This window comes from Prinia subflava, chromosome 5, assembly GCF_021018805.1.
Source record: "Prinia subflava isolate CZ2003 ecotype Zambia chromosome 5, Cam_Psub_1.2, whole genome shotgun sequence".
In the NCBI taxonomy this organism is placed as follows: Eukaryota; Metazoa; Chordata; class Aves; order Passeriformes; family Cisticolidae; genus Prinia; species Prinia subflava.
The window spans coordinates 5,203,738-5,745,120 of NC_086251.1; the positions used below are offsets into that span (position 1 = coordinate 5,203,738).

The window sequence follows — 541,383 nt, forward strand, 5'->3', positions numbered from 1 at the left end:
TGGGGAGTGGAACTGAACGGGCTTTAAGGTTCCTTTCCACCCAAATTATTCCAGGATTCTGTAATCCTCTCCCTTTTCTGCAGCCTCATTAAAATGCTGGTTTACATCTCAGAAAGCAGCTCTGAGCACAGCTGTAACCATGGGTTGCTGCCCACAGGCTGCTGCTGGCCTGGGAGCCTGCTATCAAGTGAGCTTTTGTTAGTTCTTGCCAAATAATCAAAGCCCTGATTGTTCAGAGTATTTGCTCAGAATGTCTCACTGCTGCAGGGCGTTTGCACAATTCCTTGGAAAAGGCCTGGAAGTGCTGTGCCATTCAGCAGCAGGTACAAGATAATGACACACACAAACACTGTTAAGATAAACTGGTTTATTAGGGTACCTTTTCCTGTTTCCTCTTTGTTCTCCTCCAGCCAGATCAGGAGCACTTTCAGTCTCACATCCCAGATTGTGTTCCTGCAGCAAAGTCATAGTGAAAGTATTTAAAAACTTTCCAACATCTATAAATGGTCAGAACTCAAGACAAATTTCAGGAAGTGTGAATTTGATAAGAATCTGATCACCTGGTCTGTTTGTTTTTCTACTTCTCCTGCACAGCTCAGGCGTGTGATCTGGAGAAGATCCACCTGGATGAGAAGGCATTCCGCTGGCACCACAACGAAGACCAAATGGCCGTGGAAAAGCTCTCCGACGGGATCAGGAGATTTGCTGCAGATGCAGTTAAGCTGGAGAGGATGTTAAAGGTAGATAAATCACGCTGCTGCCGTGTACTGCAGCCAGCCTGGTGTGGCTGAGGATTAAACAAGTCTGCTCAGGTCTTTGGACAGGTTAAGTAGGACAGGCCACCTGGATTCAGTGAACCTGGTAAGCCTCACTGCACGCCAAGGAAGATTTCGTGCCAGGGGTGGGCCACACCTGCAGTTTGAGGCCGCAGGCCTGGCAGCTCATCAGGATAACTGTCAAAGTGAGCAGTCCCTTCATCTGACTCTGAGCTGTCAGCAGCAGTACAGGACACAAATAATCTGCGGGCAGTGAGCTGGAAATGAATCATGTTTGTACTTGGAGGTACTAAGAAAGAGCAGATCTGCTGTCGAAGTTTTATGTCAGATTGTGGAGAGGCTTTGACATGAGATTAATCAAATTATGTTTATTGGGGAAGAAATACTCAGCATACCTGATCTAGGCACTTGGTGACTGGCAACTCCTTGCAGTATTCCCAAACTTTTCCTCAGCCGTGCTTTGTTTTTTCTTTTTCTAGGAGCGAATGTTCAGCACTGAAAATGGAAAATGAAAAAAGAAAAAATAATAATCAGCATTTCCCTGAGTGCTTCAAGCTGAGGTGGATCACCTGAAGTTCAGTGGATGTACAAATGTCTTACCTGTACAAGTATCATGCTATGTATGCATAGATTTCTGTATCATGCTTTTTTTTTATCAATTTGCAAAGGGACAAATGTAATTTCAAATTTTTGTGGCACTTTTGTCAGTACATGCAAATTGAAACCGACTTGCCTTATAATGTGGTCATTTCACTGCTGCAGGAGACACCTGACAGGATTTTAATTTTCAAATTCCTAATTTGAAATTGCTAATTAAGTCTCCAGTCCTAACACATTCAAGAAAACAGCCTTTAATTTCAGGTTGTTTTAAAGAGCAAACAGAGGTTTCACAAGCCTCTCTTGGTATAAAACCCACAAATGCTCTGTGAGATATATACATGTCAAAATATATATGTGTATCTTACTAGTTTATATAGATCCTGTTCTATGAAGAGCAGACAAGAACAAATTGTAGGACAAGAAAGAAATGGCCTCAAGTTGTGCCAGGAAGGGTTCAGATTGGATATTAGGGAATATTTCTTCACTGAAAGCTGTCCAAGCTGGCACAGCTGCCCAGGCCAGCAGCTGAATCCCCATCCCTGGAGAGATTTAAAAGGCAGGTGGATGTGGCACCTGAGGACAGGGGTAGTGGTGGCCCTGGCAGTGCTGGGGGAATGGCTGGACCTGATGGTTTTAGCGGTTCCTTCCAACCTCAGTGATTCATTCCATGGTTCTAAGAGATCCCTGCTGATACGTGGATGCAATTTGGTGTTTCCTGACAAAGCTGCCTGAACTTGAAACAAAGGGAGAACAGGCAGCAGTGTGGCTCCAGCGCTGACAGACACGAGCTCTGTCCAGAGCAAGGCACCCACTGATCCCTCAACCCCGTGTGACACAGCAGCTCTGCTGTCAGCATATCCAGAACAACCTGGGAGCTGCTGTTCCAGCCACAGGGACAGCCAGGGACAGCCAGCTGCTGCTGCACTGCCAGCCTGCCCTGGGAACAGTGCCGGTCTACCAGAGGGGGGTGAAGCCCCCAGGGGATTCATCCAGAGCCTCTGTCCTACAGCTCTGGTGAGAGGGGAAGCAGACCAGGCAGAAAGCAGGCTGCCCAAAGAGAGGTGACCTTTCTTCCTGTCCAAGTCAAGCCAGCACTGAAAGTCTGACCCTGCCCCTCCCTACAGCCATCGGACCCTTCACTGCACACCCCTTCTCAATTTAAACCATTTTGCATTTTTCACTCTCACTAAACTGAGAATTCCAACAGAGATTCCTGGAATAGTTTGGGTTGGAAGGGGACCTTGAAGACCATCTCATTCCACCCCCTTGTCGTGAGCAGGTTGCTGTGCTCTAACACCACACACTGCACCCACTGGGGCAGGATGGGGATTTGGGCACACAGAATTTGGGGCCTTGCCCCTATCATACTGGCTGGTCAGAGGCTTGGAGCCTCTGGAATGTCCCCTTTTCCCCCTGAGTGAGGCAAGAGCCCTCACATGCATGGAATCTATCCCCTCACATAGCTGAGACACAACTGGGTCAGTAACATCATGGAGCTCAAATGAAACTTTGCAGAAGGTGCTCGAGAGAGAATGAAATAGTGCAGTGAAAGGGGATAAAGAGGTAGGAAAAGGTGCCTGAGTATCAGTTAAGCCTTACTCCACTTACCAACAGACACCTGAGGGGACGAGAGGAGAACGAGTTACGCTTAAAATGTTCAGTCACGGGGTCCCTTCCCTGCTGTGGTGGCAGCTGGTGTTTCCTCCTCAGCGCTGAGGTTCTTTCTGTGCAGCACAGATGGATGTTGTGAGGTGCCTGACACCCGTGGCTAAGCCACAAAGCCCACATCCTTTCTGAAATGGTGAAAAAAAACCCAATCACCACATAAACCTCCACCCTGTACAGCTCTTTAGTCAGTCACACGAAGCGTGTTTACTCCTTAACTCTTCCTCAACTTCCCCTCTCTTCAGCAGATGGAGGCATCTCTCCCAGGAGCTTACAAACTCCTTCTGGGATTTCTCCATTCGTCCTCAGATTAGGAAATCAGGAGATGTCTCTTGTCTCCCAGAAGTCTGTGGCTCTCACAGTCACAAGGACAGGACTCAGGAATTAGGGCCAGATACAACGTGCATGTTTGGAGAAATCCCAAATAATCAATAAATAAACTTTTAAGCATTGATTTAAAAAGGACAGAACCTTTCCCAACCTTTCCTTGTGGTGGCTGCTCTTTGATTCCAGCATCCAGCTCTGTGCAAACACACAAAGCTTGGAGGGAGGCTGGAAAAGCTTTTCCTTCCTCCTTGCATCCCATCCCACACTGTGCTAAGGGAGAGACACTGCTGCTCCCAGCACCTCCTCCATTCTTGAAACAGGGTACAGGAGAGCAGAGCTGTTGGAAGAACAGACACAGTAAGTACATCCATTTATATTCATCTTCCCAACATGGAATTTCATTTAAAATTAGTCCTTAGATTCACTGGTTATGTCTATCCAATACAGCCATCACAGGCCAGTATGGATGGCACCAAACCCAGACAGTTCCATTTGAAATTTTAAAGTAAATCAGGACCAAAGAGTCACTTCCATCTCTTCTGGCTCTTGTTCAAATGCACACAAGAAGAATAAAGCAGCCGGTTCAATTTTAAAAAGAAAAATTTAAGGTTTTTTAACATGTTTATACAGTGGAAGCTCCAAGGAAAGAATTTTAGTTAAATATGGTAATAAAGAAATGGAATGCTGGTATGACCAACAACCATCAGCTGCAGACAGGGCCAGAGTTGAAACATCTTGTCAGGATCCCCAAAAACATGAAAATTGAGATCATACCCACAGGCAGGTCTTGGGGCTCTGTTTTCCAGAGCTGGGCACTTTCCCAGCTCCTGCACCAGCACCCTCTTCCCAGCTTGGGTGTCAATCTGCCAGGAAAGGCTCCCACACCCGAGGGATGGTGAGCTGTCCTCTCTTTGGTGAAGAAATGCTCTGTGGGGTGCAGGACAGCAGTGCTGCTTTACAGCTGTGAGCCAACATCCAAGAAAACTCCTCATCCCTTTGGATTCATCCTTCCCCACGTGCTGCAGAGGCACTCTGATGCTTCCAGCAGGTACCTCCATATCTGCCTGTAAAAACATCAGAGGAAAACAGAGGATATGGGCCCAGCTATTAAGCCCAGAGAAGATGTAACACTCTGAGTGCCAAAAATATAAATCAGTAAAACTCTAGAAAATAAAACCAAACCCCCACACAAATACATAAAACAATAAAACCCACCAGCTGGATGTTACCAGGAGCAGATTTCCAAGGTAACAAACCTGGCTGGGAACATTTCCTGGGACCAAAGCACCAAGCACTGCACAGCACAATGCTGAAACAATAAAGGCTTGTGTGGGATAGAAATCTCCCAAATGTGAAGGTTTTCAATTCTTTGAGAAGCAATTTCTGCCCCAGAGACAAAAAACCCTCAGTATAAACACCGCTGCTTGGATGCCTGGGATAGGATTGTTCACAGGGCTCCTCAGCTGGACCAGGCACTGGTACAGAAAATACAAATTAAAGTATCTAAATTCTTCCCACAGAAAGTTTAAATTCAAGAATTATCCCAAACTCTTTGCTCTTTGTGCAATTGCACTTCATGATTTTCTGTTGATATAAATACCCTTTAGGTAAAAGGAAAGAAAATAACAAAAAAAAAAGATCAAGTTTTACATTTGTAGAACAAAATTAACATGGAAAATAAACAGAATAAAACTTTCATGAACATACTTGGATGACATTCAAAACTTTGTGTTTTCTACATTAATTTGATCTTATTTTCCCACGGTTTTGGAACAATTTTTTTCCAATCCCAGGCTAAAATTTGGCGTACTGTACAACAACTTAAGAGCTATTATCACCAATGGCCTCAGGTTGTGCCAGGGGAAGTTTAGGTTGGGTATCAGGGAAAAATTCTTCATGGAAAGGGATATCAAGCCCTGGAACAGGCTGCCCAGGGCAGTGGTAGTCACCATCCCTGGAAGGGTTCAGAAAATGTGGATGTGATACCTGAGGCTGTGGTGAACATGCTGGTGGTGCTGCACTGATGCTGGGACTCAAAAGCTCTTCTCCAACCTGAATTCCGTGATTCCGTCACTCAGATGGCTCCCAGTTTGTCATGTGAAGGTGACACAATCCAGCCCACCACGTCCAGAGCCACCCCACAAAGCTGCACACACCACCTCTCCAGCCACTTGCTGCTCCACCACACATCCCTCCCAAAATTTTCCCAAGAGCAACTTCACGGCTGAGGAGATGGAAGTGGAAATACACACAGGAACTCATCTTTTTTTCTGCTCTCATATGGGAGGAAAAAGAAAGCATAATCAGGTCCTCAGGCAGTGTGCTTTGTCCAACTGCTGCCCAGCAGAAGAGGCACAAGCAGAGCAATTCCAGCTGGATGCCACCAAACAAGGAAAAATTGTACAACACGATTTTGATCACAACTGATCAAAACCTGTAGTGGTCTGAACGCTGTCTGCTCACCTGACAGCAGTTGAATGAGCCTGGACAGAACTTCATTTAAGAAATGAAAACAGGACACAGGGTAGACACCAATATTCTATTTTTACAGGAAAGCAGTGAAAGATGTAGCAATTTTGGAAAAATCCCATGGAAACACAGTCCCTAAGGAAATGCAGTCTCCCACTTCACAAACAAGATGTGGCTTTCCAGACTGAAAGTATTCCCTGATGGTGTCAACATCAAATCCCCAAGATGCTTCTCAGGAATGAAGATTTAAATTACCAAAGCTGATTGATAATTTAATTTCTATCAAAGCCCAATTTTCACCTCAAATTCTGGTTTTAATTTCCATCAGTGCCAAAGATCAGTAAGCTGGGCTCCAGAGTGCCACAGCAGAAGATCCAGCAGAACTCACAGCAGTCTGTCTTTTAAAATCACACTGAATTTTTGAGACAGAGCTAAAAAAAAAGGATTTCCACAGAAAAGACAAAACCTCCCTACTTGATGACTTGTTAGAACCAAAATATTGTAATATCCTGGTAAGAAAACAAAAATGCAACCCCTTTTTTTTAGACCATTGGAGAAGCCTTGCCCACAATTCCAAGAGGGAAGGAAAATCAATTATCTGAAAGTTAATTTATCTTCTTTCCAATATATTTGGTGTGTTTTGAGCCTGCAACAATTAAAAAAAAATCTCAGTCTGATTATTCCTTTCTGTGCTCAGCTTCAACACCTGCAGCTCAGAAGGGAGGAGGAGTCCAGACCTCACCCTACAGCTGGTCCCTCAGATGGGAGCCACATCAGCCACCTGCACTTTTCAGTGCCCTAGTCCACAAAATTCCAGCAAGAGACAGCAGCAGTTGGCTTCCAGAGAGGAGTATTTCCAAGAGAACAAAACCCACAACATAAGCAGCACAAAGGAGAACAAATAAACAATTGTAGGACCATGTTAATAAAAAAAAGCTGAGCAATCTTTTTCAACACGATTCCAGCAATGTGAACAGGAAGAAAACAATGGCACGCTGTGCACCAGTACAATGCCAACCCAGAGCAAGGGCTTCAGCTTCAGCAGTTTGTATTCACAGCACCAACTTTTGGTTCCCCACATCTGTAAACTGAGGGTCTAGAGAAGCGCTGAGAAAATGGAGCAACAAAAATGTAAGGGGGTGTCCCAGCTGCTTCTGACAACCTTCATCCATTCCATCCACACAGAACCTGACACTGCCACAGTCACTTCAGAGTCCAGGACAGGGGTTCAGAAGGATGTTTTATCCAGGTCACAGCCATGGAAATCCTCAGCCTGCCGGGCCTTCATCCATCCTCTTTGCAAACAGACCTTCTCCTTCACTTCCTGCTGAAGGAAACACACCCAGACATGACAGGACCTGTTAGTGCACAGCCAGGACAGGACTGGTACCACACACTCAGCTGAACAAAAGAAGGGGTTTGTGGTTATTCATATGGGCTCTTCTATCTGACAAGATGATACTCAAACAAGCCAAGCCATTTCCAAAGAAATCACATTCATTCATTCTCAGAATCCTAAATTAGAGCTGACTCAAAGCCAGCCTGCCAAAGCCATGAAACAAGAGATGTTTCCCTGAACAGAAATGTTTACTGAAGACTATTCAGCATTTTACTCTGCCAGTTCCACTACAGCTGTGCATTTCCCCACACAATTTCATCTTCTTCTTTGAAACAGTCAAATGCTTTTTGCCAAAAGACACAACTGCCTGGCTGGCTTAAGTGACACACATTTCAGCAGAAAACCAAGGGGAAAAACCCCTTCTGTGGGAGAGCATTCCTGAAACCAAAAGATGCCCACCACTGGCTGCTCCCAGTTCTTAAGCCCCATCTTGCCTCACCTGACATTGCAAAGAATCAGAAGGTTCTGGACAGCAGGAAGGGTGGAATTCTCATTCTGTCCTGTCACCAGGTGCCTGTCCAGCACCACATGGACAGCATCTGGGCTGCTGGCTGAACACAGGAGGAAAAACACAGGGATTGCATCAGAGGACACAAGTTCAGTGCCAGAATCACACCACTGATAAACCCAACACAACCCAATTTTTTTTTGCCAAATAGATTTGCTGGGTGTTGTTCGTTTACCCCAGCAGAGAGGGGCAGTCTCAAGCCTCTCATCCTTTAACAATTTCCCTAGGAAATCCTTTTCTGAAAGGACAGGACTGGGTCCTTGACTCAACACCAGCAAGTAAAGCACACATATCAGGAGATTTTCGTAATAAAAAACCTCAAAGTATGTATTTGAAAGTTACAGTTACCTCACAATACAACATAAACTCTTCTTATGGCGGACATGAGCTGTGATCACCATGCGACAAAAGTCAGATATTAATTTTCTGGCCAGTTACAACACTCCAGCACGCTCAGATCTACCAGCAACTGCTCAGCACCCCAAACAGAATTTTCAAATTACCTCATTCCAAACAGACTCCCAGACTGCTTTGGGTTGGAAGAGATCCTAAAGCTCATCCAGTCCCATCCCCCTGCCACAGGCAGGGATACCTTCCACTACCCCAGGCTGCTCCAAGCCCTGTCCAGCCTGGCCTTGCAAATGCCCACTGATGTAAATGAGGGAATGGGAATGCAAATGCCCAGTGATGTACTGGAAAATGAGGGAATGGGAATGCCAGGTGAGAGATCCTTCCAGAGCCCTGCTCAGCACACAAACACTCATTTCTCAAAGGAGACACAGAGTGCCCATTCCAGGACACCAGACATGACCCACCACTGAATGTAGCTCCAGAATCCTTCACAAAATCCTCCACGATAATGGACAAACTGGCAAAGTTCGGCTGCCTCACCAGCTCGTACACAGAGGGCTGAAACAGACCAAAAGGAAATTAGTTTGGCTGGCTTTTAACAGAAAAAAATCCAAGCAAAACCAGCACGTATTTCCCTGGAATTTATATTTCTGTTCCCTCTACTATTCTCCCAACCAAATGACCACGAGCAGTTTTGATGGATTTTGTGTAGGGAGCAAACTGGAAACTCTCAAGTGAGTTAATTAAACAGGGAAAAAACACCATCAAACAATTTCTGCAGGTGAGATTAACTTCAGGAAGGCAGAGACCTGTCTGTCCGTGGCACACAAATATTTGGACACCTGCAGAGTCCAAAACCAGTAATCCATTTTGGAATGAATATGGGAAACAGCTTACAGACAGAAAATTTAGGAGTGCTTAGAAGTTTTTATATGCAAAAGGAAGGAATTTATAGTTTCCACAGCAACCACAGCTAGGCCACAACATGATTTAAAATATTTCATCATGGACTATAACAATCCATGCAGAGCCATAAATGATCCTTAACTCTAACAGAAGCACATAAGAACATTAATAGCTTTTGTGAGGCACAAAATCTTTATTTCTTAACTTTCCATGTAAATTTTCTACACTAGAAAGCTGTACTAGGGCAATTTGCATCACTCTGACACTATAAAATGGGCTGTGAGGTCAGAGCATACAAAACAAAGTATCAGCACTAACTGGCTGCTTTAATTGCAAGCCAGTTTGTACAAAGGGCCTTTTTTCCTAAAACAACTTCTAACTTTTTTTCTAAGACTCCCTCTACCTTTTAAAAAGAAACAGCACCTTGAGAAACATAACTTATTCCCAGCATTCATCAAACAAAAATTTTTATAAGTCCTCAGCACCAAATGCAAAGAGCTGGAGCAGGAATTTCCAGCATTTTTTTTTAATTCAGTTTAAAGTTCACTGAACAATCAGAGGGAAAGCATTCCCCACATGCCACTAGGGACAAACCCGTCATGCACTCAGGGCTCCTTGTCCAAGACAACTCTGCACATCTTGCACAAGCCAAGGGCACCAAACTGATAATTTATATTTACAGGAGGTTCCTGGATAAGACCAAAACCACCAGAAACCACACCAAAAAAGCCCCCAAACAGCAAGAATCAGGTAAAAGCTTGACTTACTCCTGTCAGGCTGTATCCCTGGAAAACCCAGGATTTATCCTCATTGGTGGCACAACACAAAGCTGCCACTCCCTGTCCCACAGCACAGATGGGCTCTAGAAAAGAATTAAAGCACATTAGTGAGCATCTCCAAATTCTGGAAACACAGGTGAGTGTGGTGAGGCTCAGGCTGCCCTCCTGCAGTGAAGTTATACTGCACTGATAATGTTCTTTCAGGCTGCAGGGGCTTTCCTGCACACTGCAGGAGCAATTATTGTCTTTACTAAGAATTACTACAATTATTTTATTATTATTACACTAAGACGAAGAACACGAATTGCAGCTTTTAACTCAAAGTCCAGAGACAGCTCCACAAATGCTCAAATGTGGAGCACACCCCAAGTCTTGATTAACTGCAGCCTTAATGATGATCCTGGGACATTCCACACTTGGCTCTGAGCCTTGAATGCTGCTGAATTGGACAGAGCTGTTTCTGAACCACTGTAAGGCAGCAAATCCTTCTTCTGAGACAAGCTCTGAAAAGCTACTGGCACTGCTCTTCAAGATACTGTCAGACCTTTTTTTTTCCTTTTTAAGGCTCCCCTTTTCCTATTTAAGACACGTTGGGACACTTTTTTTCTTCCTTTTATGACATTTTAGGATATTATTTTTTCTTCCAAGTCTCCCTTTCCTTTTTTAAACGGCCCACTAAGACACTTGCTTCCCCCTTTGAAGACAGCCTTTTCCTGCCCAATTCTGAATGCTCTTTGGCCATGCAAACACTCTGAAGCCTCAGGAAGGCAGCACAGGAGCCCTGTTCCATTCACCCAGCCCCCCGAGGTGTTCACCTACTGCTCTCAGTGCTGAAGTGCTGCAGGATCTTGGCCAGGTATCCGCTGTTGGCCAGGTCAGTCACGGCCCCGGGGCAGTTTGGGATCAGCAGGGCGTGGTACCGAGCCCCTGGTGGGGAGGGAAGCACAAACTGGTTATAGGACAGGTAAAAAAACCCCAAAAAGTCCACTGCACATTTGGGAAAAAAAACAACCAAAAAAACCAACAAAACCCTACAGAAATCAGTTTAAAATTACCTACAGAAACTAAAAGAGCTACACAGAAAAAAGATCCTTCTTAGGATAAGGGACGTAAATTTTTAATGAGTCCTGATGACCCAGGCAAAACTTACAACTGTTCTGTCTGCTGGATCCCAGCCCAGCAAAATACTTATTCTTAACAAGTAACAATGTAGTGTGTGCTTACACACAACACAGACGTTATATGTATATATTGCATATATATTAAAACAGAATGACCATTCCAAGACAAATAACAAAATTGCAAAGCAGTTGCCAGGACTTCCTCTTAAATATAAAGCAAATCAACAACGGCAGCTGCCACGGTTTTCCCTGGCAACACAACTTTCATGCCTTTCCTGTGTCATTTTTCCCTAAAATCCTGGCCCTGTTTCACTGCCAGTGGCCCATGGTGACAGCCTTACCATCAATGGACTCCAGCTTGGCGGGGCTGGCGTAGGATTTCATGCGGAAGTCCTGGATCCAGCGCGTGTTGCCCTCGTTCACATCCACAAAATCGATGGACTTCCCCTGGGGGTGACATGGTTCACACACCATGGTCAGGATCACTGCGCAAGCATCCATGGCACTTCCAGAAGTAAGGCCATGTGGCATTTTGAGATGCTTCCAGCTCTCAAAAACCTGAAGTTTGCCATTTTTCCCACTGAATTAGTGGTAGTAGTTTTCCCTCCACTCTTTGTGGGAGCAGATACTTGGCACAGAAGCCCAAATCCACACTACAGAAAGGCTGCAGTCACTTTGGTATTAAAAAAACAGAATTAAACAGGTCCCTTAATATGTACAGCCAATAAAACACTTCTCAACATATTTACAGTACAATTATCTCTTGACAACTGAGATACCAATTGGTTTTAGGCTGAAATCACAGTATTTGTCCATTTTCACTCACCCCAGGAGTTGCCACTTGCAGGTTAAAGGCAGAGCTGGCCAGAGTAAAGCAGTGAAGGAACGACTGGGCTGAAACACCTGGAAAACAGATTCCAACACCTTAGGGAAACAACAGTGATAGTTTAATGCAGGCCACACTTTATCCAGCCAAGCACACAAGCTTGGGTGTTTGCTCACCTTGAAATGATTTCAGAGGATTATTTTGTTACGACTTAATGATTTTTAAGACATCCGAAATGTACAGCCTTCATTACAGGTGAGCTGAGGAACAGTATCCTGGAATGATTTGCCTTGGGAGGGACCTTAAAGCCTATCTCGTACCAACCCCTTGCCAGGGGCAGAGACACCTTCCCACCTTCCACTGTCCCAGGTTGCTCCAAGCTGACAAAACAGCCTTGGACACTTCCAGAGATGGAGCCAGCCATAGCTTCTCTGCGCAGCCTGCGCCAGGGCCTCAGCACCCTTACAGGTAACGATTGTTTCCCCTAACATCCAATCTGAGCCGACCTTCCTTCCCCACAAAACCACTAAAACCACACGCAGAGCAGCCAACCACCACAGCTGCACACGGGAGGCCACAGCTGCAGAGCGGATATGCACGTACGGAAAAACCAGCACAGCTGTGCAGGGAGGGCACACGTGGGGCTGCACAGCTCGGCCGCGGTGTGACCCAAACCCGGGACACGCACAGGGAAGGGCTGCGGGGCGGGCACACCGGGACACGCACAGGGAAGGGCTGCGGGGCGGGCACACCGGGACAGGCACAGGGAAGGGCTGCGGGGCGGGCACACCGGGACACGCACAGGGAAGGGCTGCGGGGCGGGCACACCGGGACACGCACAGGGAAGGGCTGCGGGGCGGGCACACCGGGACAGGCACAAGGAAGGGCTGTGGGGCGGGCACACCGGGACAGGCACAGGGAAGGGCTGTGGGGCGGGCGCACCAGGGACACGCCGCCACAGCCACACCGGTGACACCCCCGCGCGGCACCGCCCCGCAGAGGCCGGCGCGGCGGCTCCCTGCACACCGGAGGGCCGCCCTGTTCCCCTCGTTCCCCCCGTTCGCGTCTCACCCGCGGCGGCGGCGCTGGCGACGATGAGGCAGGAGGGCTTGGCCAGCCGGTCCGACATGGCGGGACCCGGGCCTGAGGGAAGCGGCGGCGGCGGCTCGCGCGGCCGCGCGTGCGCAGTGCCGAGGGGCGGGGGGAGGTCCTGAGGGAGGCGAAAAAGCGCGGGAAGCGCTGAGGGGGCGCCGCCGACACCGCCCTCTTTGCGAGCCCTCGGGTGTCCCGGGAACCCCGTAGTGCCACAGTCCCATCGGCAAGTGTCATTGTTTCCTTATTTCCCCACTTTTGTAGAGCTCAGTGATCCATTTCTGGATTTGCGTCTGTGATCCCTGCGTGAATTTAATAGGTTTGTCCGTTGTGTTACAGACATAATGCCGTTATAAAATGAAAGATAAAATAAAGACAGTACAATTCTGCTATTGACGTTATTTGTTTATTTGAAAGGGCTTCGAAGATTTCTAGCCTGGTTTCCTAAAGGAAATGTACCTTATGCCACCTTGTCCGTCTCTTCAATCGTCGGTCTGCCTCCTTTTCTCTCCAGAACTGTGCTCTGAATCTGCAGGCTGGGTAATCTGGATGTTCCTCACTGCTCAAGCTTAGATACCAGAAAATTATTTTTACAAAGGAAAAAAAGCATCTCATTCACTATTCAGTTTCGCTGTTGTGTGGGGCACTTCGGGACTTAGTGCCACTCCAGCAGCCTAAGCCTTTGTATCAAAGAGCATCACATTTATGGTGCTTATTCTCTGCTTGTGACTTCAGTGCTTTTTAAACACAGAGGACAGTGCTGTCCCAGCCCCTGCTCCATCTGCTCTTCCCATCCTCCCTACACTGCTCCAGGCATGTGCAATTCCAAACACCCTGACTGGGGCCAGTGGGAGGGTCAGGCCCCCCATCCATCCCAAGCTCTCAGCTCCAGCATTCCCACTCAGAAAACAGGAATTTATTTGATCTCCTTCTCCTATCAATTCAAACTAAAACTTGAGTCCCCAGCTGTGTCTCTGCAGCAAAGCCCTCAGTTGATTACAATTTTGCAGCTGAAGGATGCCCTTTTTCCTGACCCTGTAGAATTTACTGGATTTTTCTCCCCGGATCTTAAGAAATCAATTTCCAAAAGCCTGCAGGCTTCTGTCAGGACCCTGATTGGAGCTGGTGTAATACAACATCAACCCTGTGCAGCGACACGTGCTGCCAAACCCCTCCTCCCTCCGAGAGCCTGGAGGGAATCTGTGCTCAGGGACCCCACAGACATTTCCCAGTGCTCTGGGGATGGTCTGTTTGGGAGTATTCCCAGGCCGTCTTAGAAGCAAATGCAGAAAATCAGCAGGAGAAATTTGGCAGGAGAAAGGTTGCAGCAAAGAACTGGGGGTGAAGGCTGGAGACCAGCCTGTGGGATAGGGAATCTCTAGGATCGGAAATGTTTCCCCTGTGCATCTGGGTAAATCTACGATTCAATTTCGTTCCTCCCTGGGAGTGACAGTAATCATCCTCTGCCTGCTTTCCCTGGGCAAGCTGGAGTTTATTTGGGGCAAGAATTGCCTTTTCTCACAGTTCTCAGTGGGATCACTAATCCCAGGGAACACTGAGCCTTCAGGAAACACAGACATAGAATCCAGGAATCATAGAATGGTTTGGGTTGGAAGGGGACTTCAAACTCACCTCATTCCACCCCCTGCCATGGGCAGGGACACTTTCCACCATCCCAGGTTGCTCCAAGCCCCATTCACCCTGGCCTTGGACATGTCCGACATGTCCAGGGATGGGGCAGCCACAGCTTTCTCAGCAAAAATCTCCAGAGGGAGCACAGCAGGTTCCACTCGCACCCCCAGGTACACGAAGATGCTCACGGGAGGAATTATACAATCTCTCTATGTGTATGTATATATATCTACATATAGTTTATTTCTCACAATCCTGGTAAGAGTTACAGGTGTATTTGGGAATCATTTACAGTTTCACAGCATATGGAGTGGCCATACAGCTTGTGATGTGAGTAACATACAGTGTGTAGAGAGCACACGATTCCGACCCATCCACCCACCACTCACACAATGGGTTTCCAAAGCTAATACTAGATTCAGCTACGGAGAAAGCCTGGAAAATGTCAGGGTACAGCGTTGGGTGTCGTACAACACTGTCAGTCACAATGGGACAAGCTAAACTACTTTAAATTTTCAATCTAGTATTTCTAGTCTACCTGCATTATTGCATTTATACGCTTTTTTTGTTTTCAAAGTCAAAGTAAATAGAATACTATATGGGAAAGGAAAAAATTCTTGACTATTTTAGGATTTGAGCTGCAGCCCATACAAAGTGTCCATAGAAGCATAGACAAGATTATAAATTCAACAAGGTATAAATTAGCTGGATAGCTTTGTGTGTAGGTAGGTGTCCATTTCCCTCCAGGAAATGTGTCTAGCAGCATATTATTTCTGAGAGCAAAAAAAAAAAAAAAAAAACACCCAACCTGTATGTTGAACACAGGTAAAGATGTGTAAGCAGGTCTGGTTGTACAGGGAAGAAATCAAGGTGTCACTTGGAAAATTCCTATCATTTGGAAAACACACTCAGGAGCTGACTCAAAACCCACTGACGTCGTTGGAAAGGTGCCTGAGGCTTCCAAAGGAACAGCAGGCATTTCAGTCTGACTTCCAAGGGCTTTGGATCAGCCCCTGGAGAAGTAACAGAATCCAAACAAACCAAAAACAAAATAAAAATCCCCTGTTATCTGACTTTCAAGTTCCCTTCCTACAATTTTAGTTCCTCCACAAACTTATAGCCAACCTGCACCTACCACTGGAAGAGAGTTGGTTTCCCGGGGAGGTGAAACTGCAACTTCTAAAGGCTTCAGTTGAAACAGTCCTGGGAAAAGGCACCAGGGTTATGAAGGGCTGCTCAAAACTCAGTAAAGCCAAATTATTCCCTTGTTGGTTGGTTGGTTTGTAACCAAACAAAATTTTGTGGCACCCTTGTTCTCATCAGCTTGCCCCAGAAGTTAAGCTGCTTGAAGCAGCCATGGCAAAACCAGGGATACGATGCAGGACTTGACTGTTGGAAAGGAGATGAAAGATTCCTCTTGTGCTGGTGGGAGCTGTGGTGCTGCAGCATCATCACACAGACAGAAAGAACCTGTATGTTCATGCTTGGGATGCTGTGCATCTGAGAAATGGAAAGGTGATAGAACTCTCTGAGAATTGCAAGCTGGGAGCAACCAGAAGAGAAACGGGAACAGGCAGTCCAAAGCCTATTTAACCCAAGCTATGCTTTTCAGCAGAAAAAAATCTGTTTAATTTGAAGAGCATCAAAGAGCACAAGTCCCAGAGTACTGCATATCCGAGCACACACTGTCCAGAGGATGGAGCAGAGCTGTAGCACAAGGTAGATCCAAACTCAACCAAAGGCTCTGATCTCTCACAGGATTTTGAGGTCTATTATGGTCAATTGAATGAAACGTGAATTTTAGAGGCCCAGAAGTCCCACAGTTCTCTATCACCTAGTGACACCTAATCAGCTCATTCAGATGAGACAATCCTTGCACTTCCTGCACAACAGCTGATCCTTCCAGACCAGCAGAAGTACACGTCCTCAACTTCAAAACTTCTTTTTTCCCCTCTGTTTTTGGTGCTCCAGAGGGCTGAGGGAGCTCTGGCTGCAGCCAAGTGCAGCCAGAACACCTTACACCTGACTGACAGGGAAGGACAAGAACGGGACCTTCCTGGGGATTTGTCATCCACTAAAAATCCTGTGGCAGAGGAGCACTCAGCCTCTTGCAGAATTAGACCCTCAGAGGTGAGGGCAGATCAAAGCTTCACACATTCCCTGCTGTGACACACAGTCTGGGGGTCCAGTACTGCCTGTATTTTTGGGAGGCTACCTAAAACCTGCCTTAGCCAACCCAAAATCTGCCCCAGCCACAGGCTTTGGAGAGGTCACATCTGCAGAGCTGCCTGCGAAGAAAGTAGGGAAAGGAAAGGGAATACAGTGCAGTGGCCAAAGGAGGAAAATACCAATGAATAGCAATGAATCAGATCAGAAACCAGTGGAACCCTGTAGTTTGTAGCAGCTGAAGATCTGGTGTGAACAGATATCCCAGGAATTAGGGAACTTACAAGGAAAGCAGGTTACAGGGCTGGAGTGATAGTGTCAAAAAGAAGAGGAAAAATTCATCATAAACCCATTTTATTCCACGGATTAAACCCCCCAAGGGTTGCTGGATGGGGGCAAAGGCGCCAAGGCTTTTTTGGGCTGTCAGTTGAGTGTCACTCATAAGACTCAAATGTGCCAAGAGATCCTCAGCATCAACAGATTTCTCCCCAAGAGAGTAAAGGACCAAATACCTCCTGTGTAAATAGCAGGAAAGATTCCCAATTCCAAGGTCCTGCAGTGAGAATATACTGGAATACACAACTGTTATGCTCCAGATCAAAGCCAATTCCTCTTCATGGTGGGAAGTGCCCAGCATGTGCAGCAGAACTGCAGGCAGCTCATGAACGTGACGTGATGCTCCTCCCTGCCCCTGTGGACTCTCCCAGCTTTGTGGTGAAGGGAAGGACACCACAGCAAGGGAAGGGAATCAGCATTCCTGCTCCAGCATGAAGGACGGACCAGGAGGATGGAAGTGCAGGCTGCATTTGCAGCCCTTGTCACAGCAAAGCGCATGAAAAGAGAGCACCGCCCCTCCCAATGTCCTGGCAATTCCCCTTAATCAGACAAAGTTGGTTGTAGAAAACTTCAGGCATTTTTCTAACCCTTTAACATTGCACAGAGCCAGCAGGAATTCATCTGGAAAAGGCAATTAGCAGAGGTTAATTTGCATGGCACCAGAGCTTGTCATTTTTGCCTTTTTCTGAGAAAAAATAAAAAAGGGGGGAAAGGATATAAAAGCTAGCATGTCCTTACCAAAGCTGTTAGCATTACTGAATTATCTTTTTTCTCTTCACTTCTCTGCTCTGTTCCATGCACCCTCTCAGAATCTTCACTGACTTGAAGCTTTCCATGGAACTGATTGAAATTCCAAGAATTTCACCTTTCAAACATATTTTTTCATTGCCTTCTTTTTTGGGTTCATTTCTCAAAGAATCATTTTCCTCTCCAATCTTCAGCACTGTTATTTTAGACCAATTCTAAGAATAGGTAGAAGACTGCTGAATTCTAAGCCCCAGTAGCGTTTCCAGGAAAAGTAGGGAATATTTTAAGGCATGAATCATTTCTCACCAGCTCCAGGGGTTTTTGGTTGCACTGTTGTTGTTCATACACAAATCCTGATGCCAGCATAAGCAGGGCTGCCTCGGAGAAGAGACTTTCCTTACGCTCAGCCTAAGGAACGTTTGTGTCAATTTAAAAATAAATGTGTGATTGAGATGATTTTATGATGACCTGTGATCATATCCCTGGTGCCAACAAGAACTCAAAGGCCAGAGCATGGTGAAGCCAATGGAAAAATTTCCCTTGTTTTCAGTATTCTATGGATCAACCTTCAAGCTTTAGTCCACCAGACAAAAATGGATGTTTAATTTATCACCCAGCCCGAGGGAACTAGGAAATGCTTCAGGGCAAGTGACTGTTGAGTGCTTTAAATGAGCCCCAGGCAAACAGCACCTGCAGGAATGAGTTCTTACCCTCCCAAAATTGCTGCTGCATTATCCCCTGGCTGCCAGATTTGTTTTCATCCCGCTGCAGCACTGTTAGGAATAACAGGACTTATCTACAGGGTATTAAATCAGTAGGAAGAGGAAGCAGAAGCATAATCCATTTCATCTCTCTTAAAATAGAAGCAGCAAAAACCTTCCACTGAGTTGTCCAAGACAGCAAAATGACATCTTTATATTCAACTAAAATTTATGATTCCCTAAAAAGAGATTGAGATCGGGTGCAGTGATTCAATCGAGAGTTTTGGTGATAAGCTGAAAGGTCTGAAACCAGTTTTGCCAATATTTAATTTATCGACTTGATCAAAGGAGTAAACTAGCAATCTAGATCTCTTCAAACCCCAAGCACAGACTCTGATTAGCTTTAAGTGTTAATTCACTCTCCCCACTGAGATGTCACTGGAAGGACTTCATACCACAAAAACCACACAAAGAAGGACATCAAGCAAATAACGGCGTGTGCTCAGTACGAGAAAAGACAACTATTTATTTAGCACAGCGAGGTCAGTAATTTAAGCCTTCTGCTTCGACAGATTTGGGGGTGAGAGAGGGGGATTTGCTCCCTCGACCTGGTGCTCGCTGGACATTTTTGGCTCAGTACGAAAGCACTGCACGGTCTGGCACAGTAAGGCAGGACAGGAGGTGTTTGCAAGTCAGGGCTGCGGCGCACTGTGGCATCTACGCTGGACCTGCCCGGCTCAACACTAGACCCATGCTTGGAAAAGCACTACAGCACAGTCCAGGATAGTCTAAAGGTGCCTCATTGGAATGCAAAGAGCCCACAGGACTACCTGGAGTGAGGGGAAGCAGGGGCTCGGGGCTCCGAGCACACCACACACTCAGCACTTCACCAGCCAAACGTTCCTTGCACCGAGGAGAAACCACAACTGGAAAGGAATTCAGGAGCTGCATGGCGTGGTGGGAATGGCACAGAAAAGACATCACAGACGTTTGGTTTGAATGCAGGGAACGAAGGAAGGGGCTTCTCCAGCTTGGATTCTCTCCCCCTCCCAGACTGCAGCAATACAACATGAAGATTTGTACACACACATACACAGGATGTGCTTCGAGGCACACACACACAGACACACAGAGGTGTTTTCAAACCAGACTGCCAAAGAGGTGGGTTCCAGGTCTTGAACACGGACAGCAGACAGCTAAGTGATCACAGGAACTGGAAAATCCCTCGGGAACCAGACAGACCACGTTCAAAAATCCCTTACAAACAGGACATACCAGGTTTGCCATGCAGGGAGGGCTCGACTGAGCGACGTGCCCCAATGAGGAGCTGCAGCCCCATCTCCCCCTCTGTGGTGTTTCTGGATGAAATTGGTGGCCTTGCATCCGAGTGCTCTAAGGGCAGGCGGGGTTTGGAGGTGGAGAAAAGGTTAAGGCCATTGGCTGAGAACTGTTTTTCCCCTCTTCTGTTGCCAAAGGTGAAGACAAGGAAATAAAAACGTTTTAGAAAGTAAAACTGGAGACTCGAGTGAAGCAGGTGCTTCACTTTCTTCCCCCAATCTATCTATGCTGGTCAGGGCAGAATAGATAGATGCTGTGCCTAACATCATACACTGCTAAAAACAATCCTAGGCCAGAGCTGAGAGGCAGGGAGGGGACAGGAAAGGTAGAAACATGTTTTGAAAACAGAAGTCACTGTCTGAAAATCACTACCGTACTCGGCAAAACATGAACCAGAGCAGGAGGGGGCGATTTCCCTTCCTTCTGAGCAATGTAAGCAAAACTCCCTGTGAAAATTTTCCTGCAAAGTTGTGCCTCAGAAATCTGCAGCGAGAGGACCCTTCTGCTTCTAACCATTCCCCAGGCTGTAAGTGACACTGTCCTGCTGGGAGACACATCCACATCTCATGCCAAGAGCTTTAGGCTTCCAGGATCTTACCTGGAGCTGTAGCCCTGCTTTCCAAAACTCCTGTGAGCCCAACAGGCCTGCTCCTCACTCTGTGCTGGCAAAGGTGGAGGCATCAACCTCTAACTGCACCAGGAAGAGTCTGGGAATATCACACAGGGTCTGATATTCCCAGAGGACATACACCTTTGGGAATATTTTCTGAGCTCACCAGAGGAGTAGCCTTGCATTCCAAGACCATGTGCATTCAGCAGGTCAGATTTGGAGGTAAATAAGACACATAAGCCAAGAGAAGAATTACCAGGCCAGGTTATAGCCCCCCACTGACCCATCCAGGGACTGTGCCAGAGGCAGACAATGCTTAGGCAGCACCCGAGGAATGCACACCTCCCTCTATCCCTGCAGCCCCTGAATCCATCCATCCATCCATCTCAGTTAAAGGTGCATGAGGGCTCTGTAACAGAACTCACCCCACTGTGTCACTGCCTCTTTCTAATCATCACTCCTGCCCCTGCCCATGGGCTGTGGCCGCTGCCGAGCTCCCACTGGACCTCATCTAATCTCTGACCCGACTTAAACCCAAAATGTAAGGAGTTTTTATAACACTCTGTTTTACAGCAACCAACAGAAGCCTAATGGAAGCTTTCAGAGGCAGATCTCACCTCTTGCTGTTTAGTGCTGAGCATCGGCCAAAGCACTAAACACCCTCTCTCCTCTCCCTCACAAGGTCTGGCATTAGAGCCAAGGTACTCACCCATGAAATCAGGCTGCTCCCAAGAGCTGGGAATTTGTTTCCATTTCCAAAGTGTGGACGAGTTACAAATCCCAGCTACTACTGTCACAAGAGGGAGCTAAGAAATCCACCCAGGACAGACTCCTGTGCCCTTGAAAGGGGTTTCCCTGGTATAAAGCAGGTAAGTCAGTGTTACTCTCTGGGGTAACTCTATGGGGTCCCAGGCCCTCTCTGCCCCTAACACCAGCTCATGTCTCCCCCTTCTCTTGTCTTCCCATGTGCTGAGACCACAGCCTTCAGTGGGGGAAAAAATCCAGTGAAAGGCCTTATCCAAAGCCAAAAAAAAAGAACACAGTCCAGCCAACCTCGAGAGAGCTTGGACTGAGGCCACAGCACCCTGCAAAGCCCAGCCTAACTTTAGGAAATACTAGATCCAAAACAAAGCCTCTCTATCCCAAACTCTGCCCATGTGACCCTGGTGAGCCCTGGGATCCTGAAGGCTGCAATGGGACTTCTACGGGCCACAGCACAGCCCCTCTGGTCACTGTCCCACTGACTCAGCCGGAAGAGTGACCTGATGTGACATCCCAGGCTCACACTCTGCTCTGCCACGCTGCAGCCTCCACCTGCAGCCACCCTGGTTCCTCCAGAGCACTTCCCAGGCTGGGATGATGAGCAGCAGATACACAGACACCGACCAGGTATCGCCCGTGGCTGCTGGGTCAGGGAGCTGCCTCTTCCCTGCCACTGCCCTCGCAATTCCCTTATCCCAGGGGGGCTGGGAAAACACCCCCAGCCCAGCATCACAGGCGAGCCGGGCCTTAGCACTCCCCTTCCATCTTCTTTACCACAGCCCAAGTTAAAAGAGAACCAAACAGAAACCAAAACACAAATTGGGACTCCGAATGGGACGTAGAACACTTTGGACTTGAAAACGGGACTGCAAGGGGGGGAGGGTGTCTCCCAGGGAGGACAGCAGGGGAGGGGAGGGGACACCGTCATTTACACCGATCAGGAGAAGCTGTCATCTATACACAGTGGTATAAGCCAAGATATATTACATGAAAGAACACACTGAGTGCATGGAGTTACCCACAGCGGGTCAGACTGGCACAGTTGTCTTGAACAAGACCCCGGAGTTGCAGTTGGTGTTTGTTGTTGACCTATCTAGCTCGCTCTCTCTCTATATATATAGCTATGTATAGAATTTCTCTGCATGCATTTGTCTCAAAAGGAGCTGTACAGCTGGGCTGGGTTTCTCATCCCCACCCCGTCTCGGTCTTCATTTTTTCCGGGCTAGGAACGCCACTCCCACAATCACAGCCAGCGCGGCCACCGCCACTCCTCCGACGATGATCAAGGGCTTCATGTTGTCGAAGAAGCTGCCCGGGGACTCCTCGGAGCTGTTTCCCTTGTGGTCAGAGTCAGGGGACTGGCCGCTGGCCTCCTGCGTCTCCGTGGCGGCGGCGCTGGGTTTCAGGTTGCTGTGGTTGTTGGAGATGGCGGCGTCACCGCCCGCCTTCTTGGTGGCTGTGGCAGGAGCTGGCTGCTCTTTGGGGGCCTCCTTCTTGTCTGCATTTGTGGCAGGCCCGGGGTTGGGCTTCTCCGGCTTCCCGGAGCTGGCGGCCTTGGCGTCGGGCTTGTTTCCGCTCCGGACGTTGCCTTTGGAATCCATCCTCGGGGTGCTGTGGGCAGCGACTGGACGCACCGGGCTATCCCAGCTCTTCTCCCTCGCCCGGCTGCTGCAGGAAGCACAGGAGCCAGCCGAGCTCAAGGCCTGGGGGCGGCTCTCTTGGGATGCTCGTTACGCTGGCAGTGTCCTACCTGGACATGGTACAGCACCTGGAGAGGGAAACAGAGCAAGGAGAGGTGAGTGACAGGGCAGAGCAAGCCAGTGTTGCTCTGCCTGAAGGTGACGGAGGAGGACAGAAAGGAAGACTGGAAAACTCTTGGCTCCTTCTTTCAGAGCTATGAACTCCATTCAAAGCATTTATTACAGGCTCTGTGCCTGTAACAATCACAAAACCAGAGAATGCCCTGGGTTGGAATGGCTCTTAAATCTCACCTGAATCATGCCACGGGCAGGGACACCTTCCACTGAATCAGAGGGCTCCAAGCCCTGTACAGCCTGGCCTTGGACACTTCCAGAGGTGGGGCAGCCACAGCTTCTCTGGTCAATGTGTGCCAGGGCCTCAGCAAACTCACAGGGAAGGATTTTTCCCTAATATCAAACAGGAACATCAAACAAGTTGGACTGACTTTTATCTGTGGTGCCACATCTGGGCATCCATAGTCCAAGTCTCTCCTGGCTCTGTGTGTGAGGCCATTTGTCAGTGATGACAAACTCATATCCAACCAAATAAACCTTACTTTGCCTTTTCTCACCCTCTTAATTCCTTCTGGGTAAGGAGAGAACACTCTGTTCTGTGGGAAAGCAGATGGATAGATCCTCCATGCCTGTCTCATCCTCCACCCTTCCTTTTGCAGCACTATCCTAAGATCCATTTAAGAAGTGGCTAATATGTGATCTTGTGTGATACTCTCCCTCCAGATGGCTACTGCAGGAAAACCAGGATTAGTTCCTCACAGGTGTCAGGGATAAAAGGATTATTCCTGTCAGAATTTTGGTAGAGCAACAGCAAAACAAAGTGCCAGATCCTCAGCTGGTGCAAAACAGAGAACCGACTGCATGGATTTACTGCAGAGCTGGATCTCTTGGTGATAGAGACATCTCAGTCCTGTCCTCTCCTTTCAGGGTTTGCTGGGCTTGCCAAACAGGGTGCTGGTGATCAGCTGGGGCTCTCTTCCCCAGGGAACTCGTGGAAGTGGTGAACAGCACGGCTGCACCACAGGCATTCAGCAAAGGGACAAAGTGGGCTTTGAGGGGATGAGAAACTACCACAACACCCTCAGCCCACAGACCTGGCAGGAGAGGGTGAGCTGAGGATGGAGCTCCTGTGGCTGCACTGCCATGTGATGGGAGGAGAGGACAGTGCCCTGGGCATTTTGCCAGCAGGCTCTGGCACTTCTGCACCACATCAGCTCTGGGCTCAGGAAATAAAGAGTAACCAGGAGGCAGCATCGGATCTGAGCCACCGGCTGTGCTGGCTCCCTGCTGACCTTCAGGGCTGCCAGGAGCCTGCCAGGAGCTTTCTGCCTGCTAAGTGAAATCAGAGCTCATTGTCTGGATCGAGAGCTGAAGAGGCTCCTCAAAACCCTCAGCCAGCAAAGGTTCCTTCCACAGCAGCTCAGAGGGCAGATCACTCCACTAATGACAGGAACAACAGTCCCAGGACTGCAGCAATGATCTGTGCTGCTGACTCTTCTGGAAAAGAGGCTGACAAACGTGAGGCTTTCATCTCCATTTAGGCAGGAATGGAGGAAATCTCACAGAAATTACAGGTTTGGGATAAGAGCAGAGCTGAGCAACACCTTATGGCTCCCAAGTATAAGATGGAAACACCTCCCTCTCCTTCTCTCCCTTGCCAGTCATTGCTTGGTGGCCACCAGCTGCTCCAGTGCCAGTCAGCTGCAGCACCAGCTGAGGGAACTGCAGCACCAAATAATATATCCTAAGAATATCCTAAACTGGAAGGGACCTAGAAGGATCTTCCAGTCCAGCTCCTCACACTGCACTAGGTTTAGTGACCATAAAACCCCATATTTCTCATTGACTGCACAGCTGGGCAGTGCTTGCATTCCCTAGTTTGGGATACTAAACCCTTTTGGAAAGCCCAAACTGTGCCTCTATCTCTAAGTGTGTATCAGACACTTGTGCATCCTGTACCACCCCAGATACTCACCCAGCTTCAGACCTCACTGGGGCTTGGGAGAGAAACGAGGGCCTGGCCAAATGCAAGAATGTTTTCTTCTCAGTGCTCATTCTGTAACATTTCTGCAGATACCACCTGCCTCACCTTTTCCTATGCCTCCAAAGAGCATCCATACTGTTCTGTCAGCACAAGTCCTACATAAATCCAGGCCTGAGGCTGCACAGTCACTCCCAGGACTCTGCACCTCTGGTTTGGGACCAATTTATCCTTTTTTTTTTTTTTTTTTTAAATCTGGTGCAATGAGACACAAAGAAATAGTAAGTAGAGTGAGCCCACAGCTGAAGTGGGCTCAGAGTTTAAAGCAAGGAGAATCAGATTAACCGTGGCATAAACATTAATTTACTTACTTTGTCACTTTGATATCAATTAACTGCACCACTCACACACTCTGATATTCGTGTGGTTACAGCAGATGGACCAAGCATTAAACTTCTGCTCTTTCCCTAGGAAAATCATGTGCAGCCTATGGAGATTGTGAGGGATATCAGAGAGAGCAAACTCACCTTTTTGCTGAGAAATGGGGACCCTGCACAGCCCAGACACCTCACGGCTTATCCACACCCCTCAATGATCCAGATTCCTGGGGGCAGGAAAGCTGGTTTTGCTTGGAGCCCATGCTGGGCCATGGAGCTTTGTCCTGCTGCCATGCCCTGCACTGCCACAAACAGAATTTCCTGATTCTAAGTGCATTTCCAATAAAAGCAACACAAACCCCTCATGCAGCTTAGAAAAGGTTTTAAAAGACACAGAAACCAAACTAAGCCAAAAATCAATATCAGCAGTTCTTAAGTGCCCGCATCAAAGAGCTTCTGTCTGTGGTTTTCCATCACTGCAAGTAGCCCCAGGATCACCCAGCACCTCTCCAGACCCTCTGGCCTGGCTCCACCTCCTCCTCTGGCTCCTGGGTACCCTTAGAAGAACATCCTCTTCTATCCCAGTACTTAACCCTCTTCTATGTGCTCTTAGCTCCCTACCTTGGGAATCATCCCTCCTTTCCATCCTGTACTTCCAAGGGCATGACCATGGGCTCATCTTTAAGCACCTCTGTCTCCCCAGGACTGAACAAAGAGGTGCTTTTCTCATTTCCAGAAAGTAAGCCTGCACTTGAGGGCTCCCCTCATTCCTTTGTCTCCTTCTCTTCCCTCATTCCATCACACCAATTCTTTCTCTAATGACACGTTTTCCTACCTTTGCTTTCTTCTTTATAGCTCCTCACATCTTTTTATTCCTCCCTTCTCTCTTGTCAGCTGCTGTCTCTGCCTGTCTACCCATTCCTCCCCCTTCCAGCTCCCTCTCTGCCTCCTACACAGGCAGCAGCACTTGGGAATAAGATTTTGTGGGAGACAGGCTTCATTCCCTCCCTTTTCCCTGCTCCATGCTATTTCTGTTTAACAATCAGTTAAACCTTTCAGGAAGGTTCTCACTGCCAGCAGCTAACCAGCTCTTTCCCAGGCTGAGAAGAGGGAGCTGGAGTAATAACATCAGGGATGATAAAGGAGAGAAGGGAAAAGGAAAGCCTTCCAAATTGCTGCTGCTGCAAAGATTGGCACACAAACGCCACAGCTCCCCTGGGATGCTCTCAAGGTCAGTGCAGTCGGACTCACCCAGCGCAACAAGCTGCCCTCCACTGGAGCAACAGGCCGGCGGAGGAACAGCTTCCCTTGGCTCCCTGAAGGGCACCTTTCCTGCCTCGAATCCCAGCAAATCACCAAACACATCTATTCATCTGTCTCCTGCGTGCACAGATGAAAGCTGCATCAATCCTGCACCGAACGCAGCGGATGAGTCATTGCTAGGCTGTGCCACAGCACAGCTCCGTCGGGATGGCCCCTTCCCACCTCCAAATCCTCTCATCCTCCCCTGCTGCTTCCATTTGGAAGGAAGAGTCCGGCACTTTGCAAGGCCGAGGAGCTGCTCCAGGGTGTGGGTCTGGGGTGCAGTGGGAAGTTCATCCACAGGGTTTTCCCCTGTTGTGAAAAGCAGCGCATTTCCATCAGGTCCTGGACTGCCACACTGAGACTGGCAGCAGGGAAGGATTAAACAACACGGTGGGGTTATGTATCAGGATTCATCCTGCGACAAAGGTCCTTCCCTACACTCCAGGTGTCCTCCAGCTGGAAACATCCATCTTGGAAATAGCTACTGACCACATCTGACCCGGAGCAACGCCGTGCAGAAAGAGCCAGAGATGGGAGGAAACACCTTATCTTCAAATCCTCCCCCTTATCCCTAATCTCCTCTTCCTTTCTTTGTCACTCCTGCCTGTCTGGAAGAAAGGCACTCATCCCCTTGTGCACAGGACAGAGAGGCCCTTGCGCTCCCTAAGGAAACAGCAGGTGGTACCAAAGGTGGCTCTGGCACAGTGGAGGGAGCTCCTTTCCCAGCACTCTCACCATATCACTCTCTTCCACCTTCTCATCTCACCCCTAAGGAATGCAGCTTGGACCACCCTATCCTATGGGAAGTGTCCTCAGGGGTCTGTGCCTGTCCCCTCTGCCACACGTGAAGTGATCTGTCAGGGCTGGAAGGATTTGTGTCCAGTCCCCTCTTACAACTGAGCAGCATTCCTGGTGCTTCAACTCCCCATTCCCAATGGGGAAAGCCAGCATTTCTCCCTTTTTCTGAGCTGCTGGGGGAACAAACGTGTTAAAGGCAGCGAGATGCCAAGCAAGCACCCAGGAGAAGGACAGCAGAGTAGTGACTAAGCCTTTCCCCATGCCCAAGAAGTGCAGCGAAGATGGATGAGGTAATGCACCGCCTCCGATATTACCATAAATATTAAAACAGCTTTACATAAGGAGCTTGTGTTCTCTCATCTGCCGTGAGCAGCTCCCCAAGGAGGATTTTAGCTCCCTTCCAGGCCGTTTCAGCCCCCAGCTCCTGACGCAACGCACGACAAACGTGATACAACGCAACGCAAACCCCACGCCAGCAGAGTCACTTGTCACAGACACTTCTGAACAGCCTCGGCGCTGCACAGGGACAGACTGTACAGGAGCCTGCTGTGCTTCCCAGCCCTCCCAAATCCAACCCTCAGAGACAGCAGCACCAAGTCGCAGCAAACACTGGTGACCCACTTCACTCTGATGAGATATTTATGAATCCTTTTCCCAATCTGCTGTTTGTTACTCCCCACATCCCTCCCCCCATCCCTGGATTAAACATTTCCCTCTCAAACAGGCCTTTGAATCTTGTTGTGGGGAGTGTCAGATGCTGAAAGTATTTCAGCAGTGGCAGCAGCCTCAAATCGCTGCCACGGGGGGAGATCTGCAAGGCAAGCCTCTGCTCCACGGCTGCGGCAATTCCTGCAGCTCCTCTGAGCCCCAGCATGCTCCTCACTGGTCCAGCTGGTGCTGGCAGTGCCCAAAACTCTGCACCCACCACCCCCACAGCGTGGCCAGGACCCCCCTTCTTACTCCCAGTGCCACCGAGCCACATCCCCTCACTCCAGGCTGAGCAATGCATCCACACTCAGAGGTTGGGTTGTACCTGGCACCAAGGGGAGGTGTGGGAACAGGACGGGTTCCTGTAGCCCAGCAGAGGTGGCTTTGCCCTCCATTGGCAAAGGGAAGGGCTCTGGGATGCAGACCCTGGGCCACCAGCTTCACAGAGGTTTGACACCATTGCCAGTGTCCTCTCCGGAGGCTGCCCAGCCACGCTGCCCACACAGGTGACACAGCACTTCAGCCTCCCCACCAGCAAGAGCCCAGGAACAGGACATATATGGTCTTTTTCTGCACCACAGCCTCTGCAGATAGCGAGCTCTGAGCTGAGCGTCACCTCTGCAAGCCACACACATCCTGTCCCCAAAGAGCTCCTGGGATGGACGTGGCAGACATTTTATTCTCTGAGAGATGGAGGCGGCATTGCAGACACACCACGCTCCTGCCAGGGGCTCAGCCTGTGTTCTTTTGGGGCAGGTTTAACCCCGAACACAGCTCGGGGTGGTAAGACACCCTGCCTGCACACAGCCACGTGCAAAAAACCAGGCACTGCCAAGCAGCCGTGGGAGAGAGAAGACTTTGTCTCCAGCCACGTGCTCCGACTGACTCCCCAGGGGTGGGCACTGAGTCACACCTGGCACTGCCCTGGCCTGCTGTCAGCAAGAGAAGTCACACCTGGCACGGCCCCTCGAGTGCCACCAGCCCCCCCATAGAGCTGCACTCTCAGACACATCTTATAGCGAAATAATTTCTAGAATTCGACACAATCTGGAAATACTTTGTTGAGGCTGGCTTGGAAATACCCTGCTGCAAAGCCTGGCTCCTCAGGGTCCCAACACAGGCCCCAAGACTCCAAAACAGAGTTCAGAGCACCTCAATTTGCTGTGCTAATCCCACTTTAATCTGGGGTTTGAACCCCCATCAGACACAAAATCAAATCCTCTTTTCCCCTGTATAATTCCATTTCTTTGCAGCAGAGCAAAATTGCAGCTTTTACCCTTCAGAAATCATGAGGTGTTAGATCTTCAGCCTTTCCCTGGCAGAGCTGAGCATCCCTCACCCCAAGAGACAGAAATTAAGGGCACAAAGGAAAGGCTTCTCAGCCAGGATGACATTTTTCCCCATGGCAGCTATTTGTCAGGACACTGGATCAAAGCACTGGAGCAATAATGGGGAACACTTTGGCAGACACTGCAGCAACAGGAATCCTAACCCATGAGTGTGACACCTCAGAGGGATCTGGGTACATCCTGGCCAACTCCTCATGTTTTCACTTTTGCAAACACAATCAGTTAATTTCTTTAAAATGTTTTTCCAGCCCTCCCAAAGACAAAAATTCAATTCCAGCAACATGCTGGCTGGGGCCATGGGGCTGGTCTTGGTTCTCAGCTCTGGGTCTGTGGTGCCAGCTCAGGGATGATGTGACAGGGTCAGCAAACATTCCCTGCCCCTTAGAAAATGGTGAACACTCATTCCTTCCCACCACAAAGCCCTGCTCCTTACCACGGGCCTGCCAGCACTTGGGAAAAGCCTTTGGGAAGAGGAAAGATGCTTCCAAATTGGGGTGCTGCTCCCCAAGCAGCCAAGAGCCAGTCCCCAGCTTCAGGAGACTGATTCCATTTCTGACTGATCTTGCTTTTAAGGTATCTTCCTCCCAGTCCTGTATTCCAAATTCAATACTCACAAGCAAAAAAGGATGAGGGATATATGTGACAGTGAAATAGCCCCAACCACTGCAGGAAGCAGCAGCAAATCCAACATCCCTCCAGTTTATGAGCATCCTAAATCCATCCCTTCTGCCTGATGCGGCATCACCCCTTTTGTGGCTCAGCTGGGGTCAGCAGAAAGATTCTGGAAGCAATTCCTCACATGCAGAGCTGGGTCTGGAACCTGGCAGCCCCTGGATCTGCAGGCATCAGCCTGAAAACTGTTGCTCTGCAGCTGAAATCTAAGAAGGCACTGCAGGCAGACAAGGGGCCAATTCCACACGAGGCACTGACCTTCCGGGGAGCTTCCCCACACTCTCTGGGGTAAAACCCATCCCTTACCTTGTGCAGAAACACCAGGGCACTTTCCTTCCCGGCAGAAAGCATCTGGGGAAGGATGGCCAAAGCTTCTCCAGCATGGAAATCCCTGCTCAGGGAGCTCCATCCCTCCCTCCGCCCCATCTGCCAGCCCCGACACCTGATCCAGGGTGGAGACAATGTGCCAGGGTGTTCTCCAGCCCCGCATGCCAGCAGCCTGCCAGGGGAGGGGATGGATGCAATGGGATGAAAATGCACTTTTAGGGGAGAATTGGGATTTCTTCCCCCACCCTACCACAATATCACAGGGTTAGATGCTGGTGTTGGGCACCGTGGCTGAGAAAGGACAACCGGAAAACACTGAAGGTCAAACCTGTGAAGGTCAGATTTCTGGAGGTCAGTCCTGAGATGGAGCAGGGAGCTTAATCCAGCATAGTCCATCCTCCCTCTCCTGACGGCATCCTGCCCAAGCCCCACCCAGGAAAACGGGGCTGCGGCGGGGAGGTTTCCTCCTCTTGTCCCAATGCCCAAGTTTTGCCAGCCTGACCTCGATTCAATTTAAAAAACCCTCTTCATTCCCCCTTTGCACCTCCCCAGAAGCCACCAGAGGGACAGAGAAGGAAACAGGAGCAAATCAACAGGTCCCTGCAAGCACACACCACAGGGATGCACAGGGATGCACATGGATGCGCAGAGAGCAGGGACATCAGACTGAAGAGCCCGAGACATTCCCAAAGCATTCCCTCCCTGGAAGCGCCCACCGTGACTCAGGAGCTCTGGGCTGCTCTCCCACTCCTCTGGTGCAATATTCTCCCTTAAAACAGGCACTACTGCCTCTGACATCTTTGTCCCTTTTGGGTTTCTTGGGGCAGATTTCCCGTTGTGAGCTCCTCTCCAGCACGAGCCCAGGATAAAATCAAAGGATGCACCCCCTAATTGATATGAAATTCTCCCTGGCCAACAAAACCACCCCCTTTCCTCGGAAAAAGGTGACGGCTGAACCAAGCAGCCGGCTTCCCTCCTGCCTCAGAATTAAACAGAGTCATTAAATCCACCCAGGCGGGGCAAAAGGCAAACACATCCCACTGTCCGTGCAGATGGGAGGGGGAAAGCAGCTGGAGAACTGCTCTGAACCTTTCAGAGAGGCGCCCCAGCTCTGCCGCCAGGGCTCAGCCCGGGCGGCCGCTCCCGCTCCTCCCTCCCAGCAGCCCCGCTTCCGGCACATGGCCGGCTCCGCTTCCCCGGGCCCGGCTCCCTCCCGCCTCCGGAGCGCCGCTGCGGCACCCAGGGCCTCTCCTTCCCGCCGGCCCAGCCGGCGTCAGGCGGCGGGGCCTGGCTGGGGCCGCCCGGCACAGCCCGCGGAGGCTGCAGGTACGTGGGGGCAGCAGGAAGCGGCAGCGGGCGGGAGGCGCCCGCGCGTTTGCACAGGCAGCTCCTGTGGCTGCCTGACCTTCAGCGAGCAGAACGCGGGAGCGGGGACGGGCAGGGAGCCACTCGGGGCCGGCCGTCCTCACCGTGCTCCTCGCTCGGGGTCCAAAAAGCGCTTTTTTTTTTTTGCCTCTCACGGGGAAAGCCGCGGGGTGCCGGCTCCAGAGGCAGCCGGCGCGGCAGCCCCCGGCCTCCATCCCGGGCGGGATGCGGACACTCACCTCGAGCAGGTAGCTCCACGTCTCCGTCTCGCTTTGTCACCTTGCGCAGGACATCGGCACGTCCCGGAGCCGGGAGCCCCGGCCCGTGCAGCCCGCGCCCCCCCGTGCCAGCGGCATCCCTTACCTCTGTCCTCCGGCAGGACGAGTCACACCTTGGAGCGGGCTCTTGCGCAGAGAGGAGGGAGGGAGGCAGGCTAAGGGGGGGGGAAACTTGGGAGTTTCCCACAATGCACCTCGGCAGACTGCATGAAGATGGAGAGCGGGGGGGGGCGGGGGGGGGGGGAGAGGGCGCTCCAATCCAGAGGGAAGGGCTGGGAGCTGGAGGGGCAGGACGCCAAGGGAGGGGGGTGCACAGGATGGTAAAGGCAGCCCAGCTGCATCTCCACATCCTCTGTCATTTAGGACTGAGCTGGCTCAGCAGTTCAGGGCTGTCCCTGCGGCACTGACCCCTCTGCTGCTCCGTTGTTTCTCCTCCAAATCCTGCCTGGATTTGCAGCAATTACATGAAACATAGCAACAAAGGGCGGGGGGACGCACCGGGAAAAATACCTGGGAGCAGGCCAGCCTGATAAATTGGGATGCCCCTGTGTAGACCACAGGCAAAAGGAGTATGAGCCTCCCCCCACTAGGATAAGGGATTTCCAACTGAGATAGATGATCCCTGGCAGTGAGTTAAGGAATGTCAAACTGCCAAGGAGAAGCTCTGCACAGTGCAGGGAGGACCCTGAAATGCTGCACCTTGGGGTAGCTGTGTGCCTGCTCTGCTTCCCCTCTCCCCAGACTGCTCCTTGTCCCAGCAGGCTGGGATTTGACACTCTTTCGCAGACCAGAGCTGGGCACACAGCCCAGTCCCACTGCAGAGCGCTGTCAGCCAGCCAGGCACTGCCAGACACAGCCACCTCCTCCTCTTCCTCCTCATCATCCTCACCAGCTAAAAGCAAAGAGCCCACTCTGTTACAGCCTCACCCCTCCAACCAGGTACAGGGCTCAAATTCCCATCCCTGTGTCACTTCCTGCTTGTATCCCAAACCTCAGCATGTTCTGGGATTGCCTGGAGTTCTTTTAGCTCTTATTTCAAAGCAAATCAGGCTACTTGCCCACCTGCCTCCATCAGTTACTTGGGAACCACCCACCAGTGCCCAACCAGGTGCATGTCATGTCTAAAAAATACTCAGGTTGCTTAAATCCCATTGCAAAAAAAACCCCAAAAACTCCTGCCTGTGCCTGAAGAAAGCTGCAGAATGAGGGGCTGGATGAAAGAACCCAAATCTCCCAGGACAGGCTGTGCTCCCGGGGGCTGCTTTAGGATGCAGCCATCCACACCCCCTCGGGGCAGGGATGAGCAAGGTTATTCCTTCTGTAGTCCTTGGCTCCTGGAGCCGGCTTGGCTCAGACAGGCTCGGCTCAGACAGGCTGGCACGGACAGGATTAGCTGTGGCTGATGCTGATGTTCCCTCTGTTCCCTGTCTGGTCCTGCACCCAGCATTGCCAGCACTCCCTGCTCTTTCAGAGACTTGTGCCAGGCACAGCCAGGACCTTTCCATGGCTCCAAACAGCTGTTTCCCCTTCCTAACACCTCCCAAATCTGCTCATCTACTGACAGCAGCAGAAGGGCTGAATTCCTGCAAAACTGCTGAAAATCCACGGTTTAATGCAGGCGACGCCCCCCAAACCGCCACTTCCCCAGCAAAATCTCTTTGCTGTGTCTGTATCAGGCAGGAATATCCTCAAGGTGGCAGGAGGAGGGAGGGAGCCTCCTGCAAGTGGGAATCACTGGGTCTTGTCCCCAGAGCCTGGAGGAGCTGGGGGCAGGGGTTCCGGCTGCGGTTTCCTTATGTTCATACACAGCCTCTGCCTTAGGAGATAAACAGCCGATAAACAGCCCCACATGATTCTCTCTCACGCCTCTGATCAGAATTCACAGTAGATTTAAATTCTCAATGTGATTTTTTTTCTTTTTTTACTGAGGTAGGAAAAAGGGAAGTGAAGGGAAAGAAAGCTGTAAGAACAATAAACTTCCCCTGTCTCCCCTTGGCAGAGTCACATCCCTCCTAACACAGTGCAGGCACAGTGAGCAGCAACCCTGGCTGAGAGACAGCAAGGTGAAAATGGCTTTTTCAAGGTCGGAGGGAGTGGGAAACCTTTAGAAACGGTGCTGCTGTGTTTGCCCCCTCCCTCTCAGCTCACAGCACCTCCCAGGAGGAGTTAACAGGGATAAGGACAGCCCTGGCTCCTGGGAGGTGCTCCTGCAAAACCTACAGGGGAATGTTGGTGGCAGCAGCATCCTTGGGAAGGAACACAGAATCATGGAATTGTTCAGGTTGAGAAAGCCCTCTGAGATTATCAAGACCAAACGTTCCCCAGCAGTGCCCAAGGCCCTCAGTTGTGTCCCCAAGTGCCACATCCACATGGCTTTAAAATCTCTCCAGGGTTGGAGACTCCACCACTGCCCTGGCAGCTGTGCCTGCACTGGACAACCCTTTCAGTGAAGGAATTTTCCCCAGTATTCTGTCTAAATCTCTGGCTCAACTTGAGACCATTTCCTTCAGAGAGAAACAGTTATCCCCAGAATTATTTGACCTCCTGCAAGCAGGAGGGACAGTGTAATGTCTGGCTCTGAGCAGGAAATTGAGTCTATAAGGACTCCTTAAACATCCAGTGTGCCTTAAAACATCCTTTCTCCCTTTCCCAGTATCCCTCACAGGCAGCTTTGCTAAACACATCATCCTGAAGCTTTTCTTTTTTCCATCATGGAAAGAAAATCATCACAGAAAATTAAATCAAGAGGGTTACCCCCTCCTAATCCAGACACAGGTGCCCTGTTTGTAAACCAGGAGAGCAGGTCACAGCACAGATTCACACCCCTTTCATCCCTGAGCATCCAAAGATCCTAAAGGAGCCTCTCTCCTTTCCTAGAGCCCCAGTTACAATCCACCCACGGCTGGAGAGGGAGGGAAAAGGCCACACAGCAGCAAAACCCTGGGGCTGTTTGGGCAGCACCGTTTGTCCTTACCTCAGACTCCCAGGAAAGCAGGATGAAGGACGTTTCTCGCAGTGGAATGACTTGCTGCAGCAGCCAAGGTGGGTTTGCCTGGCAGCAGGGAGTCCTTGCAGTGAAAATCCAAGCCCTGCTCCCTCTGGGGTGCTATTAATAGCCTGGAGTGCTGAGCAGCTTCACCTGGAGCCTCCCCACGGGCTGGCTTGGGCCTGGGCTCTGAGTTCAGTCCTGAGCACTCCTAGCTGAAGCTGTGCTGGGGTCAGGGTCACCAGCTCTGTCCAGGCTCATCCCTGGATCATGATCCCTGCAGTGAATTATGTGGGCTTGTAATTCTTGGACAAATATGTTGTTTAAAATCACAGACTGGTTTGGGTTGGAAGTGACCTTAGAGCTCATCCAGTGCTCTCAGCACTTTCCAGCAGCCAGCTGGGCACGTTCTTTCCTCTTGGGATGGGGATTAAGGATATCTCTGCGGAGATCTGTGCTCTGGAGCACAGTGTCCAGGGGACAGTGCCTTTGTCCCCTGGAGATGACTCAGAGGCTGCAGGCAACCCCAGGCAGTTCCATTTGCTCCCGAGTGGGTGAGGGTGATAAAACAGGAGTTGATAGATCAAGATCATGACCTGAAGACCCAAATCCTCACAAATTGTGTCCTTAGTGCCCCAGCCAGACTTAGGAAAGCACTGAGCATTGAAATAACTGGCTGCTGCTGTGTCAGGGCCATGGGTGGGCTGGAGGGGAATTCGTCTGGGCTGGGGACTGACCCTTCTCCTCCTCGGCACAGAGCACAGGCAGGACAGCAGAGAGCACATGGTCCCGGAGTCCCGCCAGGACAGGGAGCTGGGCACCTGTCCCAGGGAGAGCCCATCCTTCCACAGCCGCTTCACCACCCTGACCATCTCCAGGGAGCCTTGCAGCAAGCATGGAGCCAAGGATGGAGACAAGGATGGAGCTGGCCAGGGATGCGGCAGCGCCACCAGTGGAGCAGCCACCACCACCACCACGGCGCTGTTTGAACCTGGCAGAGACGGGCAAACCCCACAGGTGGTGGTGCTGGTGGGGGCCCCAGGGATGGGGAAGACAACGATGGTCAGGAAGGTGATGGTGGAGTGGAGAGAAGGGACACTGCAGGCGCAGTTTGACTTTGTCTTCTGCATTGACTGCAAAGCCGTCGTCCTTCCCATGGAAGCCAGCGTGGCTGACCTGGTTTCACAGTGCTGTCCTGGCCTGCGAGTGCCGGCTGGGAAGATCCTGGATGACCAGAAGAGGATCCTGTTCATTTTTGATGGCTTCGAGGCCCTGGGGTTTTCCTTGGCTCAGCCCGAAGCTGAGCTGAGCTCTGACCCCAGGGAGGTGAAGCCCCTGGAGCTCACCCTGGTGAGTTTGTTGAAGAAGTCGGTGCTCCCTGAAGCCTCTCTGCTCATCACCATGAGGCCAACGGCACTTGGAAGCCTGAGGCAGTGCCTGAAGGGTGAGCATTATGTGGAGATACTGGGATTTTCGGCAGCCAGGAAGGAGGAGTATTTCCACAGGTATTTTGAGAAGCCCAGCAAAGCAGACATGGCCTTCAGGTTTGCCAGAGGCAACGAGGTCCTCTATAGCTTGTGTGCCATCCCTGTCATGAGCTGGACCATCTGCACCGTCCTTGAACAAGAGCTTTGCGGGAAGAAAAACCTCCTTGAGTGCTCCAAAGCCACCACAGAGATGATGATGTTGTACCTCTCACAATTACTGAAGCACAGGCACAGGGACAACCCACAGGTCCTCCAGCAGTTCCTACTCCAGCTTTGCTCCTTGGCTGCCAAGGGTATCTGGAAGCACAAGGTCCTCTTTGAGGAGAAGGAAATCAAGGACTGTGGCTTGGACCAGCCAGGTCTTCTCCCCCTCTTCCTCAATGAAAGGATCCCAGGGGAAGGAGAAGACCATGGGAGTGTCTATGCCTTCACTCACCTACACATCCAGGAGTTTTTTGCAGCGATGTTTTACGTTCTGGAGGATGATGGAGAAACGGTCAGCAGCTTGGGGAGGCTTAAGAAGGATGTAAATAAATTATTAGAAAGCTACAACAAGTCCAGAAAGGATCTGTATATAACAGTGACATTCCTCTTTGGTCTGGTCAGCCAGAAATCCATAGAGTACATGGACAAAACCATTGGGTGCAGAATTTCATCACGAGCCAGGGAAGAGCTGCTGGAGTGGCTTCAGGGGAGGCACAGAGGCCTCTCCCACCCTGGCCAAACACTGAAGGTGTCAGAGATGGACACTTTCCACTTCTTGTTCGAGATGAACGAGAAGAGCTTCGCACAGAGCGCATTAAGTCATTTCACTGACCTGGACTTGCAAGACACCAAGCTGACCCTGTACGACCAGATGGCTCTTTCCTTCTGCATCCAGCACTGGGCTGGGCTGGGCTGCGTCAGCCTCCAGGGATGCTCCTTCCACTGGCAGGATCCTGGGGCAGAGCTGGATGCGGCAGTGCCTTGGTAAGTCCTGCTCTTCCTCACTTTAATGACCCAAAACTGCAAAGATTTCTCTTTCTCTGCCCCAAAGGACGATCCAGCTCCTCCCTCCCAAGCACCAGGTTGGCTTTTCCTTGGGTGTTTAGTTCCTCAGCAGAGGATTTACTTATTCGTGGAGAGAATAAGGAACACATCCTCCATTCACTGGCGAGTGTGGGACTGATGGTGATGGAGCATCTTGGCTCGAGCTGGCCAGGCCCCCTGCGCCCAGCTCTCTGGCTTCCCATCTCCCTTCCCCTGCAAAGGGAAATCCCTGGTGCTGGAATGTTAAGTGCACCCTGTGATTCACCTCACCTCTCCCGGCTGGTTCCAGCAGCAGTGCTCGGGGTCCTTCGCATCTCCAAAACCACAAAGCTCCTCCTCCTCTGGAGCAGCCCTCCCGTGCGCTGGAGGCTCTGCCCGGGTGAGGGGGTTGTGTTTGCCGGTGCTGGTGTTGGAGCCGGGAGCTCCCAGCACCGCCGAGGGCTGCACGTGCCCCGCGGCTCTGTTCCCTGCAGCTCTGCAGTCTCGGGAGCCGGAGGACATCCCGATGCCCTCGTCGTGGTGCGGCGGCGGGAGGAGCTGCCCTGCCCCATCCACCTGCTCTGCCGGGCGCTGCGGCAGCGGGACAGTGCCCTGCAGGTGCTCCGGTGAGAGATGCATGTGAAGCCCAAAGAGGGGCGGGGATCGGGGTGTGGGTGGGGGCACAGTGTACCAGGTGAGTGGGTTGGTGCTGCTCCCTGGGGACAAGCGGCCACGAGGAGGCCAGACCCGGCTGACCTGAGGGTGGGTGTTGTCCCTCAGGCAGGTGGGCAGGTGAGCATCCGGGACAGGTGAAGGTGTGCTGAGCCCCTGTTCTCTCCCACAGGCTGCAGTGGTGCCGGCTGTCTGAGAGCTGCTGCGCGGAGCTGGCAGCGGTGCTGGCGGAGCACCCTGGCCTGGCCCGTCTGGAGCTGGGTGACAGCTCGCTGGGTGACAGTGGCGTGCGCCTCCTCTGTGAGGGGCTGCGGACTCCAGGCTGCCGCCTGCGCGTCCTGCGGTGAGCACCCACAACATCCCTCGGGCATCTCCGAGCTGGGAGCTGGGGGGGGTGCCCCAAGAGGGACCCCATGGGGTGGCATCATGCCTCTGGCCCACTCCTTCAGGGCAAGGAACTCCAAGGTGATGGCACTAGGATGGGTACTGCCACCATGGTGGGTTGGTAATGAGGGCACTGGGGAGGCTCTGAGGGTCTTTCCCGGGGGTTCCCATCAGGCTGCGGTATTCCCGCATCACCAGCGCCGGATGCGAGGACCTGGCCGCTGTGCTGAGCACCAACACATGCCTGGAGGAGCTGGATTTGTCCTTCAGCGAGGGGCTGCGCGATGCTGGCGTGGAGCTGCTGTGTGAGGGGCTCCAGCGTTCTGCGTGCCCACTACAAACACTGCGGTAAAGGGGCTGTGACATGGGCCACTGCTACCTGCTTCCTGTCCAGGGCTTTCTCCTTCCCACCTGGAGCACCTAACCAAGCAGAGGCCAAAGCCTCTTCCTTGAGCTTCCCTGTTCCGCTCGGTCCCACAGGCTGGGGAGCTGCCGGCTGTCGGGTGACTGCTGCCCATCCCTGGCCATGCTGCTGCTGCAGGGGCCCCGTCTCACCTGCCTGGACCTGAGTGACAACGAGCTGGGAGCCCACGGCACCCTGCAGCTCTGCCAGCAGCTCCGGCATCCCGCCTGCCCGCTGCAGAGCCTGGGGTGAGGGCCCTGCCACGGCCCCTTCCGTGCCCGGCATCCCCGAGATGGGGAGCGGATGCCGCGGGACAGGCAGGGCTGCAGCGGCATCTCGGCTGCTTCAGCACCAACCTCCCTCCCCACAAGCTCTCACACCTTCTCCTCTTTTCCTGCATCCTCCATGCCCAGCCTGAGCACCAACGGCTTCAGCCAGGCCCTGCTGCAGGAACTGGACGCCCTCCGGGCACTGCAGCCCGCCCTGAAGATCGGGAACCTCCTGGAGCACCGTGTGCCGCAGGCAGGGGCCATGGCCCGGCTGCCCTGCAACCGCGGGGTGGTGCCGGGGGGCAGGAAGGCACTCCCCTACTTCAGGAGACCTCTCCTCCTTTAGGAATACTCCTTCCAACAACCACAGCCATTCCCAGACCAGCTCTCAGTGCTGCCAGTGCGTCTGAGCCTGCCCCACCCGTGGGGCACAGGGAGGAGATCCTGCTGCATATCCAGGGAGGGGTCGGGTCCTGCCCTCTCCCTTTTCCCCTGGGAATTGCTGGGAACAGTTGTGTGCATTTCGCAGTGCCAAATAAAGACCCCGCAGACAATCCCAGCAATCTCTTTCCCCTCAGCCCACCATTCCCAAGAATGAGTGAGTGGCTGCAGATCCTGCCTCACATGCCCAGGGAATGGCTGATGTACCCAGAGGTATAGAGGTGCCAGCACCAGAGTCAGGACCGTGCAATGAGTCTGTGGCCAGTTGGGGTTTTAATGGGAACAAAAGGGAAATTCACACTGAAATCCTAGAAATGCCCTACACACGAGCTGTTTTACTGCAGCGTTGGACAGGGAGGAGTGACGACTGCGGGCAGGGCCACCCCATCCTGGGGACAGGGCCCCCCACACGTGTCCCCAGGGCTGCGACATGGCCAGGGCATCCTCATGGCAACGTCCCCAGGGCGCTGCTGCCAACATCATCATAGTCCGTGGCACCCGGGGGCTGTTCTGAGGGGTCCCTGCCTGCTCCTGGAGGTCCTGCAGGGGAGCAGATCCCACCTTGGGGACAGCACAGAAAGGGGCCTGAAGGGGCAGGCAGCTCCGTGTCCCCCTGACAGACCCCACATGCATCTGCTGCTGCCTCCCTGCCCATGCCCACAGCCAAACCCTGCCATGCAGTGGCTCTGCAGAGGGGACAGGGCAGCTGTGAGCCCTCTTACCTGTGGGGAGGACACGGATCCAACTCTGCTGTGCCACTCCCTCGGAGATGTCCCCAGGGCTGGCAGCGGGGGCCTCCTGCGGCACATCCAGGACATCGTCGTAGCCCTCTGGGGTTCCTTGCTCGGGCTGGCCAGGGGGATCTGGAACAGGCACAGGGGTCCCTGGCAGTGACCAGCGGCCCTGGCAGGGCTCTGCCTGTGCCATCCCCTACGGCCTTGCCTCTGGGCCTGTGCTGGAGGCCCTTGTGTCCCGCAGGGAAAGGCCATGCTTGGCTGCACACTGACAAAGGGAGGACTTGTGTCCCCTCAGCTGCCCAGCCCAGGCGTGTCCTCTGTCCCCTGTTCCCCGCTGGGTTCCTGCCCTGTGGCCCTACCTGGGGCTGTCTCCGTGTCACTGCCCTCCACGCTGTCCCTGCTGTTATAGGGCAGCTTCTGGAGCGATCCCTCTGACAGGGAACCTGCAGGGGATAAACAGGGACTTGGGGGTGGCCTCCACTGTTGCTCTGAGGGGCCAGCAAAGCCCATGGAGAGGAGCCACAGCCAGGCCAGCAGGACCCAGAGGTGCCGTGGGGCCATCAGGAAGAGCCTTCACTCCAGACAGAGCTGGGGCACAAGGGCTGCACCCACCTGGCTGCCTCAGCAACTCCTGGTACTCAGGCATCCCAGTGTAGTCCAGCTCCTCGTAGACAGCATTGGAGATGGCATCTGCAGCTCTGCCAGGGCCTGGAACCAGAGGCAGCACTTACCTGGGGCCCCAGGCACTGTAGGTGGCACCGGGGTCACCCCTGCCCACCCTCTGAGTGTTCCACAGCAGCCACAGAACCCCCAACCCGGGTCTATCCCAGCCCCCACCCACCAGTACCCACCTTGGCGCTGGGCACGGGCACGGCACAGCAGCACAGCCAGGGCACCCAGGGACAGGCACAGCAGCGTCCCCAGCACCACGCACAGGACAGTTGGCACAGGCACAGTCCCCACAGACACTGCCACGGTGCTTCTGCTGGGAAGAACTTTAGAGACACAGCCAGACTGTGAGGGGAGGGGATCCCAGCCAGCCTGGCGTGGGGGATGCAGGCACAGGCAGAGCTACCTGTGCTGGTGGCACCCTCCGGATATGGGGTAGTGTCTGTCTCCGTGATGCCATCACTGTCCTCCTCACAAGCCACGTGCGCGTCCCCGCCAGGGCCGCAGCTCTGCAGGCGCCAGGGGGCCGAGGGGCACCCCCAGAGCGAGCGGGCCCCGTCCTCGCAGCCCACCCAGGCCAGCCAGGCCCGGGACGGCTGCTGGGCAGGAACAGCCGACAGCCAGCCCCGGTGCCCACAGCCCAGCTGCCGGCACACGGCGGCGGCGCTGCCGGGGCTGGTGCCGTTGGTGCACACGCGGCCCCAGGCGCCGCCGTGGGACACCTCCAGGAAGCCGCGGCAGCGCCCGCGGCCGCCTGCCAGTCGCACGGAGAGATGCTCTGCAAGGGGAGCGGGCCGGTCACGGCACGGCCACAAACGCCCCGGGGATTCCGCCGGCCTCTGCCGGCACCGCCCGGCACTGACCTGAGCACACAGCCCCGGCCCCGCCGCCGCGCCCGCACTCGCGCCTTTCCTGGCGCCCGCACTCCCAGAGAGACTCCTCGCTCCCGGAGCAGTCGGGGATGTACGGCCACAGCGGCCCCGCGCCGGCACCCAAGGGTGCCCAGCTCGCTGCCTCCAGTGCCCTGCCGCAGCCCAGCTCACGGCACACGACGGCAGCGTCCTGCAGGTCCCAGCCTTCCTGGCACACGCTGCTCCAGATGCGGTCGGAATACACCTCCACACGCCCGGCACAGCGCCCAGAGCTCCCCACCAGCCTCACCCGCCGGCTGCCTGCAGGTACAGAGGCACCGGGCTGCCTTGGCTGCTCTGGGCACCTGCACCTCCTCCGGCCTTTCTCAGGACACCCACCTGAGCAGACGATGGCTGCCCCATGAGCGATGTCTGCTGGGGAAGTGGTCATGCACCAAGTATGTAAGAAAAAGAATCTGCTGGCCTTGCCTATCTTGGTGGTCATCCCCTTGATGGTACTGATCACCCTTTCCATGATGGCCCTCTCCTTCTTGTTGATGTCCTTCAGGCAGGCCTGACCACGACCAACATCACTCTTGTCCAGTCCTCCACAGTCCAGTTCCAAGCACACATTGCTTAAATTCTGTATGAGCACAAGCTCTCCTGGCACTCGGCGCCAGACTCCGGGCTCTGTGGCCAACTCCAGCCAGCCATCACATCGGGTCTCACCTCCCACCAGCCGCAGGGACTCGGCAATGCCTGTAAAATGGCCACACTCAGCCTGTCATCCCAAAACAGCCCTGCATTGTCTGCCCCCAATTCCTGGGGAGTCCCAGAAGCCCTCAAGGCTCCTCCCGCAGGTGCCCTACACACCTGAGCAGTTGACGGCGGCGGCGTTTCCAGGGGCACAGCGGGGCCGCCCCAGCACGGCCACGGGGCACTCGCCCGGGTGCCGCTCGCTCCCGCTGCAGCCGAAGGTGTCCGGCAGCAGCGGCCCCTCCCCGCTGCCGAAGGAGCCTCCCGGGGGCACGCTGAGGGCGCGGCCGCAGCCCAGGTGGCGGCACAGGACGTGGGCATCGGGCAGGTCCCACTCGCTGGCGCACACGGACCCCCACGTGCCCCTCACTGCCACCTCCACCCGCCCGCTGCATCCCGAGCTGCCGTTCCCCAGCCGGAAGCCTGTGTAGCCTGTGGCAGGAAGGGCGTTGAGGAGGGCGATTGTGCAGGGACCCCAAGAGCCCCCGCTGTCCCCGGCACTTACGGGAGCAGATGATGCTGGCAGGGCCGCTGCAGCTCCGGCTGCGGGGCGGACGCCGGGCACAGGCTCTGAGGAAGGGCTCCGTGCCATTGCACTGGACCCCCCCGTCCCAGAGCATTCCCCATCCTGGCGCAAATCGGCCGCTGCCGAGGATGCCGAGCGCCGCCCCACAGCCCAACTCCCTGCACACCACCTGGGCCACCTTCACGTCCACCTCATCCTCGCACACACCCAGCCACGCCCGGCCATGCCGCACCTCCAGCTGCCCGGCGCAGTCTCCATCACCTCTGACTAGCCGGGAAAAGCCTGCGGGAGCAGCACAGGGTCAAGGCATGTGCAGGCAGTGCCGCACCCACCACAGTCCAACTCCTACCTTGGCAGACAACGGCAGTGTCATAGTCATGCAGGCTGCCGTTATAGGGTCCCCAGCCACCAATCTTGCAGTCCCAGAGCGTGGCCTCGTACCCACGGCAGTCCACCAGGGCCAGATTGACGGGCCCGTCCCCGACACCAAAGCGTTCAATGGCGGAGTAGGCACCAGAAGCCGAGCCACAGCCCAGCTGCTGGCAAACCACCTCGGCATCCTCCATGTCCCAGCTGTCATCTCCCACTGAGCCCCAGTGTCCCTGCAGCTTCACTTCCACCCTGCCGGCACAGGGACTGCCACTGCCTGCCAGCCTCAGCTCCACGGCATCTGCACAAGGACACAGGCACGGCTCAGCCCTGCCCGGGATGCACCAGCACAGGGTGGCTGTCCCAGCACGGGCAGCGTGTCCCCTCACCTGTGCAGATCACACCCACATCCCGGTCGTGCCCACAGAAGATCCTTCCCCATCCAAAGTGCGGACACTCTTCCAGCTTAGCCTCATTGCCACGACAGAAGAAGGGCTGCAGCCAGATCCGCCCGGTGCCCTGTCCAAATGGGGCGTACGGGGACGCCTTGGCCGCCCGGCCACAGCCCAGCTGCCGGCACACGACGATGGCCCAGCGGGCTTCCCAGTCAAAGTCATAGATGCACACGGAGCCCCACTCACCGCCGTGCTTCACCTCCACTCTCCCGGCACAGCGCCCGCCGCCCACCAGACGCAGCTCCCCAGAGCCTGCGGCACGGAGCCTGCTCAGCCGGGCCGGCACCGCCGCGGGCCGCGCTCCCGCACGCCCGGCACTCACCCGCACACAGCTGCACGCACAGCAGCAGCCCCAGCGCCCACATCGGCCCCATGCCCCCGACCCAGCGCTCCCAGGGCAGCTCTCGTCTCCACCCGAGCCAGTGCAGACAGCGGCACCGGGGCAGCCTTTATCAGGAGCCTCATTTCCCGGCTGGGGGACCACAACCTCCAATAACCTGCTCCCTGCCCAAATATGAGCCTCGCCTGCGCTTCTGCCGTCACACGCCTCGCCACAGTGGGTTGTCAACCGGATGTCCCAAGGCAGAGACAGCCCCTCCAAAAGCACCTGGGCTGCAGGGCCCCTTCCTCTATCCCCCGTGGCTTCAACTCTGCTATTGGAGCCTGGCAGGAGCCATCCTGATCGGGACAGGCTGCACCCCATATCTACCAAGAGCATCCGTGGCACCAGCTCGAGGCACAGGACTTGCAAACCTCAGAGCCCCCAGCTTTGGGGTGCTCCCCTCCCGGGGTGCTCGCAGCCAAGCACAAAAAGTTCACTCGAAACTCTCTCCTCTTCCTCATCCTCATTTCCTGATGTCTCTCTCAGGGTCCCTCACCTGGCCGGGGTTTTCCCGCTCCGTTGTTCTGCAAGGATGGGCACTTCCCGCTGCCTCTTGTCCCGCGCTCCCAGCCAGAGCAAACGGAGCAGCTGCAGCTGCACCTGCTCCCCATGCACCCGCACCGCAGCAATTCCTCACCGGCACAACGTCCCGGGGCCTCGCTGTGCGGCGGCGGGAGGAGCTGCCCTGCCCCATCCGCCCGCCCTGCCGGGCACTGCGGCACCGGGCACTGTGCGGTGATACAATCCTGTTTCCCTCAAAGGGTCTCAGCTAGCTCAGCCCTTCTCAGGCCTAGTAGGATTATATCAAGAAAGACAGGATAAGGATTCAAAAGAGGCTCTCTTACCCTTTTAGCTGCAAGTCCTTTATTCCAGGTTGATGTCCCAGGAGAGAGAGAGAGCTCCCGGGGGACAGGGGTCCCTTTTTCTCAGGGTCTCTGAGGGAGGGGCTAGCTGGCACACAGCCAATGGGGTCAGAAGGGGAAGGAAGGGTCAAACTACATGACAGGAGTTCCAGGGGTCCCTGAGGGAGAAGAAACCATTTCCCCAGGGGGATGTAACAGTGCGGGGCTGCTCCGCTCACAGACGCAGGCACGGCCCGGAGCCCAAACCGGAGCCCTCGGATCGGGACACCTGCACCGGAGGGCACTGGGTGGGTGCGTGGGTGCCTGCTAATCCCGGCCACAGGGGACAGCAGCTCTCCGAGCCCACGGATACCTCTGCGGGCCCTCGCTCGGCTCGGTGGGTCTTTCCCAGGGGCTCTCATTGGGCTGCGCTATTGCCGCCTCAGCAGCCCCTGCTGCTGCCAGGACCTCGCCCATTGCTCCGCCTTTCCCACCTGCAGCAGCTCACCAAGCACAGGCCAAAGCCCTCCTTCCCTGTTCCCCTCACTCCCACAGGCTGCGGAGCTGTCAGGTGCCTGCTGCCTGACCCTGGCCACGCTGCTGCTGCAGGGGCCCCGTCTCACCTGCCTGGACCTGAGTGACAACGGGCTGGGAGCCCACGGCGCCCTGCAGCTCTGCCAGCAGCTCCGGCATCCCGCCTGCCCGCTGCAGAGCCTGGGGTGAGAGCCCTGCCACGGCCCCTTCCGTGCCCGGCATCCCCGAGATGGGGAGCGGATGCCGCGGGACAGGCAGGGCTGCAGCGGCATCTCGGCTGCTTCAGCACCAACCTCCCTCCCCACAAGCTCTCACACCTTCTCCTCTTTTCCTGCATCCTCCATGCCCAGCCTGAGCACCAACGGCTTCAGCCAGGCCCTGCTGCAGGAACTGGACGCCCTCCGGGCACTGCAGCCCGCCCTGAAGATCGGGAACCTCCTGGAGCACCGTGTGCCGCAGGCAGGGGCCATGGCCCGGCTGCCCTGCAAGCACGGGGGGCAGGAAGGCACTCCCCTCCTTCAGGAGACCTCTCCTCCTTTAGGAATACTCCTTCCAACAACCACAGCCATTCCCAGACCAGCTCTCAGTGCTGCCAATGCGTCTGAGCCTGCTCCACCCGTGGGGCACAGGGAGGAGATCCTGCTGCATATCCAGGGAGGGGTCGGGTCCTGCCCTCTCCCTTTTCCCCTGGGAGTTGCTGGGAACAGTTGTGTGCATTTCGCAGTGCTAAATAAAGACCCCGCAGACAATCCCAGCAATCTCTTTCCCCTCAGCCCACCATTCCCAGGGATGAGTGAGTGGCTGCAGATCCAGCCTCACATGCCCAAGGAATGGCTGATGTACCCAGAGGTATAGAGGTGCCAGCACCAGAGTCAGGACCGGGCAATGAGTCTGTGGCCAGTTGGGGTTTTAATGGGAACAAAAGGGAAATTCACACTGAAATCCTAGAAATGCCCTACACAGGAGCTGTTTTCCTGCAGCGCTGGACAGGGAGGGGTGACCACTGCAGGCAGGGCCACCCCATCCTGGGGACAGGGCCCCCCACACACGTGTCCCCAGGGCTCCAGCATGGCCAGGGCATCCTCATGGCAACGTTCCCTGGGCGCTGCTGCCGACATCATCATAGTCCGTGGCACCCGGGGGCTGTTCCGAGGGGTCCCTGCCTGCTCCTGGAGGTCCTGCAGGGGAGCAGATCCCACCTTGGGGACAGCACAGAAAGGGGCCTGAAGGGGCAGGCAGCTCCGTGTCCCCCTGACAGACCCCACATGCATCTGCTGCTGCCTCCCTGCCCATGCCCACAGCCAAACCCTGCCATGGAGTGGCTCTGCAGAGGGGACAGGGCAGCTGTGAGCCCTCTTACCTGTGGGGAGGACACGGATCCAACTCTGCTGTGCCACTCCCTCGGAGATGTCCCCAGGGCTGGCAGCGGGGGCCTCCTGCGGCACATCCAGGACATCGTTGTAGCCCTCTGGGGTTCCTTGCTCGGGCTGGCCAGGGGGATCTGGGACAGGCACAGGGGTCCCTGGCAGTGACCAGCGGCCCTGGCAGGGCTCTGCCTGTGCCATCCCCTACAGCCTTGCCTCTGGGCCTGTGCTGGAGGCCCTTGTGTCCCGCAGGGAAAGGCCATGCTTGGCTGCACACTGACAAAGGGAGGACTTGTGTCCCCTCAGCTGCCCAGCCCAGGCGTGTCCTCTGTCCCCTGTTCCCCGCTGGGTTCCTGCCCTGTGGCCCTACCTGGGGCTGTCTCCGTGTCACTGCCCTCCACGCTGTCCCTGCTGTTATAGGGCAGCTTCTTGAGCGATCCCTCTGACAGGGAACCTGCAGGGGATAAACAGGGACTTGGGGGTGGCCTCCACTGTTGCTCTGAGCGGCCAGCAAAGCCCATGGAGAGAAGCCACAGCCAGGCCAGCAGGACCCAGAGGTGCCGTGAGGCCATCAGGAAGAGCCTTCACTCCAGACAGAGCTGGGGCACAAGGGCTGCACCCACCTGGCTGCCTCAGCAACTCCTGGTACTCAGGCATCCCAGTGTAGTCCAGCTCCTCGTAGACAGTGTTGGAGATGGCATCTGCAGCTCTGCCAGGGCCTGGAACCAGAGGCAGCACTTACCTGGGGCCCCAGGCACTGTAGGTGGCACAGGGGTCACCCCTGCCCACCCTCTGACTGTTCCACAGCAGCCGCAGAACCCCCAACCCGGGTCTGTCCCAGCCCCCACCCACCAGTACCCACCTTGGCGCCGGGCACGGGCACGGCACAGCAGCACAGCCAGGGCACCCAGGGACAGGCACAGCAGCGTCCCCAGCACCACGCACAGGACAGCTGGCACAGGCACAGTCCCCACAGACACTGCCACGGTGCTTCTGCTGGGAAGACCTTTGGAGACACAGCCAGACCGTGAGGGGAGGGGATCCCAGCCAGCCTGGCGTGGGGGATGCAGGCACAGGCAGAGCTACCTGTGCTGGTGGCACCCTCCGGATATGGGGTAGTGTCTGTCTCCGTGATGCCATCACTGTCCTCCTCACAAGCCACGTGGGCGTCCCCGCCAGGGCCGCAGCTCTGCAGGCGCCAGGGGGCCGAGGGGCACCCCCAGAGCGAGCGGGCCCCGTCCTCGCAGCCCACCCAGGCCAGCCAGGCCCGGGACGGCTGCTGGGCAGGGACAGCCGACAGCCGGCCCCGGTGCCCACAGCCCAGCTGCCGGCACACGGCGGCGGCGCTGCCGGGGCTGGTGCCGTTGGCGCACACGCGGCCCCAGGCGCCGTCGTGGGACACCTCCAGGAAGCCGTGGCAGCGCCCGCGGCCGCCTGCCAGCCGCACGGAGAGATGCCCTGCAAGGGGAACGGAGTGGTCACAGCACGGCCATAAACGCCCCGGGGATTCCGCCGTCCTCTGCCGGCACCGCCCGGCACTGACCTGAGCACACGGCCCCGGCCCCGCCGCCGCGCCTGCACTCGCGCCTTTCCTGGCGCCCGCACTCCCAGAGAGACTCCTCGCTCCCGGAGCAGTCGGGGATGTACGGCCACAGCGGCCCCGCGCCGGCACCCAAGGGCGCCCAGCTCGCTGCCTCCAGTGCCCTGCCGCAGCCCAGCTCACGGCACACGACGGCAGCGTCCTGCAGGTCCCAGCCTTCCTGGCACACGCTGCTCCAGATGCGGTCGGAATACACCTCCACACGCCCGGCACAGCGCCCAGAGCTCCCCACCAGCCTCACCCGCCGGCTGCCTGCAGGTACAGAGGCACCGGGCTGCCTTGGCTGCTCTGGGCACCCGCACCACCTCCGGCCTTTCTCAGGACACTCACCTGAGCAGACGATGACTGCCCCATGAGGGATGTCCGCTGGGGAAGGGGTCATGCACTGAGTTTGTAAGAAAAAGGATTTGTCGGTCTTCTTGCCTGGCTTGGTGGTCATCCCCTTGATGGTACTGATCACCCTTTCCATGATGGCCCTCTCCATCTCATTGATGTCCTTCAGGCAGGCCATACCATGGCCAACATCACTTTTGTCCAGTCCTCCACAGTCCAGTTCCAAGCACACATTATTGAAATTCCGTATGCGCAAAAGCTCTCCTGGCACTCGGCGCCAGCCCCCGGGGTGTGTGGCCAACTCCAGCCAGCCATCACATCGGGTCTCACCTCCCACCAGCCGCAGGGACTCGGCAATGCCTGTAAAATGGCCACACTCAGCCTGTCATCCTAAAACAGCCCTGCATTGCCTGCCCCCAATTCCTGGGGAGTCCCAGAAGCCCTCAAGGCTCCCCCCGCAGGTGTCCTACACACCTGAGCAGTTGACAGCGGCGGCGTTTCCAGGGGCACAGCGGGGCCGCCCCAGCACGGCCACGGGGCACTCGCCCGGGTGCCGCTCGCTCCTGCTGCAGCCGAAGGCGTCCGGCAGCAGCGGCCCCTCCCCGCTGCCGAAGGAGCCTCCCGGGGGCACGCTGAGGCCACGGCCGCATCCCAGGTGGCGGCACAGGACGTGGGCATCGGGCAGGTCCCACTCGCTGGCGCACACGGACCCCCACGTGCCCCTCACTGCCACCTCCACCCGCCCGCTGCATCCCGAGCTGCCGTTCCCCAGCCGGAAGCCTGTGTAGCCTGTGGCAGGAAGGGCGTTGAGGAGGGGGATTGTGCAGGGACCCCAAGAGCCCCCGCTGTCCCCAGCACTTACGGGAGCAGATGATGCTGGCAGGGCCGCTGCAGCTCCAGCTGCGGGACGGACGCCGGGCACAGGCTCTGAGGAAGGGCTCCGTGCCATTGCACTGGACCCCCCCGTCCCAGAGCATTCCCCATCCTGGCACAAATTGGCTGCTGCCGAGGATGCCGAGCACCACCCCACAGCCCAGCTCCCTGCACACAACCTGGGCCACCTTCATGTCCACCTCACCCTCGCACACACCCAGCCACGCCCGGCCATGCCGCATCTCCAGCTGCCCGGCGCAGTCTCCATCACCTCTCACCAGCCGGGAAAAGCCTGCAGGAGCAGCACAGGGTCAAGGCATGTGCAGGCAGTGCCGCGCCCACCACAGTCCAACTCCTACCTTGGCAGACAACGGCAGTGTCATAATCATGGATAATGCCGGTATAGGGTCCCCAGCCATGGATCTTGCAGTCCCAGAGCGTGGCCTCGTACCCACGGCAGTCCACCAGGGCCAGATTGACGGGCCCGTCCCCGACACCAAAGCGTTCAATGGCGGAGTAGGCACCGGAAGCCGAGCCACAGCCCAGGTGCTGGCAAACCACCTCGGCATCCTCCATGTCCCAGCTGTCATCTCCCACGGAGCCCTAGTGTCCCTGCAGCTTCACTTCCACCCTGCCGGCACAGGGACTGCCACCGCCTGCCAGCCTCAGCTCCACGGCATCTGCACAAGGACACAGGCACGGCTCAGCCCTGCCCGGGATGCACCAGCACAGGGTGGCTGTCCCAGCACGGGCAGCGTGTCCCCTCACCTGTGCAGATCACACCCACATCCCGGTCGTGCCCACAGAAGGTCCTTCCCAAACCAAAGTGCGGACACTCTTCCAGCTTAGCCTCGGTGCCACGACAGAAGAAGGGCTGCAGCCAGATCCGCCCGGTGCCCTGTCCAAATGGGGCGTACGGGGACGCCTTGGCCGCCCGACCACAGCCCAGCTGCCGGCACACGACGATGGCCCAGCGGGCTTCCCAGTCAAAGTCGAAGACGCACACGGAGCCCCACTCACCGCCGTGCTTCACCTCCACTCTCCCAACACAGCGCTCACCGCCGCCCACCAGACGCAGCTCCCCAGAGCCTGCGGCACGGAGCCTGCTCAGCCGGGCCGGCACCGCCGCGGGCCGCGCTCCCGCCCGCCCGGCACTCACCCGCACACAGCTGCACGCACAGCAGCAGCCCCAGCGCCCACATCGGCCCCATGCCCCCGACCCAGCGCTCCCAGGGCAGCACTCGCCTCCACCCGAGCCAGTGCAGACAGCGGCACCGGGGCAGCCTTTATCAGGAGCCTCATCTCCCGGCTGCGGGCCCTCGGCCTCCAATAACCTGCTCCCTGCCCAAATATGAGCCTCGCCTGCGCTTCTGCTGTCACACACCTCGCCACAGTGGGTTGTCAACCGGATGTCCCAAGGCAGAGACAGCCCCCCCAACAGACCTGGGCTGCGGGGCCCCTTCCTCTATCCCCCGTGGCTTCAGCTCTTCTATTGGAGCCTGGCAGGAGCCATCCTGATGGGGACAGGCTGCACCCCATATCTACCAAGAGCATCCGTGGCACCAGCTCGAGGCACAGGACTTGCAAACCTCAGAGCCCCCAGCTTTGGGGTGCTCCCCTCCCGGGGTGATTGCAGCCAAGCACAAGAACTAAACCCGAAAGTCTCTCCTCCTCCTCGTCTCCTGATGTCTCTCTCAGGGTCCCTACCCTGGCCGGGGTTTTCCCGCTCCGTTGTTCTGCAAGGATCGGCACTTCCCGCTGCCTCTTGTCCCGGGCTCCCAGCCAGAGCAAACGGAGCAGCTGCAGCTGCACCTGCTCCCCATGCACCCGCACCGCAGCAATTCCTCACCGGCACAACGTCCCGGGGCCTCGCTGTGCGGCGGCGGGAGGAGCTGCCCTGCCCCATCCGCCCGCCCTGCCGGGCACTGCGGCACCGGGCACTGTGCGGGGCTGCTCCGCTCACAGACGCAGGCACGGCCCGGAGCCCAAACCGGAGCCCTCGGATCGGGACACCTGCACCGGAGGGCACTGGGTGGGTGCGTGGGTGCCTGCTAATCCCGGCCACAGGGGACAGCAGCTCTCCGAGCCCACGGATACCTCTGCGGGCCCTCGCTCGGCTCGGTGGGTCTTTCCCAGGGGCTCTCATTGGGCTGCGCTATTGCCGCCTCAGCAGCCCCTGCTGCTCCCAGGACCTCGCCCATTGCTCCGCCTTTCCCACCTGCAGCAGCTCACCAAGCACAGGCCAAAGCCCTCCTTCCCTGTTCCCCTCACTCCCACAGGCTGCGGAGCTGTCAGGTGCCTGCTGCCTGACCCTGGCCCCGCTGCTGCTGCAGGGGCCCCGTCTCACCTGCCTGGACCTGAGTGACAACGGGCTGGGAGCCCACGGCACCCTGCAGCTCTGCCAGCAGCTCCGGCATCCCGCCTGCCCGCTGCAGAGCCTGGGGTGAGAGCCCTGCCACGGCCCCTTCCGTGCCCGGCATCCCCGAGATGGGGAGCGGATGCCGCGGGACAGGCAGGGCTGCAGCGGCATCTCAGCTGCTTCAGCACCAACCTCCCTCCCCACAAGCTCTCACACCTTCTCCTCTTTTCCTGCATCCTCCATGCCCAGCCTGAGCACCGACGGCTTCAGCCAGGCCCTGCTGCAGGAACTGGACACCCTCCGGGCACTGCAGCCCGCCCTGAAGATCGGGAACCTCCTGGAGCACCGTGTGCCGCAGGCGGGGGCCATGGCCCGGCTGCCCTGCAAGCACGGGGGGCAGGAAGGCACTCCCCTCCTTCAGGAGACCTCTCCTCCTTTAGGAATACTCCTTCCAACAACCACAGCCATTCCCAGACCAGCTCTCAGTGCTGCCAATGCGTCTGAGCCTGCTCCACCCGTGGGGCACAGGGAGGAGATCCTGCTGCATATCCAGGGAGGGGTCGGGTCCTGCCCTCTCCCTTTTCCCCTGGGAGTTGCTGGGAACAGTTGTGTGCATTTCGCAGTGCTAAATAAAGACCCCGCAGACAATCCCAGCAATCTCTTTCCGCTCAGCCCACCATTCCCAAAGATGAGTGAGTGGCTGCAGATCCTGCCTCACATCCCCAAGGAATGGCTGATGTACCCAGAGGTATAGAGGTGCCAGCACCAGAGTCAGGACCTGGCAATGAGTCTGTGGCCAGTTGGAGTTTTAATGGGAACAAAAGGGAAATTCACACTGAAATCCTAGAAATGCCCTACACACGAGCTGTTTTCCTGCAGCGTTGGACAGGTAGGAGTGACCACTGCGGGCAGGGCCACCCCATCCTGGGGACAGGGCCCCCCACACACGTGTCCCCAGGGCTCCAGCATGGCCAGGGCATCCTCATGGCAACGTTCCCTGGGCGCTGCTGCCGACATCATCATAGTCCGTGGCCCCCGGGGGCTGTTCCGAGGGGTCCCTGCCTGCTCCTGGAGGTCCTGCAGGGGAGCAGATCCCACCTTGGGAACAGCACAGAAAGGGGCCTGAAGGGGCAGGCAGCTCCGTGTCCCCCTGACAGACCCCACATGCATCTGCTGCTGCCTCCCTGCCCATGCCCACAGCCAAACCCTGCCATGGAGTGGCTCTGCAGAGGGGACAGGGCAGCTGTGAGCCCTCTTACCTGTGGGGAGGACACGGATCCAACTCTGCTGTGCCACTCCCTCGGAGATGTCCCCAGGGCTGGCAGCGGGGGCCTCCTGCGGCACATCCAGGACATCGTCGTAGCCCTCTGGGGTTCCTTGCTTGGGCTGGCCAGGGGGATCTGGGACAGGCACAGGGGTCCCCGGCAGTGACCAGCGGCCCTGGCAGGGCTCTGCCTGTGCCATCCCCTACGGCCTTGCCTCTGGGCCTGTGCTGGAGGCCCTTGTGTCCCGCAGGGAAAGGCCATGCTTGGCTGCACACTGACAAAGGGAGGACTTGTGTCCCCTCAGCTGCCCAGCCCAGGCGTGTCCTCTGTCCCCTGTTCCCCGCTGGGTTCCTGCCCTGTGGCCCTACCTGGGGCTGTCTCCGTGTCACTGCCCTCCACGCTGTCCCTGCTGTAATAGGGCAGCTTCTTGAGCGATCCCTCTGACAGGGAGCCTGCAGGGGATAAACAGGGACTTGGGGTGGACTCCACTATTGCTCTGAGGAGGCAGCACAGCCCATGGAGAGGAGCCACAGCCAGGCCAGCAGGACCCGGAGGTGCCGTGGGGCCATCAGGAAGAGCCTTCACTCCAGACAGAGCTGGGGCACAAGGGCTGCACCCACCTGGCTGCCTCAGCACCTCCTGGTGCTCAGGCATCCCAGTGTAGTCCAGCTCCTCGTAGACAGTACTGGAGACGGCATCAGCAGCTCTGCCAGGGCCTGGAACCAGGGGCAGAATTTACCTGGGACCCGGGCACTGTAGGTGGCACCGGGGTCACCCCTGCCCATCCTCTCACCGTTCCACAGGGCTCCCAAAACCCCCAACCCGGGTCTGTCCCAGCCCCCACCCACCAGTACCCACCTTGGCGCCGGGCACGGGCACGGCACAGCAGTACAGCCAGGGCACCCAGGGACAGGCACAGCAGCGTCCCCAGCACCACGCACAGGACAGCTGGCACAGGCACAGTCCCCACAGACACTGCCACGGTGCTTCTGCTGGGAAGACCTTTGGAGACACAGCCAGACCGTGAGGGGAGGGGATCCCAGCCAGCCTGGCGTGGGGGATGCAGGCACAGGCAGAGCTACCTGTGCTGGTGGCACCCTCCGGATATGGGGTAGTGTCTGTCTCCGTGATGCCATCACTGTCCTCCTCACAAGCCACGTGGGCGTCCCCACCAGGGCCGCAGCTCTGCAGGCGCCAGGGGGCCGAGGGGCACCCCCAGAGCGAGCGGGCCCCGTCCTCGCAGCCCACCCAGGCCAGCCAGGCCCGGGACGGCTGCTGGGCAGGAACAGCCGACAGCCGGCCCCGGTGCCCACAGCCCAGCTGCCGGCACACGGCGGCGGCGCTGCCGGGGCTGGTGCCGTTGGCGCACACGCGGCCCCAGGCGCCGTCGTGGGACACCTCCAGGAAGCCGTGGCAGCGCCCGCGGCCGCCTGCCAGCCGCACGGAGAGATGCTCTGCAAGGGGAGCGGGCCGGTCACGGCACGGCCACAAACGCCCCGGGGATTCCGCCGTCCTCTGCCGGCACCGCCCGGCACTGACCTGAGCACACGGCCCCGGCCCCGCCGCCGCGCCTGCACTCGCGCCCTTCCCGGCGCCTGCACTCCCAGAGAGACTCCTCGCTCCCGGAGCAGTCGGGGATGTACGGCCACAGCGGCTCCGCGCCGGCACCCAAGGGCGCCCAGCTCGCTGCCTCCAGTGCCCTGCCGCAGCCCAGCTCACGGCACACGACGGCAGCGTCCTGCAGGTCCCAGCCTTCCTGGCACACGCTGCTCCAGATGCGGTCAGAATAGACCAGTACGAGCCCGGCACAGCGCCCAGAGCTCCCCACCAGCCTCACCCGCCGGCTGCCTGCAGGTACAGAGGCACTGGGCTGCCTTGGCTGCCTGGGGCACCTGCACCTCCTCCGGCCTTTCTCAGGACACTCACCTGAGCAGACGATGGCTGCCCCATGAGGGATCTCAGCTGGGCCGGTGGTCATGCACCAAGTTTGTAAGAAAAAGGATTTGTCGGTCTTCTTGCCTGGCTTGGTGGTCATCCCCTTGATGGTACTGATCACCCTTTCCATGATGGCCCTCTCTGTCTCATTGATGTCCTTCAGACAGGCCATACCATGGCCAACATCACTCTTGTCCAGTCCTCCACAGTCCAGTTCCAAGCACACATTATTGAAATTCCGTATGCGCAAAAGCTCTCCTGGCACTCGGCGCCAGCCCCCGGGGTGTGTGGCCAACTCCAGCCAGCCATCACATCGGGTCTCACCTCCCACCAGCCGCAGGGACTCGGCAATGCCTGTAAAATGGCCACACTCAGCCTGTCATCCTAAAACAGCCCTGCATTGTCTGTCCCCAATTCCTGGGGAGTCCCAGAAGCCCTCAAGGCTCCTCCCGCAGGTGCCCTACACACCTGAGCAGTTGACGGCTGCGGCGTTTCCAGGGGCACAGCGGGGCCGCCCCAGCACGGCCACGGGGCACTCGCCCGGGTGCCGCTCGCTCCCGCTGCAGCCGAAGGCGTCCGGCAGCAGCGGCCCCTCCCCGCTGCCGAAGGAGCCTCCCGGGGGCACGCTGAGGGCGCGGCCGCAGCCCAGGTGGCGGCACAAGACGTGGGCATCGGGCAGGTCCCACTCGCTGGCGCACACGGACCCCCACGTGCCCCTCACTGCCACCTCCACCCGCCCGCTGCATCCCGAGCTGCCGTTCCCCAGCCGGAAGCCCGTGTAGCCTGTGGCAGGAAGGGCGTTGAGGAGGGGGATTGTGCAGGGACCCCAAGAGCCCCCGCTGTCCCCAGCACTTACGGGAGCAGATGATGCTGGCAGGGCCGCTGCAGCTCCGGCTGCGGGGCGGATGCGGGACACAGGCTCTGAGGAGGGGCTCCATGCCATTGCACTGGACCCCCCCGTCCCAGAGCATTCCCCATCCTGGTGCAAATCGGCCGCTGCCGAGGATGCCGAGCACCGCCCCACAGCCCAGCTCCCTGCACACTACATGAGCCACCTTCACGTCCACCTCACCCTCGCACACACCCAGCCACGCCCGGCCATGCCGCACCTCCAGCTGCCCGGCGCAGTCTCCATCACCTCTCACCAGCCGGGAAAAGCCTGCGGGAGCAGCACAGGGTCAAGGCATGTGCAGGCAGTGCCGCGCCCACCGCAGTCCAACTCCTACCTTGGCAGACAACGGCAGCGTCATAATCATGGATAATGCCGGTATAGGGTCCCCAGCCATGGATCTTGCAGTCCCAGAGCGTGGCCTCGTACCCACGGCAGTCCACCAGGGCCAGATTGACGGGCCCGTCCCCGACACCAAAGCGTTCAATGGCGGAGTAGGCACCAGAAGCCGAGCCACAGCCCAGGTGCTGGCAAACCACCTCGGCATCCTCCATGTCCCAGCTGTCATCTCTCACGGAGCCCCAGTGTCCCTGCAGCTTCACTTCCACCCTGCCGGCACAGGCACTGCCACCGCCTGCCAGCCTCAGCTCCACGGCATCTGCACAAGGACACAGGCACGGCTCAGCCCTGCCCGGGATGCACCAGCACAGGGTGGCTGTCCCAGCACGGGCAGCGTGTCCCCTCACCTGTGCAGATCACACCCACATCCCGGTCGTGCCCACAGAAGGTCCTTCCCAAACCAAAGTGCGGACACTCTTCCAGCTTAGCCTCGGTGCCACGACAGAAGAAGGGCTGCAGCCAGATCCGCCCGGTGCCCTGTCCAAATGGGGCGTACGGGGACGCCTTGGCCGCCTGGCCACAGCGCAGCTGCCGGCACACCACGATGGCCCAGCGGGCTTCCCAGTCAAAGTCGAAGACGCACACGGAGCCCCACTCACCGCCGTGCTTCACCTCCACTCTCCCGGCACAGCGCTCACCGCCGCCCACCAGACGCAGCTCCCCAGAGCCTGCGGCACGGAGCCTGCTCAGCCGGGCCCGGCACCACCGCGGGCCGCGCTCCCGCACGCCCGGCACTCACCCGCACACAGCTGCACGCACAGCAGCAGCCCCAGCGCCCACATCGGCCCCATGCCCCCGACCCAGCGCTCCCAGGGCAGCACTCGCCTCCACCCGAGCCAGTGCAGGCAGCGGCACCGGGGCAGCCTTTATCAGGAGCCTCATCTCCCGGCTGCGGGCCCTCGGCCTCCAATAACCTGCTCCCTGCCCAAATATGAGCCTCGCCTGCGCTTCTGCCGTCACACACCTCGCCACAGAGGGCTGGCACCCGGATGTCCCCGGGCAGAGACAGCCCCCCCAACAGCACCTGGGCTGCGGGGCCCCTTCCTCTATCCCCCGTGGCTTCAACTCTGCTATTGGAGCCTGGCAGGAGCCATCCTGATCGGGACAGGCAGCACCCCACAATTACCAAGAGCAGCTGTGACACCAGGTCGAGGCACAGCACCTGCAAAGCTCAGAGCCCCTAGGCTTGGGGTGCTCCCCTCCCGGGGTGATTGCAGCCAAGCACAAAAAGTTCACTCGAAACACTCTCCTCCTCATCATCCTCATCTCCTGATGTCTCTCTCAGGGTCCCTCACCTGGCCGGGGTTTTCCCGCTCCGTTGTTCTGCAAGGATCGGCACTTCCCGCTGCCTCTTGTCTCGGGCTCCCAGCCAGAGCAAACGGAGCAGCTGCAGCTGCACCTGCTCCCCATGCACCCGCACCGCAGCAATTCCTCACCGGCACAACGTCCCGGGGCCTCGCTGTGCAGCGGCGGGAGGAGCTGCCCTGCCCCATCCGCCCGCCCTGCCGGGCACTGCGGCACCGGGCACTGTGCGGGGCTGCTCCGCTCACAGACGCAGGCACGGCCCGGAGCCCAAACCGGAGCCCTGGGATCAGGACACCTGCACCGGAGGGCACTGGGTGGGTGCGTGGGTGCCTGCTAATCCCGGCCACAGGGGACAGCAGCTCTCCGAGCCCACGGATACCTCTGCGGGCCCTCGCTCGGCTCGGTGGGTCTTTCCCAGGGGCTCTCATTGGGCTGCGCTATTGCCGCCTCAGCAGCCCCTGCTGCTGCCAGGACCTCGACCATTGCTCCGCCTTTCCCACCTGCAGCAGCTCACCAAGCACAGGCCAAAGCCCTCCTTCCCTGTTCCCCTCGCTCCCACAGGCTGCAGAGCTGTCGGGTGCCTGCTGCCCGGCCCTGGCCACGCTGCTGCTGCAGGGGCCCTGTCTCACCTGCCTGGACCTGAGTGACAACGGGCTGGGAGCCCACGGCGCCCTGCAGCTCTGCCAGCAGCTCCGGCATCCCGCCTGCCCGCTGCAGAGCCTGGGGTGAGAGCCCTGCCACGGCCCCTTCCGTGCCCGGCATCCCCGAGATGGGGAGCGGATGCCGCGGGACAGGCAGGGCTGCAGCGGCATCTCGGCTGCTTCAGCACCAACCTCCCTCCCCACAAGCTCTCACACCTTCTCCTCTTTTCCTGCATCCTCCATGCCCAGCCTGAGCACCGACGGCTTCAGCCAGGCCCTGCTGCAGGAACTGGACGCCCTCCGGGCACTGCAGCCCGCCCTGAAGATCGGGAACCTCCTGGAGCACCGTGTGCCGCAGGCAGGGGCCATGGCCCGGCTGCCCTGCCACCGCGGGGTGGTGCCGGGGGGCAGGAAGGCATTCCCCTTCTTCAGGAGACCTCTCCTCCTTTAGGAATACCCCTTCCAACAACCACAGCCATTCCCAGACCAGCTCTCAGTGCTGCCAATGCGTCTGAGCCTGCTCCACCCGTGGGGCACAGGGAGGAGATCCTGCTGCATATCCAGGGAGGGGTCGGGTCCTGCCCTCTCCCTTTTCCCCTGGGAGTTGCTGGGAACAGTTGTGTGCATTTCGCAGTGCTAAATAAAGACCCCGCAGACAATCCCAGCAATCTCTTTCCGCTCAGCCCACCATTCCCAAGGATGAGTGAGTGGCTGCAGATCCTGCCTCACATCCCCAAGGAATGGCTGATGTACCCAGAGGTATAGAGGTGCCAGCACCAGAGTCAGGACCGGGCAATGAGTCTGTGGCCAGTTGGGGTTTTAATGGGAACAAAAGGGAAATTCACACTGAAATCCTAGAAATGCCCTACACAGGAGCTGTTTTCCTGCAGCGCTGGACAGGGAGGGGTGACCACTGCGGGCAGGGCCACCCCATCCTGGGGACAGGGCCCCCCACACACGTGTCCCCAGGGCTCCAGCATGGCCAGGGCATCCTCATGGCAACGTTCCCTGGGCGCTGCTGCCGACATCATCATAGTCCGTGGCACCCGGGGGCTGTTCCGAGGGGTCCCTGCCTGCTCCTGGAGGTCCTGCAGGGGAGCAGATCCCACCTTGGGGACAGCACAGAAAGGGGCCTGAAGGGGCAGGCAGCTCCGTGTCCCCCTGACAGACCCCACATGCATCTGCTGCTGCCTCCCTGCCCATGCCCACAGCCAAACCCTGCCATGCAGTGGCTCTGCAGAGGGGACAGGGCAGCTGTGAGCCCTCTTACCTGTGGGGAGGACACGGATCCAACTCTGCTGTGCCACTCCCTCGGAGATGTCCCCAGGGCTGGCAGCGGGGGCCTCCTGCGGCACATCCAGGACATCGTCGTAGCCTTCTGGGGTTCCTTGCTCGGGCTGGCCAGGGGGAACTGGGACAGGCACAGGGGTCCCTGGCAGTGACCAGCGGCCCTGGCAGGGCTCTGCCTGTGCCATCCCCTACGGCCTTGCCTCTGGGCCTGTGCTGGAGGCCCTTGTGTCCCGCAGGGAAAGGCCATGCTTGGCTGCACACTGACAAAGGGAGGACTTGTGTCCCCTCAGCTGCCCAGCCCAGGCGTGTCCTCTGTCCCCTGTTCCCCGCTGGGTTCCTGCCCTGTGGCCCTACCTGGGGCTGTCTCCGTGTCACTGCCCTCCACGCTGTCCCTGCTGTAATAGGGCAGCTTCTTGAGCGATCCCTCTGACAGGGAGCCTGCAGGGGATAAACAGGGACTTGGGGTGGACTCCACTATTGCTCTGAGGAGGCAGCACAGCCCATGGAGAGGAGCCACAGCCAGGCCAGCAGGACCCGGAGGTGCCGTGGGGCCATCAGGAAGAGCCTTCACTCCAGACAGAGCTGGGGCACAAGGGCTGCACCCACCTGGCTGCCTCAGCACCTCCTGGTGCTCAGGCATCCCAGTGTAGTCCAGCTCCTCGTAGACAGCACTGGAGACGGCATCAGCAGCTCTGCCAGGGCCTGGAACCAGGGGCAGAATTTACCTGGGACCCGGGCACTGTAGGTGGCACCGGGGTCACCCCTGCCCATCCTCTCACCGTTCCACAGGGCTCCCAAAACCCCCAACCCGGGTCTGTCCCAGCCCCCACCCACCAGTACCCACCTTGGCGCCGGGCACGGGCACGGCACAGCAGCACAGCCAGGGCACCCAGGGACAGGCACAGCAGCGTCCCCAGCATCACGCACAGGACAGTTGGCACAGGCACAGTCCCCACAGACACTGCCACGGTGATTCTGCTGGGAAGACCTTTGGAGACACAGCCAGACCGTGAGGGGAGGGGATCCCAGCCAGCCAGGCCTGGGGGATGCAGGCACAGGCAGAGCTACCTGTGCTGGTGGCACCCTCCGGATATGGGGTAGTGTCTGTCTCCGTGACGCCATCACTGTCCTCCTCACAAGCCACGTGGGCGTCCCCGCCAGGGCCGCAGCTCTGCAGGCGCCAGGGGGCCGAGGGGCACCCCCAGAGCGAGCGGGCCCCGTCCTCGCAGCCCACCCAGGCCAGCCAGGCCCGGGATGGCTGCTGGGCAGGAACAGCCGACAGCCAGCCCCGGTGCCCACAGCCCAGCTGCCGGCACACGGCGGCGGCGCTGCCGGGGCTGGTGCCGTTGGCGCACACGCGGCCCCAGGCGCCATCGTGGGACACCTCCAGGAAGCCGCGGCAGCGCCCGCGGCCGCCTGCCAGTCGCACAGAGAGATGCTCTGCAAGGGGAACGGGGTAATCACGGCACGGCCACAAACGCCCCGGGGATTCCGCCGTCCTCTGCCGGCACCGCCCGGCACTGACCTGAGCACACAGCCCCGGCCCCGCCGCCGCGCCCGCACTCGCGCCTTTCCTGGCGCCCACACTCCCAGAGAGACTCCTCGCTCCCGGAGCAGTCGGGGATGTACGGCCACAGCGGCCCCGCGCCGGCACCCAAGGGCGCCCAGCTCGCTGCCTCCAGTGCCCTGCCGCAGCCCAGCTCACGGCACACGACGGCAGCGTCCTGCAGGTCCCAGCCTTCCTGGCACACGCTGCTCCAGATACGGTCGGAATAGACCTCCACACGCCCGGCACAGCGCCCAGAGCTCCCCACCAGCCTCACCCGCCGGCTGCCTGCAGGTACAGAGGTACTGGGCTGCCTTGACTGCCTGGGGAACCCGCACCTCCTCCGGCCTTTCTCAGGACACTCACTTGCGCAGACGATGACCATCTCCTCAAAGGTGCTGTTTGATGCAGGGCCCATCCCCAGGACATCCTTCATCTCCTCCAGCTTGTCATCCAGCTCCTCAGGGCTGCTGCTCAGCATAGAGCCCATGCCCGAAATGGTGTCCATCTCTTCCATCATGATGTTCCCCTCCCTGAGGTTTCTTCTCAACGCAGTGCTTGAACCCAAGCTGGTGTGAATATCCTTGGGAATGCCACAGCCCAGCACCGCACATACCATGTAAGCATCCCATGACTTCCACTCCTCCAGAGGCACACGGCGCCAGGCCGGGCTGCTGATGGTCTCCTCCAGCCGCCCGTCACACAAGCTCTGACCGTCCACCAGCCGCAGGGACGGGACAGAGTCAACCCCTGCAAAATCACCAGCTAAGCCACGGAGCTGTAGCACCCGCATCACACTGTGCTTCACTCCTACACAGCCCTGCATTCTCTGCCCCCAATTCCTGGGGAGTCCCAGAAGCCCTCAAGGCTCCTCTCGCAGGTGCCCTACACACCTGAGCAGTTGACGGCGGCGGCGTTTCCAGGGGCACAGCGGGGCCGCCCCAGCACGGCCACGGGGCACTCGCCCGGGTGCCGCTCGCTCCCGCTGCAGCCGAAGGCGTCCGGCAGCAGCGGCCCCTCCCCGCTGCCGAAGGAGCCTCCCGGGGGCACGCTGAGGGCGCGGCCGCAGCCCAGGTGGCGGCACAAGACGTGGGCATCGGGCAGGTCCCACTCGCTGGCGCACACGGACCCCCACGTGCCCCTCACTGCCACCTCCACCCGCCCGCTGCATCCCGAGCTGCCGTTCCCCAGCCGGAAGCCCGTGTAGCCTGTGGCAGGAAGGGCGTTGAGGAGGGGGATTGTGCAGGGACCCCAAGAGCCCCCGCTGTCCCCAGCACTTACGGGAGCAGATGATGCTGGCAGGGCCGCTGCAGCTCCGGCTGCGGGGCGGACGCCGGGCACAGGCACTGAGGAGGGGCTCCGTGCCATTGCACTGGACTCCCCCGTCCCAGAGCAATCCCCATCTCGGCGCAAATCGGCCGCTGCCAAGGATGCCGAGCGCCGCCCCACAGCCCAGCTCCCTGCACACCACCTGGGCCACCTTCATGTCCACCTCACCCTCGCACACACCCAGCCACGCCCGGCCATGCCGCATCTCCAGCTGCCCGGTGCAGTCTCCATCACCTCTCACCAGCCGGGAAAAGCCTGAGGGAGCAGCACAGGGTCAAGGCATGTGCAGGCAGTGCCGCACCCACCACAGTCCAACTCCTACCTTGGCAGACAACGGCAGTGTCATAGTCATGCAGGCCGCCATTATAGGGTCCCCAGCCACGGATCTCGCAGTCCCAGAGCGTGGCCTCGTACCCACGGCAGTCCACCAGGGCCAGATTGACGGGCCCGTCCCCGACACCAAAGCGTTCAAAGGCGGAGTAGGCACCGGAAGCCGAGCCACAGCCCAGGTGCTGGCAAACCACCTCGGCATCCTCCATGTCCCAGCTGTCATCTCCCACGGAGCCCCAGTGTCCCTGCAGCTTCACTTCCACCCTGCCGGCACAGGCACTGCCACCGCCTGCCAGCCTCAGCTCCACGGCATCTGCACAAGGACACAGGCACGGCTCAGCCCTGCCCGGGATGCACCAGCACAGGGTGGCTGTCCCAGCACGGGCAGCGTGTCCCCTCACCTGTGCAGATCACACCCACATCCCGGTTGCGACCACAGAAGGTCCTTCCCCATCCGAAGTGTGGACACTCTTCCAGCTTAGCCTCGGTGCCGCGGCAGAAGAAGGGCTGCAGCCAGATCCGCCCGGTGCCCTGTCCAAATGGGGCGTACGGGGACGCCTTGGCCGCCCGGCCACAGCCCAGCTGCCGGCACACGACGATGGCCCAGCGGGCTTCCCAGTCAAAGTCGAAGACGCACACGGAGCCCCACTCACCGCCGTGCTTCACCTCCACTCTCCCGACACAGCGCTCACCGCCGCCCACCAGACGCAGCTCCCCAGAGCCTGCGGCACGGAGCCTGCTCAGCCGGGCCGGCACCGCCGCGGGCCGCGCTCCTGCCCGCCCGGCACTCACCCGCACACAGCTGCACGCACAGCAGCAGCCCCAGCGCCCACATCGGCCCCATGCCCCCGACCCAGCGCTCCCAGGGCAGCACTCGCCTCCACCCGAGCCAGTGCAGGCAGCGGCACCGGGGCAGCCTTTATCAGGAGCCTCATCTCCCGGCTGCGGGCCCTCGGCCTCCAATAACCTGCTCCCTGCCCAAATATGAGCCTCGCCTGCGCTTCTGCCGTCACACACCTCGCCACAGAGGGCTGGCACCCGGATGTCCCCGGGCAGAGACAGCCCCCCCAACAGCACCTGAGCTGTGGGGCCCCTTCCTCTATCCCCCGTGGCTTCAACTCTGCTATTGGAGCCTGGCAGGAGCCAACCTGATGGGGACAGGCTGCACCCCATATCTAGCAAGAGCATCTTTGGCACCAGCTCGAGGCACAGCACCTGCAAATCTCAGAGTCCCCTAGGCTTGGGGTGCTCCCCTCCCGGGGTGCTCGCCGCCCCCGCAGGGGGCGGCAGCAGCCCCCGGCATTGCGCGGGGCTTGCAGCTGCCAGCTCCCCGTTCCCTCGCGGCGGCGGCGCTGGCACATGGCGCTGCTGCCGCAGCTGTGGCCCCGCGCTCGCCTCGCCGCCAGCGCAGGAAGGAGGCGGTCTCCTCCCGGCGCCTGCCGGCGTCACCAGCGACCGCACGCGGCTCCGACACCTGCGTTCAGAACGCCGCCGCTCCGCGCCTCCCCTGCTCCGCGGTGAAGCCACAGTGGAGGGTTACAGATCCCACTTGATTTCTGAGGGACCCACCTGCGTAAATTGGGGCCAAGCACCATCGGAAAACAAGGGGCGAGAGAGGGGGGAGCAGGAGCTCCTATGGTGTCTCGGTTGTGAATGAGGGTTTAGGACGGGGTGATGCACCCCGCAGCAGTGCTGAGCAGTGACAGTGGCGGCAGAAAAGCGTGCTCCCTACGGGGTCACTCCTGTAGCAGCGCAGTCACCTCCATTAGCCACGAGTCTTTCCGTGGGACTGGGGACCTGACACCTGCCAGGGTTCTCTTGTCCCCTCAGGATGGCTTCGGGGCTGGGCTGAAGTCTGGTAAGCCCTGAGGTGTCCCCCCCTACGCTGTCGCAGGGCTCTGCCGTGGCTGCCTATCCTTCCTGCCCGCATGGAGACCCGGCCGGGGCTGAGAGGAGGAGACGACCAGGCTACGCTCTCCCGGCGGCGGCAGGGACCCTCACAGTGGGTCCCGGTGACATTATCAACCTCCTTTCCTACACAGCAGCCTTTCTATGGAAGCGGCAGAAGTTTTCATTCCGGAATGCCTCCCCTGTCTCCTGGAATTGCACCCGAGAAGGGTGCGGGGAAATGAGAAACCGGGAGAACCATAAAGGAAACGGGTGCGCGGCTGCCTCCTCTGAACACGCCCCCGCCATGACCACGCCCCTTTCTCGGCGTTCCCGCCCCTCAGGGCCACCTCCGGACCGACAGGGGGCGCCCCGCGCAGCCACGACTGTCCGGAAAGAACCGAGCGCCGGCGGAGGCGGCCGAGCCAGGACTGGCGGCACGGGCGGAGCGGGCGCGATGGCGCAGCAAGTGGAGCAGCTGCGGGCGGACGGCGTGGACAAGGAGGTGCTGCGGGAGGGCACCGGGCCGCTGCCAGACTTCCGCGACGGCACCAAGGTCAGGTCTGAGGGGGGACGGGCGGGGTGGGGGGATGTGGGAAGCGGAACGCGGCGGAGGAGGCGCGCATGCGCCCCCCGCCCCCCCTTGCGTCGCCATGGTGACGCCGCGGGCTCCTCCCGCCCGTTCAGGCCACTTTCCACTACCGGACGCTGCGGTGCGGCGACGAGGAGACGCCAGTGGACGATAGCAGGGCGCGGGGGAAGCCCATGGAGCTCATCGCCGGGAAGAAGTTCAAGCTGCCGGTGTGGGAAGCGGCGCTGCGAACCATGAGGCCCGGCGAGCGAGCGCGCTTCCGCTGCGACGCCAAGGTGGGCGGGACCTGCCGGGGGCGTGGTTAATTACCCGGGGCGTGGTCTGTGCTGATGGGCGGTGACGTTGCATTGTGGGCGTGGCTTGCGGGCGCCCGGGTGCGCTCCAGCCGCGGGGTGCCAGGCCGGAGCATCCTGATAATGTCGCCCCCGCCCTCCTCAAATTCCGGCTCCCTTCCCTCCCGCAGCACGTGGTGCTTTACCCGCTAGTGTCCAAGAGCCTGCGGAACATCGCAGCGGGGAAGGACCCGCTGGAGGGGCAGCGGCACTGCTGCAGCATTGCCCAGATGCATGAGCACTACTCTCTGGGTTACCCCGACCTTGACGAGCTCCAGAAGAACCCCCAGCCCCTCATCTTCGACATCGAGGTGCTGAAGGTGAGGTGCCAGCGTGGGGAGCTCGGGCATGGAAGTGTCCAAAAAACACACAGATGTGGCATGTGGGATGTGGTTTAGTAGTGGCCTTGGCAGTGCAGGACTCGATGATCCTAGCGGTCTTCTCCAACCTAAACAATTCCATGATCCTGTTCTCTGATTCCATGATGGGGTGCTGGCAGGTGGAGCCACCCGGCTCCTACCAGCAGGACCCATGGGCCATGACAGATGAGGAGAAGCTCCAGGCTGTGCCCCAGATCCACAAGGAAGGCAACGAGCTGTACCGACAGGGCAAGGTGCCTGAGGCAGCTGCCAAATACTACGATGCCATTGCCTGTCTCAAGAACCTGCAGATGAAGGTGAGTCTCGCCAGATGCACACAGGCATCCCCAGGAATGCAGGGCTTGAGGGCTGCCTCTCACTCTCCCTGCTCTGTGTGCAACAGGAGCAGCCGGGCTCTCCAGACTGGATCGAGCTCGACCAGAAGATCACACCCCTGCTCCTAAACTACTGCCAGTGCAAGCTGCAGTGTGAGGAGTACTACGAGGTGCTGGACCACTGCTCCTCCATCCTCAACAAATACGAGGGTAAGGAGCCACGAGCCCTCGCAGGTGGCTGTGGCAGGCACCACGAGACCCCCACGCTTTGCTGACCCTGGCTCTCTCCCCACAGACAATGTCAAGGCCTACTTCAAGCGGGGCAAGGCCCACGCGGCCGTGTGGAACGTGGCTGAGGCGCAGGCTGACTTCGCCAAAGTCCTGGCGCTCGACCCCTCGCTGCGCTCCGTGGTCTCCAAGGAGCTGCGGAGCCTGGAAGCACGGCTGCGGGAGAAGGATGCCGAAGATAAGATCCGCTTCAAGGGCATCTTCTCCCAGCAGAGTCCGCGCCCACAAGGGAGAGCCCAGTGCTCTCAGGACAAGTTATTTTAGATATTCCACATGTGGAATGGTCATGGATGTTTATTAATGTTTAATACAGATTTTACTTATTTGAAGTCAGTGGAAATGGCCCTGGGGCTCGCCACGGCCTGGGGACACAGCCAGGCACTTAAGTGGCAGCATAAAGCATCGCAGCACCCGGCTGAAGCTCTTTGCTGGGCTCTAGACTCTGCTCATCGTCACACAAGGGATGCATGGATGACAAGAGCCCACTGCTCCCTGCCAACTTTTATCACTTGTTTGATGTTTTTGTACTTTATGGTGGCCATGGAGGGGCGGCACTGAGCCTCGGCCCCAGCTCCAACCCGTTCCTGCCTGTTCTCCCTGCCACGCCATTGTCACTTCTCCAGCTGCTGCTATCATCCCAAACCAGTGTCTCCTCTTGTCATGTCAGTGTCGGGAATATTTTATATAGAATAACAGCTTGTTCCTGCTATCTCTATAAACCTCTGGTCATGCTCTGCCAAGATAAACTCAACTAAAATCAATCATACCCCCTGGTCACTACAAAAATTTGCTGCTAGAGGTAAATGAAGGGAAACTAAGTCAGAGAGGGGAAGGGTATTTGCACTGGCACAGCCCACACATCCCAGGCCTCTTTTCCCTGTCCTAACTTGCTTGTGACCCAACTGCTGTGCCCCACAGCCATCTCCTTGTGGGACATGGTGTTCCTGGAGGCTCCCCAGGGCTTTCCCAGTGAGTGGGAACCCTGCTGCCACAGACACAGAGCAGACTCATGGGTACTGGTGCCTTGTCATAACATCTGTTTATTCAACACTGAAACGAAACGGGGGGAACAGAGGAACCGTTCGCTCTAGAACCCCAAACCAGCCCTGCCCCGTGACACCCGACGGAAATAAATAGGTGTGGAGGTGCCACTCACTCTGGGGCGCAGCACAGCCCCCAGTTCTGCACAGGGATAATGACTCTGGGGTGCAAACCCCACTGGGCACTGCCCAACGGCCCCAAAGGACCAGAGGGGATGGCACTGGGGGCAGCAGGAAGGACCCAGGATGGCTCAGCCCTGAGGGGATCACTCTGGTCCTCTGGGGGACTCCGAGCCACCTCCCAGCACCCCCTGGTCTCAGGGGACCCAGCACCCTCATCTCCTTCCTATGGCCTTGTGGCCCAGCACTGGCTCTGTCCCCAGGTGCTCCTTGCTGGGAAATCAGGGATGTGGCAGAGGGGGGACATGGCCGTGCCACCCTCACTCCTCACCCTCCAGCTTGAGGCTGACACTGCGGGGCTTGTTCCGGGACAAGCCGGGGGGCACTGAGGGGGGGCCCCCATCCCGCTCCACCTGGCTGGAGCCCCGGGAGCGCAGGAGCTGGCTCTGCTTCCGCAGGAAGTCGACAGGCGCCGGGCAGCCATAGGTGCCTTTGCCCAGCACGGGTCGTGGGGGGCCCTTGGGGGAGTGAGCCAGGGCTGCGGCTTCCAGCTGGGCCAGGTGGGCAACATAACCCTCAGAGAGAAACTGCAGGACACACATTCAGCTTAAGCTGGTGGCCACGGCTGACTGGTGAGGTCAGCCATCGTCCCCTGCAGCCCCAGCCTGTCCCTAGCCCTGCCCATCATACCTGGCATTGGTTGTGGAACTTCTTGACAGCCCGTCCCACAATGTAGATGTGCGTTGGCGCGAGTCCCAGCGAGCTGTAGACGGAGACATCCTTGGTGGAGCCGTAGCCGGCAACTATGGAGATCTCTGCCTGCCCAGGGACAAGAACATTAGGGCAGGGTCCCTTCCCACAGGGACAGCCACCCCCAGGGGCTGGGACAACTGCATGTTAAGAGGGATGGCTGGGAGCTGCCCTGAGAAGCTTCCAGCTCTGCCATGGCAGTGCAGCCCAGCTCCCAGCATCTCCACCGGGATGCAGAGGTGCCCAGGATTCAGCACAGCCCACATCACCCCATCACCAGCCCTGTGTCCTGGCAGCAGCCCCGTCCCCACCTCGGTGCGCAGGCTCTGCAGGAAGGCAGCTTTCTGGCGCAGCGGGTCGTGGGTGAGCCCGTCGCAGAAGGAGACGGCGCCGTGGGGGAAGTTGTGCTGGGAGAGCCAGGCCACCACTCGGTGCTTCTGCATGTCGGGGCGCCCCGTCACATAGATGATCATGTACCCCGAGTCCTGCCAGTGCCTAGGAGGGGACATGGGTGGCTGCCAGGAGCCTGCGTGGAGACAGTGCTGCTATGGGAAGCTGGGATCTCCCAATACAGCATGTGTGGGTGCTGCCTGCAAAACCTCCCTGCTCCCAGGGATTTTATCAAGGAGAAGGTACAGCAGAGCTTGCAAACTCAGAAAGGATTATTTTCCACAACAGGGTACCAGCATAGAGATGATGTGCTGGAGGCAAGGGAGTGGTGGAATACCCTCCCCCTTGTCCCTGCTCTGACACCTCCCAACTGAGTTGTCACACCATGAAAGATGGGGAGACTGACTCCCTGATTGAAGGGCACGCACCTCACAACATCCACAGCCCCCGCCCGCACTTTGGGGTCACTGCCCATGATGGAGACACTTGCGGTGAAGGAACCATCAATGCTGAACACAACAGACTCGGTGCCACGGGCCACCACGGTCAGGTACGCCTCGGCGTAGCTGTGGTCCCCTCTGCAAAGGCAGAGGTGATGGCTCAGCACCAGCCCTGCTGCCAGGGCAGCAGGTGTGGCTCTGCCAAAAGGGCTGGAGGAGAAACTGAGGCAACACCTCACCTGACCACCATGCGCACAGGGTAGATCCCGATGGCCAGAGCCTTGTCTGGAGGGATGGTGAAGGTCAGGCGCCCGCTGCCACTCGTCACCTCGGTGCCGTAGTACAGCCACTTCCCCGACAGCGGCTGTGTCATGATGTAGATGTCCACCTGAGAGAGGGAAACGATCTAGGCATGGGCTAGACCCCCATGTCCTGCTGTGTCCCCACCTGCACATCCTTACAACCTTCTCCCATCACCCCACACAGGTGTCCTGTTAACCAGGTTAACAGGGTCCTGTTAACCACATCCTTCCCCTGCTGTGGGTGACACCATCCCCACGCCTGGTCCTGAACGCCCCACCCTGTTTGAGGGGTCCTGGTGGCCCCCTGAGCCCAGCAATACCTTCTCCCCAGTCAGTGTCACCACATCCAGGGGTCCGTACATGAAGCGCCCGCTGAGGACCTGCGCTTTGCCCTCGCACACGATCACATCGCAGGCACGGTGGTTGGCTGTCACGTTCTGCAGGCACACGGGGTGTTCAGCAGCTCCTGGGGGAGCTCCTGACATACCACCCGGACACCAGTGGGCTGTGGGATTGTCCTAGAACCCACACACAGCCCAGGATGCCCCAGGTGGTCCCCCCATTGCCCACATACCCGGATCTTCACTTGGGTGCGTTTGCGCTGCCACTTCTCCCGAGGGATGGCGGGGCTGTAGATGGAGCTCTCCTCGCTCTCCGCAGGCTGTGGCCCCTCCTTCTCCATCACCTGCCAACAGTACGGTGCTGGCTCAGCCTCCGCCGCCCCCAGCCTGCTGCCCACCCCGCCGTGCCCACCATACCTGGCGCAGGATGAAGGCCACCACGTCAGAGGATTCCCAGTAGCTGGCATGGAAGAGGTGTGGCAGGGTGATGGTGGGGAAGGCAGTCAGGGCGTCGGGGCAGTACAGAGAGTAGTCAATGCGCTTTGGGCCCCACCAGCGCTCCAGGACTGTAGGGAGAGCTGGAATGAAGCCTTTTCCAGATCTCATCCCCTGTTGTGCAGCCTGAGGTGCCCGCATGGGATGGGGTGGGTGGGGATGACACTTACTCTTGACAACCTCGCTGGTGCTGGCGGGAGTAGGGGGCTCTGCCAGCTCATTGCCCTTCCAGAAGCCCCCAAAGCTGCCAGTGGGGGTAGGGGGGGCAGCCGCATCCACTTTGGGCAGGAACAGGGCAGAGTGTGTCTGCAGGGCCTCAGCTGAAGAGACAGCTGGGTGAGCACACCCAGAGCTCCCAGGGACACCCACCACCACAGGACACCCCTCCAGCAGAGCCCCAGAGCAGTGGGAAGGGCTTGCACATCCCTCTCCCCCAGCCCAGCCAGTATTTGAGTGCTCTGGGTACCCAGACGTGGCCCCAGGGTGCCTGGCACCAGGCTGATGGGAACCTGCTCACCCAACAGGGACGAGGTGCCATCACCCAAGGGGTACTTCTGGTATCGGGGCACGCTGAGTGGGGGCACAGCATGGAAGGCCTTGGCCAGGAGGGGCTCCAGGCGGGAGGCACACGGATCAGCAGCGTGGAAGAGGTTGTAGATCTGCTCACAGGCAGGACGCAACTGGGCCACTGCAGCACAGAAAGGGGTCAGGGGTGCCCATGAGGGCTGGGGGGCACCACGAGCAAAACACCCGAGAGGGGTAAAGCAGGACAGAGAAAGAGGAAAGGCTGGAGAGGGAAATTTAGGGCACCAGGGATAGGCTGAGGCTGGCACAGAGCAGGGACACTCAGCCACCCACCAACACCCACACAGCCAGGGCTGGGCATGCAAGGGGCTCAAACCCAAGCAGGGCTCTCTGGGGTGGTCCTGGGGAGCTCAGGCGTGTCAGGTGAGCACGACTCAGAGACTTGAGCCGTGCAGGGTGGGTCAGGAGCTGGCACAGTGGCAGGTGGGGATCCTCACCATCCAGAGTAGGCATGACGGTCTTGCGCAGCGCGAGCACCAGCCCCAGCGGGGAACCGAAGAGGAAGAAGCCGGACACCTTAAATTCGAGGCGGGTGCTGGCACCCTCTGTCCCATCCAGCACCATGGCACTGCTCCGGGGTGCCTCTGCCTCCAGTGGGGCCTCGCTGGCCTGCAGGCTGAGACAGCAGAGACAGTGGGCACGGGGAGGGATGACAACATCGCGCTCCCACCATCCTGAAGGCAAAGCTGTGCCTGGCGTGGCCCTGTTATCCCAGAGGAGCTCGAGCAAGATCCCCCCAGGGCAGGTAGCCTCCGTGAAATGCTCCTTCCCAGCCTGGAGTAGATGGGAATAGCACCCTTTCCATAAAGTACAAGGTAGCCAGCCATCCCTCTTGGGCTCACCTGCACGTGGAGCTATGCTGCTGGCTGTCCCCCTGTGTCCCTGGGGCCTCAGGGCTGGCCTGGCCCAATAACGGCGTTCCCTCTGTCCCATCAGCCAGCGGGTCCAGGCTGCTGCACTGCTCCGGGGAGATGGGCTCTGTGCTCTGCAGGGGGAGACAGCAAACACCCAGACCCCATGCAGCCCCCAGTGCACCTTCAAAACCTCCCCAGGGGGTGTTGGGATGCAAGGCACTCACCAGGCTGCCACGGCGGCTGCTGCTCCGGCTGCCCCCTGAGCCCGCCCGGCTCTGGCACAGGGCATCGAATCCCAGGATGCCGCCCACGCAGTCCCCCAGCAGCACCACCTGCAGAGACCACAGCTCCATGAGGATGGGCACACCCCCAAACCCTCCATGCAGAGTCACAGCTGGACCCAAGAGCCAAGCTTCCCCCCAGATTGCACCTCACCTGGCCACAGAAGCCAGTGCCCTCTCCGGAGCGCAGGAAGGCTGCATAGGCCTGGTTGGCACGGGTGATGACGGTGCCCAGGGCATGCTGGTAGGTGCCTGAGGAGGTGGCCAGCAGTGGAAGTGCTGCCAGTGGGATGTGGTCCTGGCTGCTGGACAGGCTGTCCCTGTCATGGCTGTAGGGGCTGAGCCTGAGGGGGACATGGTGAGGGATGAACAGGACTGTCCTCGTGTCCTCATCCCACATGCATGGTACTGGTTCACCCCGGGATGCCACTCAAGGAGGAAGCCCCATCCCATTCCGTCCCACCACAAGACACTTGCTTACCCAGGATGCTGTATCTGGAGTTATACCTATCCCATCTAATCCCATGCCATTCCATGCTGCCCTGATGTCCCCATCTCTCTGCACAATGCTTGCTCAACCCAGGATGCTGCACGAGGAGTTATCCCCATCCTATCCCATCCCACCCCACTGTCCTCATCCCACAACAAAACACCTGCGTGCCCTGGGATACCACACCAGGAATTATATGTATCCCATCCCATCTCACCACACAACACACGCTTGCCGCAAGATGCTGCACCAGGAGTTACCCCCCATCCCCTCTCCAGTCCTTAAGGTCCCACCAGAATTGAAGTCCCCTCTCCAAGGACACCAGCTCCCTGGTCCCCTGCTTTCCCAGTGGGAATCCATACTTGGAGACAAGGGCGTAGGCTGCAGCACAGATGGGCGGGCAGGGCACCAGGCGCAGGGCCACATGTCCCAGTGCCTCGGGAAAGTGGACGCGGGTGACAGCATCAAAGGTGGCCGCCAGTGTCTGCACATCCGCCTGCTTGGAGCCTGGCTCGCCCGCTCCCTGATCCAGGATGTTCCCACTGTGGAGGATGAGGAAGAGCGCGTGGATCCGGCACATCTGCTCTGTGTTCTCTGCCACGCCACCCTGCAGGAAAGGAGAGCAGTCAAGTCGTGGGGCAGGGCAGGAGGGCATGGCCCGAGGGAGGGGACACGCACCTCAGAAAAGCTGGATGTTCCCAATCCTTCACCATCCCCCTTGGTGGCGCTGGCTCCATCCCCTGTGAGCACACAGCCCTAGTGAGGCAGCTGGGGTCTCCAGGTGGGAATCAGGCCCCTCCCAGGACACCCACCCCAGGATTTGGGGCCAGAGCACCCCCAGTGCTCACCCAGTGCCTCGTCCAGCTCTGCTGGCCGCTCAAGTGTGTCCAGGAAGTCATTGGAGCTCCACTTGGTCATCTCCTTGGCAAAGACCTCATCGCTGTCAGACAGATCCTCTGCAGAGGCAGGAAGGAAGCGTGGGTGGGGGGACACCCCTGTGCCTGCACACCCATCCTCAGACAACCTTGCCCCCACCCAGCCTGTTCCAAGATGGTGCCAGTACCGTGGGCATCGAAAAATTCCTCTTCGGAGCTGTTCTCCGAGTCCCGGGCAATGTTCTGCATCCGCCACTCCGACAGGCTCTGAGGAGACACACCCCCTGCCACCCGTGGGGGGTTAGCAGTCACAGCCCCCTGCAGAGAGACCCCTGCTCCTGCCGCACAGCTCCCCCTTGGTCCTGGACCCAGACCCTCCAAGGCAATCTGGGGCAATCCCTGTGTCACCCACAGTCCCTCCTTGGGAGATCCACGACCATCTCTGGGTCACCCAGGGCCAGGGGGTGGGGGGGACCAGACCTGGGACACGCAGAGCCCCAGCCCAGGAGACCCAAGCCAGGCAAAAAAGTCCCTTGACACATCTCCTATGGAGAACCATAGCACTCAGGGCATAACCACACCAGACCTGGTCTCTCACCTCCATGCTGGGAAGAGTAGGAAGACCGGGAAGAGGTGGACCACTGCTTGGCAAAGGTGTCATCGGAGGGGGTATCGGTCCCCGCCTGCAGCTCGGCTTCCTCCTGCCTGCCAGGAACATCTGGCTCTGGCTGCCCCTCGGGGCTGATCCCGGCTGCTGGAGGCTCCTCGCCCTCGCCGCACTTGGCCATCTTCTGTGCCAGCATTCGCGCCGTCTCCTCCTCCAGCTGCCGGATATCCTCCATCGTCAGGTCCGTCCACTCGTCCTGCCAGCACCAGGCTTGGCGGTGGGCGCGCAGCATCACCTTCCTCAACCCTGGGGGGAGAAGGGGGGAAGCGAGTCCAGTGTGATCCCACGGCTGCCCAAGTGACCTTCTGGCTACCCACGGCTCCGAACTCACCCACGTCATGGATGAACTGCTCGATCTTGGACTGCATCCCCCAGTACCGGAACTCCACCTTGCAGAGCTTGTAGGCGCACATAAGAGGCCCGCTGGCTGCTGCTGCCTCCAGCCAGTCATCCCCCAGCGGCCCCCGGCCCGTCTTGGACGAGTGGTAGAGTTTGGGATCCTCCTCGGGCTTGTATTCCCCGGGGGAGATGGGATCACGCACAATGTCAATGGTGTCTGTGGGGGGAACGGCGCTTGTCACCCCGCAGCGCTTGGCAAGGGGGCACAGGTAGGAAAACAAGGAAAAAGGGACAAAAATCAGGTCAAATTATTCCCACAAGCCATGCACCCAACACAGCTGGCAGCAAACACTCTCTGTCCTAGGATTCTAAAATCTTGGAGTTGTGGAATTGCAGAATCCTGGAATGATTTCAATTGGAAAGGACGTTATGGGTCCTCTCATTTCACCCCCTACCATGGGCAGGGACACTTTCCACTATGGTTGGCCCCCATCCAACCTGGCCTTGGACACTTCCAGAGATGGAGCATCCGCAGTTTCTCTGTGCAACCTGTCAGGGCCTCACCACCCTCACAGGGAAGAATTTCCTGATAGAACATATAAAATCCCACAGCTGGATCACAGACACCCGTGGTGCAACCAAAGACATCCCTATCCCTGTGTGGGATCCAAATCCGCCACCCCAGGGAGTGGCACAGGGACACAGGGGCTGGGAGTGTGCGGAGAGCCGGGGCTGACACACGTATGCACATTTAGCCGCCAGATCTGGCGGCTGCAGAGTGATCCTGGTGCCCTGGGAGACAATGGGGCTGAGGACTGGGACAGCACATGGGGCAGCTCAGCACTGCTCCCGGCTCCCCCCCAGCAAAAAGCCTGAGGGTCCCCCCCAAAAAAGGGCACAGCAAAACCACCACGTGACACAGGAGCCTCCAGAGAGCCAGGAGGGAGGACAATGAGCTCCATCCCCAAACAAAGGTGACCTCTCCTGAAACGAGCATGAGCTCGTTTCAGGAAAACGAGCTCATGAAAACAAGCATCCTCATCACATGAGGATGATCTCCCAAGACCAGAGAGAGGCTCCTGAATGACAGGAAAACACAATCCAACAGCGTTCAGGCTCAATCCAGCATAAAATCTCCTAGAATTTGGCTTTTCCAGCCCCATCTCCAAATCATGGTCTGGAGGATCCCAGGGCATTCCACTGGCTCCCACTACCATCCCACCCCCTTCCCAGGCTGTGCCAAGCTTTGCTTTTATTTGTACCCCTTGATGGTGCTGTCAGCCTCTCTTCCTGCAGCTTGGGCTGAAAAAAGGGGGAAAAAGAAAACTAGAGATGCCCTGAATCCACAAAAATGATGCAACGCACAGCATGATGCCAAGCATCTTGGATAACAGAAGCAAAGAGCTGGGATAGGACCTGCTGTCCCCAAGCAGTTCCTGGCAGTGTCATTCCCATCACAATCCAACTCCCTTTGCTTTTGCCACTGGGAGGAAGCTGCCAAGGAGGCAGTTATCCCTGTGGATCACCCAGATCATGTTTTTCCATCGCCCTTTGAAACGTGAGAGGGGTTTAAATCTGTCAGTGCTACAGGACGCTAGGGCAGAGAAAATCCCAGCGGGATCCACACTGGGGCTGGTCCCACCACAACCCTGCTCCCTGTGGAAGGCAGCAGCCACTGGAGGTGCTGAGTGTCCTGTGGAATACCCACAGGACAGGCACTAGAGTGGAAAACCACACAGTGGGCACGGGGCCATGCCCTGATGCTGTCTGCTTGGTCCTTGCTGCTTCCCGGGGGCAGTAGGGGCAGAATTCCTGCCCCCAGGCCCGAGCCATCGGTATCCCGGCCGGACATCCCCAGTGCCGCAAGAGCCGGGGAGAGAAATAGGTCAGATGAATCATTTCCTCCGAGTGCCTATTTTAGGCCTCCATTTTAGGAGGCAGAGCGTCACACTCCACACTCCGGCGCCTGAACTGACCGTGTCCACACCACTGGGAACGGGAACCTGGCAGAGAAGGAAGAATCCCACCCCAAGCTCCCAGTTCTGCCCACCAGTCCCCCTGGAAAGGAGCCAGAGAGTGATCTGGAGCAAAGCCCTGGGGAGAGGGGAAGCAGGGCAGGGAGTAGGAAAATGGGGACATGCTTTTCCAGCTCTCCCTGCTCCAACTGATCCAAAACACCCCACAGGATCCAGGTTTCAGGTCCCATGAACACCAGGAGAGACTGAGAAGGCAAATCCATGCCAGAACAAGGCTGGGACATGGAAGGAGAGGGGAGCAGGCTGCACTAGGACAGAGAAGCTGCAAACAGAAATAGAGGCAAGGGAGGAGGCAGAGGACAAAACTGTCCCTGAAAATATCTTTAATGTGGAACTTAATTCAGCACTGCTGAGAGGGAGGGAGCAAGCAGGGAGCTCGGAGCAAGGAGCCTGGGGCAGGGAGCTCAGGATCCAGGGAGCTCCTCCCTTCCAGCATCCCTTAAATATGAGGACCAGCAACGAGAGTGAAGCTGAGTTCCTAAGGCCCCATCACAACCACACACCTATCCCAGAAGCACTATGTGGGAATCCCAGCAGCCACAGTGTCCTGCCCAGCCCCACAAGCCAGCCATACCCACCCAAAATCCTCTGCCTCTTCTCTGCCGCGCTCAGGTTGAAGATGTTGTTCTGCTGCCCCGCATCCGGGCGGTAGTACGTCTCGATCTCAATGGAAAACTTCTCCACGAAGGGACATGTGTACCTGGAGGGGCACAGGACTGAGCCCGGGAGCACGGCCAGTCCTGCAGCCCACCCCAATGCCTCCTAGCTCCCACCTGGTGCGTGTGTAGGGATAAGCATTCCAGGACTCCTCCTCCACCTGCAGCGCGGCTTTGGGGAGCAGCGCCCGGAACCAGCTGGGGATGTGGGAGCCGACGTGGTAGATTTTGTGGGTGTACTGGCCGCTGCCCCCAGGGCCATCGCTGTAGGGTCGGTTGGCCAGGATCTCCACGCCACTGCCCTCCCCACTCGACTCCTCCCGGCTCTTCTTCTGCACAGACACAATGGTTCAGTGCAGCCCCTCCGAGCCCCATTACCCCCATGGGCACCCAGGGTCCCTGTACACTCCCGTCCCCAGTGCTGGCAAACCCCAGCCCCACCTGCTCCAGGACCCCCTGCTTGGCTCAGTGGTCCCAAATCCACCTGAAGCCTCAGTGACATCCCTGCAACCTGCCAATCCCTTGAGACCAGCCTCAGGCCCCCCTGTGCCCCTCCAGGTGCCAAGCTCTGCCCTACAGTTCCCTAGTTCTCCACACTCAGCCCCACAGCCCCCTTACACCCTCCAGCACCCCATGTTCAGCCTCAAAGCCCCCTGTGCACCCCGAAGCTCAGGCCCTGCACTCTTCTTGTTTCCCCACAGCCCACCGGACCCCTCAGGCTACAATCTCTAGCCTCTCTCAGCCCCCTGCACCCCCTCAGTCTCAGTCCCCAGATCCCTGCACCCCTCCAGCTTGCCATGCCCAGCCCCACAGCCCTGTGCACCCCCTCACTCTTGGCCCTTGGACCCCACATCCCCCAGGCTCAGCCCCACAAACCCCTGATGTGTGCAGCCCCCGGGCTCATCCCTCAGATCCCTACAACCCCCAGCCCTCCTGCTCAGCCCCGCAGCTCCCTCAATCCCTCACGCTCAGCCCCGCATCCCTACCTGGATCATGTAGAGCTGGGCCACCTGGTACTCCTCCAGGCTCATGGGCAGCAGGATGTGGTACTCCTTGATCAGCATGGCGGCGGCGGGGCACAGCGGGGCACGGCGGGGGCGGCTTCTGAGGGGGCTTCCGTTACACCGGACCGGGCCGGCTTCGGGACAGCTCGGGCCGGTTCGGCACCCCTTCAGAACCGCTCGGGGCACTCTCGGGTCAGACCGGTACCGCTCAGTCCGGGTTCGGCCCGTCTCGGAGCCGCTCCGCCCCCGGGCTCGGCTGAGTCGGGTACCGCTCGGCTCGGGTTCGGTTCAGTCCGGTACCGCTCGGCTGCGCTCGGTCCCAGGTTTGGTCCCGGCTCGGAAAAGCTCTGCCCCGGGTTCGGCGGAGTCCGGAACCGCTCGGCTCCCGATTCGGTTCAGTCCGGTACCGCTCGGCCACCCTCGGGCCCGGGTTCGGCCCGGCCCGGCCCCACTAGGCTCGGCTCCGTTGCCATGGCAACGCGCCCCCCCCACTCCCCCCCGCCCGCCCGCCCGCCCGGTGCCCGCCGCCCGCCGCCCGCACCGAACCTGCGCCGCTCCGCACCGGCCCCTCGGATCGTGACATCACAGCCCGTTCCCACGGCGACAGCCGTGACGTAGGGAGGTGAGGGGGGGCCCCCGTGACGTCAGAGAGCGGAAGGCAACGAGCGCCACTCACGGGCGCTCCGCGTGTGCCGGCACCGCCGCCCCCGGAAAAACCCGGTGTTTTATTTAAAAAGCCACTTTTTACAGCGATCAACGAGTGGTTTGGTCACTCCTGCACCTTTCAGCTCCGGGACACCAGCGCGGCGCCAAACTCTCCTCCAACTCCCCCACGTCCCACCGTCACCACCGGAACCCATCCCCGCGGGGACACACCGAGGCCAAGTCCCAACATCATCCTTTATTTATAAAAACACGCATTTATAAAGAGCGGAGAGAGCGGGGAGGGGGGGCTCGGGCAGCACGGCTGCCCCCCCGCCCCCGCCGCCACCACCGGGAGGTCCCGGGGGGTCCCGGGCGGCAGCTGCCGTTACGTGCGGGCGTTTCGCTCTGTCTCTGCCAGGCACTCCCTGACCAGCGCCCGGGCGTGGATGATCCCTGCGGGGAGAAGCACAGGGACACCTCGAATCACCCTCCAGTCGCTCCCCGCGGGACTGGGGAGCCTCGGGGACGCAGCCCCGCGGCCGCCCGGTTCCCCCCTCTGCCCGTACCCCGCTTCAGCCGCTCCATGGCGCTCTTGCTGCCGGCGTAGGTGGGCCGGATCTCCTTCCCCATCTCCTCGATGACCGAGAGCAGGTCAGTGTAGGTGCTCTGCGAGCCCTGCGCCCCGGGGGGCTTCATGGCCTGCGGGAATAGGGGGGCACGCAGGGACCGAGGGGCTGGGGGCCGCCCCTGCCGCCGCGCCCGGCCCCAGCGGCCCCGGCCCCGCGCCTCACCTGCACGTAGCCCATGGACGGCGGCCCGAAGTCATTGAAGAGCGGCCGGAAAGGGGCGGCGGCGCCAGGGACGGAACCGGAGGGCGACGGGACACTCGTGGCTGCGGGAGACTGAGGGTCACGGCCGCACTCCCCCTTCCTCGGTACCTCCCTCACCTGGTACCATCCCTTCCATGGGTACCCCACCTCCAGCCCTCCGGTCCCTCTCCACTCCCGGTGCCCCCCGTCGCCCACGGTTACTGCGGGGTTCTCTCACCGGCGGACGGTGCCCCGGGCCCCGGCGGGGCGGGGCTGGCGCTGGCGGCTCCGGGGGTAGCGGGGGCGGGAGCGATGGGCTTGTAGGACATCCCCGACGGCCGCCCGCCGCTCCCGGATCCCTGGAGCCCCGCGGCGGGGGTCGGCGTGCGGCCCCCGCGCTCGCCCCGCCGGTTGTATCGCCGGTGCCCGCCTCTCTTCAGCTCAGCTCGGCTCCGCTCGGCCCGGCGGGAAGCCGGGAACCGGAGCGGAGCGGGGCAGCCCCGGTTCCCGGTAGCGCTACGCGGCCCCGGCCTGACCTGGGTCTCTCCCCCCTCCGCCGCCGCCGGCGCTCGCGGTGATGACGCAGGCGCGTCACGACTGCAACGTCATCACGCCGCCGCGCGCCCGCGGGCCGGTCACCGTGGAGACACGAGGCGTCGGCCCCGCCCCCTCGGAGCCCCTCCGACCACGTGACTTCGGCGTAGACCACGCCCCCTCCCGCGGCCGGCCGTCTCCGGGTCACGTGAACGACCGGCGCCACCACCTCGGGGGACACGGCGGGGGGGCATCGGGAGCCGCTCCGTCGGCACCGCTGCGCTCCCCCCGCCGCCAAAGGACCCCGAGCCACTCCACAGCCCCGAGGCAGCGCCGGTCAGGGCGGCACGACTCTCCGCGAGGGTGAACCCCGGCCCGGATCCTGGGGGGCATCGCTGCCGTCCGTCCCGGGAACCGGCCCCACCCGCCGGCCATGCATTCCCCGGAGCCCTGTGAGGTGAGGGGGTGCCCGGGGTCCGGGCTCCCCGCGGGGCTCCCGTGAGACGCAGTGGGAGTCCAGTGGATGGCATGATCACGAATAAAGCCTTTGGATATAACATAAAACACACACCAAAATTCTGTTGAGAGAGTTTTATCATTTCAAAAGGGCAAAATTGGCCCCAAAACTGCAGCCAGGGCAGAGAGGGTACCCACAGCAGCCCTGCCTGCAGCTGGCTGAGGCCCTTCCACCCAGTGAAGCTTTAATTTTCTCCTCGAGGGTCTCCTGGCTGGGCTGCCAGGAGTCTCCCCTGTGCTGGGGACTGCCAGAACATCCACGAGGGTCTGGGCCAGCCCCAAATGGGAGGGATGCCTCACCCTAGGCAGGTCTGGGGTACGTCTGAGCTGAAACCTCGGTTACAGGGCAGGTTATGCGGTGCAGTCTGCATTAAACATAGTGGGGGGGCGCCTGAGGGGCTCAGTGTGGCACACAGAGTGGGAATGGAGGCTGGAGAGATGAGCAATAGGGATGGGGCACAGCTGAAGGGGAGGGGACCACGATGGTTTGACTTTTAGGGTGAGGTCCAGATGGGAAGGGGGATGATGCAGCGAGAGAGCAGAGATGAGGGCGAGAGTGGTCCAAGTTCGGCTGAGCCTGTGCCGAGAAGGGTCCCGACTTTGGCCCCAGTGCCTCCCACCATGGCCAGACCTCAGCATCGGAGCAGCCCCGGCACCCGGCCTCACCCCAGGCACGGGTGCCGCTGCACCAGCACTGCCCCAGCCCCTGGAGCTGGGGGTCCCTCTGTGGACCCCTCCTCTTCGTAAGGCACGGGGGGCTTGGGTCCCGCGTTGGCACACACCGCCCTCAGCGTGACATCATCCGCACAAACTCTGCCAGGGGGTAAACGCACGTGGAACATCCCAGATGTCCCTGGGGGCGCTCCTGGCCCCTTCCCTGCTCCTACCTTCGAAGTCCACCAGGCCATCGCCATTGAGATCCACGTCCTTGAGGATCTCATCCACCTCCCGGTAGTTGAGCTGCTGCCCCAGGAGTTTGCGCATGGCCTCCCGCAGCTCAGCCATGCTGATCTGTCCGTCCCCATTGGTGTCAAACTACAGACAAGGTCCCGTTGCCATCGGCCACCTCTGGCACGCTGGCAGCCCACCCATGTATCCCTGCCGCCCCCATACCTCACGGAAGGCGTCACGCAGCTCCTTGATCCCAATCATATCCGCCGTCTCCGCCAGCATCTTGGGGCCCATCAGCTCCACGAAATCATCAAAATCCACCTTGCCCCCGGCTGCGGCAGGAGAGAGGTGTCAGCAGGGCACGGGGCAGGGATTGATAGGGACCTGCTGCCCCACCACATACTGATCTGCTGAGACAGCTCGATGAGCTCCATCTCCGTGGGCATGTATCCCATGGTCCGCATGCACTCGCCCAGGTCCTTGTAGCTGATGTAGCCATCATGGTCCTTGTCGAACTCCCGGAATGCTTGCTTCAGCTCTGGGGACACCACAGCATCACCACCGGCACCCCGGCAAGGCCACCCACCCGAGCAGGACCCCCTCCCCAGCGCCTCACCTTCAATCTCCTCGGGCCGCAGCTCCCGGTCCTGGGGAAGAGAAAACGGGAAGAGACGAAGGAGGGGTCCTACTCCTGGGGATCCCACGGGGATTCTGCCCTAAGCCCCCCCCAGGAGCGCAGGCAGCACACGGGGAGGGGACAGTCGCATACCCGTTGGGTGATGGCGATGCTCTGCCGCAGGAAGATGCAGGCCGGCCCCACCAGCCCCTGCAGCACCGAGTATCCCTGCATCGGGGGGGTCTGTGCCGCGTCCAGCATGTCCTCGGGGTCCCCTGTGCCCGAGCCTGGAGCGCCCGAGCGTGGCTTCCCATCCTGCGGGTGGAGCAAGCGTCAGCAGCGACGGGGGTACCAAGCAGGGATCCCCCTCCTCCTCCTCCTGCTGCCCCGCGGGGTATCACAGCCCTGCCGTGCCTTGGGGAGCCGCCGCTCAGGGGTCTTGGTGCAGTTGCCCATGGCTGGGGGCTGCCCCCGCGCCGCAGGACATGCCTGGCCCCGGGGGGGCTGGCTGGCGCAGACCGTGGGGCTGCCACCGGGGATTTGAGGTTTTTATGGAATATCTCGGGATATGCAGGGCAGGCGCGGGGGGGTCGGTGCCGCGCCCGCGTGCATAATCCTCCGGATTATTCCCTGCTCGGCCGCCCTGCTCCAGATGTGGGCAGCCGCCCAGCTGTTCCTCAGTCCCGCAGCCTCCCTGCGAGGGCACGCAGGATCCCCGGCACGCACCCTGCCCTGGCCCTGGCCCTGGCCCTGCCCCTGCCGCCGGTTACCTGCCCCAAAGCGGGCTGCGGCCGGGGCTGCCCCGGCTCCTCGGCAGCCCGGTGACGCTCCGTGGGGGACGCAGCACTACGGCTCGATCTCCCCCGGCTCCCCGCAGTGCCGGCTGTGCCGGGACCCCTGAGCCGAGGGGCCGGGCGGGAGCCGCGGGCACCCCTCCGGCCGGGGCCGTGGTGCCGGGGGGCGCCCCGGCAGGTGGGAGGCGCGGGGCTGCCGGTGCCGCGCCGCTGCGGCCCGCGGAAGAGGAAGAACATTCCGCCCGCTCCTGCTCCTTCTCCCCACGACCGAGGCCAAGCAGGAGGAAACCAGATCGCCCCGAACCAGCGCTCGCCCCTCGCAGGGACGAGGCCACCGCTGTCCCCGGGACCCGCCGTGTCGCCCAGGAGATCGGGTGGAGCGCAGCGACCCCCCGGGGCGCTGGCGGGGGGGAAGCGGGGCGCCCCGGGGGGCTCCGGGGGGGGCGGACGGGGGCTCCGGTTTCAGCGCCGAAACCCGACCCGGGCCCGGGCGCGGGGCACGTGCCGGCGCGCCGCCAGCGAGGCCACGCCCCCTCCGGGACCACGAGCCCGCCTTGTGAACGCGCCCCTGCTCTGGCCCCGCCCCTCCGTGAGGCCGCGCCCCCAAACGGACCCGGTCCGGCCTCTCTCGGTGACGTCACTGCCGCGCCGCCGGCGCTCCCCCTGACGTCACCGCGGGGGCGGCTGAAGGTGACGGTGGTCGGCGCTGGTCCCGGTGCCGGTGCCCCCCACCATGGCCGGCAGGCAGCTGCTGGCGCTGCGGCGCCTGCCCGCCGCCTCCTTCTCGGTGAGCGGGGACGGGGCGGGGAGTGCCGGGACCATGCGGGACGGGGCCCAGTGTTCCCGGTGCTGAATCCGTGTGTCCCCGCAGACGGCGCCCAAGAAGACGCAGTTCGGGTCGCTGCGGGATGAGGACCGGATCTTCACCAACCTCTACGGGCGGCACGACTGGCGGTGAGTAGCAGGAGCAGCGCGGAGGAGCGCCGGTGCTCGGTGTCCCGTGCCCGGTGCCACCGTGCGCGGTGCCCGCAGGCTGCAGGGCGCGCTGCGCCGCGGGGACTGGTACAAGACGAAGGAGATCCTGCTCAAGGGCGTGGACTGGATCCTGGGCGAGATCAAGACCTCGGGGCTGCGGGGCCGCGGCGGCGCCGGCTTCCCCACCGGGCTCAAGTGGAGCTTCATGAACAAACCCCCGGACGGGAGGTGAGACCGGGACCGGCCACAGCCCCGGTACCGTGGCCCCGCCCTGTGGGCAGCACCCCCTGACGCGAGCTGCCCACAGACCCAAGTACCTGGTGGTGAACGCGGACGAGGGCGAGCCGGGCACCTGCAAGGACCGGGAGATCATGCGGCACGACCCACACAAGCTGCTGGAGGGCTGCCTGGTGGCGGGGCGGGCCATGGGCGCCCGCGCCGCCTACATCTACATCCGCGGGGAGTTCTACAACGAGGCCTCCAACCTGCAGGTGGGGGGAGCGCCCCGCAGCCACCCCGCACCCCCCGGCGCGGCTCGGGGCGCCCTCAGGCTCAGCACCCACCCCTGGGCTGCAGGTGGCCATCCGTGAGGCGTACGAGGCCGGGCTGCTGGGTGGCGACGCCTGCGGGTCGGGGTACGCCTTCGACGTGTTCGTGGTGCGCGGCGCCGGCGCCTACATCTGCGGGGAGGAGACGGCGCTCATCGAGTCCATCGAGGGCAAGCAGGGGAAGCCCCGCCTCAAGCCCCCCTTCCCCGCGGACGTGGGTACGGCTCCACGGCTCTGTGCTGAATTCCCATACAGTTGTCTGAGGGACACCGTCCTGCTGCAAGGACAACACCACAGCCAGCACCACGTCCCTTGACAGCTCCCAGTGTTTCGTAGAGTGGTGTGGGTTAGGGTTAGGGACCTGAAAAGACTCTCCTTCCATCCCACTTCCATGGGCCACAATCCCAGGTTGCTCCAAGCCCTGTTGAGCCTGGCCTTGGATGTTTCCAGGGATGCAGCAGCCACAGCAGCTTTGCGCCCCTTATGCTGGGGCATCACCATCCTCACAAGGAGGGATTTTTTCCCTAACGTTTTCCCAGGTGTGTTTGGCTGCCCCACCACGGTGGCCAATGTGGAGACGGTGTCAGTGGCCCCCACGATCTGCCGGCGTGGCGGCGCCTGGTTCGCCAGCTTCGGCCGGGAGCGGAACTCCGGCACCAAGCTCTTCAACATCTCGGGGCACGTTAACACGCCCTGCACGGTGGAGGAGGAGATGTCGGTGCCGCTGAAGGAGCTCATCGAGAAACACGCCGGTGAGTGCCGCAACCGAGCCAGGCCGGAGCGCACCGAAGCTGCCTTGTCCTGACCCTCCTCTTTGCAGGAGGTGTCCGCGGGGGCTGGGACAACCTGCTGGCCGTCATCCCGGGCGGCTCCTCCACGCCGCTGCTGCCCAAGTCCGTGTGTGAGACGGTGCTGATGGACTTCGATTCCCTGGTGCAGGCGCAGAGCGGGCTGGGCACGGCCGCCGTCATTGTCATGGATAAATCGGTAAGGGATGCGCCGCCCCTGACTCTCCCGGGAGTGGGACCCTCCCTTTCCTCACCCTCCCTCTCTCCCCAGACCGACATCGTCAAAGCCATCGCGCGCCTGATCGAGTTCTACAAGCACGAAAGCTGTGGGCAGTGCACGCCATGCCGGGAGGGTGAGCAGGGGCCGTGGGTGAGGGGCTGCAGGGCGAGGCACTGCAGGGACCCACCCCCATCCCGATCCAATCCCAATTTCTGCAGGCGTGGACTGGATGAACAAGGTGATGGCGCGGTTTGTGCAGGGTGACGCGCAGGCCGCCGAGATCGACGCGCTCTGGGAGATCAGCAAGCAGATCGAGGGCCACACCATCTGCGCCCTGGGCGACGGCGCGGCCTGGCCCGTGCAGGTGAGGGGCCCGGAGGGCTTGGAGGGGCTGGCAGCCTCCCCCCACCCCCTTAACCAACTCTCCTGCTCCATGCAGGGCCTCATCCGCCACTTCCGGCCCGAGCTGGAGGAGAGGATGCGGCGCTACAACGAGGGCAAAGCCCGAGCGGCGTCGGCGTAAGGCTGCACCAACACACCTCCCTTCTCCTGCTTGGAAGGGGTTTCTGGGGTGCTGGCAGCATGCTGAGGGTTCTCCAGAGGGTCCTTAATAAATGCTGCTGTGCTCTCAGGCTCTGCTGTGGACGTGAAACAGTAGGAAGGGACTGACGGGGCAGAGGGCCTCTGGGTCCTGCTGCCCCAGAGCAGGAGATCCCTGGGGATCATGGGGTGACACAGACGCGGCCTGGATACCCCACAGGGGAGATTCTGGATTTCCATAGGGGTGGAGCAGAGGTGATGGCTGTACGGTATTAACAGACACAGTCCCCTCCTTGGGGACCCCACACTCCCTGTCCCCACCATAGCGGCACCAGGAATCCTCCTCCTGTGCCCGTGCCAAGGGACAGCTGTCCTGGCCCCATTCCACAGCTCAGAGCCCGGGGCAGTTCCAAACATGGCTTTTACTGAATCACAGTGTGCGACATCACTGCTGGCCCTGGAGCAGTCTCCCCTGTGCTCGGGTGGAGACCCCAGAGCCACCCCCTGCCCCTCCCGCTCAGGCCGGGGCTTTCCGGGCAGGCACGTGGGTCTTCCTGCGGTAGCGGCTGGGCACCAGCAGCTCCAGGGTCAGCTCGGTGACGATGGCCGTGAGCCCCCACACCTTGTGGGGGCCGTTGAGGAACACGGGCAGGGTGTACCCGTAACCGCTGGCCGTGCGGAAGTGGGTGTAGCCCTGGTTCTCCTCACGGAGCAGGTGAGCCAGGGGCAGGGTGAACACCTCCTCCACCTGTCAGCACAGACCGCAGTGAGCAGGGCCGTCTGCCCCGGGACGGGGAGCGTGCCTGGGGAGGAGTCACTCACCTCGTCAGGATTGGGGCTCAGTGTCAAGGACTCCAGCGGCCCCAGGTTGGCCACGACGGGCGCCACGGTCATTCCATGCTGGAAGCGCAGTCATTCCATGTCAGCAAGGGACAGGATGACAGCCACTCCCCAAAATGCCTGTGCCATGACCCTGCTGCACCCCATGCAGGCACCCACCATGTGTGTCACCCCCTCACCAATGCCATTACCTTGTGTCCTGACACCTTGAATCCCCAGAACTCTTGTCACCCGTGTCCCTGCTGACCTGTCCCTGTCACTTGTAACCCATCAGCTGTGTCCCTGTCACACCAGATCCACCACCCTTGTCCCTGCTGCCCTGTCCCCATCACCTGTAACACCTATCACCTGTGTCCCTCTCCCCCTGAACCTGTCACACATGACCCTGACATGGGTCCTTGTCACCCGTGACCCTGCTGCCTTTTTCCTGTCATTCCAATCCTCTGCTGCCTGCAACCCCTCACCTGTCCCTCTGGACCCCTGTCACCTTGCATTCTTGTCACCCATTTGTCACCCACCTCCCTGTTGCCTTGTCCCTTTCACCCAGAACCCTTGCTCTGTCACCTGTGTCCCTGCTGCTTTGTCTCTGTCCACTGAACCCCTTCTCCGTGTTCCTGTCACCCCAAACCCAGCACACCAGGACCCTTGTCCCCGTCACCCATGACCCTGCCGCCGTCCCTGTCACCTTGACCCCATCCCCGTGTCCCTGCCGCCCTGCCCTTTTGCTCTTGTCACGCGCCTCCCGGCCCCGCCGATCCCGGTACCCGGTCGGGCAGGGTCCGAAGCTGTCCCCAGACGCTGGCGGGTGCCACCGCCACCCCCAGCTCCTCCCGCGTCTCGCGCAGCGCCGTGGCCACCGCGTCCCCGTCCGCCGGGTCCCGCCGCCCACCGGGGAAGCTGCGGGAGGGATCGGGGGGGGGTCAGGGCCGGCCCGGCCCCGGTGCCCGCTCCCCCCGCCGGTACCTGACGTCGCCGCTGTGGGGGCCGGCGAGGCGGCGGGAGCGGAGCGTGAAGAGCAGCGCGGGGCGGCCGCGCACCGAGCACAGCGGCACCAGCACCGCGGCCGCCGCCGCTGCCGCCGTGCCCGCCGCCGCCAGCCGCGCCCGGCACCGCCGCTCGCTGTCTCCGCTCAGCACATCCCCGGCGTCCCCGGCATCGCCCGCACCGCCCGGGCCCGCCATGGCGCCGGCACGGGGCGGGAGGAGCAGCAAGGGAGGAGGGACGCAGGGAGGGACCGGCACCGCCCCCGCGCCGAGCCCGCCCCCGCCGCGGCCCTTCTGTCCCCTTCGACACCTTCCTCCGGTGTGGAACGGCCCCTGCCGGGTATGAAAGCACCTGCCAGCTCGGCCGTGCCCCCGCCCGGTGTGCGACGGCCGCCGCCAGGTGTGTGACCCACGTCCCACCTTCGCCATGTCCCTGCCAGGTGTGCAAGTCCTGTTCCAGCTGTGCAACAGTCCCCACCAGGTGTGCAACAACTCCTGCCAGGTGTGCAAGTCCTGCTCCAGCTGAGCAACAGCCCCCACCAGGTGTGCAACAACTCCTGGCAGGTGTGAGAACTGCATTCCAGTTTTGCAGCAACCTTCCGGCTCTGATGGCTGTGAAAGTCGTGCTCCAGCTGGGCTATAACTCTCATCACGTGTGCAGCAGCCCCTGCCAGGTGTGCAATAGCCTCCCCCGGGTGTGTCCCTCGTGCCGGTGTGTGACAGCCCCTGCCAGCTGTGTGACCGCACCTCCCAGCTCCACACAACCCCCTGGGTGTGCAAACCTCTGGCCAGGTGTGCAAGGCTCACCTCTGCCCCCTCCAGGGGCCTTGCAAGGACCCTTCCAGGTGTCCAACAACCCCTTTCAGGCATTCCCCCCACTTCTGACAGCCCCCACGGGCCACCGGCCCTCTGTGTCACCAGGGGCCTGGGGCTGTCAGGCAATTTCCCCTGTGGGAACAGCCTCAGCAGTGTCCGAGGTTGGGAAAAAGTTCTTGGATAAATCAGGGAATGCTGGTGACTGGCTAGCCCCTCTTCCCAGGAATCGCCCATGGACAGAGACTCTCACACCCGCACCTTCAGCTCTCAGCAGGAAATGATTTTTAAAAAAACTGTATAGAAATTATCACTTTCCATGATTCTTTGCTTCCAGAGCCCGGAATTGGCTCCACAACCCCACTCCCATCTCTGGAATTAGCGGAACCTCCTCTCCTCCCACACATATCGCTTCCCTGCTGGAACCTTGCGGAAGAACAGGCTGTTCCCTCGGCTCATGTTGCCCTGGAAAGGGAAAACGACCATGGAGGGGCCACACGAGCTCCAGGGTGGCCCCTCCAAGCCCCACGGGGCTCCCACCCCGCTCCTCTCCGTGTCCCGGTGGATGCCGGTGCATCCCAGCTTCAGCGCCTACCTCCCTGTGCAGCTGGCTCCAGCAATCCAGCCACGAGGAGTAGGTGGGTGCATAGGGAAGGAGACCCCCGGCCAACCTGGGGAATGGAGCAAAGACCCACCGGGAATTATTCCCACAGGGAATTATTCCCACCCGGGAATGACGCATTCCCTCTGTGGCTCCACACTGGGTTGAACCCCAGAACTACCCTCTCCCACTCCAAGCAAGGAGGGATCAACCTTGCGGAGCGCTGGAAGCACTTCTCCATCTGGGAATCTCAGAAAAGCAGTTCCAGGAGCTGATCCAGGGCAGAGGAACGCAGGTGTCAGTGGGATTGGGGACTCACCCGCAGTTGTTCACGGCCATCAGGTTGGAGACCAGGACGAAGGGGTAGGTCAGCATGCTGGCAAAGAACTGCAGGAAAAGCGGGCATCGGTGGGATGTCCCCTCTTCCCTCCACATGGGGAGAACCCCTGGGAGCTTCACCCCGGGGAGGGAGCCCACTCCTGCCACCTCCACAGGGTCACACGTGTCCTCCACGGAGCATCCCTTGGCCTGTGGGCTGATCTGGCTGATCCCAGCCTGGCTCCATCCCCACCCTGGCAGCCGCAGGAATCTGGGAACACACTGCTCCCTAGGAAAAGGATCCACTTGCTGCCCGTGGCTGTACTCACCCCAGTGACCGCCTGGGAGTAGTTCTTCATCTCGGTCATGGTGGAGACCTGATGGAGGAGCAACGGCACCTGAATCCCCCCAAAACGGGCTCGTGGCTCCCAGAACACCCCTGGAGCCGCCCCCACTCAGCTCCTGGACCGCAGAGCGGAGCCTACCCCGTTCTCCAGCGCGTACGTGTTGATGAGGTAGGCCAGCATGTTGCACAGCCACAGGGAGAGGATGTCCCCGAGGAGCCGCGGGATGAGGCCGCTGCAAGGCAAGAACAGCGGGAATGTCAGCTGGGGGCTGGGATGCGACAGCGCGGAGAGCTGGGAATGGCTGCTTTGGGACAGGGGCAGCTCCTCCCGCAGCAGCCGGGTGATGGGGGAACATCCCCGGGAGCAGAGATGCTCAGGTGATGCAGAGCTGCTGGAGGGATTCGAGACACTCCCACAGAGGCTTTGGGGCCTTTCCAGTGATGTCACCCCCGCCGTGCCCCTCCCGGCACTCACGCAAAGAATCCCAGGATTCCCTCTTCCCGGTAGATTGTGGCGAAGGCGCTTAGTGTCCCACTGGGATAGGGGAAAAGAGGAGAGGTAAGGTCAGGAGGATCCCAGCATCCCAAAGCCGCCCGGAGCACCCAGAGCCCACAGGCCATACCTGTACTTGGTCTCACGGCCGATGAACTGCACCATGCAGCGCAGGGTGATCACTGCGAGGACAAGGGAGGGACACGGGAATGACATGGGAATGACACGGGAGGAACACAGGAATGACATGGGAATGACACGGGAGGGACACAGGAGTGAGAGCAGGCACCTGGCACCGTGCCTCCCGCTCCCCCAGGATGGGTGGCACCTACCGTGGAAGGGGTGGGTGATGAGGGTGGCGGCGGAGCGGGCGACCATCTCCCGGGAGGTCTGGGAACAAAGGGAGCATCACCAGGAGGGGACAGGGGTGTGACATCCCACTGCCTTCCCCCTCCTCCTGTTGCTCCTCACCTCCTTGAGCACCCGCTCCAGCGAGGACACTGGCTCCTTCTTGCTGGGAACAGGCTGGAGGGGGGAAGAAGAGCTGGCTGGGAAGAGTTGCCTGGAGAGGGGATGTTGTCCCAGGGGTGGGAAAGGAACTCCTGGCCCCCCAGAGCGCTCTGGAGGCAGGGCTGGGGCTGTCCAAAGCCAGGGAGGGTGGGGAGGGAGAGAGGGAAGAGAGAAAGGAGAGAAGGAGAGGAGGAGAGGAGGGGGAGGAAAGGACGGAGGAAAACAAAGGGAAAAAGAAGAAGGGAGGGAATGGAGAAGGGAAAATGGAGAGAACAGAATGAAGGAAAGAGGGAAGGAGGGAGAAAAGAGGAGAAGGAAAAGAAGAAGAAAAGGAGAAATAGGAGAAAGGAATGAGGGAAAGAAGAGAAAGAAAGGAGAAGGGAGGAATAGAAGAACAGAGAAATGGAAAGAGGGAGAAAGGAGGAGATGGGGATGAGGGAAGGGAAGGGAAGGGAAGGGAAGGGAAGGGAAGGGAAGGGAAGGGAAGGGAAGGGAAGGGAAGGGAAGGGAAGGGAAGGGAAGGGAAGGGAAGGGAAGGGAAGGGAAGGATTCCCGTGGGAAGCATCTCTGCACCCACCTCAGCCAGATCGGCCTCCTCGTACCTCTGTGGAGCAAAGGGCAGGGTCAGCACTGCGCAGGGAGCCAGGGGCCCCGGTGTACCCCGGTCCCGGCGGCAGAACCGCCGGCTCCCGCAGCGCCCCGGGCCCAGCGCCCCACCCGTGCCGGTACCTGCAGCACTTTGCTGTGCACCACGGTGCCGATGGCGCTGGAGCAGAGGCGGGGGGTGAGGCCTTTGAAGAGTCCCGCTCTCCCGTCCACCTTTACGATGTGCTTGGCTGGGGACAGCGCGGACCGTCAGCCCCGGGGCGACCGCACGGCGGCACCGGGACGGCGCCGGGGCGGCCCCACCGAGGCGGACTCACCATAAGAGAAGAGGCCGGGCAGCTGGTATACCTGGCGGCCGAAGATGTTCCTCCCCAGGGTGGGCGGCAGCGGCTCGTAGCCCACCTGCAGCGGAGACGCTCAGGCTGTACCCCCCGAGCGGCCCGCACCGAGCGCGGCACCCCCTCTCGACCCCGCCATTCCCGCCCTTACCTGCACCAGCACCTTCACGTACATGAGCGGCTGCGAGAGCACGGTGAGCCCCGAGCCCAGAAGCACCTGCAGAGCCGAGTCCGTCATGGTGCCGCCCCGGCGTCACGGCACAGAAGGACACGGCCACGGCTGCCGCCGCTTCCGCTTCCGCCTCCTCGGTAGTTCCGGCGCCGCCGTGACGCACTTCCGGCCGCTGGGGGGCGCCGTGGAAACGCTCGGCGGCGCCGCGGGGCTGTTGCCATAGCAACGGGGCCTGTGGGGACACCGTGGGCACGGGGGGGACGGCGTGATGGCAGCGTGAGGAGACACCAGGGTGGCAGAGGGAGTGACACCGCCTCCCTAGAGTCAAGGTGACGCCATGGTGGCAGGGCTGAGGTGGCACCAGGCAGTAGAGGTGACGCCATGGTGGCAGGGCCCAAGGTATAGGCTGACACCATGGTGGCTCGGGGTTGGGCGCCACCAAGACTCTGCCCGGGCTTGGGGACAAGGGGACCCCTGAGGGGAGGGACATGACAATAAGAACAGGCAGCACCAAGCACAGACATGGAGGGGGCAGCATCTTTACTGCCGAGCGCAGGCACAGCACCGTGAGGCCGCTGCAGGGACGGGGAGGGGGCGAGTCCTGTCCCTGGGCCTGCGCCTGCCCCGTGTCCAGGATGGCCCCAGGATCGTTCCCACGGATGGATCCCGGGAATAGTCACTGGTGGCACCACCCTGGCAGGGGTTCGGTGGTGGCTTGCGGCGTGTCACAGCGCTTGTGCCACTGTCCAGCTGATGCCTTCCCATGGTGGCACGGCGGCCATTCCCTGCTTGAGGTGCCCTGGGAAGGGCCACTCCAGAGTCAGCTCCAGGCACCTCTCCTGCAATGGCAGGGAGGCCATTCCCTGCTCCAGCTTCCTTGACCTTCCCTGCCCTGGGAAAGGTGACACAGGAGCTGGCTCTGGGCTTCTCTCCCGCACTGCCACCTCCACTCTGGACACCAGGAAGAACTGGATGCCTGCGGGTCCCAGCCTGGGGGGCACAGGAGAGGGGTCACACTCACTTGAGGGGTGGGACAGCACTGGGGACAAGTGTCCCTGCAGGACTGTCCCCTTGGGGCCTGGATGGACTGTAGTGGCTCCAGGCTCACTGGGATGCTGGTGCGGCTCCGGTTTGTTCGGTGCAGGCCATTCCTTGCTCTCCGTCTCCGCAGCCGCTTCCTCCTGCGTGGCTCCATCTGTGCCGGGTGGTAGAGTGGCATGGGGACATCTCCACCCTCTGTTACCTTGTCCCACCCTGACTCTGCACCCCTCCCACCTCAAAACTGGTGGCACGCGGGGACTCACCGGCCTGCTGGGGCTGTGGAAGTCATCTGGGATCCCATCGGACACAGAGCTGTCAGAGCCACTGGTGCTGCAGGGGTAAAGGACCCCCTTGAGTCTGCAGCTCCCAGTGTCACCACGGGGTGACATGGGGTGACAGAGGATGACAAACCTGGACTCAAGCTCTGAGGGGGACACATCACTCCAGCTGCCTCCAGAACCTGGCTCACGACCCATCTGCCGTCGCAGCAGCGCGTCCACCTCCCCCAGGCACTGCTGGAGCTGTGGGACAGTGCTGGTGTCACCATGTCACCGTAGTCCCGGGACAACAGGCCACCCTGGGCCAGGTCCAAGCCCACCTTGGTGGGCGCAGGGTCGCAGAAGTCGAGCAGGGTGTCACAGAGGAGGCGGCCCAGCGACTTGAGGTCCTCCACGCTGAAGTGGGAGCTCCTCCCACCTGGAAGGGACAGGGAAAAGGAAATAAGGGCAGCTCCCCAAGCCGGGACCATCCCCCTGGCACCATCCCCATGGCTGTGGCAGCCCCTCACCCAGCGTGGAGCCACTGAAAGCCACTTCTAGGGTGTAGCTGTGGGAGACACCCAGGCGCCACATGGAGACCCGGCCTGTCCCCTCTTTGCTCTTCTGCACCTGGAACTTGCAGCTGGAGAAAGAGAACTGCGGGCCCCAGGGTCAGAGGGGACCCAACCCCGCAGGGACAGCTCGGGAAGGGGCACGGCGGCTGCTTTCCCACTGTCCCCACAGCACGTGGCTCTGAGGCATCCGTGTCCCACCTTGTCGGGGGCATTTTTGCTCAGCATCAGGGGGAACACGCGCTGCTGCAGCCGCGTCCCGGTGCCGTCCCCGCCGGCATCGCAGCCGTACATGAAGATGTTGTTCTTGCGGCTGTGCCCATGGAAGTCGCAGTACAGCACCACCTCCCGCTCCGCCAGCACCCTGCATGTGTCAGGACACGGCCACCAGCACCGCCACAGGATTGGCCCTGCTGGCTCCCCAAGCCCACCTCACCTCTGCACCATGGCCCGCAGGTGCCACACGCCGGGGAAGGAGCCGGGGAGCGCCATCCTGTAGGCCCTGTTGGGATCCCGTCCCGCCAGGGAGCAGCGGGAGTTGCCCACCACCACCCCGTCGGGGTTGAGCATCGGCACCACCTGGAAGATGAAGAGGCGGCGCAGGAGCTGCGCGTCCGCGTGGGTGCTCAGCAGGAAATCCAGGAACCCCCTCATGGCCCAGGAGCCGCCGCTCTCGCCGGGGTGGGCGCGGGCGCTCACCACCACCGCCCGCTTGCCGGCCGTGCTGCCCGGGCTGGTGATGGTCAGCAGGTAGACGGTGTTGCCGGCCAGGCTGTGGCACAGCGCCCGCACTGCGCAGTACCGCGAGCGCACCGGGTCGGCCGCCAGCGCGTGCAAGTAGCGCTGCAGGTCCGAGTAGGTGTAGGGGTAGCAGGCGGCAAAGAAGCACGTGTCACCATCGTGCGGGAAGCGCACCGTCCAGCTGAGCCGAAACGCCGGCGGCTCCCCCGCACCGCCGCGGTAGTAGCGGACATCGGTCCCAACCCGGCGCCAGCCTATGCCATGGCTCTGGGCATCCTGCTGGGAGTAGAGCAGTGGCTGCAGGCCCTGGCCGAAGAGGCTCTTGGGCTTGGCCATGTTGACGATGGTGAAGCGGTAGAGCGGCTCCTGCCGCGTGTTTTGGACACGGAAGTAGAACCACTGTGTGTGTTTGGCCGTGTACAGGTCTGGCCGCAGCATCAGCACGTACTCGTAGGGACCCCTGTGTGAAGGGAAGGGCCCTGCTCTGCATCCGGGTCTGACACGAGAGGCCCCGTCCCCCCCCCGGTGTCTCTTACACCTTGATGGCCTTCTGGAGGTTCCCACTCTCAAAGCGGGACTCGAAGAGCAGCGTGGTGTCGTGGGGACCCTCCAAGGGGACTGCTGGTGAGGAGAGTGGCCCTGGGGCCCCCCCGACCCGAGCACGGATAAAGCAGGAGCCTTGGAGCGCTGTTGGGGGAGCAGGGACGGTGGTGAGGATCTGGGGAGAGTGGAGGCGCTCAGGGTGCTGCCCCGTGCTCTGTTACCTGGGCTGGAGTGGTAGATGATGGTGCCTTGCTCCTCACCAGGGGTGTGCAGGGTCTGCTCTGGGTCCATGGGTGGGCAAAAGGGCTCTGGTTTGGGGGGGACCCACTCTGGGAGAGGGGGGGACACAGAGACAAATGCCATACGCACAACAGGGGTCTGGCACAGGGGTGAGACGGGGACACCTGAAGCATCCTCTCACCGATGTGCTCAATCCTCTCCTGGATGACTTCACACTCCACAGGCCAGCGTGGAGGTGGGAAGGAGAATGGAGCCTGTGGTTCTCCTGGAGACCTCCAGGGGTGCGTTGAGGGGGCCGGCCTGCCCTGCTGGGGGGTCTGCTCCACCACCTTGGGGGCTGCAAGAGAACCGGGAAGGGCTGGGGGTCTCCAGTGTAGTTAGGGTAGGAGCATCCCCCAAAACCAAGGCAGGGACAGGGAGAGGCCCTCCCACCACACTTGCATGCTGGGAGGACGCTGTGCTGGGGGGCTGTGAGGGGCTGCAGGGTCTCACTCACGGTTTGGCTCATGCCCAGGACCTTGCTGCCAGCCAGCGCTGGTGTTGCCCATGGTGGATGCCGTGGGATGCAGCCTGGAGGGTTTCCCCGGGGACACGGCAGTCTCTTCCCTGCCCGTCTTGTCGTCTTGGGGAGAAACAGCGCTGCAGCCAGGGGGCAGGAGGGGACACGGCTCAGGGACAGGAGGGGAACTGCACAGCGGCCAGGGCTCACCTCGGAAGTAGCCATAGAAGCGCAGGTGGGTGCGGATGAAGCTGTCATAGGGCTTGAGGAACTGTCCCCCACCAAACCCCCCCGGAGCCCCCTTCCCTCCCGGGGCAGCGCAGCGCCCCGTGGGCTCCATGCCTGTGAGAGCTCCGGGAGACCCGGAACAGCAGTGGCAGGGCTGGGCTGGGCTGGCATGTGGTTGCTGGGCTACAGGGAGGAATGGGGCGGTCCTGGAGCAGAGCTGGGAAAGGAGCCAGAGGGATTTCATAGGCTCATTAAGGTTGGAAAAGGTCTCCAGGGTCACTGAGCCCAGCCTGTGACCAATCCCTGTCTTGTCACCCACACCACAGCACTGAGCACATTCCTTGGACACCTCCAGGGCTGGGGACTTGACTACCTTCCTGAGCAGCCCCTTCCAATGCCTGACACCACTTTCCATGAAGAAATTCCTCACGTCCAAACTCAACTTCTGGCAGAGCTTGAGGCTGTTTTCCCTTGTCCTGTCCCTTGTTCCCTAGCAGCAGAGCCTGACACACCCCCTGGTTGCACCCTCCTGTCAGGGAGTTGTGGAGAGCCAGGTCAACCCCAGCCTCCTTTTCTCCAAGCTGAGCGTCCCCAGCTCTTCCTGCTACTCCAGACCCTTCCCTCACTCCATTGGCTTCTCTGGACAACCCCTCTCTTGTGACAAGGGCTCCAGATCTGTTCCCAGGGCTGGAGGTGGCCCAGCAGTACCAAAACAGGGGACTGTGGCCACAGCAATGCTGAGATGGCCCAGGTGCCATCAGCCTTTTGCCCACCTGGGTTCATGTTCAGCTGCTCTCACCAGCACTCCCAGAGCCTTTCTCAGCTTTCCAGCCCCTCTTCCCCCAGCCTGGAGCATTTCACAGGGTTTGTGTGACCCAAATGTAGGACCTGGCACTTTGCTTTTACTCTCACACCTTTAGCCTCAGCCCTTCAGTCCAGCCCATCCAGTTTCCTCTGCAGAGCCTTCATGCCCTCCGCAATCCACACGCCCACCTAACTCGGAATCGTGGATTACAGGGGTCTGTTGTGCTCTCCATCCCCATCTACCACCCCCGCCCTCAGCAGAATCAATGAGATGGCACTTCCCAAACTGCTACAATTTATTGGACAATGGTCAAAGGAACTGTACATCTGTAAAAAAAAACAAAAGAAAACAAAAAAAACCCAAGAGGTGGGCACGGCCCTGCATGCCTCATGTGCTTGAGGCCGTTTTCCTCCGCTTCAGCCGTGAGCGCCAGTCCTCTGGCAGTGCCTCGAAGTTGGCGTTCCTCTCGGCCATGCCACTGCAGGAATAAAGCGAGATGTCAGCACCCAGCTGGCCCTCTCATGGATCCCCCACCTTTACAAAGGACAAGGAAATGTCCTGGTGCCAGCCCCCGGGGTCTGTACCTCATCAGCTGCTGCTGCTTCCACTCCTCGATGCGCCGCTGGGCCGTGGTCTCCCGGTCCTCCTCGCTGGAGCTGGAATTCTCCTCCTCATCCAGCTCCCGCTGGATACTCTGCCACTTCTTCACCAGCGATGGCATCTTTGTCTTGCCCTTCTTGCCCTGTACCACAAAAACAACAGTGGTGAGTGTGGCTGGAAAGGGAGGAGGGAAGAACGGTGCCGCAGTGGGACCACCCATCCGGCCTACCTTGTCCTTGCGCCCCTTCCTGGGCTTCTCCTTCTCCGGAGGCGGTGGCGCCTTGGGGGTGGGTGGTGGGGGTGTCTGTGGGGGCGGCGGGGGTGGTGGCTGCTCGGCGGCAGCGCCCGCGGCGGGCAGGGCTCCCCGCACCGGCTGCGCAGCGGCCGTGGGGGCCGGGCTGGCGGGCACGGCACATTCCGAGTACCCCATCATGGCAGGCGCGGCAGGGCCCGTCACACCCAGGTAGCCGGACTGCAGCCCCAGCGCCGTGGGCTGAGGGCCGGCGTGGCCCGGAGCCATGCGGAGGTTGGGGCGTCCCTGGATCTCGCTCTGGAGGCGCTGGCGTGGCCTCAGGGAGGCCAAGGGCACGGCTGACGGCTGGTACTTGCCCGTGGCCATCAGGGGCTGGCTGTAGATGACGGGGCAGCTGCCGATGGTGGCCGTGCGCTGCATCAGCCCTGGGCTCATCTCCACTGCTTTCCTCTTCTGCGGCTTGGCCGAGAGCAGCGGGGCTGGGCTTGGATCGATGGTGGCCTGGAAGAAAGAGCCGAGGTGAGTGTTGAGCCAGGAGCACCATTACACACCCAATTCCCAGAGTTTCACACTCTGCAATCAGTGGAGCCCTGGCTTCACTGCTCACCTGACTGCTGCTGGCAGCGGGTCGCACCAGGGACTTGAGGGGAGCATCCTCCTCTGTTCCTGGGGCAGGCGGCTCCTCGCCGCCCTCATCTTCCATCTCCACTTCCTGGATCTCCCCGTCCTCTCCAGGCGGTGGGGGTGGCGGTGGAGGGGGTGGGGGCGAGTCTGGCGGGGGCGGAGGCGGCGGAGGCATCTCCAAAGGCAAGGGAGGCTGGAGGACTGGGACAGAGGACTGAAGCATCGTCCAAAATGGAGTGAGCGGCATGAGAGACGTAGCGGGAACTTGGTCTGAGAAGGATTCTTTACAAAGGGAGCCTGAAGAACACACATGGACACGGGCTTTAACACCCGGCCTACGGTCTGTGCCACCCGCTCCTGCTTGGAAGCGCTGCCTCCGTGGAGTGCCCTGTCTCCATCCCGCACTGCGGTGCCAGGACCCTCAGTGCCAGCCAGGCGTACCTGCGGGGCGCTCGGCGGGCCCCTCGGGCTGCTCTCCTTTGTCTTTGGGAGGCGGCTTTGGAGGACCGTCGGGTTTTCTGTCAGCGGCGCCTCGCTGTCCCTCCTCTTCGTCCTCCCCGTCGGGGAACTCCCATTGCGACTCTCCAGAGCGCTCGTTAACATAAAAATAGCGTCTATGCTCCCTAGATCACAAGAAAGAGAAGGAGGCTTCAGCTTCCCTTCTCCGCCCCTGACACTCCAAGGCGGGCCTGCCCACGACAGCAGTGCGCTCTCGCAGGGGAGACCCTCGTGCAGCAGGGCTGCCGCTCTCCCACACACAACAAACAACTTTGAGGACAGAGGCAGGAGAGGCCCGAGCCGACTCGCTCAAAGCTATTTGCTATCGCTGGCCGCGGGAACGTCGCCTGAGCCCCCCGCTCCCAGGGAGGGGAGGGCTGGGAACGCCGGCGACGTCTCGCTAACATTGGCACTTTCAGCACGGCCTTGGCTGAAAGTCGCCCTCCAGGAAGAGGCACCGGGGAACAGCCCAATGGAGGGAAGCGGCTGCCCCCCTACCCCATGGTGCGTAGAGTTTTTTATGATATTCTTGGTGTCAAACACACAGTGAATGCTAGAGAGAGGGAGCGGATCTGGGAGCTGAAAAACAAAAGAGCAAAGATTTCAAACAAAGGAAAATTAATCAAGAAAGCCAAATAGACAAAGAAATGTTTGGGTCTGACCTGCTGGCAGGAGACAGAAATCTTGTTCTTCATTCCGTCGGTGAGTTGAAGTTTGTCCTTTGGAAGAGCTGTTGGTCAGAAGAGTTGATCCAGAGATCCTGCAAAGTTCACAGAGCTCTCGCATGCGCGACCCCCCAGGCCCGCCCTCCACAGCGCTGGACACTCGCGAGAGGGACAACCGGCTCTGTCCGTCAGGGATCGGCTCCGTCGCAAAGCACTGGGCACTCCGTTTGCATCCTCCAGTTTGGCGGCCGGCCCAAACTCTGCGAGTGCCGGACGTTTCTCTGCCTGCCCAGCACTAACAGAAGCCGCTCTCAGTCTGCCAGAGGGACGGCGCCAGCGTCGTCGGGTGGTTGATGGTCACAAATCATGTCTGAGATGTCAGAGATGAAAGGTGAGAAAGGAGGAGAGCGCGTACCTGTCCCAGTGGCAGGACCAGCCTTTAGGGGTGGCGTTTATTTCGTATTGTTTAAGCTGTTCGGCTGCGTCTTGGAGTTTGCGTTTGAGGTAGTTTCCATTGAGAGCACCTTCTCGCCAGTCTGCAATGCGGGTCTAGAGGGCAAGAACCGGGGGAAGCCATTGAGGTGGGCTGCCAGGGGCCCCGGGGGGGACGGGACTCGAGGATCGGGAGGCTCCCTTCCGGCATGGGACGCGGGGGGCCAGGAGGAGGACACCCCACCTCTGTGCCAAGCCACGCTCTCCCCCTGCCGAGGAAGGGAGGGCCCTGCGCGGCGAGGTGCCACGAGGCTCACGCAGCACCGGCGCTCGGACGGCAGATTGCATCCGATCCGCTCCGGAACACAAGGCCGGAGTGAGGGGCGAAGGCTCGGTTACCTCTGTCTGCAACAGCAACATGTGGAAGTTGGAGATAGATTGTCTGTTGATGCCCAGGAACTCCAATTTACTAGTCAGAGTATTTGCCAGCTCTCCAATCTGAAACTGCCAGGAGAAAGGGCAGAGTCAAGAGCCATGCTCTGGGAGCAGCGTCGGGCGGCTGCGGCCCTGCGGCTCTCGGGAAACACCGCTCGGGACCACCCGGGGGGGGCCCCCCGCAGCCTGGAGGGGCTGGGACGTGCCACCCTGGCCCTGTGGGCCTGTCATCCCCTCTGTTACATCCCGCTACATCCTGCTCCCCAGGGACAGGGCGCTGTGGGTGGCTGGGTGACAGCTCCTGCACGGACTGCGCATGACGCTGTGTGGAAGGACAGCACGGGCTCAGGTAGCTCCGGTACTCTGGAGTTATGGCAGAACCAATGCCATGGCAGATAGCTAACAAAGTTTCCCAAATAAATGGGCCAGGATGTCATTCCAGGTTCTGTAAATAATTGCTTTCCAGAGGAACTAGCTGGAAAACACCAGAAAGGAATACCAGCTCTGGATTTACTCCAGAGCAGAGGCAGCAGCTACATCAAAAGTCAGGTCAGCTCATGGTGACCATGGCTACTCAGTTCCAGAGTCTCGTGGGAGTGAAACCTCCAATCTGGGGACACGGGAATCCCTGTGTCCATCCCCTTGACTGGAGGACTGCATGGAAGCAGTCACAAACCAGAAAGCAATCAGGAACAGCGATGTCTGCAAATGGCATCACCACTGCTTTAAGCAGGTGGCTCTAAAAATGTCTATTTTTAACTTTACTCCTCAGAAGAGGCTTTGGAATGTCCACCAAAGTCACCAAGGAATCATCTGTCTCCAGAGAGGGGATGGGCCAGACAAGCAAGCCCTAGAGAAGACCACGGCAGGCATATGAATTCTCATGTTAAAGTGGCTCTGGAGAAGCCAGGGAACATCCTGGAGCAGAGGGTGACTTGGAAGCAGTGGCACCGGTGCAGCTCCTGTAACCAGAGATCCCAACCTGATGAGCAAACGGTACTGGTTACCCAGGGAGCTGGCATTCCTCCAACAGCTCTAAGGGAATCCTGCATGGAAAAGCACCACATGGTCCGTCACAGTGCCCACTGAGACTGGAAGGGGGGACAGCAGAGGGGACCAGCGAGTCCAGCCCTGCTACAGGTTTTTAGTCTTTTTACTTAAATCAGTTAATTTAAAAATCAGGTCTCAAATGGATGCTGCACTGACAGAGGCTGATTTTTAGTGTGGGAATGTCACATCTCCAAATCCTTTAAGGACTTGTTTTACGGGAGAGATGTGGGATTTTTCACAAGGACAAAAGGACCTTCCCTTTCACACCAGAAAAATTATTTAAGTGGTGGGAAATGAGGACAGGGATGGGCAACTCTCACTGCAGGCTCCACCACAATCCGGCGATTCCCCATCTGTCACAGGGAGGTGGCACTGCCCAACGTCACAGAATTACTCCAGAGCCAATTTTATGCTGCAGGAGATCTCAGAGTAACAGACATGGGGACTAAAGGCTAAATGGGAAAGATCTCCCCTACTGCTCTGTTGTACTGCCCTAGAGCCTGCAGCTCTGCTACAGATCAGGGAATTGATCCAGTGCAGCCAAAGGAGCAAACCAAGGCTCAGAGAAGAGCTATCAGTAGAATGCTGCAGAAATCCCCAGGGCTTCCCCAGCTCGCATCTAAAAGTAATGCCGGGTAGGGCAGAGCGGTACCGTCAGCCTCAAGAAACGGAGAGATTACGGACGAGCAGTCTTCAGCCTGGAAACGGGACGACTGACGGGCCAGAGACTGGAATATCGTTATTGGTGAAAACAAAGTCAAGATCAAACTGGTTGTTCTCTGTCAAACAACACCCAGGGCTCAGTCTTTGCCCCCCCGCACCCTCCTTTCATCCAAGCTTTTGCTGCTAAATCCTACTGGAGACAGGATATTTTCCCAGGATAGGTTCCCAATCCTGCACAGTCCTTCACAAGCTGTTCCCACAGCCACACCAGCATCTGGGCTTTAAAAGCTTCAGGTGGGCCAAATCCAGAGCCCAAAGCTCCCGTGTTCCCAGGCAAGAGGTGGCTGGGGGAGCCAGCGTGTCCCTTGTTCCTGCCGGCAGCTGGAGCACCCATCACATCCCTCATCTCACAGACATGCACCTCTGCCTCTCCATACCTTCAGATCCTGCTCCTCCTCTTCCACTTTTGGAGCCCCTTGTGATTTGGCTTTTTCCTGGGGCTCCTCATGTTCTGCCTCTTTGTCTGAGCTTGGATCAGTTGCTTCTGTGCTCGGGGCTGCAGGAGAAGGAAGGACACGTCAGTGCTCATCCCACCACCACCCTGGCAGTGCCAGCAGCTGGCTGGAACCACAGCCAATGTGGGCAACGGTGGGGAAAGAGCTAGGACCCACCAGAGCCAGTGACCAGAGCCTGAAATTAAAAAGGAGAGGTGGTCACTGCTCTGTGTTTTGGTGGCAGGGATCCTTCCAGAAGGATAATATGGGAAGGGGAGGGTTGGAGCTGCTACAGTGCAAAGCAGCAATGAGGCAGCACCTGGAAAATTAGGCATCAGGGAAGTAGGAAGAGACTAACCCTCGAAATTTGTCATCTTAATAATCTGTCAATAACTGGTATTAGGTATTAAATAAGTTAATTATGAAAGACTGCAGAGGTCTCCAAAAGCTGCCAATACCAAAACATTTTGCCTTCAGATGACTATTTCACTGTCAAAGCAATCAATTCCAAGGAAGGAAATCTGTGACAGAGTCCCATGGGCCTCTGGGAAAAGAAATACCAATTTTCAGCATGTCCTGGTGGAAGGCAGGACACTTCCCTAATTGCCCTCCAGCAGCAGGGTGCTCAATTTCAACTGGTTATTTTGGAGTGACAGCTCCTTGTTCCCCAGGTCAAGGTGGAATCTGGTGCTGCTGGGAAGAGCTGGCTTCAGGGTTATTTGGAAAGCCCTCTGGCAAAACCACTCATTTTCCTACGCAAAACTGACATTACTGATTTAATGCAGAGCTGTCATGCAGCTCATGCCCCTGCCTGAAGCAGAGGTGCCTCAGGGCCACAAGAACCCTGGGATGGGGCAGGCACCAACTCCCTCTCCACCAGGACACAGCCTGCTGCAGGCACTTTTGTACCCGTTTTCCCTTGGAAAAGCAGTTTCATTCAGCTTTCTGTGCTGCAGGCACACAAATCTTGTGAAGGGACTGGCACATCTAGAGAAAAGGAGACTCAGGGCGTCCTTCTTGCTTCCCGCAATGCCCTGAGGGTGGAGTCAGGCTCTGCTCCCAGGGAACAAGACACGGGACAAGAAGAAATAGCCTTAAGTTGTGCCAGGGGAGGTTTAAGTTGGATACTGGGGAAAATTTCTTAATTGAAAGAGCTGTCCAGCCCTTGCACAGGCTGCCCAGGGATGTGATAGAGTCCCCATCCCTGGAGGGATTTAAAAGCCATCTGGATGTGACACTTGGGGACATAGGTTAGTGGTGGCCTTGGCAGTGCTGGGGGAACAGCTGGACTCCATGACATCAAGAGGGCATTTCCAACTTGAACAACTCCACGATTCTGCAACCTGGGAGTCCCAGAGCTGCTGGGCACAGAGTGTTCCTTAAAATGCTACAGCTGGTGCCTTTTGGGAAGCACAGCTCTGGGGGATCCAACAGCCAACAGGAGCATCAGGGATGCTTGTGTATGACTGATGTATCCACACACACCCTGAGCTGGACCAGCCCCACAGAAACAGGGGCTGCCTTGCCACAAGGGCTGCAGTTCCATTCCCTACACACCGACTGTGGGGCCCTGGAGTGGCTCCAGGGACGCTTCAGCTGTCTGGAAACTGGTTCCAGACAGCTCAGAAACTGAATTGTAGAAGTGGAGGGTGACAGTTCCCAGTGTGCCGCAGGCTGGATTTGTGACGTTGGGAGGAATAGGAAGGCAATGGGATGTGAGGCAACTGTCACATATGTGTCAGTTCTCCCAAAGAACCACTGAATATGGCACTTTTCTGCTGATGTGGGGTAATTAGGATAGGGAGACGGTGGCAGAGGAGCAGCTTATCCCAGTGAGGCTGGGCTGTGACACAGCCACCCCTCAGCCTGTCCCCACCTGGCACACGTACCTGACAGCCCTTCCTGGCACTGCTCTGCGGGTCTTCAGGGAAAGGAGACCCCCTGCTCCTCCCTCCAAAGGAAGCCTTTCCAATTACCTGCTTCTCCTGGTTCTGGGCTCTCCCGGCCCGTTTTGCTGGAGCCTCGGCTGGCAGACTCGGGGCTGGCAGCTCCCACAAAGAGTTTCCATTTCCCTCGCTTGGAGGCCAGCCTGCGGGACGCGTCCTGCGAGGCCGACTGGCTCCCATCGGAGAGCGGGCTGGAGCCCGAGACGCTGCCGTCACCTTCCTCCAAGGCACGCAGCTCTGCCTGCCGAGACACGACAGCCCAGTTTATCCCCAGCAACACTGTGGCTGCACGTGTGGCCATTTCCAGGACAACGTCTCCCCTTACCTTTTTCCTCTCCAGCACCATCTCCAGCTCAAGCGTGTCCTGCTCCTCCTCCTCCTCCGCACTCTCTCCTGACTGCACCACACTGCACAGATCCTCCTGCCCCGTGTCTTCCAGGGGGTCCCTGCTGGGCTCTGGCTCTTCAGGGGCAGCTGGAGCCTCTTCCACTTTCACCTCCTCTTCCAGAGGCGGTTCGACCTCTTCCTTGCAGATCACTTTCCTCCTCCAGCGCTCCTCTTCCTCCTTCACCACGTCAGGCAGGAGCGGGGCCAGGAGGGCTGCAGCCACTCCCTTCCTCTCTTCCTCGCTGTTGGAGAGAGCCTGCACCCCTTCATTCACTTCCTGTGGGATGAGCTATGTGTGAGCTTTCTGGCAGCTGCCTGGGAAAGAGCCCATCCTGCCAGGCCCCTCCTAGGGCTGTGGATGCAGCAGAGCATTCCAAGGAAGCCCAAAGAGGTGCCTGCAAGCCCCATGGCAGCCAGAACCCACATGACTGACCTTCTTCACCTCCCGCTTGCTGAGGCTGGTCCCACGGCCAGCGCTGCCCAGGGTCCCTTTGTCCTGGGGGAATGGCTCTGTGGTTGCTGTGAAGCTGCCGTTGGTGCCCGCCACGGTGCTGCTGAGGAAGAGGAGAGGGAATGAAGGGTGGGACTGAAACAACATCCCACAGGGCAACATCCTGGAGGTCTTGCCCACCTGTGCTGGTAATGCTGCAGACCCTGGACCTGCGTTGCCAAGTACTGCGGCAGCTCCCAGGTCACCTCGTTGCTCTGGGTGTTCCAATAGTAGTAGCAGCCAGTGTTCTCATCCCACACTTCCTGCCAGTCGCCCATCTCCAGCTCTCCCACTGCCAGGGGGACAAGGACAGCCCGTCACTCCCCTCTGCCCAGTGCCACCCGTTTGCCAGCACCCCCTCTGGGGAGAGGGATGGCGCTCACCTCCGGCCAGCGAGCACTGGGTGTCGTACTGCCACTCCGGGGCAGCCCCCGAGCCCGTGCCGTTGGCCGTGCCTGACGAGGGGCCCGTGCCCGAATCCTTGGGCTCTGGGCGGGGAGGCGTGGGGGGCGGCACGGAGGAGGAGGAAGAGGAGGCAGCGGCGGGCTCAGCAGGCTGCGGAAGGGCCGTGATGGCATCGATCTCCTGGAAAAACAGCATCTCATCGTGAGGGTCAGAAACCGAGGGAAACCAAAGCACTTACTGGACAAGGACAGTGTCTTGGACCATGAAACTCCACTCTTCCCGCCACCCCTCCCTGCCCTGGTCCTCGCCAGAGGGGCACTCACAGCCAGAAAGTTTGCCAAGGTGCTGTCGATGTCGGCGGAATTGCCACCGTTGGCATCCGCGGAGCGGGCCGGCTTCTCCGGCGCCTCGCCCTCCTCATCGTCGCTGTCGGCGTAGGCACCCAGCAGGCACAAACCTCCTGGGAAGGGAGAGCAAATCCTCACGGGAGCACCGGATCCCACCACCAGCCTCCAGGTGCCACGGCCATCCCCCCGGGAACAGCCCCTGTTCTGTGCCAGGGACGGCCTGGGGGGAATCGGCACAGGAACCAGGAATAAAACGCATGTAGGAATGAGCAATGGCCTCTTGGGAAATAACAGCACGATTAAAATAATTTAAATACAAAGAACTCCAGCCCCAAAGTGAATAATTTAGGAAAAGGTTAATTCCTTTCTCTTAAAAATAATAGCCAAACGTGGATAACTACCCTGTGTTAAAAACAGGGGAACAAACACAGTCCCACAAAACCCCCTATGTTTAGCACAAAACTCACCACACTTACAACAGAAAACCCATACTCAGCACCTCCAAAAAGTATTTGAAACCCCACAGCCCCGCACTTTTAGGACCAAAACCATCTCACATTTAGGACCTAAACACCATATAGAGCACCGAAAAAAAAAAATCACACAAAGGACCAAACTCCTACGTTTAGGATGGCCAAGACTCCACATCTAGTATCAAAAACAGCTAAACTTAGGACAAACCTCCACTTTTAGTACCAAACTGCTCCGCATATTGAACTTGGGAAAAAAAAATCATGTTTAGAACCCAAAAATTTACATCTGAGACTCAGCTCCCCCCTCAATTTAAGACAAAAGCCCCATTTACAACCATAACGCCAACATTTTTTTTATCATTATTGTGCATCGAGGGCCGCAAGTATCCCTAAATCCTGAAGTTCTCCCCCTAGTTTTTCAAGGGAGATGTAATCCCGCGTCTCACCCCAGAGCGCTCCCTTACCTGTGGCCTTGACCGCGGCGGGAGCAGCAGGCGGCGGATTGGGCGGGTTGCGGGGCGGCTCCGCCACCGTCTCGGGCTCATCTGCGGGGCAGAAGCGTCAATTACGGGGGGCTCAGGCTGGGGGGATCGCGGGGAAGGGCGGATCGGGACCCCCCGGTCCCGCTAGGCCGCGCTAGGCCGCGCTAGGCCGCGCTAGGCCGCGCCCCGCCAACAAAGCGCCCCCGCTTCCGCCCGCCTTCCTCGCCATACCCGGTTCGGAGCCCGAATCGCCCCCCTCGCCCGCGGGTCCTGCCGCCTCGTCGCGGCGCGGCGCGGGCGGGGAGAGCTGCAGGATGGGCCGGCGGCCGGGCGCGGCCCGCGCCTTCTTCCCCATGGCGGCGGCGGCGGCTGCGCCTCGGCCTCGGGGCTGTGGCCGCGCGCAGGGGGCGGGCGCTGACGTCACCAAAGGGGCGGAGCCTAGCGAGGCGCGCCCGCAAGAGCGGGACCGCGGGCGCGCGCTCCCTGTGGATGGGGACGGGCCAGAGGTTAGGGCTCCATCCGGCCCCGCGGCTCCGTCCTGCCCTTCGATCCTACATCCCCACCCCAGAGCCCTGCCCTGGCCTCCAGGGTTGTGGTCCCATGCTATCCTATAACACCATCCTTTAATTCTTCCAGAGGGCTATAGCCCCTTATCCTAAACCCCCGTTCCCTTGAACATCCCTTGAGCTCTATCCACTGGGGATACAGCTCAATCCTTCCCCAGGGCCCTACAGCTCCATCCTGCCCTATATCCCAGCCCTAGGGCAAGGGCAGTATGGGGATGATTCCTGGAGCAGAGCACCACAGTCCCTGCTTTTCCCACCACATCCTTATGCACACCTCAAATAACACTTTCATTTTATTAAAGTTGATCCAAAAACATACCAATAAATAAAAGAAATTCCCAACAGTTCCATATGTGGAGAAGGCAGAGATCAAGGGGGTGTCATGGCCCCACACCCCAGCTCTGTTACCCACCCACTGCCCGCAAAAGGGACAGTGAGGGGACACCCATCAGCACTCCACCTCCCTGAACCGGATCCTCATGGAAAAAAAATGGGTAAAACCAGCACCGCAGGGTGGGATGGTGACGCTCCTGGGGATGTCACCAGCACTAGGGCCGGCAGTACAGGCGCTCCATGGTGGCCACGCTGACCTTCTGCTGGTAGTCCTCCATCTTGTCGTTCAGCTTCTCATAGAGCTGGGAGAGGCAGGAGTCAGGAGGGATCCCAGCCTGTCCCCCATCCATCCCAGTCTGTCCCCCCACCCACCCCACCCTGCCCCCATCCCGGTGCCGGGAGCTCGGTACCCACCACGACGCTGTTCTCACTGGCGCTGCTCTCCCGCAGCGCCTGCAGCAGCTGGTCAATGGCAGTGTAGGGGAGCCACATCGTGGGGGACGCTGGGGACAGAGGGACCTGGAATGGACAGCAACCCTCACACCATGTCCCCGAGGAACACCACGCCACGTCCCAACAGCGGGGGAGCTCACCTCGATCCCAAAGTACTGGTGCCCTTTGCCCAGCACAGCATCCACGTACTCCAGGACCAAATCCACGGCCTCCTCCAGCAGATCGTAGTTCAGGTACAGGCGCAGCAGCTCAGCAGCGTCCACTTCCTGCCAGGAAGAGGGAAACTCAGCCAGGGAATGTCACCAGGACTGGGATCACACTGAGAACCTGCTCTGAGCCTTGGTATCAGGCATGGAGCACCTGGCAGGTATCCAATGGAGTGAAGGTGATCCGGCAGCTCTGGGACAGCTGGAATCATGGGGTTTTTGGGGACAGCTATCTCCCTGTTCTCACCTTGTAGCTGTTAATGAGCCAGTTGGGCAGAGGTATCCCGTGTGCCAGGAGCTTGTTGATGACGCAGCGATGGTACAGGCTGTTCTGGGATGGGTAACGCTCCAAGTAAGATGACAGCAGCCTCCAGGCTTCATCTGTGGCACTGCAAGGAAACAATTCCCCATGGAACACATGCCAGCAGCTCCTGCCCCATCCATGAGGCCATGGTGTGTTCCAGGTGATGTGGGGACAGGGTGGAAGCACAGCTCTCCCCACATCCTGAGCCCACAATTCCGGCCTTAGGGGTTTTAAGGACCCGTGACCCTCTGGATTCACACAGAGCTCCTGTCCCCAGATCCTCCTCCTCCCAAACTGTGGAGATAAACCTACCTGGACTCCTTGGTGGTGACCAGGGCCGAGAGTTGGTTGGCTGCCAGCCAGTCCCAGGCTTTTGCCTGTGCTGCTTCCCCTCCCAGCTGGAGCTTGATGCACCTGTAAGACCAAAAGCCACGGGAAGGTGGGTCCCTCCAGAACCCAGCCCCTTCCCACCAGCACCAAAGCCACCCCCTGCAGGACTATTTCCAAGGAACAACCCAGCTGGAGTGGCAGGGATAGAAGGCTCCTGGGCAAGTTCCACACCTAAGCCCCTGCACCCCTCCAGCCCTGTGTCCCCTGAGGTGGGAGGGCACCCGGACGTACTTGAAGGTCAGGCCCTCAAAGATGGGCGTCAAGGGCAGCTTGAAGGTTTGGCACAGGGTGACAGCCGAGTCGAAGAGCCCGGCCCGCACCAGCAGAGACACCGTTTCCTCGGGTGTGGAGTTGCCTGAAGGGGAGGAAGAGCAGGTGAAGCCTCCCCGAGTAACACCCAGTGCTCACCAGGGCCTCACCCTGTGTTATTTACTGAGAGGCAGCAGCAGGGCAGCAACAGCCTCAACACCCCGCAGCAGTACTCCTCAATCCATGGCTAGAGGCTTTCCTGGCCTCCAGAGCATCCCAGGAGCCCAGGAGCTACCCCTGAAGGAATGGGATAAAGCAGTTGTGACCCACAGAGCTGCCCCTGATGGGGCACCAGCTGGAGAGGGACACAGGTGGCAACACAAGATAGGCAATGCTGCTGCTGCTTAGATCATTGAATTGTTAAGGCTGGACAAAAATTGTTAAGGCTGGACAAAGATCCCCAAGATCATTGAGGTTAGGGAGGTGACAGCCTCATCACAGGTCTGTATCCAAGCAAACAATGCATCAGCTCTGCCAGCACAGAAACTGTGGCACTCGGCTCCCTGCGTCACCACTCTGCCCTCAAAGCAGCTGTTCCATCCTTTCCCTGCAATCCCGCGCTGGGAAGTCACCTCCTCCTGACATTTAGAGGGGAAAGATGTGGACATGTTGTATAACTCAGACCAGAGATACTGAAAGACTCCAGGTGGGAGAGTAATACCTTTCTCCTCCCCAGAAATGAACTTTCACAACTTTTTAACACCATTCCATGAAGAAGGATTGTCCAGGAAAATATATTTTTCATCAGTTAAGAAGGTTGGATTTGATTATCTTGGAGGTCTTCTCCAATCTTAATAATGCTATGCTTTCATGATTTCCAAAATGCCTTTTTTTTGTCCCAACTCAGAAGCTCAACTCACCCCCACTGCAAACCACCAGAGCTTGGAAATCCCCCCAAAAATGTAGAAAACTTGAAATTGGTTCTCGTGATGTGCATCTCAGAACCTGCTGAAGTCAAAGGCTGGATTTTGTGGTATGGGATGGGAATTTGATGGTCTCTGGCAGGTTCTGGGTTTGCCTCTGGGACAGGACAGAGTGGCTGCACACCCCTCTGCCTCTACCTGCCACTGCTGCTGCTGACACGTCGTGTTCCACCAGGGTCAGCCGGATCCGCGCCAGCAGACATTCCCTCTCCAAATCCTCCAGCTCCAGGATCTCGATCTGCCGAGTGGCTGGAACAGATGGATACTGGGCTCTCAGTACTTCAGAAAGGGCTCTTTGGGCACTGTGCACAATGTCATGCAATCACGGAATGGTTTGGGTTAGAAGGGACCTTAAAACTCATCCACTTCCATGGGCAGGGACACCTCCACTGTCCCAGGTTGCTCCAAGCCCTGTCTGACCTGACCTTGGACACTGCCAGGGATGGGGCAGCCACAGCTTTTCTGGGCAACCTGTGCCAGGGCCTCAGCACCCTCACAGGGGAGAATTTCTTCCCAACATTCCATCTAGTCCCCACCCTCTGTCACTGTGAAGCCATTCCCCCGTGTCCTGGTGCTCCACCCCTTGTCCAAAGCCCCTCTCCAGCTCTCCTGGAGACCCTTTAGGCTCTGAAGAGGCTCCTAGGTTTCCCTGGAGCCCTTGTAAAAACATCTCTACGCCCCTCTGCCACCCCAAAAAGCACCAAAGCAATGATCAGGATTTGCTGACTCTTCCCTGCTCCCTTGACTGTGCTTATGTCCTTGATACCATCCTCCTGCTCCTCCTCCTCCAGATGTTAGATAATATTTGGGAACAGCTGCTGCTTTGCCTGCCAGGCACATTCCACAAAAAAAAACTCTTCAGAAAAAGCAGGTTTAAAAATACCTGACCTTAAATTTTCCTACTGGAACACTGAAGATAACCTGATCCCACATCCTGGGCTGTGGCATACACAGGCAGAGCTTATTCCTGACAGCATTTCCAAGGGCACAAACAGCCTTGAACAACTAGAGACGGCCTCAAAAATCCGGTTTTGTTTTAAATTACAAGTCATTTCCACTGAAAAAAAGTGCTATCAAGGAATCAAGCTGTTAGGAGCAGGCACAGAAGCTCCTTGGGGAATAACTGTTCCCTTGGGGAAATTGCTGTACTCCTTGGGGAATAGTGGTGGCATGTTTTAACTGGGAGACACTGGGAGAGTGAATGACCTTAAAATCCCACACATTATTTATCTGGTGGAGGCAGGAGCTGCCCTGAGCCATCTCCCAGCTCACACGGGAGCTGCAGAGAGGCTGTGGAAGCTCCAGAGGCATGGGAAGGACCTGGACTGGGCACTTACTGGGAACAGCCATGCACTCTCCATCGTGGCTCCTCTTCGGGGATGCTCCCGGGCGCTCATACTTGCAGGAGAAAGCAGAAAGAGGATTTATACCCACCTGGTTTCTGAAGGATAAATCACTCATAGGATAAATCCCAACAAGAGCTCTTCCTTTCAAGCCTTGATGTGGACCAGGGAAGCTGTGCACTAGGAACTGAGGTTACTTTATCCCTGGCTATCAGGAGCATCAGGATCAGGTGACAAGGCTGCAGCCACCACGTCCCTGAGTCTTGACTGGGGTTTGAAACACAACCTGCTACACTAACTCTCCTCTGGACTGATATTCCAGCTGTTCACACTCCCCAGAACATTTGCTGTCTTCAGCACAAGGTTGATGCACTCCCCTATCTATCCACCAGCCCATTCACAAAAGTTATCCTGCTTCCCCCCTACCCTGGAAAGAGGGGAATGGCACAAGGGTGATGGATAGGGTTGATGAGCAGGGCAGGACAGTTGACAACGAGCAGCAGATTAACAAGTCCAATGTCTCTGTTCTCATCAGAAGGGATTTTGGAAGCTCCTTTTCAGGCAGCTCAGCATCCTTACCACAGCTCCAGAGGCTGGCTGCACTATCCAGGCGTACTCTGGGCGGATCAGCCGCAGGCAGTTGATGGCAGCCAGGAAACAATTCCCCTGTTTCTGGAGCCCCCGCAGCGTGCGCACCTCCCTGCCCAGCCGCATGCCGTACTCAAACATCACCGTTCCAGCTGCAAACAGGGACAAGTGCAGCAGCCCACAGCCTGGAGAGGCCACACAGCTGCCAGGGGCAGGGAAAGGGTGTCCCAGGCGGGTACAAGGTGCCATCCCAAGCTTTACCTTTCCGGTAGTTGTGCCGGTACACGTGGAACGCGTAGAGCAGCTCGTAGTAGTTGTGAGTCATCAGATCCACAGCCCGAGCGTGGGACTCGATGATCCCGACGACCTGCAGCACGTGGAGGCTCCAGTGGGTCCATAATCCCTTTAAAGGGAGGGTTGTGGCCCCCCTCAAGCCGTGATCCCAGCGCAGGATTACCTCATTGTGCAGGTTCACGTAAGGGAATTCCACCAGGTCCTGGAGCTGGGAGCGCTCGCAGAGAACCACCACTAGCTGGCGTAGGCAGTCCAGCTGCCTGCAGAGGGAAGCACAACCCTTTGGAGGAGCAGGAATAAACCCAGGAGCAGGAACAAACATGGGATTTAAGCCACAAACAACCACTTCGTGATGAGCTCCTGCTTCCTGCAGGTTTTTTCCTGGCTTAGAACCAACTTAAACCTTCAAGTTTCTCCTGTGCTGGAAACAGAGATCCTCTGGAAAGGCCTCTCATGAGGGCAATTTCTCTCACTGAATCAGTAAAAAGCATATTTCTTCCTTGTTATTCCAACATTTTTCTCTGCTAAGATAAAGCTGTCTCTACCCAGTTCACTTTCTAAACTCAAAAATCAACACTAAATCTTTCCTTTATTAAACAAAATCAACTTGGCTCCTACAGCTTTTGAACATAAAATGCTACACATGATCCTTCAGTCTCTTGCCTGTTTTTTCCCCTCCCATTTTCCTCATTTGAGAGGGTGCCAATTGCAGGTGTCCTTCAGATGAACATCCAAAAATGAACTCTACATTTTTAAACCCACCTCTACACATTAACTTAACACAGCAGTCATGACCTCCCTTCAAGTGTCATTTTCCTTCCATTTTCATGGAAAAATGGGACCATGGATCTCCAACAAAGGCATAAGCCTGTCACCTACCTGCTTGGATCTGGGTTTTGTGTTAAGGCCACATAGGCTTCGCTATTGTGCCCCAAATCCAAGTGATGTTTGAAGATGCAGGTCCTCAAAGTAGCCTGAAAACAGCACAAATCAGCTATAAAACCAGCAAGGAATTGCTGTGCAAGAGGTTCCTGAAGAAACAGAAGTGGCTGTACCTGGCTCCTCCAGTCATCTGCTGATTCCATGATGGCCAGGGTGGCCAGCTCGATGACCAGCTCCGGCAACCCCAGCATCTCCAACAAGCGAAGGACCTGGGGGAGGAGAATACCCCACTAAAGAGTTGGCAGAAGAGGTTTTTGTTGGGTTATTTTAGGAGCTGCTCCTGGCCTTAAAGATTTTTTAAGGGATGAGACTTTAAAGGGAAGTATTTGGGTAAATCTCAGGGATCTGGATGAAATCCCAGCACAACAGGACCAGGTTATAGACCTCCTATAGGTTATAGACCTCCTTTTCTGGAAAATGTACCTTTGTACATGAAGCATTTTGAAGCATTTCTGCATTGATGATCAGTTTTCTGGATCCTAAATCCAGGGAATCCCTCACCAAGGGCCCAGCTCCAGGCTTGCAGCCTGCCTGAACCACAGCATTATACAGAAGAAAGATCCTATCTCAATCTAAACATATTAATTTTAATTTGCCTCAGAGCTTGGTAACCTTTGCCTTAGGCAGCATCTTACATCGAGCCTGGACATGTCTGGCTTCTGCTTCCAGCAGCTGGATCTCATGCTGCCTTTTTCTGCTGGATAACAAAGTCCTGGGCTATTAGGAAACCAATAGGTGGAAAGTACCTAAATCTCACACGCTCAGCTTGTCATTACCCCAGAAAAAGGTAAAGAAAGTACAGATGTTTCACATTCTGAAAGCTGAGTTTTCTGAGGCTCAAGTCACTTCCCCCAAAGCCAGGGATGGAGCAGGAATTCCTTCTCCAGTGTGGAAGGACTTGGTGCCAGTTTATCTGCTCAGGACCATACCTTGTTGTAGTACTGCAGGCGTGGTGTGGAGACCACCTCACCCTCCTCGGGCTGGATCAGCCTGTCCAGGAACTCTTCTCTTCCCACCTCGGAGGCAGCTTGGCAGAAGCAGTCCAAAGCCTGGAAGCAGACCTGGAATCAGCTTGCTGTCCCCTCAGGAGACTGATCCACCTGCTGTACAGGTGAGCGGACAATACTGCCTGTCCCAAGCTTGTGAGATCTTCCCAAGAGCAGATCGCTCCGATCCCATCCTTTCCCAAAAGAGGCAGAGCTTGGGAAGGATGCTCCTGTGCACCTCCTCCCTCCCAAAGGAAAAGGCCCCATACCCTGGGAAGGAGATGAGGGAAGGCCTCACCTTGTGCCCTTCACCCATGACGAGGTAGCACCTGCCCATCATGAAGCAGCAGGAGCCCATGTTCACGTGGCACCATGGCTGCAGCAGTCGGATGTATTCCTATGAGAGAGAAGGAATGGGAGTTGGGATTCAGGTCAGCGCTCTCTTGTGATCTGCAGGCACCCAGGACCAGCAAGTTTTTGGTGGCCCCTTTAGCTGCTGTGCTCACAAATCCTGCTGCTCCAGCTCAAGGGCTGGTCTTTCCAGCCCCAAAGCCCCTTGGATGCACTGATCACAAAATCCTGGAATGGTTTGGGTTGGAAAAGCCTATCCACACCCATGTCCCTGTGAAAGGCAGGCACACCTGCCACTAGACCAGGTTGCTCCAAGCCTTGTCCAGCCTGGCCTTGGACCCTTCCAGGGACGAGGCAGCCACAGCTTCTTGAAGCAACCTGTGCCAAAGCCTCAGCATCCCTACAAGGAAGAATTTTTTTGCAATATTCCATCTAGCCCTGCTCTCCCTCAGTATGAAGCCATTCCCCACTGTCCTGTCAGCCTAGGTCCTTGTCCAAAGCCCATCTCCAGCTCTCTTGGAGCCCCTTCAGGCACTGGAGGAGGCTCCCAGGAGACCTTGCAGCCTTCTCTTCTCCAGGGTGAACATTCCCAGCTCTCTCAGCTCTCCAGAGCAGAGCTGCTCCAGCCCTGGAAGGGGGAGATATCCCCCACATGCTTCTGGGAAAAAAAAACTGCTCTTAACAGCTCCATTGTTTTTATGAAACACCCCAGAAACAGCTCCCACCAAGCTCAAAAATCAGACAGGATTCTTCCTACATCCTGCTGCAGGGAAATGCAGGGGAAATGTGGACAGAATGTGGAGGGCAGAGAGAATCCGGGAGCACAATGGGCAAGGCAGGTGCTACAAGGGGAATACCTGTGCAGGAGAGGGCCAGCAGCCAAGGAAGCACATGGATTACAGCATGTGGGAGGGAGTGCCGATGGCACTGAGGGCACAGACAAAGCGAGATGATGAGCCTGGGCCTGTGCCAGCAGAGCATCCTCGTCATCCTTGGAGAAGCAGCCATGTCCTGCTAGCAGGGCCATGGGACTCAGCAGGAACTGGGAGGAGAAACCAGGACTTGGCAGTCAGGTCACCTCTACAGGTGCACAAACCACCAGCACCTCTTGCCTCACCTCTCCTGGCCATGAGGCCTCCCAAAACCACGTGGCGATGCATCCGGAGCCTGGATTCACTGCCTGGATTAGCAGCTACAAGGGATAAATCCTACTTCTCCAGCTTGTCACACACAGTGAGCAACGTGGAGAGGTTTGGCCCATGTCCCAGGCCTCTGCTTTGTCACCAGACCATCCCCGTGCCTGCTCCTAGCAAGGAGCTTCCTGCACCCCACAGTTTGGGTCACCATGCTCACAGCAAAGCTGCTGTTATCTCCCTGGGGTCAAGGCACTTAATCCAAGTTTCCATGACCAATTGGGATCAGGGAGAGGAACAGCAGGCAGTGGGGAGGAGGAGGAGCTGGGCTCTGCAGAGATAAAAGCCTGGAGGAGACAGCAGCGAGGCGAAAGAAATGCGAGGAGATTCAAAGCCTGCACATATGCCAGGAGGGAGAAGATGCTGCTCCAGTCTTGGCATTTCCTGGCTCAAAAGCTCTGAAGAATTGAAATTCTTTTCTCAGTTCTCCTCAGCAGTGACACAAAAGGAAGCAATTCAGCCCCCAGGTACGAGGGGCTGGGAGAATAAAAGGTTCTGCTGAAAAACAGGTCGTCACTAACAGCCTGCCTGGCCCTGGTGCCTCCAGGAATGCCCAGACAGGGATAAAGCATCACGTGGAGCTGCAGACAAGGAATTGTGCGGGTCAGAACTCAAGCACAAGCAACTCCAGCTGCCAAGAGCACAGGGAGAGAGGTGGAGGAACAATCACCTGAAATACAGCAGCCCAAAACCCCTGGAAATCAGGAGTTCGCCATCCCTGCTACTGGGATGCCAGGAGCAGCCAGGGATGGAATGACGACAGGTGCTTCTCACACTGTTTTTTACTAGTAAGGACATTTAAGAAATAGATGAGTCCTTTCGGGCTGAAGAAACCCTTCTGAACCCAGGTCCCATGGGCAATCATGGGCAAAGGTGGGACAGGAAAGGCTGTGGGCACATAGGGTTGCTGGGATATTTAGACAGGCTCTGCGAAGATGTTTCAGGAGCGCGGCGTCACGCAGTCTGACAAGCCCTGGGAGAATGAACTCCTCCACAGAAAAGGGAATAGCATAAACCAGAGTATCTGGATGCTCTTGAAAACAGATGAAAGAGAAAATGCACAAGATTATTCCCCCATGGCAGGGGAGTGGAATGAGACAAGCTTTAAGGTCCTTTCCAACCCAAACTGTTCTGGGATTCCACAATCTTAAATCACTCCCCAACAAACACTCTGTAGCACTGTCTCAGCTCAGAGAGCAGTGATTGGGGGTGGTGGTTTTTAACTAAGAGAGAGGAGATTTACCCTGAATATTGGGAAGAAATTTTCTCCTTAAGATGGTGGGGACACCCTGGCAAGGGCTGCCCAGAGCTGCTGTGGCTGCCCCATCCCAGGCAAGTGTCGAAGGCCAGGCTGGACAGGGCTTGGAGCAACCTGGTCTAAGGGAAGGTGTCCCTGCCCATGGCAGGGGATGGAACTGGATGAGCTCTGCAATCCTTTCCAACCCAAACCATTCCAGGATTTCACGATTAGAGAAAAGCAGAACTCCAGCTCTTGGAAAGATTATGTTTTGGGGAGTTTTCCAGCACCTGTGAGAGGGCTGGCATGATGCACTCACCTGGAGCTGGGTGTACTGACAGCTTCCCATCAGGCACTCTGGGAAGAGGAAGCTGGGATTGCTGGGCCATCTGAGCAGAGGTTAAGGAACACAGGAGAATCCAGTCTGGAGAGCTTGGAGAACTAGTCTGGAAGCAAACATGCTCCATTTGTGGGGGGAAAGGAGAGAAGATTAAGCTGCTCTTTATACAAATCATTATTCTGTAATAAGATTTATCCATATTAGAACAAAATCACCAGTACATCTAATCCCCAGCTCCTGTCACCCTTCCAAATCCCCCAGCACCCTGCCCCACCAAGTCAAGTAGTGAGAGCTCAGGGGCTTAAAGTCAAAAACTCAAATCCTTTATTGTGCACCTAAACGGCATGAAATCTGTGAAATCTTAAAATACCCACAAATCCCATTAATGCCAACAACCTCACTGCTTCAGGAGGCTTGTCTTGGAAATTTGGGGGTAGAAAACTGATTTTCCACCTGAAACTGAGTGGCAATGGACTCACAGCCAAGGATACAGGAGAGGCAGAAAATCAGCCACTATTGAGGTGATAAGGTGGGGCCAGTTCAAACTTGTCTCAGCCAAAGAGGTGTTTGGTTGCAGGAAGAGTCGGGATATGATGTGTTTTCTGGCCACTTCCTGAAAGAAGAGCTCCACGATGGTTTGAGGGCTGGATACTAAAAGGACAAGTTGAAGGAACAGTGAGTAGTGAGCCTGCAGCAGAGATCCCAGGTTTTCCACCCTGTCCTGTGCTCATCAGCCCAAACAGCACAGATTAAGTCAGGGCAAACCAGAAGTACATTCCACACTCCAACTTGTTGGTTTTGGATTTCTCCTGCTGTCTGGTTAAGTCAGAGGGAGCAGCAGGAGATCAAAGTGCCCCATCCTCTGTGTTTATTAACCACAGCACAATTAAAACACAAAAAAAAAGGGCTCTGCTCCCTTTCCACTTGCTATTCCCAGCACAGCTGCAGCTTTCCAGCATGACAGGGCTGAGGGAGTGCTGAGCTGGCTGTTCCATTCCCTCCCTCCTCATTCCAGCACCCCAAAAATCCCCCCTTACTGTTCCCAACGCCTCTCCCCGAGCTGCCACCTCCTTCCCTATAGTTCACATATTTTTCCCCAAAGAACAGTGGCCAAACAGGACTTTCCTCACAAGCCAGCCAAGAAATAACCCACGACACCGGCAAACACAAAGGAGGTTTTCAACTTCCCTGACATTTCCAGCTGCCTCCTGCACCCAGACTCTCCATCAGGGAGAGCTCGGGCTCTGGGGATCACCGGTGTCAGAAAGGGGAGGAAGCTCTTTCCCAGCCCACACGTGGCACTGCTGCCTGTTTGTCCCAGATTTCCCCAGCTCCCTCTGAAGTATCTCAGCCTCCAAGTGCTGACTAGTCACAGCAGGCTCTTACCTGCATGTTTCCTTCCCATCCCTGTTCACCCCCTCCCTCTGGAACCACTTCAAGGCCCACATTTCCCTAATTAAGCTGCCTTATATTCTTCCAATAAAAAATTAACCCAAAAGTTACATCTTTGCGGCAAAACTTTAAAAATATGAACCAAGTATCAGCTGTAATGTTTTGGGGAGGTATTTCCACATTTTTCAGTATGTTTTGAGCAAGTACTTCCACATTTTCATGCTTCCCTGAGCCTGCTGCTCCTGGCTGCTGTGGGGTTAAGGCTGGAGAGCAGGATGGATGGATGGAACAGGTTGCTCTGAGATATTCCAGTTAGTGGAAGGTGTCCTGCCATGGCAGGGGGTGGAACTGGATGAGCTTTAAGGTCCTTCCAGGCCAAGCCATTCCAGGATTCTGTGACAGACCTGGTCTGAGCTACTACAGCTGCTGTAAAGTACATGAGGGGTAACTCTGGCTGATGCTGGCAGGGTCAGAATAAAAACGTTTTGGCTGAAAGAGGCCTTCCCATCCTGCACAGGCTGAGAGTAAAATCCGAGTTCAGGGCTCCAAGATCCTTTGCTGTTTTGTTTGGCTGTTGTTTTTTTTTTGTGGACAGCCTGACAAACATCCCCACTTAAGTCAGGGTCATTCAACCACACAGTCCATTAGCTGCCTGCATAAAGCACTTCCCTCAGGTGGCAGAGACAGGCTTAAATAACAGCAAGGGAGAGTTGATGATCCGTGGACACCTTACCCAGTTTGTGTGGTGTCAGAGCCGTGGTGTCTGCTAACTCCAACACGGAGAGATGCTGCAGATTGGATTCCCTAGGGAAGAAAGGAGCCATCAGTGAAGAGACAACAAAACGCCTCCCGCTTTAATTGTGCTCATTGTTCAACTCCCACGGAGCACAGAACAGCGAGGCCTCGCAGGGCAGATTTAGCACAAGGCAGAGTCAGCTCAGAACATGGAAGGCAAAAAAACCCTCCCCAGTGCTCCTGGAGTGATACTCCCACAGCAACCACCTGCTTTCCACACCAGGAAGGGCATTTCAGGTGGACTGAGGAGGAATCAAAGCCAGGCCAGGCAGGCACTTACAGCGTGTCCACAGGGACGTCCGAGGCCAGGCACTGGCTCGCCCACCGGATCAGGAAGTAAGACAGCAGCAGGGGAGAGGTGCGGTGCAGCAAGTCCTGCTGGGACTGGAAGAGCTGTCCGCCTCCCAAAACCATCTGCAAGGAAAGCACAGAGCTTGGCACACTTGGAGCAACGCCAGGGCAAGGGCAACCAGAGAGGTTTGTGTCAGGCCCAGCTCGTCCCTTCTGCGAACACCAAGGAACTCAGCCCTCCAAGGGAACCAGCAGGACTCTTGTCCCGCCTCTGGAAGCGTTCAAGGACAGATTGGAAAGTGCTTGGAGAAACCTGGCCTAGTGGAAAATGCCCCAGCCCATGTCAGGGGCTTGGAATTAAACAGTCTTTAAGGTCCCTTCCAAACCAAAGCATTCCAGGATTGTTGCTCCTGAGACTGAAATCGTGGCTTTGCTGCAGGGATCACCTCAGGATCTCCATAAGCTCCAGCAAAGTGCACGAGGCACAGGAGATGAAACAATCTGAGCTTTTGAAGGACACAGGTACGGCAAAGTGGGAAAGCAGCAGGTCACATGCCTCATGGTCTGGGAGAGCCCAGCCCCAGAGGGCACCTTGCCACGCACCTCAAATGCTACCAGGACAACCTTATCCAGGAAAAAGGGATTTATTTGCAACCAGGAAACTCCTGGCTATTTCTATGTAAATAATATTGGTTTAAACAAGGCTGTCCTTGTCTAGGGACTTGTTCCGCATCTCTGTGTCCATCCAAGGCAGCAGCACCATGCCTCACATGGCCTCAGGCCTGATGGGACAGACCCAGACCAGTCCATGCCACCACTCTGAACACAGCTGCCGTCCTGGGAGCTGTTTGCTCTGGCTGGAGCAGCTTCCAAGGGGCTCAAACTGCAGCCTTGGAGTGTGCTGCCAGAGAATGGAGCTGGGAGAGGGACAGGGGATAGCTGGGAGAGCTTTCTATGTGCTGATTAACACAGGAGGCTGGAATCCATGCCCTCCTCCCACAAATACAGCTTGGCTTCCTACTTCCTGCTTCCTTGAGGAATAAAGGGAATTAGGCTGCTTTGCTTAGGAAGACAAAAGCAGCTGGAGGAGACAGCAGGACCTGCCCAAGCCTGGGGCTATTCCAACAGCCTTGAGGAAGAGACAGAGCTCTGCCCTGCCCCACCAGGGGCGGCACTCACGGGATCTCCGAGGCGCAGCAGGAGCTGCTGCAGGATGAGCAGGTCCCGGCAGAGCAGGAAGCGCACGGAGCAGATCTTGGCCACCCCTCCGCACACCACGTGCGCCGCGGTGCCGCTGCCGAAGAGCTGCGCCAGGCTCATGCGCAGCGCCAGGCGAGGAGCTGCAGGGAAAACCACCCCCGTGAGGCTGGAGACACCAAGGCAGGAAAAATCCCTGGGGTCAGGACACTTGCGAGCATTTCCCAGAGCTTTCACCTCTTTCCATGTCAGCATCTGTCTCGTAGTCCATCTCTCGGATGAGCAATCCGATGGCGTGGATGGGGTTCCTGATCTCCTGCAGTTTGCTGTGGATATCCTCCATCACGTTTTCCCTGCAAAATCAAAAAGATCTTCAGCATCACGAAGGGCAACCCGAGGTTCCAACTGAAGAGGGCTCCCTTACTCTGCCTACCAGTGAGGATCAGTATCTGATGGGCCTGGACATTCCTAACTGGAATCCTTGGCGAGCTTGTCAGTTTTATTACAGGTCTATTTATTCCACTCCCTCAGGCTACCAGGAAATAACAGCCTGACGGCTGGCATTCCACAAGGAAATTTCCATTTTGGGTTAGCACAGGAATCACACAGGATGACACGGCTTAACCAAGGCTCTGACCTCTCCCTACTGCCCCCAGGCATTTCTTTCCACACCTAACAGGAATTTGTCCCTCTTCTGCTCTCTAGGTTGTGGATGAAGACCCTGCTCATGACACCAAACCAAGGTCCCCATCCCTGGAAAAGTCTCCTGCAGCACAGGGCAAGGAGCCCACACACCTCAAATGCCCTTGGCTGTCAAGCGAGGACGGTTCTGGACAATCCCAGCTCAGCCACCCTGAGAAGCTTCTGGAAAACACATCTCCTTACGTGTCATTAGCTATCAAGTCCTCCAGGATCTGCTCTGCAGCCTTTTCTGGAGGCTGGAGGCGGGAGCAAGCCATTTCCATGATGAATGCCATTTCCATGGAAATTGATTCTCCGATCAGGCGAAGGCACTGGACAAGACAGACAACATCACGAGACATCTCCAAATCTGCAATGAAAGAATCTAACTGTGTATCTTCCAAGAGAATTCCAAGGGAAGGTGGGAAGACCATGCAAAAAGCCAGTTAGTTCAGCTCCTATCAGCAGCAACAGCAGACTCATCCCAGTTCCCTGCACCAAACCTTTCCCAATAACAATGAGGCTAAATCAAACCTCAGGAGTTGACAAGGGAAAGATTTGAGCTTTGTTATTCGGAAAATAAAAAAATGATGCAACAATAAAAAAATGAAATTCCCTCCAAGGCATCTTTTCCAGCCACAGGTTGAAAGAAAATAGTTAGTGCAAAAAAATATATCCTGGAAAAAATAGCTCAGCTTGGCTCTGCAGTCTTTTATGGGTGAGATTTTAAATTAAATTCCATTTTTTGAGACTGTGACTGTTTAAAACAGCCAGGGCAGGAACTGCTGGAGCTCCCAAATCCAGCCCAGGCCTCTCCAGCTTTCCTTCCCTCTGCTCCACAAAAAGCTCAACCAAATAAATGACTATCCTGCTTTATAAAAATATATAAAAATCACTCAAGCATGAAAGTGGAGCTTAGGTAACATTTTCCATTGCCTTTTTCTTAGTGAAACAGCATTCCAGGGCCAGCAAAGCAGAGAGGGCACCGTGGTGACAACATGAATGACATGTTTTCCACACTCTGGCATTCACTTCCTGGAGACAAGGAACAGCATGGCCCCTCTCCACAGCTGATGTGAAAACATCTCATAAATCCTGGAATGGTTTGTGTTCAAAGGGACCTTACAGCCCATCCAGTCCCACCCCCTGCCATGGGCAGGGACACCTTCCACTGTCCCAGATTGCTCCAAATCCTGTCCAATCCAGCACTGGACACTTCCAAGGATGGAGCAGCCACAGCTTCTCTGGGGGCCTGTGCCAGGGCGTCCCCACCCTCTCAAGAATTTCATCCAATCCAAATAATTCCATGATTCTACTGGCAGCCTTGCCACTATTTTTTAGTTGCTGGTGTGAGCATGATGGCAAGTTTCACAAAATAAGTATCCCTGCAAAGCCAAAATAAAACTATTTCCATGCAACTGTGGATCAAGAACTCCTCAAGGGATCTTTAACAGGAGGGAATAAACTCCATGTACTCTCACCTTCAAAGATGGCAGCATCATCCTCGGTCAGGAGGTGCTCATTGGAGAGGAGATAGAGATGATCAACCAAGGAGCAGGGCACGAGGAAGGACATGGAGCCCTGAAAGGTGAGGAGAAAGCCCTTGAGCTTCCCAAATCCTCCAGAGAAACTCGGTCAGGGAATCTCACCACCAGCCAGCCTCACCTTCTTTAGCAGGCACACCATGCTGGTGTAGGGGTTCAGGTGCAAGGCCAGGGGCCGGGAGAGAGCTTCCTGGTACTGCAGGCAGCAGGCATAGAACTTAGACCAGAATTCCACCTGCAGCTGCCAAAACTCCTCTGGGGAGCACTCATATTCCGTCACGCTGCCCTGGAACTGGCGGGGGCAAAACAAGGCAATTAGCAACAGCAGAGTGAAATAAGAACAGGATAGAACAAGGGAAATCTAGACCCAAAAAGAACACAGATATCTCTCAGGTAGGTGCCCTAATAATTTTTATTTGGATTATTTATAAGATATATCCCTCTATTTGGGATTCTCTTCCAAAATGATGAGCAACTGCTCTGCATGGTGGTGGTCTGGGCACCGTGTGATGGGTGACTGAAATGCACACAGGGAGCAGAGACAGAAAACCAGGATTCCAAAAACCCAAGAGGGAAAGGAAATCCCAGGCAGGAAGGATGAAGTCCTGTACTTTTAAAAAAGTTACATCATCCCCTTTGGAGAAATAAAGGCTAAACCAAGGTGTGGGGTCACTTGGCACCTAAAACATCACAACACGATATCCTGGAAGGAAAATCCATCTCACCTCGTTTTCCACAGCTAAGGTGACCTCTTTCCTTAACTCATGCCATGTCAGATCCATGTGCCTCTCAGTTCCTTGAGAAAAGATCTGCAAAGCAGCACAGGGAACTTGGATTTTAAGGCAAAATAAAAGCCTCACCAAGGGTTCAAGCAGCACTGAGTGAGGTAAAGCAGGACAAGAGCATCAGCCAGCACTTTGTGGGATGGAAGTGTTAAAAGAAAGGGCTGGATGCTAAATTTGGGATACACGGATGTGTGGCAGTGTGCAGCCACCACACCTCAAGGGATTTAAAATCCACATGATGTGGCACTGGGGGACACAGGTCTTGGCAGTGCTGGAGGGAACCTTAAGATTCCTCCATTTCAGAGAGCTTTTCTGACCTCAGTAATTCCAGGATTCCACGGCATATCCTGACTAACAGCACCACAATGGGGTGCTGAGTCCCCACTCTCCTGGCTAAATCAGCAGGAATGAAAAACAAGCTCAGCGACTTGCTGTGCTATCCAAGGGAAAAAAACCCCAATTATCTGTATTCCAGGTTCCACCTCCAGCTGCAGCACAGCCCAGCAGCCACCAACCCACTCCAGGGACTCCCCATGAAAACATTCCTTGGCAAGAGCTCCAAGGAATCCTGCTGCCTCACATCTAAAGGGGCAGAAAGAGAATGAACAGAGAGCATCCCAAATCCCCTCTCACTTACCTGCAAAGCCTTCTGGATAGCTGCATTACTGAACCGGCCTGGCATGAAGAGATATTCCAAGTAAATTTCCTGCAAAAAGATCATGACTTAAGGAAGCTCAAGGATGAGGAGAACATTTCAGCTGCTGTTTCTGGTCTTCCCTCCTATTCTCAAGGTCATTCCCCAGATCTGTGTTTCTGTCCATACCCTGCTCCAGCCCGGGATCAGAAATGGCTTCCTGCACACTCCTGACTTTGTTTACTCCCATTTTCTCTCCTGAGTGACCTCGTTATGTTTGATGCTGTTTTACAGCTGGCTCACCCTGGGGTCCTGATCCTGTCGGACTGTCACCTCCTCCTCAGGGAGCGGCTGCACGAACACCTGGTTCCACTGGCCTGCAACATTCCTGGAAGGACACAAACCTGGAATCAGCTCGGCATCCACCTGAACCAAACCTGTGGCTTTCATCAGCAAAAACAGCCCTCTGGGTATAGAAACAGGAGGTTTGTGCAGTGACAAGAGACAGATTTTGGCAGGAGAGGTTAACTGTGGCATTCCTAGCCATTAACTGATGGAACAGGTGGGAATCCTTAATTTAAATCAAGATTCTCCCCATCCCACAAGCTCACAAGCAACTCTTAGACTGACTGGTTGCTTCTCCTAAGATTTGCACACTCACAGCATTTTTCACCCACTGTTCAAATCCCTGATTCTGCACCAACCCACCCTCTGAGCTTTACATTCAGGGATGATCCTTTCCCATCACCATCTCCCCAAAACATGTTTTTCCTGGAAGGGACCACGTGGCTGTTTTGAAGGAGCTGTGGGGAAGCACAACGCTCCCTCTGCCACGCTCAAACTCCACTTTCACCAATCCTGCTGCCTGGATTTTTTCCATTTTCCATGTTCTGGCAGCTTGGGTATAAATCTAAGCTGAGGAGCTCTGTCAGGGTTTTCCTGCAGTTATCCCAGTAGCCATGCCCAAGACTCACTGCTCAAAGTTGATGTATTTCACAACAGTTTGGTTCTCCTCGTTGTGCCACAGGGCCCAGATCTCGGCTGAGGTTAAGGCGAAGTCAACCAGAGTCTCCTAGGAAAGAAGAAAAGAGACAATTTCCTTTTTTATCCCCAAATTAGAGTACAGCAGAGAAAGGTGGGTGCTTAACAAGCAGAACATCCCTTTGTGAAATTTAACAGGCTTTGGAAATTGTTCAGCCTGGAAAAGAGAAGGCTTTGGGGTGAACTGATTGTGCCTTCCAGTACCTGACAGAAACCTCCAAGAAAGATGGGGAGGGACTTTGGACAAGGGCTTGGAGTGACAGGACAAGGGGGGATGGCTCTGAACTGAAAAAGAGGAGATTCAGATGGGATATTGGGAAGCAACTGTTCCCTGTGAGGGGGCTGAGGTTGCTTAGAGAACCTGTGGCTGCCCCATTCCTGAAAGTGTCCAAGGCCAGGTTGGACAGGGCTTGGAGCAACTTGGGATAGTGGAAGATGTCTCTGCCCATGGAAGAAGGTTGAAACAAGATGAGCTTTAGGGGGTTCCTTCCAACCCAACCATTCTGTTACTCTGATTTAAATCCCCAAATCCAGGCCTCTCCCTCCTGGGGGCCAGGCCCCAGCTCTCACCTGCGAGGAGAACAGCGAGGAGATGTGGTCAAGGCTGTAGCGGTTGCTCTCAGTGCTCACCAGCTGGAAGACACAAAACTACAAACACACCTCATAAATCATTTCCTGAAGGACTAAACCAACACATCTCAGGGAAATCTCATCATTCCTGTCCGTCTCCCTGCCTGGTGCTAGGGGTAACAGAATGCAGAGGACAAGAAGGGTGAGCTGAGCACACCACTGGACCTTCTGCACAGACATCCTGGCTTCACCCTTCTCCCCAAGGACACTCATCCCTGCCTGGACCTGAAAACTGTAAGACCACCAAATCCAGCACTGCATGTTTTTCCCAGAGCAGAGCACAGCACTCATGGGACAGCAGGACTCAATGTTACACACTTTTGTTCTGTGTAGGAATTCCCTGGAGAAAGGGATAAGCTGTCCAACAGATGAGCCTGGTTTGTGCTGTCATTCCCCTCTTGCTAAATTTATCCTTCTCCACAAAAAGTTCTCCCTCAGTTGCAGACGCATCCACATGCTCCCAGGAGCCTGGTGTAAACAGTCATCGGCATTTCCATGCTTTTAGCTCCTTTTGGACCTTTCCTTTTCCCACGGCACATCCACGCTTTCAGAGCGGGAGGTAAACAAGTGAATAGCCCTCACAGCTCAGCTTAGTCACACAGGGAATTCTACTCCCAGGCTTCGGGCACACATATCCCGCAATGCTGTGAGGGGAAAAATGTTTATTTAGAAACCATTGATCCCTCCAGAGGGTCCCACGTGAAACTTTTCCCTGTTTCTTTTATTCCAAACCCAAGCCCTAGGGGAATGACTCCTCTCCCCGCAGCCTGAGGAGGCCGTGGCTCCATACCTGCCCTCGCTTGGGAGCGTGCATGTAGACTCCCAGGTACAGCCCCAGGGACTGGGAGAAGGCCAGGCGCAGGCGGTGCCCGGTGCCGGCCGCCAGCCGCAGGTCCCTGCTGACCGGCATGAACTCCAGCAGATCCGCCACCATCAGGCACATCTGATCCTGCAAACAGCAAAAGAAACACTCTGGGCTGAGAAACTGCTCCTCTCCCTGCTCTCCTTCCCTTTCCTGACAACACCTGCCCAGAATTTTCCACAACAGATGTTCATTAAGGCTCCATACGTTTGCCTTGGCTTTTTCCAGCTCACCTGGGCCCCCTTCCCCACCAATCCCACGGAGCTCAGGCATGCAGGATAAAGCTTCCCCTCCCTCCCACGGCACATTCCAGTGCCACTGAGCCGTGAAAGCGCCGTGCTGCTCCATTAGCTCCTGCTCCATTAGCTCCGGCACTCAATAGCTGGAGCAAGAGGCTTTTATTAACTTCTTGTTGACAAAGACACTTTCATTACTGCTGAAAGCAGGAGAAAATTCATTTGGGATAGCTCCTTGGGCCTCAAAGCGCTCCTGCCTGCCTTTCCAAATGCTCCAGTCGGTCTGGAAACAACCCTTATCCCAAGAATGAAGCTGGGCAGGAAACCCCTCGCTTCACAGACACTGCTATGAACACACACCACGACTGTTCTCACATACTGTCCCAAATCCCAGCGTGGAGGAGCCACAGCCACAATTTAATGGGAGACAGATCCACGCCAAGCACTCACCCGTGATTCCTTGGGCTTCACTGTGCTTCCCCAAACCTAGGTTCTGCTCACCTTGTAGGACCACATCCGGAGCTTGTGGTCCTGGCAGAGGGCGAAGAGGAAGGCGTCGTGATCCAGGCAGTGCACGGAGAGGCTGACGGGCACATCCGAGGGGCCGCCATCGCCTCTGGAAAACCAAGGGGTTACATCAACACCTTCACAGGAAACTCTCCATCCCTGCGAGTGTCCAAACCCATCCCATATTTGTCTAGTGGAAGGTGTCCCTGCTCTAGGCAGGGGGTGGGACTGGATGAGCTTTAAGGCCCCTTACAACTCAAACTATTCCAGGATCTCATGATTCTAAAATCACAGATGCAAGGCAGTGAGGTTCCACCATCATGCTAAAATCTAAATAAACCACTGGGTGAGGTCAGGAGAGAGAAATGTTTCAGCATCCACAGAGCAGAGGATCCCACACCAGTGTCACCCAGTTCTTCACTTGCTTTGGTGGAACTGAAGCACATTCCCACTTCCCCATCCCCAGCCTGCTACTTGCAGAACACAGGTGAAGGATCCAGAGGGAAAAAAGGATCCAAGCAGCCCTCAGCAAGGATCCTGATGGTCAAAGTCACTCGGGGCATCAAGGGGCTCACTCCCACTTCCAAGAAAAAAGGCCCCAGGACTCAGCTGTGCACCCTAACAATCCCAACCCACCACGGAGCATCCGTGTGATCCCCACATAACCTCTGCTCGTCGGGAACACGCCTGGCTCCTCTCAGCACCAGGGCGCAGTAATCCCTAATCCATGCTGGCTGCGAGCCACATCCTGGGCAAATCCTTGGAGGCCAATTACTGGAGAACATATTCACAGACACACGGAATCAGCAGGATTCCGTGCTAATCCAGCATTCTGCTCCCAACTTCCGTACTCTGATAGCTCCTGTGACCCCGTTAACTTTTTTTGGGGTGGAGTATTTATAGGTGCCTGTGCAACTCGAGCTAAAAATTCCAGGTGAGGGGATCCAGAAACCAAAATTAGCTCCGTTTATCCATCTCCAGGCATTCACCTGATGGCAGTCGGCATCCAGCCCGTGAGGAAACGCTGCACCACCGAGCTCTGCTTCAACTCCACGACAGAAACGCTCCCTTCAAAAAAAACCAGAAAAATCAGAAATGAAGATCAGACGAAATTCCCAGATGGGGGAGGGGTTGTAGTGCCCAATCCTTACCCGGAACATCAGGAGGAGGCAGCTTAAGGACAAAGATCCCTCCTGAGGCAGAGGGAAGGGCGAAGAGAGCCTCCCCCTCGCTGCTCAGCCAGGCTGCAGAGGCCACAGAGTTGGGAGCCAGCCCCGGCACACTGGGAATCACATAGTAATTGGAGGGATCCCTGATGTGGATTTTGCTGATATCTGTAAACACGGACTGCACCTGGCTCTCTGTTATCAGCTCCTGGGGGGAAACAGGAGAAAACAGCCTCAAGTTGTGCCAGCAGAGGTTTAGGTTGGACAGCAGGGAAAATTCCTTAATGAAAGGGGTTATCAGGCATTGGAACAGGCTCCCACCCTGTGTGGATGTGGTGCTTGGGGATATGGGTGACCTTGGCAATGCTGGGGAATTGCCTGGACTCCAAGATTCTAGAGGATTCCATAAAACATCAAATCCTGAGCATACATATCTAAAGCACAGGAAAAAGAGAAAACCACCAGACACTAATGGAACAGCAACTGTCTCCTTGATAAAAAGAATTTTGCCAGCAAAAAATCTCTGGGATAGCTCAGGGAAAACAGCTGGTGACAAATCCCAGGAAGAGCAGCTCTGCCTCAGCACAGGGAAAACTCTTCCCTTGAGAAAGCTCTCTGGACCTCTAAAAGCATAAGAGAAGCTCTCCAAGAGGGGAAAGGATACTGGTAAGAAGCAGGCACAAGAGGAAAACTCAGAGCACATCGGGAGGATCATGGAATCCTGCCATGTTTCAGTCAGAAAAAACCTTAAAAGCCATCCAGTTCCAACCCATATCCATGGAAAGACAGTAAACGTGATACAGACCCTGCCTAGGATACATATGCCATATGAAATATAGATTCCAACCCAGAAAAAAAAAGCTTAGAGCCTTCTCAGCAGAGGGGAAAAAAAGACAATCCAACCAGCAAGGGCTCTGGAAAAGCCGAGGCTCATTCCCAGCAGCTGCTCAACTCCAGTGTCACCACCTATGCTGTGGACACATGACACAAGCTTGGACACCCAGGCAGTTCCTAAGCAAAACACGGCTAAATTCCCCAAACCTCCACTCTTCTTCTCGTTCCCGGTGTATTTTGGGTCACCTGCCTCTCCCCAGCCCTCCCTGTGGCGGTGGCGACGCCGCCTGCCCGGCTCCCGGCGGCATTCCCGGCACTCACGCTGCGGTAGAGGCGGGCGGGGTGCGGGAGCAGCAGCCGGTGCACGGTCTGCGCTGTGAGCAGCAGCACCACCAGGTGACTCTGCACCTCGCACAGGTGCACCCCGCCCGGCAGCAGCGGGCAGCCCTGGATCCGCAGCCGCACCGCGTTGTTCAGCAGGTTCACGTCCAGGGACTCCTCCACCAGCTCCACCGTGTCCCCCGACGTGCTCCTGTGGGAAGACAGGGGCAGACGCGAGGATGATGTTAGAGGCAGGAGGGTGGGAAGGGAGCGGTGCGGATGACGAGGGTCTAACTGAGACAAGGCGGACGGGGGCGTGCACTCACCATCGTACCCAGCGATTCCTGGTGGCGGCCCCGAGCTGCGCGCTCTCTTGATAGCAGAAGCCGCCGGCGCTGTCACTGTAGCGCCCGGCGGGGAGCGGGGCGATGCCGGGGGGCACGAAGAGCAGCTCCTGCGGGGGTCGCGGCGGGGCCCGGCCAGCCGCGCTCAGCTCGAGGCAGCTCCGCGCCGCCAGCGCCGCCGCCATCTTAAGCAGCCGCGTTCCCGCCTCGGCCGAGCGGGGCACGACGGGAAGGGAGTGGAGCGGGCGCCCCCTGGCGGGCGGGAGGACGGGGGCAGGAGGAGGCGGGCGCCCCCTGGCGGGCGGAAGGGCAAGGGGGCAAGAGAGAGAGGAAGGGAAGGGAAGGCTAGGAGCGAAGGATGGGGAGAGGGATCTGGGGAGAGGGATCTGGGATGGACATGTGGGAAGGGGACTGTGGGGAGGGGAGAATGGGGAGGTGTGGGGAAGGGGCTACAGGGAGGGGGGAAGAGGAGGGGCTATAGGGAGAGTGGATATGGGGAGAAGATAGAGGGGATTTGGGGAAAGGGTTTGAGGATGAACTATGAAATTTGGGCCAGGACACTGGGGGACAGGAGAGAAGGTCTGGTTTAGTGGGGGCATGTGCCCTCAGGAGCACACACCCTGCCAGCTCCTAACACCCCCTGTGCCCATACCTCATCCCGGTGAAGCGGCCACAGCCACCTTCCTGGCCGTGTCCAGCACACTGGACCCAGCCACTGGCAGAGCACATGTTCCCACAGTGGTGAGGGCAGTGGGGACCCCACCGTCCCATGGATGCCACACGTTCCCCACAATACCACACAGTGCCAGTGCCAGTGCCAGTGCTGGGCCTGGCCAGGCTCCCACTCTGCTGGGAACAATCCGGCCTTTGAGCGGGACCCGGTGCCGGCGGCACAAGGCTCCTGCCCATAGAATGGGTCCATTCTGGTGGCAGGTGCCGCGAGGGGCCGGGGGCTCCAGCTGGCCCCCAGCTTTGTGGGGGGGTTGAAGCCCCCCCATGTTGGTGTGCAGAGTTGGCACACAGTTGGATTTGGGGGCTCAAGTGTCACGGCAGTGCCAGGGCCGTACACCAGTCATGGAAGGGGCTGAGGTGGGATGGAGGGGCACTGGGATCACGCCCCACCCGTGGGCCCCCATCCCGCCTGGGCACCGAGGGGTGCCCTGCATCCACCCCGTGCCTGTGGCAATGGGTGTCTGTGTCCCTGTCTATGTCCCCTCAGGCAGGAATGGAGGGTGTCCATGGCTGGGGCTGGGACCCTTTTGGGGTGCCCGTGTCCCCCTGGGTGACCCGGTGGCTGCAGGCTCCCATCCGCCATGCTCGGTGCACCCCGGGACAGGATCAGGACTGTCCCGGTACTGGATTAGGACTGTCCCGGGACCATCTCGGGACTGCCTGGACAGTACCGGGACCACGCCATAAGCACGCCTAATTCTGTACCGGAACAGTACCAGGACCGTGCCGGGACAGTACCTGAACCATCTCTAGACCATACCTGGACTGAGCCGGGACCGTGCAGGACTGTACCAAGACTGGACCGGAACCATGCCTGGACCGGACCGGGGCCGGCACCGTACCGGATCGTGCCCCGCGGTCTCTCCCGGGCTGCCTACGGTACCGTCCCGCTCCCATTCCCGGGAGTCCCCCGTTCCCGGGGCCGGGCGGGGCGGCCGCTGTCCCCGCCCCGGGGCGCTCCCGACGCTTCCTGCGGGCACGGCCGGGACGGGGCGGGTCGGGGCAGCGGCGGTAGCGGAGCGCGGTGAGTCCGGCCCGGGCGGGAACGGGGCACGGCCGTGGGGTCTGCGGGAGGGGAGCCGGGGGTCCCCGCCAGGCGGGAAGGGCCGGTCCCGGGGGTCCCCGGCAGCGGGGGGTTTCCCGGTAGGGCAGGATCCGGGGGTCCCGGTGCTACGGGAGCCGTTGCATCCCGGTGAAGCGGGAGCCGAGGGTCCCGGTGGAGGGGGAGTTGTTGCATCCCAGTGGAGTGGGATCCCTGGGTCCCGATGGGGCGGGAGCCGTTGCATTCCCGCGCGGCTGGATCTGTGGGTCCCGGTGGAGCAGGATCCGTGGGTCCCGGTGGAGCAGGATCCACGGGCCCCGGTTAGGCAGGATTCGTGACTCTAGGGATGCCCGGAGTGAGGCAGGAGCTGGGGGTCCCCACGAAGCGGGAGTTGGGGACACTGGGGTCCCCGAGGGGCAGGGGACAGCAGGACCTTGGGGTGCTGGGAGACCCCCGGGACAGGCACCCAGACAAATTGGGGGTGGTTCTCAGGCCGAGCCGGGGGTGCAGGAGAGGCTGTGGCACGTGGGGTGACCCCGGACAGGGGTCTCAGTGGGAAGTGGGGCTGTCCTGCGCCCCTTCTGAGGGATTAGGCGGCGCGACGCCATGGGAGCCGGGCACTAAGAGGCTTTGTCAGCCCGCGGGTCGGTGACGCCTTGTCCCGGGAATGCCGTGACACGGGGACCCCCGTGGTGCCGAGCCCCCCGAGTCCCCGCGGGCGGGAGCGCCGGCGCCCAGCCCGTGCCCGCCGGGCAGCGGCGGTGCCAGCCGGGGCCGGGAGCGACGGCCGCGGCAGCTGCGCCGGAGCCGGCGGCGACCTCCCCGCTCCCAAGGCCGCTGGGATTCTGGAAAACGCCTGGAAATGGTGAACCGCCTGCCCTTATATGGCTCCGGCGGGCTGGCGCGCCGCGGCTCAACTCCCGGCGTGCTGTGCCGTGCCGTGCCGGGATCCTGGGAAAACGCCGTGGGCTGTGCCTCGCACCCCAACTCCCGCGCTGGAATGTGCAACGGGGCCGGCGATCCCACGGCGGGGAGAAAATCCCGCCTCACTCCAGCCGGTCCCGGAGGCTCGGCACAACAAACCCGGCCCCTGCCTCAGTTTCCCTCACCGGGGAGTTCTGGGGACCCGCCAGAGCCCCCTGTTCGGCACTCCGGGGGATTCGCCCGTTCTCTGTGGCGGGGCTGGGGAGGGTCGGGGCCGTGAAGGTCAGAGCTAATCCGACCCTGAGCAGGCGGCAGCGGGAGGGCTCTGGGCGGCCGCCTGCCCACCGAGGTGATACTGGGGGGTAAGAGGATCAACCCCCCCTTCGATCACCGGGGCGGGATGACGGTGGCCGACGGGCCAAGGCGAGTGGCCGCGGTGCCGGTGACGTGGGACCGGTGCCGTAATCCCGGTGCTCTGAGCGGATTAGGGTGGCCGGGGGTGGCTTTCGGGGACGAGGTGCGGTAGCCACAAATCCCCGGGTGTTAGATGGGGGAGCCCCTGTCTGGTCCCCCAGTGCCACCTGGGGGTCTTGTCTGTCCCCCCGGCAGGGTGGGATAGGGTCCGCTGCCGGAAGGGGTGCTCGGGGTCTGTTGTCTCTGGTATCACCGGCTGGGTGTCCCCCCGGGGTCGAGGTGACCCAGGACCGGGTGCCCCATTCCTGTAGGGGTGAGGAATTTGGGGGCTGGGGGAGCTGCTCCCCAAATCACCCAGATCCGGGTGCCCAGGAGGTGCCCCGTGGCAGGGCCACATGTGCCAGCACCCGGGGTCCCGGGCTGTGGGACCCCTGGGGACAGCGGCCCGAACCCCTCTTAGGAGGCACCACAGCGGCGTTTTGGGGGGCTCCTGGCGTGCTCGGGGAAGCCCCGGGGAGGGCGGTGGCTGAATGGCGGCCACGCAGCACGGTGGGTGTGGGGAAGCGCCGGCGGGAACCGGCCCGACCGGTTGGGTGCCGGCACCGGGGGTGCCGGGGGGCTCGGGCGGCCACGCCGCCGGCGCGGCACGTGGCACAGCTCAAGGTCACTGTCCTCAGGGCCACCCGCCGCGGTGACCGGGCTCGGTGGCCTCGACACTCCCACACGCTTTGCCACTGGCCGCTGTTTTCTGGGTGTCCCAGCCGTTGTTTGTGGCACTGAGCGGTTTTCGGTGGCACGGGAGGATCCCGGTGGCACCGGTGGTCCGGAAGGGCGAGCCGGCGCTGAGCTCACCTGGAAGGTGTCCCGCGGGTGCGGCGGTGACGCATGGCCCCGGTGGGTGGGGGCAGAGGCGCTCGTCCCACCTGGTCCCAGCACGGTCCCCGGGGCTGGGATGAGGAGGAGGAGGGGCTGAATTCCCAAATCTCAGCATTGGTGATCTGTGCAGAGACTCTGTTGTGCTGTACACAGGGATTTTCGGGTTTGGGGGATGCTAGCACCTCTTGGCATAGAAGGTTTGGCCGTCAGGACTCTTCATCAGGGGGTGTCCCTCCTTGTGCCACACGCCACCTGTATTTGGGGGCTCTCGGCACCCCCTAACCTACCATTCTCCCCCCAGAGCTACCCTGTGCCCCCCTGGTGCCGGGGGATGCCGGGATGCCGGTTCCCGCATGCCCGCAGCGCCCTACCCTGAGCCTGGAGCCCGGCTGTGCCATGGAGGATCCGCCCGGCAGCAGGACCGAGACGTGGGCCGAGGGGCTCCATAATGCCAACAACAACGCATCCCCGGGGGGGTGGCCAGGTGCCCGCGGTGGGCACCCCCTGGCAGCTTTCGGGGGTCCCGGGGCCAAGCCCAGCTACCTGGACCGCGTGGTGCAGGAGATCGTGGAGTCAGAGCGCACCTACGCCCGCGACCTGCGCAGCATCGTGGAGGTGGGTGCCAGGGGATGCGTGGGGGCACGCCCCTCAGACACGGTTTGGGGTTGAGGGGTGCAGTGGTGCCACCGTGGGTGCCCGGCAGGGTTACCTGGGCAAGATCATCGACGCGGAGGAGCCGGTGCTGCGACCGGAGCAGGTCAGCGCGCTCTTCGGGAACATCGAGGACATCTACGAGCTCAGCAGGTGGGGGAGCAGGTGACACTGGGAGGTGACAGGGGTGTGACCCTGTCCCGTGGGTGTGTGGGGAGCTGTGGTCACCTCGTCCTCTCTGTGCCCCCCAGCAACCTCCTGCAAAACCTGGAGAGCTGTGCCAATGACCCCGTTGCTGTGGCTGTGTGCTTCGTCACCCGGGTAAGGGCCAGCAAAGTGGAGGGCACGGGGAGCACAGTGGGGACACCAGGGGTGACACCAGAGGGGACACATGGTCATACCAGGCTCTCACTGTGTTCCCCTTACTTGCAGAGCCAGGAATTTGCCATCTACACCCAGTACTGCAACAACTACCCGAGGTGGGTTGGGGGCACAGCTGGGTGAGCAGGGGGGTGGGCAGGGGGCACACGGGTGGGCAAGGGCGGGCAGGGATCTGAGCCCCCTCCCTGCCTGCAGCTCGGTGGCAGCACTGACGGAGTGCATGAGGAGCAAGGTCCAGGCACGGTTCCTGCGGGAATGCCAGGAGCGGCTGCGCCACGCGCTGCCCCTCGGGGCCTACCTGCTTAAGCCTGTCCAGAGGATCCTCAAGTACCACCTGCTGCTCCAGGTGAGTGCCTGGTGCCTGGCATGGTGTGGGCGCCTGCTGTGGCGTGGGCGCCTGGCACAGCCTGGGGTGACACAGGGAGGGGCTGCAGGCATCTGGCCTAGCCAGAGGTGGCACAGGGACACGGCGTGGGTGCCTGGAGCAGGCCAGGCACCTGGCACGGCACATTCCTGCCTCCTGATGCCGCGTGCTGTGCCCAGGAGATCGCCAGGCGCTTCGAGCACAAGGCAGGGGACGACTACGAGCTGGTGCTGGAGGCCATCGACACCATGACCTGCGTGGCCTGGTACATCAATGACATGAAGCGCAAGCACGAGCACGCCATCCGCCAGCAGGTGGGCACCGGGGGGACACCAGGGTGACACCGCAGGGGCGGTGGGTGGCACCAGGTGGCATGAGGTGGGCAGCGTGGTAGGGGTGCTGATGCCCCTGTCTCTGTGTCCATGCAGGAGATCCAGTCGCTGCTGCTGGGCTGGAAGGGGCCGGACCTGACAAGCTACGGGGAGCTGGTGCTGGAGGGCACATTTCGGGCACAGCGGGTGCGCCACGACCGCGCCCTCTTCCTCTTCGACAAGGCCCTGCTCATCACCAAGCGCCGTGGCGACCACTACGTCTACAAGAGCCACATCCCGGTGCGGGATAAGGACAGGGGACTCTGAGGGTGACAGGGGTGGGGAGCCCACTGGGTGCCAGGAACTCCCGTGGGTGCTGGGGTTGGGGGAACTGGGGAATGCTGGGGATAGGGGAGCCCCGTGCATGTCAGGGACCCTGGTGGGTGCTGGGGTGGGCAGTTCCAGGGATGCTGATGCCTCTCTTGGCAGTGCTCTTCGCTGATGCTGATTGAGAGCACGCGGGACTCCCTGTGCTTCAGCCTAGCACACTACAAGCATGGCAAGCAGCAGCACAGCCTGCAGGTAGGGGGGCATGGGTTGGGAGGGCACCCTGGGGACCCCCCTGGGACCCCCTACCCGACCCCACCACCCTCGCTGTGCCCCTCAGGCCAAGAGTGTGGAGGAGAAGCGCGTGTGGACTCACCACATCAAGCGGCTCATCCTGGAGAACCACCATGCCACCATCCCCCAAAAGGTGAGGGTGGTGGGGTGGGCACCTCAGGGACTCCAGGCACCTCATGGCACAGCTATGGGGGGCAGCTGTACACCACCTTTGCCCCATTTCTCTCCATCCTCCCTCCACCCAGGCTAAGGAAGCCATCCTGGAGATGGACCTGTTCTGTAAGTGCCACCAGTGCCCTACCATTCCCTCTCTGCCTCACTCTGTACCGCCCGTTTTCCCTGGTGTCACTCCCTGTCCCCACAGACCCCCCGCGCCTGCCCCGCTGCAGCCCCGAGCGCCTGAAGAAGAGCTGGTCTTGCCAGCCCCTGGGTGACGCTGCCACCGAGCCACTCCAGGGACGCCGGCAGTCTGGTGAGAGCCACGTGTCACCAGTGTTCCTGCTGTCCCAAGCATTCCCACCACGCTGCCCCATCGTCACCCCTTCACCAGGGCCAAGCTGTGGTTGGGTGACACCAACGCCTGTAGGGAGGGTGGCACTGGGTGCTGATGGTGCCCCTGTCCCTGTTCCCACAGAGCCCTTCCAGCACCAGGGGCACACGGAGACGCTGCTGGAGCGGCTGCAGGGGCACGGAGGGCACAGGCAGTCGGGTGTGGACAGCGGACGGGACCAGGGGGCTCGGGGTGCCGATGAGTTGGGGGACACGGGGGTGAGGCCACTGTCACCTCCCCTCCCCCCAGAGCCCAGCAAGCACAACCTGTGGCACCTGGGCGAGCAAGGTGAGCTGGCACCGTGGTGGCTGGGGAGTGGTGGGGGGAATTTTGGGTGCTCCCTCCACTAATCTCTGCTTTTCTCTACCCCGGCTGGCAGGGCTGAAGGTAAGGCCGGGTGTGGTGGGTTGGGGTGCCCGGTGCCTCCAGCCCTGGCACGGGGCGCTGAGCCCGGCGCTCACCCCCACACAGAACACCAGCGGTGATGGGGCGCTCCTGGAAGTGGGGGAGCCACCCCAGCAGCCCAGAGCCTGGGCAGCGGCTGAGGGCATGGTGACAGAGGAAGAGGAGGAGGAGGAAGATGAGGCTTTGGGCAAGGACAGCCAGGACAAGGTGCCGGGGGCCAGGGATCTGCTGTTGGAGCCCCAGGAGGAGCAGGTACCTACACCAGCCCTTCAAACCCCAGGGAGGGCATGCAGAGCACCCCAAATCACTTCTGGGGCACTCCCACATCACTCCTGGGGTACCCCACATCACTACTGGGACATTTCACACCACTCCAGGGGGCCTCATGTTGCTCCCAGTGCCCCCTCCCAGGGCCCCATGGCTTGGTTGGGATTTATCCTGCTCAGAGCACCTGGGTGACCCTCTCAGCTCATGATTCCTCACATTTATCTCATCCAGGCTGGGGGGCACCCATGGGTGCCAGAGGGACCCAAGCGGCCGAGCAGCTGGGGGCCGGGGAGCTGTGAGAAGGTCAGTGCAACCCCCCGGCCCTCACCTGGGGCTGCCCAGGGACCCAGCACGCACCTCCCTAACAGCAATGCTGGGGAGCACCCCAAGGTCCCCAAATCCCCATCCCTGGTGGGGACCCTGGCGCTGCCCAGTGGGGACAAGGAACCGGAGCGTGCTGCGGAGGATTTGCAGGTGCTGAGCAGCGAGGAGGAGGAGGAGGAGGAAGAGGAGGGAGAAGGAGCCGCCAGCATCCTGCCACCCTCAGTGCTGGACCAGGCCAGTGTCATCGCGGAGCGGTTCGGCGGCGGCGGCAGCTTGTCCCGCAGGAGCAGCCTGGTGCTGGAGGGACCCCTGGGACGCACCCCCAGCCACGGCGGCAGCACCCTCAGCCTGGATGGGGGCCCCCCGCTCGAACCTGGGGAGCCCATGGGGTCCAGCAGTGCCATCCCCTCGCCCGAGCCCTTCACCAGAGCCCGCCGGGAATCGCTGCTCTCCAACCGGGACCGCCTGCTCCTCGACAAGATCAAGAGTTACTACGGCCACGCCGAGCACCGCGATGCCGGTTTCGGCGTGCGCCGCCGCGAGAGCCTCTCCTTCATCCCCAAGGGGCTGGTGCGGAGCTCCGTGTGCCGCCTCAATGGGCTCCCGCGGCCCCCCGAGAGCCCCGAGCCCCCCGCCCAGCCCGAGGCACCAGAGCCATGCCAGGAGAACGGGGTGCAGCCCCCCGAGCCGCTGCTCATCGTGGAGGAGGATGACGTGGGCCCCGCGGCGTCACCCCCGGGGCCAGCCCCGCAGCTGCTGCTGACACCGCCTCACCCGGGCACCAAGGTGTACCAGCTGGCACGGCAGTACAGCCTCCGCATCAAGAGCCGCCGCGCCGCCACCCGCCGCCCCCCGCTGCTGCTGCAGGAGGACGGGGACCCCCCTCCCAGCACCCCTTCGCTGGCCGTGCCCCGGGACGAGGCGCTGGCGGCGTCCCCGGCCCCGCGTGCTCCCCGCAGCCCCTCGAGCCCCGTGGGCGCCGAGCCCTTTGCCTGGCCCGACGTGCGGGAGCTCCGTGCCCGTTTCGGAGCCCCACGGCCGCCGCCGGTGAGCCGCAGCCGCTCGGCGCCCGAGGGTCCCAGCCGCGGTGGGCGCCCGGCCGGGAAGGAGCGGGGCGGCGGCCGGAGCCGCAGCGCCGAGGCCAGCGGGGGCTCCGACACCCCGAACGCGGTGCCCGCGCGGCACAGCAGTGACGGGGCGCTGTGGGTGGCAGCCGAAGCCCCTCTGGGGCCCGGGCAGCGGGTGCTGGTGCTGGAGCGGCTGCCGGAGCCCCCGGCCTACGTGCAGATCCGCTCGCCCACCACACGGGAGAAGATCTGCCTGAAGGCGGTGGTGGAGCGCTGCAAAGCCTACCAGGCATCCGAGGAGTACCGGCGGCGCTGCCCCGAGCCCCCCGGCAGCCCCGAGCCGCTGCGCCACGGCCTCGTCAGGGACCTGCGGCAGAAGTTTCAGACCCTCGATGCTGCCAGCTAGGGGCAGGGACGGGTAGAAGGGGTGTCCTGTCGACCCCCACGTGGACCCCCAACCTTCCTGGGAGAAGGAGCACCAGATGGACCACCAGCTTACCTGGAAGAAGGGGCACCCCATGGCCCCCCAGGCTGTTTGGAAGAAGGAGCCCTTTGGGAAATTGCAATCTGCCCAGGTGAAGGGGCACCTCCTGGGAGAGGGAGCACCCCATGGACACCCAGCTTGTGAAGAAGGGGCACCTCATGGACTGCCCTAACCCACCTGGCAGAAAGAGCACCCTAGGGACTCCCAACCTGCTCTGGACAAGGACGCCCTCTGTTCTCTCTGCCCACAGGACCAGGGGCACCCCAAGAACCACCCTACAAGCGCCAGAGGCCACTCGTGCCCCACAGGCACCCAGCACTGCACCCTGCTTGCTTTCACATCTTTATTAGAAAAAAAACCCCAAACTGAACCCAAAGTTCCTCTGTGGTCGCCCACCCTCCCCCACCCTCCAGGGTGTCTCAGCCCGGCTGTGGGGTGCAGCAGGCCCCCCTATCCCGGCTGGGGGGGGGCACGGGATGGGGGGTGCCAGAGAGGGGCCCCCATGGGCTGACGCTCTTTGGTTGGTGCCCGCGGGGGCCGGAGGGGTCCCCCCTCTGCACCCACGCGCTGCGGGGGGTGGTTATGGCTTTGGGGGGCACCCACGTGCCCCCCGTGCGGGTGCTGGGGGGGTCCATGCACACCTGTGGGGTGCACACCTGTGCCGTGCGTGCGGAGGGGGGGCCGGGGGTGCACCTGCATGCGGGGACACACGTGTGCAGACGTGTGCGTGCAGGGACACGTATGGGCACGGGGAGTGGGGCACACGCCTGGGGGGCGCCTGCGGCCGCCTCCACACAGGGGTGCGCCTGAAGCATGTAAATGTATGTATATATATAAATACAAATATATATATATACACTGTGCACACGGACACGTGTGCTCGTGGCGGGGGGCGGGGCTGGGGGGGCTCCTGCCCATGCGTGACCCCTGCGTGCCCCTCCAGACCTGGTGGCACCTGGACAGGCGCCGCACATGCGTGTCCTTACGCACGCGTGGCCCCGCTAGCGTGACGTGGGGTGTCATCCCCCCCACCCCTGCCGTCCAGGGGGGTTATTTTTTTTTGGGAAAGAAGCTGAAGCGTTTCTCCTTGTCCTTGCGGGGCAGGGAGGCTTCAGGGGGTGCTGGGGGTATGGGCAGGGGGAGGCTCTGCACCTTCCCGCGGCTGCCCCGACACTCCGTGATGGCTGCACTCAGCCCCTGCAGCCAGGCCTGCAGCTCCTCCTGTGGGCATAGTGGGGTGGTCAGGGGGGGCTTCCCTGGCCCCTCAGCGTCGTCCCAGCCCACCCCAGGGCCCCCTGGGTGGTTCCAGTTGCTCCAAGTCTTCCACACGCACCCACTGCTAGCACCTCACCATGTCATGGCACCCCTGGCCATCCCCTTCCCCTCTGAGCATTGCTGGCCACTGCTGACCATGCCCCCCAGCCATCCCTGTGTACCCTGGTCACTACTGGCCACCACCATGTCCCCTGGACAACTACAGCCACCCCTCATACCCCTGGACAACACTGGTGTCTCCCTGGAAACAACCAGGCACCACCCTGTGTCCCTCTGGACCTCTGTGACCACCCCTGTCCCCTTGGGCACTGCTGACCACCACCACATCCCCCCAGCCACCCTGTACCCCCTGGGCTCCACCAGCCACCCCGTGTCCCCTCCGGCCACCCCTCACCTCATCCTTGCCATGGAACAGCCACTCACTGCCATTGCTGAGCCTAGGGACAGAGCACAGACACCAGTGCCACGCCTGCCCACCGTGCCACCCCGCGCAGCGCCACGCCCTCACCTGAGCTTGAAGACGTGTTTCTTCTTCTTGTAGCCTGCGGGCACCTCGCAGCGGGCGTCCCACAGCCCCAGGGGCTCCTCGCCCTGGCACGGCAGCCCCAGCGCGCGGCTCTTGGCGTCCTTGAAGAAGGCGAGCTGGCCGCCCCGCAGGACGCAGTACCGCGTGCTCCACGACCTGCAGCAGCACCGTGTCACCCCGGGGACACCGCCCCACCGGGGACACCGTGCGTGCCACCACCGCTGCCGCCGCGCCTACCGGTTGGATGCGCGCTTGGTGGCCGCCTCCAGGTCGTGCTTGCGGCCGAGGTAGCCCTCCAGCTGGACGCTGCTGACGCGGGCGGGCAGCGTGGCCGGCTCCTCCGGCTCCTCCCGCGGTGGCCGTGGGGTTGGTGACGCCGGCTCCTCGTCGCCTGTCCTCGGTGCCAGCTGTTGCGAGGCAACAGCGCGGTTACGCCGTGGTGTCGCCCACCCACTGCCACCGATAAACCTGCGGCAAGGTGCTGTCCTCTCCCGTGGTGGCACTGGGCACACGGGTTGCTGTCACCAGTGGGTCATGGACCTCAGCCTGGTGGCCTGGGGGTGACACTGGTCTCTGTACCAGTGACCTCACCAGCTCCAGAATGTGGGAACTGGTGTCTACTGGGAGGACCCAGTGAGTGGTTGGACGCCAAGGACTCCACCAGTTCCGACAGGTGGGAACTGGTGACTGCTGGGAGGACTGCTCAGCATCCCCATCCCAGATGTGATCCCCCAGTGCGTATGGGATCCTGCAGTGAGTCCAGCCCTGGGACCCTCCGTGCAGTGCCAGTGACCCCTCCAGATCCAGTGTGTGGGAAGTGATGGTTATTGGGAAGATCCCAGTGAACATCTGGGACAAGATCCAGCCCTAGGACTCAGTGTGGTGTCAATGTGTGTGTGTGTGTCCATGTGTCCAGCTCCAGTGTGCAGGAACTGGTGGATACTGGGAGGACCCCAGTGAGTGGTTGGGACATGGTCCAGCCCTAGGACCCCTAGATCTCAGTGCCAATGACCCCACCAACTCCAGTATGTGGGAACCAGTGGGCACTGGGAAGACCCCAGCAATCAGCTGGGACCCTCAGCACAGTGCCAGTGAAGCCACCAGCTCCAGTCCACAAAAACTGGTGGCTACTGGGAGGACCCCCGTGAGTGGCTGGGACATGGGCCAGCCCTGGTACCCCCAAATCTTGGTGCCAGCGTCTCCTCAGATTTGGGGTGGGTGATGAAGCTGAACCAAGCTAGATGAGCAGTCCTGGGAGCCATGTCAATGTTGTTGCCAGCCCAGGGGACATGGGGACAGTGGGAGGTCTGGTTGGGGACCGTGGTATCAGTGCCATCATCTCAAGGCATCAGTGGTGCCTGATGAAGGGGGACACCCATCCAGCTGGGTACCACAGGAGATCTTGGCCAGGGCCCCTGTCCCCAAGGAGCCAGGAAATGCCTATGTCCCCAAGCAGGCAGTGATCTTGTCCCCAAATGTGTAGTCAGGCTTCTTGTCCCCAAGAAGGTGAATGTGATCTTGTTCCGAGGGAGGCAGGAGATATTCCAGGTAGAGGGGGGGTTCTGTCCCCAAGCAGGGGAAAGTGTCTGTGTTCTTGAGCAGGCAAAGACCACCCTGTCCCCAAGGAGCCAGAAGATTCCCATATCCCCAAGAACACGGTGCAGGACCCTGTCCCCAAGGAGATGCCCATTCCCTGAGCCAGCAGAAATGTTCTTGTCCCCAGGTAGGTTCTCAAGGATCCTGTCCCCACACAGGGGAAAGTGATCTCATCCCCACAGATCCAGAGGATGGCCATGGTCCCAAGCAGGCTGGCAATAAGCAGAGAGCACTCTTGTCCCCAAGCAGTTGAAAGTGGCTGTGTCCCCAAGCAGTTGAAAGTGGCTGTGTCCCCAAGCAGGCAGAGAGGATCCTGTTCCTGAGTAGCCAGAAGATGCGCATGTCCCCATGCAGGCAGAAAGGATCTTGCCCCAAGGAGCCAGGAGATGCCCATTTCCCCAAGCAGGCAGGAGAGGCAGAAGGGGTTCCTGTCCCCAAGGAGCCAGAGGATGCCCATGTCCCTCAGTAAGCTGGCAGAAAGCAGAGAGGGCTACCGTCCCCAAGCTGATGAAAGTGGCCATGTCCCCAAGCAGGCAGAGGGATACATTCTCCCTGAGTAGCCAGAAGATCCCCATATCCCCGATGAGGCACGAATGCGCTTGTTCCCAGGTAGGCACTCAAGGATCCTGTCCCCAGGCAGGGGAGGGTGATCTGGTCCCTGAGGAGCCAGGAGATGCCCATGTCCCGAGGCAGGCAGAAGAGGCAGAAGGGGTTCCTGTCCCCAAGCAGGCAGAGCCACAGAGAGCCATCGTGTCCCTGGGCTGGCAGAGCACGTGGGAGGAGCAGAAAGGTGGCAGCCAAGCACAGGGGCTGGCACACGGTGACAATGCCCTGTGGGCGACGACTGCAGGGTGTAACGATGCCCCACAGGGTGCTGATGCTTTGTAGAGTGACAAAGTCCCACAGGGTGATGATGTCCCACAGGGTGACAGTGCCCCATGGGGTGACAAAGCTCCATACGGTGACTGTGTCTCTTGGGGTGACGATGCTCCACAGGGTGACAATGCCCGGCAGGGTGATGATGCCCCACAGGGTGACGATGTCCCATACAGCAGTGATGTCCCTTGGGGTGACACGGTGGCCCCAGGGCAGACACTGCAACTCTGGCCACTGCACAGATCCCACACACACGCATACACCATGGGTGCCACCCCCCCATGTCACCCCAGGAGTTGGGGCAAAGGGGACCTGCAGTACCCCTCTGCCCGCCTGGCCTTTTTGGGGTAATTCAACATTTATTCAACACAAGGCAAGGACAAGGTGAGGGTTGGGAGTGCGGGGATCTGTCAACACAATGAGGTCATGCTCACGGGGGGATGCCAGGAGCTGTGGGACATGCAGGGACACCTTTTTGGTCATCAGGGAAGGTAAAAGCTAAACTCAAGAACTGACCGGCTCTGGTCCATCTGTAGTAGGCAGCGAAGTGTCCTGTGTGCTAACATCCTTCTTCTCCTCCTCTTCCTCCTCCTCCTCAGACCTACACAGGGAGACAGCTGGTCAGCATCCCCATCCTAGACAGGATTCCACAGGGATGGGGCTGGCTGCTGCTCTCCTGTCCTCCCTGTGAGATGAAACCCTGTCAGGGTGAGGCTTGACCTTCATCTCCCCTCTTCATCAGCATCAATTTATAGCTTGGAAAAGGCAAATGGCTAAAAAGCCCTTTAATATTACAAAAATATTAAGATTTTAGGTTAAGGTTTGAGAAGAGAGATGTGGAAACAGTGTCCCTGCTCCCATGGAATGACGATGGCATCCCTTACCCAGCCTCCAGCTCCCCATCCAGATCCAGGCAGTAGTCGGGAGCTTCGGAGCGCGTCGTCCCGTCCCGCACCAGCCCCTCACGCAGAGACCGCCCGCCCAGGAGCTCCAGCTGCCGGGCAAGGAGCGAAGGTGTTAAGGGATGGGGGGGAGACTGTGGCAGGGCAGGCAGAGGCCTCATCCCCAGCCTTTCTCACCGTCGTCAGCTTCCTGAGGGCGGCAATGCGCTCCTCCCAAGTGGCGGAGGACTTCTCAAAAGCCTCATGCCGCTTCAGCAGCTTCTCCACGGCGTCCACCGTCTGCCCGTAGTCGCTGCTGGCCAGGTAGGGCTCCTGAGCCATCAGCCACGACTCGGCCACCGAGGCATCGCGGGAGAACTGGCACACCTCCAGCACTGTGGGAGGGATGGGCAGGGCTCAGCCCCTGGACCACCCACCCCACCGCCCCCAGCACTGCCCCGCTCCTCCCCGGCACCCCCGGCGCACTCACGCAGCCGCAGCCGCTCCCAGCGCTGCTCCCACGTCTCCATCATGGCTTTCCTCTTGTCCACCAGCTCCACCAGCTTCGCCTTGATCTGTGAGGGGAGGATGCTGTTAGAGGGTGGCCCAGATGGCAGCACCCCCAGCACCCCCTATCCCTGATTCCCTCACCTCTGGTGAGTCCTGGTGCTTGCGCTGCAGCAGCTTCTTGCCCAGCTCGATGCAGGTGGTGAAGTTCTTGCCCCGAGCATCCACCTCAGCCTTAATTCCCTGGTGGTATTTCATCAGCAGCTCCACCGAGGAGACATCCCTGAGGACACAGAGGCATCAGGGTCAGTGGTGCCATCGGTTCCGTGTCCCTTCCCAGGTGCCCGCTGGGTGCATCCATACCTGGGTTTCTCCTGTGTCTCAATCTGCCGGACAGTGCTCTCCATCCAGGAGAGCAGATCCCGTGCCATGCTGAAGAATCGGTGCTTGTCAGCTGTGTCCACCAGCCGTGCCCGGCGCCCGCTGCACGCTTCCAGCAGCTCCTGCAGCGCCCGGGACACCTCCTGCTCCTGCTCCTGGATTCCAGCCGCCTTCTCCCCAGCATAGGCGGTCTGCAGGCGCGCTGCCGTCTCCCGAAACTGCTGCACCTGCACGAACCACAGAACAGCTTGGGTTGGAGAGGAACTCAAACACCATTGAGCCCAGCCTCCCACCATGGGTATGGACATCTTCCACAAGACCACAGGGAATGCTGAATGCTGGCATCCACATCAGGTTGGAGCCTCACCTGTGCCTCCAGCAGCTGGAGGTCCCTCTCAAAGGCGCTGTGCATGCGGTGGAAAGCCTCCACTGTACCGGCGTCCTCGCCCAGATCCTGGGGCAGCTCCTGGCGCCGGGTGGCGATGAGGGCCAGCAGCTCAGCACCGTCGTAGAAGTATTTGTGGAGGTCATGGGAGGCAGCGAGGAGCTGCATGCGGGTGTCGATCAGCTCCAGGAGGTCGGCCCAGCTCTCGTTCAGCCCGTCCTTCCACTCAGCTATGGTGGCTGCCTCGATGTGCCCCGCGTCAATGAGGTCCTCAATGGTCAGGTTCACCCGGTCCACACGCTCCTGCCCCACGTTCCCTGTCTCCCGTGCAAACTCACGAAACTTCTCCCGTAGGAGCTGCATGGAGGGAAGAGAAGAGTCAAGTCTCTCCCCTCAAGCCACCCGCCAGCACTGCCACATCCATCCTGTCACCCTCACCATGACATGGTCCAGATCCTGCCCCATCTCCGGGGAGGAAGCGACCACATCGCGCTCGGCAATCCACTGCTCCAGCTCTTCCACCTCCCGCTTCAGCTGGAAGAGGTGGGACATGTTCTCCAGGCGCCGGCGGCGCTCCTCGGCCGCCTCCTTCAGCCCCGCGTAGTGCTTGTCCACCTGGCCCTGCAGCCGGATGATCTGCTCCCTGCGCGGCCCCGCACACAGACACCCAGTTCTCAGCCAGGAAAAAATGTCCCCGACCCACCCGTGTTGACATCCGGGGGAGTTGGGGGTGAAGGACCCACTTGGTGCTCCCCATACCCCTCTCCCACCACCTCCCTGCCCAAATGGAGCAGCTGACACTGCCAGAGCTCCAGCCAAACCCCCCACCCACGCGGTGTTGATGGCACGGGGTCACCCCAAAGGACAGGGAACATGTGGCGTGGCACCTACCCCTCGGGGTGGCCAGCAGAGAGCAGCTGCTGCGCCCTCCCCGCCAGCTCCTTGATGGTTTGTCCGTAGTCCTCGATGGAGCGCAGCTGCCGGACATGTCTCTTCAGCATCATCAAGCAGCTCTCCTCATCCTGTGGCACGGAAAACATCGGTGCCATCAGCACCTGGCATGGTTGGGGGACAGAGACTGGGGTCTAGACCCAGCGCCTGCCCTAGAGGAATGTCCTGACTCTGTCTGATGCCACAGGGAGCAATGGCGAGCTCAGCAGGGCATGGCATGGAATGGGATGGATGGTGTGTAATGGCACGGGAACGACACATAAGAGCAGGACACACCACAGTGTGGATGATGTTCAACAGAACAGTGTGGCAGAGCCTGGGTCAACACTGGACATCCCAGAAAGGCACTGCCCAGTGCAGCACAGACCCCCAAACACGGAGCACCACGGGGAATCGCTCCTCACCTTTGGTTTCTCCTCGGGCCCCATGAAGAGCTCCTGCTCGCTGACCCAGGCCTCGGCCTCGTCGGCATCCAGGTAGTACTGCTGGGCCTCTTCGGCCTCACGCAGGCGCTGGTGCCGGGCGGCCGCCTCCTCCTGCAGCGTCTCCCACAGCGCCCGCAGCTCCTGTGCCTGTGCCGCCAGCTCCGGGCCCGGCTCCTCGCCGCTCCCCACTGCCTCTCCCCGGCTCAGCACCTCACCCAGGCGGGGGGCATGGCCCGCCAGCTCCTTCTGCAGTGTCTGCCAGCACCAGGGAAGTCACAGTGAGAGTGACACTCATGGGATGGATCCCAAGGGACCACCCGGGATGGTGGCTGTTGCTGCAGTGCCCAGGCTTACCTCATTCCTCTTGGTCAGGCGCTGCACGGTTGGGAGGTCAGTGCCGTGATCCGTTGACCTCGCCAGGGAAAGCCGCTCCTGCACCCACAGCTGTGGGAAGGAGCACCCACTGAGCCTCCTGCAGCACCCACGGGTAGCCCCAGCCCCCGGCCCCTGCCACAGCAAGGACACTCACTGTTTCATCCTCCAGATCCCGCCCCAGCTGGTACATGGCCTTGACAGTCTCCAGCTCCTTCCTCTTCCTCTCCAGTGGCTCCAGCAGTTCAAGGACTCGCTGCCGGAGCATCTGCTCCTGTCTGGTGGTATCTGGCACGTCCCCAGCACCGGGGGTGCCCTGCCACCCCAGTTCCTCCAGCTCCTTCATCCACGTTCTCACTTGCTCTTCCAGTCTCTGGCAGGGCAAATCCATGTGAGTTAGGGATCTGAGCCAAGATGGAGAACCCCAGTCCCATTTGGGAGCAAACTTCATCGCCTTGGACCTCCTGCTCCTTCCCGAAGGACCCGCCCAGGTGCCAGTACCTACCGTCAACCTCTTCAGCAGCAGGTTGGTGGCGGTGAGGTCCCTGACCTTCTCTGCGTGGCGCAGCTCCTCCTGCGCCCTCCCCAGCCAGCTCTCCAGCTCCCCGTAGCTCCGGGCGTACAGCGCCGAGCGCTCGGCCTCGAACAGCTGCCGGCCCTTGTCCTCGGCAGCGCCGCGCAGCTCGGCCCAGCGCCGGCGCAGCTCCTGCAGCCGCTGCGTCACCGCCGCGCTGTACTGCGGCTTGCGCACGGCCAGCTCCGTCCCCTCCTGTGGACACAAGCAGAGGGGTGGGTGGTCACTGCGGCATGGGGACACCCCACCCATGCGGCAGGCTGGGAGCATTCCAGAGTCCTGGAATCGTTAAGGTTGGAAGACACCTCTTGGGCCATGGAGCCCAACTATTCCCCCAGAGCTGCCAAGGCCACCGCTAACACATGTGCCCAAATGCTGCATCCACACAGCTTTTAAATCCCTCCAGGGATGGGGATTCTACCACTGCCATGGGCAGTCTGTGCCAGGGCTGCACAACCCTGTCCCTGAAGAAATTTTCCCTGCTATCAATCAAAACCTCCCCTGGTGCAACTTGAGGCTATTTCCTCTCGTCCTTTTCCTTGTTTCCTGGGAGCAGAGCCCAAGCCCCAACTGGCTGCAACCTCCTGTCAGGGAGTTGTAGAGAGCAAGAAGGTCCCCCCAAACCCTATTTTCTCCAGGCTGAGCCTCCCAGCTCCCTCAGCAATTCCTCATGCTCCAGACTTTTCCCCAACTCCGTTTCCCCTCTCCGATCACGGTGCTGGCACCCACCGCCTCAATCTTCTCCAGCCAGCTCTGGTTGGGAGCCAGCTCAGCCATGAATGCCTGGTGCTTCTGCCACCTGCTGTGGAGACCACGGGCTTCTCCATAGGAGACATCCTGAGCCATCAGCATCTTCTCATCCACCCAGGCATCAAACTGCAGGGAAGTGGTGTCAGTGCTCAGCTGGTGGGGACCCCCCAGGGATGCCACCAGCCATGCTGCATTCCTACCTCACGGCAACTCTGCAGGAAGGTCTGTAGGTCGTGGTTGTCCTGCATCAAACCCGCTGCCTCTTCCACCTTGTCCATGATGGCTCCATGCCTAGCAAGGAACCACGGATGTGCAGCGTCAGCCCCGCTGCCCATACACTGCCCACCCGCCCGCCAGCCTTGCGCCAGACTCACCGCTCCTGCAGAATTCGGCACTTCTCGGAGATCTTCTCAGCAAAGATGTTCTCCTCAGCCACCAGCTTGGTGCCACCAGCCACCACCTCCGGGACCTTCTTGGCATTGCTCTCCACACTAGCACGGAAGTTCTGGAAGCGGTGCAGGGCAGCAGCCGAGCCCTCCAGCGTGGAGGGCAGCTCCAGGTGGGACAGCGTGTACTCCTAGGAGGCACAGCAGGGGATCAGCGCACAATCACCCGTTTTTGGGGTGCCCGTGAGCCAAGAGCCCCAAAAGACACCGCTTGAGCACCCACCTGCTTGGTGAGGAGGATCTCTGCCTGCTTGGTGTCGCGAAGGAACTCCTGGAAGTTGCGGCACTGGGTGAGGAAGCGCTTCCGAGCCTCTGCCATCTTGCCCAGGGCAGCCCAGCCGTCCTTCACGCCGCCCAGGCGCTGTCGCAGCCCCTCGTATTCGGGGTCCGTCTGCCCCCCCAGCACCCTCTCCCCCGCCTCCACCAAGGCAGTGAAGGCTCCTGCGTGCTCCTCGGCGTCGCGCCGGGCCGCTTCGTGCCGCTGCAGCATCTCCTCTGCCTCCCCCAGCGACGCCGGCACCTCATCGACGGCAGCCACGGCTTTCTGAGCGCCGAAGAGCCACGCCTGGAAGTCATCCAGGTCCTGCAGGAAACTCCGGAGCTGCCCGGCTTCCCCCAGGGATGCTGCGCGCTCTGCCAGGGCTGCCTGCAGCTCGTCCCAGGCGGACGTGGCCACCGCCAGCCTCTGGGCCACCTCCGTGGCCGCCTCGGGCCGTTCCTCGGCCAGGCGCTCGGCCTGGGAGCGCAGGGCAGCCAGGCGGTCCTGGGCCACGGCCAGCTCCCGCTCGATGCCGTAGAGCTTGCGCTGGGTGGCCAGGACGCCAGCCAGGTCGCGGCCCAGCTCGGCCGTCGCCTCCACCGCCCGGGCTTTGCTCCGCAGCCATTTCTGGGTCTCCTCGGACTCCAGGTTGTAGTTGAGGAGGCGCAGCGCCGAGCCCACCGCCCGCTGGCGCTCCGACACCAGCTCCCGGAACCGGCCCCACCTGTGGGACAGAAGCGGGGGATGGCAGGGAGGGCACAGTCACCGCGTCACCCGCCTGGCCCGCCACCATCCCACACCGTACCTCTCGTTGAGCTGCTCCCGGCACTGCCGGACCTGGGGGCTCCGGGGGTGCCCGCTAGCCAGGAGCCCGTCGGCTGCCTGGTTGACTGCGGCAATCTGGGAAGCCACCGTGACCATGTCTTGCTCCAGCCCGTCCAACCTGCAGGAACATCCAGGCTTAGAACGAGCAGCACCTCAGGACGGGGCACGGCAGCACCGCCTCAGCAGGGGCTCCTTCCTACCTGCGCTGCGTCACGTCCAGGTCCTCCAGCGCCTGCGGCACCTCCAGCTCTGCCAGCCAGGTCTCCTTGGAGCCCATCCACAGATGGCAGGCATCGCTCTCCCCAAAAACAGTGTAGAGGTCCAGGGCATCCTGCAGCTGGCGGCCGCGGCGCTCGGCCAGGGCGGCCGCCTCGGCGTGCAGTTCCCGCAAGGTCGCCAGCCGGCTCTGCGCCTCGGGGCCGGCGCGCAGCTCCGGCGGGAAGCCCTCGGCCTGCTGAGCCAGCCTGTCCAGCTGCTCCCGGGCGGCCGCCAGCTCATCCAGCAGCTCCTGGTGCTGCCGCAGCAGGACGAGGGTGCGGGATTCATCCTGGCCCAGCTCCTCGGCAGCCGCCCGCCGGCGGGCATCCTGCAGCCCCTCCGCCAGCTCCTCCACCTCCGCCTGGAACTGGAAGAAGCCCTCGGCTTCCCGCAAGCCGCGCCGTCGGAACGCTGCCAGCTCCTCCAGCTGCGCCCACAGCGCCCGCACGGCCGCTCCCCGCTCCCGCAGCCGCTCGGCCGCCCGGCCCGCGGCCGCCAGCCCCTCGCCCACCGCCAGCGTCTGCTCCAGCCGCCCGCCCCGGCTCCGCATCTCGGCCTCGAAGGCAGCGTGCCGGCGCTGGAGCAGCAGCACGCCCGGCAGGTCCTTCCCGAAGTCCAGGGAGGAGTAGAGCTGCTCCTGCTCCTTGATCCAGCTCTCTGCCTCATCCAGCTCCCACAGGCAGGTCCAGAGGGAGCGGGATTGCTCCAGCAAGGCTCTCCTCCGCGCTGCCAGTATTTGCAGCTCCTGCCGGCACATCTCCAGGTGGCTCACGCGGTCCTGGATGATTTTGGGGTCGCAGGGACGATAGCCTGGGCAGGGGGCAGGGTGGGTGCTCGTCAGTACAGTGTCCTGCTTTCCCTTGGCCATGCCAGGGATGCAGGGGTGTCCTGGCACACCTACCCTCAGCCTCAGCAAAGCGGAGGGCGGCAGCGCTGATGGCCCGGGTCTTCTCTGCCTGTATGGCCATGTCGGCCTCCAGCAGACGGTGGGTCTGCAGAAGCTCCTCTGCTTCCAGAAGGTGCTTCCCAGTTTCAGGAGATGCCAGCTTCACCTGCAGAAGACCCTCAGCAATTACCCACTGACACGCAAAACTCAGCACCAGCACCCCAACATCTCATCTCCCTTACCAGCGAACTCCCACCAACCTTTGTCCCACTGGTGGGAAAAAGACACCTCACCCATGGTGACACCCAAAGACCACAGCTCACCTTGACCTCATCCATCCAGTCGATGCAATGGAGCATCTCCTGGAAGAGGTGCTGCAGGGTGAGGTTCATCTCCAGGCGCTGGCGCCGGGCAGCCAGCAGCTCCAGGAGCTGCTCCCAGAGCCGCAGGATGTTGTCCTTCCGCCCCTTGATGCGCTGGATGTCGTGGTAGCCCTCCAGCTCCAGCTCCTTGGCCACTGCCTCAATGGCCTGCACCCTCTCCCTGTAGGCAGCTGTGTCTGTCTCGATGGCCTCGTGCTTCTTCTTGGCTGCCTCCACCGCTGCCAGGTCCTGGCCAAAGTTGTCCTGCCCCGACACAGAGCCCGTGGTGAGGCTCTGGTGAGGCTCCCTGGGGTGGGGGTCCCCGGGGTGGGTGGTCCCCCTCCTCACCTGGGCCACCAGGCGCTGGTTCTCGCTCAGCCAGGCCTCCCTCATGGCCGCTTTGCGGTCGAAGCGCCGTGCCAGCTGCTCCAGCTTCTCCTGACGGATCAGCTCATTGCGCAGCGCCAGCTCCCGCTCATGCTCCGCTTTCTCCAGCTGCTCCCAGGCCTGGGGGAAGGCGGCACTGGACAGGTGGCACCCGTATCCCACATTCCCCCACCCATCCCAGTGTCTTGTTCTGCTGGTGAGCCCCAGTGTGACCCCCAGGTGGAGGAATACAACCTGCCATGGGATGGATCAGTCCTGTCCCAGTATGGATTCAGCATGTCCTGGGATGGACCTGAACTGCCTCAGGAGATGGACTTAACCTGCTCCAGGACCCATCCCAGCCTGCCCAAGGACCTGAATTACCTCAGGAGATGGACTTAACCTGCTCCAAGACCCATCCCAGCCTGCCCAAGGACCTGAATTACCTCAGGAGATGGACTTAACCTGCTCCAGGACCCATCCCAGCCTGCCCAAGGACCTGAACTACCTGAGGAGATGGACTTAACCTGCTCCAAGACCCATCCCAGCCTGCCCAAGGACCTGAATTACCTCAGGAGATGGACTTAACCTGCTCCAGGACCCATCCCAGCCTGCCCAAGGACCTGAACTACCTGAGGAGATGGACTTAACCTGCTCCAGGACCCATCCCAGCCTGCCCAAGGATCTCAACTGCTTGGGGATGGACTCAATCTGCCTCAGGAGGGGAATTCAGTTTCCCCCAGGAGATGGACCTGACTTGCCCACAGGAGACAGCCCCCAACTACCAGAGCAGACAGTGCCCATACCCGGTTGATGTCAGAGACCAGGCGCCCCTCGTGTGGGGTGTAGACGCGCTGGTTGTTGGCCCTCATCCGTGACTGGATGGTGAAGAGCAGCACCTCCAGGTTGCCCTTCTCCTGAAACCTGCCCCAGAGAGAGCTCAGCATTGGGCACCCTTGGTTGCCCCACACCACTGGGCAGGCACGGGGAGCAGGGAGCTCTTACTTGGGGGGCTTCTCCACGGTGCGGTAGGTGCTGAAGGCTTGCAGCTGGTGCTGCACGCCGGCCAGCGAGTTGGCAAAGCTGCGGCTGTTGAGGGAGGCGATGGTCTGCTCGATCCAGGTGAGCAGGTCGGACGCCAGCCCCCCGTAGCCCTCGATCATCCGCTCTGTTTCCTTGGCATGCTCGATGACCTGCAGCAGGACCAGGGGTGAGTGTGAGGGGCTGGCACCCCAAGAGAACACCCCTGGCCGCCTCAGCACAGTTCCCTACCTTGCCCAGGCGCCTTCCCTCCACCTCCAGCACCTTCATCTTGGAGAAGTAGTGGTAGAAGGCCACCACGTAGGTGATGATGGACTTCTCATCAGGGTTCTCCGTGAACACATCTGCCCGGTGCAAGCGAGAGGCGTCACTCCTGACCCAACCTCAACCCACTTCACTGGCCCCAGTGAGGTCCCTCCTGTGCCCACCCAGGCCCTCCTTCCGTGTATTGGGAACCTCTCTGTGCTTCAAGAAGCCTGGGAATGTCTCAGGAGAAACTGAGGCAGGAGGACTGACAACAACTGCCTCACCTTCGGGGTCGAGGAGAGGGGTGATGCCCAGGTGCCGCTCTGCCACGCTGAACGCGTGCTCCAGGTTGTGCCGGGCGTTGGATTTGGTAAGGTTTTGGAAGTCAACCAGCTCAGGTCTGGGGACAGAGGGCACGAGACAGCAGTGACACACCTGTGGGACATCTCTCAGTGCCACTGCCACCCCAGTACCTGCTGCTGTGCCGCCTACCTGTGCCTGTGGATGAGGGCATTGAAGGCCAGCCCGTCCTTCCAGCTTGAGGTGAAGTTGGTGACGTTCACATGGGGGTACCTGCAATGGGGACAGGGTGTCACTGTCACCCTCTGGGCACTCCCGGGCCCTGATGCAGTCATATGGGGGTCCCACCACCTACCCTGCTGTTTTCATCTGGCACCAGAGCAGAAGTGCATCCCTGGCAGAGCGTGTCTCCCGGCCCTCCTGCGTCTCCACGATGATGTCCTGGATCTGGGGGCAAAAGGACATTCTGGGGTTATAACAGCAGTTCCACGGAGGATGGCTCACACTTGGGAATGAGGTGTGGAGCAGAGGGAAGCCCAAAACCGCCTGTCCTCACCTGGAAGCGGAGGATGATGGTCCAGATGAGGCCAAGGACAAGGCGATGGTTGCCATCCACGATATCATGGGAGCCCATGTTCTCCAGGTGCACCCTCTGCTCCTTCAGGAACTGCAGCGCCTTGTCCACATTCTCCAGGCAATGGATCCGCATCCGGCCCTTGGTGGGCTTGGGCTGGGGTAGGACAGTGCTCAGCACCTTCCCTTCCACACCAGGTACCCTGCCCGGGGACACCCCCATGCCCATGCTGCCAACCCAACCCTTGGCCAATGCCACGAGATATGGTGTGGCATGGCGTGGCAGGCCACAGGTCCCAGGGCCTCCATGTGGATGGGATTCCTACCAGGAGCTCTCCTGACAGCACTTCCAGCAGCTTGATGAGCACCCGCCCGTCCCGGAGGTCCATGTAGAGGTCCGAGATGCGGCAGGTGACACGGGCCAGGTGCGAGTTCACCCACTTGGTGAAGGTTTTCTTCTGCACGGCCTCCCGCTCATCTGCAGGGACAGCGGGCACGGGGTCACCCACAGTGGGGACAACCCGGGTGGCACCGCGGGGACCTGCCACCCACCTGCCAGGGCTTTGATGCGGGAGCGCTCGAAGAGCCGTGCGGAGCTGTTGTCGTTGTCCAGCTCATCGTCGGACGCGTCCCAGCGGACATTGATGCGGCTGTACTGCTGCTGCAGCTCCAGCTGCTCGTAGTCATTGGCCGAGGTCATGGTCCCGGTGTGCCCTGGCCCGGTGGCCCTTGGCTACCGGTGAGAGGCCCCTGGGGGACAGCAGGACCGTGAGCATCAGTGCGGCCACGGCGGCTCGCTGGCCCCGCGGCACGTGGGGATTTGCGGCTCAGAACCTCGGGATAAGCTGCTCAGAGGGATTTAGCCTCGCCCCACCCAGGTGTTGGGGGGGCACCTGGCAGCTGCCCGCTCCAGGACCCCCGTGCTGAGCCCTGCCAAGCTGTGCTAATGGCGGTTTACTGTGCTGCGTCCCCGCCCGTGTCTCTCTGCCAAGCTGAAACCCCAGCCCAGGTCCCCAGAGGTGTCCCCCCAATCCTTGGATGCCCCCAGGGAAGGGGCTGCTCCTCACCCCCACCCTGTCCCCTGGGCCGCACAGGGGCTTCACCAGCACTGGTGGCAGAAAGTGGGTGACAGCTGCCGGCAGGGGGGGGCCACCCACCCCCGGGGACATTTGAGACACAGATAGGACGTGGCTGGTATCTAAAAATGCCTCTGAGCAGCTGTCCGTGGCTGCTGGGGCCCCTGAGGGGTGCAAGGAGATGGGATGGGGCTCCCCACAGCCAGCAGCATGTCCAGGATCTCCCCTGCAACCCAGAGCTGCACAGAGCCCTCAGTTGTGGATGCCAGGGGGAACCCCATGTGCCCCAAATCCCTGCTGTCCCCGTGAGCTGTGACAACCCATGGGCCCCCAGGTCCCCCTCAGATGCTCCAGGCATCCCCCAGGTCCTCCCTGGAAGGGTTATCGAGGCAGCCCAGGCTGTGCCACACCCCAGCTCCGCACCCTAATCGGGGCAGCGCAGGCAGGGCCTTGGATTGGACCTGAAGGCACTGGGAGCATGCAAGGATGTGGAGGAGCGTGCAGGAGAGTGGGCAGGGCAGCAAGGACACACAGGGGCACACCAGAGTGTGCCAGTGTGAAGAAGGGCATGCAGAGGGGTAGCAGAGAGTGTACCTGTGAGCCGGGACATGCAGGGACTTGTCACAGCATCCACATGTGAACGGGGACATACAGAAGTGTGACAGAGTGCACCTGCGAGCAAGGACACACAGGGACATGCCAGAGCGTGCACAGGGGAACAAGGACAAGCAGAAATGTGCCGGAGTGTGTATGCCTGAGCAAGGACATGCAGGAACACACCAGACTGTGCATGGGACACACACAGCAGGCACACGAGTGGGTGCAGGGCCATGCAGGTGTGTACTGGAGCAGGCAGGAGGGTGCTGGAGCTGGGCCTGCAGCCCCTCATGCCGTGACCCTGTGCCTCTGCCAGAGCACCCAGCTCGCCCTGGCAGGAAAGCCCTGTGGGAGACCAAATTTGGGGATTTTGCCCCCAAAACTTCAGGGACTGCCAGCAGGACGGGTGTGCTAAGTTGTGTCGGCTTCCTGCAAGATACCTCAGTTCTGACTGACAACACGGCAGCGGGGCCATGGCTGTGAGCATCCGAGGAGGAGAAGGAGGAGGAGGAAGAGCAGAAGGAGGAGGAGGAGGAGGAGGAGGAGGAGATGACGCTGAAGGGAGCCACGGCAGGCCCATGGGAGCATTCTGAGCGCGGGCGCTCACCCACCCTTTAAATCTCCCTCCGCCGCACCGGTGTCTTCCGAGCATCCCTCCCTGCCACAGCCACGCCGCCACCAGCACCCGCCACCCGGGAATTGTCATTCCTCCCGCTCAGCGTGCAGAAAGCTGGGAATGCCAGCATGCCGGCCTCGCAGCCAGCAGCCTGCGGCCATGGCCCGGGCAGCGTTGCCTTCCCCGGCCAGCGGCTCGGCACGGTGAATCAGCACTTCCCGGTGAGGAGCTGGCACCGTGCCACCACCACGGTCCCCCCACCGGGCATAGGAAATGTCCCCCCACACCCCAAGGGCGGCTGGGGCAGTGGTTGGCACCTGGCACCTATGGCACCCTCAAACCCATTCCCTGGCTCATCCCTCACAGCCACAGCATGCTGCCGGAAAGCCCATTTCCCATGCACAGAAACTCATCAGAAACCCCAAAAACACCCCCAAATCCTGCCCCATCCCTGCCACCCAGAGCCTGGCGTGTCCCCGTCGCTCCACTTCACCAAAACACTTCGATTTAGCATCTTCCCCACAACCACAAGCAGCCATGCTCTGGTTGGGAAGGGGCAGGAACCAGGGGGCATCCCCCCAGCCCCCCAACTGTCTCCTGCCTGCCAGGTGCAGGGCGGGAGCAGATGGTCCCTCTCGGCACGGCCACGCGGCACAGCACGGGGCAGTTGGGCAAGGAAAAGCGCGGCACAGCTCCTCCGGCTGCGGTGCCCTGCTCCGGCCAGGGCTCCCCGGCCACACTCCCACCTGCCAGGAGAATTTGGGCTTCCCCAGGGCCACATGCCGGCCGTGCCAGGACTGTCCCATGTCACCCAAGCCGGTGACACGCACACGTGCTGACACTCCACAGACATTTTTGGCTATAAATAGGCCTCCCCTGCACACGGCGCCAGCCGAGCCCTGCTCCCTTCTTAGAAGCTGCCCCCCCCCCCGCACCCCAAAATCACCAGACAGTGCCCCAAAACCACATGATAGCTACAAAATACTCCGTGGGGTGCTGTGCGGACACCCAGCAGGGGTTTCTGAGTCTCCTGTTCTTGCTACTGTCTTTCAGGGCACCCCAATCCCCCGGTTTGGGAGCTGAAGATTTATAAAGGGAAAACCTGGGAAAGCAGGCCTGGGGAACCCCTAGGTTATTGGGGTGAGGGTAAGAATTCCTCCAGCCCAATGCCCACCCATGAGCATCCTCCTGGCACTGGGACAAGGGGGCCCGAGGACATGGCACCCCACAAAACCTTTCCCAGTAACTCCAGTTTGCCCAGTTTCTAAAAACTGGGTGACAGAGTGGTTTGGGTGATGTGTCCCACCACGACCCTCAGGACTCGGCTTTTCCACCACGTCCCAACAGTGCTGGGAGCACCAAGGACTGGTGTAGGGAGCCCTCCAGGGGTTGGCACCCCAGGAAAAGTGTCCCCAGGGTATCCCCACACTGTCCCCCGGCTGTCCCCTGGGTGTCTCTAGAAAGTCACCGCCACTCGCCCGCCCCGTCCTTCCCGAGAGCAGCCCCGAGGGACACGGGGTGACAGCACACTCCCCGCCGCAGGGCGAAAAGGGGGTTCAGGCTCCCCGAAGGGCTCTTCACCTCCACCACAAAACTTTCCTCCGCGCCCACCGCTCCCCCCCCAGTACCGCGCCCGGTGTTCGGTGCCGCACCCCCCACCCGGTATCCCCGGGGCGGGCAGCGCCTGCCGGAGCCCCCCCGCCACGGCGTGTCCCCGGGGACCGGCGCCTCCCGCTGTCCCCCGGTCCCTGCCGTGTTCCCGGAGCGGCGCATCCCGGTGCCGCGGGGTCTCACCTGCGCGGGGCGGCGGGCGGGCGAGCGGCGGCGGCGGCGGCGGGGCCGGTGCGGGAGCGGGGCGGGGGGAGCGGAGCCGCCCTGCACCGCGATATAAATAACATTATCTGGGCGCGCAGGGACATTCCTACCCGGAGCCGGCGGCGCTGCCCGGCCCCGATAGCCCCGCTCCCCCCGGGAGGGCCGGGCCGAGCCGACCGGGCGGGCGGGGACGGGGATGGGCGCAGGGACGGGGACGGGGACGGGCCGCCCGCCCCGCAATGCAGCACAGCGGCGCCCCCCGGCCGCCAGCGCCACCGACACCGGCAGCAGCACCAGCAGCACCGACACCGGCAGCACCGGCATCGGCGGCACCATTGGCGGCGACATCATTGGCGGCAGCACCGCCAGTACCGGCAACGGAGCCGGCGGCACCGGCACCTGCAGGCTGCGGAGAAGCGCAACGCCCCGCGGACACCGGCGGGGGACCCCGGCCATCCCCCCCGGCCAGCCCACGTGTCCCTCGCTAGCCCTGGATGCCCCCCAGCTAGTCCCAGGCATCCCTCAGCTAGCCCTAGGTGTCCTCCACTAGCCCTGTGAGTTCCCCAGCTCGTCGCAGGCGCCCCATAGCTAGACCTCAGTGTCCTCCAGCTCGTCCCAGGCACCCCCTAATTAGCCCTGGGTGACCCCCACCAGCCCTGGATGTCCCCCAGCTAGTCCGTGGTGTCCTCCATCTAATCCAGGCAGTCCCCAGCTAGCCCTGGCTGACCCCCAGCTAGCCGAAGTCACCCTACAATCAGCCCTGGGCATCCCCCACTATCCCTGGATGCCCCCCAGCTAGTCACAGGCACCCCACAGCTGCCCTGGGCATTTCCCACTAATCCAGGGTGTCCCTCAGCCAATTATCAGTACCCCACTGTTGGCCCTGAACGTTCTCCAGGTAATCCTGGATGTCCCCCAGGTACTTCCCAGGGTCTCCCACTAGCCCTACGTAACCCCCAGCTAATCCCAGGCAGCTCCCAGCTTGCCCTGGATGCCCTTCGCTAGCCCTGGATGCTCCCCAGGTCACTCCAGGTGTCTCCCACTAGCCTTGGGTGCACCCAGGTCGCTCCAGGGGTCCCTCACTAGCCCTGGGTGCCCGGCTAGCCCAGACCCCGCAATCATTCCGGAGGCTCCAAGCAGCCCCACGGCCCCTTAGGCCCCGCCCATTCCCTCAAGCCGCGCCCCCTGCGCTCCAGGCCACGCCCACACAGCTCTCCGGACCCCGCCCCGTCGCTAAGCCCCGCCCCTCGGCGCAGGTCTCGCGACATTTGCGAGGGAGGGCGGTGCGGGATGTGCGGCGGCTGTGTGGGCACCGAGTACCCGGAGCGGGTGAGGGCGGGCGCGGGGGCTTCGGCCCGGCCCCGGACTGGGGATCGGTCCCGGTCCCGGTCCCGGTCCCGGTCCCGGTCCCGGTCCCGGTCCCGGTCCCGGTCCCCGTCCCAGCCTCTGCTCCCGCCCTAGGGCACCACCTGCCTGGAGGGCGGATCTTTCCTCCTGAACTTCGTGGGATGCGCGCAGTGCGGCCGCCGGGACTTCGTGCTGGTCGGCAACCGGGCCGCGGGGCTGCACGGCGGGGAGGAGATCGTCACCTATGACCGTGCGGTGGGGGGCACCAGGGGGGTGGGGGCCTGGGGGGCTTGAGGGAGTGAAGAGCCTCTGGGGCCTGGGGCTTGGGGTTCTTGAGGGTTGGGGGGCCTGAGGGGATCTTTGGGGTCTGAGGCTCCTGAGGGCGACATTTGGGGGATCCTTGAGCCGTTCTTAGGTCGCTGAAGATTGGCGATCTTGAGGGCTGGGAGGAGTCGGGGGTCCGGAGGTGTTGAGTGTTGGGGGAGACCTTTGGTGTTGAGGGTCTTGAGGGATGGTGAAGGCTCTGGGGGACTTTGAAGTGTGGAGCTTGGGCGATCTTGAGGGTTAGAGAGGGCTGGAGGAATCCTCTGGGATCTGGGGGTCTTGAAGGCTGTGGGGCACAGGTGGAGGCCTTGAAGGTTGAGGCCTGGGGGTAGCACTTGGATTCTGGGGGGTCTTGAGGGCTGGGAGGGACTCCTGGGGTGTGATGGGGAGGGCTCAGAGGTCAAAGGAGGGAGAGGCTTATGGTAAGATTAGTTTGAGTGGGAAAATTGGGGGTCCCCGAGGGTGGGAATGGTGGATGCCCAGGGAGGGGGTCTCAAGTTTTAGATAGAGAATCAGGGAGCCACCGATGGACATTAAGGGGGGTGAGTTGCTGTGGGGGGAATTTGGGAGGCTTGATGCTTTGGGGACTGGGATGTCTATGCCCTGGGGGTGAGGGCAGGCACAGAGGATTGGGGCTTGTCCCAAGAGATTGAGAGTGGGGGGATACCCCAGGGACAGTGTCCATGTCCTCTCACCCCACTGTCCCCTGCCCCACAGACCTGTGCAAGAACTGCCACCACCTGATCGCACGCCATGAGTACACCTTCAGCGTGGTGGACGACTACCAGGTTTGTCTCTTGTCCCCCAGAAGCCCTTCCCAAACCTCCCTCTGGAATTCCAGACCCTTCCTTCCACAAACTGATTCCCACCTTTCCTGGAACAGATCCTTGAAGGATTCAGAGCCGCATCCCTGTGTTCAGGGCTACCTGGAGTCCCCCCAGCACTAGTTCATGCCCTAGGGGGGAAGCCCAGCTCACCTGGCGTGGGAATGTGGGTGATGGCAGGGGGCTGTGACCCCCATTTCTCATTCCTGGCACATCTCCTATGCAGCAAACGGCTGGAAAAAGGGCACAGGGGAGCCGGTGGGGCTGGAAACAAGATCCCCTGGCTCTGATTGCAATCGGGGATCGGGTACCGGATCTGGCTCGAGTTTCCCTGTGGGGGAGCCGGACTGTGGCAGCCTCCCTTTTTCCAGCCCCTCCCCTTCTCCTTCCCCCAGGAATACACCATGCTGTGCCTGCTCTGCGGCCGTGCTGAGGATTCCATCAGCATCCTGCCCGATGACCCTCGCCAGATGACCCCGCTGTTCTGATCCCCACGTGTATCCCGGGATGAGCTTCCAGGAGCTCTGGGAGATCCCTGGCACTGCAATTTCTGGGGACAGCACTGTCCCTGACATGATTTGCTCCTCCAGGCTTTCAGCCTGGATGCAGTGAACACCCAACACTGGATGCTCCCATGTTTCTGGAGCCTTTTGGCTCCAACCCTGACTGCAAAGGTGGGATGCAGTGCCACGGCCCGAGCCCCCCTTTGTGCCGAAGACATAAAGGGGTCCCCAAAACAGGATCCAAAGGGATTCCCACCCCATCCCACTTCAGGAGCGTATGTGGGGTAATAAATGTGATGTGTGACAGCTCGCTGGAACAGGCAGGAGTATTTCAGGGGTGGGCTTCACTCCCTGGAGTTGGTGAAGGGTGCTGGGGGCTGATGTGGGGGACTTTTTCCATCCCAGGTGCCTGTGGAATTCCTCCTTGGCCCTTCCCAGCACTGGAGAGCCCACTGCACTCTCCCAGTGCTCTCCTAAACCCTGCAGAGAAAGGCCTTGGATCATTTTGCCTTCCCAAGGAATTGGTTTGGGGTCACTTCCTCCTGCCCTGGGGTTTGTAACCTGGCTCTGCCCTGCTGGGAATTCCCTGCTCGTGAGGCAGGAAGGAGCTGGGTGTGGGAAATCACTGCCCTGGGGTGAGTTAAGCGTTGCTCTTGGCACATGGCCCCAGCAACACCCACGGGGAACTGGGTGCAGCCGGCCTGGCACCCACCTATCCCCGAGCCTCCATTTCCTGCATCTGGCACCTCAGGGCTGCATCCTCCTTCCTGGTCCCCCCCGCAACAGCCACCAGATACCACATGGGTATGGCTGTGTTCCCAAAAGCCTCATGGGTCCATTTATGCTCCCAAAAACCACGTGGATCCAGGCACGCTCCCTCCGGCTCATTTATTGCCACCAGCCCACGCCACCCCGGTGGCTCCAACCCTCTGCCCAATCAAGCCCCCTCCCCGTGGAGGTTTCAGAGGGGGCTGTCACTCTGCAGAGAGCTGGGGCCATCCCAGGGTGACACCGGAGCCAGGATCGCACCGGAGCCGGGATCACGCTGGAGCTAGGATTACTTGGCCAGCTTGAGGAGGCGTTGGATGTCGGGCTCCAGCTGGGCCGTGGGCACACGGGGGCTGTAGCGCCGGAACGGCTCCCCCTCGGGCCCCACCAGGAACTTCTCAAAATTCCAGGAGATATCGGAGCGCCGCACGGGGCTCCAGGTGACAAAGCGGGGCTCACCCATCAGGTGCATGGCCTCGTCGGCCGGCGCGGGCAGGTGAGCCTTGAGGTAGGCGAACACGGGATGGGTGTCGCTCCCGTTCACCTGGCACTTCTGGAATAGGGTGAAGTTGGGCTCGAAGCCACCCCCGGGCCGCACGTACTTCAGGGTGTTGAGGATTTCCTCGTTGGTGCCGTTCTCCTGTGGCGGGGAAGGAGAATTCCAGAGCCCCGTGTTGCCCAGCGCCTCACCCCCTGCCTCACAGCCCCTAGGACTTACCTGGTATCCAAACTGGTTACAGGGAAAGCCCAGCACGACCAGCCGCCGGGGGTAGCGGGCTTGGAGCTGGTTGAGCTGGGTGTAATCCCGCACCGTGGTGCCTCAGAGCGAAGCCACGTTCTCGATCAGGACCACGCGGCCCCGGAAAACACCAAAATCCACCTTTTCCCCCTGCAAGGAGGTGGCGCTCAGGTCATAGAAGGACTTGGCGATGGGGACGGTCATGGCTGCAGGTGCGCGGCTGTTTGTGCCCTGCGCCCTGTGCCGCCTCTTAAGGGCTTCCCGGTGCTCACGTCATGGTCCAAAGGTCTCCAGGCCCCGCCGCGGCTCAGGAGAAACTGGAGCCGCCCGTCCCACCCGTGGAAGGAGGAAGGTGGCACGGGGCCAAGGTGATGCTCTACCTGCCTCAATAATTCATGGCACGGCGCGGTGCGGCTGCTCGTCCTAGTGCCTGCGGAGTGTGGGATGCTCCCAGCCTGGCACAGCGTGTTCCCGAGGGTTGGGAATGACGGTGAGAGTTGGGGAATAACGGGAGTCAGGGAATAACGGGAATGTGGGAGCTGGGGCTCTGTGGGGCAGAGGAGCAGGGGATAAGTGCCCCGGTACTCCTTGCATGCCTCTGGGGCCTCCTGTGCTGTCCATCCCTGTGCACACCAGTGTCAGGGCCCACTGGTCCCAGTACCAGCTCCATCCTTGGGTCTATCTGCTGTGGTGCCCACTATTGTCCTATTGCTCATCCCAGTGCCTGGCAGAATCCTGGTGTTCACCTAAATCCCAGTAGGTTCCACTTAGTGCCCACCACCATCCCAGTAACCACCCATCCCAGCCTTCCACCATCCTGCTGCTGGCTCATCCCAGTGCCACCACCAAGCTTTCCAGCCCTGTTCCCACAGCTGGGGCTGAGCTGGCAGCCTGGCAGGCCATGGTGGTGGCCATGGCTGGTGGCCATGGGACCCCAGGGGCACTATGCCCCTTGTCCCTGTGCCCAGCCTGGAAAGGGAACACCATGCCGACAGCCCCAGCTCACTCTCAATTATTGATCACCGCTCGGGTGTCCATGCTCGGGCTGTGCCTGCCACCATGGCATCGTGCCCACGGCCCCCCTGGAGCACACGGACCACCAGCCCCTCCAGCATCACCTTTATTCTGCAAACCACTGTGTAAAACCGGGGGTCCCAAGGGCACGGGGCGGCACAGGGTGGGCACACAGCGCCTGGTCAGCCCCCACCCTACCCGCAAACCCAGAGGGGCACAGGTGCCAGGATGGGGAGCCTCCCTTGCCACCTTCCCATCCCTCCTGTCCCTGGGGGCATCCCGTGTTGCCCCCCACTCCATGGGACCTGCCCCAATCCTGCCCCTACCATGACCCCCGACACAGCCTGGGGGCAGGGGTTGGGGGGTCCCAGCCTTCAACACCAGCAGGTTTTGGGGGTGTCCTCGCTCCCCAGGGGCTGCTGCTCATCCTCCTCCAGCCGGGCCAGGGTAGGGGTGCGGGGCAGCCCCCGCAGCTCGTCCAGCTCCTTGCGGTGCGCCTGCAGTACCAGCTCCGTCAGCCGCGTGAAGGACTGTGGGAGAGGGGTGGGGTGAACTTGGGAGCCCCCTCCAGTACCCCCCAACCCCTCCAGGCCCCCCAGGCCAACCCCAGAGCCCTCAGAAGCCCTGCCCAGGCCCCTCATACCTCCTTGATGTTGAGGTTGCTGCAGGCACTGGTCTCGTAGAAATCCATCCCGTATTCCCTGGCCAGCTGCGGCAGCAGGGGTTTGGCAGGGAGGGGGGGTAGCATGATTTGGGGGGAAGGGGATTCAATACCCCTGGCCCCCTCTCTGGAACGTGCATAGCCGGGCACGGAGAAACAGGAGAGCTGTGGGGGCAGGCTGGCATAGGGGCAGCCCTGGGGTTGGGTGTTGGGTGCTGGGGGTCCTGTGAGGGGTGCTGGGTGCTTTGGGGTCCAGAGGTCACTGTGAGGGATACTGGGGGGCACTGGGTGCTATGGGGGTGCAGAGGAGCACGATGGAGGTGCGGAGAGGGGTTGGGGGTTGTTGGACACCCTGGGGTAGCACTGAGCCATAAAGGGGTTTCCTGGATGCTCTGGAGCTGCAGTGGGGGGGTGAGTGGTCCCTGGGTTCAGACTGGAGCAGCATGGGGGGGGTCACTGGATACAGGTAGGAATGTTTGGGGGTCCCTGGATATGGGTAGGGCTGCAGGAAATCTATTTGGGTCAATGTGGAATGCAGCAGGGGGCTTGTGGAGAGTATGTCCATGCTGTGATTGCAGGGAGGTGCACCGGGTGCTTTGGGGGTCAAGAGGTCCCAAGGGAGACACCGAGGGGGTCACTGTGCATCAGGGGTGCAGGAGACCATGCTGGATGTGCAGGGAGAGGTTAAGGGTCTCTGAACATTTTGCAGGTACAGAAGACAGAGCCTTGGGGGTGCACAACCACTGCAGGAGTGGAGGGGAAGAGGGTTCCCAGATACTGGGGGAACTCGATTTGGGGTGCCTGAGTACAGACTACAGACCAGGACTGGGGAGTCCCTGGTCATGCTGTGAGGGGCTGAGGATGCTTGGGGGTCCCAGGCAGAGGTAGGGCTGCAGGAGGGCTGTTGAGGTCCCGAGTGCAGAGGGAGCTCAGGGAGAGACTGGCCATGCTGGGGGTGCAGGAGAGGTCCTGCCCCCTTGGGGGGGGGCACACAGCAGCCCCCGCTCACCTGCAGCCCTTGCTCTTTGGGCACTTGCCTCTTGTGCTCCTCGTCCGCCTTGTTCCCGATAAGGATTTTCTGGACGCCATCAGGTGCATACTGGAGGGGGAACAGTGTAAGGACCCCCCCCACACACACACGGCTGGGGAACCTTCAGGCCTCCCCTCATGAATGCCCACCTCATCCACGTCGCTGGCCCACTTCACGATGTGCTGGTAGGAGCGCTCGCTGCTGATGTCATACACCAGGAAAATGCCCTGCAGGGGGTGGGGGGGGGCCGCTGACACCCCAAAACCGTGCCTCAGTTTCCCCTCTCCTGTGCACCAGGACAGGGAGACCCCATACCTGTGCCCGCCGGTAGTACTGCTTGGTGATGGTCTGGTACCGCTCCTGGCCAGCTGTGTCCCTGCCCAGGGACAGTGGGTCAGTGCCACCACCCGTGGCATGAGTTTGGCAGGGCTCAGCCCCTACCTTGGGTGGGGGGAGTGGGACGTGGACCCCCCACAATTTCCTCCCCCCAGGATCCAGTTCTGCCACTCACCAGATCTGTATCCGCACCTTGATCCCATCCACCTCGATGGTTTTCATCTTGAAGTCTACACCTGGGATTGGAATAGGAGAGGTTGTGGGGTGTCCTGGTGTTTCCCTCTGCAGGGACTGCTGTCACTGAGGGTCCTCTGGTCCCCTCACCTCTTCTGGCCCACCCCACACCCCACCATGGCCTGGTGCTGCTCCCCACACCCGGTGCATGGCCTGGCAGAGGGCCCCGGTGCCAGGTGGTGATCCTGGTATTCCCAGTTTCCTGGTGCTGCAGCTGTCCAATTCTCCCACTTCCCTACAGCTACGGCTTCTCCGTGCTGTGGCTGCCCAATGCTTTCAGTTCCCGGCAGCACACTGCTCCCGGTTCCCCTGTGCCGGAGGTGCCTGGTCCTCCCGGTTCTCCCGTGCCCACAATTTCCTGGCTCCCTGATGCTCCCGGTTCTCCCGTGCCCACAATTTCCTGGCTCTCTGATGCTCCCGGTTCCCTGGAGCAGCGGCTCTCTGGAGCCCTGGTTTCCCAGTTTCCCTGTGCTTCAGCTTCCCGGTGATCCCGGCTTGCGGATGCCCATGGTTTTACCGTGTCCTGCTGCCCACGGCTTCCCGGTTCCCCGGTGCTGCGACTCCCGATGCTCCCGGTTCCCCGGAGCCCACAGTTTTCCCTCTCCCCGGTGCCCACGGTTTTCCCGCTCTCTGGTTACCTCTTCCCCCATGTTCCTAGTGCTGCCGCTCTCCCGTGCCCACGGTTAACCCTTTCCCGGTGCCCCCGGTTTTCCCGTGCCCACCACTCCCTGGTTCCCACGACTCCCGGGTGCCCTGGTTTCCCGTTTCCCCGATCCTGTGGCTTCCCAGCTGCTCGGCAGTCCCGGTTCGCCGATGCCAACGGTTTTCCCGTTCCCTGGGTTCCCGTTTCCCAGTGGCTGCATCTCCCTTGTCCTCCCGGCTCCCCGGTTCCCTCGGTTTTCCCGCTCCCCGGTTGCCCATTTTCCCGTTTCCCCAGTGCTGCGGCTTTCCAGTACTCACGATTTCCCGGTGCCAACAGCTACCCAGTTCCCCGGTTTCCCTTTTTCCCGGTACTGCGGCTCCCAGTGTTGCCGGTTACCCGGTGCTGCGCCTCCCCATTGCTCCCGATTCCTTGATGCTCCCGGTTTCACGTTTCCCCGGTGCCGCGGCTCCCTGTTTCCCCGGTGTTCCCGGTTCTCCGATTTCCCGTTTCCACGGTGCTGCGGCTCCCAGTCTTCCCGGTTGCCCGTTTCCCCGATGCTCCCGTTTCCCCGGTGCTGCGCCTCCCCACTGCTCCCGCTTCCCCGATGCTCCCGGCTCCCCGTTTCCCCGATCCCGCCGCGGCCGCCGTGCGCTGCCGGTGCCGGTACCGATGGTGGAGATGTGGGCGGGGTGGAACTGGTTGTCGGTGAACCGGCAGAGCAGGCAGGTCTTGCCCACGCCCGAGTCCCCGAGCAGCAGCAACCGGAACAGCACGTCGTACTGCTTGGCCATGGCGGGCCCGGGCCGCCGCCGCCGCCGCCACACCGGGGCCGCTCCGGGGCCGCGAGCTGCGCCGCCGCCGCCGCGCCGGGCCGGGCTGGCACCGGGGGATGCACCGGGGCGGGGCGGGGCGGGGGCGGCGGCGGGAGGGGGCACCGGGAGGGGAAACGAGGGGGGCGACACCGGAGATGGACCGGGGGATGCTGTGGGGGGCCAGGGAGGGGACGCCGGGGATACACCGGGGGTACACCGGGAGATGCTGTGGGGAATTGGGCGGCGACACGGGGGATGGACTGAGAGGAGAGCTGGGGAGAACAGGGGGACGGAACCAGGAATGCACAGTGGGATATGTTGGGGATGCTCTGGAAAACGGGAGGTGGGAGACAGGGGATGTAGCAGGGGGGGACTCCGAGGGCTCTAGGAGCACCAGGGATGTACCCGGGCTTGCTCTGGGGGCATCGGGAAGGGGACAGAGGGGTACAGCAGGGGACACTGGGGTGGCACAGAGCTGCACCAGAGGAACTGGTGACACCTGGTCTCACCCAGTGCAAACTGGACAAGGGTGGATTGTCCAGGTTGCCCTGTGCAGGGACGTGGTTCCCATGAGAACCTCGTGGGGGTCAACAAGGCTGAGGGCAGGTGGCACATGGATCAGGTCAGCTCCCAAGATAAGTGCAGGATGGGGTTGATGGGATGGAGAACAGCCAGATGAGAGGTATTTGGTGAGATGAGAGACTGGATATGACCTGGCAATGTGTGCTGGCATCCCTGGAAAGCCACCCACATCCTGGGCTGTGTCACTGGCAGCATGGGCAACAGGTGAGGGGGGATTGTCCTCCTCTGCCCCTCTCCGGTGAAGCCCCACATGGAGCACTGTGTCCAGCCCTGGGGTCCTTGTCATGTGATGGACAGGGAGCTGCTGGAGCAAGTCCAGAGGAGGCCACAGAAATGCTCCAAGAATGGGCTGGGATAGCTGAGATTGCTCAGCCTGGAAAAGAGAAGGCTCCAGGGAGAGTTAGAGCCTTTTCCAGTGCCTAAAGCGGCTCCAAGAGAGATGGAAAGGGACTTGGGATGAGGACATGGAGCGACAGGACAAGAGGAAATGTCTCCAAAGTAGAAAAGGGGACGTGTAGAATGGATATTGGGAAGAAATTCTTTAGTGGGAGGGTGCTGAGGAGTTGATTTCCCAGAGAAAAGCAACACATCCCTGGAAGTGTGCAAGGCCAGGCTGGGCTTGGAGCAACCTGGTCTAGTGGAAAGCCTCCCTGCCCGTGGCAGGGGATGGAGCCAGATGAGTTTTAAGGTTCTTTTCAACCCAACCAGTGAATGATATGATGATGCAATCAATGACGTCACATCGCAGTGACGCAGCGGGCCCGGGGGGAGGAATGGTGGCTCCTCCGCGCACGCGCGTCGGGCCTAGGCGTGGCAACGGAGAAAGGGGCGTGGCCAGGCGGGAAGGGGCGTGGCCGGGCGCGGTGGGCGCGGCCAGGGGCGCGGCCGCGCGTCCCCTCCCGGCCGCCGTCGCCCGCTGCTCCCGCGGCCGCAGCATGGCGGGAGCGGCCCCCGGCTCCGCCGGGCGGCGGCGGCTGCGGGACGACGGGCTGCGGACCTGCACCTCCGCCGAGCAGGTACCGGGGGGTGCCAGGCTGCCGTGGGGCTGGGCTTTGGGGTGCCGTGGCAGTGAGGTTTGGGGTGCCGCGCTGCCGTGGGGCTGGGCTCTGGGCTGCTCTAGGACGGGGCTCAGGGGTGCCACGGGGCTGGGTGGTCCCTATCCCAGTATCCTCACGCAACCGCTGTCCCCACACCCCCTGTCACAACAGCCCAGCAGTGGCCAGTGTTTTGGGGAGCCCGGCGGTGCTGCCGCCCGCCAGCCACGGCAGCTTCCGAGGGACACGTCCCCCAAAACCAGTCAAGGGAGGGTGATGGGTACTTGGGCGGCCAAACTCTCCCCTCCATCCCTCTGTCCTGACCCAGCCCCTGGCAGCTGCCTTGGCTGCTGGGATGGGGTAAAAAGTGACTCCGGGTTTCCCAATCCGGGGGGTTCTTGCTCAATTCTGCCCTGGCAGGACACAGTGCCACGAATGCAGGTCCCCTGAGGCTGATCCCGGGGTATTTCCTTGGGGATTACTGTAGCTTAGAGCATCCAAGTCCACGGTTATGCCAGCATGAGCAGGAGGAGGGTGTTTTCCATTATAATCTTGCCATGAACCAAACTCAGACTGGATTTGTAGAGCAGCACAGGATGGTGCTGGATTCTGGCATAATTTGGGGCACAAGACTCCTGGGAATTCCTGCTTTGGTTTTACTGGGTAAGATGGGGCTGTGAATTGGATAAACCCTTGGGACAGGGTAGTAGCTGTGGGGCTCAGTGGGGATCATGCTTGGGATTTGCAGAGCCACTTTCCAGAGCTCACCATAGTCTTTATTCCCATTTTTCCTGACAAGTCCAAGGTGGAGGACATCGTGCAGGAGGTCTATGACGCCTACAAGACAAACCATCACTCCTCACAGTGAGTATCAGAACTCCCAATAACCATAAAAAGCTCCCATCCCAAAAAAGCCATTGATCCCAGTGGGTGCTGCAGTGGGATTCTGCCCCTCCTGCCACTGTCCCTCTGCTTTTTAAGGCCACCCTGCCTGCTTATCTCATCCCCTCTGTATTCCAGGTACGTCCTGCAGCGGGAGAAGCACTTCCATTACCTGAAGAGAGGCCTCCGGCAGCTCACTGAAGCCTATGAGGTACCGGGAGTGCCAGATGTGCCACCTGAGGCGAGCCCCTCACCCTGGGGCTGTCACCAGGGTTGTTTGTTGCAGGGGCTTTGCCAGCCCCACAGTGGACACAGCATTCCCTGTGTGCCCACGCTCACCCCAGCGATGCTCTGGGGCTTCTCCTGGCTGTCTCCTCCCTCCTGCCTGCTCCTGCTCTGTCCAGTGCCGTTCCCTGACTGTCCCCTCTGTCCCTGCAGTGTCTGGATGCCAGCCGCCCCTGGCTCTGCTACTGGATCCTGCACAGCCTGGAGCTGCTGGATGAGCCCATTCCCGAGTCGGTGGCCTCTGAGTAAGTGGGGAGAGCCGGGGGGACCCCACCGTGGCCACTGCTGCCGCTGGCCACCCGCGTGACTCCGGAGGTGCCACCTCCTGCTGTCCCCAGAGCAAAGGAGCGCTTTGTCTCCCTGCCACCATCAATGCCGCCCATTCTTCCGGCGGCTTCCTCGTGACGACGGAGATGGGAGGGTGACACCCCCGGCTTCGACCTTGGGGGGGCTTCACGAGACTGGGAGGGGACACTTCACCCCAGTGGGGTGACACAGGTGACGCCGAGCCCCTTCCCCACCTTCCCACAGTGTCTGCCAGTTCCTGAGGCGGTGCCAGAGCCCCCAGGGTGGATTTGGGGGGGGTCCCGGCCAGCACCCCCACCTTGCCCCCACCTACGCCGCAGTCAACGCGCTCTGTATCATCGGCACCGAGGAGGCCTTCGGCGTCATCGACAGGTCCGGGGGGCTGGGGGAGGCTGGGTGGGAGGGGGGGGTGCACGTCCCCCCTCTCACAACCGCTGGCTCCCGCAGGAAGAAGCTCTTGGAATACCTGCACTCGCTGAAGCAGCCCGATGGCTCCTTCCTCATGCACGTGGGTGGAGAGGTGGATGTCAGGTGGGTGAGGGCTGCGTGGTGGGGCTGTTTTGGAGGGCCTGGGCGTGTTGGGAAGCCAGTGCTGGAAGCAGATGCTGTGGTGGGGAGCTGGTTCCATTCTGGGGATTCAGTGCCGGGAGCTGGTGATGTTTGTGGGAGCCAGTATTGTTTTGGGGAGCTGGTGCTATGGTGGGGAGCCACTGCTGATTTGGGGTACAGTTCTGGGGAGTCAGTGCTGTTTTGGGGAGCAAGTGGTGGGGGCTGGTGACATTCTGAGGAGCCAGTGCCACGGCAGGGTGCAGTTTTGGGGTTGCAGTTGTGTTTTGGGGAGCTGGTGGTGTTTTGGGGAGTGGCTGGTCCCACACTAGAGTACCAGTGCTTTTTTGGGGAGTTGGTAGTGTGGTGGGGAGCCAGTGCCATGCAGAGGTGTAGTTTTGGGAAGCCAGTGCTGTTTTGGGGTGCTGCTGCTATGGTAGGGGACCAGTGACACAAGCTACTGCCACAGCAGGGTGCCATTGCAGGGAGCCAGTGCTGGGTCAGGGACCTTGTGCCATTTTGGGGAGCCGGTGTAATTTTAGGGAGCTGGTGCCACTTTGGGGTGCCAGTGCCACATCCCTGAGCATCCATCTCCTGAATCTCTGGGCACCCTTTCCCCGCAGGAGCGCCTACTGCGCCGCCTCAGTGGCCTCGCTGACCAACATCCTGACACCCTCACTCTTCGCTGGGACGGCCGAGTGGATCGCCAGGTGAGATCTGGGGACAGGTGGGGGACACGGGATGACATTCCCGGCGTTCCTGCTGCCCTGACCCCGCTCCCACAGGTGCCAGAACTGGGAGGGTGGGATGGGCGGCGTGCCTGGCATGGAGGCGCACGGCGGCTACACTTTCTGCGGCGTGGCCGCGCTGGTCATCCTCAAGCAGGAGCATCTGCTGAACCTCCGGAGCCTGCTGGTGAGTGGCCCCTCTCCGGGATACTGGGGATCTCATCCTGCCAGGGATCTTGGGTCCCACGCTGGTTCCTGTCACCCCGCAGCACTGGGTGACCGGGCGGCAGATGCGCTTCGAGGGCGGGTTCCAGGGCCGCTGCAACAAGCTGGTGGATGGGTGCTACTCCTTCTGGCAAGCTGGGCTTCTGCCCCTGCTCCATCGGGCACTCCATGCCAGGGGTGAGTTGCCACAGGCTTTGTCCATCCCCAGAGCGGCATCTTGAGGGATTTGACACCTTCTCTGGGGTTTCTCCTCTGGGTTTCCCTTCCAGGTGATCCAGCGCTGAGCATGGCACACTGGATGTTTGACCAGCTGGCCCTGCAGGAATACATTCTCCTGTGCTGCCAGTGCCCAGCCGGCGGGCTGCTGGATAAGCCAGGAAAGTGAGTGCCGGGAGGAACACAGGGCTGCCTGGCATCAGGGATGCCCAGGTGCCCCCTCAGCATCCCAGGTATCTCCTTGCATACAGATCCCGGGATTTCTACCACACCTGCTACTGCCTGAGCGGGCTGGCCATTGCACAGCACTTCGGAAGTGGAGACCTGCACAATGAGGTGGTCTTGGGTGTTCCTGAGAATTGCCTGGTAAGTGCTACACGTTGCTGGGGTGGGCAGGGATGAGCTTCCAGCGCTCTGCAGCTCTGAGAAAGGCAGATCCAATGGCCGTGGAAAGAGTTGGGAGTTCAGCCTGGAGGAGAGAAGGCTTCAGGGAGAGCTTAGAGCTGCTTCAAGGGTCTAAAGAGCTACAAGGGGGCTGGAGTCGGGCTTTAGACAAGGGCTTGGAGTGACAGGACAAGGGGGAATGGCTCCAAACTGGAAAAGGGGAATTTTAGATGGGATGTGGGGAAGAAATCCTTTCCTTTGAGGGTGCTGAGGCCTCAGCACAGCCTGCCCAGAGGAGCTGTGGCTGCCCCATCTCTGGAAGTGCCTAAGGCCAGGTTGGATTTGGCTTGGACCAACCTGAGATGGAAGAGATTCCCTGTGCACAGTGGGTTGGAGTAGATGACCCTTAAGGTGCCTTCCCAGCCAACCCATTCCAGGACTCCGTGATTAACACCCTCCATCCCTCTCTCTCCCACAGCAGGCCACACACCCTGTCTATAACATTGCCCCGGAGAAGGTGGCGAGGGCGGTGATGCACTTCCTGCAGTATCCCGTGCCCAGCCTGGATCCAGCATCCGCTGCCAAGTAGGGGGGCCCTGCTGCTGGCTCGGGGTGCCGAGCCCCGGCAGCGAGCAGCACGGCCAGGCACAGCGAGGTGCTCAGGGTGCTAGCAATACCAAAATCCAGCCTGCTCCAGGCCCGGGGTCCCGCTGCCGTCCTGGCCGGAGCCAAGGCGGGACACGGGCTCTGGCAGAGCTTTTTGGCATCAATAAACCAGAAGTGACACCCGCCGTGTGCTGGTGGCCCCGGGGATGTGGGGCAGGAGGTGTTGCCACGTCTGGATCCAGTGGCACCGGATTTCCCCCATTCCAAGAACACGCGGTAACCACGGGGGAGGATAAAATAAGTGGAATTTTGGCTTTTTTTGTTTATTATTTATAGTCTTATAGTAAAGGGAAGCCTTAACTTGCAAGACAACTCTGGGCAGTATGTACAACATACCTTAGATCCATGGAATGGCATCAAAATGGGGGGAGAAGGGGCACCTACGGGGCAGGGACGGGTCACTGGAGTTTGGAAAATGCCACGGAGGTTGGGAAGGGTCGAGGGAGGGAAGGAGGAGGAGAAGTGGGGAAGGAGCCCCCAAGCCTGGCTCTGTGCTCTGCCGACTCAGGCAGGTGGAGTTGCACACGGAGAAAATAAATAGGGAGATCCCCCCCCAGTGCTTGCTCCTTGTTTGGGGGGGGCTGCCCGGCTCCTCCCCATTCTGGACTGCACTGGTCCCCGGGTATAAATAGAAATGCTCCTATAAAACCAGGAGGGAAGGGGAGGGGGGTCGCTAGCGGAGGGGAGTTGGCGGGGGAGTCTCCCTGACCCCCCCCAAGTCTTTCTGCTCGGCCTGGCCGGCTCCCCCCGGGGCCGGCGCGGTGGGAGCAGGGAAGAGGCCGGGGAGGGCTGGGAAGCTGCAGTCCGAGAGCTTCTAGGAGCGGAGGGAGCAAGTCCTGCCGCGGGCCAGGGGGCGGCGGGGGGGCCTAGCTGGCCTCCATGCGCAGCTTCTTCCTGTTCTGCGGCTCGTCGGGCTCCGAGTCGGAGCTGGAATCGGAGCCGCCGTCGAAGGCGGAGATGGCGCTGCCCTTGGGGTTGGTGTAGAGGCTGTTGTCCGCGGGATAGCTGGCCTGGAGCTGGGCACTGGCTCGGGCCTTCTCCAGCGCGCGCACTGCGAGGGACGGCACCGTGTCAGCCCCGGGCCCGGCCCTGCCTGCAGCCCAGCTCCCACCAGATCCTGGGTCACAAACCCTTCCGGACCCCAGATCCCACTAAACCCCTATTCCCACCGAATTCTGGACCCTGCCAGACCTCAGCTCTCACCAGATCCCAACTCCCACTGCATCTCAGCTCCCACCACATCCTGGAATTCTGATGGATCCTATCTCCTGCCAGACCCCAGCTCCCATTGGATCTTGGATCTCAAACCACACTGGACACCAGATCCTGGCTCCGAGACCCTGCCAGACACCATCTCCAGCCAGATCTCAGCTACCACCTTGCTGCTCCAGCAGCGCATTCTGCCGCTTGAGGTCGTCGATGTCCTGCTGGTGTGTGTGGTTTTTCCGGCGCATGTACTGGATGTACTCTGTGGCTTTGTCCAGGATTTGGGCCCGGGATGCCTGTTGCAATAGTGGGAAAAGCCAGAGGCAAGATAAAGACCTAGTCCAGGAGGGAAAACTGGAATTTTACCTGCCTCATCCCACCCTGGCTCTGGTCCTCACTGGGGACTCCTGTGGCACAAGATAGCATCGGGAATGTCCCAGATTGAGAAGCCTGGACCATGGGTGGGTGCTTTCCGTGCTCCCAGCACACTCCATAAACTCACCTTCTCTCCTTGGAGCGAGGGCACGGAATCCCGCAGGCTGTGGAAGCTATCCTTGATGTGGTCCCTGCGCTTGCGCTCCAGCGCGTTGTGATGAGCCCGTTTGTCGGCCTGGCAGTGAGGGGACAGGGGTGCCACCGGGAGAAGGCCACCGCCTGCACCCCCAAAAACTCCCTCTGGGAACCGCTGTGGGAGCTCGGCTGAGCCTGCAGGGCGGCTCCGTGGCCGTGACGCCTCCGGCTGGGCCGTGAGGGCGTGGGAAGGAGGCGGCTCCCGGTGGTGCTTTCGGTTTCCCCAGCTTCCTGCTGCCGGGGCAGCTCCGGGCCCCGGGGTGGGGGCACAGCACTTTCCCCTTGGACCACGGTCACCTCTTCCCCTGCCCCCCAGGCAACCAGGCACAAGACCCCCACCCATGTCCTCTGTCAACCCCTTGTACTCCCCTTGTGCCCCCCAAACAGCCCCACCCCCCCAAATGACTCTGCCCCACGCATAACGCCCCCCCACTCAACAGCCCCGCTGTACCCCAGAAAGCCTCCCACTCCCCCTCCCCTAAAGAGCCCCAGATCCTCTTCCACAGGACCCCCAGCTCCACTAGTGTCCCCCCCTTAAGACCCCCAGCTCCACAGGACACCCCCAAACCCAGCCGCCCCCTCAGAAGACATGACTCCATGGATCCCAGTCCATGTCACAGCCCACAACCCAAATAAGATCTCCAAACCCCAGGAGTCCGCTCCCCAAGCCCAAGCCTCCCCGGCAAAAGACCCCCAGCTCTACTGGTGTCCCCCCTTCCAAGAATCCCATCCCCACAGGACACCCCCAAGCCCAGATTTTTCCCCCAAGGCCCCCATGCCCATAGATCCCTCTCCATGTCACAGCCCCCTCAGAAGACCCCAGCCCCAAAGGTGTGTCCCTCTCAAAAAGACCCCCAACCCCACTAATGGCCCCCTCAACACCCCCAGCCCCACTGCTGTCCCCCCAACACGCCGATCCCCACAGGACGCAGGACACCCCCATCCCCCCCAGGATCCCCCTTCCCCCAGTCCCCTTCCGTGTCACCCCCTCCCCAAATCCCGCCCCCCTCACACCCCCGCCCACGTGCTCCCGATCCCGGGGGCGCTGCGGGGCGGCCCCCAGCGACCTACCGCGGACTGAAACCTCGGCTGCTCCTCCTGAGGAGCCCCGACCCGGGCGAGGAGGAAGAGGAAGAAGATGGTGGGGGGGGGCGCCGCCATATGAAGGAAGAACACACACAAACCAAACATTACCCCATTTCCAGCGCTCCAAAGGTGGGGAAGAGCCACGGGGGGTTATCCCAGGGATTGTCCCTGGGTTGGGGGCCCAACTCACGTCGCTCTCCACCTCGATGTCATCGTTGTCGCTCATCGCTCCCGCCCGGGTGAAGCCACGGGCCGCGCCGCCACAACAACAGCCGGCACCGCGCATGCGCGGAAGTCGGGGGGGGCAATGATGGCGCCGAGAGACGCGAACGGTTGCGGGAGTTGTGGTTTGAGTGGGGAGATGGAGGTAACGTCCACGTGGCTGGGACTACAACTCCCGGCGTTCATCGCGCGGGCAGCGCGTAGCACGCCGGGAGCTGTAGTCTCCGCTTCGAGAAGGGGACGCTGAGGGTGCGTGGCCGGTGGATGGAGGAGGTGAGGTCCAAGGAGATGGAGGGAAGGGGTTTATTGAAGGAAAATGGGGATGGGAGGAGCCGGGAAGTCTGCGGGGCTGGCCTGGGGGGCTGCAGGCTGAGCTAGCGGGGCTCCGGGACAACCTAGGGGGGGCTGCAGGGTCTGAAGCGCTGTGGGCCAGTTTGGGAGGGTGTCGATCTGCCTGGGGGCTCCAGGGTAGCCCTGTGGGTCTGGGGGCTAATATGGGAGGGCTGGGGGTCTGCCTGCAGTCTGCAGGACATTGTAGGGGGCTGCAAGTCTTGCTAGAGGGTCTGTGCATCTGTTCAGGGATCTGTGGGCCTCACCTGGGGGGGCTTTGACCAAATTTGGGGGGAGCTGGGATCTGCCTGGGGGTTATGAGCCTTGTCTGAGGGGCTGTGGATTTGTGGGGGGGGGGCTCTGGGGCTGGCCTGGCGGTCTGCAGGTTTGACCTGAGCAACTGCATTATAATTTGGGGGGCTATGGGCCTGCCTGGGGGTCGTACCACAATTTGGGGGTCTTTGTAGGTCAGTCTACAGGAGGCTGCGGACCTGACCTGAAGGATCCATGGGCTAGTGTGGGGGTCTGTCTGCCAACCTGGGGGGCTCTGGGCTGTCTAGGGGCTTTACGCTTAGCTTGGGGGGCTGCAAGCCTGACCTGAGGGGATTTGCAGAATTTTGGGCCCACCCAGGGGGAGCTGTGGGCCCATCCTGCTGTGAAGAGCAGGATGGGCCCAGGCCAGGCTGTCCCTATCCCAGCTGCTCCCCATCCTCTTTTGGCAGCTCGTCCTCCCTGGTGGCCTCAGCTGGCTGCCTGTCATTGTCCTGCTTGTCCCCGTCACCGTCGGAGCCAGTCTCATCCGAGTTGTCCTCCAGGTAGCGGTACCCACGTGTTTTATGGCGTGGGCGTGGGATGCGGGGCAGCCGGACTTCCATGTTCCGCGCCACCTTCTGCTCCATCCACAGGTACGTCCCCACCGCCACCACCAGCGTCAGCACCATGATGGACAGCTTGGCCTGAGGCACAGGGGATTTCGGGATTGGCGTGGGGGTGTGTCCCCAAAAAGCCTGGAATGTCTCCAGGTGGGCTGGGGCATATCTGGGACTTACCTTCATGGGCAGCCCCGACCACAGGTAGACGGTGAAGATGGCCAGGGCCTGCCACCAGTGGTAGATGGTGAAGATGAAGTCTTGGCGCTCCTTTTTCTTGTACAACATCCCCAAGAGGACTGTGGCAGAGACTGGAATCAGTGTCTGCTTCCTGTGCCATGACCCCTTGGCGTGAGGGACAATCACAGTGGGTCTGTCCCGTGGATCTGAGGAGTGACACTGCAAACTTGCAGTGCCGGGGGGCATGAGGACAGGATGCGAGACAACCCAGGCTATTTTGGGGACCACCAAGGCATTTTGGGGATACCTAAGCTGTTTCAGGATCTTCCCGCTACTCACTGCTGATCCCGGTCTTGTTGAGGGCGCTGCCCGTGCCCCAGAGCGCGGCAATGCTGTAGAGCAGTGGCGCCTGCGCCAGGTGCCGGGGCTCCGGCGCCCAGCAGAACAGCGTCACCAGGATCACGGCGTGGATGAAGGCTCCAGCCAGCAGCGGGATGTGCCGGCGCACGCGCAGCATGCACAGGGCCAGGCTGGAGCACGCCGAGCCGGAGAAGCCATAGGCCATGAGGAGATACGCCAACCTCTCCAGCCCCAGGGCGCACACGCCGTAGTTCTGCAGCGAGCACACGCTCAGCGTTGCTGTCCCTGCTCCATCACCTCCCACCCCACCACGGATCATACCAGGGAAAATCCAGTGCAGACAAAGAGCACCTCGAAGCCGCTGTAGATGAACAGTGGGAAGAGATGCCGCAGGCGATAGTCCCGCATGTGCTTGAAGGGCAGCTGGAAAATGTTGCCCCAGCCGATGCTGCGCATGTCGATCTCCTCCATGGGCCGGTACGCCGCGCCACACAGCACCAGCACCTGCGGAGCACCTGCAGGTGAGGTCCTGCCATCGTCCAGCCCATCCACCTCCGTCCCCTCTCACGCCAGCGCTCACCACCAGCATGGCGAGGAAGGCGGCAGCCATCAGCGCGCTCTCCACAATGATGAGGTTGACGCTGCGGGGAAGGCTCTGCAGCACCGTCTTGTTGAAGCCAGGCAGCGTGCCATGGCTCAGGGTCCCTGCCAGCGGGGCACAGGCCACGGTCAATCCTGGCTGAGGGGCTCCCGGTGCCGCCCCGCGCCCCACCCGCAGCCTCACCGCAGTGCTTCACTGCGAAGAGCGTGTGGTTGAGTTGGTAGAGGTAGTTGTTGAGGAAGAAGACCATGGGCATCTGAGCACAGACGAAGCTCAACTGCAGGATGTAGAGGGGTGCACGCTCAGCGCTGCTGGCATGGCCCCCCGCCCACCCCAGCCACCCCACCGGGGCTCACGTGGAAGCAGGAGTAAAAGATGGTCTGGAAGACGATGATGTAGGCATTGCAGGCGTCCCGCGGTGCCCGCTGCCTCTCCTTCTCCTGCTCCTCCTTGTAGTTAACGTACTCGTAGTACTTCTGGGCCATCCTGCGTGGAGCGGCGGGTCAGCCGGCACCCCCTGCCCCCCCCAGCCACCCGCCCCGATGCCTACCGCGTGATGTAGGTGCCCATGGAGGCCCAGAGGGGCACGATGACCATGCCGATGGCCACCGCGGAGGGCACCAGCGTGTAGTAGCGCTCCCAGTAGTTGCTGGAGACGAAGAGGGCGTAGATGCCGACCGCCAGGAACATGGCCCACTTGGTGCCGAAGAACCTGCCGGGGAAAAGGAGCGGAAGCGTGGGTGGCTGTGCCAGCGAGCCGTGCCGGCCAGGAGCGTGGTGGGACCTTACCTGATGAGGATGGGTGTGTAGAGCAGCGCCGCCACGGGTGTGACGTTGATGCCCATCAGCACCTTGTGGTCGATGTCCTCCAGCCGGATGTTGCTGTACTTCACCTCTCGGTAGGTCTCGTCATAGTGCAGGATCAGCTGCATCTGCAGCAGGCCTATGGGGGTCCAGGGGTGGTCACCCCGTGCCCTGGACACCCCAAGTTGTATTGGGGGTCCCTGGGAGATCCCATACCCAGGTAGACGCTGTAAGTGAGGGTGCCAGCCAGGCTGGCGGCCACCACGTTCTTGATGACACCGAGGCGCTTGCGGCGGAAGTACTTCTGCTCCTCCTCCTCCTCATTGTAGTCAGGGTGAGCACCCACAAAATCGTCCAGCTGTGGGTGATTCCAGCTGTCAGCCCTTGGGTGTGACCACCAGGGGCCTGGTTCCCTGCCATGGGTGTTCCTCTGGGCTCACCTGTGTCTCTGTCCCCTCGGTGCCCAGCCCGGCGTTTGGCACTGTCTTGGCCCCATTCTGGCAGCCATCGATGTCCTTCTCCATTGGTGCTTTTGGGGGGCCCTGGATGGTGTCAGGGTGGGGGGGACCCTGTTGGCACCGCAAGTCTTGCACCCATGTTTGTGTGTCCTGCACACACAAACCCTGGGCCCTCATTCCCAGCACCCCCAGCCCTCACACCCCTACATCCAGCACCGTGTACCCAGCACCCCCAAACCATAAACCTCTGTGCTCTGCACCCCCAGATCCTGCACTCACGGTTTGCCCCCCTGCCTTCTGCACCCCTACACCTTCAGATCCTGCACCCCTAAATCCCGCGCCCCCTACCCAGCTTTGCACTCCCCAGAGCTGCACCCCTGGGCTCAGCACCCCCAGCCTCCTCACCCCGACCCCAGCCCCGCTCGCCGATGCTGGAGCCTGTCGGGGCGGGGCGGGCGCCTCTTCCTCTTTCGGTTCGCGCGGGCGGGACGGAGGTGGTTAAAGGGGCCGTTCCCGGACCCCCGCTCCCGGATTCCCCCCGGTCCCTGCCCGCGCTCCTCAGTGCTCCCCGCCCGCGCCTTTCTCAGCACCCCGACCTCCGCGGCGCTCATCATACCCCAGCCCGCACAGCACCCTGAGCCCCCGCCCAGCACCCATTGCTCCCCCATCGCACAGCACCCCAGCCTTCCCCACCGCCCCCGCGTCCCTGGGACCCCCCCAGCTTCCCCAGCGTTCCCACCAGGGCTCGGCGTGCGTGCTGCCTCCCCGGGGTCCCTCGTGGCACTGGGTGCTGTGCCCTGCTGCTTTCGCTTCCCCTTCCCGGCCCGGGGGATGTGCCATGGTGCCTGGGCGCGGGGGACACCCCAGTCGGGGGTGTAGGGCACGTGCCTGCCCTGGTGTCACCCCAGAGCTGGGGCCGGGAGGGTGCCCGGGTGCGTGGCACGGCGCGGTGCCCCGGGGCAGGGCGGGGGGACTGCCGCGCCGGGCGGATGGGGTGACATCTCCGGGGCAGGATCTGGCCCAGCCGGTAGCGGGGGATTCTTGAGATGGAACTTATGGGAGGGTGCTGGTTTCTGCAGGATAGGGGGGATATGCAGGGAACAACCCCAGCAGGGTCATGGCAGTGGGGCAGGGGCAAAGGACCCCCATCCTGAGGGTCCCCCACACCCCAGGCGATGGGAGCCACCCTGGGGTACCTGGGGCAAAGGGCTCTTCCTGAGGGTGCTGCTGGGAGCAGGATGAGGAGAGTCTGTTGGTCGTGGAACCCTTGGGAAGCAGGATGAAGGGTCCTCACCCCATGAGTCAGGGTGATCCTGGGAGCAGGATAATGGGTTTCTATTGATCATGGAATCCTTGAGAAGCAGGATGAGGGATGTTAGTGGGATCCCTGTGGATCAGGGTGGTCATGGTAGCCGCATGGTGGCTGTCTATTGATTATGGAACCTTTGGGAAGCAGGATGAGGGGTGTCTACGGGAACCCCATGGATCAGAGTGGTCACAGGAGGAGGGATGAGGGGTGTCTATTGGAATCCCATGGATCAGAGTGGTCACAGGAGCAGAATGAGGGGTGTCTATGGGAACCCCATAGGTCAGGGTGGTCACAGGAGCCGGATGAGGGGTGTCTGTGGGGTCCAAATGGGTCAAGGTTCATGGTGGCAGTGTGGTGGCCGTGGGAGTTCCACCATCCCTCCAAGGGGGAGGTCCCATTCCATCCTATCCCATCCCAGACCTTGTCCCCACTGCCAGCCCCACGGAGGCGGGGCCCAGTCCTTCCCGCCCCTGTCCATGGGGCCCAGCCCCACAGCATTTAGGGACCCCCACACCGAGCCTCGGCAGTGCCTGCCTGGCCTCACGCTCTTCCAGCTTCCACACAAGCTCCCAGGTAAGCACTGCGGGGTCCCCAAAACTGGCACCCCTCTGACGCCCCCCATGCTGGTGGGGCTATGTGGCACAGGGGGGGTTCCCTCGAGGAAGGGTGGGTGTCTGGGCAGGGGGAGGGTGACAGATGGGGGCTGCAGCTCTGCCCCCCAGATTTGGGGCTGTCTTGTCCCTGAGGTCCCCATAGGTGACCCTACATCAGCAGGGCAGCCTGGGCAGGTCAGTGTCTAGAGGATGGTGATTATCCCGGGAATCCCAGGCATCTCCCAGGGCCTCTGGCAGCTGCTCTGGGCTGAGTCACCCCACAACCAGGATGCCCTGAGCACCAAGCCGCCCTTCAAAGGTGCCGCGGGTGACTCCTCTTGGGATCGAGCCGGCATCTCCAGCACTTCCATCCTGGCATAACCCACGCAGTGTCTCTCACTAGGGCCACCACGCTCTCCATGGAGACCGGCAGCTCCTTCCAACAGCTTGGCATGCAGCAGCCCCTCGAGCCCCCCAGGCAGCAGCTCCAGGGCTACGGCAAGTGCAGCACCACGGGCAGTGATCCTGGCACAGATCCTGGGAAAGCTGCTGGGTGCAGTGGAGGCAGCGGGATCGGGAAGGGGCCAGTGCCGATGGTCTGCAGCACTCCGTGGTGAGAGCAAGGGGCTGGGGGCAGGAGGGAGACAGGGAGGTGGGTGGGGGGGCTGTGGCAGTGCCACAGTGGGGCAATGGGGACCCCAGGTTGGTGCTGGGGGAAAAGTCTGAGGTTTGAGCCACCACATCCTAGCACTGCCCAAGGGAGAAAACAGGATCTGCTGGGAATGGTGCTGCATTGGGCTGCTCCCAGCAGCAAGGGAGACAGGTGTGTGTGGACTCCCTGCCCTGTCCCTAGAGAATCTGGGGTCCAGTTTGATGCTGGGATAGGGTAACGTGGATCTGAGATGACATGAAGCTCTGGGGAAGTAGAATGGGGCTGGGTCCCCTCTCACACCCTCGTCCCTGCAGTGGGAACCCCTATGGGGGGCTGGTGAGCCACCTGCGGGCATCCTGGCTCTCGGGGAAGACGCGGCCCATGGAATACCGTGTGGCCCAGCTGGAGGCTCTGGGACGCTTCCTGGATGACAAGAAGGAGGAGATCCTGGAAGCCACCGAATTGGACATGGGCAAGGTAAGAGGGACTGGGATTAGGGGATTAGATGGCATCGCATCTTTGAAGTCCTTCATACACCCTTGTCTGGATATTGCATCCTTGTGAGGGTCTGGGCACAGGGTGTCCCTTTCTTTGGGGTCCTGCTTCCCCCTTGATGTCCTCCCAGGCTCGTGCATTTGTAAGTGCTGGATCCCTGCAGATCCAGGGATAGTGGAGGGGCTGTGCTGTTGATCCCATCCCTGGGTGCCCTGAAACCAGGCAAAAACCCTACTGGCCTGTTGGTGACCTGCTGAGATGAGAGCATTTCACACTCTGATCTGCATCCTGGGGGGGTCCGTGTCACTTCCACAGAGGTGACATCCTGAGGTGCTCCTGGCCAGCCTGGCACACCCGGCATTACTGGCATTGTGCAACAGTGCTGGCACTGCACATTCCTCCCAGGGCCTCCAAGGGACTGGTTTCACTAGCATGGTGGCATGGGCAGGGCTCTGGATATGGCTCGGGGTATTTGGGCATGCCAGGAGCTCCTGGATGAGCTGCAGGTGAAGCGGGAACATCTGCACCATGGATAATTCTAGTGGTCTCACCTCATCATTCCTGGAAGTGTTCAAGGCTAGGCTGGATGGGGCTTGGAGCAGCCTGGGCTAGTGGAAGGTGTCCCTGCCCATGAGGGGGCAGAACTGGATGAGCTTTAAGATCCCTTCCAACCCAAACCATTCCAGGATTCTATTATATGATTCTCCCCTGTTTTTTGGCACCAGTGAAGCAGCCCATGCCCTCAGCAATATCTTTTCACGTCCTGCCTTCTCCCAAGGCTCCTAATTGCCGTGTTTGTTGGAGGCGAGGCCTTTTCCTTCAGCCAGGCCCTGATAGGCATCAGTGCTCTGAGTGTGTCCATCATCTTTCCTAATTACGCCTAATTAGATCCGGTTGTCCAGTAATGAGCTTGTTATGCAGCCGGGCCCTCATAGCTAGATGGACACTTCATCTGCTCTTACGCAGCAGAGGTGGTGTCTCACCTCCAGCGGTGCCGGTTCCTCTCTGCTGTCAATGACTGGTGGCACTTGGATGACCTCAGACTTAATGTCCTATCTCACAGCCTTTGTATCCCATCAGAATTCTTAATGAAGCATCATCTTCCTTATCCTGGTGATGCCGTTGTCATCTTGGGTTGAGATCAGCCCCGTTGCTTCACCTGATTATCTCATGTGCCTGCTGAGCCCTCATGTCCAAAAGGGTCCTCGCACCTCCTGGCAGCTGCATTTTGGGGACCTGAAGGTCTCTTGGTGGTGGAAGATCCTGGGAATCAGGAACCAGCCTTCCTGATCCCAAAGTGGTGTGGGGGTGGCAGGAAGACTCCAAGCCAGGGATGTTTTTGGGTCGTAGGTGTCCAAAATATGATGTTGCAGCACAGGAGCCCCTGCTCTCCACGGTCATGAAGGGGCTCCCCTGAGCCGGCTGGGCTATCCCTGGTGTCTTCACACTTCTCCTGCAAGGATGATATGATCCCAGTCTGTGCTCCGCAGTTATGGAGAGGACCCACTTCTCTTAAACAAGGGGTTTAATTAAGCTGTGGTTCTTATTACTTCCCTTTAGTCAAGGTCTTAACATGTTGACTAAACTTAAGACTAAAAGGTTCAGCTTTTTTCCAGGGGTGGTGGAAGGGAGCTTGGGGCTTTGCCTCCAGCTTGAATATCCAAGTGGTCAGGATGCCTTCCACCACAACCAGGTCTTCAGGAGCTCTGGTGACACTGCTTGGGTGTCCCCTTGGCTCAGGGCTCTGTTGCCAGTTCACAGTGCTAAGCTCAGGAATTTGTTAAATACCATGAAAATGTTCAATTTGGTTTTTTTTTTCTTTCTTTCTGGCCAAATAACCATTTTCATAAAGTTTCTGGGATACTGATATTCCCTGGGACTTACAGGAGGTGATGGAAACTTCTGCTGAAGAGATCCTCCTGCTATTCATGTTTGGAAGAGGGGAGAGATGCCCCCTGGGGTGGTGGGGTTGGGGTGATGGGGTCTGTGTTAGGGGGACAGTGATGGGGTCAGTGTTGGGGTGGCACTTCCATGATGTCTGTCCCCAGCCATCCTTCGAGGCTTTCTTCAGCGAGATCCTCCTCTGCAAGAATGAGCTCAATGTCACCCTCAACAACCTGTCCCAATGGATGAAGGATGAGCACGTGGACAAGAACCTGGTAAGAAGGAGGCTCTGGGAAAAGGGAAGCGGGGCAGAGGGATTGCTGGTGGGGAAGGCAGTGCTGAGGTCATGTTCTTCCTTGAAGGTGATGCAGCTGGACTCTGCCTTCATCCGCAAGGACCCCTACGGGGTGGTGCTCATCATAGCACCCTGGAACTACCCCATCCACCTCTTCCTGGTGCCCCTCATCGGGGCCATCGCTGCTGGTGAGCACAAACTTCCAGTCCCCTGGCCTAGAAGTGCCAGGGTCTCCCCAGGGGTCTAGTCCCCAGAAGGGCTGGCTGTAACCATGTCACTGTGCTGATGTCCTGTTCTTCTTCCTCCAGGGAACTGTGCCATCATCAAACCCTCAGAGATCTCCAAGAACACAGAGAGGCTCGTTGCTGAAACGCTGAGCTGTTACCTGGACAATGTGAGGAGCCCTTCCTGTCCTTGGCTGTTGTTCCTGAGCCATGGTGTTCCCAACCCTGCCTCACACCCACCATCCCCACACATCACCTATGTGCTGAACCTCCTCCCTCTGTGCTCAGCCAATGTCCCAGCTTCCTGTTGGTGGGGACAGATGGTGACAAAAGGGGATTCTTTCTGTTTCCTTGCAGGACTGCTTTGCTGTGGTGACCGGTGGCGTGCCAGAGACCACCAGGCTGCTGGAGAACAAGTTTGACTACATCTTCTTCACTGGTACGTCCCATGGGACACAGCAGAGCCCCGCCTGGATTTTGTGTGAGGAGGAAGATGGGCTCCCTCCAGAAGGCAGGGGTGGGCTGGGGGCGTGTGCCAGGATCTGTTGGAGGATCTGGGATGCGTATCCGAGCTGTGGCAGGACTCAGTGCCACATCCCCGGGCCGTGTGCTGGCTGGTGGGATTCCCACCTCAATCCATGCTCTCCCTGCCTGCAGGCAGCCCCGCGGTGGGGCGGATCGTGATGACGGCCGCTGCCAAGCACCTGACGCCGGTGACGCTGGAGCTGGGGGGCAAGAACCCCTGCTACGTGTCCGACACCTGCGACGTGACCAACGTGGCGCGGCGCGTGGCCTGGGGCCGCTTCTTCAACGCGGGGCAGACCTGCATCGCGCCCGACTACCTGCTCTGCACCGTGGAGATGCAGGAGAAGCTCATGCCCGCCCTGCGTGCAGCCATCACCGAGTTCTTCGGCCCCAACCCCCGCGAATCGCCGGATTTTGGCCGCATTGTGAGTGACAAGCAGTTCCGGCGGCTCCGGGCGCTGCTGTGCAGCGGGCGCGTGGCCCTCGGGGGACAGACGGACGAGGCAGAACGCTACATCGGTGAGGCTCAGGGGTCACTCACGTCTTGGTGGCCACACTGGGGGTTTTTCAGGGGGGTCTTCATACAGAGGGGAGGCTCTAGAGGGAAAAGAGTTTTAGGAGTGCTTAAAATGGGTCCTGAGGGGAAGTGTCATCTCTGAGCTCTGTGCCTGGCTGATGCTGTCGGGTTTCCTCCCCGCAGCCCCCACGGTGCTGGCGGACGTGCTGCCCTCGGACCCTGCCATGCAGGAGGAGATCTTCGGGCCCATCCTGCCCATTGTTGTCATCGCCAACATGGATGAAGCCATCGACTTCATCAACGCGCGGCCGCGGCCCTTGGCCCTCTACGCCTTCTCCTGCGACAGCAAGGTGTGTCTGCAGAGCAGAAAAAGCGGGGAGGGAGTCAGGCGCCACCTCCACGGGCCCTAGGACATGCTCTGGAGGGTCTTTAGAGCCCAAACCCTCTGGGAACATCCAATGGGTAAACTGGGTAAGGTTTGCCAAGTGCAAGCCCCTCATCTGCCTTCTCTGCTCCCTTCCAGATAGTGAACCAGGTCCTGGAGCGGACGAGCAGCGGAGGCTTCTGTGGCAATGACACCCTGATGCACTTGACACTGACCTCGCTGCCCTTCGGAGGCATTGGTAGGTCCAAAATCCCCAATCCAGGTGTGATCCTTGGCCTGAGCCATGGTGAGGAATGTGAGTTTCCTCCTGCAGCCAGTGTGGTGCTGGGCTGGATCCCTTAAAGTCTCTTAAGGAGCCAGGTTGTACCTTCATTCCAGTTTTTAGAACAAAACAGTAGGAACAAAACTCTTAGGAAAACCTGGAGAACATCTTACAGGATCTTGGAGATCCTCCTGGGAGAAGAAGAAATTTTGGGTCTCCAGAGGCACCAATTTTTGCTTTCTCAGGTGAAAAGTGAGGCTGCTCAGCCCTAGGCTGTGGTGCAGCATGGTCCAGGGATACAGGAATACAGGAATGTTGTTTCCCAGAATACTTCCCCCTGTCTTGATCTCCTCCCAAAATATTTCTGGGATAAGTCCCTTCCTTTGGTGCTGCCCTTGCTCAGCATCTCTGTCAGGGCTGGCACCTGAATCAGACATAAAGAAACACCCAGACAATTAATTCCTCACCTGCCTGTGGCTCAGGGAACAATTTTTTGTACTTCCCATTTTGTAACTTACCCTAATTGGGAATGATTCAGACCAACCACCTCCAATTATCAGGTAAAGCCACTTCAGAGCAGGGGCAGGGGCTGAAGTCACTGGGGTGAGATGGCACCAAAGCTTCCACGGGAAGTCACTGGGCTCTTAACCTCCAGTTAAACCAGCCACAGGAACTGGGAGAACTGGTGTAGCCAATGCGGCTCCAGGTTTTTAGAGTTCCAGGAAAAAGGCTGAACAGCTCCAACCGCGGGGAGATGTGGTGGAGCATCATGGAGGGAAATCAAGACTTGCAGAACCCAGCAAAGCTTGTGTGGATAAATGGAGGTGGGTAAAAAGGAGATGCCGGGGCCTCCAAACTGCTGAGCTGCAGCAGGATTGGCTGGACTGAGCATCCACGTACCTGGAGGAGGCACTGGAAGAACGGAATTCCTCCACCATGTCTGTGCTGCTCAGAAAATCCTCTAGGTGTCTTTTTCCCCTCGTTTTGATGTTGGAGAAGGCATCATCAGGAGCAGAGTCCCGTCCTGAGCACGGGCCTGTCCTGTGTGTTCCAGGGAACAGCGGCCTGGGAAAATACCACGGGAAGTTCACCTTCGACACCTTCTCCCACCACCGCGGCTGCCTGCACCGGAGCATGGGGCTGGAGACGCTCAACGCCCCGCGCTACCCCCCCTACACCCCGCAGAAGCTGGGGCTCCTCACCACCACCTTCGAGGTGAAGCGCAGGGGCACCTGCACCCTGCTCTGAGGCTGCTGTGTCCTGCCCTGAGGATGCCACGGAGTCAGCGTGGAGAGCGGGGACTGTCCCCCTCTCCCTCTTCATCCCGTTCCCCACTTCCTCGCCGTGTCCTTCGCCTGAAGCATGGAGCATGTTGGACAGATGGGATGCACATCCCCTCCTGCACCCTTGTGGCCTCTGCTCCGAACCATTTTCCAGGACACAGCTGAAACAACTAAAAACTTTTTCCTACTCCAAACCTCTCTTTCTGGTGGAGAAGTGCTTCCATCAGTCCCGTCTCCCCTCACACAGACTTTTCCTTTGGAACAAACCTCTCTCCCTCCTCGCCGTTGCTCCTTGCTCCGTGTAACTCTGCCTATAGTAAAGACTTCGCATCAAACTCTCTCCCAGCCTCTCTTTGTGCCTCCCTCCTCTGGTTTGCGGGGTGCTGGGCGGGCTGGGGAGGTGGGGGAGCATTTCCCATCCCAAGCAGTTTTAGCTGGAATGGAGCCAGCAGTGACGTTCGGCAGGGCAGGCGGCCAAAGGTCAGAGCCGGCGGCCAGGGGGCAGGGCAGGCGGCCAAGGGGCCGGGCAGGCGGCCAGGGGGCCGGGCAGGAAGCCGGCAGCCACCCTGTTAGCCGAGAAGAGGAAAGCTGTGGTTGGTAACCCCGCCGCAACCATCCCGCGCCGCGTCCGTGGGAGCATGGAGACCGGAATTGTCCTCCCACAGCCCCCGGAGAGCGAGGCCAGGAGAGCCCCCGAGGGTGATGGTGGCAAGGATGGTGATGACACGAGGTGAGAGTGTGGGGGGACAGAGGGGTGGCAGGAGGGGTCTGCTGCCCCATCCTCTCCCTGGGGTGGCAGTGGGATGCTGGGCTGGGGTGATGCAGAGCTCTGAGGAGCTGGAGTGGGGCTGGTGTCCCTCTAACACCCCTGTCCCCACAGCAGGAATCCCTTTGCAGGGCTGGTGAGCCACCTGCGGGCATCCTGGCTGTCTGGGAAGACTCGGCCCATGGAATACCGCAGGACCCAGCTGGAGGCCCTGGGACACTTCCTGGATGACAAGAAGCAGCAGATCCTGGAGGCCACTGCCTCTGACTTGGGCAAGGTGAGAGGGGACAAGAACAGGAGGACTCGGTGGCCAGAGGAGTTGAGGGGCTCCCACAGCCCAGCTGGGGGTGATTTGTCCTCTTCTTGTTGGGTTCTCCAGCCCTGTCTGGACTCTGTCCCGTGGATTTGGGAGACTGAGGTGAAACATGTCCTAGTCACTGTCCTCCAGAGTCTATCCCTGCTCTACCATAGACAGAGGGGGTTGTGGGGAGCCCCTTGACATGGATAGCCATTCCCACACCTGTTGGTGTTTCCAATACCCCTGAGGGTCCAGCCTTGCAGAGAAATGTCTTAAAGAATTTAGCAAGACAGCATGATCGAGTATGTCTTGAAAAAGCAAAAAGGTTTTCATAAAAGAAAGAAAATAATACAAAAACAAATAACAAAGCCGTACACAGTATAAAGAACAAGTTTATATACCTGTTACAACATCCCGAAAATGCCTCTTGAGCACATTTGTGCTGTCCCTTTAGAACTTGATTGTTTAAGTGGGCTATTTGGCACCTTGCCCAATGAAACTGGGAACAGGTTTTGAGGTGCACTTCTAAAGCCCAATCACTGCCTCTGTGCTGGCAATGAGCCAGTTACAATGAGCAGGCTATAGAAAATTCTAGTTTAACTCCCTTACATGTTCCAAGGTAAGCTGAAACTCTTCCCCTTATATAAAGGCACCTGCTTGGGTGTGGAAATGCACTGCTACACACACCCACCAGCCTCAGTTTGCCTCTTCCATGGGCGGGTTAATCCCTGATTTCTGTCCATGCTTCCTGCCCTGAATTTCCCACCTCATGTCATCCCCTTTCCTCTCCTGGGGTTCACCAGGGCTGTGACTACCCAAGCCTGGATCCCCTGGCTCTGCAGCCAGAGCCTTAATAACACACAGAGCTCATCTTCTTGTCACTTGTCCATTGTCCTCTCCCCTCTCCCCTCTCCCCTCTCCCCTCTCTCCTCTCTCCTCTCTCCTCTCTCCTCTCTCCTCTCTCCTCTCTCCTCTCTCCTCTCTCCTCTCTCCTCTCTCTCCTCTACCCTCTTCTCCTAGTCCCTTTGGACACCCTCCCCATTCTTCCTGTTGTCCAGATGAATGGGATCTGCATAATTTTTCCTAATTTCAAGCAATCAATGCTTAAAAACATCAAGTTGCAGACACAGGAGGTGTTCAACACCCTTAGGGATTGAAATACAGCATGGGGTGTAGTGGGCTCCAGCCCCCAAATCCTGGGCAAAACACTGTGGAGTGTTGGGATTAGAGCTGCAGGACACACCAAGGTGACGTGTTGCACCCTTGGTGTCTGCAGCCACCCTTTGAAGCGGAATTGTCTGAGATATTCCTGTGCAAGAACGAGCTCCATGAGACCCTGAACAACCTGTCCCGCTGGATGAAGGACGAGCATGTGGACAAGAACCTGGTGAGAGGGAAGAGGAGAGGGAGGATGGGAGGCAGAGCTGGGGGGATGGCGGTGCAGGGGTGACCTGACGTGGCGGGTGTCCCACAGGCGATGCAGCTGGACTCTGCCTTCATCCGCAAGGACCCCTACGGGGTGGTGCTCATCATAGCGCCCTGGAACTACCCCATCCACCTCCTCCTGGTGCCCCTCATCGGGGCCATCGCTGCTGGTGAGCCCAAACTCCCAGTCCCCTGGCCTGGAGGATCCCAGCAGTGCTGAGCACTGGTGAGGGCTGGCTGTCACTGTGTCACAGCTCCAACATCCCGTCTGTCTTCCCCAGGGAACTGTGCCATCATCAAACCCTCAGAGGTGTCCAAGGAGACAGAGAGAATCGTGGCAGAAGCGCTGCCCAGCTACCTGGACAAGGTGGGACACTCACCCTATCCCTGTCGTATGGCTGGGGCACCCCTGCACAGAGAGAGCAGTGCTCTGTGCCTGCCTCACACACCATCTCCACTTCCATGTACTGCCCAACTTCCTTCATCCATGCCCAGACAGTGTCCCGGTCTCCCGGGATGCTGTTGGTGGGGACAGATGGTGGCAGGAGGGGACCTTCCTCATTTCCTTGCAGGACTGCTTTGCTGTGGTGACCGGTGGCGTGCCAGAGACCACCAGGCTGCTGGAGAACAAGTTTGACTACATCTTCTTCACTGGTACGTCCCATGGGACACAGCAGAGCCCCGCCTGGATTTTGTGTGAGGAGGAAGATGGGCTCCCTCCAGAAGGCAGGGGTGGGCTGGGGGTGTGTGCCAGGATCTGTTGGAGGATCTGGGATGCGTATCCGAGCTGTGGCAGGACTCAGTGCCACATCCCCGGGCCGTGTGCTGGCTGGTGGGATTCCCACCTCAATCCATGCTCTCCCTGCCTGCAGGCAGCCCCGCGGTGGGGCGGATCGTGATGACGGCCGCTGCCAAGCACCTGACGCCGGTGACACTGGAGCTGGGGGGCAAGAACCCCTGCTACGTGTCCGACACCTGCGACGTGACCAACGTGGCGCGGCGCGTGGCCTGGGGCCGCTTCTTCAACGCGGGGCAGACCTGCATCGCGCCCGACTACCTGCTCTGCACCGTGGAGATGCAGGAGAAGCTCATCCCAGCCCTGCGTAAGGCCGTCGAGGATTTCTATGGCCCCAACCCCCGCGAATCGCCGGATTTCGGCCGCATTGTGAGTGACAAGCAGTTCCGGCGGCTCCGGGCGCTGCTGTGCAGTGGGCGCGTGGCCCTCGGGGGACAGACGGACGAGGCAGAACGCTACATCGGTGAGGCTCAGGGGTCACTCACGTCCTCATCCCTGCACAGAGTGCATTTCAGGTTTGGAGAAGATTGTGACAGGGACTGGGTGCTTGGCCAGGAAGGTGGCCTTTTGTGCAGGAGGTGGGTCCTGAAGGGACAACCAAGGTGTCATCTCTGAGCTCTGTGCCTGGCTGATGCTGTCGGGTTTCCTCCCCGCAGCCCCCACGGTGCTGACGGACGTGCAGCCCTCAGATCCTGTCATGCAGGAGGAGATCTTCGGGCCCATCCTGCCCATTGTTGTCATCGCCAACATGGATGAAGCCATCGACTTCATCAACAGCCGGGAGCGGCCCTTGGCCCTCTACGCCTTCTCCTCCGATGACAAGGTAGAGCCAAGCCAGGCCTGAACCTGCCCAGTGCTCCTTGGCAGCTGTATCCAGCCATGTTTGTGCTCCAAGTGTTTCCCTGGCAGCACACAGCCCTAGTTAGGGGGCATGGATTGTGTTTGGAAGTAGGGGAATGGGGTGGGAGACCCATGTCCCTTCTTCTTCTTGTCACTCCCAGGTGGTGAACCAAGTCCTGGAGCGGACGAGCAGTGGAGGCTTCTGTGGCAATGACACCCTGATGCACTTCACACTGACCTCGGTGCCCTTCGGAGGCATTGGTAGGTCCAAAATCCCCAATCCTGGCCATTGGGATCCAGGTGTGATCCTACCCGTGGCCAGGAAGGGTCTCAGGAGGGGCTCTCAGCTCCAGAGGGCTCAGTAGCTCATAGGGAAATTCTCCTCCAGAAGCTCTTTGCTTCATCTTGGGCTCTTGGGCTTTGCTGGACACTTGTGGAGCACCCTGAAGTTCCTTCTCTCCATGCTCCCCATCCCAAGCTCTGTGTTCCCTGGATCCACAGAAGTGTCTTGCTTAAAACAAGGAATCAGGGCTTGAAGCAACCTGGTCTTTTGGAAGGTGGAACTGGATAATCTTTAAGGTCCTTTCCAACTCAAACTATTCTGGGATTCCATGATGGGGACACCCCCTTTTTATGGGATAATCTCGACTAGCAGCTCCTGTTTTCCATCTTTTTTCCTCTCTTCCCACTCAGCTGGCCAGAAGGCAATCAGTGCCCTCCCTTTATCCCTGGGGCTGCTGGTGTGTGAAGTACTGAACCCAACACATCACCCCAGCCATGATGAGCGTTTGATCAGGAGGTCTGACTGGCTCAGGCTGACACGTGGAATGTTATCCCATCTGTTATCAAATGATGGATGTGTGGATCTTGTTACTTTTTGCCAGCCTGCCCGGCTTTCCTGTGCTTGTTCCTGGCCAGCCAGCTTCCATTCACCCTTGGAGCTGGGTCCCACCTCACCAAAGGCCCCTCGGTCCTTGTGCCTCTCCAGCCCTGCAGTCCTGCCCCCTTGCAGCAGGGCTGGATCCAGCATGGATGGGATGTCTTTTGGAGGGTATTCCTGTGGTAGGGAAGCTCATCTGGTGGGAGCATCCTGCTGCTGTCATCACCTCATCAGTGACACCGTTCCAGTTGCTAAATATGTTAATTGAAATGGTAAAATCCACTGACAAGAGGGTTTTTGGGAATCTCTCCACCTCCCAGCCTAACCTTCCTACTCCAAATATCCACTAGGTCACCTCTTTGGGTCACATTATTGGGAAGCTCATCCATGGCATGGAAAGCAGCTGGATGAAGCCGTGGTGCTGCTTTTACAGAGCTGGGAACCAGATTTTGGGTTCTTTGCCCCAAAGGGTGCCCAGATCCAGCTCCACACCGGGGTCCTGTGCTATGTGTTCCAGGGAACAGTGGCCTGGGGATGCACCACGGGAAGTTCAGCTTCGACACCTTCTCCCACCACCGCGGGTGCCTGAAGCGCGGGATGGGCTGGGAGCCCCTCAACGCCCCGCGCTACCCCCCCTACACCCAGCAGAAATTCGGGGTCGTCCGGGCCACTTCCAAGGTGACACGTAAGAGCGGCTGTACCCTGCTCTGATGATCCTCTGGAGCCTCCCCGCCCAGCACATCTCCTGCTGCTGCTCCTGGTGCCCAGGTGCAATGAAAGGTGTTTCTCCACATCCTGTATGCTTCCCGTTCACCTCCCTGCACCCCTGCTCACCCCAACAGTCCCTTGTCCCCTGCATCTCCCTCCATCCCAGCCCCATACCCCTCTTTTCTGGCTCTTTGGGGCTTTATTTCCACTGGTACCACCAGAGCAGAGGCGTCTCCTGTGCTCCTCGTTGCGTACTTTGCCTTGAGAAGGTCCACAACCACTCCCTGATCCCAAATCCTTGAGCTGGGGTGATCCTGGTTTCTCCTGCTCTATGATCCCAGGTTCCTTTGCCCCGTGATCTCAGTGTCCTTTGCCCCGTATTCCTAGTTTCTCCTGCTCCATGATCCCAAGTTTCCTTTGCCCCATGATCTCACGTGTCCTTTGCCCCGTGTTCCCGTTTATCCTGCCCCGCGATCCCAGCTTCCTTCGCTCCGTGCCGCTCCGTTTTGGGGGACCGGTTGTGCCGGTGAAGAGATACCCATTCCTGCGGGGCCGTGGATTGTCCTGGCTGAATCCCTCAGGGATCCCCCCGGGTGGGCGGATGGACGGAACTGGACGAGGGAGCTGAGATAGAGACACTTTAATCGGGAAAGGGCAACATCCCCGGGACTGTGCCGGGGCTGAGGGCTCGGGGCCAACGCTGAGCCCACCAGAGGCGGAGCCGGGCTTTGTAGTGAATCCAAGCGTCTGGGCCGCCCCAGCTTCGAGATCTTCCGGCACCCGCGGCCCGATCTGCTCCAGGAACCGGACGGAAAGCTCCGGAGGCTCGGGAAGCCCTGGAGGAGCGGGAAGCCCTGGAGGAGCGGGAGCCTCCGAACCGGCACCGTAACCGGGCGCCTCCGCCATGACCTACCGCTTCCGCTTCCGCCCGCCCTTCGGACACGCCCCTCCTCCCGCGCCACCAATCGCCGCGCAGTGCGGCCACACTCCGCCCAATCAGCGACCCCTCCCCTTCTTTCTTCCCGCCCCCCAGCCCGTGACGGCACTCCCACCAATGAGAAGCTCGTCCGCCGCCGTTCGCCTCGCCCACGACGCGCCGCCGCACGCGCACGCGTAGTGCCCGCGGGGGCGGCCAGGGGTCAGGACGCCGGAGGCCCTTGGGGCAGGTGGGGTGGAACGGGGGGCCCGGGGGAGCCTGGGGGGGCCCGGGGGAGGCTCGGGGGCGGCTCGGGGGCGGCTCGGGGCTGCGGTCACCTCCGGTGGCGTGTAGTGCCCTCCCAAATACCGCTTGGGGCAGAGGGGGCGGCCCGGACACTGCGCTGCCCGCCGCCCCCATCCTCTCCGAAGGGCCACACACTGGCCGGGCAGGGACTTGGGGGTGACAGGAAGGATCGGCCCCGCTGGGGGCTCAGGTGGGTGCGGCGGGGAGGGGCCTTGGGAACGGGAATGGGAGGACACGCGGGTCCCTTGGGGAGGCAGGACATCAGGGCCTTGGGTCCTTAGGGATGGGAGAGGATGGGATACCTGTGTGCCCCCGGGGCGTGGGAGAGCAGAATGCCCGGGTCACTTGGGGGAACAGCTGGGCCCCTTTTAGGGCATGGATAAGATACTTGAAGAATATACCTGGGTCCCTTAGGAGGGGCTGCAAGGAGGGACAGGATGCATTGGTCCCTTGAGAGGGGTTGGCAGAGGAAACAGGATGCCTGAGTCCCTAGGGGAGCACTTGGGTTCCCTTTTGCGGTGTTGGGTGCCTGGGTGTTCGGGTCTCTTTGGGTGGAGGAGTGGGGATCAGGGTGCCATGGGAAGTGGGGGGCCCCTGGCTGCTCCAGTCCCTTGCTGAGGTTCCCTCTGCACCCAGGACCAGCCATGGCAGCGCTGCGACTGCTGTACCAGGCTGCCCGTGCAGGTGAGGCCGCTCGGCAATCCCCAAACCTCCTGTACCCCGCAAACCCCCTCTCGGCCCTGCTGACCCTCCTGTCCTTCCCCAGGCCCCCTGGCCCCGCTGGGCTCCCTGCGCCCGCTCAGCACCAGCACCCCCAGGGACTGCTACAGTGAGTACGGCCCTGCTGCCCCCCTGGGGGCTCAGCCCCCTCCCCAGGGCTGTGCAGAGTGGGCACAGCTCCCCTCTTCCCACAGAGTACGTCAACGTCCGGGAGCCAGCCATGGACATGCGATCCATCACCGACCGCGCCGCCCAGACCCTGCTCTGGACCGAGCTGGTCCGCGGTGAGACCCTGCTCACCCTCGTTTCTGGGGTGACCCCCGTTCCCAAATTCGCCATAACTCCTCTCTCTCCCTCGCAGGCCTGGCCATGACCCTGAGCTACCTTTTCCGTGAGCCGGCCACCATCAATTACCCGTTCGAGAAGGGCCCGCTGAGCCCGCGGTTCCGCGGGGAGCACGCGCTGCGCCGGTACCCGTCCGGGGAGGAGCGCTGCATCGCCTGCAAGCTCTGCGAGGCTGTGTGCCCTGCGCAGGTGAGCCTTCCTCCCCCTTCTCCCCCTCACCCGGGGCTCCGGCCGTGACGGTGCCCCCGTGCCAGGCCATCACCATCGAGGCCGAGCCCCGCGCCGACGGCAGCCGCCGCACCACCCGCTACGACATCGACATGACCAAGTGCATCTACTGCGGGTTCTGCCAGGAGGCCTGTCCCGTGGACGCCATTGTGGAGGTGAATGGGGACCGGGGACACTGTGGGGACCCTCTTTTCCCGTCACGGTGACCCCCAAGGGTGACCCCGTCCCACCCTGGCAGGGCCCCAACTTCGAGTTCTCGACGGAGACGCACGAGGAGCTGCTCTACAACAAGGAGAAGCTGCTCAACAACGGCGACAAGTGGGAGGCCGAGATCGCGGCCAACATCCAGGCCGATTACCTGTACCGGTGATGGCCCCACTCGTCCCCCAAATAAAGCGTTTGGGGATTCACCCCCTCTGTTGGCACTGTGGGTGCCAGCCCCTTCCCATAACTCCGTGTCTTTTCCTTTCCAGCGCCGGGGTCAGACCCCCCACCCTGGGGGGGACCCAGCCCTGGATGTGTGGTTGTGTTTTGGGGAGGCAGATGCAGGTCCTGGGGGGGTGCTAGGAGGTGGAGGGGGGTCAGGCAAGGATGGAGGGGCAATGCTGGGAATCTGGGAGGGTTATTTCCAGCTTCTGAGGGCAGCCAGGCTGGGGGTCCTTGTGATCCTGGCAAGAAGGGTTCACAGTGGTCCTGGTGCAGGGTCCCAGTGATGCCTGTGATCTGGGTGATCCCAGCAGAGGGTCCCAATGGTGTCAGTGGGGGAGCTTCTAGTGGTATTGGTGTGGGTGTCCCAGTGGTGCTGGTGTGTGGGTACCAGTGTGGGGTGCCTGGTGAATCTGGCAGCAGTCTCGCAGTGGTACCAGTATGAAGGTCCCAGTGATCCCAGCAGGGAAATCCTGGTGCTACCAGCTGTCAGGACCTGCCCCTCGAAGGTGGGAGTAACAGAGGGGTGGATTAGAGTGAAAGGACTCTTAATGAATCGTGTTTATAAGTATGTATGTGAAGGGTTTATTTTAGAAGCCGTTTTGGTCATTCATATCTACAGTAATACAGCAACGTGAAAGCATAAAAAATGTTACTTTAAAGAATGGTATAAGGAAAAAGAAAAAAAGAAGGAAAAGATAAGGGTAAAAACAAATCACCCCTGGCAGATCTTGGACGAGATCTGTGACTTGATTGTTGCAACTTAGTTGTCACTTGCTCGAAGTGATGGTTTGATCTGTCGGCGGTGGGGGAAGAAGCCCACTAGACACAAAGTCCTATGGGTTAAAATGCGATCAGGCTCGGGGGGAATGCCCAGGTTTCAGTCCTGTGAGTCTGGGAGCGCTTCGGGCGTGTTTGGGGCTCAGTGATCCCTTCGCAGCTGCCGCCCACGGCGGCGCAGTTCAGCCGGTGCTGCCGGAGGGGAAGTGTTGGAACTGAGCGAGTTGTGCAAGGGAGGGCCGGGAGCATGACAAGAGCGACCACTGCGCCTCGCAGGATGCAGGCAGTGATTGTTCCCCACTTTGTTTTATGCAGATTGGGCAGCAGTACCCCAAACCTCTCCAGGGATGGCAGCCTGGCCCCAGCAAAGCGCCCTGGCTCTAGCGCAAATGGGGATTGTTTTGAGTGATTGCTCGCTAACAGTCCGGTTTCACACCGGTGTGGGGGTCCTGCTGATACTGGTGGGCGGTCTCCCGGCTCAGCCTGGCTCCGGGAAATGTTTCCCATTCCCATCCTCCTCGGAGGGTGTTGCGGGGGTCCCGTCTCCGAGGGGCCGCGGTGCGGGTGCGGAATGTCCCGGAGAACGGGGTTCCCGGGGGGCGGCGGGGCCGGGCCGCTCGGTCCCTCCCCGGGGCCGGGCTCTTCCAGGGGAAGAGGAAGTGCTGGATCCCGGCCGAGCTCCGCACGGGGGGAGCCGCTCGGGCGGGTGGGTCCGGAGCGGGTCCGGCCCGCGGGGGCGGCCGGGGCGGGCCCGGGGCGGGGAGTGCTAGCCCTGATTCAGAAGCAGCTGAATGGGGCGGGGGGTGGAGGGGGCACGGGGGGTTTCCAAAGTGCTTTGCCTGCCCGGTGCTGGGCACAGCCGCGTGTGACCGAGCGGGCCGGTTCCCCACGGGCACAGCGCGGGGACAACCCGGTTCTGTCGCCGCAGCCGCCGAGACACCGGGGCGACCTCTGCCCTGTTGTCCCCCTTTCCCTCAGCCCTCACCCGCCCTCCTCTCAGCTTCCCATTCCCATCCCAGCCCGTTCCCTCATATTCCGTTCTGTCCCGTCCCCAGGCGTGTGCCCTGACGCCTCCGCTCCCCGGGCCGGACCGGGGCTCTCGGGGGACCATGGGTTCCCTGTTCCGCAGCGAGGAGGTTTGCCTGGCCCAGCTCTTCCTCCAGTCGGCTTCTGCCTACAGCTGCATCAGCGAGCTGGGCGAGCGCGGGCTGCTCGAGTTCAGGGACGTAAGTAGGGGCTGGGGGGGCGTTTTGGGGTGTCCGGGGTGCAGGGGGTCCGGCCGGGTGGGCTTGGGTGCAGTGGGTTTGGGGTGGATGGTTTGAAGTGCGCTGTGTACAGGGGGTTTGGTCCGGCTGGGTTTGGGGTGGCTGTTTCAGGGTGCCGTGGGAAGAGGGAAGTTGCTCAGGCTGGGTTTGGTGCCTGGGCTGCCTGTTTCCGCGGGATGCTGAACCTCCCAATCCAACGTGGGGCCATGCCGTGACTGTACCCCTGTACCCCCGCAGCTGAACCCCAAAGTGAGCCCCTTCCAGCGGCGCTTCGTGGGCGAGGTGCGGCGCTGCGAGGAGATGGAGAAAACCTTCAGTGAGTGTCGGGGGGCCGCGGGCTGACTTTGAGGGGGGCTCCTCAGGGGGAACGCCCGGCTCGGCCCCTCAGCCTGACCGTGCCTCCCCTTTCTCCAGCCTTCCTGCAGCAGGAGCTGCGGGCCGCGGGGCGGGTGCTGGCGCCGTGTCCCGAGAGCCCGCGGGCGCCGGCGGCGCGGGAGGCGCTGCGGGTGCAGGAGCAGTCGGAGCAGCTGGCGCAGGAGCTGCGGGAGGTCACCCGGAGCCGCTCGTCCCTGCGCGGCCGCCTGCGGGACATGCGGCAGTACCTGCACGTCCTGCGCGAGGGACAGCGCTTCACCAGCCTGCCGGTGCGTCCGGGGGTCCCCGCCGAGCGGGGGGTGCTGTCCCGTGCCTCAGTTTCCCCCAGGCTCATCCCTCTGCTCCGCATCGCTGCAGGCCCCCCTGGGCTCCCCGCCGCGGCCACGGGCACTCTCGGAGCGTGAGCCCATCCTCGACCCTTCCCTGCACCGCCACCTGGAGCGAAAGATCAAGTGAGATGGGGAAGGCTGTGGGGCGGAGGGTGGCCGTGGGGACGCTGGGAGGCTGCGGGATAAGGCTTGGAGATGACCTGTGGGGCAGCCTTGGAGCAGTCTGCCCCTCCCAGCGGTCCTACTGTGTCTCTGCAGCTTCGTGGCCGGCGTCATCCACCCGTGGCGAGTGTCCGCCTTCGAGCGGCTGCTGTGGCGCGCCTGCCGCGGGTACCTGGTGGCCTCCTTCGTGGAGATGCCCGAGCCGATGGAGGACCCGGCCACGGTGAGGCTGCACCCGGGGCGGGGCTGGCACAGCTGTGGGGGCTGGGACGGGCACCAGAGTGACACGGGACTGTGCTGTCCCCAGGGCGAGAGCATCACCTGGGTCATCTTCCTCATATCCTACTGGGGCGAGCAGATCGGGCAGAAGATCCGCAAGATCTCAGACTGGTGAGTGGCCGTGCCCACAGGGGGTTTATTTGGTAACACCCACTCTGGACCCCGCCGGGGAGCCCTGACAGCCCCTGACATGGCGATGTCCCTCTGTCCCAGCTTCCACTGCCAGGTGTATCTGTACCCAGAGAGCGAGGCCAGCAGGACAGACACCATTTCCAGGCTGCACGGCGATATCCAGGAGCTCAGCGTGGTGAGCTGGGTGCCCTGAGGGGATGCGGGGGCCGCGCTTGGATTGCCATCCCTGACACAGGTGCCTGCAGGCGCTGGAGGAGACAGAGAAGTACCTGGCGGAGGTGCTGGACAAGGTGGCGCTGGCGCTGCCCACCTGGCGCGTGCAGGTGCAGAAGATGAAGGCCATCTACCTCGTCCTCAACCAGTGCAGCTTCGATGTTACCGAGAAGTGCCTCATCGCCGAGGTCTGGTGCCCCGTGCAGGACCTCACCCAAGTGCAGGATGCCCTGCGCCAGGGATCCGTGAGTGGCTTGGTGTCCTCATCCTGGTGTCCCCATCCTGGTGTCCTCGTGTCCTTGCACCAGGAATCGTTCAGTGTATCTGTGTCCTTGTTCCGGGGTTGCTCAGTTGTCCTTGTGTCAGGAGTTGCTCTGTGTCCCATGTCTGTGCCTGGGGTTCTTGCTGTTCCACGCCTTCATGTCAGAGGTTTCTTGGTGTCCCCATGCCCTTGTGCCAGGGGTTGTTCTGTGCCTCCATGTCCTTTTTGTGGGGTTGCTCAGTGTCCCCACGTCCTCATGCCAGAGGTTGCTTGGTGTCCCTATGTCCCCTTGTCGTGGCGGGGCGTGTACCAGGCTGGGGGGGATTTTGGGGTGGGTGCAGGGGGCAGGCTCCAGGTGCTGGGGGCAGGTGCCAGGAAGGTGGGGGGTGTTGTGGGGTGGGTGCAGGGGGCAGGCTCCACGTGGGGGGCAGGGGAGTGCTGGGGATGCCAGGATCAGGTTGTGGGTGCTGTTCCCGCAGTACCAGAGCGGCTCCAGCGTGGAGTGCTTCGTGCAGCGCGTCCCCACCTCGGAGAGCCCCCCCACCCTCATCCGCACCAACAAGTTCACCGCCGGCTTCCAGAGCATCGTGGATGCCTACGGGGTGGCCAGTTACCAGGAGGTGAACCCCGGTAAGGCCCCCTGGCACCCCCTGAGGCCCAGAGCTGAGAGGGGACACCTTGTGTAATGCAGTCCCTGTGTCCCACAGCACCCTACGCCATCATCACCTTCCCCTTCATCTTCGCCATCATGTTTGGGGACGTGGGGCACGGGCTGCTCATGTTCCTCTTCGCGCTCTGGATGGTGCTGTACGAGGACAACCCCCGCCTGCGGCAGGGCACCAACGAGGTGGGGCAGGGTGGGGCAGGATGGAGATGTTGGGATGCAGTTGGAGATGTGGGATGAGGCTGGGGCCGTGGAGTGGGGTTGGATGATGCAGAATGGGGCCGGTGGCTCGGGACAAGGACAGTGTGGGTCAGGGTGCTGCTGTGGGAAGGGAGCAGTGTGGGGCAGGGGAGGTGGTGTGGGACCTGGGAGCCGTGTTTGCCCCCTTAGATCTGGCTGACCTTCTTCGAGGGGCGCTACCTCATCTTGCTCATGGGTGCCTTCTCCATCTACACCGGCTTCATATACAATGAGTGCTTCAGCAAAGCCACCACTATCTTCCCTTCCGCCTGGAGCGTGGCCACCATGGCCAACCACTCCTCCTGGAGGTGGGGTCCCAGCCCCGTGCCCCCTGCCCGGGTCCCCTTCTCCCTGCTGGCCCTGACACTCCTCGCTCTGCCCCCAGCTCTGAGTACCTCGCCACCCACCCCTCGCTCACCCTGGACCCCAATGTCACCGGTGTCTTCCAAGGGCCGTATCCGTTCGGGATCGACCCGGTGAGTGTCCCATGGGGATGACAACGCGGTGGGACCCTCTTTGGGGCAGTGCAGAGTCTCACCCACCTTGTTTGTGACAGATCTGGAGCTTGGCCTCCAACCACCTCAACTTCCTCAACTCCTTCAAGATGAAGATGTCAGTGGTGCTGGGCATCGTCCACATGGCCTTCGGCGTTGTGTTGGGGGTCTTCAACCACGTGTGAGTCCTTGGGCTGCGCCCACGGGCTCTGGTCGTGCCAGGGGGACTGAGGTTGGACTCACCTGGGTGGGATGGGGTGGCAGCTGGGGTCACCTACCCCTGCACCTCGGTGGGTGCCGAGGACATGCGAGGGTGAGGAGGGACAAGCGGAGCATGGCCGATGTCCCCCCACCCAGGCACTTCCAGCAGCGGCACCGGCTGGTCCTGGAGTTCCTCCCAGAGATGATTTTCCTCCTGGCTCTTTTTGGCTACCTGGTCTTCCTCATCTTCTACAAGTGGATCAAGTTCAGTGCTGCTGACTCCCGGGTGGCCCCCAGCATCCTCATCCACTTCATTGACATGTTTCTCTTCACCTCCAATGCTGAGAACCTCCCGCTCTACCCGGGACAGGTACCACCCCACCGCCCTGGCGGGCACCTACGCCTCACCCCTCAGGAGAGCTGTTCTCAGGTCGGGTAGACCCCAAAATGCTGTCCTTGTGCTCCAGGTGCCATTGCAGATGGTGCTGGTGGTGCTGGCGCTGGCATCGGTGCCTGTCCTGCTCCTGGGGACGCCGCTGTACCGGTGGTGCCGGCAGCGTTCCCCGAGGATGGTGAGGCCAGAGGCATTGGGGGGGCTCCGTGGGGATCACAGGGAGGTCTCACCGCTGGTGCTGTCCTGGTGCAGCTGCCAGCCACAGGGGAACAGGAGCCGCTGCTGGAGGGGCAGGAGGCTGGGAACTCCGTCAACGCCACCAAGGAGGACGTGGAGAACGGGAGGCACAGCCCTGATGCCGAGGTGAGCGGCGTCCAGGCGGGCTTGGTGGTGGGATGAGGGTGTCTGTGCCCCCTGCTGATGTCCCATGTCCCCTCCCTCCCTGCAGCACTTGGACTTCGCAGAAATCTTCATGCACCAGGCAATCCACACCATCGAGTACTGCCTGGGCTGCATCTCCAACACCGCATCCTACCTGCGGCTCTGGGCGCTCAGCCTGGCACACGCCCGTGAGTCTCCTTGGTCCCCCTTTTGTCCCACTCAGAGCCAGGCAGACCCTCACTCCCCCCTCCTGCTCTTGTCCCTCCCGTTCCCAGAGCTCTCGGAGGTCCTGTGGACTATGGTGATGCGGAACGGCTTTGTGAGGCTGAGCTACGTGGGCGGCGTGGTGCTGGTGCCCGTCTTCGCTGCCTTCGCCGTGCTGACCGTGGCCATCCTGCTGGTGATGGAGGGGCTCTCTGCCTTCCTCCATGCCCTGCGCCTGCACTGGTGAGCCCCCAAATCTGATGGGTTACTGGTTGGGTCTGAGGGGCGTGGCAGACCCCTCACAGAGCACTCCTCAACCCCCTCTCCTCGCCAGGGTGGAGTTCCAGAATAAGTTCTACGTGGGTGCCGGGTACAAGCTCTGCCCCTTCGCCTTCGCCCCAGACACCTGGGAGTAGCCGTGCCACGGGGATTCCAGGGGCTTGGAACATCGGCTGCACCCCGAATCCCCCCCCACTGGACCCCCCTGGAGCCTCCTTGGCGGTGAATAAAGCCGTCCCTGTGGCTCCCCCCAGCTCTGCGTTGCTGTTGCTTGGGTAGGAGGTGCAGGGGGGGCTTGGGAGTGGCCCCGTCACTGCTGGCTGTAGCCAAAGCTGGGGGCTGCGGTGGGGCTGTAGGTACTGAGCGGGGGGAAGGCAGGCAGGGGGTAGGGCAGGGTGCGGGGTTTGGCTCCCACATAGACACCAGGGGGGCAGGTGAGGGGCTGGAAGGTGGGTGCAGAGAGCTCGGGGAAACTGGGGGGTGCTGCTGATTGTTGGGGGGCAGCAGCCAGAGCCCCATGGCTGCGTGCAGCCCCTGCAGCAGGGAGAGGCAGCAGCAGGGGCTCAGCTCCCCCTGCAGCCCCCCTACCTTTCTCCTGCTTCTCGGGGCGCGGGGGCAGCGGGGTGGCCCGGGCGCGCGGCACAGCACCCAGCAGGGACCCTGCGGGCACCCCACACCTGCAAGAGAGGTGGGGTGGGGGCTCAGGGGGGAGGCCCGATGTCCCCACCGTGGTGTGGGGGTGACATGCAGGGGTGCCTTACCACGGCTCGGGGTCGCCGTCCCGAAATCCCTTGGCGAAGGGGTTGCTGGCGATCTTCAGCTGGGTGATCTGTGGAGGGAGAGCGGTCAGGGGGTCCCTGGGTGGGTACCCCTATTTCCTCCTGGCTGGTGCTCACCCGGTGGTTCTGGTAGGCGGTCACTGCCATGAACTGGGTCTCAGGGAAGCTGAAGGACTTGAAGTTCTGGTGGGCAAAGCGCTCGCTGTCGTGCCGTGGGTCCACAAAGACGACGTGGAAGCGCGGCTGGTAGCGGTGCATGGAGTTGAGGATGATCTAGGGGTGGGAAAGAGGAGGTGGCACGACCCCCCTGGGCTGGGACACATCGTGTCCCCCCATCACCAACCCTGCAGGGGGGGCCTCACGTGGCCATTGTCATCCAGGAGGTTGTTGGTCAGCTTGAGCTTGTCGAAGGACACGATCTGCCGCATCCACTGGGCTCCCTTGGCCGGGGAGTCGGGGTGGAAGTGAACGCGCCCGGGAGCCGCTGGCTCTGCCCGGCCCGCCGCCAGCCAGGACGAGCTGTGGAAGGCGTATCTGCAGGGCACGGAGAGGCTCAGCACCCCCAGACCGGGTCCCCTGCCCCCACTGCCCCATCCCCACCTGTATCTCTTGTCATCCAGCGGGATGAAATCCATGAGCAGGACGTAGTCGGCCAACGGATCCAACCCTGACAGCTTCACCTGAAAGGTGGGAAACATCCTCCTGCACAGAGGGGGGGGTGGGAAGGGGGTGCCCCTCAACCTTTGCAGCTCCCCAGGCCACTCCAGTTCCCACCTGCCTGCCTTGGTGACGATCATCTCGGTGCCCAGGCGGTTGAACTCCTCCCAGAGGCTGCCCATCTCCAGCCGAGCTGCAGCGTGGCACACGTGCCGGTTCTTGCCGCCAGCCCCCGGCCCCTCGCCAGCCCACCCGAGGCTGGGGGCGCTCAGAGACCCCTCACCCGGGCCCCCCAGGAAGGCTGTGGAGGGTTGAAGGGGTGTTGGCTGGGGGGAGCAGACCCCGGGCAGGGCCACCCCATCACACCCTCCCTCCGTGGAGGTGGTGGCAGGATCAGGGTGTCCTGTCCCCCACCACAGTGGGGTTTTATCCCCGTCCCTGCCACGCCCCAAAACACCGCAGGACCCCACCGCCGGGTGCAGAGGGTGTTGTCATGGGTGCGTTTTACCTGCCATGGGTGTGGTGGGAGGGCAGGAGGTGTCCGTGGCTCCGTTCCCTGGCATGGTGGCAGTGGGACCCCGCCAAAGCCCCCTCTAGTGCAGCGCCGGTTCCGCAGTGTCCCTGCAGCCTGCCGGGGGTTTTATGCCCCAGCTCGGGGTTGGAGAGGCGGGGGCTGGAGCCGAGGTGGTCCTTGGGGGCTGGAGCACAGCCCCCTTCCCCAGCCTGCCTTCGCGCCTTGACGTGGGGATGATGGACGGGAGGCGAGCGCTGGCACCGCTGGGACCACCACCAGTCCCTAAACAGGACTTGGGATGCCCCGGGCTGGGCAGGGACATCTTTCTCAGGGTCTCCTTGTCCCTTCATATCACAGATCTGAGCAGGGGGAGGTGAGGGCTCCCCCAGGCAAAGCCCCTCTCTGAAGGCGGCCGTCACCACCTGATACTGCAAACCGCGGTGTTGGGGCATTGGCAAAGATCCTCTGCTCCGGCAGAGCCCCTGCGGCTCTGGAGGGAGGAACGAGCTGCCCCCTCCCCATAATCCCCCCAAGGTGGGTCCAGTCTCTGCCCTGGTGCCTGGGACCCCCGTGCCCCTCATTGCAGTGACAGGAGGAGATGGATGGGGACAAGCAGGTGCCGCGGGGCTGAGCTCTCTTTATGGGAGGGATGGACACTGGGATGGGGCGTTACAGGGGAAAAGCAGGGGGGTTGCTCCAGAGCCCCCCTGCTCTCCTCCAAACTGCACTGGGGCTGTGGACACCGTCTCATAGCACACCATGGAGTGTATTCCAGAGGGATGAGGGATGCTGAGGCTCTGGGAGAGGGTCTGGAGGACCAGGGGAAGTCCTTGTGCAGATGCTGGTGGCTTTCTGTACCTGTTGGTATTCCAGTGATGGTGGCACTGGCCTGAACTCCCTCCCTGCTCTGCACAGAGCTGGACATTTTCTCCCAGCTGGGGCTCAGCCTTCCGTCCTGCCTTGGGTTTGACACTTAAATCCTCCCAGTGCCCATCGTAACACAGAGGGGACCCGGTGTCCCTGGGCCCTGTGGGGCAGCCAGGGGGGCAGCCCAGGCAGCTGCAGCACTCAGGACCCGGGCCAGGACTGATGTGCAGCAGAGAGGAACCACGTCCCTGGTTCCCCCCGCCTCCCCCGCACGTGTCTGTGCCCCGCGGAGCCGGCTCAGCCCCATCCATCTCCCGCTGTCAGCCGGGCCCGGCTGCGGGGCCGTATCGAGCGCCAGATGAGCAGGTGTGAGAGAGGCAGGGCTGACAGCGGGCAGGAGGATGGAGGGGGCTCAGCCCCGGGCAGGATGGGACCTGCCAGGGCTCATCCACAGCTCCTGGGTCTCCTGGATGAGCTTTGAGGTCCTTCCATCCCGAGTCGTTCCAGGATTCTCTGGCTGGTGCAGATGGCTGCAGGTGGGTGTCTTAAACCCGTTTTGAAGCATAGGATACAAAATGGCTTTTCAAAATGAACTTTTTTAGGTCCCAAATGGGAGCCAGAAAAAACTTCAAGAAAGGAAAATAGTGAACCTTTCCCATGGGGAATAGTTGCCCCAGAGTGCAGGACAGGCTGGACAGAGCTGCAGAGTTTGTGGTGGCCAACAAGGTGAAGCAGAGGAGTGTTGGCAGATGGTCAGATGACTCCCTGCAACGAGCCTCTGACTCAGCTGGAATGGGGAAGTAAAAGCTCCTTGGGAGGGCAGTGAGGGGATGAGAGGAATTGACCCTGTTTCACAGGGAACAGGGACAGCCAGCATGGTGCGGGGCAAGAGGGAAGTGAGAAGGCAGGAAGTGACAATACTCATTTCTCAGCTAGAAAGACACTTATCTGTAGGTCAGAGTGGGTAACCTGAGCAGCAGCTGGCTCTTTATGTATTTTATTTATTAATTTTTAATTTTTTTCTTTATTTTTTTAAACCCCAATTGAGAAAAGAAGACGAGAATTTTAGCAGGTAAAGTTATACCCTGGAAGTGTCCAACGCTGTGTTGGCCAGAGCTTGAAGCACCCTGGTCTAGTAAAAGGTGTCCATGCCTATGGCAGGGGCTGGGACTGAATGGTCTTTAGGGTCCTTTCCAATCCAAACAGTTCCAGGTTCTAGGATCTGCTCTAGGGCATGTGTAGTGCAAAAGAAAATTGGTAATTGCAAAGATGAAGCAATAATTTCCTTAATTATGTCCTTTATTTAATAGTTTTTTTCCCCTCCCATATACAATAAACAAAAGATACATTATACAAACATAATTATGTATAATTAAAAGATAATATAGAAATAGAGGAGAATTTTAAAAGTCTTTCAAACTTAAGTCTTCAACAAACCACTTTGATTTTGTTTCACTCCTCCTGACCCCATTGTGTACACGAGTGGCATCGCTCCAGCTCTGCAGGCATCCATTGCCATGTGCCGTGGGGATCCCATCCCTAAAACCCAAGAGAGAAACCTTGGGATGGATCGCAAGGCCTCTGGGGAAGGCTCATTCTGTTTTCAGGTGCTTCAGAGGCCCTTTGGCAACTGCTCGTGCGGGGAAGGTGCAAAACTTAAAATCTTCCAGCCACGTTAGAGGACGGGACAGGAAAAACTTCCTGGATTTGGCCAGACTGATGGGGCTTGAGGACTTCAACTCAAGGATCTGTGAGTATCTTGGCTCAAGCTGCCATTACCTAAAGGGTGGAACGTTAAGTAGTTTTGGGACCATTTTTTGCTGGATGGGAACAGTTATAGATTGGATTAGGCGGGGGTGGTTTTTCCTTGAAGCTGCACATGGTTGAACTTGCAATCAGGAATGCTGGTCTCATTTTAATTGACCCAAATTGACTGGAAATTACTTCAATGGTCTCTGTTGTCAAATTAATGCAGCACTAATTAAGGTGTGATGTTATTGTATTTGTTATTGTATTTGTTATTGTATTTGTTATTGTATTTGTTATTGTATTTGTTATTGTATTTGTTATTGTATTTGTTATTGTATTTGTTATTGTATTTGTTATTGTATTTATTTGTCCCTAAATAAGAACTTCTCCTTCCCCCCCTGCAAAACATCATCCCTTCCAGGGACAGAGCATCCACAACTCTGGCCCTGGCACAGGTGTCCCAGGCCAGGTTGGATGGGGCTTGGAGCAACCTGGGATAGTGGAAGGTGCCCCATGGCAGGGGTTGGAATGAGATCAGCTTCAGGATCCCTTCCAACCCAAGCCATTCCAGGATTCCATAATTCTGGGCTTCGTATTCGGACGCACCCAGCTCCTTCGATGCCTCCAAACCTCTGGATGTCCAGACCTCCCTCACCATCTCCTCTCCAGTGTGTGTCTTTCCACCCAGGCAAGGCTGATTTTCCACCCCAGCAGCAGTTTTCTGATTATTCCTGCTTCCAGATTTCAGGACTTGAGTCATCTCAGCCCAGGACTCATCCTCTCTTGTTGCAGGATTTGAATGAGTCACCACAGGTTCCCCTGATGGAGACAACAATGTGTTTGGGGGTTCTGACTCATCTGATCTATTTTAAACTGTTTTTTATGGAAAAATGGCATGGATTTCTCCACTTGCTGCCTGGTGGTGAAGGGTGGCGGGGTGACACAGTCACGTGGGAAATGCAGGATTTATTCAGAGCAGGTACACTCCGGGCACAGGCTGAAGAGTCAATTTGAGCCTCAAGGGCTTAAATTCACACTGTAATCATCACCAGGAAGTGTAAAAATAATTTGCAGCAGGAGAGTTCCTGAAGGGTTTTCTCTTTATTCCAGTTTGCAGTTGGAACACTTCTCCAAATCCTGGGCTGTCTCCTAATTTCTGAATTTTGATTTCCTACATCAATCCTTTTAAATTCCCTGTGATGCCAGTAGGTCAGTTTCATAGTCCAAAAGATAAATTTGTAGATATATAATTATGTATTTCTAAGAAAAAATACTTTTTATATATTAAGAAACTATACATAAACATTTTCTTTATATATTAAAATAAATGGATATATTTAAATTATTTTATATAAGTTTATTAATATGTAAAAGAATATTAAAATTATATATATGTTATATATGTATACAGAACTAGGAGATCAAGCCTCAATTTTCCATTTAACTTTCTGAAACCGAATTTATTTCACTAATGTTGTTGATTTATCAGTGCAGGTCTCTTCTTAAGGAGCTGCTTCCAAAGTCACCAGTTCCCAGACCATGTCAGGATTCTGTGTGACCGTGCGTGGGTCTCACTGGGACATGGCACATCCTCTCCTGGGCTGCCTTGAGCGTGTTGCTCCATCCAATTCCACCTGAGATATCACAGGATATGAAAAGCTGCTTCAGCTGCAGCTGGGAGGAAAGAGGAGCCAAAATATTTCTTCAGGTATGTTTGCATTGGGTATAGGGAAGAAATCCTTCCCTGTGAGGGTGCTGAGGCCCTGGCACAGGTTGCCCAGACCAGCTGTGGCTGTTCCAGCCCTGGAAGTGTCCAAGGCCAGGCTGATCTTGATGAATCCTGGGACAGCCTGTTGCAAGGTCCTCTGCTGCCTTTTTGCAAAAGGATCTTGTGGAATTTGAGTAGGAAAGCAGGTGCCACAAGGGAGATCCTTACCCCAGGAGGACAGGGATGAATATTCCACACTGAGCACAGACCAAGCACCAGCCTCTCTGCAGGGATGAAATCTAATCCCCACTTTTTAACTGAATTCATTTCCATTCTATGTCTTGGATCCTTCACACCAAGCAAAGATGGGTTGTTGGGTAAGAAAAAGTGAGGTTGAACTTGGATTAATCAAGAAATCGAGGTCAGTTCTCTGACAGGGGCAGCTTTCCAGGTGGATGCTCCCTGGGGAGAACTCAGCCCCAAACCGCTCGATTTTCATTATCTGTAACATCTCCAGCACCGTCCCCCTGTCCTGGCGCCACCTCGCCTTCGGCATCTCCTCGTGGGCGGTGAAAAGCAGCTCTAAATCCTCATTATGGCACCAGGAGACCAGGCACATCACTTCTGGGACATCTGGAACGGGATGTCAGGTCCTGGGGATGAAACGCAGCCCTTCAGCCGAGGTTTATCTAATAATGATGATTTCTAGGTTTGGATCCATGTGTCAGGAGCCTGCGGTGCTTACCCTTGGTTTACTCTCTGGTGTAACTCTGTCAAGCCATGATTAATGTTATCCAGGAGAAAAATCAATGTTTATTTATTCTACCTGTCACAGAGCGGGATTTTAGGAGCTGTTGATCTCTCCCTGGTGAGCGGCAAGACAGAGCCTGAATTTATCTTTTATCTCTGAACGAACAAGCACATCTAAAGCACAACGAGGTGACAAAAAGCCCAACTCTTATTCCTAGTGCTTTTACCTAGAAAAGCTCATCCTGGGACATGGGGAGCAGGTATTTACTCCTCAAGCACTCAGGCTGGACCGGGAGCACTCAAAAGACGAGTAATATTTTCGTTTTTCCAGCAGGTGCTGGGAAAACCGTGGACTTCCATGCACGAATGGTTGGAGGAGCACTAAGAGGAAGCCTTGCAATTTCCTTAGGATCTATCCTGGTGCGGTATTTCCCTCTTGAACTCCCCGCACCTCCCCTTTTCCAGCGGCTCCCCCCGGGGCTCAGCGCCAGGGGCACGTGGCGCCCCCTGCTGGCTGGGCGCGATACTGCAGCCCTCAGCGGTCCGCGCATGCGCGGTGAGCGGAGTGAGGCCTTGAACACCGCGCATGCGCAGTCCGGCCACGCCACGCCCCCTTTCCCCTTCGTGTCTCAGCGCTGCCGCCCTGTGGGGGCGCGCGGCAGCGCAGGCCGCGATCCCCGGGAATTCCTGCGGCACTCGGAGGCGCTGCCCTGACCGTGGGGAAAAAGGAGGAAAGGGGAAGTTCGGGATTAGCGGCAGGATGTTTCTGGAATGCAGTTCAGAACGGACCGCAAAGGCCATCGAAACTCTTGCTTTCTGGTTCTGCAGCAAAGAACACGGTCCCAAGCTGACTCCTCGGCCTCATGGACTTCCACAGTGCTGCCCGGGCTTGTCTGGAATGGGAACGGCTCTTGGAGATCGGGCACCTGGAGACCAGGTAAAATCAGAAACGGGGTCGTTTTGGCTGCTGCGGGGTGTGCATTTTTTTCCAAGATGTTCCTCTGATTCATCTGTGTCACAGTAGCTTCCTAGAACTGGAGTGATTTTCTAGTAGGGAACTTCACTTGGAAGCTGCATTCTCAATTTTTGTCCGCATTTATTTTATCTCCCGCATGAAGATGACAAAAGAAGCAGAGGTGGGGTGTTCCTGACAAAAGAACATCCAGATTGATCAGTGGTAGAGGTCTTAAAGTGTGAGTGGAAGTGCCTTTAGGACACTTCCAATTCCTGAGTATTGGAATGGAATTTAAATGAGATATCCCAATCCTGACAAGCTTGTATGAACTCCTAAGCCTCTGCAAGTGTTTTACAGCCAGAGATGAGAGTCTGGAGTCTGTCCCCAAAAACTGCCTGCTGGGTTGTTTGACCAGGCATAGGAAATTTGTGTATTCCCTGGGGCTGTCCTTATGGAGAAAGGTTTATTTGTGTGCCCTGGGTTCATTCAGTGTCTGTTCAAAAGGATGGAAAGGGATTTCATTGCAAGGCCAGAGGTGCCAAATGCTGTCCCCAGGCAGGGCTCAGAGCCAGCCCTGTGGGAAGGGGTTTAATGCCCATTGTCCCAATCCCTCAGGCAGCAGCACTGGAGCCCTGGAGCCAAACCTGCCCGAGGTGCTGAGTGCTGGCAGGAGGCAAATCCAGGGATTGGACAGGGGGAGTTTGCACTGCTCCTGCAATCCCAGAGCTGGAGCTGTGCTGCAGAGCTCCCAGGAGATGCTGCCTCACTCAAACCTCCTTTAAAGCTCAGCATCCCTCCTGCTGCCTTGGAATTATTGTTGCTTCCCTCGTTGCTCTTTCCCAATAATGGTTTGATTATTATTGTAAATTCCCACTCCATGTCTTGCACAGCCCTTTGCTTTCCCCAGGTGGTGCTTTAGGAAAGGCCCTCCAGCCTGGGAAGGAGCTTTTGGCTCCGGACACATTCCCAGTCCCCAGGAGCAGCAGGACCTGGGCTGTCCCCAGCAGGTGAGGCAGAGGGGCCTTTCCTTCCTTCCCTGCTGCACTTGGGCTTTTTGAGGGGTGTCTGGGGGTCTGAGGGAGAAGTTCTTTGTCACTGCAGGGCAGAATTAGCCCTGGTCCCCCTAAAAGCAGGAGGAATCATTTTATCCTTGTTTTTGGATACACATTTTGTGTTTTCTCTCTGCTGCTGACACCGTGTGGTGAAGCAGCAGCTCCCAACCTTGTCAGTGCTGCTCCCTGGAACAATTTTGATTTGTGAAACCCTGAATTCCCTGCTGGAATCCCAGTCACAGCCCCAGATCAATGTGCAGTTGAAGGTCTCCCAGCCTGACCAGGACAATTTCCTGTCTCTGGACATGGAAAATGGGGGAAAACTCAGACTGGGCTGGAGGCAGAATCCAGACTGGGGCAGTGAGGCAGCGAGCTCAGCCCAGGCTGGGGTTTGGCCCAGGGCTGTTCCCTGTTGGATGGCACCGTGTGGAACAGATCCTTCTCTTCCTTTGTCCAAAGTCTGATGGCAAAGGATTGAATAACTCACAAGTGGGGCCTGGAGTGAAAATGGTTCTGTTCAAATTAGGTAAAGAATGCTGTTTGAAAAAAATCAGCTTATCAGCTTTTTTTTTGTATGAAAAAAGTAGGGGAAAGGTTGAAAAGTGGCACTTGTATTTGGTGTCACCTCTCACTTTTTATGGATAAAACCCTCTAGTGAGCAATCAGAACACAAGTAGGAAAGCCAGGAGCCTTTGAGTGGACTTAATTTCCATTTTCTCCTCTCTTTCAGGACAGGAAAACCCACTTAACTCATCCCATCCTTGCCCAAAGCTTTGGTGTTTGAGCAGCCAAACCCAGCAGGCTCTGGCCCTGCTGGCCTGCCCTGGAGGGCCCCTGGGCCTGCCCGTGGTGTGGGGTGAGTGCCCAGCTGTCCCCAGAGTGTCCCAAAGCCAGAGGGCTCTGCCCTGGTTCCAGGCTGTCCTTGCCCTGCTCCCTGCAGTCCCCAAGGCCTGAGGCACAGAGAGAGCCCTGCCCAAAGGGCCTTTGGCTCCTGTCAGGAATGTGGGGGCAGCCCCGGGAGCAGCTGCAGGTGAGAGCTGGGGCAGTGTCTGAGCCTGAGCCAGCTCAGGGCAGGGTTTGCCTGTGGGGGTTGGCCCCACACGCTGAGTTCACCCAGGATCAGGGGGACAGATGCTGCATTTTGGGCACCCTGAGAGTTTCTGTGCCCCTGGAGATTTCCTGCCAGGCTGTGGCAGCGCAGGGAGCAGAATGAAACCTGCACCTCCCGTGGGCATTGCTGGCCTTTGTCCCTGCTGTGCCACCAGAGCCTGGGAATTGCTGCTGTCACTGCCACTGCCACCCCTGGGGCTGTGTCCTCCTGCAGCCCCTGCCAGCCCCACACACAGCTCCAGGGGTGCCTCTGGGCCGTGTTGGGAGTGTTTGCTGGGAATGGGCCCCATCCCTGGAGGATCCTTTTGTTCCAGAGCAGGCAGAAAGAGCTTTGGGGCTTGTCAGCTTCAGAGTTGGATTGCAGCAGTCCCTGAAAGGAAGAATGGCAGTGAAGTTTGTCAGAGTGGTGCTTTCAGAGCCCACCTGACAGCGTTTGCTTTGTGCTGGAGGCTGTTGTGCATTTGCACTGCAGGGAATGAATGTCCCCTTCCCAATTCAGCCCAGCAGATCCCAAAGGCTCTTCCAGGAGTATTTATCCTTCACTTCCCTTTGTGATAATCTCCACCCTGCCATGAGCCATTCCTTGATCTCTCCTGGAGAAAACCCCACTGCAGAGGCAGTTTGCAAAGGAGCCCCGAGTTGTGTTTGGAGCAGGGAGTGCTGAGAGCTGCGTCTGCCTGTGCTGCCCCAGCCTGGCAACATCCACAGGGAACAGCCTGGGCAGGTGGGATTGATGGAGCAAAATCCCTGCAGGGAAGAGGCTTTCTCCTGTGAACTTTGGCAATCAGCTCATTTCCCCCAGGAAGCATCACTGACAGCAGCATGAATGACAAGACCTGTGCCCACTGCTCAGGATTCACCCAGCCAAGATCAAGAGCAAAGGTTGGTTTGGGTTGGAGGACTTGAAATAACTTTGAAACAGAAGAAATCACCTTTTTCTTCTTCCTTCCTTTCTTTCAGATGCTGGAATTGCCTCTGTGGATGTGCACTGAGCTCTCACTGCAGGGGACTGCCAGGCCTTAATCTCTGTGAGTTCATGTTCTTCTCACTGGGAAATTGGAAATAATTATTAATGATTAATTGCAGAAATGTCTTCTGAAACCTCTCCCCTTTCCTGGTAGATCTTGTCTTTCTGCCTTTGAATTTACAGCTGTTCCCTGCTGTCATTTGCCTGAATTCCTTGCAGCTCCTAACTGGGAAAGCCTGGGATAACTTAGAAGGGACAGGGGTGACATTTTTAGCTGAAAACCTGAGGCAGTTGAGAGGGGACACAAGAACTGTTTGTGCAGGAAAATGTGAGGGGATGTGGAGGGGAGCGAGGGGGCATCTTTGAGGGAAAAGCTGAGGTGATGTTTGGAGCAAAGAGTGAAAATATTTGGAGTAGAAAAGAGTTAATCAATATTGTACCAGAAGGAAAATATTGGGGGTAAAACTTGATATAATCTGTAGGAGACAGAATTAGTATTTTGGAGCAAAAATGAGGTAGTAGACAAGTAAGGAAAATTTTGGAGACAGAACTTGGCAAAATCTCTAGAGTAGAGAATAAACACTTAGAGGGAAAAATGAGGTGATGAGTATTGAGCATGGAGGGAAACTTTTGGGGTTAAATCTGTGCTGGTCTCTAGAGGAGAGCATGAACATACTGAGGTAATGTGAGGGAATCAGTTGTGGGCAGATGGGGAAAATTGGGGGGCAAAAATGGTATGAAATAATCTGTAGGGCAGAGAATGAACATTTTGAGGTAAAAATGAGGTCATCACTAGTAGACAGATGGAAAATTTGGGGGGTAAATCTTGAGAGAAGCTACATGGTAGAAAATAAATATAATGAAGGAAAGATGAAGGAATCAGTGGTGGACAAATAGGGGAATTTTGGGGGGTGCAAAACTTGAGATTATGTAACAGTTGAGAATAAATATTTTAGGTAAAAATGAGGTAATAAATTGGGGATAGTTAAGGAAAATTTGTGGGGTTACCCTTGAGGTAATCTCTAGGATAGAGTGAACACTGACATCAACTGAGGCAGGTGATGGGGGTAGGTGAGGAAATTTTGGGGGTGAAACTTGAGAAGATCTGTAGGGCAGAGAATGAACATTGAGGTAGAATGAACATGAGGTCATCAGGAGTGGACCAGCTAGGAGAATTTGGGGGATAAAGCCTGAGCTTATATGAAGGTTATGTGTTTTTGAGAGAAACTGATGTGATGGGTAGAGGACAGAATTTGGAGATAGGACAGACACAACCTATGTGGTTTTGGTTTTAAAATCTAGTTAGTATACAGGGGACAAAATAGACACTTTGGTAATAAAATCTGAGTTAATCTGTGGGTGAAAGAGTGAATATTTTGAGGTAAAAAGGACGTGGGTAATCAGTATTGGGCAGGTAGGGAAAATTGATGGGGTAAAATCTGAGATTATCTCTTGGAAAGAACAGGAACATTCTGAGGTAAAATTGCTGTTGACAGGTGGGTAAATTTGGGAGGTAAAACTTGAGGGAATCTCCAAGGTAGAAAATTAATATTTTGAGGTAAAAATGAAGTACTCAGAAGTAGAAAGCAGAGAAAATTTCAGGGGTAAAATCTGAGGTGATCTGTAGCAGAGAGAATGCCATTCATGGGGTAAACTGAGCTAATCAGTTATGGACAGGTAGGGAAATAACTGGAGGGGGTAAAAATTGAAAATATCTGTAGGGTAAAGAGTGAAAATACTGAGGTGGAAATGAGGAAAGAGGGACTGGACAGGTAGGGAAAATTTTGGGAGTAAAGCTTCTAGTAATCTCTAGAGTAGAGAAAGAATTCTTTCTTGTAAAAAAATGAGGAAATCAGAAGGTGACAGACAGGGACTGTTTGGGGGACAATGTGAAATATTAACCAGGGAAGAGAATGAACATCATGAGGTAATCACTTGTGGACAGGTAATGAAAATTTTAGGTGTAGAAATTGATATTTTCTCCAGGATGGAGAATTAGTATTTTGAGGTAAAAATGAGATAACTAGTAGTAGACAGGTAGGGAAGACTTTGGGGTAAAACTTGAAATAATCTGTACAAGTTTTTGGAGAAAATATCTGGTATAATTTGTAGGGAACAGAACTAACATTAGTGGATGAGACAGACAAAACCTGTGTGGGTTTGGGTTTTAAAAATAGGTAGTAGATAGAGAACAAAATGCTGGTTGCTGGGATTTAAATAATTCCATCCATTTGGTTGCTGAAATTTCCCAGCCCAGGGGCTTTGGCTGGCAGGGCAGCACAAAGATTGTTCCCAGTGTGGGGCCCAGATTTGGGGTTCAGCTTTGCTGTTGAGATGAATTATAGTGATAGCCCTGAATTCCCTGCTGAATTCCTGCTGGAATAACCTCCCAGTGCCTCCTGCAGTGTGGATATTCCCATGCAGAGCTGCCATTGGACACCAGCTGTGCCAGGAACCAGCAGAAGTCCCCAGGAAGCTCAGCACGATGGGGTAAGGACAGGCTGCTGTTCCATAGAATTTGCTGTTTCTAACCCTCATCCCAGCCGTGTCCCTGGGGCCCTTGGCAGAGCTCCCTGGGATTCAGCAGTGCCACCCCTGAGCTGGGCTCAGCTGATGTTCTCCAGCAGGAGGCGGCGCTGGCTGGACGCGCTCCCTGTGCTGGGGCAGCCCCTGTGCCACGGGAGGACATCTCTGCCTGCAGGAGCTGCTGAGCTCATTCCAGAGCCTCGGGAGGGGCCTCTGGGAGTTCCTTTCCCTCAGGAAAGGGCTGCACATCCCTGCCTTCAGGGCACCTGCACTGGGACCCACCTGGGAAAGCTTCCCAGCAGTTCTGCAGCTCCAGCTGGCTCCCTGAGACTCTCCAACCTTATTCCAGACGAATTTGTCTGACTGACCTTTTCTTTTAAGGCATCTCTGAGGGCATTGCTTGGGATTCGGTTTCTGGGAGGGAAATTCCCTTGGCTTTAGCCCTGCTGCTGGAGGATGTCCCCAGGCTGGAAGGGAAGGGACTGGAGCTGGCTGGGACATACCTGGGGGTGCCTGGGAGCTCCAGGAGGTGGCACCGGGAATTGCTGTCTGAGCTCCTCTGCAAACCCAACGTGCCGACATTCCCAGGCATTGCAGCTGTTCCTGGGGGTGTTTTTGGGATGTCAGTGGGCTCTGTCCGGGCTGCAGCATCTCCGGGTGCCTGTGGAGAGCAGCCCCGGGCCGAGGAGCCGCGGGCAGCCCTTGGTCCGTGTCCATCCCGGCGCTGCCCGGGCATCCCAGCGCCCCTCCCCGGGCTGTGTTTGGCCGCTGCTGCCGCGGGCGGGACACTGAGGCACAGCTCCTCCCCTGCCAACACCGAGGACAGGAGGGGCTGCTTCCCTTCCCGGGGCTCCGGCCTCCTCCAGCCCCGCGTTCCCGGCCAGCCGGGACACCCGGAGGGAGCACCAAGGAACGTTCCTGGCAGGAGCAGGAGTCCCCCAGGGCTCCCTGCAGCTCTGGGCAGAGCAGCAGCCCCGGCCTCAGCCCCACCCTGATTTTAGGCTGGGAACACTGACCTGCAGCAAAGGCCCCTCTGCAGGCAGGAGCAGCCCTGGCACTCTCCAGAAGAACTCTGGCCACGGAGCACGGGAACCCTCAGGGCTTGTGCTGCTCCTTTCTCCCTGGAAAGGGACAGGGCTGAGCACCTTCACAGGCATCAGCGAAATGCTGGAAAAGACAGGAACTCAGGTTAGGGGAAGAGTTTTGTGCTGTCATGTTAGATGCCAGTCAGTTCTGCCCAAGAGCCGTTCCAGGGGTGTGTAAAGTAGCATTAGCAGAAAGTTTGCTAATTTGTTGGCAGTCCCTTGCTGGCAGCAACCATTCCCATCTCAGGCAGGACTTTCCTCCTCACCTGAGATTGGCTCAGGTGCTTGGGGCAGAGTGTTGAAAAGACCAGGATTCTGAGTTCAGTGTCCAGATGAACCAGTCACTTACCGTTATTTGACTTGATGGTCTTCGTGGCTTTTTCCAGCTCAGAATACCCTGTGCTTTGGAAATAAACAGTTTTCACTGTCTTTTTAAACCCAGAGGTTTTTTCATTGGATAGTGCAAGCTACCCCACAGGTATGTCAGAGGAGGGGCCCGAGCCCCGGTCCCGCCCCGGGCACGGTCGGAGCAGCAGCGGCAGCGCCGGGCTCGGCCCCAGCGCCCGGCCCGGAGCGGCTCCTCCGGCCCGCGGCGCTGCGGCCGCGCTCGTTCCGGGGGCGGCGGGCGGGAGCCCCCGGGGGTGCGGGCCCGGGGAGCGGCGGCGGGCGCGGGGCGGCTCCGCGCAGGGGCCGCGGGGCGCTCGGGGCGGGGCCGGGCCCGGGGCGCTCCGCGGGCGGGAGGAGCCGCTGCGGGGCCGGCCCTGCCCGGCAGGGGGCGCTGCGCTGGCGCCGCCGCTCCGTGCCCGCCAGGGGGCGCCCCGCGGGGCGGGCGGCGCTGAGGGAGCGGCGGCGGCCGGGGGGTCCCGGGCCGGTACCGGCGGTCCCCGGGCCCCGCCGCTTCCAGCCGGCATCCAGCGCCTGCTCCGGGGAAGCGCCGCTCTCCTGCCGGGCCCGGCACCGGCACAGCCCCGGCTCCCCGCGGCCGCAGCGGGGTTTGCCCGGAGCCCCAGCGGGACCCCAACTCCGCGCCGGCCGCAACCGGCGGAACAGCAGCGGCAGCGCCGGGCTCGGTCCCAGCGCCCGGCCCGGAGCGGCTCTTCCAGCCCGCGGCGATCCCGGTTCTGATCCCTGCCCCAATCCCGCTCCGGTCCTGCGGCTGCAGGAGCTGCAGTCCGCTCGGTCCAGGACCCCCAGCAGGCACGGGCAGGACCCGGAGCCGACGTCTCGGTCCCGGGTCCCGTTCCCGGCCCCACCTCAGCGCCTCAAGCTCCGCGCGGCGCCGGCAGCAGCCCCCGGTGCGCAGCTCCGAGCGCCGGTCCCGCCGCATCCCGGGCTGAGCCTCCACTGCAGAAAGCGGCGCGGGCGCGGCTCCGCCGGGATTTACGGGCGCGGGCGGGGCGGGGCGGGGCCGGCCCAGGTGTGAGGGGCGGGGCCTGCACAGGTGCGCGGGGCCCCAGCGCGCCTGCGCGGGGCGGGGCCGGGGGGGGATTTAAACCCCGGGAATCGACTTTGGAGCCATTTGCCCGTCGGCGCTTGGTGGGGCAGGATGCTGTCCGGCTGGGCTCTCTATTTCTTTATCTTTGTATTTATTTTCTTTATACTTCTCTTTATCTTTTTTTCTCTATAGCTCTCCTTTCTCCCCTCTCTTCCTCCCCTCCCCCACCCCCTACTCCCTCCCCCCCCAAGCCCCCCCCTCCCTCTCCCCCCTAGCCCTCCCCTCCCTCCCCCCCGGGCTGCTCCCCCCCTACCCCCCTCCCTTATTCCCCTACACCCCCAGCCCTACCCTACTCCTCCACCTTCACCCTCCTTCCTCCACCCTTCCTTCCCCCCGGCTCCCACCTGTCTCCTCACCCCGCTCCCCTTCCCCCCAATTCCTCCCCACCTGCCCTCAGTTCTCCCTTTCCTTCCTTCACCCTTCCTTCCACTCCACCTCCCCCTATTCCCCTTCCCTCTTTTCTCCTCGATCCCCCACCTGCGCCCCATCCTCATCCTCCCCCCGTGCTGCCCCCCACCCCACCTTCCCTCTCCGTGCTGTCCTGCACACCCCGACCCCCTCACCTGCCCCCCTTCCCTGACCCCGACCAGCCCCTCCGCCCCCCTATTCCCGTTCTCTGTCCCCTCTCTCTTTCCCCCGCAGCCGCGGGGCTCGGGGTGCCGGACAATAAAGCCCACGGGGCCGCAGCCGGCGCCCCTTCCCTCCCTGGAAGCCCCACACGGGGACAGCCCCGCCCGGCGGGTGTCCCCATTCCGGTCAAACACACGGCCCGACACCGCCGGGGCTCCGGCTCTCCCTACATCACACTGGGGTGTCCCGGGGGGCGGGACGGGGTTAGGGGGGCCCCCTCGTTAGGAGGGGGTCCCGGGGCGGGGGTTAGGGGGGCCCCCTCGTTAGGAGGGGGTCCCGGGGTGGGGGTAGGTTAGGCAGGGAGGGCCCCCTCCGGAGGAGGGGGTCCCTGGGGGGGGGGTCGGGGCGGGCCCCCTCCGGAGGGGGGGCCCGGGGGAGGGGTCGGGGCGGAGGGGGGACTTTCCCCCCTCCGGTCCCCGCCCTCTCCTCCGGGCCCCTCCTCCGGACGGGACTCGGCCCGGCCCCCTCCCCGGGACCCCCTCCTCCGGACCGGGGCCCGGGGGGAGGGGGGCGGGTGGGGCCGGACGGGAGGGGCCGTTCGTTTGTGCGGTGATTTTTTTTTTTTTTGTGTGTGCTCACGGTTCAGAGTGACGTGACCCCCTCTGCTTCCCCCCCACCCCCCCCCCCCCCCCGGGCCCCGGTCCGGAGGAGGGGGTCCCGGGGAGGGGGCCGGGCCCAGCCCCGTCCGGAGGAGGGGGCCCGGAGGAGAGAGCGGGGACCGGAGGGGGGAAAGTCCCCCCTCCGCCCCGCCCCCTCCCCCGGGCCCCCCCCTCGGGAGGGGGCCCGCCCCGACCCCCCCCCAGGGACCCCCTCCTAGCGAGGGGGCCCTTCCTCCCTACCCCCCCCCCCAGGGACCCCCCCTTCCAGAGGGGGCCCTCCCTAAACCCTCCCCCAGGACCCCCCCCCCCCGAGGAGGGGCCGTCCCTGACCCCCAGCCCCGACCCCCCTGGGGAGCCCCCACTGCGGTGGGGGCAGCCGGAGCCCCGGCGGTGTCGGGCGCTCCTTCAGAACCGCCCCGTGCGGGGCTCCAGCGGGGGCAGGGGGCGCCGGCTCCGGCCCTTTGGGCTTTATTCTCCGGCACCCCGAGCCCCGCGGCTGCGGGAGAAAGAGAGAGAGGGGTGGACGGGGAGAGAGGGGGGATGAGGCGGTAGAGAGAGAGGACCGGGGTGCGGAGGGAAGGGAAAGGCCAGACGAGGGGGAGAAGAAGACAGGAGACAGGAGGGGGAGAGAGGGAACAGACGGGGGTAGCGGGGTAGGGATAGGAGATGAAGGAGTGTGGGAGGTTTGGGGCGAAAAGCGGGGAGAATTTGGGGGAGAGAGGGAAGAGGGGGAAAGGAGGAGAAAGTAGAGGAGACGGGGAGAAGGAAGGAGGGGTAGAGAGGGGAACAGGAGGGGAGGCCGAAGCCCCCGCGCCCCATCTGGGGAGCGCGGACACGGAGCTCTTCCCGCACCGAGCTCCGAGTGAGCAAATGGCGGCAGAGGTGACTTCCGGGGCTTAAATCCCCTCGGCCCCGCCCCGCGCAGCCGCGCTGGGGCCCCGCGCACCTGAGCCGGGCCCGGGCCCCGCCCCTGGAGCCGCCTCGGCCCCGCCCCTGGAGCCGCCTCGGCCCCGCCCCTGGAGCCGCCTCGGCCCCGCCCCGGGACCGCCCCTGGAACCGCCCCGGCCCCGCCCCGGGACCGCCCCTGGAACCGCCTCGGCCCCGCCCCGGGACCGCCCCTGGAGCCGCCCCGGCCCCGCCCCGGGACCGCCCCTGGAACCGCCTCGGCCCCGCCTCACCGAGCGCCGGCTCCGCCCTGGGCCCCGCCCCGCCCTGCCCGGGATGGGGGCGGGGCCATCGCTCCCGGCCCCGCCCCTCTCACCTGGGCCGAACCGGGGCTGCCACCGGCACCGGCATCGGGCTTCGGGTCCGGGTCCCGCCCGTGTCCGCTGGGGGTCCCGGGCCCGGAGGACCGGGGCGGGATTGGGGCTGGGATGGGGACCGGGATCGCCGCTGGCGGGAGGAGCCGCTCCGGGACGGGCCCTGGGGCGGAGTCCGGCGCTGCCGCTCCGGCTCCGGCTGCGGCTCCCCCGGGGCTCCGGGCGCGGTCCCGCCAAGGCCCCGGAACGCTCCAAACCCCGCCGGTCCCCGCAGCGCCGAGGAACCTTTTGGAATTGTTATCCAGCGTAGGCAGGTTTCTCATAGAGAAACCCCAAAATTAAAGAATGGGGGTCGGGGTGGGTGGGAGGGGCGGGCAACGTTCTGCTCTAAATTAAAACGCATCGGGAAAAATAAATGTATGGAACAGCTCGCTTAGTGTCCCGGACTGGCTTGTGTGATCGGCTGGGATTCCAGCTGTTCCCATGGGATTTTCAGCCTGTGGGACTCCAAGGAAATGCCAGGTGCTGAGCATGAGAGAAAACAATGGGAAATCTCCTGATCAGGCAGTGTCCCAAAGGTCTGGCAGTGTTCAGCGTCCCTGGCTGGAATTTGGGGGTCCCAGCACAGCCCCTCTGCCGTGTCCCCATGGAGCTGACACTTCCCAGCGCTCCTGGCTGGAATTTGGGGGTCCCAGCACAGCCCCTCTGCCGTGTCCCTGTCCCTGTCCCTGCACACCATCCCTGAACAGGGGTTGGGGGTTCCAGCACAGCCCCCCCAGCACATCCCGCTGCTTCCTCAAGTCCCCTTGAACCGGGATCCTTTTTTGGGGTGGGGGCACCCAAACCCAGCAGAACCGGCTTTAACCAGGTTTGGGGGATCCCCCTCTCCCCTCCTCACCCAATTCCTGCTGCAAAACCCAGCCTGAGGCTCAGCTCCCCATCCCCTCAACCTCTCCAGGGAACTGCACTTGGATTTCCCAGTCCAGCAGGGCAGCAATGCTTCCTCCTCACTGTGTCTCTTAATTGCAGTAATTGTGTAAGAAATAATTAAGAAATTCAAATAAAGAGACAATAAAAAAGAGCTGCTAGCTCCAACCAAGGGCTGCTCAAGCCCCTTCTCAATGATCTGCTTTAATTAACCAGTGCAAATGAACCAATTAAAACCACATTGATACAGTTTTATTCTTTTTAATCAAGTTCTAGAGAAATATTGCAGAATAGAAAATCATCTTTTTAACCCCAAAACTCCTCTAGGAGATCCACAGGGCAGGGCTGCACTGCACCCCCAAACTGAGGAGAACTGGGAGCAAAGGAAACCCAGACTGAGATTCCCGGGAGATTGGTGCAGCTTCTGCCAGCCAGAACAATCCTTGGTCTGAACACCTGGGAATGCCAGGAACCTGGGGCGTCATCAATATCCTCAGGAGCCTTTTTATTAAAAGCAGATTTCCACGAGAATGAGCAAAATTACAGAAAATGAAACGGAAATGTAAAGGAACAGCTCCCCCAGCCCAGCAGGCTGCAGCAGCCAAAAGAAAATGAACAGAAAGATTCTGGATTGGGACCATCACCAATCTCAAATCCCTCGTGTGGAATAGCCTCTGCTTTGCTTTATACATCACCACTCCTCTTAGTGGACAAACCCTTCAGCTTTGCTTCCAATTCGCCAAGTTCCCAACTGTGGGCACCAAGATTCAGCTGCATCGTGTCTACGGTGGGATAGAGGGAAACACGCAGGGTATGGTCCTCTGGGAATGTCACCAAGGAAGCACAGGGACCTCATCTGTGCCTGCAGCAGAGGGAGATCTCTTCCCAACAGCTCCGGCTGTGCTCTGTGTGTCCTGATGCTTCTCACGCTGACACACCACAGCTTCCTCTGCCCGCTGCCTTGGGAAGTATCCCTAAGGTGCCACCAAGAAAGGAGCCTCTGACAGACACAGAGTCTTGGGATTCAGGGGAGGAAAAGGAGTTCTCAGTCTTTAGCGTCTCCCACTCCATCAGCGTTGATGGCAAACATGGCTTCAGCCTCAGGGAGACACGGAGAGTCGTAGATTTTACAGATCCTGGTCTCACCTCGCCCTTTCCGCAGGTACAGCCTGACAGGGAGAGGGAAGGAAACAGCTCAGCACGGACAGCCTACTCCCAGAAAACCATCCTAATCCATAAAGCATTACACAAGGCTGTATGAACTGCCTGAGATGCTCATTTCCCTGTGGACTGAGGGCCCAGAGCAGCACTGAGCTGAAGCACAGGCTGGGCCTGCCATGGATAGACTACAGAAACCCCAGAAGTAAAAGCTACTCAGACAATTTCCTGAAACATTCCCAACCCAGGCTCCTGGGATGTGACCACCTCTTGCCTCACCTGGTGGTGGAAGCATGAGCGATGATGTTGCCTCCGATGGGCTTTTTGGGATCTGCAGCGAACATGGCAGCTCCGTCCACCTGTGCCACCACCTGGTTCGTGATGACGACAGCCACGCCGAACTGCAGGAGAAACAACCCAAACCCAATTATTTCCCACAGTCAGAACAGAAAAGCAGGGAAAAGGACACAGGGGCACCTCCGGTGTCCCTAACTTTGGGATCCAGCCTCTCCAAAACAATGGGAGCTGAGGTGGAGACAAAGCCCTTGGGACCAAATCGCTGGAGTTTGTAAGAAAATTGATGAGTTTTACTTTGGCAGCTGTATTGGGTTTGTACGGCCAGGATTTGGTAGCCAGGGAGCACAGAGGTGTCTTCTGTGAGAAGCTGCTGGAAGCTTCCACCATGTCTGGCTGAGCCAATCCCAGGATGGCTCCAAGAGGGACATGCTGCTGGCCAAGGCTGTGCCCATTAGAAATGGTGGTAACGCCTCTGTGGTAACAGAGTTAAGGAGAAATCAAAACAAAACTTGTGGTGCAGCTTCAATTCCAGCTAGAGAGCAGCAGTGAGAATGTGAGGAGAACAAGATGCAGACACCAAGGGCAGTGAAGGAGCAGGGGGAGAGGTGCTCCAGATGCCAGAGTTGAGATTCCTCTGCAGGCTGTGGTGAGGACCATGCAGCCCATGCAGGTCCGCAGGGGATGCAGAGCTCCACCCACAGCCCGTGGAGCAGGTGGATGCCTGGAGGAGGCTGTGATCTAGTGGCAAATCCAGGGGAGAGGGGCCCTGCTGCCAGGCTGGAGCAGCCTGTCCTTGAAGGACTGACCCTGTGGGAGAGTGACCCACACCGCAGCAGTCTGAGGGGCACTGTTGCCTGTGGGATGGAGCCACATTGCAGCAGTTCACAGGAGCCACATCAGAGGAGTTTGTGGAGAACTGTCTCCTATGGGAGGGACCCCACAGCACAGCAGGGGAAGGACTCCTCTTCCTCAGCAGTGGGAGCCTTGGGTGGATAAACTGCCCCAACACCCCATTCCCATCTCACTGCAGCACTGGCATAGGAAGTACAGCTGGGAAGGAGGGAGAAGTGGGGGTAAGGTGTCTTTAAGAGCTTATTTTACTTCTCATTATCCTGCTCTACTCTGTTAGCAATGAAATCACTTCAAACCTCTAAGTTAAGCCTGCTTTTCCCTTGATGGTAATCAATGAGTGTCCTCTCCCAGTCCTTACCCCAACTCACAAACCCTTCACTACATTCTCTCTCCTCTGCCCAGTTGCAGAGGAGGGTGAGTGAGTGGCTTTTGTGGACGCCTGGCGTTTGGCCAGCACCCACCCGTGACATGAGGCCCAGCCCGTGCTCACCTCGTCCGCCAGGCGCAGCAGCATCCGCAGGAACCGGGCCAGGTGCATCTGCCTGGCGGAGAGCTCCCCCCTTCCTGAGTAATCCGTGCGGTACAGGGCCGTGGCGCTGTCCACAATCAGCAGCGCGTACCTGCGGAAGGGCAGGCCTCAGTTCCCATCCCAAACTGCCTGAGCAGCTCTCCTGGAAGCCTGGGAATCACCAGCACTATTTCTAACCACAGTTCTACACTGAGCTTCCAAGTTGCTCCTCAGGAACTGAGGAACCGTGAATTCCCAGTGTTTGTACAGCCACATCAGCTGCTGGCAGCCAGAATTCCAGCAGCGAGATGTGCTGAGGACACCTGACTGCCCACAGGGCAAGCTGGCTCCCTGGAGAAGCCAAAGGCTCATCCCATGTGGGAACAAATCCTATTAAATCAGTGTGATTACCGTGACTCAGCCATCATGGCCGAGGCCTGGTACAGCAGCTGGGTCTGGTGGTCGGTGTTAAAGCCCCGAGCGTAGGCCACGTTGTCCAGGACATCGCTGCCAGACAGGCCATACCTGCAAAATCAGGGAAAATAAAGGGATGAACCACGAGTGACAACTTCATCCATAGCAGTTAGCCAGGAGCTTGGCCAAAAAAAACCCAGATCCCCAGCAGTGATAAAAACAGATGGAAAAAATACAACCCGTGGTGATGAAAAGAGAACGGAATGATTGGAACCATTTGAAATGGGTAAGAGGAAATAACCTCACGTGATACCAGGGGAGGTTTAGGCTGGATACTGGGAAGTCTCTCAGAGGAAAGGTTGTCCAGCCCTGGCACAGCTGCCCAGGGCAGTGGTGGAGGATGATTCCTCCCTGCAGGGATTTAAAGCCATGTGCATGTGGCACCTGGGGACATGGGCCAGTGATGGGCTCAGCAGCACCGGGGAACGGTTGGGCACAAAGATCTCCCAGGGCTCCGCCTGAAGGATTCCACAATTCCAAGGACACTCTGTACACAGCCAGCACAGACACACCTGTGCTTGCTGCAAACATAATTTCACTTCCTCCCCTTTGCTTGGCTGGTGGGAGCAGTGAGAGCAGGGAATGTGAGAACAGTCCTTGCTGCGGGAGAAGCCAGCAGGATTAGATCAAATGCCATTCAGAAAGAGCTAACAGCATCCAGCCAGTCCTGTCCCCAGCTGCTTGGGAAGCTCCCAGTCCCTTGCAGTAGCAAAAGAGGGAAATCATCTCCTGCCGAGGGACAATGACATGAGAGCTGTGGGGCAGGAACAGAAGAGGAACAGCAACACCAGAGCTTTCCAAAGGTGCCAAATCAACCTCCAGGACCTGTGGAAAACGTTTTCCAACTGAGCAGTGAGTCCATCTATTGCTGTCTTCCACTCACAGACCTTTCAGCCACGGCCAGGAGCCGCTCTGGGCGGAAGGTCCCCTCCGTGTCGATGTACATGGCTTTTCCCTCGCCGCCCCCGCGGTCTATGGGGAGCTGAAGGAGAAGGAAAAACAGGGAATAAAGTATCATAAATACAGCAGATATTGCCACATGCCCTCACTGAGCTCACACAATAAATAATATCCCAGGTTACTGTGATTGAAGTCCCACTTAGCTGGGAAAAGTGAGAGGAAAGATCTGTGGTTCCCATCACTGACACCTTCCTTGTGGAGCACCTGTCACCCTGGAGTGCCAGGACAAGGGGGAATGGTTTCTCACTAACACAGGGCACGGATAGATGGGATATTGGGAAGAAATTCTTCCCTGAGAGGGTGCTGAGGCCCTGTCACAGGTTGCCCAGAGAAGCTGTGGCTGCCCCTGGATCCCTGGAAGTGTCCAAGGCCAAGCTGGACGGGGCTTGGAGCAAGCTGGGATGGTGGAAGGTGTCCCTGCCCATGGAACTGGATGGGCTTTAAGGTCCCTTCCCACCTGAACCATTCCAGCATTCCATGACTCTACACCAGACAAGAGGTGCTCAGAGGAGCTGGGAAGCTTAGGGAGTCAACTGAATGATCACATTAAGTCCAAGCCTCTAATATTTTATGGAGCAGCAACCTCCAGACAGTAATAAACGCTTAGAAAGTCAAAGAAATTAGCCAAATTAGCAAATATCCCAGGGCTGTGGGGTCTGACTATGGGGTTGTAAAAAGGTGAAGCCCCCACCTGACAGGTGACGGCCAGGGTGTGACACAGCTGCGTCTTCCCAGTACGGAATTCCCCAAACAACTCTGTTATGGACCCTGTTTCTATTCCTCCTGAAGGGAAAATAACAATAATAATTATTAATAAAACCTAGAAGTTTAATGTACATGTATAATCTGTTGATCTATGGATCTATCTCACATATAAAATATTACATTTATAGAGACATAGGTAAACACTGAATTTGGCGGAAAGTTTCAAAGCTAAGAGGGAAAACTGCTTGTCATCATGAGGTTTGATCATGCTGTGCTTAGGAAGTTCACGGGTCTTTTTGAAGATACTGAAGAGCTGAAATGACTTGTTTTCATTTCTGGATTACCAGAGGAATGGGGAGATGGTGATGCCTGCTTTTGTTTTCCCTAAATGCCTCATGGGATTAAATAAACCAGAAACATCCAAAAATGGACAGCTCTGGGTCTTTCATCATGACTAAAAGGTCTAAAAGCTATTTCTGCGGCTTCTAAAATAAAAGCAATTATTCAAGAGCAGTCCTAGAGGTTTTTCATCCAGCCAGGACTTGCCTTACGTGGTTCTGTGCAAGGATCCCACAGGTGGGAAAACCCCACCCCAGTAACTGAGGCGAAGCAGGAAAGAGAAATAATAAAATGCAGACCTTGAAGCAGCTTATCCAGCTCTTTGGAGCCAGTGGTGATCTGGATGATCTCTGACCGCCGTTGGTGGAATTCTGTGGCCGTGGTGAAGCCCATGGGAACCAGCTTGGCTGCCTCAGCCTGAGGGAAAACCCAAGAGAGTAGTGCCAGGGGAGTTCATGCCGTTCGTTATTCCCCCAGTAATTAATATTTCCTGCCTGGTGGAGAGGTGCCTGTATCATTTCATGAACATTTCACAGACCTTGAACTAGTTGGTAGCTCTGAACAGAACTGAAATTCTGCTCCAAGAAAAAGCTCCAACATCCCTTTTTTGTGTTTTATGGAAATATCCCCACCTTATTCCCCACCAGTTCAGTTCAGTTCAGCTCAGTTCAGTTTTGTTGCATTTTGCCTTTTCCCATCACAATTCATGTCACACCTCTAATCACCCTTTGGAGACCTTCCAAATTCAACACAACGCTTCCAGCCAGCAGAAACAAACCTGTGGAATACCTTGGGTTAAAGTCCCAGAACATCCTTACCAAGATTTTGTCAGCTTTGGCTTCACTGATGCCTTTAATGTTCAGCAGCTCCTTCTTTGGTGCGTAGGCCACAGCCTCCACTGTGTGAAATCCAGCCTCTTCCAGCTTCTTCACATCATTGGCATTTATGCCACATTGCTGGGAGGGAGGAAAAGTGACACGTGTTGGTATTTTGGGATATTTCTGGGTTTTTTGGTTGGTTGGGGTTTTTTTTAACAGAACACAAATAAGAGTTTAGCAACAGAGATTTCAGTTTCACCTGGCTTTTAAAGAAGAAGGTTTAGGTTGGATATTAGTAAGGAATTCTCTCCTGTGGAGGTGGTGAGGCTGTGGTGGAGGGCCTGGAAATGCTCAAGTCCAGAAGGGACAGGGCTGGGAGCAACCTGGGATGGTGAAAGGTGTCCCTGCCCATGGCAGGGAATGGAACGGGATGAGCTTTTAAGGTCCCTTCCAACCCAAACCATCACAGGACTCCATTCTAGGAAAAAGAGCAGCGAGTGCATCTGTGGAAAACTTCCTCCAGAGGTAACTCCTCACCTACCTCCAACCTGGATATGAGCTGTGGCCCAAAGCTCTCCTCCTCTGCTGATGTGTCTGCGCTGGCCTCCAGCTGCATCTGCATGGCCATGGTGGAGAGGGCCCAGGACACGCCCTGGAAGGAACCAAACACTTCAGTGTTCCCTTTCAGCAGTAAGTTATGTGGTCCATGAACCCGAATCAGGGAGTTATCAAAGCTGGAAAAGTCCTCTGAACTGGCCCCTGATGTTGGGGCTGGGCTGTGCTCCAGATCTTGCCCTCGGCACTGCCACAAACACCTTGGAAAGGGCTGGAAGACCCTGCAGAGGATCTGCACCAGCCCTGGGATGGCTGAGCAGGTGGCAGGCAGGAGCTGAAGGTTACAAGGGAATTCACACACTTGGAATATAACACACAATTTGAATAATGTAACGACAGGACAAGGGGGAACGGATTCAAACTGACAGAGGGGAAATTTACATTGAGTACTGGGAAGAAATTCTTCCCTGTGAGGGTGCTGAGGCTTTGGCACAGAGAAGCTGTGGCTGTCCCATCCTAGAAGTGACCAAGGCCAGGTTGGACGGGGCTTGGAGCAACCTGGGACAGCGGAAGGTTCATGGCTGGAGCTTCATGGCCATTCTAGCATTCCACCATTCCAGCTTTACCGGGGGGCCCCGCCAGCAGCACCTCCCAGGTACCACGAGCGATCCGGAACTCCTTGGATTCCCCACTCCGGCCCTTTGTTCAGCGCCCCTCACGGTTCCCCACAGCTGAGGCCTTCCCGGCCCTCCCCCGCCAACGCCCCTCAGCCTCCCGCGGCCACTCAGGGGGGGCACCGGGGAGGGCGGCCCGAGAGGCGTCGGGGGGTCCCGGGCCCGTCCCGCCCGCCTCAGCCCGTGTCCATCCCCGTGTCCATCCCCGTGTCCATCCCCGTGTCCATCCCCATCCCCGTTCCCATTCCCGTTCCCGTTCCCGTGCCCGTCCCTCACCGCGGCCCCGCTCCGGCCGTTCGGGCGCTCCCGCCGCCGCCTCACGTGACCCGGGCCGCGCGCGCGCGCAGGCGCGGCCCCGCCCCCCCCGCGGCGCCTTCAAGGGGAGCGCGGGAAGCGGCACCGGGAGCGGGATCGGTGCCCGGGGCACCGCAGCCTGGCCTTTAATTCCCTTTCCTTCCTCTCTCCTTCTTGTCTTCCTTTTTTAGTTTCTTTGGGTGTTTGGTTTTTTTTGGGTTTTTTTTGGGGGGGGGTGTTTTGGTTTTTTCTTTCCGATTTTTTCCCTCCCTTTTTATCTTTTTCCCTTTCTCTCCACCCTCCCGCGCTTTTCCTTCTCTTCCTCTTTTCCTTTTGCTTCTCTCTCCTTTCTGTTATTTTTCCTTACTTTCCTTCTCTTATTTTCTCTTTTTTTCCCCCTCTTTTCCCTCCTGAAGCACAACCCTGTGCCCCCATAAATCCTGCGGTTCACGCAATTCCCGGGCAGTAACAATTCCCCAGCCAGATCCCAAGGACGAGCAGCTGGAGGACACACCTGGAGCAGAGGTTGGGATTCCTCCCTGGAATCCCCAGCCCTTGACTCTGACGGAATCCCTTTGCCTGGAGACCTTGCTGGGCACAGACTGGAGCTGCTGATTCTTAGCACATGGAAGTGAAGTTTTCCATGATTTTTTAAAGCTGGATAATGGAATAATTTCTGCCCAAGCTCCTCTTCCTACTACAAATGTGTGGCTTCACCTCCTACTTTGATTCAATATTCAGAGCAATATAATAAATGCCACCAAAACCTCACTTGAGTCGTTGTAGTTATTGATGCTTTAGTGTGTAAATCCACTGAAAGAAAAGAAAACCAGCCAAAAAAAAAGAAAAAAAAAGAGGTGGATAATGCTCCTGGAGAACTGCCACAGCACTCTCTGCTGGTTAGAGTGATGCACAGGAGAATGGCCTGGGGACATTCAAAATTCCAGGTATAGTACCCAAGCTGAGAATCATTTGACTACTATCTTCCTAATTAAAATATAATAAATTCTTCTGAAAAGCCAGGATACAGAAAACTAGCACTAGAAAAGGCAAGGAAAAAATATCATATTATGACAAGTCCTCCCAAGTATTTAACTTTAATAATATTTCAATATTTTGAATTTAATTTAGTATTGAATTTTCAATCACCAGTTTAAACAGAGCAGCCCATAATGCCCATTTGAAGCAGGAAGAATGATAAATCCGATCTTTATTAAACTTCCACTTTTCAAATAGAAGCAAACTTTGTAAAAAGACAAAATATATAAACACTAAAATACAGGAAAACATTTTTAAATTCAACATATTTTACAGGGTACAAGGATTTGCAGCTGCAGAACTGAGAGCTGAGCCAGGGTTGGTGATTTGGTTCAGCAACACAGGGTGAGATCAGTTCCAACAGCAAGATCCACATAATGCACAAAATTATACACAAAACCAAGCTAGAGCTACAAATACTCCCAGGTTTAAGGAGTTCAGTCTCCCCACTAAAATTCCATGCCATTCCAAACTGCAATAGTGCCCTAGCACCCAGAAACAATATCAGAATTAACTTCAGCCAGAGAATCACAGTGATGGCTTTGAGGCTGTTGCACCCCAAAGTCTGTGAGCAAACACAGGGATTTTTAGCCTTCATTCCAAAAATAGTTCTGACTTTGGTGACTAATTGCTACAGGTTAATTGGTTAATTAACCAGATGCACGGATATAGTGTCTGGCCTGGGAGGAGTGCCATGCAATGGATAAACACTGGAGGTGGTGGGATCTGTTAAATTTTGCATGGTAGTGAAACAATAACAGCAAAAGTAACCTCCAGTTGTAATAATTTAGAGAACATTCATCATTGCTTTGTCCAAGAGCTCTGTAAACAAGAAAATTAATAGGCTATGGCAAAAGAATATCCACGCTTGGAATGACTATTCAGTCATGACTATGTGTGCCAGGAATGACAACCAGTGCCTGACAGAAGATAAAAGGCAACTCGAATTTACAAGGGATCTAGGAATTTATTTTTTCTCCTCTTTAGACACTCCTGCTTTTGTAAAGCTTGTGGCCTACACCAAGCATTCCACTTGGTCTAAGCCATAAGGATACTAAACAGGCAGGAATACTAGAGCTGAGTGGGCAACAGCATTCCCATTTCAGGGAGACTCAGCTGGAATTCTCCTAAGACTGAACTCACAGACTGCCCATTCTGACTGTCCCAGTGCTGCCTGTGGGTCCAGCAGATCATCTGGGATCCTGGAGCAGATCCCCATGGATGGAGGCGACTGCTCTCTGCAGATAGTGGTGACCAGCTGGAACTCTGGAGAGAACAGCAGCAACTTCCTTCTCCCTGGGGAAGATAAAATTGCCACAGGGGTTGGAGAGGATCCCCAGCGTTCAATCCCCCATCCTTACACTTTGGGATGGAGTAAGGAGCAGCGGTGCTCACCCGATATTCCCGAGGTGGGTTTGGACCCTGAAGGGAAGCACAGCAGATGGGTAATCAGGAGAGACAGCCAGAGTCAGCTCAAACTTTGCAAAAGCCACCGAAGAGGAGAACAGAAGCTTCACCCTGTGGAAATAAACACAAAGATCCATGCAAAGCAGTCAAATGGGCTGCTCCCACCTCGGAATTAGTGCCAGGAGCAGAAATAAGTGATGTCACTGATGCAACAAGCGCAGTAATGTTTAAAGAGTTCCAGCACAGACCCATGGGAACTTCAGGAATAAGATACAAAAGGCCCTTCACACTTTATCAACACTTCAGAATGCCCTAATTTCCCCCACAGAAAAGGTTCGTGCACACATAATTCACAGAACCATCCAGAAATTATGAGAGAATAGAGACTAAAAACAGGTTTTCTAGTTAAACATTCCCAGGCAGTTATGGTTTTCTAATGCTTTAAGTGGGACTGATTTGCCTCCAGTTCCTTGGGGTTTTTGGCACTCTTGCAAAGGGAGCTTCAAAGTTAGAGTAACCTCTGGAACAGCACCAAGGTGGGCAGAGCAAGTTAATAATCAGGCACTTCTTAATTAAAGATATAATCATCAATAACGGAAGGATGAGGGGAAATTGTATTTGTGTTGTACCACTGGGACATGCCACAAAATTGGGAAGTATCAGGGCAAAATGGAAAGTAAAGAAAGTAAACTTCAGTTTCAGTGCATCCCTCCTTCCATGACTGATTCTGCCTGGCTGAGGCAAGCACAAGATTAAAGGAGACAAGGCCCCAAGCTACAGGTAAACTCTTGGCTCTGTTTCCTTTGCATTGCTACAATTTGGAGTAAATATTTAAGAAAGGCAAGTCAAGCAGGAAAGCAGCAAGGAAGGAGAGGCTCTCTGATTGTCATAAAATCAATTAATCCATGAGCAGCCTGATTTCCATGCACTGGGACACTAGAGTGCAACTGTATGAAAATAAATTCAATTGTTCTTAAAAAAGCTGCACAAACGTCACTTTTAAGAAAACCAAATTGAAACTGTTTCAGTGTTTTGGTTCTGATTATCTAGAAATTCCCTCTTAAGGCTACTGTGAACTCCATTTTATAGAACCACAGAACATCCCCAGTCAGAAGGGACCTGCACAAGGATCATCAAAGTCCAGCTCCTGGCCCTGCACAGGACATCACAACAATCCCATCATGATTATCTGAATTTACTCACTCTGTGCCTTTGATATCTGTCTCCAGGAGATGGAATTTTGCACCCCACCTCTGCAGAAATTCCAACTCCTCTCCCAAGGTTTTGCAGCGATTCACCACCAAGGAGATGTCAAAGAGAGCCTGAGGGGGCAATTAGAAAGGCAACATCAGCACTCAGGGGGTGACCATGTCATGCTTGAACACACAGCTCATCCTAGAAAGCACAAAAAATAATCATGGTTTAACTACTGCCTCAGTTTGGATGGAAAAATGAAATTGTACTAGTATAACAAATGCACTTTTTTTGCTTTAAATTTGTCCTTTCAGCTTTGCCAACAGCCATGCAGGAACACAAAAGCTTGGCTTGGCAATTCAAATCTACATTCTTTAGGAGGCAGAATGGTTTTCAGCTCAATTTATTTTTTCAAGCAAAAATAAAAAAAGGTTTTTCAATAAACTTCAGCTTATAGGAGTCCTGCCTTAAGAGACAGGTATTTCCCCTCACACCTCAGAACATTCCTGAAGCAGATTTTGGGCTGCATTCCTGAAACTTTCATTAAGGTGCTTTGGTTCTCAGATCAGCTACATTTTCTCTGTTGCAGAAAATAATAACTGGATTTTTTTTGTTGTTTTCCAAGTCTTCTAAGTTTCCCTGGAATGTTACCTGGGGCAAGTAGTGCAGTGTGGGACACTTGTCCTGCCAGTTCCCCCGACTTTCAATGAACTGGAAGATGAGTCTTTGGACTAAACATGAGGAGGGTGGAGCTTGTTCCTCTGCAACGCAAAAGAAAACCAGAAATCTTTGAAAAGCCGTTTCATAAAGCATTAGAAGATCAAGCACACATTTAGTCTTCCCAAAAACAGATTAGCAGGGCTGCTGCTTTCACAGGATTCCAAAATCTCACCATCCAGGAAAGATTCAAAGTCCAGGCTAGCGATGCTTCTGGAAGGACGTGCAGCGAAAAACTCACCATCTGAGGAAGTTAAAAACCCTGGTTATTGCCATGCTTAGTACATGCATTTCTGACTTTTCATAGGAAAAACATACTCAAAGCCACTTCTCTCAGCTTACACACTGTAGTATATTTTCTATTTCCCACTTCCTTTCAGCAGATCTTTACAAATGTGGACATTTTAGGCTTCTATTCTCCAACATTGCAAATTCATAGAACACAAACCCACCTGTTTTGTGACTCACCTATTGGGGGCCCAAACACAACTGTGAGCGTCACAGAGTCATAAAGAAAATTAAAGACAGCTTGCTGCTCACTCCATTCCATCAACTCCCACTCAGTGAAGCTGAAAAGGGGGGAAAAAAACCACCATCACCCCAAGTTTCAACCAACCAACCCAAACAAGTTCCTGAGGGACAAATATCAGAGTATTAAATGCACTTGAAGCTCTCACCACATTGTACAGCAATGAAATTTTCCAAAGCCAGAGTCTTTCATTCCAACAGAATGTAAGAATCTGTTGGGAATGCAAGCATATCACTATAAATTTTATATAAATGTCAATTTGGTGATTTGAAGGAGAGTTGGATGTAGAAACCCTGAACACAGAGTACCACAGCAAAGCTGCTAATAGAGTAACTGCCTCACGCATGGAAGATCTCCAAGGCTTTATTGCCTACCTTAGGCTACAAGGAGATGGGCATTCCAAGATTTCCCACATCAAATAACAAGGAAAACCAAACACATTCATGTACAAATATGAGGCCCCCGAAACAGCTGTTAAAAAATAAAACCTGGAGGAGTTTTCCTTACTCGTATTTCTGCAGGATTTCCAGGCAGGCCCTTTCAGTCTTGCTGAGCTTCTCCATCTCAGCCAAATCAAGCTCATCCTCAGCATCCATCTCTGACAGTTCTCTGCAAGGACAAACCAATCTCATGGGATGTGGTACAGTGGTTAAAAACAGACCAACCCTCTAAAATCTGAGTGTGCACCTGATTCTTAAATCCTCTTTGACATCTCACCTCATAAGCTCCTCTTCTTGGGCTGTGATGCTTCGCAATTCTAAAGCAAACAGAAAAAAGGAGAGAAAAGCAAAAAAAAAATGAGAGAAAAGAGCAGCACAGGAAGCCCTCACTGTCCTTATGGAGTTTAAGGTTATAATTGTTGGACAATAAAGTGCTGAAAATGACAACCAGTACACACTCTTCAGGCAGCAAGTTCTAAATTGCCCTTTTCCAGGGGAAAAAACCCAGTCCTTTTCATTCTTTAACACCTATGTGCAATGGAGGAAAGACAGCAGCAGAGTCTGCATCCCTCCCAGAGTTCAGGGGGTTGAGTATCACCCTGTCCAGGTTGTGAAACACCAGACAAAAAGTGCATCCAGCTGCTTCCATTACCTTCCTGTACGTTCTGCCCTCCTGCTGTTCCAGCAGCACAGCCAGCTTCCTCTTCCTCCCAAAAAGAATCTGTGGGAAAGAAGTGTCAGGTCTGTGCAGAACTCCCAGGTTCAATATTTAAGAGTTACTTTTATTTGTTTGTGGGCTCTAGAAATCTCAGCACTTCAAAGTTAACTAAAAAAAAAACAAACAAAAGTGTGGAAAAGTAAATACCAAAACCCTCAAAAAGTGATAATAACAAGGAAAACTCGTTTTATTGCACTGTTTTAGAGCTAATACTGTGCAATTTGATTTCTACTCAAGGCATTGGAGAAAAAGAATTGAAACTACATCACTACACAGTAATGCCAAGTTCTAACTGCAGCTTGTATCACCCACAAACACAGAATCCTGAACTGACTTTTTAAACAGCATCTCTGCAGAAAAAAGAGAAAGCAGCATATTGGCCACCTCTTTGGAAACACACACCTGATTCCAGAGCAGCCACGGAGCTCTCTGCCTCCTTCATCCAGTCATCCACCTTTTCTATTCTTGATTGGAGCTTTCTGTATTGCTCCTAAGGTGGGAAAATGGTATTCAATTCAGTGAGATTATTTTCAAAGCTGAATTTTCTTCTGGGATCACCATGGGGCTCTTTGGTTGCTAATTAATTAAAGCAGCTAATGAAATCTGTCATTAGAGGGAAGAGGCAATTGACAAACCGTGGGGGAGTAGCCAGTGATAAGAAATTACTAAAAGCTTACTGAATCTAGAGCTTTAATACACACACATCTTTGATCCCAATGCATTACTTGTGCACCTCCTTGTTACTTATCAAAGAACCCCTGAATGGTTTGGGTTGAAAAGGATTTTAAAGATCATCCAATTCCAATCCTCTGCCATGGGCAGGGACACCTTCCACTGTCCCAGGTTGCTCCAAGCCCTGTCCAGCCTGGCCTTGGACACTTCCAGGGATCCAGGGGCAGCCACAGCTTCTCTGGGCAACCTGTGCCAGGGCCTCAGCACCCTCACAGGGAAGAATTTCTTCCTAAATACCTGCTGCTACTACTTACCTACTTACTAACACTGGTATTGCTACAGTATAAAGAGCTCATTTTTTGGGGTGATTCCTTTAATACTCCCACTTTTCACTCTGTTAATCACCAAAACTCTAGGGCAGAAGGTTCCTACAGTGCAACTGCAAGAAAGTCACTGTCCCAGTGTTATATTTGCATATAAATAAAAGGGAAATGTATTTATAAAAAAGAAACTTCCATGAGAGTACACACTTAAAATAATGAAGCTCCTACACATTTCAAGACAAGGAATGTGGTAGAAGTGATTTTTAGAGGTAAATGCCTGCACCCCTGTGGCTCTTTACCTCAGCACTCTGCAGCAGCTTCCTGTACAATGTCTCCTTCTCATTGTGAGACAAGATTTTGGCCTCCTTGGTGAAACAGGATTTCATCTTGTTCAGTTCTGCTCCAAACTTACTCAGCTGTGAAGGATGGGAAATACAGAAGAGAAAGTGAATGGAAGTAAAACCCTGCCCTGACTCTAGCTCAGCACCCAACCTCAGTGATATCCTATGCCAAACTAACAACGAATTATGAAAAACACAGTGTCTCTAATCAATTTTTACTCTTTATTTTCAAAAAACAGATCCTTACTCTTGGCATTAGAACCACAGAAAACAAAATCTCTTGATCCACCTTCTCAATTCTTGTGGGGTACTTTTACAAATTTTTGGGATATTCTATGCAGTAACTGTGGGTCATTTCCTTCTCCTTTAAATGTATTTCAAAGGACACGTTCCTTGCATTCTCCTGACATACTGGAAGTTCTCAGCAGTTTTCCATTTAGAAAACATTTTGCCTCGTTTCACCTGCTGTTATTTTGTGACCATTCTGGAGGTTTTTTTTGATGTGAAATAAATAAATCAACCTGGCTTCTTCGTTACATACAAACATTCTCTCCATGCAGCATTACCTCTTCATCAGTGCAGGTTCTCATTACTTCCCACAAACTCCTGATCACGTTCACCAGGGGCTGATCCAGGACAGTCACATGTGGTTTTAACCTGAAATACGGGGAAAAAAAGTTAAAAGTCTTGTTGCAATTGCATTGACCACATAAAGCAGCACGTTGAGATTTACACAGTTCATTTCTAAATCTGTAATAAATTACTATCTACATTTTTACTTTTCCTGTATGTAATGTATTAAACTTTCTTCAGGCCATTTCCATGCACCCAGAGCTGAAAAAATGGAATTACTGATGACTGGAAAACCACTCACTCTGCTATTTTCTGAGACAGATCCTGGCAATCCTCCTCGTAAATCCTCAGCTTGGGTCGGTGAACGTACTGGCTGTAGATGAGATCTTCTGCAGAGGGAGGGGCACTGACTGCACACTGAGGAAAAACAGAGAAAAGGAGAAAGAAAAAGAAAAAAAATTCCATATTTTTCACAACAGTAGCTTCCATAGCTATAGTAATAGCAATCATTTCAATTCTGCTTTCATGCCTTGTGTTTCCTCACACCACCAGAGCACAGGCTTCATCATTAGCGCTCAAAAAAAAAAAAAAGCAATATTACTGAAAGAGCTCTCCCTTTTAGATGAAGACTTGAAAACATGAATATGTTATGCAGATAACAAGAGTGCTCCTCAGTAAAACAATGCTTCATTCAAAGTTATGCTCAATTCAGAATCAAAACTCCCAAACCTTAGGAAAGCCTTATGGAGCTTTATTCCTTTAATAAATAAGAGGGGGGTATTTCAGCAAGCTGCCTGTGCAGTAAAGCTCATAAATAACTGACATTAAATACTCCCACTCCTTCAAAGAAAGTTTTCAGGGGCTTTTGTGGGGGTGGTGCCTGTTTCTTATCAGTCAATAGTCTACAGTAGCAGCATTATTAAGCCTGATGAATATTTAGAGACAACTCAGTAGGAATGAATTTGTAAAGTAAACTGTAGCTAAGCTGGGAGAGCATTTTAAATAAAACTGGAAGGGATTTAGAAGTCTGACTTCTGTATTTCTTCCCCTTTCTTCAGGTGAGGAAATAAAAGAGTAAATATCATGGTGAAGCATTTCTCAAGGAGAGAGTAGAACAGGCAGGAAGAGTTCAGAGTAGCTGCAGGCAGTAGTGGTTGATGGACACAGTGGGAAGATAAAGTGAAAAGATCAGACTGAGCTTCTAATTCTCTCAAATTTATTGTCCTTAAAACAAATTTAGAAAGCAAGAATTAGCATATTTATCCAAGATCAGTAACTGAGAATATACAGTATTTGATGAGGACACGGAAATCTTCTCCTGGTTTTCATTTAAAGATGTTTGAGTTGCTAAAAATGAAACCCCAAACCAACAAAGAAGCATTATTTAAGGTCAATTGTATTGTTCCACTCACACTGGCTGGAAGCTGGCTGTGCCGGGGCTTCTGAATCACAACATGGACTTGAAGCAGGGTAAAAAACTCCCCAACGGTGATAGCACCATTCTGGAATTTCTGTACATTCGAGGAAAAACATACAGGTAAGGCCATTTTCCAAGACAGAATGCTCACTAGAGGGTTTTTTTTCCCTGTTAGGACATGAAGTAGCTGTGTTCCAGCCCTGTCCATACCTCCCATAAATTTTCTTCACAAATGCTGTCCGTGAGAAGCTGGGACTCCACCTGACTGCTGCGCTGGACTGGGAAAACAAGACAGGAAGGGGGAGGTAGTGGTGGGGTTACTCACATCCTTACAGGGCAAAGAACACAAGGTTTGGGACTCAGCACAGATGGTCTCTTACTTGTTGACTCTATGTCAGCCTTGACAGAATCCAGGGAGCTGCTGGTGCTGGCATGAGGACACTCAGGGCTCTTAGCTGAGAGATTTGGAGGTTCTCCAGCGTCTGCTTGCTCCTGAGGCACAACACCAAAAGTCATCAAATATTAACAAATGTTTTAAAAATAAATTAATATGGTTATATAGAACAAACGAACTGGATCGGTGGTTTATTGTAGCTGTTTCTTGAAAGGATTAAAGGGATACTACTCATAAAATGATTTAAAATTGGCAAATCCCCCATTCTGCCTGGTACAGGACTGTTGCACACACCAACCTTGATTCTTCTAATTTGGCAAAACAATGAAAACCACAGGGAATGACACAGGAAAATGGCAGCAAAGTGGTGATTATGAAAAACAAGAAAATCTGCTAACAGACCCACTTACACCCCAAAAACTTAAGCCCTGGTGGTGTTCCTGCATTGTTACAGTGAGGGACCAAGCTCACCTCCAAGCCTTGAGAGGCCTCAGCATCCACATGTTGATCCCTCTTGGCCTTCTTTGGGCTTTGAAGAGCCTCCTCAGTTTGTCCTAAAGCTCTTTTCATGTTGCAAGTTTTTGTCTCTTCAAATGGACTCTTTTTGGAGTGGGGTATTTGTTTTTTATCACTCCAAGCGTTTTCCACGAGTTCAGAGCTGACAGATTCATTGGAATCCATTTCCTCCAGGCACACAGGGAGAAATTCTTCTGCTATGAACTGAAAAGGACTGAAGTTCTGCCTGCTGGACTTCTTACCTGGGGTTTCGCTGGTGTTTGCTGGAACTGGGGCTTCTGCTCTGTCTGATTTTGTACTTATTTCTGGTGCACTGGGAACATGAATTCTCTTGTTAGGTAATTTAGGCTGGAATATACCCAGAGGGATATTTATTCCTAGATATTTATCCTTAGGTGCCATTCCTATGGGATCAGCTCCAGATTCCAGACCTGTGTTCTCCTGCTTTTTGACATCAAAGGAGTTATTTGCTTCACTGACAGTGTTTTTTCCCAACCTCAGGGTATCCTCTGGCTGAGCTGAAGAACTGGGCAACTGGTCAGAAGAAGCAGTTTTGGAAAGGGAAATAGATTTCCTTGTCAAACCTATCAGTTTTGAACAAACACCTAAAACACCTGGAGCTGCTGGTTGAAGAGTGGGATGTGCCTGATCCCCTGCACTGTCACTGACCAAAGGCTGCCTAGTTTGTTCAGAGTTTATTTGAAAGTCTTTTGGAGGTGCCTCCCCTTCAGCTGGCAGCTCCTCATTTTTCTTGGGTTCCTTGTTGGCAGCTGGAATGAGGTTTGCTCCAGCCAAGCCCAAATCTGAATCCCCACACCGAGATGAATCCTCTTCCCCTAGCTGGTTTCTCTGGGTACTAGGGGCATCTGGATGACCCTTCCAAGGATCTGACCCCTTCTTTGGATCAGAAACAGAGGATCCCAAACTGCCACTTTCTTTCCTGTGATCCACAGTGTCCTTACTTGGGAACTCAAAAGATACTCCCTTTGCTTGCAGGTTTTCTGGTGGTGTGAGACCCTGCTCCCTGCCCACAGGGACAGAATTGTCTGTGGGAAGGCCATGATCCTGTGGTGTCCCCACATCCACAGTCCTTTCTGGAAGGGAGACAGAACAAATGGAATTTGGTGTTGTGCCACTGGGGCCCTGGGTAGCTCCTTTCTCTCTAGGAAATGCTGGGTCTGACGAGGCAGAAGAGGGAATGCTGGGCTTATCCTTAGGTTTTGTGGCTCGTTGTGAGGAATCCATTTCAGCACTGCAGGGCACCGACCCAACGTGCACATGCTGTGGTGGCTGCTGGGCGTTTGTGTGGGGCACCTGCAGGGCCTCAGACCCACAGATGTTCTTACTGACAGCAACAGTGTGGGATGCAGTGATGTCCATGTCCTCCTGGCCGTGGGCAAACACGATGGTTTTGTCAGCTGGAATGGCTGGGGTGGGCTGTCTGTGCCATGCCGTGTGAGTTGTGGTGATCTCCATATCCTCACCCGGACCAAAACTGATGGTTCTGCCACCTGCAGCCTCCCTCCCTCCCAGCTCCACCAGAGCTGTCATCGTGGCTCCTTTTCCCAAGGACATGGTTTCATTCCCACTTTGACCAAAGCATCCAGGGGCTGCTTTGTTTTCTGACAAAACAACGCTGATGCTGTAGTCTGGAGCCATCACCACGCACCTGCCAGTCATGTCCATGTTTTCTCCGTGGGGAAACACAACAGACTTTTCTCCAAATAAAGACAACTGGGAGCTTCCCTTGGGTGCCTCAGATGTCCTGGCCCACCCTGGCTCTTCCTCACCCCTCTGGAGGAGCCCATGAGCTGAGGGAGGAGTTTTCAAATCCTCTCTCAAAGAACCTATTTTACCCATGGAAAAATGTCTGTCAGAGTCTCCTTGGGTTGGCAATATTTTGCTTACTGCCTTCACAGGCTGGGGTTCCTCTTGCCTCTCTGAGTTTTGGCCATCTGCATTTATTCCTATTACTGTCTCAAACTGTCCATTTCCTCTCTGGCCAGAGGGAGCAGGATTGTTACTGAAAGCAAATGAACCACTTGGAGCCAAAGCAGTAACAATTTGCTTACTGGTGCTCATTTTCAAGTCCCCACACCCCATTGCTGCAGTTTGACTCACGATATCCACACCAAGACAACTGGAAAATGGGAAGGGCTGGTTTTGCAGCTGCCTGGATAACCTGTTTTGGTTATAATCATTGGAGTCTTGCTCAGTGTTAACAGGAGCAATCTCCAAGGCAGCAGGATGAGCTTTGGTTATGTCCATGCTTTGATCACCTAAAAACACACCTGTTGTGTCACTTGTGCAGAAATCTGAGTTGCTTGGAAGGTTTTTTCCCAGAGGCTTTGGTACAACTTCTTGGCTTTGCAAAGACAAGGATGCATTGGTGTTAGTGACAACATTCTCAGGATCACCTCTGTTTTGCTCTTGTAACAAACACAGGCTCTTGGCACAGGAACTCAGACCACTTGCCTGGAAGTTGGTTTTTCCAAGCTTCTTATCACCCATTACCATCCAAATATCTTGAGCATTCCTTTCCATAGCCTGGCTCTTTTTAATATTCCCATCAATACTAATCACTTCAACATTTTCCTTGTCCATATCTACAGAATATGCAGATACGTCACCCTTAGTGACACTTTTGTTCTGGTTCTTTCTTGCAATGATTTTACAGGGCATTTGTTTTGGTTCTGCTGCTATCCCACTGCCTCGACCATCAAAGAAAACAGTGTGGCATCTTGTTATTTCCATTTCTTCCTGCTCAGTTACGTTGGAGGACATGGATCTGTCACCCAGGAAATGAGGTTTGCAGGTGACAGAGGTGAACGCTGCAGTGGGATGTTCATGACCAACACTCTCTCCACCATCCTTAACAAAGGTTTTAGCCAAGTCCATGTCTTCTCCTGTGAATATCACTGTCTTCTCACCTGAAAAAACAAGCTGGGGGTTTGCAGAAGGATCAAACCTGCTCTTCACGACGCTGCCAGCTGCCAAATGCATGTATGAGCCAAACCCAGTGCTGGCTGCAGCAGGACCGTGGGCTTGGGACAGGTTTTCCACGTGTCCACCTAAAGCTGAAGGCAGTGCCACTGCACTGATTTTACAGGGCCCAGCAGCAGGATAATCTCCAGGTGCCACACTCTTTGAGATGTCACCACACGCCAGGGATCTGCTCCCTGCGAGAGGAGCGTTGGTACTCACTGGCTTTTCACAGATTTTATGGCATGAACTGTTCTGTTCTGTGGTGCTGGCCTGGTAGATGATGTCTGTGTAATTCCCAGTCATTTCCATGTCGTCACACTTGGAAAACACAACAGTTTTGTCCCCTCGGAAGATGGTCTCAGACGAAACGGATCCCTGGATGGCAGACAATGCCCTGGCCTCCTGTTTCCCAGCCCGCAGCACTGGGGGGTCTCTTCTGCCTTCAGCATTTGCTGTTCTCCTGTCTGCACAAAGCTGAGGGTCCTGCTGAACACTTAAGTTGTGGTCAGATGCCCTCCTGAACACAGAATTATCCAGCTCTGTGGGTGGGAAATCCTTTTGGAAGTTGAGACTTTGGTTCCTGACAGCAGAGAGGGCAAAGGACACTTTTGCTGTGTGACTGGTTGTCACGTCCATACCCTCGTCTGCAAACGCCTCGGTGAGGTCTGCACACTCCCACTGCTCTGGAGGAAGCTCACTGGGGCCAGGGAATGGAATTTTAACATCAGCTGCCTCGCATTTGGTCATCTCCATCCCACCTTCTCGGCCTCGGAACACTTTGGTCACGTTGCACGTGTCCTGCAGCTCCTGGGAATAGCCAAATTCCCCGGAGAGTCTTGTCACGTCTCCCAGGCCTTGGGAAGGGACACAGCAAACATTTTCCTTGTCAGGTCTCTCAGCAGGATTGCTTGACTTCAGCCTCAGCAGAAATTCATTGAAATCTATTTTTTTCGCAGTAGTGGCTTCTTCCTTCTGTTCCAAAGACGGGCCCAGACGGTTTGTGGGGTCAGACAGCAAACCCAACTCCTTGCTGCTTTCTGCCCTCCCCTGGCTGGAGTTCAGCTTGGCCAGGAAGGAGGTGAAGTCTATTTTCTGGGTGGTGTCAGGCTGGTGGGCTGTGAGGTTCCGTGAGATCACGGCTGTGTGGCTGGCTGTCATCTCCATCTCGTTCTCCTCCGAGAAGAGGAGCGTGGCGTCCTGCCTGTCTGTCCTCAGAGCGGCCTGGTCCACATCAGGCCACTGAAAAACAAATACAAAAAAATACAAAAATAAAACAAAACAAATCCCAGAAACCCTCCTACCCCCCCAAAAAAGGAGAATTCAGTGACTGGCATGTTAAACAAATGGCCAATGGTTTATTCTATTTAAAACAGAAGTCAGCTAATGTTGAGTAAAGTCAAGTCCTAAGGTTTTCTAAGGTTTTAGTTCTATACGTCCTTTCTTAAAAAAAAAACCCTGTTAATTTCTGGCCTCTGGCCTCTAATTCTATTAATCAGGCCTCCCTGATAAGCAGTAACATATCTGAGGAAAGGACAATGACAAAATTATGCAAATATATCATATTTAAATAATATTCATATTTTAATGAAACAATGTGTCTCATTTTCACATCTAGCCACCTCTTAGCAAGCACAGACCAATTACTGGGGCTTATGGATCAATATTTTCTATTTCTCTGCAACATGATTTCCACCTTTTATTTCCACCAGTTTAATTGTCCACCTGCTCCAGAGCAGCAGCACCATGCTGGATGTTTCAAAAGACTTTTTCACCACTGATAAGGGAGATTTTAGTCTCTTTAACAAAAAAAGCACTTAATAGCTGTGGGGGGAAATTGTAATGAGATATATTTTATTGAGTATAATGAATATATTTGTTACCAGATGATAAATTGTCTACACCTGGTGAGTTATCACATTGCTTGTTCTCCCAAAACTACTGGCCTATTGAACTGCTCAATGCCCATTGTGTAAGGAGAACTGGAAAAGTTATAAAAGTTTGTAACCAGTGGTGGCCACTTTACACACAGGAAGATTGAGAGAAGTGGCCTAAGGATGGAACCCTGCAGTATAATATATATTGCAATTAACGTTGTTTTGTAGAATGGAAAATAAGGGGGATGAAATTCCTTGTGCACTTGAAAAGGAAAAAAAAGGCAAAGGGTTGAAAGAGGTGTTGTTTTGTGTGCAGCATGGGACAGAGGTGCTCAAAGTGCAGGTGAGAAGAGGAGGGTGATTTAGAGCTGATGGTTGCTCTGTGGCAAAGGATAAATAAAATCATGAAGCACCAGGGAATACAGTTAGACACATAAGTGAGTCTTGGAAAAGTGGACTGGAAGAGAAAGAATGTTTGAGGGGATAGGAGGATTTTGGTCTGACTGCAGCAAGGAGATGTTGGAGGAGATGCCAGGGAAGTTCTAATGGCTCCCCTCCAGCAGGTGGGTGGGAATTATGGTCCAGTAACCTTGTTTTTAGTACTGGATTTAATGTCATGGAGAAAGGTGGCAGGAGTTTAAAGGTAAAACTCAGACAGAGCTGCTAAAGTATTTGAAAGCATAATTAGGACTCAGGACCCCCCTCACTCAGAAATAATTGGTTAATTATTATAATAATTGGTGACTAAAATATACTTTAGTAATTTGTATTAATTAGTGGCTGAAGTATATCCGGCAATTTGTATTGTGATAATTAGTGTCTGAGATGTATTTGGCACTTTGTGTTGTGATAGCTGAAATGTATTTGGCAATTTGTAAAGAAATGAGACATTGGAAAAGGCAGTGTTCCCAAGCCAGGCAAATCAAACAAAGAACCTAAATCAGGCTCTCCAAGCCAGCAAGCCCAAGATCTTAAATGAAAAACCCCACTAAAGGAACCAAAGGAATCATGCTCAGCTGAGCCCCTGGCTACATTGTTGCTGGGAACAAAAAGGTAATTTTTTTAAAATTGATACAGAAACAACTTATTCAGTACTGAATATGTGCAGAGGAAAACTTAGCTCAGAACCCCCAAGTGTTGTGGGTGCAACAGGGAGGAAAGAGAACAGGCCTTTTTCACAGTGATTACTATTTAAATTAATAAAACACTGGGGGAAACACCAATTTGTATACTCCTGAGTGCTCAATCCCCTTGCTGGGGAGAAATTCACTGGGAAAACTGGATGTTCAAGTAACTCTCTAGGATGGGGAAATACAAGTTGAAACACCAGAATCAAAAGCCATCATGGCAAAGATTTTTGTGTCACAGGAATCAGAAGAGTTGGATGAAATCCCAGAGGAGGCAGAGAATGCTGTAACCCTGCTGCTATGGGCAACTGAGATGCCTGGGTGACCAAAGGTGGCTAAATTGGTGAGGTTTACTCTCAAACCTGAAGCCAGACTGGTAAAGCAAAACCAATGTCCTATTAAGCCTGAGGCAAAGAGGAGTTGGAGAGACTCATTAAGAATTTTTAGACTATTGAAAGAATATGAATCAGAACATACCACATCAATATTATCAGTTATAGATTGGTACAAGATTTAAGGGCTATTCATCAAAAGTTCCTGATATTCATGCAGTGGTAGCTGATCTGTACACACTCTTGACAGCACATAAAATTGGAAAGCATTCTGCCAGCAATCAAGACTGCAAATAAGTGACTCAATGCTCCTGTAAGTCTGCTACGTTTCTCAGAACAATCTGGATACAGGGCGTCAGAGAAAATGGCACAAATAAGCAAAGAAGCAGTAATACATTTTAGTTTTGACATCTTGCAGGAAAGAAAAGAGGCTTGGGAAGCAGCTGCAGAGAAGCCATTTGCCAGACTCCAGAGCCAAGGACTAAAAGCCTTCTCAGGTATGGTGTTGGTTATGGATTGCAATTATGGGGTACTGGCAAAACCTTTGCATGGTCCTCCACCAAAAATACCTGTTTTGGACTCCTGAGAGCCAGAGCCCCTGAAAAGCCCTGGAAGAACCTTAATGCCAACCCCTGCACTGGCAGCCTCACACTTGAACCAAACCATTTGAGTTATCTGTGCAAGAAAGGATGCACCTGGCACTGGGGGGATTTCCTGGCAAGCAGCCTGTCCAAACTCCTGGACAATGCAAGGGAAGGTGGCCTGGATACCTGAGAGTGGTGCCAGCTACAGAGAAGCACAAGAGCTGATACGTGCCCCACAAGGGCACAGCTGGTTTGGAACAAAAAGGAGGACATTGGATATTGCCAGCAGGGTGTCCTGGTAAAGCCCAGCAGTTTGGAGACTCCCAGGAACACAGGGAATCAATTTGCTGACAAAACAGCAAGAGAAGTTACAAGGAAAAGGTGTCCTTGCACTAAAATCTAGCAAAAAGTTGAATGTCTGGGAACAAAAACCAGATCAGGACAGGCAGTTAGCCCCACCACTGGAAGCTACAGAAAACCCCAGCAAGTAATTAGTGAACTCATGTAGGTGAGTAACTGTACCTCCAAATCAATGTTTAAAATAACAGAACTAAAACCATCAAGAAACACTTCAGGAAATAGAAAATATGTTAACTAATTTATAAAGGAATACAGTAAGCACAAAGATGACAGAAATTAGGATCAGTTACTGAAAAATAAGCAATCTGTTCTGCAAAATAATCTCAAGGAAGGCCACCGCCAAGGCTGGTAAAACAGAGGAATTCACCAGGTAATTACTGGCAAACTGAATTTGCAAAGCTGCCCAGGCAGCATGAGGGACTGGTACATTTTAGTATTTTGGTACTTTCTCTAGACGGCCAGAAACTTTCCCACGCTGCACCAACAAGGCAAGAGAAGCCTCAAAACTTTACTGAAATGAATCTAATAGTATTAAAATTAACTCTTGTAAGTTTTAAAAGGTACCTTGTTACTAACAAATCATTGGGACTAGACCCACCTGTACATTTTTTTCAAAGCAGAAGATCTGGTGTTCATCAGAACCTGGAGTTTTGGACCAACCCAGGAGAAGTGGAGGGGACCCTATCAAGACCCCCTGGTGACTTACACTGCATTCAGAGTGGAAGGAATTGATCCCTGAGCTCATCACAAGCTCACCAAACAAGCAACCACACATTAAACACAGCACAGACAGGACTGACTCACACCATGGAGTTTTTATGTTTATATGCAAATACTATTGTTTTAAGATAGGATATGATTTTCCAAGGAAATATTATTTATTAGATCTAGGTGAAAATCATAAATAATTACATATTTATTATAATAGTAGAAACTATATTCTTAAATTTCTGGGAAGGAAAATGTAGTCTTAAAGTTAGTGCAAGATCTTGGCAAATTACAGAATGTAACTCCTATAACATGTGGGACTTTACTAAACAGATCAGCTTTAGACCTATTACTGTCACACAGACATTGAATATGTGGCTATTTGAATATAAACAACAATGCACATTCCAAATGTGACTGCTAAATCAGATGATCAAATAAGATAAGAACTGGTTGCTGCATCTCCCAGAGAATTAATGGCAGAATTAGAAAGTAAAAAGTTAATAAAATATTTAAAGAATTTGTCTTTTCTCTGACTGGATCGTTGCCCTTACTTTTGCAAACCGTAATTGTGATCATATGAATAACTGTGATTATTATACTTGCCTTAACTTATACTAGTAAAAAAATAAGTGAGGCTCATGAAGGCTTGCAAAGAAGACAAGAATGGAGGAACTAGTTCACTACTGAGAAATTACAAAGGAATTTCAGAAGCAAGAGTTATTTATGTTGCAGTCTAATGCCTATCAGATTAGGACACACTTCAAAATATAGAATACTCACTTTCAAGAGAATTTTACATGAATACAAGGCTTATTTTTAATCTTTACTACACAAATTCTTGTGATGTATTTTGGTCACTGGCATTTTCAGCACCAAAAAATTAAAGCCTTCACCTACCTCAGTCTGTTGCCCCAAGGCCTGGATGGGGGCATGAAGCAAAGTGTTCATCCCTGTGCAAAGAAAGGAAATACTCCAGTTTTTGTGCTGTTTGCTTATTATTTTATCCACTGAGCTGAAGCTCAATATGCTGAGTAAATAAATACAATTAAACCCAAATATATTCTGAAAAATATTTTCATTGCTCCCTTCAGCATCTCGAAGGGCCACCCAGACTTCCAGAACAGGATCCCTGTAAACAACTTCCAGGGACAAAGCCCATCCAGAGAGAGCTCTCTCAAGGCAGGGAGACTGCTCTAGGCACATTTAAATTTCTCAGACATAATCAATAGCTTTAAGTAAAACGAGTAATTTAGTTATTAAATCTGTTTTCAAACTCACCAGTGATCTCACATGGAACAGCCCCAGGGTCTTCATTCCTACAAAAGGCGGGTTTGAGAAACAGTTTGTTAAAAGGTTTCAAAGAGAAGCCTTGATCAATAAACTGAAGAGGCACAGAATTGTGTTGCACAGAATTCTGCTTATGTATCTTCAATATATTCCAATTTGAGTCACAATCTTATTTTTCCGATGAAATTATCTATTATGCCACAAACCACTGTTCAACATACAGCAGGATTTTAATTTTTAAATGACAAGATTAATTCTTTATTTTTCACAGAATCTATGGTTCTCTGAAATTCCCCTTCTCATATACAAAGTGTCTTATCTGTTATTTTACCACCAATTTTAATTTTACAGATGCCACCATTGTGTTTTATCTACCAGAACTTTGACACCAGACTAACACTTTCTCTTTTTCTGAGGAAAAAGTTTGGTAATAAACATGGAATAATAATAAATATCTATCATGATACTTACTGATTAGTCAAGGCATCATCCTTCTCATCTGCTGAACAACCTAAAAATAAGAAAATGACAACACTACAACGTGAGAAGCATGATCACATTTGTACTTGATTATCTTAAAGAAAAAATCTTGATTATCTTTTGCCCAACCCACACGATTCTGACTCAATAAAACAATAAGACAAGAGTGACGTGCACAGAAAAACTGTTCTGAAGTTCTCACTCTTGATGTATCTTCCTGAGGCAAAATCTCTGTGACTAAGCAGTTTTCAGCCAGCCCAGGATAAAGAGCTGACCCTGTTGCTCCTTCCCCAAACATAAAAGTTCTGATTTAAAAATTCAAGCTAAAATCTTGTAGCTAATGGTCTGGGAAACCTGTCATGAAAAGAGAAAGGAGTTTTACCTGTATTTTCTGTCTCTGATGCGCTGTTCTTAAGATCTCGCTGGAAGACTCTGCAGCTAAGAACAAAACCACTAGTTATTAAAAACACAAAACCATCTCCAAAAGCAAATTAAAAAATAAAATCAGCACTAATTTAAATCATAGCTACATGTTCTGAAATGAAATATGAAAGGCCAGAAGTGTACTGAACCCAGCTGCATTTTTCAAGGAGAAGATGACATTTAAGATGTATGAATGGAAATGGAATGGAAAACAGAAATTCCTAACTATATTAATTTCCCTGAACTGGGCTTTTTTTCAGCTAGGAAGAGAAAATGAATAATGGCTGTCAGGGTTCAACCCAACTCAATTTAACAAGCCTCCTGGCTGCCTGCAGTCACTTGTGGTCACTCAGTGAGGACACTTTTGTGGGGAAGGATTATTTCCCGTGCTTTATGGCTCCCTCCTTCAGCTCCCTCACTTGATGGTGTTGGCGAAGCTGACCCTGCGCGAGCTCCTCCTGCGCCTCTCCGCGTGGATGTCCTGCCAATAAAAAACACAACAGGTTGCTACCCACGACAGGCACAGCTCTCCAAGAAACACAAAACCAAACAAAAGTGGTTTTGTAGTAATTTTACCATCAAAAACGGTGCATTGAATGCACCCGCGTTATCCCAGTGACACAAATCAGCAAAACTCTGAGGAGGACTGGCAGGAAAAAAAGCTGGATGGACCTACCTGGGTCATTTCATTCCCATTTCCCAGATCATCCAGAGGATTTCGTGGAGCCTTCAAAATCTGAAAGAAAATACAATAGCTGAGAGTTCAGCTGGAGCTCCTAGAGCTGGTTTCTTGGCTGAGGAGAGTTTCTAAGAGCCAGCAGTGCCCCAGTCAATCCTCTCAGTGTAACGGGCTCTTCTGGAATGCTTTTCTTCAACTCACAAGAGCAAGAAAGTTCCTCTTTCAGCTTCCCTTGGCTCCTTTCCTCCCTCCCAGAGTTTGATTTAGAGGAATGCTCTAAGTTACTTACAGAGGACAGTCGCTTCCTTGTGATGTGCTCCGTGTTATCACTGCAAGGGAGAAAGGCAAACAGCTATTGATGCTTGAAGTTTTTTGCTTTTATGTATTCTTCATGTATTTGTAGTTCTGTAGACTGTTAAATGCCTCAGTGCAACTTCCAGTACTTTCCCACAGTGAACAGGCACTTATTGACACATTCCCAAAATTATTTTTAGTCTTGCCTGTACATTCTCCAACGACATTTTATTTTGCACCATGTAATTACAGGCATAATAAAGGTAGGGTAGAGGGGCAGAACCCAAAGGCGAGATTACCTGACCAACTGCTACTCTCATTGGACAATACTGGCCAGATATTCTAATTGCCCCATCTTATCAATTGTAAGGATTTAATTCTGAGCACTGTTTTTCACCATATTATGCGTCTGAAGGCTTCCAAGTAAAGGTTTGCTTTTATATTATCATTATAGAGCCTGGAAAAGTTTGTGTTCTATTTCCAGGCATCAGTATGAAGGCACCAAGGTACACCTCCTGAATGGTCCTACCACGGTTTTGAGGTTAATAAATTGATTTCTTTGTTATTTTTACACGTGTGCAATTAAATAAACAACGTGCTTGGAACAGATTGATAATTTCAGCACTGGTTCCCAGAATGAGCTTTGGAAAACTCAGCAGACTGCCCCCCCAGTCCCCTGGTCAGTTCATCTCCTGAGAATCCAGCACTATGAAATGCCCTTACCAAACACCAAAGAAACTCCCTGGTCTTCTTCACAATGGAAAAAAAAAATCATTCAAAGGATGTTGAAGTGCATTATGAAAAGTTTTGCCTCTACAGGGCAATATTTATACCAGAGTAAAATTCTTAGAGGGTTTCAACTCACTTTTCCATGTTAGGGTCTATATAAATCTTGTCCATTGCTGAAGGATGTGCTTTTCCTACAAAACACAGCACCAAAATTCAAAACCATTAACAACCCTCAGTACGAAAACTGCATAAACCCACAACTGGCTATTAGCTTTTCATGCTGTGGTTTTTCCTCTCCACCCTTCTCTAGTCACAGAAATGCTCTGAAGTATGGCAGGCCTCTCAAGTCAGTGTTCTGTTATATTCACATTAGACCTATATTTCCTCTTGTATATCATATTAGAAAACAGCTGTGCTAACAATTTAAGTAGTACTGGTTAACTGACCTTTTATTTAAAATTAAGGTTCTGGTAAACGCTGGGAGATAAAGGAGACCAAACCTTATCCAAGACAATGTTTGCTCTGACACATACAACACATTTTCCCTCTCTAAACTGAATTTCTGGTATTTCAGCTTAGGTGGACTGCTTCTTGTTCCTTCTCTAGATACAACCAGAAGAACATGGCTCAATTTTCTTAAAGCCCCCCTTAAAGGAATAAGAGGAATATGTTTTTACAAACTATGAGTCTGCCTAAGCCAGAGACCGACAGGTGAGTTAAGCAACAGGAGAATGTCACTTATTGAGACAAACTGTTGTTTACCCAGGGCCCTGCTAAATTCCTGGAGGTGGGGAAAAATAACAAATATACAAAGAAAAAGAGGGGACAGGAGGTGCACATTAGAAGAGGGTCTGTATTAGGCAATTCAGGATATATCTTTCAACTACCTCAGCCAATGGGGAAAAGAAAATTAGGATAAAAAGGAGGCTGCATCCCCCAGCAATTTGAGACACCCCATGGAAAATGCCCCATGGCCTCTCCCTTTGTTCATGAATAAAGCTATTTATGTCCATTTTTTGGACATAAATCTCTGGCGCCATGAATTAATTTTCCCAATACAGGAAACAATTTCTTTCCAACGCCCCCTCTAAACCCACCCTCGGTCAGACTGAACACACAAAGAAGGGAGGGAACAGGGAAGATCGCTGTGGGAGATAAAGCTGGAGCTATAAAAGCCCTCATCACTCTGCTGTTGGGGATATTAATCTAAAATTCACTTAACTGATCTTCTCTAATCCTCCTTGAAAGTCCCCTACAATCCTTGAGGGTCGAGCGGCGAGCTGAGCCGCTGTGCTGATGAGGAACCCCCAATTTTTATCCCCCTGTTTGACTCTGCGGACACGGGAATCACTCCAGTGCATCCCTGCCGCCCATCCCGGCCCTCCTCGGCCTTTTCCCCTTTAGGGTGAGCCGATACTGTCTCTTTTTCCGTCTCTTTTTCAGTCTCTTTTTGTCCCCGCGCCCTCGCTTTAGCGCCCGCACAGCCCAGGCGCCGATCACTTATCGATCACAAACCCCGCATTAGTCGCCTCTGTCATTAATTACACCTCATTAGCACGTTCCCCAGACATTAATTACCTCAGATCGACCCGCAGCGCGCTTAGCGGGGGGTTCCCCACACGCTCCGCGCCCACCGCGGGTGACACCGCCTCAGCCCTCCTTCCATCCCGCCCATCCCGAGGCCGCTCCCGGGGCAGCGCCGACCTTCTCCGCCGCCTTCTCCCGCGCTCCTTCCCCGCACACCCGCCCGGCCCCTGGCTACGGCCGCCGCCGCTCCCGCGCTGCCCCGGCGCCGCCTCCTGCTCCTCCGAGGGGCCCCTCGGCCGCTCTTACCTCCCGCTCGGGGCCCCCCGCTCCCGAGTCCCGGTTTCCGGGTCCTTGGTCCCGGTTCCCGCTCCCCGGTCGCCGCCGCCCCGTTCAAATCCAACCGCCCGCCCCGCGCCCGTGACGACACATTGGCGCCGTACGGGATGGCTGCCCCCGGCTCCGTACAACATGGCGCCCCCTTGTGCCGTGCAACATGGTGGCCTCCATGGATGGCGCCGCTGCTGCCATTTCGGCGTCTCTCGCGGCCGGCACGCCCGCAGCCGCGGTGATGGGGATGGCGCGGTGCTGCACGGGCTCCGCGGGGTGCTCGGTCGCGGTGCCGGGGCTGTGCTCCGCACTGTGCCCGTGCAGGGCCGCGTAACCGGCGCTGCCGCGCAGGAGAGCGGCGGGTGGGAGGAGACGGTGGGGCCGGTGGGCGTACTTCCTTAGAGGCCCGGTGAGGAAACAGTCGCTGTGACGAGGTGGCCGAGTGGTTAAGGCGATGGACTGCTAATCCATTGTGCTCTGCACGCGTGGGTTCGAATCCCATCCTCGTCGGGAGTCAAAACTTTTCCCCTCACTCCATTTTTTTTTTTTCCCCCAACACTTCCAACGAGACCTCTCCCTCCCGCCTCTCCCTCTGGCCCTTATGGAGAGAAGGAAAAGCGGAGGTGGCTCACGGGACAGACAGGAAACTGCATCCTGAGGGATTTAGGGTCACAAGGCTGGATGGAGCATCCCTAAGATTCCAGGGGTCGCAGCCAGGACGGAGTGTCACGAGGGATCTAGGAGTCATCCAGGATAGTGTCCCAAGGAATTCAGGGGTCCAGCCAGGACAGAGGGTCCCGAGAGATTGAACGACCTCACCCAGTATCCAGCTCCCTGTGGTGCCTCTCCACGGGGTAGCCTGACTTACCTCCTTCCCTCAGAACACCGCTCTCCTGGGGAGCTTCCAGCTGTGACACTGGGAACAAATCCCTTTTAATTTCATATTCCTCTGGAATCCCAACAAAACGTCCAAAAACGAGGCCTGCTGGGTCCTTTATGAAAGCTTTGAGTAAGAATTAGAGGGATAGAAGATCTCTCCTATGAGGAAAGGCTGAGAGAGCTGGGACTGTTCAGCCTGGAAAAGAGAAGGCTCCAGGGAACCCTTAGAGCCCCTTTCAGTGCCTAAGAGATCTCCAAGAGATGAACTTTGGACAAGGGGGAATGGCTCCAAACTGGAAAAGGGGAGATTTAGATGTGATATTGGGAAGTAATCTTTCCTGGGAGGGTGAGGAGGCCCTGGCCTCCTCAGAGAAGCTGAGGCTACCCCTGGATCCTTGCAAGCATCCAAGGCCAGCTTGGAGCAACCTGGTCTAGTGGAAAGTGTCCCTGCCCATGGCAGAGGGGTGGGACTGGCTGGGCTTTAGGGCCCTCACTGAAAATTACATCAAGTTCTTTTCAGATAACTAATTACTGCATTGGGCTTTGTCTTCCATCAAGTTATGGCAATTTAAAAAGCATAAATGGGTGTAAGATAGAGGAAAACTTTTCCTCTCTGCCTAAGCCATCCACGGTTCACCTATTAAAAACAAAAACAAAACCAAACCAAACCAAACCAAACCAAACCCAAAACAAAAACAAACAAAAAAACCCCAAACAAACAAACAAACAAACAAACAAAAAAAAAAAAAAAAAAAAAAAAAAAAAAAAAAACCAAAACAAAACAAAAAAACCACAAAAAAACAAACAAAAAAAAACCACACCTGGAAGTAAAAGTTAATGAAACACAGAGCTTCCAGGGGAAGGGACATCTCCCACCTCTGCTGTGACAACTCTGAGCTCTTCCTGCACATGCTGCCAGAGTTTTAACTACTTTTAAATCCTTCTGGAAATTAGATCACACCAAATCCGGGGCAGAGAGTGGCCAGATCACAACGGTGCAGTCACACAAAAGGTTCCCAACCACAATGTACGGGTTAAAAAGCAATTAGACAAGAGTTACTGTGTGGAAGGTGAGTGTCTAGGGGCTAATTCCAGTCAGTCCTGCACAGGGAGAGGCCAAGGCACAGGGAAGTTTGCCAGGAGGGTTTATTTGTATGGAAAAGTGCTTTAGCACAGTGGGACAGGCATTCTCCTGATGAAGACAGAATTACAGGATCACCTATGATAGAAAAGACCTTCAAGATCGAGTCCAAACCTAACCCAGCAGTGTCAGGACACGTCCAAGTAAAGGTGTACTAAAGAAAGGAATTCTTCCAGGACCTACACTTTGTATGGAAGACTTTTATGCCCACAACCAGGACCCGGTATTTACCTCAGACCCAGTCTCAGATAGGAATTTATCACAGGGCATCTCCAAGAGCAACGTTTTCCCAGCTAGCAAAACATCAAACACTGTTTTGACATGAAATAAACTAAAATTAAACAAAATGCAATTAGAAGTAGGATCCTTCTGAAAAAAATCCTAAATTTTCATTGTTCACAGAATCTCGGAAACAGAAGCCCAGAGGTTTCTTGACCAGGAGATTAAAAGTTGCCAACTGCAGCCATTATTCCAGGAAAAGGGGAAAAGCAGTGCTGAGCTCCAGTTCCTCATGAGGCCCTTTGGCCCCAATCTCAGTCAGAAAAATCCCTGATAGAGCCTTTTTTTTGGTAAATGAAATTTCTTACCAAAAAACCTCCCAGCATAACTTGGGATACATCAAAGTCTAATTTAACTGTCATCCTTAAATCTATCCCCTTTCCCCCTGTATCCAAATCCAGTAACAGCAGCAGCCACCCTTTTTTATACAAAGTGCCCAAGTTCCATTTATTTCCATGAAAGGTGTATTCCAATGCATCAAAAATTTGGATAATGCTGATTTTCAGCATCATCTCTCTAAATATCTGGGATTAAACTAGAATCACAAATCCGTTGGCAGGATGTGGAACAGCAAAGCTCAAACCGGAGTGAATTTTTATGGAAATATTCAACATCAGCTGGATGATCCAGCAGAGAAAGACATCACTTGGCTCCTCTGGGCTACTGTAAGGAAGCAATGGTTTATTGTGATTTGGTAGCTACATCCTGATCCTGGTGACATTATCAAGTGATTTTAGGAGGAAAGTACTAATTCCTGTGGGTTTGCGAACCTGAGATCTCCAAAATTAATATAAAAACCCTCCCAGAAGCCAAGAATCAACTGTGCAAACACTGAGGAAAATAGCTATGGTGATATTTATCATTCGTATAAAACTATTTTTTAAAAAGTCTTCTCCTTCAGAAAACTGCTTTTGTTTTTCTTGAAAGCTGATTGTTACACTGAAGTGATATTAAAAAATCTCTTCAAGACAAAATCTGGGGAATAGTACCTCCAACACCAGACTGAATACCTGCACCCAGAACTACTAACTTAAGTAATTATTTGAATGAATATTGGTAATTTCAAAGGCAAGTGAACCTTGCTGACAAAGAGCAGGCACAAAACAGATCACAGTGTTCTGGTTTTACCTCACAGTGTTCTCAGGAGTAATCTTGTAATTTTGAAATCAATCTGACAATAAAATACTGTAAAACCGGGGGGTTTTATGACATGACATCCAGCAGCTCTTACTGTAAGACACAGGAACACAGTAGGCTGGAAGAAAAATCAGTTTTTGACTTTTAGTGCATGCACTTCGTTATCCACGTGGATAATTGATCCAGAATCCATTGAGATGAAAGCAAAGCTGCCTGTGCTGAGCAGAGCTCGGTCCTTGCTGCCTTCATGTGCCAGTTCACTGAAGGGCAACACGGAACTCCTGTTTCAGCCTCGTTTCCCTGCTCGTTTTCCACAGCACCTGTGGGAAGCGGGACAGTTCTCCAGCCCCACTGACCCCTCCCACCCCAGCTCAAGGCACACTTTGTTCACCTCAACAACGAAAAGTCAATCTTTGGTCTTGGCATGCCGCTGTCCCGGCAAGCAGTGTCCTCAGAATCCTGCTCATCCCTCCCAGTCCTCCCTGGCCCACTCGGGCATGCTGGAGCAGTACTCGAAGTCCGTGCCCTTGTAGCGCAGGGCGTGCAGGAACATCACCAGCTCCTTGGGAGACGGGTCCCGCCTGCTCGTCCTGCACTCCACACACAAAGGGTCCTTCTCCCCCTGATTCCCACACAAGCTGAGCTCTTTGTCCTTATCAGGCATTTCCAGGTTGATATCAGAGTTCAGTGGACAAGCTGCTACATCATTCCTCTCAGGATCCTTCTCGTCCTCAGCAGGGCAGGAGCTCCCATTTACAGGATCAGCCTCCGCAGACTTTGTGCAGTCACCCGAAACCCCGCAGTCTTTACTTTCCCCGCTGGAGCTCAAGTCCTCCTCCCCAATACCCAAGACCTCCAGGCTCTGTTTGGAACGATGCTCCTCCACCAGCGCCCTCAGGAGCTCCTCATCCGTCTTCCCGATGTTGCCGCCCTTGCCCCTGTGCGGGCCCCACGCCTCCATGTTGTAGATGGGGTCGTTGACGATGGGGTGCCCCAGGAACTGCAGGTGCACGCGGATCTGGTGCGTGCGGCCCGTGCGGGGCAGGCACCTCACCACGCTGCTGCTGCCGTTGTAGCTGAGCCTCTGGAAGAGGGTTTGGCACGGCTTCCCCTTGGGATCCACGCGGCACACGCCCACCTTGTAGGACACCACCAGGATGGGCTCCTCACAGACCACCTCGTGCTCTGGGAACTCCCCCACCACCCGGCACACGTATTCCTTCTCCAGCTGCCAGGAGACACAAGAGGAAGGCTCAGGAAACGCAGTGGAAAACACACCCAGGCTCCAACACCGCTCCTCCTCCCTCTCCCCTCGATAAAATACATCCGAAGGTGGCATTTCATTACAACAGAAGAACAGAAAGGCCTGGTCTATTTGCCTCATATTAAATTCAGGAGCCACCTCTCCACAGCCTTTGGCTTACAGCCCTGAAGTCAACCCCAGAAAAAGTTCTGTTTGGATCAAGAGACTCTGGAAAAATGTGATTTTTAAAATTGCAAAAGTACTGGATAGTTGATATATGTCTCTGACTTTGCATGATCCCAGCAAGTTTCCCTACCTATCCCTTAGGTAAGAAGATCCCCTTCAACCCAAGATTACTGAAATAATTTAAATTTTAGGAGATTACTTTTAACCTAAAATATCAAAATCAATTGAAGCTTTATGAGACCCTTTTCAATTAAATATTACCAAATCAAACTAAATTTGTAGGAGATCCCTTTCAGTCCAATATTATTAAAATAAATTACCACATTGAAATAAATTGTCAGGAGATCCCTTCCAATCTGGTATCAGCAAAAGCAGTTCCATTTTTAGGGTTTTCAGTCTCATATTATCACGCTAGTATTACCAAATTCAGTTAAATTCTTTAGGACCTCCCTCCCAATCCCGTATTACTGAATTCAATTTTTACTCTGCCTTCAGCCCATTAGGGACGAGAAGCACCAACAGTCAAGAACAGCAACACAACCGTGAGTTGTCTGGGGAACTTGAGCTGATCTCCAAACCCGGCTGCCTTTGGAGCACATCTGCCCCAGGAGAGCGCGGCAGCAGCTCACCTGCCTCTGCCGGACCTGCTCGTCGATGCGCTTGGACACGGCCGCGGTCTTGGCGAACATGAGCACGCCCGAGGTCATGCGGTCCAGGCGGTGCAGCGTGTGCAGCTCCCGCAGGCCGTGCTCCTTGCCCAGGATGAAGATGACCGTGTTGTGCCGGAACCGGCCGCAGGGGTGGACGGGCAGCGACGAGGGCTTGTCCACCACCACCACCTCCTCATCCTCCGCCAGGATGCGGATGGGCTGCGCAGTGACCGGCGGCTCGTGCCGATGCACCGTGTTCCTGAGGAAGTCGTTGTTCTGGAAGGGGACACGGACAATTAGTCCAGCTTGTGCAACCATCCACCCAGCCACAAACAACACAGACTTGACATCGTGGGAGAAGAATTAAAGCCCCTTTCTCCTGGGAGCCCGGATTTAGGATAATAAGCGTGTGTGTCACCACGCAAATCCGATAACCTGCCCATGGGGTACTCCCATTCCCAAGGGGCAAGGAAGCCGCGAGGCTGTAGGATCCACACATGCCCGAACCCAGCGTGGCACGGATTCCCCGGGAGCCCCGATTTCCCCTTCCACAGGTTTCACAGAATCGCAGAGTATGTCGAATTGAAAGGAACCCATCGGGATCATCGAGTCCAACCCCTCGCCATGTGTTATCTGCCCACGCAGCTCACAGGGTGATGCTCACGGCTGGGCGCGGGCCGGGCTCTGCCACCGGCCCACGACGCCCCCGGAGCGCCCACTCGGGCCCGCCCACCTTGAGCACGATGTCCAGGTCGCGCACGGGCTCCTCGTTGAGGCGCAGGCGGCCGGCGCGGGCGGCGGCGCGGTAATAGGCGAGGGGCTGCGCTCGGAACTCGGTGCCGAAGACGTGCAGGAGGCTGCGGCCCACCCAGCGCCCCTTGCAGTAGGTGCGGAAGTCGAAGTAGTAGGGGCGCACCTTGCGCAGGCCGCCCTCGAAGTAGTACGAGGTCTCGGCGAAGTGCTCGGCGCCGAAGCTCACGCCGGCGTTCAGCTTCCGCGGTGGCGGCACGTACCGCTCGCCGCCCGCCAGCCGCCGCTTCTTGGGGGCCGGCGCCGCCTCCTCCTCTTCCTCCTCCTTGCCGGCGGGGCCCGGCTCCTGCTGCCGGGCTTCGCCGGGGCCGGGTCCCGCCTCGGCCATGTCCCCGCGGGGCAGTGGCGGCGGCGGCCGCACCGCGATCCCCGCCGCGCGCACCCACGCCGACCACACCGCGCGCCGCACGCCGTGACGCATCGCGCTGCGCCGGGCGGCGCAGCCAATCAGCGCGGGCCGGCACCGCCAGGCCACGCCCCCGGCGCCCTGCCCCGTTCCCGCCTCCCCCCCCGTCCCATACCAGAGTCGTGAGGGCGCGGGAGGCGGCGGAGGAGTGGCCATGCCTTTATTTATTTACCTCCCAGCAGTTTCCCCACTCAGAACTGCTTCAGAAATGACTCCCGAGCCTCGCCGCAGCCTGCCTGCCCCATGCGAGCCTCCTCAGCCACCGCCTGCGGGAGGGACACGTCAGGGAAGAGCCGACACATGAGCGTTTTTGCAGAAACATGAGCAGTTTTTTGTAACTCCAATCAGAAAAGCCAAGAAATGAACATTTCTCATAATCCCAAAGAGGGAGAAGTCCAGAAATGAGCGTTTTTCAAAGTAACAGAAAAAAAATCCTCCAAAACCTGAGCACTTTTCATAACCTCAGAATCCAGTGTTGCTGCCCATGATTAAATTAGTTGTTGCAGGCAGAAGAACACGCTCCCATATTTAAAAACATTGACAAATCAGGGTACATTGCTGCTCCAAGACACTAATTGCGACTTATTTTCGCCAAGCATTAGGCAGAGTAGTCGACATTAGAGTGGTTTTAGTGAAGCTTTAAGTATTCCTGTCTGCTTTCAGAATTCATCTGTGAACTGATGTTATCTAGAGTTTATCAGAGCTGGAGTTGGAGGCTGGATCCGCCCTCTGGAAGCTGCCACGGCCTCCAAGAGCCTCCCCTGGTCCTGTCCCTGTTCTCCATCCCTCCAGAACGAGCTCCTCTGAAGCAGAACTTCCCTTTAGCCACTGACGAAATTTCCATTAAAAAGCAAAACCATACAGACCATCTACAGGCCTAAGTCCCTCTCATGAGCTTTCTGTGGTGCCTTTAGGGACATCCATCCATGTGTCAGAGGTCATCCCTGAGGCAAAGGAAAACCAACAGTTACCACTCCCTCAGTTCTATGCCAGCATCATGTGGAACTCAAAAACACACACGAGGCCTCAGAAAGAGAGAAAATAAAACTCTGCAAGCTCTATCAAGCAGAAAAGACCCCCTGCTTTGCCAAGCTGTTCTCTCCTTTTTTTTTCCCCACAAATCTGCCAGGGATCCAGGACTCAGTCAGCAAAGCCAAGGAAAGCAAGCTCAGAGGCAGAGGAAGGAGCGTTCCTCAGGGAAGAGCAGATTTTACCGAGGCCACTGCTTCTCCTTGTCTGTCAGGGGGACGTAGATGACGCCCATGAGCTGGGTCTCGACGATGTGCCCCTCGCTGGTCTTGTCGTACTGCATCAGCACCTGGTTGGCTCCCTCGGGCCCCACGGGCACAATCAGCCGCCCGCCCGGCTTCAGCTCCTTCAGCAGCTGCAGCACGGGGAAATCCCGGTCAGCAGGGGCAGAAAAACCACACAGGCAGCGGGAATAAGGGCGCTGTGAGGGTCGTGACAGAAAGGAAGCTTCCAGGGGTTCCCTCGTTTTCTCCAGGGATGCCCAGCACGGCCACTCTTACCTCCTTGGGGACGGTGGCTGCGGCTGCTCCCACGTGGATGGCATCGTAGGGAGCCTCCTCGGGGTATCCCTGCCTGCCGTCTCCAACTACAGAGAGAAAACACACAGGGAAGGCTTTGGCTGTTGTAACAACCCCAAGAATCAAAGGAAACTGGAAGGACTTTGAGGAGCAGAGCCCAGGGAAAACGTTGGCATGGCAGGGAGCTCACCCACAAGCTTCACACGGCCGGAGCTGAGCAGGGTCGGATCGTCCTCCTGGACGTTCCGGATGGATTCGTGCACCAGCTCCTTGATGTGCTCCACACCCACAGCTTTTCCCGTCGGGCCGATCTGGAAAGAACATCAGTCAGATGCCTGATGCCTCCCGTATGGAAGAGACAGGGCAGTTATTCCAGCCAACTAAGGGATGTGCTTCCCAGGCTGGGAATGCAGTGCCACGAGCTCACCATCCTGGCGAAGCACGCGGTGAGGTATCCGCTCCCAGATCCCACATCCAGCGCCTTGGCACCTTCCACCAGCTGATCCTTGAGCAGCTCCAGCGCGTGGGCGTGCTGCAGGGACACCCAGGACAAGGAAGCAGGAAACATCCCAGGGTTAGTCTCCTCTTCCAACACTTTTTCTTGTTTTCTGATTTAATCACAGCACACCTGGCCTCGTGCCTGACACTTCCAAGGGCAAAACTTCCAGTGTGAGACCTGGAAGATCTTTTGCAGGACATCATTTAGACAGAGGCTCAAGAATTAGGTGTGAAACAGTGGGGAAAAATAGTCTCATGCAAAAAAAGGGACAACATGGAATTCCCATCTAAGCATACTTTTAAAGCAACTGAAAGAGTATAGGGGAAATTCCTCTTAAAAAGGAGAATCCCTAAAGAAACAAGCAGGATAATCGTGTCCATGTGATGTTTCAGTTTTCTACTCAAAGAAAAATTACATCTAAAAAGAGAAACAAACAATTCCCTCCGTTTCTGTTGGAAGTGAGGAGTTTTCACCTTACCATGTGCGGGGCGCTGATGGTAGCCTTGTAGCCTAAAAGGAAACAGGGGACACAAGTTACTTGACAAGGAATAAAATTCCCCATGGGAACAGCTCCTAATACTCTCCCACCTTCCTTTAAAAAACAGAAGAACACTTGTCTCCTTCCAGAGAATGATTTGGGTGGGAAGGGACCTTAAAGCTCATCCAACCCCAGTCCCTGCCATGGGTGAGGACACCTTCCCTTAGACCAGGTTGCTCCAAGGCCAATCCAGCCTGGGCTTGGACACTTCCAGAGACAGGGATTGCACAACTAGACCCTGGAGCACCTGCCAAGACACCCTGTGCCCTGCCAACAGCAGATGTGTGTGACAGAGGGGACTCACCAATGGACTGGGGAGAATCCATGTATGGGAAGTACTTGATGTAGTGACCTCTGTCTGTAGCCAACAGCACATCGAAGACTCGCTGAGACTTAATGATCCCTTTTTCTGGGAAAGAAGGAAAAGACAGGCAGGGCTGCAATCCTCGGCATTTAAAAGGGGAAGCACACTCCAGGGAGTTCGTGGATCTGGGGGAATTAATGAGGGGTCTGAGAGGGACAGCAAACCAAACGCTGTTGGAATGGAAGGACATCCTTTCCCATTCCCGCTGGGGCCCGGCCACCAGCCCATCTCCAGAGGGTGGCCACCTGCACCCACACCACCCCGGCACCGCCAGGTGTAACGGGAGTGAGATGGGATCGCGTTTCACGGCGGGAAACGGAGACTCCGGTTCAGGTTTCAGCAGTGAACTCAAGGGCCGCGACCGCTGACACATCCAGCATCCCTTCGCATTTCTGCGGGAATTCTGGGGCAGTTCACAGCTATTTTTATGTGGCTGCAGCCGAGCGGGAGCACCGGGCACCATTCCAGCCGCCGGGGCAGAGCTGGAGGCACAGCAGGGATGTTCGGGATCCCCGGGCTGGGAACACCCGAGCTGCAGCACTTTAAAGGGCGCCACGCACTTCCAGAGGCAGGGAAGGGAGGTGTGGAGAGGCTTTCCTGCCCCCTTTGGCACAGCGCCTCGTTTCCAACTATAAATAGAACCGGCTCAGGCTGGGGCAAGTGCCGAAATTCAGGAACACGAACCCCAACCCTTCGAAGTGAGCAGTGTCACACGGTGTGACGCCAGATACCCACACGCAGACACTAAATATCCGCACACGACATTCCGGCGGACGCCGCCGGCACTCACTGTAGAGGTTATTCACCAGCTCCGCGTGCGTTTTGCCGCTGGATGTCCAGGCCATGGTCCTGGCGAAGAGCAGCCCCATGAGTGCCAGCACGGCGCCGGGCGGCAGCCGGCTCATCCCACGGCCACGGCGGCGGCCTGCCGAGAGAGAGGGGGTTCAGCGCCCCGCCGGAGCTGCCCGCGCCGCGCTGAAGCGCATCCCGCCCCGGCCAAGCCCCGGCAAGCGCGACAGCGGCTCGGGGACGGCACACCGCGCCCGCCGGCGCAGCTTCCGCCCTCTGCCAGCATGGCGGCGCGGCGGCGTCAGCGCCCCCCGCCCCGCGGGCCAATGGGCGCTCCCGCTGGGCCGACGGCGGCGCTGATTGGGCGGAGCGGGCGGCGGTGATTGGCCAGGCCCGCGGGCGGAGGGGCGCGGGCGGAGCGGGCGGCGGTGATTGGCCAGGCCCGCGGGCGGAGGGGCGCGGGCGGAGCGGCGGCGGTGCCCGAGCGCGGGCGGTGGGTGCGGGAGCGGGAGCGCGGCGGCCCCTCCGCCTCACGGGCGGCCGCGGGGACCGCGCTCCCTGGAGGGCGGCCGGGTGTCCTGGTGGGATGAGAATTCCCTGGAGTGTCCGCTGGCGTGACGTGGGCAGAGGGGAGGGAGGCGGCGGAGGCCTGGGCGGGCGGATCGGCTCGGTGTTCAGCGCGTGTTCCCCCCGTGGCAGGATCCCACGATGAGGATGATCGAGAGCGTGGACTCCGTGGTGACCAGGTCCAGCGAGGACCTCTGGGCCGAGATCTGCTCCTGTCTGCCGCATCCCGAGCACAAGGACGGCGGTGATGCGTTCACAGACTCCTTCCTGGATTCCTACGCCGAGGGCAGCGGAGCGGGGGGCTCTTCCCAGCCCGCCCCGAAGCCCTGGGCACCCCTGAACGACTCTGAGGTGTATTTGGCATCCCTGGGTGAGTGTCTCCTGCTGCTGAGGTGACAGCTCTGTCTATGGGGTGCCACTGCTGAGGACGAAAAGTCTCCCAGCTGTTTGACACAGAATCTGACTCGTTTTCTTCAAGTGCAGCAGTGGGAAGGTGAAGCTCAGTCAGAGCTTCTCCATCTCCGCCACAGAAAGGAGCTTTTTGTCAAGTAAAAGCTGGAAAAAATTGTTCTTACCCTCCACCATAAGTGGGAGGCCGCACACAGCAGCAGAGCAGGTGGCAGAAGTGGCTTTTAAAGCTTTTATTTCTGCCAGAACTTTCATCGTGCCACAAGTAGTGCAGTGAGAGTGATTTATATTCCAATTTGCATGGAAATTGTGGGAACTCTCTGCCTGCGAGATCTGTGCCCTCCTGTGTGATTTCATGGAAACTGAGCAGTAAGTGTGAAAGTGATTAAAACCCCAAATGGGCAGAGCTGGCTGATTGCACAAACCTCATTTCCTTCAGAAGCAGCACCTGAAAAACATCATCTTGTGTATATATAGGAAAGAGAGCCATGCAGGCTTGAGATACAGGGGGGAAATTACTTTTAAAATAGAAACTAGTCTTGAAAAGTTAATTTAACTTATCTTTTGATACAGAAGTCCAGAACCTTCTCTCCCCTTCCAGAAAAAAAAAACAAACAACAAACCAAAAAAACATAACCAAGATTACCAAATCCCCTGTTCTCCTCCCAGAGAGAAGACTGATGAGGATCAAAGGGCTGTCCCAGGAGGTGACCTCCAAGGACATGCTGCGCACGCTGTCCCAGGCCAAGAAGGAATGCTGGGACAGGTTCCTGCAGGAGAAGTTTGAGGCAGAATGTTACGTGGAGGGCCACGACGCTGACGAGAGGTAACCAGCAAGTCGGTGGGAAAGGGGTCACCACTTGCCTCTTAACAAAACAGGGGAAGGTTTTGCCAGGACGTTGCACAGAAATACCATCTCTCTGCACCTCGGGAAGGCTGCCACGGGATTCCTGCAGCGTTTTGGGAATGCCTGTGGGGGTTGTGCTGGAGGGAGCACAGAGCACGTGGGGTTTGAGCTTCCAGTGCTCCTTTCTGATCTTTGCACCCCTCGGACTGCACGGAAGCAGCTGGGGCCTACTCCAGGATTTCCCTCCTCACACGTGGGGTGGGGAAGGAATGGAGCAGAGGAGGGAATGTCTGGTGTGTCTCAGGTGGGGATTTGGGGATGGTGCCAGTCCTGGGATGGGATTTCCCTTCCCTGCCTCTCTTAGAGTGCTCCTGCTCTCTCCCCCATTGCCCTGCCACAGAAATCAGATGGGATCCCCTTTTCCTAAGCAATCTCCAGCTCCAAATCACACGGAACGCTCTCCAAATTCCTCATTTCTCAGCTGACATTTTCCATTATTGCTTCTGGATGACAAGATGATTTTTCTCCTTTGAAGAAAATCTACTTAAGCCAGAACTATGAAAAGTAATCCCTGTTTATAAGGAGGTTTCAGATGGTTTCTTTGGTCCCCAGTTAACTTCAGTGCGATTTATATTTAAAACCAAGCTTTTATGTGCTCTCTCTACTGTTTTTAAAGGGTGAGGATGACATCCATGAAAGAATTCCAGTCCCTAGAACTTGGCTATGAAGTTAGAGGTCACTCCTGAATGGTGCTGAAGTTTTGAGTCTCACCCACCAATTTAATTAAACCAGCCTCAACTTTTAAGTGCGCTGAATTAAAAGTTAGATGTTAAACTGTTAGGATTATATAGGTTTTTTAACCTTCCAGTCCTATTAGTGCTCACACATTTTGGGATACTCTTCCTGCTTTGCTTTTGTTCCCTTCCCTTTCCCCCCACATTTTCTGATCTTCATCACTAAGAGGCAGTCAGGGGCTTGGTTGGTTTGAACAAGAGGTTTTTTATTTCCAGCCCAGAAAGCTGCAAACTCCTGGAATCATAGATTGGTTTGGGTTGGAAGGGATCTTAAGGCCCATCCAGTTCCACCCACCTGTCCTGGGCAGGGACACCTTCCACTGTCCCAGGTTGCTCCAAACCCCCTCCAAACCGGCCTTGAACATTTCCAGGCATGGGACAGCCACAGCTTCTCTGGGCAACCTGTGCCAAGGCCTCAGCACTCTCACAGGGAAGGACTTATTCCCAATATCCCTCCTAACTCTGCCCTCTGTCTGATTGATCTGGAATCTTTGGCTGCAGAGACAGAGGAGAACTTCAGGTGTGCAAAGGCTGAAAGGGCTCCTGTGCAGGTCCCTTACACTGGGAGAAATCAGAGCATAAAACGTGTTCTAACCACAGTTTAAAAGGCCCACCTGCAGGGAATGGCTTTGCAGAATGACAGATTCTGTCTGTCCCTCTGGCACAAGCATCCATCCCTCACCTGTGGGAACGGGAATACCTGCAGAGGATCAGGAAACACCTGTGGAGGCTTTTCCTGTCGCTCCTCCTGTGTGTTGCTGATGTCTCACGGTGTCCCTTTGCTGTCCCCAGCACGCTGGAGCACCTGAAGCGCTGGCTGCAGCCTGACAAGGTGGCCATCAGCTCCGAGGAGGTGCAGTGCCTCATCCCGCCGGAACCGCAGCCGGAGAAGCCGGAGGCCGAGGAGGAGCCTCCGGCTGCGGAGCAGTGAGAGCCCCCAGCCGTGCCCGGGGCTGCCTCTCGTCCCAGCCCCCAGGAAGATGTACCCAGCCATAGGAACAGCAGGAAGGGGGGCACAGAGCAAATTATCAGCAGTTGAAAAAGTCATTTTTACAAGGAAGAACCCCCAAGACACCGAATTCCAGCTCTGGAGCTCCGCAGGCAGCGGCTGGCACTGGTGGGGACGAGAGGGAACGCCTGTGACACGGCTCAACCAAAACCTCTCGTTGATCTTCTCCAGCCTGCAGCCACTTCATCATTCCAGCCTGGATGTGGATTGTTTGGAATCCATCAGGAGACACATTCAACAACAACAACAACAACAACAAAGCAGTTGTTGAGAAGCACCAGAAAACATCACGATCTAGAATCGAGCAGAGAAACCACTGAATCACTTTCATTACTCTGTTGGGCATTTTTTTTCCCTCTCCTGCCAAATCCACTTCGGTGTTTTCTCCAGATCTTCACTGTTTCAGTCTGACTCGGTCCCAGGCTGTGCCAGGAAGAAGACAGATACTTCTCACCTCTGTGAATTTGGGGCCCTGAAAGAAGCTCTCCTGCAGTCAATAAGTTGATGGTGTCATTGATGTTGTAGCTATTTCCCATTCCTCTCTGTAATGTGCCCCCTAATATCCCACTTTATTGCCCAAACTCTCTATTATAGACTGTAGGGGGTGTATTTTTCCTCTTGTTGGTTGTTTTGTACCTGTTCTTTATTCTTTCAGCCTCCCCAGGAAAAGATCAGATGAGATTCTGTATTGGGAAACCAAGAGGGGTAGCCAGGGAGGTTGAAAACAACTTGTTTTCATCACAGAATTGCTTAGAATTCTCTGACTTGAAATATATTTAGTATTTAATTGTTTTTTTCACCCCGCTTGGCTCTTCCAAGGGTTATTCCCTTTCACTAATCCAAGAACCTGAGATTCTGTGCTTATTTTTCGCTGATCTGTGTGTTCTGCCTCGGCACCAACGCTGGAGGTCGGTAGAGGGAAGCACCACAGTCTGTCAGAGCTCCTTAAGGGGAAATTGTGGCTCTAGGAGTTAACCCACACCACGTTCATTTATGTATCTGTTTGAAAACACTTTTTTAGGAGCAAATTCTTGCTGGAGCCTCCCAGTTTCCTTTCTCTGTACCCAAATAGAGGCGCTGCTCTCTCAGTCACTGCGTCACAACTCGCAGGCTGTTCCCACCCATCAGCTTTCCTGGTGTGACTCCCACCCCAGGCTCACCTCCCCGGAAAAGTCACGCTCAGAATTTTCCATTAAAACAATCCCTTGTTTTTTAAACCTTGGGAAATGGGGTGAGTCATCTGAGTGCCAGTGATGCACAGCTCGCCAGCCTCGTGTCTTGCTGGTTTGGTCATTAAATGTCCCTTTCAATTTATCCTTTAACTGTCCCTTATTGTATTAAGGCTGTGTCCTTGTGCAGGTCTCTCTCACCTGATGTAACAAAGCTGTGACAACGGTGCAGGACTCTGAGCTGTTCCTAGAAGTGGTTTGTGCAGAGAGAGAAAGCAGCGATTTCTCTGTCCCCAGCCTATTTCCCAGTCAATAAAGTTCTTGTGGGTAGCAAGCACTGTGAGGATGTTTTGTATTATCTTAGCTGTTCTTTAACGTATTTGAGGAAGAAATGTACCCAAAAGAACTGTGCTGAAATAATTCCACAGCCACGTCACCAAGCATTTCCTTTGGAGCAGGGACCTGAGGAAACAGCTCTTACCATTTCACTTGTAGAAATAATAACCATTCCAGGATTCTCTGACCTGCTCTATGGGAACATGTGGGGCAAAAGAAAATCCAACTGATCATTGCAAAGATTGAACAATAATTTCCTTAAATCAATTCTTTATGTAGAGTTAACTTTTTCCCCCTCTCATATATAATAAATATAGTTAAATCAAAATACATCATTAAATTATTACCGAGAGTATAGACTTGGTATGGGTCTGTATTTAAATCACCATTAAAAATCCTTTTAAAACTTCTTTACAAAATCACTGAAACTGATTTTATAAAAAATAGAGGAGTGTGGTATATCTGAGCAGTGTCACTGCACTTGGTGATGCCACATGATTTGAGTACAAAGGGCTTTACCTCCCAGTACTGGGGTTTATTTTGGGAAAAACAGGCTGCTGAGCTCCTCTGCACCAAACAAACTCGTGCTAGTAAAAGCAGCAGCCTCACTAGGGGTGGCTTTTGCATCCACAGCAACACCAGTCTTCCTATGTGTGGAAATAACTCCCAGAGAGGGAGAATTGTTGAGGCTGGAAAAACCCTCTGGGATCACCAAATCCAAGCCCAGCGCAGCTGAGCCCACCCGTGTCCCCAAGTGCCACAGCCACATGGCTTTTAAATCCCCCCAGGGCTGGGGACTCCACCCTTGCCCTGCACAACCTCTTTTTAACAATTTAACCCAAAGGAGACATCAGGCAGATCTGCAGCTGTGGTGCCTGGTGGCATCAGGTCCAGACTGTGAGGCACAGGCACAGACCAGCCCGTGGATACAGGGAACGACTTTCAGGCAGGATAAATGAGTAAATCACAAAGGAAACAGCAGCCCCCTCCCCTCTGTACTTTTAAAGACAATATTTTACCTTTTTCTCTGCATGAAACAGCATTTCTGTACCCCTTGAAGCCAGTGGAGACCCCATGTGGTGACACAGCCCTGGCCTGGCAGGGGTTCGCTTTCAAAATGTGGCAAAATGAAATTGTATCTAACACAATTCACCTGCTGCCTTGTCGGAGCAAGGGGAGGGCGGGGCTGGCAGAGCACTTTGGGCAGCGAGGAAAGGCTCTCACCCATCCAAACGGGAAAAAATGTGGTTCTCCACAAGCTTGGACCAAAGGAATCAATCCCACAGAAGCTTGAGCTGGCAGCGCCCTGTGGTGATGTGGAGAGTCACAGAATTCCAGGATAGTTTGGGTTGGAAGGGACCTCAAAACCTGTCCAGTTCTACCCTGTGCTGTGGGCAGGGATAACTTCTGCTGACCCAGGTTGCTCCAAGCCCAGTCCCACCTGGCCTTCTGCACTGCCAGGGATGAGGCAGCCACAGCTCCTGTGGGCAGCCTGAGCCAGGGCCTCAGCACCTTCACCGGGAAGGATTTCTTCCTAATATCCACTCTAAACCTTCCCTCCTCCAGCTTATGGCCATTAAATATTCCATCCTTCTTCGGAATTGACAGGGTCTCAAGGATCTCTGGTTATTTCTAAAAAACACCCTGGTGACGTGGAAAAGAATAAAAATCACAGCAAACCAATTCCTATCCATCATCTGTAGGGGATGGGAGGGACACCAGGATGCCACAGGAGGGGCCCCCAGCACCTCCAGCTCGACCATCAGGGTGGGCTGCAGCTTTCAAACCCGTCCTTGTACCCCTGAGCTGGGACCTGGGGTGGGGCAACACGAGCTCTGGGAAGGGGAGTGATTTATTCCGCAGCTCTGGAAGCAGCCAAGATGATGTCAAAGAAGTTTTTTCCAGGATGAGCCTGTGCAGAGGGGAGAGCTCCTGGTGCTGGAGCCGGGTCACCCTGGCCGTGGCGCATCCGTGGAGGTGTGGCTGCCTTGGGGCGCGCTCGTCATCCCGCTGGCGGCTCCAAAGCCCGGCTCTCCTCTCAAACCAGCCTCTGGCTCCCCTTATCTGACTGTTCTGCTCTTTAAAATTAACAGAAGCTCTCGTCAGGCGCTGATACGGAGACAAAGATGATTTTCTTCCTGCTGATTATTCGGCAGGGGTGAGCGCTCCTCTGGATCAGCTCAGCCAGATTTAATAACCAGCTCAGCTCCGTCAGACTGGGATGAATTAATCACCGTCTCGCACCAAAACTCTCCATTTTGAAGAACTTCTGTGACTGCTCTGACTATTTCCATTCCTCTCATCTCCCCAAAATTCCAGTGGGTGATCATCATTATTTATCATTCCCCCTTATTTAAGTTAGGCTGACCCTGGTACCCTTTCTCATTTGGCGCAATTCACAATGGCTGGACCACCCTCACCCCATCCTACACTTGCCCCCTCAGCTGGGCTTCCAGCACCGCGGGGCTGGGTGCCCATCACCCTACGGCCGGGCCACCCTCACCCCACTCTTCCCTCACCCCACTCTTCCCTCACCCCACTTTTCCCCCCCCTCTTCCCTCGCCCCCCGACGGGGCGGCCGCTGCCGACTCCGGGAGCTCCGCGCGGTCCCTGCGCGCACCCGCCCCGTCCTCTCCGCGCCTCTCCGTCCTTCCCTGCCGGGAGAATGTCCCTGGATGCGGGCCCGAGGGCGAGGGAGGGGCTCCCCGCAGCCCCGCGGTGCTCCCCGCGGTGCCGGGGGCGGGATGCTGCTCCCCCTGCGGTGCGGGGCGGCGGGATGAGCGCGTCCCCCCGGGTACCTGGAGCGCCGAGCGCCGTGGGAGGGAACGTCCTGTTCCTCCGGGACTGAAAGGCTCAGGCAGGGGGAAAAAAAAAATAAAGAACGACAAAGCAAGACAAAAAAAAAAAAAAAAAAAAAACCCCACACCACAAAAACCCGGCTGAGAACGGCTGTGCCGGAGCCTCCCGGTGAACACCCAGCGAAGGGAACGCTCCTCCTCGTCCTCACGGAACGTCGGCGGGCAGCGGCGGCTCCCAGGCCTGAGCACCCCGGAGCCCTCGGCAGGTAAGAGCGCTCCGGACCGGGACGGGGGTCCCGCAGCCACAGCCTGGACCCCCCAAACCCCAGCCAGAGCCGCGAGGTTCAGCATTTATCCGAGAGGGAGCAGGACCTGGCAGGGCACAGCAGGGCTGCTTTGACTCTCGTGGCTACACGAAGCAGAATCAAAGAATTTAACTGAGCTTCAGAATTTTCATTCTGTAAGTTAATGAGCATTTTGGCTTCTCAGCTGCGAGTTTCCCGATGGATTTCCTGATGTGTTCCTGCCCCAGGCAGGGCACGGGGACCTGGAGCTGTGGTATCACAGCATGCGCCCTGTGAGTGCAGCTGGGATTTAGAAAACCACTATGTCCCTCGGTTAATTACAAGGGTTTCTTAATTAATGCTAATTTGACTCTCCACTGGGGGGAAAAGACTGTCCAGATCCTGGTAAGGGGGATCAAAGGATAATTTTGAGAGTGTGGAGCTTGAAAGGAGGGTCCTGGAGGGGAGCTCTGAATTTCCATACACTTTCTGCTGGAATATATTTTACCTCATTCCCCTGTGCTACTGTGAGTGAGTTTGTGGAGGTGCCCAGGGAGCCAGGCACTCCCTCCTTCCCTCTCTCCCATCACAGCTGCCACAGGGAAAGACAGGAGAAGCCGAAGATCCATGGGTGGTGAAGGTATAACCAAGGGGATAAATAACCCAGTGGGACAGGTTGGGGTGGCTGGGAGAGACCACAGGAGTGCAGGGGATGGAGAGGATGCTCCTGCCCAGCCAGGTGGCATGGGGCTGATGGGTCAGCATGGAATTAACTGGGAAAAATAAAAAGCAAGAAATGCAGGAGTGTCTTTTTTTTTTTTTCCCTGCCTTACATCATCACAGCTCCCAGGTCACTCTCAAGGTTTCTGGAGCTGATTTCTGGGTCCTGCTGCCCCAAGCTGGCAGCTCCCCACAGATCTGTGCTGGCTGCTTAACTATTTCACAGCCAGCCTCCCAACTTTCCTGCATACCAGAGCTTCTCTGTGTCTGTCACGGGACATCCGCATACTTAAGCAAGGCATTTAAATCAGCCAGTGCCTCAGCACTGAGCTGTGCAAAAGGCCCGGACTCTGGGGACAGGTCCTTCTGCCCAGAAGTTCAAGCAAAATGTGTTTATGTCCCCTCCAGAGCTCACAGGCTCATCTGTGTTTGAGTTGTGGAGAAGCTGCATCGGCCACGGGGGCTCCCATGGCTCAGCTGCCCAACGACTCCTGGCACAATGACTCAGCCCTGATCTTCACCGGCCTGGACCTGCTCCTGGAGCTGAAGCCACTCTTCATCCCGCTCTACGCCACGCTGGTGGTGGTGGCGTGCATCGGGAACCTCTTCCTCATCCTCCTCATCGCCCTCACCAAGAAGCTGCACTGCACCACCAACTTCCTCATCGGCAACCTGGCGGTGGCCGACTTCATCATGTGCCTGGCCTGCGTGCCCCTCACCGTGTCCTACGCCTTCGAGGAGCGGGGCTGGCTCTTCGGCGTGTTCATGTGCCACTTTGTCACCCTGCTGCAGGCCGCCACCGTCTTTGTGTCAGTGCTGTCCCTCACGGCCATCGCCATCGACCGCTACGTGGTGGTGGCGTACCCGATCCGCCGGCGCATCGGCCGCAGGGCCTGCGTCGGCCTCGTGGCCTGCATCTGGCTGCTCTCCGTCGCGGCCTCCATGCCCACCTCGCTGCACACCCACTACCTGGACCTCAACGCCATCGGCCACGACATGATCATCTGCGAGGAGTTCTGGGAGCACGAGGAGAGGGAGCGGCTGCTCTACTCGTGCCTGATGCTGCTGCTCTCCTACATGCTGCCGCTGCTGGCCGTGTCCGTGTCCTTCTGCGCCATCACCCACCGCCTGCGCAGGAGGAACGTGCCCGGCGCCGCCCACCACTGCCAGGACAAGTGGACCAGGACCAAGCACAAGACCTTCCGGGTGCTCATCGTTTCCGTGGTCTGCTTTGCCATCTGCTGGCTCCCTCTGCAGGTGGTCAACTTCATCCGGGACATCGACGAGGAGTTCACCATCCTGGACAAGAGGTACGTCAACGTCATCCAGGTCTCGTGCCACCTGATCGCCATGAGCTCCGCCTGCTACAACCCCTTTATCTACGCCTCCCTCCACAACAAGTTCTGGTTCCACCTCAGCAGCTACTTCTACCGCAAGAAGCAGAGCTCCAGGACCATGTCCTGCAAGGCTTCCCGCTTCAACACCTGCTCCACCCTGGCAGACGTTCCCACCATGGCCTCGGACAAGATTGCTTTGCAATCCAGGTTGCCTTAGCTGGAGGACCTTGAGGGATTTGGCTTGCATAGCCCTGTGTCCCAAAGTGTGGCTGGGACATATCCCCATATCCCGAATCATGGCTGGGTGTGGCAGGTGTGCTGTGCTACATTTGGAGCACGCAGACTTCACCCCGTGGTTTATGCAGGGGGAGGATCAGTGTCTGAGCAAGGCAATCACCCATTGTGTAGAAAACCCTTTGGAGAGTGCACATCTTCATTTTTGTGGGATATAGATTGTTTCTAAGCAACAGGCAGCACTTTGTGCCACAGGAAGAGGTCGACTTGCACAGGGAGCCATGAAATTGCTGCGTATTTATCCTTTAAAATTGTGGCTTACTGGCGAAGGGACAAGCTGGGCTCAGAGATGTGTGTTCTGCAGGTGCAGACAGGGGCACGTGGCTGCTGACAGCAGGTTTGGAATGGCTGTGACTCCCACAACCTGCTTGGCCTGCTGGAGGAGCCGCCCCCACAGCCTGGCAGGGCATCCCAGTGTCTCCAGCCAAAGTTGCGGATGCAGCTGGGCACATCCATGAAGCCATGGCTGCTCCTCATGGCCAAGCAGGACTCGAAAGATCTCAGGTGATGAGTTTGCTGGGGATGATGCCTCAGATTCTGCTCCCAGGGAAACTTGGCTTGATGTATGTCCACATTCAGGGTCCTGCAGTGGAGGTGGGAATTCCAGTGCCAGGCTGTTCTATCCCAGAAGCTGCCAGCATAAGGGTGGCTTTGCTTGTCACTGCTCCTTGGAGTCCGAGGTGCCTCTGTGTAAGCAGCACGTGAAGAAGGCAGTGTCTCCTTACACCCAATCCCCATCTAGGTTTTAACCTCTTGATTTCCCAGGAGAAACCCTTGGGAACAGCCCACAGGCACCAGTACCCCCAGAGGCACCACAGCTCAGAGCCACGGCAGCTCCCAGCTGCCCTGCCCTGTGGGGCCAAGCCATGACCTCCCACTGCTCCTCATGCCCGAGGACAGGACCTCAAAGCCCTTCAAAGCCGCCGGGCGACGGGTCCTCAGCCCTGCATGGAACCTGCCTGTGGCACTGGCCAGCATTCCCGCTTCTGCCAGCAGCTCGGGAGCATCCAGCACGGACACAGCTGGACCCCAGCAGCATCCCCGAGCCACTCCTGTTATGCCCATCCACAAGGTCGCTCACCTTCCTGCTGAGGCCCTCATGGTGGCCCTGGAAGGACTTGTGATCTTCTGTGGGGTGAGCAGCAGGGACAGAGACGCATCCAATGCAGTGCCAGTGGCATTCCCACAGTGCAGCTCCCTCCTCGACTTCCTGCAGCTTCCTTGGGCCTGGGCTGCTCATCCCAGAGGAGCCCAGCAAGGCAGAAGGTCCCTGTTTGTCATGCCTGTAATAAAGGTTTCAAGAGCTTGGACTGTGTGTGTGTGTTGATGTGAATCCCACAAACCCCAGAAACCCTTGGCTGCAGCTCAGTCACATCCCAGGAGGATGCCAGCTTGGATGTGATCAGTTCTGTCCCAGTCCTGGGCACTGGCAGACCCTTGGAGATCAGGCTGGGATTAGTGCTGGGCCAGGTTGCTCCAAGCTCCATCCAGCCTGGCCTTGGGCATTGCCAGCGATGGAGCAGCCACAGCTTCTCTGGGCAACATGTGCCAGGGCCTCACCATCCTTGGAGCCAAGGATTCCTTCCCAGTATCCCATTTAACCCTGCCCTCTGCCTGAAGCCATTTCTTCTTGTCCTGTCACTGCTGTCTCTTCATTTCATCTCATCACAACCTCTATTACTTCACTCCTGTTTAAAACTCCTAAATTTCCCTAAATTACTCCTCTTAGCCTTTTTCTCCCCCCAGCTCCACCACCCACTCATTCCCATCACTGCATTTATCTGCAGAACCATTTAAAATCTGTATATCCATCCCAGAGAACTGATCCATAAAGAGGATGAGGTTTCCTCTTCCATATTTCCAGACTAGACTAGAATTTGCATTTATTGAGCACTGGGAGAGAAAATCCCCACCCTCAGGTCCCCCTGTTGAGATGTTTTGCTCGTTCCCCAAATTACCTGCAGGGAAAGGGAAAACATTATTTTGGGAGGGTGAGCTAAAAGCAGAGTGACTTCTGAGAATAAACACAGAAATCCCCGAGCTGCAGTCTGTGATTCACAGAAACTGGATATATAAAGGAGAACATGGTTTGTTTTCTTAATGAAAGTAAATTAATCAGATAAATAAGGGAGGAAAACAGGTTTGAAGGCTGATTATTCTCCAGAGCTTTCCTCAGGAAGCTGCTCGAAGCTTTTCTCCCAGGAACCAGGGGGTATAAAGGGGATACTTTTGTTAAATCATCCTCAATTATTAAGAGTTTTGCTCAATATTCTCCCTGAGGCTGTTTCTTCCTCATAAACTCTCTTGGTGGTTGAAATATGGTTGATTACGGTTGGACTGGATGATCTTAAAGATCTTTTCCAACCTAAACAATTCCATTCTGTGACCCTCTTCTCTACCAGGATTTGGTGCCTGCAGCTCTCCCATCTGCCAGGACACAGCCCAGGAAGGGAAAATATTGGTCAGCCTGTTTAGGTGTTTACAGCTCCAAGGGGCAGATAATTTAATTTATTCCAGTGATGTTCTTTCAAAAGCACTTGAGAAATTATTATTTCAAAGGGCTTATCTACAAGCAAGGAATTATTCCCATTATTTGGTCCCATCCAGATTTCTTCCATGGCTGCAGATGATGAGGCCCTTTGTCCTGCACTGCAGATTGAATTGAGATGAGCATCAACTCAAAACGCACATGAGGGATCAACAATGTTCCCATGTGTACTCCTAGACATTTCCTCCTCTGTCTCCAAATCAGGCACAGCAAACAAAATTTGGCTGGTAATTTTCCATTGACTTTTAGCCCTCCTCTTGCTGCATTTGTTCTGTCTGGATGTCAAAAAACATCCAGAACAGAGAAGCTCTTCTACTGAGCCAGGATCATTGGGCAATTTTGATTTGTGGGTCTGGAAAAGGCTTAGAAATTGTTGATTCATTTTATATTATTATTATCATTATTATTATTATTATCATTACCATTATTTCCTGGTTTATTGTGAATAACATTCCGACTCAAGCCACTGCTTCTGATTTCCTTGACAGGGCTTGGAAAATATCTTTTGCATTTCTCTGAGCAGATTCCATGGGCTGTGCAAACTGTGGCCAGTTCTCTTCCCAGATCTTGGCTCTGGTTGAAGAGGCAAGTTTGTGACATGTACATGAGTAAATCAGACTTCTTTTCACCTCAAAAGCACAGTTGGTACAGCTCAGGCTCACAGTAATGACCCGGAATGGGTCCTGGTTTGGGGTGGATGGGACCTGAAATCCCACCCAGTTCCACCCCTGCCGTGGGCAGGGACACCTTCCAGCAGCCCAGGTTGATCCAAACCCCATCCAGCCTGGCCTTGGACACCCTGCAGTGGCTGCATCCCACTGGATCAGGCAGACTGAGCACCTTCCCATGGACATCACCTCTCTGTGACCTGCTGCATCTTCCAGCACCGTTGAATTATTGAAAGCAGCACAGCTGATTTATGGATGTATCCACTCCCGACTCATCCCGTATTCCCCCGGTGCCCCCTCCTCCTCCTCTGTCACTGCGAGACGCTTTGGAGTGCTCACACTTCAATTCCTGTGAGTGCAGCAGAGCTCTCGCTGCAGCAAATTAACCAAGATTTCCTAAAGCCCGGTTCACTCCTCATTCATCTGTTTTATCCATCATCCTGCTCTGCAGCAGATGCCAAGAACCTCCTCAGTCACACGGCGCGGTCACCGTGCCCCCGCTCAGGGACAAACCTGGCATTGCCACACTTGGTTCAACAGCGTTCCCCAAGGTGAAGATGAGGAGGGATGGGGAGCCTTCTACCAGTCCCCAAAAACCTACAGACACATCCCTGGCTTGGTGCCCCTGCCTGGGACTCTCCAGCATGCCAAGGATGGAGCAGGGCTGGGAGGCACCCCAAACCCCTCCCACCCAAAGCGTCATTTTTACACGTTAATATCCAATTTTGGGAGCAATGCGGGAGGCACAGACATTTCCTGGGGCAGGGACGGAGTCATCCCACAGCCCCTGGCAGCAGAGAACTTGAGATGACGCTCCAGCCAGGCCCTCCCAGGCAGGGGGTGCTGCCTCCCCCCGGATTCTCCAGCCCATCTCCCGGCTGTGATGAGCAGAACGAAGCCGAGGCCACGCGCTAATTCCGTAAATGAGGGAAGCACTGATTGCCACGCAGGGAAGCGCTGCAGAGCGGCTCCTGGTTGCCATAGGAACCCATCAACCCCCCCCCCCCCTCGGGAAAAGCCAAATTACTGGATCGAGGCGGCTCCTCTGGTGGTGACAGCGGGGGGCTCTGCGTGGTGACACCTTCCTGCTCCAGGGATGGAACCAGAGCAACCTCAGGAGGTGGAAGGTGGCGGTGGGGATGCCTAAGGCTCCAGGGAAACCTTGGAGGCCCTTCCTGTGCCTAAAGGGGCTCCAAGAGAGCTGCAGAGGGACTTGGGACATGGGAGTGACAAGGGGGAATGGCTTCCCACTGCCAGAGGGCAGAACGGGAGATTGGGAAGAAATTCTTCCCTGAGAGGGTGGCAAGGCCGTGGCACAGGCTGCCCAGAGAAGCTGAGGCTGCTCCATCCTTGGAAGTGTCCTAGGCCAGGTTGGACAGGGCTTAGAGAGCAACCTGATCTAGTGGAAGGGGTCCCTGCTCAAGGCAGGGGCTGGAACAGGATGGGCTGTCCTGGCAGGGGAACAGGGTCTCTGCAGATTTTACCAGGGCTCTGAAGGGAAAGTCTGCATTGCTGAAAATGTGCATGATGCTGGTAAAGCTCCAAAGTTCTGAACTAGGATCCTCGTAGCTCTTTATCCCAAAAATGTGGTAAAAAAAAAGATACTGCAATAATCCCCCTGGGTTGCACCAAAAGCCAGGTGAAGCAAATGGATGAATTTTCAAGATTTACCCTCAAACTCACCCCAATGCACAGCCTGGTCCTTCTCACTCCATCGGGAACCATCACCTCCTGGGCCACCCTGAGCCCAAAGCAACATGTGGAAATATCCAGGCCGGTTTACTGATGCTCATCCCTCCTGCATTAACGAGAAATCTTCATTTCTCCCCTTGCCATGGGGTGTTTCCAGGCTGCCAGCTCCTTCCTTCCACCAAAGACGACACAGTCCCTGCATCTCCGTAATTATTTACATGTGGGCTGTGTTTATTGGCAATTAAATGGTTCGGTGGCTCCGAGACATTCGTCTCCTCTAAACATGTTTTCTGCCAGATTGCTTCCTGCCAGCAGTCCCTGTGGGATGGGGAATTCTGCCGAGCCCTCCGGGGCAGTGTGGGGATGGGAGGGAGCAGCTGGGAGAGTCCCCTCGGGAAAAACAACACTCCAACGGAGCAGGTTTGGAACTGGGAGCCACGGGGAGGGGTGGGGTTGTGTTAAACACCGCACGAACAGGAGCGGGAAGATGAGAGGGGTGGCGGGGATGGGGTGTGCGGGAGCATCCCAGCCTGGATCAGGGAAGGGAGGGATGTGACAGGCCCTGGGACTGTGCGGTGTCCCCACCAAGGCGGCTGCCCCAGCCCACCCCGGAGGACACTTACCACTTACAATCGTCCAAGATCCACTGAAACGCTGCAGGGCTTCGTTAAAGAGATTTTTTTGTAAGGAATTGTCTTTAGCCAGCGAGCGGAGGGTGGATTCCTGCGGAGCTGCTCCAGGGAAGGCTCCAGCACAGAGCCGAGGGCGGCCGCGGTGCTCACTGAGATTTTGTGTCTCTGCACCATTGGCCTGTCAGCGCCAGGAATTTGCTGCCCGAGCCAGTCCTGGCTCCAGGGGGCTCTTTGTGAGCACTCAGCAGGACAGACCCCTCCCAGCCCTGCCCTGCTGTCAGGGCTCTGCCACAAACCAGATGTTCTCGTGGCCACCCCAAGCGTCCCCAGCTCCTCATCCCCAGCTGCTGTTTCCTTCAAAGCCACCAGCTCCCAAAAGCCTCCTGACCCCCACGATCCCAGAGAACACCTTGATTCTGGATTGGGCCTGGAGCAACCTGGTGCAGTGGAAGCTGTCCCTGCCCATGGCAGGAGGTGGGACTGGATGATTTTTAAGGTCTGTTCCCACCAAAACCATTCTGGGATTCTCCCCAAAGGTCAGGCTCGCTAGGCTCTTATCAGCTCAACATCCATTGGACTTGCTAATGATCAGGAGGAGGAATTGGGGTGTGAGATGAGCAAGCAGCAAGGGGATCCAGTTACTAATATGCATTTACTATGTTTTTACATTTTAAATCTCAAGCCTTTGCTGCTTCCCCCTGCTTGGCCCTTTCCCAGGTTAGAAATGAGCCTGAACCTTCCCCATTCCTCTCTGCTGCCGGCAGGGGTCTGAGCCTACACCCAGCCACGCTCTTTATCCCTTACTCCATACTCTGGCACCTTAAAATTCCTTCAAACAGTGGCAACTTCAACCGGGTTTCCTCAGGCACCTGTGTGTTGCTGCTGGTTCCCACATCCCTGTTTTCCTCTTCACCTGATGCTCCCCAGCAGCAATAAACAGGACTTTACTGGTTGCTTTGAGCCTCTTCCCAAGCCCCTGGTGCTTTCAGGAGAGCAGAAGGATGTGTTTAAGCCCCAAAGTGCCCTGTTGTTCCCATTCCAAGCTCCCACCAGCAAATACCACTCACCAGGGCCACTGAAAGGTGAAGTTTCCACACTGATCCTGGGCCTCGCGAAAGAACTCTGCAGCTCATGGATAAACCCTGATGGAGATTTATTTTAGTCCCTCTCATAGCTCAGCAAGGATTCTGTGGCTCCCATTAGCACTTTGGAGAGGTATAAAGCAAATTCCTCAAGCTTCTTGGCTCGAAATCATGTTAAGATCTGCTGAAAGCAGCAGAAGATGCAGTTTATAATTGTGGGTCTACAAAGGAAAAGGCTTTTGGAGAGTTTGAAATCCAAAGGTGTTTTTTTCTCCCAGACAGACCTTGTGGAAAGGCAAGTGGAAAACAGACCTGGAAGATTCCCAGACATGTAGAAGAGGTTGGCTATAAATGAGACAGGAGATTCCTGCCTGCTACCTGAGATGGGACTCCAGCTTCTGTTCCAACCCCGCTACCGACATCCTCTGCTGAATCTGGTGGCACCAGCCCCGTGGAAAGAGTAGGTGAAGCTCCACAAGCCCTTCCCAGCCAGTCATGACCCGTCTGATTTCTCCTCTTTTAACCCAAAGGATGAAATGCCAGGGATAAGGAAAAACACGTGGAAGCACATGGGCCCTGGCAGAAGGTGCGTGACCGACAAGGTGTTCCCCCCTCCCTCCCGCTGGCGCCGGGCCTGGACATATTTTGCTCACGATGCAACTTCCATTATTTCCATGGCAACCGTCCTTTGTCGGGGCTGAAGACTGGAGATTTTTTAACAACTCCCCGTTTGCCAATTCAAGCCCCAGAAGGAAGTGGGAAAGTTCTTATTCACATGCAAAATAGCTGCGATAAAGCCGAGCGGTGCAGGGCGGGGGCAGCGCTTGGGCACGGCGCTTTTCATCCCAGCCTTCTTCATTTCCTCGGTTTACAGTGGCAAAAAAAAATATCAGGGATGTGCCTGACACCCTCTCGAACCCACCCACGGCAGGGGGTTCGAGCTGGACTGTCTTTAAGGTCCCTTCCAATCCAAACCATTCCCGGATTCTATGAATACCAAAACATCTCGACACACAATAGACCCATTGGAGACGCTTTCTTTCGGCTCTTTCACAATCCTGCCTGCGAGGGAAGGAACATCCCAAGGATGTTCGTCCTCAGTGCAAGATCCACGGCGGCTCTGGTCCATCAGGAGGGAGGCTGGGAGCCAGGAGGAGCAGAGGCCAGGCTGGTGCGATGCCGTCTGCAGGCATCGCTGGCTCCCGCCGCCAGTCCCACAGCTTTATTCCCGCTGGAGCCGGGGTCATGGCTAGCAGCCAGCTTGGCGACTGGCAGCCTTAATGGGTTTATTTCAGCCCCAGTGCCTGGCCAGGAAGTTGGCTATTCCTGCAAAATCCATGGAAGATCCACAGGAAAGAGGAGAAACCTGACACAGACCTTGAGCTGAGCATGGGGACCAGTGGGAGCATGTTCCTAACCCCTTCCCAGAGTCACGTTTCCAAAAGCCAGCAGCCTGGGGTTTGGAAAGGGAAAGAGGCTTTGTAGGTGTAATGTTGGAATTAGTGAAGAAGATGACAAGTGAAGTGAAATTTTTGGAATAGCAAAGGTTCCTAACCTGTCTCGCTCCCTGGTCCGCAGGGCAACACCGAACCAGCTCCGAATTCCAAAACCTGAGCAGGAGAAGAAGTGACTAAGGACAAAATCCAGTAACACTGTGGTACTGTAGAGGGAATGAGAAGGTTTCTGTGTCACGAGGTGGAATTACTGTTGGGATGTCTCCACATCCCTGAACAGGGTTCTACAGGGAGAACATGGGAGCAGCGGGGTCAGGGATGCGATTCATCAGGACAAAATTGGAATAAGTGAGGAAAAAGCAGGGACAAACCCCGAGGCCAAAACCTCGGGTTTTCCACTTGGGGAAGTTTGCGATATTCAGTGCAGAACTGAGGATTAACAAAATAGAATTCAAAAGAGGAAAGTTTCCCTTTTGACTCTGTGGGATAACCACGCCTAGGGATGGAAAGGTGGGAAAAGGAGCTGTCAGACTGGAATAGATCCAAACCAGTTCCTAACTTCATGTTTTCCTCCCTGCCCCTGCAGCTGTCATCCCTTTTCCCGTGCTCCAGGGGATGACAGGATCCTGCTCAGCACCTCTCACCTCCAGCGCCTGCTGTCAGCTCTGGAATCTCCTCCTGATTTATTCCACCCTGGAGAAACACCTGACAAAGGAAAGAAAGGATACAGCTGCAGAGGGAGCTGACTTTTCTTTCACTCTACTTGTCCAAAGCTGCCACGGAGAATTGGACCATTGGCCACAGATAAAATGAGGCCAAATTTATGGAAATCTGATAGACTTCTCATTTTTGCTAACCTGCAGACAAACTTCTTCCCGAGCTACAAGGCTCTACCTAAATTAAAATCCTCCTCACTGGAAGGTACAAGGAGGTGAGAGCCTGTTTGCTTTATTTAAAGAGAAAAGGGTGATCAGTGATGCCCAGAAAAGGAGTGAGTCAGAGAAAAGCAAAATCCTTTGCACAGTAAATTAGATTAAGGGGACAAGAGACAGAAATCTAATATAGAGAACAGAAGCTGCAGCAGATAAACAAACAAGCAGCATAAACCTTTAAAACTACTGAGAAACAAACATTTAATTAAAAACCAAATCACCAAACAAGTGGGAAACGTTCCCAGAAGCAAAGATAGCAAAGTCTCACCAACTTATTCCTAGTTAGGGAGACCTGGAGGTCAGGTTTAATTACAGATCAGCCCACCCCCTCCCTCCCCAACAGCATCTGTTTTACAAAACAAAATCTGATTCCCAGCTGGATGTGGTGCCTTTGGCTGGAGGACAGATCTCCAGTTCTTCCAGCACCGGGCACGAAAACCCCTGAGGACAGACAGGAATGCTGCCGATTTCAGATCAGGCATGAAAACAGAAAAGCCAATTTCTGACCCATTTTTGGCCTGGGATGGGTGCCTGCAGATTCAGGACACAGCCAGGAACTCAATTCCATGAATGTTCCAGTCATTGCCCTCTTACCCAGCCATGACCCCCTTAGCAAAGGTAAAAATCCCTCAGCCCAAACTGTCCTTGCCCACTTACCCCAGCAGTGGGCTTGGATGTGGCTCCATGCCCTTCTCTCAGAAAATGTTAAAATCCTGAAGAAAAAAAACCTTAAAAAGGGGGAAGGAAAGTTAAGAGAGGAATCCCAGGAAGTAGGCAGCTCCATAACCCATCCCTACCACTTACTCCACAGCAATTTGTAGCCCATTCTGCTGCTTCTCATCCCATTTCCCTGTGTCCTGTTAAGCATTCGGCTCTGATGTGTCCCTTCTCCATATGTTGGTGCAGCTCTGGCAATTAAAACATTAATTAATCACAACAGGAACAACCAATTCACCCCCCCCCCTTTGTGTTGTGGTTCACCATGAGGGGCAGAGGCCTCTCCAAGGCCACAAACAATCCCAAGGAAAAGCACTAACAGGCGAATTCATACAAAAACTTTATTAGAAACGAGGACGCAGTCTCCCAGGAACAACATCCTGCGTTACCTCCGAAACTTTACCCATTTCAGAGCCATAATTAAATACAAGAGCTACAAAAAGGGTGTGCACAGCTACTAAAAGAGGAAGAATCAACCCACCAATCTCCCTTGTTTCAAACACAGCTGGAGAAAGGGGTTTTCCACAGTGGTTTCCACACAGAGACCCACGAGGCTGCAAGCTGGCCCGTGGGGGCCCCTGGGGTTTGTTTTCCATCCTAAGGACCAGGGTAGGCTTTGATCTTATCCCGAGTCTGTATTGCTTCAGTTCAGAAAAAAGAGCAGAATGTGATGGCTTGATATTGCATCTGATACATGGTGGTGGGTAAAGAGTTGTACTTCCAAAATCACCCAAAAAAAGGGGGTATTATCCTGTCCCTAGTTATATTTAAACGGTAAATAATAAAAATAATAATAAAAATAAAAATAAAAACCAGAGGTACTGCTGACATAGAAAAAATGACCAGCCTCATTTAAGTACCATCTACAATGAGAAAATAAAGGATAAATGGGACCTTGTTTATCTTTTTTTTTTTCTACTTATACCCAAAACCCTCCCTGGGACCGGTTTAACAGCGCTAATTTTTAGTGCATCAACTGCCACATTATGACCTCAATTCAACCAGCATTCAGTACAAAACCCCTAAAAAGGAAGAAAAATACTTAAAATATATAAATTTCTCAGATTCCTCACAGGAGTTCTCCATGTCGTGGCATAAAAAAGGGATTTAGAGCAAAATAGAGATACAAAAGCTCGAGCCGGTGGCGTATGTACACGGGAAAGTCAGAGAGGTACAAAAAGGATCCTAAGAGGCGAAGGCAGTAGAGAGTATTTCATACAAAGAGTGCTTACAAAGTATAAAATCAGGAAATAATGCATAGAGGAGCCTCTTCGCACAGCAGCGAGGGCTGTGCGGGCCGAGGCAGAATTCCCGCGCCGCCTCTCCACGGGGAGCCGCTCACTGCCTGCAGAACTCGCTGGAGATGTTGGGCAGGGGGTAGGCGAAGAGGGAGAAGTCCAGGATGTACTTGGGGAGCAGCTCCTTGATGAGGCGGCGCTGGGTGTTGCACAGGTAATAGTGCAGCGTCTGGGCCGTGACGGGCTTGTACCAGGCCTGGCGCTCCGGGAAGCGCACGAAGGAGGGCGCCTGGATGCGCTCCAGCACGTGGTTGGCGTCGGCGTGCAGGCGCTCGTAGGAGCCGATGAAGTCGTAGCGGACGGCGCAGGGCTGGCACAGGTTGTAGATGGGCATCCAGTGCTCGTTCATGCGCTCCACGTCCTCGTCCAGCAGGTACTGGAGGAACTCGGAGAAGGACACGTCGTCGCCCGCCGAGCTCCCCGCGTTCTTGCGGTACCGCCGCACGATCTCCACGCCGTACCTCTGCTGGTACTCCTTGATCTCCCCGAATTTGTTGCGGTAGGCCGAGAGCAGCCTCTCCATGGGGTTCCGCACGAAGATGAACTTGTAGTAGTGCTTCAGGCGGTAGCTGATCTCCTCGGGCTTCATGTCGCCCAGGAACACCAGGTCGCTCTTGTGGTCCATCTTGCCCTGCGCGTCCACGCTCTCCAGGGCCCCGTCCAGCACCTTCAGGATGCGCTTCCAGTTGGAGCAGGCCACCTTGGGCACGTAGCAGTAGAGGAAGCGGTACTTGTCGCTGACCAGGAGGTGCCGGAGCACCGTGCGGCGCTGCCCGGGCGGCAGCTCCCAGACGCTGCGGGGCATGGAGCGCTGCCCGCACAGGGCGCGGATCGTGCGGTTCCGAGTGTCCCGCAGCACTTCCAGCTCCAGCTCGGCCGCCGAGCCCCGCCCGTCCCGCCGGGACAGCCCCGCGGGCGGGTGCGGCGGCGGCGGCCCGACCTGGGCGAGGATGCCGCGCTCGATCATGAGGAGGAGCCCGCTGGAGGCCAGGATGACGCCGAACATCAGCATGGAGGGCAGCAGCGCCGCGCCCGCCGCGCCCCGGGAGCGCGCCCGGCTGCGGCCCGGCGGGACCGCCCGGCGGGGCTCGGCGGGGCCGCGGGGCTGCATGGCCGGGGCCTCCCGGGCCGGCGCCGCCGGGGCTGCGGGGGGGTCCGCGCTCGGCGGGGCGGGGCGGGCGCGGTGACGGCGCGGAAGAGGCGGCGGGACCGCCCCGCGCTGAGCCCGCCCCGCCCGGGGCCCCCGGCGGGAGAACCGAGTGGCGGAGGGGACTGACCCATGCCACGGGCAGCGACACCTTCCACCGGCCCAGGTGGCCCCCAGCTCCGTCCATCCTGGCCTTGGACACTTCCAGGGATCCAGGGCAGCCACAGCTTCTCTGGCCAACCTGTGCCAGGGCCTCAGCACCCTCACAGGGAAGGGTTTCTTCCCAATCTCCCTCCTAACTCTGCCCTCTGGCAGTGGGAAGCCATTGCCCCTTGGCTTGTCCTTCCATGTCTTGTTCCATGTCCCTCGCCAGCTCTGGTGGAGCCCTTTAGGCACTGGAAAGGGCTCTAAAGCCACCCTGGAGTTTTCTCCAGGCTGAACACTTCCTGCTCTCCCAGCTGTCTCCAGCCCTCTAATCACGGAATCACAGAATCATCCAGGCTGGAAAAGACCCCCCAGAGCACTGAGTCCCTCCTGTGACTGATTCTCACCCAGCTCAGAGCACTGAGTGCCATGTCAGTCCTTTCTTGAACACCTGCAGGGATGGGGACTCCACCACCTCCCTGGGCAGCCCCTTCCAGTCCCTGACAACCCTTTACGCACAAAAAAATCCCTCCTGATGTCCAACCTGACCCTCCCCTGGTGCAATTTGAGTTAATTTCCTCTCCGGTCCCTTGTGCCCTGTGAGCAGAGCCTGAGCACCACTTGGCTGCACCTTTCTGTCAGCGAGTTGTAGAGAGCAAGAACGTCCCCCTCAGCCTCCTTTTCTCCAGGCTGAGCCTCCCATCCCTCTTGGCTCCTCCTCACTCCCACTGCTCATCCCTCTGGAGCCACTCCAGACCCATCCATCCACCAGCACTCGGCTTGTCGGGATGTCAGTGGGGCCTGAGCAACGCTTCACCCTGCTCTCATCCCAAGATCCACTGAAGTGTCATTTCAAGCAGGCCGGCAGGTTTGCTCTGAGCTTCCAGCAGCACAACTGACACCCAGAGTGAGCAGTAATTCCATTTCCAAAGCCATTAAAAGTGCTTCCATGGCCCTGTGCAGTGATAACTGATGGCTTTTGCAATACCAGGCCAAACTACCCACGGTTACGCACTGTGCCCCACTTTATGTAATTCTATAATTCTATAATTCTACAATTCCTGCACAGGTTTAGCACCTGGAGGAGGAGAAGACACGGGCTACCTGCTGAGCCCAGGGGGCTGTGCCTCCACCGGAGAGCCAGGGGTCGGGATTTTCCAGCTCTTGGCGGGCATTTCCCCCAGCCCACCTCTGCGAACCACCCCAGTCCTCACCTGCCGCTCCCGGCCATCCCCTGGATGCCCGCGGCACTAACGCGGCCATCAGGATGCCATTTCCTCACACAGCCCTCTCCCACATCATTCCACACTGCCATTGTTCTCCGCATTTTTCTTCAATGAGTTTTCGTAGCCTACCACGGGGCCTGGGCTCTTAACCAGCCTTGCAGGGACTCTCTGTCAGGAGCTTTCTTAACATCAAGAGAAAACCAGCTTCCACTTAGTTTCCTTTGATCAGGAGCCAAGAGCGTTTTGTCAGCCAAGGCAGACAAAGCACTTGGAGCGCAGAGCAAGAGCCTGCAGCTAGATTATTGCACATTTCCCGGTTTTATTTGGATGTAAATACAGCATTAGCTCTAGGAAGAGACCGATATCCGACCCTGCCACCAGCAAAGCTGCACACACGAGGCATTATCAGATTCCTGCTCTCATTTCAGAGGGCAGGTCCTCATCTGATCTCAGCACCAGCCCAAACTGAAGCCGTGCCAACATATATAATCCGTGCCACCGAGACAAAAATCAATCCCTCCTCCTGGGGAAAAAGCCTGATTGCAGCGAACTCCAAAGCAGCCAAGGGGAATTTTTATTTCTTCGAAGGCATGTTAGTCTGGCACTTCTCATCCCTCTTTGCTCCTATTCCCCACTAATATCTCTAGGTCAGGAGCAGTTATACAGGACAGTCCACTGGTTCTGGAAATGCAGAGAACCAAGAAGCTGCCAACGAGGTCAGCAGGGCTATTTTCCAAAGAGAACTTGGATTTAAGGACTGGTCTGAACAGCAAAGGTATGGGATGGGATGCAGAGTCTCTGTAAGAACAGCACAGCCAAGCAAATACAGGGTTCAGGGGTTGGTTTGCAGGGCTAAACCCTGTGTCACCAATGAAAATTAATTGTGGTTACACTCACTGTGCCTAATTAACACCCAGAGCTAGCAGTAATTTGATTTCCAAAGCCCTTAAAAGCTGCCTCACGTTCAGAATGTGTAAAACTATGGGAATATATTTCCCAGACAGATCCATCCCTTCAGAAAAAGCACATTTAGCAAATAAAATGTCACCGAGGAAACCCAACTCCAGGCTGCTGTGGTTTGCCTACAAGTTTATACAACACACCACAGTGATGGAAGGGTTTAGTTCTCTCTTCTGCAGGAGAAGGGAAACCCACACAGCCCTTGCCAAGGAAATGCTCTGCCAGGCCTCAGTGTCATCTACTACCAGGGGCTGGAGCAGCAGCCTCATCCCTACAGTTCCCACTTACGGGTATAAAAAAGATTTTTGTGCTTCCCAGCCCACTTCAAAATGCCTCCAAACCCCACCTTAAGAGCCTTCACCTTAAGAGGGCCACAGCCTCCACTCTGGGTAACTGGAGCAGTAAATCTCTGGGCCTTTTCCTCGCTGTTTACTCACAGGGGCAGAAGAACAACATTAAAATACATTATTATTATTATTGTTGTTGTTATTGTTGTTATTATTATTATACTACATTATAACATCAACCACATTACACTGAGCCAGTCTCCCAGCAGCATTTATGCACACACAGGTTTAAGGAAGGGTGTAGAACTCACCTTGGCTGTCAGAAATCAGGAAAATGTATCAGTGGGACAAGGAAAAGGCCAGCTGCCAGAGGGGATGGAGAGAAAGGCCAAGGGATGCCTCTGTCCTTGCAGCCAGGAGCGAGGCTGGACACTGATGTCATCACAAATGCCCTGTGCCAAGGCTCTGCTGGCCTTTGGGGTGAGATCAGATATTTATTTTGGTCTGAAGAACTGCAAAAAGGAGAAGCACGTGAGGCCTCTGAAAAAGCTGAGCAAGAGAAAGAAGGTTTCTTGAAAAAACACCAGTTTGGGCTGCTGCCAGCTTCCCAGACAAGAAACAGGACGGTGATTCCTATCAGAGGAGACCCCCCGGATTGGTCTGAGCAGCTCTGGATCAAAAAGTAAAACAAGCAAAGGAGGAGAGATCCGATGCTGTGGCTGCGTGTCCAGAGATTATCCCGTAATTTGGTATAATAAAGCCTCTTATCCAAGGGGATAAGCACAGAAGCCGCTCCACAATCAGCTCACTACCGAGGCGGAGTTTCTTATCTCTGGGGGAAAAAGCCTTTTCAAACAAAGTCAAACGCTCTGGATGAATACACTGAGCAATTCCAAGGAGATGGTCAAACACTAAAATCGCTGTTTTCAAGGAAAACTTTGTGGTGAAGGATCCGGTTGTAAAATCATTGAGATGCAGTTGGCTGGACTTGCAAAGACCTTGCTCTGAGCTCAGGGCCTTAACTCCGAGCTCGGATCCCTCCTCGGTTCCTCACGCCGGGCTCCGTTCCGCTCCTCTGCTCCGCTGGGCACCGCTGTGGAATCGCTTCCGAACGGAGCCATCCCGGGGGATTCAGCTCCCGGGGGTTCAGCCAGGAGAAGCAGCGGGCACCGCTGGCTCAGCAGAGCCGTGCCAGCTCTTCCCCCTTGGATCTGGGGTCCCCGGGGATGGCACAGACAACGGGAGGGAGCGGAGGCTGCGGGGCTGTATCCCAGACCCCGCAGGGATGGATACACATCCCCCGGGATTCCCGCTCCCCGAGCAGCGCGGGGCTCCCGCACCCTCCACACGCTGCGGCTGGGCCGGAGGTCGGAGCCAGGTCGGGAATACCGCAGGCGCCAGCGGCTCAGGCACAGCTCTGCCAGTTATCCTCCCGCTCCCAGAGCTTCTCCCCCCAAAATCATGCAAAGTCCATTGCCAGGTTGTTACTAAGTCAGTAACAACTCCCTCATTGCAGCGTTTATCCTCCCGCTGACCCATCAGTGATCCCTCTGATCCCAGGGCTGCTGGATGCACACACACACACATCCTCGGGAGCCGCGGCCAGCCGGGGTTTTACCGCCAGCGCTCAGCACAAACACACGCTAAATCCAACACAGCTCCCAAACCTGTGCCGCAGGAGAGTCTCCGAGTCTCTGAACTCATCCCGGCTCTATCCGCTGCTCTTTACACGGAGTTTCCCGAGGCTCCTGCGGGGCTGTAATGAAGTCGTGACCGTGTGTGCGAAGTTCCTGCTGGAATTTGTAGGCAATTAATGTCCTTGTAGTTTCACAGGCAGCAGGTTGAATCTGCTCCAACCTCCAACACCTCTAGTACCTCATGCCTTCATCCAACTCATTGTCCCCAAGGCAAAAAAACAAAAACAAACAAAAACAAACCGCAAAGGGACAGATAAGGACGCAGTTGACTGAACCGTGTTTAGGTTTGTAACATCCTTCTCTGTGCCAGGAGTGATAATGGCCTGTGAAGGACGTGCTTTGCCCCGGGAAAAGTATTTGAGGGAATATTGGAGACTGATGGTGAATGGGTGCTGGGAAGTTTTGGGGATAAGTTAAATGGGGGGTAGATCTGGCTGGAAACACGGACAAATTTATCCTGGAGGGGACAGTCAGACATCGGAGGAATGGTGCCATCTGTGTGGAGTCCAGGCTGGCTGACTCGCAGAATCCCAGGAGCATTTAATTTGGAAAAGGCCTCTGAGATCATCAGATGCAATCCTCAGTTGTGGTACTGGGGAACACTCCTCAACATTCTGACCTTTTTCTAGTTCTTCTTTACATGGTTTTCCATTCGTAACCTGGATTTTATAGAACGGTAAATTTTGTGCCTTCAGGCCATCCTAGGCAGCTTGTTGTTTAAATTGCTGTGTAATCCCTAGAAGCATTTTCCTGAGTATTCCAGAGGCACTTCCCAAGGAAAGTCTGAGGGTTTATCATCAAGCCCACTGTAAATTCCAGTCGGAAATCCTGGGTCAGTGAATCACGGCAGCATCATTCCTATTTTATTACTACTGACACACACTTATGTACACACTCCATTTGTTTTTTCATGTTAAATTCCCTGTGTGTGCACAGCAGGATCCTACTGGTGCTCTTAATGAATAAACATCTAGAATTCATCTGACATTTTCTCTAAACGCAGCATATTTGGAAAGTTATTTCCAGTGTTTTCAAGCCATAAATGCATCAGCATCAAGGTGGTTTGGAAAATGAGCATTGAAGGGAAGAAGAGTGAGGGAGGAAACTCAGGATCTAGGGGAAGGCAAAGAGTAAGTGAATCCCATCCCTCATGAAAAATTAATTATTAGAAAAATGAGTTATTATAAAACACAAGCCATTGTTAATTAGATCAAAGAACATAAGTGACTCCAGCAAGAATTCTGGCCTGACATCTGTCCCAACAGGATTCATTTAAAACAAACATCAGGAAGATGGAAATAAATCAATCTGTTTGTGCCTCCTCTTGCTCTGGACCATGGAAAACTGAGGTTTTCTGTTAAAGAGTGATGAAAAGCAGTTTTCCCCCCTACTGTATCAATTAAAAAGAAAAAAGTTGCATTATTTCCAGATTTTAGAAGAAAACTAATTAGGAAAGTTAAATTACAAGAAAATTTGCTCAAATATTAGGAAAATAAAAAGGTTGGGAGCAAGGCGTCTGCCCTGGAAATGGGAGCCTGCTGCCTGCCTGGATCCTGGCTTTCAGACCCACACGTATCTGTAGGGCTGCTTTTGGGACATCATGTTCCTGAGACAGGGAGATCCCACGAGCAAATCAATTCCCACGGGGAGTCTCAGCTTTCATCTCGCAGGGAGGCGAGAACAAAACTCAACCGTGCTCGTTAACGTGCCATATAATTCCCTTTTGACAGACTAATTATCTGATGTGCTCCAAATCCAATCCCACTCGTGGATTTTTGGCTGTGATAGGGGAGAGACATTCCCCAGCCTGGGACAGGGAGAAGCATCTGATTGCTCCATCACCCTCACTCAGAGCAGTCCCGAGTCTGCTCCTTGAGAAATCCACCTCCGTGGGCCAGGACAGCAGAGGATGCTGTTTCCTGCCAGGGCGGGTCATTTGTGTACAAGGAAAAAGAGGGAGAAAAGGGATTAAGTGGAGGTGAGGGAACATTCTGTGATGGGAGAGCACAAACCACTGCACAGGCTGACTGGGGTGTGGTGGCCAGGGGCACCTGCTCTGCTCCTTAAATCTGGGTTCAGGGACCACCCAAAAAAATGGAGGAGGAGTCAGAGCCAGCTTTGTGCAGCACAATCTCCACTTATTAGAAAGAAATAAAACCCGAGATGTTCCAGGGACAAAGGTAAGCCAAGGAATTCGCTGTGTGCCCTGAGCCAGGCACTGAGGAGCAGGAGAGTTTACCTGTTGCAGAGGAAGAAGGGAGTTTTCTCACCAGCTCTTCCCAGAGATTGATTCTTCCAGAACCATGACATTCCCAGTGCAGGAAGCAGAAACGCTCTGGGAACACTCACAAACTGCTTCCTTCTGGGAAATCTGATTGCCTTCCTATCGTTTTCTCATTTAGGGAGTGCTAAATGCTGCCAGGGGCCATCGTCCCTATCCCAGCTTTTGTATGGACTTTTACAGCCACTGCAGTGACTTTTATGGTCATCCTTGCTCAGGCAGCAGCACGGGAACAGCAGTGAGCACGGCTACAGAAAAAGCTGGATTATTGATCAAGTTATAAAATTATTAATTAATTACATCATTTATGTGTGCAGAAAAAACGGAGCAACAAAGCAAATCCCCACCAACCTGGCTCGCTGCGGAGGCTCCCAACCCCGCTCTGCACCATATCCTTTCAAAAATCCCTCTCCATCAGAACAGTTTGTTTGCTGTTTTCTAATGCAGCTATTCTGCTGCTCCTTCCGAGAGCGGAAGAATATTCCTGGAGAGGCAGGGTTTTTTCCAGCCCTGTTAAATGGATTTGCTTTTAAGAATCGCTGGGCGGTCGAACCGGCGCTCCAGCTCCGGCTTGTTTGTGCAGAACACTCTGGAGAGGTTTATAGAGATATTAAAATTAAATATGAAGTCACGGCATAAATGGGGCCTCCATTCAGTGTGCCTTGTAAATCCAGTTTAAATGGTTCCCTTTATTAAATATCCTTTCCTCTTAAAAATGGATTAACTGCTCTCGCCGGAGGCTCTGACGGAGAATCTCCCGGATCCCTATGGCAACGCTGCGCTCCCAGAGACCCCTCACTCCGTGCCAGCCCCTCGGCTTCATCCCACTTCAGGTATCCCCTTTATACCATCTCCAGTTATTAATCATCATCTCCCACTATTAATTACAACCCTGAGGCCAGCACTGAGCGCTGTGCTGCAACTTCATGCTGCCCCGGTGAGTCCCATCCCATATGGAATGCACAAATAGAGGCTGGATGCCTTTCCCAGCACACCTGGCAGTGCTCACCTGACTCCTCCTCTGTTCCCCTGATTTTTGGCCTGGTTGTTTTCCTTCTGTTCCCGCTTTTGGCCTCAGTCTCTCACAATGTCCAGCGCTGATCCCAGTGGGCCTGCAGAGCTCTCAACCTGTATTTCAGGCTGGTGTTCAGAATTTAAGGAACATTCACGCATAAAGGGTGGTTTAGCCGGATTTGGGGGTTTTGCAGGAGGCTGAAGCGGTACAGTCCTGGCCAGTCCCCATATGGCACCCCCAGCACAGCTCCCTTCCCAAGGGCCAGATAGGAATTACTTTTCTGCCAAGGGCTTTGTCACAGGAAAAAGCCTCCAGGAATGTCTAGCTTGATATTTCCAGAGAAACAGCTCCCTGCACTGGTGGTCCAGGACCCTGAGGTTTTGGGCACAGAGATGCAGCCATGGCAAGAGCAGCAGCTGGAGAGGAACACGAAGAGCTCAACCTCATTTTTATTCAGCTTTGAGTGACACAAGCAGTGCAGGAGCCATTCCAAGAGCGGCTCTGCGAGGCTGCGGCTGCTTTCCCATGGATGGAGCCTGTGCCAATGGAGCTGGGGGCTCCCTGTGCTGCCTCTGCAGCATTTGGAGCAGCGTGGAGCAGCAAGAGCCAACGCTGGCACACAGGGATTAGTGAGCAGTTATCCATTATCTCCCCTCAAGCTCCCAGCTCGGTGAGCCAAGTGTTGATCCCATACGGATGGGGTGAGAAGGGCACGGTAAAACAGGGAATTGGCCACTCTCAAGTCCCTGAACCACGCAGTTAAGGGGATGTGCATCCCTTTTCCCTGTGTGGCACCAACCCTGCCAGCGCTGGTCCTGTCACTGGTGATAGGACAAATCCCACGCCCGGCCCCTGCACGGCTCCTCCCTCGGCAGGGATGGAGCCGAAGCGCTCTGTCACATTCCTGTGACAGTCCCAACTGCTCCCGTCTCCTGGCTCACAGGGATTTTGGCACAATTACAGCCAATTATAATTAGCAGCATTAAAGCCGCAGTTAAATGCAAGCAGAAGCTCGTGGCTTTCGCTCCAGGTGGGAAGACACTTCAGCCAGACCTGGATGCTGCTCTGGATCTGCTTGGCTGGGACATGTATGTGGAGTGAGGTGAGGGAGCCCCAGGAAGGCTCCCACAGCAGCACCAGGAGACCAGCTGGCCCTTTCCCTGGAAAAAAGAGCTGCTCCAAAGGAGAACAAAGAGCCACACCAGCATCCCTGAATCTGCAGGACACTGCTGTGCTTCTCAAAGGAGTAATTCCCGAAAGTCAGGATGCACTTTTCAACAGCTTCCACCCTCTCAGTTTGCTCATCCTCGTGCCCAAATTTTATCTAAATCCTCTGGAAATGCCCACAGCCCCAACAGCTCCTTCCCAGCACCCCAAGTGCCTCCTTCTCCCTGCAATTCGCAAAAGGCTCTGTCACCTTCAGACACTGTACATGGAAATGAGGGAAATGGGACGCAGCAGGTTGGCTCTGCCAGGTCCCTGAACCACTGCTGGTCATCAAAACCTGCCAGGGGATGCCCAGCTGGCCAAAGCCGGGCAGGATTCCAATGGCCACACATCTCATGTGAGTGAGATCATCTCCAGCCAGTGAGCCCACAACTTCCTGATGCCTGGGGGACTCCAAGGACAACCTGTGGCCAAAAGGACTCTGCCACAGTGGCAGCAGAACATTCCTGGCAGCATCAGTCCTGATACAAGACCAGTCTGCTGAATGTCAGATTCAGGAGAGCCGGATACAGCCCCGTGCGCCTCCCTCGGGTAGCAGATTCCAACGGTAAATCCAATTTTGTCTGACATTAATCCCAACTTTTCAGCCTGCCACAGATTATCCTTTTGGTGACGGCTCACCACGCAGGAAGAGCGGGGATGGAGAAGCTTTTTCTTGGTTGTCTTTCCAAGGGACCTCTCCGAGGGAGCACTGACACCTGGATAAGCTCCAGAGGCGGCCATGGGTCACGCACAGGGGTCAGGTTCCTGTTGCATCTCTGGCACCCACATCACTGATGGCTCCCAGTGACCAAGCCACATTAAATCCAACTGGAAAATCTCAAATTGGTGCCTCGGCAGAAATCCCAGGCCACGGGGTTGGAAATGTCATGCTCAGTGACCCCACACCAGCTCACAAATGTCCCTGGATGAGCTCCTTCCTTCCCTTGGGAGGAAAATTCACTTCATCACTGTGGTTTCCTTTTTCAGAAATTCTCTTGGTTTGATCTGTTTCTCCAGGTCTGTGCTTCTGGCAGCTTCCTGCAAGAAGCTGTGCTGACAAGGCTGGGAGCAGGAAGCAAAAGGCAAGGATCCTCTACCAAAATCCCAAATCCTAGGAGGAAATTTAATCAGGAATTTAAGAACAGGTGTGATGATGGCAGGGCTGCAAGGGACAGGGAATGCGCAGCCCCAGCTCATCTGACGGGACCATCTCAGAGTGACCTGGGAGTGAAAGATGCTGCAAATTTTCAGAAAGATGCAGCCAGGGTCCAATGGATCATCCAAGGGTTATGGATGCAGTTTTGCCATGCCCAGCTCATCTACATTCAGCCCACAAGCCACACGTGCCCCTCGCTCCCTTCTCTGTCATTAGGAGCTAATTCCATGTCAGACATTACCTTTTCCTTCTGCCCATTTTGTTCCCAGAACTCATCCTCTCCCTCCCCTGGTGTGCAAGAGCCACAGCCCCAGCAAGCAGCAGAGTATCTCAACATGGAATGGAAATCATGACAGCCAAAGAGGAGCCTGCAGGACAGCTCCAGAGGAGCCACGGCTCAGGACTGTGTGGGAATGGCTGTGTCACCAGCCAGGGCCACGGGAGCTGCTCTCCCTGAGGATGAGTGTGCTGGAACCCCTGCAAGGGCCCGTGCCTTCGGCCTCGCACACCCAAGCCCTGGTGCTGGCTGGGAGCACCCCTGAACAGCTCTCACCTGCACACGGCTGCAGACATTCCCATCAGCTACTCCCGATCCCATCATCCTGCTCCTCAAGCAGGTGATTTGACTCCTGTCTGCTCTTCTCCCCCTTGCAATCCTTCTGGCCACTTGGGATGTCTGTGTAGATGGCCCAGCTATGGGACCTGCGCTCAGGGTGCGTGTGGCACTTGGTGCCATGGGACACTCAGATGGCAGAAGCTGGTGAAGACAGCACTCCAAGAGAGACGCTTTTCCAAAGCAACATTCCCAAATGCTTCCTTCAGGGTTCCTAAAGCAAGATCTGCTACCACCACCACCTGCCCTGCCTGAACAGCAGAGACTCAAATATTCAATTGACAGTGGCTGTCAAAATTGGAGAAAAGTCAAGTCAATCCCTGCCTATCCTGTTGCCACTTGCTCTATTTCCATGGAAAACCCGACAGGTCGCTCATCCCACAACCCTGAGCACCTACATCTGCTCCCAAGCACTCTTGACTCCTGCAACCACCAGGTCCAGGCGGGAAGTTCATGCAGGGATGGGAAGAACAGTCCAGCACTGGTTTGTTTTCTAAATCAATACGATTTTTCAAATTTATTTTTAAAGAATTACTTCTAATATATCTTTCTCACAGAAGGAGGGAATAGGGAATGTTCTCATTCCATCTGTAAACAATGAAATACAGATCTGGGAAACCAGGGAAGAGACACAAAAAAGTGCATTTTACAAAATTATCAACTAAAATATATTTTACATGTATTACGCTTCGATTTAAATTCTACCGACTGCATTTTTCAGTTTCAAAAAATATTTCCATATCTAATAGATTAAAAAAGCAGGAAATCTTTTCGTTAGGGATAAGACATTTCAGTTCATTTACATGCTGTTTGCACAACAGCATCAGCAACCACGTGAACCTCAATGTTCATGGCCTGAAGCAGATTCAGCACGGGAAGAGTCACGTTTGTCCTCTCCAGAGCTGGACCGGAGCCTGTTACGGACCCAGGGCAAGGATAATTTCCCTGCTACCTGGAGAGGAGCCAGGATAAGGTGGGAGCAGGGGGAGATGGGGCAGAAGGAGGGATTTCGGTGAGTTACTGTGTTTCCAAGGCTGGGTCTCACACCTGGGCCCAGCTGCAGCAGTGCTCAGGCTCACCTGGCCGGTGGGTCTTGCAGCATTCCATGTCCAAAGCACTGCCAGGGAGAAATGGCCACAGCAGCTCTCCTGCTTCAGGTTCAGGGGCAAAGGAGTCCCCATGAAGCCGAACATGTGGATTTAGGGCTTCCCATCACCTCCCATCCACTGTGGGGTGCAGCTGCTGCACTCCCCCCACGGCCGGGCAGCTGCCATTCCCTCTGTGCCACTGGCAGGAGCAGCTCCACTTCTCCAGCGTACTCCCTCCCCGCCACAGGGGAAAACCACTTCACATCCTCCCCCAGGAGCACCAGAGACCACGTTCTCCAATGCCTCCTTGCAATCCAAGTGTCCCCAAAGTGCCACCGCTTCCCACCCCAACACAGCCCCACCCCGTCATTCCGAGAGACCCGCAGTGCCAAGCGAATTGTTCAGGAGAGATCTGGGAAATCCCTTTGACACCAACAGTATCTTGAGGTATAAGTGAGAGAAGATGCTTCACCTGACAATTCTTGCTTGCACACTTGGGATCCCCCTTCTTGGAGCTGGGTGTTCTCCCTGGGCTACGCAGGTGGGAATAAACAGGACTTTTCCAGCAGGAATCATCCACCAGCTGCAGGGAGATGCCCGCCTGCTGCAGCAGGTGCCAGACCTTGCCATCCCCTCAAGCCATTGCCTCCGGACACGTTCCCCTCTTTGGTATGTAGAGCAAATCTCTGGAGAACTCCTGCGTGCCTGGACTGTTCCATGTAAGGAACTGCTTGCCATGGGTTTTCTCTCCAGGCCGTGCAGGTGTGCGGCCACCGGAGCAAGGTGACAAGCCCTGTGTCCCCAGGGAGGACAAGGAATGCTGCTTCCACTGACAGGATATTAAAGCAGCATGGACACTTCCACCATGGAACACAAGTTCAGAAGCCCCAAAAGACTGGGAAAACACAGATCCCTCGTTTCAGTGAGCGGCTCCAGCCAGCAGGAATGTGGGTGGCACTGGGTCGGTTCTGCTGTATGTTAGTGCAATCCCAGGCTGGGCTCCCAGCCTGGTGCAGTGACTCCCCAGGATGTGAGACTGTCCTTTGGTTTGCTTTGGGATTAACTCCAAGTTAGCGTTGAGATAAGCTAAGGTCTGTCTGGGATCTGTACAGGTAAGGCAAGAGGCAGGACCTGCGGGGCTCGCACGGTCCATGCGAACTTCTTCCGATGCTCAGGTCCTTTCAGGAGCCACAAAGCCACTTTGGTGAGCTTTTCGGACACCGGGATGAGTTTGGAGAGGGAGAGGCTGCTGATGGCTTCAACAGCACTCCCAGGATCAGGACAGTCACATGGGGAAAGAATTTTAAAAAGCCAAAAACACACAAGAAAAGGGTTTGCTACTTCCCCCTCTGGCTTCTTCCCACTGCAGACACACGGGGATAAGCAGGGTCTGTAAACGACACTACAGGAAGCAAACTGGGAAGAAAGAGAAAATCCAGGGCCCCCTGAGCCATCAGAGGAAGAGCAACACTCAGAAGAGAAGAGGAAATACGGTTCTCCCCAGGAGAGCCCACTTTGTGAGCTCCAAGCTTTCAAGCAATGCGTGCCGGTGAGTGCTGGGCCTTGGAAATGGGGTAAAGGATCCTGTGGGCTTGGTCAGGACACCTGGGACAGGACCAGCTCTAACCCTACGCTGGGGTGTGACACCTGCCACCCTGCCAGCTCCCTCTGCTCCACCACGGAGCAGGCTCCAAGCCCCAGTCCAGGTGGTGAATCACGGAGCAGCGAGGTGAGGGGAGGGAAAAGACGAGGGAGAACAGGGGTCACCTCTTCCCCTGATGGAGCAACACCTATCCAAGCATGACACAAGGCCGCTCTGCACCCAGGCAGCTCCCAAAGCTGTATTTTGAAGAAGCTCTCACCATGGGAATCCTCAGAGTCTGTCCTGCGGGACCAAGGAGACTCTCCTGTGCTCTGCCAAGAACCGGGCTCAGTTCAGGGCCCGAAAAGCACCAGCTGTCCCAGACAGGCTCAACAAACACCGCACTGACACGCCCCACCTGCACCTTCCCACCGCTCCTCCAGCCACGGCTCTGCATTGCTTCCTGGCTTTTATCCCCTGCAAACCCTCCCAATAGATGCAGCTCTACATACATATATAGATATAGATTTACTTATGCAAATCCCTATATCTATATACATATATTTATTTTTCTCTTTTTACGTATATATTTTCATTTATGCTTTTTTAACGAAGTGCTGTGCTTTCGGCTGCCGCCTCCCTCCGCAGGCTCCGCTCCTCGCGCGCTCCCCGGCCCCGGGACGGAGCGCTGGGCGCTCCCACCTGCAGCAGCACCGGGTGGGTGGGAGTGCACAGAGTGTCCCCGGCCGCTCCCCGGGCGGGGCTGTGCTACTGCGGGTTCTTCAGGATGCGCCCGTGCCTGAAGTCGTAGACGTGGCGACAGAGGAACACCAGCTCGGGGTCCGTGTCCTCGGGCACCTTGCGGTGCAGAGGGGTGGAGTACTCCTCCGAGGGAGGAACCATGATGCTCTTCCTGCCCGGGATCCCTTCGACTCGACGCTTTGCCAAGGCACAAAATCTGCGGAGCAATCACATCGGAAGGGTTAGCAGAGGATCCAGGGATGCTTGGGGTTGGAAGGGACATTAAAGCTCATCCGGTCCCACCCCCTGCCATAGACAGGGATCTTTCACTTGGTTCCACCTTCCGCTAGCCCAGGTTGCTCCAAGACCCATGCAACCTGGCCTTGGACCCTGCCAGGGATGCAGCAGCCACAGCTTCTCTGAGCCAGGGCCTCACCACCCTCATAGGGAAGAATTTATTCCTAAAATCCCATCTATTCCTGCCCTTTGGCAGTGTGAAGCCATTCCCCCTTGTCCTGGCACTGCAGGCCCTTGTAAACAGATATTCTCCATTTTTCCTGTAGGCTCCCTTGAGATACTGGTGTTGCCATGAATTTTCCTGGTTTGCTGAGCGTTCATATTAAAGGAGAAACGTGCAGTTTCTCACGCTGGTGAATTGTAAACACAGGACCATGTTTTGTAAATATTGGCAATGTTATGAATACTTTCTCCAAGACAAGGGGAGGTTGAATGACAGCCTCCTGGACCAATGTGACAGGAGAGGTGGCGATACCCTTCTCCAATCCATGGTCACCTTGACACAGATATATAATGGAAAAATAAACTAAGGGCAGGGTCTTCTGCCCTGCTGCTGTTGTTGCACCCAAATCTGTGTCCCCAGTCTGTGTTCCTGGTTGGGCCTCCACGGTGATAACTGGCGCCCACGTGGTCAAGTTGCAAGCTAGTGAGGAAAGAAAAAAGAAGAAAGAAAAAAAAAAAAAATTCTGCCTTCTACAGCTGCAAGAAGAAGAAACCCACGATGTTCTCAGAGGAACGATTGATGATGGAACTGCTCCACTCCTTTTTGTTGTCCTGTGACGCTGACTTAACCAGGAAACACGTGAGAGAACTATTTAGCTGGGGAAAGAAACTTGGAATTTTTTATACTGCTGAAAAGGCACTTTATATTGGCCCATGGAGAACCCTGGGAAAAAGCCTTTTCTCTGCCGTCCTTGACGGAAACTCTAAGGCAGGCACTCTTTTACGGGCATGGACAACAGTCTTCCCACTTTTAAAAGAGGCTGGGGAGGACTTTGAAGTTGATTCTGGGCTTTCGACAGGAAGCAGGACTGGCTCCCCTGTGAGCTCCGTCGCTTCTGACGAGGATTGCTCTGATGCAGGGTTGCAGCCGATGCAGGAGACCGCCACCCCCATGTCGGGGGTTGGGCGCGCCCAGCGGGGTTTTTGGAAGGGCGGGGAAGCTTTTTTCGGTCCGCTCCCCGCGCGGTTGCCCGGGCGGGGAGCTGGGGTGCCGAGGGGGCGGAGCGCTCGGCATCGGGTCCCACGCCGAGCGCGGGGGATCGCCCGCGCCGCCCCGGGCCGCCGTGCCGCGGCGACCCCCCCGCTGCCCGCCACCGCTGCGGGGTCCGCCCTGCAGCTGCCGCGCGGAGCCGCGCCGCCTCGGGCCCCCTGCGGGGAGCCGGGGGGGCCGCCGTGCACGCCGCCCCCGGCGCTGCCGGCGCCGCCCCCTGCCGCCGCCTCCCCGGCCCGCCCCGCCCCGCCGCGACCTGCTCCGCGCAGGATTCGGCAGGCGAGCCCGGCGGGGACGGCCCCTCCCTGCCCCGTCCCGCCGCCGCGCCAAATGCTGTGCGCGGGGTCGCCGCCGCCGGCGGTCTGTGCGGTGCCCGCAGCGGAGCCGCCGCCGCCGCCCACCGCGCCGCGCCGCGCCCCACGCGTCCGGTGCCGGTCCGGCGCCGCGGGGGGAGGGCTGGGCGCAACGCTGCCCGCTGCTGCGGGGCCCCCCGCGATGGACAGCCCCCCCGCACCGCCGCGCGGCACCGCCGCGCGTCCCCTCCCTGCCGCTCGGGGAATGCCCCCCCGCACCGAGCGGGAGGGGCTCTCGGCTGCCGCTGCTGCCGCCGACCTGGCCACCGACCCATCGGCTGGCCGGGCAGGAGCTGAAGGCTGTGGCCCGTCGGCCACGCCTCCCTGCCCAGCGCGACAATCGCCCCCCCGCTCAGAGAGGAGTCTGAGCGAGTCACTGTCCCCCGCCCACCCGCCCTACGGGGCCGGGTCGGCTGTGGGAGATGATAACGGGGCAAAAGCGTTGTCTGATGTGCACGCTTTCCCTGTCGTGAAATCGGATGAGAATTTTAGTCCTGCATTCCAGCCAAACCAGGCTGCTGACCTAAGAGAGCTGCTGCCTGAAGATGCAGCTTTGCCCAAGCCAGTTCAGGGAGCTGTGGACGTGGGTCCACAACATCATAGCCATGATGACCCATCATGGGCAGTCCCGCTTCCCTTATCAAGGGACGTGGCAGAAGATAATATAAGCTTCACTGAGGCAATTCAATGGATCAGTGCAGAATTTGAGAATCTGATCTTTCCTTATGTAATAAGAGGTCTTGCAACAATGATGCTTGAACCTCAACAGGTTTTTACCTTTGAAAGAAATTGGAAATTCCTAGCTGGACAAATGGCTGTCGAAAATAGCCACCTGCCTCGAGATGATCCCTTGTTTGGGGTCGGAGTTGACCTACTTATGGGGAGGAGTCAATATGCTTGCCCTGATGTGCAAGCTGGCCTTTCTTTCACTGTTTTAGATTCGTGCAGATACATAGGGATATCTGCATTGATAAAAACCAAGTTATCCTTCTCCCCAAAGGAAGACTTCTTAGACATAGCACAGAAGCCAGAGGAAGCTTTTAATGAATTTATATCGCGTCTGATGCATTTTTTAAAGACGAGAGTCAAGGATATAACTTTGAAAATGATATTGCTGGAGCAATTAGCAAGAAGCCATGCTAATTCTGCTTGCCAGAGGCTCCTGGAAACCATTCCAGAGACTTCTAATGTCCTGGAGATGGTCCAGACCTGTGCAGTTCTAAACACCTGTGATTCTATGGTGATGACCCCAACGGCTGCTTCACAGCCGGCTGAACAGAGGCAGAATGATGGACATGAGACACAGGCAGATATTCAGCCTAGTGGAGAACAGGAAAAGGAGGCACAGAAAGTGACTCCCTTGTTTCTCTGCGCACAGTGTGGGGGTTCAGACCATACTGCAGAAACTTGCAAAGCAGTGGGTCATGCTGAGCCCACGCCAAGCCCAAAAACTCGGAGGCGAAGAAAAAGACGAAGACGTCAGGGGGACGAAACAGTTTCCCAAGCTCTAGAACAAGAGCAAAATTCTCTGGCTGGTGTACAGCCAGCATCTCAAGTGTAGGAAATGTTGATGTTGCCACATAGCTATGGTCAGTTTTCCTTGGACCTTGCAGTGGGTTTCTACGTCCACATCCTATGTTGCATGCATTCTTTGAGAAAAAGTCAATTGCTCAATTTGTGTTTTCTAAGTTCTCTATCCTCAGGTTCTGGGATCTTTGCCATGGAGGTGGCCGCTGAAAGTCTGCTGAGCTGCCTCAGGTGCATTGGACTGATCCTGTTTGATCCTGAAACCTTGTGCATCCTGTGCCACCCTAGTGCCACCCATCAGAGAAGCCTCTTCGAGATCTGATTGACATGGACACGGACTGGCATCCTCTCTTTTCCTATATGGCCTCCATAGAGACTTTGGATCCTGTGGAGCTGCTGGACAAGGACAGACTGAAGCAGTGTGATGCTGAGAGCCAACGGACTGTTAATCATGGACTCAGAGGAATTGTTTGCTATGGCTCAGTTTTATGTATGGTAGCCATTGTGACCTCTGTGGGGAAAGTGCATGTTGTTTGGGGGTTGTGGTTTTGGGACAGAACTTTTGGGGCTCAGAATTTTGAATTGAGTGATTAATTTTTCTTGGAATGCTCCTGCCTTTTGCACCGTATATTCCCTTGTATCTTATAAAAATTTAAAAATATGAGGGTGTTGGTTGAATTATGTTAGACTATGCTCGAGATATTTTGAGCAAGTTATTGCAAGGGATTCAGGGTGAAACCCTGGGTAGCAAAGGCAGAATCAGACCAACATGTAGCCCTCACACCGTCACCTAAATGAAGGTCGGTGAACTTTATACAGGTTTTTTTTTCTTTCTTTTTTCCTGTCATAGAATTGTTCATTTTTCTTTTTCTGTTTTCTTTTTAATATACTTAAAAGGGTGAGATGTTGCCATGAATTTTCCTGGTTTGCTGAGCGTTCATATTAAAGGAGAAACGTGCAGTTTCTCACGCTGGTGAATTGTAAACACAGGACCATGTTTTGTAAATATTGGCAATGTTATGAATACTTTCTCCAAGACAAGGGGAGGTTGAATGACAGCCTCCTGGACCAATGTGACAGGAGAGGTGGCGATACCCTTCTCCAATCCATGGTCACCTTGACACAGATATATAATGGAAAAATAAACTAAGGGCAGGGTCTTCTGCCCTGCTGCTGTTGTTGCACCCAAATCTGTGTCCCCAGTCTGTGTTCCTGGTTGGGCCTCCACGGTGATATACTGGAAGGGGCAATTAGGTCACTCCAAAGCCTTCACTTCTTCAGGATGAACAATCGCTATTCTCTCAGCCTTTCCTCAGAGGAGAGGTGCTCCACCCCTCTGATCAACCTGGTGGCCTCATCTGGACTCCATCTAACAGGTCCCTGTCCTTCCTGTGCTGGGGACCACGATCTCATTCCCAGTCCTGCTGCCTGTGTCCTGCTGGGAGCCACAACTGCAGCTGCTGGAGGATAAGGGGAAGGGAAAGGATGCGGACAAAGCTTGGTTCAAAGAGAACTCCTGCAGGAAGCAACACAAGTTTGTGTTTCCGTACTGGTGGATATTGTACAGCACCTTATGATAGCAATTAACCACCTTGTTTTTACTACTTTGGCCTCATTTTTCTTAATTAGCCTCTAATAAATGTTTACGCACCAACGTTTAGGAAAACAAAGAATTCAGGACGCCTTCAGGGAACATCTCTCAAAGGTGACCTGACCCACAAGAGCATGAAAAAATTCCTGCCAGCAGCTGTTCCAGAAGTCTGGGGTGTTAGAATGGAAAGGAACTGCTTTGATCCAAAGCCTGGGGAGGGGGGATTTTGTTTGGTTGGTTTGTTATTTGTTGGGGTTAGGTTGGTATTTTTTTGTTTGTTTGGGGTTTTGTTTTAGTGTTCTCAAAAGAAAGATCAAAATTCAGCTTCTGAAGAGTTTGTACACCAGTTTGTTTTTGGAAATTCCAAAAGCAGAGCCCTGGGCAAGGAGCAGGCTGAGGAGGAGGCCTCAGGCATCCCCCTCCCTGCACAGACCATGAGATGCACCCAGCAGAACCAAAGAGATCTAAAGCACTGGTTTGCATTAGGGGTTTGTGCCCATTCAATCCCTATTTTCCTTCAGCCCTCTGCATCCATCACAGGATGGACAGCTGGAATATGGATGCTGGGAAGTTCTTATTGACAAAGCTGCAATTCAGTCAGCAAGAGCTCAACTACAACAGCCGAGTCACTCCTCCAAGAGGTGCTGCTGCCAAAATCTCAGGATCTGGTGTCCAGCACGAACACTGGCACTTGTATCAGCAGGTTGTTTGGGTAGTCTGGCACCTGTGTCCCACAAGGGATGGATACATAGGATCTCTTCCTAGCTCCCTTAGTTTTTAGCTCCAAATTCCATGTTTTCCTGCACACTTGTTCCTGTCTTCCTTGAAACCAAGAGCAATGGTCATACAACCATCAATATCTGGGAGCTCCTTGAGAGGAGCACAAGAGGCTGGGGAAGGGTTTGGAGCAGCAGGAGCGGCTGAGGAAGCTGGGGGGGCTCAGCCTGGAGAAAAGGAGGCTCATGGGGGACCTTCTGGCTCTCCACAACTCCCTGACAAGAGGGTGCAGCCAGAGGCTGTCAGGCTCTGCTCCCAGGGGACAAGGGACAGGTTGAGAGGAAGCAGCCTCAGGTTGCACCAGGGGAGGTGTATGCTGGATATTGGGAAAATTCCTTCAGGGAAAGGGTGGTCAGGCCTTGGAACAGGCTGTGGTGGAGCCTCCATCCCTGGAAGGATACAAAAGCCGCGTGGATGTGGCACTTGGGGACATGGGTCAGTGGTGGCCTTGGCAGTTCCAGGGGAACAGCTGGACTCCATGATCTTAAGGGTCTTTTCCATGACCCTATACCATCCAGATCTGGACTGGGAGAAGCCCCCAGGCCGCAGAAGAGCAAATGTCCCTACCACAGCTCCAGCCACGCCACTGCCCGCAGGGATGGGACAGCCGGGCTGGCTGGAAACGGGCAGGGCGAGGGAGGCTGGAGCAGGGCGAGGTTTGGGAAGCGCAGCAGGTTCAGAGCTCCACCTACCTGCAGTACTCCGCGAAGGTCAGCACGTAGCACTTCTCCTCGATGCAGGCCACGCTGTTCTCGTCCTGGTGCCGCGATGCAAAGATCTCATTCTGTGCGGGGAGGGCAGGGGAGGGCACAGGTCACCCGGAGGCACGGCCAGCGCCACACCCTCACCCACCCAGGGAGGGAAGGGCGAGCTCTGCACCTTCACCCATCACCTTAAAGCGTGCCCATGGTGAAAACTCTCCAGAGCCAGGGTCCCACACGACCCAGGCACCTGCCAGGTGCTCTGTGCACCACGTTTTTATCAACAGTGATCAAAGCACTGACTTTCCCACCGTTTCACCCTGCCCAGCACATTTTGTGAGACTGAGTGCCCCAATCTCACATGAATTTCCTGCGTCAAAAGCTCTGCAGCACCAAGGCCGTGGCTGGCTGCACTCCTCGGTCTCCCCTTTCCTCCTGGATTCTCTAATCCATCTTTATATCAAAACTTAAGGAAACCCTTCTTGTCCAATCACTTCCTCCTCTCGATCCAATTAAAAAGGCGGGATTAGTGAGAGAAGTAGCAACAGCCTTTTTCAGAATCATGGAACAGAATCCTGGAATGGTTTGGGCTGCTAGCGACCTTAAGGATTATCTCATTCTGCCCCCTGCCATGGGCAGGAACACCTTCCACTATCCCAGGTTGCTTCAAGCCCCACCCAACCTGGCCTCGAACACATCCAAGGAGGAGCAGCCACAACCTCTACTGGCAAACTTCTATTCAGATTTTCCCACAGTAATTTAGGGAATTTGGCTCTGCAACAGGCAGGATTGGTTATACACAGGATAACCTGGATGGGGCCACTGAGAAAAAATTCAGGTATGGTTAAATCAGCAGAGATGATCTCTGGGAAAATGGATGCCCTGCACAAGCCTGGAAGCATTCCCTGCAGGCTCCATTTCCGCTTTGCTGGAAGGGAAAACTCACAAAAGGGTGAACATCTGTGGACAGGGTTGATCAGGGACACTGGGAGCGCCACACCTGCCTTCTGCACCCTTGGGGTTCTGCCTTACTCCTTGAGTCAAAACTACCTTAGTCACCCTGGCAAGCCTGGCCCAGCCCTCAGCCCAAGCTCTCTCTTGTTTGAAGAATTGTGTAATTTAAGCGGGTTTGCGAAAACCTGGCTTAACTCCTCCTGGCACTCTCCCTGGACTGAAATGCAACTGCATACACTCACCTTCCATTTATAAAGTGCCACATTATGGTTTAGAAACTCACCTGTGCCTGCAAGGGAGGCAGTTACAATTCCCTGGCTGCTCCTGAGTCCTGCTCTCAAACCCTCCCTCCCTCTTTATTTAAAAAAGTAAAAGAAATTAAGAAATTTAAAATGGGGTTGAACACAGCAGTGAATTCTTCATTCCCAGTTAAAACCAGCTTGTTCTGTCACCCAACACAAGCCCATGCAAAGCAGAGCAAGGCGTGAAGTCACAGTGATTCACACGTTTTTTTTCTTTATAAAGCAACTCCATTATCCTGGCACAGCACCCTTTAGTTCTCATCATAAATCTATGCAGGGCAAGGATGATGCATCCACGTTTCTGTACAAAACTAACACGTTTCTGGAGTTTAAGACGCAGATTAAGGGATTTATTAAAAGGCAGCACATGACACAGGCACTCCAGTTTCCTGCAAAATGGCAGCAGGAGCTTTTGCATCAGGCTCTGCAGTCCTGTAGGAATTAGAATACGCTTTTGGAAAGGTGTCTGATCTTGATTCACTATGAACTTATTCTTCCTTATTCTTAAGGTAACAGTCAAAATTACTTTTTACTTAATACGTGGAATTTTCTCAGATTAAAGGGAGAAACATCAACACTCAGCAGTTTCTCTTAGAGCCTCCACTTGAGGAACTCAGCAGCTTTTGTAAGAGCCCGGAGTTTCTCCATAGGACAATAAATCTGGGGGAAAAGCCCGACTGCATACAGGACACCACCGCTCAACACATCTGGCAACACCTGCCTAACAGCCAAGAGTGCTCTGCTGTGCTCAGCTTGGGGGCACCCAGGAAGGCAGGGAGATGCTGGGGCAGCCCCTCTTCCTGCAGGGAAGCCAGCCCGGGGTGCCCTACCCGGCCTGGACTCACCTGGTGCATGCTGGGGTTGCGGCCTCCCTGAGTGTGCTCCGGTCTGTAATACCACAGGAGGCTCATCATCAGCTCTCCTGCAACAACACGGGTTAAAACAAGTCAGGCCTCAGCTTTCCCCCAGTGCTTTCCCCCTCATCCCTGCTGCTCCATCCCCTTCATTCCCACGGCGCTCACGGAGAGGCAGCTGTGGCTGATAAATATTGCATGCTGAACTAGGTGTCCCTTTGTTACAGCAAGAAGCTGCACGGAGTGGGTCGTGTTGCTTTTCCACTACACCTTCGCCTCCTTCCACTCAGGTTGCAACATCCCAAGGAAGTCAGGCACAAAAGACTCCCCAAAGATTCAAAAATCAAATGTTTCCACCTGAAAAACAAATCCATTCAAGACACAAGCTGGCAAAGATGCTTGTCCAAAGGTGGGAACTTGAAGTGTTGATTCTCAGGTTCAGGGCAGAATTGCTGCTGCACTGACACAACCACAACGGGCCTCACCACACTGCCATTTATGTCTTTTACACAGAATTTTTGGGGTTTCTTTTCCCCCCTTTTAAGGACCTCTACTTCAGAGCATTTGGCTCAGCATCTTTGGCTCAGGCACTGCCAGTCAGACACCACATCTCACCACAACTCCCATCCCCAGCTCTACTGGGGTCCATCAGAGCTGCTGCAGAAGAGCTCTGTTCCCACCAGCTCCCAGACCAGATGTTGGATTGGAGCAAACAGCAGCTCCCCCGATGTCTGAGTAATGAAATAATACAAGAGAGAGTTGCCAGGATGGGCACTTGGCAAATATTATGCGCTTTCACATCCAGAAAGATTCCCATTTATCAGCCCCAGACGAGTGATTAAGGAGCGTTTCAGTTCCTGGAACTATCCAAATGGAAGCCACGGCGCTCATCTCCTCCCCATCACCCTGGTGTCCTAACCAGCCTGCAGCTCTCTCAAGATCCCTTCCCTGCCTCCAGCTCGCTCCGTGACACACACACACCCCCTCCTGGCACGGTACCTGTCTTGGGGTCCTCCCAGAGCGCGGAGATCTTGGCGACGTAGGGCATGGACTTCTTGCGGGGCCCTGATTTGAGGAGCACGGTGTCCCGCACCCGGATGATCTCCCCGTCCCTCTCCACAGCCTGGTAGCTCTTGCGCACGGCCGGCTCCGGCTCGTTCTGCACGCACAGGAACCAAAACAACCCCAGTGAACAGGCAGAGGGCGACTTTGTGGCTCCCCTCCATAGTGCTGGTGGTGAGGAGCAGCTCATCAAAGCCCTGATTGCTGAAATTAATACTCTTGTTTCAAATTAAAACACACTCGCTCCTTCCATTCTGCACACAAAACCGCAATATTCAGGAAAAACACCTTTCCACCTGCCTACCTGGAGGACTGCTTTTCCTTCCCATTCAAAGGCACCCAAAACTAGGTGTTTTACGTGTTTCTCTGATACAAACATGGTAAAAAAACAATAAAACATGAAGTATGTGACATAAGCAGGGCAGGGAGTGGCAGGGAGGCCGTAGCACAAAGCCCTCCTTAGCAGGACTGCCAATGATTCCTTTGTGCCCTCTGACAGTACAAAATAATCACTTTTGAGACTATGAACTGGGGGGTTTTAGTTTGCTTTAGCTCTGAGTTTCATTCCAGAACGCCTGAGCAGGATGGTTTAACCTCCTGCCAGATCTCCCAGGCGGGATTGGAAGCATCTTAAGGAGATTAACGCCTCGCTGCTCCTTTGGGGTGTGACAGCCTGAGGGAGGGATGGTGCCTGGCCTGGACAGGCTTCACTCTGGCACGGTCCTTGGCACCTGGACACAGCCCCAAAGGCTAAAGCTCCAAAACCTGCCCTGGCTGCTGCTCTCAGCAGCCCAAGGTTGTGCCACCACACCAAGCAGCAGCACAGATCCTGCCTGGACTACGGCTCTCCTTCCTCCTGACATCTACTGCACATCAATGCCTTGTCCCATCTTCCCAGACACCACGTGGGGCCCATTTCAAGCTCTTATGCTTTAATAAGATGAAGGATATTGCCTTCTCTTCCAGCTGAAGTGGACTTGACTGGAGCTAATTGAATTCTCTGGCAGGAAATCTCCCATCTTACAGGAACCGGTCTCTGCCCCTGAACACAACAAATGGGAAAGTACGGACAGGAAACCCCTGGAGGAGCAACTGGCTGTGCCACCATGAGAGTTACAAGAAAGGGGATTTTGGGTGCTAGAAAAATTCCATCTGGGAACCAGTATATCGTCTCAGTCCTCTGTGCTCTGGGAGATCCTTGTGGGGCTACAGACACCGTAAGTGACACTGTAAGTGAGGGCTACCTTACGAGAGCTGCCTCTAGACCTGCCCCTTGTAACTGAGGCTACAACAACCCTCATCTTCTCAGACAGGTTTGCCCTACCCAGGAGAAGGCAGCTGGAGGATGATCTCTGTAGGATGGACTCCCACGTGCCTCAGATACATGCCCTTGTACATGCCAGAGCTGGGAGGATCTGTCACCTTTCAGCTGAGGCCAGCACAGGAGCAGCAGGTTCTCCACCCCTCCCAAACCACACTGAGCAAGGTCACACCAGGGCACACAGGAATTTCACCAAGAGGTTCCAGACAGCTCCTGGTGACCATCCCCAGCTGGAAGCGAGCCCCAGAACTCGCAGGGCCTCACGTCTGGAGCGCACAGGGAGCTCTCCCTGCCTGGCCCCAGGGCTCAGACACCTACCACGACGTAGACGGCCTTCTCGCAGGCCGTGCCCACGGGGATCCAGCCGTTGGTGGCCCTGCGCCGGCTGATCCGCGGCTGCTTGGGGTGGGAGTGGCCGCCCGCCGCTTTGCTGTTGGAGGCGTGCAGGCAGCCCGGAGTGTTCCGCAGCCCCGACTTGGAGCCGCTGGGGGGCTTGGAGCTCTGAGGACATTCCCGGGCCATGGTCTGAGGGTCAGAGTTGGGGGTCTGCAGGTGAGGAACGGGCTCGGCAGCCGGCGGCACGCTGGGCACGGGACATCCTGAGAGCGGGTGGGCAGGTGACGCGGGGTGTCCTGCCACCGGGATTGTGAGGTTCAGCTGGTCCAGGGACTTGCAGCCTTCTAAGGGAAGGGAAGAAATGTGTCACGGATCTCATCTGGAACATAAAGCAACCACGGGACTGTCCCGCACCACAGCCACTTTTCCCCGAAATCCCCTTTATTGCATTATAGCTGTAAAGGCTCTCCAGGCTGCAATTTTATTTTGCACTGTCACTGGATTGTAAAAGCAAAGCCATTTCCGAGCCTGCGTGTTCCGGTGCTCCGCCGATGACACTGCACCACAACAAACCCATCTGAATCCCAAGCAATGCCAGCCAGGAATACACACAAGGCTGGCCAGTGTCCAAAGCAGTTCCAGCCTGTCAATATGTATAAAGGAAATAAAAGGCTTATCGAAACAATGGGGAGGATTAAATCACGCTGCCAAAAGCAGCCAGCTTCTTTCGAAAAGCCAAATTCTACTAATCAGGGAAAATAGAGAAGATTCTCCAAATTAAGTCCAGAAAGATGAAACAAGGTGGAACACAACCACAAGATGCTGCACCCTCAGCAAAACTGTGTCCCTGCAGCAGACACAGGAACTTCAGCAGGTTGGAATTTGGCTGACGCTGCCTCTCAGAGCATCCCAGAAATTCCTTTCTTCGTTCAGGAGTCACAAACAAGCCTCAACTCAGGCCAATGGAAGAACCAGTCGTAATTATGCCCTATCAGCAGGAAAAGAGCTCCCAGACAATATATGAGCACCCCTGTTCCCTAAACCTGAGACTGTGCCTTCTAGGGTGACAAAGGGCAGCTCCAGTCAGGCTCCAGGAGATGCCTCAGACCAGAGCTTACAAATCTGAAGGGAAAATTCCATCCAAAGCCACACAGCTCCAGCCAAAGAACTGCTGGGACCCCTCACAGAGAGGGGAAGTTATTCACTTCTGCCTCCTTTACTCTTCCTGAGGGCTGCAGCCAAGCCACTGTGGAGCTGTGAGTGCAAGGGATGCAACAGATCATCCTCAATCAATCAATCAATCAAATCAACCCCGAGTAGCAAAGGCCACAGAAAGCCCTGAGAGTGTGTGGACATCAGGACGCAGGCACTGGCAGGCACTGGCCCATGAAGCAAGCAATCACCTCTCAGGTATTCTGCTTACAAAAGCAGCTTTTAAGCTTGAGCTAGAGCAGGATGAAGCTTCACAGAAATCTCTGCTGAACGTCAGGGCCCTGGAGCAGAGCTGCTCTTGGTGGCACCCCTGGGACTCCTTCCTTGGTCACACACAGCCTCCCAGCCTCTTCAACAGCACCGGCACTAAAGCAGCTCTCACAGCTTGTCCCAGCTCCTTTACACCACTCTGCTTCCACACTGCCCAACCACTGCCCAAAACCACAGCCCAGTCCCTGGATTTGTACCACACAGATACTGGTATTTCCCTGCAAACACCTGGAAGACACCAAATCACACAGATGTAACACACAGCATTCAGCATGTCAGGCTGTATCCCTCACTGATGGGAGCCTGCTGCTTGCAGCCGAAGTGCTTCTTCAGTTTGCTAAAATGCCCCCTCTAGGGAAGGAAAATATTTCTGAGGTGCATAATTATATCAAAACCAATCCCCAAACCTAAGGCCCCGTCAATATTCTGTGAGACCTCCTTATATGCTTCAATCCACAAACCAAAATCTCAGTAATTCTGGTGTTATAAGTTTTTAAATCCATGTTGCTCCCAGGAAGGAAATCACAGCAAAGGAGATCTCAACAGTGAGGTGACACACTAGCAAATACCCGCTCCTGGAACTGCTGCTGCCCTTGCCAGCACCAGAAAGAATCACTGAATCCACAGGGAAGGGTGAGCTCTGGAAAATACTCCGTTTGCACTGCCTGCATCCCTCTGGCTGCACAACATCAGAGGCACCAGCATGTAAAAGCTGAGGAACAAAGCAGACTGGAATGACCTCGGGGCACTACACAGAAACTGTCAGGCAGGAACACACTGCTGAGCTGGTGGTCTTGTGAGCACTCCACTTTGAGGAGCTCTGAAGCCACCAGCGAGCCCTGTCTGGCTGCTGCCATAGGAAGCAGCAGCATGACAGCAGGGATATTTCGGGAAAACAGAAATTACACTTCAACCAAACGCTCCTGAGTTTCTGTAGCTTCCTACAACGGAAGATGACAAAGCCTCGCTTGAACCAAAACTCTATCCACCTACCTGCAAATCTGTTCTCAGTGGGTAAGTCATGCCAGCTCTTGGCTGGAACACGTGGTTAGAGGAAAGATCCCACGCTGGCACTCCCAGCAGCTGGAGAGCAGCCTCCTCTACAGACTGACTTTGCAGCACTGTCCAGCCTGATGGCTTTACATACAGTGCTGCTATCTGATAACCCCCACACAGCACTCCACTTTTAAATATTTAAAAAGGTATTTTTCAGTGGCAGAGGCAAAGCTCCAAGATAAAGCAGGAAGTCTGAAAAGCAGACAGGGACAGAGGAGAGCCAGGCAGGCAACAACGTTTCCATACCCTCTCACCCCTCCTCATTCCAGTGTGTCATTGTCAGACATGGAGAGCAAAGATGGGATTAAGAATTCCCAAACTAACAGTGCACCCTGGCACTTAGACCACCATGGTGAAACTCCCTCTGCAGCCCTGCCAGCTCTGATCGATCCACGGAATCCAAAAAGCCTGCAAGATCCCAGCTGGCACCATGAGGGTCTAACAGCAGAGGCAATGCCTGCTTCTCCACAGGCTCTGTGAGGCTCCTCAGCCCCCAGAGCGAGGTTTTGGGACAGGAGGAGTAACCCATCGTGGTGTGTTCCCAATCCTTCGCTCAGAGTGGCACAGCGGGATGGTGTGCAGGAACTGAGCCCGGCTCGTTCCACACAGATCAAAGCTCAGCCTCAGCTCCAGCGTGACAAGCCGTGAGTCAACTTCTCGCTGCCCGAATCCTTTCACCAATTCTCTGCTTTCCACACCAGCGAGACCTTTCAGTGGGAAAAACCCTCCAGGCTAAAAACGGGGGAAGGGGAGGTGGAAGGCGGATCCCTTCCAAGCCACAGCTCGGGTTTGGAGCTGAGAACTGCTTGCAGAGGGAACCAGCCTCCAGGCAAGCAGGCACTGCACGGAGCCACCCTCTCCTCCCGGGCCGGGCCGGGATTTGCATGCACTTTGCCCCTTACCTGCTGCAAAAGGCATTTTGTAGGGGTAGCTGTTCCGTCCGGCGTGCACGCTGCCGATCCTGCCCTCCGGCACGTGCACCACGCCGCAGACGCTGTAGCTGCTCACGGCCGCTCCCTCCCCGCAGCAGTACGGAGAGCTGCACCAGTGCAGCGGCTGGAAATGAGTGCCCGACGGCAGAGAACCCGAAGACACCAGGAGCCCCTCGCAGGGCGCAGCCTGCGACAGCTCGTCCTTGGGATAAACGGAGCAGGGGGAATAGCCACTGTATCCGCTTTGGCCGTAATAAATGTAAAACCCGTTCAACGGAGTCAGATCTGAGGATTCATAGAGACATCCACAATCCGCGTGATTCCCGGGCACAGGCAAGGGAGGGAACTGCTGCACGGGAAAGGAAGGCTGATGAAATTCCTGTTTGGGGGTTGGGGATTTCTCTCCGGGTCTTCCATACTCCGGCTTCATGGAAGCTTGTCCTCCCATGAGCAGAGGCAGTCTGTGGTAGAAGCCCTCCGTGCTGGCGTAGGAGCCAGACAGTGACTCGTAGGGGACGGGCTCTGTCATCCCATAGAGCCTGGAAGAGTCCCGCTGCTCCCCTTTCCCAAACGTGCCCAGGGTCTGGCCTTGCCAGCCGTGCTGCCCATCCATTTTTAAGCTAGCCACCTCCTTCTTGGATTTGACACAGTTCTTCCGACCGGCTTTGGCCCATTTGAGCGTAGATTTCGAACAGTGGTTCTCCGACTTGCCCTCCCCATCTGATTTACTCCTCTGTTTCAGGGGTTGGTCTTTCTCATGGGTCAGCTTCAGGAAGGCCACGGCATTGAGGCTGGCCAGTCTCTTTGGGGTGGGATGGTAGGAGACAGCACCATCCTCCCTCTTTGCCCCATCATCAAAGACCTCGTCCAGCGAATGCTCGCAGCTATTGCATTTCTGACTGGGCTCATGCCGGCTCTTTCCTTTCCCTGCTTTCACAGCCGGTTTTTCCAGGGCAGGCCAGTTGTCACCAGCTTTACACTGCAAGCCCTTGAGAGTGCAGTCCCCGGCAGCCTTCCCGGAGTCCCTACGGAAGCGCCTGCCGGATAACAAGCCATCGTCCCGTTCGAACAGCAGGTTGTTCACCGCCTCTGCGTTCAGCGAGGCCAGCCGGCGCTTCCTGGGCTCCGAGGGAGCAGGATCAAAGTCCTGCTCCGGCCCGGCAAAAGTTACCGTGCACTTCTCCCCGGATGACTCACTCTTGCTCACTGCCACAGGCTGAACTTGTTCCGAGAACAAAGCAGATCCCAAACCCTCGACCCAGCTGGGAAGGTGCTTTTTTTTACAGCTCGGGGTCTGTTTGGACAGAGAGCCGGCCACATCCTCCAGCCTGGTGAGGAGCACCTTGCACGTTTTTTTGCTCACTGAGGGGAGCAGCCGCCTCCTCAGCGGGTACGTTTTTCGCACTTCACGCAAACTCTTGCTTTTGTTACTCCCTACGAACCCACTGGGACAGTTGGGAGCCTCCGAGGCATCTCCGTCCCGCTGCTCTGCGTTGGCCCTGTCCATCCTCCTGCTGCCTGTTGGCGACGAGGCCTGGCCAGCAGAACCAGCTGGATGTTTCACAAGGAAAAGCTGTTTTTTCCGGGCATGCGTCATAGGATCAGTGTCCAATCCTGGGAACGAACGGGAAAAAACATCTATTAATATCGCCGAGAGGGTCCCATCTCCTCACCAAGCACCAACTGCCAATTAGGAAATATTTGGGGAAGCTTGTTTCTATACAGCACAGTCTATTTGGGTGATGGCCAGTTAAGCAAATTAAGAGACAGGATGCAATTAGATGTGGCTTCATATTAAGCCATGGAACACGACAGTAATTAAAAGCAAGGTGGTGATGGCAAATGCCACAGCAGCTGGGGAACCCCGGGTCCGGACAGAGAGCTGTTCACCCAGCTCCCTCTTTCACTGATGCTGCTCCTAACACCTTACAAATTCCCATCAAATCTCCAAAATCTGAAGGATGGTCCAGAGCTCAGAGCAGAAATAACTCCTGGTCTGTGACTGCCTGCATGTTGATACAAGCAGGCTGTTCCAGTATCATTTTCTGAGACAATTAGGCAAAAGAAAAACAAAAAGTCCACCTACTCAAGTGTAAAGAAAACTTGGGCTATTAAGCAGAGACCTGCCAACATTAATAAATTAAATACATGCAAACCCCTGTGCAGGCTGGAACCTGGCTGCCCACTGCTCTTGTCATTCCCTGTAGATGTGTTTTATAAAAGTTGTGAGCATTGAACGCCAAATCACGATGGGCAGAGAGGCCCTAAAGACACATTCATGGCAGGAAAAAGAAGCCTGGGCTTCCCGAGGTATCCAGCACCCAATTTTTAATTAAGGAATTCTGCAGTCTGAAGGAGCACACATTAGCATAAGAAGCTGTAGGTCCAAGGCTGAGACAGCATATGGCTGGGTGATACCAACCCATAGACATGAAAAATGTCAGTGTAAATGAGTGATAGTGGAATAGATTTAATGAAGTCTGTCTCTGAGCATCAGAAATAGCAGCAAATGACAATTACTTTCATCCAATGGTATTTACAAAATAGTCAAATTCCATTTATTGGCAGTAAAGAGCTGATCTTTTTATCAGCATCCACCTAGGATGTGTTTGCTCTTCCCTGCAATCAGGATTCAGGCTGTAACTCCCCTCAATTGACACTGGTCTGCCACTTTTGAGGCTTTTAATTAAAGCTCCTACTGCTTTGGCAGTGATTAGAACAAAGCTCCCGAATTACAAGAACTGTTCATTTGATATGGTTTAATCAAGCTGATAATTAGATTATCTATTTGAAATAAGCCTGATGTGTTTTAATTGCCTTACTTATATATGCATTAACTAAGGGAAAGTCAGGAATTGAAACCCGCTGGGTTTTGCACAGTGCTTTTCTAGATGTCGTGCTCTTGGCAATGTGTTTTGGGGTGACTGAGTTCCTCCACCCAGTGCCCCAGGAGGAGAGCTTGGTAGAGAACAAACATTTATATATGTCCATATTTTTCTTACTGGAAAATCAGGCACTGGGAGTTAGGAGGATCAAGTCAGATAGAATTTCCTCCAGAATCAAATTCTTCTTCCACAAGAGGCTAAACTGACCACATGCAACCTCTGGAGTTTGAAAGAGGACTGCAGTTTTTAAAAATGGATCAGGCAGAGCAAGATTTGGCAGAGGCAGAACAGGTATCCTGCAGAACATGCCCTGGCGAGGAGAACTCTCCCCAGGCTATATGGACCAGTGGTTTCCTTGCAACTTTCATCCTATTTTCTACTGTCCCTGCTGAGAGACTTAGCCTCTGGCAGAGGTGAAAATCCCAAAATAAAAAGCCATGGTTTGCCTTAAACCCAGCACCAGGTACCTTGTTCTTCTCAGATTTCCACTGGCAGGAGCCTGACCTGGCATGGCACACACATCCTGGGGGGGGCTGTGCTCGAATGAGTTGGAATAACTGCTAAAAACTGGATGCTGTAGGTGTGACTGTCCATGCCACAGATACTCTAAAGTTAGGAAAAGGCTGGGAGAGACAGGGGGAAGGGGGTGTAAGAGAACTGGGATTGTTCAACCTGGAGAAGCTTTGAGGCGACCTAACTGTCCATTTCAGTAGCTACAGGAAAGTTGGATGGGTCTTGAACAAGTGCCTGAAGTAACAGGACAAGGGGGAATGGCTCCACCCTGACAGAGGGCTGGGTTGGATGGCATATTTGGAATAAATTCCCTGTGAGGGTGGTGAGACCCTGGCACAGGTTGCTCAGAGAAGCTGTGCCTGCCCCATCCCTGGCAGGGTCCAAGGCCAGGCTGCACACGGCTTGGAGCAGCCTGGGACAGTGGAAGGTGCCCCTGCCCATGGAAGGGGGTGGAACTGTTTGAGCTTTAAGATCCTTTCCAACCCAAACCATTCCAGGATTCTAGGAACACCTATGGAACAAAACATATCCTTACTATGCTGGACTACTCAGAGGTTTTTCCACACCTCTGCAATCACCTGCACTGCATGGATTCCTTTGTGAGGGGGATGCTCCTGCTCCCAGCTCACCTGGGATCCAGCAACCCCTCCTCTTCCCTCAGCACAACACAGAGACAGAGCTTTTGAACACAGCTCAAAACTCAGCCCTCTGACAGGCAAATGCATCATTCCTCAATATCAGAGGCCTGCCGAGCTTCCTTCCAGCGAGTATTGTGCTCCTGCCAGCTGGGAAGGGAGAGTGGCAGAGCTCTTCATCCTCTCTCCACCTTTGTATTGCTTCACAAAGCACAGAAAAGCTGCCTGTGTGCCCAGAAGTCTCCAAGAAAGTGCAAGACAATGTGAAGAACTGAAAGTGAAGATACTTAAATCAGAAGCACCCATTTACTGCTCGTGGCTGAGAAACCGGATTAATGGTGAGAAGACACTGAGGTGCTGGAAATTAAAGTGCCAAGCAGCTCAGTCTATCCAGCTGCATCCAGAGCCCACCAAGCTTTTTTAAAGCTAGTTGGAATCGCTGCCTCCGTGTCATACAATCACAGAATGATTTGGATTGGAAGGGACCTTAAAGCTCATCCCATCTCAACTCCCTGCCATGGGCAGGGACACCTTCCACTGACCCAGGTTGCTCCAAACCCCGTCCAGCCTGGCCTTGAACACTTCCAGGGATGGAACAGCCACAGCTTCTCTGGGCAACGCTCCTCTGGCAGCTCCTTCCCCAAATCAGACTAGTTCTGCAAAACCATCTTGCCAGCTGCTGAACCCAAACCAGATCAGAATAAAGCAAAATTAAAACCACTTCTAGTTTCATGCTAGACTAAAACCATTACCCCAACAGCAAACTCAGGAGAGAGTTGATGCCTCATTAGCAGGAAAAGAAGCAAGTGTGATAACAGCTGCATGTTCTGTAATCATGCAGCTGCAGCATCTGTCTCTCCCTCTCCAGCACTTGATTGCAAGTGAAATTAGAAGAAACTAGTCTGGGACTACCCCTTCAAGCCCCATTTCCTCTCCAGAGCTCCACTACGGAGACGCGCGCGTTCCAAGAGACGATGCCAAAAGCGCAGAAATTAAAGCTTTTAAAGCTCCTAATCCATTTGGCACTTCAATAACACACAAAGAGTTACGACAACACCAATCCTCCTCCCCGTGCACGGCACCGCTCCGATGACTCTCAGCCCCATCTACTCGAATTCTGTCTATTCATTTCCATTGGAACAGCTTATGCTGTGACAACAGCCCTACAACTGCGAGTATCTGGAGGATTGGCTCCTTCCTCCCTGCTGCTTTTGCAGGAGAGTAATTCCCAGCGCTCTAAGGAACGTGCTGCATGGAAGAAGCCTTGCAGGAGCTATGGGAAATCCGGATAAATCACAGCAGCATCAGGTATCCCAGGCTGAGTTCCTTGAATGCCATGCACGTCCCGTGAGTGGAAACACCGACTCCCTCTCAAACATTCAGAAAATCTGTAGCTGTTGGAAGCTGCAATTTGTCTTCCCAGGGTCCAGTCCTGATTTTTCTCCTGAGACAGACTGAAAGCTCCATCATCCACAGGCTCTGGAGGAAACTCTTTATACAGAGCTCATTAGGTTGCAGCAAGGGCTGGTTTCTCTCACTCATCAGCATAGCTCTGAGCATTGTACCAGAGCAGGGTTAAATGGGATACTGGGAAGAAATTCTTCCCTGTGAGGGTGCTCGGGCACTGGCACAGGCTTGCCCAGAGAAGCTGTGGCTGCCCCATCCCAGGCAGTGTCCAAGGCCAGGCTGGATGGGGCTTAAAGCAACCTGGAATAGTGGAAGGTGTCCCTGTCCATGGCAGGGGGACAGATCTTTAAGATCTCTTCCAATTCAAACCATTTGAGGATTCTATGATACACTGCCAGCAGCTCCTGAAAGCCATGTGGACACACAGCCTCCCACAGCTCCCAAAAGGCTCATAAAAAGGGATGTGGGGCAACTCTGGCACAGCCAAGAGGATCTCTGGGAGCTGTCCTGCCTCACTCCCCGTTCCAACGCCCCGTTGCGAAAGCCTGTGTGCTCCAGCCACCCGGCTGGGGGTTTTGCAGCCCGTGTGTGGCCGTGATAAATCACAGACAACTGCAATGAGAGCCCGGGGCTTCATACCCTGAGTGTGTCCGAAAGCAGCAGCACAGGGAGCCAATCCTGCTGGGAGAAAGCCTGACCCCACTGCCCGGAGCCAGAGCTGGGAACACCCCGAGGAGCTCCCCGGATGACTCCTCAGCAAGGTCTGGCTCAGCCTTGGTTATCTGGTTTCAGATCTTGCCTAGTGGCAGTGCTCTGTCTGGGTAAGCCAAAATTACATTTTCTCCGGCTCTTCTCACACTCTCTGCAGCCTCAGCAAGCAGCATTCTCAGGGAACACGAAAGGGGAAAAATAGGGGGAAAGAAGAGGGGGGAAAAAAGAAGATGAAAAGAAAGAGGGGGTGAAAAGAAATGGGTGAAAAAGTGGGGGAGAAGTGGGGGGAAATGGGGGGGGAGAAAGAGGGGAGGAAATAAGGGGACAAGCAGGAAAACACCAGTAGGAGTGACAAATGTACAAGCGTGGGGGAGAGTCACAGGATATTTCCTCAAAATCAGCAACAGGGCAGGTTGTTTGGATAATTAAGGCAACACCGGGAAAAGCACATTCCTTCTGGGAAAGGCACCGGCTTTCCTTTCGCTTTACTGATGGTAAGAAGCTGTAACACTGTGTCACATTGCCAGTGACAGGCTGCCACCCAGCAAAGTAGGCAGGAAATGATGAAGTGAAAAACAAATGTGGGGACTGATAAGTGACTTCAGCGACTCCAACATCAGGCACCAAACCCCGATCAAGTTTGGAGCCCCAAAGCTTTGGAGTCTGTTCCATATTTGCATTAAAGCAAACCCCAGGTTCCTGAAAGCAAAGCCTTCAGTGAATACCCATGATCAACACTGGCAAAACCACTTCCTACGGCCTTGAAGAACTGCAGATTTCCACCCCAAGAGCTGTCATAAGCCTTTTGCTTGTGACCCCAGCATAAAGCAGCGTTGTTCTGTGTGTCTGTGGGAAGCTCTGGTGCCTCTTCTGCCCTTCACAGCCTTCCAAATCCCATCGAAATTGGCTTGAGTGGGGTCAGAGCTTGAGAGGCAACGGCACAGCCACAGTTTCATACTGGCACTCTGCAAAAGAGATGCAAAAGCTGAGCTAACCCACAGGCAAGGCTATCCTTGCCTCCTCAAAATTCCAAACCCACTCCAAAGCCAGGAAAAACTGGAAGCAGACACCAGGATTTGCTTCTGTGCCCTTAGTTTGCTCAGAGATGGATAACATGACTGACTACCTTCTTACTCTCAAGAGGGGACGCATTTTCCTTGCCTTTCAATAAGTTAGGGAGGGATGCACCAGGAGGAGAAGGAAACTTGGAATTAATGGATTCTGGAGTGTGATGGAGCATATGGTAGTTCCCAAACAGCATCCATCACTCGTGCTTCCCACAAGAGCCTCCCAGCTGTAGCAGCAGCAGCAACCCATGGAGAACCACAGATAAAGAAGCGTTAAGCATGCTCCTGCAAGGAAAGCCCAGGTAGGGCAAAGGAATTCCCTAGCGTTTGCAGGTAAGCACAAGGATGTGGGGGTGGAAATGAGACTGAGCTTGTCTCCAGGCTGACAATTCGATGGAAAGAGATGCTCTGACACTTGGCTTTTGCTGCATCACTCCCCAGTGAACTAGTTACTAAGGTTTCCTTTTAATGAAAGCATTCAGAGTCCAGAGATTAGGCAACGGAAACACGGGAAAGGGGATGGGAGGTGCACACTAGACCAATTGGAAAAACGGGAAGGCTGAAGCTTATACAGATACTACAGTCCTGAAACATCCCAGGGAACAGCAGCAGCAAGAAGGAAAAGGATTTTTTAAAAGAGCAGGTAGTGCCACGATAAGGGGGAGTGGCTTCCCACTGCCAGAGTGCAGCATTAGAAAGGATACTGGGAGGAAATTCCTCCCTGTGAGGGTGCTGAGGCCTCGGCACAGGCTGCCCAGAGCAGCTGTCCCTGTCCCATCCCTGGCAGTGTCCAAGGCCAGGCTGGACAGAGCTTGAAGCAACCTGGGATAGTGAAAGGTATCCCTGCCTGTAGCAGGATGTGGAATGAGATGATCCTTAAGGTCCCTTCCAACTCAAATCATTCTGGGATTCTCTGACTCTGTAAAATACCAGATCTATTAAATATCACCCATTTACACAGAATTGCCTGTTACAATTTTAAATAGGTTCTGTACAAAGCTGCCATGTGACAGCTACGCCAACAACACCCTAAAACATGCCTATAAGTAGTTTGAAAAACCGAGTCAAAAATATTCTGGGACAGCTTTTGCAGTCATGTTTATAGAAGGAGCACAAGCTTTGCCAATCAAGGTTTTTAAAAAAATAACCCACACAAGCCCTGCTCATCTGATTTTTCATATATGCAAAATGCAGACTTGATTCCTTCGTGGCAGAAGGCTGAGTCTGGTAAAATATCAATCATATGTCACTTTGCTCAGATAGTTCTGGCACCCTTCCTGTTTCACGGACAAAATGGAATTACAAATTATTCCCAAGGCTTTATTTTGAAGAACAAGGTGTAAGGTTTTTCTATAGTAAATATTAAAGCTCTTCTATATATTATAATCACACCCTTCTATGACTGCTTTAGGAGCTTCCTTCAAGCTGCTGAGCTTAAATAATTCAAGCTGCGCCGTGATTCTGTGTTCTACACGTGTGGCTGCAAACTGTGCTGCCTGTGGGAATTTCAAGGGCAGGTGCATCCCTGCCAGCTCCTCTCCATGCCATGGAGCTGTTACTGAGATCCGTCCTATCTCTGGATCTGGGTTTCCCTTCTCCTCCCTCTGGTGCGTCTCTCTTCCACAAAGGTCTCAATTCACTCTCTCCTGACTGGGAACTGGCAGCACGGCACCCTCAGCATCCAAAGACAACACAAATTCAAAACGGGCTTTAGGGGAGATAAAAGAAATGCAAGAAATTCAGGGAAGGGCAAGGCATTCCTTCAACGTGACATTTAACTAAATGCCTGATTTAAACTTTTTTTTTTCCTTTAAATAATCTTCATTTTATTTTCATTACTTCAGTGTCCCTCAAAAAAGCCTGTGCCCCACCTCAGTGTCCAAATCCTTGACACTATGGCTCCAGGTAAGGACTCTAGGGATTATCATCTCTCAGGAGTGCCGAAGACAGCCTGAATTTGAAAATTTAACAGACATGCATGTTTATAATCTCAACTTAAATTTACAGAAGCTTTAAACCCAAGCAGGCAAAACAAAGCTCTGTTAAAGAACAGGTTCATGTAGTATTTTCGAGGATTCTTGCATTCTGACTCATCTCCAGCTGAAATACACTGACCAGAACTACCTCTTCAGACTAAAATTGCTACCTGAATTATTTTCAGTTCTAGCATAAGTACTTCAGACATTTGGAAGTTCCTTTTGTTTCTATACCGTTTAAAAGCATGCCACTTCACCCTCAGCTGGGTTGCGAGTTGTTCATACAGCAAAACAACTCTCTGGGATTTCCTTCATCAAAGGTTTTGATTCCTCTTTCTATTCAAAGTTTAACAGACATTTCAAAAGAAAACAGACTTTCTACTTCTTTATTCTCACTTTCTGATCACCACTTGAAACACCAGCGTTAACCCCACACGTTCCCAGCTGAGGACAAAGGCGACAGAGGATGAGTTATGCTGAGCATTTTTCCATTTGGAAGTTTCAATGCCAATCCAAAATTCAAGTCAAAGAAAGGCTTTACAGAACTCTTGCATTCCCACTGCAATTCCTGGAACCAAACTCTCTCCTTCCCTGATGTCTTATATACCACAATGTTGCACTGAATGCTGTGCAGAGCTTAAATCTGGAGCCAACTTTGCAGGATTTGAATTAGAATCAGAGAATCTAATTCTTCCCTGTGAGGGTGGGGAGGCCCTGGCACAGGCTGGTGGAAGGTGTCCCTCCCCATAGCAGGGGGTGGAAATGGATGAGCTTTCAAGTCCCTTCCCACCCACACCATTCTGGCATTCCATGGATCATAGAATGGTTTGGGAACTTCTGGTATTAAAGTCCAGATGTGGCTTGAAAATACACTTTTTTTTTGCTTCCCAAAATACAGGACCAATCTCCACCACAAATACAGGTGTATATTCACACATCTTCTGGTGACACTGTTTTAGCCAAGGCACAACTGCCAAGCCTACCTAAACCTGCTTTAAACCCTTCCTCCCTCTCATTAGTGCCAGAGATTCTACAAATCAGTAACACACAAGGTAAGTGAAGAAGTTCCACTTAAAATTTCCCAACCCAACCGGTTTCACGTATTGGGTCAGTCCGAGGAAATGCAGCACTGTTGAATGGTGCTGCAACAGCTGATGCCCCCAAGGAGAACAGTTCCTTAACTCCTAGGGTGTTTGCAGAGGAATCATTTAAATTTAGATCAAATTGGATCATTTAAGCCCAGGAAGCAGAGGACTCAGTGCTGCCAAAGGTCCTGAGGTGAGCCAGAGGAGCATTTCTAGGAACCAGCAGTTGGCACAGATCAGAAATCTGGTGAGAGAAAACTCAAGCAGGAGCTGGATGTTTTAACATGTTTAAATCCCAGGAACCACAAGCCAAACACAGGCAATTCAGCCACTTTAGACACGGAGAAGCCTAGCTTGCTGGAATGCTGCTTCCATGAGAGCCCGTTTAACTCCCATTAGGAGCTGCCCCAGCTCTTTCATCCCTTACCCACATCGTTAGAGGTGAATTTAAACACACACCTTCGCTTGTGCCCCAGGTTTGATCAGTCAAGGCAACAAACACCACCTTCAAATAGACTGGACAGGGTTTGCAGCCCGTGCTGGGAGTGATCTGGTTTATGTGCACTCATTAACGTGCATTTATCAACCCACACGGGCGTGACGCCGCTTGGCCCTTGGGAAAGGCAGCAATTAAACACATTCAGTGCTCCAAGACAGGGCTAAGATCAGACTTTTTCCAATCAGGTGGGCCATATACACTCCATCACACCGAAATATTGCTTGGATTCCACTGCACCTTGCACAGCCAGGAGGAAAACAGACTTAAGAGCCTCAGGAATGGTTAAGAACAATTACTAAGCCACGCCCTTGGTCCCAAGAGCTCTTGGCTGAATTCTGGGGGGACGCTGAACAGTTCTATTCTCCCACCAGCGCAGGTCACCGCGGAGCCAGTGGGAATTTCAGAGGATAAACCAACAGCTCTCTGGCAAAGGAGCCCAATTACAACTTCCTCTGGGGAGCCACAAAGCTTTTAAAGAGTGCAGCCTAGTTTTATGGAAATGCCACAGGTGCCTCCAACTCATTTTCAGGAAGGTGCCTTGAAGTCAGGCTGTGGCTTCAAAACATCCAGGTGTGCTGAGTAGCAGGGAGAAGAGTCCCACAAGTTCTGCCAAATAATGGGCTGATACTGCAAAACCGTCCCCCAGTGCTTCCTCCAGCTTTGAGGAGAATATCCATTATAAATAAGAAAACAGCAAAACTTTTGAGGCACTCCTAGCACTGACAAGTGGAGAAACAAAAAAATAACCAGAATTATCCCCTTCATTATCAGCTACAGGATTTGAGAACATTAACTGCACACTGAGGTGTTCAATGCATGGATCAGTGGGATGGGGAAAACTGCATCCATCCCAGTCACTGGCACACGAGCACAAGGGTAGAGGATGTTCACGGTTCAGAGCACCAGGCTCCAAGGAGTGGGCTACAAAGACACAACGTGTGAAGCCAGACCACGGGAAATGTGACGGGAGAGGCGATCCCAGAGGGATTCCTGAGCTGCACGAGCTGCCAGCTGAAGCAGAGCCAAAGTGGCAGCGGGAGACGCTCTCAGCTACCGGTCGAACGTCGGGAGAGCTGGTAGGAAGTTTCCAGGAGCTGCTGGAAGATCCAAGCAAGCTGCAGCAAGCTCTGCTTTCCCAGGCTGTGCCCACCATGGAGAGTAAACAGCCGATAAGGAGGAATGTGCTGCAAAGCCCCCCCGAGCAGCCAGAACCCCGCTGCTATCCCACGGCTCAGCCCAAGGACAATTCCCAGTGCCCAGCACACACCTCCCCTCGGCCAGATCTGCTGCTGGCAGTCCAAATCTCAGGAGGTTTGATCCAAAGAGGATCTGATGCTGGACAACAGCTGCAAAGAGCTCAAAGCTGAGGAGTTTCTGCCTCAGATTGCAGTTACAGTGCACAAGGAGAGATGTATCCAGGCAGGATATCCCCAGACACCAGAATTTCAGCTACAGCTATTTGTCACAGTAAAACATTTTAAGGCAGCAGCATTCTTCAAACTAAAATGACAGATAATATCCCATTTTAGAGCTCCAAAGCTAGCTTCTCACTCCTCATTTCAATAACTAAGATAAACATTTTATTTAACAGCTGCATTAACAGGTAGAAACACACTTTGCTTCAGAAAACCAGCAGACTTACAGCAGTGGCTTTGTGCAGCATTTAAACTCTCAGTTCAAGATGAATTCCTGGAAATGGGGCGAGGGAACCCTCATTTCTTCTGAACAGAAACCAAGCACAAAGTCTAGGTTTGAGTCTCCAGCTCTGCTGCTTCCCACCCTGCTTAGAACTTTGCCTCACACATGGGAGCACCAGCAGAGCTGAGTGGCACTTCCTAGAGGATGCCACAACTTCTGTCAGGTCTCTGCCGTGGTTGACACGGGGTCTGCAAAAGGAACAGATCCCAAATTGCCTCTGGGGCCTCCTGCTCATTGTCACCTCACAACTTTCCCCCCATGCCTCTGCTCAAACTGGGGAGTGCCTGGAAGTTCTCACAGCTCTGGTGAAGGATGAGCCCTTGGGGAGCCACAGCACCTGCAGCTTATCTGAGGGATCAGGAGCAAATATCCGAATATTCATTGACTTTCCTGCTCCCCCAGGCAAGGCCTGTCACAGTTACTGCCCTCCAAACACAAGTACACTAAGCGTGCAGCATTAAGGTGTTTTATGCTGCAATGATTTGGGTTGGCAGGGACCTCAGTGATCATCCCATTCCAACCCCCATGGGCAGGAACACCTTCCACTAGCCTAGGCTGCTCCAAGACTTGCCCAGCCTGGAACTTTTAACTTGACCAGGACACTGGTCTTAAATTTATCTAAACATTTCCCATTTATGTTTTCATGGGGGTCTAAATACACATATGAAGACTCCTTTGGGTCCATTCACAGCTTGCTCTGTTCAGCTGAGGGCTGGATAGGTTTTTCTATGGCTGCATGAGCTCTCCAGCCTGACAGAAAGAAAATTAGGATCTCACTATCCAAACCCATGATTTCAAGCACTGGAAGTGGCTGCCCAGGACAGTGGTGGAGTCACCATTCCTAGAGGTGTTCAAGGAATGACTGGACATGGCACTCAGTGATCTGGTCTGGTTGACAAGGTGGTGATCAGCCACAGGTGGAATCCATGGTCTTGGAGGTCTTTTCCAACCTAAATGATTCTGGGATCTACATAAGAAAGTGCAGAGCTCTACAAGCTGGACTGAGGTCTCATGGAAGCACCTGAAGCCACTTTCCTTTCTTATTTTTAAATCTACTATGTTTGTTTTACATATAACACAGGCTACTCCAAGATCAACCATCTGACCCTCAAGGCCTCCAGGCACTGCTCTATATAGGGTTATTACAGTGAACTGGGGTTTAATTATATTTAAATAGTGAAAAGCCAAAGCGCTGCTGCTGCGCTAGCCTCTCTGCCCCTCCATGATCCATTTCTCCCCACTGCCTCCCATGGTTTCCTTGGAAACATATGCAAGCTTAAATTGGATTGACATTCACTTAGTGGACAGATGGAGTTTGGAACAGCCCGGCGCCTGAAATTCAAGGCCGAGCCTAGGGATATGTCACGTTATCAATACAAAAAGCAGCCCCCGAGCTTTGTGGGAAGGGTAAGGATCCCCTAATTATTCAGTAACGAGCTCTGAGGTGGCATCTCAGGAAGGTCAGCGCTCACCCATTGTTCCTGATGAAAGCAGCGGGCCGAGCACACGACCAGTTTTGTTGGGAGGGAAGGATTTAATTTTTGTTAAGCGCTGAGAAAACAGGGGAGTTCTTAAGCTCATTAGTGGTTTCAGGCAGGAGAACTGCTGCAGATCACACGTGGGCTGAGCACAGACAGCGATGCTCCATCCGTGCTGTAATTAAGCCACTCGCATCCAAAACTTCAACCCTAGGCTGAAGTTATTCCTGGGAACTGATCCTGACCCACAGACACCGAGAGGAGCAGGGTCTGTATCGCTCCTTTACAGCCGCAGAGGTGTCAGGACTGCACTTACAGCAAACCTGGCAATTTATTCTCAAGTGGGAATTATTCCCTGGGTCCTCTTCCACTACATGAGAAGAAACAGAACTGTGAAGAAATGAAAACAGCTTTCTTTTTTCTGAAGGTTGGCTAAACATTGCTTCCCAACCACACTGTCTAACAGGACTGGAAAGGATTCACCTCTTTCCAGCCAAAACACAAGGAGGACAGTAGAAATCCCAAATACCTACATCCCTAGAGATCCCTGATGAAATGCAGCATCTAGGAAGGACAAGATGACAGAGTTCCTGGGAAGGAAAAGGGGGCAGACAGCAGGCATTGCATATTCCCCAGGTGCTCTGCCTACCACATGCTTGGTTATTGCAGGGGCTATCTCCAGGTAATCACCACCTCCAGGAATCAGGGACATGCCACAGAGTCAGGGTTACCAAGTAATTTTGAAGGAATAAATCCCCAAAATGTCTGGTTGGATTCTGTTGTTTGTGCCATTTGCTGAAACCTAAGGAACTCCCAGGTTGGGATTTACCTGTCCAACTCAGGATTTCCGTAGCTGTTTTGACACCTGGCATTCAGCCAGGATTTTAAGAAAATCTCTTTTTCTCTGTCTACACGTGATTCTAGCCGCCAAATCCTTTTCCTTTACTATCCTGCTCACCTTGGAGAGAGCTGCTCTGTCTCCTGACTCTGAGCCATCTTCAACCTTGAATCCTTCCACTGACTTTGGCTGAGGTGAACAAAGGAACAAACCCAAACAAGCCTCTTGCATCCGCTTCTTACAAGTTTTTTATTAACTAAAAATAAACCTCCTGCTGCCCACTAGTTCCCTGTGCAAGCCTGCACTTTCCTGCTTTCTCTCCTTTCAGACCATTCATATTTATCAATATGTGATCATTGCCTGCGTTGCCCCCCGTGCCTCTCCATCCTCCCTCAGCAGAGACCTCCACGCTCCTCTCCACCCCGCCTCAAATCCTGCTCTCTTTTACACAATTCCCAACCCTGAGCCAGCTCAGCCTGCCCTGACAGAAGGGATTTCCAGGGCTGCAGCCCTCCATCCATTTCCAGTTCAGATGCTTGCCAGTTTGCCCAACTTGCCCGCCGAGGATGTGAGCACCGGCAGTGCCAGGATGCTCCCAGCTCCAGCAGCATCCACCCCGCGGCTGCCCGGCCGTGCTCCCCGCGGCCCCTGCTCCCTCCTGCCTCCAAAACTCAGCCCGGCCGCCCTTTCCTCGCATCCCGGAGCTCCCCCTTTCCCTCCCCCGCTGTCGATTTGAGCCTATCCCAGGTATTCCGCGGGCGCACAGAGACACAATGAAGACGAGCACCGGATAATGCTGTGCTGCGGGAAGGCTGGCTGAAGCTCCCGATTTTCCGTGCTTCCCACAGGCCACAGGCGGGAACAATAGAAGGCCAGGCACGGTGTAAGTAGGAAGCAATGCCTGGGATCTCGATGCTTCCCCAGCACTGGGATTTTATTCCAAGGATGGTAATTCAGACACCGAGAAATCAACTGCCAGCAAAGCAGTTTTATTCCAATCAATGCGAGGAAAACGCCTGCTTTTTATTTCTAAGAGCCTCGTAAATAATTTGAAATACTGAGATACAGGCAGCCTCTAAAAGCTAAGATCGTTCACTAAAAAAAGAAAAAGAAGAAAAAAAATTAAGGCTTCTGAGCTGTAGAGTTTCAAAGCTGAGGGTGAGAAAGCCCTTCAAAAACTGCTGGAAGAACAATGGGTGCCAGTGAGCGCTCCTGTGATATGCCTTACAAAGGGGAAAGCCTAAAAATCATATTTTCTTTAGTCATACCTTTGTTTAGGAGAACTGGGACACAAGGAATGCAGCACCGAGCTCAAACATCATTTTATCCCTGAGCATGACACGTTTAACACAAATCCCACCCGCTCTCCCGTGCCTTTTCCTGGAGCGCTTCCATCCATAACAGGGCAGTGCCTGGGGAATAGAGCAGGAGAAAAATCCCCCCTGGGCTGCATCCCCTTCTCTGGGCAGGAAAAGGAGGGAGCCACAAGACACACGGATCCCAAAGCCTCCCCGCATCCCATGGGACGAGCTGACACCCCGCCGATGCCACCACGCTCCTGTCACGGTGCCCGGCTGCACGTGTGACAGCAAACACCCCTTCAAAACCCCGTGCTGCCAAGCCTCCAAAAGCACTGGGAATTTTAAACGGCGAAGGAAGGAGAATGACAAACCGAGGGACTCCAAGCAGCCCTCAGCCCAACATCTCTGCTGAAAACGCCCCTCGAATTTAAGCCAGAGCTGCTAAAAGAGATGAGAAAAGCGGCATTCCCGGCCGTGCCACGTGGGAAAAGCGCGGCGGCAGGGCCCGGGGAGTGACACACATTCCCTCCCCATTTAATGGTGTTTATTTAGCTGCACGCCACCGGCAGGGCTCGGAGACACTGCCCGGTGCCACCAGGCTCGCAGGGTTTGTTACATTGCTCACTCCCACACGTTTAAATTTAAGGAGAGACACATTGATGCGCTGCACCATCACCAAGCAGCAAGAACCCAGCGCTGCCACATGTGAGCCTCACTCACAAATCAGGCCAAAATCAACAGCGTACCTTGAATTATTTTTGACCCATGTGGTGTTAATAACCACCCACCCTCTAAGGAGGATGTCCTGAATTTAATGTGTATCAATAATTAGCGGATTGGAGGGAAAACAACTGATCCTCTAGGGCAGTCCATCCTCATTTTCAGCTACTTTTCTCCAGAAGCAGAGCAACGCTGACAGGCTTCCACTATGACTTAACTCAAATTATTCTTTGGAAATTATACAATTGTAATTTTGAGAGATCAGAGATTTCACAAAGAGGTTCAAGTTCAGTTCCCTCAGTTGACTGCACCTCTTATATCCTGCCAGCTCTCCATACTTTAAATTTATAGGGGTTTCACGCACATGGCCAGAGAAAAAATAGCATGGAACAGATCAATTAAACTCCAAATGCACAAATATTGACAGGGCCCAAATTAGTTGATTTTAAAGCAGATTTATATTTATTTTTCTTAATGATATCCTTGGTTTCCCTTTTTAGTAACTTCAGTCCCTCATTTCACTGTATTGCATGATAAAGTTATCCAGTGTCTTGTTCTCTTAATGAAAGGGGTTTTTTTAAATTCACATGAAATGCTGTGAATCTACTTTATTCTACTTTATTTATAATAAAGCTCCATGCTAAAATAGCAAATCTGGGCAAAAACTGGACAAAGTTATGGCATTGTCCCATACAACCTTGTTTCTTTCTGTCTTTTAAGAAATAAAACCAGTAGTACCAAATTTAAGTGTGTTTTCCCCATTTCAAGGATATCAGGTGCCAGTAAAAGTGTGAAAGCATAGAGAGCTCAATTGTGCTGTCTTCTTACAGGTAACTCATTCACTGAGAGCAACAATCTAGTCATGAATTTGAATATTTTCTGCCATTAAATCCATGTCTTTGGTCTCAACAAAAGAGGAGCTGCCATGCTGGACAGCTGTGACCATGGCTTGAAGGACCCAAAGCCTCCAGTCCTCATGCTGAAGCACAAGGAACAATTCCTCCTGAGCATCCTCCTCCACAAAGCACCCCTGTTCTTTGCCTGCACACAGCCTGCATCCTAAACTGTGACAACTTCCAGCCTTCACACCTGGAGAATTGCTCAAGACAGCCCAGATCTGCAGCTGGGAATATAACCAGCTCACCTATGAGCTGCTGAAAGCAGGCACAGAAACACATTGTGAGTTCAAGCAGGAGAGCAAACCAGAGGGTCAGAGCTCGGATGGGGAAATCCCCCGGGATCGCAGCACATCCCTCTCTGTCACAGCCCAGCCACCCCAGTCCTGCCAGCTCTGCCAGTTCACAGCTTGTATTTGAAGCTATTTTCAGATTTACCATTTCTTTGGGCTGCTTATTTGGGTTTGTTGGGGTTTTTTTGTATTTCCCAGTCGTCTGAACACTGCTTCATCTATTATTACCAACGTGAGAGTTGTGACTTAGTTCTGCTGGTTGGGTGCAGTGCTGAGGTTGCTCCACCCCTGCTTCCACAAGTTGTACCCTCGTGGTTAACTGAGATCCCAGAATCAATGAGCTTGGAAAAGAACTCTGAGATCATCAAGTCCACCCTGTGACCAACTACTGCTTGTCACCCACCCAGGGCACTGAGTGCCACATCCAGTCCTTCCTTGAGCACCTGCAGGGATGGACAGTCCACCATGATCCCTGGGCAGCCCCTTCCAGTGCCTGACAACCCCTCACATGGAGAAATCCCTCCTGATGTCCAAATGGGGACAACTGACTGGGAGATGGGGCAAAAAAAACAACCCCACAGCTCCTTCTGGATGTGGTATTTGCACATCTGAGCACACCTTCCTGTTTTTGCAGAGCCAGATCCCATCGTTCATTCATTTGCTTGTGATCTGAACACGATGCCAAGCAGAGAGTGTGCTTTTGCCTACCACTCCTAATTATTTTTCAATTGTTTACTTTGGACAGATTTGCTGCTAAGGGCTTATTTTCAGTGCTGCAGCAGCATTAGAAAAGCCTTTGCTGAAGGATGGATTTCCCCCCAAATCACAGCCAGGTGCTCCCTAAATCGGATCTCCACAGGCTGGACCAGCACACGTGTCCCACAGAGCCTCCGAGTCACACAACAGCGATTAACACCACCACAGCGAACAAAATTAACCTGCATCACCTAAAACGCAACTTCCACCTCAGCGGGAGGAAGAACTTTCCACCGAGGGTGGCAGAGCACAGGAACAGGCTGCTCAGGCTGTCTCCCTCTCTGCAGACGTTCCAAACCCACCCGGACACATTTCTGTGCCACCTGCCCTAGCTGGGGATGGTGTCCAGGGGCCCTTCCAACCCTAACTCTCCCGTGATACCGGTTCAAAAGCCAAATCAACACCAAGGCTTCCAGAGTGGAGACAGAAAGGTGATGCAGACTAACCGGCAACAAGGACAGAGCACCGACATTTAACTGAATGATTCAGTTGGATGAGAACACGCCTGTAGCCTCCCAAACAACATTTCTGCCTCAAGACACGAGGGTGTGACTGTTTTTTCCCCCAAAACCCAACATTTCTAAGTTGCATTTTATTGTTCTGTGCAACTGTTACCATCAACCCCCAGCAAACAAAGCATCCAGAAAGGATCCACTCGCATAAAGTTCAGGGAATTATTTTTCCCCACAGGCTTGGTGTTTTCCAGCTGATTTTACACCTATCAGTACTACTACACTTCCCTGCTCGTGAAGAGCAGCTGGAAAGCAGTTGGAAATGCTGCACTGAGTTCATGAGGAAAACAAACAGAAATCAATGTTTAAATCCAAAACGTCCTGCTAAATCACACTAATGCACGATTTCCTATCACCAGCAAACATTTAGACAGCTCCAGCTGAAGCTGGGGAACGATTCAGGTAGCCAGGACATGACAAACGTGAAGGATGGCTCGGGATGAATATGTGAGCAGGATATTTCTGTTAAAGCGATCAGCAGCGTGCTGGTATTTAAATCACATTAAGATTTCAAAAGCATCAGTCTATCACACAGTTCATGTCACTCTCTCTCACAACCACGAGGACCAGAAGCCTTAAAATAAAACCCCGAGCCCCCCGGAACACCACAGAGCCCCTCAGCGTGGAGCAAGCACTTGCTAATTGTGGCAAACTGATGGACAGATCAATTAACCAGGCAAGCAAAAGCCCGGCAAAGCCTCTTGCTTTGAGGTTCGCCTGCTCCTGACAATGATGACTTCAGATGGAGAGCGAGCACGAGGGGCAGCTGGATTCTTTAAAACAAAACACAACCAGAACCTCTTTCAGATAAGCATTTCGTGGAAGGAGAGAGGGGAGGGGGTGAGGCAAACAGAATAGATCCCAAATGCTCGTATTTTTTAAGTTCTCATGGCTGCTCTTGTGAACGAGAGGGGGTTCCCGTGTCTCCCTGTGCCGGGGCAGGGAAAGGGACATGGGGGTGTGGGTGTCCCCGTGTTGGGGCTGGCTGTCGAGCAGGAGCCCGGGGAGCACTTGCTAGTCTTCCCGAGATCTGCCCAGTCACATGTGCTGGCTCCTGCGCCTTGTAGAAGCAGCTGGAAAAGAGGGAGCCAGCGGAGCTGCCTCCATTAGGAGCCACCGCTACACAAAAGGAGAAGAGGAAACAAGCCATCGGCCACCGGAGCAGCCGGCAGGAAAGGGGAGATGTCCAGAGCCACGGGGAGCGCACGGCGAGTGGGAAAAAATCACGATGGAAATGAAAACTGCTCTGCTGTCCCCCAAAGAGGCTCGATGGCACCTGCCTGACAGGGAGACGGGGCTCACAGCCCGCCCAGCATCGCATCCTGCAAACCATCGGGAACTCGACGGACTCACCCGCTCAGCCCTCAGGGGAGGGGCCCAGGGCCCCGTTCGGGCGTGGGGAGCCCCGAAACACCAAACCCCCGCCAGCCCGTCCTGTGCCAACTCCCGGCCGGGCAGCGCCGGTTCAGCTCCGACACCCGGAGGGGCCGAGGACAGCGGCGGCGTTCCCCGGGAATCGCCCCCGATCCGGCGATGTCGAGGCGGGCAGCCCCCGGGGCAAGGAGCCCCCCGGGGCCACGAACCCCGCAACTCCCCCGGGCCCCCCCGGGCCGGCCCCGCCGCCTTTGTGCTGCCCGAGCGGCAGGGGCGGAGGAGCCCGGGGGGTTTCGGCGGGGCCGATCCGGCCTCGCACCGGTGGGACCGCGCGGGGTAACGGCGGCCCGGCCCGGCCCGGCCCGGCCCACCCGCCACCGAGCCCGCCGTGCCCTCCCGGCGCTTCCCCGCCGCCGCGGGAAGTTCCCGGTGGCCCCGCGTACCCCCCGCCCCCCAAACCCCGGGGCGGCGGCACCTGCTCCCGGCCCGGCGGAGTTCCCGGGGGCGGAGGGACGAACCGGCGTCGCGGGGACCTCGTGTGGACTCACCGGGAGGCTGCCGCAGGCCCCGGGGGGGAGAAATCCAGCGGCGGGAGCGCCGCGAGTCCCGAGCTCCGCGCTGCTGCTGCGTCAGCGCCGCCGCCTCCTCGGCTGCGGGATGGGGACGAGGCGCCACCGCCGCCGCCCGCCCCTGGCCGCGGGGCGTCGCGGAGCGGGCGGGCGGAGGCCGGAGCGGGCGGCGGAGGGGCCGGGAGGGGCGGAGGAGGGGGCGGAGGAGGGACCGGAGGAGGGACCGGGAGCGCCGCCGCCGCCGCGAACTCCCCGCAAGCCGCGAGCGCCTCCGGCCTCCTTCCTGCTTCCTCGTCCGCAGCCAATCGCCGCCCGCCGCCCGCCGCTCGCCCCGCCGCGCCGGCCAATCACGGCCGCCCCTCCCCGCCGCCGCCGGCCAATCGCCGCCGCGCCCGCCCCCGCCCCGAGCCCCCCTCGGCGCCCCCCCACTCCCCTCACGGAGCCCCCCACGCTGCCACTCCCCGCCCGTGGCTTGGGATAACCGGGATAACTGCCCCGCTGGAGCACCGCGGGAGCCCCCGATGGCCGCGATTCCCTCACAGGACGGGAGCGTGAGGCGGCCCCGCGCTGCTGTCAGGGGCCCCTCCGTGGGTCCCTGAGAGGTGCCCGCGGCGCCCTCACGCCTCCCGGGTGTGCCCGGCGCATCCCGGGGGCAGTCACATTTAAACCGAGCCCTGCATCCAAACTCCGGGAAAGTTGGAAGTTCCGGGGGTCCGGCGGGAGCTCCGCTGAGAGCTGCCAGGGAGGAGAGGCAAAAGGCAGAGCGGGTTCGAGCGCCCATCCTTCCCACCCCGGGATGGGCACTGGAAAGGCCACGGACTCCCCCTGTGTGGTGGCTGTCCCTGAGCAGCCCTGTGAGTCAGCACCAGGGGAATATCCCGTTGCGTTTTAGGGGGAAAAGGCCAGCAGGGAGTTCTCAGATGTCGCAGAGCTTCCCCACAGAACCTGTCCTCTCTGGGACACTCAGGTGTTCACGGCTTCCATGGTCTTACCAACAGGTGAGACACGGCAGCACTCAAACATCTGGAAAACTCCATGTTTTCCTGGAAAAATGAGTTTAAAGTCCGAAAGCAGACCCAACAACCACGGAAGTTATTTGATCAGTATCTTTAGCAGCACCACAGTCCCCATCATTGAAGCCTCTCCACCAGTTGCAGAATGGGATTTTTCCCTAGAATCACGGAATCTTTTGAGTTGGATCCACAGGAATTGAGCCCCACTCCTAGTCCTGCACAGGACAACTCCAAAATCCCACCGTGTGCTTGGGTTCATTGTCCAAATACTTCTTGAGCTCTCTCAGGCTTGGAGCTGTGACCACTTTCCCTGGGGAGCCTGTTCCAGTATCAAATTTGTCTTATTTCTTTTAAATTTGGGAAACAGCTGGGAAGGAACTGACACCTGGAACAAGCAACCCATGGGGCTTCAGGAGAGAAATACATACACAATGAGGGCGAGACCCTGATGATCTGCTTGAGATTCAACTAAACTGCAGGAGACCTAAGAGCCTGAAATACTTCCTGCCTTGTTCCGGTGGTCCACAGGGATCTTGCAAACAAGAGCAGGATCAAGCACTGCTATGATTATTGCAAGATCCAGATGTTACACTGGAGAAGCTTGAGAGGAAATTCAGCAATTTGGAGATGCTGATTCCTGAAACAAATACTAGTCATTGGTGATGGAGCAGGGAAAAATAAAAAACCTTAACAGCTACAGCCTGGGAAGCCCTCAAGGTGCAGGAGGGAAACTCTCCTTAAAAACTCTCAGATATTGTTTATGAATTGGACTTGGATGATCCTTGTGCATCCTTTCCACTTCAGGATAGTCTGTGATTACCCTATTTCACTGCTGCCCTTTGGAAATGCAACTGTTGGATGAGACTTTTCCAGGCTCTGTTTGATGCAGCTGGACATCACTGAGAGCCCCTCCACAAGCACAAAGGTTCTGTCTCCTCAGACCAGAGCTGCTCACCACCTGAAAAGTGAAGGCAGCTCATAGTGCTGCCAAATTGTTCCCTAAAAATGATATTTTATTGGAATTCTTCCCTCTGCTGTGAGCCACAGGAACAGGGAAATCACAGCAGTCTGAGATCAAGAGTTCAATTTTGGTGTTACACAGAGCACACTTACTCTAGTTGTTAGATGTGTTCAAGTGACTTCCAAAATCTACCACCTCAGACTCCCATAGCTAAACAGAATCATATTTGAGCAGGGAAGTGCAGAATCTGGGAATTCCAAAGTTTTGAACCATCCCCTGCAACTCCAGCAGTAAACCCACAGTGTCACAGTGTTCCTGAGGGAAACACTTGGGCAAAATTCATGCTGAAGTTTGATGACAAATATCATTTAACAGCTGCTTTTTGGGGAAAGTGGAGGTGAGTCCACCTTTCCTCTTCCAGGTGTTTGGAATGGACAATGGACAGGTTGAGGATGGGGAGCTGTGTGCTCCAGAGCTGCACAGGAGTGCGAAGCACAACAGAGCCATCTGCAGAGCTCCCTCTCTTTTGAGATACTAATTTGTTCTGAACTGGGGCCTTTCCTCATTCCTTTCTCAGAGGGATGAGGGGGTAAAATGGGAAGCTAATTGCTGATTCCAGAACAATATGTCTGCCAGACTCCAGCCTCTGTCAGGTGGCCACACAGCCGAGATGCAGCATTTGGGCTTTTTCTCCCCTTGTTACCTGGGAAGCACAAACCACCAAAGGGCCGACATGAGATCTTCCTACCCCAGATTCTGGCCTGTTTTTTTGGGAAAGGGATAACATCCAAGGCTACAGACTGCCTGAGCAGCAGCACAACAAGGATCTTTGTCCCCAAGTCACAATTTGGGCTGTGGCAGCACCTTGCTGAGGTTGTACCTGTTGGTAAAAGGAGTTGTAAAGCCCCATGGCTGTGGGAGAGGTGGGCCAGGAATCAGCAGGGATTAAGAGATTGTCCCTGATTGCACCCCTCACCTCCAGGTACTGCAGTGGGACAGGCACCCACAGCTGAGCCTGAGCTAAAGGCAAAGAAGGAAAAAGAGGATTTCACCACTAACACGGGGAAAACAGGGAAATGGATCTTTGCATTTTCTGACTCTGAGTTTCAGAAATAAAAACTTGAGCTGTCCCACAGGAGAATAGGGAAGAGCCCCAGCATCTCACTGCATGTCAGGCTTGGAGAAGGGCATTTGCACTGCGCACTCAGAGCTCTCTCACTTTCAGGAACAACTGTGGTGAGTTTTAAAAAGTCCCAGGAAATCCGACAGGAAAAATCCCCCAGCAGTGCTGCAAGAACAGAGAAAGGGAACCTGGAGCTCTGGTGTCCATGATGACAAGAGGCTGGCAGCACCTCTTTTTAATCCAAGTGGGGAGGCAGTGCATCCTTGGGAACATCAGAGCTTCCTGCTCAGCCACAAATCCATGGAGAGCTTCCATTCCACCGGCAGCTTGCAAACAGGCATGGAAGCTTAAGCAACAGCCTTAATCTGAGTGAGCTCTCACACTGAGAGCAGCAGCGTGGAGGATTCTGCACCGACTGGTTCCTCGGCCGGGCCTCAGGGAAGGACTTGGCTGCAGGGAAGAGCTCGGCACATCTGCGAGGGGGAGGATGGCCAGCCCCACCTTCCCAAGCAGCCTCGTGGCTGCAGATGGGGATAAACCCATCCTTGGGTGCTTATGTCTCTGACTGCAGTGACAGGGCTGGGTTAAAAAGTCTTTAATTCAGCACATCTCAGCTGCATCCCAGGAGAACCCTGTCTTTCCCAGGCATATATCCCACCAAGAAACATCCCCAAATTCAGCTGTGTGATCCCACCCTTCATGATGTCTATGTAGAAAAGGTGCTGGTGCTGCACTGGCTTGCTGGCAAAGAGATGGATTTTGGTGGTCCCCTCCTTTCCTTCCCCCTTCCAGGGTTAACCTAGTAACTGCAAAAGGCCAAATGAATCCCTGGTGGAGCTGCATGGACTGACTTGGAATTCTATTACACCAAAAAAGCAAATAGGCTGTGAGTATTCAGGTCTGCAGCAAACCAGCTGTGGTTATAGAGGCAGCTTCCTCTGAGATTTCTGTTCAAACATCAGCATTTGCTCCTTTTTAGCTGGGTGAAATATTCCCCTTTTTCCATTGGCAGAAACCAGAAGGGATTCAGGCTGGAGGAGAGGGCTCTGCCAGGACAGAGCTGTTACACAGGATCTCATTGCCTACCTGGAAAAATCCAAATTACTGTATTGATATCTCAGGGAATCATCTGCAGCTTTTCGGTGCCATTGCTGCTACAGAGGTTTAATTTATCATTTATTTTAATTTAATTTATTTTATTTTTAGAAAAGTTCATGCTGCTTATATCCAATATTGTCTATGAAGCAGCACTGCCAAGGAAGTTCAGCAAATAAAAGGGGATTGCCGCATTCTATTTCTTATTTCACCTCTCATATTAACACTTTAAAGTCCTTTAGTAAGGAATATATAATAGATATAATTTATTGATGGAGGGGAAAAAACAGGGACAATGAGAACCGCTCAGTGAGGACCAGGACAGTCAGGAAATGAGACTGGACTAAATCAAAGCAGAAAATCACAGGACTGAGAGTTAAGAACATCCCTGAGTGTTACGGTGGATGGAGGTGAATGTGTGTACTTCAGTACAATGCAAAACCAGGACTAAAAGCAAGGACTTTGCTTTATGAGCTGGGCTGTGGCAGGGAGTGACAGACTCGCATGCACAGGAAGGATAAATGTCCTGCCTTGCGTTCCCAAGGTAGCCATTCTTTTATGAAGTGTGATTCACAAAACCAGGGAGGCTGAGGGGATCGCAATGCAAAACACATGTCCCAGAAAGTCAGGATGGGAAAGCAAAGAGCAATTATGAGACCATCTGTGCTGTGGGATGGGCTGCGGCAGAATCAGCACCAGTCCTTCACCCCTCTGGGCTGGGGCAAACACTGAGCTGTGGTCTGCTAGGAAAAATCAGGGGAACAAACCCATGGCTGCTTGTACAACTCCTTGCACAGAATTAATACAGGAAAAACCTAATAAAAAATCCCAAAGGCACCACTCAGCCAATCTGCATTTCCAGGGAAACAGCTGCATCAGCAGGAAATCCTCATCTCTCTTTTGTGTCCCTCAGGTGAGTGGGAGCTCATGCCAGCACACGGACACAGGGTCAGGGACATTCCTCTGCGGGGGAGATGTGTCTGCTCCTTCTCACTCCTGCCAGCACAGGGACACAGGGACATTCCTAATTTCCCGTGTGAAAAGGAAACATCACTCCTGGGTGCTTTACTGTTTCCTTATCCCCAAGCTCCCAAAGATGTCCAGCACCCTGAGGCCCATGCAAAGTCCCATTCAGAGATGTTTTCAGCCCTGAGGGTTGTTTTTCATTCCTTACTTTCAGCAGCTAGAGGCAGGATCAGCACAAGGGGGAACTCATATCTCCATGGGCTTTTTGTGCGACATCAGGAAAAGCTCCAATATCTTCATTAAGACAGTAACAACATCTCAGTGCTGGGGGAAAATACACACACACACAAATCTGCTGATCCTCTGCCTCATCCCAGGGGTCGGGAGGTGAATTTGGGCTCAACACTCACAGTCTGAAGCTGCTGCATCTCCATTCCTCGTGGGCCCTATGTCAGGCACCCGGTGGGAAGGTCTGGAACTCCCCTGTGCAGATTTCCCTCTTAAGGACGTGGTTTAGTGATGGCCTTACAAGTGCTGGGGGAACGGTTGGACTCGATGGTCTTAAAGGTCTTTTCCAACCTAAACGATTCCATGATTCTATGATAATCCTATTAGCATTAACATAGGCTGTGTAGCTAAATCCCCACATTCTGCACAGAAATTGAATCCCTGAGGGGTGGCTTAAAATAACGAAGTACTCAGAAAGGGAGAGATGGGAGCAAAAGGAGGGTTTGTCCAGTGATGGTGTCTCCTATGGGAAGTAAATCAGGCAGCACTCAGGGATTTGGAGCTGCTGTGGTGAGTCATGTAGATTGGGGATGGATCTGGAGGATGTATAATTGGCTGGGGAAAACACTGTGCCCTGGGTGGGCAGCACCTCCTTAATTTCCTTCCCTACGTCTTTCCTCACTCTTGTTTGATAGCAGTGAGAGAGAAGAAGGAAAGGCAGGGTCAGCACATCCTTTCCTCCGGACTGTAACACACAGGATGGGTTTGAGGGACTGCACAGGGCTGTCAGGGCAGATTGTCGAGCAAGTGCTGGCGCTGTGGGGAGAGCACAGAAAAACCCTGGGGTAGAGACACCATAGCAGGAGAGGAACAGCCATGCTCAAAAAGGGGAAACCAGGCAGAACTATCACAGCCATCCATGTTGAGGTCCTGTCCACATGTCCAATGGCAGGAACTTCCCATGGGATGGAGTGAGGGATGACAAGGGGACCAGACAACAGGGGAGCTGCTGCAGAGGAGGATTTGGCCCCATGGCTGCAGGTGGCCACAGCCCTGGGCTCAGCCACAGGCTTATCCCAATGTTCTGGCTGCTGCAGCCTTGGCAAAAATAGCCATTAACCCAAATATCCTCATTAGATCCTCACATGAGGACTTGTAGTCCACCAAAGTATTCCTGCAGTGTGAAGATTTCTGCTCTTTTGAGTTACAAAGGTGCCTGGAGTAAAGGGAACTTTAATTCAAGAGACCCTGGATGATAGTGATCACTCTTGGCCTCACATTTAATGACCAGTTTATGACTCAGAAGTCTCCATGAAGTGAATGGTGGCACAGCCTTGCTCGTGTCCCAGCTCAGAAACCCCCGGCGGGTTCACACTCAGCCTGGAAGCTGACCAAACTTAAACAAAGTGGGTTGTTCATACTGTTTGGACAGTGCCTTGGATCAAACCCCATTGATTCTGCTATTACTATTCATTATTCCCTCCAGTGGTACCCTGGATGTTTGAGCTGGGATCTGCTTAATCCTGTAAAGCCCAGCTTCTCCTCGTGCCAGAACGGGGAACAAAGTCATAATTCTCCATTCACAGCCTCCCAGGCTGTTGCCATGGGAATGATGCAATGTTCCCAATTCCTGGGGCTGCTCTCCTGCCAGTTCAGGTAGGAGAAGCCACTTTCCCGAGGGAAGAGTGCCCTGGATTGAGTGCTGTGCTTTGACAATTAGCCAGGGAAATTACAGATCACTCCATCAAAGTGACAGCTCCTCACTCACAGGGATCTGGTTTCTGAATTGGAAATGAAGCCCTGGGCAAGCCTGGCTCACTGGGGTACATGGAAGTGCGGGATCTGTACCTTGGGGTCCTCAGGTACTGACAGTCCCGCTGTGTTTGTCCTATTTACAGCCTTCCCCAGTACTGCCCATCCACATCCAGATCCCATCCCACTGTCCACAGCTCCTTACCCATTTACATCCCAAAACAGGCTTCCTGCCCAGGAACCCACACCTGGGGCTCCTCAGAGCCTCGAGCCTGTGCCTGGGCTTAGGCAGGAGGTGGAGGCTTTTGAAGTACAAAAAATCCACAGGGCGTGCTGAGGAGGCATTTGGGTGTGAGGGGCTGATGTGGTAAGAACTTCCCAAACTTCACCTGAGAGCAGCAACCCTGATAAATCCTCCTTATTCCATCACTGTGGTCAGAGATTGCCCCTACCTTGCCTTATCCCCAAAACCAGGGGGAATTGGGGCACTGGTCTGCTCAGAACACTGGTATAGGTTCCAGCCAAAAAATGCACCTTTCTGAGTTTATGGGAGGAAAAGTTGCTAAAAAGTGTCACTTAGTGTAAAGTTCAGTTTGCCCTGTGAGAATCCAGAGATGTTACAATGTTTCAAGGCTAAAAGGTGGAACAGGGCAGATCCTGATGGGAGCCTTGTCCAACCTGTGGAGATACAACTGGTTAAAAGTCACCTTTTGTCACGGCTCTTTCCCCCCCGCATGTTTTCCTTCCATAAACCAAATAAAACTGAAGCCTTAAACCCTTGGAGATGGCTCCTCCCTTCCTCCTGTCCTTGAGACTTCAAAGCATAACCTGAAAATTCCATCAGTGCATGTTTACTCCTGTGCCTTGCCCTAAATTCGGGTCTGAGTGGATCATCTCTGCACCAAACGTCCTTGTGCTGTTCTCTGTCACATTAGAACCTGTGCAGCCCCAGACTCCCCCGAGTGGTGCCTCCTCAGCCAGCACTGAGGGTTGGTGGTGTCCAGGCAAGTCATTCCTGCTGCACATTTGGAGAACTGACCGGTTCCTCTCTTTAAAACAACACCCCTGATCCAGGGAGATTGAGCACAGGGGACCAAACAGGAGGCTGGTGTGGAGGGAAGCCCCTCAGAGCACTGCCAAGGCTGGAGCTTGGCCATGCCTTTGGGAGAGAATTTTCTGGCAAGCCATGCAGCACAGTGGGTCTGTGTCCAGCCCAAACGGCCTTGTTTCCTTCCCAAAATGTTCCTAAAGTCAGGATATGTCTCATTGCAGCTTCTTCATCCACACATCTAGTTTCCTCAGTGAAGAGAGGAATTCAAGGGTTTGATGTGATCTCTGTGTGACAAACCCATGCTGGCTCTTTTATCACCTGGTTATCTGCCAGGTGCTTCAATAGATCTAAAACCTCCCGTACTCCAGAAGCTTCCCAGGCATCAAAGCACAGCTGAGCACTAAATAATCCCCTTGGTCTTCCTCTTAACACTCGGGAAGAGGAGTGGGAGTTGATTTCTCTGTGGGACGGGTTGTCTGATGGCTCAGAAATTGCTGGATCCTGGAGCTCCTCAGCATCGTCAGTGCCAGATCCAGAGGCACAGAGGTCTCTCAATTCCCTCTAACTCCCCAGTCATCCCCTGCCCTCCCTCCTGCTCCTCCATCCCTCCGACTCAGCTCTGTGTGACGATGGAAGCTGGGTTAATAGATGAAAGAGGAATTGCTAAAGCAAATATTTTCTTTCCAAAGCTCTCTTCATTAGCTATAAACACAGGGAGCTGCTGCGGATAACCAATGTGTTTTAGAGGGTTGTGGCTCTGTGGTGAAAGCAGGGATTGGAGACACATGGATTTCTGATTTTTTCTTAAAACCAGCATTCCTCCATTCCTCCTCTTAAAACACCTCATCCCTAATTTGTGGCCCGACCCTAGGGCTGGAGTGGGAACTGTGGCATGGCTCCAGCATGGTACTTCCTTTCCACAAGCACAGCCAGGGTGGAGGATATCATTAAATCCTGATAATCCCAATTTGGTGGGCAAAGATGTCTTTGGGCACCTTTCAGGGGACACATCACCCTTCAAAAACAACTCCCGCCCAGAAAAATTTTGTGGCAGCAGCAGTGGAGCAACAAAACCCAATGAGCAATGAGCACAAGATGCTCCCCTCACTTTAACATCCACCTAAGAGCAGTGGTGACGTAAAAATCCCCCCCGCACTTGGGAAAAGGGAATAAAAATCTCATTTGAACACCTTAGAGGCATTAAATCCCCAGGAGTTCTCCTGGCGTCTCTTGCCCTAAGCTGGAGCCAGCTCACCAACCAGGCTTTGCTGTGATTATAATCCTTAATTTCTGATTTTGCCACCTGCACTATGTTTCATGAAATTTTAAAGCTAATGCTCTGCCAAACTCAAATGGCAGTGGAGCAGATGTTTAAGTGCAGCCGAGGATGAATAAATTATGGGGCTCGTGGCTGTATGGTGAAGGAGGGAGAGGGTGGATGGCTCCAAATAGGGAGATAATTGATTTAAATGACATTGTCCATTGGAGTCACCTGGGATCAGCTCCTTGGGCACAGGCAGAAGAGATGCAGCAATTAAAGGCACTGGTCTGAGCAGCAGTGACTTGGCTCTGTCCAGACTGTGCTCAGCCTTTCCTTTTTGGCTGTTCTGTGGCTTTTCTACCTGTTTATTCCCCCTCAATATCAGGCAGGGAGAGGAAAAGGAAGCTGATTTTGGTCTTGGTCCACCTGTAGTTGAAATGAGCCTGTTTGGGTTATCCTGGGGCTCTGGGAGGGAAGGGAATACGTTGAGCCTTTAAAGCGCCTTTTAATTCCACAGAGAATGATCTAATAATCATTGATGGTTGGACACCAAATCCAGACCAGATTTTTTTAATAAACTGCATTTTTTAATCACAAGATGAGTCAAAAATGATGGTGACTCAGGAGCCCACAGGATTTCTGCTCTCCTCTGCAACAGACAACCCTGGTGACCTTGCGCAAGGTACTTAACCCCTTAGCATGGCCCAGTCCTTCCAGTGGGGAAGGACTTATTTACCTGGCAGGGGGAAATAAATTCCCCTGGCAAACCCAGAGCTGCCATGGAGGTAAGGATTCCCTGGAATCCCAAGATCTTGCTAATCCATGAGCCCTCTCTTCCCAAGGGATGCTGTGGCTGGTTCTGCTTTGTGCCCTTCCAAGGACCTGAGTTTTGGGGGCTCAGTGCCACCCCTGTCCTCACAAAACACAGCCCAGGGGTGGGACCTGCCTGAACTTGCAGCATTTTTTGCATTTCACCTAAACCAGATTTTTTTCCAACTCAAACCAGCCCTGCTGGAAGGTGTTGGCTTTTCAATCATCTGCCTGTCTGTGGCTCCTGGCAGCCTCCTGGCATGAGCTCCATGCCAGAGCACAGCCTCTCTCCAGGTGAACCCTGGCTTGGGAGCAAAGGCAAATCAAGCAAAAATCACGAAGCAAAGGATTTCTGCCTCTGAGGACGTGCACCTCCAGCCAGAGCTGGGACTGGTGGCAGAGGAAGGGGGACTCAGTATGCTGCCAGCAGCAGTTTTGGGGCACTCAGGGGTGCTGAGGTCCTGGCCTGTGTGGAAAGGACACCAGGCAAAAAGGGCTTGATCCTGCCTATGTCTCCTGGGGAGACATAGGTCTCCTATGTCTGCCATGGAGAAAATAGAGATGAAGGAGGTTTTCTAAGTGCAAAAGCAACCTATGGAGGCTCCAGGAAGATTTCCAGTTTTCCAAGACATGCTGAGTGAGTATACAGGAGGGTGGATACTCCTGGGTGCTGTGATGCAGAAAACAGTACCAAATCCCAGGCAGATCCCGTGGACTCAGTGATTCCTGCAAAGGGAGTGATGTCCCGTTTCAGCAGGGTTGTGAGACCAGGGCTGCCCCCAGAGCAGGAGATGGTCCCCATAAAGATTCAGGAAAGACCTTACCAGCCTCGAGTTCCACCACAATCACGGTCCCACGAGGGAGCTCTGCGGAGCCGTGCTGGGAACGCCGGCTCTTGGGAGCACCAGCCCCAGCTGAGCGTGTTCAGCACTGATGTGATGCCAGCTCCTTGGGGAAGTGGTGCCTAGGGGAGCTGCATGGAGGCTCCCAGTGCTGGAAGCTTCAGCTACACCCAAGCAAAAAAAACTCCCAAACATTTCTGGGGACTTCCTGACTGTGTCTAGTCGGCAAGGATGGGGCCAGGCCATCCGCTCTCTGCAGCTCCCTCTCCTCATGCCAGCAGGAATACCCAAGCTCTAAATCACAGTAGGGACCATGCTGAGCTGCAAAAACAACAATTTGCTTTTCTCCTCTTCCTTGCACTGACCAGGCAGCTACCACTCTTTGCTTCAGACCAACGCTGGGCTTGTTCTCCCTCTGAAGGATCTCCAAGCTCTGCAACAAGGCACAGAGAGGACACAGGCTGTTTCCTAATGCCCCTGGCACAGGTTAGCTCACGGGAAGAACATCGATCCAGCACAGCCCCCTTCATCCTGCAGACACCCAGGGAACGCGGATTATTTTCATCTCACCAACAGCTGCAGGAAAATATGCTCACTCCTGCCCTGTCTTTGGAGGCAGCTGCAGCAGAGGGCTGGAAAATCCTCCTCTGGCCAGTCCCAGCTCTGCCACCAGACAGCCCCACAGAAGAGGGGCTGTGTTTGTGCCGAGCCCCTCAGCCCACTGAGACATCCTTCAGAAACTCTGTGTTCTCTCTCTGCCCTGCCCCATGTGGACAGTGCTGGGGACAGAAGTGATGTTCCATGGGTGAGCTGAGCAGGGTCATTCAGTGCTCATTGTAGAGCCCAGAGAGGTCAAGGTGCCTCAGCACCTCTGGGTGATAATGCAGAGTGATCCCAGTGCCACTCTGATCCTCATACTGTAGGGCACATCTATCTGACTGTCATTGCCCCTACCAGAGCAGGGGCTGTGAGCAGAAACAGTGGGATCAGAGAACCCCAGAATTATTTAAGTTAGAAAAGATGTCCAAGACCATCCAGTTCAACCAGTGACCAATCACTACCTTGTCAACCAGATTAGAGCACTGAGTGCCAGGTCCAGTTCTTCCTTGAACACTCACAGGGATGGTGACTCCACCACTTCCACGAGCAGCCCATTACAATGCTGGACATCCCTTTCCATGAAGAAATTATTCCTGAAAAGTACCTTTCCTCCTGCCTGGGGACCAGCAGAGGCCAAGGGCAGGGTGCCCTGCAGCAGCACTACTTCAGTTTCGGGTTTGGTGGGGACATTGTCTCCTGCCCATTGTGGCAGCTCAGCGCTGGAGCTAGCAGGGTGGTTTGGGGAGAGCTCGTGCTCTCGACCTCCTCAGCCTTTCACAGGTTCAGGATCATCCCCTTTCTCCTGGATGCCTTCGGAATGACAGATCCTCAGGCAGACCCACACCTCCGGGTCTGCCCGGAGCTCCACGTGCCAAGGGGGAGCCGGCTGCCGTTCCCCCACTGCCAGCTCCCTCCTCCCGCTGTCACTGGGCCGCCTGCCATTTCCCTTTGGCGTGCACGCTGCTCCAGCCTTTTTTCCCCCCTTTCAGGCTGACAACTGGGCCTCAGCATCAGCTGCTTGTTGCTCAGCATCAGCCTTTCAGCAAACAGCAGGTGCAAGCGGGGCGACCCTGGGCTGCGCTACAGTAATCCCGCAGCCCCCCCGGGCCTCCCTCGCACAATATTGTGCCCTCGGCTCAAGAATGTTTTTGTCTCCCCTTCACAGTTGTGAATTCTTGTATACATTGAAAAGAAATCTCTTTCTAATCTTCCTGCGGGGCCGTGGCTGGGAGGAGCGGGTGCCTCGCTGCGAAGGGAACGTGGCCGGCACAGCTGTGCGGGAGGAGCGGGCAGCTGCCGGCCGGGACGCGGGGACAGAGCGGCCGGGACGCGGGGATCGCGTCCTCCCTGCCTGCATCCGTGACAGCGGATGCGTGCGGCTCCGCGGGCTCGCACGCCAGCCTGGGAAAGAAACCGACTCATCACCCACATGAGGAACGCGGAGATGACACAGCAGCGGGTCCCCGCTCCGGCAGCGGCGTTGATCCGCAGCGGGTGCTGCGCGGAGCCCCGGGGAGGCGGAGGCGACCGGGAATCCAAATGCACAGGGATTTTGAATAACACATCGTGCTGGGCTGCAGGAGGGAGGCAGGAGCAGGAGGGAGCCTTGTGAACAGGGATGGAACATCACCGTAGGCCTTGGCTTCAGCACAACTCTGTACAGTGAAATCAGGACGCAATGACACTTTCGTTATGTGTCATCCTGTACTGAAATCGCTCAAAGCCCAGCGCGGGAGGGAAACATCATCCTTCACACAGGTTATCAAAGCCTCCCTTCCTCTCATGGACCAGCTCCACAGGCAAGAAACCACATCCTCTGTCCCACATACACACGAGCACACAGGCTCCTCGCTGCCCTGAAAGCAGGAGGGACAGGCAGTGGGACAGGCAGTGGGACAGAGCAGGGGACAGAGGGGCTCTCCAGCGAGCTGCTGAGAGGGAGCCAGTGGTCCCACAGCAATGCCGTGGGCTGGGAATTCCATCTGGCAGCCCCATGGGGACTCAGGACACCTTTTTTGGGAGGTAAACCACTGCACCCAGGTCCCTGTGGAGGATCGGGGAGAGCCACTGCCTTGCCTGAGGCACCGTGCAAACACAAGTTCCTCTCCCACATCCTGCACCTCTTGGTGTGGTTTGACCTCGCTTGACAAGGCACGATTTGCTTTAACCACAGCCCAGTCTCATGATGGGGCCATGGCTCCTGGGGCAAATGGGCTGTAAGCCCAGGTTACAGACTCTCTGCAGCAGTTTTACCTCACAGACAGATTTTAACACCACGTCCCTGGTGTGTTCATAAAGCAAACAGCTCCCTCACGCTGTGGGCAGCCCCAGAAACACAGCCTCTGTTTAAACTCAATCTCTGTCCAAAACTGGAAGGAAATGTGATTCCCTCTGCCCTGAGAGGCATGAGGCAGAACACCAGAGATGTCCAAGCCCACCTTCCCCCCTGTATATTCCACTTTTCCCTTGAGTTTCTGGATCAAACACCAGCAGTGCCCCAGCTCAGTGTGAGCCCAGCTTTTTTACCACAAGTTGATCACCGAGTCCGATCTGTGCCTGGTCCCCACCTCGTCACCCAGCCCAGAGCACTGAGTGCCACGTCCAGCCATTCCTCAGACACCTCCAGGGATGGGAACTCCACCACCTTCCTGGACAGCCCCTTTTCCGTGCTTGACAACTTTTCTGTAAAGAAATTCTTCTTTATATCCCATCTGAACTTCCCCTGTGCAGCTTGGGGCTACATCTTCTCTTCCTGTCACTAACTGAACCTCATTCCAAATCCCACACTGCTGAAATAACTCTGTTACCTTATACTGGGTTTACATGGCCAGGTTTTGGTGGCCACAGGAGTGGCTTCTGTGAGAAGCTGCCAGGACGTTTCCCCATATCCAGCACAGCCCATTCCAGGCAGCTCCAAGATGGATGTGCTGCTAGCCAAAGCTGAGCCAATCAGGAATGGTGGTGACATCTCTAGGATTACATATTTAAGAAAAAAAAATTCTTATTAGGCAGGTAGACTTGGGTCCAGAGAAGAGTAGGGTGAGAATATGTGAGAGGAACAGCAGACAGCAAGGTGTGGTGTGGTCAGTGCAGGAGGGGCAGGAGCTGCTCCAGGTATGAGCTGAGATTCCCCTAGAGCCTGTGGTACACAGCGTGGTGCAGCAGGCTGTCCCCCTGCAGCCCATGGAGGGCCATGGGTGTGTAGAGATCCTCCTGTGGAGGACCCCATGCTGGAGCAGGGGGATACCTGAGAGGAGGGTTTGAACCTGTGGGAAGCCTGTGCCTGTCCAGGGACCTGCAGACCCATGCCCACACTGCACCAGGTTTCCTGGTAGGACTTGTGAAGCTGTGGGGAATCCACCTTGGAGCAGGCTGAATCTGAAAGACTGACACCATGGAAGAATGACCCACAAAGCCACGGGATAGACTCACATTGCAGAAGTTCATGGAGAGCTGTCTCCTGAGGGAGGGACCCCATGCTGGAGCACGGGAAGGACTTCTCTCCCTGAGCAGTAGCAGAAACAACTTGTGATGAACTGACTGTAACCACCATTTCCGTCTCCTTGCGCTGCTGTGTGGGGAGGAGCCAGAGCAGGGAAGGAGGGGAGGGTGCGGGAAAAGATCTTTTAAAGTTTTTTTTTACCTCTCGTTATTCTGCTGTGATTTTGTTAGTAATAAATTCAATTAACATCTCTAATTCGAGTCAGTTTTGCCTGTCAGTTTTGGGTGAGGGATCTCTCCCAATCCTTATCTCAACTCATGAACATTTGTTATATTTCCTCTCCCTGTCCAGCTGTGGAGGGCAGTGATGCAGAGGCTTCCCGAGGGAGCCTGGCACCCAGCCAGGTTTAACCCACTGCATACCTTCATGAATAATTCCCCCCACTGCTCTCCATGCCTTCTCTGCTTGGTGGCCAGTCAGCTGCAAACAGGGCAAGGATCTTGAAAAACAGGGAAGATGCAGCACATCCAGCCCAAAGGCTGTCAGGCCAGGAGAATTTCCATCACATATCCACAGCACAAACCATGCGGATGATACCCAGTGGCACGGCCCCCTGTGTTTTCCCTGTTAGCTCTGCTGCTCTCCAGAGGAGCTAAAGCACAGCCTGCATGATCTCTGTAAATGTATTTCTTTTAAATGAGAAGCATGGGGAAAAGCTGTGGTTAGGAAGACGGAGGGATAGGCAGGGAAAGCAACACTGTTGCTGCTAGCTGCCAGCCTGGATGTGCTTTGGTGGGTACCAGAGCCTGCACCTCCCCTCTGCTCCCCGAAGAGCACAGCCCACAGCAAAAGCTTCTTTTATTAGTATAGTATAAAGATTAACCCTCTTTTCCCCGCAAAAAAGATCTCCCATCCCTTTCCCAAGGCTGTGGGAGTGATATTTGAGAAACACAACCCTGCTGAGGATTTATGAATCTGTCCCTGCCCCTGTCCCAAGATTTGTTAGATATTGATTCATTTTACCTTCAACTCCAAGGTGCTGATCAGCCTGGAAAGTGAAGGCATTATTTATTATGTGTATTAAAACCAGACCTCTTCTGTGCTGAAGGACAGGTTTAAAAATCTCTGGGTTCCTTCCACCTTAGAAAACCTATTTTTAACAATTTGAATCTCACACCATCCTGTCATGGCTTTAACACTCCCTAGAAAAGTTCCTCTGGCAGGAATGGATCTTAACAGTGATCCAGGAATCATTTTGTGATAAATATAAATGTCTGGTCACATAACTAAATTCTTATATCCGTGGACAGCAATGCACTGAGTATTTCCCGTATGAAGTGCACCTCAAGATTCACTTCCACAGCATTTTCAGATATAGCTCAACAAAATATTCCTGACAAAGCACCTCTGTCCACCCTCTATGCAGATATTTCAGCTGAAAATTAAACCCTGGGACACTTCCTGAGTGACAGCCACCCACTGAGGGTGCATAAATATGAAGCTTTGGAGGAAAGTGCTACTTTCTGGCTCTTTTTGACTTTTACAAACTCTTGGTGACATACCTGGTAATTCAGGAAAACAAACTATCCTCCATCCGTGGCATTTTAAAATTCTGTGTTAGTCTACTGTCACCTGGTATAGACAGGAGTCAACTACAACAAAACAAAAATACAGAGTTGAAGGTGAGTTTTGTTAAAACTGCTAGGAGCTGCCTACATGGCAACTGTTTAATTAACTGTTCAATCACATTTCCAGGAGCCCATTTCGATTTGTGATTCACACTTAAAGGCTGGCAGGACGCTGTGCAATTTCCTTTAAAAAGCTGGTTAAGCCCCGATTTGCTGGACACAAGATGCACTGAGATCACTCACAAACACATTGCTCAGCTGCCTGGAATTGGAGTGTGAGGACAGGCTTGGCCAAAACAACAACCTTCAGAGGGAACCAAACCCCAAAGAAGTCAGCTCTTTCTGCCTGCTTCACTCATGGGTGTCACAACACAGCTCTGATGTGTTAACTGTCCCCAGAGTGATGGATGGTGACAACTCTGAGAGAATGACCTGGTGGGAGCAGTCAGTCAGCACAGCAAGGACTCAGGCCTGCACCCAAATAACTCCAGAAGCAGCCAGAACAGGAAAGGATTTCTGCAAATAGGAAAGGAATTCTGCAAAGGAACACACATGGGATTTAAGGAGGTTTTAGGAATCAGCACCTAAAACGCTGCTTGCGCACAGATGATTTTAAGCGTTCACGACAGCAACCCCACAATGTGGTTGGTGTCAAGTTCCCAAAATGGAAGGTATTAATCCCATTGGAAGGTCACAGCAGGAAGTTTCACCTTCCAATGGCAATATGCTAAATCCTAACTGTTTAATGGCACTCAGGGCTTTTTGGAAAGAACAAAGTTGTTCCCTCATTGTCTGTTTTGGTGGGTTTGGGTTGACTTTCTGTGAGCAGAAGTGGCTAAACACCCCTTGCCTGGTGGGGGGATGAACCTCTGCCCAGCAAAGCTGAGAATCAACAGCTCACGAACACCGCGAATCAGGATGACCACAAAAGAGAAAAAACACTTCTCCTCCCATGTGCCCTCTGATTCATGTTGTCCAAGCCCAGTTCAGCAGGATCTGTTCCCAGAGCAGGCGGACGGGGCTCCACAAGCGACGATGCCGGCACGGCAGGCAGGAAGAAGCCGAGTTGTGCGCTCCAGCCTCGCGGTCAAGGCCTCGCGGTGGTCGCGGCGCTGCCTTGGCGCCGGCGGCGCTACTTGAAGGCGGTGTTGAAGGCCCTGCCGATGACGAGCCTGCGCACCTCGCTGGTGCCCGCCCCGATCTCGTAGAGCTTGGCGTCGCGCAGGAAGCGCCCCATGGGGTAGTCGTTGATGTAACCGTTCCCACCTGCCACGCAAAAAAAGCCACAATTCACTCCCTGTCCCCCGTTTCAGGGCTGAGGGTGGGAAATGCTCTTGCGCTGTGCTTGGCTCTGTCCAGCTGTCAGTGACTCACCCAGGCACTGGATGCCATCCAGGGCCACCTGTGTTGCACACTCTGCTGAGTACAGGATCACTCCGGCGCAGTCCTACGGGACAGTCACCACGGGACAGTCAGGAAAGGTGCCTGCCTGTCTCCAGTCCCTCACGCTGCCATCAACCCACAGACACCTGCTAAGAACCCTGAGCTGCTTGATCACAGAGCACAGGGAGCTCCAGCAGTGTCCCTGTTACTACAGAACACTCACAGCAGGTCTGTAAAAACCACACACCTTGCTTTTATTTGCGAGTGAAGACAGAAGAAGGAAAAAAATAACAAGTGCACCAGAGAAGCTGGCTCTCTCACAAAGGCCCATCAATCCCTCAGGAGACCAGCATGATTTGCTTTGGGATGCAGAGCTCTGTGCTCTCACTCAACATCCTCCTCTAAGAGGCGTGGTGACAGGTGCAGGTGACAACACCTCTAACAAGTGCTACAGCCTTTACAACAGCCAGGACATCTGTCTGGGCTTCCAATAAACACCTACTGATGCTGCTAATCTCTTGCCTTGTAGAAGGAGGCTTGCTTTTATTTGTGAGTGAAGAAAGGTATTCCGGGTGTGAAAAAACCACCCTTTGGGCTGTGGGGACTCACTGTACAGGGGCTCCCCCAGCTGAGGCCTGGGACTGGAGGAATTTCCCCAGGACACACAGCCCAGGCAGGTGAGCTCACCTTGGCGTTGAAGTGGCCCTGGTCACAGGCTTTGGCCACGTTGTAGACGTACTGCCGGCAGGCCATGAGCCGCGTGTACATGTCTGCCATCTTGCCCTGCATGAGCTGCACGGCCCGAAGACAAGGGACGTTAATTAACACGAGTGAAGGGGACCTCCTGTTCCCCAAAACACCTCAGAGAAACTAGACATGGGAGGAGACAGGGACTTAGCAGACACGAGGGAGCTGCAGGTTCTGTTAATTCACAGACCCCTTGATATCAGCCACAGTCCCTCACCCACCAACAGGGATCTCAGGGCAGCAGGCTCAGAGGTCTTTCCACCTTCTCACCACATCACAGAATCCCAGGATTCATTGAGTTGGAAGGGACTTAAAGTTCATCCAGTTCCATCCCTTTGCCATGAGCAGGAACCTTTCAGTAGCACTGGCTGCTCATTATCACATCATGCAGCCCCAGTATAAATAGCAGGTGAGCTTCTTCATGCAAAGCCCCCACCACAACAAAGCTCTCAGTCTTCCCAGTTTTAAAGAGAAAAGTGAACAAAAATTCCCAATTCCTTTTCTGCCTCACCTGGAAGTGACCAATTTTCTGTCCAAATGCTTCTCTGACATGCAGGTATGGAATTGCATGGTCGAGGACAGCTTGCATGAGCCTAAGAAGAGCAGAGAGAAAAGGGAAACAGCAGAACTATGAATTAATAATGCTTTAAACTTTGGAAGCATAACCCAAGGCAAAAAGGTTCTCATAGCTAAAGTGATTTCCTGCTGTCTTCCTACAGCTCCACTCACACAAAGCCAAGAATAAAATCCAAAGATGCCATATTTTTCCCCAGTGCTCATTTGTGACATCCTGTGGGAAGGTCTGAGTTTTAAATTCAGGGGACTGAGATTTGAAGAGCTTTCTCACAACCACAGCCAGGACTGTTCATGCTGCCTCTTATCTCCAGAACCCCTCAACTCAAGGAGTACCAGCCAATACCATAAAAAAAAAAGCACAGGTAAGAACAAGGAGGGGATAAAATCCTCCTCCCGCACTGTGGAAGTTGGTCTTTCCACAAGAGGATTAGTCCATAGAGACCACTCGGGAGTCCAAAAGGACTGTGTGGTGCCAATAATTACTGGGGAGCTTAAGGATTGAACAAATGAAAAATAAACAAGTCTGTGAGTCTCTGGATCGTGTGTTAGATTCTGAGGAACTGATAACACAAATTAACTGGTTATTCCCTGATTAATAATGTAGGGATACACAAGCCAGGAACTGGGGTCTGAAGCAGATTTATATCTCTGGAAATTTTTTTATCAAGACTGATCATTTTCAAAGCCTGGAGGGTCAGTGGACACTGGCAGGCAGACTTGCAAACATTCTTTCTGGCATTGCTTCTCCCATCCCTTGTCTCTCACAGGGGGCTCCACAGAGATGCTTTCACATTGGAAAACCACTGCTTGAGGAGCTGAGACCTCAAGGATGAGGCAAAGCACATTTGAGTGAGTGGGAGCTGCAGAGAGGGCCCTGAACACTGCCAGGAGAGTCCTGTGGAGCAGCTGTGCTGGAGTTCTCTGCTGGGAACACCCAGCAGCCACAGATCGCCTTGCACCTTCTTCCTTCCCACATCTGACCCAGCCTCTCTTCTTCTGCTGCCCCAGTAACCCAATTCTCCATCCAGGATCCATCCCACCAAGAGCTGCAGTCCCCACGGGATCCCACAACGCTTGGTGATCCCTAAGGACCCTTCTGGCCTTACAACCTATAAAAGATAACAAACCCTTACCCCAGGGGGCCTCCGGAGAGCACGAGCCTCTCCAGGTCCAATCCACTCATCAGAACGTAGACTCCTTTGCTCAGTGTCCCCAAGACATTTTCAGCTGCAAAGAGCAAAGGAAAAGTGATTTATTTATGTGCAAAACTCAGACAAGCTGCTCACTGTGGGGAGGAGCAGCCTGTGCCAGTGGGAGGTGTCCCTGCCCATGGCAGGGGGTGGGACTGGACGAACTTAAGGTTCCTCCCAGCCCAAACCATCCTGGGATTCTATGAAAAATGACTAAATAGCCTGAACAATTTCCTGGAAAAAACTGTTTCAGCTTCCAAAGCCAAATATCAGAAGGAGCATTAATGGCCAGAGTGCCAAGTGCATTCACTTCCAACACTGCAGTGATGTGCTTCTCCATGTCATCATCCTCTTTCCACGAGAACATGCTGTTCCCTGTGGATAACTCCTGGATCAGAGCACTGGGGCACTGGCCTTTATGATTTCAGGGTGGAGGGATCCAATACAGTTAGAAATGTTAGATTTCAGCTGAAACTCTTCCCCTTGAGCTTTTGAAGGCATATATGGGGAGCAGGAGAGCTCCATGCTCATAGGACTTCTATGATTCTGGATAAGACATCATCTCCGTTTGCTCTAGAAAGGCTGGAATTTTTCTATCAACAAAAATAGCCACTGGAATAACAAATACTGCTATTACAGAGGCCTCTGCTGTACTAACTAACAGGAGAAAGGATGTCCATTTTTAGGCCCTGGCCCCAAAAGAACTCAGAAATGTTAGAACAGCCTGTTAGAGAATCTCCAGTGAAAAAACCTTCAGGGCAAAGTAGCTCACCTCCATACAAGACAGGAACTCTAATGGAAACAAGTTTCTTGGAAAGTCCCAGCAAAGCTTTGGAGAAGCAGTGGTTAAGAACAAGGTCCATGATGGTGAAAGAGCAGTGACCTAACAAACGACGTGTTCCTTCCCTGCAATCCAGCAGATTGCATTTTTCCAGTTCCACCATCTCCCTTCAAAGGCTACAGATAAGCATCTACAAAGCTCACCAGGTCACAGGCTGAACACGTGTGTAATTAGTGATCCAATTTATCTGATCAAGAATACAGGAAACCACCATGACTTGAACCCAACTCACCAGGGACCTTGCAGTCTTCAAAGATCAATTCACAGGTATTAGACCCTCTCATTCCCAGCTTATCCAGCTTCTGGGCTGTCCTGAAACCTGGCATTCCCTGCAAAGTCAAGGCAGTAAAAATACATTTCACAACTCAGTTCTGACAGACTAAAGAAAATCATGAGAGATCTGTGAAATTCCCCTCACCACAGGAACATGTGTAGGGTGCCAGGAGGGAGATAAAGTGATCTAAGAACAAGATCAGCTCTAAATGCAAGTGCAGAGAAACCAAATGGACAGAGAAGCACACACATATGAACCCTGTGCACCCATTTTCTAATGCACATAAACAGCAAATAAATAAATTATTTGGAGAGCTGCCAACACAGGCTCTCCTACAGCAAAGGTTGGAAGCTCTGCCAGAAACTGAACTATTCTAATAATGAAATTAGGTCCATCAGAAGGTTTACTGATCTCAGATTTTATTTTCTTAAAGGTTCCTTTCCTGCCTAAAAGGCAGAAAGTAGTTTGTCTTTAAAGAAGAGGCTGGCAGTTATGAAAGGAAAACGAGCTGACCTCCAAACGAGGCAGTTAGGATGAAGGATTCTGCTCTAAAACCCTGTGGGGATGGGGTTTTAGGCCTACCCTCTCCACGATGAAGGCGGTTATGCCTCGGGAGGCCGGGACGGCGTTCACGTCAGTTTTGGCATAGACGATGAGAACGTCGGCGTCCGGCCCGTTGGTGATCCAGAATTTGTTCCCATTCAAAACAAAGTAGTCTCCTGCAAGGCAGGGGATGAAATCTGTTAGCTCTAGACACCAACACTGGTACTCCCACTCAATTTATTCCCTAAACAGGCTTCCCAGGATTACTCAGGTTGGAAAAGAGCTGCAAGATCGTTGAGTCAAACCTTTGGCCCATCACCATCTTGTGAACCAGACCAGAGCACTGAGTGCCATGGCCAAATGTTCTCTGAACACCTCCAGGGAAAGGGCCTCCAGCACCTCCCTGGGCAGCACAGTACAGGCTTTACCTTTTTTGTCTGCTTTCAGCTTCATGGACACCACATCAGAGCCAGAATTTGGCTCGCTCATGGCTAAGGCTCCAATGTGCTCCCCGCTGATTAGCTGGAAGAAAAGACAAATATTAGCAAAAGATGAAGACCAGCAGCATTTTTTGTGTTCCCCCCTTAGCCCCCCTCCACCTGTTTTCCTGCACTGAACCTCCACAGCTGCTGTTCACTGCAAGAACTCAAACGAGAGCTGCTGTTTCCGGCACAGCCTGAGCAAGGAGCTCCCTTGTGCTGCGCTGAGGGAACAGAACCAAATCCCAGTGGGATGAGAAGGGTGACTCAGCTCTGTCTGAGCTAGACAAGCACAGCCCTGCTTGCACAACACATGGGGAAGGTGCCAAGGAACCATGCGGGCAGCCATATGCCTGTCCCCAGCTCCTGCCTGGGCTTTCTGCTGCCCTTTTACACAAACAGGAGCTGGTGAACACAAGAGACCAAAAAAGGGGTGAAAAGGGATGAGAAAGTTCTCTGCAATGTTCTCCCCCCACACTCACCCCACAGCAGCAGATGGACCCTCCTCCTGTGCCTGCTCTGGCAGAGTTGTTGCTTCCACTTCACTGTTATTTCATCCTGCCCTTTTCTCCTTGCCTTATTTTTTCCTCCCTGTGTACTTTCATCCATCTTATCTTTTGATCTCTACTTTTTTTTAAAAAAAGCAGACTTGATGCTTAAAATATGTTCAACCAATTCAATCCATCAGTGTCTTGCTACAGAAGTCCCCAAGAAGTGCTCAAATCTAGTTAAGCACCTTTAAATGCTCTGTCAGGAGCCAAAACAAGTCAGAGGTGAAGTGACTTCACATCTCATTGAAAGGGAGAGAACGAAGCATGAAAATACACCTGAGAAAGGACAACTCGGGGTTACACATTTGCAGGCTGCATGGTGCTTTGAGGAAGTGACACTGTACTTTCCATGTCATTTAAATCAAGTTTCTTGTGCTGATAATTTCACTGATAATCTCAGTAGCTGGGATTCAATGTGCTCATTGTTTTTACATGCATTTAAAAATCTAATTAATGCACTTCTGAGTTACAACATCAATGCCTCAAGTGATGATGAAGTTTCACATGTAGTTAATTAACAGCCAAACGAAGCATTTGGGCAGTGAGGAATAGAGAAGATAAAATAGGAAAGCAGGGACTTCCATTCAGAGATATCAAAATGATTTGGGAATTTGAAAGAATATATTCTCCAGTGTCACCTCAAAGCCTCCCTTAGTAACACACCTCCAGAGCTGTGCTGTGCTGCCTGCAGACAAGGACCTGAGCATGTGATGAGATCAATATGGATTAAAAGGACAAAAATTGACACGCTAGAGAAGGGCAAGTTTGGTAAATTCAGTATTTCCTCATCTTTGGTCACTGAAATCTGCTTGCAGGCAGCACCCAATGCTTTCCAGTGCTGCCCCTGCTCCAGCCACACACCTTGGGCAGGTACTTGTGCTTCTGGGCCTCGTTGCCATTGCGCACCAGCTGGTTGATGCACAGGTTGGAGTGGGCCCCGTAACTGAGCCCCACGGACGCCGACGCACGGGAGATCTCCTCCATCACCACCACGTGGTCCAGGTATCCCAGGGCAGATCCACCGTACTCCGCTGGGAAGGGAGGAGAAAGATCACGTTACCCACCATGTGCACAAGATCCTGGGGCTGGGCTCAGTGTCCAGTGAGATCCAAGACAGTTGGAATGGTTTTGGGTTTGGCTGTTGCCAGCCCTGAGCTGGGTACTTCTGACTTTCTCCATCCTCTCTGAATTTCAGTTTTCTCATCTCAAAGTCACAGGGATATTTTGTCTTCAGCATAATCCATAATTGACTTGTATAACAGAGTTTGTACATAGGACATGCACAAGGACATATCTTGAACATGCTACTGACGTTGCACAATAATGACTCCTTCTTATCAACCTTAGTATTATCACAAAGATTAAATCACCGAGTTGCAACCTCCTTAAGGTGAGAACAAAGCAACACAGGCAAGGTTTGTAAAATCCATGGATGTTTGCCCCTAAACAAGTGAGGAATTATCAAACTGCTCAGAAATGTGGCACTAAGGACTTTTCTAAGCCCACAAATGTGCAGGACAGCAGAATTTTGATGAGTGCCCGACTAAGAAGGAGAACGATCCGTAAATGGAATTCATCAGTGACAAGCACATAGATTTCAAGAGAGGATGGAGCAAGACAGAGCAGCACTGGGAGCCCAGCTAGGCTTATGGAGTTGAGCCTAAAATTAATTGTAAAGAATAAAGTCACAGAGTAGAACAGGGAGAGAGAAGGCAGGTAAAGAGAGAAGGCTGAGAAATGCTTAACGGCCTACATAAATATACACACAAGTACCTCTAAACGTGTTTATATATACACAAATTACAGTCACTCCCCAACCTAAAAGCTGCCTTCTCCAGGTAGGAAGCAAGTGGTTTTACTCCTAAGAGAAGCACTACAACAGGACATGAATGCTGAGAATCAGCTGGGGAGAAAAGCTGGGAGCACTTACTCATCATCAACGTGGAGGCTGCAAGCAAGAGCAACAAGGGTAAGAGCAAATCTCTGCGTGTGCTCACAGTGACCAAAGAGCACAGCTTCAGGGGGCTGCTGTCCCAAATTCCTCAAATTAACACCACAGCCACTGGCATCACACACAGCCTTTCCTCTCATGTCCCTCATTTTGGCTCCTGCCTTTTGTCTGCAGGGCCCTTTATCCTCTAAAATCTTCTCTCTCTACCATGAACCCAAGTTTAGGGGTTTGCTATCAGTATCCTAAAAGATGGGCTTAACAATTTCTCAAGTATGCCAAAACAAGAGGGTTTTTAATTAATTCCTATTTAATGGCTGGGTTTGGTGCTTTTGCCTCAAGAAAGGTGAGGAGGTAACTGTGAGCAGTATAAATCCAGGATTGCTTTGCACTGCAAGAGGAACACAAAAATGATCCTGCCAGATGCCTCCTCATATAACACAAACCATGGTGTGAATGATGCTGCGCTTTCAAAGCTACTCTTTGTATATGACATGCCTGTATTATCATTCCATGGAAATTACAATTTACATTTCTTCACTTTGCACTTTATAAAATGAATGGAAAATTACAAACACCACAGATATCTTAGTTTTAGGAAGGAAACAAACAGCACTGTTATTCAAAATGTTCCCTTAATGGACTTCATGCACTGATGTCCTAACATGCCATTTAATTGTGTACACTCTCCTAAGATTCCACACGATCTTCACATCCTAAATCCCAGTCTCCTCCAACAAAACTAGCATCAATAAAGAGACACCAACTCCACAATCCAAAATAAAGCGAAAAAATCCCGGGTGTAGGAAGATTTTAGAGGTAAACCTTTGAGGAAATCAAGAGGGACAGGACTCACGAAGGGATGGCTTATTTATAGTGTGGGAAACTGCTGTAAGCCTCAGGCACAACATCAAAGAAGAAAGAAGGTAAGAGTGAGGAAAAACAGGAGCAGCAGTAAATGGGGAAGAGAAGAGAGAGAGAAAGCAGAAATGCAGAATCTTTCAGCACTGAAAGCGCGGCGGAGGCATTATTCCGACGCATTGCTATTCAGCTGGATTCTGCAGAGCCTTTGCACAGCCACATCTAGAAAACAGACTCTTCCATGGGGAAAGAAAGGCCCCATCAGCTGCTTTTCTCCACTAAGGGCTTCTCCTCATTACCCTTGGTGCATTCAGCACAATCCCACTCATCACAACACTTTTCACTAACCTGCGCAGGGCTGAATAAGATTTCCCCTGATTTTTTTTCTGACTGGTTGGCTGTGGTCAGCTCCCCATTAGTTATCACAGCTTTTCAGGGCATTATTTCAGACCCTTTAACTTCTCCCATTACAGTTGGATATTTGTTCTGGGACACTTTTATCTCTAGCTCTCCTCCTTCAAAACTTGCTTCGCGTTAGTAAGGCATAAATATGTTTGAGCTACATATGTTACATCTGGAGAAACCATTTCTGAGCAGTGCTTTTAAACTGTGAAAGGCATTTTGTCTAATAAGGAAAAAGGAGTCAAAGTCAGAGAAGAAGAAAAACAGTTGCAAAAGAGTTTTTTAAAACACAAAGATAAGACAAAATGGATGCCACATGACAGACAAGGCTGTTGTGAACTGGAAAGTGAGAGTTTCAGCAGTCTCTCTTTCGTTTGAGGAATTATCCATCAGAAGGTAAAAGATCGGAAAAGACTTACCAGGGGCTGTGATCCCCAGAACTCCCAGTTCTCCCAGTTTCTTCCAAAAATCCTATGAATACAAAACAAGCAATCAGCCCAAACTGGCAGTCTGGGCATCAGCATAACGAGTTCCCCCAGGTAATTCACTGGACACGTCTGTTTATCTGTGAGATATCACAAGAATGAGGCAAATACCACTCTAATACCTGTTCCTCCCGCCGTGAAGCTCTGTCCTCAGAAGCGAGAAACCACACAGATTTAAGGACACTAGTTAAGCTACACATGGGAGGAGTTTGTGGAATTCAGGGAAAATTCACATGCCTAAATTTAACTCTGGAAGGACACCTCCTAAGATTTAACTCTTTGCCCACCCTAAGGAAAATGTTTGTGTAATAGTAATACTAAATTATCCATTACCAAAATTCTGGAAATATGAAGTGTTGGTAGGAGCTGGTACTCTTCCAGTAAAAGAGGAGTTGGCAGCTAAAGCTAAAGAAGCCTCCTTGGCGGAGACTAAAAAAATGGGAATGTTACAACCATGACAAAATGCAGTGGCAAAGGATGTTGTCACCACGGAGGCCCACACATGTCCTGGTGGCACCATCTCCCTGCTGCTCCTTTCCTCTGCTTTGTGGTGGACACATAGGTGAGTGCTCCTCACGTGGCCTCGGTGTCCAGCAATAATTATCAGGGAATATCTCCAGAGACTTAAAAAAGTATCATACAACAGCTCTGGACGACATCTGGAAAGCCAGGCTAAACTTATACACTTCACTTCAAAGCTGCACATACATCCCTGGAAATGTCAACATCAGAGCTCTGGGAAATCCTGGCAGATGTTTTAGAGCTTTTTGAGTCTTGCGGAGCTTCTAAAAACCCATAGTGAGATCTCTCATTTCCATCAATCAAAGCACCCTGTGGCACAGAGTTTGTTGGGTTTATTAGAAAGGCAAGTTTCAGCTCAACAGTCAAACTCCACCTTTCAGCATTTGCACACAACATTTTCACAGCAAATCTGAGAGGAAATTCATGTCCAAGAAAGGGACTGAGCCAGGAGTATACAAAGCACATGCTGGGGAAGGAGCCAGAACAGCCAGGCAGAAATCCCATGATAAGAATCCAAACGAGACCATTATCAATCTTTATTATGACTATTATCGCTGGGTTCTGCCCCAGCGTGCTGAAAGTTGGTAACAAATGATAAAACAGGAAATCAAAAAAAGGTTTTCTCTGTGGCTTTTAAGTTTGCAAAGTTAATGCACATGTTCCTGTGGTGTGGCTTGGGATTGTCTGGACTAACGCAGAGATCAAAGCCTAGAGAGGCTCTCAGAACCACACATGAAATACTTGCCCGCATGCCTTTGAATTCATTTTCCTGGTCGATCTGTTGGGCCTTTGGAGCCAAATGCTCTTGGCAGAACTTTGTCATGGTCTCTCTAAGCTGGGAAAAGAGGGGAGGAAAAACACATCCGTTACATCTCAGCAATGTGTTGTTGTCCTCTTCTCCTGGATCCTGACAGCATTCCCTCACCAGGCCACTCCAGCACCCCAAACCCAGAAGCACAAGACCATAAGGAAATCCATGGTTCAGGTTTCTGGCTGAAATACCACATAAAAGGGTCATTTCTTTAGTCTTTTAAAAAGGAGCTGATGTACTTCAGTCCCTCTCAGTATTTAACTTTAATTGTACCCTGACACGAGAGAATGTTCCTGAACTCCTGCCTGCACTGGGGTTTCAGGCACATTTTTGGGCAGGGAACTTTGGAAGCTGGTGAACTGAGTTTATAATGTGCTAACCCCATCCAGTAGCTGCTTACAGCATGATTTAATTATGTACAGATGCCTGTAATAAGCAGGGATACTAATTAAAACGTGTTTGTGTGTCAAATTGGAACTACATTATCTACCTTACTACTTTCTACAGTGGGGAAAATTGATAGAGCCAGGAATGTTCATTGATCCAAGTGTCAAAAACACAAAATATTTTTCTAAATTTTAAACTCTGAACACTTCCATACATGTATGCTACAGAAGTCTATGCGCATACTAACAAAATATATACAGTATCTTAAATGTCTTTATCAGGAAGATTTAAAAACTTGGTCTGGATCTTATGGTAGAGTTTAATAATTTTTTTTTTTTTTTTTTTTTTTTTTTTTTTTTTTTTTTTTTTTTTTGTTTTGTTTTGTTTTGTTTCTTTAATCCCACACATTAATTCTGGTGAAGCAACCATTTCAGAGACTGAAACCCTGAGCTGTTAAACCAGAACCTGTATAAGGGGCAGGAGCAACAACCCAGAATATGCCCACACTCCTCTGCCTTTTTCTGAGCCCCAAAACCTAAGCATTCTCTTTTTTGGAGTTGAGAAGATATGTTGAATTTCCACAGTCACACAGACCCTGGATTCCAGTACTACCAAACAAGCTTTCTTCCCATTGCTAGATTTAGAAACTTAAAAAGAAGCCCAAAAGCCATTAGATATCTTTCCACTGTGACAAAGCTGACTGCATTATACTTCAGCAAAGAGCTTAAAACAAATTAAAACAAGCTTTAAATCATAATAAAAAAATCTTAATCAATTAGAGACTGAGGGTAGACTCAGGCAGCCCTGATACCCTAAGCCAGTTTATAACAGTTATATTGCTTTTAATTCACTGTTTCACCAATGTTACTGAAGATTATTTCTGATATATTTTTTTTAGCATTTCTACCAGACAGACAGGAACATGAAGAATATTTTACACCTTCTTTTACATCTGCTGAATATAGAAATACAAAGAAAAGTCAGTTCAAGCTGATAATGCCATAAACACGAACACAAACGTGGCAAGGAATAATTTTGTGGCAAGAAAGAAGAACAAGTAAGTTTATTTTGCACATCCATGTGCTTGCACCATCAGAACTATCTGGAAAGTGCAGCTCCAGTGTTTCACTGGCAGGAGCCTGTGTGGAGCAGCCCTGGGAAGGGCCTGCCCTTCACTCCAAGCCCTGGGGCAGAAGGGAATACATCTGGAGTGGTCAGGACTTGGCTGCTGTTGCACACAGAACACGGCAAAGCTAAGGATCACAGATTCAGAACATTCCAGGCTGGAAGGTTCATCACTCTGTTGTAAATGATCTAACTTTCCTAACTAATTTTTCATTAGCTGTTTTAATTAATTGTAAGCATGCCCACTTGCAGTCAGTACTACTTTTCTTTTTCACAGACACTTATTGATACTTTGATCATTAAATCACTGAAGCTTTAAGTTTGCTAAAACTAATCCTGAGAAGCTCCAATAAACAAAGCCTGAGGGAGCTGAAGATTGGACACCTGGGATCTTACATTTATGGCCCTTCAAAGACGTGAAGCCTAGGCCCTCCTGACTGAAGTCTAGAAAGCTGGAAACTCTCAACTTGAGAAAAAAAATTATAAAATGACTGAAGAAAGTGGGCCAGATTATCATGAAGAGAAATCAATAACAAATAAAGGACAGAATACTAATTAATAAAGAGAATGATGCAATTTAGAACCAATAAACATTCATTCCTTTGTCTGCTAAAATGTGTAAGTGAAAGTTTTGTGTCTTGCGTTGGTGTGGAGGAACTTTGTCGGTCACACAAACACTTCTTGGTCAAGACTAATGTAATGCCTTACTCACTAAGACTAAAGACTGTTAGTCTTTTTTTTTCCTTATCATTTTCAGAGGTTTTCGGTAACAAGTCCAACTCCCTGCCCTGCACAGGAAACCCCAACAATCTCACCCAGTGCCTGAGAGCATTGTCCAAATGCTCCTTGAGCTCTGGCAGCCTTGGGGCTGTGACCATTCCCTGGGGAGCTGTTCCGGTGACCGACCACCCTCTGGGGGAAGAGTCTTTTCCCAATATCCAGCCTAAACCTCCCCTGCGCAGCTCTTGCTTTTCCCTGGGTTCCTGTCACTGGTCACCAGAACAGAAATGTGTTGCCCCTTGCAGGAAAGCCGTAACCTGCAATAAGTTCTAAGAATGATCTTAAATCTTGAAGTTGGGCAGGAGAACAAGCTGGGACAGCTGCAACGCTTCTTAGGGGAGGATGTGACGTGACCCCTCAATGCGCTCCTTTGACGATCACGTTTCTGACGGTCACCGCCAGCCCAAGGGACGCAGGGGCCGTTGGTTAACCGGGGCGGCGTTCCGTGCCGAGCCCGGGGCAGGGCCGCGCCCCCGGGGCCGCCGCGCCCCCGCCGGAGCCGCGGGGATTGGGCGGCCCGCCCCGGCCGCGGCCAATCGCCGCCCGCCCGCCCCGCCGCGCCCCCGCGGGGCCCTGCCCGGCCGTACCTGGCGCTGCTCGGCGCTCAGCCCGTTCACCGTGTCGTCCACCGCCAGCGCCGCGCTGCCGCGCCGCGGCACCGGCAGCGCCCGCCAGCGCCGCGCCCCGCCCGCCGCCCGCCGCAGCACCGCCGCCATGGCCGCTGCCCGCCCGGCCCCGCACGCAGGCGCGGCCCGGCCCCGCCGCGCCCCGCCCCGGCGCCCGCCTCCCGAGACCCGCGTCCTTGCAGCAACTTTAATAAACCAAACCCGCGGACACCGGAGACCGAACAGAGCGGCGCACGCCTGACACGAGGCTAAGCGGCCATCGCTGCTGCCTCAGCCCCCCGTCCGGCCGTACCGCTCCGGGGAGCAGCGACCCGCGGGGAGTTTGGATCACCGAACGCGGGAACTGGGCTTGACAAACAGGGAGCACTGAACTAGGGGCGAAAAAGCAAAAATCCAGTCCGTCCTCGTGCCTCACATTGCCAGGAGCTCCCCCAGCGCTTCCAGCATGGCTGTGCATTCCTTAATTTGAGCTTGGAAGTAGGACTGCTTCTCCAGGGCACGCTGGTTTTCCTCTTGCACTGATTTCCACTTGGTCATCGCTGTCTGTGGAGAAGTCAGAGCACACCACGTTTTACTAACACCAGAGTATGGAAGAGAAAAGCCAAGTCCTAAAGCATCTGAGCTCTTCCTCCTAAACTAAGTCTGGGATTTCTTTTACATTGGTTCCTTGTGGAAAATGTAAATTTATCTATGACCAAAATTTAGGAAGTCTACTATAACAGCTATATTTTAGCTCTTGGGCTTCTTATCAAGAATTGTAGAGATGCAATTTAATGACTATTTTGGTCTGTATATAGGTAATTATTGAAGCCACTCGTGCTTGCACACCTCTCGGTTTTCCCGGAGATTATCCAGGGTCACTGCTGGGTCACTGCTCTGCAACAGTGGCCAAGTTAAATCAAAATGTTCTGACTTCCAGAATAACAACCAGGCTGGTGAATCCTTCCATTTAAAAGGGGAGTAACAGTTTCCTTAACAAGCCTGCTTACATTAAAAGAGAAACACTGCAGGTTTTCATCTGGTTCAGGTGGAGAAAAGAGGATTGGGAGGAGCAAAATAACTTCCCCTAAGGGCCGGGTGCTCTCTGCCTGGTTAAGTCACTCTTACCTCAAGCATCTCCTTCTCTTTCGCAACTGTGTGACAAAATAGCATCAATTCTTCTGAGACCTTCTTAGTTAGCATCTGAAGAGTCAAAAGGAAAATTATTTTTAGTATGATGCATATAAATGTGAATCTCAGCTGTTTCAGCACCAGGAGAGAAGGGCAGGGGCACGGAGACCCCTCAAAGCCCATTTCAAGCTTTTCTTACCGTTGTCTTTTCCCGACAAGCACGCATCTCCTTTTCCTCCTCTATGTTGCTACCTGTAAGTAATTCAGGAGGTGCATTAGTGAACCTCTAATATACTCTGAGAACAAAGAGCTTTTCAAAGTAACTTTCTACAGCAAGAAATATTAAGTTAGTTTCTTCAGGCCTACTACAGGGAGCAGGTCTTTCTCTTAAGCCACAAAAAAATTCCCCAGACCCCCCCAAACCCTGGAATTCCAGCAGTACTCCTTAAAAAAGGAAGCACAGTCCAAATTTCTTATGAATAGTCACAAAAGAAGAAAAAAGATATTCTGGAGAAGGAATACCAGGATGTAAGCAAAGTGCAAACTCCTTACCAGGATTGATGTTTCTGCTTTCTAAGATCATCATGCACGTCTCCTGAATTTTCTTGAGCTTCTCAACTTCGTGGACCAGCCTCTCGTTCTCCTTCTTCAACTCCCTTAACTTAACAGTGCCCTGCCATTAACACAGGTTGTAAGCGAGGCAAGTTTCCAAGATTTTCTTCTTAGCAATACTGACAAAAACAACTTCACAAGTGCTGTGCTTGGCACCAAGAATCAGACCTTGCCTTCTGTCCCTATCACCACAGCAAATGAGGCTGTTGCAGGTCCTTGCTCCTGCTTCTGGACAGGATTAATACATCCACACATCAGAGCAATTACCAGAAAAATCTGATCATGGAGGAATTCCTTTTAGGCTACTCTCTCTTTTCTTGTGCTCCCTCCCATTTATAAAAATAATGCATGCCCTGAGGAGCATATAAACATTGTGAAGAAAGGGGTGTCTTATGTCTTTAAGCCACAGCATTATTCCCTACACAGTCCAGATATTACCAGGCAATTGGATAAGCTGATCAACCTCCCAAGTTGAATGCAATTCTCCAAGAGGATCAATAAGCATGTGGATTAGAGTGATCTGGCTGATAATGTCAGAAGCTCTGGGAACATCTCTTGGGAAGTCTCAGAGGCTCTTAAGAAAATCAAGCTGTGAGATAAGAGGAATGATCATCCCACAGATTGAGAACTGGAAAATAAAGTGAGATTTTACAGCTGTGTGTTACAGGTGGGCCTGCTGTACCTGACAGAGGTAGTACTAGGCATATCCTAGAGTTACCTCTGAGAGCCAGGGGATAATGGAGTGCCAATTCTGAATCTAAACCTGATTCCACAAAATCAGATCTGTTTGAAACAGAAGTCCCTGAACATTCCCAGCTCTCTCAACGTTTCCTCCAGTCCTTTAACCATCTCTGTGGCCCTTTCTTGGACTCTGTCCAGTACATCCATATCTCTTTTGCACCAGGAGCCCAGAACCAGACAAAATATTCCCAGTTTGGCCTCCCCAGAGCTGAGCAGATGGGGAAAACAACTTGCAGGAGAATACAAAGACATTCTGATAAAGACAAGAAAACAAGCAAGATAATCCTTTAACATGACCCTGTATAGATCAGAACATAGAAATTACTCAACAATGTATTTATTTTTCTCCCTATCCTTACCTCTGCTCTTGCTAGTTGTTGTTTGAGTGTCTCCACCAACTGATTCTTGTTTTTTAGCTCTGTCTCTAGTTGGTGTCTGCTGAGAGGGCTGTGGAGTTAAAGAGCAAAGATTCAGGGGCAAAAACCCCAGAGTTTTCACATATTTCACAAATATGCCCCTTTTTAGGCATTTGCTTTTGTTTCTGACCAACAGATTTAACTAGCAAATCTGGCAGAAAGCTGCACACGGGTGAGAGCTCATCCCAACCCTCCACAGATGAGCACCACAGCATGAGGACAACTAACAGGGACGGGAGGGACGTACCGTCTTGCCACTGTCTTCTTTGAAACCGTTTCCATTCTCTTGTCAGACTTAGGCAACCTTGAAAGAGAGATAAAACACAATTACCAGAAGACAACCACGTCCTTGCAGGTCACCAAGCCTGTCGGTTTGACAAGATGTGCAAAATGAGCCATCTTTAGGACAATCTGCCCAATAAATCCATCAGTATTTTGCTTTGATTTACCCTTGGTTTGCAGCCTTGAAGACACTGTCCGCTGTAACGTTTGAGGGAAAGTTGAGACTGGGAACCCTGCTGAACTCTGGCTCTGGAGCTTTGCTGATGCATTTTCTCTTTGAAGGAAAAGTCATTTGCAGTTCTGCGAGAAAAAGACAACTGTGAAAACAGCACAGCCTAGAAGTAACCTCCTTTAAGCTCTCTAAAGCCTTTAATTTAATCCAAAGCAGTTACATCTGGCTAGAATGGAGACTTTAAGGTAGAAGTAACTAAGAGCAGTCCTCAAGTTTTACCCAGGACTGAGGGTCCAGAATAAGCCACAAATAAGTCAGATGTACAGACAGTGTTAAAATACAATTACCAGGTTAGCACTAATGAGAGTCTGAAATGATAACACAGGGGTGTTATCAGAAGGTCTCAGCATCAAGCAGACATCCTGCCAGAAGGCTGTTGTTCAATATTGGAAGCAAAACAAACACAGCTCACGTGAAATTCTGTTACGAGACCTGCGTATTTTGATATGAGTGAATAGCAACTAAAACAGCATAGGAAACTACCTTTTTATGTAGAGTTTGTTTCTCTTAAATCACAACTGTTTGAGTAAATAAAGCTTTGTTCTCTCAGTGGGTTTAGGAATTACCTTTTCTCCCTCAAGTTAAGTATTTTTTCAAATGACACACTCATGAGCGCATTTACATTAGAGCAACGCGGAGTTTCCACCGATACAGCCCAGCTCCCATGTTTTTAACGTTAATCCTGCGTGCCTCCCGCTTATAAAATGCTACAAAAAGCATTAAAAAGATTTAGAAAAGCAAGAGACTGTGAATGAAGCATCTTTCACATCAATGAGCCGCTGCCTTCAGCCTGTGGAGAATACACACAGCAGGCTGAGCGTTAAGTCCTAAATAGGGACAAAACAGTGGAATAAAGCTTCTGATTAGATTTTGGAACAGCCACCACGTAGCCAGGCAGCGATGGAGCTCCCTAACGCCGGCGCCCCGCTGCACCCCCGGGCCGAACCCCGCCAGCCGTGCCCCCCGGGTGTCCCTCCGTGCCCCGCACTCACCTGCGGACGGCTCGGGGCGCTGGAGCCGGCCGGGCACGGGGATGCGGGAGAGCCGTCCGTCCATGGCGGCGGCGCTCCCCTCACGAGTTCAAACTGGACCGCGCAGGGGCGGTTGGGCGGCTCCGCGCATGCGCGGGGGCGCGGCGCGGGCAGCGAGCGCGCGGGGCGGGGCGGGGCGGGGTGGCGCGCGCCCGTGGGGACTGAGGGCGTGGGCGCTCGCGCCCCGGCTCTTTCGCGCCGTTTCCTGCCTCGCGCCCGCTCCCTCAGGGAAGGCGTTGGCGGCCATTGCTGGGGCACCAGCCGCCCGCGAGGCCCCAACGGAGCGCAGCTCCCTCCTGCCTTCCTTCGCTGCTTTCCACTGCGTCTCTCTGCCTCGCCCCGTTATTGGGGCACTCGAGGCCCGAAGATCAAGTTGTTTTGTGGCCGTCTGTGCGGACATGTAGGAGTCAAAAGGTGTGAGAGTGCCGGTGCTGCTGGTGTGTGAGGTACTAAAATTGCCATCTGATGCCGCAAGGTGAAATGAGGCATCTGTGTTAAATGTTTTCGACTTAAACACATTTTTGCAGTGTTTGTTAACATGGTTTTCATAATGGATAGGTAATCTCTCCCCATAGCAGCGGGAAGCAGCTCCTTGAGCCGGATGCTGCAGTTGCAGCCTGAGGGTGGCTTTGGCTGCCTAAATACCCACCTGAACACTCACTATGACAATTTCAGGATAAAGCCCTGAAACTGAAACATGAAAAATACAGAACCACACAACTGACATGTTTGACATATTTGAAACTCTAGTATTAGCTTAAAAGTCCATGTCCCTAGTGGATATCAGGGGTTTGCTGTCTGTCCCACAGTGCAGGGTCAGCTCGTGGATGCCAGAAAAATAAATACTTTAAAGATGTATACTTCCCTTTGGAAAATATGTTAGGCACTTAAAAGATGAATAACCACAGTTCTCTTGGTGAAAATGAAGCATCACACATATTTTAGGAAAAGTTGTTATAAGCATTTATTGTATGTCAACTTGTAGAGAGAATGTTTTATTTTTTCAACAAATAAGGGCAAATAAATGCTTGTTTTCCTGTTTGTTTCTGGTAGAGGGGGAAAAATCCTAAAATTCAAGATTCACCAGATTTGTGAATTCTAAAAAGTTTCATATTTGAGGGGAATGCCTTGAGTGCAAACATGCTGTAAAGAGAACACAGCAAGGCACCTGAGTCTGGGGGGACGAGGACTCTTTTCTCAAGGGGGAAATTCACACTGAAAATCTTTGGCAGTATTAGAATTCCTTTGGATAAAACAAACTGCAGTTGTTGCTGGAAATAGATTTGGGCTGGATTCTGCAGCCTCTTCCATGGTCAGGAAGAGGCTGTGTCAACTCGGAAGTCTTGACAGGACTTTTTTTAATATCTGAGCTATTTTGATGGGGTCTGTGGATCTGGGTTTTGCATAAAGTAGAAAATGAAATAATTTATTTTTTATTACTCACAATACACTTCACTTGATACCTAGATTTTCAGTAGTTCCGTTTTGGATTTTTTTTTTTTCTTTTTTCTTTTTTCTTTTTTTTTTCTTTTTTTTTTTTTTTTACATGAGCTCTCTCTCTCTGTCGTTAAGTACCTGGGGAGGTTCACCTCATTATTTCTCTCAAGCAGACAAAACCTAATCACCTTGTAGGAAATGACAAACCAGGTTTGCTCGGTAAGTCCTGTGAACAGACACTTGGAGTCAAAGGGCTCGTAGTCCATCACGATGGCCCTCACGTCCTCTCACTGGCATCAGATCTGCTGATTCCTGTGAAAACACACGTTTTGCACAGCTGAAATATTAAGATATAGTCTCAGTCTCAGCTCTAGGAGAGGTGGGAGGAAAAAATTGATATTTACAGCTCTAAGGACATTCAGGCTTCCCCTCTCCCTAGCAGCAGCTTTGCTCTCTGCAAGGTCTCAGCTGTTGTAACCGGAACTTTGTGCACTGGATCGTTTGATCCAAACATCAGGCATGTCTGGCTGGCTGTTGGGCAGCACGACCGGCGCTTCATTCCCCAATCCAAACCGATTTTTCCACGAAGAGCTGTTCTGCTGCGATGCAGCTGGAGAGACATCAAAGACAGTCTCCCTCAGGTCCAGCCGCAGGGTATCTCTCTTGCCGTTCAGGTAACCTCGCTCCACGTTGCTGTAGGAGTCAGACAGCTCTAAGGCATCGGGACAGGAGCTGGCTGATTCAGCGAGCTTCAGGCCTTGCTCGAAGTCGCTGATCGATGTCTCGCTGGAGATGTTGAGCATATCAAAAGAGCTGCCAAGAGAACAAAGGCATCTGTGAATTTTGTAGATGTCAGCAGCAGGGAGAGGGCTGTGGTCTGAGGTATAATCTGACTGCTGCTGGGCAGTGTCACTGGAGCACTGGGATTTATTGAGCTGCCCTTCTTCTTTCATGCTGGCTGGCTGGATGTGGTCCAGCCCAGACCCATCCCATGCCTTCAGACCGTACTTTCGACAACGACAATCTCGGCAGAGTCTCTCCCTGTGGATTTCTGTCTCTGAGGTGCTGTGCTTGTAAGGAGAGGAAGTTTGCAAGGCGGGACACTGGCACAGGCTGACCTGCTGGTCTCCGAGGGTGTCCTGCAGACTTTGTCTCTCTCTTTCCAGGGAGGGGTGCGTTCCCACTCGAGGGCATCTGCTGTCTTCGACTTGTATGTCTTCAGAGAGCACAGAGGGTCGGTTGGACAGCTTGCTTGTGGAAGTGCTGTTGTCAAAACTGTCACTGAGTTTCCTGGACAAGGGTTGGAGCTCGTATTGCTCGTTTGCAGTGTTGGACTCCTGGACCTTCCGCAACCGGTTTTGCTTCTCACTGCCCCCACAGGCAAAGTTTCCGTTCGGCCCGGAGTCATCGGAGTAGTCTTTCATGGTGTGGGCACAAGGCCAAAGGATCTGCCCGCAGTTCTTCTCTGGGCCAAAGAAGCAGCAGAGTGACTGGAAGAAGAGGCTGGCAAACCCACAGCTGATACAATTGATCATCATGATGAATATCCCCAGCTTCCTGTACGCCAGGACCGTGGCAGGCAACATAATGATCCCTGCAGAGAAGAGAGCAGAAGCTGCCATGGCTGTGGCACAGCTCATCTGCTTCAGGGAAAAGGCCACTCGGCTCAGGCGGTCGGAATGGGGGCACAGGTGGTAGGAGATGCAGTAGTTTACAGTGAAGTCAACAGAGAGACCTACTGCAGCTGAAATGAAGAGAGACTCCACGGCATTGAGCTGCCACTCCAAGAGGACCAAAAGGCCAATAGTTACCAGGACGGTGCCTGCAATGGCAGTAACGGAGAAAACGCTGAGGAGAACGTTCCAGGTCGTGAGCAGCAGCACCACAAAGGAAACGGCTATGGAGAGCCCCATGACCACCATGGTTTCTGTGCTGAGACTGTGCTGGAGGTTGTACAGCTCTAATTTACTGGTAAACCATCCATTCTGAAGCCCCACAGGGGCAGTTTTCATTTCCTCTGTTATCCAGAGGCTGATCTCCTCATAGAATTGTTTGGCTCTGCTGTAGTTGAAGGTATAGTGATAAATAGTTTGAAACTGCAGCACTAAGGCTGCGACATTTCCCTCCCCGTCAAACCTGAGGCCCAGATCATACGTTTCTGCCCCTTCCCTGCCCTCTTCCAGGAGCATCATTTTGATGCAGTGCAGGAAGACTTCGCTTCTGTAAGGGAAGGAGAACTGGTTACAGCAAAGGTTGAAGCTGTGGTCTCGCTGGGAGCACTGGCGACTGTCCATCCACCTGAGGAACTCCTCCATGAAGCACACAGTAGATTTCTGTTCTGTATCAGGGTAGTAGAAAGTTTTGTTCCTCACTTTTTGGCAGAATTCGAGGAGCCAGTTCTGGGCCTCAGGGGTTTGGATGGTGAAGGTGGTGTCTGTCACGAGGGTGCCATTGCTTTTTGGATTGAAATGGTCCCCATTATCCACGGGCAGAATGCCCCAGACTATGGTGACAGGCATATGCTGCCCTTCTCCGTGCTCCAGCCTCTCGAACATGAACTGGTGGCAGTACTCGGAGTCATACCTCTCAAAGGGGTGGCTCAGCCTGAACACTTGGATGGACGATGTCTCTAGAGTCGGGAGTTTGAGTTTGGGGTTGGAACAGGAAATGTAGGCACCTCCTATGGCTAAGGCAGCAAACCAGCAGATCCAGATGTACCGAAACTTGATGACCCCACAAGGCAGAAGCTTTTCAAAGAGCAACTTGGAGGTTTCCGAGAGTGTGTTCTGGAGAGCCCGGAGGACGTAGTGCACGGAGAGAGCGACCCTCTTGTGGCTGCTGTTGTTCCAGTAGGCTTCTGGCTTGTAAAGGCAGGTCGATGCAACGTAGCGCTCGTACAGCGCGGCCGAAGAGGGCAGCCAGGTCATCATGAAGACCAGGTTCACCAGCACCGAGGTGCCCATGTAGACGGCGAAGCAGCGGATGGCCGTGATGTTGCTGATGTAGCTGGCGTAGAAGGCAGCACCAGTGGTGAAGCATGAGGCCAGCATGAGATAGGCAAAATGGTGCATGGTTTGACTCACCCACTGAGCAAGCCCGGCAGAAGGGTTCTGGCTCTTGCTGAGGTTCCACAGGTCGAAGAAGACAAAAGTGTGGTTGGCACAAATGCTGCTGAGAACGATGACTGCCGTCAGGTTTACAAAAGGGAAATAGGTGAATCTGAAGGCCACCTTGTACAAGAAGTAGGAGATCATCAAAGAACTGACAACAGCGAGCAGGACCATCAGGGTAATAAACACTGAACGTAAATAAAAAGAAATGCTTAGAAAAATAGCTAATATTGCCAGCACTGGGTACTTAGTATCCAGTAAAAGGTAGTGTTGGAATAGTTTCTGTTTAAGGCCCAGGTCCATTCCAGTGATAGACGTGTAGTTATCAAACAGATCCCAGGTTTCAAGGTTGTCTAAGTAGATCCCCATCATAGATGCACCTTTTCTCGTAGGCAGGAAAAGCAGGCTGTATTTCAGAGAGGGCACTTGGTACTCCATCGTCTGGGGACTGAGAAAATCCCTGTCGACCAGGAAGTGAAGCAGCTGGTAGATGGCGTTGAAGCGGGTACATTTTTCTGGAACTTGAGCGCACTGAGAGTGTTTCTGTCTGACAGCCTCGGGACCTATGCAGGACGGAGTGAGGACACCTCGGTGGTAGTCTGGAGCGCAGGCACGGAGCAGGGCCAGAGTGTGGGAGATGTCTCCTTGGGTTATCTCCAGACACGAAGACCGGTTGTACAGGACAGCAATGTAGTTCCCCAGGGACCAGCTCGGGCAGCATTCGTTGGCTTCAGTGCGCTGGCAGAGGTCTCTAAAATGCACATGTGAGCGTATCTGAAAATACATGAGGGGACATCAGGTCAGACCCTCTCTTGCAGCTCCAGTGTTCCTTACTCACTGCAGTAATTCTCCTGTCCTGTCCTGTCCTGTCCTGTCCTGTCCTGTCCTGTCCTCTCCTCTCCTCTCCCCTCCTCTCCTCTCCCCTCCTCTCCCCCTTTCCCCTTTTCCCAAGGTGTACCACCCATCTCTCGCCATCCTCCCAGTGACAAATCCCAAACACCAAAGCTATGGAAAATCATTAGCCTTTTGCAAAAATTAAACCTTGTCCATTATTTATATCTTATAACCACAGATTTGAAAATTTGGCTCCTATGGCAAATGCAGCTCCTCCAATTAAACTTCCCACTTGTAAAACTTGCCACCAGTCTCCAAGCTGGTAGCTCTATTTCCATAATTATGTTCTGCTGCCCAAAATCCTCAGCGGCTTCTGATGGACACCTTTGGCTTCTGGACCAGCTCCTGTTCAGTCTCCATTTATTCTTGTTTTATTTGCAACTGGCAGGTGGGATCACCCCTATATTGCCAAGTAGGTGAAATGTTTTGGATTCCTCCAGGTGAAACCTGTTGCGTAGCTTACATTGTTTTTTCTCTGGCATCGTCTCAGCAAAACATCAAAGATTGCAGCAGACAGAAAAGAGACAGCCCATACATGTGTTCTTCCTGCCCTCACTGACCTTGTCTTGTTCCATTTGACACATAGACTGAATTGCTTGCAAGTTCCATAAGCTCCCAGCAGTTGTGGACATAAATACCAGCTGGGAATAGCTCTTTTCTGAAATAAAGAAGAAGAAAAAGAAATCATAAAAGGATTAGGTAATGAAGATGAATCAGCTAGGCCGTTTGGACTAGACTCTCTTCACAGAAAAAAGAAATATCTATCTCTGTCCATAGGACTGCTCTGGAGGGCTCCCTGGGGGAAAGCAGGTCACAAGACAGCAGTGACCATGTGCCTTGGGTGACCTCACCCTTGGCCCTTGAAATTGGTCAGCAGCATCAGGGCATTTTCAAATCGAAGGTCAGCTTGCCTTTAGTGACTGCTGGCATCTGGTTCTGCATCCCTCGAGCAAGGGAGGAGCTCGAGCACAGCCAGAAACCCCCAAAGACCTGCAGGTTTGCTGTGTGACTTGTTTCAGAGGTGGATAGAAGGCAGGGAAGAGAATAAAATATCTGCATGCTCTTCCTCTTCTTTCTACTAACTAGTGCCCCTTTTGAGACAAATTTGGGGAGTGTTGGAAGTTTTCTGTTTTTCACTCTAGATTTTACTGCCATTTACATTTTCCAGGAAGAAAAGGAACAGAGAGGGAAAGGGAGCAGAAAAGGGAGAGGGAGCAGAACAGGGAGAGGGAGCAGAACAGGGAGAGGGAGCAGAAAAGGGAGAGGGAGCAGAACAGGGAGAGGGAGCAGACAGCAAGTGGGGCATATACTGTTTTTTCAGAGTATTCACTTTTGATATGGGTAAATGGTGAAAGTGTTGGTCCATTAATGTGTGCTTTCAAGGTGTATTTCTAAAGGGAAAACAAGAAGTGTGTCAAAGAGTTAAGAAGGAGAAGCAACTCTCCAGAATTTCTGAACCAGCCTTTTCTGACCACTGAGGTATGAAGTGCTGGGAAGGGCACAGGAAGAGCTCTCACAGGTGGAATTGTACCCACCGCTTGCATAGAGCAAATTCAGAGTATTCTCTGTGGCCTGAACTCTAACAGTTCTATCAGCTGAGCTCTGGGTGTGCAGTATTTGCTGCCCCATCAAGATTTCAGTCACCTGGTGGACCACAGAAGAATCCATCTGCTCCGTAGATGGTTTCCACCATTCTCCGTGTCCTCGCTGCCTGTTCTCCCTGAGCAGCCTTCTGTCCTCTGCCAATGCCAAGGTCATCATAGCTAGCAAGAGGGCAGATTATTGTTAATAACTATTATTATTAACAAGAGAGCATCTGGCTGGGAGTTACATCCACTGGCAAGGCTCTGGTGCCACACACAGCAGTAGAGAGCCCAAATCCATTGCAGGCACATAGACTTCAAACCCTCCAATGCCTTGGTTGCTTTTAAGTGTAGGGTATATGGAATTCACATAGATATTTTGGAATATTAAATATGTGACTTTACCACCAAAATGTTCCTCAAACCCCCCAAACCAAGCTCATGTACCTTTTCTTCTTGGCATAGGGAGAAAGGGAAAGGGTCTTCTTGTAGCCTGTATGGCTCTCAATATTCCTCCACACAATGAGCTTCCTGCCAATGTCAGTGTCCCGTGGCTCGAAACCCTGCACCAAGGAAAAGGGCTTTTGTCACAGCTCCACTTCAGCACAGCTGTCCTTAGGCCTCCTCTGACACATGGAAACTGTACGAGATCGTTACTGCATCTTGGAGACATACACGGATTGAACTTTCCCTGGAAATACTGCATTCCAGAGATAAGAGAAAAACCAGGAACCTTTCCCTTTCCTTTTCCTTTTCCCTTTCCCTTTCCCTTTCCCTTTCCCTTTCCCTTTCCCTTTCCCTTTCCCTTTCCCTTTCCCTTTCCCTTTCCCTTTCCCTTTCCCTTTCCCTTTCCCTTTCCCTTTCCCTTTCCCTTCCCCTTTCCCTTTCCCTTCCCCTTCCCCTTCCCCTTCCCCTTCCCCTTCCCCTTCCCCTTCCCCTTCCCCTTCCCCTTCCCATCAAAAATGGCTACAATTATCTCTCCCTGATCTCCTAAGAATTTCTTCTTCTTTTCAAGTGTAGTAGTCCGTTACAGAAATGGCACTAATTTTCCTTTTTGTGGACAAACTTTAGTGTATTCTTATTTTCTCAAGATTTCTCCATGAAGCAGAGGCAGGGATGATTTTAGGGAATGTGGCATCCCACATGGAAAACATTCCATGTGCATATTGCTCAGAACAGGGCACACTCTCCAAATCAAAAGCCTCATGCACAGACTGTAGGAACCAAAGCCAGCTCCTCTATCCAGTCTCTGCCAAGCGTGGCTATTCACTGTGGGCAATCCCAGCCTTCCAGCCTTGGAAGGGAAGCAGAGGCAGCAATCCCAGTTTGTGTTGGCAGTGGAGTGAAGGCACTGGTGGGAGTGCACAGCACTGAGGGATGTGCTGGTGGCTGCCACTGGCATGGGCTTGTTTATCCTGTGTGTCAGGAGCAGCTGTGCAGGACTGGCACACTCTGCTCGTTCTTGGAGCGATGATATCCCTGGTTGGGTGTGGATTTTCCTTATGTTCCCATTGATACCCCAGCTGAAGGGACTTACCATTAGGGGTTCTGAAAAGTCAGGCAGATTCCCAACCAGCAGCCCAGCCGCGGTGCAGATCGCCGCCGCCACAGAGCACAGCACCAGCACGGCCAGCGGCCACTCCGCGATCAGCTGCGAGTAACTGCAGCCAACAGGAGGAGGAAAAATGCAGCTGGTAAGATGCTTCTGCTCTGAGCACAAAACCTGCTGCTGAGCCAATGAGGTGTGAGTCAGGAGGGAAAAAAATCAGGGTCTCTGGTTTGTGCAGTTATTTATTGTGAAGCTTGGAGGCTCTAGTGCAGCTATTAATGAACATATTACACCTCTAACTGGATATTTGTAGGCAGCTCTAATTAACTCGGGTAATTACATTTTGCCTCCCTGCGTTTTCCAGCTTTTTCAATCAGAAATAATAAAAACCAGACTCTCGTGTCCTCGAGCAAAATGAAGCTTTAAACATTTAAGTTCAAAGATTGCATTTAGAAAGAGCCTCTTAATTTCCCCTGCATTGTGCAATGTCAGCTGGTGCTGCAACAGTTTAGGCTACAGATTGCCAAACTGGACCCCGAGAAATCTTTGGATTATTCTGAAGAATCCCTGAAGGCAACTGACCCGAGCAAGCCCACTGTCATTGGTCTAAATCTGTGTATTTAGACACTGCTCTAAATTCATATGTATTCACTAGAATACCTACAATTTTAACAATGTATCACAAAATTTTGATGATATCAAAACCCTTCCAGGGAAGCAGCTTACTCTGGCCAAAGTATTATTTGTCAGTTACTTTTGTTCTTAACGAGCTGGTGTAAAATTTTCTATCAAATTTTCCTTATTGCTCCTCTGATAGGACGACAAGCTGGATTAATCTTACGTATATATATATATATACACACACACACATGCACATATATACATCTACACACACATACGCACACAGAGACACCTATAGAATTATTATATATATAAAGCTCCTGTATAGGTTAGAGCCAGGCACCTGCCCAAGAACAACTACTGAGACAATGTTACTATTCATTAATGCAGGTTAAATTGATCTCACAAGCAAATGGAGATTTTTCCAAGGAGTGGAAAGCCCCAGGAGCGCTGACCTCGCCTCTGGAGCTGGGCCTGCTGGGATGTCACCAGCAGTAACACTCTGCTTCTCCTAGTAGCAGGACAGGAGAGCACTGATCACAGGGTACAAGGACAGGAAGCTTTTGCTGTTTAACATACCTTTTTGGCGTCCTGAAAGCTTTGTCATGTCTGCAGACAGAAAGGAAAAAAGATGTGTTCATTTATTATTTTTCTGGGAAGCCCAGTGCTGGGCTGATCCCTGAGCAGGTTAACCCTTGCAGGGCTGTAAGCACCAGGGTGAGCCAGTGCTGACACAGTTCTGTCACTGTGTGAATTAGTTTAATGAATAATAGAGCTTTTCCTCTCCCATTTTAACCAAACAGGATGGGAAGCCATGCAGTCACTTCTCATTTTGCCCCTCTCAGAAAACCCTGCAGAGAGTACTGGACATTAGCAATGCAGTCCTACAGAGATCTCATCCATTAAAATCTATCTGGTTTAAGTGCTTTTCCTGCACTTTTTAAAGTGTTTCTTGACAAAAGCAAACCTTTTAATCAAATCTCATGAGCTGGGCTAGCAACAACTGTAGATAGGTTTTATTTCCTGTTTAGCTCAGTGAGGATTTTCCCAAGAAGGTGACTCTCATTTGTTTCCTGTGTCCCTCCAAAGACAGTGTCTTTTCAGGCTATAAGAGCAGAAAGCCAGTGGAGCTGCTAAAAATATTTTATCTGGATTTTCTTCACAGAGGAGCATTTGTCACTCCTACGTGAAAGGCTCTGAGGGGGGAAATAAAGAAGCTTTCCCCAGGGAAGTTAGTTAATGAATCCCTGAGGACAAGACTTCCACTGGCATCCTGTCAGAAAAACTGCATCTTGGTGGGTCAGATATCTACAAGACCTGCTGTTCTGCTCTCTTTGCACTGAAATGTCCCCTTGAAACATGCCCCAGTCTGGCCTGGCCTTGGCTTGGTCACAGCTTCAAGAGAACTGCTCCCACCTCCTCCTGCAGCTGTGCCAAGCTCTGCTCAGCCAGTGCTCCCTCCTCCTCTCACCCTCCTACACTCCTGCTTAAACTGGGAGAAGGTCCTGCTGCACTCCAGTATCTGCTGGGCAGACGGCCCCCCCTCCCTGCAGCAGCCAGCTGGAGACCTTGAGGCAGCTCATCCTTCCTAGCCTTGTTATGAGTGGGAGAAATGGAAAAACAGTGGAGGGGAGCTCCCCATGGCACAGTCACTCCGGGTGGTTCATGTAATAAATGATTCTGTGTTTTGCTCGTCACGCTAATGCTCTATAGATTCGGGACAGAGAGGAGCAGAGCAAAAACCTCCCCAGATTATCAAAGCAAGGTCTCTCTCCAGTGGTACACTGCCCATCCTGTGCTAATTCCCTCACAATAGCTCTTCAAGCAGATTTGCTTGGATTAAAAACCTCATTCTGGCATTATTATGTTATCACTTTTCTGACTGCTGGTGCTGCACACTGCCAGGGATTTACAGTCCAGCTGTGCTTCCTACTTAAATAACCTGTTACAGAGGACATGGTTGGGAATTTCCTGATAGCATATGAGTGAAAAAGGATCCAGAAAAAGGATCCAGGAAAAGGATCCAGGAAAAGGATTCAAAAAAAGGACCCAGGCTCCTTTGATGCAGTTCCTCTACACAAACACAAGCAAACTAAATCCCGTGTAAATGGCTGGAAAATGAGACTGTAAAGGGCTTTTGTGCCTAACACTGCAATGCTGTACACAAGCAAGAAAGGAATCCTGTGCCATCTTTTCTCAGGATTCAGTGGCTACGGCTACACCCACTGAAGGGATCATGATCTCTTGTGCCAAGAGTGGACTCTAAAAGCCACACTCAGGAGGAAAGATGGTGCTGGCTGGAAGGAGAAGAGATTGTAGCTCAGGTGGTTGTTACCCTGGCACTGCACACAAATGGATTCTGTCATGGACAACAAAGAATTCATACACTGGTTTGCTGTCCAGCCTGGAAAGCCAAATATTGTCCCCCCTATTGTATCTCTCACTGCTCAGCTGTAGCCAGTGCTTACCCTCTGCTGCCACTCCCTTCCAGCATTAGCAGCAGCTTCTGTGGGGGCAGGAAAAGAATGAACTCTGTTCCCATCACTGAGAACTCTGCCAAGATAAAGGACAGGCAGCTGAGTGGTTTGGAGTGCAAAGGGGGAAAATACAAAGGTAAAGGAAGATAGGCATATTCACAGCTGCGTGACCTAGGAGTGACTGTGTGACCTTGGCTTTAGCCAGCCACTCCCTTGAGAAGGAAATCCCATAGCATGGGAATGGCAGCTCCCTGTACTCCCACACAAAGGTAGAGAGCAAACTGGATCCTTCCGTGTGTTTTGGAGCAGTTGCTGCCCCGAGCTGAAGAGCAAACCCACGTTTCATCCATCCCAGCTCAGACACTGATCCTCCCCAGCGTCACTTCCCCCACCAAGTGTGGAAGATGCCCTTTTGCCCGCCCTCCATGTGCCTCTTACCTGACTGTGACAACGTGATGTTGCACCGGCCGCCGCTGCCCAGGGGACCACTGCTTCCAGGGCGTTTCCGAGGCCTCACGGTGGGAAGCTGGCACAAGATCCCCACTGGAAAGGTGGGAGCACAGCACGGGCCTCTCGCCATGCCCAGGGAGCGAGGGCAGGCCATAGCTGCCTTGGGACTCCTCCTGGCTGCAGGGGTAGTACGGGTGGTGCTGCTGTGAGTCCTGCGAGCTTGATGGCACCTGGCCATTGGACTGGGTGGAGACTGGCCCAAGCGTGTGGCTGGAGGAGGGCAAGTTGTCTTCCCCCGCCCTGGGGGATGCAGGGATGGGGCAGTGATGGACTGGGCAGATTTTTTCCCAGGAAGTGCCACTGTAGCTGAGCTCAGCGTTCCCGATCTCTGGCATGGCAAGGCAAGTCTGGCAAGGTCCTGCATTTTGCTTTTCCCTATGAGAGAAATGAAGGAAAAGGTAAATGGGAGAGGTTGAAAGGCTGTGCTGGGGAACTGTATCCCAAGAACTGGAGATGTTCACAGACCTCCCACATAACATAAATGTCAAACTCACCCACTGTATCCTGTACCAGGAGTCAGCCTAAGGGCTGGGCTGGATTATGCTTTTTATAATGACATCCATGACTCACTCAGAGATCTCAAGTGATGGAGAATCCTGTATTCCATGCTTTGTGTGTGTTGCTCCAAAAGTTTGAAAAATGGGGTAATATCCCACCCAGAAATTCTCCAGAGTATTTCACTGTGGAGAGGGGTCCTAACTCAGGACCCAGAGAGATTACAGAAGCCTGGGCAAACAGAAACCAAAGGAATCTGCATATGAAGGAGCCACTCAATTATCTGCACTCCTTGGGAGGATTAATTAGTGTGATTGCTCTGCAGGAGGACTGGCACTGCTCCATGTTGGGTCAGCAGGAGAGTGACTCATCCCTGGCACTGACACAGCTGAGCAGTGAACCTGAGGGCTGTGACATCTAACAGAGCCTTCAGCCTCCAGCCTGGCACATTCCTTAATGGCTCCATGTCCTGCATGTTCCACTTCAGGAACTTTTTAGACACACATCTCCCAAGGATGACAGCAACAAATTTTATTGGTCTTACCTTGTAGGAAGGGTATCTCTATAGATCCTTTGAAACTTGATTGTCCTCTGGCTGCTGAATTTACTAAGACAAAACATTTGCAGACTCCAGTTCCCAAGTAATGAGGTGTCTGCAGGATACAATTTCTTCTCTCCAAGGAATTTAAAACATTATTTCATCCCTATAGTTCTTGATTTATGGAGCCTGAGATGTTTTGCTAGCTTGGAGAAAGTTTGAGTACTACTTTGAGGGACTGCTTAGTCTGTGTGACACCAAAAACCTCTTCACACACAATAGACTGAGGTCCTTCTGACCCCAAAAATGCTTTAGGAATTGCTGTCCCAAGAGATGCAAACACCAGCAGTTTCTGGTCCTTGTTCAGAGCACGTGCCATGGTCTCTTACCTTAGCTGAATTATGTGTCTTGCTGCAGTGCCTGGCATCCAGGATTAAAAAGGACAAACAGTTCAGGCCAGCCAGAATTGCAAAGTGTCTCAAGTCATCAAAGAATTATGAGTGTTGGAGCAAGACTGCAGTGAGATGAACTTTAGCCTGAGGCACTTGGTGTGATGTGGGAAAAAAAATGAAGGCAAAAAGTTGGGGAGAGGATGTTTTTTATATTTTGTAGAGTCCCTCTCATTTATTTTTCTCACAGGGGAATTTCAGTGATTACACATCTCTGGAATTGCACCCAAGATTAACTGGCATGAGATTATCAAAGACAAAAGAATCTGGTGAATACTATTAGCTCAATATTGCTTGAAAATTGCTGTTTTTTTCCAGAAAGCAGGACATACTGGCCTTGGCAGTCTGTTCTGTGTGCTTTCCAACATTGGCTGAGTTTATCAACACTGATAAACTGTATTTCATGACTCTACAAAATGGTCTTATTTCATTAAAATCGTTACATCAGAGTCATGTTTGTGGTAGCAGTTACAGCAGTATGTGGACACTCATGGGACAGGCATCACACTTAGCTTCTCTTGCACACTATACTAGTCCAGGGACCAGTAACAGAGAAATCCTGACTGATTAGGTGCTGTCCAATGCTACATTTAGTTCCTAAACCTAAAGAAAGCTGCAGCAGTTACAGACACAGCACATTCCTGGGTCCTGACTTCAGAAGCCATAATTGATGTGCAAGTGCAAAGTAGCCAGAAAGAAGTCAGCGTCTGTGCTGAAGCAGGTGCCAGAAAAGCAGCAGACAGGTGTGTGCACACACCTTATCTCACCTCAGTGAGATAAAGCTGAGATAAGGTTGTCCCCAGCAGTTCCAGTGCTCATTTGCCTCTGAGCTGCAAGGCAAGGCAATGGTAAGACTTGAGCTGGTTCAATGCAGCAAGAGGGAGAGCAGCTGGTAAAGCAGGAGCTCCTGAACTGTGACAATGATATCCCAGTCACCCACAGAACTTGTCAAATAACATCAACAATGGGCTTGAAGTCCTTGCTGTCCTGTCCCAGGTGGATTAGTGACAGGATTACCTGGCCTTTCAAGCATGTGATTTGTGCTCTGTGTAAAGGTAGTTCACAGCACACACTTGTCATATATGAGATTACAAATGCAGTGCCGGCAAAGCTGCTCAGGAGATGCAATCTGCAATCTGAACCCTTGTCTGGGGCTCTTACAGCCTCATCAGAGCTGTCCCTGCACAGGGAGGGATTCAGGTGCAGCATGGAGCAGAAGCGCTGCAGACAGACCAGGGAAAGATTAGGGTCTGTGGCAGCCAACACATGGAATTACATCTTTAATTAGTCATTGCACTTCTCTACTAATTATAGAGGCAATCTGATGGCAGGATGCTAAACTACCACGTCCCCTACAGTGCTGGTGAGCTGCAGGGGCAGAGGTTGTTTGGGACAGCTCAGCTGGAGGGCCCCTCAGGCCACCCTCCACACCTGGAGGGTCCCTCAAGCTTGAAGTGTAAATCATCCTGCTCTTCCCATGTGTCCAGGGACTTGTTTGCGGTTTGTAGTTTTGTACTGCAGGGAATTTTCATCAGAGAGCTGAGGTCATGGTAGTGTTATGCTTTGACATAGAGCTTTTCTGACTCTTTTTTTGTTGCCTCTAATTTATGCTTTTTCCTCGACCTTGATCCCGTTGTTTTCCCTAGTTTTTGCACACTTTAAATAGGTGATGCTCTCCTACCGTGCATAATAATTCATAAAGACACTGCTGCACTGACATCTTGTGTTTTGGTGTTCCTACACCTGTACTATATTTCCGATCTTTTTTTTTTTCAAATGAAAAGCAAAATTCTTATCTCTATAAACTACTGTATCTGCACAGTAATCTGGGACCGGAGGCTTTTCATGACTTAATTAGCCTGTCTGTCTCATCTGAGGGTGAGTTATGTGACACTGGACAGAACAAAAGTGCTTATACAAAATATTTTGAACATGGTCAGGAGACCATGCAATGAAAAATTCTTCCTCCACAAACCCCTCGGCTACAAAACCTCCGGGTGGGGAAAGCAGATGCCAAACTCTTGGATATCGCAGATTGCCTCCGGGTTTTCTGCACATACGTTGGTAACATTGAGTCTAATATTTCACACAAAATCACACTCTCCTTGTTTACCATCTTTGCTGTGAAATGCTGTCAAGTTCTGCTCTTCCCCCGCATGTCGTTTCCTACCTCAATCCCTGGCCTGCTCAGTGACTTCAGATTCTGGAATAACTTTGGCAAGTTTGTATCATTCACTCGTGACTTCTCTCCACTATCTCTTTTTCAGACCAAACAATTACAGCTCTGTCAATCACTCTCCGGATATGAGTTCCCTTATGCTCACCCCTCTCCAACTCCATGACTACGTGACCTTGGCTATCTGTAATCTCCAGGGAAACCCGGAGCTTGCAAATAATGATTGGTTTGGATAATCACTGCTGGCAGCTCGGCAGAGTTCGAGTCTCCACTTGCTGCTCTGCCAATTAGCTGTAGTGCTGGTGAGCTTAACCTTTGGTGTGCTGAGGTCTGCCCCAGACACATAGGCTGCTCCTTCTTTGCCTGAAACCATGTCACTATTACCTCTCTGGGCCCTCAGCACCCTGAACTATGCTAAAAAATGTTTCTGAGGATTTCTGATGTCTGTTTGCTGTCAGGCATGAGGAGAAGAGGACAGAGCACCACACTGGACTCTGCTTGCCACACTGCCACTGACAAAGACTTTCATTTTTAACATTTATTCCCACTCTGGGCTGTGTCAGATATTTGATATCTTTGTGATTAAATGAGCAGAAATGGTGTCTTGGCTGCAGAAAAGTCTACAGAGGCAGCTGACAGCCTGAATTTTTTTTTTCCAAGCTCAGCTGGATGCAACCAGAGACATTCTGGGAAAGGAGAAAAGAAGGAGTGTAAAGGAAGGGATGGGCCAGGGTTAGCTGCTCCTGTTACCCATGGCAGTGAGCTGTGTTGCTCTCACTTTGTGCTTCCCCATCTCTTGCCCTGAGATGTCTAGACAGAATAATAATCCAATTTATGGACCTGCCTGAGCCACTCCGAGTGCAGCAGTGCTTCTACCCTAGCTTGTGTGGGGGAGCAAAAGGACTGGAGCTTCTTCCCACAAGGAAACAGGAAAGAGAGGGTCAGGATTTCCAAGGAGACAGCTTTCTGCCTTTCCAGGTCTGCAGGGATGTGGAGCAGTGGTGGGATACAGGGGCTGTGGCAGGAGCCAAAGGTTGTATGCTGTCAGTCCACCCCCCTGGCAGGGATTATCTCCCTCTTCCAGACACCAGCATCCTTCTGCCCCACAGAGAATGGCTGCAGAACTTGGCTTTAGGCTTTACCTGCTCCCTCGGCCCCAGCAGGGTGGTTCACTGGAAACATGCCATGTTGGCATCTTGCTCCCAGCACATTCCCCTCAGGATGGTTTCGTTCTGCAGCACACAGAGCCGAGCTGGGCTGGAGGAAGCTTTGTGGGCAGGGAAATTGTGGCATACGGTGGCCTTCCTTTTCCTAAGCCACTCCAGTTTTTGGCACTCCCTGGTGTTGCTGTCCCCCCCAAGCCACGCAGCAGGAGAGCACATGTGATTCGGAGAGGGTAATGGGCCAAAAATATTCAGCCTGTTGCAGGAATGGCTCCTTTCTGTGTCTGCCTAATTCCACTCTCATCCCCAAACCCATTTCTATAAGCACTGCTTTTTACTTTTTTTAATAGATCATTTCCCCCTTTGCATACTAAAGAGAGGATCAAGAAAGAAGCACTTTGCATATGAAAGATGGGAAACACCTACTGAGTGAATGGAGCTTTCTGATGCCTGACTCAAACTACAACTTCTCCTGTTGCCAGAGGAATCTCAAGGGGGAATAAAAACAAGGAGAAAAATGACAGAAGTCTGTACCTTGCCTACAACCAAAGCCCTTTTTCATGAAGAATCTTTGCTCAATTAGACATTAAGTGGCACAAAGTTTAATGCATTAAAAAAAATGAAGCAAGTTTGATTATCTTTCCCCTTTTTTTCTTCCTCTAGCAAAGTTTTGTTCGCATATCAGCTGTACAAGTGTTCCCAAATGAAAAAGAAATATGAATTCTTTCTGGATTAAATCCATGTGCCATAGGTCACCTTCCATCTAGACTAATAGCTTTTTCCTGGAGAGCTGTAAATGACTTTTTAAGAATGTGCTTTTATATTGGAATTTAAATTTCTCTTTGAACATGCCACCAGCAAAACTGCAGTGGAGCTCTTGAGAAAAAGAGCTTTTTTCCCCTGTATTTTCTAAGGAGATGAGAATGCCCTTTCCCTGGGATTGGGGAAAGGTTCATTGCGTTTCACTGTCACCTCGTTATCTAGCTCCCTGTCTCCCTGACAGGGAGAGACAGGCACTCCTGAGCAGTCCATCTCCTCCTTTGGCTGCGGCAAATCCTTGTGCACTGAACAATTCCTGCTGAGTTCTTTTGTTTTGCTTTTTCAGTCTAGCAGCAGGATCGTGCATACCCTTGAGAAGACCTACAGTCTTTTTGTTAGTGAGACTCCTGAGTATGTTAAGTCATCATGAAAAATTAATGAGACTGCAAAACTCTGCTTCCCACATAGTCTGCCAGGAAAAGTTTAGTTCTATAATCCTTTCCACTAACTCGTGAGACAGCCTTACCTTTACCCCAGGCAGCTGTTGCTGCTGCTGTGGATACAGGTGTGTGTGCTGGGACAGAGCCAAACATGGAGGGCTCAAGGTTCCCACCCAGCCTTCAGTGCTGGAACAGCTCTGTCTGCACTGGGAAAATCATGTTTACTAAGCCTCATTTTGAAGAAAAAAAAAGGAGTGAAATGGAAAGGGAAAGGAAAACACAATTCTCACCTTGGTTTCCCAGGCTGAAAGAGGCCAGGAGGAAAGTGATGTTTTCTGATATCTGTGTTTTTCTGCTGATCAGGTCAGCATTGATCATGAAGAACCTTGGCTGGGGCAGAGGGTGGGGACCACAGAGGTAAGACTGAGTGAGCAGCATGGGTGAAGATCGAAATACACCTGTGTCAGGTGTCATAACTCTCTGTATCTTACCTCTCACAGGCTGAGGTGTTCATTTCAAGACCTGTCTGAACAGCCAAGGACTACTCAGACAAGCAAAGAAAATGGCTCCAGCGACTGCTCAGCCCCCATTGAATGCGTGAGGTCCAAGCCAGTGCTGCACTGTGTGAGAGTCGCTGAAGACTGAGACCCACAGGCACGGCAGCCTCTGGCCGAGGACATCAGAGGTGTCTGATGAGCAGTGAGTGCCCTGTCAGTGCCCCCGGGCAGGTGGGGCTCTCTCAGCGTGAATATCCTGTACCAGACAGAAATGAAACCCTTGGGCTTTCAGAAAGGATTTATGTGCTGCTGACCTCGGTGTATGCTCTGGTCAAGCAGAATCTGAGGAGCTTAGGTCTCTTACCCTATGTGCTTGTGAATATGGGATGGCTCCTTGCCCATGATTATGGGCTTGTTGATGTTTCCAGAAAATGTTCATGACTGTGGCTGCTAACCTGGCTTAAGACACCAGGTAAGGGAGCATATGGCACAGGGGAATGAGGGATGTGAGGGCTTATGCAGGAGATCTTTGCACTGAAACCCATGATTGCCCACAGCTGAGTGCAGTAATGCTCTGTCTGAAACACGCTGAGCTTCCCAACAATAGCTCTCCCGTTGCTGCAGAAGGGAGAGCACACCATGTTGCAGGATCGAAACCTGCCCGGGAGGCCAAACCAGGCAGCCCCCCCGGCAGGTCTGGCTCTGCTTGGTGTTCCTGGTCCCAGGGCGGGAGCAACCAGGGCCCCGGTTGGGCAGCGCACATCGCCAGAGCCCGAATCGCGGGCGGGCAGCTGGACAGGCAGCTAGGGACTCTGTCTGCACCCCCGGTGGGAGGACGGGACACACCTCGGCGGGACCGGGGGACCCTGGTCCCAGGAAAACACGGGGACACCAACCACTTCCACACCCAGAGCCGCGGGTGGCGGCAGGGCGGCAGATCCCACCCGCCGGGGCACCAGCTTCGCGCTCCTGTCCCGATCCCGCAGCTCCTACCTGGGCGAGGCGGGGTCGCGACCGCAGCGGGTCCCCTCGGGCCGCGGCTCCCGGGGCGGTGGGGAGGGCGCGGCCTCCATGGCCGGCGGCGTCGGGCGCTGTCCGTGCCCGCGGTGCTGAACGCTCCGGAGAGGCGGCGGCGGTAGCGCCCCGGCGCGTCCCGGCTCTGCACGGCTCGACTCGGCGCTGCGCGGCTTTGCACGATTCGGCGCCGCTCTACCCGGTCCAGCCCGGCCCGGCCCGGCCCGGCCCGGCTTGGCCCGGCTCGGCTCAGCGCGGCTCGGCTCTGCCCGGCTGGGCTCTGCCCGGCTCGGCGCGGCGCTTGCGCGGCCGCGGAGGCGGAGGCGGGCTCGGCGCGGGGCGGGCACGGGGGCGCAGCCGCCGGCACCAGGAGAGCTGCGGGGGAAACTGTGAGCCCCGGGGCCAGCCTGGCTGTCGGGGATGGACTGAGTGTGTGGGCGCGGAGCAGGATCTCGGGGCACCGGACATCCTTTGGGTAACAAGTCTCTCATCCCCGCAGTTGTGCTCCTGCTTGACCCGGGCTGGGAATGCTCCCAGAAGCGCTCTTGGCCCTGTGTGGCAGGTGCAAGGCAGCGTTTTGAATTGTTGGCTTTTAGAAGCATTAAATAAGTAAATGATTTTTTAAAATAGATGGTAAGTTTGAAACAACTGAGTTGAAAGCATGGAGGACACAGGTAGGTCAGGCATGTCCATCTCCTTGCAGGATCCTTTGGTCCTTGTCTATCCATACCATGACATTGCTCTGAGCTGGGTAGTAGCCACATGTGTCTCCTTGTGCATGGGGATAACTTCCCACAGAGCTGGTGGAAGATGGCTGCTGCTTCTGTAGCTGCTCTCATGCCAATGACCATGCCAATGATTTGTGTAGGAAGGGCTTGGGGCTTTCTCACGGCTGTGTGTATGGCCATGAGAGTAGCAGCCACCTTCTCTCCCTTGTCATCATCCTTTGTGTGGCTGTGACCTTCTCCTTCCTCGTGGCCATGTCTGTGGACCTCACTGTGGCAATGACCTTCTTTCTCGTGAGGGTGGCATCCTTTTTGCTTCACACATACGGAACAGCTGAAGCAAAAAGAGAAAGTATTAGAGCAGAAAGTATCCTATAACTCCCACTAATCCTCCAGCTGCTTAGAGTAAGCTCTTCCTGCCTTAATGACTTAAATGCCCGAGGCAGTTTAAAGAAGAAAAAGCTTTTTCTAATGCCAGGGTGGGTGACTCTCTCCCACCGAAGGCTGACACCTCTCCAAACCCAGCAGGAGGGAGTTTCAAGGACAGGCTGTGGGCAGCGTGGTGCTCTGTGCTGGGCTGGGCCACAGGGGACCAGCCTGCTGTTCTGAGCCTTAGCCACAGAAATGTCACTTGCCTGATAGGATCAGATGCACTGCGAGGAGCAGCTCCAGAGCAGCTTGTATTGTGTGGCCCAGCAGGAAAGACTGAAACCTGGTATCTGCTGAAAAGATTGGCTGGCATTAATGTGGTTACAAGGACATGGGTGATATTTCCTTTTCATTCTTCCCGACGCTAAATAATAATTCTAGCAACAGTGATGATAATAATAGAGCCATGGGAGCTGCAAGGATGGTGGGAATCAGCTGGATTACAAACATCCCACTGCTTCTGACAGACAGGCACATCTTACAGCTTTAGTCTGGCTCAGCCCGAGGTGTGAACTCCTTGTCTGGTAAGTGGGGGTGATCACGCTTTCTCACTCCCACAGCTTGGCAGGTTTCCTCCATACTGCTGCAAGGTATTCAACACATGGATTAATTATTTTTCGTTGCCCTTAGCCAGGGGCAACAGCAGGGCTTGTGCTCCCGGCTGGCTGCAAAGCATTGCCCGAGGCAGGCAGCAGCGCTGCCCCGTCCCTTCTGAGGCTGCTGCTGCACAGCCAGGGCTGGGAGGGACCTGCTGTGGTGGCCAAATCTGGGAATCCAGGAGTCCCTTACTTGAAAACCTGCTTGGCTCTTGCCCCTGCAGTGCAGCAGAGGAGGAGCTGCCTCTCCCATCAGCCAGAAGCTGATGCTCTTCTCAATGCATTGTGTCATTTGGAATATTGCCCCTCTGTGACCTTCCTGTATGTGGCCAGTTTGAGACTGGTGGGGCAGATCTCAGTGTCATTCTAGGGGAGGCATGTGCTGATCCCAAAATTTCCTCTCCTTACAGAAACTACCTAAGGGTGAGCAGGAAGTAAATGGGGTTCCCAAACTGTTTTAGGAACATAAATGCTTCTCTCAAGACAATTCCATCAAGATGAGAACATCCTTCATCCAGAGGAACTCTTTCTTCCACAGTGCCTGGCAAACCACAATGGCTGAGTCAACAGGATGAGGGCCGGAGCAGTCTCTTTGGACTGGGATGCATCCCTGCCTCTCTGCAGTCAATGCTACCCTGCATCTCACAGAAACCATGCTCAAAGCTAAGAGCTTGCAGTGGTGACACCATCATGATATTTTGCACAGTGCAAAAACCCTCATGTCATGATTTTCTTGGACACCCAAGCCCTTGAAGTCATCGTGGCCAAAGCAAGGCTGGGGATCATTGCGCAGCTGCCTCGGATTGCAGCAGACTGCTGGTTTCCAGGCAATGTACAATGGCTCGTGGATCTGCAGCCAGCTTATGAACCCTGGTTTGTCACTGCTCACTGGAGCAATGAAATAGCCAGGGTATTTCTGCTGCTCGAAGCCAGTGACAGTGTGCCAGACACCTCCCGTGCTGGAAGATTTCCATGGGTAGAGCAGCAGTCCTGGCTGCTCCTGCTGCATAAAACTCCCATTGTTTCGGCCACTGAAATTACTTCCTTAGAGAACAGCTCTCTAGTGGGGGCAGTGCTGCATTACCCAACTGATCCCCAGCCACTTCACTGTGCAGAGCTTCTTTTACAGGTGAATGTAGCTGCCCACCTTCTGAAACTTCAGGAGGGATTAATTTAGAGATATAAAGTGCTTTAGTCATGATTTCAGTGCCAGGACCTGAGTCAGAGCTCTCTGTCTGAACATTTACATTTTACACCAAAGCCATTGGTGCTGGGTGCCTGAAGAGAAATGCCCAGACGGATGCTGGGTCTCCTCTACACAGCCAGTTTGATTTGCTGCTGTCCCAGCAGCACGGCACAAGCAGTGTCATTGTGCACGGAAGCACATGTGTCTCTGCAGGTGTTTGCACTCCACAGAACCCACCCTTTTCCTCCCTGCTGCTGGTCCATGATGGCCCTTTTCTGGTTCATAGGTGCAACAAAATTTTGAGTTTTTAGAATTATAACTCCCTAAAAGAACAAGATGTACTGCCTACTTGTTCAGTGCCATTTGTGACCACTCTGTAGTGGGATTGGCTTGGAGCAGCCATCACTTGCCAATATTTGTGCAGTTGCCCATGTCGATAAAAAGCATCTTAGCCACTGTGCACCATTTTAAGGCATGAGGTTGAAAGGGGCTCAGGAGTCAGGGTCACAAGCTGTTTTTGATTGTCAGTCATTATTTCTGCCCAGGGTGTGTGCTGGAGCATGGTCCACACGCTGCAGAGAAAGGAGAGATCCATGCAGGGCCCTTCTCTCTTTCTCAGGCTTCTGCAAGGCTCCTGCAGTGCTGGAAACCTCTGAATGCCCAATACCAGGGCTGAGAAGGTTGCAGGCATATGGCAGTTATGTTTCTGGGCACTGGTACATTGCAAACTGAGGCAAATAAGGGATGTGCTGAATTTGCAGTGTGTTTGGAGGGGGAGGAAGCCCACAGAGACCCAATTCAGCTTCGTCTTGGCAGGAGAAGTCTCACAGTAGCAATATTGTCCCATTTTCCCTGGTGCTGTGTGCTGGGAGCGCAGCCACATTTGCTCTGAGGCCGCCCATATGTTCACACCATTTCCAAGCGTGACTGACAGTGAGCCAGTTCCCTCCAAGCATCCTGAGATATCCCAGACTAATTCATCCCTTGCACATAAATATTCTTCATGTGAGGATTTGGGACATGAATTGTCAGCCTGGGGAAAGCCAGAGAAGGTGCTGGGATATGCGATGCACCTTGACTAACTGTGCCTGTTACAATACTTTCACAGCCTAAGCAAGGTTCCAATGGCACCAGTGCCAGCGAGTCAGTGTCATTCAGAGATAGCCCAGTTGACATTTTGGAGAGGAAATTGGTCAAAATGGCTCATTTCTGGAGGATCAGAGCCTTGGGGGGATGAAAACCAGTTCTTTTGGCTCAAGAGCAGATGCATGAGTGGAGTAGAAAGCTTATACATCTCACATTGTTGAAATGTTTCTGCTTTTTTTTTTTTTTTTTTTTGTTAGTAACTGAGCTTCAGAAATGCTCCAAGTATTTCATCTGGTGCTTCCAGAAAAAGGCATCTTTAAGTGTTTGCTCCAAACCTTTCTCATTAAAAGGTTTCAATAACAGCAGGGCAAAGGAAGAGTGTTTTTAATCAATTCCTTCTAAAGGTATTGAAGGGAACAAAATATTCCCAGGAGAAAGGAAATAGAACTTTTCCTTTTTATGAACCCAGTTCTAAACCCTGTATTGGATACCACCTTAATCCCATGGGTTTGGACTGCACAGTGTCCCCAGGCCTGAGCAACACCTCAGCCTTGCTGCAGAGATCAAGTCAGAAGGGCCAACGAAATATCCACATTCCCAAAGGAGAATCATCTGGCTCAGGAGCTCACTCAGGGACCCCAAATGGTTCCCCAGAGGAAGGTATCACCCTCTTGAATTATGATTTCCATCCTGTTGGAGCAGGGACTATTTGCACTTTCAGAAATTTTTGGCCACTTGAGTGAAGCACTCAGCAGCCAGGCACAGCCCAGCAAGTCTGCAAGTGCTTCATGTGATGTCTAAGACTTTTATCTTCTATTTTTCATACATTTGTAGCTTTGTAGATTGCTAAAGCATGGCTGTAGCTTCTAGCACTTTTTCTATCTTTCTTCCCTACATTTAGGAACAATAATATAACTTTATAAACCTAAATATTGTGTAGTCTTACTCCAAGAAGAGAACCAGCTTCAAGGATGTTCTGTTTTCCAACCAGAATCTGGACCAGACATAACAAAAGAGGGGCAAAAGAAAGCTCTGGACTGCTTCCAGTGGACAGCCCAGGAATTATTACCTAACCAACTAACCTTTTAATTGGACAGTATATGATAAGTATACTAATTGACTAACCTTGTAAAAATTGTAGAATTACTGCACCACGTGCGATTTTTGCCATATTGTACTTGAAAGCTTTCAAGTAAAGGTTTGCTTTTATATTCGCTCTAACATTGTTGGAAAGATCTATTCTATTTTCCAGGCACCACATGCATCTCCACCCCTTCCCTTCACCCAAGTACTAATTATTGTTGAACTAGTCCTTTAATATTTAATTGCCACCTTGAATCCCCTTTTCATCTCCTCCCTTCCCAGGTGCCTCTGAGCCCCGTGCAGGCTGGTCCTTCCTGTGTTTGTCCTCCCAACCAGCTGCACACCTTGACCCTCAGACAAGAAAAGCCAGTCTTCCTGCTGAGCCCAGCTAGAATCCATGCAGCATCTGTATGAAGTGGCACCGCTGGAGCCCATGGAGAGCCTTCCGTCCAGTTCTGACCCTGGAGCCAAGGTTGGTCTCTGGAGCTTGCTTTTGAGTTCTCCTGGCTAAGGGAAATGAGATGGCTTGTTAGGCTTTAATGGAGTTTGACTGGGATGAGAGGCACCGAATCTGTCACTTTTTTCTTCTTGCATCAGACTCGAAGTGGGTCACTACCATTCGTGTAGCCCCAAAGCAGCCATACATGGAATGATTTTGACTTTTTGGAGTTCACAAAAGTGAATGTGACCATGTGAAGAGCAAGCTGGCTCCTGCCTGCTCATTTTCAGCTTGTGAGCCCAGGCCACTGGGCTGTCCATGTCCTAGATCTGGGCTGAAGCCATGGGGAACCTCCCTGGGTCTCTGCTGATGACAGGGCAAACAAGTTGCTGTCTGCAGCATTCCATGCTTTCCCCAAGGACTACATTTCCATCAAAGATGAAAAAACCTGCCTGACTGGCTGTCCCAGCCACTTTCCACAGCCTCACACCCTCCCAAGGCTGGCTCCTGTGTCCTACATCTGAAGGCTGGGTAGTGAACAAGGTCAGCAAACCTGTATTTGTCCCTGCTGAGTGTGTCTGCAAGTGGGAAAAACTAAGTGGACAGATTTTGTTTTCATTTGCTCAGCCTATGACCGCTTCAGAGGTCTTACACTGGAATGACAAGTTTTCAGGAACTGAAAATACTGGGAGAGCTGAAAAGATCATGGGTTTTCCAAGGTGGCATTAAACGTGGGTATGCATAGGACTTGAGGCAGGACCCTGCAGGCTGGGATGAAGCACAGGCAAGGGAAAAAGAGGGGATGTCTTGTTCCAAATGGGAAGAGGGCTGCTCTGCACATCCTGAGATGTTTCTGTGCTGTGCCATGATTGGTATCTCTGTGGGAAGTACCAACAGGCAGCTATGATCCTTACTGCTTTTAAGCAGGACCAAGCTGCCATTACACCCTTTAACTGTCTTTGGTAGTTTTAATTTTAATTGTATATTGATGCATTTAAAAACAAATGTCTCAGCAGCACTTTGATTCCTGTGAGTCTCTCCAGCTAAAGCCCATTTCTGGTTCCTGCGTGGTCCCTCCTCCCAGTCTAGGGAATATGCTGACCTTTCTCCTGGCTGGAGGAAACACCTCAACCCCTTTTTTATCGTGCAGTGCAGTTGCTTGAAGGACCAGAGCTGGGAGAGGCAAGGGAGGTAAGAGGAATTGCCTTACTGTAGGGAAGTTTGCTCTGTATTTGGTAGGAAGTATGCCTCCAGGCCTCTGGGAACTCTCCTTTGATACACTGCATTCCCATCCCTCCCTCTGTCTAAGGCCTGGAGAAGGATTGCTGGTTCAGCTCAGGAGCCTCGGGCAGCGCATCGCTGCACACAGCCGTGCCTTGAGACTCGGCCCTGTGCCTTATCTGCAGTCCTGACACATGGTACAAAAACAGCCTCCCACAGCAGCCAGACTGCAGCTCCTTCAGTGGGCTTTTGGCACTGCCTCCCAGATCCTCCCAGCAGTTCCCGAGTGCCATCTGTTGACTTGATAGCGGTCATGCAAAAAATGGAGAGGAGCCAGGATAAGGCTGGGTGAAGTGCACTTGGGAGAAGTGGCAGCGTGGGACTGAGTGGCTCTGGAGGAGTTTCACAGAGTGCAAAAGGAAAAGGAGGGAGGGTTCCAAGACAAAGCAGTTCCTGCTGGTGAAAGGGCTGATGGAGGGATGCAGGAATGCTTCTCGGAGCAGGCAGGTCTGTGGTTTTTGAAGAATCACATTCTTTCCTTAGTCTTTGTGTAAGGCAGAGAGACAGAGTCTTACCAGCAAAATATGGGACAAAACTTTGTTCCAGCTGCTGAGTGCTGTCCTGGAGCAGGGAGATGGCAGACTCCTGACAGGGATGGTTCTTTGTGCCAAAACTGAAAGGCCTTGCTGCACACAATTAGAGAAAGGGATTATTTCACTGTCACAAGCACAAAATGGAGAGGTCATTGCCCTGCTTTCCTTCCTTGGCCCCAGAAAAACCTCCAGCAAACTTTGCCACGAGTGGAGAGCAAGGACTCCAAGTAGGCAGCTGGAGGCTGTGCTTAAGGACAGTCAGCTGAGTCTCTGTGCAGCAGCCACAGCAGGGCAATGCAGCAAACCCCCCTTTATATCCTCCTGATTCCTTCAGCTTCCAGGCTTTCCTGAAGGAAGCTGCTGTCCACTCCAGGGACTGGTCCTTCAGGGGCAGCCCGAGGTTAACAAGAGCTGGCAGATCCATGAAGCAGAAATCAGAGCCAACCTGGGTATGCTCCTTGGGCCCACTGAGCTGAGCAGTTTCAGAGATGGCACCAGCCAAAGCACAAGAGAGCCCAGAATTAGACCATGCCACCTTGAAAGGTCTTCTGGGATTCTAAAGAATAAAGAGATTAACTCTAGGTGTGCTGTACAAATTGCTGAGTGAGTAATGAGGCTGGTTTCTCCAGATGTCCTTCCTGTTGCGCAGGGATGCAGGATACACTCTCTGTCTGAAGTGCTCTGTCAAGCTGCTGCATGTGGGAGTCACTGCCACCAACGGCTGGAGAGAGCAGGATTGGTGTCCTGCAGCCACCAAGGTGTCCTGAAGTCTTGCAGGTCTCCCAAAATGTCATGCATCCAGCACATCCTGCTCATTAGAGCAGGAGACTAGGAACCTTCTCTGGCTCCTCTCCTTCCCAAAAGCAAACCTCTGGGTATTGGAATCCCTGGATGATGGTCCAGAAGGATTGCCCATAGCTTGATGTAGGCACAGACCTCATAGGAAGGCAGCACCAGTTTTGGGACTGACACTGCACTTTAGAGAAAATCTAAAATCTAGGGGTTTTGACAGTTTTTTACTGGGGACAGCCGTGGTGTTACTGCAGCCCTTCCTGGCCACAGTGCTGGGAATAATTAAATGTACATGCATATTCATAACCCCATAATTCTTGGCACATTTATAGGGTTCTGTTTTCTCCTCTGACTGTTCCAAGGGCACAAGCAGGTACCCAAACCAGCCTGTTTTGCCCCACTGCTGCAGCTGCTGCTCCTTTGGCTGGGCCCTTATGCCCCAGGTTTCTGTGTCTGCAGCTTTCATTGAGGTTCCCACTGATCTCAGATTATGATGCAGAAGTAGGTGCCTGTCATTTGTACCACTCAGACATGGTAAAAAGGGCAGCTGAGACATGTCAGCTCTTTGTATTGAGGTCAGGAGCAGTTGACACTGCCCTGGAGGGAAATGCAGCTCTCCAGTGACATCAGCAAAGGCAAAGGTGTTTTAGGGATCTTCACCCTTGTTCTTGGCACTGCTCATTGCTGGAAGAGCTTGGCCAGGAATGACAGGGACATAGGGTGCCATGGCTGTGAGGTCTGGGGAAACTCCTTGTGAGCACAGCCTTGATAATTTGAGCAGGACATGGGCAGCACCAGCTGCACGTGGTGTTCACACTGCACTGCACACAGAACCTGGTCTTGGAGTTTGGGACAATGATTTCTGTTTTAACCTGAACCTCAGCATCAACACAGTGTGCAGTCTCCTTGAGGCCAGAGAGATGACCACCACACAAACAGGATAATGCACCAGTGCTGGACAAAATGTTTCCATGAACACTGACTCTGTGACTCAACCCAGTCTCTGGATGGCCTTGTCCCTGTGGCCACCAGCCCAGCCGAAAATGGGATATCACTCCACCCTCACAAGAGAGTGTGCCAGCTTGGAAAACCAAGGCAGCGCCATCCCACAGCTCCCCTGTGTTCCTAGGCCAAGGTAAAGCTCCCCATGACTGCATCTCCTGCACAGTTGTGTCCACCAGAGAACCTCTTGACAAGTACTTGGGCTCTACCAGAGCTCTTGTGTCTTTTTCATAATTTTCTGCCCACAGCTGAGTCTTCATTTCCTTCATTAAGCATGAATCCAGAAGCACTGCCTTGGAAATGGTTTCAATTTTCTTTCATCATTGAGTAGCTGCTAATTAATATAGGTCAGTCTGTCCCTCCAAGAGCTTTTACTAAGCTGTGCTTCCAGCTCCTTAGTGCCTTAGCCATGATGTCCAACAGCCAAAGCCATGCCCAGGGAAGGGACCAGACTCTGAGTTCTGCAAAGTCTTTGGCAGGTTTCCCTTAAACCATTCCAGGTTTCAGGTCAGATTTCTTGGATTTTGTGAGGCGTTCACCTACTCAAAGGTCTTAGAGTGGACAGTGGGAAGCAGTGGACAAGCTTGGTTTTTTTAACATATGAATGTAGCAGGGCCCACATTAACTTTGGGCTGTGCATCAGTCCTTGGGCAACAAAACATTCCCTGGTGTGCTTCCATCTCCTGTTTGCCTCACACTCAATCTGTGTCCCCTGGGATAGAGGGAGAGGGAGGCAATCTGTGCTGGGGGAGAACGTAGCACGTGGCCAGGACCATGGCTGAGGTTTGCTCAGCGTGGAGGAGACTCATCGGGGTCCGCAGCTTCCTCACAAGGGGCAGTGGGGGCACAGCTCTCATCTGTGTGACCCGGAACAGGAGCTGAGGGGACAGCTGGAGCTGTCATGGGATGGTTAGGCTGGATACCAGGAAAAGGTTCTTTCCCCCGGAGGGTGGTCAGGCACTGAGCAGGCTCCCCAGGGAATGGTCGTGGCGCTGAAGCTGCCAGAGCTCAAGGAGGGTTTGAACGCCACTCTCAGGCACAGGGTGGGATTGTGGTGGTGTCTGGGCAGGGCCAGGAGTTGGTCTGGTTGATCCTGTGGGTCGCTTCCACTCAGGATATTCTATGGTGAGGTAAGGGCTCGTGTGGAGACCCAAGACGCAGCAGCTGGATGCTGTTCCCTCAAAGCCCCACTGCTACTTGCGACTCTTCTGAGGGCTCTTTTGGCAGCTTTCAGACAGGGACCTAAAGGAGTCCCTCTGCTTTGGCTGTCCTGCTAGTGCTTCCTGCTAGTCCTGCTGCCAGCTGGTGATGCCCACCCCACACCACTCTCCTGTTCCTTCCTGAAAGAAAGGCCCACTTTAACAGTGGGGAAATCATTCCCAGAGAATACTGAAATTAAACAGAAAGAGGCAAATCTGACCCATGTTTTCCCATGCAAGGCTCATGCACACACTCACACTCACAAGACATCCAGGACCCCAGATATTTCCCAGCCCGCCAGGCGTGGAGCCAGCCATGCATAACAAACAACACGACCCCATGAATGGCCACGCAGCGAAGCCAAGCTGTTTGCCTGATCCATCCGTCATTGTTCACCCGGCTTTTCCCACTTTGAACGAGGGTTTGTGGCATCAGGAAGTTAAAAGGAGTCAGGAGGGGGGAAAAGGGGGAGTGTTTCTTTTAAAAAGAGAGTGAGATTGGAGAGGAGGACACAGGCACTCCAAACCCTGTCTGTGCTTGGTATATTAGGCAGCCAGTGCTCTTGGCTGGGAGCCCAGACAAGGCTTTTGTAATCAAAACATGATCTTGTATGCTGTGCAACCAGTGCTGAGAAAGGCCGTCTGATGGCTCTCCTCTTTTAGCTCTGCTCTGGAATTCGCCGGGCTCCGCCGCCGATGTCCAACATGCACCGAACTGTGAGTGCTGCCTGCGCGGGCCCTGGGAGGGGCGGGGGCGCTGGGGTCTCTCACCCCAAAAGGCCACGCAAGGACTTGCACTCACTTCCTTCAGGGTGGCCTTTCAGTGGCTGTCGCTTTGTTTTCTTGCTTTGCCTGGCTGCCAGCAGGCACGGGGAACAAACAAGCCGTACGGCACTGCGGGGAGGGGTGCTGGGGGGGCCGCATTTTGGGTGCTGGGGTTTACATCCCTCGCCAGGGCAGGTTGTGGTGGCTGGCTCAGGACAAGGTGCCTGCCGGGAGGCAGATAACAAACAGAAACGCAGGCAGTGCTGGATGGTGCCTATGCTAGTGAGGGCTTCAGCTGCAGCTGTCAAAGAAGAGGATATTTCTTAAAAAGAGCGGATATGTTTGCTTACGCAGAACAGCATTAGTATGGGCCGCTCCTGTCCCCTTTCCCTGCCCCCACCTCCTGCCTTTCACACTTTCCCAACCCTGCTGTCTCCGAGGTCTTGCTGCAGAAGCAGGCGATCATAGGATTGTGTGGGAAAACACTGCACGCAGAGAGAATCTGGAGCTAGGTGTCCCTCCAGCCCCCGAGGAGCTGCGTAGCCAGTGTGTGTGCCACTTAGGAGAGGGGCTGTGACACAACGGGATGTCGTCATTTAACTGAAGCCTGAAGCCAACAGCTTTCCATTTTCTCCTTTTGTGACATTTTAATTTGCAGTAGAATGAGGCTTCTCGTTCTGTGGCTATGGCCTGCTCTTGGGGAGGCTTTGGGTTCAGCTGATTGCTGATTCAAAGCCATTGCACGTTTGTTCTGCCAAAGCCATTTATAACTCCCTGTCGCGGTGACATACGGGCACCTTGGCTCCCCGGAAGAGCTTTACTCTGGGGAGGGCATGGGGGAGCCACTTTCCATGCCGAGCATCAGCTTCAGCACGGGCTGGGGCAGCGGATTCATTCCAGAAATGGAGCAGAGGGCACGGCCCCCTGTTATCGGCCGGCTCGGGGCGGCAGCTGACGAGCAAACGCTGACTGGGCTGAAGTGTACAATGGGTGAGCCCCTGGGAGCTGAGCGTGGGCTGCACACGCTGCCCAGCGCCGAGGGGCCGCGTGTGCAGGTGAGCGACTGCCCCTCGCCCACAGCTCCCAGCGTTTGCTGAAACAGGTCGTGCAGAGAGAAGCACCTTAATGGCTTCATTAATAAAGGGGGGGAGAAGTCCTGAACACCAGCAAACTTTCCTTTCAGTGACTTGTTTCCAGCTGGAAATGGAAGGACTCCCTCCCCCCAGCACCAGCCGTCTTGCAGCGTAGACAAAATGCTGACAAATGGGCAGAGGGAGAACAGCCTGACAGGCCTTTTCCATTCTTTGCTTTGAAAATAGAAGAACACAAATACAACCTCTGCAGGAATTTTTACATTTTTCTCAAGCCAGCAGCTCTGCCAGTTCTCCTTCAAAAGAATCTGAAGATGAAAGGGGTGTGTTTGAGGGCATGCACCACTTTGATCCCACCCTCAGCAGCCAACACCCCGGAGCTCCGTAAACAGTGAACCTGCCAATTTAGTGCTCCCAGAACAGCTTCTGTTCAGGTAAACACTGAATTTGGCTTTAATCAGCCCTGCAAAATGCCCATGGAAGTATATCCACCCACAAAGGCAATCAGCTCACCTGTCACATACCTGATGATGGATGGCAATGGAAAAGCCATTTGTTTTCCCACAGATCTTAACAAAATCCCATTGTCCACCAGAAGAATGTGTGGAGCTGGTTTAAATGTTCCTGTTGTCCCACCTGGATACAGATGGGTGCCTGTGTCCCTGTGTCCTGGCAGAGCAGCCCTTGGCAGGGGCTGTTAGATCAGATACCCCTCACTGGGGACACCAGTGGAGAGGGGCTGGCACAGGAGCTGTGGTCTGTGCCATGAGCAGGTTCTGTTGCCTTTCCCTCACTGATGTCTGACACCCAGCACACCTCATCCATGCCTGAGAATGCATCAAGGTGAGGGTCATGTACTGCATGCAGATAAGCAGGGTGTTAACTCTGTACCACACTGACAGCCATCAAAGTGGGGCAGCAGTGCTTAAACTACCTCATTGCTGAACAAAAATTGTAAGAAAAGAAAAGGTCAGTTTTGTCAGGAAAAAGCCAGGGAGAAGTTGTGGGGAAAGACTCTTCACTTCTCACCCTGTCAAGACAGAAGGAGCATGTTTCATCCTGTTTGTATGATCACTGAGAAGAGCTTTGCTCCTTCTGTTTCCAGGATGCTGCTGTGGATGATGCCGTGTTAAGGAAGAAGGAGCAGAAAGATGTTGAACTCGATAAGAAAATCTTGGCTTTGCGGAAAAAGAATGAAGCGCTGATACGAAGGTACCAGGTCAGTCTGCAGGTCCTTACCTTCCCCAGCTCTGATTTTGGGATCCTCACAGTACAAAGAATATTGTCAGCACAGTCAGAATGACTAGGTTATATAGACACCATGTTTATGTTGGAAACACTCAGAGTAACTGGGTAGAGCTCTGCCTTTAGCTTAGCCTTTAACTACAATTCTCTGGTTGCTTTGGAGGACACTGACACTTGACTCACTGCTGCAGCATCTCCTTGCCCACTGCTACCTTCCTCTGTCTGCATCCCATAACCGGGACACAAGCTGGTCCACTCCCTCTAGGGGTGGAGGTTTAGCAGAACTAAACAGGGAAATTAACAACATACAGATACAAGCTTGTGATAAGGGGACATACCTATGTTTCAGGAAATAGAAGAGGACAAAAAGCGAGCAGAACAGGAGGGAATGGCTGTTACCTCCAGGAGGCCCAGGCAGGATGGACTCACTATTACCATCACCAAAGCTCACAACGTAAGTGATGCTTCTCCTTCCCCACAGGCCAGCTCTCACTCCAGTCCTGCTGCTGCAAAGTGATATTGCTGAGAGAGACCATCCACAACAATGTTCTTTGAGGCACAGGAAATAGCTCCTAAGCCTTGAAATATGTGGATGAATTTTGCAGAGGTGTGTGACCAGAGTGGTTTTAGGTGCTGCACATATGTTTCCAGCCATGCCCAACTGCCTCTACTCATGCACAAGGAGATAACTGGCAGATGGCTGGGTGTGTGAACAGGCACAGTCAGCCCTGGACAGGTCCCAGGCGTCAGCATCACTGCAAATATGTAGGCAGAGGGTATCAGGTGTATGTGTGTGTGTGTCACTAGAGGCATCAGGAGTGCCTCTGAGAATGCCATAGGCTGGGAAAAGTTATGGTCTCCTTAGGCTTTGGGAGTGAGCAAAGTAAGTGGCCCTGGGCCAGAGGCTGTGAGTCCCAGGTTTCCTTCCTAACTGCACCAAATCTGATAAGCTCTGTCCACCCATCCTGGCAGCATGGGGCTTGAGAAGCCAGTCCTGCCTTAACCCCTTGGTGAACTCCTCTGCCAGAGCTCATGCAGAGCCTGCTGAGCCAGCCCACCCTGCTTTCAGCACTCCGGGTTGTTGGATCCAGGCCAGTGCATTGCTCCCTTCCCACCCTGGCCACACCCCTCACCTCTCTTGGGGTGCACTGCTGCACACATTTTTCTCTCATACAGGACCTGAAAGATGCAATTACCCAGACTGAACACTATGGACAAGATAGCCCAACTCTCTCGATGGTGAGCACCACCCTCAGCCATCCACTTGGCTTCCAAGGCCACCTCCAGCAGGACTTGGGCTTTCCCAAGCTAACTCAGTGTGCTGCAGAAAGAGATGAGGATGACATTTCTTTCCCATAACCCTGGCATTTTAGTCTGAAATGTCAGATTTGTAAGTGCAAAGGATTTTTCAGCCGTGCTGTCTTTGTGAGTTTTGCTGCTGAGCAGACAACAAGCCCCTTGTTCCCCAGGAATGTCACAGCAGTGTGCCGGGCACAGACAACGTCCTAGGGGCAAGGGCTGTCTGTTCTGTAGCTGCCTCCCCGCTTGTGTGCAGGTGTGTTTGGGGAAGGGAATCACATCCCTGAGTCAAGGGCCTGGATTTGCTGATAGAAGTGGTTCCTTTTCCAGGACAAAAGGGTGGTGAGTGAGAAACGGGGATGCCCCTGTCCTACAAGCCCTGGGTTCAGCATTGGCAGCGAGGAAGAGGAGGAGGAGGAGGAAGCAGATCATATGTTCACATTCAGGATGGGGAAGAGGATGCAGCTGGCTGTTACCATGGACAACAAAGCAAAGGTGAGTAGGGAAGAGGATTGCTCTTACACTGCAGCCTCTTGACTCACAAAGAGGCTTCTGTTCTGCCTCTCACTTGAGCTTTCTGTTCAGTGTGCCACATCCAAAGGGAATAGTTCCCTTACTGTTTGTTCCCTCTCATGTCACAGTTCTTCAGCACAACCTTAGAGCTACCACATGCTTCCCTCTCTATATCAGATTCCCAGGAATCAGCCCTCAGGCCTTGCTAACCCCCTCAGCAACACCTTTAGCCATGTTTTACCAGTTCCATTTGTGATGGATCAGTCACCTTAGTGCCCTCCCAGGCCACTCTGGTGTTAAACTGTGTTGCTGTGCCTGGAAAGAGGGACTTGCTTAGAGACACTGGTGTGACTGAATGAGGCACCACCATCCCTCCTGTGATCACTGCAGGGTTCTAGCACCAGAGCTCTTCAGCTCTGCAGAAAACCACATTCAATCCTCAACAACTTAAATCATAGTCAAGCAAGATGCCCCAAAGGAAAGCCAGCTGAAAAGTTGCACAAACTGGAAAGAAGTTTAGGGCTTTCCTTTGTCTCCCTGTTCTTTTTCCTGGCACACCTCGGATGAGTATTTTTAACACTGCCTCTACAATCTAAGGCATGCCTCAGAGATGAGATGGGCACGTCTCCCCTTACAGTGTCTCTGTAAGGGGGGTGGTGTAGTTCTGACTAAGCTAAAGAGCTGGTGCCAGAGTCCCAGATCTCTGTCAGGCAGGGAATGACCCAGGACAGGCCCTGGGGAGGGGAGGAGTTGGCTCTGCCAGGCACTGTGGCTGTGACCCTGCTCTCTATCCCTGTTGGCTCTGCATGGGTGCTTTCCTCATATGACATCTCTCACTCTGGGAGCTGGGGCACCAAGGACCAGGATTTCCCAATGTGGGACAAGCAGGCTGGGAGATCACCCAGACTGTTAAAACAGGAAACAAGGAAGGAAGACACGTGTCAGCAGATACACTGAGCAGAATGTGCCTTCAGGTGAGGCAACTTAGCCAGAAGCAAAATCTGGGGGGAGGGAGAGAGGGAAGAAAGAAGGGAAGGAGCAGTAAGGGTGGGAAGGCAAAGGGTATTACACAGAAAATCTGGTGGTCTCCCAGCCTGGATGTGTCTGGCTACCACAGCTCTGTTAAATAGCTGTTTCCTGTATTTCCTCTGAGCCTCCCTGAGCCATCTGCTCAATAAATGCAGGGTTTAAAGGCTTTGCCAACACACCAGCATTCACACCGTGCCTTGTAACATCCAGTGGCCCAGGAATGTTGTCACCTCCCTGTACTCCAGGGATGCTCTGTGAGGCTTCTGTTGTGCTCGAGGTGTTTGGGCACAAGATTCTTTGTCTTAGGTCTCATGAGGGACTTTCTCAGACAGCAAGTGATGAAGTCACCTTCAAATACCCTCCCAGTGCCAGACCTCCCTGGCAAGAGGTGTCTGTGACCCTGTAATGTGTCTAAAGGACAAGCCATCAACACCTAAATACTGAAGAGCTCTAGGGAACAGGGAACAGTTGTTGACTTAAGATGAATAAATGTTTGATGTACAACTTGTGGATTAATAGCCTCCTGTTACCTTCTAAAATATCTCCGGGCTTACTTTCTTAATAAAGAATTATGTTAACTAGAATGCCAAACACCTTTTACCAGTGCTCTGGGTAGGGCGGAGCCAGGCCAGTCTCCAGTTCAGGCTCTAACGTAGATTTAGTACAGTACAGCCTAGAATTACTGAACCCAAAAGCAGAGCTAGAAATCTGCAAGGGAGTATGCAACAAGGTTGCCACCGTGTCTGTTCATCTGGGGCTGACAGGACAGGCAGAGCAGGGATCACTCCTCTCCCCTGCATCAGGCTGACTCAAGAACTATCTCTGCTGAAACAGCAAAATCACACAGATATGAAAGATGAATAAACAAGAGACTGAGGTTCTGCTGCTGGAAATACTCCAGTGTTTCCTAAAACATTTATCATGTGCTAGGAAGCTCGACGACTGAGAAGTCATAAAAAAGGTCATGCTGACAGAGGCTGTGCACAGCAAGGCTCCCTCCACGCTAACATCTGCATTCCTGGCAGAGCCGAGGGAAAATGAGGTTAATGTGAGGCTTCTTGGTATCACATGTCATGGCAAAGGCCCTGATTGCAAGTCTTCCCTACAAATCAGAGGTCTGGGTGTGCTTTTTATTTTTAAAAACTCTTAGCAACAAAATTTCGTAGCAACAAAGAATTCCCAAGTTTCACGGAAGTTTCCTTGGAGGTTCTGAATACCTTTTCAATCAAGATTCCAGTAAATGTGAAAGCCCAAGGTGGAAACAGAGTAATATGCACCATCCTTTAGAGAGGGAAGCTGCTGAAGTTCCTTCATCCCTGGTGAAGTTGAGCAGACTTCATGTGGATGAAGAGAAAAGAAAAAGATCAGAGATAATGATGGAGATGACTTATTAAGTCTCTCATTTCCTTGTAAGGCAAAAATAAAAAGGCACATGACTGACCTGAAAGATGATACTTTTAAATGGGAAAAAGTATGTCTTTTTGTACAAAAGATGTGCTCATTTTGTGGAATTGATGGCTGAGGGCACTGGCAGGACATCAGCCAGCAACAAAGATCACTAACAAAATAAGGACCAGATGTAAATCCATGTAGTGAAGTCATGACACTGATACAGACAGCTGTAAATAATATCTGAGAGGGATAAACTTCCCTTGCTCAAGGAGTTTATGTATCAGTTTTCTTAAGTATTCCACTGCTGAATAAATAATTCCAGAAATATGAACACACAATGACTATGAAATTATGAATTATCAAGTGCTAATACACTTCAGTGGAGTAATTTCTATGTGGATAAGGTTGGAGAGAAAGAACCTCACTGTTCCTCTTCCACCTTCTAGGCTTATGCTCCAAGGTAGCCTCCCATTTTATTGGAGCATGTTGTGTGGGGAGGGGCCAACCTCACAATTGTTTCAAAGACACAGACAAAAGCTTAAAATAAAACCATCCCTCAGTGTTCATGGTGCAGATTATCTGAGCAGGGTAAATCCCACCATGCCGGTGTTGTGCTCAGCTAAACACACCTCTGTAACATGACAGATCCCTCAGAGTGGTGTGGCAGCTTTATAAGCTGAGGGGACTGGCTGTTTGGCTCACTTTCTGTTCTGCCATCCCCAAATGCTTTGGATGGCTGCTCTCCTGGGAGGGCTAATGGAGGTGTCCTTAACTCAGCCTGTGCCTTCCAGGGCAAGAGGATCGTCAGCGAGAAGCGCGCCGAGAGCTTCCCTGGCGCGGGCCGGGTGCCGGAGCTGGGCGAGGAGGAGATGGACCATTTGGTGGCTTTCCGACGGGGAAGGAGGATGCAGATTGCCATCACCATGGACAACAAGGAAAAGGTAAGGACAGTGCTAGTGACTGGCCTGTAACCTATCCATGGCATTCACTTCTGCTGGCATCAGGAGGGCCCAGCCACAGGATGTTGTGAGACACTGTGTGTTAATACTGCATATCTCCGTATCTCTGCCTTCCATCCCTGTGAAAGAAGAAAGCCACTATATTCTCCCTCCCCTGCGATCCTGGCTAAAAGCTAGATGCCTCCTAAACACACTGGGTTCATAAACCTGTGGTGCTGTTTTGGAAGGATTGATGAAAGCACTTCCAGATATGGGGCATGAATCTCACCTTCTCTCTTACCAGCTTCTCTTTGGAGCCACACAGCAGACTGGAGCAGGAGCAGTGTCCTCCTGACTCACTGTACATCTTAAACATTAACAGAGCTGGGCAATATCTACCTCTGAACCACATCCTGCTGTGCCCGGCCATCACCTGCTGAGTGAGCTGGCTGAGCTTTGTTAATCTTTGAAACATATTTCAAATACTTCTTTACAAATACCTTTCTCTTTACACACACACAGAGGCATGTGCTATTTTCCTCTTTGGGAGTTTTCACAGATAAGGAGGTATGTCTGCAGCAAACAGGGTCAGCAAAGACTGTGCAGGAAAACAACAATTGGAGTAGCTACCAAACACACCCAGGAATGCTGGGAGACTTCTGCAGCCCCTCTCTGGAATAGTGCCAACCATTTTCTGCTACTACCCACACTCATCTTCAGCTTCTCCTCCTCTCATAGGGCTTACCTAGGCTCCAAGAGCCCAGGTGCTTCTTTCCTGTGGCTGCCAAGCAGCATTTTGAATGCCACAAACCTCAAATGAGCTGCCTGACTGAGCCACTGGTAAGCCCAGAAGTTCCCATGACAGACATCACTGCTTCAGTCTAGGCATCACCAGCACTCCTGGATGTAATGGGATTGACCTGACTGCTGTTGCTGCCCTTGAGGTTGTCAAATGTTCTTCTCTAATGTGCTGGGCAAGTGTCTTCTGCTCTCTGCTGGGCCTGTTTAAACACTTGCCTCTGAGGTCATCAGGGCTGGGGCTGTACTAGGAGAGAGCAGCAGAAGGAGTGCCTGGATGTTGGCCTTAGATCCTGTGCCCTTTTCTGAGTGTACGGATTGCTCTGGAAGGTCATCTCTCATCTGCTTTCATTATGGAATATGAAATTTGAGGCTGAGCATCCATATGTATCTTTTTGGCAATGCCTTGCTCATTCTGGCCTCAAAGCATGTGGATTCAGAGCGTGTATGAGGGCAGGCGTAAGGCTGCACTGGCTAAAGCCATGGAATCACTGAAGCTTAGAATCCCAGAGTGGCTCAGCCTTGTTCCCTGACAGCTCCATTTACTGTTCCTGCATCAGGGGAAGTAGTGAATAGATCATTCCCTGGTCACTTCCCAAAGCACAAATGATTTTATCGACCAGGTTCACATCTCCCTTCAGCTATCTCACGTAACTTAAGATTGCCCCTATTTAGACTTGTCTGCTGAGGACTGTTCTTTAGTTCTGATCATTCTCATTGTTCCCATTTGTGCTTTTGTTATTTTTACCATATTCTTTCAGTACAAGCAGACCAGAACTGCACATGGTATTCCAGCTGCGGGCTCTCCAGGATGTACTCAGTGACATAACAATGTTCTGGCTTGTTCTCTATTCTTCTCCCAGCAAGTTTGCATTTTCTTTGCTTTTTTTTCCCCTAAATAATTGAGCTAACATTTTCACAGGACTAGTCACAGTAACACCAAAATTTCATTCCTGACTGTTAATCATAGTTCAGGACTCATTACTCTGTGTGTGTATACAAGAAGGGACATTTTTCTCTGTGTGCGTTATTTTGTATTACTGATATTGAATTTCAGCTGTAATTTTATGATGCAGGCATTCAATGTCAAGAGATCTTTCGCAGCTCTTTCCGGGCAAATTACATTCTTTGCTCTGGATGATTTAGTATCATCAGCAAACTGTCATCCCTCTCTTCAGCTCCTTTTCCAGACCATTTATGAGCATGTTGAACAGCATATGTTCCAGTGGCACACTCCTGCTAATCTTCTGCCATGGAAACCACCATTTTCTTGCTACTTTTTGTTTTCTATCCTTTAATCAGTTTTTTTTAAAAGAATCTTCATTTTCATCCCCAAATCCATCAGCTGCTGGAGAGCCTGGTGGGGTGTCAGTGCTGTCGGCTGTGTTAGGACCTGAGTTGGGACCCCGATTCAAGGATTAACTTTCAGTCTCTCATTAACCCCAGCACAGTTCATTCTTTGGGCCTTTTTACCTTGTGCCCCAACTGGTTCCCTGCTCTTTTGGGGTTCCCACAAAGGCCTAGGAGAAAGAATCACTTCCATCACTCCCCCTCCAGTAGCCTGGCCACTGTCAAATTTGCTTCCTCCTCTGTGCACTTGTCAGATTTATCCTATTAAAGTATTTGATGGGTGTCCTCATTACCACACATTTTCTCTATTTTTATTCATGATAAAATTCAATAAAGAAAAAACAGACAAAACAAACAAAACCCAAAGAAGAAAACTACTCCCATTCTTGCTGCCCATGGTGCTTCTAGCTAACCCCACGCTGTCAGTCCCAGACTGCAGCACAGCTGGGGAAGGAGCTGCCAAAGAGGAAATGCAAGGGAAAAAAGATGCTTTCATGATCTGCTTTTCTAACACAGCCCTGGTGCCATAAGTAGAAAGACTCTTTCACTCTCTGTTCACCCACAGGGCTGAAGGGACCAAATTATCCTGTCTCCTTGCAGAGCCCATTGCTCTACTGGTGCAGCTTCACAACCTCCAGGGCTGCTGCTGGCTTGGAAGTGCCACATCTGGGACCCATCTCTGCCTGGCTGCCCCTAAACCTGCCTCAGGGCTCTCCTGCATGGAGGGCTGGAGACAATCCTTGATTTTTAGCCCTAAAAAGCCAATTCCGTGCTTTGGCAACGTTTCAGGCTCATTAGAACATTAGAGGTGGGAGCCAGCAGCCCAGGACCAGTGGAGCACAATGGTTAATTAACAGGTTACAAATCATCTTTTTAATGGGCAGTTGATAGAGCTTCAGGGCTTTTAAGTTGTGCTTTTATTAACAGAGTTTCCCAGGATGGTGTATCAGAAATGACTGTAATCAAGAGATACAAAAGCTGCTTTCAGGGACTAACACAGAGGAGTTGGACTTGGTGCTTGCAGAGGAGAGGAACCAAACCTGTGGCAGGAGAAACACTTGCTTTTACATTGCAGATGGGAGGGAAAAATAAGCAGAGAGGGTGGCTGAAAAATCTTTAGCTCCCTTCAGGCAGCACAATTAAGGAGGCAGATTTTTCAAAAGAGTTATAAAAAAAATCCTCTCATGTACTAGTTTCAAAAATCCTGCCCGGTGGGGAATCTGAGCACTAGAAAAACAGCTTTAAGCTCCTACAAAAATCACCTCATTTCTTCAAGAAGAAATGCCAGTTGTGGTGCTGACACGTGCCTGGAGAAGTGGGTACCAAAAGGTTTGTTTAACACATCTGATAATCCCTACTTTTAAAAAAGAAGGCATTGAACTAGCTCAGAGATGTGGAAACCTGTCAAAGCTTCTGGAGAACTGCTAGTACAAACCAGTGCTTAGCTGGATTATGGCATCAGTATTGTCACCACTGCACAATGACATTAGCTGGGAATATGTGTGCCAGGAGTCAGAAAGACCCAGTGGCAGAAGGCGTTTGGGATCCCAGGGCTGGTTTGGAGCAGGCTCTGCCCCACCCTGGGCCCCACCCTGGGTCGTTCTGGACTAAGAGATCTTGGCAGAAACCTCAGGATAAACAATCGTAATCTTCCTTGACTGCTTCAGGCTTTTGTGTCCTCCTCCTACTCTGCAGGAACAGTTACACTAGGAATGAGAATGTCCACGTCATTTTTGTTAATTTGGGGGCCAGAGAGGAAGAAAGAAAAGAAAAACATGTTTTGCTGCCTCTTTGCCTGGGTGTGTGGTGACAGGAACAGCAGCTCTGGGGCAGCAGGACAATGGGAATTCTCCTCTTGAGCCAGTGCAAGAGCCAAGCTGACTTCTCTGCACAGCTCAGACCTGCTGTCCTGGTACAAAAGAACTACATTTTTGTGGTCTTCTCCATTTTCCACAATGCTGTCTGAGAAGCAAAAATAGAAGCAGACTAAGGCAAAAGGCAGCTGGCTTGCAGTGAGGGTGTAAAAGGATGGAGAGTTGTGCAGTGTCTCTGTGACCCAGAGTTTGTGATGGGCACTGATGAGTGAGCATTCCAAATGGGACAGCCACTGGGATGCAGGGCTCTGGAAGAGCAAAGTTCACCAATTTCTGCTGTTTAATCTCTCTGTAACTGCTCAGTTTGGGACTGCAGATACTCATTTAGACTCGCACTACAGGATTCTTCAAACAGGGCTGCCAGAGCAGGTGACTTTGAGTTCAGAGGGAGCATTTTTTGGTTATATAAGTTTTCATGGTAACATTTTGAAATAAATCCCCCGTGTCATCTTTCACCATATCCCGTTTGCAACAGGCAGGATATGGTGAGGGGCAGCTTCTCTGAGCATTGATTCCTCTGCATTTTCCCCAAATCTTTGCTGAGAAATCCCAGGACAATAAAGCTAACATCTTCCTTATTATTTCCAAGGATCTGTTTGAACAAACCTCCATCTGTGCTGGAGCTGCCAGTCAGACCAGTGAAGCTGTCATGCACCAAGTGCAACGACAGTCCATGAACTATATGGCCACATTGCCCATCTGCCTCAGACTTAGTGTGTGTGGACAATCCCCCCAAAAATGTCTCCCCAGCTCACTCCCCGCATGACTCCATGAAGTACATGAGAACAAGCTGAAGCAGCATGAGTTGCCTTGGGAGACTGGGCAGAGCTGCAGGTATTGAGACTGATATCCCAAGCTTCCCTGTAAAACTAAAGCTGTGTTGATGAATGCACGGAATAAAAGTCCTGTTTCCAGCCTGGGCTGGACCTCTCCACGCTGCCACTTTCTGGAAGGGCTGAGCTGGCAGTTCATGCTGCCACGTTCCTCTTTGTGTTTCAGTTCTGCTTGGCACTGCAAAATGGCAGCAGGACAAGCTCAAACCCCCACAGCTCCAGCCCCGCAGCTGTCCAAGCAGGCAGGAAGCCTTTCCTAAAAGATCTTTATGCTCTGCAGACTGTTTTGTTAAGTTGCCCTGCAATCCCACCCTGGCTTCTGACATGGCTCTGTCTCTATTATTCATCCCATGTGGGGCCAGAGAACCCTGGCTCGGCCCATGTTTGGTGTCTGTAGCTCACTAAGAAACAGATGCTGGCTGTCACCTCCTGACAGGCAGCGGAATATCAACATCAGAGCAGAGCTTGCCAATCTGGTGGCACCATGGGTAAACCCCATGGGAGCAGGGATGCGCCCCAGTAGAAGGATGCCATGTTTGCCAGGGATTAAAATCACTCCTAGTTTGACCATGCTGGGTTGTATCTGCACCTCAGACAGGCTCCCAGATCTTGTACAGTGGAATCCTAAAATGGCCCAAATCTGTAAAGGTACCTGAAGCTTGGTCTGCCTTAGCAAGAATCAGGACTATGCAGGACACCACTCTGGGAGAAGGACAGACCTGTAGGAATGCTTTTCTTATTCACCCCTTGCTTTCTGACATCTTTTTTTTCTACATCAGTTTGATTTGGGGCCCCAGAAACAATCCTTCCTCTTTTGCTGGTCTTTTCTGAGATGTTCTTACATGTCCTGGTCGGCATAGGTTCAGGTCCTGATTCCTCTGCCAGGAATCCTTGCTTAATCCTTAAAATAATTCCTGTGTCTGTTCTCCTGCAGGCAGAAGAGCGGAGAACAGCAGAGAAGAGGAGGTCAGACAGTGACAGAGGCCCAGAAAGTGAGCACAGCCGGAAGGTGAGTGGGCCCAGGTCCCTTTGTGGGGACTCTTGTCTTGGAAGAGGAAACCAGTAGAATGTGCCTGCCCACCATAGTCCTGAAGGAAGATGACCTTTGAACTCTCTTCAGACCCAAACCACCTTGTAATTATGTGATGCAGCATTGTGCTCTGAGGTGGCTGCCACTGTTCGTCGCTCTCATCATCCAAAACTTTGCTGAGCAGCTGACACACCTGGAGCAGGCAGCACGGGAAAGGTGACAGGGACCTGCCTCCACACTTGTCCTGGCTGCTGAAGACCTTCACACAGCCATTGGGATGTTAGGAATTGTAACATGCTCACCCCTGTGGCAGTGCAGCTTTGGCTAGTTCCTCCCCAAAACCATTTCCTTGTGGACTGAAAAGCTCAGGCGTTATTAGCTACAGTTCCTCACTTCAGCAGGAGCTGAGTAGGATGGAGGTAAATTAAAGCACAGGCCTTCCCACTGACTGTTTAATGCAAAGCCTGGAGACATGCTGGCTCCCTCGAGCCTGCAGATGCTTTAATTAATGGAGCACAAATAGAATAACCCCACCTCAGTGTGATTCATTAGGAGGACACAGATGGGCTCTTAGACACTAATTTCAGCTGAGCCCCTCAGAGCAGGAAGGGGGAGCACAGTAGCCTGTGGTCCAGCTAACCACAGCTACGCTGTAATTGAGGTGAGGAACCGGCTCCTCCTGCTCCCTGGGCCCCCAGCCCCTTCTGCTTCTCCCCACAAGTGGTCATGGGCATCAGCCTCAGTCCTTCCCTCGCTTTTGGCTTTGTGGATGCATCAGGATCCATCCTGGCAGGACCCACTGTGCCTTACTGTGGGGCTGGAAGCAGTGGGGAGCATTCCCAGGCTGTGCCCCAGCCAAGGGACTTGGCTTGCCCTGGCTTTACCCTGCTGTGCCTTGCCTTTCTCTGGACTTCATCTCTCCCTCCTTGGGGACACAGTGCCAGGTCCCCAGCTCCTGCCAGCTGAGGAATGGAGGAGCAATTGGTGCCATCCCAGCTCCGGCCTACGCAGATGGGTCACCTTGGTAACAGGGCTTTCAGTCCCTTCTTCCTGCTGCTTCTCTTCCCCGCAGTGCAAGGCCGAGGAGTTAATTCCTCTTTGGAGAAGGTGTGAGGGTGGCTGGCACGGAAGGACACGTGTATGAGGTGATGAATTACCCACTGGTAATTAGCACCCCAGGACTCAGCTCTGCACTAAGCTATTCCCTACACACTGTTGCTTGACAACACATCACAGCCTGTCGGCTCCTGCTTCCACCTCATCCATTAACCTGACAGCTGGGCTACTTCCCCCCCACATGCTCCATCAGCTCTGAACTGTCTTTCCATTAAGGTTTAAATTTTTGAGCAGTGTCAGCCCTTAACCAGTCTGTCATGAGGAGCGATAAACCAAGAGCCTGACAGCAGTGAAGGTAAAGAGCCCCTTTGCTCTGGGAATGCTGCTGTCAGGCACAGGCTTGGCCCCAGCTCTGTGATCGTGGGCTCCTGTGGATGCCTGGGGGTCAGAAAAGGCTGGCTTCCTTCCCTGCCTTCTCACCGTGAAGGATTTCACAGGCATAACTTTGATTTATGTATCCCAAAGTCTTCAGGTTAGGGGACTCATCATTCAAACCCTGTTGAGAGATGTTGCAAACACTCCAGAAACTGACTCTCTGCCATTAGTATACCTTAGCGAAGTTTCATGCCCCAGTTTTCCCTTCTGTAAAGCCAAACAGCCTCGGTGTATTTAGGCTTTGGGTTAAGCAGAGTCCTGGTGTGCACACATCACTTCAGAGAAGGGACCTGACCTTGTCCCACGTTGTTTTCAAATATTCCTGAGGATTTGTGATGGTGACAGTACAAAGCACCCTGAATGCAGCTCTTTCAGACAGTTTTATTAACCAGAAGCTCTTTTCCCTCCACCAGGATGGTGGGAAGCCAGTCCAGAAGAGCCCTGGAGACCTGAATTTTCCCATGAGTGGCCGGGAGCGCTCGGAGTACATCCGCTGGAAGAGGGAGCGAGACCAGATTGACCTGGAGCGCCTGGCACGCCACAAGAACGCCAAGGGCGAGTGGCGACGGGCTTGGGATGTGGAGAAGTCGGAGCACATGTAGGTCCTTCCCTGTCCCAGGGAGCTTTGCCTGCAGCAGGCCTAAAGCCAGTGGTGGGATCTTGTGCAGATACTTATCAATTCCACACTGTCATGTGCCTGACCAAGTCCACACTGCTGCCTCTTCCTCACCAGACCATGCCCATAAGTGGGACCTTGTATCAAAGTGATTCTCATGTTTCCTTCCTGATATGAGCTCCCCTGAGAGAGGATACCATGTGCTGACAAAGATTGCCTGTCCTTGGTCCAACCAGGATATGGACTGTAGGAGGGAGGGGAGCATGAACCAAGGCTCAGTCTGCATCTGGAGGATCCTCTCCATTTCCACATGAACAAACCCAATGGCAGGAGGGTACAGGTGCTCTTCCAGAAATGTGGATGGACAAACTTGCATTGCTAGTCCACAGGTTCTCTCACTACCCCTTGCTCGTGTGTCCTTTTCAAGCACAGGAGAGCCCAACGTGCCTAAATCCTCCCCACCCCATAAACTGAGCCTGTTCAGGCACTGTGGGGCAAGGGGGTCACTTCAAACAGCCACCTGTGTCATACAGGGACAGTGCTGAGAACAGCAATGTGGGACAGCTGGGAATGGGGCTGAACATGTCCCTGCCTTAATCCCTGTCCCTCTGACTGTGCTGGTTCAGCTGGGTCACACCATCTAGAGAGCTTGGGAGGATGACTTGGCACCTGTAGCGGGATAAGGTCCTGGTAGGCTGGGGAGTCAGGGACTCTCACAAAGGTTTGGTGATAGAACAGTTTGTACAGGACAGGTAGGTGGGACAATGCTTTGGCCGAGGAATGGAACCAAATACAACAATTTTCAGTCACTGAGACCCCAATAATTAGGGGTGAATTGACTTAAGTGCGTGCTGAGTGTTGATGGCAAGACAGTCCTGAGCCCTACTGTTCTTCCAAAAACACATTTTAAAGAGAAAAGCCATAATATAAAACAAGCAGGACTAGAAGCTGACCAAATGGTCTGATTTGAGATGACAAGTCCTGAAGCTACTTCAGATTGTGTTTGGAAGCTTGGGAAGCTGCATTTGAGTGTAGTACAGCTACATTACCTCTTAGGATGTTCATAAAATTTAATATATACACATGGGTACTGATGTAAAGGTTTTAGAGGTTCTTCTTTGGGGTAGAACTACCTCACAGCCTCAGTTAGCACATGCAGCTTCAGCTGCTGCTGAGAAACCTGCACAGGTTTGCCTGTGCTGGAGTTTGTGTCGTGGCATGGGCCCCTGCCCACGCTTTGCACACTGGAAGAGGATGGTCAGGTCTGACAATGCCTGTTTTTAACCTGCAGGTTTGAAGAGGACTTTGTTAAGGATGGGCAGCCAGCCTTGGATAATCCCAGCAATAAGAAAGGTTGGCAAGGGACACCTAGACTCTGTCCTGACGCTAGTGAACGCTGATCGTGTGCATCCCAGTGCCGCAGCAGCTGCCGTGGCTGTCAGCTGTGAAGCTCTGCTTTCCTGGGCAAACGCCTCTGAGCTGGGGGCTCATCCCTCCCTGCTGGGCAGAGGGCTTGGGGGATGGGATCTGAGCAGCTGGGTGCTAGAGCTTTGGACCTTCCCAGAGAGAGCAGTGGCTTCTGAAACCTGGTACAACACAGTGTGGAGGCTCAGCCCTGCCTCCTTTCCCACACACTCGTTTAAGAGGCAGTCCTATTCCACAGCACGTGATCTCTGATCCCTATGGCACATGCTGGCTTCTTTACTGGCATAAGTCCATCCTGACTCCTGTTTATCAGGAGATGGACTGCCAAAACAAAGCTTTCCCTCGTGATATTGTATTTGAACATCAGGTTTTTGCTGCCTGTCCATTACAGACCCTCACTCACTTTGGTGGATCCCTTCTTGTGTCCTTGCAGGGGGAAGGAATGCAAGGAAATTCCAGCACAAGTCCTTTCCGGACGGGAGAGGTGAGTAAACCACAGGATTGTGTTATGTCACCCCACTAAATGCCAGCACCTCTTATAGCCCTCAGGGAGAGTGTTCTCTGCAGACACTTGCAGATTTGGAGAGCCTATTGGTACATACCACATGGCTGCTCTCATAGCTGTGTGCAGGGGAGAAGTCTTCCAAGAACAGCACAAGTAAGACTGTATCCAAGGAATAAAATTTAAAGTTAGAACTGGAATTCGGAATTAAAAAAAAGCACACGAGAAACACCCTAAATTCTTGATTTGTCTTGATTACTTTAGAAAATATACATGCAGTATACACACAGCTTCAAGGGCTTCCCACCTCAGAGGTCCTTTCCAAGGATACAAGGTGTTGGCCTGTTCAGGGGTCTGTCAGCTGCTTCTGCCTGTTTTTATACAGCATTTCCAACCCATTTTCTAGGTGGAGGACATCATGGAGTGAATGTGAGCGACCCTGGTCCGAAAGCAGTGTCTGCTGTGAGCAGCCGAGCCAAGGGGAAGGACAGATTGACAGGCAGAGCCAGAAGGTGAGGAGCTGGCAGCACTGCCATGGTGTGCACATCCACGTCTCACTCCCTGCCTAATTCTGAAGAGGCAGCCTGTGCCAGGGCCTCACCACCCTCACATGGAAGCACATCCCACCTAACACTGCCCTCTGTCAGTGGGAAGCCATTGGCTCTTGTCCTGTCACTGCAGGCCCTTGTAAATAGCCTCTCTGGCTTCCAAGTTACTCCAAAGTAATTTCAGCCTTCAGTATCTGCTCCTGTGGAGACCTGGGACACTTGGGCACTGTCAGGCAAGCAGAACCAGACTGTGGCATGCATCAGCACAAGCAAACTCTGTCTTCTTCATCTTACTCAACTCTCTGTTCTGGCAATTGGAGTTTATGTGTTCATTACAATTAGAATTACAACAAGCAGTTCATTAAGATTTAGTGGTCTCAAATGAGTGTCTCTGGATAGGCCTGGACAAAGGAATACATGGTCCTGGAAGGAATCCCTGTCTGGGTGTCAGGCAAGGGACCCCAGCTTTGTAAGAACTTCAAGGCTTAAATTCTGATTACCTTTTCTTGGCAGATGGGATGCAAAAGAAGGCGAGGACATATCTCTTCTGAAGGATGACCTTGATGGCCAGGTGAGTTCCTGATTTGCAGGCTGGCAGCTAAGTTTTCTCAACACATGCCCTATCAGGAAAACTGCAATCTCTAATCCATTCCAGAGCTCGGAGACCTCTGTTTTTGGGTAACTGTACTCATCACTACACTTCTCATGTGGCCTGCTGTGACTGCAGCTGCACTACTCACACTGACCCTCTGTCAGCACAACCACCTCACCTGTTCTGGTCCCTGAACACCTCTCCACCTACATCCTTTTTCCTCAGGTTTTCAGAACCATCACAGGCAAGAAATACAAGGTACAGGTGTTTTAATAAGCTGAACTCAATATGTCCTTTGTTTCTCAGAGGAGTCTTGGTATGGACAGGCAGAAGAGCAGAGGTGATGAGGGGATGGAAGAGAACTGCACAGCTGAGCTGGAGGAAAAGGGGAAACAGCCAAGCCTCCAGGATCACGGGGCCTCCTCCTCACAGCAGCTGCCAAGTGAGAAGGTCCAGCCTGCCCAGAATGGCCAGAAGGAGGAGCAGAGGGGAATGAGGGGCTGCAGCACAGAGGTGTCTGTGGCCAGCACCGGGGACTCCGAGCCAGGGCCCAAGCCAAGCAAGGAAAGCGCTGGGGAAGATGCCAGCGGGAAGCCTGGCCCTGCTGACATCTCCCAGGAGGAGGGGAGCACTGACAGCACTGCTTCAGAGAGCAGCCTTCAGAGCACTGTGCAAGGCACCAGGCCTGGCAGCAAGGAGACCTTGTCACTGCCCATGGGAGCAAATGTAGATGGAGCTGCATTGGAGAAACAGCCAGCTTCGGAACAGGAGTCCTCTGGGAATTCTTCCAACAGCCACGGAGGAAAGCCCGACACAGCAGCAGGAGACAGACTAGATGCGCAGGAAGGACAGCTGGTGAGCAAAGGAGGGGAAGAAGTGACCCAAACCACTGCTCTTGAGGGACAGGCACTTGCACTGAAAGGAAGTGAAGATGCTGAAGGCACTGAACACCACGAGCCTTCGCCCCCAGGGAAAGCCAGCTCTGACAAGACTGTTGTGCCTGAGCAGGACACAGCAAAATCCCAGTCTGGGGAAGGGGACCAGCCTGAGGACAGCAAGGACAAGGACAGTGGGGACACTCACAACTAGCAGATGGCACTGGCTTGCCTGAGACATAAGGTGAGTCATCTCATTCATACTCTCAGCAATAGTAAGGGCCACAACTCATTTTCTGTGGTACAGTGGTATCATACCAGATAACTGTTCAGAAATGTTCATTAGCTGTGCTATGGATCTCTAAGGTAATTAAATCTGTGGATCCCAAAGGCCTGTCCTGGGGAAGGAATGGAAAGTCAGACAGAAAACTGGGCTGCCAAAGTTGGTTGATGACACACATTAGTTAGGGCACATATTGATCTACTCCTGGGAAACTGTGACCTTAGAAAGGATGGGAGGAATAACCTCAGTGGGATGAGTTTATTTCTGTCTCTGGGGTGATCGTAACTTGAGGTTAGCGGTCCTTCCCCAAAACACTTGCAAAGCCACAGGGGTCCACCTCGTGGGCAGAGCTTGGGAGAAGGTTGATGGTGTGTGGGATTCTCTTCCCAGCAGAAGGTCTGTGAGGGCTACACTTTGAATTACAGATGGTAACACTAACGTGCCCCTGCACAGTGTGTAAATACACAGGGTGAGATGATTCCTGCTGCAAAGGCCCACGAACCAAACAGAAGGGAGGGAGAACAGAGCTGGTTACAGAGCAATGCTCCAAGTTTTACACAAACAAACCATTTTCTTCCATCAAGGCAAACACAAAGCCAGGAGAAGGAACAAAGGATGACAAGCACAAAGTTAAGGTAGAAATTAGAAGGGAGGGGAAAGGAGAGAGGGGCTCTTTGCAAGGTGTATTTTTTCCAGGCAATGTCCCACAGAGCAGCATGACACACTAAACAGAGATAAGCATTTCCATAATCCAACTTGCCTAACACGGGAGTGCCTCTCACAATATTCCTGCCTCTCTCCTTCACAGAGTCAGCAGCTCTGTTCCATAAGTAGGCACTTGTGGCAATGAGCTGCTCAGGGCCAGGCAGGCAGATCTCCCCACCAAGTGCCTCTCCCGGATCCCAGAAGCTTTTCTGCAGACCCTACACAGCAATGTGTCCCCCACTGCTGCTCAGTATTCCTTCCAGAGGTACAAATGAGCTTAGGGATGAAGTGGCTAAGCTGCTAACAAAGACTTTCCCTATAATCCAATCCATACAAAAGGCAGGGAGAAGTGCAAGCATCATAGTGATTTAAAAAAGACAAAACATCAAGAACCAGCAGAAGCTGGTTCTGTTTGAACTAAAATTCCTTCAAGTGAGGGAAATTAATTCCAACAGCATTTAGGAGAATGTTATGAAACACCTGGATAGACATAGTGGGAGATCACTGTCCAGCCACGCCTCTCCAATCTATCAAAATTCCCACCAAATTAGAGGATGGAGGAATTAATGACTACTTTGCTCACTCAGGATAACTTTAATTAGACACCAGCTAAGAGGAAACAATCAATTAGAGTAGTCCATTTTCATCTCAGCAATGGAGATTCCCATGGTTTGGTAATAGGGCTGTGAGTCCACTTCAGAGCTCAGCAGGTATCTGTAACAGCTGGAAACATCTGTATTCAGGGATAACGATGTGCTGGCCCCTTGCCCTGCTCGGGGGCTCTGTGGGGCCCATGTCCTGCTCACATTAAATGCAGATCTCACATCCCTTCCTGCACAACTGCAGCCACCACGTGGGTTTCACAACTCCCCCTCCCAATGTCTATTTATGGCACTAAAAATCTCCAGCACCTTCAAATCAGTGGGAGATGCAGTGCAGAGAGTGTGGTGGGGCTTTTATCCTTCGCTTCAAATAACAAGGAATAAATATTTACTCGAAGTGCAGGACTGGAATCCCTGGAGATTGTCCAACAAGTCCCAGAGAAGTAAACGATACACAAAAACCACAGAAGCTTTTCCCTGAATTCTCTTGAGAAAATTAATCTTAACATCTTTAGAGAAAATGCAGCTGGGGGTAGATTTCCAGAGCAGCTCCAGGGATCTGACCTTGCAGCACTGGCTGACGTAAACAGGAGCGGGGCAGGCAGAGCCCGAGTGCTGCAGGACAGAGGAGGTCAGCAGAGGTCGGCTCTGATGCAAACCAGCGCCCAAGGTTGGTGCAGGAAACGGCACAGGCAGAAACCAGCACTTCCCAAAACAGCTGCAGAGCTGCGGAAGAACAGCCCACTTCCTGAGGTTCGGGAAGATCCCATCTGCTGGTATGTTTGGGGAGTCAGCCTGGGACTGGCAGGGTCAAGGGCTTGCCTTGAATAGCACTGGCTTCCCTGGTCCTTCCTGCAGCCCATCATCATGCCATGGGCATTTTAAATTCCCAGAGCAACTCTGAGCGCCACCTAAGTGGAGAGCTTAATCTTGATGCAGTCAGGGAGTGGGACTTGACAGAATTGTCTCCATAACTCTGCAGTGATGGCATAAAATGGCAGGACAGTGTTACTATTGGAAAATACAGGGATTCTGGGAGAATGGTGCAAGAGACTAAGGACACACAGGGAAGGCTCCAGGGCTTTTGAGGGAATGTTGTTTAGACTAGCAAAGGCAGAAAGCAGTGGAATTGTGATCTCTGTAGATATGTGGGTAGTGAACACCAGCAAAGGGGAAGAAGCATCCAAGCCAGGACACAATGCTGCAACAGTGACCAATGTATTGGAGAAGCCCAGGAATAAATATGGGAAAATGAGGAAAAGGTGGCTGCCTGTCAGAGCACTTGAAGTTCACCATGGCTGAATCCTGAGGGCTTTTTTCTGGAGCTTAACATGTCACAACATAACTCATGACTCTGATGGGTGAGCTGCTGCCATTCCAAACACCGGGAACGGAGCTACTCTTGTATCCCACAGTTGTTGCTGCTATCCCAGACCTCCATCAGCCATGTTCAGCTGCAGCTTCAGGGAGTTCTGCACACCCCCCTTCACGTGGGGCCTAACCAGTAGTGCCACAAGGACCTGCAGTTGGCCGGGCTGTGAAAGCCATCCCAGTGACATCCCTCAGTCAGCCAGGATGGGAGGTGTGAGACAGACAGCAGTGATCTGCAGCAGTCCTCTCCTGTGACACTGACACACAGAGGGAATTCTGCCACCACAGCCCAGGCAGCATTCGGGGACGTTGCTGCCCCTGAGCCCCAGGTCACAGCCAGCCCACAGCTACCCCACCTCCCACCAGCCCTGGAGTTATATATGGGAAAGAGGACACAGTGGGAAATGTGAGAAAGGCTAATCACTATGGCTAATTACCAAGAGAAGTAATGACTTTAAAGCCCACCAGTGTCTTGGCTCTAAAGACTCACTCATGCATGAGAAGAAGGTGTCTGTATTGAAAGGATAATACTGCAAAGCAGGAGAGGGAATTGTCTCCCAGCACTGAAACACAGTCAGAGCCTTCTGAAAGCACCAGTGATCAAATAGACCCACAACAGGGAGAACTCATGCTGGAGTCAGCTCAGACTCATAAACCGGATTACTTTACAATATCTGGACCGCCAAGTGTGACTGACAGTCTGCCTCTGGCCCGTCGCAGTCCCATTAAATCCCAGTGTGCTGCCACAGCACTGGGCAGCCCTCGGCGGCAGCAAGACACAGCCAGCCCTCACTGCTGCACACAGACAGAATGAATGAAGTCTCCCACAACAATCTCATCTCAGCTGTACACAGCGTCAGTTCTGTCAGCACCTCAGGTCTGAATTCAGTGCAGTTCCTTATTAAATATCCATGGTTGTGTTTTTAGATGATTCCTTGAGAAGTTTTTTTTATGCAAGCCAACTTTCCTGTGGCCTCTCCTGCCTTTGCAGGATTTCATCTCTTTTTTTATATATATATCTCCCTTCCTGACCTTTCTCAGGAGCTTTTGAGTGCTCAAATCTGCATCAGCAAAAGGCAGATCTACAGATTTACACATGGATGCCAGATTTAATTTACAGATTTCAACAGGAAAATGCCAGCTCAGCAATTCTGAGCAGCGCCCAAGCATCTGGCAGCTAGAAAAGCGTGGTTGTTGAGATGGCCACAACACTCAGAGTGCTTCAATAAAACTTCAGAAGGCTTTAAGTATCAGCACCTTGATATCTAAAAGTCTGTCATACCTTTTCTCTGTTGCAGTCCTATAGGCAGCTCCACACTGTTCTGTCTCTTTATCTCCTTCTTTCTTTCCTCTCCAGTTCTGGCTCCCTCCTTCCTGTGCCTAGTGTGGCCACCTAATCCTTTCTGTCCCTTGCAGGACCTGCTGTCCCTTCCTCCTCACAGCACAACCAGCAGACTCCAACCAGCTCACTCACTCTATCACACCACAGCTGTGAGGGCAGGGCTGTTCCCACTCTGGGATAATTAACACAGCTGCAATAGATCAAGGGCGAGACTGCCTTCAGCACCATCTCCCATTGTCTCCCCACAGAAAAGAAAAAAGTCTGCCTTTCTCAATTAAAATCAGCATGTCCGGGTCTGGAAGCAGCTCTAGGACAGCAGGCTCCCCTCATAGAATAGTTTTTCATCAGGAAGAGCTGATTCAGCCTCTGCCCTGGGGGTTCACAAGTGCTGCACACCCAGGCCAGGTCCACCAGGAAGGATCACAAAGTCCTATCTGAAATCAGCCTCTTCTCTTGGTGCTCCAGGTGCTGAACCAGCACACACAAGAACATGTCAGGATTGTTGTTACTGAGATATGAGGAAAGAGTAAAGATGTATCCATCCTAGAGGAGGACTAAGAGTGTTTAATCCAGACTGGTAGAGTTGGCTCATCCTCTGGGCTGCAGAGCCCCCACTGCTCCTGCCAGATTTGGCAGCAGGTATCTGGGTTATGCCCCAGTGGTGCCTCCCCAGCAGCCCCAGCCGTGCAGGAAGGGCAGGGTGGAACTCAGCAGACATTTTAATTTACAGCTCAGCAGTTCCCTGGAGATTGATTATCCCGTGGCTGTCTCTGCTCTTGTTTCGCAGGATAACGTGCTGGAGGCGGTGGAGGAGAAGAGGAGCGGAAGCTTGTCCTCACTCTTTTACCTTCTATGAAATCAGCTTTCAGCACCTGCCCAGTGCCCTTCAGCAGTGTGGGGTCCCCATCACCACGCCCACCCTTAGTTCTGGCACCCCCTTCCCTATCCGTGTGCCAAAGGACAGGGAAGGGTGCACACACTCCCACTCTACAGAGAAAACACCATCACTTATCTATTTGTTTGGCATATATTACAGCTGCGTGGCAAGCCAAGGAAATGTCTACTGGATGCACTTTATTTTATTTAATGACTAATTCTTTTTAAACTTATGGCTTGGGTTTCTGGGCACACCCCCCCATTTTTTCCCCAAAGGCTGGAGGCACGCACCAGGGGCTGTGCCAGCAGCTGGAACAGCAGGAAGAGGTGACTGGCAAAGCAGAGGCGTGAGGTGTTAGGGTGTAGTTCAGCAAGTGGGTGAAGAAGTTGTGTTCGGAGCTCTTGTACTAGAGGTTTGCATGTAGTTGAAGTGTTGGCAGAGGTGTATGGTAGTGGCAGGGGCCGTGGGGCACGAGCAGGGTGGGCGGATTGATGGATAGAGCCCTTCTGACAAGCACAGGTCAACCCCAGCACCTCCTCCTTGAGGAGCCTCCAGCTGTCCTCCCCTTTTAGAGGCTGAGGAGCTCATCAGGACAGTGCTTAGTGCCAAGGTGGCTGCGGGGGTGACCAGGTGTGTGCGTAACTCAGCAAACTCCGTGCCCCCTTCCCAAGCGTAACTGGGCATGCCTGCAACACAGCAAGGAGAGGGACAGCACAATAATCTTCCTCCTCCACCACACTGCCCAAAGCAGTTGGCAGCAGGACCCAGGCCAAACTGGAGCTGGAGGTCCAAGACTTCATATCAAACATTTTCACCTTCCTGGTTGTGCCTTCCATAGCCTTGTGTTTGAATGAAAGAACAGGAATCCTCTCTAAGCTGCTCTGCAGACCTTCTGACCTGGCCTTAAAGATACCTTTCAAATGGAGGATCTGGAGGAGCTCTACAAGCACAAAACACGCAGGAATTTCCAGTTACAGCAAGCTAGGACCCAGCTGGAATACAGCTATCAGTTAAGGAGAAGGCATAAGGAATAACATAAGATCATTTCTGACTTCTGAGTGACAGGGCAGAGCAGGCATCTCCCTCACTTCAAGGTACTGCTCTAAAATTTGATGCCAGAGTAAGCGTCCCCGGGACAGGTATGTGTGGAGACTGCCTGGAATGTCCTGCAGGATGTTGGCTGACCAGGTTGGCAGACTGCCCTGGAGATCAGGTTGGCACGTGTGGACTGAAATACTCTATGCTGCTTTAATAAACTAATATTTGCACAGACAAACATTTGTTTTTCCACGTGACTTAGATCCGTGACACCTATCATGAAGCACAAGCCTGGGAATTTCCTCCCTGTGCCAAATTCAGGAGACTTTACTGGCATCACACCAGGTATTATCAAGAAACAGAGCGTGCAGCTTTTGTGTTTTATCCGTAAAAACATCTCCACCCCACCAAAGCCCAGACTGGGTTTATTTGGACTTATCCAACAGATAAAAGAACAGATAAATAGAAGATTGTAAAACTGCTCCAGGTCCTGGAGCTTCTCCATCACTGTTAAAGGCTGATTTTCCTTATCTGACTGGCTCAGAAACCTGCTTGCAATTGTTTAGTTTTTTAATTTATTATTATTTTGTACATCAGGTCTCTGACCTGACTCTTGGTCCAGTCACACTGAGTCATTACCAGCATTTCCCAGGAGCCAGCTTGCCTCGTGGTCCATGGAACACAGAGTCTCAGCTCAGGAGCTGTTGTGCCCCAGGAGCAGTTGGACACATGGCCAGGCAGGAATTTTACACTGCCCTGGCCCAGTCCTGTGTTGAAGAGATAAAAAACCTTACTGCCCTAGACTCCACTCTGAAAGGAAAACCATCAGCAGTCCTCCATTCCCTCCTTTTTTTACTCCCTTCCTAGTGACTTTGCAGGTAATGATGCCCAGGAAGGACCGAGTCTGATCCAGGCCCCGGGGATGGGACTGGACAGGTTGTGCCTGTTTCAAGTGTATTTTTTCCTGCTCATTAACACTTTGCTCAATGCACTTTGTTTGGTGCCTGGGTTGTGACTTTTCAGACAACTGTGGCTTAGCTGTTTCTTCCTTACGGTGAGAGAAAAACCTGAAAAGTTGACAAATCTGATGTAGAGGGATTATTTATATGAAATAAAAGTTGGAATGAGGAAAACCCTCCTGTTTCTTACTCTTTCTCAGTTCCACATGTAGAGATTTCCAAACTGAATCAGTAATCTCTGCAGTAATTACAGCTCCAGTTCAGAGCACTGATTCCTTCGGGAGGCACTGAACTCCTGGGCTAGCTCAGCTTCCTCACCACAAAAGCTCCCTGCAGCAATGCCAGGAAGATGAGGATCACTTTTTCATGGAGGCACAGAGCCTCATCACCACTGCACTTTTCTTGCAAGCAAATGTAAGGGCAGCTCACAGAGTTCGGAGTCACCTGCCTGCACAGGATCTGTTCCTTCCCAGCAGTGGCTGATAGCTCAGGGATTTGGTGGAAGTTCTTCCAACTTTTCCAGACACAAGGGAAGCAGCAGCACTCCCAGGAAGAATGCTTCTCCCTTCAAACCAAAGGATCATAGCCACTAGACACTGTTCTTTTCTTTGAAAATTTGTAATCAATTTCAATACAGCAATTCTGTAGCTAAAACTATCAGAAGTGATCCCAGACTAGTGAGTCAACTCTTGCATAAAGAAGTTAATTTTAAAATCTTCAAGCCAAGGACATAAATATATTTGGATAAAGTTGGAGATACTTGTTTCCAAGGCAATTACCGAAGGAGGCAATAACACAAAATCGTGACAGCAGTTTAGCTCTCCATTCCTACCTCAGCAAGTCCAATACCTGCAGCAGGAGCATACACAGGCCACTAATCAGCAAAGCCCAATACAGAGTCTCTATATATAAAAATAACAGAAAATTTCACTGGTTTTCCATAACAATCTCCCTCCAGATAAACTGGTTGCAAGTGGCAGAGGGGACTGGCACTTCGCCGTCAATTTTGTATTTTAAGTGCATAACACAGTAATTAGAGCTTTTCAAGCCAATGAGAAGCCCAGAGCAGCAGCAGGGTACAGCGCTGCTGGGAAGTTCAGGACATTGCCTGCTGCCTTCCCTGGAAAGGCTGTACAGCAACAGCTCAAGCAGCTCCCAGGCTCTGCAGCACTGGCAGGCAACACTGGGAAGTCCGTGGCTGATTCCTGCTCACACCATCCCAGTGCAGTGACACAGCACCTGGCCAGCTTTCCCAAATCTGCCTCTGAACATCTGTGGAACAGCCACAAGCCAAGCTTTGTCTCCTTAGCTTCGTGCTCCAGCTCAGCTATGACTGTTTCTTAAACCATTCCCCTCTCCATGTGCTGCAGCAGCTCCAGGACTCAGAGCCAGCTGTTGGTAACACCCCCCTGAGCAGCCCACCGAGATCAGCTTTGACTTCTCTGAGGGAAATCTCTGATGCCCAGAAGCAGCCACTGATTTTGTTATCATCACTGTACCACACAACTGCTTTTCAGCTACGCTCAGGGATTAAGCCAAGATTCCCTGTCAGAAATACTGCACAGGAATCTGGGATTAAGATGACGTGCATCGCATCAGATGAGCCTGCAAGAGAAGACGCACGGGGAAAAGAGAGCTTTTAGAGATGGAAACGTGAGCCAGCTGCTGGAGCAGATTACATGCTCCAGTAACTCCTTTTCCTGCTATTTCCCTTCCTTCTGGTCCCTCTGCACGTGAGTTACACTAGATGCTCTCCTTGGACAAACTGGGCTCACTGGGGCAAGATTAGTGTGCACAGGCAGAGGGCAGGTAGTAGACATCTATCACAAAAGCAAAAGGCTTTAAGGTATTTCACTCACATTTGAGTATCTCCTTCAGCCAACTGCCTTCCTCGTGCACACACTGGGAATATGGCACAGCTCTGTTGGCAGGTGACACGCAGGACAGCAGCTGTGTGAGGGGAATAAGCCTCCTCAGCAATTCCAAGGATTCAACATCTTGAACCCCAAGGTTACAGTCATTTCTGCCTAGGAAGCAACACACAACCCTGTGCCTTGTCTTGCCTGATACAATCACACTAAGTGAACCTGAATTTTATTATTTTTTTGAGGAGCAATGAAGGGAAAGGGTGAACTGGAGCTGAAGTAACACAAGAGACGACACAACCATCTGCCTTTTAAACCTCAGCTTCACCCCAGACTGGTGACTGCACCATTTTAGGGCACTAAAGCAATTCTATTGAGATGCAGATGACTCTCAGTACAACAATGGCAACATAATGCAAAAATTCCCAGTCCAAGTATCTCTTGCAGCCAATCTACTTCCCAGGAAATCCCTAGTGCCCTGAATTTTAGGTTAGCTTACACCTAGAAACCAGTCCAGACGAGCCATTTTCGTTACTAGAGTATTTGCAAAGTACACTTTAGTCACTGATTTCTTCGACAGGCTGTCATGACTAGAGTAAGAAGCACAGCAACGGGCTCATCACACGCTGGCAACAGCATCCCAACGGGAACACATCTGCCTCTGGAGGGCTATGATTCCTGGCTAGGAAAAGGATGGGGAAAAGATAGTAGCTGAAGAATATGGGTCCAGAACATTTGGAAAACCGGGCTGCTGGAATCACCAAAGTTCCCTGGCCATTAGGCCGGCAGCCCACAACCCTTCTGCATCTTCCCCTCCCTCGAACACTCAGTACAAGTGAAGTGCAGGATGTTCATCCGGAGTGAAACCCCAGGATGCTCCAAAGCCAGTTGTAATAGGTACAGAAATAGCAGCATTTCACTGAAATGTTTGTCAGCAGAGGAGAAGATGCAAAAACACAGTCTGGGAACTCACCAAGCCTGCACTTTTCTACAGGAATGCAGACAGCCACAACCATCCTCGTACTGGCTCATCAACTATTTTTAGCACCAGAAGGGGAGGCAGCCATCAGTGAAGGGCCTGTTCCCTTTGATCCAGCAGATCTGAGCACTGTCTCTGTCCCAGAGATCCTTTGCTACCAAGACCACAAACCAAGTAAAGAGCTTTAGGTTGTTCCTGCCCCCGAGTACAAGGCATCTCTCAGCAGTTACACGACAGGTTGGAAGAGGGCCACGCAGCCCATTTAATTCCATTTACTTCCTCTCCCCTCTGCACCACGCAGCCAGGCTCTATTAGTCTTCTGAGAGCAATTGTAGTTAAAGTGAAGGATGCCAGGAGGCCCTGGGCACTCAGCACACATTGGATGCGCTGTTTGGAGCCGCCAGAGTCACCAGCTCCGAGCTGCAGGCTAGCAGCAGAGAAATCCCGGCATCCATGTCACTGCACACAGCTTTATTTATCTCCAAAGGTTTTACAAGTTAAACACAAGCTCCTTCTCAGAGACACTTCCCAACTGGTTCTGCATTTAGCACCTGAGCCAAGGAGCAGACTAAACTCAAGTGGCACCACAATGAGCCTGGTTTCTCTGTCACTCATTCCTCCCTTGGGGAGCTGCAAGAACTTTCTCCCACAACCAGAGGTGCATCCCAAGGCCAGCAAGTGACACTGCTGTCACCAGGACCTGGTACTGCCGTGGGCATGAGCAGCCTCATGGAAAGGGATCAGCACGCTGCAGGCAGAACCACCAAAGGAACACAACCCCACACTCACAGAACAGGCACCCACGGGGCCAGGAGCCAGCGCTGCCCCGGGACACTCAGCCTTCCCCCCGAGGACACACAGGGAGAGCAGAGAAGCAGCTCGGGAGGTGACAGCTGCAGGGCACCCATCTGCTGACACAACACTTCCACATCTTCCACCTGCCCCGCAGGAGGGTGGCAGTGATCCCATGACTTTGGCTAAAGTGACTAAGCGGGATCGTTTTGTCCTTCTCATAAGCTCCTTGTTCCCACAACACAAAGCCTTCCCTGCACGCTCCCCAGAAAACTGGAAAGGAGGGTGAAAAGAAGATCACAAACCACTCTCCTTTGACCTCATGTCTCCCTGTAAGCCCTCTGCTCCTGGCTCTACCTTTCACAGATGCTGTAAAGGCAATGCACAGCTGATGATGCAGCCTTAACAAACCACCAAGTCCCCAACTCTCATTTTGATACGACACAAGTCTTTTCAAGCAGCTAAGTGCCGTATTTTATGGTACCTTTCTGATCTGCACAACTGAAATACGTACGCCACGTTACAGCACATTCGCATCCCTCAGCAGAAGGAATCTGAACTGCTGAGATTCTTTCCTAGGGATGCAGCACAGCCTGGCAGCCTCACAGATTCAGCTGAATCCATCCATCTGGAAAGCAGCAGCTTTGAACAACATGGCTCTTATGGTTTCCTAGATTATCTCCCATATCCCAGAGTCATTAAAGGCCGTTTGTTCACCCTGCTAATCAAGGAATAGAGTATTTCTGAGGACCACAGGGCACGAAACCATGGGGCTGGGAGGAGAGACTTCCCGGGACACATCAGGAGCTGCCTGGCCCAGACCTGGTTCCGCATGCCCCAGAGGTGCGGGGACGATCTGTAAGCGCTGCCGTCCCTCCAGAGAGCAGCACGAGGTTACAACCGTGCTGCAGCTCGGAGCCCACTGCCACAGCTCCGCCTGCTCTGCCAGCACACAGCAAACCTTCCCAGCACCACTGCTTCGCTTCCACAATTAGCCACGCACAGAGGTTTCTCCAGCCTCACCTACGGAGACCAATGACAAATGAATCAACATCACATACCACACTTGCCCATTGCAGTGGCCAGATTTTTGCTACTCAGGCCCCTTCCAGTTCAGCATTCCTCCTCCCACCACCGAAGAGAACATACTTCGTTACAGAGACTTTCATATTGGGAAAATATTTTAATATAGTAAACAAGTCAATTTACCTTCCACATAGTTTAAATAAGTTTATGCTCATCGTTAAACAAAACTGTTTTTACTTCAACAATGGATTACAGCCTCTAAATTCGTATTGTTCCCAGCTGATCCTGTAAATAGCGAGGAATTTTGGACACCGATATCCTTGTATAGGTAACAGACTGGCATAAACAGCGCAGGAATTCAGTGCGGGTTCAAAGGGAGAAGCTAGCCCTGGTGAGGAAGAAAACGAAGCCACAAAATTCCCTTTTGAGGAACAACCGGGGGTAAAAGAAGATACCGCAGTTCCACCGAGTCCAAACGGGGCCGAGTCAGTCTCCAGGTCAGTCTCCGGTCAGGCTCCACAGGCGCTGCACGGTGCCGCAGGGACGGGCGAGCCATCGGTCTCCATCCTCGGCCGAGCCCCGCGGCCGCATCCCGGCGGTGCGCGGCCTCCCGCGGCCCGCCCGCCTCAGGGGCTGCCGGCGCCCGGCCCGCTCCCGGCCGCGGGCGGGGGGGACGCGGCCGGCGGGGCGGTGGCGGCGGGGCCGGGGCCGGTGCGCGGCGGCGCGGGCGGAGGCCCCGCCGTAGGTCCGGCGGGCGCGGCGCGGAGCTGCGCGGGGGTGGCGGCGGCGCCGGGGCCGGGGCTGGAGGAGCCGCCGCTGCCGCGCACCGGCTGCCAGATGAGGCTGTAGTAGACGGCGAGCACGATGGCGGCCAGCGAGACGGAGAGCACGTAGGCCAGCACGGTGGCCAGGCGCACCCACTTCTTGTTGGTCTTGGCCGCCATGCGCGCCTTCTTGTCCCCAGTGTAAGTGGCGGGCTTGCCCCGCTCCGCGCCCGCTTCCTTCTCCTTCATGGGGGCCCGGCCCTTGGCCCGCTGCTCCACCGAGCCCTCCGTGCTGGCTCCGGCCCGGATCGGCCGCCGCCGCCGCTCAGGACATGCCGGTACCGCCCGCGCTGCCACCGGTGCCGCTGCCCGCGCTGCCCCGCCGGGGGCGAGGGGCGGAGCGTAGGGGGCAACCCCGCCCCGAGGGGCGGGAGCGGCGCTCGGGGGGGGCGGGCAGGGGGCGGGGCCGGGCCGATTTAAAAGGAGCCCCCCGGGCGCGCGCGCCCCCTCCCACGCCCCCCTCCCTTTTCCCGCCCCGGCGTGAGGGGAGCCCGGGCAGCGCTGCCGGGGGACATGGGCAGCACCGCCGGGCCGCGGGAGGGCTCCTGGCACGGCCGCCTGGAACATGCCTGGCGCTGCAGGAGGACAGGAGTCTCCTCTCTACCCTGGCTTCCCGACGGTGTTAGTGCTTGGTGTCTCCCTGATGCAGGTATGTGCTGCCTGCACCTCTGTGAGGCTGCAAGGGTGCCCGAGCCAAGCGGCAATTTTTAGAGGGAAAGCCTGCCTTAGTTTTGTCCAAACTGGGCTCTTCCCAAACCCGTTATGATAAAATCTAAACCTCCTCTTCACCTTACTCCACAGGTGTTAGTTCCCTACGAAATTGTTCTGTTGTCTTGCTCAAAAGACAATTAAAAATGCTGATTTGGGGTATAAATTAGCTTTGTTTTCTTTATGCTGCAAGAAAATTACTTCTGGAAATGATGTAGTTGCACGTTCTGCAATCATTTTCTCCCTCCCTTCAACCTGAGGTCAGTCAGGTGTAGTGGTTGCAGCAGAAGCCTCTTGTAAAGCAGGATGTCTGGTTCTGGAGGAGGCTACAGGGACTGGAGAACTGCCTATTACCCAAAGAGGCTTCCCCAGGAAGATATGCTATGGAATAATTGGAGTAGCTGCAAAATAATTGTAATTCTTGGAAAGGGAGGATTGCGTTGACTCAAGGCTCCGGGTCTGCTGCCTGTGTGTAGAGGGGGCATTGCCATGGTGCTCTGTGTGCACTGAGCAGGCAGGGAGCTCCCGGAGCCCAGCAGCAAAAGGAACACCTAGGAGGGGCTGTGAAGCCTCTCAGGTATGGAGTGTGTGGCTGAGATTGTTCTTACACGGGCAAAGCAGTTTTGGGGACAAAACCTGCCTGTTTGGGCCAGGGGGAGTGGGCTAGATGATTTTTCAAGGACCGTTCCAACCCAAACGATCTTGAGCTACATGCTGTGCCCTCTTGGAGTGTTTAATGTTCATTAAATCTTGCTGCATGTCTGGGAGATGTGCCCTAGGCCTCTCCTGTACTGTCTGGTTACACCTGATTGTATTGGTTACCACTTGTGTTCTCCTTAAAGTCAAATGTCTCACACCTAAACAGAGCTGATGGTTCCCAGATTTCCTGGATTATAGAATTGCTTCTTCTGTGGTGTTCTGGAGCTTATATACACAAAATTGCTTGAGCTGCATATGTTTAAGTTTAATTGTACATATGAATTTATAGCAATTCCTACAAAATGGATTTTCTAGTAATTTTTCAATGTGTTTTCCCTCAGTGATGGGTTTGCTGCAGCTCCTCCTTTTTTTCTTCAGCAGGTGAAATGATGATGAGTTACTGCCTCCACAAGTCCCTTCCCTCTGCTCTTGTTTAATTCCAGTTAGGAAGGAGAGGATTGACATGTACAGGGAATGCCTCTGGGGCTTTGTGAGGTCTTGACAGTTTTTGCCTGTGCTTGTCGGGTTGAAGACTTGAACAACAGACCCTGGGCCAAAGCTGACCCCTCGATGAACCTTCCAACCAAAGGTTATCTGTATCCACTCAATACCTGTTGGTGTCAACCAACACCATTAGCAGCATGATAGATGTGTCTGTTCATTCTCAAAGCATGTATTCACCCTTCCCTATTTAGGAACCGGATAAGGTGGATGTGCAGGGGAACTGTTGGAACATTCCCAGCAAATGAATGTATTGAGTGTGATGCGCTTGTGATGTTTTGCCCTCAGCCCAACAGCTTCATCTCCCTGTTGCATTTATTTTTGACTCATTCATGCTGCACTGGAGACTTGTCCTTCCTAAAACACACAATTCCATGGCATTGCTCTAGAAATTTGATGTTCTTAAGGCTCTCTTCTCCCTATGCTCTCAGGGCTTCGAGTAAGACAAAGCTTGTGTTCATTAAATGTGAAGTCCTGGCTTTTGCCAAAGTCAAGTGAAAGCTTTTCGTTTTATTGTGGACAAATAACTGGGTATGAGCTTCTCTCCAGGCAGCTGTGAGCAGGTCTGTGCCTTCTTTCCCAAACAAAACTCCTTGCTAACAACCACCTCTAAAGGAGCTGCAGTAATGGGGTTTGCTTTGTCCTTGGGGTTTTAGCAAAAACACCAAGCTGTGCTCTGAGTGGACTCCTGTGGTGCAAACCTGGAGCTCTGGGGTCTTGTAAAGTCAGTGTGTCTGACATAGACACAGCTTGCAAGTTATCCCTCTCTAGGATTCTTCCTGAAGAGCACAAGAGATCACTGGCTGGAGACAGAGTCAGGGGTATGTGATGCACTCAGGGACTCCTGCCAAAGAAGGAGAGTTGCAGAGCCCCAGAACAGCCTTCCTTCCACCACTCCAAAAACTGCTCTGCAGATTTCTGTTCTTTATAAGCCCCTTCAATTTTGACTTCTCACATCTGAGAGTCCACTAGAAAGCTTGAATTCTGCTGCTGCCTGTTGCAGTGAGATGTTTATTTGCTCTCCCAGGGCTACTGAAGGATGTAGCTAAATAAACCTGTGTTATTGATTTCCCATGATCACAGTCAGTGAACAGCATCCCAGTGCTGCAGGATAGGGAAAACTCAATTAAGGGAAGATTGCTGGCCTGAGACAGATCCTCTCCATGCAGACCCTGCTTCTGAGAGGAGCAGAATACTGGATGGGATGCCTGGGACATCTCCCTGAGCTGTGCAAAGGCCTTTGCAGGGAGGAGGAGAATGCTGTAGGGTGAGGCTGGATATTACAGAAATGAGAGCTTTGGGCTAGCAAGTGGAGAAGGGGAGTTTGTGGGAGGGCCAGGGAAGACCATGGCTGACACGTGCTCAGTTTTGTCAACTGAGTAGGCAAACAGTTGGATAAGTTGGGCTGGTGGAGTGGGAAGGAAATGTTGATGAGCTTAAGAGCAGAATGAGGCTTCCTCCCCCAGTATCCTGATTTCCTGTGCAGTGTTTTCTACTGGAGGTGAATAGAGGGGGGAACTGGCTGCATCCACCTCCAAGGTATGGTACCAGTTGCTTTCCTGTTCTTGTTACTCTGCTGCTGAAGTGTACCATGAGATGTGCATGTTGTTTGTGTGCCGCTGCTGCTCATGCTCTTCCCTTCCTGTTACTGGCCTGTCTTGGAGAGTCTTGTTCTTTCCCAGCAGTCAGGAATAGCCTGGTTCAGCCAGCCCTGGGCAGCGGTGACCTGGCACTGCAGGAATGCATGGGATGTTTAAGTGTGGTGTGCTTGCAGCACTCACTGCGCTGTTTGGAAACACTGAAAGCCATCAGTGCTGTAAACACAACACTCTCTGCCCAGTGAGCAGTTAATTATAGGCCTAACCATGTCTTGGTGGTTGGATGGATAGTTTCTTGGGTTTGGGGTTTTTTTTTGCACAAGACCTCATGCTTTTATGGTTTTGTGGCATCTGTGGCCACTCCTCTGTGCCACAGTCCACTGCCCTCTGACTCTTGCAGATCCAGCTGAGGAGTCATGCTGAGAGCTGTCAGAAGTCCTTGGTGGTCCTTGTGGTTTCAGCTCGAAATGGGGCACAAGATCTGCCCCTGTACACACACTCAGCAGTTCTGCTCTCCAGGGTGGCGAGAAAATATTTGCTTTGTGGTCTTAATGGTATCGTTAATCCTTTCCGGATTGCCAGTGCTCTGAGGGCAGGGCAGCCACCGGAGCAGCGGGATGGGCTGGCATTCGCAGAGCTGGGAGTTCACTGCTGATGTGCAGTGTCACAGCTCTTCACTAGAGGACAGCATTACACACGGCAAAGTAATTATCCTGCAACAATGCTGGGAGAGATTTCTTACGGATTTTCTATGTGCCAGGAGTAAGCTGGGGGTTACAGAGTAATTTGGTGGAGGTCAGGAGCCATCCTGTCAGGGAGGTTTAGCAGCGTGACTTAAATCAGTGTTTGCAAACCCTGTCTCCTAAACCTTGTGTGAAAGGTGATGCAGCCTGCCTTGCAGCTGCAAGCACCTTGGGGGACGTGCAGGCTGCTGGATAGGTAGCACAGGGAGAGCAGGAAGAATATTAAACAAAAAAAGAGAAATGTTTGCATATGAAAACTGTTGTAGCAAGTGGTGAGTTGCCTGGCGGTGAAGGTATGGGAGGAAAGCAGGAAGACAGAGGCATGTGGGATGAGTGTGCACTGGGTGATGGACCTTACAGGGGAGAGAAAACAAAGGATGCTTTGGATAAACAAATACTGTTCGAGTGTTGCTGTTCCTGCCTGCTCTGATATTGGAGCTCTCTGCAGAGGGCAGGGCCGCTGCTCTATCCTATCATGGCTCCATCAGCCATCTCTGCATGCAAGGGACAGAGGCTCCCACAGAGCAAGGAGTGTGAAGTGGAAGATAAGGAGGCTGGGTTGGGCTAGAGGAAGGGAACTGCAGCTTTTGTGACAACCTTTATGCAAGTGAGGGTTTGGGCCTTGCTCTTGGGCATCACGTGGCTTTGCAGGGCAGCCACCAACTTGGGCACTGCTCTTCATGCTGCTTGTTTGGGTCTTAATTATGATTTCATTATTTATTGAATTAAGGTTTTATTCCTTAAGGGAATCTGACCCTGAGCGACATGTGAGTTGAGCTGTGGCAGGATTCTTGCTTGCTTTGTTTATTGATGACACAGAGAAAGAGGATGAATAGAAGGACAGAAGCAGCCTCTCAGGGAGGCCCTGGCAGGAAGGTTCTGGCAGGAAGCACACATAGTTCACAGAGCTGTGATAATTGATAATACCAATCAAGCCACGGGATCCAGTAGCTGTGACTGATCTCACCTGCCCTTGGCCGTAGCAGGTGGCAAAGCTCATCCCACCTCTCACTGCCTACTGCTGTGACCTCCAGGGCCTTCCTGCAGTGCTGTTCCAGAGGGTGGGAGGACTGCAGCACCTCTCAGCAAGATTGATGCTCTCTGTTCTCTCCACTGCTGCTCCATAATTTAAAGGGAAGCAACTCTGAAGCTGCTCTGGCCTTGCAGAAGAGATCAGGAGAGTGTAGAGAACTTTCACTTCTCACTACACCCTTTGTCATCTTCTGCTTCTCTGCTTGGGAATAACCACTTTCCCTGAGCGTGGGATCCTGGTGACACTGGCTTGGCTAAGTGTCCCTAAGTTTTCCCTAAGGAAAGAGAGCCCACAGCCTTCTGTTAGATAGCCAATTCCTCTAAGTGCAAGACTGATAAGTGCAGAAAATGCCATGGTAGCTGGAAATGTGGAATGGAAATATTTCTTATTCCCAGGTTTTTCTGGGCAGGTAAACCCCTTGAAAAACAAAGGATGTTGGGTTTGCTCAGGGTTCTCTTTTCCTGCAGCAGAGAGCTCTCATTCCTGCCTTTATTGTTTTACAGTTGGAGCACTTACTAGAGATCCACTTAATCTCTCCTGCCTCCTGCTGCTACCACCTGAGAATGCCCTTAGGATCCCTTCAGTGACCATTCCCCCAGATGTCCAGGCTGCTCCACAGTGCCAGACTTACCACATCAGGGCTGGGAAGAAAGGAAGGAACAAAAGATGCAGCTGAGGGGGTTTGTTCCCCTCTTCTTAGAAAGCCTGTGCTACTTTTGCCAGCAGCTTGTCCCTTGTGAGCAGTGGCAACCTTGGCTTTGATGGGAGATGAGGATGACATCCCATCATGTGCCTGGGAATCCACAGCAATCATAGCACAGTTATTTCCACTTGTAATGAGTTGTGGGGCTCTGCCTCTGACTCAGATTGATCTTGTCCATGTCAGGCCTTTTCATAAGCTGCTCTCCAGGTTAGCCAGTGCCCATCAGCCAGTGGAGCTCCTTTCCTCCTCTGCTGCCCACATGGAATTCCTTCGTTCCAAGGTCAGGAGCAGAGACTCGTTTTGGCCCTGTTTGCCTTTAACCTGTTCTGATTTTGTCACTTCCCTGCTGCTTTGTCACTATAATCCCCACCTTGCCCACTTCTCCTGCTCTGTGTCCCATGTATCTGCTGCAGAGCCAAGCGACTCTGCGAAATAGCGCAGTTCCTTGGGACTCTGGGAATGTCTTATTTCATCTGGGGAATTTCCAGCTGCCCTGCTGGTCTGTCTCACTTTTGACATTCAGAAAAGCCCATAAGAGAAAGGAAAACTGTTTAAGACTGGACAGTGCAGTGAGTAGCCCCAGAAATGGAATCTGTCCAGAGCAAGGAATGAGTTTGTTTCCTGGGACATCTGGCCTATTGCATGAAGGGGGCAGTCTGCTTGTAGCCAGAGCTGAGCTGCTCCGCAACCACAGCTGCTGAAGCAGTTGGAGCATTTCTGGCAATGCCTGTACTTCGTCAAGAGAGCATTTAAGGAAGTTGAGTTGCGGAAGTTCACCGAGCCGGGTGCCTCACCAGCACAGCTCCAAGGAGTGGATCCCTCCCGGAGGCGCGGTGGGCGTTTGCGCCCGCGAGCACGCCAGCCATCACCAGCCTTCCTCTGGGTGACCTTGGGCGAGGCTCCGCTTGCCTGGAGAGCCGTTGATTTACAATGCAGATTCATCGCTCCTCGCCTGCCTGTCCCTGCCCCTCCTAAATTGGGCTGGGATATAAGAGCTTGTTCGCTCTCCGATGCCAACAGTGGCCATGGCAGAACGCCCTGCCACGTGAGAGGCAGAGATAGAGGAGAGGGAGCTCAGGAGGAGTGAACTGTGCAGCTGCTCTTGCTTCTGGTAGTGAGGAGCACATCAGCAGGACCATGTCCGTGCTGAGCCCCGTCCTGCAGCCCACGGAGGTGAAGGAGTACCTGAGCAAGGGCGACCGCTTCATCAAGTGGGATGATGTGAGTACCGGGGTGCTCCTTCCCTGGGCTGTGCCTGTGGTGGCACGGAGACACAGGTCGGGTCACAGTGTGTGGGGAGGCTGGGAGCCTGCGTTCAGTGCGGTATCCCACCTGAAAGCAGAGATCTCTGGACAGGGAGAGGGAACTGGCAAGAACAGGAAAGCTCAGGACTAAAATTAAGGGTGTGTGTGAGGGGTTGGGGATGTGATTTCTACACCTCTTTTAGTGGAGGATAGAAACAAATGGAGTGAGTGTGCCCTGGGTCTGTGTATGCAGCCCCTGGTGTAGGACACAAGGTCCAGCCCTCGTGAAAGTGGTCATTGCTGAGAGTCTCTGTGGGGTGAGATGCAAATGCCACATTTGGACTTTCTGGAGGAGCATGAGGGGTAGGATCTACTACCTCTCACTGTGTTTTGCAGATAGAGATGAAATCAGGCTCCAAGTTGCTTCCTCTTATGGCCCTGTTGCCTGAGTGGATCGGGGGCGAGCCATGGCCTCCCACGCCTGCCCGGCTGCTGGGCCTGGGAATGACTGAACAGCAAAGGGCCTGTGCTTTAACAGGGCTGGAGCCTCAGGGAGCTGCAGCAAGCTGCTGCTCTCTCCAGCTCATTGTCCTCTTTACCTTCCAAACAGCTGCTTTGCAGTCACTGCCTTTCTGCGTGAGGGGAAGAAAGTGCAGAGCAGCAGCAGCAGTTCATTGGAATGTCAGGGCTCCGCTCCTCACTTTCCAAGGAGACACAGGAGTGCTTACCCCAGCACCTGCAGACCTGAGCAGGAGGAGAGCAGCTGCCCATCTGTGCTGCCTGGAGATGGACTGTCTGCTGCTGAGCATGAATATTGATCAATGGGGAGAGCCCAGATTATTCCCAGGTCATTCCCAGGGATCTGGGGAGATGGCTTATGGGGTGTTGCAAATGAGATGATCGTAAGGAGCCTGCAGCAGCAGTGCAGGAGGGAGTAGCACTTATGTGGCTGTGAAGCTGGAATAGAGTGTTAAATCCCACAGGAGCGGGTGGGGGAGTGGATCACCTGTGTGCAGCATCAGCAGGGTGGTCCAGCGGCACTGGAATGAGAGCAGTGTACCCTGCAGCCGGCAGGAAGGGTGGATGTGAGGAATATGAGTTGGAATATGGCTGCCAGTCGCTCTGTGAGCAGTACATAAACAGGAGGATGACACCAGGGTACAGTGAAAAGCACAGCCTTCCTCTTTCCTGTGGGCTCGCTGCCTGCAGAGTGCACTTGGGGCTTCTTAGAATCTGAAATCTGCTTTCTGAGAATAACAGTAGCCAAACTTGTCTAAAATTGCTGATGACTTCGTGCTCAGTCCTTGGGGACCACTCTCCCAAGAACTGGAAGCTTTTAAGTACTTCACTGGGTATTCCTGGGATAGGTTCCCCTGAAACCCAAGGTGAGTCAAGCTGGGCTTCCAAGACCCACCAAGTGTTTATTTCCTGCTGTAGCTGTTGATTAGTGAGCTCAATTCCTGTCTGGATCTTTCCTTAAGGTTTATATATTTGTATACATTTCTAAGAGGTTGCCTCAACTAAGTAGTTTGCAGGCTTGATCTCCACCAATAAAGAAAGGCTTCTCCATGAGTGGGCTGTTCTGGTCACATTGCTCCATTGCACTGGGCTTTCCCAACCCATGGTTAGAACAGGCTGCAGAGGATGATGGTGAGAGCTCCAGACTGCAGGATTGCTGCTCTTTAGAATTCATGAGTGTTGTGGTTTTGTACCTCTTTCAATTGACCTGTACTGTTGGTAACAGTTTTGAACTCCTTCCAAGATAAGTGAGGCAAAGGAGTTAAGATCAGATTGGCCTTTTACGTCACTGTTCAGCTTGGGACTGAGCGAGGGCCTTACAGCAAAAAAAGCAAACCCACACTTTTTCTACAGAGCCCTCATCTTATCCAGCTTTGATAAGGCCCTGTGTAGAGCAGAGAGCAGGGGGTCCCTGACAGGCAGGACTGTTCTGACCTGTCCCAGTTGCAGGACCTTGGGGTAAGGAGCAGCTCTGCAGTGCTTTGTTCAGCATCCAGCAAGCTGGCTGGCTGGCTCCTAAGCAGGCTGAAGAGGTGAAGTCCTACACGGGTGGTAACTGAGTTAAAGAACCAGCGGGGAGCCCTGTCAGAATCCCAGGTAGGGCACAAGGTAGTAGCTGACCTCTTGAGTGGGGCAGATGGGTATGGGTTTGGCTCTGTGCTGCCCGAGTCCTCACGGTAGAGTCAAAACTGTTCCTATCTCTGAAAGATTATGGATTACAAGATTTTAGTAGACAATGTTTGCTCACAGAGTGAGAGGCAGCCAGTTTGGCTACCAGACCATCCTCTGTAGGATTGCCCGTTTCCTTTGCTGCCAGGAGCTGCCCCATCAGAGAGGCTGCCTGCCCCTCCAGGCAGGCCTGGCCCTGCCCAGGAGCCTGGCTGGCAGCAGCTTCCTTGCAGCCTCAGCCTGCCCTCCAGAAAGCTGCTTTGGGGGAGATAAGGGTAATCTAGAACATGGCACAATACTCTGTGGTGGTACCCTGGGGCCTCTTCTGCTCTCCATGGCCTCGTGTGCAGGGAGCCAGCCAAGAGCTCTGGGACATGGATGTGGTGCTGGGCAGGCCGCGCTGGCCCTGGCACAGCAGGAGGAAGAAGGAGGCAGTAAAAGGACTGCACACGATGTGCTGTGCAATGAGCAGTTAACTGTACATACTGCATATGGAAACAGAGGTCCCTGAAAATACAGATACACTCCAGAGTGAGGGATGAGTTGAGTAACAAACTGAAAAATCTGAGGCCAAGAGACAAATACAACTTCCAGATTTCGTTTCTGGTTTCCTATTAGCAGTGATGTGTTTCAGCTTCCTGAATTGAATTTGGAACCTTCCCAGAAATGGCTGTGTGGGGTTCAGGACCAGCCCCAAATAATTTCATGGGATTGTGGCCTCTGGTGTGGGTGTCTGCACAGCTGCTTCTTTTGATGGTCAGTGTAGAGACAGTCTGTGGAGTTTCAGAATCCCCATCTAAACCAGCATAGTGATGCTGCATTGATGCATCCCTTCCTTGAAGCCTTTCTGACTAGGAGCCCAGATAATCTGCATGAACACCTGGATGGCAGATGCCATGGACGAATGCCTCCTCTGCTTGGCCTGGGCTACTCCTGACCTTGTAGAATGAAGCAGGTCAAAGAAGACTTTTCAAATGAAACAATTAATTGAATCTCCAGACACTTTGTTCTCTCAGTTCTTGTGTAGAAATCTCCAAGAGAGCTGCTCTTGTTAAATGCACAGGTCAGGTGAGACTCAGCATTCAGCTTCCAAGAGCCTCTCAAGTGTCACTGAGGAGATGTCCTAAAATCCTTGGGTTTGTTTTCATAAATCCCAGATTTATTCACCTGTCTGGGTCTGTATTTGAACTGGGAACCTTGTGTCCCAGGATGTTTTCTCCAAGTCACCCAAGGTGCCAACATTCATTCTTTTCTTGTTTTCTTGTCAGGAAACATCAAATGCTTCTCCTGTGATTCTCCGGGTGGATCCCCAGGGCTTTTACGTGTACTGGACCTACCAGAGCACGGTGAGTGCTGAGGCTGCTCAGCTCGGGCTCCAGCCAGCCAGGTTTGTGTGAAATGCCAACACTGCAGGTGCTCAAGTGCTGCACACAGGACTGCCACACTCATTCCTCTTCGCAGGGACACCCCACCAAGGGGTGGGACCTGGGCAGTGACAGCACCAGCAAAGTGCAAGAACTGAAGGTGTGAGTGTGGCCTTTCTGTGCCTTTCACGCTTTCACCTTTTTTGACTCCTGCAAAGCTCATTACCTGTCCTTCAGAGGACTTCATGGAGAACAGCTGTGCTGATATCTCTGTCACCCAGCAAGATACAGGATTCTCCAAACCTGTACAGTGGGGCCATTAACTGACTCATTGGGGTTTTAGAGATTTAATTTAGAAAGTAGTGACCACAGGGATGTAGGGCCTACATGAAGTCTGAAGAGCAAGTTGTGCTCAGGCTGCTGTTTGCAGCTGCTGGAGAAAAGCACAAGATGCCAGCTGCTGGTGGAGAGAGGGAGCCAACACATGGAGGAAAGAGAATTCAGTTCCTCACTGATGAGCAGCATCAAGTGATGGAGAGGGAGGTGGAAGGCCGGGCTTACTTCTGCTTTCCAGAGCAGGCTGTGGTTCAGCGCTACTTCCTCCGCCTGACCTACATGCCATGGCAGAGTCACAGTCCTGCACAGGCCCTGCCCAGGGGTCTGCTGGCTTTGGGTCAGGTCTGCCTTTCCAGGGATTGTGCCCTGTGCCAGCTGGGGCCAGGCACTGCCACAGCCACATCCCCTGACGACAGAGCCACAGTGCAGGGGGCTGTCACACCCCTCGATGTCTCTGTCACTCCTGTTCTGCTTTCAAGGTCCACTCGGGCAGTGGAATTTCTGCTCTAAGGGCTCCAGCAGGAAGAAGTGGAGCACGAAGTGAGACAAGGGGAGCTGGTGTCACCATGAAAAGGGAGATACTTTATTGGGATACCTGGGAAAGGGGCTGGAGGAAGGAAGCATAGCTGCCACAAGGAAACCCAGACTGGAAGGGGTCTCACATTGCTGGAAAATGCTATTGATTAGCAGCTAAGGTAAACTGAACTGCTTTTGCACTATGGACTCAGAAAGGAGTGGGATTAGGAGTAAAATTACTTTCTGCTTAACAATAAAATGGGGCTACAGCCAGAAGACATGGCATCCTCATTGTCCTGTACTGTGATCCTGGAAAATAATACTGTCTGCTGCAACAAGTATAATTTGTTCTCCAGACCCATGGTGAGAAGAAAAATTAGTAACAGAGGAAGGAAATTCAGGTTGGATAATAAAAGAACAAACAAGATAGCAAGCCAGTAGTGAGGACGTGGAGGGGCTGTCTGGGGAAGGCTGTGCAGTGTCCTCTGTGGGAATGGCTTCCCTCCCTGCCCTATTCCTGCTGGGAGAGCTCTTCCACAGGGAAAGACACTAACCCAAACCTCATTTACAGCTTCTGGGGGCTCTGTCATGGAGTGCTTTCCCTCCTCTTTTGTCTTTCCTCATTTTCCTTGTCCTTATTCTGTTGTAGGAAAGGGAAATTCTGGATATCACCAGCATCCGAGACACCCGAGCAGGGCGATTTGCCAAAATGCCCAAGGTGAGTCCACAGCTTCTTTCTGTGCAGTGTTTCCATGCACAGGCAGGGCTGCCTGCGGTTTTGGTGGGCTCAGGCAGTTTGTCCCGGATTTCTGTAGAAGGTGGAGAGGATCTCATCTCCTTACATCCCAGCTGTGTAAATACAGAAGAGTCATCTCGACTCCTGTCCCTGACCTCCCAGGGGCCCTCTCTGCACCCAAAAGCAGCACTTCCAGACTATGGTGGATGTGGTCATTGGAAGGAGTATGTCAGAAAGCCAGGAAAACCAATTCCAAGTGCCCTGCTGCACTGGTAAGTCCTGCTGGAAACTCTGATGCTCCTGCACTGAGTCACCAGAGCTGCTCTCGTGTAAGGATGCGCAGGGTACCCACAGACCTGGAGTTACACTGCCATTCCAACAGTGTGTGCTGGGCTTTTTCCCTCTAAAGGGAAGAAAAATGCATATTCAGAAAAACTAGCTGGTTCTGTTGTTTGTGTTTTAAGGTTTGTTTGTTTTTGTCCCAAATATCTTTACATTTGCACATGATCAGGGCTTTGTTCTCGATCTCAGTTATAGTTGAAGCTCCTTGCAGCACTTGTTAGGACTTAGTTTCTGGGACTTTTTTTGGTTTGTTTTTAACTTTTCCATGTATGGAGGAGGCAAGCAGAAAACTGCAATAAAGCTCAAAGGTGGAAAAGGGAGCAAAGAAGTAAAGCTGATGGGTCATGTGGTGACATAGGTGACTCTCTAAGGCAAAGGGGAAAGGTTTTGCAATATCTTCTGAGCCTCAAGCCTTTTGCATAAGTTGTGTGGCTGTTTTCTCAATCTGCTCTGGAAATGTCTATTCAGAGCTCCCCAAGACCAATATTTCTCAAAATACCATAATAATGTGGGTGCTAAAGGCACAGCAGAGCTCAAGAACAGTACCCATCTTCTTAAAAATAATATTTCCTTCAGAGAAACTCCCTTTCTCCTTAGAAATTCACTAGAATGGAACATACTTCAGTTTTCAGTGAGCCAAAAACTTTGTCAGCAACTTGTTTTGCGGGAATTGTTCTTAAAAATGGTCTCTGAGGTTGGATTTCCAATTGAGAGGATAAAATATTTGGGGCTGCCCTCCAGATGGGACACACTAAGGAAGAGGCTGACTTAAAGGGGAGGTATGAGATACTCTTTTCTAGGGTGTGAAACTTTGAGGAATAACCTGTTGGCACAATGAATTGATTTTTGATACAGATGATAAATTGCTGGGGGAAGTACTGAGGCTGGATGTCCTGGTGGTAACAGGAGGCTGGAGAAACATGTCCTAGATTTTAGGAATTAGTTAGGGAAGACTAATTGGAGAGTACCAGGAGAAGACAGTTTGCCAATGGTACAGAGTTATTTGGGGTAATAAAATCAGACTGATTTGTAGGAAGACCTTGAATTGCTGATTGACTGCAAGATCTAATGAGTGATACATTTTATACAGATAAAAATCAGGCAATGCACACAGAAAAAAAATCCCTCATCCTTCTGTAATAACAGACCCTGAGCTGACTGCTGCTCTTCAGAAAACATCGTGGGTGTGTGGTAAACTATCAATGTAATGTTCAGCAGTATTTGCTCCCTAAAAGTAAATTGCATGTTAGGAATTATAAGGGAATCATTAGGAAGTCATGATTGTGTACACCAAATGCATCCATATTTATGTGCAATTCTAGTCTACTCTCAAATTAGGTGAGAACTGGAAAAGGTAAGGAAGACCAGCAGGATTAACATAGGAATGAAATGGCTGCTGGGGCAGAGCATCTGAGTAGGAGGGACTGTTCTGGCAGAAGGAGTAAGGTGAATGGGATGTGAAGTGCTGTAGTATCAAGAGCTGAATGGAGAAGGGGAGCACAAAGCACTTACTCAGGGTTTGAAGCACTTACTCAGGGTTTCTTCCAGTGCAGGACCTCCATATAAGGTGGAATTTTCTAGAGGTAGGAGTGGCACAAGCAGGACGTGCTGCTGCTGCTGTCTCACCTCGTATCACCATGCCATGGGTGATGCTTCCTGCACAGTCATGGAAATGTGAGTATCAAATGTCAGTACAAGAAGGAAATGCCCTCAGAGGTTTATTAAATGTGAGATGATGCCTCTGGGTTAGGAAGCTGCTGAATCCTGGATTGCTGGGAGCTGCAGGAATGTGTCAGGGAAGTGCCAGTGCGTTTGCCCTATTCTAGTACTTTCCCCTAGGCACCTGGATGGAGCTGCTATGTTCTAGCTGTTGTAATAGGCCAGGGATGGATTTTAGAGTCCTGGGAATTTGCTGCAGCTCATTTTTGAAGAACAACAAAGCAAAGGTCAAGCACTGACTGATTTATTAAGTATTTTCAGTGGGCAGAAGTGATGCATTTGAGGACAACCTTTGCTGTGAAAATCCCAAATGCTTTTTGAATTCTGCATTTTACAGAGACTCACTTGAAATAAGCCCCCTTTTTATTTCAGGGAGTTTTCTGGGATTCTGTGATAACATGCAGTAAAATGCACTAGGCTGGTTCCTGAGCCACCTTTTCCTTGTGGATCCTGGGAGGTCTTGTGTGGGCACTGAAGGGCTGTTGAACCACGATGTGCCATCTGGGTTTGGAAAATTCTTAGTTACGCGTAGCTCTGCTATCCTTGATGCCGCTGGCTTAAAGCCCTCAGGGTTGTGTTCATTTGACTCTCCTGAGAACAGAAGTTCACAGAGGAATGCAGAAAGCAGGGAAAAATACTTCACATGCACCACCACACCCTCCACGGGGGCAGCTGTGTCTGGGGCGTCGTTACAAAAGGCATTAATATAAAATAAAGGTGTGTTGAAGCAAATAAAAATCTGTTTTGAGGTGGAAGAATGAACATGAGTGCTGTTCTGCCCTGTTACAAAACAGTGCCTTGGAATGGTTATGGAATAGAAGGGTTGGAATTAATACAAAGAGTTACTTGTTTCACTGCCTGAAGGTGGAGAAGAAATGAGCATCAGCCTTATTTAGGACAAGGATTAGGACAAGGAGAGCAGGATCACAGCTGTGGGAAGAGCTGTGGATGGGACCAGCAATAAAAGGAGCATCCTTTGCCCTTCTCTGCAAAAGATGCACCAGTCAATCCATAGCTGTTCTGAGGCAAAGCTTGTGGCCTGGTTTTCCTGCTGGATTGTGACTGAAGGAATTCCAGAGGAAGGAGAGCATCTGTACCACTGCTCTCCACAGCAAGGGGCTGTAACCTGCCCTGAGTTTTCCAGTCCCACGGCACTGGAAGTCTGCCGGTGGGAGTGGGAGGGTGGGTCACTGTGGGTGTTGGGAGTTCCCTGCTTTCAGTAGCACTTTCCCACCGCTGCCGAGCTGGAGGTTTGGGGTTTTTCTTTGTAACCTCTACACACAGCAAGAATAATAACACCAAAGCAGCCACGCGGAAAACCACTTGAGAAGGGCCCTGCTGCCGTGTGCGCTGCCAGCAGGGTCAGCGCTGGGACCCCATCCGTGGCGAGGCACGGCTAGGGAGCAGGCAGTGCCCAGCACAGCGTGAAGAGGGGCTCACCGGGGGCTGCCAGCCCTAGGAGCCACCTCCAAATGCAAACAGTCCTCGCCTGCCTTCCCCAGCGCTCGTCTCACCGCAGAGCAGAATCCTCCCTGGCCCCTCCTACGCAGGGCTCCCCTGCTCACCCGCCCGTGCGAGGCTCTTGAGAGCGGCTCTGCGTTTCTGCCGTGACTTTAGTTCGCGGAATTTTTTTTTTAAGATGGGGCAGAGCAAACTTTGGCGTGTGTTCAAGAGAATAATAAGATAAGAATGAGCAGCGCCTTTGAACAGCACGGAGACAAGATTAAAAAGCTATTGACTGTAGTTCAGCAGTGTGCCGATACAGATCAGGCGGTTATTTACAATCAGGTCTGTGTTCTCATTTCAGTAATGAGGAACAATAAGGACTGCTCCATTTGTGGGGATTTTTGTGGTTTCTAAGGCACCAAGACCCCAGAATGCTGACAGAGAATCTAATAACAATTAAGGCCAAAATACACGATGTTTTAGGCCAGACTTCTGGGCTGTTGGCTGTGTCTTGGGGTTTGTTTAGATGTTTCAGGAGGCATTGGCTTTGAGACAGGCATATTTTTTAATAGAAACAAGAGTTGTACTTTCTGATTGCCATGATTATAAACCAGCTTCTTCCTCTGTCGACATTCTGTTGGTGTTGAACCCGGAGATGCAGCCTGAACTGTACAGGGAGAAAATGATACTGAGGCATTTCAGTCATCATGTTTTGAGACAATAAAGCTGAAGCCAGTGGGAATGTTCAGGAACCATGCAGGACAATCTTAGTGCCTTTGGAGCTGAGCTGTGGATGTGAGCCACAGGCTGTAAACACTGTGGGTGGTCAATGGTTCTGCTGCAGCACAGGGGATGAGCAGCTCTGGCACTGGGACTCAGCAACTTGTGAGCCCAGGATGGAGCTGCACTGAGTCCAATTCCAGCCCTCCAACTGGAGAGTGAAGAGACACCAATGTGTGGAGACACCAATCTGTGAGTGTGCAAGAGAGAGGCAGGGACAAGCCTGTGTCTGCAAAGGATTTGTAAATGGCAGGGCAGGAGCTGAGCAAGGAGATGGGCACGTGGGAGTGATGTCTTTGCCATGCTGGGCCCTCCTGCTTCTGCCATCGTTGTGCAGTGAGCTCTGGAGTCACACATTCTCCTCTGTCCCTGGCAGAGTGTCCCTGCTGGATTGCAGAGCACCGTGGGCTATTCTGTGCCTGGGAATCTGAGCTGCTTCATTTGCCAGTTCCTTTAGGTAGGACACTGCGAGCTGAGAGTGCTTCACTGTGGATTCTTGTCTGCCTGTCTCCCTGAGGTGCTGGCATAGGGCGAGGCTGGCCCTCCCCATTCCACAGCCATTATCTCCAGCATGGAGCAGCAAGGCTAACAGGGACACAAGTGTTACCTCTGGAGTCAAAGGTATCAGAAATACCTCGGGGCTTCCTTTTGCCCTTCTGGCAATCTAACAAGACCTCTCTGCTCCAAAAGAGAAGATTTTCTGTCCTAGTGCCACAAGACACAGTTCTGTCGGGGCACAGTGACACAGCAGGTCCTGCTGTCAGTCGGCTCTGCCCCCTTTCAAGCAGAGAAAGGACCATCCCTCTCTGTCCTGTATCTGTCTCTGACTGTTTATATTTGCATGAGAATTTGCTTCTCTCTGGACTATGGATCTCCGTACATCTGAGGATTTTAGGGAAATCAGGAGGCTGGGATGTGAAACACCAGCTGACTCCATATTCCAGCCACTCTGCTAGAAGGTTGTTTTTTGCTTGTCTGGGTTTTTTAAGGGGATTTGCTAAGAGTGTTTCCCTTCCGATTTGCATGGCTAACATGCATGTCCTGCTTTTCATGCAGCAATTCCTATTTTTCCTTTACGGCTCCCTGCAAGGTGACAGTGAGTAATCCCAGAGTGAAGCTGTGGCACAGACGCTAAAGGAGCGCAGGTTGCGAAACAGCCACGATGTGGCATCAGGGTCAGAGCTCCTGCACACAGTCTCTGGTCCTCTCTCCACATCTTCACTGGGTGAGAGGCATCACTGCCTGGATAAGGGCAGGAGTGCTCAGCTTGCTGGCCGGAGAGGTCTGGAGAGAAGCAGGTGATGAATGTCTGCTAGAGAGCAGCATGTGGAGAAGGAAGGGCTGGGAGGAGGCCCGGATAACAAACACAGGAAATGAGTTCAGCACAACCACAAGTTCACCATTGTTTGGGCCTCCTCTCCTGTACAGCCCTGGAGCTGAACAAATGCTGGTGCGTTTGCAAGATGGAATGAAGTTTGGAGTTAAAATCCCAACACTTTGCCACTGGCACTGGAAAGCTGAGCTCCAAAAACGAGTTGCCATGAGCGTGGGAAGGAGATGGGGGTATTTGGTGGTGCTCAGTTCTGCGAAGGAAAATGGCTCACAAGGCAAGAAGGAGCCATTTTAGAAATTCCCTTGTAGAAAACAGGCAACTCATATTCCTTCCCTTTCCTCCCTCCAAATGCTCTGGGATTAAACAGGTTTCAGAGTTACCCCTTCGGAGAGGTGCTTTTCCAAAATGGGAGACAGCAGTCGGATGATCCTGAGTTAAATCCAGCCCTTCCTGTTTTCTTAAAGATGCCCGTTTGCTACAGATGTGTCAAAATTACAAATGCTCCAGAAACTGGGGAAATTGAAGTAAAAAATATTCTGCAGTTCCTTATACAATGTGTATACAGCTGTGTGTGTGTGATGTGGTACAGATGGAAACCTGAAGGTGTGCTCAGATTCCAGCTCCAGTTTAACTTCCAAGTCTGACCTGCTCTCACAGTCCCAGATGGTGGATTTTGCCCTGTTTCTAGAAGAGCAGGTGCTTGGACAGGGATTTGTCCTGCACTTCAGATAATGGATTGCTGTGCTTTATTCTAGGAATGGAAATTTTATCTTCCCATTATAAATAGCACCATCAGTAAAACTCTGGGATACCTTGGATACCTTGGCTTAGTGACACCATACATAGGAATGCAGAAAATGCTGAATAATTTAAAGGATTCTTTAAATACTTTCATATGGTGCTGCAATCCAAGTACCTCTAAAGGGATGAGCCTTACACTTAGCAAAACAAGTCTCTGGTGAGCCACTGCTGTAGGGCACTGGAATGGCTATGGAAAAAAAACACTTCTAGCAACTGACAACAGCAGAAAATGGAGCTTGGAGGAGAAGAATCCAACTCTGGGGTCACAGGGGGTCCCAAAAAAATCTTTGTTCTGGAGGGAGGTTACATGTACGGGTGTCACACTAATACACTTTTAGTGTATTTAGTCTGTGTGTGTTTTGATAAAATGAACTGGTTACACAGCTCTGGCACAAGCAGGCCAAACCCTGCCCTGCTTGACTGCAAGTCCAGCCTGAAGTTTCAGAAGAAATTTCTTTACGAGCAGCTTTGACTTTTTCAGACTTGTGCAGGGATGTTAGTTATGGTGGTTTGTCCCATGGAGGATCCAGTAATGCAGACTCCAGAATAAAGATAAAAAGTAAGGAAAGCCAAGGAAAGGAAGATTGCACTAAGCAATTTTGCAACCCTTGAGATGCATTCTGTGAATTTGGGCCAATGTGTGTATTGAGGTCTGGGGTTTTTGGGTAGTTTTCCCTCATTCTCGAGTTACTCCCATCTGTTCTGTTTCTTTTGCAGTCCCTGAAGCTCCGAGAGGTTTTTAACTTGGATCACCCTTACAGCACCTTCCTGCTGAAGAGCCTGACAATTGTATCTGGCCCTGACATGGTTGACCTCACTTTCCATAACTTTGTGTCCTACAAGGAGAATATTTGCAAGGTATCAGGGCCTGAGGTCATGGAAGTACTGGGAACCACTGAGGACTGAGGCATTCAGTGGGGAGCAAGAAAGGAGAGGGGGAGACAGCATTACTGAGCCCTTTCAGCATTGCTGACAAGGTTATAAACAAGCAGGTTTATGTTCCAGTCAGGTGTGGTATCCACAGTTCTAGAAGCTTCTGCCCTGCTTGGAGAAGGACCAGCACAAGACTGGTCCTTGTTGTCTTTCTTGTGTTTTTTATTGATGATTGGGCACATGAGAAGTGGAGAAGTTTCAGCTCCTAGTGTTCATAGGCAGGAGAAAGGTGATAGAGTAAAGCCCAGAGCTCTCAGACAGGGTAAGGGGTAACAGTTTTAAACTGGAAGAGGTAGATTTTGATTGGATGTGAGAAGGATTTCTTCCCTGTGAGCGTGCAGGGGCCTTGGCACAGGTTGCCCAGAGAAGCTGTGGCTGTTCCATCCCTGGAAGCGTTCAATGTTGGGTTGGACGGGGCTTGGAGCAGCCTGGGCTAGTGAAAGGTGCCCCTGCCCATGGAAGGATGTGGGACTGGATGGGCTATAAGGTCCCTTCCAACCCCAACCATTCTAGGATTCTGTACCCTTTCCCTGTTTGCTGTGTACTTCTTGGAGTGGTTCAGTAGTGCCCACCTGCCTCTGCCCTGTTTGTTCCAGGACTGGGCTGAGGATATCATGGCCATTGCCAGGAATCCCCTCACGTACAACGCTCCCCGCTCCACCTTCCTCGAGAAAATGTAAGTCCTCTCTGAGAAACCTTTTTCTTTGAAACATCCATGTCCTGCTCTTTCTGACAGTACTGGAAAAAAAAGAAGAAAAAAAAAGGAAAAAAAAGGCTTTAAGCATCCAGGTCCCTCTGCAGCCTACAGACCAAGGCTTGGGTCATTCCAAGGTTAAGCGGATGGTCTGTAGGACCCCGATTTTCAGTTCATTGTTAGATTGTTTTCCCAATTGCATGTTTTTCCTTTCTTCTCACTTAGTAGGATCTCCTAAGATTGTACAAATGTGTTTTTGTGATCTTGTCTGGGCTTTTTTTTCACAGTCTAGTGAAGCTGAAGTTGCAACTGAATGAAGACGGAAAGATTCCTGTCCGGAAGTGAGTGTGGATATTTGTTCCATTGCATGTTCAGTCATACCACAGGCAGAGGAGCTGGTGAGAGGTTTCTCAGTGCTTCAGCTGCCCACTCTTCCTGCACCTAAGAGACGCAGAACTTTCCCTCTGTGTCCAGGCCATGGAAGTTCTCCTGCTGCACTTAGGTGGCGCATCATTTGAGTCTGGAAAGGAGACTTTGTGGCCTTCAACTGCAGCAAGAAATGGCTTAAATAGCCACAGATGTCACTTCTTGGTTGTTGCTAAGAAAAAAAATCAACACAACAAAGCAACTTTGGTAAAGTTCTGATCACAGATTATTTTGCAAACCTGAGCTGAAAGGTGGACGAGGTGTGGGATGGTTTCCTTTTCCTGTAAGGAGTTCTCTGTTTGGAGAGCTCATTGCTGGACTCCCCAGCTCACCTGCAGCAGGGCTCCCTTGCTGTTCTTGTCTCCTTTCTCCCCCTGACTACTCCAGTCCTTCCCCACTTACTCCATCCCTCGGCCTTTGCTCTGGATGCGCATGAGAAGGAAACAGCCTCTGGGCTCGTATCAGTGCTTTAGGAGCAGAAAAGATTTGTCCTTCCCTGTCCCCAGCTTGGCCTTGTGCACCAGGTAGGGCTCCCATTAGAATGGAAGCAAAGCCCAGCCTGTCCCTTCTCCCCTGCACTATGTGGCACGAATCTGGAAGTGATTTTGTGCCATTCAGTGTCTTCCCGGGCAAGCTCGCTCCAGGGCAGGTCCTGTGGATCCTAGTAGAATGACAAAAGGCAGCACTGCCATGTTGAATTCCCTTTTGGGTCCATAAATTACCTTTTGTTTTAAGAATAAGGAGCTGCAGACAGTGCGTTTGGGAAGTGCTGAACCACTCTGCTCTGGGTCTGGGCTGTGTTACAGTATCACAAGAGGTGAGCACCAATCACCCCAAATAAACACAGGCCCCAGGGTGTGTTGTAAGGCAGAGCTGTGCTGGATTAGGGCTGTGCTGACTCAATGGGCTCCTGGAGGGTGATCTTTATTCAACACTAAACATCTTTTGTTATTTGCTTTCTAAACCACCAACCAGCAGAATGTCATTGTCAGAAACCAGAATATTCATCAAAGGGCTGTTAAAAATGTGTAGGTCTGTAATGAATAACACACTAGGAAGAGTGCTTTGAATTAATCTTTAAAATGCAAGCAAGGTAGCGTTGCTGCAGAGCTTATTCCTCTGAAACAAGCTAGAAAAAAAAATCTGATACAGGATGTACCTCTCCTCAGTGCCCATTTCTTGCAGAATGGTAAAAATGCAGACCATGAAATAGTCCAGAGTAATAACAAGGTTTATAAAAATACTCAGTATCTGCCTCGGGTGCAGGTAAATGTAAAGTTTTCAGAACTCCTGAAAATTCTGAAAATTCCTCGAGCATTTGCCTTTCTTTAAATATGTAAATCCCTTTGGAATCATACCAAGGCTGCTGCAGTTTTGCCTTGCAAAGGACAGGGTTTGCATGAGCTGCTCCAGCCCAGGCACTCCCACCTGGCAGCACAGGGCACTCCTTGTTTCCCTGTTTTTGTCACCTGTGATTCCAGGAGCCTAACAGAACTGAGGCTGGATTTATCTGTGGAGGAGCTCATGGTGCTGTTGACAGGGATGTTCTAAAAGGAGGGAAAGGTCAGTTGTTGTTACTTCTCCACAGTACCACAGGAAGCACCTCCGAGAGGGGCAGAAAAGGACAGGAGAGAGATTTTGAGTGACAAAGCTCTTACAGAGGCCACAGCAGAAATACAGAACAGCTTCTCTAACTCAGCAGTCAAAAAATCATGTGTAGGTTTATCACACTTGGTCCCTCAGTCCCTCAGACAAACACTGCCTGTCTTTGCTGGTTCCTGCCTACAGCTGTCTTCTCCCTTGCTGTGCATTTGGAGTGTCCTGCACTACCTGCAGCTCCAGCCCCTTGACCTCTCTCCTGCTCCATGGTGATGTTTGTTTGCCTGTCTGGTCAGTATTTTTCAGATGTTCCCTGCAGACAAGAAGAGGGTGGAAGAAGCATTAAGTGCTTGTCATCTGCCAAATGGCAAGGTAAGGGTTTCTCTGGGTATGCAGAAGTCTCAGGAGCTTGAGAAGGATCTTTTTCCCTGCCCTGACTGGGATGCCCTTGACTCTGAAGAACCATCAGCTGAGGTGCTTGTAGTTGCTCACCTTACCCTCCCACTGCCAGGCCTTCACTCTGGCCTGCTGCATCAATTCTTACTGTCCTCCAGTGACACTTGAGACTCCAGCACTTGCACTATGTGGCACAAGGGACAGCAGCACCCTGCCAGATGTTCCACTCACGTACTGGGGCTGTCACAGCCAAGTGATGAGCTGTAGGTGTTCATGACAGGTCAGAGCTGTCACAGCTTTGTGGTCCTGACACATCTTCATTGCATTCTCAGAATGATGCCATCAACCCCGAGGACTTTCCCGAGCCGGTGTACAAGACGTTCCTCATGAATCTGTGTCCAAGACCCGAGATTGATGAGATATTTACCTCACAGTAAGTTTCCCTCAAGCCACAGCCCAGAACTTGGTCTCTTGTGGCAAAAGATAGAGAGGAAGGAAGGGATTTAATGTTGTGTGGTTTGTCTGGCCTTAAGCCTTAGAAGGGCAGGATCCCAGGTGAATTAATGCCTTTACTCACAGCCTGAATAAAATGGATGAGACCTCACTGTGCTACAGGACCTCGAAATAAATGGGCCCAGAGGGAGGATCAACCTCTCTGATGTGAAAAGATGTCTCAGGTAAATCCCTCTCACCTCTGCCCCTCTGTGATTCTCTCCCTGCAGCCATCTAAAAGCAAAGCCCTACATGACCAAAGAGCACCTGGCAAAGTTCATCAACAAGAAACAGCGTGACCCCCGCCTCAACGACATCCTCTTCCCGCCGGCCAAACCCGAGCAGGTGCAGAGCCTGATAGAGAAGTATGAGCCCTGCGGCTTCAACATCCAGAGAGGTGAGTCTTGCTCAGCCCACAGCACCTGCTGTGTAGATGGGATGAGAGAGCAGAAGATCTCTTGCCCTCTGCCATCCTGCCACCCAGGGGAGCAGTCAGTCTGGTTCCCACAACTCTTTCCACTTCCAAAGAAGTGCCATAGCCAGAGCCGTTCTATCTGGCAATTCACCGCTCATTAACAGCTCTGTGTGCCATGCAGGGCAGTTGTCTCCGGAGGGGATGGTCTGGTTCCTCTGTGGCCCTGAGAACAACCTGATAGTGCTGGACAAGCTGATGCTGTACCAGGACATGACCCAGCCGCTCTCGCACTACTACATCAATTCCTCCCACAACACCTACCTGACAGGTACGGCAGGGGAGGGACAGTCAGCCGGGCTGATGTGTGTGCCCTGCGGGTGTGGAGGGCTGGGCTGACTCTGAACGCTGTGTGACATGAAGCAGTGTTGCCCTGCCACTGCAAACACCTTGTCACTCTGCTGAATCCACCTGCTGAAGGCTGGCAGAGGTTCCCTTTGACCCTGTGTGTGCAGGAGCTGTCCCGTGGGAATAGCTAACGCTGAGCCTCTCTCCTGCAGCGGGGCAGTTTTCCGGGACGTCCTCTCCCGAAATGTACCGGCAGACGCTGCTGGCCGGCTGCCGCTGCGTGGAGCTGGACTGCTGGAAAGGCCGACCCCCGGACGAGGAGCCCATCATCACCCACGGCTTCACCATGACAACTGAGATCCTCTTCAAGGTAGGGAAGAACCTTCTCCGTGGATGCTTTCCCCTGCCTGCCTTTACACCGATTGCTGAGGGAGCCAGGTGGCTGAGGACAAAGATGTTTGAGAGGAAAAGATTGATGGCGAGGTGACAAGCGAATGAATGTGTGGGTAGAAGGAGAAGTGAACGGATAAAGCACTAGGTTGGAATTTGTATGTTTTTGGAATGGAAGGAGTCACAGAGAGGTTGACAGCTGGATGAACATGGGTGGATGGATGAGGGAAATGTGGGAAGTCAGGCAGAAGCCCTGGAGAGATGGCTGCGCAGAGGTGTGTGTACACAGGGCTGAATCACAGGAGGGATGCACAGAACACGGCATGAGGCTGTTGGATTTATAGACAGCAGCACATCGGAGGAGCAAACAGGGTTTTAGAAAACACACAGTTAAAATGAGTTTATCTTCTGGTCTGCAGCAGGTTTCTATGGCTGACAGCCTCAAGTGGAGGCTTTTGGAAGAAGAGGGTTCAATTCCTTCCTCATGACCTGAGTGTTGGAATGTGTTTTGTGGAGCAGCTGGCTTCCCTGAGGATTCAGCTCCCAGGCTTCAGAAGCACAGCACAAAGCCAGGCAGTACAGGGCATTTATCCACAGCTTGCAAGTTACAAATAAAGGCATCACACTGACTTTTTTCCTGCACTTCTTTACACAGCTTCTGCCAACAGGTACAGGTGCTTTAGATGTTTTTTCCCAGCTCTTTATTTTTCTTCTGTATCCTCCCCCCAATTCCCGCACTTCATGACTACTAAAATATTTATGCATGACGGGGGAAAGACACAACAAAACAAAGCAGTCCTTAAGGTCAGAGGTATTGTCATCCTCGGACTCAGTAATTTCCAAAGCCCTGTGGTATCACTGCTGCTTTTTGCACAGCAGTTCACTGCAGATAGAGCAGAAATAATGCCATTTGTAGCTGCTGTAATTGCAGAGTTCTGCTAAAGCCTGGGACCATTCCTCAAGGAAATTATAACCTGCTAACACAGCCTGTGCTGGGTTTTGGTTTTACATAACACCTTCCTTCCACTACAGTTCCTATGGCCCCTTAGTAGCATTGTCTGAGGCTTCTCCTCAGAGCCTTGAGGCTGCTGTGACAGACTCTCAGTGGTCCATGGAGGAGCAGCTGTGGCAGCCTCCCTCCGTGCTGAGGTCATGGCTGATCCAGGATTTGGGATGATCAGGGCACTGTAATTGCAAAGGAGCAAATGGCACTTCTTTACCAATTAGTAGGACCAGAAAGGAAAATAGTGGAAAGTTTGTGACAGTTTAACAGGGGCTTGGGGAAGATATTATTATTTTTTCTTACATCATTAATGCTGAGAAGGTTTCCATGGTATTTGCATTTGAAATGTCAGCACAGCTGGTGACTGAACACTCCAGCTCTCTCTGCTGCTAGGCAAAAGGATTTTATAAGCAGTAGAAATGATAGAAAATTGGGCAGGTTCAGAGGTAAGTATGGATTAGAGTTTGCAGTGGTTTAATCTGGTGTTGCACACACCTTTCTGTGCCAGTTCAAGGTACTTAGACAGGAGTTTGTCCCTCTGGCCAGATGCTCTCACGTGCAGTGGTGTGTACACTGACCTGTGCAGCTTCATTTTGGTGCAAGCTGTTGAGTTCAGCTCCGTGTGGATCCTCTGGAGCTGGAAATCTGGGCAGCTGTGAAAAAGATGACACTTCTCACCTTCTTACTGGGAGAAGTTTAGTGACTTGGAAAGGAGCTCCTGAGAGACAGTTCTGGAGTCCATTTGGTGGGAGGTCAGCTGTGTGTCTGTCTGTGTCTGTGCTGAGCTGCTCTCTGACTGTGGCCTCTTCTTCAGGATGCCATTGAGGCCATTGCAGAAAGTGCTTTCAAAACATCTCCATACCCCGTGATCCTGTCTTTCGAGAACCATGTGGACTCGTGAGTATTTGGGGAGTGGGAGAATTAAATGCCTGCTGTGTCCGGAGCAGAAGACACACAGGCAAGGGCTGCTGGGTTTAAGGGAGTGCTGAGCTGAAGGGAAGCATTAACTGAGGTTTCTGAAGCACCTGAAGGTGGGGCAGAGCTGAAGGAGGAGACTTAACCTGCAGAGTGGGGGGATCACCGTGGTGCAGCCTTTTACTGTGGGGTTGCAGAGTATGAACATGGGAGTTGGCTTGGGAATGGAACCTTAACATCTGCATAGCTGAGATGGTTTTCTGGGTAGAGGACATGGATCTCAATCTTTTGTTCCTGCCAAACTCAGGATTTGAGCATTTGCTTCCCTCTTCCCTCCTGTCTGATCTCTCTTAGGCCCAAGCAGCAGGCGAAGATGGCCGAGTACTGCCGAACCATTTTTGGAGACATGCTGCTGACAGAGCCACTGGAGAAATACCCGGTATGAGGGGGCTGGGGCAGGAGGCCGCTGGGGAGGTCCTTCTGCAAAACTTGGTCTCTCCTGGTGCTGGGAGGTGCCACAACAGACACAATGCCATGGACGTGGATCCTGGTTTTCATAGGCATGGGTGGAAGGCTCTGTCACACAGGGTTTCTTGTTTAGCACTCTGTCACCTGAGGGGCTCTGGGTGGCCAGGATGTACCGAGGGTACCAGGTATGTTCTGTGCATGGCACTGGTCCAGCTCTGTCTGCCAGCACTTGGAAGCAGGAGCAAAGGCCTGGTCCTGCCTCTAGCCTGGAAATATTTCCTTACAGACATAGGTGGGCAGGTCAGTGTCACGTGCTTGGAATAACTGAGGGAAGCTCCCTGTTTGCCTGACCTCCATCTTCATCTTACCTGTACAACAGGTATTTCTGTGGGCCCAGTGACACCTTTGGTGCCACACCTGTCCTGCCAGGGGACAGGGTTTTAAACATCTCAGTGGTTTTAAACACCTGAGCAGGATTGTGTTCTGCAGGGCTCGAGGCAGGTCCTTGGGGTGCACAGAGAAAAGACAGCTGAAGCACCTGGCCCAAGCACTGTTTGAAAGCACTGAGACCCAAAGAAGAGCGGGGAAGACGCAGTGAGCCAGCAGCAGCTGCCCATTGTCCAGCCCCATGTCCAGGCAATAGGAACAGAGGGATGAGGGGGAAACAGTTCAAGAGATCAGCTGAGCTATTAACAGGCCTTTGCTGTCTGCAATCTGTCACATGTCCTTGTCTTGAGCCACCTCCTCTGGGATCTTTTTTAAATCTGCTGCAGGCAGTGTTTAAATCTGGCCTGAGTACTGATGAGGGACTGAGGATCTGGGATATAATGAGAGAAGTAGGTGGAATGGGAAGGCAGAGGTATGCGGATGCCTTCAGGCCATGTAGGTGTTTTTTTAGCGGGATGGGTAGGCAGCACGGCAGAGCCTGAGAGATGCAAAATGCTGGTCTGAAACCACAGGTGAAATCTCAGGAAAAATCTGCATTAATCTAGTGGGATATGCTGGCAGATGGAGGAAATTAGTAGTGTAGTGGGTGAGAGATGTCTGTGCACTGGCAATCGGCCAGGGGGACAGGAGAGGCGAGTGTTTGAATTCTGTGATGGAGTTTATCTGTTGCAGCTGAAGCCAGGAGTTCCTCTGCCAAGTCCTAAGGATCTCTTAAGGAAAATCTTGATTAAGAACAAAAAGAACCAATCTATATCTGGGAAGAGGCAGAGCTCTTTGAAGAAAGGGAAGAACATGGAACCAGAAACCACTGAGCAGCCAGCCTCTGTGGATGCTGAAGATACTGGTATGTCTGAAGGGAAGGGGGGCTAACAAAACTGATGGGCAAAGCCTTCTAAATCACACAATACGAGCTTGGGGCGAGACAGCACTAGTCATTGAATCAGTTATTCCAAGCAGCAGCAGAAAATTGGAAGATAAATTAAATCTTCAGAATACTTTGAACACTTTGAACCAAAAGAGATGATCATTTACAACCTGCCCGTCATTCCCTGAGTGATGCACTGATACACTCTGACTTCTGGGTTGAGGGAAGGGGAATTTGTTACTGCTTGCAGCTCTCTGATGAACTCACCACAATTCACCAATTCACAAATTCACCACAGTCTAGTTCTTCACCATGAGGGTCTTGGAGGTTCATGAAACCTTCAGACCCGCTCTCCTCCCTTCCTGTCACCTCTTGGGCTCAGGGCCCCTGTAGTAGAACAGTCCCTGTCATGGTAAGAGCATGTGAGGACAAGGTGAGCACCACTGCAGAACACCTGGAAATGGGCATTTATTATCCACAAAACAGCCCAGTGATTGTCACTCCTGGGTGTGAGGGGAGCCTGCAGCAGGAATGGTTTGGTCTCTTGGGTGTGCTGGTCCTCAGTGGACCAGTTCATATTTGGATTTGGCCAATAAAATTGTAGGATTCTTCCCCTCAGTGTTCCAGCATTACTTGGAGATGTTTGGCAGAGCCCCCCACTGCCAGCAGCCTGCAGGGTCCTGTCTGTGTCCTCCTCATCCATACCACTGATGAGGTGTGTGCTTAGTCTGGGCAGGTGATGTGGCTGAAGAGGAGCCAGAGGAAGAGGATGAACAGCTCAGAAACCTGGATGAAGAGGAAATCAAAAAGATGCAGTCAGATGAGGTACTGTCACTGTTAGTTCTTTTCCTTTTCTGTTTGGATTTTTGCTGGCTTCCATTTTTCTCTGAGGCCTCATCCTATTGAACAGAGATGAACCCTAAGTGCAAAGGGGAATGAACCTGTCGGGGCTTTCCATCCCCCACACTACAAGACTTTGCAGGAGAAACTGAAGAAGAGAAATTTTGTTGCAAGCATAAAGAATGTGGCAGAGGAGTTCCTGCTGACTCTGCCTGATTTGGAGATAACTGTTTGCCTTGGGGGTGTTGGAGAGGCTTAGCCTTGGTCTGAGAAGTTGTTACTGAAAGTGCTGCTGCTGCTGAAAGGGGAGGGAGAAGATTAGCATTCCCATTCCCATTTCCCATTTTCATCTCCCTGGTACCCTTTGGAAAGGAGGAAAAACAATAACCACAATTTGTCCCAGACTCTGTTCTGAGGGGTCAAAGAGGTCCTGAGCTTTGTACATCCTCCCTGGAAACTCTCCATGTGCCTTCATTCGATTTTTGCCCAGCTGCCTGGAGATCCTGTGCCCCTGCCCAACATGGAGCTGTAGGACTGGGAAGCCAGAGAAACTGGAGCACTCTGGTCAGGGCAGCCACCAGAGCTCTGTGACTCTGACTGGGAGGCCCCTGTGCAGTTTGCTCCATCTCCAGGGAAGGCCTCTTCATCTGTTCCCTTTTGGATTGCTTTCTGCTCAGGGCACAGCTGGCCTGGAAGTGACAGCATACGAGGAGATGTCCAGCCTGGTTAACTACATCCAGCCCATCAAATTCAACTCCTTCGAGGTCTCTGCCAGTAAGTCAGGCTCAGTCCCTTTGGAAGGCGGGCCAAGAGCTTCCTGGCTCCGTCAGTGCCGCATGCGGGACGGGGACTGGGCGTGCCCTGCTCCTAAATGCAATCTCCTGTTTGCAGAGAAGAACCGGAGTTACGTCATCTCTTCCTTCACCGAGATGAAGGCTTGTGATCTACTGAGCAAGTTCCCCATGCAGTTTGTAGAGTATCCTTTTGGCAGCCCTTTTCCAGCGCCGTTGGGTGCTTGGACTGTGAGGGAGATTCTTGGCAGGATGCATCCTGCTGTAGCCAATGTCAAGGCTGCCAGATGCTTGTCCTTAAGTGAAAAGTGTATGGACAAGGAGCCTGAGCCTCTCTGGGGTCTTGTCTGGAAGTCTCTGAGCATTTGGCAGCAGAGCTCCAGCAGTTTTTACAGTGGGAATATGTGGGCTGGCCCAGGGCACAGGAGGAGCGCTCCCTGCTTGTTTCCTATAGAGCCTGTAGGTACAACAAGTGGCAGATGAGCCGCATTTACCCCAAAGGCACCCGCATGGACTCCTCCAATTACCAGCCCCAGATGTTCTGGAATGTCGGCTGTCAGATGGTGGCACTCAACTTCCAGACCATGGGTGAGTGTCGGGGTGTGCTCCGGCCTCTCAGCGGGTGAGGTCGGTTGCTGCTGGTCCCTGGGTGCTCCTGGTCCCCATCTCTTCCTTTTCTGCCACTTCCCTGGTCATTATTCCATGTGCCTTTTCCCACAGTGCTGTTCTCCTCTGATTTGATCTCCCACAGACCACATCACTCTTCCGTGCCCAGCACAGACCTGGCACACACACATGCACACACGTGGACTGCTGTCACCCTGTGGCCAGGCACTGTCCCTGGCTGTCCTGTTCCACGATGTCACACCGGATCACATCCATGAGGGCACCTGTAGCTCCCATCCCCCAGGTTGCTGCCTCTACAAGGCAGACACAGAGCTCCACCTGGCCACAGCACTAACCGGTCTGTGCCATTATTTCCAGGATTTGACCTGACCAGGGAGGAAGGGCCTTTCCTTGCTGCACAACCAGCACAGGAAGGAAAGAAAAGCCATGAGAGGAAGATGTACCTTACCCCTCTTCCTTCCTCAGAGGGCTGTGTTATGTATAGAGCATAGGACACAAAAGGGAGTGAGTGCAAGGTTGGTTCTGAAGAGGATGACAGTGCAGGCAGGTGCAGCAACTACCAGGCAGTGTCCTCAGAAGTGTCAGACAGAAGATGGACTCAGGAGGGGCCCAAAATGAAAGGGGAAGGAGCAGAGGGGCTTAGGCAGCTACTTACTCCCACCCCAAAATAGCAGAGTGCTCCTTAAAGCAGATTTTAATTTAGTTCTGCCCATGACTTAAGGTGCAAGCGCAAGCAAACCACTTCCCTTCCTTTCTACAGCTGCTGTAATATTTTTCCCTGTAGGATGCTGAGAAGCTTAATTAGTTTTCAAGATGGCTTTACGAGCTGTGGGCTGGCAGGGGCTGGAAGCTTCCGGCAGCTTTCAGCTCCCTCGTGGCGCACAGGCTGCCTGTCCCCCCAGCCCTGTGTCACTGCTGCTCTGCCCTCAGATGTGCCCATGCAGCAGAACATGGCCCTGTTTGAGTTCAATGGGCAGTGTGGGTACCTGCTCAAGCACGAGTTCCTGCGGCGCCCTGACAAGCAGTTTGACCCCTTCTCCGTGGACCGCATCGACGGGCTGGTGGCCACCACTGTCTGTGTCACGGCAAGTACAGCCTGGGCACCCCGCTCCGTGTCACCCAGGGGACTCTCAGTGCCATGTGAACCCGTGGAGTCCGGGGAAAAGCGTTACTGTGGCAACCCCCAGGCTTGTTGCTATTTTAAATTAATCATAATCACATGAAAATGGAAAATGAGCATCTGTCGTGCAGAGGCAGCCAAGGCTGTGCTACTGGGGAGGGAGGAAGTGCTGAAGCAAGAAATAGGGGTGGAGGTAAAAGAAGAGCTAGAGCAGCAAAGCTGTTTTGGGGTGGGAGGGTGACTTTGGGGTGCAAGGGTGGGTGGGTCCCTGTGTTTCATTCTTCCCAACAGTTGCTAGCTCTGGTTGTGTTGCTCACAGGTACTCTCTGGTCAGTTCCTCTCGGACCGCAGCGTGAAGACCTATGTGGAAGTGGAGCTCCTTGGGCTGCCAAGGGACGCCAAACGCAAACACAGAACCAAACTGACCTCCACGGCCAACTCCATTAACCCTGTGTGGAAAGAGGAGGCTTTTGTTTTTGAAAAGGTGAGAACATCTGATAATTGTTCAGATGATAATTCAGTAATTCAGACAGAATCCTTAAAGCTCCTGATGGCCTCTTGGGAGAGATGTTGGTGCCAGCAGAAGGGACTCCCCTCTGGAGACCTCAGGCCTGGCTTTTGACACTCCCAGGTAAGATCCAAAAGACAATATCCAAAACAACTCTGCATCAATATTTCCCAGAACAGACAAGAGGTAGCTGAGAATGGTGCTGGAACTAACAGGCATCCAAAGTCTCCCCTCTGTGATGCCCTCTGCAGACTGATCAGTTTGGAAAACTTCCAGCACCAGAAAGGAGCTGAATTTCTGTGGTTGAACTGTCAATGAGAAACAGCCAAACTGGAGGAGTAACAGGACCAGTTTTCAGTTGTGCCAGAACATGGAAAGCTGCCCTGTCTCTCCTCAGGAATTCAGTGATCACCAATCCAGCTGCAGGGCACAGGGAAGTTAAGTCAAGTACACATTATACAATTCATCTGTCAGGCACAGTATGAAGCTACAGATATTTTCAGCCTACTTGGCTGAAATGTCCTCCTTTTGCTCTGAGGCTTCACTCCTGGCAGAATAATTTTGAATTCATTTTATGGCACAAGAATACAGGGAAGGAAGGAGTCAAAAGCCTTTACTAGCAATGTTACCATGTTTGCTGAATTGTCCATCCCAGTTCATTCCATTCTCCAGTGTGTTCTTCCTGGAAGCAGTAGTTTGGAGGGTTTGTTGCCCTGTTTTTGTCTTTAGGTAACCCGTGATCCTGGGCAGGCTGAGAAGCCTGAGTTTGGTGGAGTTTCTGGGCATTCAGCTATAATCTATGATAAACTGTGCCCTTAAATTACAAGACACAGAAATAGGCAGTGCCATCCTGTAAGAGATGGAATTGTTTGGTTGGAAGGAGGAGGAGGATGCTGCTATCAAGAGATGGAGGTGAGGACACTGGTGCCTTACTCTGCTTTTTCCTTAGATCATGATGCCCGAGTTGGCGTCTCTCAAAATTGTGGCTTGGGAAGAAGGAGGGAAGTTCATTGGCCAGCGGATCATTCCCATCATTGCAATGCACCCAGGTAAATCAGTGGAAATCCCTTCAGCTCTTGTGCCCTTGAGACCTGTCCAGTGGGAGCCATAGGAGACAATACAAACAGCTGCATACTTTGCTCCTTAATCTCCGTGCCCACAGGCAGCGGAACGTTCAAATCCATCTCGTTCTAGCCTTGGCTTTCTCCCATGCTGTAGTCACCATGCCCTCCTGTAAAGAGGGCCTTGGGCTGCTGGGGCAGACACAGGAGGGGCAGGATGCTGCCAGCTCAGCCCCCTCTGTCTCTGCCCCAGGCTACCACCACGTGTGCCTGCGCAGCGAGAGCAACATGCCGCTCACCATGCCCACCCTCTTCGTGTTCCTGGAGATCAAGGACTACGTGCCGGATGCTTGGGCAGGTAGGGAGTGCTGGAATGTGCGGGAGGTGCTTCTGGCCTGCTCCAAACTCTGACTCAGAAGCATTTTTCCAGCCTGGGAAGTGCTTTCCTGCTGCGCCCTCAATTCCTTGTCAGGGTGGGACTTGGGTGCATGCCAGCATCCTGTCACAGCCTCGCTGCCTTGGGAAGAGCACGGAGGCTCCCACTGCAGCTGTGCCTGGTTCCCACCTGAGGTGCAGTGCAGGTGTACCAGGCTCCAGCATGGAATGGCTCAGCCCTACTCTTGTTCAGAGGCAGGGAGAGGTTTCCTTGAGGGAATAGGTGACATCTCTCAGGGGCTGCAAAGAACAGGGGTTTTAGGGAGGTTTTAGGAGCTATGCTCTTCCCTGTTGGAAGGGAGGTTCTTGCTGGTTCTGGGATATGGGAACCTTCCTTTGAGAAGGGTCAGAGCTGGATGTGACAGAAGCCTCACCAGAGGGATTAACAGTCATGACCAAACCCAGAGCGTAACAGCAGCAGCCACAGGAGCTCTTGTGCATACTTCTCATGTTTGCTCTCTCCTCTCATGTTCACACAAATGAACCTTATTCACTGGGGAAATCCTGAGAAATTTGGTTTATCACATTTTTATTAAAAAGATGAGGTTTATACAACACTGGGCTGGAATTGGAGCAGGCAGCTGTGCAGGTGGGGAAAGTCTTAACCTGGCCCTGGCTTTTGGGAGCAGAGTTCCCAAAATCACTTCACAGAGCTGTCCTGAACATGAGTTGTGAGCCATGGCCTTGGGCTGGGACTGAGGTGAAGGAGGTTCCCTTCCTCCCTCCCTTGTGCTGTCAGGGAGACTTTGGTTACAAGCAGAGAACACAAACTATTCCCTCTTCACAGTGTTCTGTGCTGGGCAGGGAAAATGAGTCCATGAGCTGTTTGCAATCAAAGCCAAGCCCTGCTCTCTGTTTCCAGATCTCACTATTGCCCTCTCCAACCCCATCAAGTTCTTCAACCTGCAGGACAAGCGCTTGGTAAAGCTCAAGGATACCTCAGAGGAGGTGAGTTTTTCCACGTTCTGTTATCTAGAGCACCTTGCATGAATTCAGCCTGAAATAATGGAGTTTTCATTTACCTCTGATCTTTGTTTTAGAGGCCTGGCATGCAGACAAACCTCTCATCAGCTGAGACTAACGGGGTGGCAGGCTCCACTGGGAAACTCAGCATTCCTCCCTCTAACGGGTCCATAGGTAAGCTTCCAAGAGTTTCCAAGCATTTAAGCATATTGGCAGCCTAATTAATTCTTCTGTACTGACACCAACATCCTTCACACAAGCTGTGTTCTGGTGAGCTCTCTTCTGTCCATTCCAACCTGGACATCCAAGATGAGACACTAACAGGAACTTCTTTTGAATTTCAGGAGCAGGAGTGTTCACCAAGGATGAAGCCGTGTTAGAAGTAATGCAGATGGCAGGTAACTCCTTATGCTGGTCACCTGGGCTGAGGCCCTGCCTGTCATCTTACATTTCCAAATTAAAAAGACGTGTTCCAAACCTGCCTTGTGGAGCCAGCACTAAAGACAAATCCCAGGAATCTTGGAGCTCAAGGAGAGGTCTCCTTCAGCACACCTGCACTCCCTGTGCAATGTGTTGTTCACCTGCTTCAGGTGCCTGAGTACAGTGTGATGCCAATTCCTGCAAACATGGGGCCTAATTGTGCCTGAAAACTGAACTGAAGGCACAAGAGGAAAGCTGTTTCACTCAGGATATGTTGGCAAATAACTGTTATGTACACTGCTTTTTTGGCAGTTATTCCTAAAGTGTTTGCCAGGACAGAATATGTACCTGGGGAGAGGCATCCCAAGGTGTGCAGCAGAGGGGGCTCTGCTTTGGATATGGTGATGGAAGGACATGTGTCAGAGCTGTGTGCTCCAGTCTCCGCACTCCAAGTCTTGGGAAGAGGCTGGCCCTGTTCAGCCTTTTTGTGTTTCAGAGCCTGAGACCATCACCCTTGCTGAGCTGCAGCAGAAGAAGCGCTTCCTGAAGCTGCTGAAGAGGCAGGAGAAGGAGCTGAGGGAGCTGGAGCGGAAGGGAAGCAAACAGAGGGAGGAGCTGCTGCAGAAATACTCTGCACTCTTTTTGGAGCTGGCCTGCCCTGGGAGCAAGAAAAGGACAATCCGCACAAGGAAAACCCAGAAGAAGAGGTAACCACAGCCTGGGGATCATCTTCCCAAGCCAAAACAAGGATCCTCAGGGAAACATGGGCTCCCCTTCTCTGCTGGAAGGTGGAGCAGTGCAGGCATCTGCGTGTCCCTGGGTTGTTCCCACTGAGGGCGGGTGGGAAGGCTGGGGTTGTATTGGCATGGCGAGAAGCAGCACAGCTTCCGATTGTGTCCTGCAGGAGTGTGACCCCAAGTGATGCTGGTACCAGTGCAAATCCTGTCAAAGCAGCAGAGAGCATCGACTGCCACTGGCTCGTGGAGCTGAGGGAGAGGCTGGAGAGGGACCTCATCCACCTTGGGGAGGAGCACCACGGCCGGATCCGAAGGAAGAAAGAGCAACATGCTACCGAGGTGAGGGCTGTGGGTGACACCTGAAAACGTATCCTGGGACAGCCCAAAAAATCCCAAGTTACTCACTAAACTGAGCTTGGGAGTGTGGGCCCAGAACACACCTGACATGTGCATTGTCAGGTCCATGCCAGGAAACTGAGAATGAGGACATGAAGCTTATTTGTTTAGAAGCCCTAAAAATCCTGCAGAAACATTTTTATATGTCTGCTGTTTTTTTAAAAAAGAGTAGCATTGCCCTGGAGCACATGAGGCTCCATCTGCTCCAGCTCTTCTGATGCCTTGGCATGCAGTTAATGGCACCTTGCCGGGTGCCACCTCTCCGGGAGCCTGGGAGCTGGGGTGACGGTGGAGCTGGGCTGGGGATTCACCAGCGGCACCATCAGAGCGTGTTCTGCCCTTTGGCTCGGTGGCAGTCAGAGTCCAGGTGAGGGGAGTCCTGCAGGCTGAGCTCAGCCACAGCCAGAAGGAGCCATGGTGGTGGTAAATCCAGCATATGCTATCTGTTCCAGAGAAAGGGGAGTCATTCCAGGCTTGGGAGACCTTTTCCCACGAGTGTTTTCTGAAGGAATTTGCACTGATACATCTTAAATCTTCAGTTCCCTTGTGCACCTTAGGCTTGACACACCTCTTACAAGCTGTGTGCAACCCTGAGGGGAAAATAACACTTGGGCACTGGCTCACCTGGGAATCAGGTTTCTTACCTGGGAGAGGAGCTAGGGATGAAACCTTCCTGTCTCACCAGTGTCAGTCCACTGGCAGCTGAGCTCACTCCTGTGCCAGTGTCTGCACTGAGCCTTGGGGATTCACAATTTGTTGCTCCTGGAATTCAATGTGGGGAGGTGCAATTGGATACAGATGGGGTGCAGTGTCTCATCCTGATTTGTTCCCTTTGGTCTTGTATTCATCCCTTAAACAGCAAGTTGCCAGGATCCTGGAGCTGGCCAGGGAGAAGCAGGCAGCTGAGCTGCGGGTGCTGAGGGACACGTCAGAAAGGTAAAATACAGCAGTGGAGTCACAAATAATGCCCGGTTTTGCTCCAGGGCAGCACTTTCTGCTGGATCTCCAAGTTCTGCTTTGCAGCCAGGGAGTGAGGATGGGAAGAGAAGGTTTTCTTTCCCTTTGGTGAGAAATTGAGGCAGGGGGATGTGACATGGGCTCTCACACAGTGGTAGGGGGGAAGATGCCTCTTGTGATCCCCAGAACAGTGTTCCTGCCACAAGGCACCAAGCAGGATACAGCGTTCATCTGCAGTGAGCAGCCTAGAGCCACTGATGGAGGAGAATAGCAAATGGCATTGCTGGTCCCTGGCTGCCACCTCTGCCTCTTGCAGTCAGGACCTCACAACAATCCCTTCCAGGGACTGATCCACTCCACCTTCTAAGTGAATTGAGCATCTTGGCTCCAGAATTTAAACAAACTGTCAGAATCAATTGACCAATTTCTAGCCAGACATGTATCCATTTGTTCTTGCAAGAACTTTCTCCTGAAGTCCTCACTCATTCCTACTTCCCATTGAATGCTGTCTCAATCTTTAGTTGCAAATTCAGATAAGACTCCCTCTTTTTGTGTCCTGTCCCAAGCCAGAGTCTCTTTACTCAACTATTCAGGATATCCAGGCAAGTCTAAGGAAACAGGTGAGTAGCCAGGTAATGGTTTGCTGACAGTAGGATGTCATTAGTACAGTCACATCTCCGTGGCTGGGAGAAGCTCCAGAAAGATTTCAAGATCTGGAGCAACAGGCAGTGAAATGGCAGTTCAATTCAGCAGGAATAAATATAAAATATTCTGAATGGAAAACCCTGGCCATAGCCCAGCTGTGCACTGGTGTTGGCACTCAGGTAAGAGCTCTTCAGCTGCTGTGGATGCTCTTCATTCCCAGCTCTGCAGTGGCCAAAGTGGCAAACAGGATTTTGGGAGTAGTACAGGGAAACAAAAAATAGATTGAGTCAGCCTTGTGCCACTGAATTCAGCTGTCCCCTTCTCAGTGTGCCATCTCAAACAAAAAAAGTCTTTGAAAGAGCAAGAAGAACAGCCTTCCTCTGAGGAGGAATTTGTGCACAGAAAGGAATTAAATGGGACAGCTAGGAGGACAGATGTTAGAGGGAATGTAACAGGCATGTGTAAATCATGAATGGTCTGGACGAGGGAAGTGACTGCTCACTGTTTCTCATTGGCAAGAAGGATGGGGCATCCAGTGAATGTCCCGGGTGCCTCTGTCACATGGTGTATAAGTTAGGTGCTGTTCCTCTCCTGGCAAAGAGCTGTGAAATCTGAAAGCAGAGGTAAACTCCAAAGTATGAGTGACAACACAGAACATGACACATGCATAGATACAGGAGAAGAAACTGGGAAGGTGGAGGAGGGAAGATTTCCTGTGCACTTGTCCTTTCTTATACTTGCCTTTGGCATATACTGCCTCCACTGCTGGGTCAGGACACGTCCTGACTCAGGACTTAAAATATCCTTAAGACTCCAGGCCTTCTGCTGCACAGTGTCCCACATTTGGTGTTTCTGGACAGTGGGGTGCTCCAGAGAGCTGTGGCTGGAGGACTGCTCTGCTGCCTGGGGCTGGTAACTAGGCCTGTATCTCCCCTCTTCTCCCCACAGCAACATCAAAGACGTTAAGAAGCGGATGGAGGCAAAGAGAGTGGAGCGGGTCCAGGCCGTGCTGAAGAACACCAGTGACAAGGCTGCTCAGGAGAGGTGCGGGAGTGGATGTTCCTGGGCTCTGTGCCTGCGGGATGCAGGGTCTCCTGCTGACTTGGAAGATGAAAAAGTAGAATTTTGTATCCGGTTATTTGCCTTATGGCTCAGCCAAATTTGAGTGGTGTTTTATTTGTCCTTCCTAAAATTACAGCAGCTTCTCCATGTGGCACGACGGTGTGGGAATGTAACACACCTGTTGATCAGTATGGCACTGATCAGTACTGACAAATGGGTTTTATGGAAGGAGAACAGGTGGATTTTACAGGGTTTTATAATTTTCTTTAAAGGTTGAAGAAAGAAATTAACAACTCCCACATTCAAGAAGTGGTGCAGACAGTCAAGCGGGTGAGTTCTGGGGGGTCAGGCTGCCCCAGCAGCTCTGGGTTCTGCAGGGAGGTGGCCAGGGGAACTCAGGCAGTGTGTCTGGGGCATTTGTTCTTGAGCCTGTGGCTGGGGAACAGTGGGAAAGCCTGGCAGGAAAAAAGACACCTCAAGGACCCTAACTCTGCCCTTTGAAGAACCCATGCCAGACAAAGCTGAGTCCATGTCTGTCTGTCAGTGAGTGTTGATATTTGAGTCCATATGTCCGTCTGTGTCTGAATGGCCATGGGTGGCCAAGTGTCCAGCTCTGTCTGTGTGTCCCTGGCCCTGCAAGTGTATGTGTGTTTGTCTGTGTCAGTGTCTGTGTCCATACCTCTGTGTGTTGAGCCTGTGTGTCTGGGTCAGTGTCTGTGTCCCTGTTCCTTTGATTGTGTCTGTCTGTATGTGTCCCTGTCTCTCCCTGTCTGTCTGGGTAGCTGAGTGCGTGTGTCCGTGGGTCCAGATGTCTGCATGCCCATCTGTGTCCATGTACATCTTTTTGCTCGTGCATCCCTGTGTCTATGTATGTCTGTGTACGTGTCAGTCCGTGTGCATCTGTGTCCACCTGTGCCTGTCCATGGATGCCTCTGTGTGTCCATGTGTCTGCGTCCATCTGTGTGTGAGTCTGTTTGTTCGTGTGTGTGTTTCTGTGTCTCCATATGTCCCTGTGTCAGAGATGCTTTGTGTCTGTGTGTCCATGCATCCCAGTGTGTGCATATGGGTGTGTCTGCCTTACATGGGTGACATACATGTGTGTCCATGTATGTCTGTGTTTATCCCTGTGTGCGCATCTCTGTGTCTGTATCCATGTGTGTGTGTCCATGTGTCTCTATGTCCAGGAGTCTGTCTGTGTGTCCGTGGGTGTGTATATCCACATATGTTTGTCCATCTGTGTCCCTGTGACTGGGTGTCTGTCTTCATGTGCTGTGTGTATCTGTAAATGTGCAGCTGCACACATCTGGGTGTCTGTGTCCCTGCATGTCTGTGTGTCCGTGAGAGTGTCTACATGTCACTCTATCCCTGTGTGCTTGTCCACATGTCCACACAAGTGTCTGTTTCTGTGTGTCCATGTGTCTGTGCCCCTATGTCTTTGTGAACCTTTGTGTCTGTGTCCATGTTTGTCTGTCCAGGAGTGCCTTTGTGTGGCCATGTCCCTGAATGTGTGCATGTGGCTGTGGCAGAGGGGGGGCGGTGCGTGTGTCCCTGTGTATGTCTGTGTGTCCCTCTGTCTCTGCATCCATCTGTGTCTGTCAACGTTTGTGTTTCCATGTGTGAGTCTGTGTGTCTCTCTGTATGTCTGTGCATCCATGTCTGTCCATGTGTGTCCAGGTGTCTGTGACAATCTGCATGTCCATGGGTATTTGTGTCAGTCTCTGTCTGTCCATGTCCAGGTGTCTGCGTCCATTTCTGTCCATGTCCTTCTCTGAGTGTGTGTCCATGTGTCCATGCCCAGGTGAGTGCATCCATGTATTTATCCATGTCCAGGTGTTTTTATGTGTCCAGGCCTGTGTGTGTGTCTATGTCCATGTGTCTGTCTGTGGCCAGCCGTGTGTGTCCATATGTATTTCTGTGTGCCTGTCCCTGAGTGTATGTTCATGTCTGTCTTTGTGTCTGTGTCAATGTGTCTCTATGTCAACGTGTGTCTATGTCTCTATGTGTGTGTCCTTGTGGTGGTCCATGTGTGTCTGTTTGTCTGTCCATGTCTGTGACACTGTGTCTCTGCCTGTGTCCCCATGTCCAGGTGTGTGTATGTCTGCATGTCCTGTGCCTCTGCTTAGGAACATGTGTGTCTGTGTCCATGTGTGTGTCCACATCTGCCTGTGTCTCTCTCCCTGCCTGTGTCCATGTGTCCCTGTGTCTGTGTCCATGTGTGTGTCCATGTCCTTGTGTGTGTCTGTTTCTGTGTGTGTCCGCCTGTATCTGTCTGCATCCACATGTCCGCGTGACATTTGTGTCCGTTTGTCTGCATCTGTCCATGTGTACATCCATGTCTGTGTGCTTCCCTGTGTTTCTGTGTCCATGTCTGTGTGTCTGTGTCGTCTGCCTACATCCATGTGTATCTACATGTCTGCATGTATCTGTGTGTGTGTCCAAGCCTGTATCCATGTGTATCTACGTGTCTGTGTGTTGGTCCCAGCGTGTGTCCATCCGTGTCTGTGAATCTGCGTCCTTGTCTGTATACGTGTCCATGTCCTATGTCTGTGTGTGTGTCCCCATGTGTCTCTGTCCATGTCCAGGGTCTGTGTGTCTGCCTATGTCCATATGTGTGTCTGTGTTCACGTGTCCATGCCCATGTGTCTGGCCATGCCCACGTATCCCCATCCTATGTCTCTCCGTGTCTACACGTTGGTCTACCTGCCCGCACCCATGTGTCTGTGTCCATATGAATGTCAATTTATCTGTCCGTGTGCCTGTGTGTCCATGTGTCTGCATCCATGTCTCTCTGCCTGTGTCCATTTCTCTGTGTCTGTTTATGTGTCTGTATGTTTACATTGTGTCTGTGTCTGTGTCCCTGTCTGTGCATCTGCATCCCTGTCCATGTGTCTGTGTCCAAGTGAGCGTGTCTGTATCCTTGTACATGTGTCTGCATCCATGTTTCTGTGTCCGTGTGTCTACATGTCTGCCTGTGTCCATGTGTCTGCCTGTCCACGCGTCTGCGTCCATGCATGTATCTGCCTGTGTATGTCCGTGTGCATCCATGTGTCTGCCTGTGTCCATGTGTCCCTGTGTCTCCATCTGACACGTCTGTGTCAGTTTGAGTGTGTGTCCCTGTCTATCCACATGCCTGTGTCCATGTGTCTCCATCTGTCTGCCATCTGTATGTCTGTGTCCATGTGTCCCTGCCAGTGTCCTTGTGTCTGAGTCTCCTTGTGTTCATGTAACCATGGATCTGCCTGTGTCTGTATCCATTTGTCTGCATCCATGTATCTGCCTGCGTCCGTGTGACTACATTGTGTGTGTCCATGTGTCTGTCTGTGTGTATGTCCCTGTGTTTCTGTGTCTGTGTGCATGTGCGTCTTTGTCTCCGTGTCTGTGCCTGTCCATGTGTCCGCTTATGTTCGTGTGCATCTATGTGTCCATGTGTCTGCATCCATGTGTGCCTGTGTCCGTGTCCATGTCCATGTGGGTGTCCATGCCTGCCTATCCATGCATCTGTGTCCAAGCCTCTGTGTCCATGTCTGTGTCTGTCCACGGCTTCTGTCCCCATGTGTCTGTGTGTGTGTCAGTGTCTCCATTTGTGTATCCATGTCCTGTGTCTGTGTCCATGGTCCATGTTTTTGCCTGTGTGCATCTTTGTGTGTGTCTGTGGTCCACGTGTCTGTGTGTTGGTCTGCCTGCCTGTGTCCATGTCTGTGTTCATTTATCTGTCTGCATCTGTGTGCTTGGCTTTCTGTCCATGTGTCTGCATCCATGTCTTTCTGCCTGTGTCTGTTTCTATGTGTGTGTGCATATCTGTCATGTGTTTCTGTGTCCCATGCATGTGTCTGTATGTTCACATCCAGGGTGTGCGTGTGTCGAGGTGCATGTCTGTGTCCCTGTTCGTGTGTGTCTGTGTCCAAGTGAGCGTGTCTGTGTCCCTGTCCATTCACATCACCGTGTCTGTATCCCTGCGTGTGTCTGTGTTTGTGTCCCTGTGTCTGCCTGTGCATGCATCCATGTCTGCATCTGCATGTGTCCGTGTGCGTATCCATGCCTGTGACTGTGTGTCTGTGTCCGTCTCCATCCGTGTCCTTGTGACAGTGTCTGTCTGTGTGCTTGTGTGTGTCCAGGTGTCTGTCCTGACGCAAGCCTGCGTGTCCATGTGTCTCTGTGTCCCTGTCCCTGTGTCCAACGCGCCTGTGTGCACTAACCTGCCAGGCTGTCGTGGTGTCCCTAAATCCAGGCTGCTGCTCCATGCTCGCCCTTCTGGGCTCAGCCTGGTGTGTCCAAAGCCCTTGCTGATAAAACTGGGACCTGAGGGGGGTTAATTTATTCTTTTTAAAGATGACAGAGAAGACTGGCAGGTTCCAGCAGAAACTGGAGGAGAAGCAGGCAGCAAGTCTGCAGTCCATCAAGGAGAGAGAAAGCCAGGTAAAGACAACATTTAGGGTCAGGGCTGCTCTTGGCACAACAAGTCCAAAACCCCAGAGAATCAATATTGCCACCCTCAGCCCACCCATTCCCAGGGCGTGACAAAGTGGGTGAGGGGGCCCACGCAGACCCCAGAGGGACCAACAGCTCATCCCAGAGCTCCTGGTCTCTGCTTGGCTCCAGCGTGTAGGAATGTCCTGAATCTCCATTTGCAGCTCCAGCAGCAGGCACGGGTGGAATATGAGGAGAAGTTGAGAGCTCTGAACATGGAGGTTCAGGAGATGGTGAAGAACTACACCAGAGCCAGCTTTCCTGGAGAGCCACAGACTGGGAAGGAAGTCGGCCAGAGCATTCCTGAGGCAGAACAAGGCATTACAGACCAACTGGAAGCAAATATCCCAGTGGCAGAGGTGTCCAGGCTTACACAGACACTGACTGAGCCCTTGGGAGCTGGAACAGATGTGGAGGTAGAAGAGAGCATATTCTGAGATGAGTCCCTTCCTTACTGTTCATCGCAAGGAGTCTGGTGAAGTAACAACCAGCTTCACAAACTACTGCCATCCCTTTCCTTCTGGGGATCTTCTGAAATCCTTCAGGAATATACATCACCCCAGATATCTGGAAGCGGTCTGAAGAGCTCACCCTTCAGAGTACTTCACCCTCTCTCTTCGCCAGCCTGAGCTCTGAGGTATTTCAGCAGCAGGAAAAGGCCTGTGGCTGCAGACCAGCTCCCTGTTGGCATCACAGTAGCAGCTACAGGAATATTTACTTTGCATCCAGACCAGTTTTTAGAGTCAGTTCCCTTATCATTCCTCACATGCATCCCTTCACATCAGTCCAGCTCCTCCTAACATCCTCCACACGGTTCAATGACACAGCAATAAACAAACCAAACAAAACACACTGATACAAAGAGACACCTCAAGCAGGGATGGGGTGGAAAGTGGGCTCAGTCACAGCCAACCCCAGCAGGCTGTGTGTCCTACAGGAAAACAGTTACACCTGCAGCTGCATTAATGAACAATGACAAATGCTGCTATAACCCCAGGTCAAGCAGGTATGAGACAGCACATTCCAAGCCTAGTCTGAACATCCAACAAGAGTCCACACCTCCCCTGTGGTGTCACCTGAGTACTGGAATTATGGATTGTACATTTCTGAGTTATTTATTTTCTAAAAAAATAAAACATAGCTGTTCTTAAACAATGGGTCACTTGTTACTTAGCTGCAGTTAGTGTGTGTGTCTGTGTGTCCATACCCAGGTGTATGTCTCAATGTCCGGGTGTATGTGTAGCTGTATCTATGTCTTTATGTTCATGTGTGTGTCTATATGTCCAAGTATGTACGTCTGCATGTGTCCATGTTTGTGTGTCTGGGTGTCCGTCCGTCCGTGTGTGTGTGTGTGTGTGTGTAATGCATGTCTCAGTGTGGGACTGTGTGTCTGTGTCCACCTATCCAGCTGTGTCCCTGTGTATTTCTCTGTGCCTGAGTGTGTGTCCGTGTCTGTCTTTATATCCATGTAGCTCTGTGTGTCCATGTCTGTTTGTCTGTCCACGTCTGTGAGCATGTGTCTCCATGTCTGTGTCTCTGCTCTTATCCAGGTGTGTGTGTCCATGTTTCCCTGTCCCTGTGTGTCTGCATCTGTTCATGTCTCCGTCACAGTGTCTGTGGGTCTGTATGGCTGTGTCCACGTGTGTGTGCCTGTGTGCGTGTGTAAATCTGTTCTACATGTGTCTGTGTGTCCAGGTCCCTGGGTTTGTCTGTCTGTCCACCTGTCTCTGTCCCTGTGGTGTTTGAGGCCCTTCCTCACCACAGGACAAGCATCCCTGTGAGGTCCAGCTGCAGCCAGGGAGCAGTTGGAGATTTTAGCTTAAATCCAGAGAGGCAGCACTGGCAGTTCCAAACTGGAGCACAGGGACACTGAGCCCTGCATCCCATCCCAGTGTGTCACCAGCTTTGGCCACTCAGACCCCTCCAGAGGAGCTTTGTGGAGGGTATTTCAAAAGAAAATGTCTCCCATCGCTCCCCGGAGGGAACCCAAACACCAGTGTCAGACCAGGACATGGGCACAGAACGGCCCCTTCTCCACACACTGCCAAAGTTCTGGGGATTAGGGTTTTCCTCTCAAACCCTCACTGGAAATGAATCCCACAGAATAAACCTGAGTCAGAGAGGCACGCATGGAAAGCCAGGACACAACAGCAGGGCCAGGGTTCACAGCAGTTTTCCTTCCTCCAGTGCCACATCTCAAAGAAGATTATGTGGCACAGGGACAGCAGCAGGCAGGACATGCTCTGTCCCTCCATGCAGCACCTGACAGGATAAACACTCCATGTCAGGATGGGCAGGTTCAATCTCACAGGGTGCTCCTACCAACAGTGCCGGCACAAGCTGTGACACTGGACACCACCACTAGCCTCCTTCCCTCCAGCCTGCCACAATTCCAAAACAGCTTCTCTTTCCCACCTGGAGACCTCAAATTCCTGCCTTGCATCAACTGCTTCTCAGGAGCCATCTAAGAGCCAGCAGAACCCACTGCTCTGCCCTTCTCAAGCTGAGCTCCTCTGCCCCTCCCCATGCAGGGCATCACTACCCCCCCAGCTCGAACAGCACAAATCCAGAGGCCAGAGCAAGGCCTGAGACAGCACCAGAGCAAAATGCTCTGCAAGAGGCTCCTTGAGGCGTGGGCATTTCAAAACTGACCAGAGCTCAGCTGGACTATGACACAGGGCTAAAAATATGGAACTGCAGCGCTTGGGATGCGTGGCATTCATGTCCACTGATGTTTGAAACCCGAGCAAGGAAACCCACCACAACAACTTGTGCCCTTACAACCCCATCACAGTTTCTGCTCTGCAACCCTTCTGTTATGGAACCCAACACCAGCACAGGGGATTGATGCTGAATTTCATGAAAAACAGGTGCAATCTTTTACACATTCACCTCAGTGCTAGAAAACACCTTCTAATTGTACTTTTCAGAGTGTACATGGAAGCATCACTATAAGCAAAGCCAGGGCTCCCATGAAGCACAGACCACACTGTGCATCACCCCCTTTCTCCCCAGGGTGAATCCCCTCCGTGCCTCTGAGCCCGTGTGTGCCACAGTGCCTCCAACACCTCCTTGTCTGCACAAAATGGGGGAAAGTTCTGCAAGATGGGAAGTGGACAAATAGATAAATAATAAATATAAATAAAGGCACTAAACCAAATGTTACTGCAAGGGTTCCCGAGCACACCTTGAACCCAACCATCCCTCCTGCAGCACAGTTCAGTCACGCCAGGGCTTGGTTACTCACGGACTCCAGAGGAGAGAGGCCATCTGATTTTCCAGCACTATTTCTTCCCACGGGATTCAGAGACATCCTTGAGGATTCCTTCCTGTGCAGCCCTGCCTGTGTTCTCACTTACCTGGTGAGCACAGGGCAATGTGGCTCAGACTGGCCTCTCATCAGGCCATTACACACAGAACTCCAATTCAATGGCAATGGAACAGTAACATCTGGTCAGACACTGAACAGCAGCAGATTGAGGTACAGTCTCTGATCCTTTCCAAATTTTCATCTTTTAAGTGGCATATTCTAGATCTCATTCTCTGGCCCACAATACTTAAGTGAGGCCAAGCTTTGTACAATATGATTAAAAATTAGGTAATGGGGATGTCTAAAGCAGAGGAGGATCCAACCCCAGCAAGGGACACAAACAGGAGACACTGTACCCAAATGACCCCAATCCTTTTTACCTCCATAACAGAGACACTGCTGCTGTGCCTAAAGGCACTCTCAGAAGGAGCTGCTGCACAGAAACCATTCCATTTCAGAGACACTCTCTCTGCCCCTCATGTATCCCACATGTCAAGATTCTCCAGCATGATCTAGATTATGACTTGCTATCCCCATGTATACCCTGGACCCAGGGCACAGCCAGCAGCTCTCCTGAGTCTGCAGGGGAAGGGTGGGGTTTGTCTCAAACAATGTCTCAAACCAAACCCAGTGTTGAATTCAGGAGCCTCATTTGAACCAGGGCCCTTCGCTGGTTAAAAAACAGGGGCCTCTAGACAAAGACTTGTTCTGTTCCAAAATAAATGGGATAATAAGCTGCTGCATCCAACATCAGAGGCCCAACATTGGAGGAAGACAGGCACCATTATAGATAAACCAGTGCAATTGGGATGTGACAGCACTGACAGACTCCTCGTTTGATTCAGCAAATTGTTCGTATAAATACCACATGCCATCTTCAAAGGCCTCCCGGATGCTGATTGCCAGGGCTATGCTAGCAAGGAAAAGGCTCCATACCAGCAAAGTTGACAGGAAGGAAAATAAAAGGGAAGGATTCAGGGAAAACATGACACAGAATAGTAAAAAACCCTGAGACACGAGTGCACCCTTGTAGAAAAGGAAAGATGCTCAGAGAAAACATCGTCTCCAAGCATAATTACCCGCTGAGTAGGCTCTGAGCTCATCAGAGAAGAGGCTACACCTTGTTGTACACTCAGATGTCACCAAGAATAATACATGAAATCCCGACCTCAACAGTACTGCAATACAAATTCCAAACCTGCTCTGTATCCTTATTCTCCTGCCTGGCTGCCTGGTTCCTGGGGAAGGAGCTGTTGGCCCTGGAGACGGAGCTTCAATCTTTCAGCTAATCTAGGTTTATCTTAGGATTTATGTTTGATTCCACACTCATCTAAGTAATGGAGCAGTTAATTGGTGCTGTGCGGTGTATGAACTGCAAAGAGAGAAACATAAGAAGCAGGAATTAAATTCTACACTGCACAGGAAGATGGATCCTTCCTGCATTCCTCACAAATATGGTAATGAAATTTTAAAATTTTATAAGATACTTGAATGCAATTTTTCCAGGTCCTTCCCTCACTGTGTTTAGTCAGATTTGGGCTAAAGTATAAAATGGTGTTAAATGCTAAACCTGTCATCCCTGTCTCCGATAAACCTTTGTTTCAGGACTCAGGATCCAGGCTCCTGCCCCAGTCTCCTCTTGTTTCAGAAGCCACATAGCCACAGAAGAGGGAAGTTAGAGCAGACTCCAAGGTTCACACTCGCATCTCTGAACTACAAACACATTTTTAAGCATCTCAACACTGTAACAGGCTTATGAATAAATCAAGAACTACTTTAATTTAAAACACAAGTGCAAAGGATTCACAACTAAAGACAAGCAGGACTGTTTGTTTCAAATTATAAATCTTTTCCAAGCCCTGCCTTTTTTGCATTAAAAAAAGCAATATATCTGGAATACAGAAACATTTTACATCAAAAATTTTCCAGTGCAGTTAAGGAGGAGCTTAATGAATTAATTTCAACCAACTCCATCAGCCCCAAACTTAGACATCCAGTCTACAGAAACCCCCTACGACCTCTCTGCCTGCCATGGGTGAGAGAGAAAGTGATTTTGTCCTTCAGAAGGTGTCTGAACCAAGGGGACGGATCACCTCTGGAGCTGCTCCCCAGGGGTGTTCCTCTCCTCATGGGCTACAGAGCCAACCTACACGCTCTGCAGACTGGGTGCCCACCCTTCGATGGCTGGCAGCAGTGCAGATGAATTCCAGCCCAAATTACTTCAAGTAATCAACCCTGGCTTCAATTTTGAAGCAGGACCTGTAGCTGGAGCAAATAGCAGAGGACAGGGGTTATGAACATCTTCTGAAGAAAATGCAGTTCTGAGGTCAGTTTCTGAGACAGCAGGACTGTCCTGAGAATAACTAAAAGTCCAAAACCTTGTATCTGGAGTTCAAAAACAAGATCCCAGTTCCACATGTACGAATATATTCTTGAGACCTCACGACAACACACACCATCACTGTACAATGTTAATCCCGACCTAGAGTCCCATTACCTCGAGGATCTCACTGATCAGAGAAATGCAGCATACAAAATACCTAAAACTATCTTAAAATAACTGAAGGAGCTGTTTAGACAACCAGAGACCTTCCAGATGTAAAGGGATGACAGGGAAGGGCAGACCAATAGCCAGACAGCAGCACACAAACACAAAAATCAATCCTGGGATATGCAGGAGAGTTCAACTATTTCCATTTGGTCTCCTACAGCATCCCCAAAATCCTAACCCAATAACTGCCCCAGGGCAGCACTTCTCAGCCTCTCCTGGGAGAAAGGAGTAGGAAAGCAAGGTGCCTGGAAACCAGACGAAGGAACACACTGTTCACTTTCCAACCAGCACACAAGGTGTTGCAAATGGTGAATTTTCAACCATAAGATCCTGGTGGTAAGAGCACCTGGTCTTCATAGAGTCCACTTTGAGGCCCATATCCAAGGGTTTCCCCCTTCAAAAGCTTAAAATCATGAAATGGATTCAAGATTGACCACTAAACCATACATACTCTGCAGCAAAAGAGAAGCACGTTGATGCAAGAGAGCCATTTAGAAACAAATATATACATATCACAACTGTTCCCTAAGGAAGTGTGTGCAAGTTTCTAGGTCCATGTTTAACCAAAGAAAATTAAAGTCATCTGTGAAAAGGTCTCAGAGGAAAAAAAAAAAAAAAAGTCTTTGTGCATTGAGAGTTTAAAGGTGTCTGTGCCCCAAAGTGAGTCAGCTCACGGCTCCAGTGTACAATGAAGGAAACAAAGATCACATTTCTAAGTGGGAAATATGGTTCCAGCTCAGTAGTCAGCAGCCAGGGTGTGCAGAAACCCACAGACATTCAGATACACAACTTCAGACTCCACTTTCGAACGCCATTCTTCGGCAGCAGTGATCCGCAAGCCATGGAATACCCGCTTTATCCTGGAGACAGACTTGGTCTCACTCAGACCTCGTCTGTATTGATTGTCTTCAGCAAAGGAGAAGCCACAGGAGGCTGAGGATGCACGGACAGGATTCACATTCGTCCTCCAAAACAATCACTGTCAGGTTCCAAACACCATTCACAGGTCGAGACTGCCTGGGTTCTTAATTTTTTCTCTGTATTTTTCTATAAACATTCCTTTTCCCTACAGTTTCCCCTCATATAAATCAGCAGGTGGAGGTGCGCTTCCTGTACTGCTGGATAAGAGGCACCAAGCACTCTGGAAGTCCTGTCTGGAGCAAAAAGGGGTGATCCAGAAGTTCTTGTGCTGTTGCTCTTTCCAATGGATCCCGTGTCAACATCCTTTCCAAGAAGTCTCTCAGAACTGGGGAGGTCTGTGAAAAAGCAACCAACCAAGTCAACCCTGCAAAGGGACCAGGCACAGCTCATGCAACACCAGGCTGCCAGGGTGGGTGTGCTTAAAAGGATCCTGCACATTCCCAACCTGTACCCCTGTTTTTCCAGTGACAGAGGTCAGGTGTTTTTTGTGCTATGGACATAACTTTCTGTCACTGCTAGGCACAACCTAGGCTGTTTTCTTTTGAATGGGATACAGTCAATTGAGATAGGACTGCCTGCCACGTCACTCCATTCTGGTTACTTCTACTTCCCATTTTGTCACTTAAACTTTCCTGGATTTCAGCTCAAAAACTCAGCAGCATTCCTGCTACCTGGGCACATTACTTGGGTGGGAAAGGGGCATCAATCCATTCTTTTACTGGTCACAGATTATGGAAAGGTAGTTAGATAGTGTTCTCCAATAGATTCTGAGAGCCTGAGAAACCCTCATGCTAATGGTACAAGAAGATGAAGAAGCTTCAGAACAAGTACCAAAAAGCTGAATGACCTCACAGATTTGTCCTTTGGAAGAGGTGTAAATGCCTGGGAGTAGCCAGCTCCAATCACCACTTCAAGACCCTGCACATCTCTGGCTGGTTTAATCCTCTGCATTGTTAAAATGGACTAAAAAATGATCTTGGCATAGATTAATTTATTCTAATGTTAATAATTACATCCAGTTAGACTGGGGGCATTTTCCCAGCTCTGGTTCACTTAGTAGATCCTGAAATACTGTTCACACTGAGATGCTGCTCATCTCAGGAGTGCTTTGGATGACTTTGCTTGGGACTGCTGGAGAAGGCACCACGCAGCTCAGCACGAGTGCCAGAATCCAGCCTGTATCCTTGTCCATAAGTCTGCCCATGCTTTAGCAATGGAGCAGGGATTATCCTAGGTGGCATCCCTTTAACCTGCTGCCCCCAGTACTGCAGTCACTGACACAGCGAGCCCTGAACTGGCACCAGAACAGAGGGCTGGATCCACAGCTGGAGCTGCACTCCAGCAGGACACCGGGGAGGATGCCCACAGGCCTGTAAATCAGAGGTCTGCTGGAAGCCAGTTTGCTTCCCAGTACAAAGTGGAGCAGAGCAAGCCCATAAACAGCTCTGGCTGTCACAGCCTGTGGCAGGCCCATGTCACCAAGCAAGGTGTGACCCAGACCAGGATGGCTTTACACTGCCCAAGGAGAGCAAGCATCAGGTCCAGAATGTGACCGTGAAATTTTAATCAGTGTTGCAAAGGCAAATCGGAAAGAACAGCTGTTGATGTTGGAGTGTGTGCTGTTAGTTCAGCAGTCTACTCTCTTAAATAATTCAGTTTTAGCAGCTGCAGATGCTCTGATTAATTGGAAAGGCTGGGTAGCTCAGGATGCTGCAGGAGCTGTTTGATCTCAGAGGCTGGGCAGGGAATGAAAGGAAGACTGCTTTAAGCAGGCACTGAAAGGTGATGACTATTTCTTACGCCACTGCTACTTTTTCCTAAGAAACACAGAGCCAAGTTAATCTTCTGAGCTGCTGCAGTGTCTCCATGAGTTTGCATCTGTCCTGAGCTCTCCTGCTCTGACCATAATGCAGCCTTCGTAGTCCTGAAGGCCATGCAGGTGGAAACTCCCAAGAGCAGGGATCCTCTGTTCCCTTCCCTGGAAGATCAGCTACTCAGTCGACATCAGCAGGCTGGGAACTGCTGGGTCCACCTGAAGCAGCTCTGACCCGCACTCTCCGTCTATGCCCAGGTGTCCTCACGCTGCCAGGGCTGTTTCCCAAAGCAGCCACCAGCTGTCAGCAGCAGCTTGCAGCCACTAAGACCCCAAGGCCAAAGCTGTTCCCCCAGAAACATGTCCTAGCAAGACCATTTCCACAGCCAGCTGTACTGGGAACAGCTGATATGGATGTTTGCCCACGATAACCATCAGGCTTACAAGTGTTTGGCAGCATGCTCACCCTGTGGAAGTTTTTCAGTTTGGGAGGAGGGCTGTCACGGAGTCTCTTCATTGCTTGGACTGGAGAATCACTGAAGTAGGGGGGTTCTCCATCTACCATCTCTATCACCATGATCCCCAGGGACCAGATATCCACCTATGGGAGACAATGTCACATCAATACACACACTCCAGAGAAGCAGGTCCTTGCTTTGTTGCTTTCACAAAGACCACAGCATCCCACCCATGACAAATGGTACCAACAAAGTCCAATACTGATGCCCTGAATGCTTTTGGGCTCCTTACAGGAGTTTAACAAAGTCAATTTTGCACCCAGGACTGAACCATGCTGGTGTTGCAACATGTAAAGGTGTGCAAGTAACTGCTTGTACCACACCTGGTTGGCTGGTAAACAAAACTAGTCAGTCTGCTGCCACCTGCCCAGAACTCAGAGCTCCCATGTCTGCTTTCCCTGACATGAGCCTCTCAGAGCTCACATCTCCCCCCCTTCCTTCATGGAACTGATTTACTGATCCCTATCATGTCACAGGCTGCTCCTCGCTCACATCTGTCCACAGCAGCTACAAGTCTAGGCCAAGCTTTAGGAGTAAGAATAAAACAAGTTGATGCCTTGTTCCTAGAAGCAGAACAATCTGTTTTTCTACTGCTTTAGGAAATATTGATGTCACCATCAAAGCTGTAGTCACAGTTGAGTTTATTTTCTAAACAGAATCTAGAGACTTCCTAGAGAAGCCAATAGTTATTTTCCTGTGCCACTGTGGAATATTACTTGCTCTCCTGTTATTAGGGAGGCAGTCCCTTACCTCGGTGGTGTATGGTATCCTTGCAATGACTTCTGGAGCCATCCAATAAGGAGTACCTACCAGGGATTTTCTTTTAGGTACATCTTTACTGATCTGAGCACAGAAGCCAAAATCAGAGAGTTTGACCTGTACAAAGAAAAAAGCAACCAACCTTAAAAATAAGCCTTAAACAACACAGAGGGAAATACCACAAAGATGACAAAGAGCATAAGAGGATGATGGGAAAACAAGGGATTGGGAACAGAAGAGAAATAAGAGACAGAGGCTGCAGCAGCAGCAGAAGACAGGAAACAATCTGTCTGAAGAAACACACCCTGCCATCCAACGTCAGGAGAATGGAGTCGCTCTTGATGTCTCGGTGAATGACGCCCTGAGAGTGGAGATAGGACAGAGCCTGCAGCACCGACTCACACACTGTGGCAATCTGCTCCTCGTTCAGCCTGCAAATAGAGGCAGGGGACTCAAACTGTGCAGGGCACAGGGCGCCTTCACAGGGGCACAGGGCAGGTTAAAGCACAGACACTTCAGTTCCCTATGACAATTACAACCCCACCTATATCATTGTTCCATGTCTGTTACTGAGAATACATTTTATACTTGATGATTGACAACATTAAGTTTTGATAGGTTTAATACAGAGAAATTGCATTTTGAATTCTGTACCGAAGTTCATTCTGCAAGATGCTGTTTCAAGCAGCTCTGACAGGCAGCAGTGCTGCTTGATGCCAAGGTGCTGCAGTAACTGGTGAGACAGCTTTTTTTAAGCAAATACAGTAGAGACATTATTCACAAGGTTTATTGTGCAATTGCGCCCACAAAACATCCAAACACCATTTGACAGTGAACATAGGGATCCTTTAGGTGCTTCCTGCCGACACTTGGGGCTAAAGGTAGCACAGGCTACAAGCAGAGAAGACAGTGCTGATTTTTACCACTGTTAGCACATGGAATATGAGCCCCAAGAACCTCCTCTTTAGAAGCGGTTGCTTTTTAGAATAGTAATACAAAAACCTTCAGAATCGAGTGAAAATGGTATAAATTGAAATTCTCTCCTGTACCTGGGGACGGTGACAGCTCTGCATATTTACACCGAGCAATGCTAGAAGTAAATTATTTCAAAGAACAGCTGAAGTACCCAATTTGAGTACTGTGGATTCTCAGCCTGTCTCTAGCAGTTGTTCTGAAAACCCCTGGTTGAGGCCAGAGAAATGAAACATCATCAGATTTGGGTCTGCAAGTGAGCGTAAGGAGAAGAGAGCACTCAGAAGGCAGAACTGTGCAGTGAACCAGCACTTTCTAAACACAAAACAATTTCTACACCATCAGCTGAGAAACCTACACTTGTGTTGCTTGTTTGGCATCCCATGCTTTACTCTTCCAAACCAGGACAGCTACAGGGATGTAGCTGCACTGTGCCACACTCATGGCAACTAAATCTGAAGGGTGTCAGGGGGCTACTTCTGCCTTTATAATTTAACCTGAAAAGAGAGAGGGATAAAGGGCCCCTGTGGGACTTCCCAGCACAGAGCCCAGTGTCTTTAGGAGAGGTGCTTTTCACTTCACAGTGCCTGAGCTGATCCACCTGAAAGCCCTGTGGTTTCAGGAGATCACAAGAGGTGCACTTTCACACTGTCACGTATGGAACTTGGTTTCAGTCAAGTGACTGCAGAGTGTAAAACAGATTACTGGAGGATTACCTCACTCCTGGAGATGTAAATCACTTATCCCCCTCAGCAAAAATCTAATGACTGCAATGATGGTGTTTTCCTTCCTGGGAAAAACTGACAAAGGTTTGCACTTACTTCTGATAACTGTTATGGTTATAACAGATCCTGCTTCCATCATGAGGGAAAAAAAGGATTCATTAACAGGTTCAAAGGAAGCTTCTTGAAACAAATCTAGGCTGAGGTCTCACTGCTGGATATAAATACACAGACCCTTCATAAACCTCTTCATCACTTCTTATCTGTAATTCAGTTCCAGCCAAGAGCTACAAGTTTTTCACTGGTCCTGTAAGCTGTAACTCAGCACTCCTCAGGATTAAATGCTGGCTTGCAGACCCTGAGATGCCTCTGAACTCAATTCTGGAAGGGCCTGCCCAGGTTTTTCCAGCACACTCCTTCCAGGTGGGGTTGTGGAGGCCACAGAGGACAATGTGGCTCGTGATGTCTCTTAAAATTGTGCTTCCAAAACACAAAACCCAACAGAGCAAGACACATGCCTTAAACCCACCACAGCACCTAGGCCAAGCACATAGGTGAACTAAAAGTATACTATGATTTAAAAAAAAACTGAATAGAGTCAGTGTTAGCAATACTGCTCAACTGTAATCCAATTAAGATGCTGAATCTTCCAAAAAGAAACTCTCATCCTGCAGACTTTCTTGGTCAGTCTTTCCACTGGCATTTCCTGCCCCAGTTCCCAGCCTCACAGGACTGCTCTGCAGCAGGAGGAGGGTGCTCCAGAATCATGGGTTAGACACAATCACTTTAACTGCATCATCAGATCACCTTCTGAGAGGGGCCAGACGCCATCTGAGAAGAACTTCTTTGCCCTACAGAAATACTTTGGACACTGTTGAATATGAAGCAGCATAGATAAGGAAACAAATTTAGGAGAGTGTCCAGTAGTTGCTATCTTTAGGCAATGAAATTTGGGAAGGAGTCCAGATCTCAAGGCTCTGCTGCACTTCTCCAGAGGAGTTAGTGAGGTTGAATTTGTGGCTATGGTTGCACCACTGAAAACTATTTCTGCACACTCTTTAACAGTTATTCAATGAAGTTCCTGGCTGGTATTCAACAGATACAGTAAACAATACTTTTCATGAGTACTGTATTTTACAGGGAAGGTCATCAAGGAGATGACTAGTGGGTGCCTAAAGGGATCAGTACTTTAAATTAGTCCCTACTACATCAGAAGTATTATCACATATTCAAAATGGATAACAGTTATAAACTGTAGTAGTTTCAGGGCACTGCAAACACAAGACCTCTGAGGGAATCTATTTGTCCCAGAAATCCCCACTCTGCTGTTCTTGCTCTCCCATACTGATGTCTGGGATTTTGCTTTGTACCTGATCTGAGACACGATGTCTGTGAGGGCTCCTCCCTGCAGGAACTCCATCAGCACCCAGAGCTCCTCTCCCACAAGGTAGCTCTTGTACATCTCCACGACATTGACGTGTTGATAGTCCCTCATTATCACCACCTGTAAAACCACAGTAGACAAGTGACCACCACAAAATCACCCACCACACTTCATCTTTTCCAACCAAGTGAGCACACACAGCCCTGCGAATACAGCACAAAGCCTCCATCCCCCCAGCAACAGTGGTTGTTGGTAGAAGCATGATGCTGCTAAAAGGAAGATGATCCTGCTCTTCCCTTCCTTTTGCCACACTGACTGTTCCAATGTGGACAGCAGAATCCCCCTGTCTTCAGCACGCTCACCTCATTGAAGAGGAGCTCCCGGCGCTGCTGCTTCCTCAGATCCATCATCTTCACGGCCACCTGGCGCCCTGAGTGCTTCTCCCGGGCGATGCACACGATTCCTGTGGAGCCTTCCCCAATCTTGATGTAATTCTCCAGCAATGTCCTGGGATCTCCCTGGTCCACCACCATCCTGAGGGCTGCTTTGAACTGCTCGTGGGTCACAACAACAGGGTCCTCGCTGCTTGGCTGCCCCTTCCCAGCCGAGTCCTGGGGCAGGTGGAGATTGCTGGAGCTGGTCTGGGTCTGCCGGTACCTGGGGGACCCCGCTGGGGAGGGCCGGCCTGGTGGCACTGCCACCGCCTTCTCTGCTGTTGGGGACTTCTGGGGCGTCCCAGCTTCGGAGATCATCCTGGGGAACTCGGAGGCAGGTTGGTCTGGGGGGAGAGACTGGGCTTTGGCTGCAGGGCTGTGGGGGGAACCCCACTGCTGGGGCTTGAAGAAAGCGTTAGGCTTCAAGAAGAACAAAGAGGAAAGTGAGAGAAAAAAAAAGTGATGGTTGGATTAGCATGCAGAGAGATGAGGAATCAGTTCTGTGTCATCCCACTCTTCCCTAGCACACCCTGGAGCAGACTGGAGTCGAGAGCTCCAGGTTCTTGTCTCCAGGTCTGCCCAACACACGGCTTCAATGAAGATCTCCTTAGATGCAGATCTTCAAGAATTCCTTAGGGAATGGGTGCTACACTTTTGTAGCCTCCAAACTGACAAAGTTTAAAGGGAACATGCTTTAAAAAAACCACCAAGACACAAAACCCACAGAAAAAAAACTAGTTGCTAAAAAGCATTCCAACCTTGCCACCAAAACTCAGGGGCAACCTGTGCTGCAGAGAATTTGAAAATCCTTTATCCCTCTGTGCCTCTGATCTTCCTTTGTATAAAAGGAAAGGGGATTCATGCCAAGGCTGTAAATCTCTTTGATGTCTTGGCCTAATTCCCTTTGGGTAATTACACTCTGCCTACTGAAAACACTCTCTGCACTTTCCACTGGTACCTGCAGAGCATTCCTGTCGATCAGGCATGGAATTAGTTCTCCCCTTTGGGAAAAGCACCGGGCACCAGGACAGCTGGAAGCAGCCAGCATGAGACTCCAGCTACACAGAGCCACCTGCCACCTCGCTGGCTTAAAACTGACCCACAGTGAACTTGGACTAGCAATGCTCTAGGTTTTTCGAGACCTCCCACTCAAATGACAAGCAGGTCCAACCCTATTTAGTGTAGGAGATGTAATAAGATCACAGCCTGTGGGAATGTGGCTTCGGGATATGCATTCCCATGCCAGGAAGGATAAATATTGTCGTGCTAATACTCACCCTGGAAATGCTGATTAATTAAAATTCAACAGCATTTAGCAAGTGGGGTACAAAATACATTATATAGATACATATGTATATGTAAAATATACATATTATATGTATATAAATATATGCAAAATAATACATCTGTCAAAGAAGCAACTTCAGAAAGAGCAAACCCATCATTTGTATTATAGGGCAAAATAGCAACTTCAAAGCAAAAAGCTTTTTTCTCTCTCACAATTCAGAGAGATTATTAATAATGTTAATAATAAGGGCATGGGAACTGAAAACTGCCAATCGAGAATTTTTTACAAGAGCACTCATTTTCCCTGTCTCAGACAAGGAATAATTGTGTAGGATTTAAATCTATGCACTTTGGGTTTTAATCAAGGATTTTTGTCAAGAGCAGAATCTGCATAAGCCTCACACACAGAGAGGCCCTGGAAAACATGATTTAGAAGCATCAGGGCACAGCACAAACACAAATGCCTGTCAGGAGTTCCTTCCTCCCTGTACATCAGCTCCACCCCTGCAGTCCTGTGCTGACATGCTCAAAGCAACACAGAATTTATTTCCCCAATCTTGTTTTGTCTCAGGAGAGAGAAAAACCCCATGTTTTACATAACCCAGAGTATGCAGAAGGGCACACTACACACATGCAAGCTCACACAGTGTAAGTCTTATTTCCTATCCTGTAATCTGACAGTCCCCATGTACATGTTTTCTGTCTCGTGACATTCCGAGGTGTCACCATTTCTCCCACTCCTTCCCTTCATAATGAAGGTACACTCAAACTTCCCATGGTGCTTTTCAAGGCACCACCTTCCCATTTCAGCCAGCTACCCAGCCTGGGTATCCCATTCCAGAGGTGGATGCTCCATCTCTGGAAGTGTTCAGGACCAGGTTGGAGCAGCCTGGTCTAGTGGAAGATGTCCCTGCCCATGGCAGGGGCTGGAACCCAACAGACACTGAGGCCTCTACCAAGCCAAACCAGTCTGGGATTCCATGGCTCAGTTATATCCCTGCTCCTTTCATCTGCAATTACACATTTCTTACACATCATCAGCTCCATCAGAGCAGGAGACACAGGTTTTCATCATCAGAGGCTGGTAAGAACATCTAAGATAACCAAATACCAGGGATGGCAGAGATCCCTCGCCAGAGCAGGGAGACACATTAGTTTTCAAGGTCTCTTCCCAGCTCCTCTGACAACCAGCTGGAGTTCAAACACTCCCAAGCATATTCACTTGGATGGTAACTTCTGGTCCTGCTCCTGGAAGTGCTGAGCACAGCAAAGACACTCTGTCTGGGCAAGACAGAAGTGGCCAGTACTAGGTACAGGCCTCAAAGCAGTGTACATCAGCCCAGAGTCACTGAGACAGCAATAAGTGCAGTTGGTGATACGCAAGGACTGCATTCCTTCAAAATCCTCTCCCTTGGAAAGGAAACCCACTGTGCCCAAAGCCTTGAGCCTGGCAAACTGCAAGAAGCTGGATGGGAGACATCCCCTCCCTACAAAACCCATCAGAGCAGTCAGGTTGGTTTGGACAGTTGTCGTGGTTGGGGGGGGGAGGTGAATTTTTCCAGGGAGATGTGGGCAGTCCAATCAGTGATCAGCTTTTCTGCTGGCACCTGGATTGGTCACTCGGAGGTTTGGACACGCCTCTGAGGACACAAAGAGTTAAAAGCAGGACCCCCAAGGGGGTTCGGCCTTTTTTCAGATCCCGGTTTCAGCAGAGAGACGTCTCCGGCCTCCTTCTCCCCTGCCTGGCCACGGGGCTGGGTGGGGGAGGGGAAACACGTGGTCGGCTCAGGTAAGCCGGAGCCCCCGGGGGGGGGGGGGGGGGGGGGAGAAGAGAAGGGACAGGACTGGAACTGAGCTGCCCCGTCCAGGATGGAGGGGTGGAAAACTGTGGAAGTGCCTGCTGTGTGTGCTCACCCCCCTCCTTCCCCCCAAACTCCGGGAGAAGGTGCTCAGCCACGTGGGGGTTTGCGGAGCCTGGGAGTGCCTCAGCCTGCACCCTGCCGAGAAGAAACTGTTAACCCTTGCTTGGCAGAAAGAAACTTTTCTTAGACATTGATTCTCATGACTGGTGGTTTTCGGAGAGAGGGCAGCGGCCTGGGACCGAGATGATAAAGCATGATTGGAAGGAATTCGATGGAAGAATGAGAGGAGTAGCCTTTTGAGCTGGAATTCTCTTGCATAATGTCAGCCATGGACTGAACTTCAGTCTCTTTTGAACATAAACTGCATTTTTGGGTGGATACAGCTGCCCTTGTTTTTGCTACAGTGACTGGCACTTGGAAGAGTGGAGCGAGCAGAGAAAAGAGGGGGAGGGTGAGGTAGTGCCCTCTGCCCTCAGGGCAGACCTGCTCCTGGAACCCCGGCCCCTGGGTAAAAAGGGGAGAGCTTGGCATGCAAGTATCCTTAAAAGAGCCCTGTATGCAGTTTTCAGCCTGTGGACAGCGGTGAGAGCGCTGGACATAGGAAAAAAAAGAGAGTCACCCTGGCAGACCTCTCTGGGCGGTGCCACGGGTGACATGGGAACACATAAGGGGTGGACCCGTGTTTTCTGAGGAACAGTCTGTGGTGCGAGAGAGACTCCTCTCTCCCTTGCTGAATTGAAGATTAGTTTGTTTTTGAGTGGTGATTGTTTGATCTAAAACCCAAGGGTTGGTCTGTGAAGAGTGATGGGTGGGGAGGTAGAAACTGGGAGAAGAAATGTTCTAAGAAGTTTTTATTTCTGTCTCTGTGTGTGTTTAAGAGTATCTCTGTCCCTGTTCTTATGTAATTAATAAAGTTTTGGTGGGGTTTTTTTTGTTTTCAAGGTTTAAGCCTGCTCTGCTCTGTTCCTGATCACATCCCACAGGAGTTGTTAGAGAAAAAACATATATTCATGGGTGCACTAACATCTGGCCAGTGCTAACCCATGACAACAGTGGTCCCTGTCCTCCCAGTTCAGGCACTTCACAGCTGTTGAGAATCAGCCTGGCCCAACACCAGCTTTGAAGCCACCAGACAAACCATGCAAAGACGATGTATGTTGGGTCAGCCCAAAATGGAAAAGAAGCAATGGCTGCATTTCCTATCCAGTAGCAGGAAGCAGAGATTTTCTCCAGTTTAACGAGAAATGAGTCATTCATTCAGGACAGCTTTCCTGGGGGAGCTGTAGCTATGAGCTCTCCCCACCCTTTCCAAAACCCAACAGGCTGACTTCCTGTGTGACAGCACCGTGGGTGCTCATGCAAACTCTGCTGCTTTAGTGGCCTGGCAGACACAGCTATAACCAACACCATTCTCCCGAGGTAGTTCTGGTTTGCACAGGCAGAAGAATACAGTGCTAATGCAAATCGTGGCAATTTCCCAAACGGCAAAGGCTCTCTGGTGCCAGCAGAATGGCATTGCAGTTATGCCTTTACCTCACAGAAGGTAATGACTAAGACCCCTCTTCTTTCCCAGCCCACGCTCCTGCAGCTCCGCCAAACCTTCTGCTGGAGATCTGGCTGCCATCCTGAGCTGTGCCTTGCAGCAGCTCGTGAAGCTCAGGCGAACCACACATTTCCCCTGCCCAGGACTATTTTGAGTCCAACATTAATCATAACAAGAACAGATGGTTGCCCGATGTTTGCAATTAAATTGGCTGCATATGTAACCTCTGGAACTGTAAAGTCAACGTTGCAGTCCAGTGAATGATTCTTACCTTGATCTGCAGAGCAGGGCCTGGCTTCTTTGAGGTGCTGGAGGAGGGGAACACGCTGCGCAAGAGCCTCCTCTTCAGGCTGTTCTCCCGCGATTTGGAATTGGGGCTGCCCTCCCCCGAGGGCCTGGTGCTGGGCTGCTGCTGAAGCCAGCCCTCCTCCGGGCTCCTCATAGCCGCGTCGCTCTCCCCCGGCACTGCGGACACGTGCTGCAGCCCAGGGGTGCGCTGCAGACAGCTGCCATCGGCACCCTGGAACTCTGATGGCCCCAGGGACTGGGCTTTTGTCACCATCCCGTTGGGATGGGACTGCCCTTCCAGGCGGGATTTGTAATCCGGCCACATGGTCTGCCTCCGGGCCACCTTGGAGCCACCATTGCAGTTGAGGTAGTTCCCGTACTTGTCTGCCCAGTCTCCCTCGGGACTCTGAAGGTACATGTCTGGGGGTCTCTCATCTCCCAGGAGCCCAAGGGACTGGGCTCTCCTCCTGCTGGTGGGGCTCTTGCCCCTCAGAGTGTTTGAGCTGATGGCAGAGAGCTTCTGGATGTCATTGAGCAAGCCAGAGATGTAGCCTTCCACTTCCACGGTGCTGCCCCGCACCACAGTCTGGGAAACACAGGGAGGGTGAGAAACAAGTCAGAGTTGTAAGAATCGAGGCTCAATTTATCTTGCCAAAGGTTAGATTTTGTACCTATAGCCAAAGATAACTCAAGAAATTCAGGAAAAATTGCCCATTTTTGTCTTTGTTTCATTGTCCTTTACTGAGGCGAAAAAGCAGAGTCCTTGAGTTACATCCTGCTGTCAGACAGAACACAATTCTGCTGTTATGCTCACATTCTAAAAGACAATATTAAAGCAAAAGGGGGACATTTCAACACTCCTGGCTTTCTTGTGCTGAAACTGTGTTACACTACATCACTAATGCACCCACCAAGCTCCTGAAATATTAGTTCTCAGAAGTTCCAGCATGCTGCAAGCTCCATTTGCAAAACTCACCTTTGCTGTGCCAACACAAGGTTCATCTCTCCCTGAAGCACTCTCAGTAGCGCTGTCATCACCATCCCTCAGTCTGCTTCTCTACAATTTCTGCTAATACATCCCAACCCTGACCAGCGCAGACCATGCTGTTCCAACTCTGCCTCCCTGCTCTGCTCTGCCAAGCTATTATAATTAAAAATGATGAACAAAGGGTCACAGCAGCTCACAACTGCCTTGTAAGCAAACGCTGAAGAACAAGGCTTCCATCCAAACAGGCACCAGCTCTGTGCAAGTAGGACGTTTGAAGCTGTTGGTATATTATGTAGTGTTCTACCTTATTTTTTTTCTGGAACTGAAACGCTTACAGAAGCTTTTCTAGTGCTGGGAACCAAAATGTTTTTCATTTCTCCACAGAAATTAACAGCACAGGATCACTCCTACACTTTCATGAACCTCTGCCTGAGGAAAGTCCTTCCCTGGAGTGACAGCAATCTCCTGTTTGCTAACTGAGCTCCAGGGATCTTCTAAACATGTTGAATTAATTACACTGAGACTAATACTTAGCTGGTGGAACACAGTAGCTCCAGTAATTTCAACAGAACACCACCACAGTGCACAAATGAGCACCTGGTTTGCTCAGCACCTGAGAATGAAAGGCAGAACAGAAGATTTTTGTTCAACAAGATGAAGAAAGGACAACTCAACTCACTCCATGGCACACACACAGCTGCAGCTGGAAATTCTGGTCTTCACTCTTACTCCCTCACTCCTCACCCCTTCCTCTACAGCCCAGCTGCTGCCACAGAACAAGGTGCTGGGGACATGAACTTTTTGTCCAGAACGGACAAAATTCATTCCCAGAAAGATGTGGCTAATCTCAAAATAAGAAGTCTCTAGCAACATGCTATGGCCTCTCCAGAAAATCCACAGCAGTGCTCTTCTCTCCTTCTGGGTAAAACTCCCTAGAATTAGACGCAGGTCACTCCCATGAAGGCAGACTCAGCCCCAGAAGACAGGGAAGATGGGAGTTAATCTTGCTTTGCCGCTGTGTTTAAGGACTGCATCAGATTAATGAGGAAAGATCCAGATTTGAGCCAAATCTATGTAGAGTGCTCTTATATAGCTCATGCCTTACTGACTAAAACTGAAAAATTATAACAAGAAAAACACCTTTTCATAAGCTACACACAAACACAGGAACTACTCAGATAGTTGAATCCAGAACTATATACGAGGGCTTGGCCAACTAGCACTTGAAGAAAAAAAACAAAAATCAAACTTAATTGATTGGTATCATTGAACAGTAACTAATTCAAATGGAGTTTACCAGAAACAGTCAGCTTTGTTATGCAGACTCTGAGAGTGTTTGCATTTGGAATTACTGGGAAAAACAGTGTTCGTTTAAGACAATTCTTTAGTTTTTAAAGCCTGTTGGGTATTCTGTCCTTGTTCTCTTAAGGATTTGCACCTCTTTTCAGCTTTTACCACCCTGAGGTTTAGTTATCAGACATGAAAGTCCTGACCAGCATAAGGCTGAGGGCAAACTCCAGGAAACCTCTTCGCAGACGTTTCTGTTTCAACAGTGATGCCTCACACTATTTTTTCAGCATCCATTGCCTAATACTTGAGGAAACTTTGTTTGCTCTGGAAACACCATGGGTGCAGTGTCCAGAACCTCACTGAAGTCAAGATACAGGGGAGTGCTGTTACTTCTCCCTGACCCAAAGCCCCCTGTCCTGTCATTAATGAAAATTGGGTTGCTCAACACGATTATTTTCTTGATAAATCCATACTGGCTGGCAGCTATTACCCTGCTATCTCCTTGGAAGTGGCTGCAAATAGATTACTTGCTTATTTGTTCCAGTCTCTTTCTGGGGATAGAAATTATTCTGACTGATCTGCAATTCCTTGAATTTCATTAGGCCCAGCTGACTTGAAAATATGCAACTTCTTAGCTAAGTCTCATTTCTGTTCCTGTTCTTTTCTTATTCTGGCCTGCATTCTCATTCCTTCATTCTCATGCTAATTGTCAGCCCACTGATCACACTTAATGAAGACCAGAGAAAAATCATTAAACACTTAGGAATTCTTGGTGTCATCTGTTAACTTCCTTCCAAAACGAGCAGTGAACAAATTCTTTCCTTCATCCTCCTCCTCAGTGCACTCAAGATGTATCCTTAGTGCCCTTTATGTTCTTTGAGAATAACATCTCTTTTTGTGCCTTGGCCTTCCAGTTTTGCTCCTACATGAATTTCTTTTCTCTTTGCCCTTTATAACTTGACCTAGTTTCCACCCTTCTGAGCAATTCTCCTGCAGTTTAAGCTCATTACAGAGCTCCTGATCTAACCAAGTTGGTCTCTTATTACACATTTCATCTCCTCTCTGGATTGTGTTCCTATCCTCTACTACATTTTGAACCTCAAAGCACATTCAGGACACCAGGAAATACCTCCTGCCTTTTTTTTTTTCCCTATTCTTCCTAAGCAAGTTTTTCCTTTATAAACCAGCATTCTTCTCAAAGATCCTGGCAGGCCATTTTATTTTCAGGTTTGATTATGTACTGAAGCTCACATTAAATCAAATACAGTCCCCTTTATTCCCCATGTCTTAAGCACACATACACAAAAAGCGAAATATATTCATCAGATAGACAAATCTTTTTTATATCCCTCCTAAAACCCAAGTATCAACATCTCTGTTTTACATCGCACCCTTCAGTTTTTAGGCCCCTGGAGGGTTTTTTTTAAACTGGGAACAAAAACTTCCCCTAAGCAAGCAAGACTTTAAGCACAATATTTCTGTCACCATCTTTCATTTCCTTTCCTGAGAGGTCACCACAAAGCTGCCTTTTCCCACAGCATGTTTCTGCTGTCACACTGTCTCCATGTGCCATCTAAACCCACCCATCTACAGGAATCACTTGTTTTTCCTTCCTGAAGGACATTGTCCCATTACTCTGTCCCACATTCCATTAAAATGCTGGTTTATCAACCAATTTAGCCCAGACCCTGGTTTAGTCCTTGTCCTCACTTGTCCATGAACAGCAAGGCAGTGCTACACTGCTCTCTCTCCCACTTAGGCTTCCTTGGTAACTTAATTGCCAGCCAAATTTGCTCACCCACGAGAATGACAAACCTGCTTAAAACAGGTCTGTCGACAAATTCTTCTCTTGGCTTCCCTGTACAACAGCTGAACACATCCTGGGTCCTGTCAGCTACCACAGAAGTTTTCACAGGTCCCCGTCACTGTGACAGGCAGCCAGCTGGCTACTTCAACAGTGCCAGCAACAGGTCAGGACCCTACTGTCCTTATTCCTGACAAAGTTACTATCACCTTGGGCTATCAAAGCCTGCTACCCACTCAATTCCATACATATACCACCCTTAGTGCCATTATGGGGCATCAGAAACAGTGCCTCAACTTGGAGGCAACTCCCCGAGGAACAGGAAAGATCTGTCTCCACCGCTTACCTTCATGGGCTGGAGCTGCATCCTTGTGATCCTGGAAGGGTCTACCACTGGCTTGGGGCGCCTCAGCGTGTCCAGAATATTCTGCCATTGGGGTGGCAGGCCCACAAATTTGCCCTCCTTTGGGTCAAATGAGGTGTGGACACGGTGCTCAAAGTTCTGCGGGGCCGAGATCTCCGGGCGTTTCTTCTTCTTCTTACGGAACATGATGCCTGGAGGGGAGAAGGCAACACCATCAGTGCCTGTCTAGGGCTGAAGTGCCCAAGCAATAAAATCAGGTATCAATGCTATGAATTAATTATGCTGTATTGAGAACATTTTCCAGTGAACAGCACTTTATCAGGAGTTCATCACCCGCTTTTACAGATGAGGACACAGGCACCAAGAGAGCAATGATTTTGCCCAAGGCACCTTGCAGGTTCATGGCTCAGATGGGATTTCTGGTGACTTCCTTTATTTCTATAAATTCATATTGCCTGGTAAAATGATTTATAAAGTAATTAAGAGATACATATTTATATTTTACCTGCTTGTACCTACATTAAACGGCTTTGGAGTCCAGCCAGTTAGACAGTACTGATTCCAGCACAAGCCTGAAATTTAAGGTGGCTGTGAACAGGGCTCAGGGCTGTCTTCTCACTGCTTCCTCCAAGTAAGTAATATCCACTCAGTTCCCGTTCAAAGACAGCAGAGCTGTTGCCAAAGGAAGAGCTGCCCGAGACTGACTCTGGATCTCAATTTTTCTTGCTTAGATAGAGGGCTCAGGAGGGAGAGAGGAGGTGGTAGGTGGAAATCAAACTCTGTCAGCAGGTAGCTGAAGGAGCTAAAATTAAAAACTAAGATTCTTTTCCCTTGAGGGCTGAGAGAGACAGCTTGTGTGAACAGCCAGTGCAAGTGCAACAAGCCAGAAGCACCTAACACTGAAATATACCCAAACACAGGAGACTTCAAAATCTGAATTAAGAATTCATAACCAAAAAAAGATACTTAGATAGAAAGCTAAGAGATTGGACCTTTCTGAAATCAGAAAGATATGAAAGAAAAGGAGAACCAGAGCATGCAGTCAAGAGGTGGGAAAGCTGGAGGACTGCAGCGGATTGACACAACCTCTTCACAAAAAAACAGACAGGGCAGACAGGGTGAGGTAAGGAGATTTTCTGTGGAGAGCCAGGTTTTGACAGTGGGGAGTGGTGAGAGTGAGAGACAGACAAGCATAAATCAAAACAGGAGTGGTCCCAACAGCACAGAAGGAAAAGCTTTTCTGTGACCAGGAGAGTCCATCATTGGAGCAGCCTGCCCAGACAGGCTGGGCAGGCTCCATCCTCAGGGGTTTGCTCTCAAAGCCTAAGCCCTGAGTAATCCAGCCTGACCCTCCAAGCTGACCCTGCCTTGAGCTGGGGGGGTTGGGCTGCACCTCTCAAGGTCCCTTCTCCCCTGAAATGTTCTATACCTCTATTCACTGCTTTGGGAAAAAGTTGCACAGGTTTTATAAAGCAATCAACATCTGCCAATAAATGGAAATAACATTTATACGCTCTTCCTCTTCCACAGACAATGTTACTGTTGGCATTTGCTTCTCAGTAACACTGTTTCCAGCCATGAATGCCATATCTTCCCTAACATCAGGCTGAGGATTTCTGTCACTTAATCTTCAACTTTGTAGCAGTCACTCTTCCCCCATACAGGACCTCATCCACCAACTATTTGCGCTGAATAAATATTTACAAGGGTCAGAGAGCCAGACCACATAGAGAGATAACCCGCTGTGGTGTAGACATGAATACACTTCTAGAGGACACCAGTCTCCAAAATCAGCACATCACAGTGAAATCTATGTCAAACATTTTCCAGGTTGTCCCACTCTAAACTTGTTAGGGAGCAAAGTGCGGCCATCAGCTGAACAATGACTTTGCTCCCTGGTGGTAGACTGGGGTCTTGAAAATCCAATACACAGTGGCTTCCAGTTTGGTTACCATGATCCTGCAGTCACAGGGATAGAAGTGTTTGTATGGCAGAGAAGGACCTTTGCCCCATCTAACCCCCCATCATGCAATCCATCCTTGGTGAAACACCAACTTCACACGCACTGCTCATTGCAACAGCCTAGTAGAGATACCTCACAGGTGAAAAAGAAAACAAAAGGCTAGGAAACACAACCCCCCTCCCCAAACAAACAAACAACCACACAAAAACCAAACCAAACCAAAAACCCAACCCACCAACCATTTAGAAAAGAGGCTGGAAGCAACTGCTCTGCTAGAAGAGATTCTGCAGCTAGAATAATCTTTGCTTAGAACAAGCTCCAATGAAAACCCAAATACATCTTAATGCAGAGCTTATGAGAAGGGTGTCTGTGCTCCTGGTCTGTACTGCAGCTCCTCCAACATAGTGATTCATCTCTCAGACCCTTTAGGTGCTGGTTATTAACTAATAATCAAGGCTAAAGTCAGAGGGCAATCCTTTACAGGGAAAAAAAGTGCAGGCAATCCCAGAAAGGAAAGATACTCTAATAGCTCGTGGTGTTAGTAGTGCTCAAACAGCTGGAGCTGCTGAGAAGCTTCCAAGGAGAGCCTCCAAGGAGAGCAGGGAGTATCTCTGTAGTATTACAGCAAGTGGTTCAGTTCTGAATCCCTGACCAGACGTGAGTTATGACAGCTCCTTAATCCACCTTGACCCAGCCACAGCAATCCCAGTGATCTTACTATTTCAACCAGTACTACTTCTTCTGCTCCTACTCTCACAGCTTCATAATTAGAGGATACCCAGGGCATAGCAGATAGTCTCCAGTTTTCCTTTTAAGTGCTTCACGTGGCAAAGGGTCCTGTAAAACAGGTATTGCAAATGCCACAATCATTAGCACTTGTAGCATCAATGGTTTTCTGAACACATCAGGTATTTCCCCATAAGGAGAATGATTCTGGCTTAAGTGCTTCAAAATGCAAAATTTTAAAGCCCAGATAATATTTTGACCCCAACCAGAACAATGGCTCTATTTCACAATCTCAGTTTGCAGAAGCATAAACATAACACTACATTTGTATATTTACATAAAATCCCTATCCCTGACAATCAACACGTGGACTCCACTTGGATCCCATAGCCAAAAGCACGCTTCCAAAACCCAGAAAGGAGCACCTACTGAGCTCATGGTCAGCTTTAAGTGACTGGTTGGCATGGCCTGCATCTACCTTATTGGCTTAAAACAGACAGCTTAAAAACAACAAAATGTAATCAGCTCCAAATACAACACACCCCTGGGCATCCAGCAGCATTTGCTTTATATGGTCAGCATCAATCCCTGATTATAAAGAGATCAGACAGGTGGTTTAAAGGTAAACTGCATTAGGATCAAATGAAATACATACACTAAAAATAGTTATTTGAAATTCAGTGAATTCTAATAATCTTGGTAGGTTTTGCATCTCATCGAGGAGGTCTGCATTTAACCAGTCTCCTTTCACTTTGTGGTTTTCATGCAAGAGCTATTTACTTGTATCTCCAATACCCAGCTAAAGAATGTTTATTATTAAATAAAACACATAAAACCAGGCCTTTTCTAAGTCAGTGAGACATTCATAAGAACATTTTATGCATATAAGATTTTGTAAATCAAGCCAAACCTGTATTTAAACATAGACAGCATCCCTTTAATATAACAACACAAATACTGTGACACTGATTTTATAATAATCTACCAGACTTTAGTCTTTCATTCAGTGCTGACAACTGTACTGTAAGAAATGTCACAAACATAAATAATAAAAGTCACTACCACAAGACAAAAGCAGTCGGAGATTGAAATTCTCTCAGCGATCCATTCCTGCTGCCTGGGAAACCACGTTAGGTTTTTCAACTCCAGATATAGCTGTTCCTAGATGATACAGTTCCAAAAGCTGTCACATCTGCCAGTGAGCACGAGAAAAAAATCCCACAGCCAGCAGATCCAGAGCAGGGGGAGGGATCAACTGGGAAGGAGGGGCAAGAAGAGAGAGGGGTCAGCCTCAGATGAGAGGAAGGGGTGGGAAGATTAAGGATGGAAGGGGAATGAGAGTTAGTAAGGAGAAGAGGAATGGGTGGGAGACAGGCAGCCCGAGGAGGAGGGCATAGAAAAGAAGCAACATCACCCGGAGGGGGGAAAAAAAAAAAAAAAAAAAAAAAAAAAAAAGTAGATAAATGCTATCAGGAGTGGCTCGCTCCAACGCCCAGACAAAGGCAGTAGCGTGCACTGCCTTTTCACCCGACCTGCCTCCACCCTGCTCACGTCCAGCCACACGTTCCACTGGAACACCGCGCCGCACGGACCCGTGCTCATACCCTCCCCTCCCTCACTCACACATGCACTTGATGATAGCACGGCAGCACAGAGCTACTTCAGTCTCACTTGTGCAGTTTCCAGTTAAAAATAAGCTCTCCCTCCCCCTCCTTGCTGCAGCGCTGAACTCGCTCATCAGCTCATTGCGTCGCTCTCGCTGATCTGGACGCAGCTCCCAACATTCCCGCTGCCCCGGACAAGAGATAACGCTTGGTCCCTGGGCTCAAGAAAGCCATTCCCATCATTTCCAAGTCCTCCCACAGCTGATCTGCCAAACTGCTCTGGCCAGCTCCAAGAGGAGAGGGAGAGAAGGAGAACTCTTCCTACAGGACCTGGGGAACTGCAATATGCAGATTGAGTTTGCAGTAGGAAGATGAGGATCCCAGAGAACCTGTCAATTAAAAGGAAAAATATATTTCCATACTCTGCTACTGAGGTCACTGTCATGTGCTGCATTTGAAATGGATTGCAGGTTAACTAGGCCATTATTCTTGCATGTCATATGCATGTGTTCACACAAATGTATGCGTGAATATGCACACATGGAATTTCATTGCATCCCATACCTTCTAAAATACTCATGTTTGCCTTCCTTGAGGTTTCCAACACTCTTATAATTTATAACAAGCCATAAATGATCACAGCAGTTTGCAAACAAAGGGAAATTACAGGTTAGGTCCCTGAAGAGCTGACAAACCCAAATGTGACTTCATTCAGCAAGGAATGGCAACAAGGGTCAATGAAAGGGAAAAAGAAACGCCAAACGGTCCAAAATCTGAAATGGGATCTAAGAACACTGCCCTGACACCTTCCACATTTGTCTACAACTCTAGTTTTAGAAATACTGGTTGAAGTACTTTTTTTTCCTCCTAAAGGAAGAGTGGATATTTCCTTTCCTCATTTCAAGTCCTTTTCTTCTATTCTTTTGTCCCTCACCAGCCCCCCATGGCAAAGCAACAGCACAGCAAACTGATGTGATGTTCTAAATCCTGCCCAAACACACATGAGAGCACAGATTAATATGACATTAGAAATAAGCTTAGGGAGAAACATATTTGTTATATTGGCGGGTTTATTTCTGAGGAATGAGAAGAACAGCACAACTGGTTTGGCATTTTTTGCCTGCCTCCACTGAGCAGGGTTTGAAGGCTTGGGTGCTGCCCCTCTCTCCCCTGCTCCATTTTCTTGCTTATAAATTAGGACTAAAACCTAAAACCCAGTGAACACCTATTTGCTCACATGTTTGGGACGCTGCTGGGGTACATACTTTTAGATGTGTTTTAGCTATACTATACCAAATTAGTTCTGGCACATATATAAAAGCACTTGCAAAGAAAAGACCTCTTGAACTTTCCAAAACCAGCACAGGCATGTCCCAAATGCTATTGGGCTTTATCCCTTGACAAATAACAAAGCTTTCCATTATTTACAGTCCCCTAGAAATCTCAGCTGAAGTCACCATCCCATTGTGTCTGTCTCTGAAGTCAGGCCCCACCCTCCAGAGGTCTCATGTAAACACACGAAAGGTGAGGAAAGGAAACTATTGTCCTCATTTGCAGATGAGACAAGGAAAAAAATTACTAGTTCTATTTCTTCCTACCAATGTCTAGATTAGCAGATTTACAACTTCTCCCAGGTATTTCTCCTGGCTGCTTTTTAGCTTTATATCAAGGCCAGATGCAGGCCCATCACACCCTGGCTGCCACAGGGAGAAAACGTGGGTGCAGGGCCCCAGCAAAGGTCACGACATGCTCTGACCACAGGTTTGATCTGGACATCAGCAGGGAGGCCCAGAAGCCTTGACAGAACCCAGCAGCACAGACAGAAATCACACCCAAACTTCAGCTGCATTCCAGTGCCTTCGTTACAAGACCTGAGCTCAGTGTGTGAGAGGGTACAGCCACCAAAGGCTGCTGCAGCACCCGGGAAGGCGGCTCACTCATCATGTCCTTGACACACAGAGCCAGCAGGACATGTGCTGCGGGTCACCAGGCTGAGACCAAAGCCACAACAGCTCTGACCCTTTCCCCCCACCTTTTACGTGATTCATGTGGCTTGTGTCCTGTTCTGGCTACACCAAACCACACTGTGCTGCACTTCTGATGCTCACCTCACACCTACACCCCTCCCTGATCCCTGTCCAAAGAGCAGCTGCAGTGTTCCAGTGGATTTCCTGACATTATTTTGCCACGAAGGATGTATCAGGGTTAAAAGCAAGTTGCTGTTTTTTGCTGTTAATCCAAAGCATCACAGAGTTTCAAGACAGGGCTTGACAGATTCAGGGCTTCAGTCTCTGCTGTCTTGTGTGACAGATCCATTCAAAATCAGCATAAAAATACTATCAAGATTAGAATAAGAACCTTTAAGGTTCTGTCTCTAAAAATTCACATGAATAGCAACATCGTACATATTAGACAAGAGGTTACATTGGGACAAGCCAAGGGGCCACATCTGGCATGTGGGGTCACATGGCAGGGGAAGGAGCCAAGAAGGCACTGGGCTGCAACACTGGGCACCACACCCTGCGGCTCCACGCGAGCCCTGGAACTTGGGCGCACTCTTGCACGGCTCGCAGATCCAGCTGCCTCCGGCACGCGGGGTTACAAGAGGGAAGCTGCAGCCCGTGCTGCAAACGGGCACAGCACAGATTTTACTGTGTGCAGGAAGGCACACACTCAGGGAGCAGGGATGAATTCTCATGAGCAGACCTGTCCCAGCAGAGGCACTGGTGACCACGGTCCTGGATCACCATACTCACCCCAGCAGCACAGAGACACCCCAGCAGTTCCCCAAATCACCCAAGTATAGAGATGCAAGAGTTAAACTTCCTTCCAGCCAACACTAGACAATCTCAGTCCCTAGTTAAGCTCATCACGTTCTCCCAAAGAGAGATACAAATATATTTAATTGCTGTCAGCAGCCTGCAAAGCAGTTTGCTTGTGTTATCCCTGCAGGATAACTGATGGGAAAACTGCAGCCCAGGCAGTGCCCCCCAAAACATGAAGGGACAGATTTGCTTAAACCCCCAACCTGCCTGACTCTCAGTGCCTTCCTGCTCACTGCTGCCAACACCGAGATGCAAATTTAAATTGCAACAGACAAGTCTTCTCCCAGGGAATATCAGTTATCCTGCTCTGTTTGCAATGACTGTGGGTCACACAGCCCTCTGTATGTCAAAACCTGAGGTGCACTCCTAACACAAGATAAATGACTGCTATTGGCTATAGCTACGTTCCATTTATCAATTAATTACAAAATAATCTCATTACTAACACTACAAGTCAAATGCTTAAGCCCTAGGGAAAGTGTAATTTCCTGAGATGTTTTTGAGGGAAATAGAGTTCAACTTTTAGTCTGTGGGCACCCTCCATTCCCACTGTTCTCTTTTGCCAGACAAGTGGAAAGTCAGTCTCAGAACAACAGTATCACTGCTAAGATGGAATGGCAGTGCATTAGTCCTCGAACCACATGGTAATCCTGCAGCCTTAGAAACCATAATGAGGAATTCCTTAAAAACAAGACCTGTAGCAGCCAAGTGCTGATTTTGTGCTCCATTGCACTAAGTCTCTGCGATTATAACTCAAAGTCAGTGAGACTGGTGCAGGAGCACTGCTGGTGCCACAGACAAGGAAGCTGCTCCTCAGTCCAGAACCCGTCCTGATGAGGTGTCAGAGTTTGCTGTGCTCTCTGCAGCCCTCGGTGCTGAGCAGCACAACTCCTGGTGAGCCTTCAGCTACTGCTGCTCACTCGTGTTCTGTACAGGTACAGAGAGCTCATGTGCTGCTCTGAACGGGATGGAGCTTCAGCAGCATACCCCTGTGAGCACCCAAAAACCCCTCAAGTGCAATACAGAGCTCAGAGCCTGCTGTGTGCTTTTACTTGCAGTTGGGCTGAGCTAGTCCAAGCTGCTTTAAGCAATTTTGTTTAAAGCAATTTACACACATCTTTAGCTCTTTTCTCTGCTTGTGAATTTCCCTAAGCATATTATAGAAGTAGGTTAAAAAGAGCTCTTTTTTCCTGATTGGAGGCAGGACAGCCAAACTTTAAAGAATTCTCCTTAATTTCATTCCCCCTGGGAATGAAAACCATTTTGTGACCAAGTAAGGGTTGTTTCTCACTTTCAAGGCTTGGCAGCAAGATCCAGGATAGCCTTCCCAGGTACATCCATACTCACACCCATCTAGACACAAACAACCCCTGTGCACAGAGCAGGCTTTTCATCTGGGAGCACAGTCACTAATCCAGCAAGCTATTTGCTGATAGCTCTTTCCACTATTTGATCAGCTTTACTTCTAGATTCACAAATCATTGTTAACACAGCATGCAGGATGTACATACCAAGGCAGAGCTGAATGTTAAAAGCAATATAGAGCTTCACCACACCATCAGGAATGAGACTTTTCCGTGGGACAGGGCTGGAGAGAGCACGAGGGAGCAGTTTCCCTTCCCCAGCAGCTGTGTTAGGGGCTGACTCAGGTTGTGCCCAAACAGAGAACTCAGAGAAGCAGACAAAGAATGGGCAAAGGTCTCTTACTCTCCGTACTTCCCCCAGTCTCACCTGAGAGCTCACACTCACCAGACACAAATTGCTCTTCTGTTTTTTCAGTGCTCTGTCCCCAAATACATTAAAGCATTAATGTCCTGGCAAAGAAGAAAGCAAATATTAACAGACAGGACTGTTTTCTGTCACTGCAAATACCTGCCTGTATGCACTGATTACCTGACAAAAATAATTAACTACAAATGCCCAATAAAACCGTATATTGTAACTTAAATAGGATGAGATTAGGCAGCTTTCAGCCAGCCAAAACACACACACCCAGCCCCACAAGAGTACTCCAGCATAGCTTCAGGAGGTGTTCTGAAAGGATCCTGGCCAGCACAGCCACCAGGAGGTTGGGAATACACACAGGAAGGATTTAACTAGACCTCTCTGTAAGGTATGGTGAGGGTCCTTGCAGATACAAGATACTTAAGAGCAGATTTTGCTCTGTCTCCAGTGAAGTCGATGAGCATGCATGTTACTGACATGCTGTCTGTTCTCTCAAGCATCATCCAGAGTAATTTTTAACCCCTTCTTCACCCCAAGGTTTTAAGAGCATCACCCTGCAAGATTCAACAAGGCATTTTCCCCCTCCACATTCCCCACCCTCTTGAGTGTCAGCTGGCTGCACAGTCGGACCTCAGCCCCACACGTTGTCCCACCTCACAGACCCTGGAAAATAAAAACCACAGGATCTTACTGGCAGTCCTGCTGCAACAACACCGGTGGTGGACAGTTCCGAGGAAGAGGAGAAAGAAGGGTCTGGAGATAAACTCTCCCACTGTCATGCAGCAAAGCCGATTGGAGGGCAGTGTTGCTGGGCTATAGGAGTAAAGATGAAGAAAACTCCTTCCCAAAGGAATCCAGCTCCCAGTTTTTCTTCCCTTCCAGAAGCATCCCTTGAGAGAAAAAATTGTATGACCCCCTGAACTATTCCACTCTCACTTCACCCCAGGCTGGCACTGCCAACTCACGTGTGATCGTTACGCTAATCCTTGGCAGTGGCACGGCTCAGCTCCGAAGGGAAGGGGTTAAGCTGAGGCAGCACAGCCACTGGGAAGCGGAGACTTAGTTTAAACTGACAAACCCAGTCCTCCGTAAACACAGGGAACAAATCCCACGAAACAGCGGCCATTAGGACGGTTGTTCTGGCTTTAAAGCAAGCAAGCAAATCAATGTTGATCCCCAAATCTGCGGAGGGTGCTTACCCCTGACTCCTCATTGCTCCGTGACCAGAGGTGAAGGGAGAATATTCTGCCACTGGAATCCGCTGACACGTCGATAAACTTGAGAGAGTAAGACGGCAGGAGAAAGCGGGAGAAGAAAAAGGGGTGGAGGCAAGTCTGACATGTTTGTACAGTGTCTGGTTCACCTAAGCTGCCGAGTTTGATTTCAGGGTGTGGTAGCAGATGGGACACAGGAGCGCTCAGTGTGGAGAAGCCTCAGATTCCTGTTCCAGGGAAGACAGATGACAACAGCAGAGCCTCTTGGGACCATCTCGTCTTCTTCTCACCGTCTCCTCTCTTGGTCCCTAGAGAGAAAGAGAGAGAGAAAGAGCTCGGAGTTACGCCTGGGCACTCCTATGTGCCAGGTCTCAGGCAACCCTGGGGAGATCATCTCCCATTCCCCTCCGCCCTTTTTCACACCCCAAATCACTGCGTCTTATTAAAGCTCCACTCGTCAGCTCTTCTCTCTCGGCTCCACAGCCTCGGGGCCGGGAGCTGCTGAAGCTTCTAACAAACCAGACATCTCCGCCTGTGTAGCCTGGCTGCAGATTTCAGGACCTGCCACCAATCCCTTGTCATTCCAGGAAGGAAAGCTTTGATTGCTTGCTTTATGGCTCGCTGTAGAAGAATTCACCCCATTTATTTGCATTGCAGATGAGCAGCACATGACCTGGTGCTTTTACTTTCCCCCTGTCCTCACCGTGAGTCAGTGCTGCCAGATCTGGAGTCTGGGATCACCCTCTAATCCAGTTGTGCTGCCTGTGCCTCAGGGTCTACTGACTCCTGGAAACAGACTTTCCACAAGCAGCAGGACACCAGCTCTGGCAGTACCAGCTGGGCTTGGTGACTGGCCCACCATCAGAGGACACTTTGGGGATTACAGCCTGGAGCGGTCAGAGTTCATGGCAGCAAACCCATCAGCTGCCCTTGCTCCATGGCAAACAAAGAGGATTCTTGGCCTCTCCAAACCACTGACAATGCTCGCTAAACCCTCAGATATTTTTAGGTCCAAAAAACAGAGATATAAACCATAAAAACCCACCCCCGTGACTCTTTAGATTTTTCTTTTACAACATTGGTTTTGTTGAATCACCCTTAAATAAAAGAGTGACATGCTACAAATAATCATTAGGTGGTCATTATTATTGCTGGGAGTGGCTTGTCCGGCAGAGACAGGCCAGCCCAGTGACCTTTTAGCCATGTTCCCCCCATTCCCATATTCCTCCCTACCGGTTCATTCCAAAGAGCTGCAGTATCTTTGTACAACCACCAGAGTCTCAGCTGTAACTGGAATTCATGAGCTCTACAGTACTGTCATGGAGAAGGAACAGAATCAAGGTTCATAGAGAGAATCTTTTGGACCTGATGGTCTGAGGTTCCTAATCCTCGTTTCCCAACCTGCTAGCTAGGTTGTGGAAGGCTTATTCCTGAACACGCAATCACTGCTTCTACATTACACTGCAGGTCCCTGCCTGCCACAGTGACCCAGGTTTCCTGCCTGTTCCCTCCCCAGGGTATAGGAACTAGAGCTAGCCAGGTTCCTTTCTGTCTGGGGATTAGCTTCTCTTTCCTACGGGGCAGGCACCATACACAGATGTAATCAAAAGAAGGAAAGTTCCTTTTAATAGTAAAAAATCATAGTAACTAAAGGGGGACAGCATTCTTTCCCAAAGCACTGGAACTCATGGGGCAGATTAGTGTGGTGGAGGATCAGAGATGAGGAAGCAGAGAGTGAACCTGGTAGGTGTGGATGGCAAACTGTCCCTGTCATCTGTGCACCTGGGCTTTGCTGCTGTGCCAGGCAGCAAGGAGTCATTGCACAACCATGGCTAGGGAGCATCACACACAAACGGCTTCTACAGTCTGCAGGGAGTCATCCAGCCTTGGAGCTGGCTCCACATTTGCATGAGTATTGTATTTCCTGGGTTACATGCTAGCACAGTCTTCAGGAACGAGACTTGAGTTTGTTAGAAATGGCAGAACCTGATTTTACTTGTCAAGGCACAAGCTTAGATGAAACCAAGGCAGTTCTGAGTCAGTGTGAACCTCTGCTGCCTACAATCTTAATGAAAAATTAGGACACTTTCCAGTCTTTATGTTCACAAGTTTGGTCCCAGCAGTCCTGCAGACTTTGAAGAAAAATTTCCCAGTAAAAGCGACACGTCTCTAATTTTCCCCTTCAGCAAGTAACCCTTCATTACACGTTTTACTGCTCCTTTCTTACCTAGGGAATTGCACAAGACAATATAAATAATTATACTTGCACATTTATATAAACATGTGATACACGCCCCACTCCTCCTACGGCTGCTCTCTCAGGTCCTGTCGGTCTCCGGGACAGCCATTCCTGGCAGCAACAAGTGCTGCAGGGTACGTTGACTAAACGTCTGCATTGCAGCCTGCCTGATTTATCTTCACAGCAAAGGCCATTCCATATTCCATGTCCCCTCCCCAGACACAAAGCAAAGCAAATTTCAGATCCAAAGTGCTGATCTCACCTCGTTCCTCACCCTGCCCAGCCACATCACTGCACCAAGAGAGCTCCAGGATCTCACATCCTGCACTGCTGTTGCAATAGGTTCCATTTAATCCAATTTGATTGCCACTGGAGGAGGATTTTGTGATGAAAACCCCACTATTCAATGTTTTCCTATTCCAACAGGCAACACTGGGGATTTTTAACTTAAAAAATAAAAAGTCAGAGACACCCAGGCCAACAGTACCATATACAATGTCTATCTTCTACCTTAGCCAGCAGAAACATACCTGCCCACCTGTCTGAAGCTTGTGGGAAACTAGGCAAACTGCTAAGGAAAATGGATCTGTGTTCAACAGAGCTTCCAAGAAAAGCATAACACCAAGGCACAGGAAATCTGATCTACTCAGGAAATCCCAGTAAGAACTACAGCAATTCCACCTGTGAAGCCAGGCTGTGGCTCAGAACCAGACTTTCCATCAAGTCATCTCTGTGCTCAGGGATCAGATAGGAAGCAGAAATGCTCTTCCACACAGAGTTCCTTCCTTCTCTATCATGGCTCTGTAAATCTAGAGAAGCTGGCCAGGGAAGTGAAAGAATACACTTAAGGATTGGGACAAAGGGGTCACTAGGAGAAAGGGTGTGTTGCAAATTTGCACATCAGCACCCAAGGTGGGAGGAAGCACGAGATAGGGATCAAGTATGGGAGTCTCATAATCAACACATGACGTGAAGCCAGGACTGGAGATAAGGAGGGAGCAATCCAGAGGCAGTTTCACTTTAAATAAAGGCTTACAGTTTAGCCACCTTTCCTCATGGGTGTCCCATTCTGAGATAGGCAGGGCATTCCAGGAGAGCATTACTTGGATAGCCAGCTACGGCGTTTGGGTTATCCCTCCTGCTCACTATGCATTGCTGCCATTATCCAGGTAGTGTCCTGAGAGCCGGCAGGACAAAGCTCTGTTGCACTCCAGCTGCAGGAGCTCACCCAGTGTTTTTATCCAAGGTTTACAGTCTAAACCAGGGGAGTTTCTTTCTGATTCAAAACAAAACACAAATGCTTGAGAGCTGAAGAACTGGAAGTTCATCGAGCAAATCCATTGCCTCTGCCAGAGCTCTGGGTGCTGTTGAAGATCTGGATATACCCCCACACTCTTATCTGGCAGGGCAGTGGGGAGCTCAGAGTCCCTCTTTGCCCTATGCCAAACAATGCAGACTGGGGCACATGGAAGAATGGAATTTGTTCTGCTTCAGGCTCACACTGGGTCACAGCCAGGTTTTCCTGGGCCAAACAACTCCTGTGGTGGAGCAAAGCATGGCCAGCAAGGAAACAGCACACGGACCTGCAAACTCTACCAAACCGAGAATGCCAAAGGCAAGAAGCACAGAATCATTAAGGTTGGAAAGGACCTCTAAGATCATCAAGTCCAACCTTTGACCCATCACCACCTTGTCAGGCAGACCAGAGCACTGAGTGCCACATCCAGTCCTTCCCTGAATACCTCCCAGGATGGTGACCACCACTGCCCTGGTGCAGTGCCCAAGTGCCTGACAACTGTTTCAGTGAAGAAAGCAGGTTAAGCTTAGAGAGAGTAAGAAAACATCAGACTTTTTGAAAATTTCAACTCCCACTCTGATGAGAAATTGAAGCTAAAGCTCAAGATGATCACCTGAACACAGCACATGCTATTTTACTACTGGTTAAATTCCTGTGGCTTGGTAGACGTTGCCTGCAGATAATATCAATACAGCTTGGAACACAGCCACCTCACACTTCTTCCAGATCTTTTACTTGCAAAAATTCACAGACTTATTTGGTTATAATAAAAGTAACGTCATGGTCCTCCATACTAGCCTGTGCCACCCTCTACAAAAGGTGCATCTTCCGCTTTACACAAAAGTCACGATGATCAGTCCTGCAATGGCGACATCACAGCAGAAAGCCAACATTGCCTACAGATTCCCAGGTCACCTTGGGAAAGGCATTCTGCACGCTGGTAAAATGACTGTGACAATGCTCAACTCCCCCACAACAGAGGCGGCTTAATCTGTTGTTTTTCCAAGCATGCTGCGATCCTTAAGGATGCTATAGAAATGCAGATTGAAATCCCTCGCTGGCACCAGAGGAATACAGACCGCAGTCTCTGTTCTGAATAACTAGGTCAGTCAGCTATCGCTGAAGTATTAGCCAGAATCCAGCGAATTCCTAGTGGCTAAAATAACGGCTGCAAAAGTCTCACACCATTTGCTGTCATTAGTCACTCTACCTCTGGGTACATTCAAACCCAACTCTCAAGAGCTTAGAATAATTTGAGGGTTGGAGCCTATGCTTGTCAAAATCCAGGCACGTGCCTCTGTGCAGCACAGGTTTCCCATCCCACTTGCAGCCTTGTGGAGGCAGGGAACAACTGTCCTCGCAGCCAACTCAGCCTTCCCCCGAAAGCATTCAGCCCAGGAAAATCAGGGAGATGCACTGCTAATCCCGTGCCAGGCAACGGGCATCACCTCCCAGCAGCAGCTTCCCTACAGCAAGTACAGGAGAGGGCTTTGACCTGTGGTGGTGAGGGGGTGACATTTTGAGGGGGAAGGCTGATAGAGGCAGAGCAGCTATTCCTCTCTGTGGAATAAAAGAGGGGAAGGGATGACAATTGATATGGGAACAAGTATCCAGAATTTATTTCAACCCCTTCTAGCTGCTGAGGCTGGATCAAGCATTTGGTTTCCTCTCCCTGGAAATAGAAGGCAGTTGAAGGGTTAAACCTTGGTGTTTGGGATTTTTTTGTTTGTTTGTTTGGGGTTTTTTTGGTTTTTTGTTGTTGTTTGGTTGGTTGGTTTTTGGTTTTTGTTTGGTTTTGGATTTTTTTACTATTATTTAATTTATTTTCGAGCTGTGTGTGGTTGTTTCAGGAGCCTGGCCAACAGTTCAGCCACACCAAGTCATGCCACAACACAGCAGCCACAACCTGCAATGCAGGAACTGGACCTTCTTGTTCTGCCACTGACAGCAGCGTGCCACAATACTGCACCCTTGGCTTCCCTTATCTCCACAAGCAGTGAATGCTCTGGAGTCCACAGCAGGGGTTGCAAAGGATTATATTATTATAATCCCCACTCAGAGATTTATTGATATAGCACAGAAAAATGGTAGCTGAGTCCTTGTCTTGCATTCCTCTGCTATGACAGAGGAACAAGTTAATTCCTACCTCCCCCAAGAGTGAGTTTTGGCCTTTCCTGATAGTAGTTATAGAAGTATTACTTTTTTTTATCCTCAGCCTTCATTTAGGCTGGAATTTTTAATGGCCTGAATACTGCCCAAGACAGAAGGAGGTGCTGGTTGTTCTGAGGTAGCAGTTTCAGCACACCACAGACTAGTGGGCACACAGTGAAGTTCCAACTACCATTTGTCTCCCTTAAGAACAAGTTTCCAAACTACCCAAAACATGCGTGCAAATATTAAGGCTGTCAGATTCCACAATAAGGAACTAAAGCATGCACACAATCAGGCAATGCACATTAGGGAGGACTGGAATATGCCAGCTGTCTCCAGTACTGTAGGAACATTTTTCTACCACAGCCCTACCCTACGATAACGGGAGGCCAAGCTGAGTAGTCACAGCCTAGCTGAGCACATGGACCTGCTGGCACTTGGCAGAGCAAATGCCCGTCCTTTGGAAGGAGTCTCCATCCTGCTGGCTGCTGAGAGAGGGAAACCATGGTGGAACAACTCAACCAGAATCCTCTTCAATGTGACACCAGAAACCAGTCCACTGATAGACACGTGTGTGTATATATATAAAGATTAAAGAAAATCTCTACCATCCTTAAAGAAGAAAAGAGCAACATAAGACATAACCATTTAAGATGTAAATAAGATGTAATGTTTCCTAATCTGCACATTTAGAGATTCTGAGGCTAGCATTGTAAAAATACCTGAAAAACTTCAATTAATCTTCTACTTAATCACCATTCTTCAAACTGCTAATTCAAAAAACCTCCTTTTCTTGTTCATGTGCTTTCTGAGTTGGCAAATAAATTCTGTAAATAAATGAATTGTAAAAAATACATTCCAGCACAAAATATAGATCATTTAAAAAGATAAAAGATGGTTCATTAACTAGTTCATTTCCACATATGACCTTTGGGAGGGGGAAAAAAAGCTTGTTAACACTTTAAATGACCATTTTCTTATTTAGTTCTTCAGATTTTAAGGAAAACTGAAAGCCTGTGTAACAGTTGTGCCCAAAAGTGCCCTACAGAAATACCTGACTATTTATGTGGAAAATTCCTTCATTTTCTTCTTTCCACAGGCAGCAGTCCCAGTCTAAGCACAGCCACAGACCACTGAAGGTGATCCCAGACCACAGGTTAGGAGCAGCCAGAAAATTCAGGTGAGACCAAGTTCTAAGAGGCTCTTTTAAAAACATATCCTTAAATGAATAAAAGGAAATATTCCCTAAATAGCTCATTGGCTCAGCTTCATGTCACCCAGGCTGCTGTTTCAAGATGCTTTGGGACAACATATTTAGAACTTAAAAGAGAACACAAAAGCCCAAAGAGCTTTGCAAATTTCTGGTTTGGGAGCAAGCAGAATTAGTATTTTTTGTGTTTAACACCAAACAGTATTCTATAAAAAAGAGGCAGAAATCAGGAGGTTTTCTTAGCAACAGTCACAGACAGAAGCATTTTGTTTACTGCTATCCTCTCATGGTTGATGAGGTGTCACAAGATTCTAAGCTATTTGTGCTGTTAGTTAATACATTCAGGTTTCTAATGAAATAAACACAGGCGTTTTTCCTTTTGGGGCCCAGTTATTCCATCCCAGCGCCAGGTTTGCAGTCTGACTTTCCCCCTTTCCCTGCACACTCAGGAGCTCTGATGGCTGCGGATTCTGAGTGTCCCCAAAGTGGACAGCTTGCTGCAGCACGACCAGCTCAGAGACAACTTGCACAGAGAGACTTGTTCCCAAAGTCAGCTGTAACATCTGTTCTTGGGACGCAATCCAAAATCCCTTGAAACCAGAGCTTTTTCACTGACTCCCACAAGTGCTAGAAAGATCCCCATTCTAAGCTGGATGTTACAGGAAAGAAGTTAATTTCTAGCATTATTGTATGCAGTGATGTACTTTCTTGGCCAAGGCCCAAAGTACTCATTATGAAGTGTAACACCCTGCTTAATTCTTCCAGAAGCCAATCATAAGGCTACTATGAATTTTAATGAGCACTGAATCAAGACCCAGATGGTTTTTTTAAGCCAAATTATCCTGTTCTTGGTTAATTTAGGATCTGTGTAGTGCCTTCTGGCCACTACATGTTAACTCCTGTGTTCCTGGCCCAGATTAAGGACAAACTTGCATGCTGCTTCTCCCCATCTAAGCACAGCTCTCCAGCTGTGCTGTGAGGACCCTCAGCTCCTTCTGTGCCTTGAAAAGTCACAGATCTAGAAAACTCAAAGGTTGATGCAGGTGGGATAAAAAGATTCCCACAACACTTGGCAGGGAACAAAGTCAAAAAACTAGAAGGCCATCAATGAGGCAACACTGACCCTGCAGACTGTCCTATTTAACCAGTTCTCAGGGACAAACAACGGAGCTCAGAGCCATCCAGTTGACATTATCAGTTCATGGAGTCAGTAGCTCTGCTGAAGCTGCTGAGTACATTTACTTTCCAGTTTGCAATGCCATGTTTCATTTTAACAACTACACCATCTTTTCTATACACTCTCTCTATGCCATATCAACAGGCCACCTGCCCCTGGCCAGGGGGTGCTGCTGCAGTGCCTCAGCTGGGTCTAGACCAAAAATGACACTGCTCAAAGCCACAGTCTGACTACATTGATTCTTCAGAGCAGGTTACAAATTACCTTCCACACCTACCACCATCACCTTATTCTTTCCTTTGACTAAACTTGGGGGTTCTAGGGGGGAGCTGTGGGTGATTAGTTGGTTGTTTTCACAGATGGGGTAAGAGGAGGAGGAAAGGAAGAAGAACACAAAAGGAAAAAATTCTACTACCTGCTTTCCTGGTCCCCAGGTATCCAGGATCTTCTCTCACTGCAACAGCAGTTCTCATTCCAGTGTCCCAGTGCCTCTATTCTTCATTAAATCCCCTTTATATACTCATAGAATCACAGAAATCACAGAATAGTTCGGGTTGGAAGAGACCTTAAAGATCATTGAGTTCCAACCCCCTTCCATGGGCAGGGAACCGTCCAATAGACCAGGCTCCTCCAAACCCCATCCAGCCTCACTTGTTTGAGTTTTCCATTTTGTATTCTGGGATTATTTCCATCTCCCTAACTTTGTCTGATAAACAGATGGATGTCACAGAAATGAAAAGTATGAAATTGAAGGAGTAACCAAAGCTGAAATGTAGCATTATGCAAGGCAGCTATGGAGAAGAAACAATGTTATCTCACTGGCTGTTACTGAGTCAAGAGTGATTAATGAGTTCATGCTATTTAACCACCTCTCCAGAATGGGCATCACAGCTTGAGGAACGCAGACATAACTCTAAGATGATTGAAAATGAGGAGTGGGAGGGAAATAAGGAAACAAAAGCTGGTTTAATGTCCTTTCCTGCCTTCAGATGTATGACACATGGCACAGTTGTCCTAAGTCTGGGTCTGAAATATTTATTTTTATTTCACTGAAAACATCCTGACTGAGCAGCAGGAGTGCAAGTGACACAGAGAACTTGCCATCATTTGCTAAAGCAGAGGAGGAGCTTAGTCTCTGTGCTGGGATTGCTAAGTGCAGCAAGAACATCCAGCTCAGGAACTCAGAGAGCTCTACCTTTGGAAGTGGCCTGAGGAGCATGTGCTTTAACCAGCGCGGGTCCCTTTTCACTTGAACCACATCTGAACTTCTTAGCAGTGAAAAGTCACTGTGCCCTGTTCCTATTCCTCTGAGCAATTGCACACAGGCCCCTCTTATTACTACATTAGTGTAATTTTGTCTCCGACATTCCCCCTGAGAAGAATTACTCATGTCCTGCTATTATTTCTTTTACTGCTAAGAGCCTGTGTTTTAGGAGTAGTTTTAATTAAATACCAATCCTCCTCCTCAATTAGGATCACCTTTATCTAGGTTGTTGTGCTTCACATTCCCTAGCAGCAACACTTGTTTCCTTTATTTATCCCTCCTTTCATGGTTCTCTCTGGAACTCAAGAAAGCCCCCCTCTACCACCAAATCCTATCAACCAAAATACAAGGTTTTACCAGATGTAAAGAACCAGCCCATGGAAGATAACCTCACATTTCAAACTGCTTATGCAGAATTCCAGTTTAAAATGATGTCAAGTGGCACTGCCAAAAGCAGCAGCAGCTTCCATAGCCCCCCAAAGCCACAGGCTGCTGTGCCGGCCTGCCCACCAGTGCACAGCATGTGGCCACCACTGTCCCTTTCCAGTTTCCCTGCTCCTCTGGGGCCTTGCTTGCACTTCCCTTGCTCCCTGCTACCCTCTCCTGCTGTGGTTTTCTTTTGGAGTCTGAAGTGCAGCATGGCCACCCCCTGGGTAAACACCACTTCAGAGTCTTTGCTGTCCCTGGATAACAAATCGGGTCACAATGTATTCCAGACTCGGGTACACAGGATTCTTGGAAGCTGCCCTAGATTAATGACTTAGGAGTTACTCATTCATGCTCCCCAAGTGACAGAGGCAGAACTGATGACTCCTTACTGGGAATTTGGCAGGAATATCCTCAACTATTTCTACTGAGTGGAATCAAGCTGCAGCAACTACATCCAAGTGCATGAGCTGATCCAGCGCCTGGCAGCGCCAGCTGCAGAGACAGCACAACATTACACAACCACTGCTGGCACCAAGGCTCTCCTGGCCACCAGCCCCTGCCTCAGCATTGGGCACAGATGCCCTTTCCCAGGCAACCTCCCCCAGCCACTCTACAGCCTGTCCAGAGCACAATTTCCCTCCAGGCACTGCTCGGTTCACACCTTTCCTTGGGAAAAGAAGAGATAACCAAGTACTTTGATTTCACTCTTCACAGACTTGACAAGACTTTTTTCCAAAAGTTTACTGACTGCAGTTACTCCCCTAACCAGAAGGTGGTTTTGTTTTATGAGCACATATTATTCCTTTTCCAAGAGCAAAATGGACCTGCATTCAAGTATTAGCACCATTAGTGTGCAAAGAGAAAGTTGTAGATGCTCTGCCCTGCACTTCCAGGCTCAGCAAGTGCCTTCCCTCCACAGCTCCAGCAGCTCTGCCAAATCCATGCTCTGCTGTACTCCATCAAGGACTGTAAATTATACCCCACAACCTAATGACACATTGCTTAGGCTGGAGGGTTCCCAGCTAGGAATAGTTTCAGTATAAGGAAGGGATGATGATGCTCAAACATTTTTTAGGTGTTACCAGTTTTTTTTCAGAGGCAGCTCTGTACATTCCAGGTATTTTTTTCCTACCTTTAACAGGCTTTTCCTGCAGCTAGGACAAGCTCTCTACTACTTTCTGACCTCTCAACCAATAGTTTGCAATAGCGATGAACTGGTTGTTCAGATGTCATTCAAATGAAAAAAAAAATCTTATCTCCTTGCTCTTGGTTTCAACAGCATTTCTTCAAACCATGCCAATTAAAAACCTTTAAGTCCAAGTTCCCAAGGCAGGAACCATCTACAGAACAACAAATAATCTAGCAATGTTGAAAACCACAAAATCAATAAACTATAAGCTGATGTCTATTTACTAAATTTTACTTTCATTCACCTACTCCTCTTTTAATACCCATAATTCTGCTACTTAAATATATGTTTTAGATAATAAATGCCAATATCCTTGGCATTTAGTCACCATTAGAACACAGGTAGTGTTAAAAACACCACAGGCACAAGGTAATGTTAAAAACATTCTCCCTCATTTTTATGGCTTCCTACCTCAGAATATTAGCTCTTATTGGCTGATTTTTCAGGCTCAAAAGGGAGCACCAGAGACATAATACATTTATCTGAGTTCCACAGACTAGAAAGGCAACAAAAATGCAGAAGTTATTTCAGTTTCAGTGTTCAGAATGCTGAACCCTGTTGCCCCATCTACCTCCTACAGAAGCAGGCTTACCTTGAAAAAAGACCCTGGAGAAATACTTTTGGAGTGAATTCAGTCCCTTCTTCCTTCTGACTGCAGGTTGCTGCTTGTCTTAAGCACAGGAAGCATCCCTTGCTTCAGGCAAAAATTCTCAGCAATTCAGTCTTGAAGCTTCTGCAGAAAACTCCTCATGCACATGCAAACCCCCGGCCCCAGCTGCTTCCTCAGCCAGGTGCTGGGCAGCGATCCCAGTGCTCCCACCCCTATTCCCGGCAGGCAGCACAGGTGACAGCACAACTCCGAAAAGGTAAAACAGCCTCACAACCAATTCCATTAAAACCTCGCAGTTCCAGCTGAGGAGATCTCATTGCAGGCACATAGCCCTGTCAGGATGCTGGGATGCAGTGAGTCAATGTTTTCTGGGACCTTTTTTTATCGTGGGCTGATGCTGTGAGCTCAGCAAAGAGGATGGCACAGTGCCTTGAGTGGCATTTTGCACAAAAGGCAAGAGCAAGATACTAATCAAGATTCTGGTGTGTGGAGACTCCATGCATTTTCCCCTCAGCCGAGCCTAGAAATCACAGGCTTAGCATTACACTAGGGTGGGGAGAAAGCTACAGGCATAACAGTCTTACACTTCAAGAATCTCTGATTAAAGACTCTTATGCCCTATAAACTGCAGGCCACAAGTGGCAAATCCAGTGTTATTCCATCACAGCGTTCCTTCTCTATGTGGGGAGCATTGGCACGTCCTTTTGTGGATGTCAGGACTCTGGACATTGTGCTGGTCCTGCGTAACTTGCCTGGGTCCCATGTCATGCAATTTCAAAAAAATGCAAAAGCTAATACAAACTGGACACTTCTGCAGGCTAGGTTTCAGCAACAGTTCTCCTGGTACACTGAGAAGGAAGGTAAACTAAGGCTTCAGACTTCATGGGGATGTAAATGAGGACATATTTATTAAGCTGATTGAAAAACAGCTCATATTGGCTGAAACTCTGCAGCTGTAACCATTATATTCCTGATCCTTGAGTCCCAAATGCAACCCAGCAGAATCCAAAGCTGTAATCAAGACAGCAAGTGCCATGGCTTCTCTCCACTGCAAGTCAGTTTAGAAATCAACACCAGCAGGGCTGCCAGGGAGGCAATTAGGTATTTTCCATAGGTATCCTGATCAAGAACCCTGTTATTTACAGCTTCCTGGCACGTCAGTTACTTTAGCATTTCCTACACAAATTCAGAAAAGAAAAGCACTTTTTTTTTTCCCCTCCAAGATAAAGGTGTTGTATCCAAGAGCCAATTCATTTTTCTTGCTCTTGGAGCTGGCTTCTGTTTCCTCACCTGGATAACCACAAGCACATTTTTGTGAACATTAGGTAACAAGAAAGCCTGCTGCTAATTCTTCCTCATCAGAGCCTGGGGAAAAATCTGAGCTGTTGGGTGAAAGCTAAAAAAACAGAATAGATGGGAGGGGGAAGAGGAGTGAGAAATAACTCAGGAGTGAGTCAGCCGTGCTCCTCCTGCTTAGTCACCTGTAGTTCTGCTCTCCAGACACACTGGAGATCGAGAATAAGATGCCTGCCTGCCTTCCACCTACCTCCTTCTGACAAGGCCTTGGAAAAAGAGATGGGGCAGAGTTTGGGGAACCAGCCACTAGAGATGCTTGTTTTCCAGAGTAACAGAGCTGCCAGCAGCCCCTTCGTTTGTTTCCCACCTCCTTTTGTTGCCCCTGTGCTATTTTGCAGTAAAATCATCTTGATTCAACTTGATCATCTGCTGGACTGAGTTCCTCTGATAGTGCCCTGCAGTTTTGACATAGTAGAGGGTTGCCATGGAGAAGAGGGTGATGTCATTGACACAAAAAGCACCGAAGTTACAAATACAACAGGAACTGAGCTATTTATAAGAGCTGCTGCTCTTCCCCCACTCTTTGCTGGGGTGGGTGGAAGCAAAGGCAGCAGCTCCATTCTTGATGTTTCTGTCAACAAGTCTCAGAAATGAATTCTCTTGTCAGAAAATATCCCAAGCCTGTGAAATTACTGAATGCTGTCAGCTTTTGGACTTCATTCATTAGAGCTAGATTTATCTTTCCAGCTCCTCACTGGGTTTGAGGTTAAATACCACTCATGTTTGTAGAGTAACTTCCACCCTGAAAATCTCCGCAGCATTACTGAGATACAACCACTTCTGGAAGGAAAGACCTGTCACAAAAAGAGAGGGGACAGAGACCCTGGTTTATGTAAAGCCTTCATACTGCTTATAACCACTCAATAATAACTCATGGAATTACAGAGCACCCTGAACTAGAAGGGACCCCCAAGGACTGTTGGTTTGGCCTTGGCTATGTGGGGTGCCATTGCCCATCAACACAACTCTCACAGAATTCATGTTTAGTGCATGTAAAATTTTCAAAACACAGAGGAGAGAAAGGGAAGATTAGGAACTTAGAGAGGAACAAACCCAATGATTTTAAAATGCACTTGGAATTAGAGAGTGGTTTAAGAACAGGACAAGCTGTAGCCAGTTCCATTCACATACAGGTAAAGTACTAATCCAGGGTGGCTGTTTAGGGATAGGTGCAAATGGGGCAGAACAGTCCAGTGCCTTTACTGCATATTAAGGAAGCAGTAAGTCATATCCACCACTGAATTCTGCAAAATTCCAACTTGTCTTTTCCTACAAAATGATTCCCGAGTGAATGATACATATATATATTAAAGTATTGCACTACAAAGTACATTACCAGTTTAGCTTCAAAGAACTACACAATTCAAGGTACTGGAAATTCAAGAGAATCCAAAGAACTGGGAAAAAACCCCATCAGCTCAGGCCTAGAAACTGAACGCTACCATTTGTCTTTTGTCAGCATTGTGTCACCCAGCTGCTGCTCCTGGTTGGTAAATCACACTTTCATACCAGCTGGAACCATGAGATCAATAATTAAATAGCTTTGGATTGTAGTTATTACAAAAGGAAAGTAGGGAACAAACATTTCTACAACCAACTAAAGGAACAGCATTTTTCCTCAGTCTTGACTGAATGACCTTGATATTCACATGTCGTTTAATAATTTAAACCATTATGGAAATGAAACCTTCATATTTCTCAGCTTCCAAACAGCATCCAGCTTCAGCTGGATGAACCAAGCAGAGGGGCAGCAAGTGTGAAAACTGTGAGAACCAAAAGAATGAAGCTGTTAAAGGAGTTGGTGTTCCTCGTCAAGCCTTAAGTGCGATCTGTATAAGCACAGGCACATCCTGTGACTGCAGCACTCATGGCCCAAGGCTAAAGGAAAGACTCCAAGCACCAACTCCCCAGCCCACAGGCAAACACCTCATTTAGAGTAAGAACTCAGCTTTTGTACATAGAGGCATCCTCGGGGAAATCACTGGGGCACAGCAGGGAGTGCTGCACCTCAGGGGCTGCACTTCAGCCCAAAGGCACTTGGGAATTTAATCTGGGAAATCAGCAGCAGAACAGAAGAAAGGTGCAGAATTTTTTGCTGATGCTCATCCAGGAGGGGTGATTTGCCTGCTTTAAATAACAAAATCATTAAGGTTGGAAAAGTTCTCCTGGAGTCCACCCAGCACTACCAAGTTCACCATTAAACCAGGTCATCCCCAAGTGCCACCTCTGTTATTTAAATCCTGCCAGGGACACTGACTCAACCACTTCTGACCAGAGTGCCGCAAAGTCCCATAAGGATGGAGATTCTTCTCAGCCCTTTTTGTTGCTCATTTATTTATAGAAGCATTTTTATGCTGTCTTTCACAGCAGTACCCAGATTAAGTTTTACTTGAGATTTGGCCCTTTTAATTTTGTCCCTGCATAACCTCACAACATCATTATAGCTCTCCTGAATTGCTTGCCCCTTCTAGCTCACCCTGGAAAAACCAAAAATCCTAGTTTATTCTGTGAAATCATTTTATCTGCTAGCACAAGCTCAAGCTTACACTTTTGATAATGTACCAGTTATCAGGTGCATCTTTCTCTTCTGAGTTTTTCTTAATCTTTCTATTGAACACAGACCCCACACTGGAAAAGTCTCAGATATGTATATTCTGAGTGCACTTAGCTGATAAATTTTAGGATTCCCAATTATCTCAGAGTTAGGATTTTCAATCTACACATCACATACCTTTGAAGACCAGCAGGTAACTACTCCTCACTTTCCTCAAGCTTCTTTAAAACAACCTCTTCAGATGTGAAGCGAGTGAATAAAGTGGGTTTCAGAGCTCACAACCAACTTGTGAGTGCCTGCAGGTGCACCTCAAAAAGTAATCGGGTTCTGGAACACCATTGGTCACTCCACAGCCACTGACAAGGTAACCCAGACCCCCTGTACTTCACAGGTGTGGGCAATGATCTCCATGAGCCCTTAGTAACAGTGGAATCAACTCCAGCTGCATCTTCCAGAGCTTAAGGAGAAGAAAACAGCTCACACCAGCACATTTGATCAGCCTCTGTTTTTTACCTTTAGCATTATTGGGTGCTCATCGATATCCTGCAAGTGTTTCTAGACCCCTTTCAGCTTAACAGAGTGGACATTAACAACTGGCTTCTTTCAGTTTCTGAATCAAAACAGCTCAAGCCTGCAGATATCTTCCAGACATCCCTCATGTATCTCTGGTAGTTTTGTTCTCCAGCAACCTGGTACAAAACATGATCCATCACATTCCTGTCTTTTTTTATGCACTTCTATTTATATAATAGGCATTAAAATTTGCCATAGCCCAGACTCCATCACTCTGCTTTTCAGTGATAACCTCGCTAGGACTTCTACATCTGGCTGTCACAGAATTTCATTCTACCCTCTACCTGGTGTGGAACACGTCAGGATTTATAGATCCCTCTTTTCCCTTGGGAAACGTTAAGCCAATTCTTATCTCCAAATTTCCTGTGGGCAAGGCTGATGTGTCTCCTACTTCATGACAAGTCTATGGGAATCTGCAAGGTCACAGAGCATCCATGTGTTACACAAGGATTCAGAAAGTGATGCTCAGGAAAAGCTTGTGTGAGGCTGGAGGCAGTTACTTGACCAGGCAAGAGGGATGTCCAAAGAGCTCCCTGAGCTCCTGCTACATGTTGGTGCAATCAGCTCACGGCACAGGGGAGGCAGAGACTGACCTGTGCAGCACAGGGGCAGAATTCCATCGAAGCACAAGTGGGAACAAACATCTGAAGAGATGACTGCTCATTCTTGTTATACCTGCTTGCTCCTCTTCATTATTTGCGTGTGTTTATTATGGAGAAATTTGTAATGTCATTGGCTGGTTCTTATTTTTCAGTATTGGGGCACAGTTCTGTGTTGTCTGGGACATCACTGATCATGGGCAGCCGCATTAGACAGAGAAGGATTAGCGCACTTTTTGTTTAGAAAGAAAACAGATGCCAAGTCAACAAAAAAGTAACAGTGGGGTATTGCAGCTTTGATTTAGATCTCATTTAAAGATAAATAGGTTCACTTACATATTTTAAAGACCTGAAGGACAGATTTCCTTTACTGAACTTCTGCTGAGAGCTCTTATCTCTGTTCAGCCTGTCTCCAAAGTTTTCTATGTGAATTAGACTCAGTGAAGTTGTTCTGTACTGACTACAAACACATCTTGTCTGAGAAGTCCTTGGGATGACTGACACTTTGCTAGGAGCCTTCTCTTCCTAATCTACCTGGTATTCAGCTCAGTGCTGCAGGATACAAACTGAGAAAGTTTCAAGTGAGAGGACAGCAAGTGAGATTCCCCAGATTTTGTCTAAACAGCAGCTAGAAGATCTGCAAAAGCAAACAAATTTCAGCTAAATAAAAGAACAAACTCACCATCTTTTTAGAGCTAGCAGAAACTAGCTGTGCATTGGACTCCTGAGTGCTCTACCAGCAATCTTGGCTCTAAACTCTGGTTAGAGATAAATTGTTGTTTATCTGCTAGCTCAATAGATGACTAATCAATGTACTACAAGAAGCATTATTTAAGGCATAATGAACCAAAATAAATTCTTCAGCAGCAGTTTACATGCAATATTAAAGCTGCTCTACCAGGGCCTTTAGGTCCTAAACCTGAATTAGAAGAATATATAACCCTCTCAGAGAAAGAGTAAAAAAAGGCATTATGAATCTGTGAGAGCAAAAAGAAGACAGACCAAAGTAAAAGGAACAGTGATGGAATATGCAGAAAAAAAGCAGGAAAAAAGGTGGCTTGAAGCAGTGTGGAAAAGACAAAACTGAGTTCTACCCCAAAATTTGGAGATAACACAAAAGGGGAGAACCAAACAGAACCATGGCTGGAGAATTCAACTAAATGAAAAAACGCAGCAAATTTGGCTTCTTAGGGAGAAGAAACTGCTAATGATGCAATTGTCTACTCTCAGTTCCCTGTGCGGGAGAAGCTGCAAGGAAGTAAATTCCCAGTCTGAGCAGTCTCCCTACACTTCAAGTACATAGTACCACCTTGGGTTTGGATCCAGGAAATTCTGTTGTCTTGAGTAAAATGAAGCCTTTTGTACTGGTTTCAGTAATGCAGTATATATAAAAGGTTAACAAATATAACTATGCACAAAACCTCCCCCAAAATCCTGCCAACACTTCACTTAGGGCAAACAGATTTCAGGGATGCTCAAATTCAATCGAACTCCAACTCTTACAAAAGTTAACAAAACTCTTGCCTTAAGAAGCAAAAAGGTTTATGTGTGCACCTTTTCCACTCATCTTCTAGTGACTTCATCTACTGCTTCTCATGACAACTTCCTACGGGAACACATTCCAAGTGGAATCATTCAAGTTGTATTCAAGTGTCCAGGAGATCCCATGTGGTCATTAAAGCTGCCACCAAATGAGGGGGTTTTGCATCCAGCAGCCACAAAATATTCCTGGTCACGTAGCAGCACTCCTGCATGTATTCTAAATGAAGCCTTTTGAAACCATTTGATAGCAATGCTAAATAAGACACTCACTACCAAAACACAACTTTATTGATTAAACAGGAATTAAAAGACCAACTGAATGCAGGACAAAGACATTTCCACGAGTGTGGTGCAAGTTATGTGTTAAATTTTTACAGAGCTGTACCAGAAGGGGAGGTGGCAGTGCAGACAAACCCCGAGCTCTCGCAAACTGCTCCATCCAGAAAGGTTCACGTAGAGGCTCAGGAGGTGTTCCATGCACTCATGCAACAGAAACACTCTTGAGCAAGTCCCATGTGAAGTATTGCAGAAATGGCTCCAATCACTCTCATGTTTACATTTGAAAACATGAAAACATTTGAAAGCAACATCAAATTCTTCTCTAGAATACAAAATGTGTTTGTCCTCTATGAATTAAAGTTCACCAGGAGGAAAGTTTCTCCCACAGCAGTTAAGGTCAACAAAAGTAGTTTTTTGAAAGAGCTGTCAAACATTTCACTGATCTCCTCTCTCAGCTCCCTCAGCAGAGGTACTGTGGACTTACCATCTGCATTCAGAATTCTCTCAAAAAGTTTACTCCAGAAATCACTGTCAGGGGTCCTAAAACAAACAGAGCAGTGTTCAGTGGAACAGTGGAACACACACACACACACACACAAGTCCATCAAGGTCTCCATTTATATCCAGCACTAAACATTCTGGGAGAATCATGCCTGAAATAATAATTTCACTCACTGAAAGTGAGTAAATATAAAGGAATTCTAGATTTGTATTGTTCATTTTATATGTATGGACCCCATTCTCTTTCTCCAATAAGTTTCTGGATAGTAACTACACAGGTCTAAACCAACTGTTTATACAGTTACCTCTTCAAGTATACCTGACCACTACCACAATTCATAATAAGCCATGGCAGTTTTAGTTTAGAGGAATTATCAAGAACATTTTTGAACCAAACAACTTGGGGAACTCCTTTAATAACAGGCAGAGGTAAATCTTATTACCCACTTGTAAGCTAAGTTACAAGGGCAATATTAAAGGAAAGCTGCAAGAAAAACAAATTAGAAAAAGTTGGTTTAGAGCCAGTTTTGCTTCTTCTTTTTCCCTGCCTTCCATCTGCCAGAGTTCTGTACAGATAACATTTTGGAGACAATTAATAAACCCTCCCTCTCCCAGATGTACCCACACAATATGAATAAAAAGGTTAAGTGACTCATTTGAGTCTCAGAAAACTGATATTAGAGCAAACCCTTTGTTCTTCTGTCTTGCACTGCTAGTGAAGCACTTTCCTCCCTCAAGCTAGGAGTTACAGTGGCTTTGAAACAAATTATCTGCCTCTGCTTTATCTGAGTGACTCACAAAACAGCAGCAGCCAGTCTCAGAATGAATCCAGCCTGTACCATTTCACTGGTAACTCTTCTATTTGCTAAAATAATTAAGTCAATGCAAACCTAACCAAGAAAAAAATATGCAAGACTTGAATCCGTTTTCTTTGTGGGATTAGGTGAGCAAGAGGTGTGGCAGAGGAGATGAAGTGTTGCTAAGGAGGTGTAGGGAGTTCTGAGTGACAAAAATAGTCCTAAAAATTCAAATGCAGTTTCTATACTGCATTCTATTTCTACCTGCCTCATATAAACCTACACAGATAAAGTTTCCCAAAATAGTACAGTGAAAACAGAAAAAAATCACCATAACCATTCTTTAATAAGGGTAAAACACCTCCCCTGAAAAACAGGCTGTCAGCATTATACTCAGAGATGAAAATAACAACTTGATCAGAATTTACATTCTACCTTCTCCCAAATCTCTACCACAAATTTTAAGTGTTTTCCATTCATTCTGTCATCTTTTAAGTGGGTTCTCTTTTATTGAAAACCATGGATCTGGGAAGAAAAATGTTGTGCTCTACCCTGCAACTCCCCACTTCTTTGGTATTTTGCCCAACTGGTAGTAAAACCAGTGGCTCTTACAGTCATTCTGCTATATCTACGTTTCTTTAATAAAAATAATTCAGTTCTGTTTAAAAAGCTTTCTTAAGATAAGAGGGTCATGCTTGTTGTATTTAACACCAGTCAGCCTTCTAGTAAGAAGGCTTCTTTCTAGTTGTCTAGACCTGAATTCTCTGAGCCTTTTCTGAGGAGAGTTATTCTGTCAATACAATCCTTGAAAACAAAACAAAACAAAAAAACCACCACCAAAAAAAACCCCACCAAACAAACCCAAATGAATCTCAAAGAAATTAAAAAACCACTTTTCAAATCACTTGGGAGAACGTTGAACACAAAGGAAGAAGCAAAGTCATCTTTAGAAAAGTAGAATTACTAAAAGCAACAGGAAGAAGAATCCTGTGTCTTCAGGAGTGTTACAAGTGTCACCAGCACATGTGGCTGTATGCAAAGGAGGAAGAGCAAAACTGATCTCCATCAGCTGACTCTTCTCCCAGGGAATACTTCATTGTAGTATACCTCTTCTGGTGGATGAAGGCTCCCTGCAGCAGTGAATTTTTGCTTGTCACAGATTACTTGGAAGCTTCAAACTGACTAAAACAAGTGTCACCAATCAATAAGAACCAGACAGACTAAAAGATCCATGTATGAAAGGAAATGGATTCAATGCAAATTCCTTATTCCCACATAATGAAACGCCTCATTTACACTGTTGATATCAGACTTCAGTACAATGTGTAACTAAAGCACCTATGCAGACATTTCTTGGAATAACTGGCATTGAAAAGTGAGAATAGATTATGAATGATAAGTCTATAAGCAGAGAAGTAACATCTATAAGCACTTTCAGAAGCAAAGCAGAAAAGAGGGTGGAAAAGAAATTGCTTATTTGTACTCTGAACTCCCAAACTATGAATTGATGCACACAGGGAAGTGAGAAGCCATTACAGCCTGGTTCCAGCTCCACAGAACTCGTGACCAGGCTTTCTTTACCTTCTTCCTGCTGTGCCTCCTTTAGCCCTTCACAGGTCTCACTCCTCAAGTCTCCCTCCAAGTTCTACCTCAGCCCAAAATCCTAATTTTTCCAATCCAGCGTCCCCAGCTTTGACTCTAATTCCTTTCTAATTAACCCCTCCCCTCCCAACTCCACTGACAGATAGCCAGCCCTATCCTTCCCAACTCCGAGTTACTCTTCCTCCTGCTCCAGTTATCCAGACAGTTACTGCTCTTTTTCCCATACCCACATCCTGATCAGGTCCCTGACACCATGTCCCAGCTTCTAAGCTCAGGCCTTATGCGGCTTCATCTGCAGTCGCTCAATTTCATCTCTTGCAGAATTAAACAAAGGTATCATCGTGGAAAAACAGATATATACCCAGTGAAGAAAAAAAAAAAGGCATTTTTTCCTCTGTACACAGCTAAAGAAAATTGGATTTTTTCCAAAGGCTGAATACAACAAACTGGGAGCTGTAAGCAGTGCAGGTTGCTAGGGAACTGGACAACTCCCACGCTGGTAGTAGGTTTTCTTAGAGCAATGGTCCTAGCAGTGATCCACGATCCTGAATCAGATACCTGGCCAGCAACTGTTGTCATGAGTGCAGAGCTCTGGAAAATCCTTATGAAATGCCAAGGCAAAACACCTGCAGTGTGTGCCTAACAAAATGCACAAGTGCTCAGTCTAAGGCAGAGCAGACTTATAGCCAAACATGCATCTAAGAGAGAGCAGCAGAATTTAATACCTGAGACAAACAGCAGCTTCCAAAAAGCAGCTGTTTGCACGCTTGCATCTTAGGTGACAGTTACAAATTACTTTCTTTGCTGTACAAGTGTACTGTTTCTACAATTGTTACACACTGCCATCAATGTCGTAATACAACAAAAAAAGCAGAAAGCCAAACAAATCCATTTCTGAGGCAACATGCTCATGTGATCTTTGCCCCCCTCACCACCCACCCACTTACAAACTTCTCCAAGCTTGATCTGTAAGGTGCAGAGAGACTAAGTCAATCTCATCTGAAAGGATGGAAAAACCAAAATCATCTCAACCAGATTATTCATATTCAATTCAAATTGTCTCCTACACAGCACTGAGGCTACCAGTGAACAAGTCCAAAAATGTCACCATTTCAGGCCCCACAAAATGAACACTTTTTGGCAAAAACATCCCCAGGTTGTTGTATGTTCTGAACTCTGAAGATAGTACAAGTCTAAGCTCTGAAGGCAGTATCACTATAAAGAAAATTAAGTTAGATATCTCTTCTTTTCCCAGCAGCCCCCATTGAAAAAGGACTTACTTTGATAAGTTTTGGCTGATTTTCCAGATGGAATTCTCCTGATAGACCTGGATATGATCCCCAAACAACATCAAATGGACTAGATCTGCAATGCCAACCAAGTCTACCTGTAATCACAACAAACGTCACAAAGTTCAATACCAATCACTTTCTGCTCTTAGTGCCTTCTTCACACATTTAAGTCAGAACCATCTTTGCACCAGGATCTTCCGGAGGCCTCTTAAGAAAACTTCAAAAGGTAAAATCCTGTTTTCATTGCAGGTTTCTAAATAAATACAGTAGCTACAGTCACTGAACAGCACTGCTAATCCTTTCACTTAATGCCAAATATTCCATTGGATGTAAAATTGTCTTTATTCAGTATTTTTTGATCAGACCTTTCCAAGACACTTGTAAATTTTGACTTTAAAAAATGGGTTTTGTAAAGGAAACACAGAAATTAAGATACCAAACTAAATACAGACTCACCTGATAGGGAAGAGAACTTGCTGCCAGAAGCTGCTGTCCGTGAGGGGTCTGAGCTGTGGGAAAGCTGTAGGGCAAGCTGACTTGGGGCAGCACCCTCAAATCCAGGCTGTGAGAGAAATCCACCACCTTCAGAGCATTTGGAACCTCCTCACTAGCAAACGCGTCACAGATCCTGAGCAGAGGAAGCCCATGAGGCAGAAGATGATCCAACAAACTTTTCCTTTCTTTTAGAATTAAATTTAACAGCACGGCGAAGGTGAGTCTTAGCCATGTCAATGCTCCCCTCTGATGGCTGCTGTCAGAACTACTGCTGCAAGGGCTGCCCTGGATGGCAAGGGCTCACAGCAGGGAGCTTAGGGATGATAATGCTGTCTCCACAGTAACCAACAGGAAGCAATAAAGGGTTGAGGATAATGCTATTTCTGTATTTGTTATCTGAAACAAAGTTTGGGGACTGTGGGAATAGTGTGATGCCTTTTCATTGGTCTTGAAATTATGAGCCAGACACAGGTTACAAAAAGGGGTTACCTTTATAAGGGTCCTCATGGTGCACAACACAGCAGATGAAAAGTGCTAAAGACGCACACATAACAAAGCAGATATAATTTTTATATGTTTAGAAAATTAGCATAACTGATAAGAATCCCCAATTAGAGACATAGGTGATGAGGTAATTCCCCCCCCTGGTTCTACCCTTTTCTGAACAACTCTCCTTGGATAGGAACTAAACTTTGCTTATGAAAAGGTGTCTTGAAAAGCTGATTTTCAGCCTTGGCTCTCAGAGAGCCTAACCTTGGACCCTGGGGCTTGGAGTCACTGGGGAATTTATTTTGTCTTTCTGTGTAATAGAGTAGGTAAAATGCCAGCTATGAATGCAGTAATAGGCTACAGAGCTACAAATATACACACATAAAGAATATAAAGAATAGATAAAAGCAAAAAGGCAAGATGCAATTTGGCATCAGTGTAAGGTTTTGTACTTCTCCCTCTCCTTCTCAATCTCTGAATACTTGATATAAAAAGTAATTAGGCTTGATAATACTTTCACCAACTTCTCCTAGTCTACAGGTGAGGGAGGACAAACAGGAAGGGCAGGGAGGAGTATCTCTATCAACCATTGCCAAGCCAACAATATCCACATATCCCAGCTCTCACTACTACTCCTATTACATACTTGTATGCTGTGAACTTTTCTGATTTATACTATGCACTTGGCCTTTTGCCATCTGAAAAACCCCAAACCATTATCTTAACCTTTTGGCAATTGTTTGTTTTGTATTTGCCACAGAGAAATCCAGCAGGAGGTAGCCAAGTCCATCAAGCCACTATTAGATCAGTGACATCCAAAATATGACACAGCACCCTAAGGGATGTGCAAGACAAACCATTGTAGGATGTGACAGAAACATTAGAACTGGCACAGTACAGGTATGTAATTTATGACCAATTTTGTAAATAAGTTATTAACAAAATAATCACAAAGGAATTATAAGTAAAATATATTGGGAACATGCATGTAATATGACAGTAGGCTCAAAGTAAAATTAAATTTAATAGCTATTTTTAACATATCAGTGACAACTATGAACAGCCCCAGGGAATTTATGTAATGGAATTATATCTGATTCATTCTGGTTAATGGCTTCCCACTGATGCCTGAAGTTTTTAGCTTTTATGTATTTTTCATGTATTTGTAGCTTTGTAGACTGTTAAATGCCTCAGTATAACTTCCAGAACATTTCCAGCTTTCCTTCCCACAATGAACAGGCACTTACTGACACATTCCTAAAATCTTGTTATGTCTCGCCTGTAAGTTCTCCAAGGACACTTTATTTTGCATCATGCAATTATAAGCATAATAAAGGTAGGGTAGGAGGGCAGAAGCCATGGGGGAGATTACCTGACCAACTGCTCTTCTCATTGGACAATACTGGCCAGATATTCTAATTGCCTGATCTTACCAATTGTAAGGATCTCATTCTGAGCACTGTTTTCTGCCATGTTGTGTACCTGAAGGCTTCCAAGTAAAGGTTTGCTTTGACATTATCATTCTAACATGGTCTGGAAAAGTTTGTGTTCTATTTCCAGGCATCACCACACCTAGTTCACAGATCACATTCCAAGGGATACATGACTTTGTTAACATAACATGGGAAAGAGCTTGAAGAAGAAAATTAGCTCTATCATTAAGGTACAAGTTGGACTACAGGGGAAGCTGAATACTTTTTTTAGGGTATCTGGATATTCCAGTCCCACCTGTCTTAGGCCTTCTAACTTCCTGGGTTTCAGATATGTAAAGGCAAGTTCCAAACCATATTGAGTTAGCAGACCAGAACCTTGGTAAAGCAGAAACTTAAAAGCACAGCAAAACCATTTTGTTAAGCATAAGTTTTACAACGTCAGTGTATACTTTTTCTGCAAGAAGGTTTATTCCTAAATCAAGTGTTGTCATTCTTATCAGAATACACCGGAGCTAAAAAAAACTGGACTGCAGAACAAGGCCTGTTTTGCCAGTGGGCAGGTTTAGCACAAGAGGCACAGGAACCAACTTAAGGAACAGAGTCATCTTCTATAATGCGAGACTGTATAGAAGAACACCATGACAAGCTCAGCAATGCACCTCATCATTGCTACCAAAGATTGCCTACAGTGATTAAGATGCAGCACCAGCTGCCCTAAGACTTCACCATCCTCCAGAGCCACAGAGCAGCTGGGGAGCCCCTGTCCCAGCCCAGCACTGCAGAGCCCCTCCCAGAACTCGGAATTCCCAGGGGTGCATCCACCCGCAGGCAAAGAGGCTCCCCCTGTGCTGGGACAGGGCCCGGCTGGGACAGTGGAAATAAACAGGCTCACACCACTTCCAGAGCAGGAACATCTGGGGTCAGCCTCCCACTGGCTACCTCCCAAAGCCTTGCCAGGGCTCAGGGAGCGCCTTTGCTCCTACACCCCAAACCCAGGTGTGGCCTTATCTGGTTTCTAAATGCAGGAAGGTGAATGAATGTTTCAACAATAATGGATACATAGATCATACTGCTAATGATTCTTTGTTAATGAGTAGGTGCAAATATAACATTTGGTTGGAGGGTTCATCTAGAGGTCAACTTTGGTTCAGGGCCCGTTGTTCTACTTGTTCTGTACCCCCCCACTACTCAAAGGCAGAGACAAACCTGTCTCCCAGAAACAACACCTCTGGCCTCAGATCTCCATGGACAATCTCAGCT

The 541,383-nt window shown here is 53.4% G+C and overlaps 44 protein-coding genes, 1 long non-coding RNA gene and 1 other non-coding gene across 76 annotated transcripts in view; 17 read left to right on the forward strand and 29 right to left on the reverse strand.

The window, feature by feature from the left end:
- The window catches only part of TALDO1 (transaldolase 1), a 6,582-nt gene extending 5,078 nt beyond the window's left edge, over window positions 1–1,504 (forward strand). The window contains exons 7-8 of the mRNA XM_063397696.1: window positions 595–740; window positions 1,256–1,504. Of these exons, the coding sequence (XP_063253766.1) occupies window positions 595–740; window positions 1,256–1,288 (179 nt within the window). The 3' untranslated portion in view covers window positions 1,289–1,504. The remainder of the gene's footprint in view (window positions 1–594; window positions 741–1,255) is intronic.
- A 4,389-nt stretch (window positions 1,505–5,893) lies between these two features.
- On the reverse strand, window positions 5,894–13,118 carry GATD1 (glutamine amidotransferase class 1 domain containing 1). Of its 2 annotated transcripts, none has more exons than XM_063397698.1 (8): window positions 12,799–13,118; window positions 11,728–11,804; window positions 11,243–11,348; window positions 10,600–10,707; window positions 9,769–9,863; window positions 8,560–8,653; window positions 7,676–7,787; window positions 5,894–7,164 (listed from the first exon to the last, which is right to left on the reverse strand). In XM_063397698.1, exons 1-8 carry the CDS (start codon window positions 12,854–12,856, stop codon window positions 7,155–7,157), a joined length of 660 nt encoding a protein of 219 aa, XP_063253768.1. In that variant the 5' UTR covers window positions 12,857–13,118; the 3' UTR covers window positions 5,894–7,154. The 2 variants fall into 2 exon arrangements, with proteins under 2 accessions (XP_063253768.1, XP_063253769.1); XM_063397699.1 differs by having other exon boundaries at window positions 5,894–7,161; window positions 12,799–13,112.
- Window positions 13,119–14,673: 1,555 nt separating this feature from the next.
- CEND1 (cell cycle exit and neuronal differentiation 1) lies at window positions 14,674–32,210 on the reverse strand. 3 transcript variants are annotated; one of them, XM_063397739.1, is made up of 2 exons: window positions 32,111–32,210; window positions 14,674–22,879 (listed from the first exon to the last, which is right to left on the reverse strand). In XM_063397739.1, the coding sequence occupies exon 2, from the start codon at window positions 22,710–22,712 to the stop codon at window positions 22,320–22,322; it is 393 nt and encodes a 130-aa protein (XP_063253809.1). In that variant the 5' UTR covers window positions 22,713–22,879; window positions 32,111–32,210; the 3' UTR covers window positions 14,674–22,319. The 3 variants fall into 3 exon arrangements, with proteins under 3 accessions (XP_063253809.1, XP_063253808.1, XP_063253810.1); XM_063397738.1 differs by having other exon boundaries at window positions 31,987–32,121; XM_063397740.1 differs by lacking the exon at window positions 32,111–32,210 and adding an exon at window positions 30,711–30,800.
- On the forward strand, window positions 31,490–39,788 carry LOC134550832 (NACHT, LRR and PYD domains-containing protein 3-like). Of its 2 annotated transcripts, XM_063397712.1 has the most exons (8): window positions 31,490–31,708; window positions 34,903–35,067; window positions 35,769–37,467; window positions 38,001–38,132; window positions 38,351–38,521; window positions 38,737–38,910; window positions 39,043–39,213; window positions 39,379–39,788. In XM_063397712.1, exons 1-8 carry the CDS (start codon window positions 31,561–31,563, stop codon window positions 39,578–39,580), a joined length of 2,862 nt encoding a protein of 953 aa, XP_063253782.1. In that variant the 5' UTR covers window positions 31,490–31,560; the 3' UTR covers window positions 39,581–39,788. The 2 variants fall into 2 exon arrangements, with proteins under 2 accessions (XP_063253782.1, XP_063253783.1); XM_063397713.1 differs by lacking the exon at window positions 34,903–35,067 and having other exon boundaries at window positions 31,494–31,708.
- Window positions 39,789–39,931: 143 nt separating this feature from the next.
- On the reverse strand, window positions 39,932–64,442 carry LOC134550647 (uncharacterized). The gene is given in 49 exon segments (XM_063397376.1): window positions 39,932–40,236; window positions 40,398–40,559; window positions 40,772–40,855; window positions 41,025–41,120; window positions 41,264–41,407; window positions 41,488–41,859; window positions 41,945–42,253; window positions 42,332–42,691; window positions 42,806–43,120; window positions 43,194–43,496; window positions 43,564–43,884; window positions 43,973–44,782; window positions 45,886–45,976; window positions 46,160–46,278; window positions 46,909–46,974; window positions 47,157–47,318; window positions 47,531–47,614; window positions 47,784–47,879; window positions 48,023–48,166; window positions 48,247–48,618; window positions 48,704–49,012; window positions 49,091–49,453; window positions 49,568–49,882; window positions 49,956–50,258; window positions 50,326–50,646; window positions 50,735–51,414; window positions 53,585–53,864; window positions 53,959–54,042; window positions 54,211–54,306; window positions 54,449–54,592; window positions 54,673–55,044; window positions 55,130–55,879; window positions 55,994–56,308; window positions 56,382–56,684; window positions 56,752–57,072; window positions 57,161–57,481; window positions 58,109–58,448; window positions 58,976–59,204; window positions 60,030–60,309; window positions 60,404–60,487; window positions 60,656–60,751; window positions 60,894–61,037; window positions 61,118–61,489; window positions 61,575–61,883; window positions 61,962–62,345; window positions 62,489–62,803; window positions 62,877–63,179; window positions 63,247–63,567; window positions 63,656–64,442. Coding segments are annotated over 49 exon segments (13,767 nt in total). The 3' UTR covers window positions 39,932–40,120.
- Window positions 64,443–65,382: 940 nt separating this feature from the next.
- On the forward strand, window positions 65,383–67,376 carry AIP (aryl hydrocarbon receptor interacting protein). Its single transcript, XM_063397724.1, has 6 exons — window positions 65,383–65,697; window positions 65,829–66,008; window positions 66,197–66,385; window positions 66,565–66,741; window positions 66,828–66,969; window positions 67,055–67,376. The coding sequence occupies exons 1-6, from the start codon at window positions 65,383–65,385 to the stop codon at window positions 67,309–67,311; spliced, it is 1,260 nt and encodes a 419-aa protein (XP_063253794.1). The 3' UTR covers window positions 67,312–67,376.
- Window positions 67,377–68,071: 695 nt separating this feature from the next.
- Window positions 68,072–79,224, reverse strand: PITPNM1 (phosphatidylinositol transfer protein membrane associated 1). Its single transcript, XM_063397707.1, has 23 exons — window positions 78,695–79,224; window positions 77,826–78,040; window positions 77,631–77,752; window positions 75,009–75,233; window positions 74,609–74,923; window positions 74,199–74,294; window positions 73,984–74,091; window positions 73,814–73,875; window positions 73,498–73,742; window positions 72,800–72,989; window positions 72,589–72,696; window positions 72,353–72,495; window positions 71,948–72,126; window positions 71,443–71,613; window positions 71,096–71,245; window positions 70,848–70,996; window positions 70,664–70,774; window positions 70,410–70,526; window positions 70,027–70,175; window positions 69,776–69,925; window positions 69,269–69,452; window positions 68,898–69,026; window positions 68,072–68,794 (listed from the first exon to the last, which is right to left on the reverse strand). Exons 1-23 carry the CDS (start codon window positions 78,770–78,772, stop codon window positions 68,528–68,530), a joined length of 3,663 nt encoding a protein of 1,220 aa, XP_063253777.1. The 5' UTR covers window positions 78,773–79,224; the 3' UTR covers window positions 68,072–68,527.
- A 374-nt stretch (window positions 79,225–79,598) lies between these two features.
- CDK2AP2 (cyclin dependent kinase 2 associated protein 2) lies at window positions 79,599–80,732 on the reverse strand. The gene is made up of 4 exons (XM_063397737.1): window positions 80,405–80,732; window positions 80,149–80,249; window positions 79,924–80,056; window positions 79,599–79,810 (listed from the first exon to the last, which is right to left on the reverse strand). The coding sequence occupies exons 1-4, from the start codon at window positions 80,493–80,495 to the stop codon at window positions 79,743–79,745; spliced, it is 393 nt and encodes a 130-aa protein (XP_063253807.1). The 5' UTR covers window positions 80,496–80,732; the 3' UTR covers window positions 79,599–79,742.
- A 607-nt stretch (window positions 80,733–81,339) lies between these two features.
- Window positions 81,340–84,268, reverse strand: LOC134550841 (calcium-binding protein 2-like). Of its 2 annotated transcripts, none has more exons than XM_063397726.1 (7): window positions 83,494–84,109; window positions 82,877–83,038; window positions 82,724–82,754; window positions 82,511–82,645; window positions 82,330–82,439; window positions 82,104–82,251; window positions 81,340–82,029 (listed from the first exon to the last, which is right to left on the reverse strand). In XM_063397726.1, the coding sequence occupies exons 1-7, from the start codon at window positions 83,752–83,754 to the stop codon at window positions 82,004–82,006; spliced, it is 873 nt and encodes a 290-aa protein (XP_063253796.1). In that variant the 5' UTR covers window positions 83,755–84,109; the 3' UTR covers window positions 81,340–82,003. The 2 variants fall into 2 exon arrangements, with proteins under 2 accessions (XP_063253796.1, XP_063253797.1); XM_063397727.1 differs by lacking the exon at window positions 83,494–84,109 and adding an exon at window positions 84,131–84,268 and having other exon boundaries at window positions 81,343–82,029.
- On the forward strand, window positions 84,163–86,680 carry NDUFV1 (NADH:ubiquinone oxidoreductase core subunit V1). Its single transcript, XM_063397723.1, has 10 exons — window positions 84,163–84,304; window positions 84,389–84,471; window positions 84,550–84,720; window positions 84,800–84,983; window positions 85,069–85,258; window positions 85,580–85,792; window positions 85,861–86,027; window positions 86,100–86,181; window positions 86,267–86,412; window positions 86,488–86,680. The coding sequence occupies exons 1-10, from the start codon at window positions 84,251–84,253 to the stop codon at window positions 86,569–86,571; spliced, it is 1,374 nt and encodes a 457-aa protein (XP_063253793.1). The 5' UTR covers window positions 84,163–84,250; the 3' UTR covers window positions 86,572–86,680.
- A 300-nt stretch (window positions 86,681–86,980) lies between these two features.
- Window positions 86,981–88,707, reverse strand: NUDT8 (nudix hydrolase 8). Its single transcript, XM_063397730.1, has 4 exons — window positions 88,392–88,707; window positions 88,193–88,325; window positions 87,411–87,488; window positions 86,981–87,336 (listed from the first exon to the last, which is right to left on the reverse strand). Exons 1-4 carry the CDS (start codon window positions 88,607–88,609, stop codon window positions 87,106–87,108), a joined length of 660 nt encoding a protein of 219 aa, XP_063253800.1. The 5' UTR covers window positions 88,610–88,707; the 3' UTR covers window positions 86,981–87,105.
- Window positions 88,708–89,486: 779 nt separating this feature from the next.
- MTCH2 (mitochondrial carrier 2) lies at window positions 89,487–92,777 on the reverse strand. The gene is made up of 13 exons (XM_063397725.1): window positions 92,588–92,777; window positions 92,416–92,500; window positions 92,222–92,328; window positions 92,070–92,096; window positions 91,454–91,507; window positions 91,315–91,372; window positions 91,113–91,164; window positions 90,965–91,024; window positions 90,629–90,722; window positions 90,473–90,520; window positions 90,145–90,212; window positions 89,820–89,895; window positions 89,487–89,689 (listed from the first exon to the last, which is right to left on the reverse strand). Exons 1-13 carry the CDS (start codon window positions 92,672–92,674, stop codon window positions 89,603–89,605), a joined length of 903 nt encoding a protein of 300 aa, XP_063253795.1. The 5' UTR covers window positions 92,675–92,777; the 3' UTR covers window positions 89,487–89,602.
- A 354-nt stretch (window positions 92,778–93,131) lies between these two features.
- Window positions 93,132–96,872, reverse strand: AGBL2 (AGBL carboxypeptidase 2). Of its 4 annotated transcripts, none has more exons than XM_063397717.1 (13): window positions 96,712–96,872; window positions 96,499–96,624; window positions 96,184–96,339; window positions 96,023–96,091; window positions 95,756–95,937; window positions 94,915–95,679; window positions 94,680–94,842; window positions 94,437–94,563; window positions 94,248–94,345; window positions 94,061–94,170; window positions 93,913–93,979; window positions 93,717–93,803; window positions 93,132–93,598 (listed from the first exon to the last, which is right to left on the reverse strand). In XM_063397717.1, exons 1-13 carry the CDS (start codon window positions 96,757–96,759, stop codon window positions 93,149–93,151), a joined length of 2,448 nt encoding a protein of 815 aa, XP_063253787.1. In that variant the 5' UTR covers window positions 96,760–96,872; the 3' UTR covers window positions 93,132–93,148. The 4 variants fall into 4 exon arrangements, with proteins under 4 accessions (XP_063253787.1, XP_063253786.1, XP_063253784.1 ...); XM_063397716.1 differs by having other exon boundaries at window positions 94,915–95,495; window positions 95,758–95,906; window positions 95,984–96,091; XM_063397714.1 differs by having other exon boundaries at window positions 95,756–95,906; window positions 95,984–96,091.
- A 939-nt stretch (window positions 96,873–97,811) lies between these two features.
- On the reverse strand, window positions 97,812–108,214 carry FNBP4 (formin binding protein 4). Of its 2 annotated transcripts, none has more exons than XM_063397710.1 (16): window positions 108,010–108,214; window positions 107,761–107,841; window positions 106,800–106,936; window positions 106,455–106,656; window positions 106,213–106,363; window positions 106,015–106,135; window positions 105,520–105,858; window positions 105,225–105,435; window positions 103,192–103,310; window positions 101,006–101,110; window positions 100,590–100,723; window positions 99,453–99,634; window positions 98,995–99,308; window positions 98,364–98,888; window positions 98,119–98,276; window positions 97,812–98,012 (listed from the first exon to the last, which is right to left on the reverse strand). In XM_063397710.1, exons 1-16 carry the CDS (start codon window positions 108,131–108,133, stop codon window positions 97,922–97,924), a joined length of 2,994 nt encoding a protein of 997 aa, XP_063253780.1. In that variant the 5' UTR covers window positions 108,134–108,214; the 3' UTR covers window positions 97,812–97,921. The 2 variants fall into 2 exon arrangements, with proteins under 2 accessions (XP_063253780.1, XP_063253781.1); XM_063397711.1 differs by having other exon boundaries at window positions 106,015–106,132; window positions 108,010–108,211.
- A 405-nt stretch (window positions 108,215–108,619) lies between these two features.
- NUP160 (nucleoporin 160) lies at window positions 108,620–132,125 on the reverse strand. The gene is made up of 35 exons (XM_063397705.1): window positions 131,779–132,125; window positions 131,453–131,663; window positions 130,283–130,505; window positions 130,121–130,199; window positions 129,126–129,240; window positions 128,317–128,475; window positions 127,467–127,544; window positions 126,830–126,927; window positions 126,159–126,243; window positions 125,859–125,927; window positions 125,162–125,245; window positions 124,558–124,728; window positions 124,374–124,473; window positions 123,097–123,262; window positions 122,449–122,564; window positions 122,194–122,354; window positions 121,004–121,137; window positions 120,662–120,732; window positions 119,028–119,187; window positions 118,516–118,585; window positions 115,714–115,812; window positions 115,359–115,478; window positions 114,543–114,638; window positions 114,367–114,461; window positions 113,651–113,747; window positions 113,455–113,560; window positions 113,185–113,345; window positions 112,600–112,660; window positions 111,401–111,511; window positions 110,262–110,385; window positions 109,953–110,054; window positions 109,584–109,725; window positions 109,271–109,396; window positions 109,092–109,196; window positions 108,620–108,979 (listed from the first exon to the last, which is right to left on the reverse strand). Exons 1-35 carry the CDS (start codon window positions 131,979–131,981, stop codon window positions 108,893–108,895), a joined length of 4,185 nt encoding a protein of 1,394 aa, XP_063253775.1. The 5' UTR covers window positions 131,982–132,125; the 3' UTR covers window positions 108,620–108,892.
- Window positions 132,126–132,270: 145 nt separating this feature from the next.
- Window positions 132,271–141,650, forward strand: PLEKHG3 (pleckstrin homology and RhoGEF domain containing G3). Of its 2 annotated transcripts, XM_063397709.1 has the most exons (16): window positions 132,271–133,552; window positions 136,086–136,399; window positions 136,488–136,588; window positions 136,687–136,756; window positions 136,868–136,914; window positions 137,012–137,162; window positions 137,360–137,494; window positions 137,609–137,791; window positions 137,981–138,073; window positions 138,159–138,245; window positions 138,358–138,391; window positions 138,477–138,584; window positions 138,747–138,950; window positions 139,042–139,319; window positions 139,566–139,637; window positions 139,809–141,650. In XM_063397709.1, the coding sequence occupies exons 1-16, from the start codon at window positions 133,339–133,341 to the stop codon at window positions 141,129–141,131; spliced, it is 3,414 nt and encodes a 1,137-aa protein (XP_063253779.1). In that variant the 5' UTR covers window positions 132,271–133,338; the 3' UTR covers window positions 141,132–141,650. The 2 variants fall into 2 exon arrangements, with proteins under 2 accessions (XP_063253779.1, XP_063253778.1); XM_063397708.1 differs by having other exon boundaries at window positions 139,566–141,645.
- Window positions 141,651–142,092: 442 nt separating this feature from the next.
- On the reverse strand, window positions 142,093–160,493 carry SPTB (spectrin beta, erythrocytic). Of its 3 annotated transcripts, XM_063397704.1 has the most exons (37): window positions 160,354–160,427; window positions 157,941–158,018; window positions 156,823–157,020; window positions 156,597–156,748; window positions 156,254–156,427; window positions 156,053–156,144; window positions 155,890–155,970; window positions 155,682–155,797; window positions 155,383–155,495; window positions 155,116–155,303; window positions 154,917–155,034; window positions 154,093–154,251; window positions 153,706–154,008; window positions 153,398–153,548; window positions 152,439–153,306; window positions 152,219–152,356; window positions 151,378–152,137; window positions 151,083–151,285; window positions 150,909–150,999; window positions 150,688–150,834; window positions 149,890–150,153; window positions 149,542–149,757; window positions 149,367–149,456; window positions 148,992–149,267; window positions 148,528–148,658; window positions 148,075–148,279; window positions 147,619–147,993; window positions 147,234–147,478; window positions 147,015–147,153; window positions 146,854–146,938; window positions 146,562–146,758; window positions 146,367–146,476; window positions 145,999–146,083; window positions 143,248–143,417; window positions 142,993–143,166; window positions 142,879–142,921; window positions 142,093–142,430 (listed from the first exon to the last, which is right to left on the reverse strand). In XM_063397704.1, exons 3-37 carry the CDS (start codon window positions 156,968–156,970, stop codon window positions 142,260–142,262), a joined length of 6,978 nt encoding a protein of 2,325 aa, XP_063253774.1. In that variant the 5' UTR covers window positions 156,971–157,020; window positions 157,941–158,018; window positions 160,354–160,427; the 3' UTR covers window positions 142,093–142,259. The 3 variants fall into 3 exon arrangements, with proteins under 3 accessions (XP_063253774.1, XP_063253772.1, XP_063253773.1); XM_063397702.1 differs by lacking the exon at window positions 157,941–158,018 and having other exon boundaries at window positions 160,354–160,493; XM_063397703.1 differs by lacking the exons at window positions 157,941–158,018; window positions 160,354–160,427 and adding an exon at window positions 158,555–158,806.
- A 1,091-nt stretch (window positions 160,494–161,584) lies between these two features.
- Window positions 161,585–163,678, forward strand: CHURC1 (churchill domain containing 1). Its single transcript, XM_063397742.1, has 4 exons — window positions 161,585–161,703; window positions 161,836–161,971; window positions 162,763–162,833; window positions 163,265–163,678. Exons 1-4 carry the CDS (start codon window positions 161,665–161,667, stop codon window positions 163,355–163,357), a joined length of 339 nt encoding a protein of 112 aa, XP_063253812.1. The 5' UTR covers window positions 161,585–161,664; the 3' UTR covers window positions 163,358–163,678.
- A 547-nt stretch (window positions 163,679–164,225) lies between these two features.
- On the reverse strand, window positions 164,226–166,336 carry GPX2 (glutathione peroxidase 2). Of its 2 annotated transcripts, XM_063397736.1 has the most exons (3): window positions 166,220–166,336; window positions 164,859–165,029; window positions 164,226–164,780 (listed from the first exon to the last, which is right to left on the reverse strand). In XM_063397736.1, the coding sequence occupies exons 1-3, from the start codon at window positions 166,220–166,222 to the stop codon at window positions 164,430–164,432; spliced, it is 525 nt and encodes a 174-aa protein (XP_063253806.1). In that variant the 5' UTR covers window positions 166,223–166,336; the 3' UTR covers window positions 164,226–164,429. The 2 variants fall into 2 exon arrangements, with proteins under 2 accessions (XP_063253806.1, XP_063253805.1); XM_063397735.1 differs by lacking the exon at window positions 166,220–166,336 and having other exon boundaries at window positions 164,859–165,121.
- On the reverse strand, window positions 165,984–169,696 carry RAB15 (RAB15, member RAS oncogene family). Of its 4 annotated transcripts, none has more exons than XM_063397732.1 (7): window positions 169,465–169,696; window positions 168,096–168,156; window positions 167,900–167,960; window positions 167,734–167,811; window positions 167,564–167,653; window positions 166,537–166,602; window positions 165,984–166,423 (listed from the first exon to the last, which is right to left on the reverse strand). In XM_063397732.1, the coding sequence occupies exons 1-7, from the start codon at window positions 169,586–169,588 to the stop codon at window positions 166,268–166,270; spliced, it is 636 nt and encodes a 211-aa protein (XP_063253802.1). In that variant the 5' UTR covers window positions 169,589–169,696; the 3' UTR covers window positions 165,984–166,267. The 4 variants fall into 4 exon arrangements, with proteins under 4 accessions (XP_063253802.1, XP_063253804.1, XP_063253803.1 ...); XM_063397734.1 differs by lacking the exon at window positions 169,465–169,696 and adding an exon at window positions 169,194–169,439; XM_063397733.1 differs by lacking the exon at window positions 169,465–169,696 and adding an exon at window positions 169,115–169,439.
- A 1,211-nt stretch (window positions 169,697–170,907) lies between these two features.
- Window positions 170,908–175,586, forward strand: FNTB (farnesyltransferase, CAAX box, beta). The gene is made up of 12 exons (XM_063397722.1): window positions 170,908–171,207; window positions 172,025–172,089; window positions 172,246–172,318; window positions 172,546–172,637; window positions 172,924–173,070; window positions 173,146–173,229; window positions 173,868–173,954; window positions 174,030–174,159; window positions 174,242–174,374; window positions 174,467–174,578; window positions 174,665–174,779; window positions 175,276–175,586. The coding sequence occupies exons 1-12, from the start codon at window positions 170,908–170,910 to the stop codon at window positions 175,384–175,386; spliced, it is 1,449 nt and encodes a 482-aa protein (XP_063253792.1). The 3' UTR covers window positions 175,387–175,586.
- Window positions 175,587–175,691: 105 nt separating this feature from the next.
- Window positions 175,692–178,868, reverse strand: MAX (MYC associated factor X). Its single transcript, XM_063397729.1, is given in 6 exon segments — window positions 175,692–176,514; window positions 176,842–176,965; window positions 177,172–177,279; window positions 178,311–178,337; window positions 178,516–178,631; window positions 178,634–178,868. Coding segments are annotated over 6 exon segments (660 nt in total). The 5' UTR covers window positions 178,734–178,868; the 3' UTR covers window positions 175,692–176,329.
- Window positions 178,869–179,174: 306 nt separating this feature from the next.
- UNC93B1 (unc-93 homolog B1, TLR signaling regulator) lies at window positions 179,175–182,626 on the reverse strand. Of its 2 annotated transcripts, none has more exons than XM_063397720.1 (12): window positions 182,555–182,626; window positions 182,132–182,233; window positions 181,908–182,049; window positions 181,677–181,830; window positions 181,438–181,599; window positions 181,244–181,373; window positions 181,071–181,164; window positions 180,867–180,991; window positions 180,608–180,790; window positions 180,266–180,539; window positions 179,927–180,045; window positions 179,175–179,833 (listed from the first exon to the last, which is right to left on the reverse strand). In XM_063397720.1, exons 2-12 carry the CDS (start codon window positions 182,213–182,215, stop codon window positions 179,567–179,569), a joined length of 1,734 nt encoding a protein of 577 aa, XP_063253790.1. In that variant the 5' UTR covers window positions 182,216–182,233; window positions 182,555–182,626; the 3' UTR covers window positions 179,175–179,566. The 2 variants fall into 2 exon arrangements, with proteins under 2 accessions (XP_063253790.1, XP_063253789.1); XM_063397719.1 differs by having other exon boundaries at window positions 182,132–182,260; window positions 182,555–182,623.
- Window positions 182,627–182,904: 278 nt separating this feature from the next.
- Window positions 182,905–190,900, forward strand: LOC134550835 (aldehyde dehydrogenase family 3 member B1-like). The gene is made up of 11 exons (XM_063397721.1): window positions 182,905–184,031; window positions 184,455–184,664; window positions 185,018–185,180; window positions 187,247–187,357; window positions 187,445–187,565; window positions 187,686–187,771; window positions 187,959–188,040; window positions 188,259–188,645; window positions 188,827–188,993; window positions 189,167–189,266; window positions 190,345–190,900. Exons 2-11 carry the CDS (start codon window positions 184,471–184,473, stop codon window positions 190,536–190,538), a joined length of 1,605 nt encoding a protein of 534 aa, XP_063253791.1. The 5' UTR covers window positions 182,905–184,031; window positions 184,455–184,470; the 3' UTR covers window positions 190,539–190,900.
- A 219-nt stretch (window positions 190,901–191,119) lies between these two features.
- On the forward strand, window positions 191,120–197,452 carry LOC134550851 (aldehyde dehydrogenase family 3 member B1-like). Of its 3 annotated transcripts, XR_010080459.1 has the most exons (11): window positions 191,120–191,303; window positions 191,454–191,616; window positions 192,914–193,024; window positions 193,112–193,232; window positions 193,344–193,429; window positions 193,635–193,716; window positions 193,935–194,321; window positions 194,515–194,681; window positions 194,860–194,959; window positions 196,096–196,358; window positions 197,320–197,452. XR_010080459.1 is itself a non-coding variant. In XM_063397744.1 (10 exons), the coding sequence occupies exons 1-10, from the start codon at window positions 191,212–191,214 to the stop codon at window positions 196,287–196,289; spliced, it is 1,503 nt and encodes a 500-aa protein (XP_063253814.1). In that variant the 5' UTR covers window positions 191,120–191,211; the 3' UTR covers window positions 196,290–196,369. The 3 variants fall into 3 exon arrangements, 2 of the variants coding, with proteins under 2 accessions (XP_063253814.1, XP_063253815.1); XM_063397744.1 differs by lacking the exon at window positions 197,320–197,452 and having other exon boundaries at window positions 196,096–196,369; XM_063397745.1 differs by lacking the exon at window positions 197,320–197,452 and having other exon boundaries at window positions 191,457–191,616; window positions 196,096–196,369.
- NDUFS8 (NADH:ubiquinone oxidoreductase core subunit S8) lies at window positions 197,362–199,252 on the forward strand. 2 transcript variants are annotated; one of them, XM_063397747.1, is made up of 7 exons: window positions 197,362–197,452; window positions 198,145–198,192; window positions 198,275–198,337; window positions 198,423–198,512; window positions 198,590–198,762; window positions 198,828–198,956; window positions 199,040–199,252. In XM_063397747.1, exons 2-7 carry the CDS (start codon window positions 198,153–198,155, stop codon window positions 199,169–199,171), a joined length of 627 nt encoding a protein of 208 aa, XP_063253817.1. In that variant the 5' UTR covers window positions 197,362–197,452; window positions 198,145–198,152; the 3' UTR covers window positions 199,172–199,252. The 2 variants fall into 2 exon arrangements, with proteins under 2 accessions (XP_063253817.1, XP_063253818.1); XM_063397748.1 differs by lacking the exon at window positions 197,362–197,452 and adding an exon at window positions 197,502–197,698.
- A 1,395-nt stretch (window positions 199,253–200,647) lies between these two features.
- TCIRG1 (T cell immune regulator 1, ATPase H+ transporting V0 subunit a3) lies at window positions 200,648–206,134 on the forward strand. The gene is made up of 20 exons (XM_063397743.1): window positions 200,648–200,713; window positions 201,063–201,233; window positions 201,510–201,588; window positions 201,687–201,916; window positions 202,005–202,099; window positions 202,235–202,361; window positions 202,446–202,528; window positions 202,631–202,724; window positions 202,795–203,007; window positions 203,504–203,654; window positions 203,732–203,871; window positions 204,079–204,236; window positions 204,314–204,404; window positions 204,485–204,603; window positions 204,780–204,993; window positions 205,091–205,195; window positions 205,270–205,380; window positions 205,466–205,586; window positions 205,674–205,845; window positions 205,937–206,134. The coding sequence occupies exons 2-20, from the start codon at window positions 201,117–201,119 to the stop codon at window positions 206,016–206,018; spliced, it is 2,502 nt and encodes an 833-aa protein (XP_063253813.1). The 5' UTR covers window positions 200,648–200,713; window positions 201,063–201,116; the 3' UTR covers window positions 206,019–206,134.
- Window positions 206,135–206,191: 57 nt separating this feature from the next.
- Window positions 206,192–207,802, reverse strand: TBX10 (T-box transcription factor 10; the record flags this gene model as incomplete). Its single annotated transcript, XM_063397377.1, has 7 exons — window positions 206,192–206,415; window positions 206,530–206,558; window positions 206,643–206,710; window positions 206,778–206,933; window positions 207,023–207,194; window positions 207,261–207,362; window positions 207,435–207,802. Coding segments are annotated over 7 exons (1,119 nt in total), but the record flags the coding sequence as incomplete, so codon positions are not given.
- A 4,030-nt stretch (window positions 207,803–211,832) lies between these two features.
- LOC134550855 (uncharacterized) lies at window positions 211,833–219,533 on the forward strand. Of its 3 annotated transcripts, none has more exons than XR_010080461.1 (6): window positions 211,833–213,842; window positions 214,768–214,867; window positions 215,643–215,768; window positions 216,776–216,904; window positions 216,983–217,050; window positions 219,395–219,533. It is a non-coding gene; the product is annotated as an uncharacterized LOC134550855 (long non-coding RNA). The 3 variants fall into 3 exon arrangements; XR_010080460.1 differs by having other exon boundaries at window positions 211,834–213,842; window positions 216,825–216,904; XR_010080462.1 differs by lacking the exon at window positions 216,776–216,904 and having other exon boundaries at window positions 211,836–213,842.
- Window positions 219,534–225,725: 6,192 nt separating this feature from the next.
- RAD51 (RAD51 recombinase) lies at window positions 225,726–233,177 on the reverse strand. The gene is made up of 10 exons (XM_063397750.1): window positions 233,127–233,177; window positions 232,163–232,273; window positions 231,622–231,759; window positions 231,103–231,220; window positions 230,451–230,542; window positions 229,687–229,781; window positions 228,737–228,850; window positions 228,308–228,437; window positions 226,948–227,069; window positions 225,726–226,679 (listed from the first exon to the last, which is right to left on the reverse strand). Exons 2-10 carry the CDS (start codon window positions 232,247–232,249, stop codon window positions 226,556–226,558), a joined length of 1,020 nt encoding a protein of 339 aa, XP_063253820.1. The 5' UTR covers window positions 232,250–232,273; window positions 233,127–233,177; the 3' UTR covers window positions 225,726–226,555.
- Window positions 233,178–234,049: 872 nt separating this feature from the next.
- On the reverse strand, window positions 234,050–257,410 carry KNL1 (kinetochore scaffold 1). Its single transcript, XM_063397749.1, is given in 27 exon segments — window positions 234,050–235,478; window positions 235,578–235,700; window positions 236,793–236,911; window positions 237,435–237,544; window positions 237,676–237,744; window positions 237,969–238,069; window positions 238,537–238,638; window positions 238,747–238,786; window positions 239,122–239,190; window positions 239,590–239,677; window positions 240,482–240,598; window positions 241,090–241,180; window positions 241,398–241,513; window positions 242,509–242,607; window positions 242,724–242,791; window positions 242,894–243,005; window positions 243,379–247,647; window positions 252,294–252,346; window positions 252,675–252,712; window positions 253,155–253,194; window positions 253,546–253,601; window positions 254,006–254,067; window positions 254,263–254,322; window positions 254,555–254,594; window positions 255,425–255,479; window positions 257,122–257,259; window positions 257,262–257,410. Coding segments are annotated over 27 exon segments (6,423 nt in total). The 5' UTR covers window positions 257,344–257,410; the 3' UTR covers window positions 234,050–235,372.
- A 160-nt stretch (window positions 257,411–257,570) lies between these two features.
- On the forward strand, window positions 257,571–257,652 carry TRNAS-GCU (transfer RNA serine (anticodon GCU)). The gene has a single exon. It is a non-coding gene; the product is annotated as a tRNA-Ser (tRNA).
- A 2,450-nt stretch (window positions 257,653–260,102) lies between these two features.
- RPUSD2 (RNA pseudouridine synthase domain containing 2) lies at window positions 260,103–264,171 on the reverse strand. Of its 2 annotated transcripts, XM_063397753.1 has the most exons (4): window positions 264,046–264,171; window positions 263,391–263,892; window positions 262,637–262,933; window positions 260,103–261,806 (listed from the first exon to the last, which is right to left on the reverse strand). In XM_063397753.1, exons 2-4 carry the CDS (start codon window positions 263,886–263,888, stop codon window positions 261,042–261,044), a joined length of 1,560 nt encoding a protein of 519 aa, XP_063253823.1. In that variant the 5' UTR covers window positions 263,889–263,892; window positions 264,046–264,171; the 3' UTR covers window positions 260,103–261,041. The 2 variants fall into 2 exon arrangements, with proteins under 2 accessions (XP_063253823.1, XP_063253822.1); XM_063397752.1 differs by having other exon boundaries at window positions 263,391–264,052.
- Window positions 264,172–264,180: 9 nt separating this feature from the next.
- Window positions 264,181–267,882, reverse strand: LOC134550860 (protein-L-isoaspartate(D-aspartate) O-methyltransferase-like). Its single transcript, XM_063397755.1, has 8 exons — window positions 267,612–267,882; window positions 266,762–266,866; window positions 266,398–266,429; window positions 265,848–265,952; window positions 265,611–265,731; window positions 265,403–265,488; window positions 265,088–265,257; window positions 264,181–264,817 (listed from the first exon to the last, which is right to left on the reverse strand). The coding sequence occupies exons 1-8, from the start codon at window positions 267,724–267,726 to the stop codon at window positions 264,805–264,807; spliced, it is 747 nt and encodes a 248-aa protein (XP_063253825.1). The 5' UTR covers window positions 267,727–267,882; the 3' UTR covers window positions 264,181–264,804.
- Window positions 267,883–268,001: 119 nt separating this feature from the next.
- CCDC32 (coiled-coil domain containing 32) lies at window positions 268,002–272,738 on the forward strand. 2 transcript variants are annotated; one of them, XM_063397756.1, is made up of 4 exons: window positions 268,002–268,103; window positions 268,310–268,547; window positions 269,255–269,411; window positions 271,019–272,738. In XM_063397756.1, the coding sequence occupies exons 2-4, from the start codon at window positions 268,319–268,321 to the stop codon at window positions 271,155–271,157; spliced, it is 525 nt and encodes a 174-aa protein (XP_063253826.1). In that variant the 5' UTR covers window positions 268,002–268,103; window positions 268,310–268,318; the 3' UTR covers window positions 271,158–272,738. The 2 variants fall into 2 exon arrangements, with proteins under 2 accessions (XP_063253826.1, XP_063253827.1); XM_063397757.1 differs by having other exon boundaries at window positions 268,069–268,191.
- A 1,786-nt stretch (window positions 272,739–274,524) lies between these two features.
- Window positions 274,525–279,813, forward strand: LOC134550859 (prolactin-releasing peptide receptor-like). Its single transcript, XM_063397754.1, has 2 exons — window positions 274,525–275,804; window positions 276,951–279,813. Exon 2 carries the CDS (start codon window positions 277,011–277,013, stop codon window positions 278,094–278,096), a length of 1,086 nt encoding a protein of 361 aa, XP_063253824.1. The 5' UTR covers window positions 274,525–275,804; window positions 276,951–277,010; the 3' UTR covers window positions 278,097–279,813.
- Window positions 279,814–288,225: 8,412 nt separating this feature from the next.
- Window positions 288,226–290,346, reverse strand: CHST14 (carbohydrate sulfotransferase 14). Its single transcript, XM_063397758.1, has one exon. It carries the CDS (start codon window positions 290,305–290,307, stop codon window positions 289,237–289,239), a length of 1,071 nt encoding a protein of 356 aa, XP_063253828.1. The 5' UTR covers window positions 290,308–290,346; the 3' UTR covers window positions 288,226–289,236.
- An 11,101-nt stretch (window positions 290,347–301,447) lies between these two features.
- BAHD1 (bromo adjacent homology domain containing 1) lies at window positions 301,448–340,581 on the reverse strand. Its single transcript, XM_063397759.1, has 7 exons — window positions 340,293–340,581; window positions 319,071–320,714; window positions 315,613–315,974; window positions 313,911–314,070; window positions 312,903–312,979; window positions 310,793–310,884; window positions 301,448–304,559 (listed from the first exon to the last, which is right to left on the reverse strand). Exons 2-7 carry the CDS (start codon window positions 320,695–320,697, stop codon window positions 304,370–304,372), a joined length of 2,508 nt encoding a protein of 835 aa, XP_063253829.1. The 5' UTR covers window positions 320,698–320,714; window positions 340,293–340,581; the 3' UTR covers window positions 301,448–304,369.
- Window positions 340,582–356,297: 15,716 nt separating this feature from the next.
- IVD (isovaleryl-CoA dehydrogenase) lies at window positions 356,298–371,741 on the reverse strand. The gene is made up of 12 exons (XM_063397760.1): window positions 371,578–371,741; window positions 368,633–368,722; window positions 367,300–367,351; window positions 364,531–364,700; window positions 363,068–363,161; window positions 362,679–362,815; window positions 362,055–362,151; window positions 360,925–361,018; window positions 359,727–359,808; window positions 359,156–359,260; window positions 358,460–358,532; window positions 356,298–358,351 (listed from the first exon to the last, which is right to left on the reverse strand). Exons 1-12 carry the CDS (start codon window positions 371,704–371,706, stop codon window positions 358,218–358,220), a joined length of 1,257 nt encoding a protein of 418 aa, XP_063253830.1. The 5' UTR covers window positions 371,707–371,741; the 3' UTR covers window positions 356,298–358,217.
- Window positions 371,742–371,789: 48 nt separating this feature from the next.
- Window positions 371,790–376,336, reverse strand: KNSTRN (kinetochore localized astrin (SPAG5) binding protein). Its single transcript, XM_063397761.1, has 8 exons — window positions 376,002–376,336; window positions 374,945–375,077; window positions 374,743–374,799; window positions 374,439–374,526; window positions 373,279–373,399; window positions 372,926–372,978; window positions 372,724–372,798; window positions 371,790–372,159 (listed from the first exon to the last, which is right to left on the reverse strand). The coding sequence occupies exons 1-8, from the start codon at window positions 376,063–376,065 to the stop codon at window positions 372,028–372,030; spliced, it is 723 nt and encodes a 240-aa protein (XP_063253831.1). The 5' UTR covers window positions 376,066–376,336; the 3' UTR covers window positions 371,790–372,027.
- Window positions 376,337–377,038: 702 nt separating this feature from the next.
- On the reverse strand, window positions 377,039–396,785 carry DISP2 (dispatched RND transporter family member 2). Its single transcript, XM_063397297.1, has 8 exons — window positions 395,732–396,785; window positions 388,150–388,596; window positions 385,814–385,843; window positions 384,602–384,725; window positions 383,512–383,627; window positions 383,126–383,244; window positions 382,042–382,139; window positions 377,039–381,361 (listed from the first exon to the last, which is right to left on the reverse strand). The coding sequence occupies exons 1-8, from the start codon at window positions 396,658–396,660 to the stop codon at window positions 377,942–377,944; spliced, it is 5,283 nt and encodes a 1,760-aa protein (XP_063253367.1). The 5' UTR covers window positions 396,661–396,785; the 3' UTR covers window positions 377,039–377,941.
- Window positions 396,786–406,552: 9,767 nt separating this feature from the next.
- Window positions 406,553–433,660, forward strand: CCDC9B (coiled-coil domain containing 9B). Of its 3 annotated transcripts, XM_063397765.1 has the most exons (15): window positions 406,555–406,820; window positions 408,052–408,393; window positions 409,065–409,178; window positions 409,554–409,658; window positions 410,381–410,443; window positions 410,834–410,998; window positions 414,229–414,378; window positions 420,165–420,239; window positions 422,165–422,349; window positions 423,659–423,720; window positions 424,226–424,276; window positions 424,701–424,806; window positions 425,356–425,413; window positions 425,741–426,553; window positions 431,400–433,660. In XM_063397765.1, exons 4-14 carry the CDS (start codon window positions 409,593–409,595, stop codon window positions 426,521–426,523), a joined length of 1,764 nt encoding a protein of 587 aa, XP_063253835.1. In that variant the 5' UTR covers window positions 406,555–406,820; window positions 408,052–408,393; window positions 409,065–409,178; window positions 409,554–409,592; the 3' UTR covers window positions 426,524–426,553; window positions 431,400–433,660. The 3 variants fall into 3 exon arrangements, with proteins under 3 accessions (XP_063253832.1, XP_063253835.1, XP_063253834.1); XM_063397762.1 differs by lacking the exon at window positions 408,052–408,393 and having other exon boundaries at window positions 406,553–406,820; XM_063397764.1 differs by lacking the exons at window positions 408,052–408,393; window positions 410,381–410,443 and having other exon boundaries at window positions 406,556–406,820.
- Window positions 433,661–438,285: 4,625 nt separating this feature from the next.
- INAFM2 (InaF motif containing 2) lies at window positions 438,286–439,311 on the reverse strand. The gene has a single exon (XM_063397298.1). It carries the CDS (start codon window positions 439,159–439,161, stop codon window positions 438,775–438,777), a length of 387 nt encoding a protein of 128 aa, XP_063253368.1. The 5' UTR covers window positions 439,162–439,311; the 3' UTR covers window positions 438,286–438,774.
- A 6,388-nt stretch (window positions 439,312–445,699) lies between these two features.
- On the forward strand, window positions 445,700–483,346 carry PLCB2 (phospholipase C beta 2). Of its 3 annotated transcripts, none has more exons than XM_063397766.1 (32): window positions 445,719–446,178; window positions 449,657–449,734; window positions 451,254–451,322; window positions 458,479–458,619; window positions 459,291–459,370; window positions 459,676–459,729; window positions 461,710–461,785; window positions 462,142–462,242; window positions 462,532–462,698; window positions 462,898–463,044; window positions 463,274–463,431; window positions 465,269–465,351; window positions 465,724–465,808; window positions 466,957–467,128; window positions 467,877–467,974; window positions 468,667–468,763; window positions 468,881–468,965; window positions 469,244–469,368; window positions 470,338–470,492; window positions 470,847–471,011; window positions 471,985–472,084; window positions 472,350–472,454; window positions 473,394–473,479; window positions 473,572–473,668; window positions 473,839–473,892; window positions 474,411–474,621; window positions 474,819–474,990; window positions 475,907–475,983; window positions 477,598–477,693; window positions 477,984–478,041; window positions 482,041–482,127; window positions 482,343–483,346. In XM_063397766.1, the coding sequence occupies exons 1-32, from the start codon at window positions 446,095–446,097 to the stop codon at window positions 482,613–482,615; spliced, it is 3,636 nt and encodes a 1,211-aa protein (XP_063253836.1). In that variant the 5' UTR covers window positions 445,719–446,094; the 3' UTR covers window positions 482,616–483,346. The 3 variants fall into 3 exon arrangements, 2 of the variants coding, with proteins under 2 accessions (XP_063253836.1, XP_063253837.1); XM_063397767.1 differs by lacking the exon at window positions 445,719–446,178 and adding an exon at window positions 451,420–451,612 and having other exon boundaries at window positions 449,694–449,734; XR_010080463.1 differs by lacking the exons at window positions 474,819–474,990; window positions 475,907–475,983; window positions 477,598–477,693; ... (1 more) ...; window positions 482,041–482,127; window positions 482,343–483,346 and having other exon boundaries at window positions 445,700–446,178; window positions 473,574–473,668; window positions 474,411–474,495.
- Window positions 483,347–487,264: 3,918 nt separating this feature from the next.
- On the reverse strand, window positions 487,265–515,669 carry PAK6 (p21 (RAC1) activated kinase 6). Its single transcript, XM_063397768.1, has 11 exons — window positions 515,031–515,669; window positions 514,523–514,721; window positions 513,856–513,920; window positions 504,971–505,179; window positions 500,526–501,128; window positions 495,491–495,982; window positions 495,115–495,248; window positions 492,355–492,481; window positions 492,042–492,167; window positions 491,240–491,374; window positions 487,265–489,295 (listed from the first exon to the last, which is right to left on the reverse strand). Exons 4-11 carry the CDS (start codon window positions 505,172–505,174, stop codon window positions 489,128–489,130), a joined length of 1,989 nt encoding a protein of 662 aa, XP_063253838.1. The 5' UTR covers window positions 505,175–505,179; window positions 513,856–513,920; window positions 514,523–514,721; window positions 515,031–515,669; the 3' UTR covers window positions 487,265–489,127.
- A 17,844-nt stretch (window positions 515,670–533,513) lies between these two features.
- BUB1B (BUB1 mitotic checkpoint serine/threonine kinase B) overlaps window positions 533,514–541,383 on the reverse strand; it is a 24,246-nt gene continuing 16,376 nt past the window's right edge. For all 3 annotated transcript variants that reach the window (XM_063397770.1, XM_063397771.1, XM_063397769.1), the window contains 4 exons: window positions 541,330–541,383; window positions 538,163–538,334; window positions 537,695–537,801; window positions 533,514–534,054 (listed from right to left, as the gene is read on the reverse strand). The exon at window positions 541,330–541,383 is cut by the window's right edge and continues 89 nt beyond it. In XM_063397770.1, coding sequence (XP_063253840.1) covers window positions 533,862–534,054; window positions 537,695–537,801; window positions 538,163–538,334; window positions 541,330–541,383 — 526 coding nt within the window. In that variant the 3' untranslated portion in view covers window positions 533,514–533,861. The remainder of the gene's footprint in view (window positions 534,055–537,694; window positions 537,802–538,162; window positions 538,335–541,329) is intronic.

Coding starts and splice junctions, on each gene's coding strand:
- GATD1 (XM_063397698.1), bottom strand. CDS start 12,856: ATGTCGGACCGGCTGGCCAAGCCCTCCTGCCTCATCGTCGCCAGCGCC. Junction 11,349..11,727: donor TGCAAGTGGCAACTCCTGGG/GTGAGTGAAAAT, acceptor TGTCACCCCCAG/GGGAAGTCCATCGATTTTGT. Junction 9,864..10,599: donor GCACTTCAGCACTGAGAGCA/GTAGGTGAACAC, acceptor ATTCTTTTCTAG/AGCCCATCTGTGCTGTGGGA.
- CEND1 (XM_063397739.1), bottom strand. CDS start 22,712: ATGGATTCCAAAGGCAACGTCCGGAGCGGAAACAAGCCCGACGCCAAG.
- LOC134550832 (XM_063397712.1), top strand. CDS start 31,561: ATGGCCGGCTCCGCTTCCCCGGGCCCGGCTCCCTCCCGCCTCCGGAGC. Junction 38,522..38,736: donor TGCCGCCTGCGCGTCCTGCG/GTGAGCACCCAC, acceptor GGTTCCCATCAG/GCTGCGGTATTCCCGCATCA. Junction 39,214..39,378: donor TGCCCGCTGCAGAGCCTGGG/GTGAGGGCCCTG, acceptor CTCCATGCCCAG/CCTGAGCACCAACGGCTTCA.
- AIP (XM_063397724.1), top strand. CDS start 65,383: ATGAGAAACCGGGAGAACCATAAAGGAAACGGGTGCGCGGCTGCCTCC. Junction 66,386..66,564: donor TCGACATCGAGGTGCTGAAG/GTGAGGTGCCAG, acceptor GGGTGCTGGCAG/GTGGAGCCACCCGGCTCCTA. Junction 66,970..67,054: donor CATCCTCAACAAATACGAGG/GTAAGGAGCCAC, acceptor CTCTCCCCACAG/ACAATGTCAAGGCCTACTTC.
- PITPNM1 (XM_063397707.1), bottom strand. CDS start 78,772: ATGCTGATCAAGGAGTACCACATCCTGCTGCCCATGAGCCTGGAGGAG. Junction 74,924..75,008: donor GCAGTTCATCCATGACGTGG/GTGAGTTCGGAG, acceptor TTCTCCCCCCAG/GGTTGAGGAAGGTGATGCTG. Junction 73,876..73,983: donor AGAGCTGGACGAGGCACTGG/GTGAGCACTGGG, acceptor GTGTGCTCACAG/GGGATGGAGCCAGCGCCACC.
- CDK2AP2 (XM_063397737.1), bottom strand. CDS start 80,495: ATGTCCTACAAGCCCATCGCTCCCGCCCCCGCTACCCCCGGAGCCGCC. Junction 80,250..80,404: donor GCCCGGGGCACCGTCCGCCG/GTGAGAGAACCC, acceptor AGTCTCCCGCAG/CCACGAGTGTCCCGTCGCCC. Junction 80,057..80,148: donor CGTCCATGGGCTACGTGCAG/GTGAGGCGCGGG, acceptor CTATTCCCGCAG/GCCATGAAGCCCCCCGGGGC.
- LOC134550841 (XM_063397726.1), bottom strand. CDS start 83,754: ATGTTCTTCCTCTTCCGCGGGCCGCAGCGGCGCGGCACCGGCAGCCCC. Junction 83,039..83,493: donor CGCAGCCCGCTTTGGGGCAG/GTAACCGGCGGC, acceptor CTCCACCCGCAG/GATGGGAAGCCACGCTCGGG. Junction 82,646..82,723: donor GCGGCCCGAGGAGATTGAAG/GTGAGGCGCTGG, acceptor TGGTGTCCCCAG/AGCTGAAGCAAGCATTCCGG.
- NDUFV1 (XM_063397723.1), top strand. CDS start 84,251: ATGGCCGGCAGGCAGCTGCTGGCGCTGCGGCGCCTGCCCGCCGCCTCC. Junction 84,721..84,799: donor AACAAACCCCCGGACGGGAG/GTGAGACCGGGA, acceptor AGCTGCCCACAG/ACCCAAGTACCTGGTGGTGA. Junction 85,259..85,579: donor CCCCTTCCCCGCGGACGTGG/GTACGGCTCCAC, acceptor ACGTTTTCCCAG/GTGTGTTTGGCTGCCCCACC.
- NUDT8 (XM_063397730.1), bottom strand. CDS start 88,609: ATGGCGGGCCCGGGCGGTGCGGGCGATGCCGGGGACGCCGGGGATGTG. Junction 88,326..88,391: donor CCCCACAGCGGCGACGTCAG/GTACCGGCGGGG, acceptor TCCCTCCCGCAG/CTTCCCCGGTGGGCGGCGGG. Junction 87,337..87,410: donor TGAGCCCCAATCCTGACGAG/GTGAGTGACTCC, acceptor CTGTGCTGACAG/GTGGAGGAGGTGTTCACCCT.
- MTCH2 (XM_063397725.1), bottom strand. CDS start 92,674: ATGACGGACTCGGCTCTGCAGGTGCTTCTGGGCTCGGGGCTCACCGTG. Junction 92,097..92,221: donor TGCACAGCAAAGTGCTGCAG/GTACCGGCACGG, acceptor TTTGCTCCACAG/AGGTACGAGGAGGCCGATCT. Junction 90,213..90,472: donor ACTCCCAGGCGGTCACTGGG/GTGAGTACAGCC, acceptor CTTTTCCTGCAG/TTCTTTGCCAGCATGCTGAC.
- AGBL2 (XM_063397714.1), bottom strand. CDS start 96,841: ATGGAGCCCACGGGGCGCTGCGCTGCCCCGGGAGGGAAGGGGGCTCCG. Junction 94,843..94,914: donor CTGCGGGCCATGGTGCAGAG/GTGAGGTGGGCT, acceptor TGACACATGCAG/GGTGCTGGCGGAGCGGGAGG. Junction 94,171..94,247: donor GCGACCCTGCGCCCACCAAG/GTGGGCTTGGAC, acceptor ACTGTCCCACAG/CTCCAGCAGTGCCTGGGGGA.
- FNBP4 (XM_063397710.1), bottom strand. CDS start 108,133: ATGGGGAAGAAGGCGCGGGCCGCGCCCGGCCGCCGGCCCATCCTGCAG. Junction 100,724..101,005: donor TGTTGCTGTTGCAGACAGAG/GTAACCGAGCCT, acceptor CTTGCCCTCTAG/ACCCGCATTGCAGACTGGCG. Junction 99,635..100,589: donor TGGTCCTGCCACTGGGACAG/GTACGCGCTCTC, acceptor CTTGTGATCTAG/GGAGCATAGACGCTATTTTT.
- NUP160 (XM_063397705.1), bottom strand. CDS start 131,981: ATGGCGGCGGCGCTGGCGGCGCGGAGCTGCCTCGAGCTGAGCGCGGCT. Junction 111,512..112,599: donor AGAGTGCATGGCTGTTCCCA/GTAAGTGCCCAG, acceptor CATCTGTTCCAG/CCACTCGGCAGATCGAGATC. Junction 110,055..110,261: donor TTTGAGGGCCTGACCTTCAA/GTACGTCCGGGT, acceptor TTGGTCTTACAG/GTGCATCAAGCTCCAGCTGG.
- PLEKHG3 (XM_063397708.1), top strand. CDS start 133,339: ATGCCTGGACCGGACCGGGGCCGGCACCGTACCGGATCGTGCCCCGCG. Junction 137,495..137,608: donor AGCACGCCATCCGCCAGCAG/GTGGGCACCGGG, acceptor GTGTCCATGCAG/GAGATCCAGTCGCTGCTGCT. Junction 138,951..139,041: donor GTGGCACCTGGGCGAGCAAG/GTGAGCTGGCAC, acceptor CCCGGCTGGCAG/GGCTGAAGGTAAGGCCGGGT.
- SPTB (XM_063397702.1), bottom strand. CDS start 156,970: ATGACCTCGGCCAATGACTACGAGCAGCTGGAGCTGCAGCAGCAGTAC. Junction 155,798..155,889: donor GCCCTCATCCACAGGCACAG/GTAGGCGGCACA, acceptor CTCTGTCCCCAG/ACCTGAGCTGGTTGACTTCC. Junction 151,286..151,377: donor AGATCCTCCTCACCAAGCAG/GTGGGTGCTCAA, acceptor TGTGCCTCCTAG/GAGTACACGCTGTCCCACCT.
- CHURC1 (XM_063397742.1), top strand. CDS start 161,665: ATGTGCGGCGGCTGTGTGGGCACCGAGTACCCGGAGCGG. Junction 161,704..161,835: donor GCACCGAGTACCCGGAGCGG/GTGAGGGCGGGC, acceptor CTCCCGCCCTAG/GGCACCACCTGCCTGGAGGG. Junction 162,834..163,264: donor GCGTGGTGGACGACTACCAG/GTTTGTCTCTTG, acceptor TCCTTCCCCCAG/GAATACACCATGCTGTGCCT.
- RAB15 (XM_063397731.1), bottom strand. CDS start 168,804: ATGGGGGAAGAGGTAACCAGAGAGCGGGAAAACCGTGGGCACCGGGGA. Junction 168,157..168,671: donor GCCGTGGGCAGCAGGACACG/GTAAAACCATGG, acceptor TTCCAATCCCAG/GTGTAGACTTCAAGATGAAA. Junction 166,424..166,536: donor GCAACCTCAACATCAAGGAG/GTATGAGGGGCC, acceptor CCTCTCCCACAG/TCCTTCACGCGGCTGACGGA.
- FNTB (XM_063397722.1), top strand. CDS start 170,908: ATGATGATGCAATCAATGACGTCACATCGCAGTGACGCAGCGGGCCCG. Junction 173,230..173,867: donor GGTGGAGAGGTGGATGTCAG/GTGGGTGAGGGC, acceptor CTTTCCCCGCAG/GAGCGCCTACTGCGCCGCCT. Junction 173,955..174,029: donor ACGGCCGAGTGGATCGCCAG/GTGAGATCTGGG, acceptor CCGCTCCCACAG/GTGCCAGAACTGGGAGGGTG.
- UNC93B1 (XM_063397720.1), bottom strand. CDS start 182,215: ATGGAGAAGGACATCGATGGCTGCCAGAATGGGGCCAAGACAGTGCCA. Junction 181,374..181,437: donor ATGGGCACCTACATCACGCG/GTAGGCATCGGG, acceptor CGCTCCACGCAG/GATGGCCCAGAAGTACTACG. Junction 181,165..181,243: donor TCTTTTACTCCTGCTTCCAC/GTGAGCCCCGGT, acceptor TACATCCTGCAG/TTGAGCTTCGTCTGTGCTCA.
- LOC134550835 (XM_063397721.1), top strand. CDS start 184,471: ATGGAGACCGGCAGCTCCTTCCAACAGCTTGGCATGCAGCAGCCCCTC. Junction 187,566..187,685: donor CATCGGGGCCATCGCTGCTG/GTGAGCACAAAC, acceptor TTCTTCCTCCAG/GGAACTGTGCCATCATCAAA. Junction 188,646..188,826: donor CGAGGCAGAACGCTACATCG/GTGAGGCTCAGG, acceptor TCCTCCCCGCAG/CCCCCACGGTGCTGGCGGAC.
- LOC134550851 (XM_063397744.1), top strand. CDS start 191,212: ATGGAGACCGGAATTGTCCTCCCACAGCCCCCGGAGAGCGAGGCCAGG. Junction 193,025..193,111: donor AGCATGTGGACAAGAACCTG/GTGAGAGGGAAG, acceptor GGTGTCCCACAG/GCGATGCAGCTGGACTCTGC. Junction 194,322..194,514: donor CGAGGCAGAACGCTACATCG/GTGAGGCTCAGG, acceptor TCCTCCCCGCAG/CCCCCACGGTGCTGACGGAC.
- NDUFS8 (XM_063397747.1), top strand. CDS start 198,153: ATGGCAGCGCTGCGACTGCTGTACCAGGCTGCCCGTGCAG. Junction 198,513..198,589: donor CTGGACCGAGCTGGTCCGCG/GTGAGACCCTGC, acceptor TCTCCCTCGCAG/GCCTGGCCATGACCCTGAGC. Junction 198,957..199,039: donor CCGTGGACGCCATTGTGGAG/GTGAATGGGGAC, acceptor CCACCCTGGCAG/GGCCCCAACTTCGAGTTCTC.
- TCIRG1 (XM_063397743.1), top strand. CDS start 201,117: ATGGGTTCCCTGTTCCGCAGCGAGGAGGTTTGCCTGGCCCAGCTCTTC. Junction 201,917..202,004: donor AGCGCTTCACCAGCCTGCCG/GTGCGTCCGGGG, acceptor GCATCGCTGCAG/GCCCCCCTGGGCTCCCCGCC. Junction 205,381..205,465: donor GGCACAGCCCTGATGCCGAG/GTGAGCGGCGTC, acceptor CCCTCCCTGCAG/CACTTGGACTTCGCAGAAAT.
- RAD51 (XM_063397750.1), bottom strand. CDS start 232,249: ATGGCCATGCAGATGCAGCTGGAGGCCAGCGCAGACACATCAGCAGAG. Junction 229,782..230,450: donor CCCTGGCCGTCACCTGTCAG/GTGGGGGCTTCA, acceptor CTTCTCCTTCAG/CTCCCCATAGACCGCGGGGG. Junction 227,070..228,307: donor TGCTGCGCCTGGCGGACGAG/GTGAGCACGGGC, acceptor TTTCTCCTGCAG/TTCGGCGTGGCTGTCGTCAT.
- RPUSD2 (XM_063397752.1), bottom strand. CDS start 264,029: ATGGCCACTCCTCCGCCGCCTCCCGCGCCCTCACGACTCTGGTATGGG. Junction 262,934..263,390: donor ACCTGGACATCGTGCTCAAG/GTGGGCGGGCCC, acceptor GTCCCCTTCCAG/AACAACGACTTCCTCAGGAA. Junction 261,807..262,636: donor AGCAGGTCCGGCAGAGGCAG/GTGAGCTGCTGC, acceptor GTCTCCTGGCAG/CTGGAGAAGGAATACGTGTG.
- LOC134550860 (XM_063397755.1), bottom strand. CDS start 267,726: ATGAGCCGGCTGCCGCCCGGCGCCGTGCTGGCACTCATGGGGCTGCTC. Junction 265,732..265,847: donor CCGCGTGCTTCGCCAGGATG/GTGAGCTCGTGG, acceptor TGTTCTTTCCAG/ATCGGCCCGACGGGAAAAGC. Junction 265,258..265,402: donor CAGCCACCGTCCCCAAGGAG/GTAAGAGTGGCC, acceptor CCCGTGCTGCAG/CTGCTGAAGGAGCTGAAGCC.
- CCDC32 (XM_063397756.1), top strand. CDS start 268,319: ATGAGGATGATCGAGAGCGTGGACTCCGTGGTGACCAGGTCCAGCGAG. Junction 268,548..269,254: donor GGTGTATTTGGCATCCCTGG/GTGAGTGTCTCC, acceptor TTCTCCTCCCAG/AGAGAAGACTGATGAGGATC. Junction 269,412..271,018: donor GGCCACGACGCTGACGAGAG/GTAACCAGCAAG, acceptor TGCTGTCCCCAG/CACGCTGGAGCACCTGAAGC.
- LOC134550859 (XM_063397754.1), top strand. CDS start 277,011: ATGGCTCAGCTGCCCAACGACTCCTGGCACAATGACTCAGCCCTGATC.
- CHST14 (XM_063397758.1), bottom strand. CDS start 290,307: ATGCAGCCCCGCGGCCCCGCCGAGCCCCGCCGGGCGGTCCCGCCGGGC.
- BAHD1 (XM_063397759.1), bottom strand. CDS start 320,697: ATGACGCATGCCCGGAAAAAACAGCTTTTCCTTGTGAAACATCCAGCT. Junction 315,975..319,070: donor CAAAATGCCTTTTGCAGCAG/GTAAGGGGCAAA, acceptor CCCTTCCCTTAG/AAGGCTGCAAGTCCCTGGAC. Junction 304,560..310,792: donor ACCTTCGCGGAGTACTGCAG/GTAGGTGGAGCT, acceptor ATTGCTCCGCAG/ATTTTGTGCCTTGGCAAAGC.
- IVD (XM_063397760.1), bottom strand. CDS start 371,706: ATGGCGGCGGTGCTGCGGCGGGCGGCGGGCGGGGCGCGGCGCTGGCGG. Junction 359,261..359,726: donor AGAAAATTGGTCACTTCCAG/GTGAGGCAGAAA, acceptor CGGGCCGTGCAG/CTCATGCAGGGCAAGATGGC. Junction 358,533..359,155: donor AGGGCCACTTCAACGCCAAG/GTGAGCTCACCT, acceptor ACTGTCCCGTAG/GACTGCGCCGGAGTGATCCT.
- KNSTRN (XM_063397761.1), bottom strand. CDS start 376,065: ATGGACGGACGGCTCTCCCGCATCCCCGTGCCCGGCCGGCTCCAGCGC. Junction 375,078..376,001: donor GCGCCCCGAGCCGTCCGCAG/GTGAGTGCGGGG, acceptor TTTTTCTCGCAG/AACTGCAAATGACTTTTCCT. Junction 372,979..373,278: donor AAGCAGAAACATCAATCCTG/GTAAGGAGTTTG, acceptor AATTACTTACAG/GTAGCAACATAGAGGAGGAA.
- DISP2 (XM_063397297.1), bottom strand. CDS start 396,660: ATGGCCATACACACAGCCGTGAGAAAGCCCCAAGCCCTTCCTACACAA. Junction 384,726..385,813: donor GCTTTCAGGACGCCAAAAAG/GTATGTTAAACA, acceptor TGTTGGCTGCAG/TTACTCGCAGCTGATCGCGG. Junction 382,140..383,125: donor ATTCTTCTGTGGTCCACCAG/GTGACTGAAATC, acceptor TCTTTATTTCAG/AAAAGAGCTATTCCCAGCTG.
- CCDC9B (XM_063397762.1), top strand. CDS start 406,800: ATGTCCAACATGCACCGAACT. Junction 423,721..424,225: donor TAATCCCAGCAATAAGAAAG/GTTGGCAAGGGA, acceptor GTGTCCTTGCAG/GGGGAAGGAATGCAAGGAAA. Junction 425,414..425,740: donor AGGATGACCTTGATGGCCAG/GTGAGTTCCTGA, acceptor TTTGTTTCTCAG/AGGAGTCTTGGTATGGACAG.
- INAFM2 (XM_063397298.1), bottom strand. CDS start 439,161: ATGAAGGAGAAGGAAGCGGGCGCGGAGCGGGGCAAGCCCGCCACTTAC.
- PLCB2 (XM_063397766.1), top strand. CDS start 446,095: ATGTCCGTGCTGAGCCCCGTCCTGCAGCCCACGGAGGTGAAGGAGTAC. Junction 473,669..473,838: donor TCCCTCTAACGGGTCCATAG/GTAAGCTTCCAA, acceptor TTTGAATTTCAG/GAGCAGGAGTGTTCACCAAG. Junction 474,622..474,818: donor AGGAAAACCCAGAAGAAGAG/GTAACCACAGCC, acceptor TGTGTCCTGCAG/GAGTGTGACCCCAAGTGATG.
- PAK6 (XM_063397768.1), bottom strand. CDS start 505,174: ATGTTCCGTAAGAAGAAGAAGAAACGCCCGGAGATCTCGGCCCCGCAG. Junction 492,168..492,354: donor TCCTGACGTTGGATGGCAGG/GTGTGTTTCTTC, acceptor TTCTTTGTACAG/GTCAAACTCTCTGATTTTGG. Junction 491,375..492,041: donor GGATACCATACACCACCGAG/GTAAGGGACTGC, acceptor TGTCTCCCATAG/GTGGATATCTGGTCCCTGGG.